Here is a 517,177-nt window from a genome sequence, read left to right as displayed (position 1 = left end):
GTTCCGCAGGTGATGGTTCTGAGCATCCTGGAACCAGGTGCCACGTCTCCTGCTTCCCTGACCCGCCGCCCCGTTGGGCTCCTCGGCACACCTAAGTCCAACAATCAATGTCCCACATAATGGGTTTGTGACGCAATAGGATTAACAGCAGCTCTCATTTATTGAAACGTTACGTGTGCTGTGGCACTTTATAATAACAAAGATGTAGTTTCCCCATTTTACAGAAGATGAAGCAGAGGCGTTGGGGGGCAAGTAACTTACTCAAGGTGGAGGCTAGTACACAGAAGAGCTAGGACTCTGGCCTAGGACCGGCCGTCTCCAGGGAACACATTCTTGCCATAGCTCCATAGTTTGCCACCCTGCAAACCCTTGACAATGGCAGAGGGGGCTTAAGGGATATATGCCCCACTCCCAGAGATTCTGACCACACTGAAATGACACTTGAACATCAATATTTCTTAGAACTCCCAAGTGATTCCTGATGTATAGCTGGGAAAGAATCAGGGCACGAAGCCATAATACCTTTGGACACAAGTTCTCTGAAAAGTGTTTGGTTTTTGACTAAATTCATTGCCAGCAAACACAATGCCTGGCTCGGTCTCTGTGGTAACTAATAGGAAATGGTGGGCTGGGGGCTCCTGGTGTCAGCTGGGCGGCTGTGCCCAGGGCGAGTGGGGGAAGATAGTCATTATGCTGGTGAACATCTGGGAGATTCTACAAGACTCTCATTGCCACTTCTAGGCCTGTAACCAAGCTGACTTGCCCTGTCCCCAGCGTGGGTCATGCTGTCCTGCCATTTGTCTGCCTTCTCACCCAGCAGGCGACAAATGCCCAGCAGGGCAAATGAGGGAGGGCTCTGGCTCTGCCTACAGAAGGCCTCCCGGGATGGGAGAGTCTGGGAATGCAGAGACCAAGCCAGCTTCTTCTTCTCCAGCGCCTTATCCCACTGATAATTGGAATCTGCTATGGGGAGCTGGTCACATGCACCACCCCCCTCACTGGTTTAGCTGGGAAAGTCAGGGAGCTTTGGCATCAGACCAGAGGGCACAAAGGATGAGATGCAGACGGGGTGCTCGTGGTGGTCCTGTGCCTGGCTCTTATGGAGGTTGGGGGCTGTGGGATGTCAAGTGGCAGACGTACCTGGGTCTCTCAGGATGCCCCAGCCCCATCCACTCCTCCCTCTGTTTCGGCCCCAGGCTCCTCCTCCCTCTGCCTCGGCCAATTCCCAGCAAGCCGCCCGCTGCACTTGCCAATGGAGCCAGATGCTGCTTTAGGGAAAATACCTTCTGGAGTTTGTTGTCTGAGCCCTCCCAGCTGACACCCACGGTGGAGAAGATGTGTCAGGATAAATGGAAAATCTCTTCATAAATATTTGAAAAAGGCAAAAAGGAAAAGAAAAAAAGAACCCCAAACTCCTAGCATTTGGGAGCCTCTTAGTGATCGCTGCTAACAGACGGGGATGCAGGTCGCTAACATTCATCAGTTTGTAGTACAATCCCCGGGAGAGCGGCTGGGAGCCCTGGGCTTAGTTTAGGGGCTGCGGGCATCGCGGGGTCCCTCGGCTCACCCTGTGGCGCAGGGGAGAGGACAGACCTGTCCGGCCCACTGATGGAAGCCACAGAGCACGCGCAGATGCCGAGGTGCCCTTTATCCATAATGCATAATTGTGTCTTTAAACTCAACTGCCTTGGGACTTTATTACGAGTAGAGCACAGGCTAAAGTGGCTTACAGGGGGACCCCTGGGAGAAGAATAAAGAGGCCCTGGGGGCTGAAGAGCTAACAGGGTAATGCTGGTGCCCACAAACAAAAAGAGAATGGCTTACCCTGGCCTGTAGGGTCCAAGGGTTGGGGGCCCTCCCACCCCCACACTCCCTTGGGCGGTTTTGGTGCAGGGGAGACAGGGCATTTTGAAGTCGGGACTCTCTAGTAAAGGGGGGCCCCTTCTCAGGTTTGGTTATCAAAGCAACTCACCCATGCAGGGGCAGCATCTTGGCCTCAGCCCTGACACCCCAGGTCTGGCCACACCACCCCTGTTAGCCCCTGGGAACAGAAGCTGGGGCTCCCGACTCTGTGAATGTGCCCTACCTGTGCACACCCCTCTCTGCCTTCCTCATGCAATGTCACTTGCCTGACCCAGGGGCCTGGTTTCCTGCCCATCTTGGATCATGGCAGATGGACTCTTCATCCTGGAGGGGAGCATGGTCTGTAGGAGCAGGAACTGGGCTGGGGCCGAGTCTCTAGGAGACAAAACCCCGGGGTGGACAATCAAAGTGTGGGTGCTTGTGGTTAACTTGGAAAGACAGATGTGTCTGAGACCCTTGAAGGACCCTGCAGAGGGCCCCCTGTGCTTAGAGCCTCTCTGCCCTGAGAGGTGGGTGCACAGACTACCCTCCCACTTTTTAGCAGCTGGAACCCTTCAGTTTCCATAGCTGGTGTCATCACGATGGCAGGAGGTCTTCAGTGTGGGCTGGAGTGTGAGGAGGAGGCTGCCTGTGAACGAGGTGGGTGTGATGAGATGTCTGTCCCCAGGCATAGGATGCCAGGTCACAGATACCTTGACCAAGGCATTCGGAGGAGCCTTTCTCATTGACCTGTGTTTTAGTCTTCTCCAGAGAAACACGTATAGGAGAGGAGATTTATGGGCATCCACTCACAAAATTATGGAGGCAAGAAGTCCCAGGGTGTGCCGTCTGCGAGATGGAGAACCAGGAAGCCTGGTGGTATAATTCAGCCTACACCCAAAGGCATGAGAACCAGGTCTGATGTCCATGGGCAGAGAAAGATGGATGTCCCAGCTCCAGAAGAGAGAGAGAATTCTCTCTCTTCCTCTGTCTTTCTGTCTTAGGGCTTTAGTGGATTGGACGATGCACCCCCTACCCCTTGCACTAGAGAGGACCATCTCTACTCAGTCTACCGTCTCAAAGACTAACCTCTTCCAGAAACACCCTCAGAGGCTCACTCAGAAATCATCTTTTAGGGGAATCCCTGGGTGGCTTAGCGGTTTAGTGCCTGCCTTTGGCCCAGGGTGTGATCCTGGAGTCCTGGGATCAAGTCCCACATCAGGCTCCCCGCATGGAGCCTGCTTTTCCCTCTGCCTTTGTCTCTGCCTCTCTGTGTGTGTGTGTGTGTCTCTCATGAATAAATAAATAAGATCTTTAAAAAAAAAAAAAAAGAAAGAAAGAAATCATCTTTTATCAGCCTCTGGGCATCTCTCGGCCCAACCAAGTTAGCCACATAAAATGAACCATCATAAGCCACCTCCTCACGCACAGATATTGGAATATTAATTGCTTTTGGAAGGAGGTCGGGAGCAGGAGAGCACGGAGGCTGGGCCATGCAACTATGACTCAAATTCTCTGTGGTAGACGATGAGTCAGTTCTACCTGAAATGCTGTGCTCTGGCCACAGTTCTAACCAACCTCAGAGAAGCTGATGGTAAATACAAACACCCCAAAAAGTGAGCTGGCTGAAAAGCAGAGGGTTTGCTTCTGAGGGAGCATCTGAGTTACACGTGGTTCTCCAGGCAGTAGCAATGTCTGGCCTTGGGTTGCTTGAATTCTCTTTGATGAGGGATTATGAAGGGTAAAGGAGACGGCCCATTTATTTACTCAGTTGGCAGATGTAGTGGGTTGAATTGTGGCCCCCAAAAGGGAATGTCCGTGGCCTAATACCCGGAACCTCTGAATGTGACCTTATTTGGAAAAAAGGCTCTTCGCAGATGTAATCAAGTTGGGGTTCTTGAGATGAGATCATCGTGAATTAGAGTGGGCCCTCAGTCTGACAAGTGTCCTTACAAGAGGATGGGAGGAGACCCACAGGCCTGGAAGACACAGGCAGAGAACGGACTGACACAGACATAGAGTCAAGGAATGCCAAGGATTTCCAGCAGCCACCAGAAGTTAGGGGAGAGGCGTGACATAGATTCTTCCTCAGAGCTTCCAGGAGGAACCTACCCTGTCAACACCTTTGATGTCAGACTTTTATCCTCTAGAATATGAAACAATAAATATGTATTGTTTTAAACCACCCAGTTTGTGGTAGTTGTAGCCCTAGGACACTAACGCAATGAACATTCGAGGGCTCTCAGGTGCAAGGCGACGGATTCATCACTCAACACTGCAATAAGCAGAGAAGGGGTCTTGACTTTTCCCACACAAGGCGAAAACCCCAAGAGGGCAGAGGCCATCTCTGTTTTATTCACTTCTGACCCTCTACCCCCCAACGTAAGGCCAGGCACAGAGAAATGCCCAATATATATTCGTTGAATGAAAAGATAAACAAATAGCTCTCCTGAGCCATAGGGGGTGGGGGATAGTAAAGACGGACCCACACTGGGGGCCCCTGAGGGCCTCAGTGGGTTAAGCATCTGACTCTTACTTAGGCTCAGGTTTCGATCCCAGGGTCATGGGATCGAGCCCCGCATTGGGCTCTGCGCTCAGTGTGGAGCCCGACTGTCCCTCTCCTTGTGTTCCTCCTCCTCTCTCTCTCTTTAAAATAAATAAATAATAAAATCTTTTAAAATATCTTTTAAAAAAAATTAAAAAGAAAACAAATACCTGCTTAAAAAAATAAAAAACAAAAACAGAAAGAATCCACACTTGTGTGGCAAACTTCTCCGGAGACCCTACAAGTTTATTATCTCATGACAGCAGGCTTGGAAATGTAATTACTTTGTTTTTCTCTCTCCTCCAAAAGCCTTGTTTTTAAAGTTTGGTTTTTCTACCCCCCGACGATTCCTGCCACCCCACCCACCCTGGAGTAAATACGTGCTAGGGCAGCAGAAAGAGAAGAGTGGGCTCAGGAAAGAGCGTGTGCGTGCTGGCTTGCGAAAAGCCAGACCCCCGGAAGGAAAACTTGCTGTCAAACTGAACATCTGATGAAAGTTAAAATGCTCTTGCAGAAATAAATTGGTTGCTCTAGCAACCCCCAGAAGAAAAACATAGAAAGAGAAGGTGGGGCGGTGGCGGGGCTTGGGGGGGGGGGTGGAGGGGTGGGGGGAGTCAGCTAACTCTGGTCTGAGCTTGAGAGAAGGAGCTGTCCAAATAGAACTGTGGGACGCTACTGTGAAATGTCTCACGTTACTGGCCTAAAAGGATGTTTGCCTGCTTGCCTGGGTCTGGGCAGTGCAGTCCTGATTGGGACTGGGCAGTGCGTCGCCTTCCTGGCTGGCTTCCGTGGGCCGCAGAGTGTTCAGTGCCCTCCACACAATGCCTCTGGCCCTTCTCAAAGTTGTGCACCGGCTCTTGTATTAAAATGCTCCTGGATACTTGCTCTTTAAAGAGACCCTGTTCTGGGTGCTTCGATAATGAGTAATCAACTTCCAAAAGACTCTCATTGGAAATTCAGATTCTTATCTATATATGGTTCTTGGGAGTGGAATCCACCCACTTGTGCCAGGAGAGTTCACCAAAGGTATCAGAGCAAGGAGTGAACGCTCAGAGGAGACTCTTGGTGGTGCATTTGGGGTTCATGGGGAATGACAAACCACTTCTGGGAGAGAAGGGCAGCAGGGCGCCGACCACAGGGTTGTGGGAGGGTGGGTACAGGCACGTTTTTTTATGAAACGTGGTGGTCCTACTGAGCGAGCAGCCCAGCCGTAGCTGGTTTTCTCTGAGCAGATCATCTACTGAGCATGTGAGTCTAGAGAAGCACTTTTAAGGGCTTCTCTAGCCCTTTTAAAGGCGAAAAGGCACAAAGGATGTTCACGTGGAAGTGGTTGTTGGGGGGATGGGGGCCATCCATGAAGTTTGCAGGTCATCCCACTCATTCATCCTTGTTCAACCCTTGAATCCTGTCTTTGGGAGGCAAGATAATGGCTCCCCAAAGAAGCCTGTGTCCTGATCCTGGGAACCTGTAAATATATTACATTGTGTGATGAAGTGGAATTAAGGTTGCTAATCAGCTGACTTTCAGATGAGCGATTATCCTGGGTTATCTGGGTGGGCCCAACATAATCACGAAGGTCCTTTAAAGGAAGCTGCCAGAGTTCAGAGTGATACAATATGACAGAGCCATTGCTGGCTTTGATGATGAAAGAAGAGGCATGAGCCACAGAACACAGGTGGCTTCTAGAAGCTGGAAAATCCAGGAGATGCATTTTCTCATAGAGCCTCTGGAAAGGAACACCACCCTGTAGACACTTAACTGTAATCCCAGAGACCCATTTTGGACTTTTGAATGACACAAAGGTAGGCTAATAAATTTATGTTGTTTTAGGCCACTGAAGTGTGGGAATTTGTTATAGCAGCCCTAGGGCACCATTCTGCCTCTAAGTACCAGGCCCCACACCAGGTTCTGGGGGGATGGAGTCCATTGAGACATGGCTGCTAGCCTCACAAGGTTTGTAGTCCAGAGAAGGGGGAAGCCAGGAAAATCCACAGTTGAGGCCCTGTAAAGTAGGTGGTGGAGTGCTGTGGGGGTGGCAGAGGGCTGTACTCAGGGAAGGTGTCCCTTGAAAGATGGACTGGAAGGATTGGCTAGTGGGGGAATGATGTCCAAGATGGGGGGAAGAGATGACCACCTGAGGTGGAGGTGAGAGAAGCAGCACTGTGAACTAAACTAGGCATTACAGAGCTAAGTGAAGTAGCGTAAAATAAGCTAAGAACCATAGAACTAAGCCAAGTACAGAACTAAGCTAAGTACTATAGAACTAAGCCAAGTACCACCGAACTAAGCTAAGTACTATAGAACTAAGTACTTTAGAATGAAGCTAAGTGACTATAGAGGTAAGCTAAGTACTTTAGAGTTAAGCTAAGTACCATGGAACTAAGCCAAGTACTTTAGAGCTAATCTATATACTGTAGAACTAAGCTAACTAAGCTATGTACTATAGAACTAAGTCAAGTACCATAGAATGAAGCCAAGTACTATAGAAATAAGCCAAGTACTGCAGAACTAAGCCAAATACTGCAGAACTAAGCCAAATACTGTAGAACTAAGCTAAGTACTGTAGAACTAAGCTAAGTACTATAGAACTAAGCACTCTGAGCTAAACTAAGAGCTGTAGAGCTAATTGAGGTACAAGGAGCTAAGTACCATAGAGCTAGGTTAGGTACTGTGAAATTAGCTAAGCACTACAGAGTAAAACTAAGCAACTTGACTTTTATCTGGAGAGCTGCAGGGAGCCTCTGAAGCATTCTGAGAGGGGGCTGACAATATTTTGATCAAACTGACCAGACAGAGTAGAAAAGGGCCTGTCAAAAACAGGGCCACGCTGATCAAGACCACAACTTCTCCAGTCAGTGGGCTGAGAAGGATCCGCCTCCTGGGAAGAGAGCGAGGCCTTTCTGCTGGGGCTTTGCCTTCCCCTTCACGCCACCCTCTTCGTTCCTATCCCAGCTGTGACTGGATCCCTCAGTATTTCTTGACCTGCTTCAAAGAAGTAGTCAGAATTCTGCAGACTGGCCCTGCTTCCCCAACCTCCAGACACTATCCTCTTCCCAACTGGCAAGGGCGCCCAGGGAAAAAGGCAAACAGAAAACAAAGCCGTCGTCACAGGCGGAGCCCCGGGCTGCTATCCCTCCATAAATTAAATGTAAACTGTAAACATGGATTATTTAAGGCATAATTGCCATTATTTTCTGATATAAAAAAGCAGAAATGAGCACTGTGATGGATTGTGAGCCCCAATGGAAAGAGGCATTGAGTTAATTTCGCAAGACTGCTGAAGAGCTACCCCTGTGGAGCTGGGGGCCTCCTCGGGCCTCGCCGGGCTGCAGCTGGCTCTGCCAGACAGGTGCCCCCAGCCTGGGGTGTGCTCTGGAGCCCCTTCCTGGCGGGCTGAGGCATGGGAGGGGCAGGAGAAGGAAGGAGTGGCGGGTGAGGGGGGCATGGGCCAGGCTCTCAGGATGGCTCCGGCTTCATGTCTGCACCTGCATGGCAGCTGGTCCGGCAAGTGGGAGGTCAGCGGAGAACCAGAATCTGGGCTCTAGAAGGTGACGGCTGAGCACAGACACTCAGCTAAGCTTTCCGTGCTCGACCCCCGCTGTAAGATCTGTATGTGGGCTTTGAGGTAAGAGCCCGAGTTCATACCTTCTGTGGCTGAGCTCAGGGACCCCTTACTAGGCTCTGGTCATTATAAGTTCCCACTGTCCTCTCCAGCTCTTCTAACCAGATCTTGTCTTGTCACCTGGGTTCCTGGTCAGCATGGTGACAATGCCATTTGATTTACAAGCCATTGTACCCCCAGGTCCTCTGGTACATGCCCAACAAACCCACCAGGTGGGTGCTGTTCTGATTTTATAGGAGCAGCTGGAGGCCCAAAGGGTTAAGCAGTTTCGCAGGAACATGTAGCTAGTGGCAGGTCACAATTGGCACCTAGGTCTCTGGCCCGTCAAGCCAATCTCTCCCCTCTGTGCCACTGGCCACCATCCCGACCTCTAGCTCACAGTCCCCAAGGGGCCCCTTGGACCAGCCTGAGGGGGACACAGCTGGTGTTTCCCATCTGCCTGCGGAGATGGGCTGTATCTTGAGCAGACCCACTTACTACATCCTCACATGGTCGCCAAACTGAGCAGCAACACGCAGGTAAAGGCACCAACCCTGGTCCCGATGCTGGGTCCCTCCGTCGCCCTGTCTTTCTCTACCATCTCCATCTGGCCCATGCCTCGTCTCACCTGCACCCTCTGGCACCGGGCCCGAAGACACAGATTTTCCTGTGTCACAAGCCCTACTCCTTCATTCATCTGTGCCACACTCACTGATTAAGCATTTGCCATACTGGGCACTGAGCTAAAGACAGAGACAAAGGCCTGAGAGTCTGCCTTTGGGAAAGCTACCAACCGAAGAGGAGAGATGTCTGGACAAGTCAGCAGGTGATGACAAACTCTCCGCAAGGCAGGGGCTGAGGGATTCCCCGATTGGGCGGAGGGAGGTGTGAAGAGGCAGGGGACCAAAATGATGGGAACAGTGGAGAAGAGCCTTCTGGGCCAAGGCACAGCCCAGGAGCCCGGGGCCTGGCCGGGGAGGGAGAGTGGACGCTCAGGGTGGGAGCTGAGGCTGTGATAAACCCAGAGCTGCATCTTTTCTTTTTTTTTTTTTAATTTTTTATTTATTTATGATAGTCACACAGAGAGAGAGAGAGAGGCAGAGACACAGGCAGAGGGAGAAGCAGGCTCCATGCACCGGGAGCCCGACGTGGGATTCGATCCCGGGTCTCCAGGATCGCACCCTGGGCCAAAGGCAGGCACCAAACCACTGCGCCACCCAGGGATCCCAGAGCTGCGTCTTTTCTTAAGAGCTGTGGGAGTCATGGAAGGAACTGAAAAGCTGGGGTTTGAGCCACACGGCAAATCTTGCAGAGAGATGATGCTGGTGTGAGCGTGGAGCCCTGGACGGAGGGCTGGGGAAGGGAGGCCCGGGCTGGGAGGCCGGGGAGGGCGGGGTGTCCGGGTGGGAAGGTGCTGGCTTTGGAGGGGGGGGGGGGATGGAGGGGGTGGGGGGGATGGAAGGGTGGGAACAGGTTTGGGTTTATTCCAAGGCAGCGGTCAGAGTCTTTCTCAGACAACAATTTCCATAGAACTAAACTAAGAAGGAAACAGCAGAGAGAAAGCAGCTGCTCCTGTTCCAGACCCTTCCTCCATCCCGTCTGGTCCCCAGGACACGCTAGCCGGGGTCTGTTTGTTATTTCTCCCTCCCATGCCCTGTCTTGAGCTTTCGGGATGCGTCACTCGGAATTGACTGAGCACCACCGTCCTGCCACTTGTGTGATTCACGGTCCCCGCGACCGGCGCTCCGGGGACGCTGGCATGGCCTCTGAGGCCCCCGGCGTCTAATTGATTTAATACATCAGCTAAGGAACTGCTGTTTCCTGAGCGAAACCTAAAATTGCATTGACGCCACAGCTGCAGCTGAGAAGAACTTACTCCCGTCGTCCAAATGCACGCACGGAGGTGGCGCAGGCATGGCAGGGACTGTCGCCGAGTTAATAACTGCGCCTTTGATCTCTTGTCATCTGTATCCCCCCCCCCCCCCCCCCGCTGGGGAGAGGGACACGGCCGTGGGAGAAAGCAGGGGGCTGCGTGGGAGGCTCTTCAGAGGGTGACAACGGCCACTTGTAAGAAAGCAGGTCTCCCCTCTACACACACACACTCACACACACACACACCCCCACGCACAGCGGGGCTAAGATAATGAATGTTCTATGAGCGCCTCTCATCTGAAGGGAGCTAATTGATTCCAATATTCATTTTACCGGGTCCCATAATTCTTGATTATGCCTTCTTCTACGCCTTGGGAGACTTGGCGCCGAGTTGCTGTGTAACAGGAGGCCTGTGTGATCCACGTGATGATCATTTATTCACCAGCAGGACAAACGGCGCTCTGTGTCGCCAGGGGGACGCCGGGGCGCTCACCCTGCCACTCTCCCTCTCCCATCCTCGACGGGCCCGTGTCAGTCCCCGAGCCACGGAAGCTGCAAGCCAACACCCACCCCCTCTGAGAAGGAGGAAGGGGACCTTTCCAGGGATGAAACACGTTGCGGGGGGCGAGGGGGGGTGGCGACGGGGACATCATGCTCCAAGATGCTTCCCCGGTGGCAGGTGACTGGAGACAACATTTACGCGGGAGGAGAGGACTGAGCTCTGTGTACACGGGGGCAGGGTGTCCTCCTCCCCCGGGGCCGGCCGGGCAAAGCTCCAGGAAGCCAGGTTATTAGGCAGCTTTCAAAGACTTAGGTCATCGCCGCGCCGTCCTCCCCGCAGCTGACTTCACAGGTTCCTGGATGCGGCCTCATTCACTCACTCTCTCATTCACTCTCCCTGCACACACATTTATCAAGCCCCCGCGGTGTGTCAGGCGCCGGGATATAGAGACGAACCACGCATGCGGCCCTGTTGTCAAAGAATGGCTTTCTGGTGAGGGAGGAAGAAAGAAAGAGCCAGCCGGCGCAGGAGCAGAGGTGGGGACGAAGGGGGTCAAAGAGGGGAAGAGGCTGGGACAGGAGGGGTGATGAGCCCTGGGGTCTGGGTGGCCCCTGCGCTGGGCCGGGGCCGGGGGATGCCAAGGCTCACGCTGTGACACCAGATGTGACTGTGGGCAACTTTTAGCAGAGGCTCAAGGAGGAGAATAGCTAGGGTTTGGGGGAGCCAAATCACGAGGGCTGTGCCTGCCTTGCTAAGCAGTTTAGGTTTCATTCTGCAGGCAGTGGGGAGGCCGCACAGGTCTCTAAGGCACACAGAGACACTACCCAATGTGCAGTGTCTGCATTTTAGAAAGATCCCTCCAGCTGCCGTGGGGTGAGGCCTTGGAGACGCAGGAGAGGAGGGGGAGCAGGAGAATCCGACCTACCAAACAGGTGGTGGGCATGGCAAGGAGAGGACAGGATGACACCAGGGAGATAAAATCTCCAGGACTCTGTGACTTATGAGACATGGAGGGTGAAGAAGTACAGAGTGAATTTTACTCCTGGGATCCTGGCTCTCGGAGCTGGAGAGGTGACGTTGCCCCTATCTGTTTTAGGAATGCTTTCGTCGGGTGAGGGATAGAAGCCTAGCAGTGACTTAAGCAATAAAGGAAAGGCCTTAATGGTCCCACGCCCTGAGAAGTCTGGAGGCCAGACACCTTGGTCTGGTTTAACATCTGAAAAGTGTCGCTAGCAATCTAGGATCTTTCTTTCTGCTCCGCCATCCTCCATGTAGTGGCTCCCCCGCCCCCCCCCACCCCCATGGCTGCAAAATAGCTGCTGCAGCTCCAGACATTTTCATGGCATTCCAGGCAAAGAAGAAAGGGAAAGAGGTGGCCACAACCATGCTTCTGTTCCCTTTAATCAAGACAAAAAAAAAAAAAAAAAAGCATCATTCTTTGAAGCTTCTACTTATAAGTCAATGGCCATTCGTAGCTGTGAGGATGCTGGGAAAGTGAGTTTTAAATTTTCCTGGTACCAAGATTGGAGGCAAGTAAGGAAGAAAGGGATGAATATTGAGTCAATTATGTTGTCGACCAAGAGGGACAGTGAAAGGGAAGTGGGGGTAGCATAGCCCCATGCTCTGGGTCCAGTGAGATGTGGGAGAAAAAGCAGCCTCTGGCCAAGAGAGTTATGTACGGGGAAGTGGGTGTCGTATGGGGGGAGCCTGTTTGCCTTACACACACTCCTTGCTCTTCCCCTGCCCTGTATGGCTGTGTTTCCCTGGCTCCCCACTCATTCTGCCAATGGGAGGCTCTGGGGGCTCCTGGACCACCCGAAGGATGGAGAAGTCGGGGTGTCACTCCTCATCCTGCTCCGTCTCCAGGGCCTGCTTCTCTTTGTAGGCCTGGCTTCCACCTGCTGTGGCTTCAGTGGTTGACCCTAAACCCTCATTGCTGTCCTTCCAGCCCCAAAGGGACAAGAGGGTGGAGACAGCAGTGGGCTGGGGGTGGGGTGGGGTGGGTGTGTGCATCCCAGGCTGTGCCGGGACCTGCAGTCATGGGACACCCTAGAGCCGGTGCTGGTGAAGCTGGGGTCACCCTTGTGGCAAGTGTCCAACGTACCCCCCACTGACAGAGTGAGGAAACAAGGCAGAGAGTTTCTACCTTTGCCTTCTCTGCTTGATGACCTGTGTGTTTGCTTCCCGTGGACCTGCTAAGACACAGCTACAGAGACTAGACTACAGGGGTCTCTGACGGGGCTCAGTGCGGAAGACCAGTTTACCCAGCAGTCCGTGCTCGGCTATGCTACAGTCACCAGCCACGTGCCCACTTGCAATGCCCTCATGGAGGACACTTGATGAGGCCAGGCCTGCAGGACCCTATCTGGTCACATGCATCCATGAGAGCCATGGCTGCGCAGAGGAGACACGGAGAGCTGTGCTGCTCTTAACGCTTCCACCCAGGGCACCCGGCCCTTCTGCTCCTGTTGCATTGGCCAAAGCGGATCACACGTGCCCAGGTGGAAGAGAAATGGAATATTTGTGAACAGTCCTCAGGGATGCGTCCCAACAGAAGTGGCCTGGAGCTGCCAGCCGAGCATGCTGCTGCTGCTGCTGTAGGCATGCTCGAGGAGGTGAAAGTCATTCACACTTTAGCAATAATTAGAGCCCCCACATCACGGTGGTAGCTCTGCACGTGTTCCCCAGAATGGAAACAATGTGAAGGCAGGTGTCTATTTTGATCACTGCTGTATCTTGAGCATCCAGAATAGTGACCAACATATGGTAGGTGCTCAGTCGGTGTTTGTAGAGTGAATTATCAACTCCTCAAGCCTCACGGCAGCCTTGAGGAAGCTGGTGTTAGAATGACCTCTGTTTCACAGGTGAAGAAGCCAAGGGTCACCAAAGTTAGTCTTGCTTCTTTGTGGCAAGGTGCTGCCAACCTCCCTTTACCAGTCTGGAAAGCAGGTGGGATCCTCCGAGACAGACTTTCTGGAGACGAGGGAAAGAAAACCCACGCCCAGGGATCGTGATGGCTGGAAAAGACAGCATCTTAAAGCTCTCAACAGCAACCACGCCTGGTTTTTCTAGGTGTGTTCCTGGTTTTCGGTGGAGGCAGAAGTCAAGGCTTCTATTCCTCGGTCACATCGCCCAGGCTGGGGGTGGGGTGGGGCGATGGCAGCTGGTTTCAGCCCTGTGGCCTTGGCTCCCCTTCCCGTGGGCTGTAGCACCTTGTCGCCCCCTGAGGATGTGGTCTCCCCCGGATGCAGCCAGGCAGGCCTGTCGATCTGGAGCCCTGCCCTCTGCGGGTTAAGGGATGGGGGGTTCTCCAGAGCTTGATGCCAGCACATGAACCCCTCCTGGTGCTGGTCTTCTGGAGAAGGCCTTTGAAGGTGTCACTGCCCTGCCCTCGGACCCCCTCCTTGGTTCTAGCGCCTATCCTCAGTTCTGGGAGCACGCCACCCCCTCTTCATCCCTTAATCCTTTTCTGCAGGGTTCAGCCCGAGATGCAAGTCTGCTGCATGCAACCAAAATAACCCGACTGATGTACGCAGGGTTACTAATCCCAGAGCTGGAGGGCAACTCCGAGACCATTTGATCCAACCCTTTTATCCTATAGCTGAACAAATTGAGGCCCAAGAGTCAATTGGCGTCTGGAGAGTGGACACAATGGCAGGCGGTGCTGAGTGCTTTCTGTGAGTCAGCCGTTTTTCTAAGCATCCCTGGCAACCCAACAACTCACTTTGAGGGCTAGCATCCCCATTTTAGACACAGGAGGCTGAAGCCCAGGAGTGCTGAGCAATTTTCCTCAAGGCACACAGCTTCCCCAGGGCAGGGACCGTGTTCGAAGCCAGCCATTGGGTTCTGGAGCGCAAGCCACTCCCTCCCGGGGCTTGCCCAGGGCTCCTGGGTGCTGCCTGGGGTCCAACTGCAGGTCCTTGTGGAATCTGTGCTCAGCGGCCCGCTATCAGACTCAGGTTTCTTCCTGCCCTCTTTCCCTTCCTTGCTTCTCTGGGGCTGGTGGGGTCCCCACTTTTCTGTTTTGAAGGCTGTTCCTAGAAAGCCTGTTGAGCAATCAAGGAATTCAGATGTGGACCTCTGACCACACGGGTCTCCTCTGCCTACGTGGTTGGGAGACAGGGGGCCAGGGCCTGGGAGTTCGCAGGGCCAGAGCTCTCAGAGCCCCCACATGATGACTGGGGAGCAAGCCTGACCCTCTCCTCTGGGGGCCCTGCATCATCCCAGACAACAGGGTGAGCCATGGGGGAGGCCCCCCCAAAACAGCTCCCTGAAGGAGGCTCAACAGCAAAGACCTACTGAGCTCAAGGCACTGCCCACATTCTGCACAAGAGGAGGGACTCACCCCTGACCCCCCAAAGAGGCCTTTTGGGAATCCCTTCTTCTTAGGGAGCCTCCATCATCAAGCCTTCAGCCCAGCCTCCCCAAGGAAGGGGATGCCGCCCTCCTTGCTCCCTTTCTGTTACCTGCAAACTCCAGCTGGGCAAATGCTGAGAGGGGTTCTCATCTTCTCCTCTTTGCCCTTCCCAGAAGGGGAGGGGGCAGCTCTCGGTCCAGCCAAGAGAGCCAGGCCTCCTTCCTACTCTACCCTCAGCAGCCAATTATCGTCTTTCTGGGGGCAGCCAGGGCAGCCTCACATGGGGAGAGGATGTCCCTGTGTTAGTGGGGCTCAGTGGCACCCCTCGTGTAGAATGAACCCCAGGATTTTGCATCAGGAGACATTGCACTGTTTTCCAAATGTTATTGTCTATCTGCACAGGGCTGGTTCAGTAGTAAGACAGGGGAGCAGAGCCAAGGGCCTATGCTCTATCTTCTGGAGGATGGGGTCTTTCTGGTTATCTCCCCACGCCACCACCCACTCCACAGACATTCAGGGAGAGATGACAGGATGTGTGCTAATGCACAAGGCAGGACTCACCTGTTAGCACTGAGCAGGGCAGACAGGCATTAAACACGCAGTGACAGACAGGGGCCCTGAGCATCGGGTGGTGAGACACAGCGGGCAGCTGGGAGGATTGGTGGCCTTCCTGGGAGGGGATATTTAAGCTGACATCTGGGGAGACTGGGCGTCGCTTAGCAGGACAGAATGAGTGGGGTGGAGAGAGAACAGCTGAGGCTGGTCAGCTGAGGCTGACCCAAAGCATGGGTCTCCTGATGAACTGAGCAAAGATCAGAAGAGCTGGAGCCAGAGTTCAAGAGGAAGAGGGATAAGGACATTTAATTGGACACCTAAGAGCTCTAGGTGCTGAGCGAGCAGGTTCTGGAAGGCTGGCCAGGTTGTAGGGGTACTTGTAAGTCAGGTTGAGGGATTTGAGTTTTATATTGAGAACAATGGGAACCATCTATGTCTTTTAAGTAAATGAGTACTGGGTACATGTGGGGTAATACTTGGACTGGGGATTGGCAGGGGTGAGGGTGGAGGCAGGGAGGCTCTATCTGGAGGTTGTTGTCATAACCTAGATGAGATGCAGGTGGCTTGGACTAAGGAGGTGGCAAGAGAATGGAGAGGAACAGGTGGATTCTTGGGCTATTTAGCAAGTAGAATCAGTAGGTGGCAAAGGGGAGAGGGAGAAGCTTTGATAAAAGTTGCCTTCTGCTTGGCCCATCCTTCCTTGGTTTCCCCTGGTTAGTTGGGTGATGCAGTAATGAGTGTCCCTTCCTAATGCAGGGCAGTGGTGGCTAAGTAGTGCTCTGGGGATCAGCAGCCAAAGGAGTGGCAACCCCCCTCCCTCACTCATTCACAGGGTCCAGGAGAGGTGGCACCTCCGCCCCTTAAGAACATGAACCCTCAAAAAGAAAAAAAAAAGAACATGAACACTCTCCCCACCTTCCTCCCCACCAGAGTCCTCCTCTGTCCTGTGGATTGGTCTGTCACCCTCAGCGATGCCCTCACATCAGCCCTTCTCTAGTTGAGCCTCACAGGGACCTCGGTGGCTGAGCCTCTCAGCAACGTCCTTGGTTCTGCGTCTTCCCTGGGCCACCTCCATGATGCACCAGGAATAGTTTTTGTGTGTGCAAAACTGACGAAGTCACAGCGAGATACCATGTCCTACCCACTAGAACGGTTACTGTCAACAAACCCCAGGAAATTGCAAGGGTTGGCGTGGAAGCCTTGTGCATGGCTGGTGGGAATATAAAATGGTGCAGCTGCTGTAAGAAACAGTACGATGGTTCCTCAAACCCTTAAACACGATCCACCAATTCCACTTGTGGAGATACACCCCAAAGGACTGACCGGAAGGACCCAAAGAATATTCGTACATCCGTGTCCATAGAGGCCTTAGCCACAATGGCCGAGAGGTGGAAGCCACCCAAAGTGTCCACCAGTGGGTGGACGGACAAAGTGTATGGCTGCACACCCATATAAAGGAATATTACTCAGCTTTGAAAAGGAAGGAGGTCCTGGCATAGGCTTCCACGTGGATGAAACTTTATGCTGAGATAAAGGGGTCGCAAAAGCACAAAGTGTTTGATTCCACTTATCTGTCAAATTCATAGAGGCAGAGGGTGGAACAGTGGTTTCAGACAGTGATGGACTCGGGAGCTAGTGTTTAATGGGGGCAGAGTTTCAGGATTTTTTTTTTTAAAGACTTTATTTTAGAGAGAGAGAGAGAGAACAAGAGAGAGTGTGAGCAGAGGCAGATGGAGAGAGACAGAGAGAGAATCCCAAGCGGACTTTGCACTGAGCACAGAGCCCCATGAGGGGCTCCATCTCACGACCCTGAGATCACGACCTGAGCCGAAATCAAGACTCTGACACTCAACCGACTGAGTCACCCAGGTGTCCCCAAAGTTTCAGTTTTAGGAGACAAAAGGAGTTCTGGATATGAGTGGTGGCAGCAGGTGTACAGCAACGTCGATGTGTTTAACCCCGCTGACCTGTACTGTTAACAGTAAAGATGGTAAGTTTTTTTGTTACGTGAATTTTATTACTGCAATTTTAAAAAATCAAGTGTAAAAAAAAAAAGATTGCCAGAGAGAAAAAAAGTGCAATCTGCTGCTCCTGGTAATGTGCTGCCTATAAGATATTATCATTCGGGAAAGTGAGCCTCAGTGTTCCCATCTGCACAATGGGGTTTGCGGTGAGTAAAAGGTTCCTGGGGCGGGGGCGCGGGGAGAAATTAAAGAAAAGGGAAAGAAAGGAAAGGAAAGGAAAGGGAAGAGAAGAGAAGAAAAGAAAAGAAAAGAAAAGAAAAGAAAGAAAAGAAAAGAAAAGAAAAGAAAAGAAAAGAAAAGAAAAGAAAAGAAAAGAAAAGAAAAGAAAAAAGAAGGCAGGAAAAAAAAATAAGGTGCCCAGGAATTGTCTGCATTGTTTTTGGAACTTCTCTCTTTTTTTTTTTTAAGGTTTATTTATTTGTTTGTTTGTTTGTTTGTTTGTTTATTATAGACATAAAGAGAGAGAGAGGCAGAGACACAGGAGGAGGGAGAAGCAGGCTCCATGCCGGGAGCCCGACGTGGGACTCGATCCCGGGTCTCCAGGATCGCGCCCTGAGCCAAAGGCAGGCGCTAAACCGCTGCGCCACCCAGGGATCCCCTGGAACTCCTTATCAGTCTATAATTATTCCAAAATAAGGATCTAAGGAAACAGGGAGAAAGCTACAGAATGGTGAAAAAGCAAAGTTTCCCTCTGCGTTCCCATCCTACTTACAGACTTAGTCCTGCTTCACAGCCACCCCAGGAAACCACCTGAGTTTCTCACTCACCCTTCCAGAAGTTGTTTTGGCGTGTTCAAGCAAATGCAAACAGAGGTGATAGTTTTCCCTATTTGTAAGCCAAATTAGCATATTAACACACTGTTCCACACTTTGTTTTTTTTTTCCCCCATTGAACAATAAATCCTAGAAATCCTTCCATTTAAAGATTTATTTACTTATTTGAGAGAGAGAAATAGCAGGAGCGCAGGGAGGGGCAGAGGGACAGGGAGAGAGAAACTTTGGCAGACTTCTCGCTGAGCTCAGAGCCCGACGTAGGGCTGGATCACACAACCCTGAGGTCGACGTGGGGCTGGATCACACAACCCTGAGGTCGTAACCAGGATCGGACGCTTACCCGACTGAGCCACCCAGGTGCCCCATAGGAATCCTCCCATTTAAACACACAGAGGGCTTCCTAGTTGTTTTAAAATGTGCACATAAGGGGATCCCTGGGTGGCTCCGCGGTTCAGCGCCTGCCTTTGGCCCAGGGCGTGATCCTGGAGCCCTGGGATCGAGTCCCGCGTCGGGCTCCCTGCATGGAGCCTGCTTCTCCCTCTGCCTGTGTCTCTGCCCCCCCCCCCCTGTGTCTCTCATGAATAAATAAATAAAATCTTAAAAAAAATAAAATGTGCATGTAGTTCCATAGTATGGGCATACCATGGATGACTCAGCTCCTTTTGGATGGACATCTAGATGGTTTCGCTGTTCCAAACAGCGCTGTGGCGAGTAACCTTGTTCACATGCCACCCTTGCCATCCCAGGCGTGTGATCCCTGGGCCTTTTGCTAGCCTATCTGGTGATCAAGGGGTGACGCGTGGGGAGGCTGTCTGCTGCTGAGGAAGCAGTGCCAGCTTTGCAGTCAGACCCACCTGGGTTTACCTGGCTCTGCTACTCACCAGCTGTGTGACCCTGGGCAAGGCCGTCCACCTCTCTGGGCCTTGGTTTCCTCATCTGAGTGTGGGACTTGCTGACGATTTTCCTCTGACAGGTGTGTGTCCACGTTCAGCGCAGTGGCACTGCACTTTTTGTTGCTAGCAGCGTGAACAGGTGTCAGAGACTTCCTGCCTCAGCCTCCCCGAGCAGTTACCAAAGCGATGGATGTGTACCTGCCTGTTTCCAAAGCAGGAAGAACCTGCTCCACCGTGCTGGCACCCTCTCATCCAGCCAGATACTAAAACACCAGAGTGGAAGAGCAGAGAGGCAGCCCCCTGCAGCCCACCCCACCCTCCCCGCCCGTGTTGTCCACACCCCAGGTTTCCTGAGAGCTCCTGATTCCAGAGGTGGGCCCCATTTCTCAGGGTTAGTTGGAAAACCTGGGACTGCACTCAAAGCTGGCTCAGGGCAGGATGCTCCAGTCTGTCCTGGAGGGACGGGGGTGGGGGGTTGAGGGATGTTGGCTTTCCTCTGCTGCCTGCTAGCATAGACCTGACCCCAGAGGTGTTTCGGAGGACGTTCTGGCTTCTGCCAAGCAGGAGGATGGCACCATGTGAGATCACGGAGATTCAAGTAGGCGGGCCTGGAGATGTATTCCAGTTCACCAATCAGGTGACCTCGGGCTTCAGGGTCCTTGGCTGTAAGACGGAGATCACACTACCTGGCCTCCTGGGCCATCACCTCAATGTGTCCTCAAAACAACCCCGAGAGACTGGCATCTTCCGCAAACCCCATAGTGCAGATGGGAACACTGAGGCTAAGAAAATCCCAAATCTGGCTCCAAAACCTGGGTCTGTCCCCCCACAGTCCTTTCCACCAACAAAAGAACTCCTTCATCCTGAAAGCAGAGTCCACCTGGCCAGCAGGTGGAGGAAAGTCTTAGTCCCCACACCCCATCACCCTCCCCTGACTTGGAGCTACCTGCTATCTCTGATGGTGCCTGCTCCACACAGCCCAGCTGGGAGTGAGCTGGGGAGAGATACAGTTGGCAAAACACATTAGCATCTTCCTCTCTGCTAATTAGTTTTGTGAGAAATTATTTATTTATCTATTTATTTTCACCAGAGAGCAATTGGGGCTACGGAAATGTGGTGACATGTTTCACATGAACAGGAAAGGAAAGAAAAATGCCATGCCCTGTGAGGCTTAAATCACGTCCTGTGTGGATAACGAGCAGGAACCAGGGAGGCCTGTGTGCAGGGGAGCGATTGGGGTTACAGCATGCGTATGATGGGGCTCTTGCTCTCCCGGGGTCTCGAAAGACACACCTGCAGCCGGGACCATGTCCGCCTAAGGGTCATGTGGCCGGTGTTGATGAAATGCTGTTCCCCGTGCCCATGACCTTTCTCGTGCTGATCCCGCTGCTTAAAAAGCTCTTTCTACCCTTGTCTGCCTAGAAAACGCTTCCCTGTCTCTCCAGGGTCAACTCGAGCAGCATCTCCTCTGGGGAAAGGTTTCAGACCCTAAGGGGTAGGGTCCCTTTCTGGGCCACCATGGCCTCTGTAAATGCGTTAAAGCACCTCAATGGTTTCCACAGGCGTCTCATGAAGAGCACGCCTGGCATTCAGTAGGTGCTAGTTGAAGATGGGACGGCTCGCGTGGAGTGACGGCTGCAGCCCGAGCTGGCGAAGGAAGGTTCCCCAGAGGAGGGGACTTCAAGCTGTGTGTTCAGTGATCACAGGATATGGCCAGGTGGCAGGGAGGAGGCTGCTTAGCACATAACACTGGTTGGCTCCCGTACCCACGGTCCTCCCTGCCATAAGTAAGCTTCTTGGGAGCAGGACTGCACTTTTGAACTGCATCCCGGTCCGACTGAGCACGGCTGTTACTTGGGTAGCTGTGCTTTTGAGAGGCCTCCCCAGCATAGGCCTCCACTAAACACTTGCTGAAGGAACGAATGAGACATTGTGAATAACCAGAAGACACTAGCCGAGAGGTCAGCCAAGATGAAGATTCACGATCCTTGCGATCAGCCTCCGTGTGATCCCGAGCCAATCCCTGTCCCTCTCTGGGTCTCCTTACCTCATCTGGTGATTGAAAGTGTCAGGCTGAGCGTGGCCTTTAGGATTCCTTCTGTTTGTCGTGTTGAAGACTGCCCTTTCCACATTGGGAGAGCTGTCCGCGTTACGAGTTCCCCTCAACCCACCTGTGGGCCACTTTTCCAGCCTCCCTTGCAGCTATGGTGGTGTCATGTGACCTGGACTCCACAATCAGACACACCTGCTCAAGTCTTCCACTGGCAGAGCAGTATTAGGTGACAGACACCGCTTGCGGCTCATCATTCCGTGGTGTAGGCAGAGCTCTCAGGGGTAGCAGGTCCTGGTGGTGATGTCCATGCAGGGCACACTTCTGGCGTGAACTGAGGTGCCTATGTGGGTGGCAGGAGTATCTCTACTGGGCGCCGTTAATGCGCTGCCCCTTCCAAGTCTGACTCCCTGCCCTGTGGTGTTTGTGGTTTGTGTAATAGTCCCAATCAATTTCTCTTTCCCTGAGACCAGCTATGGTGGGTGCTGGTGTTTGCACCTAAGAACTGTGACGGATGCACCATCCGACTCAGAGATGCCTCACTCCAGATTGGACCCGGTGACCTAAGACTAGGTCTTAAAATAGAGATACAGAGTAGCTACTCCACAGTTATTGGTTTGCAGACCTGTTAGCCAAGTTAGCGCCTACTTCCCGGTCATTTTCAAGAGCTTGGATAGCTGTGTTTTGAGAGCCCTCACCCTTTCAATTCAGCAATTTGGAGAAAAATGTCTGAGGCCATGATTTTGACCTTCTCATCTCACTGAGGGCCAGGGCCCATGTTATTTAGTTTTCTGCCAAATGCATTCAGCTTCACACAGGATAAGCGAACACGCATTCTTCTCTTGAAAATCTTACTTCTTTATACAAACAGGCCTCAAGGGGGATCCCTGGGTGGTGCAGCGGTTTGGCGCCTGCCTTTGGCCCAGGGCACGATCCTGGAGACCCGGGATCGAGTCCCACATCGGGCTCCCGGTGCATGGAGCCTGCTTCTCCCTCTGCCTGTGTCTCTGCCTCTCTCTCTCTCTGTGACTATCATAAAAAAAACAAAAAACAAAAAAAAAAAACAGGCCTCAGGGCTATGGCATTGAGCAAGGTGGCTAAAGGCAGAGGTTTTGGAATTAGACTGCCCTGGGTTCAAATCCCAGCTCATGCACACACAAGTTGTGTGGCCCTGGCTACATCACTTAAGCTCCTTGGGTCTCGTTTCCCCATCTACAAATCGGGACAGTGAGGCCTACATCGGTGGTTGTTGGCAGGTTGTTGACAATTGCTCAACTTGACGGTATCCTTCAGAGCTGGCCTCTAAGAACAGGTAAATATATTTCCTCTTCCTTTTTAAAAGAAAAGTAACAGCATACTCTAAGTGGTATTGTACATATTGCTTTTAAAAAAAACTTATCAATATGGGGCACCTGGGTGGCACAGTTGGTGAAGCGTCCAACTCCTGGTTTCAGCTCAGGTCATGATCTTGGGGTCATCAGATCAAGCTCCACATCAGGCTCTGTGCTCAGCGCAGAATCTGCTTAGTTTCTCTCTCTCTCTCCCTCTGTCCCTCCCCCTCCTCTAAAATAAATAAATAAATCTTCAGAGGTACTTATCAATATATCTTGGAGACAGTCCCATTTCTGCGTGTAAGATCTTTCTTAATTTATCTTTATGGATGCGTATTATTCCATTTTGTAGATATATCATAGTTTATTTAACAAGTCTCTGTTGATTAGTTGTTTCTAATCTTTAGCCAACACAAATAATGCCACATAATTGTGCCTATGTGTCACTTCACACTGTGCAATTCTGGTATTGCTGATAATGGGCAATGTGCTTGTAATTTTGATAGACGTTGGCAAGTTGATCAATACAAAATTTTACTGTTTTCCTCTCCGTCATCAATATACGAGAGCACCTGTTTCCTCTTGCACTCTCTGACACTGTACAATCACATTTTTATTTCTTTGCCCATCTCATGGGTAAACAAAAGCATCTCAAGACAGTTTTTCTCCTATTGTGAGAATAGTTTCGTTTATTGAAGAGCTTATTAGTGTTTCTCCAAGGAACTTCCTAGTTAAGCCTTTGCCTACTTTTCTACTGCCTTACAGACTATTTTCTTATTGATGTGAAAGACTTCTGCATCCAATGGAGAGCTTGCACTCCTGCTTCTTGATTCTCTCTGACTTCCCATTATGGAGTCTGGAATCATGGCATCTGTACTCTTAAGACTGGGTTTTCCATCCCCCTTGTGTTCATTGCCAGTGTTGTTCTTCTTCCAGTGTTAAGACATCAAATTAACCAAGCAGATAAATAGTCAGTGGACTTGAGTAATCATGAGAACTTCTGAAAATCCTAGAGGAGAGAACATATCCATGTGCCGCCCCTGGATGTTGAGCTAAGATGCTCAACCTCTTTGCTGTGTGTGTGCTTGGGGACACCCTTCTAGAAGTCCATGTGGTTTGTAATGATTTTTCTTCCCAGAGGCTGCTTGGAGTCATGGGCTCTGTCCTTGTCTACTGTGCAAAGCTAATCATATTCACATGCTTTACCCACCTCTACTAGTTCTATTTTCTCATCTTGATCCATTTGGAGGTTGGCTGATTGTTATGATGGAGAAATATTAAGAAATCAGGAATATGAACATTAGAATAAAATAGTGATGTCTTGGGCACTGATCTAAGTGCTTTGACCGTCTCATCTTGCTTAAGCCTCTTAGCAGCACTTTTCATCCTATTTTACAGACATGGAAACCGAGGAACAGAGAGATTAAATACCTTGCAAAAATTCCCACAGCCAGTATGTGAAGAAACTAGGACGCAACATCAGGAAGTCTGGCTCAGGAACTGGTTCTCTTTTATACTATATGATTCACCTTATCCACAGCCAGCTGAATATTTTTGTCTTTTGTCCTAGGAGAAAGGATGACTATTCTAGCAATGGCAAGTAGGGTTCATCATGTATGCAAACTCTGATTGCTTAGTTGTGGCTGTCTGGGGCACCAGCTTGGAAAAAGTCCAGGCTTGGCAGGAGGTGGTTGATTAATAGTGTCTACCATTCAGAACAAGGAAGTGGCAGCAGGTATACCTCATATTTGCTGTCTTTGGACTATTCTATTGAAATGTTTAGGGACGCCTGGGTGGCTCAGTGGTTGAGCGTCTGCCTTTGGCTCAGGGCGTGATCCTGGGGAGATTAGTCCTGCATCGGGCTCCCCACGGGGAGCCTGCTTCTCCCTCTGCCTATGTCTCTGCCTCTTTCTGTGTGTCTCTCATGAATGCATAATTAAAATCTTGAAATGTTTAGATCTTCGGATATCCAAGCAGCCCCACCTTAGCTGGCTGCATGGTCTCTCTCTGCCCTAATGTTATCTCCTCAACCTCCCTTTTTAAAAAAGATTTTATTTATTTACTTATTTGATATATAGAGAGAGCAAGAGTGTGAGTAGGGTAGGGAGCAGAGGGGGAAGGAGGCATGAAGACTGCAGGTGGAATGCTAAGCCCAATGTGGCCCCATGTGGGGCTCAATTTCATGACCCTGAGATCGTGATCTGAACTGAAACCAGAGTCAGGGGTTTAACTGATGGAGCCACCCAAGTGCACCCCCTAGTCTCCTTCTCTCCAGCACCCGTGCTCCTCACTATTGCTTCTCTGTGCTCCCTAAAAAAATACCATTTCTCCCCTCAGAACTCAACTGCAGCCAGCACTCCTACCTCCCATGTGAAACTGCCTACAGTCACCCCCAACCTCACAGATCTTTATTTTCTTGGATTCTCTGTGTTGTGAGATTCAGCATTGATGCCAGCAGACCATCACCAGACAGACCCGTTACGATGGGAGCAGGTGGGTTAGGAATGGGAGAATCCAAGCATGGTCTCTGTCTTGGCCAGAATCTAGTACAGGGCCTTGTGCAACAAATGCTTGAGAATGAATGAGTGGTGGGGGCGCCTGGGTGGCTCAGTCAGTTAAGCATGTGCCTTAGGCTCAGGTCATGATCCTGGGGTCATGGGATTAAACCCTGAGTTGGGCTCCCTGCTCAGCAGGGAATCCGCTTCTCTCTCCCTTTCTTCCCCTTCACCTGCTCTTGCACACGTGAGCGTGCACTCCCTCTCTCTGTCTCTCTCAAATAAATAAAGTCTTTTTTTAAAAAAAAAAGTAATTGAATGGTGTTCTTTAGATGTTCCACATTTGTACCTCTTGCCAATTCTTTGTGGGCAGAGATGTGTCATCTAATTCTTTTGGCTCCTTCATAGCACCTCTGTGGTGGACAGTAATTTCTTAAAATCTGGGGGGACAGAAACTGAGCTAATAAAACCCTCCTCATGGGTTAGTTATTGAGCAAGCTGAATGAGCTAGAGAATAATGAACGCTTATAGCAGGAACTCGATAAATATTTGACTGTTACAAATAGTAACAATAACAATAATAATGCCCTTTATTGATTTAGCTGTCTTGACTGTACAGCAGCTATTTATTTCATATATTATTCAATGTCTCTTTCACTGTCAATATTCATACATAATTTATATCAGTTAGTTTGGCTGTGTAACAAACAACTCTGTAACTTAGTAGTTTAAAACAATAATTTTTACACATCAAATGGGTAAACTTGATAGTAGGTAATTTATATCTCAACAAAAGTGGTTTTTTTTTTAAAGCAACAAAGAGATCCTACTTTTTGCTTAACACATCAATAATTTTTTCTCTTTCTTTAAAGGTAATGTTTCAGGGGTCTCTAGGGCTTTCTGAGGCCCTTTCAGAATGGCCAGAAGATCAAAACTATATTCAAAATAATACTAGATTTATTCTCCCTCTTTATGCTCATTTTCTTACTGGTGTATCATGGTGTTTTCTGGAAGATCCATGATCTGTGATATTAAAACATACTGATGCAGAAGCAGGTATGAGAATCTAGCATCTTTTATTAAGTCACATATTAATGAGATTTGCAAAAATGTAAAAGAATGCCACTTTTCTTACTAAACATTTTTCATTTTGCAAAATAATTATTTTTCATTGAACATATTATTTATATTAACATTTAATAAGTATATCTTTTATTTTAAGTGAATTAATTTTTTAAAGAGATTTTATTTGTTTGAGACAGAGAGAGAGAGAGTCGGGGGAGGAGTCAGGAAGAGAAGCAGGCTCCTCATTGTGAAGGGAGCCTGACATGGGGCTCTAACCAAGGACCCTAGGATCATGACCTGAGCTGAAGGTAGACATTTAACTACCCAGGCGCCCCAAGTGAATTAATATAATAAGAACCTCTGTGTTTTAATTTCTAAAATAGTATTGATAGAAATAACCCATATAAATACAAACTCTTTGGGATCCTTAATAATTTTTAAGAGTATGGACCCTGAGACCAGAAAGTCTGAGAAATGCTTTTGTAAAGCAACGTGACACTATAATCCAAAGTCTTGAAAATGGAGATTTTCTTTAATACAACATTTCCATTTAAAAATAATTTGTCCTAAGGAAGTAATCAGAGATATAGGCCAAGGTATTTCTGTGAGTATACTCATCACAGTATTATTTTGAGACATCAAAAGGTAAAAACCATGGGACTGCCCATCCATAGGGGATTGTTTGAACAAATTATAACAATGCAATACAGTATATACAGCTAACAAAAATGATATCACAAAATAGTATTCTATTGTAACAAAAAATGTTCACAATTCATTAAGATGAAAAATAGGGTATAGAACATGAATCCCCTTTTTTAAAAAAAGTAGTTTATCCACACAAGCATGAAACAAAGAATTTAGAATGTTAACAGTAGTATTATGTATTTTCAAAATATTCTATTAAAAAAATTTAATAATGATTTCTTGAGGCCCCAATTTTGTGGGTTAGCATTTTGGACCAGGCTTATCTAAAGAGTTCTTAGGTAAGCTGGGTCAGAGTCAGCTGATCTTGGCTGGATCTGGGCCAGACGTTAGCTGCGCTTACAAATGTGTCTAAACTCAGCTGCCAGTTAGCTAGGTGCTGCTGCCTCCGGAAGCCAGCTGGCTGTCAGCTGCAATGACGTGGGTGATACCTGTTGCTCATCATCTTGTAGGCCAGTCTGGACTCCTTCATATGACAGCTCAGGGTTCCAAGAGCAGGAAAGGGGAAGGAGTAGAAGATGCCAGGCCTCTTTAAGTTTAAGCTTGGAAATCACACATCACTTTCATTGTATTCCATTGATCAGAGTAAAACAAGATCCACTGGGTAGGGAAAATCAATGACTTCCATTTCTTCCTTCCTTCTTTCCTTCCTTCCTTTCTTCTTACCTAGATTTATTTATTTATTTGAGAGAGAGAGAAAGCATGAACAGGAGGGGCAGGGAGAGAGAGAGAGAGAGAGATAGAGATAGAGAGAGAGAACCTCAAGCACACTCCATATTGAGCTTGGAGCCTGATACCAGGATTGATCCCACAACCCTGAGATCCTGACCTGAGCTGAAATCAAGAGTCAGATTCTTAACTGACTGAGCCACCCAGGTGTCCCTGATGACTTGTTTCTGATGGATGATGCTGCAGGGTATTGTGATGCTTTATGCAATCTACCATATACTAAGAACCAAGACCCATTTATTTGACAAATAGTTCCTCTGTGTCATACGCTGTGCTAGGTACTGTCTTTGCTCTCAGGGGAGAGACACGTACGTCTCGCCTGATGACAATCACACCCACTCAGAGGGCCAAGCACATAGTAGATGCTCAGGGAATACTTGTGGGAGGAGAGATGGAGCTCTCAGGGCCTCAGCCCCTCCTACTGACCCCACTAATAAGCCTCACTCTTCTTCCCCCCGGTGTGATATGCCACACAGCTCCGGCAAATCATCCAGGCACAAATTCACATGAAAGCAAAGCAGGGGTTTGTTCCAGGACGAACAAACAATCTGCTGAGTTGTCATGGGGTGTAGCCTGATCCAGTACAAGCAAACTGCTGGTGGCACCCCTTTAATGGGGGGAGGGGAGGGAGGAAAAAGCAAAGATCTGTTCATTTAGGAGAAAATCATTATTTTTGGTTTAGACACAAGCAGACAAGCATATGAAAAGAATACATTTCTTTGATGTTGCCATTGATACTGAGTCTAGACATCCAGAAGACAGCCTTGCTAGGCTGAGCTTCACAAACAAGCTTCAGAGAAAGGAGGGAAGCCAGTGGTGGAGGAGGCTGGGGAAAGTGTGTGTGTGTGTGTGTGTGTGTGTGTGTGTGTGTGACAAAGAGAGAGAGAGGGAGGAAGGGAGAGAAAGAGGGAGGTGGGGAGCTTCAAATCTCTGAGAACAGAACACAGAATGCCTCTCATGATGTTGGTTTTTCCTTTGGGTTTTTTATGCATTAAAAAAAAAAATGATGGCTTCTCCTCCAGGGGGAAGGTGCTTGGAGCAGCTGCTTCTGAATCTGCTGTCTGTGTCTACCTCTCTGCCTTGCATCTTCTGAGGCAGCCACTCGTTGAGGCAGGACCACAAAAGCGTGGCCACAGTCTGTGCCATCCAGACTCTCCTTCGCTCTGAACAGCCTATAGCTGCTCTAGCATAGAGAGAGAGAGATGCCCAGGGAGGACCCTGTTCTAGCCTGGTTCTCCTGTGGCCGGAGAATGCAGGACACATCGGGCTTCTTGCAAGGCAAAGAGGACGAGGCTAGTCTGGAGAGATGTAGGGGGCTCAGGCCTGGCAAACACTCAAGCTGGGACTGTGTGTTGTGGGTCATCAGCATGGACTTTGAACCTTGACAGCTCTGCCACTTACTCACTGAGCAAACTTTGGGCAAATTACCAAAGCTTGCCAGCCTGAATTTCCTCATCTGTAAAATGGGGGTAATAATTATGCCCACTTAGTATATAATTGCTAATTAGTATCTAATTGCTCAGTTATTACATGCTAATTTTTTTTCAGCATACAGTGATTCCTCAGTACACACAGCAATGTTATGGACTCCACATTTGTGTCCTCCTCATTCTTATGCTGAAGACTTCATCCCCAGTGTGATGGTATTATAAAGTGGGGCCTTTGAGAAGTGATTAGATATGGGTGAGGTCATAGGCTGGAGCCCCCAGGATGGGACTGGTGCCCTTACAAGGGGATGAAGAGAACCCATGTAACTCACTCCCTCCACTGTGTGAAGAGAGCAAGAAGAGGGACTCTCGCCAGGGCCTAATCTTGTTGGCATCCCAATCTCAAACTTCCTAGCCTCCAGAATTGTAAGAAAGAAATGTTTGTTGCTTAAGCCAACCTGTCTGTCATGGCAACCCCAACTAAGACAAGTAGCACAGTGACAATGGATGTTGCCATATGTTAGGGGGTAGAGAGGGACTTCAACATTCATGTTTCTGAAAACCACCTTAGCTTTGGGTTCTCCAGCCTAGACATGCACACTGTCCACCCAACCCTCATCCCCAGGAGCTAGAGAGTTCCAGCTCCAAGGAGAGAATGAAATTGGGAAAGGTGGTACATTTATGTTATCTTTTTAGCAGTGGAGAGCTTTCTAGAGCAGAAGGTAACTCCTTTGGGTGGTAGTGTGTGTCCTGTCCCTATGGACATTTAAGTGACCGGTTGAATAACCAGTTGGCAATGATGTATTCAAGGGGTTGAAGATGGTGGATAGATGCCATCTTTTCATGTGTAAGAGTCTCTGGATCCATAACTAGGTAAGTAGTAACCACTGTTTAGGTAACCATCTCATAACGCATTCACATATTTAACTTGCCTTTCTCCTGTCCTCATTGGAGTCCCCGCTCTCAAAATTTCTCCTCTGTGTGACTTCCCCCACAGCTGTTCTTCCCATGTGAGCTAGCAATGAGGGTCTAGACATGTCCACATTCATAATGGGCTTGGAGAAGCTGTATTTCTTGTTTGTTTTGTTTTTAAATTAAAACTAGCACTGTGTTTTCCTTTATGGAAAAAAAATATTTTAAATGATGGTTAGGATCTTGAGTCCTATTAGCCCCAGACATGTTGAAAGTTCACCCCAGAGTGTGGACTGAACCGGGAACCTAAGAATTGTGTACAGGGCCACTTCTACTGGAAAATATTTTCTGAGCTCTGAACTTGTCTTGGATTGATGACTGCTGGAAGACAGGAACTGTCTTATACAGAGTTAGGCACAGATTTCAGGTCGAGGGCATGAGTTCCGTGCTCACATGGCCCAGTTTACTCCCCTCTTTCCCAAAGCCATAGGAAGCACCTCTAATCCAGACTTCTAATCTAGCATCCTCCTAAACTTGGATATTAGGTCCCAAAAGGGCCCAGGTGGATCCATCTTAGTGGCTTGGCCCATCCCTTGTATATGGGACTTGTCCCATGCCAGCCTGGGTCACCCCATCCTACTCCTACAGAAATAACTGTGAGCACCATTTCTTCCAGAAGACACCTAATCCCACCGACCACCAGATATCAACTGGGCTCACAGTGACTCATAAAGTTAACATGAGATCTGCTTGAATCTCCATCCTGCCTCTGCAGGGTGCCTACAAGTTTTTTCTGGCTCCTGGTCTCTACTTGTCATCCCATAAGATTTCTGTAGCTCCACCCTGGGCTTGACCCCAATGAGGAACTCCCCTTTTTCCTGGAATCCTTAATCAACTACCATGCACTAGGTGACAAAGACTTGTACTGTGTATTGAAGGTATGGCAAGAGGAAATTTGAAGTTAACTTTGCTATTTTAAACTGTTCCTTGGTCATTTCCATGAACTTGGGCTCTATCACCCTGCCACCTTCATGTATGTGACCCTCCACCCCCTCTCCTCCATGCATGTCCACCACCAGATCTCTGCTCTTTAGCCTTTGTCTCTATCAACACATTGGAGTTCCCCCTTCTACTCCAAACTGGTTAATCCCAGGGTTTTCCTAATCGAGGGTAGATCCTCTCTCCCTAAGAGAAGCTCTGGTACAAGCTGGTGAGAAAGTTTCTTCTCCCTCTACAATGCCATCTCTACCTGTGAAGAAGAGTATGTAATAATCAGACGTTTATTGGTTCCACCCCGACTTCTGGGACAGCAGATTAAATTGAATCTCTGCCCTACACTGATTGGTCAAGAGGACCCTGGAAACACAGTTCATTGCTAGGCCAACAACAACCAAGAAACTGAAGGATGCCCAGCGATCCGCGGTGCCCCTTTCATTAGGCCAGCCAAGAATCAGTACCCTGAATGAGGGATTAGAACAGAAAATTCATTCCCTTGGGGTTGTGGCTGCAATTTTCTAAGTATTGATTCCAGACACACAAATACCCAATTAAGATGCCACAGTAAAGGATATGGGGACTGAATGAGTCATGTGATTTCCTTTCTTAGTAATCTAACAAGCTATTAGTTTCATCCTAATTAAGGAACCATTATTTCTTGAAACCCAAGTATGCAGGTCTCAGGCAATTCCCCAATGACTGGCTGGGCTCTCTCTCTCTCTCTCTCTCTCTCTCTCTCGTATTACCTGTTAGTCTCAAGGCTGTGTGGATTGCCAACGTGGCTTCCCTTTCTCCCTGACCACACCAGGGCTTGTCTTATATCATCACTCCCCTCTGACCAGGGAGAGGCCTTCACCTCCAGCCTCTAAGCCTAGGCCTGCCGTCTTCACCAATATCTCTTCTGTCATAGGGTACCAAGAAGGGAGGAGGAATTAAACTGGCTTTCTCCAAGCCAAGGCCATGAGTAGACAACCACTATCCTATGGGTAATGGAGAACCACTGGAAGCCATTTGATTTGAGTTGCAAGGGGTGGGGGTCACACTGATGGGAACAGAAAGGAAGGACTGGACTGGGAATATCACTAGAGAGAGGCCCATGGATAGATCATAGGATTAGATTAGGATAAAAATATACATAAATAAAAAAGCCAAAATACTAGTAGTTTAACAAAATAGAATTGTATTTCCCGTTCATACTCAAGCAGTCTGGAGTGGCTTGTGTGGCTTGTGGGGCTCTCATGGTATCAGGGACCCAGGCTCCTTCTATCTTACTGTTCCTTCACAAGTGGCTTCCTTTCTCGTGGTTTTCTTGGGGTCCAGGATGGCTTCTGGAGTTCCAGGCATCACATCTACATTCCAGTGAGGACAAAGAAGGAGAGGGAAAAGGAAACATGCCCTCTATTTAAGGACAATTCCTGAAAGTTACATATGCCACTTCTGCTTACATCTTTTGGGTGCAGCTTAGTCACATGGGTTTCACCTTTGCTGCAAAAAGAGGCTAGCAAGTGTAGGCTTTATTCAAGGCAGTCATGCGTCTGGCCAAACATCAAGAGTTCTGGGGCTATGGAAGAAGGGAAGAAGAACAGGCCTGGCTTCAGCTGGGAGTGGCGTCTCTGCACTCTGTCACCTTGACCAAAGGCAGCCACATGAACTCACTTCTTCCTCCCTCAGATGACATTCTCTCCACACACACCTATGAGTCTATAGAATCCAACTCAGTCGTCCCATTCCGTGCTGGGCGCTGCAGGGGATGAAAGAGAGCCCTAAGGCACTCAGGTTTTAGCTTGTTCATTCCTGCATGCCCTGCTTATTGGCAGAGACTGAGTGCTCAATAGATGTTCGTTTTGTTTCTAAGGACTCCTTTTTTTTTTTTTTTTTTTTAAAGAGCAGTTTTAAGTTCACAGCACAGTTAAGAGAAAGGTACTTTGAGGGGAGATGAGAGCAACAAAAATTACTTTCTTCCCAATTGAAGAAAACCTATGGGAGGGACACCTGGGTGGCTCAGTGGTTGAGCGTCTGCCTTCAGCTCAGGGTGTGATCCTGGAGTCCTGGGATCGAGTCTTATATCAGGCTCCCTACAGGGAGCCTTCTTCTCCCTCTGCCTGTGTCTCTGCCTCTCTCTGTGTCTCTCATGAATAAATAAAATTTTAAAAATCTTAAAAAAAAAAAAAAACCCTGCAGGAAAGATACCAGGAACACAGGATATTTTCTAGAGGGCTGAGGATGCTTAGATCTATCTCTCCTTTTTTCTGCTGTGTGGTGCCTTAGCCTTCTTGCCTGCCTGGCCAAATGCCCGCTGGTTCTCTGAGGCCTAGCCTGAGCATCTCCTCCTCTGTGACTAAGCTGCATAGCTCTGACGACCCCCTCCTGGGTCCCTGTGGTGCCCACTAAACGTTGCTACAGCACCTAACACCCAGAGCTGCTCCCCAACACTGAGGGCTGCGCCTACGGCTTCTTGTTTCTGGTTGCCCAGGGTCTGGTACAGGGCCTGGCACACGGTAGGTGTCCTTGTTTGCCAGCAGAATGCTGATTCTGAAGCCCCAGCAGGAGTGACTTATGTTAACCCCAGAATGTAGCCTCTAAACTGTTCTTGGAGTGTATCCCTGAGGACATCTTCATCCCAGGGCTGGGCCTGAGGGCTGGGGGGGTGATGCTGCCCTAGTGTGGGCAAAGCAGGACTCAGACCAGGCCTCTGGAGTGGAGTGGGGTGGGGAGCACACTGGGTTTCTGGGTGTACTGAAGTCTGCTTCATATGGTGTGTCTTCAAAACACAAGAGCAAATTAGAGCATCAGCTCCCAGAGGAGACTCGGCGGGGGTGGGTGGGAGGTGGGGGTGTGTGGGATGTGGGTGCATGTGTGTCTTTCTGGGGAGGTGCAGGTCTAAGGGAGCTCGTGAGGGTGAGGGGGTCGAGAGAGGCCCCTCCGGCCACTCTGTGGACTGAGCTGTGGACACGTGTGCGTATGTGCTGGTGGGGAGGGTCAGGTGTGGGAGCTGCCGGGGTTCGTGCTGGTGCACAGACTTCTGTGTGGAGGGACGAGGTGTGTGTGCCTTTCATCTGTGCGAGGGGGAGGGATGGTGTGTGTGTGTGTGTGTGTGTGTGTGATTGTGGGGCAGGAGCAATAGCAGGAGAGGAGCAGGAGAGATTAGCAAGGAGGAGAGGGCGAGAACGCATATGAGATCCAGAGTCTGGGCATCCCGTGGGGACTCGGTCTGGAGAGAACTCATGTGATTTTTCTTAAAGGAAAAACAGTTGGGTTTTGGGGGGTGATGTATGGCTGGTGGAGGCTGGGTTGCCCATTTGGAAGTAGGTTCCTGACTCTTAACTGTTGTCAGACTGTGTAGGAGGGCAATTTCGGGCTGTGTCTTGGCCCAGGAGCAGGAGCTCGCAGGGACGCAGGGACAGCTGGCAGCAGGAGGGACGATCCCCTTTGAGAGCAGCATTCAGTGGGGCACAGGCTCCCTCTCGTGGGCCATTGGGCCAGTGGGAGCAGAGGCAGTAGTGAGGGTGCTGGAAGTGTGGGGCTCTCACCCCTGCCCTGTCCAGGCCTCTCTCTCCCCGCCCCAGGGTCCCCTCCAGCCCGGGATGTGGTGCATGTGCCCAGTGGAGCCTCAGGGGACAATCCCTTGCAGAAACGCTCTTCCAAGGGCTCCCCTCTCAGGCTGCCCTTTGACCCCTCACCCCAGCCAGCCAGGAGAGGTCCTGGAACACTGGACCAGCGATTAAGGTCAACGACACCTGCAAGCTTCTTGGAAATTCGAAGTCTCACCTCCGCCCCAGACCTCCTGAATCAGAACTTCTGGTGGCAGCGAGGGTCCAGCAGTCTATTCAATCAGCTTCCTGGGCGATTCCTAAGCGGGCTAAGGTTTGCATAGCGCAGGTCTAGATTGCCTAACAGAAGCACAATGGCATGAGGGAAATTGCCATGATTTCGCTCACACACTCATTCATTCACTAAAGATTATCCTGAGTGCCTAATATCTGCCAGGCACTGGTCTAGGCACTGGGGATACGTCAGTAGACAAACATCCCCACTCTTGTGAGCTTATAGCAAACATAGTTCAATGTAGAGAAACGTGGAGAGCAAAGTGCATGGTGTGCGAAAAGATGGAGGAAATTAGACTATAGAGGGGAGATACCAAGTGTCTACGCTGGGGCTGCAATCTTTAGTGGGCCAGCAAATAAAGACTAGGGGAAGTGAGAGGAGGGGGCATGCCCTGCAGGTGTTGGTGGGAAGAGAGTTTCATGGGAAGGAAGCAGTCGGAGCAAAGGTCCTGGGGCAGGAATGCTGAGAGCTAGCATGGGGGGGTCGCGTAACAGAAAGGAGGTCATGAAGTTGCAGGTGCAGACTTAGGACTGGCTCTTACTTTCTCTTTGCTTCTGTGTCCCACTCAGATCCTGGGCGTGTGTGCCTGGGAGCTGCCTGGGGGGCAGAGCCCTGAGGTCATAAGGCCACTGTGGCCCAGAGTGAGGTAGGAGCTGTAGAGGGCTCAGAACAGAGGGGCAGCGCGACCCAGGCACCCTGAGATCCTCTGGCTGCAGGGTGGAGACCAGCCTGAAAGGGGTCCAGGCTGGAGCAGGAGTCCAGAACAATAACACAGGCAAGGGCTCAGACCAGGGTGGCAGCAGTCAAATGGGCAAGAAGTGGTCAGATTCTGGGTGGTATTTTTTAAAACTGTGATAAAATACACATAACATGAAATTTAGCCTCTTACCCTTTTTCAAGTGTACATTTCAGTGGCATTAAATACATTTGTTGGGCAACCGTGTCCACCATCCATCCACAGAACTCTTCTCATCTGGTAAAACTGAAACTTGGCATAATGTCCTCAAGGCCTCAAGGCCCCCTTAGTATACTGTGGTGGCAGGTGGCAGCTATCCTTCTTGTCAAGGCCGACTGATATTCCGTGGCATGGATAGACCTCTAGTTGTTTATCCATCCCTCCATCGATGGACATAGATTCTGATGTATTTTATAGAGCCAGAGGATTGGATTGGGGGGAGGATGAGGAGAAAGAGGAGAGCTGAAAATGACTCTAAAATTTTGGTCTGAGTGATGGAAGGATGGCCTTGACCATGACCAAGATGGGGAAGGCCAAAGGGGAGTCACTTTGAAGGAGGCAGGAAGTTCGGGTAGGGATGGTTAAATGGGTGATGTCCATTATCTCCCCTGGGGAAGGTGTCTGTGGGCAGTTGGGGCTTGGCACTCAGGAGGAAGGCCCTGCCCCAGGGGACACATGTTCAGAGATGCCAGCATATATAAGGATGTGACCTATAAATCCTTGAGACTGGGGCAGGGGTCCCGAGGAGCAAGTATAAAGAGAGAGGTCCAGGGACTGAGCCCTGGGATGCTTTGACGTTTGGGGTTCTGGAGATGAGGAGGAACCAGCAAAGGAGTGGAGATTGAGTGGCTGGGAAAGGGTGGTATCCTGGAGGCTGATGAAGACGTGCCTTGAGGAGGAAGAGTTAATGAACCCCTCGGATGCAGATGGGTCCCAGATCACCATCCTGGGGGTGGAGCGTTGGAGTCAGCAACGTGGAGCCCATCGGTGACCTCGGGGAGGACCGGTGACCTCGGGGAGGGCCGTGTCAGGGCAGTGGTTTGGGTTCACATGTGATGGGGTAGGGCAGAGAGGGGACCAGAGGGAAGGACGGGGAGGCAGCAAATACACAGCTGGGCAGTGGCTGGAGGGTGACAGGGCCTGGGGAAGGTTTGATCTGTTTTGAAGCTGGGGTTGCTGGAGAGAGGGAGACGACCTGGAACCGAACCGTGGCCATGAGTGGGGACCAGAATCTGGGGTGTCCAGGGAGAGGGACACGGAGGGGCCACCCATAGTGACATGAAGGACGGCGGTATATGAGGGCCCAGGATGTGACAGAGAGGCAAGAAGGGACAGTGCACGGCTGGGCACTGAGGGTGAGGGTGGGAGGTGCTAAGTGCTCGCAAAAAGAGAAAATCCTGAAATAGTCACCCGGGTCGGGGGAGCCAGAAGGCTCAGGAGTGTCTTCCAGCAGAGGTGGCCCCAAGGACCCCACGGAAGTTCCTGGCTCTGAGTGTGGAGTGTGTCAGTTCCCCAGGGCTGGAGCCAGGTGTGGAGTGAAGGGAGAGGTGACAGGAAGCAGAGTGTGGCCCAAGGGACGGGATCCAGTCACGGACAAGGCAAGGATCAGGGCAGAGCCTAGATGAGTAACCATGGCTCCCCACTCCCAGACCTGACCTTGGCGAGGGACCAGGTTAAGCTGCCTCACTGTGGTCTGGCACAGTAGGACCCATCCTGCACCCACCAGTGTCCAGGGAGGGACATGACACACACACAACAGTTTGGATCTCTCCTGTGCCCTCTGGCTTGTGCCAGGCCTGGTGCAAACACCTTGAACTCTGGGGCCCAGGTATTTGCCAAGGGCTGCCGTGGGCCATCCCACGTCCAACAAAGAGCCTGACACACAGTGGCTGTGCAATTATGGAATTCGTGTTTGTGGAATGATAACAAATACACTCATTTCTGGCCTTAATATCTCTAGTTTGCACCAATGATCTGTTGTATCTGTAGCAATTTTGAATATGAAGTTTTAAGTGGAATCCCTATGTGAAGGGATTAAGACTTTGTCTGAATGTCACGGTATAAGTGAGCAATATTTACAGCGTAATCCTCAGTGCCATCTAGCTGTGTCTCACAACATCACTAAAAGTCCTCGTAATTAATGGCATCGTTCATTTTTGTCATCCCCAGTACTGTGAGAGACGACGTTCCCTCTTCTCTCTCTTGTTCTGCAAAGTTAACCCTTTCTTCTGGGTCAGGTCCCAAAGCTACTAAGGAGAAAATACAGTTTAAAAAAAAAATCACCCTTGAAAAATGATCAAATGTGCCTAAGAAGTATAAAATTCAGGGTGCCTGGGTGGTTCCAGTGGTTGAGCGTCTGCCTTTGGCCTGAGTCATGATCCTGGGGTCCTGGGATCGAGGCCTGCATTGGGCTCCCCACATGGAGCCTGCTTCTCCCTCTGCCTATGTCTCTGCCTATGTCTCTGCCTATTTATGAATAAATAAATAAAATCTTTAAAAAAGTATAAAATTCCCGTTTTGCTCACATAAACTTCAGTTCTGACATGCACATGTGGTGTGCTTGGCAATCTGCAGTGGCACGTTTTATATGCAAAAAGCAGTTACAGTGTTTTTGATAGAATAGAAGGGCAAAAAGTCAGAGTTCACGTAAATACTTAAATCAGAATATTTACAAGGCAAAGTTCTCGCTTATCCTGGCAAAGTCAACATTTCTCTGTCCCTGGCTTTGGGTCACCTTTTTGTATGCGATACGTCCCCACCCTGAGCAGCAGGGAGCAGGACCCACTCCCCTCAATTCTTGGCTCAATCACAGGGGAGAGGTGGAGGGTGGGGTGGAGATGGACACTGGGCCCCAGGTTACTGGATGGAAGCTCTAGTTCCCATGAATCCAAAGCAATTGCTTCCTCTGGGATTCTGGAGCCACAAATCCTGAGTTTAGAAAAGAGACTATCCTTTCTTTCTTTCTTTCTTTCTTTCTTTCTTTCTTTCTTTCTTTCTTTCTTTCTTTCTTTCTTTTTTTTTTTTAAAGATTTCATTTATTTATTCATGAGAGACACACAGAGAGAGGCAGAGACCCAGGCAGGGGGAGAAGCAGGCTCCATGCAGGGAGCCTGATGTGGGACTCGATCCCAGGACTCCAGGATCACACCCTGGGCCAAAGACAGGCGCTAAACCACTGCACCACCCAGGGATCCCCGAAAAGAGACTATCAAACTGAAATATCAACCAGTACTGAAAATGGGGTGCAGAGTCCCTGCTCCCAGGTCCCCATGAGTGCAGCTGCTTTTTTTCACAATGGCCTGGAGCAGAGGTTCCCAACTGCCTGGCCCCAGACTGCAGCGGGACAGTGTCTGATTGTCAGGCTCTCAAGGTCCATGTGCAAAAGCCGCTCTCTCCACAGAGCAAATGCCGTGTCTTGTGCGTATACAGATGGCTGGTTTTTGCAATGGTGCAGCTATAGATATTCTTGTGATGAATCGGCCTCAGATTTATTCAAAAGCACCGTGGAAAGCATAGTAACTTTCCGCAGATTCTGCAAATTCTCATCATATACCAACCATGCAACCGCTCTGTGCAAACAGTCAGCATCTTCTGAATCCAGGAAGCCCTGATCCAAAAGCTGCAGAAATGGGCCCTCTCCCTCCCTCCTCCCCCATCAAAAACCAATGTCCTGGTCCTTTTAGATTCTGAGTTTTCAGAATGGAGCTGGTCAGACAGGAGAGCAGATGGAGCCAGGGAGATGTGGAAATCCTGCCATCCAGGCTGGAAAATGCTGATCCCACTGTCTGCCATGGAGAGGACAAAGGAAAGATGGGAAAGAGCCACTTTTGGTCTTGGAGCGGCCCCATGCGCAGAAAGGCACCGTGTGATGGATGTATACCCTGCTTCCTTCAGCCTTTAGAATCTCAGCTTCTGGAACCTGTAGGCCGGGTCTGCTCCTCCTGTTCCCATTCCCAGATTTCTATAAGCAGATCCTTTGCTTCTGGAAAGGTAGTGCCTGGGCCAGGAATGGGGCCTGGCAAGTGACTGCCGGGGGGACGTGACCCTGGCAACGTGTCGGTACACGCGGAGCAGAAAAATACCTATTTCCATAGACTAATCAGGGATGAGCTTGTGAAGTAGATCTTGAGGAACAATTGGACAATATTTTTTGACAGTATTTTTGAAAACTTTCCTTTGAAACTTAACATTTACTTGTAAACCTAGAATTGCTCTAAAAACTGGAGCCTATTCGTTAAAAAATGAAAAATTTAAAAGTGCAAAAAAAGTGATATTGAGAGAATAATCTTTCATTTCCCCCTTGACTGCTAAATCATAATGCACACATGTAGTAGAAAGTGCTGAAAGAATCAGAGGTATCCTTCACACTTGCCTTAAAGCGGCTTTCAGTGAATGAAACAGAGTTGTACCCAAGGAGGACTTTGTCGCACCTCATGGGTGACACCCGCCTCCCCGGGTGCAGAGAGAGCACGCGGAGTGCCATTCAGGAGACCTAGCTCCTGGTTCAGGTTCGTCGTACCCTGTGTGATCTTGCTCAGGTCAATTAACCTCTCAGAGCCTGGGCAGAGGCTGGAGGTTGGTTTATGGTCCCCAGGGACATTTCCAGTGTTCCTTAGGAAGGTTCCATTCTTGGACAAGTAAAGACACACAGCCATGGGTTTTTGGAGTCCCTTGGGCAGTGGACCCCAAAACTTTAGGTGGAACAAGAGCGTGACTTTAAGTAACATCTGATCTCCCAATGAGAGAGTTATTTTCCTTGAGTGTCCAGCATTGTCAGGAGGCAGTAGTATCCAGCTGGAAGTCAGCAACAAGATTTGATGTTCCACGGGTTCAATCTATTTTGTTTTTTAAAGATTTTATTGATTTATTTGACAGAACAAGCGGGGAGCAGGGAGCGGGGAGGCCTGGGAGCGGCAGGCAGAGGCAGAGAGAGAAGCAGGCTCTCCACTGAGCAGAGAGCCCCATGCGGGGCTCCATCCCAGGACCCTGAGATCATGATCTGGGCCAAAGGCAGATGCTTAACCGACTGAGCCACCCCGGCGCCTCCTCCATGGATTCATCTTGATGATAATTTTCTACTTCTTTTATGCACAATACTGGATTTCCATTTACTCTATGAGGTTGGCAAAAATTTTTCTTTTAAATGGAATGTATTTAAGTGAACAAGTCAGTTGGTTTATAGAGAAAAAAAAACGTTAATAATCTAAATGTTACAGGTGGTACCTGGATGTGGGGGAAAAAAGGACTTGCACACACAAACACAGATAGATGTGAGGTTTGGAGATTTTTATTTACTTATTTAGGGGGTTATTATTTATTTGTTTGTTTACTTATTTAGGGGTTAAGAATACTCATTGTACCGGCTCTGAGTTGCAGAGGAGCTTTAAAGGATCGTGTCTATCGTGCCTGTGAATGGAAGTTACTAGAGTTCTGGGCGTCTCGCGGGCTTGATCCTTTCGGTTGCTGGATTTGGCCACTAGATGGGGCTTCTCCCTCTGTGTCTGGTTAATCAGTGGTTTCTTCCTCTGAAAGGCCACCATTTTCTGCACTTAATCCACCTTTTTGGAGTAATAAATTCTACAAATGTTCCCTGCCATTCAGGCCTCAAGCCAGATGTCCCCACCTCAGAGAGCCCTCCCCGTTCCCTTCCACCTGAGCCTGTGTTATCACCGACACTGGGTCTGAACCTGGGCTGGGTGTGTGCTAAGGTGGTTTTGTTGAGTCCCACCCCTGGCCGTGACCCCTGGAAGGCAGATTCTTCGAGGGCATAGGGGTCAGGCCAGCACAGCCCCTGGTAGGCAGTAGGCACTCAGTACATGTGGTTCAGTGGCTGAGTGAGTGACCCTCCCATGGAACTCAGTCGAAGGCGGCAGGTGCCCTTGAAGAATGACAGGAGTTCAGAGTCCGACGAACTTGATTTCAAATGTCAGGCTCCTCACCTGCCGGCAGGGGTTTGGGGGCAAGTAATGTGGATTCCCCAAGACGTCACCTTCCCGTGTATGCGGTGGGGAGAATGGGTCACGTTCATTGGGTCATTCTGAGAACGAAGTGGGAGATAATTCACAGCAAGTGGCTGATCCAGCTCCCGGTACGTGGTGGGAACTGGACAAATGTGAGTGGCTTCTCACCCTCTTGTGGGCAGAAGTTGTTGTTTGTTTGTTTTTAAATATTTTATTTATTTATCCATGAGAGACACACAGAGACAGAGACATAGGCAGAGGGAGAAGCAGGGTCCCCATGGGGAGCCCAATGCGGGACTTGAACCCAGGACCCTGGGATCACAACCTGAGCCAAAGGCAGACGCTCAACCACTGAGCCACCCAGGCGTCCCTGGGCAGAAGTTTTGACTTGACTTTCTGTTTTCATGGAAAATGATTCACCCCTCCAAAAATACCAACTGATGTGCACCATCATAATCTGGACCCTCATCCCAACCCTAGCCTCCATCCCTCATGACCCTCCAGCCTCCTGTTTGCTGTTGTGGGCTCCTCTCAGGTTCTCAAACTCAAGGGGTTTGGGACACTCAGAGCCTTTCCACATGCAGGTCCTCCAGCCTGAAAACATCCACCTGAGGCCTTTCCCTGGGGGTCTCTCATTCATCAGAGCTGGGCCTAAATGCCACCTCCTCTGGAAGCCCTCTCTGATCTCACACCCCACTGGGTCAGCCACCCCCACTAAGGCTCTGCTGTCCCAACTTGTATTTACTTCCCCAGTGTCTAGCTTTTCCATTATTTGTTGACTTATAACTTGGTTAATGGACAATATCTGAGAACTGAAGTCGTTTGGTTTTCGGCCCCAACCAGAGTATCTGCAGCAGCCAGAGGACTGCCTCAGAGCAGCAGGGTTGACATGCTCTGCCCCAGAATATGCCAGATCCTGCCAGAGCCTGCATCTGCGCACTGGTGTTTCCATGCCAACCAGCTGGGGCTTGGTGAGGAGCACTTGCTTCCCTAAAAGGCCCCCCAGGTTAATTATGGATGTGCCTCCATCAAGGCAAGAAACTTGTTTTGAAGTTATGGCTTGTGGATTCGTGGGGCTGGATCTCTGCTGCGGAGAGAGGCATTCCCAAAGACAGAAAGACTCTAGGAAGTGGGCAGTGCCTTCCCAGATTCAAGGCTGGGAGCCCCGAGATGGGGAGGCCTGTGGCACCTAGCCCTATTCCCAGCCTCCTGTCCCCTCCGGGCTCCACCCCTGGTGTCTGGGGCTGCCCTCTCCCTGCCTCTCCCTTTGTCCCAGCCCTTCCCTGCCCTCTCCCCCATTCCCAGAGTCCCTCAGCGGTGAAAGCTTTTGGAGGAAATTGCTAGATTCTCCACAATTTTTTTTTCTTGGCGAGAGATGGTGGGATTTCAGAGCAATCTGCAGTGTTCTCTGGCCAAAGAAGTGTCTCCGTGCATGTTTGCAGCTTAATTATCAGCCTCCTGATTGCAGCATCTTCCCAGCAGGACACACCTGCTCCGCCTTGGGAAGCTTGGCATTTGGAGTGTTTGCGTCTCTGTGTGTGTGTGTGTGTGTGTGTGTGTGTGTGTGTGTGTGTTTTGCAGCTTTTCTTTTTCCTAAAATTTTCTGTTTGTTCAGATAAATGTATTTAAACTGTGGTGGACTTTTGGTGCTTCTTCTTTTAAAGAAATTAATTTTATTCATCTTTGGACTGCTTTCCCAAAAGAAATCCCCTTCGCTCATAAAGAATGTGTGCCAATGATGGCAAGGGGGAAGTGCTGTGGGAATGGCTTCCTTTTCTGTCACGGTGTCTTCCCTGTGTTGGGGCACACCAGCAGGCTCTCTGGAGGGTGTCTCCCCTGGAGCCTGAGCCCCACGCCTCTCTCTGCCCCTTTGAAGACACTAGGAACCCATGGGAAGAGTCTTCTTTGCTTGGGGTGAATGGAGGCATGTGGCTTTGCTTGATGTTGTCCCTTTCTCCTTCCACAGCACATCCACCAAGCTCTCTGACTCCACCTGCACCCTCTGTCCTGTCTGGGCCCCCCGGGCCACCCACAGCCTCTCCTTAGTCTCTGCCTCTCGACCCAACCCCTTGCATCAAAGTACCTGTTGACCACTTGGGTGGTAGTGATGCATCAGTGTTAATTCCCAGTGGTTCCGGACACCCGTCTCCTTTCTGCAGCCTGGAAGCCCACTCTGTCCCTTCCTCATCTCCATCCTGAGTTCCCAGAGCCCAGCCCTCACCTGGACTAACATCCTATTTCTTCAAAATGTACTGATTAAATGAACTCTTGCTCCCTGGGTTGGTCTATGATGAAAGTGGTTTCTGCATTAGACACAGATCTTTCAAGAAGTATGATGACCATAGCTCACATTTTACCCTTACTCTGTGCCAGATCCTGGCTGAGAACCTTGTACAGGTGTCTTCATTAATCCCCATGACAACCCTGGGAGTGATTCTTAATATCTTTTGAATATGAGGAAGGGAGAGTGTGTTGGAGCCTAGAAACAAATGAGCCATCTGACTTCAGAGCTTCTAGAATTAACTGAGATGTTATGCCCTGTCTTGAGAGCTGACCTCCTTGAGGGTATTTCTGGCAGGTTCTCAGGTTTGCATTTGGTTGGATCTGCTTTGAGAGAATTTTTAAAAATATTTTATTTATTTATGCATGAGAGACACACAGAGAGAGGCAGAGACACAGGCAGAGGGAGAAGCAGGCTCCCTGCAGGGAGCCCGATGTGGGACTTGATCCCAGGACCCCAGGATCAACACCTGAGCTGAAGGCAGATGCTCAATCACTGAGCCACCAGGTGCCCCCTGCTTTGAGATCATTAACTGAACATGTGAGGAGTGTCTTCCATTGTGATTGGACAAAGCAGGGGACTGGGCTTCATCCTCAGAATCTAGGGTGGGAAGAGAAGCCAGCAGGACCCAGCTCTTCAGGGAGTCACCCCTCTATCCCTGCTAGGCTCACTCAGTTGGCTCCTTCTGGACCAGTGGACAGCCTCCTTCCTGCTCCTCTTCACCGCCCCCCCCATCATGGCCTGAAAAGATCTTGTAAAAAATGAGTCTGGCATGGCTTACCCCATTTTGGCCTCCAATATCCTCAGTCTGGAGTTCAGGGTGCTAAGTCTCTGGCCCCAGCTTCTATCTCCAGTCTCATGCTCTGGGTTCCAGCGACAGCGGACTCAACATTTGCAAACACACCAAGCTCCCCTAAACCTTGCAGCATGGTGGAGAATGCCCCTCTTCCATCCGGGGAGCTCTCATTCACCCTTCACCTGTACAAAGAGTCCCTTTAGGGATGCCTGGGTGGCTCAGTAATTGCGTGTCTGCCTTTGGCTCAGGGCATGATCCTGAATTCCTGGGATCGAGTCCCGCATTGGGCTCCCTGCATGGAGCCTGCTTCTCCTCCCTCTGCCTGTGTCTCTGCCTCTCTTTCTGTGTCTCTCATGAATAAATAAATAAATAAAATCTTTAAAAACAAAAAAACAAAGAGTCCCTTTAGCCCTCTTGGTCACTCCCTTCTTTAGTTCACTGTGACCTTTTATCCTGACCCTCACGGTGGCATTTGGGTGGTAGTGATGCATCAGCGTTAATTCCCAATGGTGATGATTGCACTGGGCGATGTAGGGCAATGTTCACCTCGCAGGAAATACACACTAAGAGTTCAAGGTGATGAGGCATCAAGTCAGCAACTTCCTGGCCTTGGGCTACAGTTCCTGAACTAGGTAAGGTGTCCCAGAACATGGCAGTGAACCCTCAGAAGGACATTTTATACTCTTGAGGGAGATGCAGCAACATGGTAAAGCCTCTATTAACACAGCCACTATTAATCAACCCAAGTCTATCCCCTGGAGACTCAGCACAGCCATAGAGCAGGGCACATGCAGCTACAGAACAGGGCGATGAACAAGATTACAGGAACCTAACTTAATAAAGGAAACAACTATTTCTTTTGCCCTAGAAGCACCAGAAATCATGACTGGAACCCCAGAAATCATGACTGGAACCCTGAGGGTGCCGCTTACATGAAAGTTTGGGGACCTTTAGTTTAGGAAAAAAAAATTTTGTTGTTCTGGATTTGCAACTTTCTGTAAATTTTAAGATTGTTTCAAAATAAAATATGGAAGCATTGAGGTAGATTCATAGTGCTTGTGGAGGCTTTTTGTGGATAGAAGTCTCTCCTGCCTCCTAGGGCAGCAACACCCTGCCAGGCTTTGCAGAAAGCTGCGTAAAACCAGAACAGCAGCACTTGGGAGCAAGGGGCTGGGAGTTGACAAGCCTCAGAAACTGCAGTCACCAGCCACATTGTGGCAGGTTCTTCTGCACTTCTGCAAGGAGTTGTGCATTATTAGGAAGAAAATGCACGTGAGGCAATGTCAAAACCATGAAGGGATTCAGCTAGTTCCATTCTATACCAAGGACATATATTAAAGAGGAAAATAAGAAATTGGCCAGGAGAGGGCAGAGTTGTTAGCTTTTATTTTTTCCCTTAAGCTGCGGAAGCATTCAAAATTTGGTTAAAAAAAAAAAAAACACTTGTTTGTGTGTGCAAGTTCTATGTTGAATGGACAAGTGCATAATTTGGTAAAGGGAGGAGGTACATGTAAAATACTGACTTTGGACTCCAAAAACCAATTTTCCAGCTATAGGCTGGTGAAGACTGGCTTAAGGACAGCTGGCCTGGAAATGCCTTAGGTTACAAGATTTATGCCATTTTCTTAACACACAGACAAATGCACAATGCTGACATCAAGGTGTCCAGCATTTGGTTTTGAATCAATTTTGGAAATCACATTTAAAAGAGACATGGTGATCGGAGGGTCTCCCGAGGGCAGTGACCAGGATGACAGTATCTCCCAGGATCACAGCCCTTACAGATTGGGAAAAGGACATGGACATAGTTCACCTGCAGAAGAGGCGACCAATTGGTGGGGACCTAGAACTACTTCCAGCTGAGAAGCTGCAAAGCACAGTTTATTTGGTGTGGTTCCTAAGGGCAGAGCAAAACCGGGAGACTAAAGCGGCTTGAGGCAGAGATTTCCTGTGTGCAGCGAAGAGCATCAGCTATTTGAGTTGTCCAGCTCCAGAGCCAGCTCTGTGGGGCACAGTCAACATGACGTTGGGGACATTGAGAGCGGGCTGTCTGCACGGAGAGGCATCTGCCTGGGGTGTGAAATCAGTGCAGAAATGAGCTGCCTTCATTGAAGTGGGGTGGGCAGGGGTGCTCCCCACCTTGGCTCATCCATTGTGAAGGCCATAATTGGCCCAGCTCAAGTCCCTTGTCCACTCCTTGGCCAGACAGGGAATGGGTCCATTGGGCAGAGGAGTACACAAGCTGCCCTTCAGGGCAAGTTCTTGCAGCTGCCTGCAAATCCTGTCAGCTAGGCTCACCTACAAGCAAGCCCTGGGAGATTTTATCAGCAATTATATAATTATCCTGTTGCAGGTTCCTCAGGAAGCTGACCACGAGAAAGAGCTGGCGAGATGACAGTTGTCCTCCATCTGGTGCAGGATTGGGCAGAGGAGCAGCCCAGCTGCAGCGCAGCCTCCACCCCTAGGAAGTGTTGGAGGCAGACCAGCTGAGTTGGCCTGGGAGAGCCATTCCCCAATGGAGCAGTGGTTGGAGGTCATAGCTGAGGTCATCAGCTGAGGATCTGCCCACAGTCCTGCTAGCTGCAGTGATGACAAGTTCTTTACTGAAGGTGGATCTGGTGGTGCTCACAATGTGCACATTGTGGACACTTGATAATAATAGATGTCATTTGTCATCATCATCACCATCACCATCACCATCATCAGCATCAGCTCACCTGTGAGCTTCTTGAGATCAGACAAGATCCCTTTGACCACTGTTGCCTTCATCCCCAGCTCCAATGCAGGGCATGGCTCTTGGGAAGGCACTCAATGGCCATGTGCCCACCTTCTCTGTATATCCTTTGTATAACGGTGACATTTGTAACGTGTAACATAGAGGCAGGTGTCAGTGCTTTCAGTGAAGGCTCCAAGAGGTGGAGCAATCTGGCACGCAGCAGGGCACCTGCTCCCCCGGTGATGCGGCCCACGTTGCCAGACAAGTTGGCCTGGTGACCAGAGCTGGGTTTGGGCCCCATTTTCTGAGCCTCTGGTCTCCCCACTATGACCTGGTGTCCTGGTGTCCTCCAGCCAACTTGCCAGGTCAGCCTCTGCTTGGGCCCCAGCCCTCCCGCTCTGCTCTCCTGCAAGGGACCTTGGCCCAAGCCTGGCCCCAGGGGCTGACCTGGTGGAGTGGACAGGTCACAAGCAGGGCCACATGGAATTCTCTTGGGAAAGAGCCAATCTGAAAAGCCACGGTGCTGTGGGCAGGTGCTTGGATGGGAGGCATCCATAGAGAGGTGGAGGGGGAGGTTAGGGAGATATTAGTCAGAGAAACAGTGGAGCAGCAAGGCAAAGGGCCATGGTTCTGGGGCTGGTCAAACCCAGGTTTCCGTAGCTACAAGCCAGTGGCCAGTAGGTAAGTTACATGACCTGTCTTGGACTCAGTTTGCAAATCTGTCTGATGAGAATTCCTTTGTTAGATTGTTCTGAGGTTTAAGTGGACTTTCATGTGTAAAGGGCACAGAGCAGGTGCTGAAGAAAGCTTAGTTCTCACCTTTTCTTCTTTCCCAAGGAAACAAAGAGGTTCGGGGAGCTTGTGGGGGGACCTCTTTCCTCTGCAATATCTTGGAGAGAAGGAAGGAGGAAGGAGGAAGAATCAGAGGAGCAGGAATAGCAACAAGCCCTGTGTTTAGGGGGGCACAGAAATGCACAGAAAGCTCCAGATTGAGCTACTGTATAGGAATAATTATGGCTGCTATTTTTGTGCATTTGTTTAATAACGTTAATTTGGCGACAGCCTGATATTATAACATCCTCTCCCACACGGAGGTGGCTTTAGCTCCCTATTCTCCAGAATCCATTTGCATTTTTCCCATTGGGTTTGGGGCTTGGTTGCTGATGACTCATAGCTGGAGAGACCTTCAGGAAAGTCTCTTCTCCGCGTGAGGGCAGGAGATCCTGGTAATGTTGCCCTATGACAGGTGAACCTGAAACCCACCCAGCTTCCCTGGGAATGGCCTTCCAGCCTTGCCCTTGACCTCTCTGAAAGCTGGCAAGGAAGTGCCACTCTTGAGCTGTTTAACCAGGGCAGACTTCTTAAGATTTTTTTTTGTTATTATTTATTCATGGAGAGAGAAAGAGAGAACAAGAGAGCAAGAGTGGTAGGGGGCGGGGGGAGGGTCGAAGGGAGAAGGATAAGCAGACTCCCTGCTGAGCAGGGAGCCTGATGTGGGTGTTGATTCCAGAACCCTGAGATCTTGATCTGAGCCGAAGACAGATGGTTAACTGACTGAGCCACCCAGGCGCCCCAGGGCAGACTTCTTAGAGGAGAACTCCTGGTGGTTAATGGCCTTGGAGTGGAGAAAAGCACAGAGGCAAAAAAAAAAAAAAAAAAAAAAAAAAAATCCCACTAATATTCACAACTCGGAGATTTGTGTTGAAAATTAAGATAACATCAAAGAGTGGCTTGTGAGTGAGCGCTGGCATAAAGTTACCACTAGTGGATGTTTTGGCTGAATCAACCCAAATGGCATCCACTGGAGACTGGGCACATCCCTACAACAGGCACCTGCAGCTACAGAACAGAGTAATCACCAAGGTCCAGAAACCAGAAAGCAGGTGATGGGAAGTCTCTTTGGAGCTGTCTTCCAGCTCATCAATGATGACAAAACAATATTTAGAACACCAACACTTTGCGAACACCAATGAAATAATAGATCTGGAGCATGACTGTCAACGGCCACTAACCTTGCACCTCCTAATTTCAGATGACATACTTCAGGAATTCTTGAGGTGTGTTGTTCTTGGCATTGTGATTTAAAAAAATAATCATCCGTTTTGCAGATAACCGTGAAATATTTACAGAAGAAATGATGTGATGTTTGGGGTTTGCTTCTAAATGATCAGGGGTCGGATAATGTGACCTGGGTGATGGGGGCATCCTGGTGATGGGGGCAGGAGATCTCACTGTACTATGTTTTCTTCTTTTGAATAAGGTTGACCTTTTTCATAGTCAGCAATGTTTTTAAAATAGTGTATTTATTGGGGCACCTGGGTGGCTCAGGTAAGCGTCTGCCTCCAGCTCAGGTCATGATCCCAGGGTCCTGGGATGGAGTCCGCATCAGGCTCTCTGCTCAGCAGGGAGCCTGCTTCCCCCTCTCCCTCTGCCTGCAGTTCTCCCTGTTTGTTCTCTCTCTCTCTCTGTCAAATATATAAATAAATAAAATCTTAAGAAAAGATAAAATAGGGGATTTGTTTGGATGATGAGGATATGTGCATTTTCTTTCCCTGCTCTCATTTGTCTGTATTTCTTGAACTTTCTAAGATGAACATATATTCTCACCTGCAGAAAGGGACTTCATAGCAGAGTGGTGGGAACCTCAGGTTTGGTGACAGACAAATCCAGCCTCCAGTTCTCACCCTCTGAGGACCAGCTTAGGGACGCCTCCACTTCCTGCTATCTCTCCTCCTCCCTCCCTGCTACTCGTGGCAGAATTAACCTCCCATTCCTTCAGGTTCCCAAATCACATGGTTGGTCCATTCATCAACACAGGGTTTCTGATTGGATATGTGTCTTCCATGCTTGACCATGAGTTCTTGGAAGGCTTAGAGAGTCCCGTTCTTCTTGGATGTGTGATTGTAGGCAAATCACTACCTTCTCTGCCTTTCCTCTGCTGTAAGATAGGTATTATAATGTTCTCCTCATGGAGTAGTCCATGGAACCCATTAGACTGACAAAACAGAGAAAGCCAGATCAACCTAACTGGTTCTTAACTAGGGACACCCTCCCAAACCCCCACAGAGAACAATATCTGGAGACATTTTTGGTTGCCATAATGGGGGATGAGGGTGCTAGTGGGATCTAGTGGGTAGAGGCCAGGGATGGCACTAGATATCCTGCAATGCGCAGAACAGCCCCACAGCAAATATTATCCAGGCCAAGACGTCAGTGGTGCTGAGGTTGAGGAATTCTGGGCTGTTTCAGTGGGGATGGGGATATCGAGGCATTCATGCTTTGCCTATGGGACCATAAACTGTAGCCTCCATTCTGGAAAGCAAGTAGGTAGTATTGGGTCAAACCAAGTGTGCACATATCCTGTGACGCTGGCATTCCACTCCTCGGTGTTCCAAGGAAATGGTCACATGGATCGGTAAGGAGAGACTGGTGACCATATTTTAGTATTGCCGTTTGAATGGTGGGAAATTGGAGGCAACCTGATAAAGCTTGGAGGAATTGGGGTCAGATCTGGTGGGTGAGCTCTTGACTCTAGTCTCTTAATCCCATTTTCCCCATGTCTATTACTGGGATTTAGGCAAAAGGCAGTGATGAGAAGCAACAGACTACATGTTCGTGGAGAAAAACAGAAGCATCATAAAAGCAGTGTTAATGAAAAAAATGAGAAGGAGAAGGACTTATGCAATGCAGAACCATTTATTCAAGTTCAAATCATGAGCAAAAACCAACACTACACATCTAAGGAGCACATATAAAACAGAAAGATACATTCTGAAACACATTTGAGTGGTTGCTCGTGGGGTAGAAGAAAGGAAGCAATGCGTGTGTGAGTGAGAAACCAAGAGCCAAGCCTTTCAGGGGCCAGTGATGACCAAGCACCAGGCAACCAGAAAGTGTGATGAACTCAACTCTGCTCTAGGGTTCGGAATAAATACATAACATGAAAATCTGTAGGATGAACATCCTAGGATAGAAGTTGGCATATACAGTAGTTACTAAATAAATGATAATAATAGCTGAAATAATATATTAGTACTAATTTAATTATCAATAAATAGGCTAACAGGGTAAATTATTGCTTTGATCATCTCCTCATCTCTTTTTCCCCCAATCCAGGAGAGTCCACCATTGTTTCTAAGGACCCACTGAAGGGGAATACGGAGTATCTTTCCAAAGGGAAAGTTGGAAGGAAGTCCCTGGAAGGGGTCAGAGAGAACACCAACCCAGGGGACAGTCCCCATCTTGGGAAGGAAGTGAGCCAGGAAGTATAATAGGTGGGCTTCTGGAGTGGTTGAGACCAGAGTCCCTCACAGGGCCCAGACGGGCAGTGGAGTGGTATTTTTTAGGACACTGGACACCAGGTATGGAAGTCCTGCCTCTGCAAGGACCCTAGCACCTGCCCTGGGCCAGGCTGTGGATTTCCAGCCATCTGATAGCCTTTGCCATGCCCTCCCCATTGGATTCTTGGGCAACCCTTAGAGACCTTGAATTTCCCAGCACCCATTTGAGCGGGGGCTCAAAGTCAGACTTAATTTGATTGAGAAAAACAAGGTGACATTTGTTACATTTAATGTGTTGAAGTAAAACTCATTTGGGCTACACTTTTTTCTTTGCACCTCACGCAGCCAGCAGCATGGGAGCTCACACATATGGTGTTTCAGGAAACATTTTGTTGAGCAAACGGAAATATTCCCTCCTCCTCTCCAGCTGGTGGGCTTCAGCCTGTTGAGGTCTCCCCTCCCAGGCACTTACACCGGCTATTCGCTTTACAGTGTTCTGGGATTCAGCCCGGAAAATGGGATCCAGAGGCCAGAGGCCACTCGGAGCTCATGCCCAGGATCTGAGCCGCACTCCCCAGCCCTGCGTGGATCAGGTCGTTGGCTGTGCCAAGTGACCCTGGTCACCCTCTGACGAGTCAGACCAAGCATGCACTGTGAGCTTCCTCCAGGAGCTAAGCAGGGAGGGTGCAGTGAGGGGCCAGCATGCAGGAAAATTGGGAGTTGTGCATCCATTTCCAACACTGATTGTGTGAAATAATAGAAAATACACATGTTGGTCTCTGCTCTGGTTCCCAAATCCCTCGGCATTTCTGTGGTGGTAGGAGAGTCTTCTGTTCTCATGAGGGAACTGCGTGGGCTGCTGGATAGCTTCAGGATGAGGCCTGGTCACCAGAAAGTCAAGGCATGACTAGAAGCCTGGAACTCTCAGCCCTACTCTCCATCCTGCAGGAAGGGGAGAGGAGGCTGGAAATTGGGTAAACGATCCATCATGTCTATGTGTTGGAGACTCCGTAGAAATCCCTAAGTAAGAGATTTGGAGAACATCTGGGTTGGCGAACACACTCATGGGCCCAGAGGGTGTCACGCTCCGATTCCACAAGGACAGAAGCTCCTGCATTCAGGACCCTGTGCACCTCTTCATATGGTTGTTCATCTGTAGCCTAATCATAACCTTTGTTATAAAACAAACTGGTAAATGTGTTTCCTTGACTTCTGCGAGCTGCTCGAGCAAGTCGCTGGATCCAAGGAGGGAAGTCCTAAGAACCTCCAATTTGTAGCCCCACTGGACAGAAGCTGTGGGTAACCTGGGGACCTTCTTTTTGTGGTTGGCACCAGAAGTGGGTGGGGTGCAGTCTCATGGGACTAAACCTTTAACCTGTGGGGTCGGCGCTCGCTCTGGTTAATGTCAGAGTTGAACTGAATTATAGGACACCCAGCTTAGTGTGAGGAAGAATTGTGTGGTGTGGGGAAACCCACACACGTGGCGTTGTAAGTCTTGTGAGGGTAATGGAAGAAGCCATGAGTTTTTCCTACATAGATGGGCATCGTGAGTAGAGATGGGATACAGAGAACTTTAAGGGGAATGACACCTCACCACCCTTTCCCACTTATTGAGACCTTTCTTCCCCATCAATCTTTGAATGGGAAGCTGGACTTTTCTCTGATTATCAGAGTGGGTGCTTCGGCCACGCTGGGCATTTAGAACGTGTGAATCAACCTTGTGCAACCGGACTTGCAGAGCACTACAAATACTGCTGTCTGTGTGGTTGTGAGCCAGCCCGTAGCCCTCTGTAAGTCCCAGTGTCCCACATATAGGATCGAGAGGGCTAAGTGAAGTAATGCTTGCAAAAACACCTACTGTGTGCCAGGCACTCTAGATAAGGGTTTTACGTGCGTGTCGATGATGACATATGGTGATGGCTCTCTGCTGAAGACATAGTGTCTCAGACTGACTTTCATGAGAAACCGTGTCTTGATTCAAGATGGTGAATCCACTTTCCCCAAACCTGTGACTGCCCTTATAGGACACACCATCCGGCCTTGATCATTTAGGGCACTGACAACTGCTTTGGATTGAATGCGTGGTATTCACTTGGAGCCTCTTGTGGGGTTGGTTTAATTTAGTCTCTTTGTCATTTTGTTAAGAAAAATAATCTGAGGAAGACTTTGCATTTTAAGTACATGGTTGTCTTTTTAAAAATAGACCCCATAGTATTATTGTATCTGATATGGGTTAGAAGGTGGATGTGCGGGTATGGGCGGATTTATTTTATTTTATTTTATATTTTATTTTATTTTATTTTTGTGTGTGTGGGGGCGGATTTAATATAAAAATTGACCAAAGTCCACTCTGCTGAGAAGACTGTGATACATGGTCTCTTCATTGCCTGATCTGAAACCTCCAAAGCCCTCAGGCCTTGTTCTTTTTATGATTGCTTAGTGTATAATGAATTATTCAAAGACCAGTGATGAATTGGTTTAAACTCTGCATCTGAGCCCTGAGACCATAAAGTCATTTCTGAGCATTTATCAGGCCTACTTGGGACCAGAAGTCCATCCCTTGACCCTGCTAGTGGGGCGGAGAGCACACTGCCTCCAGAATGCTGAGGGCTGCTGTCCTCTTCCTCAAGGGCAGGTTCTTCCTGCATCTCAGTGAATACCAGCTTAACAGGGAAAGGGCCCAAGACCAGAGAGGCTGGGCAGGAGCCCATGGACTTGACATCTTGCCCAGGGCACAGCCTTGGGAGGAAGCAGGGATGATGCCTGGGCCATTAGAATCCTTGGTTGCCCACCCAGGACCATTTCCCCTTCCTTTCCTGTATTTTGTTTGGGAAGCCGACCTCACCAACCAGACTCTGGAGAAGAGGCTTTGTCCTTAGGGTGAAGGGCAAATCCTGGTTGATCCAACCTAGTGGTTATCAACCCTGCTTTCACACTAGAACTACCTAGGGAGTTTTAAAAAGTTCATGTGCCTGGAAGCCAGTCCTGAGAGCCTGGAGCATAGCACAGTCTTGACATCACCTGGGAACTGTTAGAGACAAAGCGTTTCAGGGCCCAGCTCAGAATAAAATCAGAATCTCTGTACTGGGAGAACAATGGGTGAGAGCCAATAGTGGTGTAGCAGGTTGTGTTTTCCAAAGATGGTTGCCGCAACAGATTCCTTTCTCACACTCCTCTCTTCATGATGGGACTTTGACACTGCTCACGTCTCAAACTGGCAGGATCTCTGTTGCTTCCCCTTAAATCTGGGTGGTCTAGTGATTACGGTGGAAGTGACACCAGGTAATATCTGAGGCCACTTCCAAGAAAGGCAAGACTGTCTGTCTCTTGGGGTGTTCACTCTGAGCACCCAGCTATCCTGCTCTGAGGAAGACCAGGCCTTATGAAGAGACTGTGCATAAGGGTCCCAGGCAACATCTCTGGCTGAGGTCCCAGCAGACATACCTACCAGACAAGTGAGCAAAGAAGCCTTGGAGAGGACAGTCACTGACCCCGAACCCCTGAGAGATCCTGAGTGACAACCATCTTGCTGAGCCCAGTCAACTCCCCATACTGTCAGAAATAATAACAATGTGATTGTGATTAAGCTACTGAGGTCTGGGGTAAGTTGTTACATGTCAATAGACGATTGGAGCGTGTGGTCACCTCTTCTCCTTGCTAGATGGTGGTTTAGCAATGGGCATGTGACCCCAGAGGTGGACACTTTTGAGGTTGCTTCTGGAAAATGTGTCTTTTTTCCTAAGAGAGCCATAGAAGAAGAGGCAGTGCTTCTCCTCCTTCTGATGTTGTTATGTCTTGGTATGACCCTTGGGATGGCTGCCACCATCTTGATCCCAACCTGAGGATAAAGTCAACTCCAAAGATAGCACAACCAAGAGATGGAACAAACTTGGGTTCTTGACTGCATCACTGAGCCCTTGAATTAGCCAGTCCTTGAACCCATACCTACTCTGGCTCTTCCTGATGAGAAGATAAGAAATACTTCTACTGTTTGAAGCAGTTTTAATCAAATTGTTACTTGCTGTCGAAATGTCCTATTTAATGTGGTGCATAAGCCAGAATCTGATCTCTGCCAGCTTTGAAAAGGGGGCATCTCAGGGCTAAAGTCAGTGAGCAATGGGGGTATCAGATATGACCCCCAAGAGGAGGAGAGATCAAGAGGGGTGGGAAGAAAGCCCTTCCTAGGCCAAGCACAGGATGAGGGATCGGAGGGAGGCAGGGCTGGGATGACAGGACAAGTCAGCTGTGCTTGGGGCCTAGCGATGGTGACTCTTAATCAGTGTTCAGCCCCGAACCAGCACATCTGCTCCACTGCGCACCATCAGGATTCCCACCTAAGTTCTCACTCAGGCTCACTCCTTCCCAGGGAGGAGAGGCTCAGGAGGGTGTCCGTGTTGTGGGTGGAGAAACTGAGGCTGGAAATGTGCCACCGGTGTGTTCAGAGGGAATAGCAAGAGCCTTGAAGTTCAGCTCTGAGATCCCTCCTCTGGCCCTTGGAAGGCCAGGTTGGGACGCGGCAAAGGAAGCTACATGTCCTATCCCTGAAGCCTCAGCCCACCGGGGTAACGGGCTAGCACCTTGTCTGCCAGCCAAGGCCATGGCTGAGCTCCCGACACCATTTCTCAGATGAGCTTCACCCAACTCCCAGCTGGAAACTTCCAACTCCTGACAGACATAGTCACATTTTGGACACCTTCCAGCTGGGAAGGGTCTTTCTTGCCTCTCCTTTCACATGCAAGTGCTGCCTCTTGACCTTGAAACTGCTCTTGAACCTCTGGTGTTAGCTCCATAGGGCCTCACTTCCCACAGTGCTGTCCAGGGGAGCAGACGCTGGGTAGAGAGGCTCCCCTGCCTCCTGTCCCCTCCAGCTAGGAAGAAGGAAGGGGGGCAGCTGGGTTCTGTCTTCGAATCCTCTCCCCTTCCTGCTACTCTGGGGCCTGCCGTTTGCACCCTATTATACACAATCTTGTTCTTTGGGGTCCCCCAAATATCTGCTGTCTTATACAAATTCTGCACTCCTTGGAGGTGCCATCTGCCTGCCCCTGGCAGGAGGCAGAGGCTGAGGGTCTGTCATATGAGCTCAGTTGGGTCTTGCTTATAAAACTTAGTCTTGGGGATCCCTGGGTGGCGCAGCGGTTTGGAGCCTGCCTTTGGCCCAGGGCGCGATCCTGGAGACCTGGGATCGAGTCCCACTTTGGGCTCCTGGTGCATGGAGCCTGCTTCTCCCTCTGCCTATGTCTCTGCCTCTCTCTCTCTCTCTGTGACTATCATAAATTAAAATATATATATATTTAAAAAATAAATAAATAAATAAAATTTAGTCTTTTGAACTGGAGCGTGCAGACGGAGCCAGACAAGGATTTTTATCCAACCCCTTCATTGAATGAATGAAAAAAGCAGGTCCACAGGCTGCTGACAACACGCAGAAGGTGGAGCAGTGCCCTGCAGGGAACTCAGGACCACTGCACCCTGGAACCAGAGCAGAGGGTTCGCTGTATGCAAATACCCAGGGACAGGATCCCCAGGCAGAAAACTTTAGCTCAGAAGCAAACAGGGAGATTGGGCTTTAGTACACATGACAAAGCCGAGGCAGGTCCTGGGAGGGCGTGACCCGTCCAAGGTCACAGAACAGAGGTCTCAGATCCCAGCGCAGTTGTGTGTGAGAATCCAGAGACTGTAGTTGTGCCAGGAGGAAGGCCCCGAGGCCCTAAGGCCCGTCCCAGGTCCTGAGGGGCTATGGCCCAGCTAGGCCTCACCACCTTCCACCCCTGTGGGGAGTGTCTGGCTTGCACATGGCAGCCCCTGAGCCTTGCTGTCACAGCTGAGGTCACACCTGCAGGGGACCTCAGGCATGTGGCACATTCAGTGGAATCTACTCTTTTCACCTGTACCCACTAACCAAGTGGAACGTTTGTGTTCCAGGGGTTAATAAACCTCTCAAGTGTTGGGTTAGCATGTGAGCTTGTGTTCACTGCGTGTGGGATACCAGTCAAGATGAGAGGGGACTGCAAACGAGTCCCATGCACTCATTAGGAAGATGGGCCCAGCTGGAGGGCAGCCTGCAAGGGACAGAGCCCGGGGCGTAGCTGTGCACGGCTGTACGTAGCTGTGCTGACTGTCCCCACTCCTACACCCCGCTCCAGCCCTGCCTTTCTTAAGATAGAATGCCATTTCCCCTGCTGTCCTCTGCCCTTTATCCACTTGTGATGGTTAATTTAATGTGTCAACTTGGCTGGGCCAGAGTGCCCCAGTATTATTCTGACAGGTGTGCTTTGGATGAGATTGACATTTAAATCAGTGGACTTTGAGTAATGCAGATTACTCTTTAGAATGTGCTGGGCCTCGTCCAATCAGTTGAAGGCCTAAATAGAACAGAGGCTAACGTACCCCAAGCAAGAAGGCCTTTAGACTCAATCTGCAACTCTTCCCTCAGTCTGCAGCTTGCTGGTCTCCTCCATCTGACTGTGTTTTTGCCAAGCTTCCACCACCATGGGAGCCAATTCTTTAAAATAAATCTCCCTATGTATATCCTATTGGTTCCATCTTGCTGGAGAACCCTACCATGCCACTTTTATTGAAGGAGAAAGGAGAGTTGTCCAAACATTAAGGAGGGGGCTCTCTGGAACCATCACTGAGAAGCTGGTGGCACTTATGGATTAACACCCGCCCCCATGCCTCCCCATCAACTCAGTCCACAGGCCCAATATCAGGCCATTCCTGTGAAGGCCACCCGGTGGGGCAGGGGCTGTCACTTAGTCACCCCTGGGGCAAGAGGGAGGCTGGTGAGCTCCACGTGGGAGGGAACCAGCCGTGGAATTAATCCTGTCCAACCACTGGCAACCCTGAGTGCTTTTACTCCATAATTTATCAGACTTGAGTTTATTACCCTCCCTCTCCAAGTTTTTGAAGGTGAGAAAAAAATCTCAATGCATCTTTTTCAAATGCTTGAGGAAACAAGAGATCAGCAAGTGCACTGGGAAAAAAAAAAACCCTAATTATAATTTCTGAGTTTATGCACTTTAATATTTGATGAAATCCTTTGATGGTGGAGAGAGGCTGCAAACAGATCCCCAGTTCTGAGATGTATAGATGGGAAAGGGAGCTGTAAGCGTTGTGCAATGATTGGTCTATCCCCCGTCCCTGGTGAGAGATGACAATGACCCAGAACCTGTCCCTAAGATAAGCATAAACTGCACGTTCCCAAGGCACAAGGTCCTAAACTTAGCAGCCCAGCATCAGGCCAATAAAGCCTCATCCTAGTGATGTCACAGTCCACAGTCAGCTTATGTTCAGGAATGGATTCCTTCTTTCTTTCTTTCTTTCTTTCTTTCTTTCTTTCTTTCTTTCTTTCTTTCTTTTTTTTTTTTTCATGTGCACACAAACAAGCCTGGCGCAGTGACAGAGAAAGAAAGCTCAAGGGGGCAGAAAAGTGCATTTGAAGAGGGTAATTACATTGACAAAAATGAGAGAAGAGCACATCTAAACGGCCGTCCAGTTTGGAAATGCCACCTACTGGTCTGCACCGCGCTAACCCGTTCCTCTGCAGTGGGAGAATGTGGTTTCCATTTTATTCTGTAAACAGCAACCAGAGTACGGCAGTCGTTTCAAAGGTGCCAATGGACTGGGAGGTTGAGTTGGGTTTACGGTTGCTATTGGTTTTGAGGCAAGGATTGAAAAGTCACATAGGACGGCAATCTAGAGCTTTCTACATGAGGCTGAATCACTAGAGTTGGGGGCAGGTGGGCAGGAGGGAAATCATTTGGGCCAAGCCCCTCAAAGCAGACGGGGTTGCCCAAGGATCCATGCTCAGAGAGTGGCCGAACTGGGATCACAATCGGCTTCTGGAATCTTCCCTTCAACTATGCTGTGAAGCAAGTGGAATAATCCAGCTACGAAGCAACCCGCCTGTACCTGCCGAATTGTGCACACCCCCCCACCCCACAGGTCATATGTTGAGGCCCTCACCTCCAGAACCTCAGGATGTGACTGTATTTGGAGGTTACATTTGGAGACAGGGCTTTGGACAGGTGATGAAGGTCAAATGAGGCTCTTAGGATGGGCTCTATTCCGATCTGACTGCTGTCCTTGTGAGAGGGAATGTGGACACGAGGGGTGTGTCCACGAGCACAGAAGAGACCCTATGAGGACACATCTAGAAGACAGCTGGCCATCTGCAAGCCAAGGAGAGGCTGAGGAAGAAAGCAAATCTGCTGACACCTTGATGTTGACTTCTGGTCTCCAGCACTGTGAGAAAAGAGATGTCTGGTGTTCGAGCCATCGGGTCTGTGGCATTTTGTCATGGCAGCTCTAGAAAACTAATAGACTGTCCTTTCCAAGTCCGTACACACGGTTGTGTGGTCTTCTGTACAGCTTTCCAGAGTCTACGTGTTGCCCACGATGGCTCTGTGAATCTGGAGCCTAACGCTATCTCAAAGACAGCAAGAGCAAGAGGGAAAAGCTGGCGTGGCAAAAACACACAGCAGAGGGCCTGGCCTTGTTGGCTTCTCACAACCTCAAACCAGAAATGGACACACTGAGATGGTGTCTGGAGAACTCGGGGCGGGGGTGGGTGGGGTCACGTCCTGCAGTGGTCCTGCCACCGATCCCCCCACCCCCCACCACCGTGGACTTCATGGAAGGTGTTTGGTACCTCCCAGCTCAGGTTTGCTACTAGGAAAATGGGCACCACCCTGCCTCGTCTTCTGGAAGCAGCTGATCGCCTATATATGTCCCAAATCCAGGAAGCAGATACTGCCTGTATTAGGATTAAATGACAACCCCCAAATGTTCATGGGCATCCTCAGGAGAGCAGCTGGATCATCCCAAGTCTGGCTTGTTTAGACTCAAAATGCACCAAGTGTCAGCAAATCCAGCTCCAAATCCCAGGCAGCTTCTCTGAAAGCTGCCTTCTACTTAGGTGGTTTAGACATGTAGCTACATGATTAGATTTTAGGGCCTTGGGCGAGAGATACTGCCCACATGAGCACGGATCGTATTCCCCAGGGCCTGAAACCCCCAGTGCCTGATAATACTAACTCAGACCAGCCAAAATCTGAAATTCTTGTCAGAGTCACTTCTTGGGTTAAGGCATTAAAGACCCCTGTTAAATATGTTATAGGGGCCATATATATTAAGACATCATCAGCCATTAACACCGCTTTGTGACTTCATCAGAGTGGCCTCAGACCCACTCTTAGCTGCTTAGGGACCAAGGGGGGGCAGCAGCTCGGTCCTCTTCCTGGTGGGAGGAGGGGAGGGAAGATTCACACCTGTGGGGCAGAGGGGGAGGTGGAGAGCACAGGAAGGTATGTCTTACAGACTGGTGTGGGTAACCAAAAAGGATAAAGGATTTCAGGAGGAACACTGCTTGGCAATTTTGAACCAGCCAGACCTCCGCAGGAGAGTCACCTTGGGGCCTGATGGCTCATATGAACACGAGGGCCAGGCTAGTTAGTTGGTAGGCGCACAAGTCCGGCTGGGTCCGTCTCAGCCCTGGCCTTGGCCTGGGGCCACGAAGTTGGGTGTGTAGGGACAAACTCACAGCTGGAACAGCCACCTCTCCCAGGAAAGGGGAGAGCTGTGGGAGTGATTGGCACATAAGAGGCGGGGCTACACCCTGCTCTCAGCCAATCAGCTGGCCCCTGGCTCCAGACTCCTGACACCCACCCTGGGCCCCTTAGAGCTACTCTGGGGGAAGTGTGGAGACAGTGGAGATGACATGGGTCAAGTGACAACAGCGAAGCGTGGGGGGGGGGGCGCAGCCTGGGCCTGTCAACCAAGGGCCTGGGGCTCACAGGCCATCAGGGGAGCACGGGAAGGGCTATCTGGCTGTCCACAGTCCAGGGAGGAAGGCAGTGAGGCTCAGCAGGGGGAAGATGACATCTGGTCATAGTCGGGGCACTTGAGCAAGGCTGGGTAGTTGCTGTTCATCTGCAGGGAGGCGTCACTGGAGATGTCGGAGGGGCTGCGGCCCCGGACCCAGGCGTCCGGATGCAGGAACTGGCCTGAGTAATCGGAGCAGTTGCTCAGGCGAGGACGGTAGAAGCCGGGGTGGGGCCGGTACATGTCCTCGGCGGTGTACCTCTTCATGAACAGGTACACGGACATCACCCCAGCACTCTGCAGTGAGGAGAAAGCAGAGGGGAGCTCCCTGCTGGGGGCCTGGCCTTGCTCTCCGGCTGGGGTCTGCACAGAGCAGTGGGAGCCGGAGAGAGGTGGGTGGGGGGACAGAGCGGGGGTGTCCTGGATGAGCAGCCCCGGGAAGGTCGGAAGTGACACATTCTGGGGAGGACAAAGGGCACCAGAGTGGGTGGGGCTGGGGTGCTTGTAAAGGTCTCCCCACTCAGCCCAGGCACCCACTCCCACCACCCTGCAGGGGCAGTGGGGGATGGAAGGGGGTGTTTACCTCTGTCAAAAGGAAGGAGATGGCAGCAAAGGCAAATGACCACCCATACTTGTAGTTGAAATAGGTCTCCGCGTCCTTGGTTCTATTGAGCATCTCATCATTGATGCTGGAGATGTAGAGCACCAGGCCCACCACCAGAGAGAGGCCTGCATCAAGGCAAGGGGGCTGCTTAGTGATGAGACCCTGGGAGTTTGCTCATGGGGCACCTGTCTCCCCTTGGGGTTCAGGAAGAAAGCCGCCGTGGGCCTCGTGGTAACAGTGCTCTCATTCTGGACTTGAAGAAAAGCAGATGCTCTCCTCCTAAAGACCTTACTTAGACCATTACCTGCTAGAAAGCAGAGAGTTGTGGGGAACACAGCTCCTTGCCCAGCCCTCTTCTGAGCCATGGAAGTCCCATGGCTCTCACCCCACCTGCCCGTCAGGATCACCTGTCAGACATACTTGCTTGAGCCTCATCCCTGGACATTCTGGGTCATGTGGCCTGGGATGGGGCCCTGGCGTGGTGCTGTCATAAAAGCTCCCCAGCTGATGCTAATGTGAACTAAGGGTGTGAGCCACGGAGCCAGCAAGTGGCCTCCCATCCCCATCTCCAGCGTGGGTAGTAACATCCTTGTGGAGATTGAGTGGCCCATGGTCTTCACAGCCCTGCTGGCTGTGGGGGTGGCATATTGAGATCATGAGGCAAGAGGGATAAAGTGAGTTTGTCCAGGTTCTGGCAAGTGATCAATCAAGAGGCCAATGGGGCCCAAACTCCTGCGCCATCATGCAAGTGATCGCCTCAGGCACTTGTCCCTCAGCTAGTTACTGTCATTGAATCAGGACATAAATAATTACTCTGTTCCGAGGTGTTTGGGCTTAATTCCACTGCCACGATTCAACTAGGGCATCTTGAAGGAGGACCATTAAAGGAAAAGTGATGTGACTCCAGCCTGCCTTGGTGCTTAAGTCATGTTGGAATCACTGCTGGCCCAAGCGAACCTTCTCTGTTGGTATCACTAAAGCAACTTCATGTGGCCCCCCTTCATTTGGAGATTTCTATCCTATTGCCCACTGCTGAAAAACCTCAGGTGCCTCGAAGCTACTATATAGCCTTGACTCTTTTGATGTTCATAGTCTGTACCTCTTGGACTAGGTGGAGATGGCACCATGCTGAAGGCAGGCCGAGGACACTGCCGGTGCTCAATAAATAGTTGTTGGATTGGTGGATTAACAGACGGAGGAATGGATGGAAGAGGGGTGGGTTGGTTGAAAAAAAGATGGACAGAAGAATGGAAGAAAGGATGGAAGGAGAAAGAAGGAAAGAAGGAAGAAAGGAGAGAAGGAGGGAGGGAGAGAGGAAAGCTCTTGGGCATCAGGCATTCTGTTTGTCACCTGGCTCCTAAGCTATCCTGATAAGAAAGTGTTGAGAAAGGGAATCCAAACTGGCTTGGGAGTCAGGTGGCAATCAGAAAATCTGGTGCCCAGGAGCTATTTTTACTCTTTCCTTCCTTCTTCCCTCCCCTCCCTCCCTCCCTCTGTCCTTTCCTTCCATCCATCCATCTATCCATCCCTCCATTATTCAAGGCATCCACCTACCCGGCTTCCATCTGAGCCCTAGGCCCTCCCAGGGCTCCAGGACTCAAATACATGCCCTGAGGGTCACTCGTCTGTCTGAAGTATTATCTCCTAAAGAAAAGGTCCTCGTGGAAATGCACAGGTCACGTTAAAGGGGAGAAAGAGCCCATCTTGATTTCCCACATCCTCTAGTCTTCTCATTCTGCACACTCCTCGTGAGTAACCTCATCCCTATCCAGGGGTCCCTCTCCTACTCCCTAAGCTCTTAGCTCCTAATCTCTATTTTGGGTCCAGGTCCCTTCCATAAGCCTCTGAACCCTGGCAGCCTTTGGGACACCACCTCTCAGATGTTACATGGATACTGCAAACAGCATTTCCCACACTAAACTCACGAACTTGGCCCTAATTTGCTTCTTCTCCTCTGGTCTCTAGCTCAACGATGCAATGTGTCACCCACACATTGCCCAAGCAGGAACTTGGCCCCACCCTTGATTCTCCCCTTGAAAACCCAGTCCTTGTCCTGTTGAGTTTACCCCCAGATGCCACTGAATCCTCTCATTTCTCTTCTTTCCTATCATCCCTTAGTTTGGGTCACCATCACTTCTCTCCTGTGCTACTGAAATAGCCCCTTGCCTGCTCCCGCTGCCCCTGTCTTGCTTCCATCTTGCTTTCATCCTTCCCTCCATTCCCCAGAGTGGTCATTCTAAAATCTCCAAATATGATTATAGCAGCATCTCCCAGCTCAGAATCCTTCTGAGGTTTCTCACAATGTCCAAAATCCATCAGGCGACCTCAGATGCCTTCCTGTCTCCCCTCCTACTGTATTCCACATTATGCTCCTCCCATAATGAGCTACGAACTCCCCAGTGCTCCATTCTCTCTCTTTCCTCCAGGCTCCTTTTCCATCCCCACCCCCAACCTCACTTCTTTACCTAATTCCTGCTCATCCTTTAGATCCTCTTCTCCTGGTAGTCTTCCCTGACCAACCCTTGGTCTGAGTTTCAGCCACTGCTCTCAGCCCCATAGTCCTTGCTTCTCCTGCTATGTTCTTATTTACTCTCTACTTGTTTGTATCTCCCACTGCACTGACCTTTTCATGGGCAGTGATGCCAGCACCCAGAACAAGGCCTGATACATATGAATGAATGAGTGAATGAATGAATGAAATACAACTTGGTGTCTCTCCAGGAAAACAGATCCATTTTTAAGGACCCAGGGATGGGTGAGACTGGAAAGTGAAGGGGATGGTAGGAGTCTCCTGAGGATAGCTGAGGGCTGGGAGTAGAGAGACCACTGTTTCAAAGGCAGATTGTACTTACCTTTCATGCAAAATCAGAAAGAAGTCACCCTTTCAAAAATGAGAATATTCATTACTGGTGGGACTAAGAATAAGAGGTGGTGACAGTGGGGAGTGAGGAGAGAGCCTTGGGTTGTAATCCCAGCTCTGCCCCAAGGAACCCCGTCAGCTCTGTCCTCCTCCGGGGGTCATGGATGGGCTCGAGGTCCTCAGAGGTCTCCCTTGCTCTGATTCAGTTCTGCCTGGGGCCCACAGCTGTGATCAGCACTTCCCAGAGCAGAGCCGTGGAGGAGTCAAATACCAAGAGTTCAGAATGCCCAAAAGAAAACAGCACAACTTACCTGAGAGAATAAAAAAGATGCCTGAGACAAAGGCCAGTATTGTCCTATGGGGACGGATGTGTCCGATGTTGCTCAGGATAAACCCAATGAACATGAAGAAGAGGCTGACCAGAGGGAATGGTGTGGCTGAGCGGATCATTTCTAGTTGAGGGGACAAGAGGACACTGTCAGCCTCCCATGGCCTTACCTACTGTTCCCCTCCCAGGTCGAGTGTTTCTGGCAGTGTCCGCCAACTGGTCCCCAAAGTCCCCTGGCCCATGAGCTCTCTGGGCTCCATGCCCTCCTTGGGTGGCCCAGGGATCTCCCAGTGCTGGAAGGGCTTTTTGTCCCTGAGGTGGGGCTGGGAGGTTTGACTTCAAGTGCCAACATGCTTCCATCTTCTCTTCCAGTGCAAATGGCTCCCTCCTGGGCATCCCATATGGCAGCTGTGGAAGGGCCTAGTCACTCATCTCATGTCCTCTCCTGGGGGCATGTACCTCTCCATGGGGAAAAGCATCTATCTCTGAGTGGTTCAGGAGACAGTTCCTGGCCTCTGTTTTCTTCAACTTAGAATTACTTGGGGAATGGTCTGCATAATAAACATATCTTGTCTTAGTCCTTGGTTCATGAGAGATAACCTCTAAATCTCTGGAATTTCTCAAGTGATAAGAGTGTCTTTGATATTCATGCTGGGCCCCCGGACTATACCAGAGAGTCTTCCAATCGGCTGACCCAGGACCAGAATGGGGTGGGGGTGGGGAGTGCTGGAAAGACCAACCATGTGATTAAAAGATTGGAGTTTTGAACCATGAGATACAGGCCTGACCCTGGGAAGGGGAGGGGGGTCTGGAGATTATGTCCAGTCTCATGATGGATGGCTCACTCGATCACACCTCCATAATGAAACCCAGTAAAAACTTGGCGCCAAAGCCTGATTGAGTTTCCTGGTTAGTAAACATATCCAGGTGTCGGGATGGTGACATGTCCTGATTCCATGGGGAGAAGACACGGAAGCTTGGCATTTGGTGCCCTCCTAGATCTGGCCCTATGTGCCTCTTCATCTGGCTGGTCTTGACCTGAACCCTTTATAATAAAACTGTGATAATAAGTATAGTGCTTTCCTGAGTTCTATGAATTGTTCTAGCAATTTTTGAACCTGGGGGGGTCATAGGAACCCCTGACTGGTAGCCAGCTGGTCAGAAATGCTGGTTTGCCTTGGGGCCTCCTGAACTTCCAGCTGGTGTGTGAAGGGAGGGTAGTCTCGTTGGGGACTGAGTCCTTAGCCAGTGACTTTGTGCTAACTTGGGGTGATTCGTATCAGAACTGTACTGCAAGTCCACACCTGGGGCCAGAATCACCCCTGGTGAGGCAAAGGCCATGAAGTCAATATTCTTGGGGGCCAGAGAGTTTGCATCAGTTCCCTGAGTGCTATGGTTTGAAGCTCATGACTGGGATCAATGCCTTTATAAGAGAGACCCCACAGAGCTCCCTCGCCACTTCCTCTGTGTGAGTGAGAACATAGCAAGAAGGCACCAACTCTGAGCAGGGAGAGGCCCTTCACTCCATGATTGGGAGAAATAAATTTCTGTTGTTCATAAACAAGCTGGCCTGTGGTATTTTGCTGAAGCATGCCCTCTCTCTTGGAGACTCCAGCAAGCTGTTGTCACCACTGGAAGAATAATCGGCAGAGAAGCTCTGGGGAGCTGAGGTCGGCACCCTCAGCTGAGTCTAAGGCCATTAGCTCTTGAGAAGCAAGTTGGTCACCCTGACTCTTCCCCTCGCCCCACTTGCTCTCTATCCAGCCATTGACCCAGGTCAGAAAGTCTGAGGTACCTACTTAGAACGTTGACGGTAGACTCAGATGTCAGCTGGGTGTTCATGGGCATCACATATTCTATGGTGAAGCAGCGTCCCCGCTCCTCACCTGTGAAGACAACAATCCTTTATGTTTCCAGGTGATTCTTGAACATGGATTTGAAGTTAATACATTCAAATATCCCCTAAATGCCTCTGGGGTCTGTGACCCACTGTATATTTGCACCTGGGCTGGATCTAAACCTAGGGGGTTTCCATCCCTGGCTAGGGATCCACAGTAGGGGTGGGGGTGCCTCCTGACATCACATCTTCCCCGGAGAAACACGATTGGGAAAATGGACCCAAGCACCACGAGTCACAAGAAGAGCAGTCCGCACTGCAAACCTGAGCTTGAGTAACACGTCTGGTGGCTGTCTTGTTGATTTGGGGCAGACCCTGCTGATGATGGTGCATGGCTGGCTCAGATTCCCCAGCGTGGATGTCATGGAACAGAAGCCCAAAAGCCTTGTCAATCATTTTGGAAGCCAGACCCTAGTGACTTCAAACTCTGCTTCAGATTTAAGTAGAGACTGATGTCACATAGTCTAGGGCAGTGGGAGGTGAGGTCAGTGTCAGAAGCCATTCCCGAAGTAGACCAACAAGTCTCCCAGGAGGCCAGGCCTTGAGATGTCCTCCCTACTGGTTACCACTGGGCGCCCATCACTATCTTCATTCTCCAAAGCCCTACTGTATAAAGCTGGGAGGACCGCTTGCTCCTTCTGCCCAGTGTACACGTAGGTGGCAGGGCCCTTCAAGAAAGGCTCAATGGTCACATCATGGGGGATTCCAGCCAGCTTGCGACCAGTCTCAGGGCATGGAGATGCTTTTCTTGTGCAGGCTCATTCTGGGCCATGATAAAGAGACAAAATGTTTGGAAAAGCAACTCAAGGATTCCAGAGAAGTCTTCACCAACTGGAGGGAGGTCCAGATAGGGGGGATCAAAGCCTGTACCATCTTGCAGATTTGGAAGGACCTGCATCTGTGTTTTCTCTTTCCCTTTTCATGGCATTGGGACAAGGACACTGCTAAACATTTTCCATTCTGTAAACTAGTGGACATGACACTTACTTTGCCTCCTTGGATCTTCACTTGCTTATTTGTAAAGTGGAAATAAGAACTCCTGCCTTGGAGTGTTGTGGGGAGGCCCGGGGGCCAATAACTCCATGAGCTAAGACATCCAAGGGCAGTTCCAGACCCATGTGAGGCCAGTCTCATTCTGCCTGGGAGGCAGAGTATGGGGAAGGATGGGGAAGGCGTGGCTACCTTCAGCTCTCAGGTGAGGGGTACTCAGGTGCCAGGAGATGACAGGCTCTGCTCCAGTGGACACTGTGACTCAGGGCTTGGGTTTGGAATCAGCCATGGTTGCTGCAGGAAGCATTGCCTAGAATTCCCAAGGACCATCCCTGGTGAACTGCCCCCTTAGAGTGGGAGCATCTCTTCCCAACAAGGAGATTCTTAAGTGGGTTTTCCAGGGGGCAAGGGCTGCTCCTCTCTCTCTCTCTGGGGCAGGGCTGGCCCACCCTGGGGTGCCCTTACCTGCGAGGAAGCAGACACGCCACAGGCCCGAGTGTAGGGACATCTTGAGCTCCATGCTCTGGTTCTGGGGCAGGACCACGCCCTCCTCCAGGTAGAGCCAGTAGTCGGTGCTGACCGCAATGCCCAGGAGACCCAGGCCGCAGACAGCAAAGACACTACTCAGCAGGGTCAGGGCCTTCCTCCCGCAGCCACTCATCTTCCCAGAGGTCACCGGGTGGCCTGTGGCCAAGGAAGTGGGCTCTGGAGGCAGGAGAGAGGGTGAACTGGTGGTAGCATCCACAGCTCTGAGGAAGCCAAAATGGGGGGCCTTGGGGAGGTAACTAAAGTCAACCCCACCCAGGGGGTTCATTCACTGGATGAATGAAGACCGACAGGCCAGGCCATGATGATAGGGGTGCTTCCTCTCCCCATCAGGAACCCACAGCTCTCTTGACAGGCCACTGCAAGGGTCCCCCCCTTTCTTCTCTGAGAAACCCTCTATGCCCACATGGAAGGCAAGATGAACACAACCCTCTCCTTGCCCTTGAAGGGTTCCTATTGTGAGAACCAAGGCAGCCCCGACACAATTAAGGTATAGCATGAGATCTCCCCAAGAGCTTGGGGAGAGATGGAGGCATGAACTCGGCTGTGGTGGACTTCTCTGTGTTAAGAAGGACTCTGAGGTTCAAGTGCACCCTGAGAGAGCAGGAGGGCCCACAATGGGAAGCAGCAGTGGCCTTAAGAAAACACAGAGAGCCAGAGAGGGCATCTTGGGAAGGTATCTTCCTCATGGCCTCTCATCACTTGTCATTCTGGGTCAGTACAAGTCTATGCTCCGGCTACATCATCTCCCTACTGAGGAAATAAACAGGTTCAAGAAATTTGTGGTGAAGAGGCACCTCCAGAGCAGGTCCCTGGGGAATCTAGAAATGCGTGCGACGTGGTATTTTGGAACATTGTCTTCGGACTAGCCAAGTGGCACATAAAGGCTGTCTCCTGACCCTACGGGGTTTACTTTGGGGGAGTCAGCCGGAGTATCTTCTCACACTGAGAGGTGAGCTCTAACCCGGTATTTCTGATCCTGAACACCATCTTCCAGGGCGGGAAGACTAATGCTCTCCTCAAAGCACATTTAAGAAAATCAAGGTCCAGAGGAGAGCTTTTACCTGAGATCGCACAGCCAGCTCCGTGGAGGGACAAGAGTGTGAACTGGAAATCTTCTGAATGCTGATCCAATGTTTTTTTCCCTCTGTGCCACATGGGAAATGACATGAGGAGGGAAGTTAGTGCACCTGCCCACTCTGAAAGCAATACCACTGTTAGCATCTTAGTTCCCAGCCTTTCTCCCCCCGTGACTGTGCACAAATTCTTCCAGCCGATGTCTTCAGCCGGTAGGGCAGGGACAGCCATCCCTTGAAGACCTTCTGGTCTAGAATGAAGTCCTAGTTCCCATATAATCAGGCCTTTGCTTTTCCACGGTAGCTTCTCCTTCTCATGAATCCTCTCCCTTGGCTGCAACATCCATTTGATTTTTCTCGTGGGGGAGGTAGACCTTTTTTTCTAAGTTGCCACCAGCAGACAAGATGTTTACGCTATAACATTAAATGAATAAAGCTGGAGGTAACACCACATGTTTGCCAGAAGCTCCGCTATGAAAAAAAATTCATGGACTGGGAAGAAATAAACCAAAATGTTGATGGTGGATACTTTCAGGTCATAAGGTTATGGGCATTTGATTTTCTTTATATTGTTCTGTGCTCGGCAAAGCTTATTAAAAAAACTCCCCATATATCCAGGAAGAAAACTAAAGATTAGAGTCATCAATCATCCAATCACTGCCCTTGTAAACAAAAAGGTAGGGCCCCAGTTAATTTCTGGGCTGGAGATGCCAAAATGCAGTGTCATCCTTTGGAGCTTGGGGCCCAGAACCACGGCAGCTTTGAGCCTTTAAAGATGATTGCCCTGGTGCCATTACCTCTAAGAATTAGCTTGTTAATTGTCGGGAATTAACAGTTGTTAATTATCATCCATGACTAGCAATTAGGGAGAAATGTCTTGTGGAGATTAAATCACTAATGGCACACTTCCCTGCCCAAGCCAATAATGAAGTGCTTAGGTGCTCAGAGACAGGTGAGCTTACAGATGTGAGTGAGGGTCCAGTTGGAGAACTGGGAGTGTGTGTGGCAGGGTGGACAGGATCTAACTGGAGAGGAGGAGAGAAGTGGAAGGATAGTCCAATGCAGACATCCTGATTTCAGCTTCCCACTAATCTAGAGGAAGCCCAGTAGCGCTTGATGAAGGGTTTGGGGTATGGGGGTTCTTGACAGGGCTTCTGAGCCAGTGACAGCAGCTGTTCCTGTGAGCTGGTCTAAGTGACTCAGTGTCAGCTTGGCCAACACCCAGCAGGACGAGCTGGTGACCAGATGACAGCCCCCAGTGGCCCTGTGGCTCTGTCTGCTTCCTTTGTGCTACTCCCCATCACATTCTATGGTGGTTAAACAGTGACCACAGATTCTTTGACACCCCTCCCACTGAGATGTGGGATCCACACACCTCTCCTCCCCTTGAGTCTAGGCAAGGTTGTGATTACTTTGACCCACAGAGTCCATGGAAGTGGTGCCACATGACTTCTGAGGCTGGGTCGTAGGAGGAGATGCAGTTTCTGCCTGGTTCTCTGGGGAGCTCCTGCGGGGGGAAGCCAGTCCCCAGGTGAAAAGTCTGAATCATCTGAGATGACCGGGTTTTGGAGCAGAGTTTCTCAGCCTTGGCCCTATTAACATTTTGGGGTGGACAAATCTTTGTTGTGGGAAGCTGTGATGTATACTGCATGATGTTCAGCAGCATCTCCGGTCTCCATCCTCCAGATGCCAGTGTACCCCTATTGTACTAGACATAAACGCCCCTGGGAGGCAACATCACCCCTGGGTGAGAACCACTGCCTTGCAGACCATAAATAGCTGAGCTCCCAGCCATGGGATTGGGTCACCCTGGACGTCCAGCCCAGCTGAGCTTTCAGATCACTGCAGCCCCACACAGGGTCTGATTGCATCTGCATGACAAACCCTCAAAAAAGAACAGCCCAGCTGAGCACTTCCCAAATTCCTGACCCACAAAATCATGAGAAAAATATGGTAGTTGTTTTTTTGTTTGTTTTGTTTTTAAAGATTTTATTTATTCATGAGAGACACATGCAGAGAGAGGCAGAGACATAGCAGAGGGAGAAGCAGGCTCCCTGGCGGGGAGCCTAGTGCAGGACTCAATCCCCAGGACCCCAGGGATCATGACCTGAGCCAAAGGCAGATGCTCAACCACTGATCCACTCAGTGCCCTGTTTTGTTTTGCTTTTAAGGGGCCTGAAATCACAATCCCGAGACCAAGATCCCAGCTGAGATCAAGAGTCAGACACTTAACCAACTGAACCACCCAGGTGCCCCAATAGTTGTTGTTTTATACCATTGGGTTTTGAGGCAATCTGTTATACAGCAGAAATTGCCCAAATAACTATTACTCATTTAATTAGCATCTTCTTCTCACTGCCTAAGCGTAACATAAATTCCAGGTGGCCTGAGGGTCATAGTTTAATCCTAGAATTTATTATAGCTATGCTGGGAAGTAAATGGCATAGGGGCTTTGGCATCAGACAAATCTGAGTTGGAATGCCAGTTCTCCCATGTCATATGACCACTCTGAACCTCAGTATCTTCATCTGTAAAACAGGGAAAGCTTCACAAGAATTGTTTTGAGGATTTATACCAGTGTAATCAAATAAGTTGAGCCACCTCAGGCCATCTCAGTACAATGCTGCAGTCGGAAAGTACCACTGCCAGACACCCAAAGAGCAGTGCACAACAAGGCAGATTTAATAGGGTACATTTGTTCCTGAAAGGGGCGAAATGTCCCAGACTTTCTCATTTCCATCCAGTTCTCCAATCACCCTCTTATCATGGCAATTGCTGCCTGCAGAATTGCCTTCATTTCTATCTCTGCCAAATCCCAACCCTCTCTAATCTCCCTGTCATCTAAGGTATTCGGATTGGAGAGATTTTAGGTTCTTCACATTCGAGAAGCTAAAATGCTCTGCATGGTCATGTAAAAAGTCTTCATGGCAGGCACAGTGGTGTTTTTGTAGACATAGATAACATATTATATATATATATGTTGTTATATATATAGTTATATATATAACATATTATATATATATAACATTAGCAAATGTGTATTGAATATTTAAGTGTCAAGCACATTAGGGGCTCAGTATCAGAAGGAAGTGTGTCAGCTGAAGATTTGAGATCTTTAGGCTTCATTACTCTCTTGGTCTCCCAATTTAGGACCCATCTCCCCTTAGTTAGAGACACTGCCCTCCACCAAGTGATCATGAAGCTGCTGTCTGGGGCTGAAGAATGGTCTGTTTTCCATGCTGGCCCCACCAAACTTGCCCTGCTACAATGCTAGCGCCCTCTGGAGGAAGTGACATTACAAGGCAAGGATTCACTGTCCTCTGGCAAAAGACCCAAGGAATATGCTCTCTGCATATCAAGCACTCCCTGACCTGAGATTAAAAGCAAAACTCAGAGTCAGTCTGTCTGCCAGGAGTCCAAGCTATACAGCTAAGGATGCATTACAAATATGAGCATACTGCACATGCCATAGCATAGCCTCATTTCATTTTATTTATTGATTTTATCATCAATATTTTCTGCATTATTTTCAGTAGCTGCAGAATATATATCCTCTGATTTGGATATATCAAAACTGCTACAACCACTTCCCTACTGTGGAACAACTAAGTTGTTTCAAAAAATTCCTTACTGCAACAATGATAGGCAAACATCCTTATAGCTAAGTATCTGTGGACATTTGAAGGTATTTTCTCAGGATATACTCCTGCAAATGAAATTTCTGGGTTAAAGGATATGAAACATTTTACACTCTTAGAAGTATTGTCAGGCTTTCTTTGAAAGGTTTCAATGATATTTTTATCCCTGTTGCCTGAATTATGACAAAGGTCCCCCTCATATGGACACAGAGAATTCCAATTTGCTCTAGGATAAGAGTTCTTCCCTTATCTCTGCCAAGAGAAAAGGGAGACTTGGAACCTTTCTCTAAGTCTTCTATACTATTGATGATGCTCCAGGGAATGTCAGAGTCTTCAATATAAAGCAAAATGTCTTACATCAGTGATTTGAGACTTTTTGAGGTGCATTGTCATCATCATCAGTGGAAGATGGTAGGCACATGGATGCCTCCATCAAGATCAGCTAAAAAGAAAACCTATTAGAAATAATAAAAGTGTTGAAATAAACAGGTGGACACATAAATAACATATACAAATCAACAGCTATAATAGAGTTGGAAAATATAATGTTGTCTATGTAGCAACAAAAGGGTAAGCTATAGGGAAATAAACTGAACAAGTTACATGTTAGTGCCATATAAAGAAAACCTTCAAACTATCAAACATAAACTAAGACTCATAAATAAAATATCATGTTTCTAGGTAGAGAGACAATGTCATAAAAATCTCAGCTCTCGGGATCCCTGGGTGGCGCAGCAGTTTGGTGCCTGCCTTTGGCCCAGGGCGCAATCCTGGAGACCCGGGATCGAATCCCACATCAGGCTCCCGGTGCATGGAGCCTGCTTCTCCCTCTGCCTATGTCTCTGCCTCTCTCTCTCTCTCTGTGACTATCATAAAGTAAAAAAAAAAAAAAAAAGTCAGCTCTCTAAATTAATCTGTGAATTCAATGACTTTAGAAAAATGACATATGAAGTTAAGGTTAGAATAATAAAAAGCAACATTTGAGAAGAGCCTGAAAAATCCTTTTAAGTTTTGTTTTGTTTTTCTTCATTTTTGCTCTTTTGTTTTGTTTTGCCTAGAGAAGGACAGAAGAGGGAGGGAATGAGGGGGGGAGAGAGATAGAGAGAGAGAGAATCTTATGAGACTCCATGCCCAGTGCAGAGCCTGATGTAGGGATTGATCTCAAAACCCCAAAATCATGATCTGAGCCAAAATAAAGAGACACTCAACTGACTGAGCCACCGGGCACACCTGAAAAATTCTTTAAAAAATAAATATAGATGAGTGGGACCTACCAGATATTTATGTTTACTATGTAGCTACAGCAATTAAAATAGATTGATGTTGATGAAAAAATAAAATAAAACATCATTAAATGAAACTATAAAGAGATTTTAGACTTCCATTTCTGGCTCTGATGAACTAGTTTGTATTGGACCAAACTTCCTGTGAAAATAACTAGAACAGCTTAGTAAAATGAAAAATATCTCTTTGAACACATTGTGGAGGAATCAAAAAACCCCAAAGTTTTAGAGGTCAAGACCTGAAGATAAAGGAAATGCAATGACTTAAGTCCACCATGCTGCACAACTTTTCCACTGAAGCATGTGCCCATTCATACAGAGTGTGGGTCTGAGAGGCTGAGAAAAAGGCTGTGAGGATCTTACAACAGACTCATGACACTACAGAGTCAATAATCAGTGTTCAGGGTTCACCAAGAAGGACAGGTCTGATAAATAGCCCAATCTTTCAAACAGAGGACCTGGGAAGGTTTACACTATAGGTGAACAAGAGATCAGCTCCCACAATATTGAAGCCTATTTCAATCAGTTCAATTCATGATTGGATGTATGCAGTCTTCTCTGATCTAATAGACTGCCAAAAACAAAAGTAAATCTTACTTGGGGGAAGATAACACCATTAAGAGGTGTTACAATTTTCCATTAAAATGTGTAGCATTCAATCAAAAATTAAAAGACACACTAAGAGGCAAAACTATGACAAAACAAGAGACATCAGAAACAGGAATGATGTAAATCATGACATAACATGATGACATTTTTAAAAAAGATTTTATTTATTTATTTATTTATTTATTTATTTATTTATTTATTTATGAGAGAGAGAGGGGGAGAGAGAGGCAGACACATAGGCAGAGGGAGAAATAGGCTCCCTGCAGGGAGCCTGATGTGGGACTCGATCCCTGGACCTGGGATCACGCCCTGAGCCAAAGGCAGGAACTCAACCATTGAGCCACCCAGGCATCCCACATGATAACATTTTTAAAGTGCTTTAAGAAAGCAATCATCAAAAAAAAAAATAATAATAATATTTTTTAAAAAGAAAGCAATAATCAACCTAGTATTCCATACCCAGCAAAAATATCCTTCAACATTGAAGGGGAAATAAAAATATTTTCAGGGATGCCTGTTGGCTCAGCTGAGCCTCTCTTTTGTGTCTCTCATTAATAAATAAAATCTGTAAAAAAATACATTTCAGAAAAATGAAAACCAAGTGAAATCTGTCATCAATAAAGTCACAACAAAATAAATCCTTGGAGCATCTGGATGGCTCAGTTGGTTAAGTGTCTGACTTAGTTTTGGCTCAGGTTGTGATCTCAGGGTTCTGGGACTGAGCCCATGTTGAGCTACTCAGTGGGAAGTTTGTTTCCCCTCTCCCTCTGCTCCTCCCCCTACTTGTGTATTCTTTCCCCCATTCTCTCCCCCTCTCAAATAAATAAATAAATCTTTAAAAAATACTCAAGAGATTATTCAGGTAGAATGATCTGGTACTGGAGCACAGAAATACAGGAAATAAGAAGAAAGAATGAAAAGGTCAGTTATGTGGGTAAATCTAAATAAAAGAGTAAATGTAAAAAGGAAAAATAATAGTATCTTGTGGGTTTAAAATATATGCAGAATTATTCTGAAGCTAATGTGCCTTTTTTTCCTCTAATTTAAGATTTTCTCTTTGTTGAACTGAATGATGATGAAAACATGATATTGAAACTTGTAGTGTAAAGCAAAGTTAGGCTAGAAGGAAAATTGTAGCCTTAAGAGCATGTATTAGAAAAAAAGAAAAACTGAAAGTAAGATTTAAATATCTATATCAAGGAGATAGAAAAAATGCAGATAAATTCCCTTTCTAGGTAGGAGGAAGAAAACCGCAAAATAGCAGAAATTAATGAAAACAAGCCTCTAATTAAAAAAAAAAAAAACCAGTAGTGTAATTGGCAAACCTCCAGCAAGATAGCGTCAAAGAGAAAGGAAGAATGAATGAATGATGGATGAATGAATGAATGAATGAATGAATATCCAGGTTGTGAGACATAGGCACTCTCATATATATTTGGTGAAAGTGAATATGCAGATCTATTCGAGGACCCTCATGAAAATTAAAAATGCGATTATTGCGTGACTTACTAATACTGCCAGGAATGTACTCTACAGATATATTCACAACACTATACAAAGATGTATGTGGAAGGATATCTCTGCAGCACTCCATGTACTGCAAACAACTTAAATGACCAATGGGGGAGCTGGTTAAATAAACTAGGATCCAGCCATATAATACAATGAATACTCTGTAGCTATTAAGTATGAGAAAGCTCTGTATGTTCAATTTGGAGAGCTCTCCAAGATAAATTATTAAGTCCAGGAAATTGTGTATAGTATGATACCCTTGGGTAAAAAAAAATAATGATATATACTATATATATCCTATATATATATATATATATAAATGTTTTTATATTTCATAATATTTATATATACATTTATATATTTGTATATACTATATATTTACTACAGTATATATTTCTGTATATCTACCTATAAATTATATGTGTATATATAGAGAGTAAAAAAAAAGTCAGAGAGTGAAAGAAATCCCTAAGATAGTAGGTGCTATATTCCAAAACTGTGAGCAGAGCACCCTAGAAGACTTAGAGTGATGGGGAACTAGATTCATGAAGCTTAAAGCACTCACTCATACTGATGGCAAAACTGTTAACTGAATTGAAGATAATGAAAGATTTGTGAAGAAGAATGTGCAAAAAGGGCCACAGAAAAGCCCCTCATTGCTTATCCCATAGAGGGCAGGAGGATGGGAAATCCCTGCCCCAAACCTCAAGGTTAGTGAGAGGATTCAATGTATGTTGGGAGTCCAGTGGCCTTGTGTGTGGCTCTGACCAAGAAAATCTCCAGGGAGCGAGATGTTGACTATTTGCTGTGGTTGTAAGAGGGAAGGAGAGTTCACTGCTGCTCTGTTGTTGGTTTGCACTGCCAGTTTATGAGGACAAGGGATGTAGGAGCATTTCCATGGACCAGTGGGTCAAGCTCGAGAGCACAGCACTAGCATGGAAGTGACTAGGGTCTTGTCCAAGATGGCTGTGACCCAGGATGGCTGCCAGGAAGGGGAAGGAGCTTTGGCAGACAGAAGCTGGCGGGGGAAACCACTGGATTCCTAAGAGTTTGAGGAAGGAACCACGAGAGCGTGCAAAATCCACATGAACGGAACTACAAATCTGAAGGTACTGGGGGTGGGAAGGGGGTGGGGGTGTCTCTGAAGAACCCAAGGAAAGAGACAGCCTTGAATGTTCCCAAGCCCAGAGAGTCTATGCCAAGTCCTGATTATATATTGGTCAGGTAAGAATTCTACTTCTCTTGCCTCTTCTTCCTGTCTCCCCTCCAAGCCTACAGCATGAGGGAGGAGCCCAGCAAAGAAGAGGCCAGCTGTCCCCCTCTGCAAGGCTTTGAAAGGCTTCCCACCACGACACAGATGAGCTGAGGGTGGCCAATTGCTGTCATTTTGCCTAAAGTTGGAAGGTGTGGCTGTCATTTGGGACTGGACAGTCAAGGTTCTGGCTGGGGAACTTTGTATTCTTGAGAGACTGGAAAAGCCATACAGGTTGCCCAAGTGTTTATCTGGAGCCAAGAGTAGAACCAGTCCCCCTGGATCAATGTAAAAAAAAGGCAAGGGGAGGGTGGCCTTGTGGTTACATCCCACAGGTATGTGTTCAGGGGCTTCAGGTTAAAAACCAGCCACTCTCATTTAAGGCAATGTCTTGAGGAGGAAGAGAATGAGATCGATGCCCCTTCCCCTCCCTCTTTGTGGGCAGGGTCCCCGATGTTGATCCACCACCTGATGTGGCAGAAATGAGAACATGACCAGGGCCTCCCTGAATAGTTTGGAGGCTGAGGTCCCATCTTCAGTGCAGTGTGAAGAGAAGAGAAGCCGGACTGAGCAGTGGGGAGGAGATGACATGCCTGCAAAAGCAAGGGGTCCAGCAGAGGTACAGGGGGCACATGGGCTGTCTTCCCTCTAAGTCATGGTGCCACAACTCCCTCTTGGTGGCTCCCCACCTCCCGCCCATTTGCTGAGTCCTCCCCCTCCCCAGGGGCCGTGGATGGGACAAGAGCTCCATTTCCTCTATCTCATTTTTCTAGCCATCCATCCCTTCTAGGGCTCAGTGAATCAAAGTTTCAGATTCAGTTTCTGGCTGGAGAGATACCCACTTCGATGGACTGTCTGAGGATTTCATTAAATGATTCACATAAAGACTTAGCCAAATGGCTTCCTTGTCTGTAGAATAGGATTACAGTAATCCTTCCTCATAGGGTGGTTGGGGGCACTAATGAATTGATTCGTGTTAAGGCACTTAGAATGGAAGCTCTCAATAAAGGAATGGGTGCGTAGGACACTCACCACTATGGCTGGTTTAAGAGCTTTGCAGGTCGGGATGGCTTTGCAGGTGGCTCAGTGGTTGAGCGCCTGCCTTCAGCTCAGGTCGTGATCCTGAGGTCCCAGGATCGAGTCCCACATCGGGCTCCCTGCACGGAGCCTGCTTCTCCCTCTGCCTGTGTCTCTGCCTCTCTCTCTGTGTCTCTCACAATAAATAAAATATTTTTTTAAAAAAAGAGCTTTGCAGGTAATGGAGATGATTGTTTTTATTTCATGTGCCTGCACTGTGAATGCATGCCAGGCACAAATATGCATCGAAGACCATGGAATGTGAGCGTTAGGGCAGGACAATGACCACGATGATGAAGAGGGTGATGGCAGTTGCCACTTATTGGGCCCATTTATCTACTGAGCATCCGTAATATCCTGAGATCTACCTACCTTGCCAAGTCACATTCTTCTTTTTTTTTTTTTTTAAAGATTTTATTTATTTATTCATGAGAAACACAGAGAGAGGCAGAGACACAGGCAGAGGGAGAAGCAGGCTCCCTGCGGGGAGCCCGATGTGGGACTCCATCCCGGAATCCCGGGATCACGCCCTGAGCCAGAAGGCAGACGCTCAACCGCTGAGCCACCCAGGTGCCCTATTATTCTTTCTTTCCATAGAGGGACCTGAGGTCGAAGACATAGTGGTCGCTCAGCTCATTAAGTGACAGAGATTAGATTCAAACTTAGGTGTGTCTGGCTCCCAAGCCCAGACTCTGCATTTCTCCCCCATGCAGTGATGGAGATTACCATTTGAACCCACAAATTTAAAGAATTCTACTCTCTACACCAACACAGAGGTGGGTTCTTGGGTAAATGTGTGGGCGCCTTGGAGCTTCTTTCCTTCCCGCCCTGCCACTAGCCATGAACCATAGGCACACCCTTCCCTCCGCCCTGCCAAGTCACACCCTCACTGTGTGGCACATCAGGGTCCCCGGCAGCAGAGGGGGACGCACCAGCCCACCCGCAGACGTCCTGGCCAGCCGTAACACCTGTCCCACATGAAATGAGTCCCTCCCTTACTTGCACCCCAACAGAAATGGATTGATTTTGCAGGATTTGTGGAAACCCAAATCCTCTTTAGAAAAGACAGGGTTGTGTATTGCCTTTTTCTTTCAGATTCCACAGAAATAGAGCAGCGGTGAGGACTGCAAACCACATAATTTAGTGGCACGAAGTCTTAATTGTTGACAATTTGAAGCCCACCCGTGTGGCCACCTCCTCCCATTCACACCGCCTGCAGGGCCGGCCGAGCTATAGCATCACTGCCCCCACAGCTATGGGGTGCAATAAAAACCAGCCCGAAAGGAAAAACAACTCCGTACCCCATGTCTTAATATGGTCTTAATACATGTAGACAGGAAAAATGTTCAGACTTGATCTAATTTTGGTGACACTGGCCATCTATCAGATCCAGTCTGCAAACGATTGCGGAGAGAGCTGGGTCCAGGGTTTCCTCCTGTCCTCAGCACCCTGATTTGGGGTCTGCTTGCTTCTCTCACCTATGCACGCTCCTGCCTCCCCGATTCCTGCAGGCTGACCCGGACACTGCTCTAAGCAATTTACATGTATTAATTCATTTAATCCTTGCAACAACCCCTTGCAGTAGGCACAGTTATTAAAATAAGGATAATATTAGTAGGAACTTCTTCACAGGGTAATGAGGATTAAATGAGCTAGTTTAAGCGCATCCAGCTTAAAAGAAGAACAGCAGCCTGGTGCTTAGGAGGTGCACACAGCTAAGCTTGACCCTGGTCACCACCCCCACTTTAGAGTTGGGAGGCGGGTAGTTAAGCCATTTGCCCAAGGTCGCCCAGCCAGAAAGTGGGGGGAGCTGGGACTCGAACCTCTCTACCTGGCCTTATCTGCTATGCTGGACTGCCTCTGGCTCATCTCTCAGACGGGTTCGCCTGGAGATGCACTGGTTAGGTTTCCACAGAGTGCTTTGCTCACCACCTTGGCAACTCCCTTCCAGACAGTGGAGACACTTGACTTGTCAAGTGAAAACTTCATTCTGATTTTTCTCAATGTTATCAGCTTCTTGCTGAAGATAAAAGGGCTGAAGATTTCGAATCCCTTTGTCCCTGGTCTTTGCATCACTCAGGTGGCTGGACGAGCCAGAGATTTTCCTTATAAAAAGTAGTGATGTAAACAGTGATTACAGAGGAGGAGGAAGAGAAGAAGAGTAGAAAAAAGTAAGGGAGTGTTTCCTGCTGGACACTTGGAGTTATTCTTGGTCACGTCCAGGCCCCCTCCATGCTTAGGGTATTTATGTTTCAAGGGAGAGATTTCTTCTGCTGCTGATTCTTCCTCCTGGGAGGAGGGAGTAAGGAGAGGTGGGAGGCAGCCTGGGGAGGAAAACCAGTCTGGTTTGGAGGAGCTGCCTGGGTAGCACTGGGGTCCCGAGGCCAGCTCGGAGCCCGGCAAAGGGCATGCCTCCCCTGGGGGGTGACAGCAGGTTGCTGTCCCCAGGAACAGCACCCACGAGCCCGGATTCCCAGTGCTCCTAAATGTTAGTGCAGAAAGGAAGGGGGATGCACCAACCGTTTCAGGGTGATAGCCTGGGCAAGGACAGAGAAGCATAAATGGGGATGATGCGTTTCTCTGAGTTAGTTCTCAACGTGATGCTTCCTGTTCACCTCTCTGCCCCAATGACTTGAGATGAAGAAACGTGTAGGCCACTCTGAGTCCCTGATGGCCAGGTGGTGAGCGCAGCCCTGCCTGCACGCATCAGGAGGCCCGTGGCCATGTGGGATGTGGAATGAAAATCCATTGGCTCTCTCGGTCTCAGGAGTTGGGCCAGTGGTCCCTGAGGGTCCCTAGAAGCCTGTACCCCAGCAGATGCCTCACAACCTTCAAGAGATGAAGTCAAAGTGCTTACGGAGTTTTTAAAGATTTTGATATTTCCTGACTGGATGACAAAGGTCAAGTCTGGGGGAGGGAACTCAGGGCTGACAAGAAGGGGTGGGGGTGTCTCATCTCTCATCGGGCCTGGGATGGTTGGTGACAAGGCAGGGGAGGCAAGGGCTCCAGCTCTCTGTCCTTCCCAGCCAGTGACATACCTCACAGGCCCGAGAGCCATCAGGCATGGAGGAGCCCTGGGCTGGAAAAAGAAGTGCAAGGCAGGACGAGCATGAGCCTCAGTCTGACTCTGGCTGCTCAGTTCATAATGCCATTGGCCATTTGGTCAAGGCCAGCCCAGAAGCGCAGTGGGGGCCCTGGGGGCCTCAGGCAACTCACCGAGCCTGTCCGAGCTTCATCAATAATATAGGAATGATTGTTTCTTTACAGAGTAGCTGTGAGGATTCCATGGCATAAAGTAGGTCATGGGCTCTCAGCCAGTGATCCAGAAAGGAAACAAGATTGGCGACCAAGGAGGCTGATCCCAGTGGGGAAAATACTCAGGGGAACAAGATGGCGCCGGTAGGGTGGGAGCAATGGGTGAGGAAGCTTGTGTGCCTCTCCCTTTAAAACCAGGCTTGATGAACTGTCTCCAACCGAATAAAGCAGAGACAGGAGTGGAACTCTGCAGGGCTGAGAGGCATAGAAACCTTCAGGAACTGCTTCAGAGGAAGTGCCTGCTCTCTAAGAAGTCAGGTCAGGAACTGAGATGAGATGAGATGAGATGAGATGAGATGAGATGAGATGAGATGAGATGAGATGAGAGAATGGCATCCCCAGGGCCTCTCTCAGAATCCCACAGCCAGACAGGATCGGACAGGACACAACCTCAAGCCCTTCTACCAGTCGCTCTCAATCCCTGCTGCCTGTTAGTGTCACTTGGGGAGTTGAAAAGAAATCCCATGCAGGTTGTCTCCAAGACCAATTATGCCTGACTATTTGGTTGAGTGGGGATGGGGTGAGGCATCAACTACTAAAAAAATTCCAGATGATTCCAAGGTGTGGGTGAGGTTGAGAGCCGTGAGCCAACATGGGGACCCTCTCAAGCCTGGAGATGTATAGACCCCCATACTCATGGTTTGTATTCAGTTCAATTTGGACTAAAGCAGAGCTATCTGGCATGGAAGCCACATGTGATTCTGGAACACCTCGAAATTTGGCCAGTCCAAATGAAGACACGTGCTGTCAGCACAAAATACGCACCAGATTTCTAAGACTACAGAGAAAGATTCTAAAATAACTCATCGGTTGTTTTTCAAACATCGATTACATGCTGAAAGGGTATAGTGAGCTACATAAAATATATTAATTTTACTATGTCTTTACTTTTTTCACGCGGCTGTAGGAAATTTTAAACAGCATCACATGGTTCACGTTCTATTTCTGTTGGACAGAGCCGGCCTGGACAGTAGCCAATCCAAAAAATGTGTTTTCTCTATTTCTTCTATCTGCAATCTTGTTTCATCTGTTTTTTTATGATAATTTTCTTTAAGACTTTGCCTCACACTTCCATTTCTGTAAGATTCTTGACATGACAAAAAAAAAAAAAAAAAAAGAAGAAATGGAGGACAGACAGATCAGTGGTTGCTGGGATCAGAGACCAGGGTGAGGCGGGGAGGCCAGCGTCAACAGGAGGGACCCTGGTGGTGTGGAAATGACTGCATTCACCCAATATGCTGGTTGTGGCTGCTTTTGTGCTGTCATGCTACACGCGTTACCATTGGGGAAAACTGGATAAAGGGTACATGGGATCCGTGATTTCTTGCAATTGCATGTGAATCTTCAATGATCTTAAAATAAGCAGCTCAATTAGAAAAGACAACTTCAGCTCTGAAACAGTAACACTCACACTCTACTGGTGAGCAAGTCAAGTGGGGGAAAGCCACTTGGCAACAGGCATCCATCCTAAGTAGGTCCATTACTGTTGGTCCCAAAAATTCTACTTCTGGGAATTGCAGCTTAGGAAATAGATATAAATGTAAGTACAAAAACACACAAAGGAAAAACAAAAAAACAAAAACACACAAAGGTGTTTACTCACTGTTGTTTGTAGCAGCAAAATGCTCATAATCACCAAAATGCCTTTCTGAGAGGGAAGGGTTACAGGAACTAGGGCTTTATCCACTCAATGGACAGTTCCTGTCCTCAATGACAATGTTGTCATTGAAGGAGATGCTGGTACGACAATGTTAAATGAAAAAAAAAAAAAGTGGGATAAAAAACATCGGTAATTTGCTGATTTGTAAAATAACAGAAAAATAGTAAGAGTGGTGTTTTGATGGGAAGTTTATGCATAAATTTGTTTATTCTTCCTACTTTACTATTTATTTTCTTGAATTCTGTCTAATAAATACGCACCACATGTTCATTAAAGTGACATAATGATCTTTTCCCTTTTTTAAATTAGCTTTCTTCCAGAAGCTAAGCGACAATGCCAGGCTAGGTAAAAGGGTCAGGGGCTGACCTGCCCCCTGCTTGCTGATTGTGGTGGTGCAGCCTGGAGCCCAGGGGTACGGTTTTCAGTCCCCTTTCTTTCTTGGGGTGTATGGTACCAGAGATCTCTAAGGCCCCCATCCAGAAGTATGGAGTCAGGGAGAGGAGGGAAGCTGCCTCTTTCTACTTTTCTGAATTTCCCAATGTGCTATATAACAAGCACAGATTTTCTCCACTGGGGTTGCATGCGTGTACACATATCTACGAACTAATTTAAGTTAAAAATTAACAAAAGATGACCTATATATAAAGAAAAAAAATACGTATTTTAAACCAGAGCAGCTCCACAGCAGAGGGAGGCTGACAGTGAATTCCCTCCCCTCTCCCCGGAATGGCCTTCTCTGCTTCTTCCCGGGGCATAAGCCAGCCTGCCCCAGGCTCTTGCAATGTTCTATTTTTATTTTCATTATTTAACTGTGTCCCATATACACTGCTAAGTGGAGTGTTCAGTTCCATAGCTTAATGGACAACTGACCTCAGTCTGCAATGCCCAAGTCACATGGAACTCTGCAGGCCATTAATGGGGTCCTCAGGCCCCCTCCCCTTGTGAATCTCAGTCCCTGGCTGCGAGTGTGGGAATGGAGCTGCCACGGGGAAAGGGTGGGTACAAGCAGGGAGTGAAACAGGCAGCCCACACCAGCAAGGGAGGGCTGGGGAGTCGTGCAGACCTGTGGACTGCGTCCACTTGCAGCTCATCGGGCTGGAGGCAGGGTGACTACTGACTTGCTTTTTCACCTCCACAGGCTTGTTGATGATTGACTGCAATCAGCTCCTGGCCAGACTGGCAGGGAGCTGTCCTGGGACCCACCTCCTGGAGGAAGAAGAGGTTTTAATCCTCTACCTCATCTTCTTTCTCAGTTATTGAATTCCACACCTTCATAGTGCTCTAAATCGTGTCTGACCATCTGATCCCACAAAGGTTATCTACCCAGAGACCTGGGGTCAGTCATCAGACAAACAGGGAGAAACACATGGCACAGAAGTGTTTGTTGATCTGTCACATTGACCTTGACTCTGGGCATTAATGATGTTTTACCAAATACTTTCCTACAGGTTTGTGGCCTCCCTGGATCCTCCTATCAAGTCTAGGAAGATGGTGTTAGGGATGGCATGATTCATTCTGCAGGGAAGAAAACCAAGGTTGAGAGAGGTGTCCTGCCCAGGGAGAACGTGAAGTTGCATCCTCTGGAGGTACAGTCCTCTGCCTGTGTTGTTCACCCCATACTCCCCATGAAGAGGCAGGGTAGACCCCAGGACAAAACCCTGGGAGGCCACTCAGCCAGAAGTGCAATCCCCAGGACACAGGTGTCAGGGGCCCCCTGAGCTGGATCTGCCTCTCCGGGGGTAGGAACCGGGCACAGTGGGCCATTCGGCCTCCCTCCGCTGGCTGGCTTCACTCACCTCCACAGCCTCTCCTGCTCAGTGCGGCAACTCCCAGCCCTTCACATGATGAGTGTTTCTCATCTTCCCACAACAACATATTCATCAAGAGGGAGACAGTCCGATCCAGAGGGAAGGGGAGGGAGTGGAAGAAATCAATAGTGCAGAATGATGTCTCTATATTGTGCCTCCCATGCTTTATTTCCCTCCACAGAAGCAGGACGGAAAACAAATGTTGGCTATGGTTTTGATATGAATTGATCTTGAAGCTGAGTGAACCCAGTGGTGCTCCCTTAATGGCCAGCCATCGCCTGCTGGCACTTTGGTTGACAACGAGTTCTCAGTCAATGCTCAAGGGCCACCTAGTTATCTGATTTGGATGTCCTGGCTCCTCTCTCCTCGCAGTGCTGGGGAACTGTCAGCAGGGTCTGAACATAGGTCACCAGCTGGGTGGGGTGGTAAGGGAGAAGGTTAGAGGGAAGCAGGGCCTCTGCTGTAGCCCCACACCCGTCTCTCTTGCAGAGAAAAAAAAATGCTACCTGCTTGGGCTCATCATATACCTTCAAAGCTAAGCTGAAATCCAACTGGTGCAAATAGCATTATCAGCCAGCAACACTTTAGTCTGAATTTGTAGAGCCTTGTTCTTAATGAAGGCAGTCACAGCACCCATTTCAGGGACATAGTGAGGAGTGCATGAAGTGACTCACACCCAGGGCCCAGCCCACACCTGGCATTGTCATCAGCCAAGTTCTGGCCATGAGCCTCCAGCCTCCCAACTTGTGTGGCATACTGTGCTCTCATCTGGACATTTTGGTTAACCTCTTAGGCCCTCCATCTTCTCACCTAGAAACTTGAGATTATACTCCCTCGTATAAGTGCTAAGAGGATGAAATACAGTAGGGTATGTGGGGCTTGGCATAGCTCCTGGCACTCAGAGGCTGCTCCCCGCTTCCAAGCTTCTGGAAGTCTCCTGTGGTTGTAGGATGAAGGAAAGGCATGGGGGGCTGCCTGGAAATCTAGAGCAATGTCCCACAGTAGGTTTCAGAGAGGGGTAGCCAAGGATACAGAGGGCTGAGTAGGGGGGTCCCCTTGGGGCCCTTTCTGCTGTGTCCTCAGAGTGGCAATCAATGCCCCCAGAGCAAAAGAAGCATGAGAGGTAGTAGGACCTACCCACTGCAAGTTCATACTTGGGGCTGTAGCCCAAGAAGTTACAAAGGTCAGGTGTCTTTCAAATTTGCTCTGGGTTCAAATCCCTGCTGAATCACGTACCAGCTCTGTGACCTTGGGCAGGGGCAGGTGGCCTCACCTCTCTGCACCTCTGCTTCTGCATCTATATAAGCAGGATAAAAACAGAACCCCCTTCATGGAGCTGTGTGAGGATGGAGTAACGTGTGGGTACTCACCCAGCATTGTGCCCAGCATGCAGGAGCCCCTCTATTTGGGTTTGCCTGGATTATAATGTGTCTACCGACACACCCATTACGGTGGCTAGGGTTGGGCACAAGTACTCCCTGGGCAGACATGTGCATCTGAAAGTGGGTAGGGATTCCTGCTACAAATGCTCTCTCTAGATTGTTGAAGTCCAAAAGGGCGCTGGCCACTCCACCCATCACTTGTAGAGCTGACGAGGGCTTTCCTTGGAATGAGGGTCTCAGTTCTTGACCTGGGGCTGGGGCAGCGAGCGGGCCTGGAAGGCGAGGGAGCACCACATGCAGAACTGGGTGCCAGGATCACTTCTGTTGGGCCCCAGGTTAGCAGTATCTTAGGTCAGGCAGTTGACTGAGGCAAGGAGGGAAAGCAGGCAGAAGCTAGTGTTTGTGGATTCCCACCTTGGCCAGGCAGCCTTCCAGCTGGTTCTCTACACAACAATGTCACTCAGTTGTCATGATGACTCTGTGAGTGCCATGTGGACGTTCCCCACTCATGTGGAAACTGAGGCTCAGAGAGCACATGCCACTGGCCTGAGGGCATGCACATTGAGGGGCAGGAGGTGGCTCTGGCTTTTGAGACCGCAAAGCCCTAGTGGCTCTGCAGTAACAAATGGGAGTCGCATCCAGGAGGGTCAGGCCATGGGGTCCAGGTCATCAGGGTTAAGATCTAGGGGGAAGGTCAAGATTTCTGTTACGGGGCAGTAGCAAGGCCAGAGGTGGTCTCACCATTGAGCTGGAGTTGAAGGTAGGTGGGAGAATGATCGGGCTACCCTGATGCAGAAGGTTTAAAAAAAAAAAGGCATTTTCTCTGCACAGAGCGAACCCTGTCTACCTTCTCCAGGAGACAGCATCCCCTCCAGAAAACAGGGGGGCCCTCCTGAACATAGCACTCATGTCTCACCCCCTGAGCTCCATCAAAGAGGTGCCTCGTGCCCTGGAAGGATGGAGTTGGCCTTGGTGCGACGCATCTGCCAGCCCCAGAGCACCTGGCACACTCCTTCTGAGGAGCAAGGAGAGACTGAGAGACCAAGGTATCTTGGGTCTTCGGGATGAAGAGGTGCAAGGCAAGGTCACCCGCCAGGGAACAGCCACCTATTTTGAGACCAAGTGCGATTTACGCAAGAAGTCGCCTGCCTCCTAAGGCGATGGCTGGGGGTGGGTGGTGTCTGAATGTATTATCCCATGGGGGAAGGCACTGCTTCCTGGCATGCCAAGGCTTCCTGCTCATGGCTGCCAGGAGGATGCTCCCAGCACCAGCCTCAGTGGGACCTTTATTCGGAGGGCAAGCTGTGCCAGGCAGGGGAATGCCAGGTGCAGAGTCAGGAGCCAGGAACACAGCAAAATTCCTATGAACCTTAAGCCTGTTACCCTGGGCTCTACGAGCACTGGAAGAGAAGAGGTTGACAGTCAAGAGTGCAGAGCACCTGAGCTCCAGCTCTAGCTCTGCCGGCAAACAGCTGTGCGGCCATGGACAACTTACTTAACTGTTCTGAGCTCCCATGTGCTCCTAAAATATGGGTAACCATTTCTCAGGGAAGTGAGGATGTGGGGAGACTGGAACTCTCATATGTTTGCTAGTAAAAACATAAAATGGTGAGCGGCACCTTGGTGCTTCAGTCGGTTAAGCATCCGACTCTTGATTTGGGATGAGGTCATGATCTCAGGGTCATGAGATCAAGCCTTGCGTTGGGCTCTGCACAGGGCATGGAGTCTGCTTAAGAATCTCTCCCTCTCCCTGTCTCTCAAAAAAGAAAGAAACATAAAATGGTGCAATCACACGGAAAACAGCTTGGTGGTGCCTCAAAAAGTGGAACCTAGAATTACCATATGACCCAGCAACTGCACTCCCAGGGATGTCCGTAAAAGAGCTGAAAACAGGTGTTCAAGCAAATATTTGTATGTGAATATTCAGAGCAGCGTTCTTCATAATAGCCAAAGGGGAGACCTAGCACAAATGCCCATCAACGAATGAATGGATGCACAAAATGTAGTATATCCACACAACGGAATATTATTCAATCATAAAAAGAAATGAAGCATCGATCCAGGATGGATGAACCCGGGAAGCGTAATACTAAGTGAAAGAAGCCAGACACAGAAGGCCACATGGTGTATGATCCCATTTATATTAAATGTCCAAAATAGGTAAATGTATAGGGATAGAAAGCAGATTAGTGGTTGCCAGGGACTTGGAGGAGGCAGGAACTGGGAGTGACTGCTTAGTGGGTGGGTTTCCCTTGGGGGTGATGAAAATGTTCTGGAATTAGAAGGTGGTGATGGTTGCACAAAGCTTGAATCCACTAAGTGCCACTGAATGGTATACTTTAAGATGGGCTAAAACGGTAGATTTTATGTTCTGTGTATTTTACCACAATCAGACCCCCTAAAGATTGAATCTATTTATATGAAAGAACACGATTCACCACGATTGAAGGAGTGTATACTGCAAGGTGCACATACAAGCGATTGTTTTTTTTTGGGGGGGGGCTGCCGAGTAGATGAGAGGAGGAACATGGAGCTGCAGAAGGTGACTGCTCAGGACACTCCAGCCTCCCTCCTAGTTTCCCTCCCGTGTCTGGGAACTTGGTTTCGGTCCACCACACCTTTCATACACCACATGGTCCTGCACCCGAGGGGCAGGTGGGACATGGGTTTGTTTTGTTTTGTTTTGTTTTTTAAGATTATTTGAGAAAGAGGGAGAGAGTGCACACACAGGCAGAGGGCTGGGAGGGGGCCGGAGGAGAGGGAGAAGCAGACTCCCCTCTGAGTAGGGAGCCTGATGCGGGACTCGATCCCAGGACCCCGGGATTATGACCTGAGCCAAAGACTGATGCCCAACCAAGCCACCTGACATATTTTTAAGGTCTTGTCACTGTACATTGAGGACCAAATGCTCCACCGTCTCCAGGAACAGCCAGCGACCTCATGACCTGGACCCCAGGGACAGAAGTCCTGAACTTGCCCTGGATGCCTGGTAACTGACCTCCAGGGGAGGGGTGTCACGATTACTACTGGTGAACACAAGCTTCGTGGGTGAAAGCAGATCTACAAAGGGCAAAGGGAACACTGAGGACTGATTTCTGTAACCAGTGAGAGCGAATGTCATTAAACAAACAGGTAGCAGGCACCCCTCGGTGAGCCCCTGGCCTGGCGGGGAGGGGGAGAGGGGAACAGATGCTAGCAGTGCGGGGGGGGGGGGGGGGGGGGGGAAGCTGGCTGATGGAGGTGTGTGTGTGTGTGGGGGGGGATGCGCAGAAGCATAAACAAGGGCCCTATGGGACATCTGGGAAGGCTTCCTGGAAGAGGTGACACCTGAGCTGAGTCTGTTACATTGCCTTGGTTCCTGTCTGCTGAGGAGTTTTTGCTTTAAATGAAGGAAGGAAAAGAGAATTTTGGAAGAGTCAGACTCTGTGCCTGGAAACTTGGTTATATTTTCCTTTTTACAAATTCTAAGGGTTTCAGAAAGGCCACTGGGCTCCTTGGATTTAAATTCTGGCTCTACCGGGAAGCCTGGGTGGTTTAGTCAGTTAAGTGTTTGCCTTCGGCTCAGGACGTGATCTCGGGGTCTTGGGATGGAGCCCCACATTGGGCTCCCTGCTTCTCTCTCCTCATCCCCCGCTCATGCTCTTTCTCTCTCTCTCAAATAAATAAAATCTTTAAAAAAAATAAATAAATTCTAGGTCTACCACTTATGAGCCGGCTGACTTTGGGCAAGTTAACTGACCTCTCTGTGCCTTAGTTTCTTTACCTATAGAATATGGCTAATGATCATGACCTCACAGAGTCACCTGACAGGTAAGGTCAGCAGAGCACTCAGCATGGGAGACCCAGACTAGGTGACATGTATGGGAGCAACTGTCCTTATATCCACTGCCTTTGCACTCGGCCATGGCTTTGGGGCCAGGGTCACTGACGAGGTGTCTATAAGCATCGGCTGGCCTCAGCATTCAACAGAACCTCTTCTGGACACCGTGGAGAGGGGGTGACAGGCTCCATGTCCACAGAGCCATGAAGACAAAGGGAGCGGCCCCCACATATCAAACATAGTTTGTTGTTTGATGTATGATGTCTGTTGTCTCCCTTTTCATTTTATCATCGCACCAATCCGCGTGGTAACTCCACTCTCTCTCACTTCACAACTCAGGAAACTGAGGCTCAAAGAGGCAAAATAACTTGCGCAAGGTTGCACGGAGCGGTGGAGCTCCATGCATCCACTGCCCAGTACGGGGGCCGGGGGACTCCTGATAGGGAGGCTCGCTTTCCGTCCCCATGCCCGTGCTTACCAGCCAAGCCTGACCCCCGGTCTGCAAAACGGACGTGATAGTAAGGTGCATCCCATAAGGATTGGACAGCAGGAAGCTTACACAAGACTTTGCACATGATAAGCACCCAGGAGAAGCTTCTACAACTCTCTCATCCCTGCTGTCTCCTTATAACGGGAGAACCACCCAGGGACTCATGCTCCCAAGGGACTCTCTCCCTGGGACGGACAGCACAGATCTGCTGTGGCTCATCATCTCAGGTCCCCAGAGCGTGTGGATGTCCCCCTCCCCGACCCAAGCTCTCCCGTGTGAGCCAGAATCTTCCTTCCTGCCCAGCCAAAGCCCCCATGCCAAGCTGTGGTGCAGCTGTGCCATTTTGCTCAAGAATCCCCACTGTGAAGGCGACTGAAATACTGGCTTATTCCAGGGGTTCCTGCCTCCCTCACGGAGGGCCAGCAGGCAGCTGGCTCCTTTCTGGGTAAAAGCAGCACCCTCTACCCAAGCCACCCCTCCACCCCGGGTAGGTGTCTGAGTCGATGGCATGCTGTCCCCTTGCACGAGGGGCGCACGCAGGTCCAGGCTCCCGGAGCAGGAACGCTTCCTGCAGCGTCCTTGCTGGGCAGTGACCCAGGCAGCCTGGCCTGGAACTGTGGGGAGGCGGGAGCCCCACCCTGGGCAGCAATCGGGGAGCAGGAGTTTGCCTGAGGCTCCACCCGGGCTACTCCTGGTGGCTTCTCTGTCTTGCCAATTCAGACTCCAGTCTCTGGAATCACACACAATGGAGTCTCGTTTCCCAGCTCTTTGGCCGTAACAGGGACCGCTTCAATCACAAGAAAATAAAAACAGGAAACAAGGAGGGCCCTCAAAACCTCATGCCCTCCTTCCAAAATGTAGCTCTGGAAATGTCCTGACCCCCGGTCCCCTCCAAGACCTCTCTCTCTCTCTCTCTCTCTCTCTGTTTCACACCTACACTGCCTTGGCTGCTGGCTCAGGGCCACATGGTGAAAGCTTGCCCCCTGGGCTCCTGAGACCTAGGGATCCCTGCTTTGCCACTTACCAGTCCTGTGATTTTAGGCAAGTGATTTTATGCATCTGGTTCCCCCTCTTCAGCCCTGGAGAGGGAGAGGGAGAGGGGGAGGGAGGGTTTGACTTCCCTGACCTCCTGAGATATTGGCCTTGACCTCACCAGATGGCCCTGCTGCAGCTCAGTGAGTAGATGCACTTGTCTGGAACAAGAGCCCGGAGCTGGGAGAGAGGGGAGGGTGTTGCCTGGCCTCCGGCTGCCCCCTGGCTGGCCCCTTGCGCGGGCACAGACAGCGAGGGAGCACCGGAGCTGGTGCATGAGCGCCTGCAGAAGCCGAGGCTCAGAGAGACTCCGACTCAGCCAAGGCCACACGCAGCTACTAAGACACTGAGCTGGGATCCAAACTCACCTCTCCTGGCTCCAAGGCCCGAGTTTCAGTGTAAGATAGTGGAGCATGGACAGCTCAAGTTCACGTCCCAACTGTACCACCCACATGGCTTGGCCCTTCTGGGCCCTGGAACATGAGGCAAGGAAATAATATGTACTCCTGGGACCAGTGTCAGTAGGTGTAGAAGAACACTTGGGATGGTGTTTGCACCTAGCAGGTGGTGAGCGCTCAGCTCTCCTTTACCCTGCAGAGGAAGCAGAAGTCCCTACACCCCCCTCATGACCCGAACAGGATCAGGGCCCATGGGGTGCTGACAGCCCCCCCCCAGCCGCCTACATCCTCCTTGCTCCCTGACTTTCTCTTCCTGTTGCCTGGAGGGCTCTCTCCCCAGATCTCTGCTTCACCTGCTTCCTCCCTGCCTTCTGGGCCCAGGTCACATGGTGGGTGCCCCCTTTGAAAAGGGCACCCCCCAACCCTCCAGCCCTGCCTTGTCATTCTCTTGAGCATTTTCAGCGACAGCCTACGCTATATTGTCCCTCTTCAGAATGCCTGCTCCTAAGGGAATGCAATTAATTTTGTCTGTCATAGCTGTGACCCCAATGGTCCCCCCCAGGGGACATTTGGCAATGTTTGAAGACATTTGTGGTTGCCACGGTGCTAGTGGCATTTCATGGGTAGAGGCCAGGGGTGCTGCTACACATTGTACAAAACACAGGATGGCCCCTCCCCCCAGAAGAATAATCTGGCCCCAAATGCCAACAGCACCATAGCTGTATCACGGAACGGTCGTTGGCATGCACACAGTAGGTGCTCAATAAATGACTGTGTAGGATGAAGAGCTGCTGTCATCATCATCATTATTTAAGAACAGACACCATTGCAGATAATCTTCAAGAATACTTGTCGAACTAGTATCATGGTAAATGTCAATTACATCTCAATTTTTAAGAAATGGTTGTCATTTGGGGGTTCGTGGCCAAAAGGTCACACTGGTGACCTGTAACTTCTCTCTAGTCTGAGCTCTGCCCTCAGCAGTGCCCAGATGGACTGCAACCAGCTTGCTGCCACAGTCATGAGCCAAGACCAGGATGGGTTTCAGAAGGTTCTCTGAGGGCCTCAGTGATGCTGGCCTGCCTTTCCCCGAATCCAGCCTGCCCGTGGGCACCCCCAGCAGGAACACTCAGTTCTCGGCCCTGCATCCCCCGAAACTTGCCCCCACGCTCAGGACCACACGTCCATCTGGGCAGGGAACCACCTCCGCAAGCCTTTTAGGGTGATTCCAGACGAGCCCTGTGCCCCCAGGCCTGCAGCCCAGAAGACTGGCATCTGAGTGAATTATGTGGGTCTGGCTCTTTCTGAGGAAGGACGTGGGCTGTCCAGGGAATCACAGGAGTTGAAAGCTCCCCTGGCCCGGCTCAGCCCAGGCCTTTCGCTGACCTAACAAATTACCCTGACAGCTTTAACCAGCCAGCGTGAGGAGCCCAGGCTCTCCAAATGCAGAGAACACCACCCCAGAATACATTAAATGCCACGTGGCCACGCGCTGGGGGAAGGGGGAGCGGCAGAAAGGGAAGGATGCTTTTGCCTTGGGCCTAGTTCACCCCTGGAACAGGCTGCCAAGACCCCGGCCCCAGCCCACAGGACTGGAAACCTCTACAAAACACCTGCTCCCTCAGTGGGCCACCCACCCCACATTCCCACGGAGAATTCCCACTTGAGGTTCACAACTTCCCCTGCCTGCCCTGCCTTGTCTCCTCTGGTTTTTTCCTTTCTCTGGGACCTCCCTGTGCTCACAACTGGGCCTTTCTCTCCAGACTTTGGGGCTAGTAAGGTATCTTTTGCCCTCTTTTGCTCTCCCCATCTTCTCTTTTCTCCTCTCTCTTCCTTTCCCCCTGCACACTGGTCCTGAAAGTTTTAAAATGAATCATCGGGTTTCATAGCTGACAAATGGGTACAAGGCACGAGCCAAAGGAACTAGTCTCTAATGGTGGAATATTAGACAGCAGGTAGCTAGGTCTGGGGAAACAGGATATTTGGCAGGCAGGGTTTTCCTGGTGCCCCTGAAGTCACACGTAGCTGGTCCCAATTCTGCCCAGGGAGGAAGGCTGACCCCAATCCAGAATGGAATGAAAGAGCAGGCATGTGCCCAGTGACCACCTGGGAATGAGCCAGCAGGCTGTGTGGGGCAGGCCCAGGACACCGAGGGTCTAGAAGCCTGAGTCAAAAGCATCAGCTCGGGCAGCCCGAGTGGCTCAGCAGTTTAGTGCCCCGGGTGTGATCCTGGAGACCCAGGATCAAGTCCCACATCAGGCTCCCCGCATAGAGCCTGCTTCTCCCTCTGCCTGTGTCTCTGCCTCTCTCTCTCTCTCTCTCTCTCTTTGTCTCTCATGGATAAATAAATAAAAATCTTAAAAAAACAAAAACAAAAGCATCAGCTCCCCAGAGGCAGGGCTTGGTGGAGACTGGGTTGCAACCCTTGCACCCTCACTTCTTGGGACTCCGAGTTCCATCTGTGAGCTACCCTGATACAAAAACTCACACCACTTGCCCCAGCACTGAGGATGGCACAAGGGATCCTAGGTGCACCCACTGTCTCGGCAGAGAGGCAGGTGGGGGCTGGAGGAAGCAGAGACAAGCGGCCCGGAACACCTCTGCTGAGTCCGACAGTGACATCTGTGTCCTTGCTTTACACAACACCCCTGCTCCCATGCTATACAAGGGGAAACTGAGCCTCCAAGCAGTTCTGTGACTTGGCCAATGTCACGTAGTCCGTGACCCAGCTGGGACTGGGGCCCATGTTTTCCACGATGACACAGGGCCTGCCTCCTCCAGCCGAGTGGGAACAATTGAGTCAACCCACCGCCTGCACTTCCCTCCCCCGCCCCAAGTCCTGGAACCCCCAGCTCACACCTGAGAATGGCGGGGCTCTCACAGGCCTGCTGCCGGGATGCCAGGCGTCCCACCAACTGGATGTGTGTGTGGACAGGGCAGCCCTGGCTCTACCCTGACCCTCAGGGTGTCCACCGCCGTCCACGTGTCAGACGGAAGTAGAGGTCTGGGATGGGGATCTTAGGCACAGCTACGAATTTCATCCTTTCCAGTGACCCTGGGGACCTGGCCCCGGGATGCGATGCCCCCAGCTATCTCCAGCTGCCAAGTTAGCAGAGAAGGCAGAGCTAGGGCCTCTCTGGCAGGCAGGAGGCTGGGGGGGGGGGGGCGGGGTGTGGAGCTGGTGGGGCATCAGCAGGGAGACATAAGCAGACACCGAGCTGCCGGTGGTCCTGAGACGTCCTGAAGTCAGAACATCAGATCAGATGGAAGCCAAAGTCCCCCCACCCTCCCTGCCCAGCCTGAGCTGTGAATTCATCAAGCCTTGGGCTTTAGAGAGATGAGGGAGTGGCATGGGGTGTCCAGGAAGGAAGTCCGGCCTTTTGTTCCCTAGGATGGTGTGGAGTGGGAGCCAGCACAGGTGACAGCTGGAGTGTATGTAACACCTGTCTCCCACCTGGGGGCCCAGTCCTGGTTCCAGCTCTTGTCCAGTCACTGATAATCCCACAAAGTGGGTGAATCCCTTCCCTTCCTGAACAAGAGCTTCCCCAACCATAAAAGGGGGCAGACGAGAGCCCCAGGCCGCACCATCGCAGCACCAGCACCACCAGCTCCGGAGGGGCTCAGTCAGAAGAGGGTCTTCTTCCCTCCCCAGCCAGGTTCCAGGAATTACCTCTTAAATCCCCTTCAGTCCCAAGAAGTGGTAATTTGACTTCACTTTAAAAATTTTAACGAACTGCAGCTTCGTGGCGAGGGCAAAGACAGCTCCAGTAACTAAAATGGGGAGGAGGGAGGCTTCGGAGCGGCTGGGGCCTGGGGCGCAGCTGCCGGTGTGGCCTGGGGGGTGGGGACCCCGGCCTCCCGCCGTCTTCTCCCCCGCGTGTCCCCCTCTGCTCCCCGCATCCCGCAGGGGCACTTGCTCCACCGGGCGGGCCCGGGAGGGACGAGGCACAGCGGGGCCGCCCGCTCCACAGGTGGCGGTGGGTTTCGCTCCCGACCAGCCGGCTGATGCCCGGCAGCCCCATCGGGCCGTCGCGGGGGTGCGCCCGGGCAACGCGGGGGGCCGGCGTCTCCTCCCCCGCACACTCCCGAGCGGACACACGCGCACACACGGGCGTGGACACGCGCACTCCCCAGCACGCTGCCCCTTCCTCCGCCGCGCCGGGCCGGGATGCGCGCCCCGCGGGGGCAGGGGGTGGCCCCGAACCCGGGCTACGGGGTAACGGGGGGGGGTGGCCCCGGGCTACACGGAAACGGGCAGGGGGTGGCCCCGAACCCGGGCTACGGGGTAACGGGGGGGGGTGGCCCCGGGCTACACGGAAACGGGCAGGGGGTGGCCCCGAACCCGGGCTACGGGGTAACGGGGGGGGGGGTGGCCCCGGGCTACACGGAAACGGGCGGGGGGGGTGGCCCCGAACCCGGGCTACACGGAAACGGGCGGGGGGGGGTGGCCCCGAACCCGGGATACGCGGTAACGGGGGGGGATGGCCCCGCGCAGCGGCCAAGGCGCCCGCCGGAGATCGTCCCCGCTCCCCCCAGCCCCGCGCCCCGGGATGGGAGAGCCGGTCCCCGCCGGCTTCCCGGCTCCTACCTCACGGGAGCTGCCGGGCGGAGGTTCGGTGCCAGGCTCCCGGCGCCCGCCCCGTCGCGTCCGACGGAACCGCTCGGCGCTGGTGAGCGAGCAGCCGCCGCCGGAGCCGCGAACTCGGAGGGGGCGGGGCAGCAGGGGCGGGGCGGGGCGGGGCGGGGCCGGCGGGGCTTCCCCACCCCTGCGGGCGGGCTGCGGGCGGGCTGCGGGACCCCGCGGACGCCCGGCTGCACCGCGGGCGGGGGCGCGTCTGCGGGGGCGGGGCACCTGCGTGGGGTCTGCGGGTGGAAAGGTCGGGCCCGGGGTGCGGGGGGGACAGGTTTTGGGGCCGCCCAGGGATGCCCGTGACCCCGCACCCCGACTCCGGTCGGACTTCCTTTCAAATTCCAGCTGCTCCCGCTCAGCGCGAACTAGCAACAAGTAACAGTAACAGCTTGTGTTTATTACTGGTCGCTTCCTGCGCGCGGCCCCGGGCGGTTCGGAGCGCTTCGTGGTACGAAGTCCCTGAAAGCCTTCCCAACAATCCCATTTTACCGCTGAGAACACTGAGGCACAGAGACGCAAGCGATGTGCCTGAGGACGCACGGCTGGAATACGACAGAGCCGGGATTGCAGCTCAGGTCTGTTTGCCTCTTTCAACTAATAAATGGAAATATATGCACAGTAAATGGTAGCAACCAACATTTTTAAATTTCTTCTTTCTTCAGTCTGTATGTCTCCTTTATTCTCTGGGCTCTAGGCCCTCACTAGGTGCTCAATAAATATTGGTTCATTGATGGGCTGATCTGAAAGCTGCAGCTGGAGCCAGGTGGCCTGTCCGGTCAGGTTGGATATTGGCACCCACGGATTACCCTTTCTGGCCTGAATACTTGCCCATCTGCGTTTCTCCGTAATGACCAGGAGTAGCCTTGTCCAACATGTGAGTGCAGCTTGCTCCCAGACCAGCAGCTTCTGTCCTCTGTTCTAAGCAGGAAGCGCCTCCCTGCAAGGATGAGTCTCCAGGATATAAGCTTGGCCAGCCAGGTCATAGGGAGGTTCTGCTAGAGGGTCAGTAAAATTCCTGTAGACCATGAAATGGTGGACGACATGGAGTATATATGTTGGGAGACAAAAATAGGTTGCCAATAACAGGGCATCGGCAATGAACCTATCTGTTGAAGACTATAAGGCAGGAGCCCCAACAGAAGCCCTTCTGCTGCTGAAATCCAACCTGGGCATCGTGGGAGAACATTGTGGAACATGTGAATGGGGCCCCATGGAGTTGGAACAACTGAAGGTTTTTGGGAGGTTTCGATTCAGAGCATTTTAGGCCTTAAAAATGCCCAGCTTTTTCTCTCTTCTCCTACTCCCGCAACAGTGTTCTTTCCCATGCCCCTAGAATTCCCTAAGGAGGAGAGGCCTCTCACCCCTTAGACAGATGTATGTATAGTCTCTCAAACTCTCAATGCCCATCAGCCCCAAATCCGTCCAGATGTGCTATTCCCTTCTGTTTGACTTGCCCTCCTCTCCACTTGGAAAATCCCCACAAATCCGCCAAGACCTAGGGCACCTGGGTGGTTCAGAAGTTGAACATCTGCCTTTGGCCCAGGTTGTGATCCTGGGGTCCTGGGATTGAGTTCTGCATTGGGCTCCCCACAGGGAGCCTGCTTCTCCCTCTGCCTATGTCTCTGCCTCTCTTTGTGTCTCTCATGAATAAATAAATAAAATCTTAAAAAAAAAAATCCATCAAGACCTTACTCAGCTTGCTCTCTCTGACCCAGTTAATTTCTCCCTCCCTCGTCTGGGTCTAGGAGCCTCTTGTCTAGCTCTCACCAGTTTGGGAAAGGTACATTTGCCGTCAGTCTCCCCCGGCTATGCTTACAAGCTCCTCAAAGGCAGAAGGCCTGGCACTTGGTGGGTGCACAGTTAATATTTGCTGAATGAACAAATATTGTTGGTAAGATGCATTTCCCCAGGACTAAAGCTGTTAAGAGGAAAATCACCAAGCAAAACCACTGGTGGGCTGGAAAGATGGAAAATGGACATAGGAGCCTGCAGACATGCCTTTCTCAAGGCCTGCGCTTACTATTCCCAGCAAAGGCCAGAGACACTGCCCAGGATCTGTGTTTTATAGGGTCACTTCTGCTGGGCAGCAGCCACATCCTCAGGCAACTGAGAGGGAAGTTATGAGGGTATGAGGGCGGGTATGGCAGGGGGAATGGACTCCTTTGTGGGTCAGGTGAGAGATGCTAGAATGCCACCCACTCCCCAGATTGGTTCCCTCTTTGATCTGTGCGATGCTGTCCTCCAGGTCATCTTGCAATGACCGTGATGAAGGAGCAGACCTATTGCCTGCAGAAGGCACCCTTTAAAAGGAAAATCAGTTTCTGGGGTGCTCACAACCTCCTCCTCCACCATTCTGCCTGAGGCGAGTGGGGATACCTCAGGAGGGGGGTGGTTGACAGAAAAGGGATTTGCATTAGATGGAATGAGGTCTTCAGCTTCATGCTGCCCCTAAGTAGCTGTGTGACCTTGGACATGTTAGTTGACTCCTCAATAACCAGGACTGACTTCATGGGTATGTGATGCAGAGTCACACAGACCTGCTCACTGTGTGAGATGCTCTGTGCCTGGTTTCATGATCTGCTTTTACTGTCTCAGAATTCAGTTTGGAGCAAGGGGCAGCATTTTCAGTTTGCAGTGGACTCCACAAATTACGTAGCTGACGCTGGTGTTAACACTCACCTCCCTGGGTTGTTGTGACACTTCACTGAGATCGTGTTTGCACCAATGTCTAACACATGGGCTCTCAGCAGAAGTTAGTTGCCTTTTCTCTGATCTGGTCTTAAGGATGAATAGAAGCTCACCAGGTAGACAAAGGCATGGGAAGGCAGTTTCAGGCAGAGAGGCCAGCATGGGGAAAAGATAGGAGAATATGAAATTACATTCAGGGTGAGGCAAATGGTCTGGGTCCGGTAGGGGTAGTGAATGCAGGGAGAGAAAACTGGAGAGACATGTTGGGGTCAGAATGAAAGGCCTGGCTCTTCTAAGGAGTTAGATTTCAGGCCTGCAGGCCTGTGAGCAGAAAGCCCCAGGAAGGGAGGGTAGGTGGGTTCTATATATCAACATTCTTAGCCCACAGTTCAGTTGCAGACTGTTGCAGATCATGAGACAGGCAGTGGAGGGCGTGGGTGGGAGCCTTGCTTGGAGGCTGCCAATACGGCGAGTTTGAAACGCTCACTGTTGACATAATGGGAAAATGCTGTAGGTGTGAAAGCCAGCAGCAGTGCTCAGGGACCTGGGGACTCTGGGCCTGATGAATAATGGAGCAGCCCTTCCTCCCTGGGTCTCTTTTTCCATCCTTTCAATAATTCATGCCTTCCCCATTGGTTGAGGAGTTTCATAAAACCTCCGCTTTTTCTGAATCCTGAATCCTCGGCCAATCTGAGCAAATCTGATGGCTTCATGCATTAGGTCTTAATTAGAAACATACACACACATGAGCACATCCAGTTTTGTAAAATGTCAGGGAAGATGCCCAATTGTGTCTCAGAAGGAGAGTCCAGTCAGGTCCCTTGGAGGTGGAAGTGGCAGCAGGTGCCCTGGGAGTGCCCTGAGAGGGATGAACTGGTTGGGAAGGTCCACCCATGCACTCCCAGTTGGAGACTATATATTTTGGTGCTTAGTGCCACCCCCACACCCCCTTCTCACCCCGTGGGAAGAGTGTCCTTTGTTGCCCTTTTGAAGTCATGCTTGAAAAGAGGACCTCCTTTGGCCAATGAAATATGAGCAGAAGTGACATGTGTCATTTCAGGTGGAAGCTTCAGGGGCCCCTGGGTGCTTTGCCATCTTATTTCCCCTGCCTTTGGGATTGTGGAGACTCTAGTCAAGATGAAGCTTCTGTCACTCTGAATGTCACTCTGTCACTCTGAAGTGATTACAAGGAGTAGGACTTCCTTGCTGACATCGGGTAGACACAGCACAAGCACGGGGGAAAAGGTGGTTGTTTGAAGCCACTGGATATGGAGGGTTATTCGTTACTACCGCAGAGTGTAGCCTAACCTGATTCATCTTTCCTTCTCTCCTTCCCTTTATGTCGTCTAGTACCCACACCTGACTCATTTATGCAGAAGCATATGGGCTGTATTGTCAGTGTAGTGGGGAGATGGGCTGGAGAGCCCTAAACTCCAGGTTATAAGTGGTCATCAGTATGGATGAGGGCTGAGCAGTAAGAGAGATGAGTGCAGTTTTGATAGTGTTGGGATGGCGGAGATCTGAGTTTCTGCAGATCCAGATCAAGTTTGAAATGGGCATGACTTCAAGATATGCGGGGCGTGTATTTGTGTGTCTCAAGGAGTTGGAAGGGAGGGAAGAGGGCCCAGTGAAGAAGTCAGGGTTGCAGAAGGCAGAGCTGGGTAAAGCCAGGGCAAGAACCGAGGATGATGTAGAGCTGCCCCTATGAGGGTTGGCTAATAATATTAGTACTTATTACAACTAATATCAATTACATGCCACACTCTGCTAAGTGCTTTCTATGTGTTAACACATTTGGTTGTTACAACAATCTGATGAGCTAGGAAATTACTATCCCTTATTTCCAGATAAAGACATAGAGGTTTAAAGAACTAATTTGCCCTAGAAATGGCCAAATTATAGTTCTCAAGGCAGAATGGCATTATCAGGCTCTATCTGTGTCAGCATCACCCATGCCATAATCCTTAGGCCAGCTGTCGGGGCCCAGGCATGCAAAATCCGGTCTCAGTAGGGGAACCCAGGAGCTGTTTGGGGGTCACATATTTTGGATGCACAGGCAAACGGGGAAGGTTGGGATGATAGGACCACTGGCCCTGAATATTCAAGACCCAAGGAATGCTAGACTTCAAGAAGCAAGAGACTGGTTCTCTATTCTTCCTCAAGGGAGAGGCCAGGTCAGGAAATGATGCTTCCCGGCTAACTGGTTGGTAGAGACCTAGAAGGCAGGCTGTGCTAAACCTCCAGGTGAAATTGCTTACATACCTGCTCTTCACTGTTCATAGATTCTTTTCCTCCTGGACTTGACTTTGCTGGTGGAGGAGGTGTCAACGGGGCCTTTACCTCCACCCTGCCCTTCCCCCATTCAGACCTCACCCCCTCCTCCTTTCTCTGTCGCCTGAGAATTTTCCATGCCCCCAGCTAACTCCCCTCTCCTCTCCTCAGCCCACTAGCGTGCCTGGTCAGGCTTCCCAACGTGGCCTGCTGAAAATGGGTTTCTCTCTTTCAATTAGAATGTGCTCTCTCCCCTTCTTGATGCAGCAGAGTGTGAAACCTGGGAGTGTTCACACAGCCGTTCATGTCTCTGCCGGGTGACCGAGCAGTCACTCGGATTCCCACTGGCCATTCTCCAAGCTGTTCTCCGTGTCCCCTAAGACCAGCTGTTCAGCCTTTACTCTCATAACTTGTCCCCTTGGCAACTAGGTTGTGGCTTATGAAACAGTTCCAAGGGCAGTGGAGCCCATCAGAAAAAAAAAAAAAAAGATTTCTCTCCATTTTGACCACCGAGAAAGTGGCAAGGTATTAAAGGAAGTGGCCCTGGAATGGAAGACATAGATGGGCTGAGTGCAGCGGGGCAGGGAAGAGAGACTCCCAGGCGGCACGGGAGGCCTGCAGGTGGCCGCGAAGCTGGCGCTCAAACCGGTCAGCACCTGGACAGCGCCCCGCAGGGTTGAGAAACCAGGTGGCTGGGGAAGGATCTTTGCAAAAGCTCCTTGAGCCTCACAGTCCTAGAGTCCTAGACTTTTTCTGGTTTCCTCCTGAGCTCTGTAAAAGCTCTCTCTGCCAGCTGACTCGTGCCCTCGGGCCTCAGGGAGACACTAATTTCATCCGATAAGCTAATCCACGTCCCGATGACATGCATTCTCATGGGCTAAGGTGTTACGTAGGTCAGGTGACTGCACGGTTCCTTAGGGAACTTCCGAAGGGTTGGTCCCTAAAAAGAAGAGAGACTGCAGTGGTTGTAAAACCGGGGGGGGGGGGGGGGGGGGGGGGGGGGGGGGGGGGGCAGCTTGTGGACAAAGCGGGGTGTGCGTGGAGGGGGGAGGGGAAACAGCTCAGCTCACCTGTGATCCGGTCAGGTGACTGGCCACCTCCCTGGGCAAACAAACTGCTGGGCGGAAAGCAGTGGCATGGTGCGGGTGGGCGCCCAGGACAAAGGGCCAAAACCTCCGGAGGGTAGGATGGGAGATAGGAGAAAGGGAAGCCAGGAAACGAGAACACTGTATTTCAGAACAAAGAAGCAGGACCAGGCTCCAGCCACCTCAATTACCTGGCTCCGGAGAGGATAGAAAATAGCATCTTAAGTAACCGTTTCCTAGCTTTGAAGTTACCAACAACAAAAAGCATTGAAGGATACGAGTGAGGGTGGTTTTTTTAAGCAGGCAGCATCTGGGAAGGAAGCAGAAAGAGCCACCCGGGAGCCACCCGGGAGCCACCCAGGAGCTAGCCAGCCAGCAAGGGTGGGGGCCAGGTGTGCAGTGTCCTCCAGCTGTAGGTTTCTGTGGGTCTGCTCCACGGAAACCTTGAAACTGACTGCATCATTCAGGATTGTTTTGGTTGCAAATGAGAGAAAACCAGGAGAGGGAATTAACTGACTCATGTAACTAGCATCTGGACTGAGAGAGTGTGGTGGAAACAGGTCCTCAGAGTTAAACCTAGAACAGATACTGGAAGAAGGGATGGATATTGTTTGCCAGAACATCAGATGCTTTGCTACATAGAGGATAAGAGAATACTCTTAAGATGCACCAGCCTGGTTCCCTGCCCAGGCTGGTATAACGATGACACTAATTTTTTTGATTAAGAATTTTTTTTTTTTTTCCAGGGACACCTAGGTGGCTCAGTGGTTGAGCATCTGCCTTTGGCTCAGGGTGTGATCCTAGGGTCCTGGGATCGGGGCCCACATCAGGCTCCCCGCAGGAGAAACTGCTTCTCCCCTCTGCCTGTGTCTCTGCCTCCCTCCCTGTGTCTTTCATGATTAAATAAAATCTTAAAAAAAGAATTTTTTAATTGAAGTGAAATTCACATAAGATGAAATTAACCATTTAAAAGTGAACAATTCAGTAGCACTTAGTACATTCACAATATTGTGCAACTACTACCTCTAGTTCCAGAACACTTTCGTTTCCCTAAAAGGAAACACTACACCCATAAGCAACCGCTTCCTATTCCCCCTCTCTCCAACCCCTGGCTACTACCAATTTGCTATGTGTATGGAGTTACTTATTTTATATATTTCATACCAGTGGAATCATCCAATATACAGTCTTTTGTGTCTGGCTGCTTACACTTAGCCCGATGTTTTCAAGGCTCATCTACACTGTAGCACGCATCAGTACTTCATTGCTTTTTATGACTAATATCCCATTGTATGTATATCCCACAATTTATTCATTTATCCGCTGATGGACATTTTGAGTCATTCTACTTTTTAGTTTTTGGGAATAGTGCTCTTAGGAACATGTGTGTACTTGTATTTTTTTGAACACTCGTTTTCAGTTCTATTGGGTATATATCTCGGAGTGGAATTGCTAGATCATATGGTAATTCTATATTTAACTTTTTGAGGAACTGACAGACTGTGTTCCACCACAGCTGAGCGGTTTTTCATTCCCACCAGCAAGTTCCAATTTCTCCGTGTCCTTGCCAACACTTGTTATTTTCCTGTTTTTAATCAGCCCCCCCCCGCCAGTGGGTATGAATATGTGACACTGATTTTGCAGGGCAGGGAGTCTGAGGAGACAGTAACAGTGAGAATAGGGGTGGGAATTGGGTAGAGTTGGTCCCCCAAATCTGAGCAATGTGGCTCTGGCTGTCCTTTCAGAGCAAGTAAAGGATTCATCTGGGCTTGGTTCCAGGAAGTGGGGCCCTCCCCCCCCTCCACGGTTAGCATGACAAGTTGACCTCTCAAAAAACAGACCTGCCTCAGGTTTTCTGGAAGCCTCTAGCTTCTGGAAATCTTGATTAAGAATGACACATCTCCTACCAAAAACTTGTGAAGATCATGGTTTCTGTTCCCACACAGGGATAGAAAAGGTCTCCTGGTTTCCCTTGATCATTGCCATCTACTGGTAAATATCTAAAATTTCCTGATGGACCTTGGATCCATTCATAGGAAAAAGGTTAGCTCAGACTGTCTTTCCCACCCTTTTTCAAGAGCTGATAATTGCAGGTGGTCCCCTGGGGTGAAGGGACTAGTCTTCTTGCAGCCGGGGGTGACTGGCTCAGGCGTTCCTCCCTATACCTGTTTATCCGCGGTAGATTACGAGCATGCCCTCTGCAGAGAGATGTGTCTGAGCTCGGATCTCATCTCTGCCACTGACCAGCTAAGTGACTCGAATCAATTACTCGATCCCTCCAAGTTTTGGTTGCATCATTTGAAAAAAATGAGAATAATGCCCATCACACACACCTGGAGAGTTTGTTGAGAGAATAAAGGAGATAATATATTCAAAATGTGTAGCACAGGGTCTGGCAAACAGTAGCAAATGTAGTTATTTAGGTTTTAAAGCACGTTCAATTATAAATCCCTATGGGAGGGTGATGTTTCTAGATGGTTCACAGTCATCGACCAAACAGTGCCAGGCACTTTCTGAGAGCAGGTGTTGGCAGTATGAGAGCATAGGAGAGGCAGGGAGGGAACAAAAGGAGAAAATGTCTTCTGGGCACCACTGGTGTCCCTGGTAGTGAGTAATCTGGGAGTGCCAGGACCCCTCGAGGGCCCACCAGGATGAGGAGTGGTGGGAAAGTAGCTGCCCCTCTGCCCAGAAGGAAAGACTGGAGACACTGGCTAGTGCTTAGCTCTCCTGGTTGGGGTGTCTTCTGTGAGTCTGTTGATGTCTGCCGGTGCCAGCACCTGTGGCCACAGAAAGGTTCTGACTCAGGTCAGGATTGCCCGATCCTTCCCTAAGCCTCATAAATGCTGGCTTATGGGGCGGGGGGGAACGCATATAAGCAATTTTCCCTACTGATAGGTCAGGACAACCTCAGAGGACAGAGGTACAATCTCTAACTCATTCCTTTATTCTCATGGGATAGGGGGAGGGCAGAGACCTCTCAACCTTCCGCAGGAGAAGCCAGCCCCAAGTTCCCTGGAGTGTAGGACAAACCCAGCACCCTAGGCTTATGGGGGTTTCTGAACGTTGGCACTTTCCACATTTGGTTGGTGGGGGCAGGAGCTTCTCTGTACGTTGTAGGATGTTGAGCAGCATCCCTGGCCTCTACCCCCCCCTCCCCCCCAGATGCCAGTAGCAACCCACCGCCATTTGTGATAGAACAGACTGGAGAGGGGATCCCTGGGTGGCTCAGCAGTGTGGCACCTGCCTTCGGTCCAAGGCGTGATCCTGGAGACCCCGGATCGAGTCCCACATCGAGCTCCCTGCATGGAGCTTGCTTCTCCCTCTGCCTGTGTCTCTGCCTCTCTCTGTGTGTCTCTCATGAATAAATCAATAAAATCTTAAAAAAAAAAAAAAAGGGCTGGAGAATCTCAGCTCATCTGGCATCACCCCACTGCTGTAAGGCAAATAGCTGTTCTTTATTATTCAAATGAGCATATTAAAGCTCAGGACTAAATGCTCTTGCCCATGCTCACTCAGTAAGTTTAAGATGCAACTGGGGTTCATTCATTCATTCATTCAACATGCTCAGCATGCCCTGGTGGGATGGGGGTGGTCTAACTTCAGGGCTGCCCATTGTGAGAGCAACACATTTTTGGCCAGTGGACTGTCCCCGACTGATTCAGATACTCTCCCACCCAAACCCCAGCTCCTGTGTGTCATAGCAATTTCCCAAACATTGGTAGGCAAGGAGCATAGTTCTTCTTCCTCTCTGGGGTGTCTTCCATCTGCCTCACTGTGCCCACCCCATAGTGGCTGCCTGCCCTGTCCTGTGACTCACTCTCTTCAGGCTTTGATATTATTTAAAAAATTTTTTTTAGAGAGAGAGAGAGAGAGAGAGAGAGAGCACACACACAGAGGCCAGGGAGAGGCAGAGGGAGAGGGAAAGAGAGAGTCCCAAGCAAGGGCCCAATATTATAAGACTTGTTTTTTATTTCATTTTATTTTATTAATTCAATTAATTAACATACCCTGTTTTATTAGTTTCAGAGGTAGAGTTCAGTGATATAAGACTTGTTACCTGTAGATAAACTTTAACCCCTAAGGGGCATCTGGGTGGTTTAGGGGTTCAACATCTGCCTTTGGCTCAGGTTGTGATCCCAGGGTCCTGGGATCAAGTCCTACAACAGGCTCTCCGCAGGGAGCCTGCTTCTCCCTCTGCCTGTGTGTCTGCCTCTCTCTGTGTCTCTCATGAATAAATAAATAAAATCTTAAAAACAAACAAACAAACAAACAACAACAAAAAAAACCATTTAACCCCTAAGCACACCCTGGGCTTCAAGTCTTGAAACAGTGAGTGGATGGGCCTAAACAGCGATTCTCAACTGGAGCAGGTTAGCTCTTCAGAGGACATTTGACAATGTCTGGAGACCTTCTCAGTTGTCACAACTTGAGGAGGGGGTTGTTATCGGCATCTAGTGGGTAGAGGCCAGGAATGCTGTTAAACATCCTGTAATGACAGGACAGTCCCCCACAAGAAGAAATAATATAGCCCCAAAATATGCCAAGTTTGAGAAATCCTGACATAGGTAAATCGTCAGATTTATATGCAGCCCCAAGAGGGGAGGTAGGCTGGGGTGGGCTGGGCAGATGGCAGCTCTCACCAGATTCAGGCAGGTTGCTGGGTGGCCCTCCAGCCTAGTTAGTTTTGGGTGATTCTGGTTTATGTCTGTGGCCCCAGCAGAATTAACCTATGTCTATTTTACTCTCATGCATGTCCTGATTTGGACAAGTAGCTATAAAGTCACCCACTTATTGGGCACAAACCACAGACACCCCCAATGGAGGCAAAAGCCCCAGGACAAGGGGACAGAATTCTACTTCTTTCAAATTCCAGCAAAGCCTGGAAACAAGTGAGCATCAGGTGCGTGGAGTGGGGACCAAGACCTTCACAGAGACACGGAGACTGCTCCGGGCTTTTGGAACAAAATGACCCTCCTAACTCAGAAAATGATTATTCTGTTTTCAGGCTAATAACATTTCCCAGCATCCCCTCTCTGGCCTTTAATCTCTCTTCAAAGTTAGTTTCTTGGGTTTTCTTCTGGTTTGTCCTGCTATATGGTTGTTGTTGCTGTAGCAGTGGCTTGAGGGCCAGTGAATCCTGGTTAAAGGACTTTTGGAAGAACCATACAGAAGGATTCTCTTTCCTTTTTTTTTTTTTTTTTTTTTAAGATTTTACTTATTTATTCATGAGAGACCCAGAGAGAGAGAGGCAGAGACACAGGCAGATGGAGAAGCAGGCATCCTGTGGGGACCTTGATGTGGGACTCGATCCCAGGGCCCCCGGATCACGACCTGAGCCAAAGGCAGATGCTCAACCACTGAGCCACCCAGGTGCCCAAAAGGATTCTCCCTCCTACTTGAGAAACCCTCAGCAGCTCTGTGATGCTGAGCTATTCTCTCCTGGACCTGCCCCCAGCTGGGTGATTCCTACAGGCCTTTCGGAGGCTCCCGGAGATGCTTCATGGACAAGAGTCCTCACTCAGGCAGGTCTCACTGGGTCACATGCTCCTGCCTGAACCAGCCATTGTGAAGCAGAATGGAATTTCTGTGATTGGCTTGTGCCAATGAACATCCTTCCTCTGGGGTCTTGGAGGACCCAGTGAGCACATGTTCACCCAAAATCAGTCCCAAGTGGGGTCTGTTAGCAAAATAGAAAACAGGACTGGCTATCAGGTAGGCCACAGACATTTAGGCTTATTTCCATTCAACTGTGAAGTCGATACACCAGTTAAAGCATCTGTATCCTCCTCGGAGGGAACTCTTTGCTCATCTCTTTGATGATGGGGTGGACTGAGGTGGCCATCTTTTGTGTCAAGCAGCCACTGCCCTTGGCTATGGATGGCTGGACCAGAAATGGGAACCTGACTCCTCCCAACAGCCAGTCTACAGGCTTGTCAGTGACCAATGACATGGCTGACTTAAAGGTGCACTGGACCATCAGACTCCTCTCAGGAGAAATAGCAAGAGAGACCCATTTAGGCTTTGAAGAGGCCCAGGAGGAGGTAGAGTCCGTCGAAGTTTAGAGAAAACAGATAAGCTGAGGAAGCAGACATACACCCAGAAGGTTCTATCACATGTGCTTCCATTTATATCAGACTTGAAATGACAAAATTATAGTGATGGAGGAAGATCAGAGGTTGCCACGGGCTATGGTGGGGGAGTGTGACTATAAAGGAGCAGCACAAGTGAGAGACTTTCTGCATAAAACAGTCCTTGGTCTGAATATGGTGCTGGTTACATGAATCTATGCGTACGATGGGATTTCATAGTACTACACACACGCACACGCACGTACACGCATGCACACACACACACGCATCATTCAAAACTTGTTGAGATCTGAATAAGGTCTGTAGTTTAGTGAATAGTATTTTACTAGATCCAAATCTTGATTTTGATCATGTACTGGTTATGTAAGATGTTATCATCAGGGAAAGCTGGATGATGGATATGTGGCAACTCTCTCCATTATTTTGCAAATTCTTTCCAGGCTTAATTAAATTACTTCAAAGTGAAAAGTCTTACAAAGAAAAAAAAAAAGAAGCTGAAATGCTAATATGAGTGACAGAGAAAGCTCCAGTTCCCAGAGCTGCCCCAAATCCAGAGATTTCTAGCCCCTGGGTGGGTCCATCTGTGTTTATTAAAAAGCAAGAAGCCTGAGCAGAACATGCTCCTAGTACATAAGTCTTTGTATGCATATTTTGTTATTTCCTTAGCTAAAAAAAAAAATCCCTGGCAGCAGAATTGCTGTGTATAAGCACATTTTTAAAGACTCTTATTATTTCATGCCAAATTGCCCTCCAGAAAAATCTTAATGGATATTCCCACCTGCAGTGTATAAAAGGGCTGGCTTCCCCATCTCTTGCCAAAATTGGGTTTTAATCTTTAAAGAAAGTGTAGTCTTTGCCAAGTTGATAGATAAGACATTGTATCTCATTGTTCTTTTCTTCCAGGAATTCTAAATTATTTTCTTGGACCAAGTTGGACCATATAATTGGCTACTTACTTGGAGACTTGGATTTGGCTTTTCATTTGGTCACTTTTAGGAAATTGCATTTTAACCTTATGCCCCTGACTTGATAGAGATCACCACAGAAGGGCCCCATGAAATTTGCTACTGCATTGGCTGTTTTCAAAATCCCCAAATGTTGTTGAGGACTTCGTGTCTTATAGTGCTCAGTCTGTCTTTGATGTAATAAAATTAGACCCAAGAAGTTTCCTTTGGAATTCAGGGCTTTCATTCCCAGAGGAACACACATGCTTCCTCTTTTCCAGCTACAAGAACCCTATAGCTGATCACGGTTCCCACTTTTTCTTTTCTGCTGCTAGGAAATGTAGAGCCAAGTTTAAGAATCAATGACAGCAATTTTGTTAACGCTTGTGGGAAATATATTTATTTATGTTTTTATTGCCTTCCATCCTGACCTTCTATTTTTTTATTCACTTAACGGGTTTTGCTTGCAAATTGCTCCAAATCTTGTGGAAAAAGACAAAAGCCCAAATTTCTCAATTATGAGCCCTGGTAATCATGCATCCCAGGTACGTAGCCTACTTCTGGCACATAACGTAGTACTTACATAAATATTTGCTGAATGAATGAATGAACAAATGAAGGGAAGCAATTGACAACAAACCAACTAAGAACAGCACTGACAATGATGATAGAGGAACCCTAGTTCCTAGTTGATCCAAGAGTAAGAAAATGTTATCATGGAAAGTAGGGCTTCGAGAAGCTTGGCAGGGAATAACTACCAATCGTCTCAAAAATGCTCAGTCATATTTCTGGGAACCCAGCTGAGAAAATGATCTTAAATGCCTTCAAAATTCTAGGAACAAAGATGTTCATCACTGAGTTGTTCAGAACCGTTACAAAACTAGAAACAACCTAAAAGACCAATAATAAGGGAATTAGTAAGAAAATTATGGTGCTCTGTATAATGGGAAGTCGTAGCTCTTTCATATACTTAGTACAAAGTGTTCTTAATGACTTGAAGAAAAATGTATGCAACAATGTTCCATGAAAGAGCAGGACGTGGAATCATATAATCATCATTTTCTTCACAATGTAAGGAACTATGCATAGATGAGGGGAAATAAATGAAACTGTTAACATGGTTGTCTCCAGCTTGTGTGACAATGGGTGAATTTTATTATTTTATCTTGACTTTTCTGTAGTTTCCAAGTTTTCAACAACAATCATGTATTTTATAGGAAGAGAATAGGCTTAGTTAAAAATAGAAAAGAAAAAAAAGAAACAAAGCAGTAGTAGGGCTCACTGAAATGCATTTCGGGACCAAAAAAATGTTTTTTTAATTTGTATATTTTAATTCTTCTCTTCCTGACAACAGTCAATGCCCTGGAAGGCTCACCTACCTATGGTGTGGTGTTTTGAAAATATGTCCCCAAATTCAAGGTTGAGCTTAGTCCCTCTGTCCTTGAGTATGTGCTGTGCTCAGTGACTTGCTTCAAATAGAATCTAGTGGCAGTGCTGACTTCTAAGAGTAGATTGCAAAAGGCATCACTTCTTCCTTGCTATCTCTTGGATCATTTCCTCTGGGGGAAGCCAGCTGCCATGTTGTGAGGACATTCGTGCAGCCCTACAAAGAAGCCCAAGTGGGGAGGAACTGAGGCCTCGTGGCAATGGCCATGAGAGTCAGCTTTCTTTGAAACAGATGCTCCAGACCCAGTTGAGCCTCTAGCTGACTGCAGCTCTGGTGACCCCTTTACTACAACTTCGGGAGGGATCCTGTGCCAGTCCACCCAGATGAGCCACTGCCAAATTCCTGATCCATGGTGATGTAATAAGTTTTGAGTTGCTAAGCTTTGGAGTAATTTGTTACTCAGTAATGGATAAATAATATATTTGGTAACTATTAACTCTGCGTGAAAGATGTGTATATGTGTATGTATACAACTTTGAAGTGACTCAGTTACTTAAAAATTAGCAGCCACTGGTTTCTTTTGTTTCTGGGTGCATTTTGACAATGTCAAATTGTCAAAACAATACCCCTAAAATGGTTTATAGCCACTGACCAAGAATCCAACATTTCGGAATATCTTCTAAGGACATGAAAACCTCCCATGGGAATGCAATCCACAAGCAGGGAGTTTTGTTGGGTTGGCTTATCGCCGTATCCCCAACAGCTAGGACAGTACATAGTGCCTAGTAGGAGCTCAAAATGTATTTTTGAATGAAAGAGTGAAATAATTGGTCAAGTGTGTGAAGATATAAAGATTAGAATATTTATCACAGTGTCATTTATGATAGTTAAAAAATATTGAGAACCACTTAAATGCTAGGACATGTATACCAACAGTAAATGATGAGTTAGGATGAACTATAATACATCTGTACAAAATGGAATATTATGCAGCCGTTAAGAACAATTATGTAGAAAGACCTCTATTTTGTAGTGGAATCTTTCTTAGTCGATGCCCACTGAATGACCTATGAGATTAACCAACATTTTTCTTCCTCTTCAAAACTAATTAATTCCCATGACATGCTAAGTACGTTCTCTTCCTCAAATTCCCGTATTCTCGTATTTCCATGTAATTTTGTTCCCACTGTGACTTACCACGAGTCAACTCGTTCCCCCAACTTTTGGTGTCTGCTCTATTATTTTGTGGTTAATTTAAACAAATCCCACCTAAACTGATAAAACACAAGTGCAAATAATAGAGATGGTTCTAATAGACACAAAATAGAATGTTTAAGAAAGATAATAAAAATGAGTTTTTAAAAAATGGCTCTCAAGCTACTCGTGGGCAAGGTAACTACAGAAGACTAAAAAATTTTGCAAAAAATCTAGGACTTTGCAGTTGGGTTGCTCTGTGACTACTTTGCTTTTCTTCAAATAAACTCAATTGGAAATTTTTTTTTCAAATTGGAAATTTTAAGTCAAGTATATGGGTGGTAGTTTATGCAAGAAACACCACACTTAGAAGTCATCTTTTCTGAATGGTTGTGCATTATAAGCTTTAAGTTACAATAAAATGTTTAAAGTATGCGCATGTCAATGTTTGTGATCCCTGCTCTAGATGGCCAGCTTTGAGGTCCCAGGGAGTTTGATGAGAGGGCTTCACTGTCCTGCAAAGGTAACACAATCACAATAAGTAATAATAATATTTGAATGAGGGGCACCTGGGTGGCTCAGTGGTGGAGCGGCTGCCTCTGGCTGCCTCTGGCTCAGGGCGTGACCCCGGGATCCTGGGATCAAGTCCCACATCAGGCTCCCTGCGGGGACCCTACTTCTCCCTATGTCTCTGCCTCTCTCAGGGATAAATAAATAAAATCTTTAAAAAATATTTGAATAAAGTGAGCAAATTATGAAGCGATTTAAGTATGACAGTGGTTACCATGGGATAGTGGGGTTTTCTTTTCCTTATTTATACTAGCTAAGAGAATCAGGTGTTATCTTTATACATTTTCTAAAAAGTAAATGCATTCCCATGGCATTCTGCTCAACTGAGCCTCCTCTCCTTCGGCTGCCCACTGCCAAAGAAATCAGCTGGTATTTTGACAACTTTGCCAGCCACCAGATGAGGCTTCCCTCACCTGGCCAGCCTTAAACTCCCCGCCCTCCCCAGACTCCCTGGGATTCACCTGCACTCACAGAATTCTGTTTTTGACTTTGGGGGGGTTCTCTACGCCAGGGCTGTCCCACGGTGAGTGGGTGAGCCCCCAACCCACCCCCGGGGACCAGCCAGCCCTCCCCACAGCTTGCTCCTTTTTCCGGGGCCTCTCCAGGCGAGAGTTAGCCGGGTTGGGGGCGGCTGTAAAGGTACCTGCCAGGTTCTGAGAACTGCAGTGCTATTTTTCTCTTTCCACCCACACCCAGGCAGCTAAAAAAAAAAAAAAAAAAAAGTCAAGGGAAGAGGGGAAAGTGGGAGAGAGGCTTCTAGAAACAGCTACAGAAGGGCATCTAGTCTCAGAGGCAGCAGAGTAAGCAGAGAGAAGGAAATACCCCCTGGATAATGGGATGGGCTTGGAAGAAAGCCCTGAGGGGGAGCAGCCGGGAAGGCTCTGCATTTGGGACCCAGGCTCCCTTTGGGGCCCCGGAGGCCGGGACCTGGTGCCCAGCCTCCCTGCCCTGGGGGGCCTTATGCAACGAGAAGCCAGTTACTAGCTCGGGCCTGAGTTTCTCCATCTCTAAGATGGGAACGATGACGTCTGCTCTGTGCAGGTGCCACGAGGATTACAGGCCATGATGGTGTCGACGTTTGCTCAGGGGGTTAGTTCTCTCCCTCCCTAGTTCGCTGGTTCCATGTGTTTGTGACCCCCCCCCCCTTTCCTTCTCAGACCCCAGCCTTCATGCCCTCCTCCTCCAGGAAGGCTCTGGCACTGCCCCGGCCTCTGCTCTGGCGGTTGGCTCGGTTTATCCAGTGTCGCTCACCCTGGGGGTTGTCCTTTGACCTCTCCAGACTTTCCTTCCCTCTTCTCTAAAATGGACACCGCGAGGGCCGCCTGGGTGGCTCAGTGGATGAACATGTGCCTTCGGTTCAGGTCGTGATCCCGGGGTCCCGGGATCGAGTCCCACATCGGGCGCCCCGCGGGGAGTCTGCTTCTCCCTCTGCCTGTGTCTCTGCCTCTCTCTGTGTCTCTCATGAATAAATAAATAAAATCGTTTTTAAAATTAAATAAAAAATAAAAATAAAATGGGCACAGCGAATACGACCTGCCCTTGTGGTTGCCACGGGCTTTAAATAAACGCGTGCATAGGAACAAGAAGAGTGTCCCGTGTCCTTGTGATGCTCGCCCGGCGCGCGTGTGTATGTGATGCGTGTGCTGTGCGTGCGTGTGTGTGTGTGTGTGTGAGTGTGTGATCTGCGTTATGCTTCTGTTTTTTACCATTTTCACCTGGTTCTGTTGAGTCCCGGAGCCCACCGCCAGCTCCTTCATTTCTTTACTTTCCCATGTTGTACTTTCCCCTCTCGTGCCCAGAATAGACCTCTCCGCGATCTATTTATTGAATTAGCTTTTTAAAAAAGGAATCTTGGAGAGACATCCAGTTCTGCTTTCTTGGAGCTGAAAGCGCTTCTCGCACATTCCCCGCAGGCACAGCCTTTCTCCCCGTGATGCGCACTCTCAGGATGGGGACGGAGTGTGAAAATCGATGGCCTTTGCTGTGCCGTGGGCACGAGCGGTGTGGCTGTAGTTTCACCCCCAGGGCGCTCAACAGGGGAGGAAAGGCTCGGGGCTTGCACACGCACTGGGCGAGGCTGCAGGTGGCCTCGGGCACAGGCCCCGAGGGACAGACTCAGGACGCCCCTTTCCTCCGCAGAGGCTCCTGAAAAGTTTTTGAAAGCCTGTTTCATTAATTCTGTGTGTGTGTGTGTGTGTGTGTGTGTGTGTGTGTACATCTTGTGTCCTTAATTGGGCTGTGAACACCAAGGCCCAAACACAGCAATGGTTTGCTAGACTCCAAGCAGTCTCAGGTGCATTCATTCATTCATTCATTCACTCCCCCGACGCACACTCCTCCGGGCCCCTACTCTGTGCCAAGCGCTGCTCCCGGGGCTGGGATCACACACGAACCCATAAACAGGTCGCGCTTTCCTGAGCTCACCCACTAAGCGTCGAGCCAGTGCGCCTCGAGCCAGATTGCATGAGGCTGTTCAGTCACAGGAAGGTTTGGGTTTTATTTTAAGGGTGATGGGAAGCCACCGGAGGGCTCTAAGCAGGGAAGGTATTTGCTGGGACCCGGTCACGGGCGATCAAGGGTGACATTTTGAAGGAAAAGGATTGAGTGTGTGTTAGAACAGGGTTTTCAATAGCAGCACCACTGGCATTTTGGGCTGATCATTCTCCGGTGGGGGTGTGGGGGGGCTGTCCTGTGCATCGCAGAGTGTTTAGCAGCATCCCTGGCCTTTGACCTGTACCTCCTAGTTGTCAGCAGTGACCCCCTCCAGCTGTGACAACCAAAATGTCTTCGAATATTGCAAAACTGCCCTCTCCCCCGGGAGAACCATGGCTGTCCAGCAGACCCAACAAGACTTGCTGATGGACTGGCTATTAGTGGGCAGGTAAAGACACGGGACAGTGGAGCCAGGACTGGATGGAGGACTGGTTTTGACCTCTCACCCTGGGCTGCAGCTATACTGCCCCCTGGAAGGGCAATTGCAAGCACAACTCAGCACGAGGCCCATCTCACAAAGGAAACCGGTAAGGCAGGCCGTCCAGTATTCCCGCAGAGAAATGAAAAATGGCAACACAGTAAGTGTAACAAAGGAGGGCTGTAGGTACCACGCAAGTGTGTGAGGTTGGGAAGAGGATGCACCAGTCTGGGAGGAAAGAGGACGTGTCTGCAGGAATTAACAACTCAGCTGAGCTATGAAGGGTAAAGTGGCATTCGCTAGGCTTGGAGAGGATGTTTCAGGCAGCACAGTGGGTGCAAAGGCCCTGTGGTTGGAAACATCACAGCGCACTTGAGGAATTGAAGGAAGGCCAGAGAGTCAGGAGAATATGGGGCCATCTGGGGCCAGATGGTGCCCGGGGTGGGGAGATTGCACAGGGTTTCCCAGCCATGTTAGGGGGTTTGGTCTTTCTCCAGGGCAATGGGAGGTCCTTGGAGAGTTTGAAGAAATGATGGAGCAGCATAGGACTAGGCTCTGCCTGGCTGACAAGGCGGTAGACAGGAGGCTCCCGCAGGAGTCAGGGGGAGCCGAGGGCCATGGCCCCGAGAGGGTGGGTGCCAGTGTGTGGCGTGTGGGGGAGGCCTAGGTGCAGAAGGACCAACGTTCGCAGGCCTGGCTGAAGCTGGGATTCGATGGCTGCAGGGCCTGGGCCAGGCCCGAGCCCGTGTGTCCTGCATGGCCTCCTAGCCACGGGCTGCCCTCAGGGAGCTCCTGCTTGGCCTGGAGTTAGAGACCCCAGCCCCCAGGCCAAGGGGCTCTGCCCGGAACTGCGGGCCGGGCCGGATGGATAGGGGTGTCTGCGGCCGGAGGGTCCCGGGCTTGAATTCCTCTGCCTGTTAGACATCGACTCCTTCTTCCAGCAGACGCTCACCGTGCAGCCGCTTGGGGCCCGGCCTGGGGCCCCCCGGTACCCGGGAAATGATAAGGGGCTCGCGCTGCGGGGGCCTTGACCTGTCACCCAGCGGAGCAGGTGCCAAGGCTGCAGCGGGGGCGCAGGTGTGCCGTGGGGGCCACAGGCTGAGGCTCCCCTGCCCCCCCAAACTCAATTCCTAGGCCTGCCGGGGGTTCCCACCCCCCTCCAGCCCTGCGCCCAGACTCTGAAGTTGGCTCCAGAATTCCCTTCCCGCCGGGATCGGCTAATGAGCTGACACATGGCCCCTTTCTCCAAAAGGACAGAAAGAGGGAAACCCCCGATGGCCACTCTCTGCTTGGGCCACCCTGGGCTTGGTCTCCGCGGAACCTCCGAGAGCGGATGCTTCCTTCGTGGGAGCCTCGCACAGACTCACCTCTCCGTGGCCCTGTGGGCTAGGCACCTGGTCACGCCCTTACACAGAGGGGAAACTGAGGCACGGGGAGGCACAAAGCATGCGCCCTGACTTCAGGGGGACACCAAGCAGTGTGGCTGCAGACTCGGCTCCTAACCGCCCCTCCACTGCCTCTCTGGAGCAGATGCACGCGGAATGAAGGGGTGCGGGGTGCGGGGTGGGCACAGGGTGGGGGGGGTTGATGCAAGGGTCTGGGCACCGGCAGGAGGCTGTGGGTGCAGGAAGCACACCTGCCGACGGGCTGCCCGCCCAGCCGGAGGCTCCCCTGGGCCACAAGGGTGGGGACAGGCTTCCGGGGACCGCCGGGGAGCAGCAAGCCTGCTGGGTGGGTTACTGGGTCCTGATGGTCTGCCTGGTGCTCCCCCAGGTCCTCCCCGTGGCCTCCGCGGGGGTTGGGGTGGGGGGGCTCCTGGTCCTGCCGGGCCTCCCAGTCGCCCCCTGCACAGGCACACCCCGCGGTCACCAGCCGCTGCCGAGGGCGCTGCTCTGTGCAGGTGACCCTTGCGGCACCGGCCTGCGCTGCCATAGAGGGAATGTGACAAAACGCGGCGCTGAGCTAGGCTCGGGGAAGATAGACCAGCACACCGGGGAAACTGAGGCCAGGCCATTCTTCCTGCTGCTGCTCTGCTAGGCCATGTGAGGAAGAGGCACGAGCCACCTGTGTGTAAAAGTGACCCGCCGGGAGCCGCCGCCGCACCCTCAGTGCTCCGAGGCTCTTCTGCTGCGTCACTGTCCCCCTGGTGCAGCCTAGAGAGCCCTGATTCCAGGAGGTTCAGGTGTGAGCGTGGCAGGTCGGGGATGGGGCCTTAACCCAGGATGCCTTGGCTTGGAACCCCAGTCGGTGGGCTGGGAGCAAGGCCTTGAGGTCGGAGAGCCCAGGACCGGCAGGTGTGGGAGCACTGGGAGGGGACGGGGCTGGGGGCCGCAGGTGGGGAGGGAGGGAGGCCCCCTGGGACAAAGCCCTGAGCCTGCGGGGAGAGCAGCCCCCCTAAAGGAGGTGAGGAGCAAGCAAAGGCGACCTTTGACCCTCAGCTTTTAGAAGTAGGGTTATTGGGACGCCTGGGTGGCTCAGTCAGTTGAGCATCTGTCTCTGGCTCGGTTGTGGTCTCGAGGTCCTGAGACTGTGCCCCGTGTCAGGCTCCCGGCTCGGCAGGGAGTCTGCTTCTCCCTCTCCTCCCTGCTCATGCTTTCTCACGATCTCTGTCCCTCTCAAATCATTTTTTGTTTTTATTTAAATTCAATTAATGTATAGTGTATTATTAGTTTCAGAAGTAGAATTTAGTGATTCATCAGTCATATGACACCCCGTGCTCATTCCATCCTGTGCCCTCCTTGATGCCCATCAGCCAGTTAGCCTGTCCCCCCACCCGCCGCCCCTCCAGCAACCCTCAGTTTACTACAGTTAAGAGAGTCTCTTATGGTTTGTCTCCCTGATTTCATCTTATTTTCCCTTCCCTTCCCCTATGTTCATCTGTTTTGTGTCTTAAATTCTACGAGTGAAATCATGTCTTTCTCTGATTTATTTCCATTTATCTCTAATACTCTCTATCTAATCTATTTATTTATGAGACACACACAGAGAGAGGCAGAGACACACAGAGAGAAGCAAGCTCCATGCAGGGAACCCGATGTGGGACTTGATCCCAGGACTCCGGGATCACGGCCTGGGCTGAAGGCAGATGCTCAACCACTGAGCCACCCAGGTGCCCCAATACCCTCTAGTTTCATCCACATCATTGCATATGGCAAGATTTCATTCTTTTTGATGGCTGAGTAATATTCCTCTCTGTGTGTGTACACTTCTTTATCCGTTCATCTGTCGATGGATATCTGGGTTCTTTCCATAATTTGGCTATTGTGGATATTTATTTAAAGGAAGAATGAGGGACGGAGGGAAGGGGAGACAGTGTGTGTGAGCTGGGGGTGGGGCACAGGGAGACGGAGAGAATCTCAAGCAGACTCCCTGCTGAGCACAGAGTCTGACAGGGGACTTGATCTCAGGACCCTGAGACCATGACCTGAGCTGAAATCAAGAGTCTGATGTGTAACTGAGTTACCTAGGCACCCCAGCTTTTACTCTTTTGAGGCTAATACCTTCTAGAGTGTTGAGTGTTAAGACTCGGGGGGTAATTTTTATTTTTATTTTTTAAAGATTTATTTATTCATGAGAGACACAGACTGAGAGAGAGAGAAAGAGAGAAAGAGAGAGAGAGAGAGAGGCAGAGACACAGGCAGAGGGAGAAGCAGGCTCCCCACAGGGAGCCCGATGCAGGACTCGATCCCAGATCCCGGGATCGCAACCTGAGCCAAAGGCAAGCGCCCAACCGCTGAGCCACCCAGGCGTCCCCCGCAGGTAATTTTTAAAATGTGAAACATGGAACATTCCCAAACACCCGCGAATAAAATAAACCCAGGATGAAGGCTGTTGATGCCAAAAGTGGTGGCAACCCTGAAACCAGGTCCACAGTGCGGCCAACGGGACAGACAAAGTCCTCATCGGTTGCTGTGCGAGCCCCGCCGTTTGGGAGTGAAGAACGGAAGAGCCTGCAGGCAGGGGCCACCCGGGTGTTCCTCTCCCTTCTCCAGTACATTCCTGGCACCTGGCACACCTCCCGGCTCCCAGCAGGTGCTCCACCCAGGACTGATACATGAACGAGGGATAACCTGCCACTACTTTACTCTGGTAACTATTTGGGTTTCAAATTAAAAGCACAAAGCAGTTTAAGAAAAACCGGTGTGGGGGATCCCCGGGTGGCTCAGCGGTTTAGCGCCTGCCTTTGGCACAGAGTGTGACCCTGGAGTCCCGGGATCGAGTCCCACGTCGGGCTCCCGGCATAGAGCCTGCTTCTCCCTCCTCCTGTGTCTCTGCCTCTCTCTTTCTATGTCTATCATGAATAAATAAATAAATAAATCTTTAAAAAAAAAGAAAAGAAAAGAAAGAAAAGCCAGTGTGACCTTAGAGAGCGAGGCACGCACGGATAGGAGAAGAGTCCAGACTGCAACGCTGGCTGCGTGCTTGCTGAAAGGTAACTGCGATGCCACAAAGGGAGCGAGCAAATGAGACCAAGGACACAGAGGAATGATCATTGTATTTATTCGTACACACTTGCTTCCAAACTACAATTAATGTATCTAACAAAGCATGTCATGCAAACAAAGATCAGAGGTTATACAAATTGAGGAAAGCAGTGCAGTAATTTATACATCCATCTTGCCTCCTTTAAACCAAATGTTACTGGACAGTTGAATGGCCTCTACATTTTGTCAGTAGGTGCTTACACAGAAGGAAAAACCTCAACCTCCAGCTCTTTGTCTTCCTCCTCTGCACAGATTTGGGGTCTTATACGATGTTTTCCAATTAACGATTCAAACATGACATGTCACACACAGACACACACACACACACACACAGACACACACACACACACTCTCTCATGTGGCAAAAGCAAGGATTTCAAATGTCTCTGACCATCTATAAAAGAGATTCTGAAAGACCCTGATAGAAGGGATAGGAGGTGAATTTTTAGACCGCTAAGACTCAAGAGAATAACCTGCCTTCGTGGATGATTTTGAATAGTCCACTAATCCCCTTAAGAAAAACAATCACATTCTTCCAGGAAAAATATCAACAAAAATCTATGAACAATCACAGGAATAAATACTCCTAAAGTTAAGCAGAGGAGACAAAGACACAGTTATTTAATCAGAAAATGCAAAGCCACCTTTTGTCTGATTTTAGAAAAAAAAAAAAAAGGTTCTTATAAAGTAGCCTTGATAGTTTCTGAAAAGTAGGCTTCTGTCTCATGCAAGAGGGAATTCTGAGACAGACGCCCTTGGGAGTGTTTGCTGCTGCCTCTTCTTTCTCGGGGATATCTAAGTACATCTGAATTGCCCAGTGGACAAAATCCTTACAGGGCAGCTCTGAATTTTCAGGGACTGTGAGCCGTGGGGGACCTGGGAGCACTGGAGGCGGAGCTGAGGAAGCCCCCTGCCCCCCAAACCAAAAGGTGGTCACAGAGCCTCACAGAGCAAGGAAAGGGATCCAGAGACCCCATGGGAATGCTCTCCTAGGGCTGCATCTGGAAGAGGACCATAAACCTATCTTTCCTATGGTCCAAAAGTTTCTAGACCTTAGATGGTTGTCCCCAGTGCGCATTAAAAACATGGGGGGCCTCAGTCTGCCAACACATTCCACCTGAATTTCCAGCCGTTCTCGCATGGACTCCATATACACTGGCACGGGAATATCCTGTAGTGGGAGGGCAGGTCGGGGGCGCGCTCTAGCGGACCCCAGCTGAGTCCTCCTACAGGCTCCACGGGGTTGGAATCTTAGGAAATTGTCAGTAGTTTTATTTTAAAAACTTATTTTTAAAAGAAGAATTGAGTTATTAAAGTTCTCTATAAAAAAGTACAAATAGCCCAGTATTACTCAGTTGTTCTATTGGAATTATCAATTTTTTTTTCTTAAGGTTTAAAAAAAAAGTCTTTGGACTTTGTGGGGCTTAGTGTAGGGTCACTGTAAGGCTGTTTGATGACTGAGTTTGACCTACACAATTATTCACTCACACCCAATCACACAGATCAGAGGCACAAGGGTCCTAGTCATGCATGATTTTAACTCCCAAAGAGTCCCTGACGTTAGAAAGTTAACAGGGTTGTGGTTGATGCCATTTCTAGATGCCTTCACTCACCAAAACTCAGGTAACCTTTCGCAATTTTCTGTATCTTCCGATTTGTTGCATCGACCCAAATGGGAAATGACATGTTTACAGTCTGGTATGTTCCATAAGATGTTACCCAAGCAACTCAAGGAAAATGTTTAAAAAAAAAATATCTCCCCACCTGTCACATTAGTGTGTGGTCACTAATAATCAGGGTGCCCTTTCCCTCACTGGAACTGTCACGGCTTCGCTGCTCCAGGAACATCATCCTTTGGGCCCCTGGGTCAGCATCTCCTTCCTGATGATGACTCAGTGGGGGAACAGGCGCTCCTGCCCTTGCCGGGTTTAAAGAGACAGGGAATGGTGTGATATGCACACACACAAGAAAGAGGTGACTTCATGAGACCAAAGTGAGAAAAAGACTGTCAGTTGGTGTTGCCTTTCTGAGCCATTTAAAAATATCAGACTCTCACTTTTCCTCCCTCTTCAGTACTGAGAAAATGAATCCCAGCAAGAAATCAGATTTCTCCTGCTAGGCGCAATCAGGTGGGAACCGCGGTGTTAGTTCTTTTTGCCACTTCTCCATCCACCCCCAGACACCATCATTCTCAGCAGGAAGCCACAGAGGCAAACGGGTGGGGACCTACTGGCTCCCAGGGCATGCTGGATGGTTTGGCTCTGCCCAGGGAATTGTGAGCCACCCCAAGGCAGGCAGAGAAAGGGGGCTTCAAGCAGCTGGTGAGGATGCGGTTGGCATTCAGGAGATGTTTTTTGAGGAGGACTAGACCGTGTTCCTGGCAACAGACTTGCTGTCAAGGACCAGCCAGCGGTGGCTGTCAAGTGCATCAACAACCAACAAGGCAAAGCCGCTGGAAACAGCAGCAGCTTCCTTCCTGAGATGCCCTCTCCTTCCACACCCTCCTGGCTTCCTCCTCCGGGATACACTCAATCCTTGCTCTTCTCTAAACGCCTTACTGACCTCTGCCTCCACCAACCTCTCCCCTCTCTGAACATCAATAAGTGACTCGCTTGGGGTCTACACACGAGTTCCAGCAAGCACATCACCTCGCTCTGCTGAGGACTGCAGCTCAGAGACTTTCTCCACAGTCACTGGCTGGTTGTATCACTGGGGCTGTTTCACATCACCTTTCAACAGATCATCTCAGGTCAAGTTTCCAAAGCGCCCTAAACTCTCCGATTCTCTGCCAAAATTCCTAATAAGGAAGCCTGACACATCTCAGGAGAAGAGACAGACGGTGATGTTGCGTTCACTGGTACCAGGTCATGAGGATCAAAGAGAAGCAGATGTGAAGAGCAACCTTCTGAATTAGTTCCTGCCTCTAGGGAACCTCCCATTGACTTCTGAGGGCTACACTCGGCCAGCACACTCTGGATACTTCCATCTAAACCAAGCATCTAGTGTCTTTAGACAAGATGCCAAGAGAAGGTGGCCTTCTGGCCTGCCCACTGGCCTGCCACCTCAGAGCCAAGTTCTGCTGCTGAGTAGCAGCCACCGTCCAAGGGAAAATAATGCAAGGCAACGTGAACGGCCCAAGTCTGGGACCAGAGAATCTGGTGGAGAACCAGACCGAGCTAGATTATGCAGGGCCCTGGACCTCCACAGGCCCCAGTGAGGTGGGCAGTGCTCAGGGCTGGGGCTTCTAGAGCTGCCAGCTGCGGTCGAAAGAGCACCCCTTCCCTGTGGCTTTCACACAATGCCCACGAACTGGGACGACGCCACTGAACTACATCGATTGCTTCCTCTATAATGGTCACCCATGAGGTTTATTCTATATTGGGCTGCTCAGACCTTTAAAACATTAGCCTTTACCTAAACTTGGTACAAAGCCACACACCAAACAGGGTACGTCACCGTCACACTTCACCAGTCCCTGGGGTTTCCCGCCTCCCTCCCAAGTTTGTCTTCAAGCCCACTGTCCTGCAGGCCGAGCGCTGGGCCCCACAGCCAGGAGATTTTCTTTTAAAACTCTGCCATGCATTCTGAAAGAACGCAAGCCAGCTAAGATGATGAATGTTTCCTGGAGAATTATGAATAATTTGGAAATGTGTTGGCTGTGTGAGGGAAAGCCTGAGACTGCTGCTGGCATAGAAACAAGCAGACAGAATGGGGCTCAGGGATGAACGGTCCCTGACCCCCCAACGTGTTCCTTTCTGGAATCTTCCTTGTTGCCTGGGGCTTGGCTGAGGGTCCGTCCTGCTGCTGCCCCATCCTGGGGCAGGGTGACTGTTGTTTTGTTTCCTAGGCTCATTCTATAAACTGGTCCCTTTTCTACTCAACCGAATGAGATGTCCCTGGCAAAGGAAGGGTCCCCAAAGTGTACTGCCCCGCAGGACTGCAGCGTTGGGTGTGCTAGGGCCCTTTCTGGATTCTGATGTCCACAGCCCCTAAGAGACGGCGGAGGAAGTTGCTCTTTTTGGGGCTGACCCACTGCCTACCCCATCTCTTCCTCCAGTCAAGGGTCCCCAGGACAGACCAGGTCTCTCAGTCTCAAAGACCCTTCTGTGGTTGTGTTACATGAATTTCAGGCAAACAGAGTAAAAAATGAGGCGGTGCTTAGCTGGGAGACGCATTTGGAGAATGAGGGGACTTAGAGCAGCCCCTGTAAGAACAGATAATCACTTCCACGTCGGATGTGCTTTCTGCTGTAGGAGGCTGGCTTCTCCGAGGACCTTGCGTTAGTGTCTCACAGTGTCTCACCACAGATGTACTCCTCATGAGACTGGAAAGGCTGGTTCCAGCAACAGGTGGAAGAAAATCTGTAGCTTCTAACGAGTCTGTGGATAGAGCCAGGGGATGGCTGTGTCGGGATGGGGCGGGGGAGCTGCCAGACTGGACGGTTTGTCTCATGAAGTCTGTATGTGCTGGAGCAAACGGCGAGTCGTTCTGGGGGCAGCAAGACAGACGGTGTGCTTCTGGTGTGTCCACGCATACATAGCAGGATGGGCGTCTTCCTGTCCCTCCCACCTCAAGTCACTAACAGTAACAAGGCTGAAAAGGAAAAACCAAAGTCCAGCCCAGGGGCTGTGACAACATCACACCTACACAAACATACTAGGCATACTGGAGTCAAACACTTCCTGATGTCCCCAAGAGGAAGAGTGGTAAAGGAGTGGACGATGGTGCTGAGGAGCTAGGAGGGAGTGTTATCTCAGAAATAATCCCCGAAAACAAAACATTTGTTTGCAGGTAGAATCGAAAATATGTATGTGTGTGGGTATATATATATATATATATACGTATATATATATATATATATGCGCCTAATTGATCATGTAAAATAGCCATTCATTTCAAAATTAGATCTACGATAAAAAAATTAATATATCTGATACAGTGCAGGGTTTGCTTGGGGTGGGAATGAGGGAAGAGGAAGCACGGCAGCAAGGAATGAAGCTAAAACTTAATCATAAAAGCAGATTAGAAACAAGAGCCTTCACAAATATAGCACAATTGTGTCTTATAAAATTATTATAATACTCTCTTTATACTTGATACGATTATATCAATAATATAGATTCACTTGTTATTAAGGTTTATTATAAACATGCAAAATTCATTGCATGATGCATCTGCAAAACATATTAAAATCCTTCTAGCAATAAAACATCTTCGAGCTGATGTGCATCCAGGCTTTCCTGATTCTACAGCTCCAGGTGTGTCATTCAACATGAACTGGAAATGGAGACCCGAACTGTATTGGTTTTCATCCCTTAGCGGATGTCAAGGGCTGGAGATGGGAGGGAAATCGATCAATGGAGACTTATGCTATAGTCAACACTCTGCTAAGTTACTGTACACCGTACTCTCGTAAACGACATTGCAGCCTAGTAAATAAATAAGTACAAAAGGGGATGGGGTGTACACTTCAGCCTCTTAGGACATAGGTAGCAAAATATTGGTTGGAGGGTCGGGGTTGGCTAACAACACTCGTGAGTAGTGGCATGATTGCTGATGGCACCCTGGATCACAGAATAATCTCCCAGAGATTAGAATGAACATACATACACACTGGTTTATCCTTGATCTGAAATGATTTTACATGCTCATTTAGCAAAGTCCTTAGAAGATTTGGCCTCTTAAAAAGAAATGCAAGTATCAAGATTATCGTCAACCAAATTGGGGAGCTGACAGATTCACCCAACGTTCATCTGAGGTTTGCTCTAAGACCAGTAATCACTGGACTATGACTGGGTTACGACTGTCGATGTATGGTAACGGTGAGCTTGCAAATGACTCACCGGTGGGGACTTGATTCATCTCGGCCTCTCAAATTCTAGGGACCGTTTCCACTGAGGCAGAGAACAGAAGCAGTGGGTATTTCAAAGCCTCCCCTACTCCCAATCCCACCTGGCTCACATTCTGGGCTCCCCGTTCTTTCATTCCAAAGATGTCTCAGGTGGAGGGGTGTCTAGCCCACTGGACTGGGACAGGTTCATTTTAACATCTCTGGTTGGGGGACCTCAATGGTGGAAATTGACAGAAAGGCAAGGAAAATATATCAAATCGTACCGAAAAAGGGGGAGAGTTTGTTTGCTTTCTAGGAAGGGTCAACCTACAGCCAGATGTGACTTCTACATAATTAAGCTGGACACTGTACATTATGTCATCTTCCACTAAGGTAATGTTCTTGGTTGTAAGAGACAGACCCTGAACCGTTGCTCACATTTGGACTAAAAACCCTAAAATTTTCAGGCCCCCATCTGGAACAAGAGGAAAGGCCATGGCCTTAAAATTTTAGGGTTAAGGATCATTTCCCACTGCTGGAGGGCTGGGGGCGGGGAGACGATGGTTCTTCGTGGTGAGTTTCATACCGCACTCTGTAAGATGGGGTGCACAAATTGGGGGTTGACATACGAGAACCCCTCGAAATCAGACTGGTCTATGTTAGCAATGACCAACTGATCAGGTGGTGTTAAGACAGGCTGCCCTCGTGTGAAGAACTTGTCAAAGTTTTCTGCGCCTTTGCCACACTGCAGAGAAAAGAGAAAAAGAAGAAAAGGTCAGTAAATTATTGCAAAGCACAGGCGGCAGTTCTCTCAAGAGTCCTCAGCAGGGAAGAGCGTGGCCCGGGGGAATTGGGACTGGAGAGGCAGGAAGAATTCTGGAGAATCTGGACACCTACTGGATTCAAAAGCCAGCCACAGCAAATAACAACGCAAAGTCACTCGGTTGCAAACCTTCGATGACCCTTGGAACCGAACCCCTCCATGGAAAGGCACTGCTGATAGTAAGGCAGCAGCAAGGGGACACAGCCTGTTTTATTTCATTTTCACTTCACAGAGCAAGCGGGCTACGAGCATGATGCCACACGCGCAGGGCCATCAGTCACAGCCCATGTCAAAAGGCCAGGATGTTGGGTGGGAATGCAGACAGCAACCTCTGAACCGAGAAGTTGAGATTTCTGTCCTACTCGTGGTTCTCTACAACCATATTTGTAGTACAGTAAAAGCTGTGTTATTTTTGCAACTGCACAGTGCTAAAAACCTCAGTTCATGATCTTCAACCAATATTGAGGTAGGTGTGGTGGCAAGGTTGGGACATTCACCCTGGGGCCCAGCTGGGCTTCAGCCTATCTAGATCTATCCGATCAACTGGCAGGTCGATACGGGGCTCACTCGCAGGTGGTCTCAGGCTGGAGGGGGTTTGCTCTGGTGCCCTGGACAGGGATAGCAAAGTCTCCTGTCTGTCTTAGATAGTCTTCTCCTGCAGGGTCCACCAGGGCACCCAACAAAGACAGGGCTGCAGGCAGAGCTGCCTTTTTGGAGGCTCTGATAAACATGGCAGCATGCACAGCACCACGTGGGAGCCTGACCCCAAATCGGGGAAAGGGGTGTCCTCACTTTCTCAGCCACTCAGGAGGGTTGTGGCATGCTGAAGTCCCCTGGACCCCAGAGGACTCTGAGACAGGGAATGTTGGGGTCACACTGGTGATACAAATCACGGTATTCCACATGTTGCCAATGATCACCCTTCCACCTGCTGGTACCATAGGGGATATGGACCAGTTCTGAGTTAGCACAATTTTATACTAACCAGGCAATACTGGATCTTTAACAGAGGACAGCTCTGTGAAGGGGTGGGGGGGTGGGGAGTCCACCCCAATCCCTCGAGTGTAAAGGGGGGAGGAGAGGCACATCCTCTCCCGGGGCTATGGAGGTTAAGGGTGTGGTGTTTCACACAGACCCCAGCATGCGGTGAGAGCACAAGGGGTGCTGTTATTTTTGTAAGGCAAGTTTAGTCTCACAGACCATACCTTCCCACTTCCTCTTTTATACCTTTCCCACCATCTAGAAAGTTTCCTCGAGGGTCTAGTTTCATCAGGCTTTTTCCACCCTGCTCCTAAGGCATGTCATGAGTTCAAAGTAAGGTCTCTCACGACTGACAGCCTCCCTTTCTGGAGGTGTTTTCATTTTCATGCGTGACCACCCACTCCTAATGGGGGGGGGGTGCACACCATGGACTGCTGTGTGGGTATGTGGATGCGTGTGTGGAGGGAGGCAGGGAGCCCTTGTATGGGGGCCCTTGCAGCCTCTCTATGGAGGCCATACTATTGGGCCTGTTTGTCACGCAGGCCCTGCCTCCTGCATAAGAGATGGTGGAATTGTATTTGAGGAGGATGTCCTTTGGGAACCTGATTAAGTAATGCCCATGGCCTGAAAGACTTCAAGTGAATCCACTTTAGGTGCTCTCAGAGGCTGGGATGTGTGTTCCTTATGAAGAGATCATTTGCATTTGTTTTGCTATTCACTAACCGTGCAAAGATGAGTAAGAAGGACCTTCTAGGAAAAGGAAAAGGTGAAGTCTCTAAAAGGAAGAGGAAGGCAAGCCAAGGTAAAACGTCTTCTCCATCCATCTAACCCTAGATTTGTTGATCTGTTTTGTGAAAAGAGGGCACAAGTCTGACCTTTCCTTTGGGTACCATCTTTATGGCATTCACAGATCATCTTCCAATGAGAAGTTTCAAAAGCCATGGCTTAACTGCCAAATAAATCAACAACAAATGGCAGGAGTCCCTGAGATCTAAAAAGTGGGCCATGTAAACACCAGCACCAAGAAGCTTGGGGATAGGGACGGGTGAAATTCTAAAGCTGCTGTTCCTGGAAAGGGTTACTCCTAGGGCTGCCATGGCTTGTGAGGCGAGTGTGGTAACACACAGGGTGGAAACCCTCACTGCTCCTGGCTTTGTGCTATGTGGGCTGCCGGCCCAGAACTAAGGGGGGGCTTGCAGGAACCAGGGCAGTCCTCCTCGGCGATCATGTCACATGGGAGTAGAACTGCTGGTCTCAGAACTGCTTACCACCAGAAACCTCTTCTTTTCCTTCCCACTCTAACTCACTCTGGTATGTTCTCCTAAGGAGAGAGAAGTCACATTCCAGCAAGGAAAGCCTTTCTTTTTTTTTTTTTTTTTTAATTTTTTTTTTTAATTTTTTATTTATTTATGATAGTCACAGAGAGAGAGAGAGAGGCAGAGACACAGGCGGAGGGAGAAGCAGGCTCCATGCGCCGGGAGCCCGACGTGGGATTCGATCCCGGGTCTCCAGGATCGCGCCCTGGGCCAAAGGCAGGCGCCAAACCGCTGCGCCACCCAGGGATCCCGAAAGCCTTTCTTAAGCCTATTCACTGAGGTGAAGGGACAGGCTGAGGGCAAAGAATAAAAACTGTGTGAGTGGATCTCAGCAAGCCATGGGTGGGAAAGCCACGGAAATGCTGGAGGTTGCATCCAAGGGTCAGATGAGATGCAAGACTCAGAAGGACCTCTAATTCCAAGGGAGCTCTCACCAGATGGATGCTGCTTTCCCCCTTCAAAGAACAGGTTTTTTTTTTTGGGGGGGGGTTGTTTGTTTTTAATCACAGGTTTGGTACTATGAGAAATATAGCTTATTTTTCCACCATGGAGGGTCTCTTATGCTTTAAAAAATGAGCCTTCCATAATTCAGTAAAATTAGCCCAGAAATAGACAGTCTCCTTTAAGTCAAATGGGAGAAGATCTTGACCTAATTTTTCAAGATGTCTATGAAGAAAACTATGACTATTCTCATATTATCCACCACCAATGACTGAAAAGGATAATGAAAACCAGTGCTCTCTGGATCTTTGAGGAAAAGACAAAGCCTTCAACAAGCTGTTATATTTTAAACATACAAAAGATTCTTCCTGCTGTCCGTGGCCCAACCTTATTCATAACCATCTTGTGGGCAGCAGGGCTCAGGCACCATCTTGGATGTGAGAGAGAACAAGAAGGGGTATGGAGACTGATGGGTTTGGGGGGCCCCAGGTGGTATTCGTGAATGACTGAGCGAATGAGTGACAGTAGGGGTGAAGAATGAGGCTGGCCAGACTACAGACATTCTCTCAACCTACCTCAGGGATGATGCAAGGTTATTACCATGGCCACTGGAAGGACAGCCTTTACCACAGTGTGTGACAATAGGCAGGTTTGGGTTGGCCATGGCCTAAGAGCTCCAGGCCACCTGACAACACATGCAGGCAGCATTTGCTACTTGAGAGCAAAATCCCTTGGCGGGATGTGCACTGTCTTCACCTCCAAAGGCAACCCACACCTGTCACCAACTGAGGATTTTGCCAGTGTGTGAGCTCAGACAGTTCCTCTGGTGCTCCCTGAGAGCAGAGACTGCCTGTGTCCACGGAGCTGCTTTCAACACCAGAGGGAAAAGGAGAGGTGGGGTGGGAAGGACCCACCAGAGGCCACAAGTCCAGGGAATAGCTTTGGGAAACATACTGTACCTCTCTGTAAAGATAAAAATGGGGTTGTGAACGCCCACCTCCCAAGGCTATTGTGGGGATCAAAGGAACGAGAGTGTGTGCAATCCCTTCTAAAGATCAGGCAATGACACAGATCTGAGGCACAGCACGTACAGCACACGCCCTGCAGGTAAAAGGCATGTGATTAATATGTGAGGGATGAACAAACCCTATTAATAATCGACCTGCCTTATTTAGCTCTGGATTCAGGACATAACTCCTTTGTGGTTTTGACATTTCAACCCATTTGGTAAACTCATCAATTAATAATATGAGCTCAGGAGAGGTCAGGCATGGTAAAGATGGGACAAAGCATAGGAAGACACTGACTCCAGCTAGACTTTGGGATCGTAGTGCTCCCCATCCAGGCCCCTGGGCAGCACACGGTCCACTCACAACCCCATGCACCCTGTGTAAGGGCCGGGGGGAGAGTCAGCCTGCCCCGCGCACGTCGGCTTCTCATGATTCTTACCTGGGAGAGGCCACCGAGAATGCACAATACATGTGTTGGTCTCAATCCTGTCCTTTACCTTGGTGTCTCAGTCATGTAGAATGTAACCCCATGGTCACTGGTATGGGAATTAGGGTGAGTATGAGTAGCTTGAAAACACTGCCATTACAAAGCAAAACCAAACCAAACCCAGAGGAGCAGGCACAGTATGGAACCAAGCGAGAGTAAAGGCGTGTTGCAAGACGAAGGAGAAAGGGGTGGGGAATGTCTCTGGCAATTATTGGATGTAGCAGGATCTGCTTCATCTTAGGGCACCCCCTATTTCAAGTCTCACTGTGTGGTGGTCCTAGTGGAGCATTAGTAGGAACATGGCTGATATCTGTGCACGGCTTTCTGACCTGCAGTTGTGCACCAACTTCATTTAGTTAAACAACCAGCAATAGAAATGAATGGGGATATTGTGCTTTGAGCCTCCTGTGAGCTCATGTCCACACCATGGGACCATCCAGTGAGGGGGCTGAGGCGCCGGGCTGCAGCCCTCTGTGAGATCAGCATGCTCAGGGAACGGTCTTCCGTGCATGACCCAACGCAAGCAGAAGGAACACACTCAGGGTTAAAGAATGGAGTTAGTTTGCTCGTTTAGTCACTCAAGGATCTAGAAATGTGCTCACCGAAGGCCGGGATGCCCACTGAAGCCAGTGCATTTTGGTACAGAAAGTCTGGAGAATAAGAACGGACAGAGGAAAGTATTTGGAAAAGAGTCAGTGCCTGCCCTGGGAACTTGAGAATCAGAATAGCCCGTGTGAAGGATGCCACACACCCACCTGCACTCACACGGAAATGTCTTCCAGATAGATTGCTAGGTGAAAGATGCAAAAATGCGTGGTACGACCTTGCTGTGCGTATGATCACGCATGCACGCAGCCTTCCAGAAGCTTACAGAAGAGGTAGTGAATAGCAGAACCAGTAGTTGGGGGGGTGGGGGTGGGGACAGCTTGTCATTTTGTATCCATCTTTCCTTGCTTAACTATTTCCCCATATGGAATTAATACTTTAATAATGATTTTTTTTTAAAGAGGGATTGGGACCTCTTTTTGGGTGCTCCTGCCAACAGCACCTGTGGTGAGAGCCTGGAGACAGGTTTTCATTTCTTAGACAAAATTAAACAGTGCTTGCTTATCTGTTGCCTCTGAGCAAATCTCAGAAACCTGCACATCATCCTCATGCAGGGGCCACGCTAAATCTTCTGTGTATCATTCCAGTTTTAGTATATGTGCTGCCGAAGGGAGTGCTAGATAGAGCACGATGCAGAAAGGGCCAATTCTGGTCCAGTGGGAGCTGGTTCTATGGATGGGTGTGTTGACAGACACAGGCTATAAGCCACACATTGAATGAGTGGGTTCTTAGAAGCGTCAGAGCCACGTGTCTGTGAGGGAAAGGTCCTGGCTTATCCTAGGCCGTATTCTATGGAATAAAAACATGCACTCCGTTGAGTCTGTCTTTATACCAATGGCTGGCAATGGTGGATTCAAGGCTCCTTTTCCAAAACAAGTTGTTGTGATGGCCATCGTTGTCGGAGACCTTCACTTCAGACAATGGGAGGCTGCCAGTTGGCACACCTTGAGCCACGTATCCTGTTCCTCACCACGGAAGCTCCCTGAGGCTTGCGACACAGCTACTTACTAACCTTGATTATTATTTTAAATGTCTCATCTCTTCCCAGTTCTCTTTCAAGCCGGAGAGCATGTGGGAGCGTAGTTATCAAAGAACAGCCTCTTTGCTTCTCATCAACCAAGGAGGAGCTGTCTTGGGCTGGTTTAAAGGTTGACATCACCCCCGAGTTCACCTTGATGTGACAGGTTCCAGGCTCCAAGGGCTGGCTGGTGTTCACATGTTGCTGGAGGAGCTCCCCGAGTGTTGAGAATCTCTTGGTTTTACTTAGCATCGCGGCTGCTGGTGCCACTGAATGGTCAAGAGAAAAACCTACCTGCTACTCCACAGGATGATTACATGCAGCCCCAGGCTGCCTGCCGCACTGAGCTCTCAGACCACTGCTCCAAGACCCTCCTCCTTCTACCCAGAGGGCCAATGCTCTGTAGTATTACCTTTCTAGAGCAATTATTAAAAAGAACAGCACCGCGCGATGTCCTTGGTTTTAGGAAAGTCATGCAATATGTAGGTATAAACAGGCATCACATTTGCAACTTACTCTCAAGTAGTTAAAAAAAAAAAAAACAACCCGCACATGTGTATTATGTACACATGCATGCCTGGAGATGGAAAGAATGATAAAGCAAATGTGCTAAAATGTTAACATTTAGGGAATCAGAACGTAGCAATTCTTTATGCTATTTTTGTGACTCTTCTGCAACACTGAAATTGGAAGTTATTTCAAAATAAATTTTTTTCCCCGAAAATTAAAAAGGCATGCTGCACTGAGTTTGAGAATTAAACCATCATCAAACTTTCTAGACAAGCTAATGACGCCGTGCATTGCCTTGTTTCATTGTATCCCACAGACCCTGTGATTTTTTATAAATTGGAAGTCTGTGGCAACCTGGCATCAAGCAAGTCTACTGGAGCCATTTTGGAACTGCATTTGCTCACTTCCTGTCTCTGTGCCACATTCTGGTAATTCTCGTCATATTTTGAACACTTTCCCTATTACTGTATTTGTTAGGGGGACCTATGATCAGTGATCACAACTTGCTGAAAGTTCAGGTGACAGCATTTTTTTTTTTTTTAGCAATAAAGTATTTTTAAATTAAGGTACATGCATTGTTTTTTTTTAAGATATAATGTGACTGCACACTTAGTAGACTACAGAGTAGTGTGACTGTAGCTTTTATATGTACTAGGAACCCCCAAAATTCATCAGTTTGCTTTACTGAGACATGCACCTCATTGTGGCCATCTGGAGCCACACCCACAGCACCCCCGAGATATGCCTATAGAGGATTTCGGGGTGATGGGGAAAATTAACCTGACTGTGCAATCTCACCATCATGGCATCTACACTTGTACCTGCTGTTCTTGTTCTCTTTGGCTCTTGCCGCAAGGATGACAATGTCCTGATGAAAGTTATTTTTTTCCCCCTCTCTCTTCTTGACAAAATAAGGACAGTAATTTTACCAGAAAGGCTCCCTGTGACAGACAGGCCTATTTCCAAAGTGCTCTGCTCATCTATCAACTCTGGAATATATTTCTCGGTGTTAACTTTATAAATTATTCTCTCTCTCTCTCTCTCTCTAATAACCACTTAAGTATCGTGAAGGTTTTTGGCTTGCCTGTGAACTAGCTCTTCTGCTCCTTGGGGCCAATGGATGGAATTCAAAAAAGAAAAAAAATCAATTAACTTTCCACTTCTGATATTTGTATAAACTATCATGTATCACGGGCAAGATGAGCGGGAGCTTGAAGGCTGTTCTCCGGCATTTTACTCAGATGAATAATTAATCAGGGTAAAAGCCTACAAAATTCAAAGGGACACCAGATCAGAATCTTGGGCTCACGTGTGCCTCTAAGGGCATACTTTGTTTTTTTGGGCAAAGCCGAAAGAATGAGTTCTCCTTCCCTCCATGGGTTCTCAAGACACACGGCCAAGTGGGCTTGGCTGTGCCATCCTCTCCCGAGGAAACCTCCTCATTAACCTGATGCTGTGGGAGGCGGCCTGGCCTTTCGAATTTCTCCCTCAGCAACTGAAGTTTAACCTTTTCAGGAGTGACATCTTTAAACTTAAACATTAAAAAAAAAAAAAAAAAAAAAGAGACCTTCTTACATGGAATCTTCTGAACATTAACAAGCCTCTTTGAGGACTCAGGCTTGTTGTTCGGAACGTCAGCCAAAAGCCGAGCTGACGGTCCTTAGTCTGTGGATCAAAGGCTCTTCCACTGTTGTGTTTTCTTTGAGGGAAGACGAAACCAGCTTGCTGTGTGCTTTTTTTCCCCCATAAAGAAGGAGAGTCATGGGGTGGGGGTGGGGGGCTCATCTCCAGGAGAGCATAACATAGCTGTTTTGTTTTTGCTTTTGTTTTACATGATCAGCCAGTACATAAGTGACTGCTCCATCTTCTAGAAAATTGTCTTCACCTTCACAATTGCACACAGTGGTCTTCTGGGGACATGGCTCTGCTCTGCCAGAACAGGACTCTCCCACCACAGGGCACCTTGGGGGTAGGTTCTTGCTTCCTGCAGGTTCTTCCCCAGTCCTGCTACTTCTGTGGCTGGGATGAGCCCCTCTGAGCTTCCAGACTTGCCACTGTCAAGGGAGATGGCCGCTGTTCCACACACCTGATGCCCATCCCTCGCCTCTCTCCGTTTCCCTTCGTGAGTGAATTTAAACAGAATCTGGGCCATGGCTGCACTGCAGGTGGCCACGAGGTGGAAAGTTCTGTGTGGTGCCTCCTGATGGAGTCCCACATCACAGAATGTCTTTGGTGGTGGATTTTCACATTTCCTGTGGCACTCTGGTCTAGCTTCCGGGATGTCACTTTGGCAGGAAGGAAGATTAAAAAAAAGAAAGATAGGATACTATGGGAACCCTGGTTCCTCTGGATAAGCTCTGGGACTTGTCTCTCCTCTCTCAAGGAAGCTTGTGATTTTGGAGTCAACTTTCACTGGAGATTCAAAAGCAAATTAAAAAAAGCCAAGATGAAAAAAAAAAAAAAGCCAAGATGAGACTCCACAGCTTATGAGCACAAACTTGATCTCTAGAAGCACCCTGAAGATAACTGGGAGTGCTTGAAGGCTTACTGCTGGTATTTGCAATAACCAGAGTCTTGATTTCCTTCCTGGGAGCCAGGAGGGGATGGTCCTTTAATCCAATAAATCTCAGGGAAATGGATTCACGGCACCTGCTGAAAAAGCATCAAGACAAGTTCACCAAGGCAGACAAGCTTCGCCAGCCAGGGCTACCAGCACTGCTCAGAGGGGGAGATGCTCCCTGTGAGGGGTTCAGCAAACACGCGAGAACAAGCTTCTGGCAGCAGGGTGTTTGCCACTTTTCTCCATGGTGACAGTGAGGATATGCTGCTCCGTCTCCCTTTGAAACGACAAAACTGCCTATCAGAGACTACTCAGCTTTGCATTTCATCTGTAAACTCTTCTGACTTTTTAATTAACTCTGGATCAGGGAACTGCATTTTTCACTGAGCAAGAGGGGAAACATCACAGAGTAACCTGAAGGCGCCGTTAGCTGCTGTGCTGACATCAGTATCGTGTGCGGCCTCAGTGACATCTGGACTGAGCCTGCTCTGCGCTGTGGGAAACGTCCTCTCCTGCTGCCCAGACTGTTCCTGGCACATATGTGGTCTCTCCACTCTAGCTGGTACCTCGAGAACAGAATGCTGTTCCGGGGGGCTGCTGAGATGCTCCTTCACCCCAGGACTAGGTGCCATGGGGGTGGCGTGGGGTAGGGACTGGGGGGCACTGAGCTCTCCTGGGAACCAGAACTTTCTGGTCGACCTCTTTGCCCTCGACTCTCTTCGCTGCTCACTCCTGCAGCTGCTTGCTCCTAACCCCGGCATGGCCATGTGTCCCCTGCTGTCTTATCCGCTGCCCATGTGTACATTTTCAGCTTCTTCCTTTTCTGTGTACACTTCTCCGGCAGGACAGGGGCTCGGCCTGGGAAAGCCCACTGTGAGCAGAGGACGTCTCTCCTTCCCTCTGACCAGAGCCCTCACCCAGCGGGCCTTTTACACACCACCTCCTGCTGCAGGGCCTGGTCCATGATTTCGGCTTCTGTGTTTGAGTTCAGGAGCTGCTTCTTCACAGCCAGAGCCAGCCTCTTCTTTCTTGTTATTCTAGTTAGCACTCAGTTAAAAAAACACACAAAAAAACCCCAAACCACAAATACCAGCACTGGAGGAATAAATAAACAAACACACACTGCTCGTGGCTCAGCGGCCTGCCGCGGTAGGACTGTGTCCGGTGAGTTCCCCAGCCCACAGCGAACAGCCTTAGTCAGATTCCTGGCTCCTGGCCTCAAGCCACGCTCTTGTGCCCCTAGATCTGAACGCGGGGCCACGGTGCCCCCAAGAAGTGGGAGACCATGCAAATATACAATGTCTTCTGAGGACGGGGTAGGAATAAACAGGAGGAGATGTGTTTTTATGGCTGCCTTTGCTGCATCTTGTCCCTTTCTGGAAAGTGACTGACAAGCAATTGTATTGTGCTTAACACTTAAAGCAGGGTCAGCGTGTCACCTCTGCTAAGCTGTATGTAAGATGCGATTGCGCGCCTTTCATATTTTAAGAAGGCTACACAAATAGGAAAGGGGAAAAAGAAAATCCCTAACAGAATGTTCTAAGGCCGCCTGCAGCATTATCACTGCCGTCACGCCCCACCTCCTCAAAACCAGATTTTGTAGTGAGGGGAGGGATCCTATGAAAACCCCCCCAAAGCTGTGTCCGCGATGGGCTCAGAGAATGTGGGGTGCAGATATACAAGGGTCCTGTTGGACAGGATGATTCAGGAGGGAGTCAACTGACCTGATTAATTTTAGTTTTTCTCCCGTTTGTGCTAAGAATATCTTGGAAAAGTAGAAGTGGGCTCCCCACCAGCAGTTTTATTCTTGGAGCAGAGGACACACAAGCGTATTTGAGGAGGAAGCTGCTGCCCTAAAGAACAAAGCTTGGGTGCCAACCAGTCAGTAACTCAGTCACCCCAGGAGGGTCCCCTTTGCCTGCTCATAAGCACCTGCTAGAGGAGACAGATGTGGGTGCTTCTGCAACAGACCGTGGGACACAGCTGCTCTTGCTGCAGCCTCGGGGGCAAGGGCACCATGGGAAGGCATGGTCCACTAACCAGGGGGAAAGCAGACTCCCCGGGAGGCACCACCAAGTGCCTGGTGGCATGAGTCAGGAGCCCCATGTCTTACAGACTCTGAGATTACCTCAAGATATAAATGTTAAGAAAGGCCAATGCTGGTTGCCACCACCAGTCAGAAGATGGGCAGACGGCGGTCACTAGGATGGAGTGATGGTGTCATGAGGTAAGGACACGGATCTCAGAGCCAGAATAACCACCTACCAGCTGCGTGTCTTCAGGCAAGTTACTCAGCCTCTGTGCCTTAGTTTACCCACTGTGCAGGGTTGTTAAGAGGGTTAAATGAGCTGATTTGTAAAAACAGAGCCTGGTGCATAGGGTTTGTGGAATACACAGGAAAAATGGGGGTCATGTGGGAAGAGTCTCAATGAAGGTGGCAAAGCCAGAATGGGGACTGACACACACTGCTTGCAGTGGCGGCCGTGGCCAACATGGGAAACCCAGCCAGGGCCTGCATAGGAGTTGGCTGAGACTGGGTTCTTCTTCAGGAGCAAAGCAAGCCCAGGAGAGCCGGACACAGATGCGAAGTCCTGTCAAGGACGCAGAGCAAGGAAAACAGCCCCACTGGGCACGTGAGTCCGTGAAGCCTGCACCTCAAAGCTGATGTGCCCTGGCTCTCTCTCAGTTCTGGGGGGCGCCCTGCAGCCACCCTACTGGTGGCAGGTCTGGGTTGACTCTGTAAGTCAGCAGGAACCCCCGTGGCTCAGACCACAGACTGAACACAAGGCTGGCACCTGGCCATTTTTTTCCACCCTGCAGGGCCAGGGGTGACTGGCCTCCTCTCTCCAGAAAAAGGGTCGGTGGGACCCCGCTGGGATTTGGGAGACCGCGGCTCAGGAACAGGCCATGTCCCTTACTCACCACTTTGGGCTTGAAGGGTGGCTGGATCTCCCTGTTCTCGAGTTTTTCCCAGTCGATCCTCCGGAAGAAGGCGTGCTCCCGAACGTCTCTCTCTCCCTCTGGCCCGCAACCCAGCCGCTTGCCTGGGTGTTTGGTCATCAGCTAGAAGGCAGCAGAAAGAGGATGCAACGTGTGACGTGGTGACCAGAGGTGATGACGCTGTACTGTATAACTGAAATGTGCTAAGAGAGCAGGGCGTAAGTACTCTTCCCCCAAAAGACAAAAAGGTAAACTAATGTCAGGTGATGGACATGTCTTCTTGGTTGTAGGAATCTTTCACCGTGTACATGTGTATCAAGCCATCACGTGGCACATTTTAATACGTTGCAATTTTGTCTGTCAATTACACCTCAATAAAGCTGAGAGAGAAAAAAAAAAGAGCCTCCCTCCCCCGCCACACACATTAAAAGTAGGAGAAAAAGAGAATGCTGGATGATAATGCAGGCTTTCCTTTGCCAACTCTGCTACGGGCCCTGGCTGTGTGGACGCCCAGGGAGCACCCCAAGAAATCAGTGGCTTGCACAGAGAGACCCCAACTCACAAGTATAGTAGTGTTGACAGTATGGGCCTTTCTATAGTGTTTTTTTTTTTTGTTTTTGTTTTTTTTTTTTTTTAATGATAGTCGCACAGAGAGAGAGAGAGAGAGAGAGAGAGAGAGAGGCAGAGACACAGGCAGAGGGAGAAGCAGGCTCCATGCAGGGAGCCTGACGTGGGATTCGATCCCGGGTCTCCAGGGTCACGCCCTGGGCCAAAGGCAGGCGCTAAACCGCTGCGCCACCCAGGGATCCCCTCTATAGTGGTTTTTATGGTAAGGAACATAGGGAAACAATCTGACCCTAGAGCCAAACATAAGAATTTAAACAGGTGTCTTCATACACTATCTGCGCTAGAACTGCCATCCTGTATGTCTAAAAAATATGGATATGAAAAGGTAGACAATCACTAAAAATTGTGTGTGCTGAAGGTATCTCATATGATGCTAATAAGAAGCATCATATGCTGCCTATTTATTGCCTGGACCAAAATGCCTGAATCAGAGACTCATGGTTGGAAAAACAAATGCCTTGACCAGCAGGTGACTAGTTAATTCCCATGTATCTACAGCAGGAGACAGAGGCAAATGTGGATTATAAACTGGGCAGGGCCCAGCTGTCCCTATTTTTATATGTAAACAGTGCCTTGCCCTTGGAAGACACCTGCTAAGTGCATCCCAAATGATCAAACCAGCCAGAAAATGTTAGGAGTGTGTTATGCTTCATCCTGCCACATCTGACAATAATTTTGTGGCCTAAAACTTTACTATTAAAAACTAACCAGGTCATGACCCGGTAATTTCTACTCCTAGGTATCTCCTCCCCAGAAATGAGTTCGTATGTTCCCTCAAACCCAAAACCTGGACGTTTCAGGGCACTTCTATTTGTAACAGCCCCAAACTAAAGTGGAAATAACCCAAAGGCCCACCAGCAGTAGCACGAATAAACCAACTCTGGTGGGGCTACCCAACAGAATATTATGCAGCGTATGGAAGACAGAAGGACACACGTACATGGGAATGTGGAGAAATGCTACGATCACCGTGTTGGGGGAAAGAAGCCAGGGCTGGGGAACACCCACCACAAGACTGCATTTGTGTGAAGTTCAAAACAAACAAGGCAAATCCATGCAGGTTTGAGCGGGGCTGCTGTTTATCTCCAGGGGTGGGGAGTCGCTGCAGGACAGGAAGGGAGGGGGCCCCTAGGGTGTCGGAAACATTCTCTTTCATGACCTGGGTGAAGTTACGTGGGTGTTATCTGTTCTGTGAGAATTCACTGATCTACACACTGATGATTTGTGCCCATTTCTGCGTGCACACTCCATCTTAAAAAAGGACACTTGAATGAAGAATGACCCAAGGCATGCCAAGTCAGGCAAGGGAAGAGAACGAACGTTTTCCAAGGGCCTGAGATTATTTCTGACAGCTCATAGCACAATTTCAAGGGGTGGAGGAGACACTAAAACACCGTGAGATTAGCTGCCTGGGCCAGAGTTCCAGGAAGTGTGGGGATCAGAACGCATTCTCCAGGCCACCATGCTTCCCACAATGTCCTGCATGTCACCAAGCTGTAGCCCTTGATGGCTGAAAGCAGAGGTGTGCCTTTGAGGGCTCTCCACCACCTTTCTCAGAAGTGTGGGGAAGAGTCTTCCTCTGTTGACCCTCTTGGCCTCGATTATAAAAGAAATCTGGGTCTACTTACTCCTTTGCAGATGGAAACGGCCTCCTTGGACAAGGATTTGGGATAAGAAACGTTATGCTCCATTATGGACTGAAACAGCTCGTCTTCATCTTCACCATCAAAGGGAGGCTATTCCAGGAAAGAGACACACAGGAAAACAGGCAGGGTGATTCATTAGTGTGGTGCCTGATGACCCAATTCAGCACCAAGAACACACACGGGGCTTCTGGGTGCACCATGGGCTGCAGAGTTAGCTCAGTGAAGTTGCTGGTTTATTTGATTATTTTTCATTAGGTCGGTGGTTGTGTGTTTTTCACTTTTTCCCCTTGTCTCTTTAATTATCCTGCCCTGGGAAACCCAAAACAATCTTTAGGCAAAATGTTTTTGAGTAATGCTTTTAGTGATTTGCAAATAAATTATAATTAATCCGTTAATCTTGTAATTATGTGTTAAAAATTTTAATTATAATCAAGTTAGGTTACAGATGGTTCTGTGTGCAGTGATGGGGGCAGGTGGAGAACACTAGTGCCTTTGAATTCTGAGAATGGGGCATCCAGGTCATCAGGACATGGCCTAAAAGGACTTCCCCAGCTCTAGAAATTCACCCCAAGGGCCCTTCTGACCCAAGAGCAAGAGGGAGCTGCTCTGTAGAGAGCCCACACCTGTGCGATGACAGTGATGGGGGCTTAGCTGCCACTAGACACTCCCTTCTCCTCTTCTATTGGGTTTACACTCCCACGGGGCGGGGGGGCATAGTAGCATTCTGGGCATTGTGGGCGGCCATGGCTTTCAAGTTAGGTGGATCTGGATCAGAATCTAGCTTCACCATCTTCTAGCTGGGTGTCCACAGGCAAGCAACCGATCTCTTTAAGACATGGTTTTCCAATTTGTAAAATGGGGTTTCCTGGTGAGTCTACAAAACAGGATAGTCTGTCCTGTACCCAGCAGGTGCCAGATGAAGGATGCCTGGTGGTATTGGTATTTTATTAAAGCGGATGAACTGTCTTAGAAGGGGCTGTTAGGATCCTCAGGAGGAGTGGGTTGAGCTCAGGGACGTCCTTCAAGCTTTCTCTCCATCATGTCTTTAATCCCGAGAGGTCTGGCCAAATTACCTGTCACTCTGGAGGGATAGCGGGGCACAGGATAAGTGGGCTTATGGGAAATTTCTTAATGTTCCTTTTTGGCTTAGCTAACCTTGGGTTTAGCATAAGAAAGGTAGACCAGGAGTCAGCTCTCAAATAGAAAATCCCCGTATGTTTAATCTCATTGCATTTTCCCTCTCACGGAAAAGAGGGGTCTCTGTCACTCTGACTGACAATGGTTAGGGCACCGATAATGCAGAGCCCAGCTTAAATGTAAACTGTATCATGGAGCGAAGACAGCTGTGCAGCAGCCCGCAGACTATCACTTCTTATCAAACATTTCCCTCTGAGTAACAGAGAGCAACGGACCCAGCAGAGTGCTCCCCCTGAAGCACCACTCAAATCATCCCATCTGTTCATCTGACCCTCAATCTCAGTCCTTCCCCACCCCCAGCCCCAAATAGGAGTGTGGGGTCAGCACACGGGAGCCACATCCACTCAAGGGAAAGACGCTAAGTCTATACAGAACCCTACTTTGGGATCAGGTATTGGTGAATGGGGGGTTGGGATGGGTGCCACTGTTGTTGTTGGGTTTTATTTTTATAACTACTATTTTTTGGTCTAGAAACAGAAATAAATTGGCCTCTTTTTCAGCTTTAAGTACCTGGCATAAAGAATGTTTAATTTGGTTGAAGGCATGCAGGTGGGTGAGGAGAACTAAAATTAGCCCATCTGTGGGGCACCTGGGTAGCATAGTTGGTTAAGCATCCAACTCTTGGTTTCGGCTTAGGTGGTATTGTGAGACTGAGCTCCACATCCGACTCTATGCTCAACAGAGTCTGCTTACAGTTCTTTCTCCCTCTCCTTCTGCCCCTTCTGTTCATAGTTTTTTTCTAACATAAATCTAAAAAAAAAAAAATATTACCCTGCCTGTGAATGACTCTGAGCAGAGCAGGGAACAGCCCACAACGATGAGCTTCCCTGGGCAGAAGTAACATGCTGCCTGGGATGCACACAGGCCAGTGGGCTGGGCACAGACACCATACTAGCGAGTGTGGGTGGTCACCCAGGTCAGCGGAGGGTTGTGCTACTTCCACCTATAGAGAGGGCAGGGTGGCCCAAGGATGTGAGTGACGGTCTAGCTGTCCACCCCACTTCTTCTCTGACATCATGCAATCTACTTCTTCTGGACCCCTATGGTATGACACCCACAAAACATCCCATTTCCCCTAATAAGTGATCTACATATGTGGCTGAGTTTTGGCCAAGGAGATCTTTATAACTAAAGCAAACATGGCATGGTTTCTGCTCAGAGCTATGAAACACACATCTCCAGGGGGCTCCATTCATTCTGAATTTCCTATGTGTTCATACTCTACAACTTCATAGCGCTCAGGGTGTGGGCAAGGCACAGGGGCTGCTCCTGGATGACCAATCAACACCTCTCAACGTGGCCCCTTCAGGCCACTGGTCAGGTGAAGCTACATAACAGCACAGCATCATACCAGATACAAAGGGCTCTTGGAGCTTGGGCCTTGCAGTGAGAGGTGCCAGGAGAGTCAACTGGCCTCTCTGGTGATGCTCAAGTACTAGCAGCAGGAATCCTACAGGGGCTGAGTCACAGATAATCTTTTTTTTTTTTTTTTTTTTAAAGATTTAGTTATTTATGATAGACAGAGAGAGAGAGGCAGAAACACAGGAGGTAAAAGCAGGCTCCATGCCGGAAGCCCAACACGGGACTCAATCCCGGGACTCCAGGATCGCGCCCTGGGCCAAAGGCAGGTGTCAAACCACTGAGCCGCCCAGGGATCCCCCTGAGTCACAGATAATCTAAGCCAAAAGTTTAAGAGAAATTTTCTCCAAAGAGAAACTCAGACAAATTGTCCCCAGGAATCTTTTGTCAAGTGAGGCAGCAAGAACCTTTACAAGAACCAAGACAATTAGGTCAGTGCAGATGCCTCCCCTCTCCCTGCCCCAGCTGATGTGGGAGAAGGAATTTTGGGGGGAACTGGCTTATCACACCTGTTGTCTTCTGGCATGGGAACCACCTCGGCTCAGGTGAGCTGTGCCTACTACTGATCTGTTTACCTGAAAGTCCCCTCTGTGTGCCTGCCAAGTGCAGGACAGCTCGCTCCTGACACACCCCAGAGAGTATTCCTTAGAACCAGAAGATATCGGGGAGCCTGGGTGGCTCAGTGGTTGAGTGTCTGCCTTCAGCTCAGGTAGGGATCCTTGGATTGAGTCCCACATCAGGCTCCGGGCAGGGAGCCTGCCTCTCCCTCTGCCTGTGTCTCTGCCTCTCTGTGTCTCTCATGAATAAATAAATAAAATCTTAAAAAGAAAAAAAAAAAAAAGAACCAGAGTATATTAATCCTACAGGATACTCCTGGGTCAAAGTTTGCATTCTTTACCCTCCCTTTCAGGACATCTGCAGTAACATTTACATTATAAAGGTTCTAAGAAGCCTGCAGTATGGAACTATTTAATCCAACGTGAATCATACAGGTTGGGGATGCAAGGATTCTCTGAGGCCCCTTAGGCTCACCTAGTGTGATGAGATTCCTGAGCTAGAACAAAAGCCTTGTGACTACATGTCCTTGGGGGCAGAGCCTTGAGCTTTCAGCCGGTGTTCCACCCCTGTGTGGCCCCAAGGACTGGGGCTTCTCCTAGCCACACGTCCCAAGGAGGACATGTGCCTCTACCCCTGACTTTCTGTTATCACCCACTGTGAGTCTACACAGCCTGAAGAATGGCCAGGATTTGGGAGTGAACAGCAGTAAGGACAGCGGTGGTAGCAGTAACACAGGCTTTTCAGGCTGTTTCTGTGTGCCGGGCACTGCATGGAGAGCTGGTGCAGGCATCACTCCCCTAATCCTCAAAACCACCACAGGACGTACATACTAGTAATCTCATTTTACAGTTGAGCTCACTGAGGTTCTATTATTAAGCACTTTGGCCAGGGTTACAGAGCTGGGAAGAACCAAGATCTGCGTCCAGACATCTGACTGCAGAGCTTGGGCTCTTAGCCATTCTGAGCACTGCCAATCCCTTACACTTGCTCCGGCAGGTGGATGGTGAGGGATGGTCCCCTGGCGCTGCTGCTGGAAAGTGCTCAGCTGCTGGTCCACCCAGCACCTAATGAGGGCTTGACTGGGATATCGGGGGAAGGGTGCGTGTGGGGAGATCATTTTGGTATCCTGCAAACAGTAGTGGGGTTCTGGAAAGAAAGATGGGCAGTCACTACGGCCAGAGATGTTTCAAGTCATCATGTAGTGTGACTGTCTCTGGATTAGAGACCTGGCCTGACTTCCCAGCCCTGATTTTGACTGCTTATCTCTTGCTTTTGCCACACGTCCACTGTGAGACAGCAGAGGTCACCCAGGGACCCACGCTGATGGCACAGCTGTCATCCTGGTCTCGCTGGGGTGGAATGGGAACAGGTGCTCTGGGGTGTCCCTCTCCAATGCTCAAGCGCTCTACCCTGGAGCACTACCACTCAGACCTCATTGCTCAGAAGTAGTCACGCATGCTCCACATGATTACAGGTGAGCTGGGAGGTACAGTCCCATCATGTGCCAGAAGGCAGGAAGACCCAAAACACCTGGTGAACAGCAAGAATGAGCATCATACTCAGAATGAGAAATGCTCCCCGGAGCCCCATATTGCATTAAAATCATGTATTCTTGGGGGAGGGCAAGCCCAGGAAAGTAGCATCCCCAACCTCAATACAGAAACTGCTCTTATTTTTCTGTGAACTCATAGGCTTGTCGTATTATTTTCAAATACTGATGCATAGTTTGGAGTCTCTTGTTTCTCACTGGCTGTTGGCAACACTTTCTCTGTGCTACCGGGACTCCCAGGTCAAGATTAATGCATGGAGCTGATACACCATCCATCAGAGACGGGCTTATTTGTCCGTGGGTACATTCACAATTGCTTCCAGGGCCGCATTCTGATAACTAATGCTACTATAAACACTTGTGTGCATGTCATCTGTTTCTTCTCTGAATTACTTCCTAGGAAAAATTTCCCAGGTGTGGGCTTACGCAGCCGGAGGATGTGAACATTTTTATGCCTCTTGTTAAGTCTCCCCAGGTCACCCCCGGAGCATTCTTATGGGTAATTGCTGATTGGGCCTTAGTGTTGCAGGGAGGTCAAGGGTGAAGTTATAATTATATTCACTTTCCTTCCCAGCCATGTCAGCTACTGAGCCTGGGGACAATAGGAGGTAATGTGCTGCTGAGGAGTGAGTACAGGACCATTTTGGATTGCTTCTCTCCCCTCTTTCCCACAGTCCCAGGATTATTTTTAAATTTCTACAAATCTGGACATAGTGTCTCAAGCTAAGCTATGCATTAAATACAGTCTTAGTATGGTGTAAGAATGTTCCGAACCAGGGGTGCTCTCCGTAGCAATAGGCAATTTGTGAATTTTAAGACATGTAAGGGGTGATGTGAACCACCACATCACTTCTTTCCAAAATGATTTTTTTTCTTTAAACTAAGATTTATTTATTTATTTACAGATTTTATTTATTCATGAGAGACACAGAGAGAGAGAGGGAGAGACACAGGCAGGTTCCTCGCGGGGAGGCCTATGTGGAACTTGATCCCAGAACCCCGGGATCACGACCTGAGCCGAAGGCAGATGCTCAACCACTGAGCCACCCAGGTGCCCCTCCAAAGTGACTCCTAACCTAAATCCCTTGATAGTTCATGGTTGTGGGGCCCCGCCACATTTGTCTGCGGATCACTGGTGACCAGCGTTGGGGTGGGAGGGCACCCAAGGACAACTCAGGATAAAGTGCTGGGATCAAGTACCTATTACTGATTCATCAGGAATGAAGACAAAGCATAAATAACCGTGGCAGAAGGAGACATAAAGAGGAGAGGGCTGGTCCCTTCATGATGAATACCCATGAATGCTTGAAGCCGCAATATGCTCATTACAGTGCTGGGTAAATACTGTTTACGCCCCAAAGTAATCATATTTGTCAAGCAGTCCAGGAACTGAAGAAAGACTCGGGCTGTTTCTACATAACTGCCCCCTTGCCTGCTGACAATAAATACACCAAACGAGAAGAAAATGGCAATAAACGACCTCTTCTGCTCATCTTCAGCACTGTGCGATTAAAGAGGACAAATCTAGACCATAACCCCATCAACAGCTTTATAATTAATCTTACTTTCAATAACAGCATCTACTCCCTTGGCTGGGTCTGGAGGCTGCTGCAGCTTTGGGGGGCTCTGGGGGACAGGCTCAGAGCCTTCATTACCCTTTCTTGGCTGACTCACAGCCCAGAAATACATTGAAATTTGCATTGAGTCACGGGGAAGAAGTGGGTCCCGAAATGAAAACACCGTGTTGGAGACAGGCACAGCTGAGGACTTGGAGGAGCGACGGCTGAGCCTGCCACTGTGCCCGAGTGTGGGCCATCTTTAAGACGTCACATTCAAAGAGTGTCACCATCTTCAACAGATAATGAAGACTGGAAGCGATTGTATCAGGCAGGATGAGTCTGAGAAGCAGGATGGGAAATGAAAACCGTGCCTGAATGTTTACAGAAGCAATGGGTGTGGGGAGGGCACCTGCAGGTCAGGGCCTCAGGGACCACAGGCAACTGAGGCAGGATTTTTAAAATGCAGGGGACTTCTCTGCAGGAGGGCTGCTATCCTGAACTCTCCTGGAGGGAATGAACCTCCTCGAGCTCCGAGACAGATGAGGCTGCGGGTAGGGGTGTGGTGTGTGGTGTGTGGGGGGCCTGGGTTCTGAAGCCCTAGTATCCTACTGCCCAATGAAGAGTCAGCTCATTCCATCTCTTGGAAAGCTCGCTTGGAAACAGATTCTATTTCCACCCAGTTTCTTCTGTTGACATATGCAAATGTGACTCAGTGAAAAGAGGATTTGTTTCTGGACTCCAGAGTCAGGACGTGCAAGTGGGATCGAGAAGGGGAAACTCAGTTTTCTGTGCCTTCATGAATAGCATGGCTCCCAGGGGGCCGATAATTCAGTCAAATTTTATTGTCAAAATTCTAAAGAGGGGAAATTGACTCAAGTGGCAGGCAACACTCTCGTCTCACTGATGACTGTTCTGGATAACCTGCTTTTCTGTGCTTACAAACAGGGGTATTTGGCCTGAGATGAATAATTTATTGGGGTTAAAAACCTAAATTAATAATCACAAACCATTTTACTATGAATCGAGTTTGACATCACTTCTCAATTAATGACCGGACGTAGGCTAGTGCCCCGTATCTTTTAATACCTAAAGAGACTACTTTAGTATCTAAAAGATGTAAGACAATGAAAGAGACATAAGGAGAGCTCACCAATGGTCTACCATCCCAGAGGGAAACCCAATGGTCTGTGATGACTTCCATGCTCACAAGATGTGGGGCTCCCCCCAACCTCTCTGACCTCAGGCCTCTCACTCCCTCTCTAACCTACTCTGCTCTGGCCAGATTGGTGGCTTCCCATCCCTTTCTTAAACATGGCCATATACTGCCACCCCAGGGCCTTTGCACTTGCTCTTTCCATTGCCCGGAATGCTTTTACTCCACATATGCACATGGCATTCTCTCACTTTTTTCTGGTCTTCCGTTTAGCTCTACATGAAGCCCTCTCTGGCCATCCTTGCTACAAATTCAACCCTCCTCCAGCACTACATTTTCTTTCCTGCTTTATTATTTTTCTCTTAGCTTATCGCTATTATATATTTTCTATATTTAACTCACCTGTGGTTTCTCTCTCTCTAGCTTATAGGCCTCATGAAGGTAAGGGTTTCTGTCTATTTTGTTGACAGTGATCACTGTGGACATAGTAAGCCTTCAACAAATATATATTGAATGATAAATGAAGGAGTCAATGGATGTTACATGTCACAAAGGTTGACTTTCTCCCTCTGCCCCCACCCCCAAGAACAAAGATTCAAAGATCTTCTCAGGGGTAGTTTGGCAGCTCAACACGGGCATTTCTTTCCACTTTCTCTAGCTAAAGCTTTTGGCTATGGAGGATCCAACTCCTTGACACCAGTACTCGATTGCTGGGAATGATAAAAAGCTGCCCACAACAGAGTGGTGGTTAGGTAAAGAGACAGACGTCTGGTGCTCACCCAACCTGTTTCCCCTTCCGGAGCTCACAGGTACACTGTACTTCCATTCCCACCCCCCCACACACACAGCTCCCCGGCCCTTTGCATCTCCCTGGGGCCACGTGGCCAGTGGGCTGCAGGAAGGAGTGATCTATGCCATATCTAGGCCTGGCCCTAAGATATCCTGTGAAACTTCCCTTCTGCTCTCTCTTCATTGGCCAGTTGAATAAAGAGGGTTCACTAAAGGAATCTGGGGCCCTAAAAGATTGTAGGGACAACAGATGCAAGAAACTTGCCCCTTAATGACCATGTGGATCAGTACTCCCTGTCCCCCCTTGCCCCTACCCAGGGCTGTGCCATGAATGTAAAATAAACCCATGTGTTGTGTGTTAAACTGCACTGAGGTTTTGGGGTTGCTTGTTAAAGCAGCTAGTGTGATTTGCCCCAGTGCTACAGATACAAAGGCCATGTATTTAAAAAAGGGGGGCAGTTTAGGCATAATTCCTCCAATTATCTGATGCATGCTGCATTCCTAAGAGAAATTTGTCTTTTTATAACTGGAGGTTCAGCCTCGTTGGACTTTTGTGAAAACTGCAGTGAACTGCCAAGGGCGAGATGAGGAGAGATGGGGAGAAGCTATTAAAACACCTCTTCAAGTTTCACTGTCTTCTTCCTTTGATAATCATACCGCTTATACACACGGGTAATCTGGGGTAGCTGGGGTAATCTGTGCAGACAAGCTTGCAGAGAGCCATAACCCAGCCCCAGTTTTGAGACACTGAAAACCTCCAGAGGCCACTGTCGGCCTCAACATGTGGGGGCTCTTGTGTATAATACAAAAGCTACATTGTCGATGCTCCTGGTTGCAGCTCTCAGTTTGGGGTTTTTATGACCAGAGATAACTGCTGTGCCTATTGAATATAATAATATCCTTTTTTTGGGGGGGTGGGGGTGGGAATTACTCCCTCTTTCACCTGGGTCAGGGAAGTAGGACCAGCATCAGCTGCCGGGTCCCACTACCCTAGCCCGAACAGAGCCGAAGCATTCACATTATCCGGCAATAAACAAGTATGAAAACAAAGTGACACATTACCTGTCCGGCTAGCATTTCATATAATAGGACGCCATAGGCCCACCAGTCCACGGATTTTCCATAAGGCTGATAAGCGATTATCTGTGTGAAAACACATACGGCAGTTACATTGAGCGGTAAATCAAAAAGACTGTGTTAGAACAGGTAAGTCAAGCGTGTATGCCTTTCTGCACAGCAGGAGAGGGTCCTGCAAATCACACCCACTGGGAACTACCTCCTCGTGACTCGCTGCCTAAAACCTGCTTGAGAACTGCTCCTCTGAATCCACCTGGAGATGCCACAGCGCTTTCTGAAGCTAGATTTAATTATCCTCCCTAGAAAAAAAATATTGGGACAGTGAGATGGATTTAATTTTCGGAAAAAGCCAGAGGTCATTCAGACTGAAGGTCTGATAAATAAGATAATCAAACTACGTAATAGGATTTTGCTAAAAGTAACAAAGATGATGGTGGTGATAATGCATCTGCTGAAGTTTCAAGACATTCTGAAAGAGACGTAAAATAATCAAATGTCACATTTGAACCTTGTCTGAATTTTGACTCAAACTCAGCCAACTGTAAAAAAAAGAAATCAGGAACACTACAGTGTGGTCTTGATATTAGATAATATTAAGAGATTATCATTAATTTTGTGAGGTGGTAAAATGGTATGGTGACGAGTTTAAAAGCATCCCTTTTCAGTTAGAGGTGAGCGTATTTATGAGTGAAATGCATGAGAGATGAAGTATTTATGGCTGAACTGACATGACATCTTAGATTTGTCTTAAATACTTCAGCAAACTAGGAAGGGATTGGAACAGATGAAATGAATTGGCAAAATGCAGGGAACTGGTGAAGCTGGATGACGGCCCATGGAGACCCGACACCGACTGCTTCCTCTACCTTTGCGGCTCTCGGAAGTACTAGAATAATTCTATGACCTGCCTTTGTGGAAGTGATTGATCCTGATTTGAATTTCTAAGCATGACATGGGTTATTAAAACCCCGGGGTTGTGGTCTAAAACACACAATCCCCGGACCCATGGATCATGCCCCAGGATTCAAGGCCAAGACATCTGAACAGGTGCTCAGCATGACCATTCTACCATTTTGCACACACATGTGACTTTGAAATGGTCTAGGTTATTTTTTTAATGGCCCACGATGTCTAATGAAATGTCCTGGGACATAGACAAACTTTCTGCTTGTCTCTCTCCATTTCTTTAATGTATTACTAAGATTTTTCCTTGCAGGATGAGAAATCCAAGCTCCTGTGGCTTGCCTCAATGTGGGTGACAATAAGGGGGTACCTGTTTAGATCTGGGCAGCTTTATAGCTCATTTTCTTTCTTTTTAAAAGATTTTATTTATTTATTTATTTATTTATTTATTTGGGAGGAGGGGCAGAGGGAGAGAGGAAGAGAAAGAGAGCAGACTCTCTGCTGAGCAGGGAGCCCGATGCAGGGGCTCAATCCGAGGACCCAGAGATCATGACCTGAGCTGAAGGCACATACTTAACCGACTGAGCCACTTAGGCATCCCACAGCTCATTTTCTTGACAAGAGAATGACAAGCAAAAGAAGCTGCAAGGAGGCCTTCATTTCTTTTTAAAACTACATTTGTTCTTTTTTGAAAACTTGGAAAATGCACATATCCACAGAACAAAAAAACCCTACCAAAATGAGCCTCTCTGCGGTTACCTGATGACGTGCGATGAGGCTTGCCATTCTGGTTCCAAGACAGGAAATGACTGGATCAAAGCCTGTCTGGACCAAGTAGAACAACAGAAATTCTCTTTGGGAGAGTAAAGAAGTACACTTGTTAAGCATCCACTATATATCAGAATGTGCTCTAAGCACATTCAGTAGAATCCCGTGGGGCAGAAATAAGCATTCTTCCCATTTTATAGGTGAGAAAGCTAGCTGACAGAGCAAGAAGTTTAAGAGACTGGTCCAGAGCCAATCAGTTCATAAGTAGTGCTCAGGATACTGACATTTTTGTTTTAAAAATACAGTTTATAGCTTTCAAACATGTACACTCACTCACACTGAGATTAATAAAATATTAATCAAAGGGCTTTGAGGATTAAAGAGGTTTAAAATAATCATTTCAGTTGTAGCTGTATTTCAAAAGCACTTGAACAAAATTTGTTCCTGTACCTATATTAAAACCCGTCCTGGCAATCTATTTTCATTTATCAGTGTTTTTGTTACTCTGTTTTTAATGCAGGCGGAGCTGGGCACAGTGCTGCTGTGGGAATTATCAGGCTGGGGCACGGAGGGGGAAGGAGGAGTGTGGTCACGCTGTATTTCCCCGAGTACTCTTTACAGTCATACTCCTCTACCTGGGTGGTAGAAAATGCCACCTGAGTTTGGAAAGCTGTCCAAGGTCAAGGGTAGAGAAACCCTGTCTCTGATAAGAACGATTCACAAATCCTAAAAGCCATGGCCACCTGAAGACTTTTTTTTTTTTCCTGATTCTTTTATCAATTTTGGTCCAACTTGATTTCTATTTTCTATTTGCACAGCACAGCATTAAACTCTCATGCCTCCTGCTGATAACACCCTCTCCTTCCTCCAAGGCTTCCAAAGCAGAATGCCAAGTGCCAATGGCTCCTTTTTCTTGGTGGTAGCATTTGGCAATCCGTAGAGCCGGCCAGCTCAGCTATTGGGCTGAGATGACAAAGTCACGCTGAACACTGCAGTGCTTTCAATTGTAATAACAGGATGGGATTTGGAATTTAGCTGGAGCCTTTCGTCTTGGAGAAGCTCACAATGTATCTCCCCTGGCTTGTGCGCTAGATAGAACAGGAACATCAGAAGATCTAAGTTACAAGGTATATGGCTGCAACCTCACCACTGCAAATTCAGTTTTAGAGGGAAGCATGCTTTCCCCTCAATGATAAGCTGCTGTCAAGAAATACCACCAATATCCACAAATCTCACTATAAAAGGGAAACTGTGTTAGAGAGCCCCATTCGAAGATAAATATTTAGATACACATGACTGACTTAGGATGTTGGTTACGCTGTGCCTTGTGAGCTGTCTACACCTGCGCTGTGCAGTACAGTAGCAGCCACTAGCCACATGTGGCTACTGAGCATGGGAAAAGCAGCCAGTACAAGCTGAGGTGTGCTAGAGGTGGGACATACACATCAGATTCTGAAGACTTAGTACCCAAACCGCAAAATATCTCATTCATATTTTGGATATATTGGGTTAAATAAAATATATTAAGCTTAATTTCACTGGTTTCTTTTTCAACTCTTAAAAGTGTGGTTGTTAGGGGACACCTGACTGACTCAGTCAGTACAGCAGGTGACTCCTGATCCTGAGGTTTTGAGTTTGAGCCCCACGTACAGTGTAGAGATTAAATAAATAAACAAATAAATAAATAATAAACATTTAGGGAAAAAACCTCCCACACATATGCAAAATGTGGCTGCTAAATGCAGTTTGGCCTGCATTTTGTTTCTACTGGATGGTGCTGGTCTATACCCCCTCATGGGCTCCTACAATGCACACTGGTTCCTGGGCTCTTTTTGGCCTAGGGAGCCAACTTTGGGGTGAGAGCCAGGCTCAGAGGTCACAAAATGGATGGTGAGGCTCTCTTGCTTTTGTCCCCACTGGGGACAGGAGCAGGTGTCTCTGGGACTTGTGGGCCAACGGGGGCTTGCAGCCAAGACCAGGGGGACTGCATGGCAATTTGGTTTCCCACAGCAGAGAGCCTCACAAAGGGGAGGCTGACTTGGCAAGGATGCCTCCGTTGGCAGCTCTCCCTGCAGCACATGGGAGGCTGAACTTTAGCTTCAAAGACAGACCCCCAGCAGAGCCACTGTCATTCAGCCTTACTGCTATTTGTCATTATGATCATTATTATTATGCTCACATGAGCCAACTGCTTAGGGGGAGATGTCAGGATGTTTCAAATGGCTATCTGTCTTGTAAAAGTAAGATATGAATGAGCTTTCTCCCAGCCTGCTCACAGCACCAGGGATAAAAGGGGAAGGGGGCAGCTTCTCATCTCCTACCAGGCCAGCGGCCACAGTGGCTGGAAAATTGCTCTGAAGCCACCCACCTTCCCACCCTCTGCCAGGGCTCCATAGTCAAAGGCCTCCCAAAGGGGATAGGGCTTCAGAAGCTTTTTTTGGGGGGGTAATGGTGTACAGTTTCTAGATGCTACTGGCAATAGTAACAATGACTATAAGCAACGTCACCATCACAACACTATGTGCCAGGCTCCTTAGCTCTGTTAGCTCACTTGGCCCTCATGAGACTTTTATGCGGTAGGGGCATCCCATTTCAAAGATGAGGAAATGAGACACAGAGAGGGTAAGTAGCTTGCTTAAGGTCACACAGCAAGTAAGTAGCGGCACTGGGATTTGAACTCTGGTTCTCCGGACAGCTATGGGGCAGGGGGAACTGGCCCCAGCTGAACAGGATCGAAGCTGCCAAGATGACCACTTCACTCACAAACTCTGGCTCTGGACGCTTTGTCATAAAGGACCCACGGGAAGGCAACGTGTGTGCAAGGAGACTCACTCTCCCATTCCTGGCTGTACCTTAACTGGACTCCACTCTTCATTCTCACGTTAGGTTTACTCGCCAACCCCCCAGAACCCACCGTAACAGACGGCCTGACTGCAGAAGGCTCTTCCCAGGCTTCTGTTACACATTCACACTGGCCTTTATGCATAAAACATGCTCGACTCCTTTTACTGTCTCAGGGAAACAAAAATATCTTTTCCTTTGATCAAAAATAAAACTATTTTACTTCAATGAAAAAAATGATGGCCATTTTGAAAAATATCCTAAGTTCCCCAGGATAGAATGTGGGACATATGAGGCCTTCTTTATGTGCCTGGTGGAAAACACGCACGTGTCAAAACAGTACCATTTGGGGGAAAAAAAAAAAAGATAAGGTGGAGTGTCCTCTAGGTGTTCTGTCCTGACAGCTGGGCTGTGAGCTCGAGAACCATCTAGTCCGCTCCCTCCCTCCAGGCCCGACAGACCCTGGCCACACAGCTCCTGGGACTTTGCCGCATCAGGCCGAGGCTGCTTTGCTTGTCTGCCCCACTTCACCCCGGACTCTTCCCCAGCAGGGCTGGGCCACCCTCCTGCGCACCCAGCACTGGAACCCCGGCTGGCAGCTAGCATGGCAAAACCAGCAGGAATGGATCTAACCCAAGCCCAAACTCTGGGCACCACTTATCCCTGAAGTGTGACATCAAAAGGGCCTATAGGATTGCTGGACGGCCAAGGCTGGAGAGAGCCTTACAGATAGATGCTTTATAAAAGTGTCTTCAGGATTCTGGAAAGGCAGCTAAGGTTCAGAGTAGCTAAGTGGCTTGCTCGAAGGTCACTGGGCTGGTTAAGTGTCAAGGTCTCCTGACTGCATCCCCTTCCTGCAGCCCCGGGCTTAGACCAGAGTTTGAGAAGCAGGAAAGCTTTGTGGTGGGTAAGGGTGAGGCACCCCCATCTCTCTGCCAAGAGGTTTCCCAAACACCTTTTGGGTGGTACATCCAAGCCCACGACACCAGTGGCCACCATGTGGCAAGCACATTGTGATGTGAATGTTCTGAACCTGACTTCTGGAGACCAGCACTCACTGCCACATGGGAGCTGTGTGACCTTGAGCAAACTGCTTAGCCTCCCTGAGTTTCCGTTTCCCTAGCTGTGATATTGGAATTCCAGCATCCTCCTGGTCGGAACGTGGCAGGGGATAAAATGGTATTTTGCAAAATAAAATGTGCTTATTGCGGATGAGTTGGATATATGATATGACTCCATGCTGCCTAACATCGGAAGTAAGGACTGGCTCCCAGGCCTGGCTGGCAGGTGGAAATGAATCAAGGCAGTAAAGTATACCTGGCTCACAGGAGGACAAAGGAAACGTCCTGCTATGAGAGATTATATGCACAATATGTATTAAATACCCTGCAACGATTGCTGACACTTAGCAATTCTCATCACCACTGAACTTTCCATTCATTCTTTCAGCAAATATTAGCTTCCTATGTGCTGGACACTGCTAGGCAGGGGGTACATAAATGAATAAAATAGACGTTAAAATCCCCCTCTCAGGCAATTAAATTAATTTTTACCAGAGCAGCAAAACTTCAGGCTTCTCCTTTTTCATTCACATCCCCTCCCCACTTCCCTCCTTCCCTCCCCCCCCCCCCCCCCACTGTTTATGGCTAATTGTACATTTCTTTGGTCTGGGCACTCTGCTAGGCCCAGGGACTGTGACTCTAACTAGGGAGACAGGAAAATGGATAAATAAAACTAAAACGTAAAACTTACAGCAGGGATCTTTGTACACCACATGAGAAATATCTGCAATATTTGAAATCGTTGGACAAAAGTCATGATATAAGTGTAAAGAAAATTGCTACAAGATGAAAATGGAGAGTCTGGAGTCCAAAGTATAATATTTTCTATTCAGACAAAAATTGTGGCTCTATCTAGGATTGGAGAACAGGAAATGATTTCTCTAATGGCAATAAAAGTGCTTTACAATCTACTCATAGTACCCACCTCTTCTACCCTCCTGGTTGTTCACTTTATGAGAACAGAAAGCCAACAGCAGGACCACCTCAGTCCTGCTCCCCCAAAAGGTCAGAAGGCAAATAATTGGTACAGAAGTGGTTTGTAATGATTAATACTGGCTTTACAGACAAAAAGGGAAAAAAGGAAGGAAGGAAGGAAGGAAGGAAGGAAGGAAGGAAGGAAGGAAGGAAGGAAGGAAGGAAAGAGGGAGGGAGAAGCAAAGCCCAGAGCCTGGTAATTACAGACCCCATTCCCAGTTCTATCCCAGACTTTCATGCAGCAGAGAAAGGCCAGAGGCTACACACACACACACACACACACACACACACACACACACACACACAGATATATATATTTAGAGAGAGAGCAAGTAAGCGAGTGTGAGGGTGGGGAGAAAGAGAGAGAGTCTCAAGCAGGCTCCACGTAAGTAGGGCTCAATCTCACGACCCTGAGATCATGACCTGAGCTGAGATCAAGAGTCGGGTGCTTAACGGACTGAGCCACCCAGGTGCCTCTATATGATTTTTAATACATTTTTAAAAAGAGAACTTTCAGGTTCATGGCAAAACTGAGTGGAATGTACGGAGTTCCCATACTCCCTGTCCCCTACGAGTACGATCTCCCCCACTATGGGACATCTCTCACCACAGTGGTAGGTTTGTTACAACTGATAAACTACACTGCTGCCTCCTTATCATCCAGAGCTTATGTTACAGGCTTCACTCTTGGTGGTGTACCTTCCGTGGGTTTTTGAAAATGTACCGTGACACGCATTGACCACTGTGGTATTGTACAGAATTTCACTGCCCCTAACATCCCCTGGTCTGCCCAGTTATCCCTCCTGGTTATCCCTCCCTCTCCACCAACCCATGGCAACCACTAATCTTTTTTATGATCTCCATACATTCTGCTGTTTCCCAGGATGTGCTCTGGGCAGAATCACAGAGCGTTGCTGCCTTTTCTGATTGGCTTCTCTCACTTAGCAATATGCACTTAGAGCTCCTCCAGGTCTTTTCATGGTTTGGCAGCTCATTTCTTTTTAATGTTGAATAGCATTCCATTTTGTGGCTGTGTTACGGTTTATTTGGCCATTCACCTGCTGAAGGACACCTTGGTTGCTTCCAAGTTTGGGCAATTATGAATAAAGCTGCTCTACACATCCATGTGCAGGTTTTTTTAACGGACATAAGTTCTTGATTCATTCGGGCAAACGCTCAGGAGCTTGCTTGGCTGCTGGATCGTATGGTAAAGACTATGTTTAACTTTTGTAAGAAACCGCCACACTGTCTTTGAAAGTGGCTGGGCGCATTCCGAGGGAGCCGCAAATCAAAATCTGAATGAAGTGCCCACCTTTCCAGGCTGCAGAAAGCTGCCCCTGCCCCTGGCATTTCTCTGACTCTGGGATGTGTGCTGTGGAGCAGTGGGACGTGATCTTCCGTGACCCTCGGGGCAGACATGATCACTGAGTCACATGTGGGCAAGTGTTCCCATTTCCAGTCCCTGTGATCCTGCCAAGGAAGCGCCAATCTCCGGCTTGGGCTAATCTCTTTCTAGCTCCTGGGTAACATGGGCCAGTCATGGAAGAAATCAGGGCGGTGACAATAAAATGGGGCTGGGGCAGTGGCCTCCTAATTTGATTTGGCTACCCAACCTCTTTAGCACGACTTTTACCATCCCTTGTTACGCTGAAGAAATCAAACACCTCTTTAGACACTCTCCTCCCACCCTGATGTTTCCAAGAACCTCCTCAACAGCAAGATACACTGGGATACTAACAGGAGCAGAGGTCAAATGTGAATCCAAGCTACCCCTCAGTGCAGTCCTTGGGCTGCATTGTGCAGGGCACCACTTCTGTTTACCACTGGGGAACCCGAGGCACAAGCAAGCACCAGTGCAGTAATGCACAGTGGGAACGCAGCAGAGCCAGGACTCAACTTGGAGCCCACCATGTCAGTGGGAGCTGGCCAAGGACATCTGAGAGACTGCCTCTGACCTTGAGACTTTTCACTCCTCCTTCCTGTTCTGCTTGGTGAGAGAGATGATGATGTTGATTGTGAATATATAAAATATGTCTTGGTTTACAACATAATTTGCCTAGCCTAAATGTAGGACTCTATATGGGTTTAGGACGAGTCCATCTCTAACATTTGGAGCGGGGGGGGGGGGGGGGGGGGCAGGGGGCATTGGAACAGAGACAGGCCCAAATACCAGATGTCTAAATACACATTATAGATCAACCTAGTGAACTGTTAAACGTTCTCTCCTACTACCTCAACCTTCCCATACAAGTCAGCTCATGTGGCCAGAACAGAATTCCACAGACTGAGTGGCTTAAACCATATCCAATCTTGTTCTCATAGGCCCAGAGGCAAGAATGGATCTTAGGAAGAGGCCCACGTAGGTCATGGAAGGAAATTCTCAGGCCCGGGGACTTTGTCGCTCTCACCCTATAAGGTGAGCTAAGGCTGGCAGAGGGCCAGGAGAGAACCCTCTAAAGTTGGGAGCAGGAAACTACAACCTGCAGGCCAAATCCAACCTGTCTCCTATTTGTGTTCGACCTGCTTGTGAGCAAATAAATATAAAATGAAAAAATGTAAAAGAGACTATCAGCCTTTTGGCAAAAACAGTTGCTCGATTTTGTCCTTGGTTAAAATCTAAAATTTAAATTAGCTCAACCCTTAAATATTTACTCTCTAGCCCTTAGCAGAAGGAGTCTGCTGATCCCAGGTCTAAAACACAGGGCAGGGTCCCCTCTTGTCTGGGTCCTCGGCACCTTTGAGATTTGCCCTTTTTGGGGTGCCGTGTTGAGGCGCCATCCACTGACCAACATAGAGTTCCCAAACCAGCTGCCTCTGAAACTGGCCTCAGGGGCCCCTCCCATCCTGTGTGCCCTCCTGTGGGGTGACTAGACCACTCTTCCCACCACTATATAGCATTTCTATCACCTTCCTTAGAATCTGGGCTGGCTCTGGGACTTGCTTTGACCTACAGAATGTGGTAGAAGGGACCCAGTTAAACTCCAGGTGAAGCTGAAGGGGACTTGTGGCTTCCGTGTTTGCCCTCTTGGGAGGCAGCCACTGTGCCAAAAAGCTGCATAAACCACTGAGTGGTGACAGACACCATGGAAAGACAGACCACACAGAGGAGAACCCCTGGGGCCTTGGCCAACAGCCAACCGCCCAAGGCCATCTTGGATGCTGCAGCGCAGCAGAGCCATGGCAGCCAGTGCCAAGCCCTGCCGAGTCCTGCCCCACGGAATCGTAGCATTAACACGGGTGTTGTTTTAACCCATTAAGTGTGGGGGCAGTTTCAGAGCAACACATAACCGAAGCAAGTGACAAACAGGTACGGAGTGCTTCCTCGGAGGCAGCCAGGGCAAAACTCACCTCATCCTCAAAGCCATGCTTTGAGGTGGTACTGTGACTACCCCATTTAACGGATGTCACCCCAGGCTCCTAAAGGAACAGAACTACAGCCAGAGTTCACTACGCAATGATGAAGAAAAAGCTAGTGGAAATCAAATAGGAAGCTTCCCTCAGGGGTGGACATTAAGCACACACAAGGCCAACAGAGAGGGAGATGGGATCTGCACAGAATCATGTGATGCACCGTCATCTGCCCACTAGTCCCCCTTCTAGTGGTTCTCGGACTCAGTCACTGCACCCTGGTCACCGGTCACTCTCAGGCTGGTGGGTGCAGGTGGCTGGTTCCGGGGAAGCAGACAAGATCCACTGCACGGCGCCCACGTGGGATCCTCCTCAGCTCAGGCCCCCTCTGCCAAACAGGGAGCCGTTCCAAACGTCCACTGTGCATGTGAACAAAATGACTACGTATGTGCAGTGAAGGCATGACCTAGGGGTTAGGAACAGAGCTTGTGCCCGTGGGAGTTTTATTAGCTGGAATACAAGATTTTCCAGAACTGGGAGCTCTTGTAGCCTGGTGGTCCTTCCAGATGTGTTTGGTAGCAGGACAGTAAGTGATAGCCTGAGCAGGAGGTCCTGGCTGCTGATGACATGAGGGCAGCAGACCCATACTTTGGGGCTTAGGGGCCCTGTCCTGCCACTTGCTATCTGTGAGCCTTGGACAGGTCACCTGTCTTCTCCATGGCTCCTCTGCCTTTGTCTATAGACCTGGGATAATGCCACCCACCTCAGAGGACTACTGTGAGGTTTCAACGAGATGACAGATACAGGCACGTAGTACCTGCTAGGAAAAGAGCAAGTGCTGGTCATCGCTCTCAAGATACACTCCCCAGTAAAAGGTGAAGTAAGATTCCCGAAATCTGACCCGTTTTTACAGGATTTAAACAAATCCCTGAACATAAGGCCAAGTGTAGCGACAGCACGCCAGGAGGAAATGCTCAGTGTTCACAGGGCTCTGCAAACCAGGGATGGTGGCAGGAGGGGGCTTGGTGGCAGATAAGGGGTGAGGTGCTCTCGGGGTACCCCAAGTGACATCTGCTGTCCACCCCCCTCGGGATAGCAGCCACCGCAGCGAGATGTGGACCAGCCATGGGTTCAAAGCCCACATCTGCCCTGAACTGGGGCCGTGAGAAAAAGGACCGATCTCTGCACCCTGGGTGGGTCATCTGGAACCCAGAGCCCCCGACGCCAGCTCTGTAGCGCTGACCCAGTGATTAACCCACCCACAGGGGGCTGGTTAGCTCTGGAGAACGGGCTGGAGGGAAGTCAGGAAGCAGGATGGGCTCCCAGGTGCCCCACGGGCCACAGTGTCCCGGGGGAGGGGGGCGATGCTCCAGAGAACAGGGCGACGCTGATAAAACCCAAGGCCCAGCGAACTAAGAGCCGGGGCCGATCATGACCCGGAGGAGTAACGTGACCAGCGGAATTCCTAGACAAGATCTGGGAGAGTCACACGGTTTGAGGAGGAAGCCAAGGGGAAGTCGGGCCTTGGCTCTTTAAACATTTCTTGCAGGAAAGGCAGCGGCTTCATTTTCTCTTGCAAAGCCAGAGGCATGGGACCGCGACCCCACACGGAGGGACGAGGGACGTGGCCTCTGAAAGGAAGCGAGCCACCTTCGGCTCACGCTCTTCTCCTCTAATCAAGTGCTCTCCGCTCTGCCGGCGCCGGCTGGGTGGGGGGCCGGGGGGGGCCCAGTGCTGCTGATCCCGGAGGAGCCCCGGCAGGTGCCGACTGGCCGCTCCCCGCCCGTCTTCCCCTTCCTCTCAGCTGCGCAAGGGCTAATTTACTGCCTGGCTGCCTGCGCCTCGTCCATTCTTTTCTCATTTAACTTTCGGATCCTCTTTTATTCTCCATCCTTCTCTACAACCAGAGGCCAGGAAACGTCTCCGGGGGTGTCAATATTCCAGCACTTTGGGCTGTAGGTGGGGGGGAACCCAGGTTGATGTCCCACAACTTCAGACACTCGGGTCCCCCAGCACGCCAGCTCCTGTGGGTCGGTGGCGTGAGGCAGGTGGCTGTCCCCTCGTGCCACCGGCCTCGCCCTGATGGCAGCCTTGGGGATCATCCGTCTCATCCCTGCCACGGAGCTCCTGACCTCTCAATTCCGGGCCTTCAGCTCTGCTCTGCTGCCAGGCCCCTCCCTCCACAGCCGCTCCACGAACGTGGCTTGCTGCACCTGTTCCTCCGGGGTCCCCTCCGCCCGCCCGGCTCTGCTCCAGCCCCGGGCTGGGGGCTCTGTGGTGGGGAGAAGACAAAGATTCTGTGTGGGGGGCCGAGGGGGCTAGATAAATACACCCGTGAGCTCAGGATGACATGCTCTTTCAGAGGGTGAGGAGCACCGTGGAAGGACAGCAGGAGGGGGGGTCAGGAGTGGGGGGGGGGCTGGGGGTCTGTAGGTTTGAACAGGGTCACCAGGAAAAATGGCCTCCTGGAGGTGACACCGGAACCGAGGCACAGGTGGGGGCCCCACTGCCGGGGAAGGGTATCTCAGGTAGAGGGGAATGAGAAGAGCAAAAGCCCTGAGGATGGCAGGCTGACAAACTGGGGAGTGATAAAGAAGCCAGTGCAGGGGGTCTGGACGGACAGGGGTGAGGGGTGGAGGGCGAGGTGAGAGATGAGGTTGGGGGGGGGCAGACAGCAAAGGGTCTCAGGCCACTGTGAGGACCCCAGCTTCTCCAAGATGCCTAACTCAGAAGTGAACCCCCTCCGGAGCCCTTGCAGCAATGTCCTGCCCTCTGTCGCTCCCCTCCCCTTTTCCTTCTCCCCTCTCCTTATGGCACCTCGATGCTCTTTAGGACCAGCTCCTCAGTTCCCCTATTCTGACAGACAATCAGCACCAACTGCCCCCCACCTCTGGCCTTGCTTACCTGCTCCTACTGCTTGCTCAGTCACTCCCAGGAGCCTGAGGCAGGGGTCTGGCCTCCCCCAATGGGCCCTGCCCAGAGCCCTATGCCCCTGCAGGGGAGCCCTGTGTCTGCTGGGGAGTCACTGTATGGCTGTGGGTCGCTGGCTGTCTCCACCAAGCAGAGCAGCACACCGCCCACCTGCAGACCCTGCCCTGTCCTTCTGGGCCCACCTGTGGAAAATGCAAGCCAGCCAGTGAGGATGGTTTCAGGTTCCCTCCTTCCTCCTACTTCCCTATCCCGTTCCCCCCTTGCCCGTGGTATCCCCTGTCTCTCCCTCTCTTTCCGGTATCTTCTCTTTCCCTCTCTCTGAGCATTTTCCCTTTGGCCTGGAAACATATTCAAGTTCTCCCAGCCTTACTGGTGCTTCCTTCATCTTGCTTCCCTAGGAGTGCCCGTCCACCTTCCCCCGTCCATTTACCATCTGGTTCCTAAGACATGGTTCCTGCCTGGCTGCTGACACTCACACTCAACTCCATGCCATGCAGCTTCTGCTGCATCGTTACCACATGCTCTTAGGGATGGCTGGTTCCCCGTGGCCAGATCCCCCCTCCCACCCCCAACACCCACCCGCAGCTCTCCTTGACCTCCACGGTCCTCGGCCATCTCTGAGTTCACGAGCACTCACCTTCCTTGATATCCAACATTCTATGGCTCCCTAGTTCTTCTACCTCTCTGGATACCCCTTGGTCTTTTCTTCTTCCTTCCATTCCTAAAATATGGCTCCCCCCCAAAATATGACCCTTGGCCCCCTCCAGAAAAGGTCACAGCTCATGGCCCAGTAGTTCAATCTTACCAAGAATATACACTTCTCTTAATATATATTAGGCCCAACTTTGAACTTTGGTGGTGGTAATAGGCAAGATTGGGCTTGGCTGGCCTTCCCATAGGAATGGAAGGAGAAGCCACTGGCCCCCTAGGATGGGTCTCCAGCTCTCTGAACCCATCCAGCTCCCCCCACCCACAGGAGTCTGCACATCTGCTTATGGTCAGCTGACTGTGGGGACAGCACGTGTGCCCACAGACTGTTCCCTCAGCCGTGTTGCAGCGTGTTGTTCTACTATCTCATCCACATCTCTCAATCTATGTCTCTCCTGGGTGGCAGTGGCCTATTTCAAACTGCTCCCAGTCCCGGGCCCCCTCACAGGTCCCTGCTGGGCTCTGTTCTCATGCCAGGCCTGCCAGGCACTTAGTAGGTGCTCTGACTACCTGGCTGACTGCTGCCATGTGTGGGAGAGGAGCTTGGGTGTTAGTGGTTCGCCCGGGGATTCTAAGTGGTGTGCACAGTAGTACCAGTGGGAATACAGTCCCGAGTCATTGATTGTGGTATTGATCCTTGTGACTCAGGTCCCTGATACAGTGGAGATGGATGAGTATCCATCTTCTCCTAAAAGAGGTCACACATGCTGTATAACATCTCAGTGCTCACTGTGAACTGCTTGTTTGCTTGGGGAGTGTTCTCTTCCCTCTGAAGATGGGGCAATAGGTTCCAAGAATACATGTATTTGCTCTAGGGTCAGAATATCTCAGGTCCAAATCCCACCTCTGCCTGTTACCAGCTGTGTGACCGTGGGTGAGTCACTTAACCTCTGCTCATGTATAAAATGTGACAAACCAGATGTGTCCCGGGGTCTTTGTGCAGGGGCAGTCTCTCCATCATGGGTCCTATCCTTTGGTGTGGTCTGACATGCCCCCTGCCATAGCAAGGATTCTTCGTGGCACATTTTCAAACGACTTTGCTCCCACCACGGCAGGAGGTACTCAGAGGTGCACCAGCCAGGAGTAAACCCATCCCCTCCTGCTGCTCTTCTTCTCCCGGGAAAAAGTGGGCAATGCAAGTATTCAGAGCCTGATTCTTAGCTGCCAGGAGGTGGACTCCACATGCCCCAAATCACGTTCTGTTGGGGGATTAAACTCAGATGAAGCTTCTGTTTGTCCCTCCCAGGGACTTACACCGACCGCTAAGAATTCTTCTTTCTATGTCAAAGCAAAGAGGACCTGTAAGGTCAGATCCAGGACTTCTCTTCTGATTAGTGTCCCCCTTGTGGGTATCCAACTCAACTCCAAAAGTCCCATCTGTTAAGTGACATTTTCTGCTTTAGCTCATCTTCACTGGTTAAGGAGATGCCACAATATTAATCCATTTCAAGGGGTTTAAACAAACAGCCATAAATATTTAAGTCTCTGCTTTGCCTATTAAGGAAAATGCCAGCTAGGATAATTATTTTTGCCTCTGCCTGACAGAAAGATTTACACAGAGGACAGGATTATATTAACCCCTGAGCAAATTCAGAAACTTTGAACCTAGATGGGCTTCCTCTTCACAGCAATTATTCCCATGGTCAAATATGCCATATTCCTGGATCCGTATGGGGAAATGCCAACAAAAGGTGAAACCACTTGAACTGAGATTATTGTTTCAGGTAAAACAATGTGAATTACTGATTGAGCTCCCAAAGTGGTGCAGCTTATTTTACAATGAAAGTCAACCAGAATCTAACAGGTATTTTGGTTTCTGTTTGCATGTCATGTCTTCCACACTGTAAACTATGTCAAGGGCAGGGCCCTGTTGTAGATGCTGTCCCAGTGGCACCCTGTTTGGCACACTAAGTGTGCGGCACGGTACATTCTCTGAACATGTGAGTCACTTAGGATCTGAGCAGGGGTTCTGTGCAGTGGGCAGTCCACGGGTCTGCAGGTGGCCTGAGCCTGGCAGTGAAGCCTGGTCCTGGCACTTCTCAGCAACGTGGCCTTAGACCATTACCTAACTGCTGTGGGCACCTCTTCTGAATCATGCTGTGGGGACTATTTGAGGGAGGGTTGTAGTAGAAGATTGCAAGAGGCCCACAATGCAATGTGGCAAATGGGTCGAGTAATAACCATGGCAGGACCAACGTGCCTGGTGTCAGATGATCCTCCAAACTACATACAGTAACTTCATGAAGAAAACATTATCATCCCCACTCTACAGGGGAAGAAACTGAGGCAAAGGATGTTTCAGTAACCCACCCAGGGGGTAGAAGCACAAATATGATGACTACAGTTCTAGAAAGTGCCCAGATGAGAAAGCCAATCTCAAAAGGTTATATACTGTATGACTCTGTCATATGCTATTCTTGAAATGACAAAGTTATAGGATGGAAAAGAGGTGAGTGGTTGGCTGGTGGGGGAGGGGAAGGATGGGGACAAGAGGGGTGATGGGGAGAGGTGGGTGTGACTCTAAAAGGCCAGGAGGAGGGATGAACTATACTCTTTCTGAACTACACTGTTGGAGAAGCAAGTCTACCCGTGTGTGATCAAGTTGCACACAAGTAAATAAACATACAAATCAGTACAAGTTAAAAAAAAATGCCCCAAAGTTGCCAAGATACATTAGAAGTGTGTTTCAGTGTCCTTAGAGGAAGGAGGTGGGAGTTTATCAAATATAGTTAGATGGGACACCATCTTGAGCGTGGTAGGACGTCCCCAGAGGTTTGTGCATTCTAGTCTGGGAATCTGTGTATATTGGTAATTTTATTTGGTAAAAGGCACTCTGCAGATGTGATTAAGGATTCTGGGACAGAGGGATGAGCCTGGGTTATCTGGGTGGGCCCCCTGTAATCACGATGGTCCTATGAGAGGGAGGCTGTAAGGCTGGGGTCACAAAAGACGGAGATGGTAACACGTGACACCACGGACTGTGGCCACGCAGAGGCTAGAAAGGGCAAGGCAGTGGGACTCCCCCAGAGCTTCTGGTGGGAGTGCAGCCATGCCGACAACTTGTCTTTGACCCAGTGAAATGGATTTTGGACTTCTGACCCCCAGAGCCATATGATAATAAATTTGTATTGTTTTAATCCACTAAGTGCATAGTGATTTGTTGTAGTGGCAACAGGAACCTGATACAATGAAGAACATTAGGAGGGAAAAAAAGACAACAAATGTCAATTATTTGGAACATTTCATCTACGTGGAATGCCGTCTCCCTGGTGATGTCAGATGGTTGAAGTGTTACTGAGCACAGGAGGCTATTAGTTTGATCGCAGAGGATGGGTCTTAATGGAGATGAAGTTCAAACCACCTTTATTCCTAAAAACACTGCCTTCCCTGTCACCACATTTTTATAGCATCTGGTGGGTGTTAAATGGAGCATGCACAGCTCATAATCACAGCCTGTTTAATACATGTTAGCCTGTAGAAGGTGTCAGAATAAATACTGCATCAGGAAGTTGTATTGGTACTGTATGATCACCTTATTCTTCGTGTTTGAGAAATAGGACTATTTAAGCTCCCATTATGCCTGGAGACAGTGATGTGTGAGTTCTTTGGAGGGCAAGCCCCATGAAGTTATGTATCAAGATAACATGTCACCTTTGGCTATGTCACTGAGAATTTAAGTTTCTAAGTAAATGTTTGAAGTCTGTCTTTCCACACTGGGCATACGACAAACAAAACAAGGAAGCTCTTCATGCTGGAAAAAAGAAATTCAGCTTCCCTTTTGGAACTCTGGCTATCACGGAGGGTCTACTAGGTGCAAAAACACTTTATTTGGCATTTCTGTCCTCATAGGAATTCTACAAGGAGGCTACGCTTATCTCTAACTTGCCACTGCAGAAACAGGGAGGCAGAGGCCAAGTAACTTACTGAGTTCCCACAGCCTGTGAAGAATGGAACAACAGGTGAAAAAAATACCACACAAGCTGCCAACAGCTGACACGAGAGCTCTCCCGAAGAGGGAAGGTTGGGCTAACTTTGCATCTGTTACCTTCTACCATGATGGAGCTCAGCTGAGAAGAAACCGTTTCTTCCACTGGGCTGTGTGTGGATGGGAAGTTGGCTACACAGTGATCCAGGGTTATAACCCACCTGGTCATTGGCATGTAGGAAGGTTCACAATAGGACGGAAATTACTCAGAATGTGTCACAACAAGGGCTCCTGGGGGGTTCAGTCAGGTATCTACCTCTTGATTTTGGCTCAGGTCATGACCTCTGGGTTGTGGGATCGAGCCCCGTGTTGGGCTCTACGTGGAGTCTGCTTGAGAGTCTCTCTCTCTTCTCTCTTTGCCTCTCCCCACTGCTTGCTCACTCACTCTCTCAAATAAATAAACAAAGCTTAAAAAAAAAGAATGTGTCATAACAAAGATTAAGCAGTATAGCCACTGCTGTAATCACACATCTTGGAACCACACTGTTTATAACCAAACTGAAATGTTCTGTCTAGATTAAACACCATGACCCACTCAATGGGTGAGGTAGGGCACTAATCACTCTAATTTTACTAAAAAGTCATCATTGGAATCACCTTTTGATCCAGTTTTCCCATGCGGAGCATTTTTACAACCAAGATCTCTACTTTCTCTGCCCAACGGTGTAGCTTAAATTGTTTTGACCATGACTGTGTAAGAAACACATTCCACCATACAACCAGCTTACACATAACAAAACAAAGTTCCGTGAAATAAGACATATCCTTACTATGCAGTGAGCTCTCACACTTGTTTTCTATTTTGCTTTATTTAGCCTAGTTTGCCCATTTTGTGGTCACTGACTTAGTTATTCACTAATGATTCCATACCCCAATTAGGAGGTTGTATGTGTGATTTGAAAGGTCTGGTCTAGAAAACAAGGAGAATCGGGGGGCCCTACCTCCGGGGCAATGTAATCTGGAGTCCCGCAGAAGGTCCTGGTTGTGACTCCATCCATCATGTGTTCCTTGCACATCCCAAAATCAGCAATCTTGATATGCCCTTCCGAATCCAGCATGACATTGTCTAACTTCAGATCCCTGCAAGGAAGCAGGAGAGCATCAGAGTCCATCCCATGACATCACAGTCTGCTCCAGAGCTAGTGAGACAGAAGGCTATGTGACTAGCTGCCATTGCAATGGTGTATTAACTATGAGTCCTGGGAGAGCGGGGACCAGGGATTACTGGGTTTTGTTTTTTTACATCTCCAGAGTCTACTGTAGTGCCTAGGATACAGTAGGTACTTAATAAATGCACACTGAATTAATGATTAAATGGTTGGACTAGCAATCACCGCCTTGGCTGAGCATGTGAATCACCAGATTCCAATTTAGCAGGTCTGGGGCAGATCCCACTCATTTGATTTGCTACTGTCCCATACAGAGGGCCTGGCCTACAACCAGGTTTGCCCAATCACAGGTTCAGAACTACCTCATGGGCTCACGCACGTGTGGCTATTGCATTCTGCCCTAGTGCCATACGTCCTTGTACTCTTCAAAGAATACTAGAAGACATTCTCCTTTTTTTGGCATCAGACTTGTGCTGTTGCTCACCACCTGAAGAATTTAATTCAACAGTTTTTCCTCTGCTTCTCCCCTACACCCTGTATTCTTCTCCTGCTGAGCATCTAGAACAGAAATTCGGTTTCCATTGCTCCCTGATCTCCATTCCAAAAATAAAAAGGGGGGCAGAGGAAGGAGCTGTCAGTGGAGAGAAAAGCCACGTTTTCTTGTGGGAAGCAGAAATAAGATGCAACATCTTTTGAGGTCTGGAGATCAGAAAATGGCTCTGATTTGCCTGGAGGCTGTAGGCAAAGGTGGGTCCCAGCAGGTCTCTGTGACCTTGAGGGTTATCAAGTCTGTGTCTTAGGTCCCCATCACAGAATTATTTATGTGCACACGGAGGACCAGAGGTCCAGGAAGACTCTCAGCTGCACTGCTGGCAGCAGAGCTTCCATACGCACCTGTAAATGATTCCTCTTTTATGAAGAAAGAACAATCCAATGGAAATCTCTGCCGCATAAAATCTGCAAAAGAAAATGCTCATCAGGTCTCTGGCTTGCTCTGTGGATTTCTGAACATTTTGTACCTTCTAGTTTGGGCATCAGTGAGGCAAAAAAATGTAAGATCCCGCGACTATCAGAGATCAACATCACCCTACATGTGACAAACCCTTCATCCTTCCCTCTGCCATTTTATCACTCTCACCTCCCCAAGGAATTTTACAGCTAATACGTCAAAGAGACAGGCTTATTACCTGTCCAGAAACAAGCACTTCTTGTTTGAGGCCGGTGGACAGTTAATTTACTGCTTACAAGAAGTTCCTAATGCAATCTTTGAAAAAGTGGCTGCTAGACTCTTCTGTGTCAGGACTGGGGAAGAGTGGAGAAAATGTGCATTTCCCTATTCACGGACAGAATGCGTTAGTGTGTAAAAATGCAGTGATTCCCTAGAAGACAAAGTAGAGTGTGTGATGCACTCTGTAGCTGCTGTACTCACCCCCCCACCCGTCCCCGCCCCAAGTGCTGGGATAAATGGGACACACACCATGATTCATACTTGAGTTTACCCTTTTAAATAATTCATAATAAACTCAGAGTAAATGCTGAAAGAGGTTTTAAAATTTGCATAGCATTTAGGAATCTCTGAAGTCTGAGGAGCCACAAGGCTGTGTCTGCAAACATCACACCCGGGAGGTTTAAAATCGGCACAATGTCTACACAGGTAGAGGGCAACCTCTGGTGATAAGGACCAAACTCTTACTGGGCGGGGGGCACCCCTGAAGGCTGGCAAGAGAGGGAAGGGGTGGTGGAGGGAAGAGAGGGGATTACAGGCAACTTTTACGTGATTTTTCGTGCTTTTCTGTATTTTTAAAATAAACATTTTCTAGCAACACAAATACAACCAAAGGGCACTGGATGAGACACCTTGACATTACCTCACAACAAGGTGGCTATTCGGCTACTTGCTCTTTGCAGCTCCATCAAGCTGGGCTTTACAACCCAAGCATTCTAATGCTTTATAACTGAGTAAGACAGGGGGAAAAGGCATTTCTGAAGACTGAAAAATAAAAATAGAAATGGAGGGGTGCTCAGTGGTTGAGCATCTGCCTTTAGCTCAGGGTGTGATCCTGGGGTCCTGGGATCGAGTCTCACATCAGGCTCCCGGCAGGGAGCCTGCTTCTCCCTCGGCCTGTGTCTCTGCCTCTATCTGTGTTCCTCATGAATAAATAAATTTTTAAAAACTTAGAAAAAAAAAGAAAAAAAATCCCCTTCAACACCAAAAATCTGATTGGCATTTGTGTATTTGATTAATAAAGAAATCTGAGAATGAAAAAAAAAAAATCCCTCTTTGCATATTTTAAGTTTGCTACCAAAGAATTCCCTCTTCTGCCTTCACTCAATCTTCACTCAATCTAAGACACACCAAGCCACACAGGGCAACAGTTTTTTAGATTTATCTTTTAGACCGAAACACCGGCCAGAATTCAATGAACATTTGCTAACTTGATTAATCAGGGTATATGCCCACTCTGCATCCTCCCTGGGGGAAACGAAATAGCTGTTTGTATACATTTGCTCCTGCTGCCTGTCCTGTGACCTTCTAGCCCCTGGAAAACAGGATGATTTTTCTGATACCAAAGTCCCCCCTTAGATGGACCATTTTCTCTGTTCCCCCGGAGCCCATGTCTCTGCCCTGTGCTGCTGACTCTTACATCCTAATCAAACCCTCCCAACTGAGCTGATGATTCCCCACCCAAAGCATCTCTCCTGGGTGGCTGCCCCCAACCCTAAAATGAGGTATCACCTGAAAAGGTTTCTTGTTCTACACCAAGTTCTGCTTTTCTTCCTCCAGGATGTTTCTCAAAGACCCTTCCTCCTCTTTGGCTCCAAGGTCAAGGTCTAATTAAAGTTCCATTCTTTCTCCTCTACATAGATTTTTCACCAACCCCTGTGCACCAGTCCCCACTCTCCCTTCCTCCTTCCCCTCTTGGTCATAAAGCTCTCTGAAAACTTAGCCTGATAGTGTCAAGCCCCCCACAGCCTTCCATGGTCCTCAGCCAGGTCCTCCATCAGGCTCATCACCTGGAGCTCCCCTCACCCCCAATCTCAAACCACCTTCCGCCCTGCTGGCTTGGGCATTGCCTGAGGATGTGCAACCCTCACTCCCCTCTTTATCAGGGCTTGCGCGGTGCCACCTCTAAAATTACGGCTACATGCTACAATTGTCTAGTGACCTCTTCTACTCCAGGGCAGAGGGTGAGCTCCTACAGGGCAGAGAGCCTTTCACACTCCTAATGCGTGGTGTGTTGTGGGTGTGCAACAATGATTTGTTGTATCATGAGTGGCTGACTCAATCAGTGAGGGAACTGGGTGAGAGGGGGATACACCAGCATCTACAACTTACTGGAAGTAGAACAAACCTCTCCTTGGGATGGGTGTAGATGGACCCAACCAGTAAGTCTGCCCCCTGGGAGGTTACAGGTCTCAGGTCCGAGGATGGTGAAGCTCTACGTCCATACTTCACCCAGAAGTTTCTATGTGATGTCTAAATTAAAGGCCTTAAAAAAAAATAGTACATGGGATCCCTGGGTGGTGCAGCGGTTTGGCGCCTGCCTTTGGCCCAGGGCGCGATCCTGGAGACCCGGGATCGAATCCCACGTCGGGCTCCCGGTGCATGGAGCCTGCTTCTCCCTCTGCCTGTGTCTCTGCCTCTCTCTCTCTCTCTATCATAAATAAATTTAAAAAAATAAAAAAAAATAGTACTCACACTGCTTGTGGTTCCTTAAATTTTCCTACTTGCTGAATGTGGTACATGAGGTCCCCACCGTTGACGTATTCCATGACGAAGTACAGTCGATCCTGAAGATGAAGGTTCAACACGTGAGCAGGGCTTGGTCACCGGCAGAGAGGCTTCCATTACTTTCTAGGTTGTGCTTTGCTTTCTCATTAGTTAGTAAACCTTGGGCTTCGCTGGCAGATCTGCTCAGTGGAGCCCTTCAAATTTTTTCTTCCCAAATAAAAAATAAGTAACAGACCCTGCCACATGAGGGCCTCGGGAAGTATAAAGCCATTAATGTAACTCTGAAATAATGGCGCTCTGTCAACATGCCTGTCCCCATCTGGTTCCGCATGCTTCCTATTACAGTAACAGCCTCAAACCCTCTTCCCTTCTCTCCTGCACACAGAAGACATGTCTAAGTTAGGCATGGTGTGAAGAATCCAAGTGGGCCAATTATTTACTTTTAACTGGTGTTTCTGGTTTGCAGTGTCTGGGAGGCAAACCACAGCGCTGTAGTCGTGTGTTTCACTGGAAGCTTCTGAAAACCAATCTCATGAGTTAGGCTGGGCTCATAAATTATAAATGCCCAACGATATTTACTGTGGGGGAGGGGACTATACATGGCGAGGCTAATCAGATGTGCTGTTGCATCCATAATAGGCCCAAATATTGTTCTTTATCTTCTCTGTCACTGGTGTGTTAATTGTCTGCCCCACGGAGGGTGTACATCATCGACCCCAGTAAGTGTGCATGTTTATGAGGACATCACAGTGGGGCAGATAGGGGAAAATGGGGTTGAACAGCGAAATAGCTAACAGCACAGCACACCCAGGGGAAAGCCGACCTCTGCTCGCTTCTAGACATTTTGCTGAAGTTATTAAACATTAAAGTGTTGCACAGGGAGGGAAAAAATGATGAAGCTGGTGCTAGCAGCCAGGAAATAGCTCCGGGAGCTTCCATCTCTAGCTTTCCTGTTATGAATTTTAATTCCATCTTTATTTCCACGTTTTGTTGTTTTCTGGAGCTTCGTCAGTGTAACCAGGGTGATAGGATCCGGGCTAGGACTCGCAGACATGGGTCCCTCTCTGGCATATTGCTCTTCCCTCTTCGTCCCTACTTTGGTGCTGTCGGGAGGAGGGGGCTGTCCGTGCCACCAGTGCCAGGCTGACACACAGTGGCTGGCACCTGACTCTGCAGCCCTTCGCCTGCCCTGACACTGTGTGGTTACACTGTCATTTTGAGATTCTAAAATCCAAGAGCACTGAGGGGTCCCTCCCAAGACATTTTAAAGAGAGACGTAAAACAGAGAGTCACTTTCCGGCCAACAGAAAGTTGAAGATATTATAATCATAACAATACTAATTATAGCTACTGATTATTGAGTCATCTCTTTAAAAAGGGCAGGCGTTGAGGAAATGGAAAGCCTGTCTTGGGGCAAGACTGATGATGGTGCCCTCGAAATATTCATGTTTCTTGCAGGCTGCCTGCAAGCTCCATGCCACTGCCCTGGCCCCACTACAGGTTCATCAGTGCTTTGGAACTCTTTTGTCCTTTTTTTTATTTATACTGTAAGACAGGGCTCGGCAAACTTTCTGTAAAGGGCTACACAGGAAAGACCATGGGCTTTGTGCATCTCTTGCAACTATTCAACTCTGCCTTTGCAGCCTAAGAGCCACTGTGGACGATGGAGAATGAAGGAGCGTGGCTGTGTTCCAAGAAAATGATTCATGGACACTGAAATGTGAATTTCGTCTAATTTACACGTCACAAAATAGCATTCTTTTTTTTTTTTCCCCTCCAACTTTTCTCAGAGCTCATGGGCTGTACAAAACAGACCAGACTGCCAAGCCTGCTGTGTGCCATCAACAAGAACACATTCTTTTATGAGATCAAGTTTCCTCATGTTCCAATGCAATGCTTGGCAACTGGATCAGTAGTCTTAAAAAGCCAGGACTGTGGGTTATTTTATTGGTTTTGTATTCTTAAGTCTTAGCACACTGCTTGGTATAAAGAAAACCTTTGATCCAAATGTTTGCTGAATCAAAGAGAATTAGTGCCAAGCTTGTAAGTAGGGCACATCCCAGAGAGGGGACTCCCCAAATTTACCAGTGGCATAAGAGTGAGAGGCTGTTCTCAGGTTATGTCTTTCTCGAGCCTTCTCCACTGGAGGAAGGTTAATTCAGATGCTTAGAACACTGGGTCAAGGGTGGCCCTGGAGAGCCCCCCCCACACCTTGCCACAGATAGCCCCCCCCCCCCCCCCCAGGGTCCTTACCACTGTCTGGAAGCAGGAGTGTAGCTGTGTCAGGAATGGGGGCTTGTCAAGCAGGGCCAGGACTCGCTTCTCCACCATGGTGCACTCCACGTCGTCATCTTGAATCACCACGTCCTTCTTCAGGATTTTGATAGCATACAGTTCCTCTGTGCCCTTCCTGTCAGCAAGCATTACCTGGGAGCAGACGAAAGGCAACCTGAAAGCTTCGAAGTGTATGTCTGGTAATGGGAGTGGGGAGGAACCTGGTCAGGTGGCTGTTCACCTTGTGCCAATTTATAAATGCGTGATATAAACATTCGCAAAGTTCCACTTTATGTGCAAATTTTGAAAGATCGCATGTCAGTGCAGATTAAATTCTTCCAGTATTGGTTAATTGAGGAGCTGTCAAGATTTGTACACAGCGTAGGCTATGGTTGCATGATGGAGCTTTTGTGGCTGCGGAAAGGAATATACCTGGTCCTCGGCATTCGCCTTGAAGTGTGCACATTTTTCAGGAGCATCCTTTAGGCAAAAATGTGACTGACCTTTTTATAAGCTTCTCACGAGTCAGGAGCCAAGACAAACAAAAAGGCAGGATGGACATCACTTCCTGGATCTATCATGAGATTTGGGGCCAGAGAAGCCAAATGTAGACATATAGGTTGATCATTGAAGAAACCCAGTTCAGTGCCTCTTAATCATTACGTTTGCTTACTACAAATCACCTTGTAATTTTTAGTTGCGAAGATTATTTATTCAACCAGCATGTTGGAGCACCTGCTCTGTTCTCAACCCCGAAATGGTGATGCAGAGTGAACCCTCTGTAGCTTTCTGGGTATGGTTGCTTTTAATGAAATGAAGCGGTGGGTGGGTCGGGGTAGGCAGGGGAACATCTCAGAAATGAGTACAGAGCAGGCAAATCTCAAGGATGGTTCTGGAAACCCTAGGGAGCATGGAACTGATCCTAGCATTCTCTGGAAGAGCCCCTCCATCTCCCCGACAACTGTCCTCTTACCTTTCCAAAACTTCCCTTCCCCAGCACCATGAGGAAATTGAAGTCTGTGAGTTTCACTCTGTCCAGGTTGTTGGAAGGTTGTCTCCTGTCTTCTGAAGGACTGATTACTTTGTTACCAGCGGGGCCAAGCTTGGCTTTCTAAACAACAAGCACACATGTGAGAACAATGTGTCATTTTTCCCAGGAAAAAGAGTGAAAAAAGCATTTAATTAAGCTTGAGGTCAGCTGGGAGGTGGGAGGTGGGATGGGGGCAAGAAAAGAAATCACAGGATGATGAGATTTTTATTCCACAGTTGGTGGCCATGCTTACCCTAAGGGCAACATTTGCAAAGTAGAAGAAAAAAAAAACCCCACAAAACTGCCCTTACCTATCAAGAGACAACTCTTCACATAGTTAAGCAAGAATCAAGTCATGGGATTTTGATTTTCATTCTAGGACTTCAAAGTTTACTTCTTGGTGAATGGGGTGCTTCACAATGGTTAACATAATAGAAGCAATACCCTGTGTACTGGTGCTTTTCTTACTTGTAGATTTTCCTATTCTTAAATATGCAAATAGTTCATTTGCATGAAGGGAACTTGTACCCTAGCAAAAAGGGAGAATATGGTCTCCTGGAGAGGAACCTCTAAACCGGCAAGCTGTGGATGATTTATTGCTGCTTTAAAAGGCATAGTAAGAAGAACATAAGGTCGTGGGATTTTTATCTTTTTATTTTTTTATTTTTTTGGTTTTGTTTTTTGTTTTTAAGTCAAGAGTTGAACTCGGGAAACCTGGTTTCACACAAAACACACAGCACCCTTTGAACCTGACGAATCCTTGGTCAGTGACCAAAAGACATTTTTATAAACTAGGCTCATGCTACACAAAAATGCTGGAAAGACCACACCCTCATTACTCTGGTTGAAGAGCTGGAGTCTGTCTCAGGTAAAAGGTGGAGGAGAGAAAGAAGGCTCGGCATAAAAAGGAAAGGCTAATGGGATCATGTGGGAAGGTCTCAACAGTCAGCAAAGGAGCCCATGGAGAATCTCCCCACAGACTCTGCATGTAGAACACTTGCCTGACGGTGAGGGGACCAACTGCTGGCCATGTCAGCTGCTGAAAGGCCAGGGTCCTGCAGTGTGGCTGAACTGCCACAGCCCTGAGCCCAAGGACAAAGACTATATTGCTTTGGATACATCCTTAATGATAAGATACGCCCTCTACCCCTTCCCCCCACTCCCCCACCTCCCTGGCCTTCTTCCCCAATGCAGCAGACCTAAGAGGAGCTCCAAGTTCTGGAGCAGGTGCCAGGACATCACTTGAGTGAATGTAGCTACCAAAAAGAAAGTATAGGACATAAAGAAGGCGTTCTGGGCTTTTACTACGTGACCAGAGCACCATCAGCATCAGCTCTTAGCTCTTAAGGGCAGATGGGAGGATCTGACATGTTTTCTTTAGCAGCAGAGAAGGCTTTGAGGAAAAAACCATATTCCCTCTTAGAGCACCAGCATCCCTTCATCCCACAGTCACTGAGCGAGCACCCTGTGCCAGGCTCTGTTGACGAGGTTTTGCATTAGCACAGGCAGCCATCTCTGGATGCCCAGGCCTCACACAGTGCTCGGCACAGGGTATGTGCGCTACATCCTGGTTGAGTAAGGATATGACTCTTGAATGTGTTCATCAGATGCTGTGCTGTTGGGTGATGCTCTTCTGTGATAAAAATAACACGTTTGCATTGGGATCGAACCTCATGGCTTGAGAGCGTGTTTGGAATAACTGAGCATACGGATTTAGGTAGAGGCATTAACACATGGGGGAAAGATGGCCCTAGCTTTTTTGCTTCAGAGCTGAAAGTATTTGACACTGCTATATGATTCTTCTATGGGCAGTGCCTGGTGGGACGCACAGGTGAACCCACGGGTCGTTGGATACACCGACGCTCTTCAAAGATGATAACCTGAACTGCAGTGATACGTGTATTGGCCTCCGCTTTGACAGAGGATGGGAGAAATTTTTAGACAGGCTTTTGAGAAAGAGCCAAGATATAACTGCTAATGTCACATCAGGACCCTCCCCCCCTCAACTGCAGGACCAGCCCCGTCTTCTGGAAGCTAGGGAGAAGGATCTGGCCCCAGGGGTCCCAAACAGACCAGGTTCGACCACTCGCGGCTGACACAATGCAAAGGCAGACAAATGAGGGGTGGTGAAATGAGAAAGTGATTTATTTGGGGGAGGCCAGCACCAGGAAGACAGCAGACTAGTGTCTCAAAGACTGTCTCCAAAGTGCTGAAAGCACTCCCAGGATCATGTCAGGAAGACGCAGGGCAGAGGCTGGCGGGTACATGCATGCAGCTGAGCAGGGCAGGTCAAGTTGATTGCTGTCTTGGGGTCAATCACGAGGGGTCTTGCTGGCTCAGGGCATTCCTTATTGCCGGAGAGGGTAGTTTCGGTCCCCATCACGGGATGTTTTGCCCGCAGGGTCTCATGCCTGAGTTAAGAGAGAAGCTGGAAAGGAGAACTCAATCAATTAGAAGGTATGGACTGGGGTCAAAATGGAGGTGACGGACAGCAGAAGTCCTCTTTTACTTCAAACATCTGCCCCGGGAATGATTCCAAGTTGATTAATTTTCTGGTGGGTGTCGTCGAAATTGCAACGAACAATCAGGAAGTTCAAGTTTGAGATGAGAATGCTGACTATGCCCCTCTATTCTGTTCTTTTGATTTTTTAAAAAGTTATCAGAAAGAGGCATGAGATTAATTTTATTCTATCAGGAACGTCACAGTAAATTCTGGAAAGACCCCCAGACAACAGACTCCGTGCTCTGAGGTGCTTGGAAGAGTTGACGAGTGTCTTCACCTGGGTGAGGCTGTGATCTTGCAGGGGCTGCTCATGAACACCTAGCTTCCATCTGAAGCACGGGGCTCCTAACCAGAGGTTCTGGACTCACGTGAATTCCTAGAGTCCCTGCTCCTTCCTCCTTTGACACTTCAGCACCACAGACGGTGGTAAGAGGGTCCGTGGGCTGCCGTAGGTGACGATCTCCAGAAGAAACATTGGGCATTTTGCACACTGCCCTCACTGGGGGGCCATAATCGAGCAAAGACTGAGTTTTGGGGCTATGTTCAGTTCAGTTGTAGGGAAAAAATATTCCCCAAAGGCATGTAAATGCAACAAAAGCATTTTTTGCATTTGAGTGCTTCTGAACCCAACTGCAGTAGGGTTTTAGATTCCACTCGGAAATCAAGCCGTGAGGTTTGGGAGGAATGTCGACAAAGGAGTCTCCTACTCCTAGGAGGTGAAGCCGGATGGAGGAAGGACACCGGCTTCTTGCCCTGCCCGGGCAGATTCCATTCTTGTGTCTCTCTAGCCAAAAGCAGAGTTGGGTTTTGCGTGGCTGGGGGCGCAGGGGGTGGTCTGGAAGGAGGATGGGCCAGGCTGCCGCACTGACCGCACTCGCCGTCGGGGGGCTGGCTAGAAAGTGGCCCGGCCCAGTGGGCGAGATGGCTTTCTCCCCAGCTCTCTCTCAGCAGCCCTGAGATAAGAGCAGCCTGGGGGCTTCGCGCAGCTGGCTTCCACATTTCCCCTGCAGAGTATGCTTCTGGAGTCATTTCCACGCTGCCACCTGCAGGCTGGCTGCTGGATGGCACGGAGCCATCCTAATATGGAGTTTTCAAAAGCTGACAATTCCACGATATCAAAACCTCAGTGGTCTGGGCCTGACTCTGGCAGGTGTCTCGCTCAACCTGGGTCTAATAAACAGCACAGCTGGAGGAGACCGCCGGTGGCTACCCTGGCAGCTGTGCAGCGGGGGGTTGGGGGGGGGGTGCCAAAGGGCAAGGAAGGCAGAGGCCCTCCAGGAGGATGGTCTACACGGCCTCCACGTCTACTTGCAGGCACACTCTGACTCTGGATTCCCATCCTTCACCGCTGCTCCACCCCCCTCCCCCCGCCTGCCCCTTGCTGTGGGAGTACGGTCACACTCACCTGACACTGTCCTGCCGTGTCCCCCACCACTTCCTGGGCTGACTTCTCCCCTCCTGCAGGCTTTAGCTTGCTTGTCATCTCTTCAGAGGACCCCTCCCAAAGACTTTCTGCCAGTCTCCCTCCAGGACCCTGTTCTCAACAGCTCCTAGGGCAACCTGTGACTACTTATGGAGTATTTAACACTTCTTCCACGCTGTACAGCTGATCTGTCAGCAGGTCATGCCAAGTTTACCTGCAGGATATGTCCAGAATCTGGCCTCTTCTCAGGGCCTCCTTCACTACCTCTCTCTCGAGGCGGCCCCACCTCTAGTGTCCCTACTTCTGTGACCTTCCTTTCAGTATCTTCCCTGGAGGGACCCCGTTGTACTTCCCTGGCTTCCTGTCTGCTGGACAGAGAAAGGCCGACTTGTCACAATGGAGGTGGAGGAGATCTTGGCTGTCAGCTGGGTCTCTGATCTTAGTCCCACTATTCCCCGGGGCCCCTCTGTTCCAGCCTCCAGTCTTTGGTCACCCTTCCTACAGGGGCCTCGCTATCTCGTTCATCTACAAAATCCAGCTTAAGCACCACCTCTCCATCTTCTTGCTGCCTCCTCCCTCCTGGGATTTCCAACCTGTGGCAGATGTCGTCTGTGACCAGCCCACATCCCGAGCTTTTGGACTGGCACCCCTGTGCACATCTGAGGCTGTCTGAGGGTTCTGTGGGGGCCGTGCCTGCAGGGCAAGCCTGGAGCGCCCATGTTGCTGCCCCACGAAGGGGCAGCACGTTCCATGCTGTTTCCTTAGCTTCCCAGCAGGACTGAGCTCCAGTGTGTCCACGGTGGCACCACCAGATAACTGACTTGCCCTTACCTTACCCTTGCTGGCTTCCACCCTTCCCTGGGACACAGTCCTACTTCCCCACCCCTCCATCTCTTGGGATCACTTGCCACATGAAGCCCTTGCTCCCAAAACCCTGTGGCAGATCTGACTTCTCTGGGGAACCTAAATGAACACGTGACCTTTTTCTGAGGATTTACTGATCTTTCTTATTAGGCTGTGAGGTCCTGGAAGGCAGAGACTATTTTATTCATCTTTGTGTCTTTAGGCCAAGCACTGCACTGAGCACATAATTGTACATTCATTGAATAGTTCATTGATTGGTTGATTGGTTGATTGATTGATTGATTCATTCATTCAAAATCATACATCTTCATTAAGCCCTACAGCAGAATTTGAAGAGGCCAAATCATGAACGGTACAGTCAGCTTGTAGCCAATACCAACCAGCCATCTGCCAAACGTTAATTACAGGAAAGCAGCTGTTACCAAGTATGTCATTTCAGAGGGTGCCCCTGGACACTGTGCATTTGGAGGTTCACATGAATTGCAACTCCTTCCCTCAAACCATCACTGGTCATGCTGGGACAGCCGCAGACAAAGGGTGTGAGGGCATCCCTGCCTTTAGGGAGGTTGCCACACACAGTGACCCTCCCCAGAGGCCATGCTAGCTGGGCCAGCGAGCTGAAACCATGCCCTCGGAAGCTTCTCTGAAGGGACCTTTCTCCAGTGAGAAGTCCTGACTGCCCTAGACTTTGCTTGGATCTGACAAATGACCAACAATGAGCCTCTGGACTGTTTTTTCTTTGAGCTTTTGAATGGGTTGTTTGGCAACTGGTCTCCTGGCAAGACAAAGAGACCTGCCCTTCTCAGCTTGCATATTGTTGACATAACGCTTGTCCTTGTGGTGAATGTAATTCAGACTTCACCAGGAGTGCAAATAGTATGTGTCTAGGGATAAAGCTGAAGCCGATGGTCTAACTGCAGAGATTTCAGCAGACCCAAGGAGGCCTCAGAATAAGCATGCCAGCATCCTTTACGATAGCAACACAAACACACCCTGCAGGGCCAGACACCCTGGGCTATGTGCCCAAACGGGAATTCACACCAGGAGAGGAGAAGCAAGGATGTCTCCTCAAGGCTGCTTTCCAGAGGAGGGAGCAGAGAATCAGCTGGGGCTGTAGATTGAAAGCACTTAGGAGCCCACTGGTAATGCTCCTTGCTGATAAATCTCAAATCTTGAGTTCTTGCTCAGGACATGTTTTGATTCAACTCATGGGTCCTTGTGGGTGAATTTAGAACACTCCACCATTTATTCCACAAATATCTGTGGGTCTGTCATGTCCCAGACACAGGACCAGACGCTGGGGAAATCAGATCAACGTGAGGTAGCCTCTCCTCCGAAGAGCCTGCAGTCCAAAGGTCCTGTAGTCTATGTCCCTATTATTCAACATGTAGTCTGTGGATCAGCTGCACTGGCATCACCTGCAGGGTGGCCAGGAATGCAGATTCCTGGGCCCCAGCCCAGATCTACGAATCAGAATATGCATTTTTTAAGAAGATCCTCAATTGATTCCCGTGCATGTTTCAGATGTGCTAGACTAAGTTCAAAGTCCCCTTAGAGTCCCTGTGACCCTCTCCACCTTCACCAGTCTTCAATTACCATGTAAAATCAACGGCAAATTCTAGAAAGAGCCCCAGACTTTGATTCCAAAGAGTTTAGATCAAATCTTGGCTTTACTCATTTTTGCTGTGTGACTCTGGGCAGATGATACGGCCTCTCTGAGCATCAGGTTGCTCAAGTGTAATACAGTGGTACTAAGACCTCTGCACCCCTGGGCTATGCTGAAGGTGAAATGAAGACTCCTTTGCAAAAACCCCCAGTGCAAGGCCTCACATCATATCCTTCACTGTGCACTTCTTTCTTTGCCTTGAGCACTTCCCTTAGGCTGCTGGCCTCCACGCGCTCCTGGACCGTGGATGAGCAGCAGCAGGTCACCTGGGTCAGGGTTCTGCTTGGCTGACTCATGGCCCAGAAACCCTGTGACTATGGATATATGTCGAGCCTGCAGACAGGCTCTGCAGGAGCTCGGGACCTGTGGGGAGGCTGTGACAGATCCCTGTGGGCTTCCATGCTTCTATGCCCTCCCAGTGTGGTAGGAGAGGAACTGGGTCTGAGCTCCAGCTGCTCTGATTTCTGGAGCATCTTCTGTAGCTCCCTCAGGGGCTAGGACCATGCAGGGAAAGACCTTGACTTCCTGTGCTCTCCCCATCAGAAAATTTCCTAATAACTGACATGCATCTCATTTTATGCCCCAGATACATTCTCTAAAAGTCCTAACAGTCTGCAATCATTGGAGGTGTTCATAAATTTAAAGGACTCCTATGGTGAGTTTCTGTAAAGCACATCATATGAAGTGAATTTGAATACCACAAATCCAAATTCTCCAAGTGTGTATGTGTGTTAAATACCTTTGCCTGAGCATATGTATGGCCAAAGGCTCTCCACACGCAGCTCCTTATTAGGGGGGTGGATTTCAAATGAAAACTGAGAACTGGATCTGCCAAACTATGGCACCAGGTGTCTGTGAGGGATTGGATGGCAGTAGATGCTAACTAACTCTCTATTAGGCTGGACCATTTGCTGCCACCAAGCTGTGACAATCAGACCTACAGTAATGCCAGTACCAAACGGTTTAACACAATACCAAGGATAGTCTGCAATTTGCCAATTTTGTAAAGTGATTATACACCAGCTTTTGTATGTGGGAAAACCAACAGACAATAAAGACACAGGGAAGTGTGTAGTCCTGAATCGCCAGCCCCAAATACAATTATACCCTGACTGGCAATTTTTCCAAGACGTGCTAACTTATATCTTCAGTAGGAATCCAAGCTCAAAGGTTTCTCTACAGTAAGGAAGCAGAGTTAACCAAGTAATTCCAAATCTCTTGGTGCCATCTATTCTATAATCATGGAGACTCTGGGTAACCCTCCAAAGTATGCTGTAATGCTTAACCGCAAGTCATTGTAAATTTGTACCTTTTTTGTGAATGTCTTCAATATTACATCTCCTAGCAGAACAGAAGATATGGCTTTGATGAATATATTTATCAAAGATGTTTTGCAAAGTGTAGAGAGAGGAATCTGACAACATAAGTTTCTACTTCTAAGATTCCAAGGGCAGACAGGCCAACAATGACCAAGTGTGGGAGCAAGTGAATAATTGCAGATTTATTCTATAATTGTTTTTCTACAATGAAAACATCCTGTATTCAGGGCTTACGCAAACAATTCTGACAACGTAAGACTGATGGCATTTGGGTGCTGCTCCATAAACAGGTATATATCTTTGCCATATATAACCAAGGACCTTAGCAGAGCAGAGCATCTTAGCCCTAAGGTGACTTACTCACCTATACCCACTGCAATGCTGGTTAAATCAAGAGGTTTCAGGAGGAGAAAACCACAAAGGAACTGAAGGCATTTTCAATGATACCGTTAACAGATTACGGCCAGCGTATTTCTAACAGCCATGAGTCATGACATCCATTACTTCCTACTCAGTAACTGGGCAACGGGTTAAGATGATGGTACCTCATGGGCATCAAAGCCTCCTGGGTAATCTGGAGTAAATTAAATGCCCATTGTTCTCTGGCTAAACAATTTTTTCATCCTCTGGAACATGCCAAGCATGCTTGCTGCCTGAGGGCCTTTGCACTTTCTGCTCCCTCTGACCCAGAAAGGAACAAGACACGTTCCCATCTCTGCTCGGGTGATGCTTTAATGCCGAGGCTTCAACAGGGCACCTCGTCCTGTCCTTCCCATGGCATCGATTCCCTCACGCGCCTCTCACTACCTACTCTATCTTTCCCTTTCTGTCTCCCCTGCACAGGCACCTTATCTGTTCTGCTCACTGATGTGCCTCCAGGACCCAAGAGAAAGCCCGAGGCCACTGCTCCTCAAATATTCTTACAATGAATGGATGCACATGTGCACTGGAGAAGACAATTACATTTAATACAAAAAATTTTTAAAAGGTAGAGTTACCATATTAAAGAGTTTTAAACAATGCTGCTTGTTAAGCAGTGTACTGGTTCATTTTAGAAAATTTTAGAAAATTTCACAGACGTGGATAAAATAATAATAATAAAAAAAATCACTTTAAATATACACAGTTTTATCGCCCAGAGAAAATCATTGTTAACATTCTGGTGAACATTCATCTAATTCTGTTCATGTTTTCTTCTTTGAAATAAAGAGAATTACACTGTTTACAACCCGTTTTATGCCTTTATACGTAGCAAACTTTTTATTTGGAAGCACTCTTCCGCCACATGATTTTAGTGACTGTATCATATCCTGCTGTGTGGCTCTACTACAGTGTATTTAGCCATTCCCCCATTGCTGGACAGCTACGTTATTTCCAATTTTCAGTTTTCTATAACACACAGATGAACAATTTCATACCCCAAACTCTGTGCACATCCCTCGTCTCCCTAGGATGGGTTCCTGATGTGGAACTGCCAGGTCCAGAGGGTGGTGCCCAAGGCCAGACACTTTAATCTGACGCTGAAATGTCAGAGAGAAACGGGGGGAACCCAGAGAGTCAAGGTAACTTGATTCCTGAAGGCAGGATCTTGATTTCTTTCAGGTCTCGTGTCTGATTTCATGGTAGGAATAGCTAATTATCCCTGCCCCCCCCCGGCCCCCCGATTCAGTCATCCAAGCTACAACTATGATCTGGAGGCATGGGGCCAGATGATTCCTCCCGTACCAGTATGCCAACACCTACTACCTGGAGTTTTCTCCTGGGGATCACACATGACTGACAAATCTCAGGTGTGCATCGTTCATTCCTCTGCTGGCAACTGCAGGGAGTTCCTGAGACCCAGGGACCATCAGTCTCAGAAGGGCCCTTGGGAAGGTCTGCCCTGCTTTTGGTGCAGGTGCAGACACTGAGGTCTAGAGAGCTAACTCCACTACCCAGGGCCATTGAGCTGTTGATGCAGTACTGGGCGGGGCATTGGGGGCGCGGGGACAAGGATGCTACTTTCCTCTGTACCGGTCCTTGAAACAGGACCCGGATCATCAGGCAAAGGATCACTCTCTTGTGCTAACAGTCACTCCATCTGGGATGTAATGTTTGCCCAACAGCCCGAGGGTGACAGACCTTTTAGCATTTGGAAGGAAGCTGGAGAAGGGCTAACACAGGCCACCTCTGTTACAGATGAGGCAACTGGCTAAGCCATGTGCCTAACTCAGTTTCTGTCCCTGGGCTCTGAATGCAGAACTCTGATCTTTGAATTCAGTGCTCATCCTCTTCTATCAAGGGTAGGCACATGTCGTCCGTGAAGGCTTTGCAAGCTGTCTCTATTGTAACGACCCACTTCTGCCACTGAGTGTGAAAGCCACGTGGATGTGTGAATGTGGGTGGCTGTGTTCCAATGAAATCTTACTTAGAAAAACCTGCAGCAGCCGGATTTTGGCCTGTGGGCTGCAGTTTGCCTACCCTTGCTCTCTATCAAGATTTGGATTAGATTAGATTCAAACAGCACGTCTGTATCTCCTTGTTGACCCACCAGAACAGCAACAATTAAGAACCTCCAATGCACTTGAATTATCTGCTCTCTTCCCACGGTGCCCGATGTGCAAACTGGGACAGGAACATGTCATTTTGCAGTCAAACAACGTGGTGAATGAAGTACTTATATTCAGCAGAGTAGAAATTTCAGGGGAACCACATTAAGTCATTTTCTTGATAAGAAATATTTTTTGTGGACACATCCACTTAGGCTGTCGTCACTGCTGAGCAAATTCACAGGAAGCCAGCAGGCCCGTTGTCATGGCAACAGAGCCATAGTCTAAGGAGCAATGTGGGGCCCCTGACATCACACTATGCCCAACATGGGAAACACAAAGTGCTCGGTTTTGTCCTATTACATACCTCTAGTATCTTGCTAGATATTGTGTTTCCTTTACAGCCAACCCTGTTTTCCCTCATTTCCCAGATCTGTCCACTAATTGCTGTCTCAGGCTGGCTATTCCATGGTCATCAGGCCGTATTATCTCACTTGAGAAACAGATCCTGGGAAGGCTACTGCCCTAAGTCATCCCCAGTTGCTAAGACTCCAGACGTCGGTGAGGATCTGAGGACCAAAACTTGCCCTAAATGTTGCCATTTGTAAAAAGACGGTCTTCCCACCAGGGGGCTGACAGTCCACATTTGTCTGATGCCTTCCAGAAGGCATCATGTGAGGGGATGTGGCCACAGCAGGGTACCATTAGGGCATTTCTGGCACTTAGTGCTTTTTTGAAACCTATAGAACTTCTCCTGCCAGGAATATACCCCTTTGGGGTTACTACTGCACAGGATTTATAAGTCAGCTGGGGCAGGGTCCGGAGCTGCGAGAACTTCTGGGAGCTATCACAGTGTATGATTTTCTGGACTGTCAGCAGTATTGCTTAGGAGTGGGGAGGTCTGTGCTGCTAGGAAAGAGGAGTAGATATGAACGGGCCCATGCAGGCCAGAACAGACCACTGATGTCCCTCAGACCTAAATGTTTGGGACAAACATTTCAAGGGAAATATTTTCCCTTTCAAGGGAAAGCCTTGACTTCTTGTCTTTTTTGGCACCCTGCCATTCCATAAAACTGAGGAATAACTGGGTACAGAAAGTGGTGAGCCTAGCATCAGGTCCATCAAAAAATAAAGAGATCCAGTCACAAGTTCCTAACGGTCTTCTGTGTCTAACTTTTCCTAGAATCTTTTATTTGCAAGTCTTGACCGCCCTCTTGTGGTCTTTATTTTCTGGAGCCACTGCATTTTGACTGGGATTTTTTTTTTAGTAGAAATATGCCTAAGGATCCCCAGTCTGCCCTGCAGAATAAAACTCCCAGATATGCTCAGATTAGACACAACTGTATGTTTCCAGCTCTACTTTATAGAAGGTGACTCTAATCTCCAACGTGAAAGCCAGGCCTCTGAGAAATGCCCACAGTATGTGCACTGATGCCAGAACTGTGTTTTAGAGTCTCTGCATGCTTTGTGTCTTGAGAACAACTCAAGAGGTCTAGACCTAGGATTCCTGAATCTCCTCCTAGCCCTTCGACTGAGCTTAGACTTTGCAGGAAGGAAGCAGGGAAAAAGAGGCAGGGAGGGCTGCAAGGGACGGTGGAGTGGCCCCGGGGAGCCTCTGTGTTTATCTGAAAGGTAGAAACACAGAACAATCTGGGAAATTCAATTGAAAAGCCCACTGGGGAAATGTAATGTGAGCTAAATGATCATAGAACAGCAGCTCCTGAAATCAACTGAAAAACAAAACCCAAAATCCACAACCAAGTCCTAACTGGTAATAAAGCCCACAACCCTGGGAAAAGTTCCAGACACTTCCCTCCAACCCTGTCCAGCTGCTGCCAGGAGGTGAGCAGGACTGGGAACCCAGCAAAGGAGGCTCCACCCTGCATCTTTATGGGAGTCAAAACAAACAAAGGATCCTTTCCCCCAAAATACTAGATACCTTTGCTCAAGTACTCAGATTTTTTATTATAAAATGTCTCTCATTGACAGCAGCAAGCATTTTGAAAGTGGATCTGAATGCAATTAAATTTAGCACAAAATTTCCATAACCACTGATTTTACCTTATCTTCACCAAGTGTTTTAAAACCACACCAGTTTTTAAAAACCCAGGGACCTAATTATAGCTCAGTGGGACACCTGGTTCCCAGGCTGGCGGCAGCTGCACTGCTCTGGGCTGCTCTCTGGGCCGCCACCCCCCAACCCCCAGGGCAACAGGCTGACAGGGAAGCAAATGGCAAATGAGCTGGTCCACCAGATGTGGACTGGAATACCAGTTACAGCACTCTTGACTTTCCGAGGCCTCAGCTTCTTCATCTGTGAAATGGACTGATACTCCCTGCCTCTTCCTGCGCGGGGAGACCTCCCTTCCTATAGTGATGGTGGCATCATCAGAGCTCAGTAGCTGCTGCCACACCAGAAGGGAGGTTTCCTCCAACAGGAAGCAAGCAGAGAAGGGCAGAGATGAAGCAAAGGGACATAAATGAGTTGGAGGGGGTTCCCCACTGCTCTCAGGGGACACGTTTGCTGTAAGAACTGGTCTCTGGGGCAAGAGGGGCCTTGGAGGAAGAGCTTTGGGGGAAGGTGTGTATGGCTCAGATTAAGGGTTGGGGTGCAAGGAAGGGTGTTTCCTGCCAGGAAGTGGAGGGAGTAAGGTCTTGTGTCAATAAGCTATGAAGAGCCAGTACTATTTAAATTCTTTCAATTACTGTGATCCCACCAGTACCTACAGGCTGCTGGGGCCTGGGCGGAAATGAGGTTCACAAAAGGAACACCTCTAGTAAGGAAGGAGACCGTGGCTGCTTCTTGCAACCCCAGCCACCAGTTCTGTGCAAACCTGGCTGCCCACCCATGGCCACTGGTGAGAGTCATGGACAGTCCTGCCTGCCTGCTTCTTCCCAGCGTGTCAACACAGAGAAATGGTCCCTCTGTGACCATTTTTCTGTGACCAGAGAAATCAGCCAGACTGATTACTGACAGGTCTATTTTCAGATAAAGCCACAAGGTGAAGATATGTTCATGAACAAGCAAGAGATGCCACTCTGCAGAGGTGTAAGTGATGCCACTCCATTTTCACTGCCTGGGTCGTGGTGGATTTCCAGCAGACAGGTGACTTGTCCTAAGACCCGTAACAAAAGGCACAGGAAACAAGAAATGTGCATCAACACAAAGCATGTTGGACAAGCAGCTTTAATTGACAGCTCCTGACCCTGCTCTTCAATGAACCTCATTGCTGCGTGCAGGGTGTGGCTGGGGATGGGGTCGGGGTTGGGGAGCCAGGGTGCTATGCCTCTAATGCACAACCAGGTTTCCCAACCCAGGGGCCACGGGGCGGGGTTGGGGGTGGGGTGGGGAGCTCAGAAAACACAACAAAGGGTTCGTTTTAACTTGGCGATGGCTTCTCAGAAAATGGCTATGTTTCTTCTTCCCATGTGGGAAGACCCCTGGGGTTCAGGGTGGGTAGAGGGAGGATGCAGAGGGTAACAGCCGCAGCAGCACTTTCCCCAACCAAGTGCTGTTCTAGCCACTTTCTCTGTTTCCTCCTTCAGTCCTCCCAGCCTTAGGAGGCTGGTTGGTTATTTTTTTATTGCCCCCATTTTAGATATGGAGATGCTGAGGTTAAGAGAGGTGAGCTAAGTGGCCCATGGCTTTATAGCTGGGAGGCAGGAGCTGGGATCTGAACCCAGGCAGCCCGGAGCGTCGCGGCTCCACCGTGCTGCTTCCCTGCAGCGACAAGGTGGCAGCTGTGCCACCCGGGCAGGCAGGAGGGTTGGCAGTCCTGCTGAGGATGGGACAGCCACTCACTGCAGCTGGGAGGAGCCAGGGTTTACCTGCGGGGCGGGGCCAGGGAGGTGGTGGCTTCCCCCTAACTTCCTCCTCTTCTTTTTTCCTCTCCCTTCATTTCCCTTTCCAGCCACACCGGAGCTTTGCACCAGCACCCGGCTCCTCCTACATGTTGTGAAATAGAGCCGCGTGATGTGTGTGCTATTTCTCCCTGGGATAATAGACTCTCCAACCTAAGCACAAAGACAAAAACACACCAGACAGGCAAGAGACATCTGGGTCATGGTAAGGACCCAGAGCCCCCAGTGTGAATCCACCTCATCAGAGGAGGGTGGGCCTCTGAATCAACAGGAATGACAGGTGACTTGTTTGTTTTTACATAAGAACTGTCTCCACTGTCCTGGGAATGATCAAGAGGTGTGTCTGCTGGCTCTGAGGATGCAGGATGTTTTCACCGTGAGGGAGGAACCACCGGGTGGCTCGGTGTGCTCGGGTGTATCCAACTTCTCAAGAGGTTTCTCCAGTGTGAACACATGCAGGGCACCGTGTGACAGCGTTTTTAAAAGACAAAATAACAGGAGGGCGGCCACGAGAGAAGTCTTGACAGATGCCAGTTTACACACACACGATCGTCACCACACTCTGTAAGGCTTGTGAAACCTCAGAGAATATTTTTCTTCCCTAGTTCCAGTAACTCTGGGTCACTGATCTCTTGTGGCCCCTTCAGGGAACACGTCTGTCATGTCAGATATGAGATCTACAGAGAGAAACTTGAGAAGCATTATTTACTAGATGTTTCCCTGAGTATAGAGTTTGAAAAAGAGCATGTGGTGTTGATCCTCGCTTAGGCGCAGGGTGTGGGATTTCCCCTTGCAAATTCTTCACCCAAGCATCTGAATGTTTAAATTTTTCAGGTGGTTCCGATCTGAATATGCTATAACCATCCAGAGTGGATTTCAATTATTCACACAGGCAATCCACTGAAAACACAGCTGGTACACAGCTCCGACCAGCTCCCCAAAAGAGAGTGGCATTGTCAGAAATGATTATGGGGAAGATTTCTGAAATAATTTACATGCATGTTGTAAAGTTCCACTTGACAGTTTGAGGGTAGAATGGTGGATTAGGTTATGACAACTGATTTGAGAAAAAATCAAGAAATGAAAAAAAGAAATGAAATAGAATGAGTAGTATTAAGCCAGGCATTGAGAACATCAGAAAAATCTGATGATTTCAGATATATTACACTACATCTTCCATATAAATGCACACATGTAGTGTAAGTACACCATATTGCTTGCATGCTTATGTAGATGTCTGTATAAAATTGAAAATGAGGCTTAGTATGTGATTGGAAATATATATTGACAAAAGAAAAAGGAAATGTGCTGTCAGTTTAAAGATGCACTCTTTCTGTTCATTTGATGCTTTAAAAATAGACTTGAACTTATCTTTTTACTCACTGATAGGAGATTTCAGTATTTCCTACTTTGTACAATCTTAAACGAGCCTACTCTGAAGACAGGGGAGGACTGTTATACTCTCTGGGTGATGCATAAGAAGCATTTTTTTTTTTTCCCTCACTGGAGGGCCTCGGTCATTTGGACGGGAGCACACCGACTGGGACACAAACAAGTAGGCATTAAGGTTCAAGCCACGAGAACACACAGTGCATCCTTAAGAGTGGAGAGCATGGCTGGGGGCTCAGGCTGGGCAGCCACAAAAACCAGGGTGGACATTTTTGTGGAAGGCAAGGCGGAAGAGAACAGAGTGGAGGAAGAACTACCTTTAGGAAGCGGACATGACATCCCTGTAAGAGACGGGAGAAGGAGAAAAACTGCTAGGTTAGTAGGGAAGACGCTACAGATACAGGAAAACAGCACCATGAGAAAAAATAAAAATCGAGCACAACACACCATAGGTTCCATTTACAGTGCAGACAGAAAGCACAGGGGAGAGACAGCCCAGGACACACGTGAGGGTCCAGGAAAGAAGGCAGGCCCGACAGGGGCAGCTGGACTTGGCCCTCGCAGGGGTGGGAACTCTTTTTTGTATGAATGATGAAAGGACTAGCATCAAACCACATGGAGCCAAGGCCCTTCTCTTTCTCGTGACTATTTTATATGGCCACGCGTGGCATCACATCAAATACCTCCCTGGTCATCATGGATGCTTCTTTTGCTTTTGGCTGATCCATATGATGGAGTAATGGGGGTACTTGGTTCATCCTGTGTCTGAGGTGGCACATAGCTAGTTAACTGCTGATTTTAGACACATAGGTTGCCACCCTTCAATAAATCAGAATAGAGCCAAACCCACTTACCATTAAAGCTATCCATACTAAAACCTTTTTCTTGATAATTCAGAAGACTCTTCAGTATCCTAAAGAGCCAAAGATTACTGGTAAAACCTAGGTTGGGCAACTTGCTAACCACATTCTGGTTGCCTAGACGCCAGGTAACCAGGTTTGCCTCCCCAGATGTACTGCTTTTCATCTTTCATCTTTTTTTTTTTTTTTTTAAAAACAAAACAAAAAACAAAAAACATCATGACTAGATCACTTTACTTTCTCAAGTACTAATGTGAGGAAAATAAATTGAAACCATCTTAACAGAAAATTTTATACAAGGAGTCATGAGACAAATCCTAAAAGTTCATACAGAGTGCAAGTCTCCTTCTAGGAGAAAATTTGAGAAAGAGTTTGGTGTTCTGAACCCAAATTTCACAGCCTGAAAGGGTCACCGCATCCCTGAGCCTGAACAGAGACAAACAGATTATGCTTTGTGTTCGGAGGGTTTTGTCTCCTAAAATAGGAAACTGGCCAAATATGAACTTTACATCTCTTTGAACAGGTACGGATAGATTAGCTTCTGTTACATCTTATAATTAGGATCCTTTAAATCTATAATCACAAATCTATTTATAATTGTTCTCAAAATAGGGCATTTTATTCCAATCCCAAAAGCTCTATTTTAGGCTAGAGATCTTAATCCACATCAAGATTAAAGGCAACTAACAATAGCAACAAAAACATCCTCATTGAAATGTTGGTGTTGTTTCCAAGAACCTTAGAGGAAATTTAATTGACATTTCTCCTGCACCTTTTAAATTTTCTTTTTCTTTTTAAAGATTTTATTTATTTATTCATGAGAGATACCCAGAGAGAGGCAGAGACAAGCAGAGGGAGAAGTATGCGGGACTTGATCCCAAAACCCCAGGATCACGCCTTGAGCCAAAGGCAGGCACTCAACCACTGAGCCACCCAGGTGCCTAAGTCTCCTGCATCTTTCTGATAGAGTTGCCCAGTCTTTGCCTTAATACCTCTAGGTATAGAGGACTCCACATTGACTGAGATGCCCTGAAAGGTACATGGTGTGGCTTCAGAAGGGTCCTACCTCCAACTTCCAACTGTAATAGGTCACCTTCCATAGGGAGATAAAAAATCCTTTAGCAGAGACACTTCCATACCGAGGCTGGGCAGCTTCACAGCCTTCCAGCAATCACTGGGCAGTTGCTCTTGGACTCAATCAACCTAGAAAGATCCCTAAGCCATTTTATGCTCGGTAGGACAAGCTGACCCAAATAGTTAGGAAAAAAAAAATCAAGGAAAGGCTTATGAAGTGAATCAAGTTAGACACCCATAGACCCTTTCTCTCCACACATCCATGAGCACTCTGAGGGAACACATGCTGGACCTCACGCCTGGATGTTGGATGGGAGGTGAGAAAGTAGAGCACCTCTGTGCAAAGTGAAGATGGTAAATGTCTGACAGCTGCCTAAATGTTAACTAATCAGTTTTCAATAATGGACACGAGAGACACTGAACTCATTGAGGTCCTGAGCAATGGCCCTCCCTGACTCCACCTGGTTGGCTTGATAAGGTAGGAAGAGCACAATCCTTTGTCTATTAAGGCAATGGTCTTTTTTTTTTAAATTTTTAAAATTTATTTATGATAGTCACAGAGAGATAGAGAGAGAGGCAGAGACACAGGCAGAGGGAGAAGCAGGCTCCATGCACCGGGAGCCCGACGTGGGATTCGATCCCGGGTCTCCAGGATCGCGCCCTGGGCCAAAGGCAGGCGCCAAACCGCTGCGCCACCCAGGGATCCCAAGGCAATGGTCTTAAAGGGCAGAGACCTCATCTGTGAAACAAAACCCATCAATAAAACCGAAATAAGCACCCAGTCACCGGTTCCTGGGCCTCAATTTGGGAGCTGCCATTTTGAGTTCTCTGAGGCCACTGTGGCCCCATGTTAATGTCATGTCACGTTGCAAGAGCCATAATCTTTTCAGCAGTGAGGCTGGATCAGTGTCTCAAGAACTGGATGGAGAAACTACTAGATCTGACTTGTGACCTGAGTCAGATGCCTGCTCATCTATGGTTTACTGGGTTCAGGCTAGAAAGAAAGTTCTGCTTCTCCTCCACTGTGAGGGTCAGGAATATTACCCACAGAGTGGAGACAAAGTAAAAGATCTCACATCACCTATTCCTACTCAGCAACGTTCTCAAGACATAGCATTCACCAGTTGGGAACTTTCAGAACTATCCATTTTTGGAACCCAAGTATGGGAAAGGAGCCAGCTGGTCCACCTCTGAGCATGACCATATTCATCACACATGTGGTTCTGTCCCAGGATAAAGGGACTTAGGTGTGAAGGAGGGAGACTCTCTAGGCTGCAGAATGGCCTCTCCCCGGAAGACCTCCATCAGCTGAGCCATCCTCCTGTGGGCTGTCAAGGAGAGCCAAATAGGTTTAGGTTCTGAAGCATTCAGAGCAGGGCTTGAGGTTCTCCAGAATGAGATGAAGGTAACAAATTTTACAGGTGTGACCAGCAAGTGAGCATCTTAGCTGGCACAAGGAAATTTTAGGCTGGTTTAAAAGGCTTAAGAATTAGATAAATATGGGTAGGCTCTGGAAAGCTTGAGGCCGAGGAGAGTGGAGGGGAAGGGGGGAGTCTTTCCAAGGTAAGCAAGTACTAAGGAGCATGCAAGAGCATGATGTGTGCGTGAAGGGGACAGGAACGTGGTGTCACAGGGAGGGTGAATGAGAGGAAACAGGAGAGATCTGGGTCACACTACACCCCAGCTAGACCAAGTCCTTTCTGTGCTTTTGTTTTCTCATCAATAGAGGTAATTTTAAACATCTCCCTCACTTCTGATATTCTATTATGTTATAAACTTTTGCTGTAAAGGCCAAACAGCACATATTTTAGGCTTTGTAGGCCAGTCTGTATTACAGACACTCAGCTCTGCTCTTGTAGCAGGAAAGTACCCAGTGACAATAAACCAATGAACGTGGTTGTTTCAATAAACTCTACAGACACTGGAATATGAACTTCACCTAATTTCCAAGTGTCACGAGTATCACCCTTAAAAAAAAACATTTAAAATATTAAAACCATTCTTAGCTCATGGGCTGTACAAAAGCAGGTGGCTGGGTGCCAGTCCCTGTCCCATTGAACTTGGATACTGGGTGTAATGAAGTCTGTCCTCATCACCTCTACAACTGCTGGAGGATATAAATTTATTCACTCATTAGTCACCAGGTTACATCCTCTCCAATGGTATTTCTCAAACTTTAAAGGGGACAGGAACCACTTGGGGATCTTGTGAAAATGCAGATTCTGACTTGGTAAAAGTCTAGGATGGGGTCTGAGAGTCTGCATTTTTTTTTTTTTTTTTAAGTAGGCTCCATGCCCAGCATGGAGCCCAATGTGGGGCTTGAGCTCATGACCTTGAGTCAAGACCTGAGCTGAGATCAAGAGTCGGAACTTAATCGGAGGCACCAAGGGGCCCCAGAGTTTCTGTATTTTCAGTAAGCTTTCAGATGATGCTCATGCTGCTGGTCCATGTACCATACTTGGAGTTGCAAGGATCTGAAGCACTGAGTGCTCACCACTTTCTTTTTTCAGGATACCCAGGGAGTTCAGAATCCTCGGGATTGACCTCTCTAGACCCCAATTCTAATTCTTTGTAGGACATGTTCTTTGGGGAACAGCAAACAGCATTATGTGTGAAGTCACTCTTATTCTAGGATTTTCTCTGTTAAGGGGCTTTAAGCTTCTTCTTTGGTGCTTAGGCTAGAACCATAGGGACCTGTATCAGGGCTTAGGTGCCATGTCTCTGTGCCAAGGGACATTGGCTCTACCTTCCTTTCTTCCTTTAAGTTCCTGACCTGCCAATCTCCTATGGGTGCCAGGGCCTGGGTACACATGGATAGCTGCTTTTAATATTTAATATTAGGCTTGCCCTGTTTATTGAACCAGCAACATCCACCCTTAAGGCCAACCCCATAGCTATAAACACAAGGCCTTTAATGTCATTTCAGGAATCCATTAGGATGGAACAGATAACTGGAATGTCTTTTTTTCTGGTTTCCCACCAAAGTCATTTCCATAAGAGAAATTAAACTGAAAGCATGTTGCCAATGCTAGGATATAAATGCATTCACTCTCCCTTATGGACTAATCAGAAATTCTGCGCAGTTGCTTTTGGAAGCTTTGAGTCTGCTCAGGTGAGTGGTAGTGTTAACCTCTGTTGACAGCGATCTAATGAATGCATGAAAAAGGTTTCCAACACTAAACCTTGTCCGATTTCAGTTTAAGATTTTGCTTCTAAGACAGAGCTGAAATATAAAGATTAAAATATCCTTCAACGAAAAAAAAAAATATCCTTCAACGGATGTGCATTTTACAGACTTTCCCCCTTAATATCACATTGGTTCAGAAAGTAATTAAGTAAGCTATTTAGGGACCAAAATGAATAAACAAACAAAAAAAAAGCAGACTCTATATTGGGGCTCACAGATTTTGAGTCCAAAAGGTCACTGGAAAGTACTCAGGTTTCCATAGTAACAGTAGCAGGACTGATCAGATCAACAAATAGCTACAATTTATCTGAGGGTCTCCAATGAACTATTTTCTTTTTCCTCATCCAGAGAAGAACATTCTGAATTAGATAAAGTCTTCAAAGACAATAGAGGCTTTTGGAAAATCCAATTTCAGTAATAGTAAACAGGAAAATGCTTGCTCACTCTTTCTACATATAGCCTAGTAACAGAATCTCATCAACGTTGACTTAAAAACTTTAACTACAATAGTAAGTGGATATTAATTTGTTAATAACAGGCACAATCTCAAAGCATTTCTCTGGAATAAATAAAAAGTAGATATGTGTGTGTTCTTAAGGCAATCTGCAGAATCTCTAGGGTGATTGTCTTTCTAGCAGTTTCTGGATCTCTATTACCAATCCCACAAAAGCTTATTCTAATGGAACATGCTCACCAATTTTAGCTTGGCTTCTTTTGCTTTAGATCTCCATATGGTTCTGAGTGGTCACAAATACAAAAACTGTGAAGACACAGACATCACAGAAGCCACTGCTAATTCTCCTTCATATTCTGACCAATGGACATTTTGTAGGATACATTCAAAAAAGTCTTTCAAATAAAACATTTCAGCTATGGAAAGTTAGAGTCACCTTCTTTCCAAAGTATCTGTTAACATTAATGGAGCTCATGGGTTCATAGCCCTTAGGTAATATAGTTAGCATAGCCCATGAGGTAAAGCAACATTTTGTCTAGAAGGGAGGGCCCAATGAGAGTTCTGATCCTCTGTTCACAGCTTTCTAATTACTGAATTCTCAGATTTCACTGTGACTTCTGGAACTATTATTAGAAATGTGTATTATTAAATTATTAAGTAACTCAAATTTTATCCCAGCCTTGTTACATTTGTCTAATAGTTATTTGGCCATGCCAAAAATACACACACACTCACTCACACTTATCTGGGCCTAGCAATATACCCAGAATCTTGAGAGAATCAACTTTCTGAAATTTAGTTCTCTTGGATACAGATGATTTAGAAGCCCAGGAAAAATACATTAGAAAGTCACTGGTTTTGCATTTTAGTCCCTGTCCCGTGACAAACTATATTTCCTGGGAGGAATGTTCTAGATTAGCCCTATCCCATAGAAGCCATGTGAGCTACATATATAAATGTAAATTTCCTATGAAACTCATTAAAAATTTAACCAAGTAAAACTGATTTCAACTTTAATATTGATATATAGAAGTACATAATAGATTTGTTAAATACATAGTTAACCTAATATATCCAAGATATTATTTCAATATATAATATAGAGATTATTATTAATGAAGTTACACTCTTTCCTTTTTGCTGAGTCTTTGAAATCCAGTGTGTATTTCATACTTGGTGAACATCTCAATTCAGACCGGCCACATTTTTAAGTGCTCGATAGATTCATATGGCCAGTGGCTGCTGAACTGAACAGTGCAGCCCTAGAGGATTTTCAAGGTAAAGGAAAATGCAGGTATTCACCTTTGGGATTTAAGATTACGTGATTATATAGCTGACGATATTTAAGTGCTCGATTTTTAGGTGCTCAATAGACTCATATGGCCAGTGGCTGCTGAACTGAACAGTGCAGCCCTAGAGGATTTCCAAGGTAAAGGAAAATGCAGGTATTCACCTTTGGGATTTAAGATTACGTGATTATATAGCTGACGATATATTCAAACCACCAAAGAAGAACAGGCTTGGTTCCTATAGGCTGCCCCTATTCAACGGGCTGAAGAATTTCTGGTGTTTCTAGATCATCTGAAGATAAAAGCTTTATTTTTTTTTTAATTTTTATTTATTTATGATAGTCACAGATTGAGAGAGAGAGAGGCAGAGACACAGGCAGAGGGAGAAGCAGGCTCCATGCACCGGGAGCCCGACGTGGGATTCGATCCCGGGTCTCCAGGATCGCGCCCTGGGCCAAAGGCAGGCGCCAAACCGCTGCGCCACCCAGGGATCCCGATCATCTGAAGATAAAGGCTGGGTATGAAGTCAGATGAAGATGGTGATGATGGTCAGTAACTGGGGAGAACTGAGGTCCTGGGGCAGAGCACAGATGACCCATGGGCAAGGGTCAGGCTGAGGGTGGCACCAGCAAAGTTGCCAACTGGGTGAGCATTCAAGCTTAAAATCAGCCTGAAACGTTGCCTCGACAGAAAACAGAGCTGAAGCAGAGACAGGTTGGGAAGCCTGCCTCCAGGGAACTGGAGTTTAAACTTTGGGCCCTAGATAGTTTGAATGCTGGGACAATCAGTCTACTGGTCTGTTCTCAGGAATGACTCCTTGACAAAACTTCTCTAAACAGCATTCTCAAATGCTCTTGCCTCTTTGTAGCATAGCACCTCTTTGCATGTACAAGGGTAGTGTCAGAGTTTGTAAGCTTTCATAAATGTAAGCTAAACCAAATCTGAGTAAGTCCGTTTTATAGAATCAGATATGATAAAAGGAAAAACAACAACAACAACAAAAGTCCTAGCGGACACTTATTGAGTACTTACTATATGCCAGGTGCTAGGCTAGGCAACTTATACAAATGAGCCCATTTAATCCTCAGAGCACTGCTATATATAGTAGGTACTACTACTATCCCCATTTCACTCTCTCTCTCTCTCTCTCTCTCTCACACACACACACACACACACACACACAAATAAAGCAAATGAAAGATCAGAGAATTTAAGCATCTTGTTCAAGGTCACTACTGCTAGTAAATGGTACAGCCAGAATGTGAAACCATGACTATTTCCAATTGTATCCTCTTTCTAGAATACCATGCTGAACTCATGGAGTAACGTGTCCAAGTTCACACAGTGAGGATGTGGACAAGCCAGGATCCAAACCCCAGCAGAAGGGCTCCTGGACTGGGGCTCATACAGTGACACAGGGCCACCTCTCAAACCCAAGTGGTCTGAGTGCTCAGCACAGGCCATTTGCAGCTAAAAGCGTGAAGCTTAGGGGTCACTCCCTGTGCCCACTGCTGGTTTCATCTTTGTCCTCGCCAGCACCACACCTCTCACGGAAGGGGCAGGATGGGAGGTGGTAGTCAAGACCTCGCCCCCAGAGCAGCTGCCATCCTTCACACCTGATCATAAGTTTCTCTCTTCAGAGAACTCCGCAAGTAGGTCTCTGTAGAGAGCTCACACTTGTTTCAAGCAATACTGCAACTGAAATGCATCCATCTTGTTCTCTTGAATCCTGACACTCCACAGAGAGTTATTTATGATGTATCATTTGCCAGCTCTCTAATGGGACATTGCTTTCCATTATTTTCTGACAACAGAAATATTCCACTGCAGACAAAGCCCAAAGCGCACTGCCTCTTGGCGATCTTAATTCTGCTACAAATACGTCTGTTTTGCTTTTTAACTTTTTTTTTTTTAATGTTCAATTTTAACTTACCCTGGAGTACAGCAGCAGTGGATGGCAAGTAGAAAAAAAAAGACTCAGGTGCTTTTAGCTTCTCATTTTGTTCTACTTTAATTACCCAAAGCAAATGATGAAAATAACAAAAAGCCTCACCAACTGGGCAGAAGAGAATGGTGTTGCCCCCTTTTAAGGAGAGCTGCTTGGCTCTTTTATGGCAGCATCTCCAATAACTGTAAACAACATATAGAGAAGACAAGCAACCCCACTGGGAGAAATGAGTTCATTTTAAGGCCATTTGTAGCTAAAAGTCATCAATATACAAATTAGAGGTAGGGACTGTGGTACTGGAGCAAAATGAGAGAATTCGGGTTTTATTTGTTAAATACGGATGTAGGAAATGTGCAGAGGTGGGAAGTGGTTTTCGTGGTGCTGTGGGCCTGAGGGAGGCAGGTCCAGGGGCTCATCCAGGGCTCGGGTCATCAGCCCTCCTGCTCCATTTCTCTATGGGGAGGATCAGGGAAGAAGGTCTTGGCTGGGAAGAAAGGTAGATGTGGGCCCAATGGCTCAGGGGAAGAATCGACTATGCTGATGAAACACAAAAATGCTCAACCTCACTAATAACCATGCAGACAGATGAATAAGATCCTCTGGAAATGTTTGAAATGAGGAAAAGATGTGGTCAGAAGATACTTTTCTTCAAACTGGAAGAAACTCCCTAGGCATAGCTCAAGATGTGAATTATTCAAATCCCAGATTTGGTAAAAGATCAAAAGAACAACAGGACACTGACAGAAATGCTAGACTTTTCACGTGAACACAATCACTAATAAACCAACTGTGCCATTTCTGTTGTTAACCGAATGAACCATTAACTGCTGCTATGCTTATGACTATACTTGGGTTCGTTCTCGGTGTGGTTCACATCACACATCTTTCAGTTGTGCTCACTTTTGAGTCTTTGCTCAGGACCTTATACCAAAACTACAGTGCTAAGAAATGTCAGTGCAGACTGGCTCCTCAGGGTGAGACTCCTTTTGCTCCCCTGACAACTCCCCTGTAACCCTGCTTCATCCAGAGATTACCTGACCCACTGCCAGTTACACAAAGTTCCCAATTCCCACACACGTTCTAGAAATCCATCTAAATGTAAACGAAGATCTACTTTTCCCATAAAAATATGTTATAAATGGTGATCAAGTTTCATCAGTATCTTTCTATTTCATCATGTGGCTGGACCAAGGACACAGAACACACCCACCATTTAGAACATGATTTCAACATAAAAAAAAAAAATTTTTTTTTTCTTCAGGAAGCTCTAGAAGTTTAAAAAAAGTCCCCTCTGTAACCCAGTTTCTATTAATGAAACATATTGAGGATGACGATAAAACCCTAGTATGAAAGTCTGCTTTTGGAAATTTCTAACGACAACCTAATTTAATCTTTAAAACAATACCATTAAGTCAATGCTATTATTATTCCCTTTTACAGTGAAGGACACGCACAGGGAAGTCACGTGGTTAATACATGGCAGGGCCAGGATTTGATTCCATGTAAGAATTCGTGGGCTCAACCTGGGATTAAACTAGCCTCACGGGCCAAATCTGGTCTGTCACCTGTTTTTATAAATAATGTTTTATTAGCACACAACTGTTAATCTATCTGTTGTTTGTGGCTGCTTTTGAGGTGAGTGGCTGGGACAGAGACTCTGAGGACTGCAGAGCCTAAACTATCTACTACGTGACCCTTTATAGAAAGTTTGCCGAGCAAGGACTAAACCACCATCCTCTGGGCACTTCGAGGCGAAGGCAGGCCCTCTCTCCAGCTCTGGCCACGAGCCTCAATGCAGGAAGGGGGTGCCCAGTAGCAGGAGGAACACAAGTCCTAGATCTTATCAGTTGTGAGGGGAGGTCCTGGGGAAATCACTGACCAGCATGGAGGGTTAGGATAAGCTTATTTCTCAAGAAGCTTCCTGCCTCGTTTCCAAAAAGATCTGAAGCGGGGCTCAAAGGTATAGATGTAAGCTCCACAGACAGGAGGAAATGTTTGCTTTATTCACACTGGAGCCTTATTATTGAACAAATGAACAAATACATAACTTATGTTTGTGAATCAGGAAGTATGTAGACTTTATTTGAAGACAAATCGGGAACAGGGTAAAGGCCCAGGGATGGACTGTCCGTGACAGTGAGGTCAAGGTTCTGCTTTGTCTTTTACACAGATAAACTGCTCTAGGGGCACAGTGCATTACGGAATCAGGTCATTTCCAACCATCCTGGGATTTCCTTGGCTCCTAAGAGCTTTTACTCACTGATCATTCCGTTTGCCTGAATTCTGGAATCAACAATAAATTTGAAATTTTTCCCCATGTTATCAGATAAATGCTAACACGGTGACAGGGCTCTGAAGGCTCATTTGTTTGGATTTTTATTCTATCAGATTGAGTGACTTTTGATTCCTGGAAGAGGACTTGAAAACCACACTTAGTTATTAGATAACAGAGCTGGGCACGGAAAGAACAACAACCCTGTGGACAACACCACTGAGTGATGCCCAGTCATGATTCACCATGGAACTTTAAGTTAAAAAATTTCAGCTGAAGCATACTGTTACCAGAGGGTAGGAAAGTATCTCTTAAAGACTTGGTGGAGGAGAAAAGGACTTGGATGATGGAAGGCAAGTCAGGATGGCAAGTACATGGAGAGATGGGGACAGAGGGGTGAGTCTACAGACACTGAGAAGCAGTCATACCATGGCCAGGAATGGAGAGGGAAGAATGGGGTATTAGAGAAAGTTCTCCAAACTGCACCCTGGTGCCTGGTGGCACCCTGTCTGGGGAGGCTGGCTGTGACCCAGAACTGCTCAAATGTGGATACAGCCTTTGCTCAGGCATGCTGCTTCCTTATAAGCAGGGAAATATTACAAGTTTCACGTTTACGGACCTCAACAGCACACAGCTACGTGATAACTCTTGCTTGAAATCAGATCTGAATATTCCATTTAAAATGCAACACAACAGCTGTGGAAAAATTCTCAGCATCTCCTTGACACTACTGTAATCTAGCGGCTTTCTGTCTGGTCTCCTGCAACTCTAAGTAAATGAGCTAATGCAATTCCAGCAAGATCTAAGGGGCTGAAACATGTTTAAAGAAAAAGCCCGAACGTAGTTCGTGCAGGTGCTCTGAGCACAGAAGTCAGTAAGCTAGACAGCAGAGGCTCGGTGTCTCTGCTGCACTTGCCCTTGGGGGCTAGCAGAGCTCCAGTGTAAAGTACATTGCCAGGAGGGAGAAGAGTGACCAGCATGACACACATGGCCTCTAACGAGCCTCTAGAGAGAAATGCAATTCTGGCCTCAAGCCCTCAGACCTAGCCCCCACCCCCCTTTTTTTTTTGAGTTTGGAACTCTGACCTTTATAAAAATCTAGACTCACTGCCCAGAAAAACAGGAAGGTTACTCACCAGGAAGCCATGGAAATGAAGCATGAAAAGTGGGTCAATATTTCTCTGTCAGCAAAGCTAAGTCTCAGACATTTCCAAGAGTGACACCATCAAGATGTCCCAATACTGTTCCTCCTCCCTCAACTGTGTTCTATACCACCAGTTCCTGACCTGTTGGTTGCTAACAACCTAAAACTATGGCATCAGATTCAGCAAGGCTCTGTCTAGCTTCTCAGCAATCTCTCCTGCCTGGGACATCTGAGGAGTGCTGGCACTTGGGGTCCCAAAACTCTCTGGAAAGATTCATCCTTCACAGAGGTGGTGTGATGTTGGGGACGGGGCTCCTGTTCTGAGCTATGAGGCGGAGATGGGAGTAGCTAAAGGAGGAAGTGAAGGTAAAAAAATAAAAAATAAATAAAAAAAATAGCTTTGTCTGGCATAGATACTTGCAGCTACCCCAAGCCTTAACACAGTTTTGCACTTGAATGCCTCTATTACCATGCCCCTTTGGAAAGAACTTCACCTTACTTATAAATTTCTCTTTCTTCTATATGTTTTAGGAGTAGAAATTGCAAGCCGATTACTTCCAACTGAATTTTACCTGTGTCTATAGCAATAGATGTGTTTGGCGTACACCAAGCTTTGACTTTTAATTAGTTGCCAATATTAAAATAAGTCAGAAGATGTCATATAAAAAAATCTGGATTTTTGGCTTCTCTCTAAGAACCAGAACATCAGGTGGCATAGGACCCTCCTCTGTGCATGGCAAGGATCAGCAGATGCTGAGTAGCCCAGGCTACCCCCTTTAGACAGGGCTTGTGTTCACCAGCTTAATCCAGCCCCCACCCTGCTGTCACCAATCCTGAGCCCTGCTGTTTGTTGCCATTTGCTGATATTCTTTGTGACTCATTTATGTTCCTGAGGGCATCCAGGCTCACAGCCCTGACCTTAAGTATTTGCAATCAACATCCACTTTAACCAAGTATCAGCCTGAAGAAAGCACTCTGAACATTTTTCTGTCTTACATCCTTAAGAATTCATTCTACCTCGATATGATTTATAGGTTTCTCTGGGACAAACCTTTATTTCAGAGAAGGAAACTAGAGAGGGAGGAAACAAAACCAACAGCATCTCATTAGTGTCGACATTTCAGCCACAGTTCAGTATCTCTGAGCACACATGTGTGTGTCTATGTGTGTGCGCACGTGTTTCTTTAGGGGATGGGAATTCTGAAAATCCTAATTTGCCTGAGGTACAGAAAGATTCAAAAAGAAATGAGCCGGTTACACAGACTGTTACGCCTACTGTGTGACTCCCTCAAACAGCCAAAATGCAGGTGATTAGATAAATAGAAAAAAAAAAAAAAAAAAAAAAAAGCTGTGACCTGGAATGTAAGGCAGATATCCAGAGAAGAGAATGTGTGTTAAAAGCCAAGATGTCTGGTAAGTAAAGAGCAGTATGTATAGAAAGATGAAGAAGGAAGTGAGGAGGACAAGGGGGACAGAGGAGAAGGGAGGAAGAAGACAGATGAATCTGGGACCCAAGGCAAACACAGACACTCGGGAGGAAGGAGACAAAGAGCTGGCCTTTTCTAAAGCTTGGAAGCAAAAGTGAAGATGCCGGCCTGAGAGCTTAATTACACCCAAACCACCTCCCGAGTTAATGCCAGCACGTCCTCCTGCCATTTGGAGGAGCACAGTCCTTCTTTCTAATGAGAACACCGCACTTGGAACCTTGCCTGTCCCCCCCGCTGATGTGCCAAGCAATTTCTTATGCACAAATCAACGACGCTGATTCCGGGGATAGGTCCCGTCTCTGTTCTCACAACCATCGCAGGCCTAGAACGCTAATCCAGCTTGCAAAGGAAGCTGATCATGCAGCACTTCTATTTTCAAATAAAGGAAAAGCTTCACACTTCAATTGCTTTAGGTCGCCTAGCAGGTGTGACCGCAAAACCCGGGCCCTTCCTGAGGTCAAGCTCACCAAAGGAAAGGCGGCTCCAGTAATTTCCTTAATATCCTCACCTCGAATTTCTGTCTGAGCTCCACGTTTCCTTCTTCGTCCCCTTCTGGGATGGGTACATTGTAGTACTCACCTTCCTCTTGGTTAAGCAGCTTGTACCTTTGGGGGAGACACGGGATGGAAGGAGGGTTACGAACGCTGTGTTGGTGTGACAGAGTTAGCAACTTCCCTCCTCCAACCCCTAGCCTGGCTGTTTCTGAAATGTGTCCTGTGGGGAGACTACAGCCAGGTAACCTCAGGCTCAATGGTCACTGCAGACTGAAGCAGTTTGTTTTCTGAATCTCCTGGGGCACTAATGTTTCTGAGACTATTAACCTTTGATTGACAAATTGCATATTCAATCTGCGGTGTCCTTACCATCCACTGGCTGGCATCTTCATCAGCTCTGAGACTCCGAAGGAAAGGGAGCCCATGAAATCATTCCTTGTTGTTCGATCCCAGTCCCATATCTCTACGGATAGCCGGCGGTCTTTATCTGAAGGTTTTAATTTGCTACAAAAGAGCACACACAGACGGACACAAACACAAGGTTATCTAGACCACAGTTTCTTGGGGGCTACCACATGCTCATGATAGAGGAGTCTGAGATTAAAAAACTAGTAGTATATTCAATGTACCTCCCTCCCTACTGCCAACAGAGTACCAGCCCCCAGCAGCCAAAGCTCTAGACTGGCAGAGAGCAAACAAGGTCCCAGAGGCCAAATCTGGCCCTCTGTTTTTTGTAAATAAAGTTTTACTGGAACACAGCCATGGCCATTTGCATACGTACTGCCTATGAATGCTTTGGCTCTAGGTCAGCAGAGCTGTGTGCTTGCAACACAGACTGTATAAAGCCTGAAGTATTTACTGACTGTCCCTTTACAGAACTTGCTCACCTCTGTTCTATATAAAAGAGCTACCTTTCTGGTCATCCACAGGTAAACCACTCCCTGTGGAGCGGATGTGCTGTTCTAGTCTACACGGATGACCACTTGGTTGTGCTCGGTTGCAGAAGTGCTTCCTTGTCCCTGATGGTTTTATGCCACTCCTTCTCACTGCGTCCTTCCTTCTCTTCTACTGTATCTGCCTCTGAAATCCCGGCACTCCTTTAAGCCTTGTTTAAAATGTCACCTCCTCTAGGAAGCCTTCCCTGCTGAAAAGTGAGGATGGTGTTCCCATTTCAGTGGCAACAGCACATGACTCCTGTATTCCTTGTTTTAAAAAAAAATTATTATTTAATTTCTTACCTTACCTTCTTCCAAAGCCTCAATAGGACTCAAGTCCATTAAGAAGTGGGACATGTGGGGTTCCCTGGGTGGCTCAGCGGTTAAGCATCTGCCTTCAGCCCAGGGTGTGATCCTGGGGTCCCGGGATGGAGTCCCACATCAGGCTCCCTGCATGGAGCCTGCTTCTCCCTCTGCCTGTGTCTCTGCCCCTCTCTCTCTCTCATAATAAATAAAATCTTTAAAAAAAACAAGTGGGACATGCTTTATATACTTTTACATCATCTTTAACATAAATGAATCTTTCTGTACATGGTAGGTATTGATGATAATCTGGGGGACCTGCATTATGTAACTCTTGGCTACCATCTGGTATAACAGGTGACGGCAGGTACCACTTAGCCGTGGCCTGAGAAAGCCTTAGGAATGAAGCAACATTTAAAGACATTTATAACAGGTCCACCTCATCACCCCTGACAGTGAGGTGGGCAGTTCTGTGATGTGTAGGGAGGGAATTCAACTGGGAAGAGAAGACAAAACTTACAATGTAAAAGACTCATTCCACTGGGGATTCAGTGTAGAGCGGATGGTTTTGGTTTTCTGTTTGCTTTCATTCTTGGGATCAGGAATTAGTTTCAGCTTCACATAAGGATCTGAAAGCCCATTTGGATCCATAGGAATCAGATTCTTTGCATCTCGTACTGTGAAGGGAAAAGGAAAAAAAAAAAAGATCAAATGTTATAAAAAGAGAACTGACCTATATTGTTCAGTGTCCCATGTCGAGACCAAGTTGAATGACAGAGATATCTGTCAAGATGGTGTTTAAAGAAAGAGGAGGTGATGACTAAAATGTCTCTGATCTTCAGTATGAGGAAAGCTGCCTGCTGTCACTGCTGCCAGAGATAATGGGCATCATGCGGGCCCTGTGGTCAAGTCTTGAGATGCAGCACCAGCCTGGACCAGCAGCAGTAGTGACACCTGGGCACCTCATATTAGAAAGTTGGAAGCCTGGGTCTCTCTCCAAAGCTGCTGAGATAGAAGCTGTATTTAAGCAAGATCCCCAGGTGCTGTCTGCAGCCCTTTTCCAGAACTGGTCGTGCCTGGCTCCAGGCAACCAGCCAACCTAGTCTAAGCCATTGAATTATTTGAGCTCCTAAAAGGATTCACCTTTTTTCTATGTAAAGGCCAGTGACTTTCAATCTGGCTGTACATTGGAATCTCTGGGGTTTAAAAATCCCAGTGCTCACTGGGCACCTGGGTGGCACAATCAGTTAAGTGTCTGACTCTCGTTTCTGCTCAAGTCATGAACTCAGGATCATGAGGTTGAGCTCCACATCAGGCTCCACACTCGGTGGGAAGTCTGCTTGTGACTGTTCCTCTCTCTGTTCCTTCCCCTGCTTGTTTTCTCTCCCAGATAAATAAATTTCCAATGCTCACAGCTAAATTAGAATCTCTGAGGGGTGTAGCCCATGGTCTTAAAAGCTCCCCAGGTGATTCTACTATCCAGCAGGTGCAAGAGCCACTGACGCATACAGCTGTAATACAGAATATTCTTCCCAGGTGTGCTAACCCTTGCTATGCAATGTGCACATGTCCATAGACCAGTAGCACCTGGGACATTGTGTGCTCATCAGATGTGTGCAATCACAGGCCCCACCCCAAAATTACAAACTCAGAATTCTCACTTTAACAAGACTCCCAGATAATTCCAATGTACATCCTAGATTGAGATGCATTCATATGGGAATCCAAAATAATGAGGAGGAAAGGTCACCTCATTCACAGAAGGAGGCATGCTCAGAGATGCAGAGAGCAAGGGCTTATTACCTCTTTGGGAACAGGTAAAGCTACTGCATGTAAATGAGATAGGTCATTATCTACCACGATGATGATAAGGACAAAAGCCTGAGCCTGCCTACCCCAAATGTCTTCCTCACCATCTTCTGATGACATCTTCCCCAACATGGCTGAAACTTCCCATCATCAGGGTCCCTAATTAGCCGACACCGTGAGTACACATGTAATTGGTTCTCCCAGCATAGCCCCTGGACCAGCAGCCCTGGCATCACTGAGTCAGAACTCTAGGAGCAGGTGCAGTGATCTGTATTTACCAAGCCTTTTGATTCTGATGCAGAGAAGAGTTGCGGAAACATTGTTCTAGCCTATCATACAGATCATTAGTTTAGGGTGACTGTTAAGTGAAGTCCTTAGAATAATTTTACAAGAAGATGTTGGAGTTTGGCAGTGGGAAGACAGAGAGAGGGGTTGGAAGGATGCTGAGGATACTGGGCCCCAGGGCCTTGCCCTATGAGAAGTCACAGACAAGCACTGCCTGTTCCCAGTGGGACACATTGAGTGCGCACACTTGCTGGCGAACAGCCTCACATCCTTTTTGCCTAGAAGCGTGAGCATAGGCAGGTAACAGGACCGTATCCAAATGGTCTGAGTGTGGGGTGGGGGGATGGTGGGCTGGCTCATATCTACTAGCCACAGAGAAGCCAGGCCTATCCTATGTTCCTTATATTCACTTATGCTTTCCAAGGATTTTCCCCCTAATATCTAACCTCATCGAACTGGGAGTGGGTACAACATAAGCAAGCATGCATGGGCTTTTGCAGCTCAGTACACCTGCTTTCAAATCCTGTCCCCACCAACCCCCCACCCCATGTACTCCCAAGCACAGGAAACATAAGTTCCTGAGCCTCTATTCTTTACTCACAAAAAATGAAGAGGGGCTCATTCCCAGTGAAACAGCATTGTTGGGGGGAAGTAAATGAAATAGTTGTCATAAAAATAGAGCTCTCCCACAAGGAACGGGAAGGGGCAAAAGGTCTCTCTCCAATTAATCACTGGAATGAGAATCAGATCCTTTTTAAAAGGCGGCTAAAGCCCTGGAATGTCTAACATGGAGGCTACAGCCCAGATAAACTAATGAGGAACCACAGAGGCTGCCAAGGGTATTGCCAGTTACAGAACGATTATGGTGCTGGCGTTTTCTTCTTCAATTTCTGGTCCTGACAGCCAGCACACACAGCATCGTTTAAGGCTGATCTCTTCTGAATGGTGATGAGTTACGGTCTTGATGGGATTTAAAGCTGTGGGCTTCCTACTGAGATACTATGATTGAAGTGGAAAATAAAAAGAGTTACCAATTCCAAACATCATTGAAATAGACAGTGGGTCCAAATTTCAATTTCCCATTGCAGTGGAGACGAGCCTGCCCGGTGTGTGGCTGATTCATCACATGCCGGGGCACCTGAGTAAGGACCTGGAGCAATGGACTTGGGGGCTCCCACTGGCTCAGACTGTGGGCTCTGGGGCCAGGCTGCCTGCGCTTGAATTCTGGCTCTGCCACTCTGGGGAGGGGGGTGGGTATAGCGCTGGGCAAGATCTGTAACCTCCCGGTGCCTCAGTTTCTGCATCTGCAAAACGGTACCTCCCTGGGAGGAGTCTGTAAGTTCATACATGTGAAATGCTTAGAACAGTGGTATGCACACAGTAAGAGCCCAATAATGATTATTATCATTGTTGTTAATACAAGTTGCTGGCAGAGAGCACAACCCTAAAGGCTTAGATGTTCAGAAACTGGACTGGCAGCTTATGAGTTGGCAGGCGGATGAAGAAGAGTATGACGTGGAGATTTTCTAACGTGGTTGCAACCGCGTGGTACTGGCAAGGTCTTAACCTGGGAAGCAGTGCTGGAGGGGGTCGCTAACAGGAGCAGGTGCAGGGAAGTTAGGGATGAGAAAAGAGCAAAACAAGCGGGGTGGTAGATGAGAAGGGCGAGAGGCAGGAAACAGAAAGAAGAGAATGTGATCGAGTTGTAGGGTCAGAGGGCAGTGAGGATGGTGCCCCTGCACGGGTGCTGATGGTGGCTGGGTACCCCAGGGCAGTGGTTCTCCAGCTCAGCTGCACATGGGCAACAGTCAAATACTGATGTCTGGGCCCCACCCCTACAGAGTCCCAATTTAATTGGTCCTGACTGAGGCCCAAAGTGGTATTAGCAACTTTGAAGCCTCTCAGGTGAGTATTGCATGACACCATCCCAGGCACCTGGCCGATGTTCTTACAGGGTGGTCCCTCGGCCCACATCACTGGCATCTCTTGAGGACTCAGTATATTACGTCGAAAAAAAAAATCCACTCACTTTTTAACACTCGGCCCTTAAATGGTTTTTTAAAAATTTATTTGAGGAGGGAGGTGAAGGAGGGAGAGAGAATCTCAAGCAGACTCTCTGCTGGGCACAGAGCCCTGGGCTCCATCCCATGACCCTGAGATCACGACCTGAGCCAAAGCCAAGAGTCTGATGCACAACCAACTGCACCACCCAGGCGCCCCTTAACACTCAACACTTAAAAAGGAAATGTGTTACTCTGGTAAATGGAAAACCAAGGCTGTCTGCTATGAGGAGAAAGGAATCATAAAAATAAATACAATGCCTGAGGCCTACTCTTAGTTACAAAGGGGAAATTAAACCAGGGTGAATGCTTAGGACATTCCAGCCCCAGATGGAGTTCCCCCCTACACCGTACTACCAAGAATGAAGGAAAGCTGGAAAGGGAGCAACTTTCTCACCATGTGATTGAATGCTTTCTAATGTCAGATCAGTGCCTTCAGGAATCCAGTGGAGCACGAGCAGAAGTCCTAGCCTGTCGGATCCTGCCCCACATGTGAGAAGCCCTGTGCCAATTATGAGGCACAGAGGAAGGTGAGCATTTCACAGTGGGGCCAAGAACAGACCCGGCACAGGTCCCGTGGCTCATTTCTTGTCTCTCATCTTCTGTGACAGCCACCCTGTTCTGACCCTCAGACTTCAGATCGGAACAAATCTGCTGTGGAACCTCTTGATGGGACTCTTCGGGGCAAAGCTCTATCATGCCAGCTCAAATTCTGAGAGGTTGATGGTCTCTAAAGGTGGCGGTAGAGAAGCAGCACATCCCCTGCCCCACTCCACTGCTGTGGCACTAATCCACACAGGCCCTGAGCCCCCTGGAATGCACGCGGGAGGAGCTCTTGCTCCCGGCATGTCACAGCAGTTCTGCAGCTTCCGTGAGGAGAACACATCTGCTCAAGAAATATGTCTGTGCTGTGGTATTGGCCCTTTTAGAATCAAAGTCTGTTCTATAATTCCAGGACTTTAATAGAAATGTAGAACATGAGTTGTATTATCATCTTTTGGCTTGAAGTGTGGCTTTGGAAAGGATCGGCAGTCAAGCGTTAAGGAAAGCCATCCTGGGTTGAAAGGTTATATAATTTCCTGATTATGTAAGGTATCCCTCCTGGATAAAATCCATTCAAATAAGATTATGAAGATTGAAAAACACCTCCACGGTGCCTCAAGGATACCTGATAGAAGTGGCGAGGCAAGCCCAGGACATGGGAGTTTTGAGTAAGTGTTCAGGCATATGAGCTGGCTCATCTAGAGCTTGGAGGCGGCCTTACCCAGACTGGGAATCTGCAGCAAAAGCATCTGGTAGATGGCACAGCCAACACTTAGGAATGAAGCCAGGGATTTTCCCAAAGGTCTTTTTGAGGGGGAAAAGTACAGGTGACCACCATGCTTTCTCAGGGAGAGGCCAGCCAATCCTACAAAGACTGGCAGCTAGGTGACTGTCAAATGCCCATCTGAGGACATACAATGACAGTCAGGCTCACTATACTTGCAGATAGTGGCTGACTTCTTCTCAAGGGGCCAGTAAAATATATAGTGGCTAACAGCGTGGACAGCTAGGTTCAAATCATTGCTTTACCACTTTTTAGCTGTAGGACTTCAGACGAGTTAGCCCACTTGTCAGTCTGTTCACATCTGTAAGACAGGAACAGTAACAGTGCCTGCCTCACAGTGTCATGGTGAAGATGAAGTGCATTAATATCTGTAAAGCATTTAGAAGAAAACCTGGAATGGATGGAGTGTTACAGAAGCATCTGCCGCCATTACTAATGATCATGTTCACATGTGTCTGCCACTTTACCATCATCAGCCAGCCCTCCTGTCTGGCCCAGGAGGCAGGGCTGTTTCCTCAGAGTAAAGAAATCTGGTATATTAAAGGGAGGGTTCATATAGTACTGGAATTTCCAGACCTCGGGGTTAGGTTAGAGTTCAATACTCAGATCCTAGTGGTTCTAAAGTAGCTTGGGATTAAAAAAAAAAATCAAGGCAATCCTTGATCCATTCAGAGAATGGTCGAGATGGTCTCTTGACCCAGAGAATATAGGTAGCATAAATTACGAAGTATAATAATAAACACCTGAACTCACCACCTAACATAAAAGCCAGACCAGGGCCAATGCAGCCATCCACCATATTTTTCTTACCCTCTCCCCGCCTCCCTGTGGATTTTCAGCCTCAGTCTGAGGCTGCCTCAGGGCACTCTGGCTAGGCACAGAGCTCGTGGAGGCTTTGGAAGATTCACACATGACACACACTAAAGGCTTCGTTGGGGAACACAGCTAGAGCCCCTCTACCTGCAGACTGGACTTGTCTGCACTGACCCATAGTAACCCCTGCCCATCAGAGTTCAGATCTGTATGGGAACATTGTTCAGTGAGGCACAGAAAAGTCAAGTGCCTCTAAATTCAAGGACAACGTGGCCCTTCAAATGATGTGTTTTGCTTTACAAAAGAATTCTCTATTTTTAGTGTCTTTACCCCTCTCTCTGCAAGCATCCTTGTTCATGGCTTCTGCTTACAAAGCCAACAACAAGGTCGAAAGCCCAAAACAAAGCCTTGCTGCAAAAGTTGGGATTGTTCAGTGTGTGCTGACCTAGTGACGCCCCCCTCCACCTCCCTTCTTGCTCGACAGCAAAAACAAGAGTGAACAAAATTCTAATAATCCTACCCCAAATCACACAAAGGCAAAAATTACATTATCTGACACTACAGAAAAACAAGACCATACAAACTCTTCTTTGTCTGAAGTTACCAACAGCGAAAGAAATGGGAGTGCAAAAATGTTGGGGGGACAGGCAAGAGCAAAAAACAAGCGGAGGTGTAGTGTCTGTGGTTGGTCCAAAGAACCTGGTGTCATTTAACATCACGCAGGCAGAGTGATGGAAGCTTCCCAAATCCATGAATGGTATTTTTAAGCAAACCCAAAGAATTTTGATATATTATTAGATGGTCAAAGCATTGTCCTTCAAAGAATCTTAAGACCCATACGTCTGGGGTGCCTGGGTTGCTCAGTTGGCTCAGCACTAGCCATCAGCTCAGGTCATGATCCCAGGGTCCTGGGATAGAGCCCCAGGTCAGGCTCCCTGCTCAGCAAGGAGCCTGCTTCTCGCTCTGCCTGCAGCTCCTCCTGCTTATGCTTTCTGTCAAATAAATGAATAAAAACTTCAAAAAAAGACCCATTACTTCTTATAAAGATATGATCATATGTAAATAGACATTTAATGCCAGAGATTCTCTAATGACATGTAGGAATGCATTAATTCATATATTTTTTTAAGATTTTATTTATTCATAGAGACGAGAGAGAGAGAGAGAGAGAGAGAGAGAGAGAGAGAGAGAAGCAGGCTCCACGAAGAGAGCCCGACGTGGGACTTGATCAAGGGTCTCCAGGATAACGCCCTGGGCTGCAGGCGGCGCCAAACCACTGCGCCACCGGGGCTGCCTGGAATGCATTAATTCAGAATAATTTCCCTAACTCAAGATTCTTCACTTCATCCCATCAACAAAGACCCTTTTAAAAAAATAAGCTCACGTGTATAGATTACAGAGATTAGGACCGGGTATCTTTGTACAGTCACCATTCAGCTCAGCATAGGTACCATTTAGGAGCTTCCTTCTGGGGTGATGAATATGATCTGCAATTTAGTGAGGACAAACTTGTGAAAATGCTGAAAACCACTAAATTGTATACTTTAAAAGGGTGAATTCTGGGGCACCTTCGTGGCTCAGTGATTGAGCATCTGCTTTTGGCTCAGGTCATGATCCTGGGATCGAGTCCCGCATCGGGCCCCCCCGCACAAGGAGCCTGCCTCTTCCTCTGCCTGTGTCTCTGCCTCTCTCATGAATGAATTAAATCAAATCTTAAAAAAAAAATAAAATGGTGAATTTTATTGTGTGTGAATTATATCTCAATAAAAAGAATAGGTGGATTTATTGACACATTTCCATGTGCCTTACTACACCTGCTCACTTAAGCTTCACAATACCTCTGTGAAATAATGACTCAGATGCCCATTTTCCAGATGAGGAAACTGAGGCACTGGGGTGTTAAAGTAACTTGCTCAAGGCCGAACATTTAGTAAATGATTGAGTTCAAGAGTGCAAACAAAGGAAGGGCATCTAGGTGGTGCTGTCAGTTAGATGTTCAATTCTTGGATTTGGCTCAGGTCATGATCTCGGGGGTCCTGGGATTAAGTCTTACATTGGGCTCCATATTCAGTGCAGAGTCCGCTTAAAAGTCTCTCTCCCTTTCCCTCTGCCCCTCCCCACTGCACTCTTTCTCTCAAATAAATGAATGAATATTTTTTTTTTTTTTTTAAAGAGTACAAAAGAATCCTGACTCTGGGGCCTGAGCGTTGCCCTCCACTGAGTCCTCCCAAGGTGGCCTCTGCATTCAGGTACCACTGTCAGCATAGAATGGGGGACAAACTTCTATAAAGGAATGGATCATATCCTCTAGGTTCTGCAGGCCAGGAAGCCTCCATCACCACTACCCAGGCCTGCTGGTATAGAGCAAAAGGAGTCAGAGACTATACATAGACAAATTAACATAAGGTGTTCTAATAAAACTTCATTTAGAAAACACAGGCTGAGGGCCACACCTGGATGTCAAGCCATAGCTTACTGACCCCTGATACAGAACGGATATACCACCTCCCCACTTCCACACCACCCTGGGGAGAAAGGGACATGGGAAAGGAGCCTCTACTTCATGGTTAAGACTCTGCTTCCTTCTGGTTCCTTCTGCTTCAGTCTGAGTCTCTTCAACTCTGATTTTGTCCTAAAACTTGGGAGGGATCCTGGGCTGGAGTGGAGGAGACGGTATGTCTCCTACCGGGAACTAGATCAGCCGTTATCCTTGGTCTCAAGGGAACCTCTGGAAGCCAACATCTCTTAGGAGTACTGATGGCTCACCTTCTTTGCCTCCAGGAGCATGAGGCTTTGTTAGCGTAGTAGTCTGCCCTCCTGGACAAACTTGATTCACAGCCTCCTCCCTGGAGCATTGGATCTGACCAGGACTGGCTGCAAATAGCCAATCCCACCTTGTTCGTGCCCCTCCAGCCTGTTCCACACCTCGGCTCCACCCAGGGACTGAGTACAAATAGTGAGCATGATAAGGCATCAGTGGGTCCATTCTTTAGTTATGCGACAGCTGCTGGGAAATCGGAATTTTAGAGGAATATGGGAGCAGCCCCTCTGCTTCTTAATCTAGCTGTAGCTAATGGCTTGTCCTGATGAGAGTTATGCTCCTGACAACGGCGTAGGTGCTCAGTTCAGGAGCATCTCAAGTGCTGGACAGGCTGGATCAGATAGAAAGAGGGGGGGAAACCCTCAACCCACTAGCTCAGAATAACGTTCCCCATCACCAAGTTGTCAAGTTTCCTCTAGATTGCACTTTCTTGGTCACATTACTAGGAAGAACATCGTGTTCTCGAGGTTTGTTTTTGCCTTTACTTGGGGCCTCTTCTGACGATGTTACAAGGGAGAGAACCGTGTCTCAGAAGCTGCCAGCTTCTTCACGTTGCTACAAGTCAGTTCTGCACCAGAAGCCAGAACGGCTTGGCAAATGTTGATGGGAAACTGGTAGGGTGACAGATTGCTTCCGGAACAGGATTTACCGAACGCCCTTCCCACGAGATGTTTCGGGGGTGGCCAAGCTGTCTAGCAATAGCCAAGGTTCTGGGCTTTGGGGATCTGAGCTGGAGCCTCTCAAACCACGCAGACAGGCATGCCCTGGCACAGGTGTGGCATGTCCCAGGTGACAGTGGGCAAGACAGCACGGGTCCCTGTTAAGGACCAGAACTGGCAAAGGAGATTACCACAGAGCAAGGGCCCTAGGCAGCCTCAGAGAGGAACAGCTCCCAAGTCACTTTCCTGCTGTGCAAGGGTTTTAGCTGAGCGACGGGTCCATTCTAACACTTGGGCTAAAGATTTTTTATTCTCTTGAAGCTATAAACCCCTTGCTGCACTATCCCAGTTTTTATGATAAACTTAGGACACCCATGGGCCTGAGTTGAGGACTTCTGCTGCATGCCTGAAGAGCCCTGTCCTTCAAGGATTGAGGAATCTTCCTGTCTCCACACACTTCCAGAACTTTCTCTTGGTGCATCCCTGCTTCAGCTGGGGATGGAAGAGGTCTGGAAACTGGGAAAGGTCCTGGCAACAGGGAGTGAAAACTGGCTGGGAACTACTCTTGGATGGGAGGTGTGGGTCAGGGGGTCTCTCCAAGGCCACAGGCACTGTAGCATATTTCTCTAGTAGCATGAATATGGGTGTGGATTCATGGGCACCCACGAGCCATCGAGCTCAATCTGGCAGAAGGAGGTAACTTCAAACAGTCAACAATGAAGACTTGATAGGTGAGAGCTGATCAATGGGTGGCAGCCTCATGTCACTGCTCATCAGACTGGTTCAACAGAATGTTGAGCTAGAAGAAATAAAATGTCCCACTCTTCTACAAACAAAATGGAACTGAGACATTTTCAATCACTGCATGAGTAACATTGTATTTTTGAGGCTCCCAACACAGAAAACGAGGCCAATAATAGTCTGTGTTCTCTATCATTTAATATTTCTACCCAAATTTGAAAGACGCTGTGTACTCTGGTCCATGTTCACCTTATGCTTGGTGGCAGGACTCAGGAGGTAGTATCGGTTCCAATTGTTAACTAACTGCACCTACCCTATCACTTCTAGTACTTACATAACCCAAGAGACTCATTCCATACCAGTGAGGCCAGTGTCTTCACTACCAGTTATTTTAACCCTCCACTGCCTAGGACATCACCTGGTACCTATTTAGTAACTCTTTGGTAAGCATAGGAATCTCCATGCCACCCTGTCCTGTGCTTCTGGGGTTCATGCTGCCCCATCCCTGGTCATCTGGAGTACACACCTCCACCTCCTCCAGTGCTACTGGCTCCTATCTTGGCACAAGACATCTTCTTGGCCCTTCCACTCTACAACCAGCCCAGGCTGCCACACTTCATCTCTACAGACCAATAGCAGCTTGGGGGCAGGGGCTGCATCACATCCTACAGGGTCCCCCCGGGTCAGCACAGGGCAAGGCAAAACCCAAAAGGGCCCAACAGATTCTTGTTATTTGGCTGAAAAGCTAAAGCACACAGGAATGCTTACACTTATTTTTTGGTTGCAGTACAAAAAGTGTCCATTTGGAGGGACTCTCAGACAAGGAAAAACCTAGCAGGCCCAAAGGAGTCACATAGTTTTTTAAAAAAAGAATGTTAGATGCTCTCAAGAAAGCATCACCGAGCCCCCCACAGATTAAAGGGCAAAAGACATAGCTCTTTCTGGGAAAACATCTCAGAAAGGGCCATTTACTCTCGGGGAGAAAAATGACCATGTAGAACTTCTCAAGATTTCAGAAATAAAATGAGAAGGTGTCATCAACAACAGCAAACACCTGAGAAACAATGGACTGCGATTCTGTGAACAAAATGGAGTCTTGGAGCTGCTCAGTTTGGTCCATTGGTACTAATTTTGCTGTGTCCAGTCTCCTGATGCCCCATGTCGAGTCCCACAGAATCTCGAATTTGATCTCTTCCATGTTAAGGAGATAGGACCCATACGTTTTGTAATATTTGTTCCTTCACTGACAAAGACAAAAATAAAGAGATACGCTAAAAATACACCTGCTCAGCATCCCTGTCCTACCACATAGAACCCATACATAAATCTGGATTTGGGGACATAAGTCATCTCACATTTTAGGGCCTATTTATTTAACGTTCTGTTTCATTGCTGAACTCACTGGTGTGGCTTTGATAAGGATATAATTTCTGCCCCCATAAATCCAATGGCCATTCATACACATGCATCAGCAACTCTTCAATCAAAGTGTCATTGGAATAAAACTTATGAAAGAGAATTTAAAGGATTATGGTCTGAGATGAGGAAGCAACATTTGGTCCTTGGAAAAAGATCATAAATATTTCACTACTTTTTCTTTTATAGTTAGTGGACAATAAAAAGTATTAAAGTTCTAGAACCTTGATGTTCTGAAAGGAAATGGGACATAGTTGTGAGAAAAATAATATTTTCCAGGTAATGGGAGACTGAAACACAGGCAGATTTTAAGAATTAACTTTTTTCCCTCATGAGAGTAATGGATATACTCATCCTACAAAAAGTTTAAATACATGAGAGTATAAGGAGGAAAATTTAAATCACCCATACGTCTGCTGTAGGAGAGAGCCACTGTTGGCATATTGGTATATTTACTGCCAGGCCCTTTGCTCTGCATGGAGCTCTACTGAAATATTTATTTGTATAGAATTCACATCTTTGAACCCAGTTTTAGATCCTGCCTTTATAACAAAGCAAGCTTCGAAAACATTTTAAAGGCCTAACATCCCACTTTACATAACCATTTCTTTAGCCAATCCCCTGTTTGAGGCTGCCTGTGTAGTTTAAAATTTTTCATTTCTGTAAATAATATAGCAACTGATCACCTTTGTGCACAAATATTCGTCTGCATTTCTGATTTTTTTTTTCCTTTGGACACATTTTTAGAAGTGAATCACAGCATGCAAAATCATTCGCGACTCTTGACATATATTGCCAAATTACTCCCCCCAAAAGTACTACGGAAGTCTTGCCAAGGGTGTGATTGAAAAGAGTAAAAAATAACATTGTAATTCTAGCTTCCTTGATTGTTTTTCAGGTTGAACTTCTTGTTTTCCCGTACAGTTATTTTGGTCATTGGTATTTCTTTTTCTTTGACTTAGCTCCTTCTTCAAGTTTCCTACAGGGTGCCAAAGAATTTTCTTACTGGGTCAGAAGAACTCCTTAGATGTCAACGAATGATAACAGCCCTTGTCTTATTTGCTGCAAACTGTACTGCATTTAGATGTCATTCACAATGCTTCTTGAAACACATAGGCTTAACTTTTAAACAGTTAAATCTGTCAAACATTTCCTTTTTTATTTCTCCCATTTCTATTATGTTTAGAAAATCCTTACCCTGACAATAGCTAAACATTCACTTATGGGGATCCCTGGGTGGCTCAGCAGTTTAGCGCCTGCCTTTGGCCCAGGGCGCGATCCTGGAGTCCTGGGATCGAGTCCCACGTCGGGCTCCCGGCATGGAGCCTGCTTCTCCCTCCTCCTGGGTCTCTGCCTCTCTCTCTCTCTATGTCTATCATAAAATAAATAAATCTTTAAAAAAAATAAAACATTCGCTTATGTTTCTTTAATTATTTTTTACGTGTAACTGTAAAATTCATTTGAAGTTTATTTTGGTGTGCAGTGTGAGGCAAGATCTAATTGATTTGTTTCTTCCAAATGTTTACACAACTTTCCCAATGACATTCGTGAAAGCAGGCCCATCTTCTTCCACTGCTGGATCATGACATGGCTTCTGTTGGTTTATACTACGCCATCTACTTCACCATATTCAACCTCGTTAATTCTTTCAACAAAACTATGCTTTAAATTGTTGTAAATTTCCCTCATGTTTTAAGAGTCAGCCTTTCCATCCAGGTGCACAGTTTTATGACTCAGGGCAATTCCACTTCAGCTGCTTTTTGCTGTTTATCTAATAAAGCTCTGCCTGTTTGTTCTTTATTCTTTGGTTTATGAATCGTTTTGCTTCAGGTTGATGTGGTTCCGGACATGCCACCCCAAAATATGACACCTTGGCATATTGAATATTTTAAGCTGAAGCAATCTAAGAAATGGCAGGTGAAGAAGGGACTCTCTGAACCTCCTGTGCAGCAAGTGATGCGACTCTCCTATAAGAAGTGACTTCCCTACACCCAGAGGAAAGAAGCATCCTTATCTCAGAAGATGGAGGGACCTCAAGGAGGACTCCAATGAACAGCCCTTACTAAATTCCCCACCAGCCCCTAGGTTACTTTACCCAGCTCATATCCTTCTGTCTTATTTTCTTACAACTGTACACTTTTCATCAAATCTGGTAAAGAACAGAACACTCAGGTTTAACTGTTCCTTTGGGTATTTCCTTACAAAGGCTCCTGTGTCGTATAAAATTTACATAAAATAAATGTGTGTTTTTCTTATTAATCTGTCTTTTGTTAATAGAGCCCCAGCCAAGAGCCTGGAAGGGTACTAAAAGATTTTTTTTTCTTTCTACAAAATATAAATCCTGTTAATATAGCTGAATTTTGTTTTTCTAAAAAGCCCAATCCAAAAGCTATGGGCAGTTTATAGCTATTACTTGATCCCCAATATTTGTAAACACAACTATGTGCCTGATGAAATGCTCAGAATTTTGAACACATTAACTCGCTTCCATAATAACCCAATGTGGTATTCCCAGTTTATAGATGGGGAAACTGACATTTGGAGGGATGGAGGGGTACCCACCACAATGTTGAGCAGCTTGGGGGGGAGGGGCCAGAAAACAGGCAGCCAGATTCCAGTATTTATTTTTTTTAAGTAGGTTCCACGTCCACTGTGGGGCTTGAACTCATGACCCTAAGATTCAGTTACACTCTCCACTGACTGAGCCAGCCAGGCTCCCCCAGATTCCAGTATATTCTTAACCTCCACACTGAACTGCTGCCTGTGATGTGTGGCTTCACTTCTGTTGTCACCACCTGCTTGCTTGCCATTTTAATTTTTTTTTTTTAAAGATTTATTTATTCATGAGACATAGAGAGAGAGAGGCAGAGAGAGAGAGACAGAGACATAGGCAGAGGGAGAAGCAGGCTCCATGCAGGGAGCCTAATGTGGGACTTGATCCCGGGACTCCAGGATCACACCCTACGCTGGAGGTAGGTGCTAAACCACTGAGCTGCCCAGACATCTCGTTATTTGTTTTCAGTCATTTTGCTATACTGTGTTTTGTCTGCATTCATCTTTTCCAAGAATTGTAGTGTATGATGGACAATTGTCAATAATTATTTTTTACATTTGATGCTCACAGATTCTAATGCTTACTACTTGTCCCCATGTATTAGGACGACCCCATTTCTGAACTTTTAATTTTACTTCATCTTGCAGTCCTCTTTAGCTTGCCTTTAAATGACTTTCGAAAAAGGCAGTTGGGGGGATATACGTTCTGAGCTCTTACATATCTGAGAATGAGCCATGTGAATGGCAGTTTGGGTGAGAAATTTTAGGACAAGCTTTGTTTCTCCAAGCTCTATAAGTGATGCTTCCTTTCCTCCTCAAATTTTGTCCTGCATACAAAGGGAAGTCTAGTGCCAACTTGGTTATTGTTTTCTTATATGTAACCTATATATCCTGAAGGAAGGGTATTTGTTTGCTTTGTGATTAAGAACGTCTAGAGTGAAAACCAAAAAAAAAAGAATGTTCTAGAATGGATGAATCACTAAATTCTACACCTGAAACTAATATTACACTTATGTTCACTAACTGGAATACAAATAAAAACTTGGAAAAAAAAAAAAAAAGGAACGTTCCAGAATGTTCCTAGCTGTAGACTTTCTTCCTTTAATTATGCTGGGATAAGGTTCATTCTCTTTAGTATGAATGCTCCATAAATTTGTTCCTATTGTATGGAATTATTGCTTCCTGTTTCAAATTTTCTTCTTTCCTTCTTGGAACAACACTATGATTCTCCAGTCATCTCCTGTTCTCAGTCTTCCATTTTATTATGCTATCCCTCATTCATTTTCTCCTTTTGCTTGCACTCTGAAAGAGCTCCTCAGGATTCTCTCACAGCACTAATTTGATTTTCTACAATGCCCCTCTGCTCTTTACTGTTCCATGATGATTTTAATCACATTACAACAATTTAAGTTTGCAGGCATTTCTTACTTGCCCACCTCCCTTCATCTTGTCTACCTTTGTATATATCCCTGCCTTTAAAAAAAAAAAAAAAGTCTCATCTTCCTTGCATCTCAACCTGCTTGCTCAAATGGCTTCCTGTTCTCATTTTTTGGAGATGTTGTATTCTTATGTTCTACAGAAGTTTATACAAAGCTTTCTCAAACGTTTTGTAGTCCTTGATCCCTTAGCAATTTACCTTTAAATATGTCCTCCATGATACTCTTTTTCCTTTATTCCTCAACATATATTTAAAAAAATTTTTTTAAAGATTTTATTTATTTGAGAAAGGGAGAGCTTGCACATGCAAGCACAAGTGGGGGAGGGAGAGGAGACACAGACTCCCTACTGAGCAGGGAGTCTGATGTGGGGCTCAATCCCAGGACCCTCAGATCATGACCTGAGCCAAAGGCAGATGCTTAACTGACTGAGCCATCCCGGCACCCCTATTTTTAGGTAATTTCCGTACCCAACGTGAAGCTCAAACTCACGACCCTGAGATCAAGAGTTGCATGCTCTACTGACTAAACCAGGCCAGGTGCCCCCTGAATATATATTTTAAATGGGTTACGTATTATGTGTATGTTTTCTTTCTTTACTCGTTTTCAATGAGTAAAGCTATATTCAGAGGGATATATGAGGAAAGCTATATCCAGACTTTGTGTTTGCCAACAGATGCTATGTTTAGATTCCCCATTGGCTCTGTCCACTGTCTACTTGGATACTGGTGAGCTCTCTTTCCTCAGAACCAGCCTGGCACTCAAATGGATGTACCTGGCTCCTACCCCAGTATTAGTGGGTCTGTGCTGGGTCCAGGTGAGGTCACATCCCTTTCACAGTGCATGATAATCACATGCACACTGAGTCAATGCCATCCATTTAAACTTAAAATCCCACTGACATTGAGATTCTTCATATTTCCACATGTATCCACTATGCTTCACACCTGAAGCTCATGAGCCCTAGGACATGATCTGCCAAGATCAGTCCTTTCTTATGGCCAATCCTTTCTTCTTTTGGAAGGTGCACTGTGTGGGATGATAAGAGAGAATAGGATTTTGGCTCCCTGAAATCAAAGGGCTGCCTCCCAGGTTTTTTGGCTTCTGAAAAAAAGACTCTGTTTTTTCTGAGCAAAGGGGGAGACATAAAGAATCTTCCTGCTTTCCTACAGGTGCACAGGGCTTTGCTATATATCATGCAAAGGGGGAGACATAAAGAATCTCCCTGCTTTCCTTCAGGTGCACAGGGCTTTGCTGTGTATCATGCACCAAGTACGGCCAAACCACTGATATGTTGTTGTTTTTCATGCAAACCCATTAGGTTAATAGTCAGTAGAAACTTTTCTAAGGTTGAAATGGTTGTCAGTCTCAGCTGTGGGTTTCTGTCTTTTCCTAGGTCTTCCTAACATTTCAGCTGGGTACCTTAATGAGCAATGCAGAAATCTACTGATTCCTTACACGGATCTAGGAACTCCACTGTTCCTGGAGAGCCTGGTTAATGGAAAGAGGAGTAAATTCTTCTTGGCATCTCTCAGTTTAAATCTAAGCTGCTCACCACCATTTCCCCTGGCAAACTCTCTACTCCTGCTTCCCTGCTGTCACCTTGTCACTCTGTGGGAAGCTTTTCAATGTGCTCACACCACTGGGGTCTGCCCTTTACAGGCCAAGGCCAGGTCTGTGTAACTCAATTCTACATCATCTTGTTGGCCGTTTCACCTCCAGCTCTGATGTAACTAAACCTTCAGACACTCCAGACAGGACCCGAAGGGCAGTGGAGTCCAGAGGGGAACACAGAGAGGAGAGCAGAGCCTGTTTCCAGCCTGCTCGGCCCACCACTCACCTTCCTGGGCAATCTCTAGTGGAGCGCATAATCTGTCTGAAAGCAATGGGGCTTGTTGGCCTAGGAAATCTCTAAGATTCCTTCCACTTTGAACATAAGCTGCATACAAACTGATTTTTCACAGCATATATTTATGGCTTTGTTTTCATAGTATCACCTATGTCCGAAGTTCTATATCCCTAGGCTGGATACTGGATAGGTATGTGAAAGGTCCTGCACACTGTGCTTCATCCTAGAATTCCTAAAATTGGAGGTTCATAGGATGTGTTGGAGAAGATGATGGCTGTGGCTTCCCTCCCTCCCAGAAGGTAGATACAAGATTCTGCATATAATTTTGGAGGTCTCCCTGACTCCCTGGAGCTGGCGTGGGGCTGGGGGTATATCCACAGATCAGAAACTAAGAACTTGCTCTGAGATACACATCACTCCTCTGCTACTTGGAGTTACTTTGTATGAATCATCTGAAAGATAGGGAGTCATATTTGAAGAAGGTATTTCTGCAAAGAATTAAGATAAGAGGCCTTGTTAAGATGTGGAGCCACAATGAGGGAAGTGGGAGTCTTTTCTGAGAATGAACAAATTCCAGGCTCCATTAACATTAGATCACAGCATGGCTTGGCCAAATTCACTCAAGGAGACCGTGGGTTCCTAGACCTGTAAGAGCAGCCTGTGTCCAGTAGGACTAAATTTAACTAAAAGAGCCGGAGCAGAGGCCCCAAGGTGGACATCAGGAGCGCTGGGAATCTGGTCCAGGGAGGAAGGAGTGTCTGGGTGTTTAACTCCACATGCTTCTGGCTGCAAAAGCACAGTGGCCTCTACCTTGAGATGAATATGAAATCTTAGCCTGATGACTTTAAACATTTATCTAATGCCATTATGATTCTATGTTCACTTGGCAGTGTTCTCAGTCCCCCAAGGTCTATTTACAGGGAAAGAAGGCATTACCCCAGTGGATTTCTGCTATTTGTGGTCTACAGGACAGTGTTTTCACATGGGAAACAATAAAATGGGTTCATTATGATTTGTCTTCATGGGTGTCTTAACTGGACTATAGAGCTGCTCTGATCAAGCCTGCAGACACACGGATGGCTTTATTTCTCCCTATAAATTAATAAACTGGTGTCTTGATGCACTGCTCTGAGAGAATCGCACTGGATCTGGTCTCTATGGGCCTGGCTGCCTCTGAATGGTAGCAAGAATGGATCTTGGGGCTTTCAAAATGGAAGACCAGAATGAGCTGCATCCCCTCCCCTGCCTTGAGATGCTACCGCATTTCCACTTACATCTATTTTGGGTAATGGGGTGCTCTGGTTTTAATTACTTACCCACAACCCCATACCAAATATATAGACAATGTTCTGTTTTAGACCGAAGTAAATCTAACCTACTACAAGACTAGAACTTGTAATCCCCAGAGCTGCAGTTCTCAAATGTTACTGTGTACAAGAATCACCTTGGAGAAACTCATTAATGACAGATTTGCTGGTTCCACTGTTGGAGAATTGGATTCAGGATGTCTGGAGTGGGAGCAGTAATCTGCATGCTGAACAGCATCATGCTTTGAGAAACCTGGCACAGAAAAGTGGTTACAGGCCCCCTGGACCAACTTTAATGAGTCACAGGGGGTACTTGGCTCACCAGAGACCTCTCTACCCCGTGTCATTCCTACACTCAGACCCAAACCAAGTAATGCTCCCTCTCAGGGCACAGGCACTCTGCAAATCATGGAGGGCAGGTTCTGAACCAACCCTCACATGAGCGACCCATTCAATTGGCACCAAAAATCTTTTGGTCATGTTCTCATGGAAACTCCCAGGATTCAGAATGGAAATGCTCCCTCGGGACTCAAGCTCTAGCTCTATCTTGTCACTGGGAAAGTCCCTGAACCCCTCCTAAGCTATTTCCTCACTTAAAAACTTGAGATAATAAGAATCTCACTCAATACGAACTATAATATAAAAGATAGCACGCCAATAAAACCACTGGCATGGAGCTTGGCACAAAGTAAGGAGTAACTCTTAACTATTGTTAAGACCAGTGTCATCTAGGAAAAAACCAGTCTTCCCATGGGACACTCACTGAGACTTACTATGTGCCAGGCACCCTTATAAGTGTGCCAACAAGGAAAATAGTAAGTGAACATAAGGGTTCTGGGTGCTTGGGAGCAACACTGCAGTAGCGATAGAACTTTCTATCTCCAGAGATAGCACATAAAACTGGGCTAGATCTCTCTCATTCTAGATCACTATTGGTACCAAACCAGATGCATGCCCTCAGGGCGCCCCCCTGGAGCAGGGATGATGGGGTGGCCTGAGGAAGGCTGCTCCTGGTCTCCATGTCATGAGAGTTCTGGTTCTGGGTTTCACTGAGGGAGCTTCTCTAACGTGCTGACCTTCAGACACCTGTCACACTGGGAGACCCTGGCATCCTGCCTCCCCAACTCCCAATTGCAGGGCATCAAAGCGCTCCAGAGAGGAAGAGCTACAAAGACCCGATGACAAATGCAGTTTGCTGAAAGGAGAAGGGGAGGGGCAGGTGCAGGTGCCATTACTCAGTGCTCTCCTGACACTAGAGAAAATTGCTCCATTTGTATTTCTGGCTGCATAATTATCTGCCCCCCCCCCCCAATTGATATAATGTTTCTTCTCAGAGGAATAAGAGGATACCAGAGATGAGGAGGGTAAGAACTAGAAGTTGGCAGGGCTGACCTGTCTCCACCAAGTCATTTCTCTCAAGCAGGGTCAAGCTTCAGTAACCCGGTAGGGGACAGGAAGGTACCTCTCGCCCCTCCCTCCTCCACCCCCTCCCTCTGATTACTTCCCCTTCATCCGTGCTTAAAATAGACTGAGCCAAACTGAAAATAACCTAGGAGATTAAATTAAATTAAATCAGGCCTGGCTCCAAGGCAGCTGCTAATAAAATCATAAGCATTCACATCAGTGTGGCAGACAAAGACAAAAATGTTTATTGGTTCTTTATTTTTCCCCCCTACTGAAGTAGCTGAGGCTTCAAGAGACAAAGCCAAATGAAATCAGCCTTCTATCCTCTTTATACAAGGGACTAGCTGCAGAAACCTTTGAGGCAGGTGATGAGCAGGAATTTGTTTTTGCTAGAAGCCTGAGAGAGCCTCATCTTCTGGTGGGCTTTGCTGGGCTTCCCTGCCAGGAATGCACCAGCTGAGCATCGCACAGGATGCCTGGTAGCCCATAACAGTTCACATAGGAGGCTGTATTTCCTCCAGTTGTCACCAGTAAAGGGATGGACAGTCCCATCCTAGGGCTGTTCCCAACCCCTGCAGGATCGACGATCCTCCCAGACGTTCTTGATCACCAAAAAAAGGGATCAGGGCTGATTCTGAGGGATGTATTTAGAGGGAGCTATTGGGGGTTCATGCAAACAAGGGACTAGTAGCTTTTGTCTCTACAGTCTTTGGTGAAAGAGCTAAAATATAATGAGCCACCTTTTCCACCTATCTGTTGTACCACTGCAGGCCTTAATCTGAAAATACAAAGCTGCAGATAAACATTAATTAAACTTGGGATGTCAGGGCTGAGAGATCTTTACCTGGAAAAGCCTCCTGTCATTTCAACTGCAATTAAAAAAAAAAAAAATCTACAAGTTCTCATGTCCATTGGGATCTCTCTGACTAGGTCTAGCCGTCAAGGGTGACTACCCCAACGTGATCACACATATCAAACCTAGCATGACACTAAATTAATTCTGAAAAGATTGGGGACTGGGTATCTTGGGTGCAAGGCTTTTAATCCAGTAAAATAACCAAGTTGTTTGTATAACCACCATGCCATGGTACTAAGGCAGTCACTGGTAGGAAAAACCGCCAAGTGCAGAGATTAAACAGGAAGCCAGTCCGTGTTGTAGGGTTCACAAGTCAAAGACTAGCCACAGGATGAAGAGTCAGTTCCTCAGGAGGCCTCAAGAGGTAGGCATTTGAGAGCTAAGAGCTTTAGGGAGCAGAGAGGGGACCTGCCATTCTGAGCATAATCACCATAGCTGAAAAACCAAGCAGGAGACACATCAATGTTCCATTTGTGGGAGAGACTAATGGTGATGATTCATGGATAACATGTACCTTGCTTTGTCTTTCCCCTGCTGAATGGAAGCCAGGTAAGCTGGCTTTTTTTTTTTTTTTTTTTTTTTTTTCAGAGAGAGGCTAAGAATCCAGAGGCATTGTTAGCATATTGCCAACTAGTTCATTCCCGCAGTTGGAAATGCTCATGAAAGCAAAGCTCTGGGGGTGACAGGCACAGAGTCCTGGGACCAAGTAAACCACAGAGCCTGCAGACAAAGCTACCCGGGGGGGTGGGGGGGGGTGGGGAGAGTAATTTCGGGCCGCGCAGTTCACAATGCAGGCTGGAGGGCTTTGTCCAGTCCCCAGGCCCTAATCAACCGTCTCCACCTTCCTGGCACTTGTTCTACCTTCTAACTGGGGCCCCATTCAAAGAACACTGCTTCCTGGGGGTACCGCCATCACTAAGCCTCTTCTCCATCAGCACCATTTCCACTTGGAACCCAGTGTGTGGTTTTACAGCTTCTGAGAGGGGTGATTAATGGGCCAGGCGGCTGGACTGGACAAATAGAGCCAAATCCATTTTTCCTTTATCCTTGGCTGTTTCTGGAAACTGGCCAGGTCAGGAATGCATTTTATTCAAAAGGGACGTATGAGTCATATCTAACTTTTGTACAGAAGCATAGACACTGCCACTGCTCTTTAGTAACTGTGGACGTGCAACATGGTTGAAGGAAAAAGGCACCCAAGTGGAGGGCAGGAGCCTGGCTCCAGTGCCTGTTCCGACAGCAGCTTTCTGCATAACCTGGCTGCCAGCTTCTGGTCGTGCTGCACTACTTCTCATCCTGTCTGCTTAACACCCACCTCTCTGGTCCTGCAAAATGCCCTCCCCCCCTTGGGCCTACCCACTTCTATGACCCCATGCTTCAGCCATAGTCAAGGAGTCCAGGGCTGGCACATGACCCGCAATGAGCCGATGAGTCCCTTCCCTGGGTCTCTGGATTGTGCCGGGCCCAGAGGGAGATATGAAGCAGTAAGAGGCAAAGCTGAAGAACCATCTGGGGCCATGTTTTCTGCAACGTGGGGAGAGCCCAACTAGCTTTGAAAGGGATGAAAGATAGTAGTTCGCATGTAGAAGAGGGGATACAAAACCCTGTTTCCAGGGTCCCAAAGCCTTCCCACCCTTGAGTTCTAGCAGCTATCCCAGATTTCTTTTGATAATTCCTTTTTCATGAGTGGGCTGAAGTCTGGTTTTGTCCCTTACAACCCCAGACACCCTACACCAGTCATGTTCCCTCTCTAAACCTTGGTTTTTTTCACATCTAGAATGCAGAGGTTGGGCTGCATCAGTGGTTCTCAACCTATTCCCCAGTCTCCTCACGGGTCGAAGAGGAGGGGGTACGTGGGTGCCACATCCTCTCCTTTCTAACAAGGGGAGCTCTGTTTAATGGGAATATCACTCCAAGTAAGATGTCACTGGAAGGTGTCTGCTATTCAGACTTGTCTGAAAGTCACCATGCCCAATGCTTCTCAAGCCTTATCAAGCTGGAGCCCCCAATTCTCTCAGTTCCTCGAGGAGGGCCAGGCTGGTTGGCCCCAGTGATCAGCTCTTTCTCTCTGAAATGACACTTCCAGCAGATAAACGCCAGAGCTGCGGGGACCCTCGGAGTTCTTACAGTTAAATGCCTTTGTATGAACTTGCATATGAGGAAGGCAAAACCCAGGGAGCTAAGGACAAGGTGCATGGAAGGTTAAAATCCTCAGGGTTAATATTCTCAGCTTGATACACAACTGTTCCATTCACCGAACTCTTTCCATTCTCAAAGTGCAGATTCTGGGGTGTTCCTGGGTCCTGCCTGGTAGGCACCGTAAAGGAAAAAGCAAACGAAATCTGGGATTAGGCTTTCCTTGCTGTGGCTGGAGCCCTCCTGTGGGCATAGTTAGGCCATGAACAAATCCCTATAGAAAGAGTTAATGTGTCAATAAGTGACACATACTGATTCATTGAACCATATAATATAAACGTGACTGCAACAAAACTTGTCATAGAGAAACAATCCCTAATTATTATCGAGCATTGGTTAGTGGCAGAGTTGGGAGTCAACCCCAATTGATCTGACCATAAAGTCAATAGCATAGTTTCCACTAAAACCAGATCACATCTCTTATCTTATAAACACAGGCTCCCTGTATCCTTTCTTCATGGAGTGTTAGTCATTTAATGTGTGCTGAGATTAGTTTCAAAAAATATAATGGGCATCCTTCAGAAGTTCAGAGTTTTCAGGCTACCAGAATCCCTGCTCTCTTAGGGGGTCAGGGTAGGGGACTGAAATAGGTTTCAGGGTCATCCAGAGTCGAGGGGATCTATGAGGATCTATTAGTAAGATCTATGAGGCTGCACTGTGCTGGTTAAAATGTGTAGTGCACACACTTTCTGGCCTTGTGGGCAGATGTTTACCCACAAGAGTTCTTCTGTGGGTACTCACCCAGGCAGCCCATAAAATGAGAGTGGCAATACACAGCCAAAGAACCATGTCCTGCACACTCTTCGTTCCGGCAGTGGTTGGCTGCAGGCAGAGTGACTTAAGCAGAAGGAGATGTCAGTGTCGTATTTGCCAGAACAAGAGTCCTCCTCCGCCACCTTCCCACTGGGTGTTGAGGAGAGTAGGCATTTCTTTCGATTACATCCCCTGCCTCCAGTGGGTCGAAGCTGGTGAAGCGACACTTTCTTCAATGCAACTCTCTCCAAATTCAGCACCCCCACCTTGAACACTTTTATAGGAAGTTTGCCTTGCATCTGTTCTTGTTTCATTATTCTAGGGAAAAAAATGCTTGACTTGGTTTTAAAAGGGACCCTGACTGTATTTAATTAACCACAAACTTTGCATTAATTACCAAGGAAAATGGGTGGTGAAAGTACAGCTACTGTTCCCCTCAGCAAAGTCCTCCGTGGGGGGGCACTCTGGTGCAGGGCTTCCGCAGGTGGCCATTCCCTGCCTTATTCAAATAGGGATATTTTAGAAGAACCTCAGGAGCTAACTCCTATTTTCTCAGGGAATCTGCATTCTTTCCAAGTGGAAATGCCTAGAAGCTGAGATGAACACAGCCTGATGTTTCTCAGCACCATTTTGGGGCTAATAACCAGAGCAGGTGTATACCCATGAACTGGAGATTCCTTTCAAAACATATGAAAAAGAATGCTTGTGGGATATAGGAGCAGCTTAGTGTTGGAAGGGACCAAAAGGCAGCATCCGCTCACCTAGCTTTTTAGGGGACTACTCTAATCCATTCATGAAGATGAAATGGATCAAAGGAGGAAAAATCTCTGCATTTATTTTGGAACATTTCCACTGGTAAACAAAGTGAACACTGAATGTTCAAGTTTTCCAACCTTTGGGTGGGGTGATGGGAGAAATCTAAAGGGGCATTTATCTGCTATTGTCTCTTCCAGCCTGACCCCCTTAACATCTCTCCCTATCAAAGATTAAAAAAAAAAAAAAAAGAAATTTCCATGATGTGATTAAAAAGACATCATTTGCAAGCTTCTGAGAGATTCTTCACTTGGCAAATGCATTTACTTTCTAGAAGATCAAGTTCCTTGCAATAATTTCATGGCAATTAATCTTTTGCTTAAATGATAATCCTATAATTAGAAGCAATTAAAATCCTGCACAAGAATGACCCACTCAGTCAAGGTCAACGTCCCTGTATGCTAATGGCGTCATCTTGAAAGAGGTCCCAGAAATATTTCTTTTTTTTCACCCCCCCCTTCCCAGGAATGTGGGCGTTCAAAGTCCATGCATTTTCATGGCAGGAACCATTGATGCCAAAGTGGATAGATGACTGAGGTCCCTGTCAAAGAGGCTAGGGGCTTAAGATCATCTTAAGCAGGAGACACAGAAGCCATGTCACTTTGAGCTTGGATACCAGGGTATTTTAAGACAAAGGCACACACTGCATTAAGAAAACACCACACGGCTTTTGCCCTTTGCCCCAGTCTTGTTGCCTCCCACGACATCCAGTGACTAAGCAGCCAGCATGGAAAGCTGTGTCTAAACCACTGCGCAGAGAACCGTGCAGGAATGACAACATGGGAGAGGGCAGGCCGCTAGTTAGTACACACTTAACACTTAGCTCTGCCTCCGACAGGCCAGAATGAGGTACCACGGTCAGGATGTAAATAATGACATGCTTCTTTTGAGAGGATGGACCTCTTTCCTCTTTCTTGGCTGATATGTGTTTCTCTGAAGGATCCCAGAAGTCACGTGGCTTCATGAATTAGGCAAAAAATAGAATAATTTTAGCTTGATCCAGACATAGGGCCAAAATGGGAAGAGTTGCTTGGATCTGGGATGTAAAGCACGGTATAAAGCCAAGTGAATTTTTAAATTCTGTGCCTACTGAAGACTTCTATAGTCATCACCCACTCAGCAAACACACAGTAGGGCACAAATTTGAGGTACTGGGCTGGATACAAGAGGTAAGATGCCATTTCTGTCCTCGAATGGCTAATGGTCTGCTGGAGGGAGATTAACATGCAGATGAACATAAGTGAAATCACATTATGAACATTATAAAGGACATGAGAGAAAAGTGGTTGATCTTAGGCAAGCTATAAAATGTGAGGAGAGGTTTCATAAAGGTATCTGGAGCAGAGTGTTCAGATGTTCCCAAGGGAAGGGACACAGCATAAACAAAAGTGAGGAGGTAGGAAACAACCTGCCTACCGGGCAGACAGCACATAGCACATAGCTTGCTCTACCATTGGGACACTGAGTGTCAAGGGATGGGGGCCATTGGGAATCAGACTGGGGAGGCAGGACATCTGACGTTTAGGAATATCCCATCAAGGAAGATGACAGAAGAAATAAATCCCTTGAAGACATGCCAAGAAGCCATCACCTAGAAGCACACACATCTGAACGGGGCAACACACGGGTGCTCTTCTATCATTTTTAGCTTAGAGATCATGCCTGTTTTCTTTTGAAAATTCTTTTGCAAATGTTAAGCAGCAGCAAACTCAAGGCAGGTGATTGCCGGAGATGGGTTCTTCCAAGACTGTGGGAATGGGAGATGAGGATGGGTCTACAATGAGAAAGAACCAGAGCCAACAAGGAAAAGCCAGTGATGGGAGGGTGAGAAAGGATGCAGCCAGGACCCGTGTCTGGCCAACTCATGTGCCCTCGGAACATGTCCGGAGGAGGTATTTGTTTCCATCTTTCTTTGCCCATTTTAATTCTTTTTCCACCAGAGTCCCTGCTGCCATGTTTATTTCTAGCCATTTTCTAAGCCCTGAGAGATGGAGGCTGGGGGAAATGATGACAGACCCTCACTCGCAATGATGCCAACAGCACTGTAGTAATTACAGGGGCCGCAGGACCAGCACAAAGCAGTCTCACCTGTTAATTGTAGGACAGAAACGCGAGGTTGCAAACCTCACACCGGTATGGGCCATGTCTGTGCTAGCACACAATCTTCCCTTGGCAGGGCTGGGGGTCGGCAGCGTGAGAGAGTGGGAGGCACGTGCCTGGGTGCTGGGCAGGAGCATCCTCCACTTAGCAGCTGTGTGACCTTGGGCAGGCCTGGGAACTCTTCCAGACTGTTCTTTCATTACAGAATGACAATAATGATAGCACTTTTCTCGAAGGGTTGTTGTGATGAACATACAGATCATCACAACATAATATATAGAATTAACATATAGAAAGGCTTCCAAACAGGGCCTGGCACATGGAAGGTACTTACAGCGGCTTTTCTGGTTTGCTCTCCTGACCCCTTTTCCACATTTCCTACTTGTGTTTGGACTGGCTGGCAGTCCCCTAGAATCCCCACTGGGAGCACTGATGTTGGCTCACCTGGGGGCTTCCTACCAGCTGAGTGTCATCTCTATAGACAGCAACAGAATGTTCCAACTTATCACTGCCCAACGTTCTGGAAGGTCGGTTTAAACAATTTCAAACCCACAGTGGAGTTGAAAGAACAGTACATTGAACAGCTATATATCCTTCACCTAGATTCACTATCTATCTAATCTACTTTTAGATTTGCTATTTATTAACATTTTGCCACACATATTTCTGTGTATGCACCTACACATATTTTCAGCTTTTTGCTTTGTTTTTTGTTTTTATGGAGTCATTTGTAGATGAGGTACAGACATCACCATTATCTTCCAGAAACTTCACAGATACAAACGTATTACCTAACATATTGTCCAGATCCACAACCCATTCCAACCCTCACTGTCACCCAAAGTCCTCTATAGTTGTGTTTTGAGATCCAGGGTCTAATCAAGTGTTACAGATTGCCATTGGTTGCCATGACTCCAGGTTCCTTTACTCAAGAACCGTCCCCTTGACTATTTTGTTTCTTGGGATATTGGCGTTTTTGAACAGTCCAGACTGGTTAACGAGCAGAATGTCCCAATATCTGGACTTATCTGCTTCCCCCTCCCCTCTCATAATTAGATTCAGGTTATAAAATTTTGGCAAAATAAAAAAATAAAAAAATAAAAATAAATAAATAAATAAATAAATAAAATTTTGGCAAAAACACTTGATAGGCAATACCATGTACCTTCTTATTACATCACAATAGGTATACCCTTTTAGTCTGTGGTATGGGGGGAGGCTGAGTTTGGTTATTCACTTAAGGCAGCTTACTTATATCAAACGGAGAACAGAACTTCATAGGAAAATGTTCAATCCAAGTGACAGTATTCTGACTCTACCTTTAGTGGGATATCATCCAAGGATTTTTTAGAACAGCAATAAAATCTTGAACTTTATGGAGTAGATTGGGGTTATTGGTCTGTGAATTCTAAAATTCTGCTGCATGTAACGTGAGGCAGAGCAAATAAGTACACTTGTTGACATCATCAGGAACCAGAGATCTATATAGGGAGGAGGAGGAATGAATAAGTACCAGGGAAATGTAAGGAAGAACCCTGAGCTGCAATCAGAACCAGAAACACTAGTGTGGAGTCATTACCTTTGTCTACTGCAGGAGCTGAGAAATAGTAATGCCCCAGGAGCAGTGAACACCCTAGCACACAGACCTTGGATTTTTATTTCCCAGTTAAAAAAAAAAAAAAGATACCCAGAGTCACTCAGAGATATTAAGTACAAGGTGGGCTCTTCTGTTCTAGAAAGAAAGGAAGTGCTAAAAAAAAAAGCCTGATGGGTTATGTCAAAAGGACACAGAGCCAGTTTGAAGGGGCTCCGACTGGCTATATTTTGAACAATTTGAACATAAAAAATTGAAAGAACTTGTGAGCCCAAATTGCTATTTTAAAAAATGCAGGGGAGGGGTGTCTGGGTGGCTCAGTCAGTTAAACATCCAACTCTTGATTTCAGCTCAGGTCTTGAGCTCAGGGTCATGAGTTCAAGTCCCGTGTTGGGCTCCACACTGGGTGTGGAGCCTATTTAAAAAAAAAAATAAATGTAGGGGAGAGGTAAAGGAAAAGCTTGCCTTTCAGACGAATGGCAGCAAATGATCACAGAAGGAATTACAGAATTAGAAAGTCATCATTGTGCAACCATCAATGTAATAGCTGATTACAGCTCATCCACGGATGCTGAAACCACTGGGTGGAAGGCTGCTGGTCTCCAGCTATGACACACCCAGATTCCTTACTATTTATAAACAGAAAAGGGTCCCTTTGTCGTGGAGGGATCTGATGAAAATACCTGAACTAGGTATCACCAATAATAGACAATCTGGGTATACTTGAGGGTAATCAGCTTCTTGTTGGCCTCCCCTCTCTATCCCAACCCACAAACCAGCTACCTCAGCTGCATCACCTTCCATGTGCCTGAGCTGGATCCAAATTCCACAGCCAAGATTTTATTTCATGGAAATTACCTCTGAGTAATACCTTTTCCTTCAAGCAATAAGCTCGGTCCAACTCCTAGCTGGCAGCCCCACACTGGGATTATTATATTCCACAAGCTTGTCTGTCATTAGGAAAAGCATCCCTACAAAGCTTTCAGGCAACTAGTAGGGTACCTGCTTTGCGCCCTTTCCCAGCATTGACAAAGAAAAGTCAAGGGTCACTGTGAACCTCAGGGGGACATCTGGAGTTCAGGCTATCAGATCGATGCTCTGTCCTTGAAAACACAGCCACCTGGAACTTGAAATCCTTGTTTGAAAAGGAAATATTTAGAGCCTGTACTACACGACCCCTAAGAACTGTGCAATCTGTACACTGTGATGACTCTAGCCCTGATGCCTTAAAAACAGAAAGAAATTGCCCTCCAGCTCTCCCTACCTCACACTCCAGATTCCCCAAATCCTAGACTATGTGAGCTTCCCGAATGCACCACGCCCTTCCATGGCTCTGCATCTTTATCTGAAACGTGCTCCCGGCTTCACTGTCACTTGCTACACATGGAGCCCTCGGCAGCTTCTGCAGGGCAGGTGAGGCACTGCTCTCCCCATTTCCCACTCCACTTAAAGGCAGGTGCACCCCCTCATTCTTTATTATGTCTCAATCCCCCCCCACCCCCCCGCTTCCCAAGACCACACATTCCACAGTAAGGACCATGTCTTAATTATCTTTGCTTCCTTGGTGCCTTGAGAGGCCCTGACACATGCTCAATAAATGTATAATGAATGGGTGAATCAATGATTGTTCCCCAAAGCTGAGTCGCACTGCTTTGACTCTGTAGCCTCTAGGCCCAGAAGAGGGAAGAACACATTCAGGGAGTGTTATTGCTTCATCACAATACCATGACGACAAGTCTCGATGGCTGCAGTGGTGACACAGGGGCACCGAACTGCAAACTGCCCTAGAAGGCAGAATGAGCAGGATGTGACTGGTCCGTTGTAAGGAGCCTCAGCTCCTGTCCCAAGCCCTCCCCGCCTCCCAGAACTTGCTGGAGAACTTCGATCTCCACGCCAAATTAACCACCCTGAGTATTTGAGAAAATGAGACTCTTCTGCAGAATAATCTATTTGTGGGAGACATGTGTTCCTGGAGCAGCTGTAAAGCATGATATTTTTTCCATTTACTTACAACATTAAATTGAAAATTTGTTCCCACGAGGGATTTTTTTTTTTACCACTCCTCCAAAAAACCAAATAAAAAAAGCACACAGGAATGTAGAAAACCTATTAAAATCGCATATTGGAAGAAATAAAAATGACGCTGTTCAGATAACATCAGCACCACTGCCCAAAGGCAAAAAATAAAATTATATCACCAAAGCGGAGGCCTTTCCCATAAATACCACACCGATCTAGAAAGGAAACTCATCTCTGATTTCAAAAGGCTGATTTCTGTCCCAAAGCAGGAATCTTGGTAGTTTCTTTTTTATTTTGGGAATTATTTTCAATTTAAGTGATTCTGCACAGGTAAAATGGAGATGAACTAATCTAACCATCAGCACAGCTGCTCAGGGGTTAAATGCATTTTCCAAGTTATCACTTGCATTTGGACATAAGCTCTGCTTGTTACGGTTCACTCTTTATGCCTGCATTCTTATTAAAGCCAGGCTGATGCCGCCATTCCATCTGGGTCCTTCACTGGAACTCTGCTCCCTCTGCCTCTCAAATACCTGCCCCTCTCCATGGCATACCATTTAGCACCCACATAATCAAGCATTTAATTTTGCATGCACTTGGATTGGCTATTAATTCCTTCATGAGTTACTTTTTTTCCTCCCCTGGTTTTAAGTCTCACATTGGGACCTTCTGTACCTTCAAAGAACCTGTGGGATACTGAATATGGGTTTGGTGAATACATACAGGTTTGCTATTTATTCAAAAAGAGTCTCTTTAATTAATACGAGAGAATTAGGAGGTTCGCAGCCTCTGGGCTGAAAGCAAGGGGCTGGGCGTCACTCAAGCTCCAATACCAATGCTTTCTTTCTTTTTTTTTTCAACACCAATGCTTTCTACCTTAGAACTCAGAACAATTTCTTCCTTTCTTTCTCTCAACTCATTTGCATATCTCAAAATTGAGGCTAATAATAGCACTTTATGGCATTGTTTGAGGGGTCAATGAAACAAGGAATAGAAAGCACTTAGCAGAAAGAAAGGTCCAGTCTTATAAACACAGTACATCCATACCAAGTACTACTTGGTAGCTACTGTTATTTAAAATATGTGTCAAGACAAATTTGTGCCTGAACCATTGTGTTAGGAGGTTTGGCAGATAATGCAGGAGGAGGAGCCATCACTGGCAGCTTCTGCTCCAAAGGGGCTTTGCTTTGTATCCTTGGCAGTCTTTTCATACTGGATTAAGAGAAGTCTGATGTCTTCTCTTTGCCTCTTTAAAATAATTTCCAGTGATGAACTATAGGTATGCGGGTACCTTTAAAAAAAAAACAAACAAATTTACCAGATACTATTAAAAATGTGTCTACTTTGAGGGGTGCCTGGGTGGCTTAGTTGGTTAGGCGCCTGCCTTCGGCTCAGGTCATGATCCTTGGGTCCTGGGATGGAGCCCTGCATCAAAGTCCCTGCTCCGCAGGGGTCTGCCCCTCCCCACACCCCAGTTCCTGCTCTCTTCCTCTCTCTTCTCTCTCCAATAAATACATAAATCTTTAAAAAATAAATAAATAACAATGTGTCTACTTTGATATTTACCCTATGGTTCTAGAAGAATATCAATACTGAGGGGCAGGAGAATTGGGTGAAGGGAACCCTATACTACTTCTGAAATTTTTTTTTTTTTTTGCATTTGGATCATAAGCTCTATTTGTTATGGTTTATTATTTATATTTGTGTTCTCACTACATCAAAGTTAATTCTGATTCTGAAAATCTACTACATTCAAAGTTCTAATTTAGATAGATGATTATCTAATAGTTACCATCTTGAGTTTGGCTCTCCATGCTTAGGATGAAATTTTTTTCACACAAATAACAACCATATTTTAAAAAATAGTTTTGCTATGGACTGAATTATGTATCCTCCCTGAATTCATATGTTGAACCCCTAACCCCTAAAGTGATAGGAACCCCTGCCCCTCGAATAGGGGGCTGTGGGGAAATAGTTGAGTCATTACAGTGAGGCTCCCCTCATGATGGGTTTAGTGCTCTTATAAGAAGATACACCAAAGAGCTTGCTTCCTCTCTTTTTCCATCCCCCAAGTGAAGACACAGCCAGACAATCATCTACAAACCAAAAAGGAGTCCTCACCAGGAATCAAATCAGAGCACCTTCATCCTAGACTTCCCAGCTTCCAGAACTGTGATCAATAAAATGTGTTTCTGCCACTCAGTCTATAGTATTTATGATAGCAGCCAGAACTAAGACAAGATACCAATTCTTATCAATACTATCATTGAAATACCTTATATCTCTACTCATAGCAATTACTCACTTAATGATTAAATTTACCAACTGCTTGACTTTGGGCCAGTCATGTAATTTCTCTGTGCCTTCATCTCTAAGTAAGGATAATAAAGTAATATTCCACATAGGTTTACAGAAGTTAACTAGGCGATATGCTCAGAAAGTGTCCTTTCTGTGGAGGCCACTCATGTTGGCTGCTGTTGCTACTGTTATTAAACTCTTGCTGGACTCATATTCCTAGAGCAGAGCTGTATCTATGCAAAAACACTTTAGACTAATTCTCAAGAGACTTGACCTAGATTTTTATCATAAGTTATACTCACTGGCTTTCACATGTTAAAAATCTATATCTAACTCAGTGAAGGGTGTGGTCTCCTAGGAGGATTCTATGGCTCGAATCAAGTTCGGCTCTTGGCAATGGTGAGGCAATGAGCATGTGAGCTCTGGGACAACACTCCTTGCTGGGCCTGCATGATGAGACCTGATCTTCCTCCTCTGTGTACCATGTGCCACCCTGGCTGAGGCATCTGTGACCCTCTGTGCAGTTTTATACATGTGCAAGCTTCTCGAGGCTCAGAGAAGACAGTAGAAAACTCAAGCAGCACTGTATGGTTGCTGCTTTTATTACAAGAGAAAGCATGGGGCAGGTCCAGTATGCAGTGTGCTCTGCTGTATTCAGAAACAAAATGAATAAGAGCTGAATGTTTAAAAACTCTGCCGGGGCATTCTTGCCTCACAGTGAGCCATGCACTTCACAATTAAGCTCTGACGGGTCACCTGTGATGTTTCTTATATTGCCAACAGCAGTGGCTTTATAAAGCTAAAGAAAAACAGTGCAGTGTTTAGCCAATAGGTGTTCTAACTTTAGGCTCCAAATCCCTTACCACCTACTGCTTTCTGATCATTTTCTCTTAAGCTTCATGGTCCTTGCCCCCAATATAGGATTCTGGCAAGGTGGGAGCCTCAGTAGAAAGAGAACAAGTATAAGGCTGTGGTGGGACAGACATTCTCAGGGCCCCCGAGGAACCCTGCTTCCTCTGGTACCCACAAGGGAGGCCGCCCTGGCTTCCAGCTTGGAGGACAGAGTGGACCCCACCACCAGTGTCAATCTTGTGAAAGGGAAATGTAGATGAGCCCCACAGAGAAGGATGCAGAAGCAAAGGTCTGGGGAAATGAACTTCCCTGAAACCAAAACGTCAAAACGCATTCTGTGTCTATGGCAGGGATTCTATTCACAATTCACTCTTGAACATGAGCTACACTTGTTTCACAAGGTTACCCAGAGGCAAAGGGTGTTGATCCTTTTTTAGCAACACCTCAAAATCTTTTGATTTTTCTCTAAATTCTTACCAGGGTGGGGGGAGTAATGCCACCCTCCACCCCCCAGCTTAAATAGATCCTGCTCATCCTTTTTCCTTAATATTTTATGTTATTTGCCAATACATAACAATAAAGTCTTCCCATGTGTTTGACAGCTTAAAATTTCTAAATACAAATGAAAACCTAGTACCTTTATTCAATGAAAACAAACGCTCTTGTCAAAGGAAACAGAGTATGTGGTACCACATGATGGAACCCCAAGAGCTAAGGAACAAGACTGACTGACAATGGGCCGTAAAACCATAAATTGACAAGAGTGGATCATGGCACAGATAATCACATAATCAAGCATTTGTCAAGCCAAATCAAGCCAAGTATCTCAGGACACATGATGTGTCTCGGGCCAACAAGTCTCTTGGACAACTGGACAGAGTGTGCTGATCTAGCGAGAGTGGATTTGGTGGGAAAACCAAAGGAAAGGCCATGCTATGGCACAGCCCACAGAGCCACAGCCCTGGGGAAGGAGTGTTCTGGCCTGTGGACAGGGAACTCTGGTCTCACGACTGCACTGTTTATAGGAGGTGTATTTGGTGTGATAGTTAAAAGCATAGGATCTGGAGTGGAAATGCTGCTTTTCCAACTGGCTCCTCCATGCTCTATGACATTCCAAATTTCTGATCTCTCTATGCTTCCGTTTCCTCTTCTGGAAAATGAGGCTAACAACTGGGTAGCTGGGAGGACTAAACAAATTATCTATGGCTAAGTTCTTAGCACTGTGCCTAACACAGAGGAAGCATAACTCGATAAGCTGATGGCTAGTTACTGTCAGTGTCATCATTAGGATGGGCTGATCAGGTCACCACAGCCTGACGCCAACACGTCTGGCCATCCCTCCACCTCCCTCTGCCCTAGCCGACTCCCTTCAACAGCATTTTGTTTAATTGGCTTCCCTGCTCCTCTGTCACCAGGGGACAACACGTTGGCCATGCTGTCAGAGTACCTCAACCCACACGGCAGTTGTGACTCTGTATGGCATTTGAGTAGCTGGGAAGTTGGCGTACTGAGCAGTCTCTGGGGAGATGTGTTAATGGCAAATCGATGGCTCTGAGTCTGACCAGCTCCGAGGCAATGATGCCTTGGGGTCAACCTGACCTTGACTCGAACGCCCCTGGAGAAGCTGCGTGCTTCACGCGTCCACAAGCATGTCTTACCAGTGACATGGAGCTTCTCATCAGTGACCTCAGCCTTCAGGTAGATCCGGCCCCTCTTCTCCGTGTGGTCCATCCCGCAGAGGCTGGGGACATTTATTACACACTGCTTGTGCACGTTCATATCACAGGCTGTGAATCATGAAAGCAAAGGGTAAGGCTGCGCATATGGGCTCAAGCCCTCACTTCCTCCATGTTTTGGTGTCTGAGCACAAGTGAAAATGAGCTACCCTCTAACTCGATACTTTGCTATCATGTTTTTGGTGACACGAAGAACTGTTAGCAGATGTTCCCTATAACAGAGGCTTCATGTGAATGACAATATCCTTAAAATACCCATGCCATATTTGTCCAGTCTTAACTGAAGCAAAATTCCCCTGCTTGCTCTTCTGTGACTGCTTCAAATATTTAACACTCTACAAAATTCACACAGGTAAATGCATACAGAGCACAGGCTAATTAATATTTCATGTATGCAGAGGCAAATTACATGCAAATTTTAAACAGAGGATTTTTTTTTTTGCCAAAGAATTTCTTATGCCCTTCTGAGCTTACCATTCAGGGAGATTGAGAATCTGTGGAGCGAGTACAGGAAATTGATAAAATTTCTTTCCTTAGTTAACTCTGTATTTTCAAGAAGGCTTAAGTACATTGCTCTTTTTTGTCTTTTTTTTTTTTTTTTTAGAACTTGTATTTTAGATTTTAAACCTGTCTTCAAATATTTAAATATTATTCTAAGTAAAACAAATACACGCCTGGCATGATAAGCCATTCCTTACCAGCTGACACTATGTGGGTGAGACAGAGAGGAATAAAAAGATCAGTCTCGGTGCAATGAACCAAAGAAACCCTGAAAAGAATCCTGTGTGCTGAACACAAACAGAAGACTCTGTGTAGGTGTTCCAGCTCTATTGTCCTTGTACCTTCAGGCTTCCCAAAGAAGCGATGGCCACTGGAATCCTCACATACCCTGGACAGGATGTCATAAAGGCTCTTCTGCAGCCTTAAGGGTGGAGCCTTCATGCTCATTTCATTTTGAGTGCTTAACATGGTGAAGTAAATGGCAAAACACATGGCAAATAACGTATATTTGCCATGATTCAATACGGAAAACAGGCTAATGGACACAATGAGGAAAGAACAACGAGCTGATTAACAAATGTGGATTCTCTTTAGGTTTTTATTTCCAAAGCTAACTGTTCAAAATCATGCACCTCGACGCAGCCAATATAAAAGTTTCTTGACAAGATGTGCTATTGACAGGACTTGTGTCAACCAACTCCCATCTTTGAGTGCCTGGGCAGAATTGCAACTTCAAAGAAATTAATGCCAGCCCCTCTGCAAAGGGGGAGCATGGGAGGCGAAAGTGCCCTTGGTTGTATTCATGTCTTGGCTCTACCATTAGCAGCTTTTAGATCTTGGGAAGCTCAAGAGCTCTCTCTGATTCCATTTCCTGCTCTGTGAATTAAGAGGCTGGTCTGGACAAGTGGTTGCTAACGTCTTTCCCCTACCAAGCAGAGCTGTATACAATATTCTAACCCTGCAATGTGTGAAGGCATAGGGACAGGTTTCTTCTCTGCAGAAGTTAAAGTTGGGGTGCTGGTGCAAATCTGCTTATCTGCTTCCCTGGAGGAAGGAGCATAGACAGAAGCTCTACAACTCCGAAGAAGAGAGCTTAAAACAAAATAAGACAAAACAAAAAGCATTGGTCCAGGTCAGTGGTTTTCAAAATATTTTTGGTAATGGAATCCATTTTTCAAACAAAATCCTAAGCAGAATCCTAACATATAAACCAGATGAGTGTTAACTTCATCAGCAAAAACTTAGTTAATAAATTCTAATTTATACCATTTATTACAAAGACATTCATGGATAACCAATAAAGCCCTCTGATCCAAACAAAATTTTGAAACCAGCTGTCTCAGTTCTGCCCTGACAATGCACTTACTTCTGTATTTTGCTAAAGTTGTATAGATCCATGATGGGAGAGTATGTAGAAACGGTAAACACTATTCAGTGACATACAACCTAATAGACTCTTGGGTTAAGTGGATGTGACAGGAGAAACGTGATTGTGTGGTCTGCCCAATGAGTGAAGCTGGCAATGATGTCTCCACTGTCACCTCCAACTTGTCAAGCTTGAGTGTGTAACACATTCCAGAGTTTGCTTCTGTTCCATGGTTTTAAAACAGTTAAAAGTGTATTTACAAATGCACTTAGGATTCACACTTGCAGAAGCCCTGGAAATCATGTCTTTGGAATCCGAAGGGTTTCTCAAAACATAGAAAACGGCTGGCCTGGATCATCACAAACGTTTTGTTTAGGCTATTAAACATGACAGCTTTCTAAGGTGAAGAACCTCTGTGTGCTGAGAAGCTAACCATCTACTCTGTAATGTTCATTTAATCTTGATTTTTATATACATACTGCCTTTGCTCCATGGAGAATGCACATAGAAAGTTTTTGGTCATAAGAGCAGTAATCAATGAATGGCAACATACTGGTATTTCCATAACACTTCCTAGTCCACTAGAAAAACAGGTTTAGTAATTACTTTTTTTATGTCCTAAAAACATATACTTTTATTTAAATAAATAAGTGGCCTGGAGGAAGCTCATAGGAATGATCAAAGCAGAGAGTTTCCAGAGCTGTTTTTCTTCCTAGCTTGGTGCTTGATGATGATATATATGGAATAAAAAAGAGAATGGAGGGGCTGATGCCTTGTCCATGGTCTTCAGTGATTTCATCTCTAACTGGACTAATAGGAATTTGGTCTGTCTGTGAACATGCAGGGTGAGTGTACTTCAGATGTCTGGTTTTTATTTTCATCGTAGTTTCAGTTTTAAGGAGAGCCTACTGGATTTTTCCACAGTCCACCCACTAATTAGAGACACAGGAAGATAATGACTATGGTTGCTTAGCTTATTTTGAAGCCTAACCAAATGTAGAATCTGGAGGTGGGGACTCTTCTTTCAACACATGGCATTTGCTTTGGGGTTTGACTAGCCTGCATTTTACAGTGACTGAAGATTTCTACCACCAAAAAAAAACAAAACAAAAAAAACAAAACAAAACAAAACAAAAAACCGTGACAGCACTAACTTCATTTATAAATCGGGTGGGTTTTTTGTTGTTGTTGTTGTTGTTTTTGGTTCACAATTAGGCAAGTAAGTAGTTTAATAAATTAGTACTTTGACAGCGGAGCGATCCTATACTTTTTTGATTTCTATTTGATTGAGTTCTTTTTACTGAAGAGTTGACAAGGTACTGAAACTGAGGTGCTCAGTAAACCCTGGGCAAAGGCTGCAGAACCTCACCATCTACTGGGAAAGAAAACTTACTGTCACATTTCATTCCTTGATGGATAAGTCCATACAGCAATGACCCACAGTGATCACAGAAGGTGGGACTTCCATAAGTGTGGATTTTAAACTTGTGCTTGCTTCTGGGGTCCTGGGGGGAAAAGAAGCATATTGTTCATTCCAGTCATGACAGGAACACATTTTTGGACTAAGCCAAGGTCAGGCCCCACCACTTCCTCTTGCCATGTCAAGGTTCAATAGCATGAGACTGTGTGCCATTCTCTGGGATAATACAAAGGGTGGTGGTGACTTTGTCACATCATGTGTTAATAGGCTGCCCATTTGGGGCCATACAATAAATATCCATGTTTCCTCTCTTTACAGGGTATAATTTGCACACACCAGAATTTCCAGCAATGTTGTCACTTTGGGACCAATAGTCATAAAAATATTTGAGGGAAAGCATAGTGTTTTAAACGCCATAGTATCATGGTATTTCCAGTGCCCAGCACAGGCTGCAGCACATGGTAGATACAAAATCAGGGTATATTTGTGAAGCTGAACTGAGTGACTACAGATCCAGCTCAGTGGAGCTGGGGTGATCTACTTTTGGGCAAGTTTTTTAGCAACACACTATTAAGACCAGATATGCACCCAAACCAACAGAGACCTTTTCCTGCTTCTGCACTATTTCCAAAGTATCACATGCATTTGGATGGGCAAACTCCAGGATAATTGGGTGAAAATTGGAAATGCACTGAAAGCACACTTTCCACAGCCCCCTGCTGCAATTTCATTACCTTCCCTAGCATAACATACAAATTACTGAAGGCACAGGCAGCTTTCTCTCAAGTAGCATTTTTGTTCTTCGATTCACAGACAGATTACAGATAAAGGAATAAACATTATATACAGCATAGTAACCAAAGAGCACGGACTCTGCAGTCAGACTGCCTGGATTCCATTCTAAGGCTACCACCTTCCAGAAGCGTGACCTTGGACAAATAACTTATCCTTTCTCCCTCTTCTGTAAACTGGGAAATTAATAGCACCTATTTTATGTGGTTGTTATGAGGACAAAACAAGTCAGTCTTATTAAATGCTTATGTGGTCAATCTGCTTCTTAGACCTCTGTTCACTAATATGCAAAAGGAGGCTGAGCAGAAAGACCTTTATGTCCTACTTGAAACAGAAAACAGTTTCATCCTTGAGCCTGTATCAGGACACCCCCTTATTAAATCCCTCCTCCTGAATCATTCTTTGTGGCCCAATCAGTTGTAAATACCGAGCTGCCATTTACTGAATTAAGGAAGACAACAGAGGGGAGTGTGGTTTTGGGAAGGGGCATGAGACCGAAAACTCCACTGCAGACATGGTGAGCCTGATGACTTCTTTAGTCTCTAATGTTTTTTACATGCAAAGATACACAAAGAAAGCTACTCTTGGCTTCTGACTTTCTAAGAACCCAGGTGCTGGTGATTTGAGAGAATTTTCAAGGGGATTTTGATTTTATAAGAGGATTCATCTTTTGGTTAACTTTGAAACCTACAATCCAAGCCACATATGCCAATGAATTATACAGTTGACCCTGGACAATGCGGGGGTTAAGGGCATCAACACCCCCCCCCCCCCCCCACAATTGAAAACCATGTATAACTTGTGACTCTCCCCAAAACTGATAGCTTACTGTTGACTGGAAGCCTTACCAAAACATAAAACAGTCAATTAACACATATTTTGCATGCTGTATGTAGTATATATACTTTTATAATGAAGCTAGAGAAAAATGTTAAGAAAAACGAGAGAAAATAAATGTACTGTACAAAATCCATGTATATGTGCAGCCAAGTAGTTCAAATCTGTTGTTCAAGAGTCACCTGTAATTACTTTTTAAAGTCATTAATTTAAAAATCCTGGAATATTTCAATCATGTAGAACAGTATAAAGAATATTAAACACGTAAGCGCCACTCAGACTTGATAAATGTTAGCGTTCTCCCGATTTTTCATTGTATGATTATCTTTGTTCTACTGAGACATTAGTGACCTTCAAAGTCATGTGGCCAGTGAACAGTAGAGATAGGATTTGAAAAAAAAAAAAAAGGATTTGACCAACATCTGCATTTTAACAGATTCTCATCCAAGAGGTTTTAAAAAAAATATCCATCCAAAATGAAGATTTGGCTCTTAACATTTTTTTAAACAAAGTTTTATATTTTCAACACTTCTTCTTTTAGATTTTATTTATTTGAAAGAGAGAGCACATGTGTGCACAAATGAGGGGGAGAAGCAGAGAGAGAGGAGAAACCAACTCCCCACTGAGCAGGGACCAACCCCTCCTTGATGTGGGGATTGATCCAAAGGCAGACACTTAACCAACGGAGTCACCCAGGCACCCCAACACAATTTTTTTAAAAGATTTTATTTATTCATGAGAGACATAGAGAAAGAGGCAGAGACACAGGCAGTGGGTGAGGCTTCCTGCAGAGAGCCCAATGTGGGACTGGATCCCAGGACCCCAGGGTCACGTCCTGAACCAAAGGCAGACTCTCAACCACTGAGCCACCCAGATGTCCCAATACAAAAGTTTTTAAAGCAATTCTACCACCTGTTTTGTAAATAAAGTTTTACTGGAACACAGCTACGCTTGCTTATTTACATATTTGCTGTGGCTACAATGGCAAAGTTGAGGGGTTATGACAGAGCCCACAAAACCTAAAATATTACTTACTTGGCCCTTACAGAAAAGCTTTGTCAATCTCTTCAGGACCATGGTTTTCTCTACACCGCAGCAGCATCACCTGTACCTTGTCAGAAATTATGTAGCCTCTCCCCAGACCAAATGAATCAGAAACCCCATGAGGCCTCAAGCTTCATGTTTCAACAAGCCCTTCAGATGATCCTCATGTTGGCAGGCACACCGAAGACTGAGAACCACTGCCTTGGAAAGTCATTTGTCAAGTATCTAGTAAGTGCCTACTGGGTGCTAGGTGCAGGTGTCTGTGGATGATTAGCAATACTGGGTTGGGACATTAGTGTACTTTCAAAATGTCTCTTAGGGTGTGAAAAATCAATGCCATCCTTGGGAGATTATTTTCCTTAGTGAATAGTAGCTATGAGTATGGTTCTCAAGAGTATGGGCTTAGCCTTCCACCATTAGAGCACTGCACCAATTTTTCCAATATCCCAGATGTTAGGCAGAATGTTGAGGGAACAGAACAGTGTCAGTATCAATTAAAAGTCCCCATGTTGACAGCAAAGGGCATGTCCTAGCACGTGGAGGGCAAAGAGGATGCTAGGGGAAGGGAAACCACCAGCTTTCCCTGCAGAAGGCATCAACAACTGGCGCTAAATAAATAAAGCATGGCAGCTCACCCTCAGCCCTCTGGAGCCTGGGTGTGCCAATTAGCTCTAGGGCGGCTGTCCTGCCAGTTGGTTGTCACACAGATCTCTATTGATGTGGCACATGGGCAACCTGCTTCACTTTTCAGGAAAATCAAAGTCTTACTCATCCGATCTCCATATGGCACCCTCAGGGCCCAACCATTTAGAGGTGTAGGAAGAGAGAAAACCATTGCTTCCACCTCCTGTAGAAGTCTGGAGAATGACCAAGTGTTGGAGTCTTCATGCTCCAAAATCATGAGTGGCCAAGAATCATACTTATATTAATGAGAATAGTAACATAGTAATACCTGTTTGTTGATCTACAAGTGCATGCAGGTGCTTTACAACAATCACTACCTCTCCTACAAAAAGAACATTTACCAGAATTCTGGAGACCTGTGGTCTGACTCTAGTTCTGATATAAACTCAACAACTTTGGACAAGTCATGTCACTTATTTATAAAGCAGAAATAAAACCAATTTGCCTATGTCATAGGCTGGCGGTGGGGCTTATCTTAGGGAACATATGAGACAGGGCTTTGCAACCTCAAAATTCCTAGACAAATACAAGATTATTATAATTACTTTATCTTTGGAAGTAAAGACCAAGATGCTCCAGGTTTTCCAACAGTACTTTAATGACTTGAGTCAGAAAAGGAAGGAAGAGGAAAGTTGATCAACTCTGGACCTCACAGGGAGCTGGAGCGAGGCTGAATTGGCAAGGAAGAAGGGGACTTCTTCTAGGGTCCAGAGTTCCTGTCCTCTGCCCTACAGTGGCCTTTCCAGGTAGGTGCCCCACGCTGGGTGGTAAACTGTAAAAGCCTGCAAACCCAACCCGCCCTGTGCACTGCTCTGACCATGAGGACAGCTCATCTCTGTCTCCATGGAAATGGAACGCAGGAGCACAGACACTCATTTCCAGTCGAATTAATCTCACCTTGTCTGACAAAGGAAACCACAGTGTTAGCTAAACAGCTATGACTTATGATGATTTACAGAAGCAACTGTCCTAAAAAGCTCCCAGGCTCTCTCTGTTCCTATCCATAGCTGCTAACTAGTGGTGTGCTTTACTTCTTTGGGTTCTGATTCCCCCTCTGGGGATCTGAAAGGATTGAGTCAGCACTTTCAAAGGGGTATATTTCCCAGGGCCCTTCCATTGTCAGGAGGTGCCCGTGGGCTGCTGCTGAGGGTGAGGGAGGCCAGTGCTGAAATACAAGCTGGAAAACCACCAGATTAGATGATCTCCTTGATTCTGTCTTGCTTCTAAAAAAGAAAACATTTAATTTTTATTCTGATGCAATGTAAGACTCACAACAATTCGTAAAAATAGTATGGATTGTTCCCATACATGCTTCAGCCAGCCTTCCCCAGTGATAACATCTCACAGAGCCACAGCACGTTAGCAAAACCAGGACCCTGACTCTGCAGCAATGCCATTGACTAGAGACTTTAGGGTTTCACCAGATCTTGGATGCGTAATTCCAATGCATATATTCTTAGTGTACAGCTTATGAACCAAATATACTGTTTATTGAATGGGGGATACAGTAATATTTGCTGGGTCGATACCATGAATTCAAGCAGACCACCACCAAAGGAGTGTCTGCTGCTATTTATCATATACATAACCCACTGGATCTCAGGACAGGGTTGTGGGAGGAGTTGTCCAAAGATTTATCTGCAAAGTCGAATCAGAATATTTTCTCTTAATAAATAAACCACATGCTATTTCCAAACATTTCCGACCAACTTTTCAAAACCAAATGATTTCAGGGCATAGGCCGATCGAGGGCTCACCCAAGTGATGGTGCCAGCCAGGGGTCAGAGCCATTGAAAGGTGTGTAAGTCATGGGCTTCCAGGTGGTATGTGCAATCCTGGCTTCTCCTGTGTTGCTCTGGCTGTGCCCTCCACCTGGCCCAACCATATTATGCCAAGACCCCATATGCCAAAACACCAAAAAATGGTATTAACAAAGCTGTTTCCTCCTCTTGGGAAGCCTCTCCAGACTCTCCAACACCAGTCACAATTTTCCTCTTTCATCTGGCCTTCCAAAACACGTGATCTCTGACTTTAATATGCCTCTTACACATCCTGCTACTTCTGAGGCTTTACTTCCCTTTCACATTTCCCTCATTTATCACACACATATGCATATCACAGACAAACACCTGAAGGACACACATCAAAGTCCAAGAGCTGACCCTAAAGCTCACCACCGAATCAAAACCAAGGTTAAAATGAAGTTTTTGTATCAACCTTATCTCCAAGCTTCCTGGGAAGCTGGAGTAAGAAAGGAAAAAAGAAACATACCAAAATCCTCTAGGATTGCAAAGCCACCTGGATGCAGACATCCATCTTATTTTCCTCTAAAACTACTGGTCTCCCACATGGTGAACTTTCAATAGGTGTGCACTAAATCTTCAACAAAGCATATTTTTATCATTGTTCACCTGAGAATTCTAGATAAAGCTACCCCACATATTAATTATGGTAAAGTCTGGCCTCATTTAGTGCAATAACAACAAAAACGGCTGGTATACTCTAAGTCATCACGGTTACCAAGTTAGTGACACTTCCCTATTTAACACAATTCATGTAATTTTTTTTTCCTTCTCTAGACACTGGCAGCCTCTCATTAAGTGGAGTATGAAACCTACTGTCACATGTCACAAGTTTGACATGATATTATAATGAAAGAGGGAGCCATTCGGCTCCAATGTTTCTGTCATAGACACCGTTGGGGGGAGAAAGAGAGATTTCTGACTAAACCAATTTTCACAGGCACAAATGAAGTCTAACCTACAAATCTAAATCTAGACCTCTTAGAAAAAAGTACCAAACGAAAATTTCAAGTTCTACCGAAAGCATCTGCTGGTCTGTTCCTCATATCTTGGTTTTATAATACAGCAACTTAATTAGCTTTCCTTGGAGACATTGCTCTACATTTCTACCAGAACTTGTCAGTCTTTTGTCAAAATCATCACAGCCACCATCATGATGCATTGTGCTAAGAATAAACCCATGGGTCTGTGCTGCACAAAATTTTGATACTGATAAGCCCCTGAATGTCCTAGATGCCTTCTTGTGTTATCTAGAACCATCTGGAAGGTGTGCTTGAGGCAAGCTTCAAATGGTGGCCTTCAAGGTTGGCGTCCACCATGTCTAAGGTGAAATCTCCAGAGAGGTTGAGGCTCCCCACACACCTGGAGGCAGGCAATCAATGGTGCCTTTTGATGTTTACATTTGAACAGACTTCATTTCAAATGCCCTTTTAATTTGATGAGTAAAATAATGGCAGGTTTTTGGCTAGAGGTCAGCCTGCCTTGAATGTTCCACTCAATTCTGAATGCCCTGAAATGCCCCACAGGATTCTCACAGAGCACCAAAACAGCTGTCATGGAGGGCTGTTTCAGTTCAGACTTTAAGAATTTCTGGAAAAGACTCTGTTTTTAATAGTAAAGCCTGCAGGGTGGCTTCCTGAATCGCCCAGAGCAGTGTGGTTCCTTCAAGCTGCTCCTTCTAAATACCAAAGAAAATTCTCCACTTTCACCATCTGATGTGTTCTCATGAATCATACTTTAAGCCAAGCCTAGGTCTAAATGTCACCCACATGCTGACTATACAAGTGACACCAAAAACATTGCTCCAAGGGTAAATCTGGCATCATTTCTGTGATCTTAAATTTCTTGGGAAGCAGTTTTATTTTTTTTTTTCAGTAACTTTTAAAATTCCTATTTAAATTCTTTTTTGTTACCACGAGAGTATTACTAAAGCCAGATCATATGACCAGGGTGATTTTATGTAACTTGGATATCACCATAATTATTACATTTGATACCACGTACTGAGAAAGGCTCTCACATCCCTTCTCGGGCTGTAGTATCAGCCTGGTTGACTGTATTTGGGTGTAAGGAATGTACTTGGCTTTTGATTACACTGGTCTTGTTGAATGTTGCCTATTCTAAGGAAGAACCAAAGAACTTACATTTCTGGTGAGTTAAATTTTTTATCTTAATGTAATCCTACTTTATTCTGATAAATAACATTCATCCCTACAGTTGAACTTGTCAACCCAGGCTTTGCAGGTAGGATTCCTATGGGTCCTTTGCCCAGTTCTGCAAGAGGCTGTAATCATTAAATAAAAAGCGGCAAACTCTTTAAGAAAAGATTCTGCGTAAATCTCTACCAGCAAGACAAGGGCTAAATAAACCATAACATATTTATACTATGGAATACTATGTAGCAGTTAAATGAACTAGATCTTTTTGTAACAACACGGACAGATCTCCAAGATAAATCGTCTAGTGAAAAGAGCGAGCTGCAGAATGGAACATAAAATGACATTTATGTAAAAGAATCAAAGACAACCCCCGGACACAGAACAATAATACAGCTTTTCTCTCTCTCTCTCTCTCTCTCTCTCTCTCTCTGTATATATATATATATATGTGTGTGTGTATGTGTGTATATATTTACTTATTTATATATGCATATATAAATAAAATGCATCTGGGAAAGTGTGGTGACAATAAATTCCGAAATGACAGGGAGACTTTACACTACCTGAAAAATTTTAAGTTAAAAAGAATGAATTCATATACATTATCTATGCAACCCAAATTACCTTGAATCCCAGCTGAATATGTTTGGTTCTGTTTCAACCAGATGGTGAGATGCCATTAGAGGGAGAGCCTACCCATGTCAAAGGAACTGGGGTACAACTGCTCTGTGATAAACGGACTGTGTTAATAGCTTCTCTAGCAATCTGCTGAGGAGGTGTCTGTATGAGCTCACTATGCAGATATTCAGAACCACTAGGCCATCAATGAAATGGAAATCTTAATTAAAAGTTATAAGGTAGCCATCATTTCCCTACTTGTAATCAATTTTATATGCTGCCATCATCTCAGGACAAAAACCTGACATATAGTCATGTCCTGTCAGTTACAGCTTTTCAATTCCAAAAGAATCTTTGACGGTTTAGTATGAAGTGCTGGTATTAAAATGTTTAAGATGTGCAAATATTCAAACCACAAAGCCTATTATTCATTTAAAAATGTGGTGCCTCCTACTTGGCTATCAATTTCTTCATTTCATCTCAAAAATTATTTCCTGGCGAAGATTCCAGGTGTGGCTCTGGTCCTGTCTCAGTTGGGAGAGGCAGAGTTACACTGCATTAACAAATCACGAACTTTTTAACAAATCACTCCTGATTTTCAGTGGTGCAACACAATAAACATTTATTTCTCACTCTTTCTTCTGGGACCCAAGCTGAGAAAGCAGGCCCTATCTGGGATATTGCCAGTCTCATGGCAAGGGACAAATGTCAGTACCACTCAATGGCTCTTAAATTTCCAACTTGGAAATGATGCCATCGTTTCTGCTCACATTTCGTCAGCCAAAGCAAGACACACGGCCAAGTTGGGAATCAGCAGGGCAAGTGTATATAATCCTCCCCAGGAAGGGGCAGCAAACATTCTGAGTAATAACATAATCCACAAAGACCCAGAAAAAGCCCAAAGTCTACTGCCATTTTACATTATTTGAAGAAGGACAAAAGAATGGATTAGAACTTCAAACTTTAAAAGCTTGTAGGTTTTAAGGTCAACTGAATATAGTTTTAAGTTGGAGGTATCAAATGAACTACCTACCTTTCAGATGTTAGATTAATTTAGCAGCAAAGGACACCCCCTTTCTTAGTGGCTTATCACCACATACATTTATTTCTCTCTCATTATATAAATCAGGGCTGCAGAGCAGGAACATCTGCCTGCTTATTCTAGGACGAAGGGATGAAGGGACATCCGCTGTCTGGAATACATCATTATCAGGTAAAGAAAAGCAAGAGGTAGAACTGAACAATGAAATCTGTTAATGCTTCTTGCGAATGGCTAGTTCCCACCTCTCCCTCCCTCATTCCCCACACCCCCTGCTCACCACTGGTCAAAGCAAGGCACAGGGGGATCCTGACCCCAAGTGGAAATGCTCCTTGTCCAGTGGGGAGCTGCAAGCCACATGGCAATGATGGTACCCGTCATCTTTTTATAGGTGGTGGAGCAAATGGTGGGAGGCAATGGAACCTTCCATAGATGCTCCTCTGCTTCTCTATCTACACCACGTACTTAGGAACTCATGGACATGTTTGTTTCCAGGATAAATCGTTATTTTTTCTCTTTCCTGTAGTCATATTGACTCTTCCAAGGAAAATCATTCAAATATTGTTTCTCTGCCCATTCAATTAGGCATGGTGATTGCTTTATTTATTTTTAAGATTGTATTTGAGAGAGAGAGAGAGAGAGAGAGCATAAGCAGTGGAGAGGGGCAGAGGAAAGGGAGAAGCAGACTCCCTGCTGAGCAGGGAACCTGATGTGGGAACTCGATCCCAGGACCCTGGGATTATGACCTGAGCCGAAGGCAGATGCTTAACCGATGGAGCCACCCAGTCACCCCCATAGCAACTGTTTTATTTTTATTTATTTTTTTTTTTAATTTTTTTTTATTTATGATAGTCACAGAGAGATAGAGAGAGAGGCAGAGACACAGGCAGAGGGAGAAGCAGGCTCCATGCACCGGGAGCCCGACGTGGGATTCGATCCCGGGTCTCCAGGATCGCGCCCTGGGCCAAAGGCAGGCGCCAAACCGCTGCGCCACCCAGGGATCCCTAGCAACTGTTTTAATTAGCTTTATGATAACCTTTTGAATGGTGATCTATTCAGGAAAATCTCACATTTAAAAAAATTTTTTTTTCTAAGTTTTTATTTTGAAAGAGCTTTAAACTCACAAGTTGTAAAAATAGTGCAGAGAGTTCCCAGGTACCTTTCACCCAGCTTCCCCTGCCCATCATAACAGCATACAAAGCCAGAGTGGATGATCAAAATCCAGAAACAGATATTGACACAAGATCATATGGATTTCTGGAAGGCCTGGGTGGCTCCGTGGTTGAGCATCTGCCTTTGGCTCAGGGCATGATCCTGGAGTCAAGGGATCAAGTCCCGCATCATGCTCTCTGCATGGAGCCTGCTTCTCCCTCTTCCTGTGTCTCTGCCTCTCTCTCTCTGTGTCTCTCATGAATAAATAAATAAAATCTTTTAAAAAAATCATGGATTTCACCAGTTTTCACATGCACTCATTGTGTGTATGCGCATAATCCTATAAAATTTTTATCACATTTACAGTCATGATAAGAAGAGTTCCATCATCACAAAAAAGCCCCTGGTTCTACCCCTTTTATAGTCACATGCTACCCACTCCCACTCCTAACCTCTGGCAAACATTGATCTGTTCTCTATTAGATACATTTTTATAGCATTTTGTTTTAAAGCACCAAATAATGCTTGTGATAATTAAAGATCTGGTTAGCTCCAACGCCATAGCTTGAAAGGAAAATAAAATAGGACAAGAAGCATCTTAATTATGTGAACCCTTGCCAGCCCTGAACAAAGTTATTTGTTTCCAAAAAAAAAAAAAAAAAAATCATGGCCAAGTTTATAAGACTATCTGAGAACAAATCAGAGATAAATGGAAGCATATTTATTCAAGAGCTTCCAAGATCCCATCATCTCTGTTCAATCTAGTAAAGACAGAACTAGATTGGTCATGTGAGGAACCCTGTCTGACACTCTAAGACGGTGTGGGACAAATTCTGAAGCTTCGCATTTCATAGTAGGGAGATGCTGCCCTTCTCTTTGTCATGGACTTGAAAAAGTATAAAGTTATTTGCAAGAAGGCTGATTTTCACAGCCCCCTATGATGCTGTAAGATTCCCCAGCAGCTGGTATTTGTTCAACTGATTAAACACAGAAAAGGAGGCAGAAGGTGTATCCCTGTCCGTCTCCTGACTGCAAAGTCCAGAGGGGGCAGGATTCTTTCTTTCTTTAGGTGCATCTCATTCTTTCTCCAGCTCACTCAGTACTCCTAAGAAATATTTCCCAAACAGCAACCCCTCCTAGCTGTGTTCAGAGAGATTTTACTTCCTAGGGGCACCTGGGTGGCTCACTTGATAAAGCATCTGATTCTTGATTTCAGCTCAGGTCATGATCTCGGGGTCATGACATAGAGCCTCACATCAGGCTCTGCACTGGGCGTGGAACCTGCTTAAGATTCTCTCTCTCCCTCTACCTCTCCCCCCAACACACTCAAAAAAGAAAAGAAAAGAAAGAAACAGATTTACTTTCTGATGGCCAATGATCTTTTCAGTTATGACCTAATGTGTTTTTTTTAATGTGCAATTTATGGCAAAATATCTTAGTCACTTGTTATTTTTCAATTGTTTACCTGCACGTTCACTTATGCAGATAAAATTAGATTCATAAGAAAATCAGAAAATACAGTTAAGTAGAAAGGAAATTATATATATATTAGTGTTTTGACACATTTCATTCAAGAAAGATTAGACTGTGTTTTCTTAGGAATCATATTAAATAGACTGGGTATTTTTGTTTTTAAAAAGACAACTCATCTTAAGCATCTTTCCATATCATGAAATACAATGCAGTATCTCATTTTACTATATATTTCATCACAAGGAGGTGCCATACATAATTGATTTACTCAATCCCCAAGTCCTGGACATTTACTTACTATTCACCATGACAAATAACACTACCATAGTGTCTGTGAACACACACCGCGCAAGTGTCCTATTTCCTCAGGATAAAAGTCACAAGTAGAAATCTTGGGCCAAAGGGATGAACGTAAAATATTAAATTTAAAAGCTACCTATCCGTTACAAGCCGACGGTCTGGGTTTGATCAAAGCCACTCTGGTTGTGCTAGATGGTTGCTGAGCTGTTTGGCTAAGCTTTCAAGTAACTAGGATTTTCTATCTTGGCTAAAAGGTGATAATATTACTCTTGGCTTTTCCCTGATTATTTTCAGGTTCAGGCATTTAGGATTTCCCTGGTTGCTCCCTGACTGCTGAGAACCTCCAGAAAATGGTGCCATTTTGTTTTTTTCTCTCCAATGGAGGCTGCTCTCTTCTTAAGGCTATGCTATTCTTTCCACCAGTATCTTTTTTTTTTCCCACCAGTATCCTTCTGTTCTTCCATCCCCCCCTCCCTTTTTTTAAATAGTAACCAACCATTTGTCACTTAAGGATGACTGGTCTAAAGCCATAAAGCAGAGCATATTACAAATTAAAAAAAAATCCCTATTTCTGGCATTTAGCTTTCCATGGATGCACTGGGCTTGGTTTGGTAGCTGTGCCTGGGTAAGACCTTCCACCTTGGGCCTTCACTTGGGAGAAGCACCGTCACGGGGACAACTGTGTTGTCCTTGGGCAGTGTCTGCCTCTGCCCTGCCCCTTTTCCATCCAGGCATCTATGCATTTGGTTGCTGTGTGCTGGTGGTTCTAGGGTGCGCACATCTTCAACAGACATATTCCTTTCTTCCGGCACCTTTTTTTAAACAATGGGAGGTAACACGAATGCACTTTCCTCCAACTGTGACTTTAAATGCATCCCGGGCAATGAATGCCTCCCAGAACTCTGCCTGAAGAATAATGGCAAAAATAGCACTTGTTCAGGCATCCCCTAGGACAGCACCAGAGATCTCCGATCCTACATCTTAAACTGCTGGCACTGTGTGTGCAGCTCTTACAAAAATCTGAAGTCTGCCTTTGGGATGGCAGAAACCTCGTACGCACGTTGGAACTGTGGGTTTTTTTTTTCCTGGGTTTTGTTATGTAAACAAACATCAAGCAAAAATATCACTGAGAACATGCTAATATTTCTCCTGGCAAAGGGTGTGCTACAATTAAGGCAGAAATTCAGCACTGGCTGCCCCACAAGTGGTTAGTCTCAGGGCTCGCTTCTTCCCCCTGCAGAGGGAGAGGGAGGCTGGTGGTGGGGGGAGGGATGTGTGGCATTTAAATGTGTTTATGCAAACACCGATAATCAACATTCTTCTTATCTGAAGAGACAGAAATATTGCAATAGCTAGTATTCTTAAAAAAATTTTTTTCCCTCCTATTAATTGAGTTAACCTGAGAGGGAAAAAAAAAAAATCAACATTGAAAGGAAAAGGGGATATATAACAAAACCAAATGGCAGCTGGGGGGGGGGGGTCCCCTATAGCTTGTTTGAAGGCAGCCCTAGCCCCCTGTTGCTCTATCTGTATGCAGACGATGCAGAAACATATTTCCAGTTTCTCTATTTATCCATTCTTTCCAAGAGGACGCTGCAGTGGGCGCCCACTTTTAAGTCTCAAAGGGCATGCATTATCTCCCTTCACCTCGTGATATGGCCGTGGAGGGTCCCAAGGACAGTTCCCAGTTTAAAGATGAAGAAACTTGGGGCACCTGGGTGGCTCAGTGGTTGAGCTTCTGCCTTCGGCTCAGGTTGTGATCCCGGGGCCCTGGGATTGAGTTCTGCACTGGGCTCCCCGCGGGGAGCCTGCTTCTGCCTCTGCCTACGTCTCTGCCTCTCTCTGTGTCTCTCATAAATAAAAATGAAAAAAAAAAACCTTTAAAAAAAGATGAAGAAACTGAAGCTCAGGATTTAAGCAGGACCCATGGTTAGTGAGCAGTGAAATCAAGATTTCAAGCCAGGCCTTTGACTCAATTGAATGGGTCTGACTCTGTCCTAGATGTTGAACCGAAGGCAGACATAGTACTCGACTGGGCATGAAGGCTCCTTCTGGCATCGAAATGAATTTGATACATAGTCTAGATGCCCAAGCTTATGTTTTCCAAGTAACTAAATGGACATAAAGCAAAACACTATTCCCCCTGCCCCAGCCCAGAACAGAAAAAAAAAAAAAAACCCACAAAAAAACCAACAACAACAAAAAAAACCAGGACAATATGTAAAGCAGCAGCCTATCTATCATGAAATGGAAACAAATATTAACAGTAATCTCTATCCTTAATATCTTTAGATTCCCATTTCTACCATTGCAGACATGTCCAGGCTGGAGGATAAAGCCAGATACCCTTTAATTCCGCTAGAGGGGAATAGAATGACATGAAGGGATGCGAGTCAAGCATTTTAAAAGACTGTCACCATTGGAGTAGACAGGAGTCTTGCATTCACCGCGGTCCTGATGAATTTGTGTTTCGGAGCGTGTGTGGCCCTCTCCTTTACAACCATCTCCTCTGAAGAAGTGAAATCAAGCTGAAATCTTATTCAGCCTCTATGATCACGTGCGATTCAAACATTCTGTTCTTTCTAGAAAGTGATTTTTCTATTCTTCTTTATCAAGCCTACAGCGTTTGACAGCCAAACCAATGTAATTTCACAAAGAGTCTAATTGGTGTGTGTAAGTGGATATGTTCTGCATGAATAGAAATTTCAACAGGGAGGGTAGTCTGTGACATAAAACACCGTGGGAGACTTGCTCATGATCTACAGAGAGATGAAAGATTTATTCATCAGGCAAACGAGAGGCCCAGCTCGGCGCTGTCCAACAGAACCTTCTGCAGTGGTAGGAATGCCTCCCACCTGCTCTGTCCAATGCGCGGACTTCTACTGAGGGGCTGGGTTTTTAAATTTTCATTTACTTGTAATCCATTTCAATTTAAAAAACCATAGGTGGCTAGTGGTGACCATGCTGGACAATCCAGATTTCCGGAGACACCCTGTTTGCTCAAGTTTATGCTTTCTCCTTTTTTTTTTTTTTTTAACATTTTTTAAAGATTTTATTTATTCATGAGAGAGAGAGAGAGAGAGAGAGGCAGAGACACAGGAAGAGGGAGAAGCAGGCTCCACGCAGGGAGCCCGACGTGGGACTCGATCCCAGGCCTCCAGGATCTCACCCCGGGCCAAGGGCAGGCGCTAAACCCCTGAGCCACCCAGGGATCCCCAAGTTTATGCTTTCTTCCACCTCCTTGTCAGAAAGTCCCATGATGGCAGACACACATGGGAGGGAGCTTCGGGTTCTTTGCAGGTAACTGGACGTGTTGGACCATTAATCAGTGACTGGGTAGCTCTCCTGATCTAGTCTTTCATGTGAACCCCACTCTGCTGTCCTGAGCCAGGACTTACAGCCACATATCCAGTCTCCTGATGGCTTGGGCCCCACTCCACGAACCCAGCCTGACCACATCCCTTCATACCATTCGCTGCCTGGCACACACCATTCCTGGGCTCAAAAAACCTCCCCGCTGCCTTGGCCTAGCCCAAATCCAGTTTGTCTCCACAGGACTCCTTGTCAACTGCCTACTCCACAAGCATCCTTGGTGTCTGCTCACAGGCCTCCCTCCCCTACTGGGAAAAGCCCTTTCCTTGCCCCTGCCTCTTCCTAGTCAGCATGTCTTCTACACATGCCTCAAGGCCATTTGTGGGCTGCCTCCTCCCTGAGGCCTCCTTTGACAATCTTCACTACGGTTTCCTTCTTTTGTTTCAAAGCTGGCTTCCAACCTACCTACAATTTTCTAAAAGTTGATAAAGGATCTTTGTCATTTGTTCTTTGCATATATCCTTTATTTGTCCTCACCTCAGGGCCTTTGCACTTGCTGTCCCTGTGCCTGGAACCAGGCACCCCAGCTCTTCACATGGATGCCTCCTTGTCATTTAGGGCTCAGCTCAGCTTCCCCTTTTCTCCTGAGCAAGGAGGTTTTCCCTGATTCTCCATCCAAAAGAGCCCTCCCACACAGTTATGATGAGCACTAAGTAATGTATAGAATTGCTGAATCACTACACTGTACACATGAAACTCCCTGTATGTTAGCTATACTGGAACTTAATTTTTTTTTTTTAAAGGATTCCTCCAGATATTCTGTATTCAATTATCCTCACTTATTTCTTCTTTTCACTTAATCTGAATTATTTTTATTAGTTTTTACTTGTTTAAATTCTGCTTTTCCTTTAAAATGTAAACTCCCTGAGTAGAGGGGACCTTGTGTCTGCCTTGTTCTTGGCTGAACCTCGAGTACCCAGAATAGGTCCTGGCATAAAGCAGGCTTCTCATGAACTTCTCTGGACGGAATGGATGCTGGATTCCCTCCCAATGGACAAGAAACTTAAGAGGTCAGAAATCATATCTTATCCCTAACAGGAGCTCAATACATGTTTGCGGAAGATCCTGACAACAGCAACACTTAACCTGAGCAACAGCCTTCAACCAACTCTCTCAGGTAACAAGCCCCTAAATGAAGTTAAGTCTTAAACTAATCTTCCAAAGTTTCTAAACAGACATGTTACTTTATATATAAAGTTACTTTATATATATATATATATATATATATATATATATATATATATATATATATATATATATATATCTTAAAAAGCCTATCTCAAGTTTAGGCTGAAAAAAAAAACCCAAAGGATTTTTAATTGCATTTAAGGATGCAATAATCAAGTCATAACTACATTGTTACCCATTTAGGAAAGTCCTAGAACTTTTCATTGATTTTGAGTGTGACTTATACTGCAGAGTGGGAGAACACAGGTTTTGTGAAGAGGGAGCCATTCAACTTCTCTTACCAAAGAAATGAGGTATGGCAAGGCTTTGTCACCAGGAAAAGACGAGGAAGAGAATGTTTCTGAACATTTGTCCTTCACGAAATGGGAAGAGAAGACTGAGCACGCAGTAGAGCTTGTGGTTCTAGTCCTGGCATTACACTTTCTTGAAAGTCAACGGTGTCTGGGGAGAGGTCGGTGCCACCAGTTTACGGAGCAGATCGCCTGAGAAAGGTTCCTATGGTGTCATCTTCTGTGTTAAGAGAACTACCACGAGTCTTCTTACAACTCACTTTAAAATGACTTGGCTTTACTGTTATTCTGTCCTGGAGCTGTGATTAAAAGAAGTGAGCCATCTTCTGGGGTGGTGGATCTGCTCTGCTGGGCTAGAGTTCTGGTTATAAACGTATCTGTAATTGGCTTTCCTCTGTGACTGCTAATCTCATTTCGCAGATGGAGATGGCCATTGTCTGCGTGTGATTAACTAGGAACTCGGTATCCACGAGAAGTCTGCAGGCAGGCTGCAGATGTTAGGACTGTTATTCCATGTACTTTTTAAGACCCTTTTCTTAATGCGAACTCTGACCTTAGTTGCCTATCCTTGCTGAGATTTATTTTTATTTTTTATTTTTTATTTTTTTTCCTTGCTGAGATTTAACGCAGCAAACACATCGGTGTTATTCTGACACAACTCAAAATACAGCCTCCAATGATATTTTCCTGGTCACTTCTGGAACCTCTATGGAACTAGAGGAGGTACTAGACCAGCTCTTAACCCCTGCCATTCTTGGAAGTGTCTGGGCCATTTCCTAAGAAAATACATCAACATAAACACCAAATCAGCTACAAGTGTCTGTCCTTCTAAAAAATGTACCCTGTTCATCAATGAAGCATTCACGTTTAATGCTTTCACATAACTCTCATCCTAAGAGCTACGGATTTCATAAAGAAATCTGGTTCTAGGGACACCTGGGTGGCTCAAATGGTTGAGCATCTGCCTTAGGCTCAGATCAAAATACCAGGGTCAGGGATGGAGTCCCACATCGGGCTCTCTGCATGGAGCCTGCTTCTCCCTCTGCCTATGTCTCTGCCTCTCTCTCTGTGTGTGTCTCTCATGAATAAAAGAAAAAAAAGAAATCTGGTTCTGATGAAGATGTAAAGAGACTTCTACTTCGTAAATGGAGCAAATGATCCTCTTGCTTGATATACCAAGTGGTATGTCACAGGTGATGAAATTTGATTACACTAAGTTTTAGAATAGTAAATTTAGAGCAAAGTAGGTCCTTTAAAAAAAAAGATTATTTTCTATTTGAGGGGGAAACTTGGAGGGAGAGAGAAATCTCAGTCAGACTCCCCATTGAGTGCAGAGTTTCATCTCATGACCCTGAGATCATGACCTAAACCGAAATAAAGCTTAACCAACTAAGCCACCCAGGTGCCCCCACCAAGTATGTCTTTAGGCATGAAGGATAGGAGAAAAACAGGGCTTGGAGATCTAGGAGGTCCTCAATGAATAGAATGCCACAATGGGTAGAATCATGATTTTGATGAACTTAGAAATACACAGACACACCTTGAACTGCAAAATTATTACCAAGAAAATGCCATTTCATTTCATGTAATTCAAACACTCAGCCATTCTCTTGGGTTGGCCCTGGTAGGTCTCTGCAGCCTGGAGCTCCAAGGTTTCATGGACTAGTGCAGCTCAATCCAAAATTTTGGGAACAGAAGGGAGATTCCTTACTTGACAAACATCATGATCAACTTGAGTCTTCTCCATGGATTTTGTGGCTCCTTTCTGGTTAGGCCATCAGGGGTTAATATGTGTTAGAAGCAGATGCACACGAAGTCTTTGAAAGAGCCTAAGTGAACTTGTGCTGATGAATGGATATAGATTTACTTTTCCTCCATTTCCAGAGGACAATTTCATCATGGAACTTCAGAGCAGAATTATTTTCAGATGCTCCATGATAAAATGCATTTCAAGCCTCAAGACTATTTTGTTAGCTGCAAGACAGATCTATTTCCCCTTAATAAGACATGTAGAGAATAATTAATAGAGGAGTTCAGGAGAAACTGTGACTTTCCAGGTCTAGTAAATGCCTACACTTCCTATGGACAGTTGACAGCAAGGCATCTGGACAGGACACAAGGCACTTACAATGCCAGAGTGCTGCTGAAAATGTGCTCACTTTGACTTCTTAGAATCACTCAGCTTCCTTTGACTGGGACATGCATTTCCTCCCAGCAGACACTACTAGGTTCCTGACCAAAATCCATTTTTCCCCCCTTAGAGATGTCTGGGTTTTGTTGGAAAGACATGTCTAGCTGAAGAGATACACTTCCTAGCTTCTTTTGCAGCTAAAGGGTAGCCGCATGCTCCGGCCGATGAGATGCAAACACAAGTCTGCTGGTCACTTCCAGGAAAGCTGTGTTTTCCTGTTACAGTTGCTTCTCCTTTTCCATCTTCTTAGCTGGAGATGAAATGGCTGTTTATGACCAGAGATGATCCTAATCCCTCTCTGGAAATGGAGATTTTTGGCAACTCTCTTAAAAAAAGGAGCTGGATTTCTCCTTATCTCAGGAAAATAGGCATGAGCTAACTAACAGAGGTTTCCCAAAGGTGGCTGAGCAGTTTTGTGGCTTTTATCCATTTCATAAAATTTTCACAGATCTAGAGAGGAGAAGAGAGAAGGGCTTCTGCTTCTTTCTCATTGCTATTGCTATTCATGTGACAGGGTGACATGCACTGCTCTTTGAAAGTTATTCTGTATGTGACCCATGTTTATGGATCTGTGTTCTCAACGACCCCATTGTGGCCATCTGAGGGAACATGTAAGTGTGGCTGACCTGAATTTTTTCCTAATTACCCAAAAAAGCCTGTTTTCTGAGATGTTTTGGGTTGTTCCTAAGTAACAAGTGCCCATATCTCAATTTAGCTCCCTTATTACTTTATAACCTCATAACGGGATTAGGAAAGCAAAGAAAGGGGGAGAAAAAAGGCTTCTGGATATTCTACAGGCAACTTTCCTTCTCTCCTTCCCTCCATTTCAGAAATCTGAAAGGTACTATAACAAACATCTTAAAACATCTGCTTAATGAGGTTTTGCCTTGAGACACTGAGTAGGGGAGAGAGAGAAAGGATGGGTTTCAACACAGTTGAGCTTTGCCAAAACCCATGGCAAATTTGCACAGCCTTGCCATCCCTCAAAGCCTTTTTTATTTCATGGATGAAGATAATGATATTCATTTGAGGGGCATATTATGCCCTTCTGTTGCATATACAAACCAGCCTTAATGGATATTTTAAAAAATTTCCCACGGGGAAAATAGGCCATGTGGAAGTGCCAGGCATTCAACTGTCACTTCCTCCCAGGGAAAAAAAGAAAAAAGAAAAAAAAAAAAAACAAAAAACAAAACAAAACAAACAAAAAAAACCCCAACAGTCCTACTTAGATGGAGCGAGCTATTGCTCTCACTGTTAAAAAGCTCTTAACGGTTTTGCCTACACATTTGGCTTTAGGGCTTCCTCAAACCTATAGCCACCTGCTATAGACTAGTTTAGGATAGTTTACACAGACGACAGGATGGAGGGAAAAAGAAGAGAGACTCCAATTTGTTTCCTTTTGCAACCAGCTCTGACTTCCATAATTCCATATTTAATGAGACAGACTTCATTGTAGTCATGTCAGTGAAGAACCACTACGTCTGCCATTTTGCATCTGTTGGTCCTTTAACAGACTTAGAATACCACATGAAACTGCCAAGGCTGTAAGATCTTTTCACTCTATAAGCCTTAATTTTCTCGGCTCTTGGGGGGAGGGTATGTGATATTTGGGACTAATTATGCTCAGTGGGATCAATTTCACTCCTATGGGCTCCCCCTTCCTTACCTACTTGCCCAGGAGAGTCTAAAGATGCTAGAAATTAATAAAAGAGAACAAAGATGATCAATGGATGGATAAATAAATGAATGAATGGATGAGGGAAGGAGGTAGCAAAAATTTATGCATGAGGAAGTGGGACACACTCTCTAGTTAAAACTCTTTAGATATGCAGCAAAGGTCTATGCCCCTAGCCTATGTCTCTGCAGAATGCCGACAAGGGGTACACATGTAGTACATTTCCCAGACTATGAAATGCCTGAGTCAGACTCTTATTAAAATGCATGAGTAAAGTCTCAAATTCTGTAATCCCTTGTTACTTGATGTCTGCTACTTATTTTCCACAAGCAGAACTGTTTAATGCCCAGAATGTTCTCAAAAACTATACCTGGAATGAAAGTTTTTATCATGATTTTAAAAAGGAAAGTCCTAAGAGGTCCAGAGATAGTTAATCTGTTCTATAAGTGAAATACTTGCAATATGCATATGTAGAGTATAGGGGAATAAAGATGACACATGCACACCTAGGGAGGAAATAATGAATGAGAACACATGCAAGAATGAAGGAATGAACAACTCAGCTTAATGGAGGCAATCCCAACATCTCCAGACCAGACTCTTTCAATAGTGCACTGAAAGAATAAAGTCACACTTGACTTGAAAATTAATGTAGCATTTCTTCTGGCCCTAATCAAACAGGTGACCATGTGGGGCCAACTGAACTTTTAGGAGGGCAACAGGTATCTGGTACTCACTAGACCTTAAGACATTAGCCTCTCAGCCTAATAAAATCTCCATGTGGGTTCAAAATAATGACAATGTATCTCTCATTATAACACAAGTTCCCCCTATAGCAAACAGTCATAAAGGCGCTTCATTTTCAAAGTCTTTTATGTTCCTCACAAGAACTTGGCCAAGGCAGGCCTGGTGGTCATCAGATGGTTGAATGACCGAATTTCCATATGGTTTTTAAGATGTTAGGGGGAAAGCTGTGCCCATCTGTGGCCACAGTTGGGAAGCCGCCTGGTGGTTTCTTCCAAACTTGGATTTAAAGGGTTTTGGTAGCTGGAGGCAGCTCTGACTAGTCTGGCAGTTCCCTCCCTGTCAGTTCGTGCATAATTCACCCAAACGGATGGAACAGGCCCATTAGGGACAAACCCTGGCCCTGTTTCCCCTGGTTCATCATCAAATTTGTTCTCTCTTTTGATCTCAAATCCTCTCCTTTGATATCGACGAGGCTGGTGTAAGTCAGATAGCAACATGAGGTAGCTGGTGGCAGATGGACTGGGGCCCACCTGAGGGACAAAGTTAGGCTTCCAACCCAGCCAGTGAGCCAGGAGTGGGGAGTCCAAGAATGAGACTGCAAATGTCAAGAAAAACAGCCTATACCTGGTTAGGCTGAAAGACATGAAACAGACCAGATATTCCACATTGAAAACCCAGCCCATCATCCAGTCCCCATCAGGCCCTGAGATGAAACAGCTCCTGAACATCTGTGTCCTTTGATCTTAGGCTCTTTGCATTTTTCATTAGGTAGGAAGAGACTGGGAATGCCATGTTGTAATGCGTTCTGTGTCACTTTTCCAGGGGCTGTAGTTTATAAATGTTCTGTTAATCAGAGTTATAAATGAAAATTAAAAGGAATTTCCTTCCTTCCGTTCTTCCCTCCCTTCTCTTCTCTTCCTCATCTTCCTCTCTTCTCCGTGTGTGTGTGTGTGTGTGTGTGTGTGTGTGTCTGTGTGTAAAATACGGTGAGCTCTTCAGGCCTGTGTCCTTGTCTTTCTCAACCTCCCACCCAGCCATGGGAAATCTAGAATTCCTCTCCCCTTAAGCAGCTGAAAGCTTCCCACAGCCTGTGAGAACTACTACTCAGCTCCCAGCCCCCTCTCCTGCTTCACCTTCTAGCCATTCTGCTCTTTTTCTTCCGGTGGGATCCCTCCGGAACATAGGCTTATGGCACTTATCACAATTAGAACTAATTAAGTGTGTGATGATGGCTCAGAGCAAATCGTCTCATTGGAGTGGAGAATCCACCCGGTGGTTTCCTCCATCCAGGGATGGGCTCTGGTCGCTGAGGACAGAGGTGCCTCTGCATGCAGCTCCAAACACCGCTGGAGCTGCATAAATCACGGCGGTGGATGGAACCGGCCACTGTGCAGTTTTCAGTTTTGTAGCCCCAATGCCCTACCGAGTGCCAGAGGCACAGCAGACATTTGAAAGACATCCATGAAATGAACTGAATAAATGAGCAAATCCATCTCAGTGCTCCAAAGACTTTCTTCATCACTGCACCTGACTCATTCTACATTTGAGCAAGGATGTGCTGAAGGATACTCAGCTATCAGGCATTGGGGCAGAATTAGAATGTGAGTCTTATGGTGGAACGTACAATGTTCTTTCTGTCATCATTACAGGGGTGAGGATGGGAAGACAGGGGCCCAAACAGCTACTTAAATGTGAATTCTATCTAACGTGTGGATTTATTTCTACCTAATTTTTTTTAAAAATTCATTCTTCCTAGAAGTAAAATTCATGGACAATCAACAAGTAATGATTTGCTAGATCCCAGCCAGACATGTGGATTGGGACCTCAAGAAGGGCTGTGAATTACAAAAAGACATTCTATTTTTCTTGTCTTCTAAAGCCAGGATTCAGAACAGTGATGAATGTCTTATTGCCTCAAATCTCACTCAGCAAAGTGACTGACCAAAGCATGGAGCATTTTATTTTTCTTAGTTCTGGATCTATAAGTAAAACACTGCATGTTCTAGTGCAGCCTTCTGTCCTAATGTGCAGGGGGAAGCCAGCATGACCCAAGGGAAGGGGTTTCACCGAAATCCTGAACAGACATAGGATCATGACACCTGCACTGTGATGCTCTGTTTCAATGGTTATGGCTGGTGGATTTTCTTTCAACCAGAGGCATTACTAACAAAGCTTTGCTTCCTTTTCCCAGATGACATGCAGGCCTGAAAGGACCAATGGTACAGTGGGAGAAGATGAGAATGAAGAAGTAAATTATGTTCTTTCAGGCTTGAAGTATAGACAGTGCTCTACTGCAAATGGGTGGTTTTATCATTTCCAAGGCTGTTGTTTCTAAATCAGGATATTTTTATCCTAGAAACAGGGCTAAGTCTATGGTTCACTTTCCAGATTAGACCTTTCATCCTAAAAGTGCTAATCTTCAGAGCCCTACCGAATATAATCCCATTACAGTACAGAATGCTGGTTATGTACCCTGTCTACTCAATCTTTCTCCTTCATTATAGAATCCCTATTTTTGGCTGGGCACACTGAGATTTGTAGTGAAAGAAAACACTTCTCTAGCAGCTAATTGTGGCCATGTGACAAATAAGATATAAGTGTAAGGACTGAGGTGCCTGGGTGACTCAGCTGAACGGCCAACTCTTGATTTTGGCTCAGGTCATGATCTTGGGGTCCTAGATTTGAGCCCCACTTTGGGGTATGGGCTGGGGGGGGTCTGCTTCAAGATTGTCTCTTTAGGGATCCCTGGGTGGCGCAGCGGTTTGGCGCCTGCCTTTGGCCCAGGGCGCGATCCTGGAGACCCGGGATCGAATCCCACGTCGGGCTCCCGGTGCATGGAGCCTGCTTCTCCCTCTGCCTGTGTCTCTGCCTCTCTCTCTCTCACTGTGTGCCTATCATAAATAAATAAAAATTAAAAAAAAAAAAAAAACTTAAAAAAAAAAAAAAAGATTGTCTCTTTACTCTTTACTTCTGCCCTTTCCCCTACTGTCTCTCTAAAATAAATAAATCTTTAAAAGAAAGCATGAGGACTTGAAAAGCTGCTTAAAAGGTGGTCAGTCATCTGGGAGTGGTACCATTTTTGCTGTATTGGGACATGTACCACAAACATGAGGGCTGGAGCTTCAGCAGCCCTTTTTAAAAAAAAATATTTTATTTATTCATGAGAGAGAGAGAGAGAGAGAGGCAGAGACACAGGCAGAGGGAGAAGCAGGCTCCATGCAGGGAGCCCGACGTGGGACTCGATCCCGGGTCTCCAGGATCAGGCCCTGGACTGAAGGCGGCGCTAAACCACTAAGCCACCAGGGTCAGCAGCCCTTTTTGACTATACACAGAAGCCTGGGGCTCAGACAGTGTGGCAGAGACAGAGCCCTGTTTCTGACAACACTAGAGCTGCTCCATAAATCTTGACCTTCTCCCCTCAATGCTCCTTTTACATGAGAGACAAGCAAATGCTCTTATTTCATCTTTTATCAGTTGGGATTTTTCTATTGTATACAGATGTGTGCAATTCTTAACTGACAGGTCATGAATAACAAGGTCTTGATGCAAAATTGGGATGTCTGCAATACATCTATCCTTAAACCCTCTCTGGCAGTAATGACTAAAGGAACATGCATGCTCATGTTCCTAAGAAAAAAAGTTACCATGATAGGGATTGGCATTTGTGGAATACTATGTATTTGACGAACAGTATTTCTTTGCCACAATGTTGTTATAAGTTAACTGTGAATAACAGCCCCACTTTCACAAATAAGGAAACTGGGATTCACGTTGAAGAATCTGCTCCAAGTCAGCTCTGAAGTGGCTAAGAGTCATATGTTTGACATGAGACTTAAGTACAGGTGAACAGGTAGGAAATGGTAACATTTTAAAGGTCTTACCAACAAATTTAATAAATTGCTATTATGTGAGAAACTAGCAAAAAAAGAAGGTAACCTGATAGAATTAAAAGAGGGAATATAAAGGTGCCTACCACATGGTAGATTCTCCAAAAACATCAGTTCTCCTCTGGATTTTTAAAAAGCCCTTCCTTGAAACAAACAGCCACTTCCCAATTTTTTTAGATGGATTTTGTTAGATTATTTTGCTTGGGAGAGGACATCCATGGAAATGTACAATAATTTAAAAAGATACACCTGAAAAATGAAGTGGCTGGGTTTGTGAACTGGGTTGAATAGCATGCATACAGCCCCCACCCAGATTCCTGTCCACCTGGGACCTCAGAATGAGACCTTATTTGGAAATAGGGTTTTTGCACATGCAGTTAGTTAAATTAAGATGCAGCCCTACTGGATTAGGGAGGGCCCTAAATCCAATGACTGCTGTCCTTATAAGAAGAGGAGAGAACACACAGAGATACAAGAAAGAAAAAGGCCATGTGAGGACAAAGGCAGAGAGAGATTACAATGATGTATCTATAATCCAAGGAATGCCAAGAATCGCCAGGGAAAGCAGGGAAGGATTCCTCTCTAGGGCCTTCAGAGGGAGCCTGGCTCGCTAACTCCTTGACGTTGAACTTTCCAGCCTCAGGACTGTGAGAGAACACATTTCTGCTGTTTTGAGCTACCAGCTTGTGGCAATTGGCTCAAGCATCCCCATGAAACTCATACAGTCTGGAAACATTTAAAGCATCAAAGGGCATTGACCAGTGGAAGTATTTATTATACTGAGATCCATTTCTGTGTATCTGAAAAATAACTCTGTAGGATGCTATGCCTTTGAACTTCAGTTTTCATTCCTCACAGTCACTGCTGTGGTGTCTGACTCAATTCCTAGGAGCATGCGCCAGGCTCTATGATTCTGGCTGAGAACTCTAATGGTCAATGTACTACCTCATCTGTTGACGCTGTACTCATGACAGGGGTGGGTGGGGAATGTCAGCTGTTGTGTGTCAGATACACCAAAAAAATAGCTGTTAATTAGATTCTGGGATCAGATGTGAGTTTATCATGGAAATATAAGCAATCCTTGTATACAATTGCAACTTGCGTATATTTGCCTAATTCTAAACTTAATGTTCTATTCTTCTGAAATTAACATAATCAAGTTTAGTATACTTATGTTTGGAATATCAAATGAATAAACATGACTTTATACACACTCCATAGTTTTACAAGTCTGTGATGGAAAAACCCAATTATGATAATTTAAAGACAGAAACGATAATTTCCTTCAACTGTCTGCAAGAAAAGAAGGTTTTCTTCTCCTGGAAAAATTCACAATACCACAAATGAGATACTTATCTCTTGAGTTGCCATACAACTTAGCTAAAGACAAAAAACCTCCAACGAAAATAGTCCCAATTGCACATATGAGTTTTGAATTTATATAACATGAAAGATCTATAAATATTAAAATGTTCTCAATGTAAACAGTTATCTCCACTAATTTAGTATTACCCTCTGTAGGTCTAGCACCTATCCCAGCAGGCTATAAAAGGATTCATGATTCTATATATGTGCTATATTTAATGTATTTATATTATCAAGGTCAGATTTCTCCAATACCAGAACAATTCTGTAAAAGTAGGTTACACAGAACTATATCATAAGCCAGTCAAGCTATTTATAATGTCTCTTCAGTGTTTAAAATATTTATTTTTCCATTCGTTTTTCTACTCACACAATGAGACATGCTTAAAATAAAACAAGTACTCTTACAATATCAACAATGAAAAGATAAACAACCCAATTATAAAATGGGCCAAGGATTTGAATAGACATTTCTCTACAAGAGACATATAATGACCAATGAACACATGAAAAGATGCTCAACAACATTAGCAATTAGGGAAATGAAAATCAAAACCACAATGAAATGCCACTTGACACCCACCAGGAAAACTAGAATCAAGAAGATCTGCAACAACAAGCATTGGCACGGATGTGGAATGGCTGGAGCCCTCATACATTACTGGTAGGATTGGAAGATGGTACAGCTGCTTTAGAAAAATTTTTTAGGGGCACCTCAAAATACTGAACAAAGTTACCATACGACTCAGCAATCTACTTTCTGGTCTATCTTCCAGAAAACTGTGAATGTATATTCACATAAAATCTGCACGGTTATGTTCGTAGCAGTATTAGTCACAAAAAGTGGACACCAAGGTACCTTGGTAGCTCAGTCAGTTAAGCATCTGACTCTAGATTTCGGTTCCGGTCATGATCTCAGGGTCATGAGATGAAGCCCCCACCCCCCACCCCCGCCCCGACCGGGGCTCTGCACCAGGCTTAGAGTCTGCTTACGAGTCTCTCTGTCCCTCTCTCCCTTTGCCCCTCCCCATCCCAAGAATAAAGTGGACACAATCGAACATCTATCAACCGATGAATGGAGAAACAAAATGTGGTATATATACTACATAATAGATTATTTGGTCACTGTCAGGGAGCAGGAATTCCTGTCCCCTTCAACGGTCCTTCCAGCTGGACTGAGGATTAATGTGAGACAGATTAACAGGAGAAAATAAAATTTAATAGTATATGCATGAGGAATCCACATAGATGTGGAAATTCCAGAGATTGGCAAGATGAGGTATTTATGTCAAGAAGAAGGGGGTAGGGGTCTGGGATTTCTGAGGAGAGGAATGCACTTCACAGGGTGATAAAAAGAGCACATATCTGGCAATTAGATCTTTGCCATGCCACACAGATGGCTCACTTACATAAAATTTCTCTCTGCTAATAACCCTTTTTCTGGAAAAGACCTCCAATTTAGATTCTTCTGTGTAGTTAAGGGAGGACAAAAGTTCCTTTCGAGCCTGTAGGGTGTGTTTGGACAACTCTGTGAATATACTAAAAATCACTGAACTCTTTATTTCCAGTAGGTGAAGTCCCCCCCCCCCCCCGTGGGTGAAATTTATGTTATGTGAATATCTCCATAAATCTATAAAAATATGGACAACTTTTTAAATGGACATCTATAACAAAAATGTAAAGCAATACTTATTTTCATTCGTATTTAAAAAAAAAAGAAACTCCTTGCCAAAGCAAAACATAAACCAAGGTGGCCCCTATGAGAGTTCTTTTCAACTCAACTGTGGGGTTTCCCATTCTCCTTCCTTCTCCTTTTCCTCAGCTCTTCCTTTCCTCTCTTGGGGCTTCTGGTCAAATCATCCAGACAGTTTGACACATTTTGAACAGAGCTGGACAGCTGCTTGAGGAACTTGATAACATGTTTCTATATGGCAGACAAGTTAACTGTTTTCTTGGCCAGACTGGAGGCTCCCACCCATGACTGGCCACAGACAGTCTAGACTGGCTTCTCTCACCTTCTAGTCTTTGGCTGGTCTCTCTCACTTCTGCTCTGCAACTGCTGCGCTATTCATCAGACACTGCTTACTACAGGCATGCACCACTGCACTCGGCAAACCCCTTTACCTGATCAGTCACTCGTTCTTGTATCATTGGACTCACAAGATTGACCACTGGGCTCTGAGGCAGAGTTGAAGCACCGAAGTCTGTGTTTGAAAAGCCAGTGATTATCTTGTAACCCAAGGGAACAATTGTAAGTGCATACAGAAGAGAAAAATTTGTGAACAAATCTTGCAAAACTCCATTTTATTATTTTTTTTAGAGAGAGCAAGAAGGAGTGGAGGGAGGGGCAGAGGGAGAATCTTAAGCAGGCTCCATCTCACAACCCTGAGATCATGACCTGATTCGAAAACCAAGAGTTCTTGGGGAAAAAAAAAAAAAAAATTGAGTCATACATATTTGGTTTCTTTTTTTTTTTTTTTAAGATTTTATTTATTTATCCATGAGAGACACAGAGATACAGGCAGAGGGAGAAACAGGCTCCATGCAAGAAGCCTGACTGGGACTCCAGGATCACGCCCCAGGCCAAAGGCAGGCACTAACCCACTGAGCCACTCAGGGATTCCCTCATATTTAGTTTCTTAATGTTCTTTTAAATTCCAAGAAGATCACCAAAACGATTAGTTTACAAAGGCAATGTGGAGTTGAAAGCTCAGGCCTGTGAGGCAGAACAGGAGTTCTAGATCTCACAAATGAACTCTATGGCCTCTGCAGTTTCTCCTCTCTTAGGTGGGAGGAGTGGATTGTGCCTCCCAAGGTTGGCTGATTATCAGGATCACCTGGGAACCTTTTTTGTTGTTGTCTTTTCATGATGGAAACTTTCAAATACATGTAAAGAACAGAGAGAACCATGAATCCTGAGTACCCATTTCCAGCTTAAACAATGATCCACTGGCGTGTTTTGTACCACTGAGAATACCCTTACACTCTTTCCTCCTCCTTCCAACCCTACTGCAGAGCTTTTCAAAGATACAGATTCCTGGACCACACTCCATGCATGGGCTTCTGATTGATCAGGTCTATAATAGGACCTGAGAATTGTTTTTGTTTCTCTTAAAGACTCAGTTTGGAAACCAATGACCTGGAGAGCCCCTGAATTTCTCTCTAGCAACACAAATTCTACTAGCTTAAGATGTGCAAAGCAACAAATGCCATAGGTCAAGTTTATGAAACGATAAAAATACATCTTATGTACAGTATATATACGTTATAGGGCATTAAACCCTGATGTGACAAAGCAGCTGACAGTACTTGTTTCAATTTCAGCATGGACTCAGAACCTCAAGAAAGGATAATCTTCACTGCAGGCTGTGGAGAAACCCCCAGCGTTCCAGAATTTAGAACTGCAAACTACAGATGATTCTAACTACTTGTTTGGAACCAGAGTGAAGTCTGCCACTACCAATGTGAGAATTTAGGTGTGCAGGAAATATTGCAAAGCACCCAAACTTCAAAATGAAACCAACTCATGTGCTTCAGGACATTCTGAGATCAGCTGACAGGAATCAGTGCCAACATGTGGACAAATAGGCACCACCAAAACCCCAACATACTGCCCATACAAAGGGTTTGCGGTTGGTAAACATTTTTCTGACAATTTTGTCTTGAAGGTACTTTCCTAGGACCATCTTAGCTTATAAATTAAGCCAGCGTTCTGACAGTGTCTTGTCTAAAGCAAACCATCCAGATCTATAGGCAGTTGCGTTCAAAAACCAATTTTTCAGCCTCCCAACTAGAATACAAAAAGCCTTAGTAAGGAACTTCACGCTGCATTCCTACTCTGAGATCATCAAAATCCTAAAAATGGAAGGGACTTCACGAACTATGTAGCTACTCAAATTGATAATGAATCTTTTCATTTAAAAAGACCACTTTAATTTCAACTGGTGTGTATGTGCAATCAAAATGACAACGTCCACTGATTTAAATATAAATCCAGAAAAGTGAGACCTGTTTGATCCTATGGGATCCCAAACAGCTCCTGCACTTTAAGATCAGACTTCGTGGACCCACGAAAAGAGCCGGGCTATGTGTGAGCAGCTAGCTGGAGGCGGAACCCAGAAATAGCAGTCAAAGCTTTGTGCGCATCCACTTATAAAGTACCCTGAGCTGGCTAAGGAACTAGATGTGGCTACAAGAAAAATTGACTTTTATAACTTGATATATATTTCTTGGGATCAATACCAACACAAAAAGAGGAGAAAATGACATGGTGTTTTCTAAACTAGACCTCAACAATTACCCTAAAATTTTAAATCAAGCTGTGTTTATGAAAGATTCAGATTTTTATGTATTTTTAACGGCGGGGTTGGTATAGGCAATTCATGCCTTCCTCTCTCAAAAGGGTAACTTTTTAAAACATAATTTATAGCTTGCTTGCAACAAAGTCTCTGCTTCACTGATTATATATCTGAATTTTTGCCCAAAAAATATGCAAATTGGAAAAGAGAATCATTTAACCCTAGAGTAGTTTGGCAAAAGTACAATTAATCCATGGTGTCTTAAGCACATTTTTCTCATTAAGATAATAATGCCTAATTAATATTTCAATTTGAAAGTCAGTCAAGTAAGCCTGAATCATTTGGGTTTTATTGATTGAAATAATAAGCATAAAATTAATAAACACTTTAGGGAACAGAACTCTTAAAAAAATAAAGTCCATTTATAAAAATGTTTTAAATTTTAAAAGTAACTATCACAAAATAAAAAAACACTTCCCAGAATCTCACCACGACAACTCAATCACTGATCTTTCCAGTATAATTACTTTTGGTAATTTTAAACAGGTTTCTTTTTGTAAAGGTATAGAGTAACTATACTTTTAAAATCTTACTTTTTCATTTAATATTAGGTAAATTTAGTCATGTTGTCACGACTTCAGAATAATTTTCAAATGAATGGATAAGTCATAATCTGCACCATTACTTCATTACTGAAAGTTAATATCTCAATGGACATATTCATGTATATATGAAAATATACATTTTATACTTTTGTATTCTTTTCTTAGAAGAGATTAGAATAGCCATAAACACGTTAGAGCTCTTGATATGTATTGCCAGACAGCTTTACACGAGTAGTACCAACTTATAATGCAAGCAGAAATACAGAAAAAATATTTGATAGACTCTCCACCAGCCATCATGCATATTAGGTATTTTAAAACAGTTTTTTTTTTTTTTGCTAATTAAATATGTGGGAGTGATACTTCATTTTCCTAGTTACAATATTTTTGCCAGAATGCCAGAATAATTTCTATTTGTTAATCATATATATTCCCACTATTGTGAGCTCTCTTTTTGAATTACTTTGCCAATTTATCTACTGGAGACCTTATAAATTTGTATGAGCTCTTTACTAGACTTCTTTGTCATTTTTTTTTTTTTTAGTTTAATTTTGTTAAATTTGATAAAAAGAAGTGTCACTAAAATGGAGTCAAGAGGTTCAGCAGGGGGAGCTCTCAGGCTCCTCTTCATCAACAGCAGACCCAATGGAAAGAGACAGACCTTGCAGGTGGCTACTGTTTTACTATGGGGGTAAGAAAAGGAGAGGCTTCTCCTCACCCCCCAGCCCCTTGCCATAGCCTAGCCAACAAGAAGCCACCATACATCCAACTCCCACTTTCCTAATGGACTTTTTGTTTACAATAGCCTTCCTATGTCCCCCCTTTCATCTATAAAAAGGGTATCCTCTTTGTCCTGCAGACTTCCCTATGGTTTTGCCATACCTTGTTTGTCCCAGATTGCAATTCTCTCCTATTCTTGAATAAACCCATCTTTTGCTAGTAAAACAATTGGCAGATTTATATTATTATTATTTTTTTAAAAGAGCAAACATGCGCACAAGTGAGTGGGGATTGGAAGAGGGGCAGAGAGAGAGGGAGAGAGAATCTTCAGGCTCCATGTTGAATATGGAGCAAAACACGGGGCTCAATCTCACGACCTGGAGATCATGACCTGAGCTGAAATCAAGAGTCTGATGCTTAACTAACTAAACCACCCAGGTACCCCATTGGTAGTTTTATTTTTAAGGTGATGATTTTTATTATATTTAACTCCTTTAAACTCTCAGGTTTATTTTAAAGCATGGTATGAAATGAGCCTCTAAATATATTGTTACCTCCAATTGTTGATGACTTTATTCCAAATATCTTTTATGGAATAATCTTTCATTTCCCATGGATAAGTACTTGTAACAGTAAATTAGTAAGGAGCAGTTTAAACAATTCAGCAGTATTCCCACCCCCACCCCACCTAAAGTGAATAGATGCTTGGAAAAATCTGGGTGGCATAGAAAGAAGAGACCAGAATGTCACTGCTATTCATTTATCTTACATGATGACTATACTTATATATTTACATGTGTTTATGTACATATACATACAATGACCTATAGCTACTTCATTGTGGTTTTCATTAATCCTTCCATAGACATCTGGTGTTTTCCCACCAACAGGGAAGCCATGTTCTGATGGGAAAGGCACTACTAAGCTTTGGAGTCCCACAGGCCTCTTTCCCCATTGATGAACTGAGGGAGCAGATGGAATTCTAAACCACTAGGCCACAATTTCTTAGCTGTAAAGTGGTGACAATCATGCCTTTCTCAGGGTGTTAAGTTCCTAGGCTTGCCTAGAATGCAGTAGGCATCTAATAAGTGGTTGTTGTCACCAGTGCCATACACTGACCCTGTACTTGGAACAAAGCAATGCAGAACCCAGTGCCTCCTATAAATACAAGGTCTAGTTCGCAAACCCTATGTGTATATGATCCTGGGGCCATGTGATAAGTACTCTGATGAGCTATTCACAAGGAACTTTAGGAGCATGGAAGAAAAGATACCCATATCTAGCAGGAGAGGCAGTGATGGCTTCACAGAATAATCAACCCAGCCAAAAAGTTACTCTTTACCAACCTATTTCAATATCCATGTTTCTGCCTAAGCGACTTAGCATGCCATTATATGCGACTAATAGGTCTTGGTGGTTAAAGGTTTACAAAAATCCTAAAATTGAAAAATCAGAATTGTAGTGATTTTACATTATTATTCAAATTTTATGTTGTAAGCTGATTCCAGATAGTTACTCCCTCAGAGAACACAGATCAATTTGGACTTTGAAGCGGGCTGGGGATTTGGCTAAATCAAGTCATACTCAAAATCAAGACTTACATCTTTTGAGAAGCAGATGCTATTGGCACGCCTTAAGAGAACCCTAATTAAGTAGGGTTGTAGGCTTGTACTTTGTCCTGAGCATATGCTACTGAAATGAATTCCACAAGCCATTTCTTTACTCAGCAGCCAGGCAGGCAGGCAGAGTTTCATCCAGGATCCACATCCACTCAGCAAAGGGACAGAAGACCACCTCAGCTATGACAAGTATCTTGTTCCACCACCTTTCTCTTATACATAAAAGCAACACATGGTAAAACAAAATACTGCACATGGCCTTCAAACACCATTTTTTTCTTCTAGAAAGTAACTCTTAACAATATTCAGTACTCTAAGATTTGCATATGGCTTTGGGAAATGCTTTATTATGCCAGGAAGCCTTGCTGTCTCCCGGGCCATCTTCTTTTCCTCACAGATGTCGCCAAAACTTGCCTGAAGCAGGTTTTTATTTGGAACTAATATCTGTTCTTTTTTTCTTTTAACAAACTCTGTTAAATCTTGTTTGCAGAGATGGTTCATGACAACAAGATTCTGTTCTGGTGCATGTCATGGAAGAGAAGCAGGCAGCTGAAGGTGGAAACAGATGGAGAAGAAGGCCTCAGGAAGTCAAGGAAGAAGGTAGAAACTCTAGTGCCCATGGATGGGTGAAAGAGAAAACGCTGTTTACACACACAATGGGACATTACATAGCCTTAGAAAGGAAATTCTGACACAGGCTGCAACACAGATGAACTTGGAGGATATGCTAAGTGAAAAAGCCAGCCACAAAGGACAAATATTACATGACTTTGCTTACATGAGGTCCCCAGAGTAGTTAAGTTCAGATACAGAGATTAGAGGGGTGGTTGTCAGGAGCTGGCGGTGGGGGGCTGGGAGTTAGTGTTTAATGGGGACAGAGTTTCAGTTTGGGAACACAAAAGTTGTCTGGAGATGGTCATAATGGTTATGCAACATAATGTACTTAATGCCACATTAAGGCTAAAATGGTAAATTATTATATATATTTTGCCAAAATTAAAAAAAAAAAAAAGGAATAGCTAGACCTCCAACTCAAGCTACCCAAGCCCACTCAGAGTCATCTTGAGCCTTCTCTATGTTCATTTTAAAAAGATCTACAGGGGATTCTTATATGTGTGCCTGCCAGTGTATAAAATAGCCGAGACCTAAAATTCTTTACTTCTCAGCAACCAAAGAAAACACAAATGACATTTTCAAGGCTACTGTCATTCCTTGTCCTAAATTAAAAAACAAGTCACGTGAGGCCTTTGGGACAGTGGTGTTCTCTCGTTCCTTGTCCTCAGAGAGGATGAGCTCAGGAAAGGTCTCAAGGCCAGAATTTGGAGGACACACAGCAGAGCCATACAAAGCAGCAGGCACTGGCCTTCCACTTATCCCGTCACAGAAAACACCTTCTGGAGACAGTCTCCAGTTGGTGCTAAAGAATCCCAGAGCAGGAAGGAGGACTCCAGATGGTAGTATAAGAGCCAGATTCAGAACCAGAATCTCTAAGGTCCACCCGTCAAACCCCACCCCTGCTTCATGTTCAAACCCAGAGAGACTTTTTCTCATCCTACGGCAGCTGAATTACATCATCCCTTGTAATAAAAAAAGGAATCGTTTTAAGTTTAAAATTTCTTCAATTTCTTACAAAGATCTTGAATGCCTGACAGAAAGGACAATCTTCCTCTTTCCATCAGGCACCCAGGAAGACACTGATTACCCCGGAAAGGATGGGAACATGTGGGGGCGGGCTTCATGTCACTGGGCACCAAGTGGGACAGAGCCCAGCTCTGAACAGGGAAGCGGCAAAGGCAGGAGGGCGAGGGAAAAACACATCCAATTGAACCTTCCACGACTAAATTGCAGTTCTGACTTTTCCTGCCCTGTTCTCACTTGCTTCTTTTTTTATCTTGTTTTTATGGGACTCAAAGAAACCACAACAAACAGCAAAGGTATAAGGTGGAAAATATGCCAGAAGGTGCCCATCAAGAAGTAAAATAACACTTATCAAGCCCTGGGAGATGAATGACAGGAGCTGCAGCTCCCCCCACCCCCGCCCCAACTAATTACAGAGCCTAAGAAAGAAAAGCTCACGCAAAGGAAGCATCCCTGACAATGTGCGAGCTGGCTGGTTCACAGGCAGCTGTGCAAATGGGGTTGCCCATGAACGTGGGCATGCCCCGAGGCAATCTATCACCCATCTCTGTGGGAAGAGCCAGTTCGCTTTTTGGCACTTCTGATTCTCCAAATGTGAAAAATGGGCCTGTTGCCTTTCCAAGGGTCTATGCGGTCAGTCTGGGCAGTCAACAAAATGGAGTTTGGTGCTTGGTGGTAATGGACTTAAACTCCTCTCCTAATGCATGTTTACTATGAGAATGTAGTGCACTGAACCCGTAGCTCAAAAAGATAGGCCTGGGTCCTGACCCTGTTACCTGGGAACATGACCTTATTTGGAAACAGGTTGTTTGCAGATATAATTACATTGAGGCTCTTGAGATGAAATCGTCTAGAATTTAGGCTGGACCCTGACTCTGAACCCAGTGACTGATCTCCCTATGAGAAGGAGAGGGAGATTTGAGACAGAGACCCGGGGAAGAGGCTCCCTGCAGACAGAGGCAGACCCTGCAATGATGTGTCTGCAAATCAAGGGCTGCCAGTCTGCATGAGAAGCAGTGAGAGGCTGACAGCCTGGAAGAAACGCTGCTGACAGTCTGATTTTGGAATTCTGGCCTCCAGAACTGGGAGAGAATACATTTCTGTTGTTTTCAGCCACCAAGTTGTGCTAATTTGTCATGGCAGTCCCAGGAAACTAATCCAGATGTGCATTCCCTTGGTAAGAGACTTTAAAAGGTTTCTATCTTGGTCCTTCATCTAGGAATGTGGCTAAGTGAACCACCCACAGTTCGGTGGCCCCACTTGAACAATGCAATTTTGTAGCAGCATATAAGATGTCTGAGGCTCCCTGCAGCAGAGAGGAGCAGAGTTCCACTGTAATTTGTAGCTTAATTATTTTCCCCTGGAAGGGAGAGAGTGTCTTTTCGGATTTGAGGAATTTAACTATACGTATGCCAAAGGAAAAGTGCAGAAGTCATAAACAAACCTAGTCTTCTAGGATTCCTTTGAATGTGTCAGGCGATAACACACTCACAAATATAACCTTCCTGAGATTGCCCGAGTTTGCCCTTTATTAAAGTTACTCAGACCACTATCATGACAAAATAGATTCCAGAAATTTTTTACTGAACTAAAAATAAGGAAGCCATCTGGGAGCATAATCTATGGCCTTGTTTGTTCTATGGAGCATCATCAAGCAGGAGCCCAGTGTTGGTAAACAGAAGCCTAAAACCCACAGTCATTAGACCATCCTACTTGACCAACACCTGCCAGGATAGTTGGCACTGTGAATGCTGGGTGACATCATTGGGTTTGAGCTCTGGAAACTCATGGCTTTCTTTTAACTGTGTCCTTGGATCTCTCTGAAATATTCTACTAGGGGAAGGCGGCCAAGCCTGCCAGTCCTCCTGCACAGTAGACCATTGGGGGTAACAGGTGACATGGAATAGACTCCCACTCACACTAACTGTGCCTTCCCGGGCATCTGCCTTCCAAGGCATGGGGAGTGTCACAGTTCAAGCAGCAGAGATTTCCTTCTCCCACTTTGGGAGAGAGCAAAAGGACAGGAATCAAAACCACCTTCACATCTGTGACCAAGGTTGCTATACATCCTCTGGTAGTCATTTGTCTCCTCTCTGTGATAGAAACCTCTTTCGACCCACTCCCTTTCCCACCTACAAGTTGCGGGCTGTTTGGTGGGGACTACATTTGTTAGCCTCTCTCATTGTTTGAGGTTTGTGCCCAACAGGCAGAGAACACAAGTCCTGTGTGACTCTAAGCCACTGAGCTTTAATAAACCACCCCCTCCACACCTTCCCTCACTTCCATGCAAACCAGCTTCAATGATGCAAATAAGGAAAGCATCCCTGGAAGTGAGCAGAGCACCAAAATTAAAGAAATGAGGGTCCCAGGCAGCCCCGGTGGCTCAGCGGTTTAGCGCCACCTTCAGTCCAGGGCGTGATCTTGGAGACCTGGGATCGAGTCCCATGTCGGGCTCCATGCATGGAGCCTGCTTCTCCCTCTGCCTGTGTCTCTGCCTCTATGTCTCTCATGAATAAATAAATAAAATATTGAGGAAAAAAAAAAGAAACGAGGGTCCCTCAATGACCATATGCAGCAAAGCGGCCCTGCCAACCTCAGGACTGCTACACAAGAAGACAAACTTCTAACCCTAGCCACTGTAATTCAGCATCTCTTTTTGCAGCTCAGCCTTCACCCTGACTAATCCTCAGGATAAGGCATTTGAACACTAAATAAATGCTTCTTTATGCAGTGAATTGCTGTTCTTTGGCTGTGAACAAACAGAAAACAAATCGCAAAATGCAACTGCATCACAGTCTCCTTCCGTACAAGGCTTGGAGTCAGTTTAAATCACTCAGTGAATTAAGCAACCTACGAGGCTCAAAGGAACTTCAGGAGGACCTGCTCCAGTGTTGCCTGAATATGATTTATCGTGTTTATCTTATTTATCTGAATAAGTCATTTTATCTCTCTCTCTCTCTTTTTTTTTTAATGTGGATGGGATCTCAGATGCACAAGAGAACAAGAAGAACAAAGGAGGAAGTTTTTCATGAAGTTATGTAAGGCAATCTTTGGAAACATACTGAGTTTATGTCCTTTATTTCTCCCTCCCTCCCTTGAGGGAAGAGGGAGTTGAAAAGGGCTTTCTTTGATAAAATGGTGGTTTGGTCAATAAACGGAGCTTCTAACTCATTTTCTGTAAGAGCAGACCAGCTCTTTCTTCAAATCTTATTCAGAAAACAAGCAAATCCTCATGGCCCATAATTAAATTCCCAGAGCAGGGCACTTTTACTAGGAAACAGCTATTTAGGAAGTTCCAGAATGATGAATGAAAACTCAATCTTAAAACTAGAATTTGATTTGAGGTTGCTCTTAACCTGCTGATGGAAGGAATGCTTCTCTATGCTCTGACAGTTTCCTCACAAGGATTAACAAGCTGCAAATAACAGTAACAAAGCTTCCACACACTAAGCATTTACCACCACCAGGTCCTGGATTAGACACCTGATATGCCTTATTCGGTTTGGTTCTCAGAAGGACGGGATGATCATCCTGATTTTATGGATGCAGAAACTCTAGCACAGGGAGGTCAAGTCACTCGCTTAACATCACAGGGCTGGGGTTTGAACCCAGATTGTGAAAGCAGAGCAGTATCCTTAGGGTGAATCTAAGCCCCCCGGCAGGTTCTTGGGGCTGCCATGCTTCCTTTCAATGGGGGAAGGATAGATCATTCCAGCACCAGCATCCCTGATTCCCTGATGTCCTCTGGGAGCTGTCACTCATCCGATGCCCTTGTGTCCACTGGAGGACAACATTAGCAATACTGTTTATACAACATTTATGTAGAATCTGACAGAGAACCACTTTTCCATCCATTCTGTGACTTGAATCTCACGTCTGTAAGGCAGATAAGGCTGGTGTCATCATTATGCCTGATTGATGAGGTGCAGACTGCAGAACTGGGAGTTACGTGACTCACCTCAAACACAGGTGAGGTTGTACCTCTAGTCAAGGTAAATGATTTATATCATTTAGACTGAAAGCTAATGTGTGACAAGGGTTGCCTTGTGTATCATCCCAAGACCATTTCGGTCCTCCTTCCTCAACTAGAGATCAGCCTCCTCCCTCCCAGTGACAGCCTTCTATGGCCTCAGTCGGCTACCTCTCTGCTCAGTGGCTCTGCATAGCAGCCCAGATGGTGAGCCCTGATACCTGGGACTGAGATCATCTCAACATCTCCACGTTCCCAACCCACTGAAAATGCCCAGCATGTGACAGGTGATCAACCAGCATCCCAGGAATGAGTGACCCACATGGCCCTCCCCCACCACACCAAACAATCTGGGCTACGTACCAACGTCTTAGAAATGAGCATGGCTTTAGCACAGTAATTCTGGGTCTTGGACTTTTTTTTTTTCCACAAGGAAGTAAAAATATTTATAAATATCCATGTTTACTTCAAGGCTGCTTCTTACAGTCAAAAAATGAAAAAAAAGGAAAGACAGTCAGTATTAAGGACTCTTTTATAATCTTCCAGGTACAAGGGAAAGCTATGCAGCCATTAAAGTTGACACCATAGAAACATCCATTAGCCTAGAGATTTCCAATGTTTAAGTGAAAAGCATGCAATCTAAAACAATAAGTACTTTATGACACTTTTGTTATCATGTTATTCGCATAGTCATGTACATATTAGAAACACTTTAGCAGGATATAAGTCAAAGTATTAGTTTTGCTTCATGTCAAGTGTAGAATTATGCTTTTTTGGCACAGTTCTGTAATAAGCAGCAACTTCTTCTGTATTAAGAAAAACATGTCAGGCAGCCCGGGTGGCTCAGCGGTTTAGCGCCACCCTCAGCCCAGGGCATGATCCCAGAGACCCAGGATTGAGTCCCACATCGGGCTCTCTGCATGGAGCCTGCTTCTCCCTCTGCCTGTGTCTCTCATGAATAAATAAATAAAATCTTAAAAAAAAAAAAGTCTCCACTTAGGGAGGATGGCAGCTAATCAACTATGTGCTGGCGGATGTTCAGGTTAGGTTCAGGCTACCCTGAACCTTCCAGAAGTCACAGGAACTAAGGGCTCAATGTACTGGAAGTGGCCAGGCTGGTGTTCACCTGTGACCTGAGTGAAATATCAGCAATTAATTACTGATGTTCCAAATAAGTGAATGTAGAGAATCTCCAAGAACAAAGGCATTTTCCTAAAGATAATACTTGTAAAATACAAAATAAATCAGAGACCTTGGAGAAAAAAAATTAGAGATATGTATGAAAGCCTTGTCCTGACAACACCTAGATAAATGGGAAGTACTACAATCCATGCCCTTAGCATGCCACAAACTAGTCTCAGAAGCAGAATTAACAGACCCCTTTACAGATGCTTCTCTTCAAGGCTAAACTTCTTATCCTCATTTCTCATTTTTCTTTCATAAAGATATTTTAGTGAAAATGTCACAGACCCAGGGAAGATACTTGCAAATCGTATCAACAAAAAATTAGCATCCAGAATATGTAAAGAAGTTCTACCAATTAGTGAGAAAAGAACCACCTCTCCCCCAACATTTCCAAAAGTAGAGGAAAAATATGCCAAGGATATAAACACACAACTAGAAGCAGCAGCCTGATGGCTAGTAAACGTGTGAAAGGGTGCTTAACCAACCCTCTCACCCAGCAATTACAGAGAGGCAAATGCCTATTCCACACCTGTCAGGTTGAAAAACTTGGTGAAAATTATAAGAGTATTGATTGGTTGGGACGTGAGGAAACAAACTTCTAACCCAGCTGGTGAATGTAAATGGGTGCAGGCACTTTGGAAAGTTGCCAAACCCAAGAAAGATATGCCCACCTTATGACCAGCAGCTCCCCTTTCAAGTGTGCCCTGGACCTATAGAAATTCTCACATGAGCACAAGGAGAACTGAAGAAGGTGTATACAGCAGTTATTTAATACAGCTGTTTAATACAGTAAATGTGGAAGCAACCTAGCTGTCTACCAGTAGGGGAATGGACAAATTAGTGTCATTATGTAATAAGTAAAACCAATGAACTGGATCTACATGAATGTAGATCTCAAATCTACTATGGCTCTCAAATCCATAGAGGAAAAAGAAAACAAGTTGCAAAAGAATTTGTATTGTATAATACATGCCACATTTAAAACACACAATATGGGGGCACCTGGGTGGCTCAGTCAGTTGAACATCTGACTCTTGGTTTTGGCTCAAGTCATGACCTCAGGGTCATGAGATCAAGGCCCACATTGGGCTCCACTTGGAGTCCTCTGGAGATTCTCTTCCTCCCCTTCTCCTTTGTCCCTCCCCTCTGCTCATGCATTTTTTTTAAAATCTTAAAAAAAAAACCACAAAATTATGCTAGATAATTAGCCAGATCTTTATACATGTGTTGAAAAAGTATACGATGATGATGCACATCCCCTTCTGAATGTGGTTACCCTGGTAGGAAGGGGGGAAGAAAAAGTGATGAGGAGTGAAAAGATGAAATAAAATTTGACACAAGAAAACGTTACTAGAAAGACACTTCCACTGGGCTCCGGGCACATGGAAAGAGAGGAGGCCTCAGTGATGCCAGGAGCGTATAGGTCATGTTCAGCTTCCATGACTCCAGTTCAGGAGTTTGCTCATTTTATATTCTAGGAAGATGGAAATCTCTAGATTTTTGAGTAGACATAATCTGCTGGCCAGACAAGACCGTACATGATGGCAAAATATGAGCAACATGGCAGCCCTAAGGTAGAAATGGCCCTTCACTGTTAACAATGCTTCATGTACCCTCTCTGTCTCCATATCTTCAACTGTGAACTGTGTCAATCTTTGGTACCAGTGGCCCTCAGGCCCACAGCTGTGGAAAGGGGACCCCTTCTACCCTCTATGTCCTGACTGGGCCTGGCACCACTGTGGATATGGGTATCTAGTCAATGTTAACTGGTAACAAATGATATCACAGGGAAAATCTAGACAGCAGTGGAACACTGAGTCATCCAGGGAATGAGCCGCTGAAGGAATTCAGTAAAAGTCCCTTTGAGGTGAAAGCAGGATTCTGTTATTTAGCATCAACAGAGCAACAATCTTCCATCAAGGATCAAACCTCAAGGGGCAGGCAGGTATAGATGGCTTCTTTTAAACCAACTCTTAAGGGACCAGTTACTTACTGGTCCAAGGTCAAAAGGGTGAAGCCCTTTCTGCTGATAAAAGTACAGACAATTCTTGTCCTTTTTGTCTTCTGCAGTGACCACTAGACTCTCATCACACCAGTTAAGGATATGATTGGGGGAAATGCTGCTAATTCTATTACCTGAACATCTAGAATATTTTTTCTTTTCTTTCTTTTTTTTTTTTTTTGGTCAAGAGAATTTTTTGAAGCCCTACTAGGTACTGAGTCCTAAGCTGAAGGATATAAAAAACTAAGTAAAGGCCAAGTGGATAGCCATATTCATTAGATGCCTTGGGGTGGATTTAGGGTTGCCCCATTTGTGATCTTCAGTGGCCTCCTCGAGGCCTGTTCTCTGCTGGCTCAAATCAACAGGGTTATAGTACCATAGCAACCACAGCAAGGACAACCACAAATACATGGCCAGGTGCTGCCAAAACTCTTCACATGAATTCACTGAATACTGTCAACACCCTAAATTGATAAGGTCTCAATTCTCTGTCCCCCACATTTGTCTAGATTCACCCGACAGATTTGTTGTCAAACATAATCCATCTGAGAGCAAGAAAGTTAATGTTAAGGTCAGTGTGTGACAGATTTCAGACTCGAAGACATTTATTAAGTTCCTGCTATAATCTGTGCATCATGCTGACTGCTTTGACACATTTTCCCATATGCTCCTTAGGACCCAATGAGTTAGTATCACCTCCATTTTACAGGAGAGAAGAGCCAAGGCTGGGATACATTTAAGAACACCTTCAAGGCCACAGGTGAGTGGGGAGCTGGTTTCCAAACCTAAGCTGCCAGCCCACCACCTCTAAGGCTTGCTTACTTCCACTCCAGAGTACCAGTGTTCTAGGGATGGGGAGAGTGTGTCACCGGGTGGAAAGCCCTGCATGGTAGTCAGCTAAAGCATCTCTGAAGCCAACAGTAGTGGGTCCAGAAATGGCCCCCGAAAAAAGTCCTAACCCCCAGTATTTGGGAATATGACCTTCTGTAGAAATAAGGTCTCTACAGATGTAATTAAGGATCCTGTAATCTCTTTAGATGGGCCCTAAATCCAATGACTAGTATTTTCAGAAAGAAGAGGGAGAAAGATGTAGGGAAGAGGCCACAGGGAGGCAGAGCCTGGAGTGATGCTGCCATGGGCTAAGAAACACCCACAGCTGGAAGAGGTGAGGAAGGACCCTCCCTTGGAGCCTCTGGAGAAAGCGTGGCTCTGCTGACACTTAGATTTTGGACTTCTGGCCTCCAGAACTGAGATTTGGATAAACTTCCATTTTTTTAAGCCATCCAGTTTGTGGCAATTTGTGACAGTAGTCCTGGGAAACTATCCTCAACCTGTACCTCACAGACTTGCTTAGAGCCAAGCCAGAATGACATGAAGGCAGAAAGAATGCAAGAGACCCACGGGACAAGGGACAGGGAACTCCTGTCCAATTATGATTTGTCTTCCTTCCAGCCCACCTGACAGGCTTCTGCTTTGAACTCAAACCAAAGCCAACGAGAGAAAAACGCCAGCACGCTTAGAAAATGTATCACCTGCTTCTTAGAATATCCTCACCTACTTAAGGCTTTAGGCTGTGGGTCTTAATTTTATGACACACACCTCTGCAATCTTAGAGTTGCAATGAAGATAATTTATTTTGGTGACAGATCATAATAGCTTCGGGCTCTTTTTTCCCCCCTTGCCTGTTTAAAAGACAAATCAATCTTTTTTTTAAAAAAAGTACTCATCACCCATAATCCTACTACCATAACAGATTTCTCATTTTCAAAAATTACCTCTCGATTAAAATCTTTTTTCTTTGCTCCTTAACCAGGCAAAGTGATTATATACATATACATATATATGGCTTGTGGGTTTTTGTTTTTGTTTTTTTTCTTCCTTTTTGGCTCATTTAAGCAGGGACCCAGGAGTTGTTTGATTTCCATCAAATACATGTGAGAGAAGCACTGTAATTGCTTAAGAATATTTCCCCCAAAGAAACTAGCCATTAACAGTGACTTCCTCTAGGAGAGTACTTTAAGACCTCCTAGAAATAAATCCATTTTGCACAGTATTTAAGCCTTTGTCACTCATTCTTAACCCCTGCGTTCTAGCATGTTTTGGAGCCCCCAAGCAGAAAAAGACCACTTCAGGAGTAGATGTCTATTCACTTAATCCACCCGAGGTGGTAGGTATGACTTTCCTGCACTTTACAGACACCTGACATGGGACTCGATCCCAGGTCTCCAGGATCAGGCCCTGGGCTGAAGGCAGTGCTAAACCGCTGAGCCACCCGGGCTGCCACATTCTTAAAAAAGCTCACATTCTTAAGAGCCCAGTTGATGGTCTGACACAGAGTTTCTCTCCTCCACTTTAGGTCACTTTAAGACTAATTAGGAACAGCAAGGTAGATTGAGTGGCCAGGTGCAGTTACAGCTCACATCCTGTAGCCATTAGGGGAATAGAAAACTATAAAGTTTAGACAAGCTAACAAAATCCTAGAGGTAAGGAGGAGTTAGGGATGTAGAAGCAAAGTACTCCTCTTAACCATGAACATCTAGAGCCATTTCTGTAGGAGGAGGAGGGGAAAGTGCAAAGATCATGTACTGGGCAAAAGTTAGGTAAGGTATATAAGAAATATCTGCAAACAGGACATTGTCATCAAGGGTGATATTCCAAAATATGTAACAGCTCCCACAGCCTGGGCACTGGAGCTCTGATCAGTCAGACTGGATTCTCCTATCTGTGCCTGACTAACACAGCCACGCTGGTGCAACCAGCTGCATACCCTTCCGGACTATCCTCCCATCCCATGCAAGATGAAACCGGTCCAGGGAAGTAACTCATCCAAAGAGACGTGGCAAGAAGACGGCTGGGGATTCTACACCATGGTGCCCAGATTTACTGAGAAAATGTCATCAGCTCAAGCTGAGAGCGTAGAGGAATTTGAAAGTTTTGAGAGATTCCTCTCAAATATGGTTAAAGTTAGAAGAAAAAAAAAAAAGGAATAGTATTTTGTAAGTGAGCAGCATATGAACTTCACATTTCAGCATCCATAAATCAAGTTTTCTGGAGTGGAGTCATACTCACTTGTGCAGATCTTGTCTGGGCTGCTTTTACATCTCAGCAGCAGAGCTAAACGGCTTCCACAGAGACCACATGGGTAGGAAAGGCGAAAATATTTACCATCTGACCCTTTTCAGAAAAAGCCTGCCAGTCGCTGGTCTAGGAATTTGGGATAATTTCTCAAATGATAAAATAAACAAGGCAGTAGTGTATATATAAAACAATTTTAAAAACCGCAGTTATTATAATCACTAAACTCTATAAATTCTAAAGCGTGGCTTTGTGCCAAGTGTGTTTGATCCTTGATGGAGGACTTCCCTCTGATGAGACTGCCTTTCCGCTCATTTGATTTTGATCTCTAGGAACATGTGATAGATTGAAGACGAGGGAAAAGACTTTTTAAATCCCAAATTTCATCTTAGATGTACATCTTCCTACACGCTGTAGGATTCCATTGGTAAAAACTTCAAAAACAGCCAAAACTAATACAGGTTGTCAGGAGTGAGGGTAGCCTTTACTTTCTTGGGGAGGGTAGCATGCTGTGACGTTCTGCTTTGGGAGGCGAGGGCAGGTTACGTGGATGCATTCAGGTGGTGAAGATCCACCTTCATGCTAGTGAGACTGCACTTTTTATGAAGTGTGTTTTAATGTCACCAAAAGTTTATGTTAAAAAAACAGGCAGCCTCTCTGATGCTTGGCTACATAGATGGTAACATGATTGGTGTTTGTTCTCTGATCCCAGACATGCTGAAAACACATGGAGCTCTGAACCCAAATACTGCTCCGTGATGTCATGGTGAGTAACAGGCTCCGAGGCCCACGAGGGGAGCCAGGAGGGTCAGCCTGTTCCCATCCTGGCCAGGCCCCCACTGCCAAAGTCTCTGGGTCTAGGAAAGCAGCAGCACCAGGATACATGGGTTGGCCTGCCATCCTTCTCTGACTTCTTAAGAATGTGAAGTTGGAGGAGTGATCCCAGCCACTTAAGCTATTAATGGAAAGGAAATTTTAACTTTAATGACAGACCACTGGTACCCCACAAGCAATTTGTTTTATTTAGGGTATAGGCTTATAGAAATTGTTATTCAAGATGCTTGTCAAAGAACATGAAGGTGGATTTTGTTCCGGAGCACGACTGTAGGAGGGATAGGAACTACCACGTGGGGTTCCTCCACAGGGGACGGAGGTGGCCTCAAGCCTGGAACCCACAAGAAGCAAACTTCCTTCAAAGGAGCAGGGTAGGGGGTCAGTGGCTGGAAAATAAACTACCAGGAAGCATGGGGGGGGGGCGGTGGAGGTGAGGAAGAGTTCCAGCAGGCAGGCTAGGGCAATCAGATGTCCCCCAGGGGATGGTGCTGGCTGAAGAGCTCCAGCACACATGCAGTGTGATCGGATATTGAAGGTGGGAGTTCTGCATAAACTGACCCAGCAAGATTCTTGCTACAACCAGACAATGCAGACACACAAACCCCAAAGTCAGGGCTAGTTGAGAAGACAGTTCAGAAGAGAGAACTCTGAGTTTGGTCAAGGAGAACCTTTGTCAAAGCCACAGCAACTTCACAGTGTGAAGGTCACATGAGAATGAACATTAACTTGAACCACAAAATTAACAAGATCCTGGACTTCTTACCCTACAAATTCATCTTGCTTCTATTCTTTAACGTATTTATTACAAGCCCACGTGTGTGGGAAATCTTGAGATGCCGGACTCACCGGGAGGATCTTGAGGAACTCCAGCAAGATGAAGTCAATAAGCAGAGACACAAGCACCAGACTTTGAAGGACAAGTAGGAAAGAATTGGGTGAAGGAGGGATCCACCCACTCCCATTTTTACCCCTAAGCTAGTAAACCAGAGTGCATACTTCTCCTTGCTTCATCCCTGTGACTCCTCCAGGGCCTTCACAAACAAGTATACTGGTCACTTAGAAGTGCAAATGAGATCCTGTCACTCCCGAAACTGCTGACTGGGCTTCCTCAGCTCGCTCTGTGCCTTCTGGCCTCGCCTTGCTGGACCAAGGTGCAGCCACACAGGCCTCTTCACAAGGCCCTGACAGGGCCCAAGCAAGGGAACGCAAGATTATGCCATGACTAGTCAGGGTCAAATCCCACCACCCTACAAGCCTCTCCATGCCGTAATTTCCACATTTATACAATAGGGATGACAAAAGCACTCAGTGCGAAGGGTTTTGGGAGCCAGTACAGGCCAAGACCTTAAGCTGGTACCTGGCATGGAGCAAACCACAGCAAGTATAAGCTTTAGTGACCACCACTGCTATGATCAATCCTCTCCTTCCTCAGGGCCTTGACCCATCTTGGTCCCTGCTACTGGAAAAATCTTCCCTTGGGCTCCCACACATACCTGAAGACATTTCCCACCTAGATTTCAGCTTATATGATGCACTACTGACCCCTGGTCTATCACCCTCATGGCTCCTGGCACCATATTTACTCATGTAATTACTGCTGAGATCACTTGAGGTCCATCTTCCCTACTAGTCTATATATTTCATGTGGGGTAAAGTCATTTCTGTCCACTCTGTTGTATCCCCAGCACCACTGTAGGTGCTTTATTTAGGTGCTCACTGTAGAACATGTGTGTGAATACATGCCAGGTAAAAGGAGCAGCCCACACCAGAAATGCAAGTAACCCCTTGTGAGGGAGACAGAGAAGTAGAGTGAGGGACAGAGCTGGAAAGAACAGTTAAGTCATAAAGGTCAGCCAATGGAGCCACTGGAAGATCTGAAACAGAAGCATGGGCATCAGGGGTATGATTCACGGTGCAGAGGGGGCCAGGGCAAGACTGGAGACACGTGGTCAGTTGGGGGGTTACCACGGCAGTCACAGATCTGGATGAGCCACCACGCTGGGATGTAGAGGTGGGGTCTGATTTGCAGTGATGAGAAGGGTCACCAGAACTTGGGGACTTATGGAAAGAGCTACATTTTTAGGATGACTAGGAATCAGTGTCATTTATTTTCTTCCTTTTTATTTACCACTTGGAGGAAGGAACAGTTTGAACAGCCAAACCAACCCCCAATAGGTTTATGGCCTCATATATATTTTATGTTCTTGTTGATCAGATGGCTTGCTGAGCTCACCTGGTCGAAGATGTGAGTTTCCTGGACCATCACTCTAGGGAGACAAATATCAATGGAAGGGCTCCTCTGTGATGGATTCCTCTTCCACTTTATCCTTCTCTAAGGATTTGAAACCCATTGAGCTGATGGGATTCTGTAGGACAAACTTGTGTGGATGTGACCTGTGGGAGCCCTCCCCACTCCAGCCTGTGGGGTGCTACCTGCCACAGGTACAGAGTCTCAAGGGTGCTGACTTGGGCAGGGGTGGGGGTGGGGTTGCAAGATGAAACTCTGGGACAAGATGAAAAGCAAATTACCAACGGAAGACAATGGATGTCAGGTTTTGTTTGTTTGTTTGTTTTCCAGTGCAGCCTCCTCTTCCCTCACAGATGAAAAGAAAACCAGTTTCTGAGTGTGGCATTTGGAAGGCAGCTGGGGAGAGCTGGGTGAAGGGTTAAGAGCTAAGTGACTGGAGGCAGCGTCAAACACGTACCCTGCACTCCAGGCTGATCTCTCAGGCCAAGGCAGGAGGGGCTCAATCAGTAGCTCAGTAGGTGGGGGGAGCAGAGCGGTGGGGGAAAAGGGAGGCAGGCAGGCGGTGAGGATCCAAAGCAAACACAGGAAGGACAATGACTCACAGGGAGGCTTTGGGGACAGGCTCAGCGCAGCACTCTCCCCTCCTGTTACCCTCATTCTCTGCTGTAAGGATAAATATGACAGGGACTCATGGTTAGGATGCTGTTGTGCAGTCATGCTTTGGACCTGCTTCCTTCAGCTCCAAATGCACGCGCGCACATGCACACACACACACACACACACACACACACACGTGGAAAGACCTAGTCCTCCCCCATACAAAACAAGCATCTCCATGGGCTAGAAATGGAGCAGAAACCCAAAGCCTAACTAGAGCTGAAGCTACAGGTTGAACGAGCTCCAGGTCTGAAGCAGCCAAGGGGATGGGCAGCTGCAGCTCCTGCAGAGAGACACACAAAAAGTGGCCAGGCAAGGAGCAGGGAGGGGGGTTCGGTTGCAACAGACTGGGATAGAGACCCCCACCCACAAAGATTCCTTGGCCCAGGCCACAGGCCACATCCTGGAAGGTCCTCGACTCTGGAGTCCTCATTTGCTGTTAGTCTACTCCAGAGAGGGAGCTTGCACGTCTCACGCCAGAACCAAGAACAGAAACAAAGCCCTTGACAAGTGGAGTAAGGGACAGAAAACCCCATCTCCGCACCTCCGACAGCAGGCCCACTGTACACTGCCACAGGCATCGGATCCAAGGCTCGTTATCCCACCATCTTTCAACCCTTTTGGCTAAAGACAGCTTGGATCAAGAGCTCATTGCTGTTTTCCAGAGAAACACCTTAAGGGCTTGAAAAGGAAGACATGAAAGAGCACAAAAGTCCTCCATAAACACTTCACAAGTGACACGAAGATCTGAGGGCCCCTGGCTCAGGAGACAGGACAATGGAGCCCGGCCACCGGCTCTGTGCGGGATCCCCACCAAAGAACGGGTCCTCTAACTTACATGTGAGCAGCTGAGCAATCAAAGAAAATGAAATTTCAAGCCTGGTCAAGTTGTACATGGATATCCAATTTCTCTTGTCCTGTGACAAGTAGAAATGAAATTTCGGGACAGAGAGCATCTTCAAGCACCTCACAAAAATCAATAGGCAGCAAGTCATATGCCGAAGAAAGAGCCATGGGCTCTGGCACTTCAAAAGGCACTTATTTCAAATTATAGGCTGGCCCAGAATTCAAGTTCTTCCTTCATCTTAATGATATCTATAGTGGGGGCTTAAGCTCCTCTCATGCTTCAAATTAATTTCACAAGGTTGGAATCCAAGCTTCATACTTTTCCAATCTCCATGGAAGCTGGTGCTATAACTGAAATGAATTTCTCTTAGTTCACCTGCCTACACTATATCCTTTGTACGTATACAACAGTGCACATCCAACTGGGTATCCTGATGTTTGACAGCGTTGTAACGGATCTTCTGTGTTGTGACAGAGTCTTCTGAGCCAACATTTGGAACCACTATAATTTATTGTACCTTTACTCCAGCTTACTGAATGATTAGGTGTTTCAAGTTTTATGTGCTAATATTAACAACTAACACAGAGTGCTGTTTATCCAGACACTGTCCTTAAGTGTTACTTCATTTAACACAACACAACATGAGGTGATAATAGGCAATGTTTTCAATGTTTTCTATGTGCCAGACAGGGTTCTGAGTGCTTTACATACTGAAATTTCATTTTAATCCTCACGAAACATTCAGAGGCAGAGATTGTTGTCATCCCCATTTAAGGATGTGGAAACCGAGGTTAAGTTAGAGGGTAAGCAACAGATTGGTAGAAGGCCATCTGGATTCAAGTATAATGGAGATGGAGCCCATCCTCTGTAGAATATGCCACTACTCCACCGGGCTGAGCATTTCAACACAAACAGCTTACTAAATATCGGTTCATTCTGGAGCATCTGGGTGGCTCAGTGGGTTAAGTGTCTGACTTCAGCTTAGGTCATGATCCCAGGGTCCTGGGATCGAGACCCACCTTGGGTTTTCTGCTCAAAAGGAAGTCTGCTTCTCCCTCTCCCTCTGCCTGTTGTTCCCCCCTGCTTGTGTGTGCATCACACTCTGTCAAATAAAATCTTAAAAAAATACATGGATTAATTCTTCAATAAGCATAACTGAAGTGGCCAGGTCAAGGCTCTATAGTAGTCCCCCTTATCCCTGAGGGATTCATTCCAAGACTCCTCAGGCATCAGTGGATGCCTGAGACCATGGAGAACACCAAACCTTATGCTGTTTTCTCCTATACATATAGACCTATGACAAAATTTAATCTATAAGTTAGATATGGTAAAGATTAATAACAAGTAGAAGGGACTTGCCCTACCAGATTATCAAGGCTTTTTATAAAACTACACTAATTAGGAATTTAGGATTATATTCTCAAATTCTATTTTTAAAAAAAAAATTTTTTTTAATTATATTTTTTAAAAATTTTATTGATTTGACAGAGAGAGGGGGAGATAGAGAGTGAGCACAAGCAGGGGGAGTGGGAGAGGGAAAAGCAGACTCCTCATCAAGCAGGGAACCTGATGTGGGGCTCCATCCCACGACCCTAGGATCACAACCTGAGCCAAAGGCAGACAACTAGCTGACTGAGCCACCCAGACACCCCACAAAACTGCCATTTTAATTGTACCTCCCTTGCCAATCTTGATTTCATTATAATTAAACCGGCGGGATATTTTTTCACAGTTTTATTACCCTTGAGGCCATTTTTCTAGATGCTTATCTACAAGTGGTATTTCTTTTAAGAAGGTGAAACGTTTTTATGGGCGAGGTGTATATTCTGGTGGTTGGATACGGCCCTTCAAAATGAAAAATACTTAGGAGGTGAGAGCTAGCTCACTAAAAACAGAAAAGCATAAAGTTTGGAATAATGGAAGCATAAAGAAATATGCTTATATTCCTTTATAAGCATAAAGGAATAATATTGTTTTGTTATAACTGCTTATCAATATTTTTCAAACTATCCCTTGAATTTTGGGTTATTTATTTTTCATACTTTTGGATATTGTTAGAATCTCTTATACTGAACATAATCAGAAAAAACAGACTTTTTCAAATGGATGTTTGGGGGGTAAAGGTTAGTGCTTTTATAGTTAGTGCTTTTCACTTTCTATACTAATAGATCAGTCACCTAAGAGTCCTTGATTTCAGTGGAATAAGAATAGATCAAGAGTTCTTCAGGGTGTATTATAGTCTTAAGAGATTTTTTCTTTAAAGCAGGGGAGGGACCGAGAAACTTAAGCCGACTCCACCCCTAAGCCTGGAGCACGATGTAGGGCTCAATCTCAAAATCCTGAGATCATGATCTGAGTCGAAATCAAGAGTCAGATACCTAACTGACTGAGCCACTCAGGCAGCACCCCTAGTCTTAAAGATTTATAATGTAAAGACATTCCGGAAATAAGGGCTTACCTGCTGATGGCAGGGCTCTTAAATCAACTAACAATGGTCAAACTCACGTTAAAAGAAGAGTATTTTTGTGCATTTTAATAATTTTTCATATTTCCTACAGTTATCCCATTGGTCAACCCATGGACCAAGTGTTCTTACATAAAATGTCACAAGAGATTCATAAAGTTCTATGGTAGACTACAGAATTTATATAACTTGTATAAATTATATAAATATATATATAAATGTTTAATATTTTAGTCAAAAAACCTCAGAGAAAAGGTTCAGTGCTTAGGAAGTTAGTTAAACATGGACAATTTGATGAAGAAACATTTCTGGAAAGCTGGCTCCTCCTGGATGTTTTGTTAGAGTAGGTACTGATAATATTTTTCACAGCCTCTCAAAGCACAGCATTCATTTTGGAAGCTGTATAAATTCAACTGAAGGCTAATATACTGGCATTGAGAGGTACCAGGGATTTAACTTATTTTGTTGAGGATCTCAATGGCATCACCACAGCCAAAGAATTTTCAATCAGTGTGCTGAAGGGAAGAGGACCCCAGTTACGGGGGGACGTGTTGAGATATACCACCATCATAACATGTACAGAATGTTCCTATACTCTAACATGGACTAATGTCTGTGCCCAACTTTCAGATCTCCATAGTAAAAGTACATCACCCTTCCCACTCCCTGCTTCAGAGGGACCTCCCTTTTATCTGTCCTATATATTGAGTCTCAGCAAGAGGTTTCATTTGTAGACATATACATCTGTCACTAAACAAGTTTTCAAACCAAAGGCTTAAATCAATAGTCTGTTTTCTGAGAACAATTTCCAAAGAATTCACCTAGGAAGGTTGTTCAAATAAATGGAGGTTGATTAAAACATAGGTTTTTACTCATTCTCACATGTATTTCTTCTGACCAATTCATTTGATGGAAGGTCCCAAATTAGCTTTTTCTTCCATCAAGGAGAACATTCCAAATATCAGTGATAAAACTTGCAATGATCAAGCAGTATTCTGCAAGTGAAAAAAAACAAAAAGGCAACCTACAAAATGGAAGATATTTGCAAATCATACGTCTCATAAAAGGCCTATACCCAAGTCATATAAAGAACTTACACAACTGAAATAAAAAAAAAAAAAAACAGACCCAATAAAAAATGGGCAGAGGACTTGAATAGACATTTTTCCCAAGAAGACATATAGGTGGCCAATGGGCACATGAAAAGAGGCTCAACATCTCTAATCATGGAAATGCAAATCAAAACTACAATGAGCTATCATCTCATACCTATCAGACTGGCTATCATTCAAAAAGACAAAAACAAGCACTGAAGATCTGGAGAAAACGGAACCCTCATACACTATTGGTGATGATGGAAATTGATGCAGCCACTACTATGGAAAACAGGATGGAGTCTCCTCCAAAAATTAAAAATAGAACTACCATACAGTCCCACAATTCCACTTCTGGGTATCTATCCCCCCAAAATGAAACCCCAATTCAAAGAAATATATGTACCCCTATGTTCACTGCAACACTATTTACAAGAGCCAAGATATGAAGCAACCCAAGTGTCTGATAAAGATGTGATATGTACACACACACACAGGAATATTATTCAGCCATAAAAAAGAATGGATCTTGCCATGGTCTTGCAACAAGATGGCTAGACCTAAAGAGTGTTTATGCTAAGTGAGATAAATCAGAGAAATGCAAATACCATATGATTTCACTTATATGTAGAATAAAACAAAAACAGAAACAGACTAATAGAAACAAACTGTTGATTACCCAAGGATTGGTGGGGGATGGGGGAATGGCAAAATAGGTGAAGGGGATTTTGAAATACAAACCTCCAGTTATAAGTCATGGGAAATATAATGCACAGCATAGGAAATACAGTCAGTAATATTATAATACCTTTGTATGGTGACAGAAACTAGACTTACAGGGATCATTTCATAACGTATAAAAGTATCAAATCCTACAGTACACAACTGAAATAGGATGTTGCATGTCAATTAAACTTCAATAAAAATGACTAAGCAGTGTTAAACTCATTTTTAACTTGGAATATTATTTAACAGGCAAATAAGTTTAAATATATCTGTATTAACAGAGAAAAACTACTTTTGGAAATACAGGTAAAAAGACCAGTAATTTCCTGAACTGACTCCTAGTCTGTATATTCAATTACCCTGTGTGGTCAAGCAATAACCTGAAAACAGAGAGATAAGTATATACAATCCTGCCATAGAACAGGATTTAGGAATAAGATAATTTTATATGTTAAGATTTCCCTAAAATTCCTCCATCGTGTTGACTTTTAAAAACTGTGCTTTAGTTTTCACACCTCGCATGTCTACAGATACTAAGAAGTTTAAGAAGCATATGTAAACATGATTAGAACCTCACTGGAAGTTATGGTTTATGGAAGGAGATTACTCTATCATCACAGATATCACCCCATTGGATCCTCACAGCAATCTTAGAGATGGGGGTATGATTTCCAAAAGTAGCTTCAATGCCACTGTAGTGGTGGGGGATACCTACAGAGAAGGGCTGAAAGACTTACTCCAGATAAGGACTTAGAAGCTGAATGTAGAACCCAGGGCTCCTGGGTTCCAGCCCAGAGTACACATCCCACTGGATTATGCTGTCAATCTGCTAATGAAAATTTCATTCCCAGAATTCAGGTTGAAAAGTGTATAGCTATTTAAATACTCAGCTCCAGACAAGCATAGTTATATCAAGACGTTACATACAATTTTAATAGGAAAACTGCCAAAACTAGCAAAGAATGGCAGGGAAGCCCGAAAAAAGAGCTAAAGCAGAGTCTTTCACACCACAAGCAAGTGATTTAGCAATATCACAATCTCACTTTCTACTCATTGGCATCCTTCCTCCGCTTACCAATGCTTCAAAAGCACCATGCAGACGCTATCACCAAATGGCACAGTAGCCTGGGTGTTTGAAAACATTTCTAAAATAAACTTTTCTTTCATCAGGTATAAGAACATTTTTATGTATATATAATACACAGCCTGATACATTAACACCTGAACCACTCCATGTATCCACCACTTGATCAATAGTCACAATGGAACCTGAACCCCAGAAGTTCCCCTGTGCTTCGAGTTACCATCCTCTCCAAGAAGGTAGTGATTATCTTGATGCCTGGCACCACTGGTTCTCAACATTATGTCTGAGAGAATCACATTTTTGTAATATAGTATTCCATTGTAGGATTATATAAAAAAATCCATTCTACCTGTGAGGGACTTTTGGATTGTTTCCAGATCAAGGCAATTATGAATACAGCTATGAATATTTTGTATGTGACTCTTGCTACACCTTGGTATGCATTTCTTTGGGGCACGCACCTAGGAGTGGAATTGTATCACAGGGGTTATTATGCTCAGCTTCTGACAATATGGACCATTTCCCAAAGTGGTTGTAATAAGGTATAACCCTGCCAGCAGGTCTTTCTCTACTTAGTATTGTGGGGTTTTATTCTTTACAAGAGTGGTTTTTCACTACAGATTGCACTTCCCTGATGACCAATGAGGTGGAGTACCTTTTCACGTGTTTATGGTTCTTGTGCATATCTTCTTTCATGAAATGAATAAATCCACTGCCTGTTTCCCTACTGAATGATCTTGTTGCTACATAGGATTTTTTAAAAATTTTTATTTATTTATGATAGTGAGAGAGAGAGAGAGAGAGAGAGAGAGGCAGAGACATAGGCAGAGGGAGAAGCAGGCTCCATGCACCGGGAGCCCGACGTGGGATTCAATCCCGGGTCTTCAGGATCGCCCCCCGGGGCCAAAGGCAGGCGCTAAACGGCTGTGCCACCCAGGGATCCCCCATAGGATTTTTTATTCTGGACTCAAGCCTTTTATTAGGAGTGTAGTAAACCTCTTCCCCCTCCTGGTGAGCTTAACTTCCATTCTTTCAATGGCTCAATAAATATATTCTCTTAATTTTAATGTGGTCTAATACATTAACCTTCATGATCAGTATTTTATGTTCTGTTTAAACATAATTCCCTATCATTTTGTTTTCTAGAAACTTTATGGTTTTACAATTACAAGGAGATCTATCTAACCAGATTTTTTTTTTAAGATTTTATTTATTCATGAGAGACACAGAGAGAGGCAGAGACATAGGCAGAGGGAGAAGCAGGCTCCATGCAGGAAGCCCAATGTGGGACTTGATCCCGGGACCCTGGGATCACGCCCTGAGCCAAATGCAGATGCTCAACCACTGAGCCACCCAGGCATCCCAGGGATTGTTTTTTTTGTATAGGGTGTGACTTGGTTGAGATTTTGTTTTTGAATATGGATGCTCATTTATTGACCATCCTTCTGCTGCTCCTCAGCAGCTGAAGACAGAGCTTTAACATAAAAATGTTGATTTTAAATATACACAGAAAAAAAAATGCCCCAAGACCTCAAAGTTTCCATCTTCCATGAGTATAAGCATCCTCACCTAATTCCTGTCTGAAAAGGATGGCATAATTCCAAAGATGAAAGGCTTTTTCCCAATTCCACACCTTCGTCCAGTCATACAAAGTTACTCTTCTGGACTGGCGAGCTCTAGACAACAGAACACGAGGACCTGATTTTCAAATCATCCGAAATGAATGACTACAACATTCTTTGATGCTGCAAGGACTCCTTCTATACTCCTCAAAGCCCATTTCTTCCATATTGTTTTAAAAACGTCCATACTTCATTACCTCTCCATCTAAAGAGCTGTCCCAGGGAAGAGCAGTTGACAGAAGGAGTTAATGATCATCAGATTTCTGCAGCGCATGTTTTCCTACTCTTTGATAACCCTGATAGGAAATGTGCATTTCTGAGTGAATATGCAGGCTCCCAGTCGAACAATAATGGGTTCCCTCTCATCTACAGCACCCAACAGCATCTCCTAGAACAAGCTGAAGAGCCAAGGGATGGAAATGCTAGCCTCTACAGAAGTGGAGACTCTCATTCTCCTTTTTTTAATGTAGGCCAACATGTTAACTTTTTTTCATGTGTAGTGCTTCTTTAGCTCTGTGAAGAACATTTTCTCAGGAAACAAGTACAAGTAATGGTCTCCCGTGACCTCTCTCTCTTTTTTTCCCCATCCACCAGCTAAGATTTTGATCCTATCGCAGTCATGGAATGAACTCAGATTTTTGGACATCTTCCTATCTGATGAGTATTTTCAAATATTTCCTAGATGAACAGTATATTGAGGTTTTCCAAAACAGTGCCTTGACATCAATTTCTTAAATATCTAACTCTGGGGCTCTGTGGAATTCCAACTCTTCTGTGATAACACAGAGGATTTGCTTTTTATTTCCATGAAACCTCGAGGAAAGAGGGCAGGGCAGGACAGGCAGAGGAAAAGGCGGAGTCCTGAAATGGGAAAGGGTGGAAAGAGAAAGCAGTGGATGGTTGGACCAGAATACTATGAACTACAGTGTCCGTTTCTCCTTCCACTGAGGATTCTAGCAACAGCTTCAACAGTTGGCTGGAGTGAGAGACCTACATGGAGCCTGGTAGGACAGTAAGCATGCGTGGGGACCAACGCACTGCTTCCTTAACATCCACAATTTGGTAACAATCCATAAGCAGGGATCAGTCTCTCTTACCACACACAGACACGCTCTGGAATATTCTGGAAGTTGTCTAGTGACACTGCATGATGTACAGCCCAAGCTGACTTCTTATCCAGTCACCTGAGCACCCCATTTCCCATTTGCTAAATATTGCATGTGAATACTCAGAGAAATCAGCCGCTTATATTCATACTGAATTTTGCATACTGAGCTAAATAAATGATTACAGGAAGTTTGGTGTATCACATATGCACCCTCCTTTCCCCTTGATATTTACCTGCTGTGGCAAAAAGGTTTGCTTTTGCATTTTACACATTAAGTACAGGTTGCACTCCTTACTTGCTATGGAAAATGTTTAAACAGAAAATGTGACAAATTCTAATATTTCCACTGAGGCTTCAATTATGTGGAAAATTTTTTTCTAAATTATAAAATATCCTTTCATGAAAGCATCTTCCCCCAAACATATCCTCTCTCGTCAAATGCTGGCTCTGATGCTTGTTGCCAGCTGTGTGCCTTGGACACTATTCTCTTTGTATTCCTTTGGTCACCTCTATAATAGGGATAATAAAACCTCTGAAGGTAGTTGTTCTAGTTAAGGCATTTCTCACAGGCTTGGAAATATAGTATTTTTCTTAATGTTGGTTATTATCGCTATGATTACACACACAGGTGTATCTGAGAATAGCAGCTGAAGACTCCTAGAACCTGGAAAAATGTTGGGCGACCCACTGTAAGTGATGAAATGGACCACTTGGGTGGCTTTCCTTCTATTTGTCCTCTTCATCCTGTGTTCCTTCAAGGTCTCCTTCCCAGGGTGCTCCAAACATATCTCAATAATCGCTCTTTTCCTTCCCCAGTTTTTGGCAAGGAGAAAGTACTGTGGTTGCCGTGATGGCAAAATTACTGAAGGTCCGCCATTTCTCACAGAACCCTTGTAAATCTGGGTAGAGAAGGTCCACATGTTTTACTATATTTTTATTGTAATAAAATATATAGGATTACCTAGATGACTCAGTTGGTTAAACATTTGACTCTTGATTTCAGCTCAGGTCATGAGCTCTGGTTTGTGGGATTGAGCCCCACACTGGGCTCCATGAATGGCTGGGAGTCTGCCTGGGATTCTCTCCCCTTCTCCCACTCTTTCCCTAAAATACACATACATACACACATATATGTATACATATATTTCCCCAACACATTTATTTCATATGTATGTATACATATTTTGTGTGTGTATACACAATTTACCATTTTAACGATTTTTAAGTGTATAACTCAACAGTGTTCACTACATTTACACCCTTGTGCACCCCTCAGCACTAGCCATCTCCAGAACGTTTTCACCTTCCCAAGCTGAAACTCTATATAATCAACACTAACTCCTCATTCCCCTCTCTCTTGAGGCCCTGGTGACCACTGTTTTACATTCTGTCTCCATAAATTTGACTATTCTAGGTACCTCATGCAAGTGGGTTCGTACAACACATTTGTCTTTTTTAAAGACTGGCTTTTTCACTTAGCATAATCCCTTAAAGTTTATCCAAGTTGTAACATGTGTCAAAATTTCCTTCACTTTTAAGGCTAAATGATATTTCATTATATAGATATACCATATTTTATCAATTCATGCATTGATGGACACGTGAGTTATTTCTGCCTTTTGGCTATTGTGACTAATGCTATGTACATGGGTGTATAAAATATAAGACCTTGCTTTCATTTTGGGGGAGTATGTACCCAGAAATAGAATTGCTGGGTCATCTACCTTGTTTTTAAGAAAGGCATCATCCAGGCAGCCCCAGTAGTGCAGCGGTTTAGCGCCGCCTGCAGCCCAGGGTGTGATCCTGGAGATCCAGGATCGAGTCCCATGTCAGGCTTCCTGCACGGAGCCTGCTTCTCCCTCTGCCTGTCTCTGCCTCTCTCGCTCTCTCTGAATAAATAAAGAAACCTTTAAAAAAAAAAGAAAGGCCCCATCCCTGGGTGTGGAAATGATACATGCAACACAGAGTCTAAAGGACTCAGTCTCTTCACCTCACTAGCAAACATTTTTAGTGGTATGACTAAAGCTAGCTCCCCTTTTAGGGTAAAGCATGGCTTCCCTCTGCCTATTTGCTTGCAATGAATTCAAAGCAGCGTTGAGCTGTACTTCAGCTTCACAAACTGACAAGGAAGTTGGATTTCTTCATTAAAACAGACTAATGAATTCTGTATTCAAAATTTTAAATCCTAGCTCCATCGGTAAACACAAGCTCTTTCACTAATCTTGGCTGAATTAAAAAGCCTGTGACAATGATCATTTCCACACATCTAACCCTACTACTACTTTATCAGATTAATCTCCTCAGTCTAATTTAACAAGTTTCAGAATTATTTTAAATGGTATGTTTTGAGGAAAACAGTAGTTCTTATTCTCCACAGGCCCACCTTTTCAGGCAGTTGACTCATTAATACTTTAGACTCCAGCAGGCTTTGGCTGAATCAATATTTAAATGGAATGTGAGCACAAAGGAAGACAGCTGACAATCTCCCTAGACCTATGATTGACTTCCAGAAGGCCTCCAGACTCCTTGGACTGTTCCCTGTCAGGCCTGAGACTCTCACCCAGGTTTGCCTAGAACTACCTCAGGGGCTTTGAAAATCTCCAAGTGCGAACCCAGACCAAGTGGAAAAAAAATGCCAGAGGTGTGGTTGACAATATAATGTTCTTCAAGTGATTTGAATGTATAGCCAGAATTTGAAAAACACAGAGCTGGGAAGGAAGAGACTTTGAATGGTTACAAATGGTTTTGTACATTAACTCTTATAAATGGTTACAAATGTTTTTTTGTTTTTTTTTCTTTTTATATTAACTCTTTTGATCCTCTCACCAATTTAGTGTGGTGGGATGGGCTCATGCTAATTTTTTTTTTTTATATATATAAATGGGAAAACAAGACTCTGAGAGGTCAGAGAACTTGCCCAGAGCCACCAAGTCCCAGCCCAGTGCTCTTCCCACCACAAGCTGCTTCATGAGCATGATGAGAAAACTTCTAACAAAACTCAGAAACCTCTTCCCCTCTAAAGAATATATTGATGATGGGCTTGAAATGCAGCTAACCTTTTATATTTTCCTGAGCCTGACTAACAATGTGTATGGAATGTTCCTAATTCATAGAACTGGCTTCAATTTCACTTCATATTTTAGATTGCATCCTTGTTTGCTCATCTTGATTTCCCAACAATTTCTTTATATTTCTTATTTAACTGTTATACAGCTCTCCTCAGCATTAAAGATGCAGCTGTGCGTCTTTGGAGAATTGACCTTGGCCAAGCACAACCACCTTTCTCAGCTCTCCAATCAGCAAATAACTGATCTGCCTTTTATTTGGGAGAGCACATCCTCATGTATGAGGAAGAGCCAACATCCTAAATTAAACCTTCAACTCCAAATCTGAACCAGGAATCATTCAGCTGTGAGCTCTCCCCCCACCTCCCCGCCATCCCTCATCTATATGCTCCAAGCCTCTGTGGGCCATCTTTCAGCTCAGTGCTTATTAAAAGAGAAGGGGAAAGTGACACTTAAAAACACTATAAATAGTGAATCCACAATCTATCTGCCCCAGTGGCCAGGACTCATTAGATCTGAAACAGTTTGGCTTCTCATGCAAGAGACTGGAGCCCAATTACCACAGTTCCCATACAAAAGAAATGATCTTGGTAACATTAAGATTCCACTTTTAAGCTGTTTACTTGAAACAGTCCTGGGGTTTTAACTGGCTTAATCCTTATATAAATTCTGAAAGGATTTTTTAAAATTAGATCCTAGAAGGATTTAAATGAAGATTTCCAAAAGTATCACTCAAAATTCTCAGTGAAAGAAAGCAAGCTGGCTTCAGCTGACAGTTTCTCTCTGGCTCTGCCCCTAACTGGCTGTGTATCTTTGGATGAATAACCCATAACCTTCCTGAGCCTCAGTTTCCTCAACTCTTTTTTCTTTTTGGTCTTTTTTTAAATTTTTATTTATTTATGATAGTCAGAAAGAGAGAGAGAGAGAGAGAGAGAGGCAGAGACATAGGCAGAGGGAGAAGCAGGCTCCATGCACCAGGGGCCCGACGTGGGATTCGATCCTGGGTCTCCAGGATCGCGCCCTGGGCCAAAGGCAGGCGCTAAACCACTGCGCCACCCAGGGATCCCAGTTTCCTCAACTCTTAAGGGTGCTAGAGGGCTTCTGAAGACCCACCTACTCAGTCTGGCTCGAGGGTTCCTTTGCTCAAACCTTCCAGGGCAATAGCTATGATACATCCAAATTGGGGGGTGGTCCTCAGCTGTCCCCTCTGGAGCCCAGAGGGTTACCATGCTTGTTTAGACATAAAATCACAGCAAGGGAGAGACCCTTGAGCACCAGTTCTCATCAACACAGCTTCTGCTTTGCATGGACCACTGTCTGCCTCTTGTAAGATCACTATAAAGCACGCCCAGCCCAAGGTGTGTTGCTTGGAGCTGCATAGCACGATGTGCCCACAGGGAGCTGATCCACAACCCAACCTTTGCCACCGCCACCCAGTGGAGGGCTCTGCTATCTTCTACCTGAGTAAAGCATGTACCTACTGCTCTTCCTCACATTCTCTCTTGCCCGTTTTCTCTTTTTCTTTCTTCCAGGTGGTAACCAGGGTCACCTTTTGGATCATCTCACTCCCAGCCAAAAACCACAGCACTCCCCTTTGTTGCAATTGGAATGGAATCCCTCACCCTGTCTCTGCCTGTCTCACCTGTGCCTTGTTCGTCCTTGCCCAGGGTGTTCCAGGTCCACCGCCAGGCTCTGTTCTACCTGGAACGCACTTTCCTCTGCTCTTACCTGCACCAGTTTGACACATTCTAGGAGACTCTGTGAGGAGGTCCCATCCTAGCAAAGGCATCCCCTGACCTCCAGCAGGAGAAAAGCACTTCTCTACTATTCCCTATCAGTGCAGCTATCCTGGCCTAGGTAGTGCCCAGCATGACTTGCAGTAACACATTTGCCTGCATATATGTTCACAGTCTCCCCACCTAGACCACAAGCTCCAAGAGGGGAAATGTCCACGTAGGCTCCAGTGTCTACACAATGCCAGGCATGTACTTGCCGTTAAACAAGTATCTGGTACATAACCCACTGACCAAAACCACAGCCATCAGAGTGGGCCTCGAACCCAGCAGTGAGGGGCCCCATCATGCTTCATGGGAAGTCCTGAGCACATGCACAGCTCATCCCATGCTGGCCACAGCTATAATGCTCTTAAATACACCGAAGTTCAGCAGCAGTGGGCTTTATTCCAAGGTGGGGGTCGCATTACAGGCATACCCAGATGCCAGCAAATTAAAGTGCTTGCCCGTGGGCATCTGGGCTGCACAGGGATGGCATCCTCTGCCTCGTCAGAATGTGCACCCGTGAGACTGGATGATGGATCCAAACTGGCATCGCACAGCGTCTGTTGTGCACATGAACTCAAAACTCTGTTCTCTGGCTCACACTCCCTCACAGGCCTGCAGAAAAGCTACCATAGATGGGTCTTGCCGCTCATTCAGGAAAACAAAAAATGTCAACAGTTTGAAAGTAGAGAAGGAAAACCCATTGTGTCTGCTGAAGCAATCTCTGTGAGCCTCACAACAGAGCACCGTAAAAGAGGTACTGGCCATTCGCTAAAAATGGTTCAGAAACCGCCCTTCCCCCACATAAGACACAAACCCGATTTTGGTACCTATCACATGAGAGCTGCTACACCTAGGATTTTACTGAATACTTGCATTTGAAAATCCTAATGAGTAATCTTTTTCCCAAAAAACTTTAAGGCTTGAATAATCCATTAGACTGTGTACATCATTTTTAGTGTTGGATCCTGCACCCATTCAAAGAGTAACTGTGCGATCATGAGTGATATGTCTAAGAAATGTCAAGCAGGAAATCTGCTATTGTAAGTAGAGCCCATGAATAAAATATATTACTAACAATTTTAGAATCGTAATTTGTATCAAGTTGCCTGCCTTTGTGCAACTTGCTTCACAGAGAGGAGTCTCTGAATAATTCATTACGTCCTTAACCAAGTCCCTTAAAAAAAAAATCAGAGACATTGTAGATAATATTCTAGCCCTTAAAATGATTCCTATCCATCCCATTTCTTACCAGTTCCTACTGGTGCTTCCCAAAGCACAGAGGGAAGAAAATCATTTGGTCTCTGAATGGCACTGCAGACCAGAGGCTTACAACTTTGTGAAACCAGCTAGTTTCTACATTGCTCCAAACTAGCCTGCTTGAGTCCCACCCTGGTCCTACGTGGTCCTTCCCTGGGGAGCAGCGGGGACCATACCCTCTTCTGCACCCAACTGCCTTTCCTCTGGGTATAAACAGCTTTGAGCTCTTCACACTTTCTCTTCCTTTAAATATTTCTAGTTCTTTAGCTCCAGGAGTCAAGCCTTCAATAATGTCTTTAAATAATGTATTATGGACTTAAATGGAATTGGATAGCTCTTGTCACCTAATGCCCATGAAAGCTATTGTCTTAGGTTTAAAAACAAAAAGAAAATCCTCCTCAGGAGTTAACTCATTGGTATATGGCTCCAGGTGCAGATGCATATTTAATAGATGTTTTCTGGTGATAAAAAATCTTGAATTTTTAAAGTACCTTTCAGTGAAAGACCCAAATGTGTTTAAAATGGAACGCTTCCAGGAAGTAAACAGAAACTCGATGCCCGAAGGTGTTCTCTCAAGCTGGCAACTCAGTCGTAAAGAACCCTCTTCTTAGGGATGGCTTGCCCAAGCTGAGCTGAATGAATGCCTTCCTGCTTACGGAACATTTTTCGTGAGAGCAAGTGGCAGAAAATTGAAAATTCATTTGGCAAAATAAATGAGAAGGATATGTATCTAATGATAGGAACAAAAAATAATTTGTAGCCTTCATTGCCAAGGTATGACAAATGAAATGCTTTGTGGACTCTTCCGGGATTCCACACATTTTTAAGAACATCTTCAACAGCATCTGGAGGGGAAACCCTTCACCTAAGGACAGTCTAAAACTACTACGGAAACTAAGTTTGTCAACTGTGGTATTTCATAATAGAAATGTCATAGTTTTTTTTTTTTTTTTAACCCAAAGACATTGTGTTCTTGTAACTCAAATATGGGTAGTTTTCCAGTATTCTTAAGTGTTTCTTAAAGGGCCAATGAAGCTACGAGTCACCACGTTGCCTAGAAATTACTCAAAGTTTAGAAACTAGGATTCTTACAAGATAAACTCCTAAAGGAGGGAAATTCTCTAAGACACTTGCAAAGAGTACCTAACCACACTGGGTGGGGAAGCAGCAACCCTGTTTCTCTGTTCAGAAATGCCCAGGTGATACAGGGGAACATACGACACAAAAGGGAGTCAAGGAAGAGAGTGCTTTCCTCCAAAAGATTCTGCAACGTGCTGGAAAAGCAATGGTCTTGGTGGTGATGGATCTTTGGGTGGCAGTTTCCATAAGGAGGCACACGTATGCTGCAGCAGAGAAGCTTGGTCATGCAGAAATGGTGACAATGTGTTCTACATGCCTGTCTTCCCTCTGTGTTTGCCGATCCACAACAAATAACAGCCCTGAAAGCCCCTGTTCTAATACAGCACTGGCTCTTCAGTAAAACACCATTCCTGTACTCAAAGAGCTTGCAATCTACTTAAAGAGACAACTGTCTGATCTTAAGTATCAGGGGATGGTATCAACACAATATTGTAACTGTTCAAGGGTAACAGATAATTCCAGCTGGCTGTCCATTCCTGTAGCAAGGAGAGGCCTCCCTGTCAAGGGGTACAGAGCTTGAATAATTAAAGAATTTATAAAAATCTCTCACAATCATAGTAGGCAAGCCCAGGAGACATGGAGGGAAAAAGGGTATTAGGAAGTGACAAATAACTGAACTGCCTTCATACCTACATAACTATTTACGAAGGACCCAAAGTCTTTGATCCTACCTCACCCGAGGGTAGAAGAATCATAATTTTAAAACCACTCATTTTGAGGGCATTTTTCTTTTAAGGCTGTATATGCTTAGATGTGCCCTGACAGACACACCTGGGATCAGAGAACTGATGGGTCCTTAAAATAGTTATGCGCATACTCAATTGTGCACGGTGGTAGGCAGCTATGGACATGGCTCTCAGTGAGTTCCCATCTCCTGCTTTCCACATCCTGTGTGGTCGCCTCTCCTTGAGTGTGGGCTGGACCTACTGCCTTGCTTCCAACAGCAGAAGTGTCAGGCTGTCAGCTCTGTGATTAGGTTCTAAGACTGTGAATCTTGCTGGCATTTCTTTTGAGGTTATAGGCGTCAAGGATGCAGGCAGGAAGCCCAGGAGTTAAGGAACTGAGGGTGGTTGGGTTTCCAGCGTTGCCTCAGTCCAAGAGCCACAAGAAACAATCCTGCCAACAATCACGTGAGCAAACTTGGAAGCAAATTCTTGCCCAGTTGAGCCCTGAGAGAAATACACCTCAAGCCCACAACAGAATCGCTGCCTATGAGACCCCAAGTCACAGGCACCCAGCTAAGCTATACTTGGACAAACTGTAAGATCGTAAATGCTGTTGCTTTAGGCCACCAGGTTTTAGGGTAATTGGTTATGTAGCAAGAGATAACAGATTATTTAATATAGATCTACAGTATTTGGCATTTTAAAAAAAATCTCATGGTCTAGGCTTTTATATAAGAGCAATCAAATTTTTCAGAACTTGTACTATACCCTTAAGATCTAGGTGCTTTAGAATATGTACATTATACTTCAATAAAGGAAGGATTAAATCCTCTTATCTCCTATATAAATCGGGATTTTTATTAAAAAGTTTTGCTTAAATTGATACCTGTACCCATATAATTTTCCCGGGGCTGTCATAAATAAATTATTCCCAACCTTGGTGGTGGTGAACAGAAATGTATTCGTTCATATTTCTGGAGGCCAGAGTCTGAAATCAGGATGACGGCCAAAACCAAGGCGTTAGCAGGGCTGTGCTCCCTCTGGAAGCTCTAGGAGGGTATCTGTTCCTTGCCTCTTCCAGCTCCTTCATTCCTTGTGCCCCACACCACTCCAATCTCTGCCTCCATGACCACAGCACTGCCTCTTCTGTGTGCCCATCATCCCTCTGCTGCTCTCTCATAAACACACTTCTGACAGCATTTAGGGCCTATTCGGGTAATCCCGGATAATGCCCTCATCTCAAGATCCTTAATATCTGCAAAGACCCTTTTCCTAAATAAGACTGTACTTATAGGATCCAGGGATTAGGATGTGGGGATGTCTGGGGAGCCATTTTTCAGTATACCACAGAGCACCTATTTTTTAAAGATTTTGACTGAAAGAGCATCCGTGCACACAAGCAGGGGGAGCAGCAGGCAGAGGGAGAGTGAGAAGCAGGCACCCCACTGAGCAGGGAGCCAGATGCGGGACTCCATCCCAGGCCCCTGGAATCATGACCTGAGCTAAAGGTAGGCACTTAACCTACTGAACCACCCAGGCGCCACTCACAGAGCACCCACTTTAATGGGCATGATGTAAAGATTAAATGAGAAAACACCTGTGTGATATGCTTACCTTGGTGCCCGCTATATGATATATAATCAAATACTTGTTAGAGTACCTGTCCATTCAGATGTGTGCTGAACTTTGGTTAACGGTAGATCCCTCAAACGGTGTAAGTCATTTTCTGGAAGGAAGGACAGAAAACAGTTCCACCAAGGGGCAAAGAGTCTTGAGAAGAAACATCTTCATGTGTACTGACTTGAATCATCCCTGGGAGGCTAGTAGGAGTCTGCCCTTCACCTCAGCATATTTTTTGTTATTTTCATAACTAATGAGAAATGAAAGCAGCCTTGTTTTTTGCTTCATAATACTCTACTGCCAAGAACTTCAAGGGAGTCTACTGTATAAAAGCCAGCAACAGGGACGCCTAGATGGCTCAGCCGTTGGGCTCCTGCCTTCGGCTCAGGGCATGATCCTGGGATTCAGAATCAAGTCCTACATCGGGCTCCCTGCAAGGTGCCTGCTTCTCCCTCTATGTCTCCACCTCTCTATATCTTTCAGGAATAAATAAATCTTAAAAAAAAAAAAAAAGCCAGCAACAAGTTCACTCAGGCTGTAGACCCACTTTTACAGCTAGAATTGGTTTGGTTCCTCTGATCCGAAAAAACCTTTTGGAGAGCTGTGTTTGAATAATGACTAGGGATTGTGGGCAGGCCTAAGAAGAAAACGTCGTTAATGTCTCTCAATGTCATTAGAATTATCTAAGAGATGTTTGCATAATCTTTCTAAGTGCTTTGATGCACTAGAATAAAATACCTTAATTTCTCTGCTTCTGAAAAATCATGTGCTAATGTAAATAATTCAAGTCAAATTTGTGGTATTGGGGGTTCATTATTTCCAACATCAGCTTGGAAATCACTGTATTTTTTAAACATCTGGAAAATACATCCATGTCTTTCACTCTTTGAAACTATCAAGATGATTAAACACTGAATCGACAAAACTTGGGGCGCAGAGAAGTAATCACAATACCTGCCAAGCATAAATTTAGTTGTTTTCCCTACTCCTTACTGAACACTATGTGCAGGGTGAAACCAGCAGTCATTCCTAATTTTCAGTGTACATTTACTGAGAAGGGATTAGGAATCTGAGGCTGTCCTAGACGCTGAGAGACAAAGGACTCTTACAAAGTCTGTCCCCTGTTGGGAAGGGGGCAACACACCGTGCAGTGGAAAGTAGCAGGCATTAGGACTGAGGTGTGCATCAGCTACAGAAAGCCACTGATGCCTCCACTGGATGGTTCAGAGGAAGAAGGACTTAGGTAGGTTTTGAAAGGGAAGTAATTGCTTGGCAGGTAGATAAGGTGGGGAGTAGGGTATTCAAGCTCTATGAGCAAAGGTACAGAGATGTGACACATCCTGTCATACTTGGAGAAAAAGAGTAACTGAGAAATGAATGTAGAGAGGTAGGTAAAGGCAAGGTCACAGATTGCCATGGTAAACTGACAAAACCAGACTACTCAGGGGACAAGAAATAACAGTGGGCTTACCTCAGTAGTAATAAGAATATAGGAAGTACATATTTGGGAGAGATGCTATAGGGTTTTTTAAATTAAGTTTTCTATTTTAATTCCAGGATAGATAGCACACAGTTTGTTTCAGGCATACAATATAGTGATTCAACAAATCTATGCATTACTCTATGCTCATCATAACAACTCTTAATCCCTATTACCTATAGAATTTTAAGCACAGGACTTGATGCTTGACCATAAATGGAAGAAATGGGAGCAAACTGTTGTAAGGGGCTTACACTGTATCTGTGCTATATCACTGGAAGGCAAACAGACTGGTTAAGGATAGATATTATAAACCCTAAGCAACCACTAATAAACAAAACCAAAGAGGTATATAGCTAAGACTGTAGGTTGAACTGTATCTCCCCCAAAAATGTATCTCAAAGTCTTAATCCCAAGTACATGTGAATGTGACCTTATTTAGAAATAGGGTCTTGAAGATATAATTTAGTTAAGATGAGGACATACTGAATTAAGATGGGCCCTAAATCCAATGACTAGTATCTTTATACGGAGAGGTAGATTTAGAGATATGCACAGATAGGGGAGGACTATGTGAAGACAGGCAGAAAATGGAGTGATCGATGAAGTTATAAGCCAAGGAACATCATGGATTGCCAGCAACTAATAAAGTAGGAAGAGGTAAAGGAAAAATTCTTTCCTAAAGTCTTCAGAGGAAGCATGACCCTCCCAACACCTTAATTTTGGACTTTTAAGTCTAAAAACTCTGGAAAAAAAAATTTAAGACACTCAGTTTTTGGCATTTGTATGGCAGCCCTAGGAAACTAATACAGCTAAATAAACTCATCATGAAGTAAATTAGAATAACTAAAAGTACTCTGTTATCCCAAAAACATAGCAAAGAAGGAAAATGAACAGAATGCACCATCACAGAATGATGATTAAATGTAAAAGTTACTACCATTACATGTAAAGAGTATAAAGACTCCAATTAAAAGGCAAAGCTTGTCACAATGGATCAAAACAACAACAAAAAACAAAACAAAACAAAACCACCAGAGGCATCTGGCTGGCTCAGTCAATTGAGCATCTGAGTTGATTTTGGCTCGGGTCAGGATCTTGGGGTGATGGGATCAGGCCCCTTGATGGGCTTTGCACTCAGTGGGGAGTCACAGCCTGCTTGAGATGCTCTCCCTCTCTTTCTGTTGCTCTTCCTGCCTGTGTGCTCACTCTCTAATAGATTTAAAAAAAAAAAAAAGTAACACCAAACTGTATGTTATCTACACGAAACATACTTCGAATTTAAAGACATATGTTGGAATGCCTGGGTGGTTCAGTGGTTGAGCATCTACCTTCGGCTCAGGGCATGATCCCGGCTCCTGGGATTGAGTCCCACATCAGGCTCCCTTCAGGACGCTTGCTTGTCCCTCTGCCTATGTCTCTGACTCTCCTCATGAATAAATAAATCTTTAGAAATTGATATAGCATGTTAACAAAAGATAGCTAGAAGGAAATGAATGTAGAGAGGTAAGTAGAGGCAAGGCTATATTAACATCAAGCAAAGTAGATTTTAGAGAAAAATTAACACAGCTGAGTAAGGTATCATACAAAATACAACTCAGGGTAAGAGTGAATATGCTGCATCTTTTTTCAGGTGACATTACATATTGGTTACTTCACATTTTCTACTAGAATCTGTTTAATATTAGGATTCCTCAGAACACCTTCCATACTGAGGATGATTCTTAGAATGATCAGATTTTAAAATGCTCTCCCCTTTGTTGTATAAACCATTACAAAGTTTTGCTTTGCTTTTCCCCCTTAAACATAGCCAGCAACACAAAGCAAACTGACACTGACAGAGCCTGGGATGCTTGAACGATTTTTTCTGATTAATTCTTCCTATATTTTAGCTCTGGCAATCTCTGGCTATGGATGTAAACCACTAGGAGCCTGTACAAAGAAAAACATGACAGGATGTAAGACAAAAGTCCCAATACATGGACATTAATATTTTTTCTTAAATTTAAAGACAGACAGTGTTGTAGATAAATTCTTTACATTTAATTCTTGGAGCCTGGACAAATAGAAGCAACATTTTTGAAAGCAAAACAAGAAAATCTTCCATTTGTTTAAGCCTAGAAAAATGGCAACCAATCAATATTTGTTAATAAACGCAAATCATGTAACCTTAAGCGAATGATTAACCCCATTCCTCACCTTTAAAATGGAGAACATAATAGTAACTCCCTTAGGGCAACTGTGACAGCTTAAATTATACTGGAAATTATTTCTTTGAATGAAGACAACCTAAAATACTATAAAAGGCTTCATGTAATTCTTGTAAGAGAATGTCCACACGTTCTGGATATTTTGTTTTTTATGTACCAAGTCTTTTTTTTTTTTTTTTTTTAAAGCCAACACATGAACAAGTATTTCTGAAATGTACTGTAAGGATCCCAATTTCTCATAAATATAGTTGAATATTTTCTCATTCACCCTAATGAAGAACCTAAACCAGGGTTCATGGTATTCTGGTCTATAGCAATGGTATAGTGAGTGAGATATGGCTTTTGTTCCTATATTAAGTGCCCTGGAGCAGTGTTATTTCTGTATGATTACTGGGCCTATCAAAATTTAGTCCTGTTCTCCCTGAGTCTACTATTTCCCTGCACCCCATTTTCTGTTTCTGAGGATGGCCTTTTGGGGGTAACGGACTTGGGTGCTGGCATGTCCTACAGAGTAGGGAGCGTGTGCTTCCTGATTGCACTTATGATTGCCAATGTCCAATGCTGTCCCAGTCTGACTTCTGCATTACGCTATGTTGTCTCATATTGATACTAGCAGACAAGCTGGAACGCAAACTCTTTGAAGGGCCTCAAATAAGAGTTGATACCATTAAAAGCCTTACCTCACGGTAACTTTTAATGTCTATGTTTTGATACCTTATGGTTTCTTATTATACAAATAAGAAAACGAGTGGCGTTTTGGTAAGAAGAGCAAGAGAGGAGCTACATGGTGTTTAAGCAATGCCAGGAAGCTAAGAAACACTAGCATTCTTTTGAATGTTCAATTAGTACACCTGAACTGTTTTAAGGAAACTCCTCCCAAATTGTATTTTATATATTTTCAGCTCCATTCACAGCTCAGAAACCTGCCATCCTAGGAAAGAAACGGGCAGATGACCATTTATGAGGCAGAGTTTATAATATGTCAGGTGCTAAATCAAGCATATTACACATTTTATTACTGATTATAAAACAAGAATAGAAATTATGGACATGTGTAGCTTTGAAAATTGTGAGAACAGCATAATTCAACTTTAATTGGATTAAATAATTGACTTCAGCTGTAACTCTAAGGTATTTTAGAACTATTACATTTTCTGAGTAATTTATTTGAAGAATGCCTCATTGACTCATCGAATTCCACCTTTAAAATGGTACCCCCATTCTGAGAAAATTACATGCACAGGCTAGAATAAAATGACCTATCAAACAATGTAATTTTAATTCAATAAAACAAAATACAATTAATTGGTACTTTAGCATGATGATAGTTCTCAAGGGAAACAAATGATGCATAGTACACAATAGCACACCATTGCCATGTCCCAATTAACGGACTCTCACTTACCTTTCCAGCCCTCATCAGTACCACAGGCCTCTGCTGGGGAATCCTGCCCAGCTATTGGTTTCTGAATAGTCCTCTCGCTTTGTAACATGGTGCCTCTCCCCAGAATGTACTGCCCTGCCCCCCTGGCACCATAGCACCCCCTCATCCAAGGCATCTTCCCAGATCCTTCATACCTACTCTCTTTCCTAAGAAGACTTCTTTGGACAGAGATAGTCCCCCCTATGCCTCACCTCCATGATACTCAGTACTTCTCATGTGGGACCTTCTGTGCTCTGGCTTGACGACAGCAAGCTCATGGTTAACCAGCTGCCCATTTCTCATTCACATCGGAAGCTTTTTAGACTAAGTACCACTACGGTCTGTCCACAGAAACTAGCATGAAGCTTCTGCACACAGTGATGCTAATAAATGTGACCTGAGTTAATTAACCACAAACTGTATCATGGAAAACCCAGGCATAACCAAAAGGGAAAAAAGAAAAACACATTCTATTTTTAACACAGATACAGAACAGTTTCTTATAACCCCTCTGTAGTAATTTTAAGGTTAGGAAAAAAATGTTTGGCTGAGTCCACTCTGAATAAACTCTTTAAACGTTAGCTAGTAAGTTTTAAAAAGCATGAAATGACTTTTTTCCCCTGTGGTTTTCTATAGAACCATAATAATTGTGATACGAGCTCAGAGTCACTATAAATGCCGGATACTGAACTCCCACTATGGGATTCCACACGGTGGTTTATTATCAGCCTCACAAAGAACAAATGTCGTCAATCTATCTATAAAAATCTACTGTGGGACTCAAAAATGATTCAGGGGCTCATACAACCTTAGGGCTTTGATACTTAATTGATAACTGAAAAGCACACATTGATGGAAAATCTTAGACTCAAGAGTTTTAAACATAATTATACATTTTTACAGGGCATTTTCCGCAACCCCCAGAATAAGTATTTAAGCATGGTATACAGTGGCAATATTTTTACTTAATTTTCAACATAATTAGCCACCTCCCTTTGTAGCTTTTGTATACAGCATGCACACGGAGTTGTGCATGCTTCCAAAGTGCTAGGAGCTGAGGACTGGAAGGCAGCTCTACTTTGCACATGTAATTCCTATTCTCAAAACTGCAGCTGTCACCTGCTGCCTCTGGATTTGCCTGTTTGGAGGGTAGGAATTATGCCTCCACATCCAGCTCCAGGAGGATAAATGAGCTTTGAATCCCAGTTACCTTTTTATCTGTTGCAGAAATTAATTTAAGCCACAGAGAAAGAAAACAAGAGGAGCTGAGCCTCCAAAATCTTTTGGTGTCCTTTGGCTATGCAAAAGTTCATCAGTCCCTCTGAAGAAAATGAGAGACAGGAGCAGAAATTGGGAAGTGGCGGGGAGTCGGGTGGGGACCAGAAGATGCACGTTCTACAAGACCTTCTTACAAAATTCTAGTCTGCAGCTCTTATCTCTGCAATGCAAAAACAGCACACAGCAGGTTCAAATCTCGTTGGTTTTTTTTTTTTTTTAGAGAATACCCTCACTGTCACATCTTTATTCACCAAGCTTTCTTACAAGAGCCATTACAAAGAATAAGCCAGACTCCACTAATGTCCGTTTCAAACCTTCATGATCACTTATAGCCAGAATGGTCACTGACCAGCACTGTGCCGACCAGAGGACACACACGGGGGAAGTGACCAAGGGCCACTCCCCACCTCCGTGGAGTGTTACTGAACACCTGCACGTGCCTCGCCTTCTCCAGCTCTTCCCCACAGTAGGGTGGGATGGGCCTGAGTAGATGGAAGCTCTGTGGGTTTGGAGGAAAACGCACAAGGAAACCACCCCACCCCCCGCCCGTGAGAGTCCGCTCTAGCGACCGAACAGTGTGCACCACTAAGGACCGTTGACTCCACGCCTGTCCTACACTGTCACCGTCACCGGTGAGGCTGGCCATCTCATTTTTATAAAGAGGGACAAACACAAATGCAGAGAAGGGAGGGAAGGGGTCGGAAGGAGGCAGAGCTGGGGATCTGCTGCGGGTCTAATAAACTCAACAGCCCACACTCCCTGACTCCAAGCTGTCAGTAGAAACCCAGATGTTCTGAGCTGGCCCTCCCTGACCACTGCCGTGGCCCTAGCGACGTGCTGGGCGCCCAGGGGTGGCAGGACCCCCCAACGAGACACCGCTCCAGGTGCCGCTTCAAACTGCTGCCCCTGTGCCGCGGCAGCTACCAACCGACTGCTTTGGGTTATTTATGAGACAGTCCCCCCCCCCCCCCAGACGTCCGTCTTCAGAATATTCATTCCCCATCCCCCCCACCCCCCCAGGAAGCAAAAAGCCGGCACAGGCTGTCCTTTCCCTTAAGCGCCCAGCCCGGCGGCTTCTGCAGTCAGCTGCCTCCCTCCACCCCCTCAGCGACAGTCAGGGCTCCTGACTCGGGCTGAGCCTGCTCTGCGCTCAATGTTACCCTTTGTCTCCGAAGCCCTGGGCTGGCGCTGATGGCTGGGAAGCCTGCACAACAGTGATGAATCAGAGTATTTATTTTTGAGGTTTTCTCCAAGCTGCCTCTTCATCAGCTCTTAAATAGCAGCATTCAAGCTGCCACAGACACTTCCAGAAGTTTTCTGGCCTGGGGTTCCCAATGGGGAAAACTGCGCCTTCCTGGCTCCGTAAGCCGAGTCTAAAGGAAAGGGACAAACTAAGAAAAGCCAGGTGGCCTACATGTTTAAATTGATTTTTGAAATTATTTTCAAATCCCTCAGGTTGCATGAACAATGGTGGATTTCTAAGTGCGGTGACCTTTTCTAAAACTATTTTATGCTTTTCACTCTTCTTTAATTGGTGCCACCTAAGACCACACGTTGCATTTATTTGGGGTGTCTGCACGAGCTGTTGAATCCAGGGCAAGCCAACTTATGCCTTCAAATCTGAATTGTAAGAATCCTCTCTGGGCACAATATGGTTTTTCTGATGTAAAAACCTCATGTAAAAGTTAACTGTTCTTCAGATTGAAATTTTAAACTCAATCATGAAATGATCAGGCTCGAAGAAATAGAAGAATAATTTACCAGTGAGAGATTGGTTCTTTCTAGCTGCATTTGACTATTAATACCAAAGATTTTTCTCTGCGTAAAGCCTTTATGTATCCACGCACACCCCACACTCAGCTTGATACTGTGAAGTGTGCAAAGGAGTTTTTGTACAAGGAAGCAGAGGCAGACATGGGGGCAAACCCAGAAAACCAACAGTGAAAACTGGAGAACACTACATAGAAATATGACATCAAAATAACACAAAACAGGGCAGCCCCGGTGGCTCAGCGGTTTAGCGCCACCTGCAGCCCAGGGTGTAATCTTGGAGACCCTGGATCGAGTCCCACGTCAGGCTCTCTGTATGATGCCTGCTTCTCCCTCTGCCTGTGTCTCTGCCTCTCTGTCTCTATGAATAAATAAAAAAAATAAAATCTTTAAAAAAAATACAAAACAGTGGGCAGCCCAGGTGGCTCAGCGGTTTAGCACCACCTTCAGCCCAGGGCCTGATCCTGGAGTCCCTGGATCGAGTCCCATGTCAGGCTCCCTGCATGGAGCCTGCCTCTCCCTCTGCCTCTCTGTTTCTCATGAATAAATAAAAATCTTAAAAAAAAATACAAAACAGCCTCCAATAACAATATTTTAGGGAAACTTCTGCATTTTTCTAAAGACTGAGATGACATGAGGAAATTAAATCTTCATTCCATCAGAATTTTATCTCGTGACTTTTCCAGGGTGACCTGAAGACCACATGGCATTTGATCACACACAGAAATGGTCAATACAAAACCTGCCAAAGAATGTTAATTTTTAAATGGTACCCCAACACAGGCAACCTAAAGAACCCCAACTACAGACCCCATAAAATCACAAAGGTCACTTAGTATTTTATGATTTGTGATTCTTACCACACCTGCTAAATCCCATCCTTGGGTCAACAGAGTAACAAAAGTTGAGTCTGGTTCAAAACTTCTTTCTCAATGATTATTACCTGGAAGATTATGCTAACCTGTGGCCCTAAGTAATTTTTACCACAATTTACGGTAATAATTTACTTTGATTGGGGGAGCTTTGGTGAACTGCTGTTCTTTAAAGCAAAAAAAAAAAAAAAAAAAAATTGCAACTTTCTTCCCCTTCTGATCATGGGTAGGCAAGAGTTCTCAACATTTGGATGCAGTCTTAAATTATGATGAAAAAGGGAGTGAGGCTTCCTGAGAGTAGAGCTTAGAAAAAAAGAGTTGGAGCCCAGAGAATGAATTACTGAAACCCCTAACACAGATTTTGATCACTAACTGGAGTGAACTGCAGAGAGAATGTCCAGGTTCATGCGTTAGACACAGTGGAGGTATTTTAGAGGCGTGCTCCCGGGAGGCAGGTCCAAGTCATTCAACTCTATTCATCCAGCATCAATTGTAGGGAATGGCTCCAAGTGGTTCTTAATCTAACGAGTCCTGGAGGATGGGAACCAACTGGTGACTGGGCAACCACTTTCTTTCCCTGCATCTGCCCCACTCTTCTACACGACCCTCTCACGTGAGTCACTGGAGCAAAGTGATTTCTACAGAGGAAGAGCAGTTGGAAGCTGTCTTGTTGGCCCTTCTTACTAATGACGATGATACTAACAGTGACCACCATGACCCTTTACTAGATGCCTGACAGACACCAGGCATTGCTGTAAGTATCCATTAATCTTTACAAGAGCTCTATGACAAAGTACTATTACCCACATTCTATAGAAGAGTGAGGTTCAGCGTTTAAATAAAATTTCCCAAGATCAAAACACTAGCAAGCAGCAGAGTACAGATTTGAACTCAGAGCCCAAATGTCAATCATTATGCTACACTGCCTGGAGCATCACACTTCCTTAAGGAGCGGATGTTGAATGAACAAAATCTCAGACAAGCTGCTTGGATATTCTATTCCTGTTCGATTTTGAATTTGAGTGGATGTTTTTTCATTCTGGGTGCTCTGAGAGTTCTGGTTATTGCCTCTCCCTCCTGCAATTTTTGAACCTGTCACTGTTCATTTCTGAATTTGTGGCTACAGCAAGTGAAGGGGGGTGGTGAACATGTTCAATTATCAGCCTACCTCTCAGGAGCTCTGTTCACAGGTTCTGTAGGGTGGGAGGCTAGAACTAAGAGCTCAAACAAAGAACAGCTACCACTTCCAATTATGTATGGCTGCAATCCCCTCTTGGAAAAGTTCTTTCAGAGCTGCTACTCTTTGGCTTCTGAGGTTCACTGTTATAAGAGCTAAGTAGCTCTAAGTATAGAGAATGAATTCTCTTGCTTACCACCACAAGAATAAAATCCATCCCCATTTACCATAAAATCTTAAGTCACAGAATCAAAGAAAAAGAAAAGGGACTCAAGGTTGCCAAAGTTCTAACAGGTGGTTGGCAGGCTATAAAATTAAGGTGGAGAATCTTTCTTGATCATCCAGGTCAGTGCTTAATAATGCTCTGGGCAGAAATTAGTCTACGTCACATATATATATTTTCCAGGGTACATGTTAAATGGAATGATACAGGGCCACCTAAAACCAAACTGCCATCTTCTGAAATCCTTGCGAATTTGGAACAGTAAACCTCAGTACAGCAGGCACTGTTGGGGCTACATAATTTTATTTTGGTTTATTTTGCCTTGCTGTCAATTTAAATACCCAAAGTCAACAATGTGCCTTTTTTCTTTTTCCGTATAGGCATATGTTAACATATTAAGTACACCTGTGTGGAAATTACATAACTTTTTTTGGTAACAGCTTTGAGACATAATTTGTATACCATACAATCCACCCATTTACAGCATACAGTTCAAGGATTTTTAGTATATTAGCAGGTTGTACAAACATCACTACAATTTCATTTCAAGAACATCTTTATCCCCTGAGGGCACCTGGGTGGCTCAGCTGGTTAAGTATCTGCCTTTGACACAGGTCATGATCCCAGGGTCCTGAGATCGAGTCCCACATCAGGCTCCCTCTGCTCTGCCCTTCTCCCTCCACTCGTTCTCTCTCAATCCTAAAAACATCTTTATCTCCAAATCAAACTCCAAATCCACTGGCAGTTATTACTACCTTCCTCCTGCCTCCTGACCAGCATCCTTGGCAACAACCATTCATCTACCTTGTCTCCATGGATTTGTCTACTATGAACATTTCATGTAAATGGGACCATACAACATGTGATCTTCTGTGACTAACTTTCACTTAAAACATTTTCAAGGTCCGTCCACATTAGGTAGCACGAATCAGTATTTGATTCCTTTTTACCTGTAAGCAAAGGTTCAGGTGGCAAATTCAGATTATGAATTTAACTATCATCGTCAAGTATTAATTTACTTATCTCCAAAGATAAATTTATAATCTAGAAATATGGATTAAGAACCCAAATCCTATTCTTCAACCTATCCCTAGGAGAGCATGTGGCTCAATAAAATTTGACCTGAACGCATTTTAATTTGCCAGAAACAACATAGGTTTTTTAAGAGTGGCAAATTCTACTGATTCTGGAGCTTCCGCCCCCACCCCCAGCCCCCAACTCCCTTGAGTGGGTAGACACACAAGCCCTCCCAATTCTTCTCAACTCACTGATGAGGGAATTAGAATTTGACTCAGTTCTCAATCTGTAAGGTGAGGATGGGGGGCAGGGGGAAAGCCACTCCTGCCACAGTCCCAGGGAAACAGGAAGCTAAGAAATTAGGCATCATGGGATGGTTAAGTGGTTAAGCATCTGACTTTGGCTCAGGGCATGATCCCGGGGTCCTGGGATCGAGTCCCGTATTGGGCTCTCTGCAGGGGGCCTGCTTCTCCCTCTATGTCTCTGCCTCTCTGTCTCTCTCATGAATAAACAAAATCTTAAAAAGAAAAAGAAACTAGGCATCACGCCCACAGCTGAAACTGACAGACCAGCAGCCACATTCTCCACCCTGTGACTACCTACAAGTAAAAGGAGAAATCCCAAATAAAAGGCCATTTCTACTCCCAATAACAACGCCAAGAGGAGGGCAATCTCAGATTTCTTCCCTACCTGGGAGCATACCTTATTTACATAAATATGGTTTCACAGATAGGAAAGTAAAACCGCCTTAATCCCTGCTAAACGAGATGTGTCTTTTCTATAGAATTTCCAGGAAGTTTAAGAGACATTGCTTCTGAGTCACCAAAACTCTATCGTACCCTATTTGGTGGAATTTTCTCCAAAAGGTATGGATGTTTCCCTATTTAGAGGGGCACAGGGAGGGAATGAGGGGAATAGTCCAAGTTCAGTGCCTGCTGTGAGCTAAATGCTGTGCCTTTGCCCTTCTCAGCCCTACGACAAACCTTTGAAGGTATAGAATTTAAATGTATTCTTAGCAACCCGTGGGATTCTTGCAACTGCTGGTGGTAGAGACACCATGAATGACAGCATCCCTTTCCCACAGTTCAAAGGAGTTAAAGAAGTAGCTCAAGGTCACAGACCCAGGAAGTGGAGAAGCCACTTCAAACCCAGGCTTTCTGACTCTGAAGTTAACCATGTTAAACACTGTTCTAATAACATTCCAGATATTTTGATTTGCATTACCTTTCTTTCCCCAGACTGCATAATCTAATCTAAGTTGTAACTTCATAAGGCATTTCCTTGTGGGGTTTTTCTTCCCCCCTAATCTTGTGCATTTCTCTGCGGCTCTTCTGTGAATGGACCTCCCTTGATGAATAGAGAATCTATCCAGATTTCATAGGAAGGCTCTGGCCACCAGACACACCATCCGCGTTCGGTAGACATGTCTCCTGTCAGAGCATCTCAATACCACAATCACACAGTATGGTTATCCGGGGCTATGATCAGCAACAGGCTGAAAGGACTGCAAGGAATAAATGCCAGGATTAGAAAAGTAGGGCACATGCAAGAATTTAAAAATAATAAAGGTTTCTAAAAAGCAAGGAGTCAAACCCAGGTAAGAAACAGAAATTGTGAGTACATAAATACCAAAGGGCAGAAAGCCAAGGTCCAGGCAAATAGTACCCCCAGGGGCGAGGAGAGAAAGAAAGTCACAAATGCTGACCTTCCCATACATTTCCGGCATGGTGCTATTTTTACCATGTCTTCACTTTTTTCAAAGGTAAGCATTTTAGTACAAAAGAAAATGGAGAAAACTGGAGATCTGGCCTCAGTGACACAAATGCCCAGCTGCGTGGGCCCCTCTTTAAAATGACGGGACTATACTAGAAGACTCTGTGATCTCATGATGCCTGAGATCCCTTAACTGTTTCTTGTTGAGAGAACAAAGAGAGGACAGTAAAGGAGCAGTGAAGCAGGCCCAAGAGACCCAGAAAGGGAGGGACAGAGCAGATAGGGACCGGGCACCAGTCACAAAGAAAAGGTCTCTGCAGCTCAGGTGCTTTGCAAAACCCCCTAAGGGACACATAATATGCCTCCTTACTCTGATAGGACACCACCAACCCCAAGGAAGCTAGGCTGGCGCCAAGCTGGTGGGGACATCTACCAACAGGTAGAGAGGCCTGTGGACACCAGGAGAGAGAGGATTTGGGTCCAAGATAGGGCTGGTTAAAGACGCTGCCCTGCCTATTTATTTTTCATTAACTATCCCTTAAGACATCAATAAATATCTTTTCCTGCCATGTGTTGGCTTGAAGTAAGAGCTCCCGGCCTGAAGACGGGGAGATCAACAGATGGCCTATTTATACTCAAGAACATTTTAGTAGGCCTCATCCTTGATGTGTTTTTCCTCCATCTGGCACAATACAAAACGACGTGTCAGAGGCAGTATAGATGGACAGTGAAGAGTAGCTCCAGGAGTGAATTCGCAAACCAGACCACAGAGGTTTAAAACCCGGCTGTCAATAAACCGTAGGTGTGGGTTACTAAGCTTCTCTAAGCCACAGTTTCTTTAGTTGAAAAGCAGAGATGAAAATAGAGTCTGGGGATGATTCAAGGTACCAATTCCTATCAAGTACGGAGGATGGACAGTACCTGGTATTTACTATGTGTGCAGTGAACGTTAGCTTCTATCACTTACAATGGTGTTAATATTCATGTAAAGCACTCGTTACACTCTGGTCTCACTGATACTGAAATATATTCAAATTGTAATCCTCTGGCACAATAAAACCAGCATATGTCATTAGACGGCCTAAGTCCCAAGCATCCCTCCTTTGTTTTGTTGTAACAATGAGGCAGGTATGGGTCAAATTATCATAAATCTTGAACTCTATTTGTCCATTTCCCTCATGCCAGAAGTTTATTATTCAAACACATTTGGCCCGGAAGTTTGGAAAGATCAACTTGTGACTTTCAGTATGCAGAATATAAAACCCAAGAGGAAGTTAGGCATTTAAGGATAAAATGCAACATTTGTCAAATTTCCCAAGAATCGACTGAAGACCATGGAATTTTGCATATGTGCCAGGGACCCCAATTAGGCCCTTTAAGATGGAAAAACTGCCCTGCTGCATGGCTCTCATCTGATAGGGATATGCAAATATGAGTCTTTGACACAAACTCACGGTCAGCTCCCCCCAGAGAAGGAAAACAATCAAGGTGAATGTAATCAAAACTAATCATTTTCATATGGTGAGAGATGAGATCAGAAAAATGTCAGGAGCTTCATCTTGCCTCTAAATGACAGAAAAACTCAGGAAGTTGAAAGCTTCATCTCCCACCTTGAGAAAGAAAGTGCTCAATAAATACTTCTGCCTTCAAAGAAGGGAAGGATTGGCTTCTGCCCCACCGACTCCAACAGCCTTCAGATAACTTGTTTAAATGCCGGAGAAGCTGGGCTGCCCTTTCCAACGGCTTCTGCAGTGGCAGAAATAAGCCTGAGCCATCACAGGCAGCTCTCCAAAGTCGACAAAGGCCTTTGGCTAGGAACCTTTAAAGAGGAAAAGGTTCCACCAGGCCCCGGTGGGAGGCAACATGAAGGCCCTCCTTTGGATCTTTACCCGTTGCTTATGACCAACCCACAAGCTACCCAATTAAAGCCTCAGATAGGAAAAACTGATGGGCAAGACTGATCTAATGCTAGGAAGCAGCAGAAGCCTGACCCTTAAAACAATCCTTCTCTGCCCATCTAAATTAAGAATTATAAACCAAGTGGCTAACATACAGATGCCCAGCCTCAGGGGGGATTTGTTTCAAGACACATGCCCTGATAACTAGCATGAAGCAAGCCTTCTAGAGGAAGACATAGCTTTGTCTGATGTCAAGGCAAACACGGGAACAGAAGAAATGTTTTTTCTCTTCAGCAAATCAAACGCAGTTGCACTGGTGAAAAGACAGTGTTGGGGAAGGGAAACAGCTCATTTCAGGAAAAGAGAGCCTACTACTTTTCTGTAGGTGTCTGGACATCCATTTCAGTATCATCCGGTAACGAGAAAGGAAGAATAGGAATCAAAAGGTTATTACCTAAGAGATACGTCACCAAAAAAGCTCTAATGTTTGAAGTTTCTCATGCCTTACAATTCATTTTCAAATGGCTGAGGTGTTGCTCACTGCCTAAGGTTAGAACTGTATTCAAGTATCTCTCCAGCCATGGATTTCCCTTCACTGAAAGCAGGAAGGCAAACGTGTCTGTCTTGTGCTAAGAGACACAAGTTCCCTGGTTCCCCTCCATGGTATGCTGTGTGTACAAACCCAACTCCACCCCAGAGCGGTGGTTTAGTTCCTGGGAGGGAGTGAACCCTCACCCTCTCCTTCTCAAGGAGGGAGATATCTGCTGCTGCTCGGGAGGCAGTATGGGGACTTGTCCAGGGCCACAGCGCCCTAGGGCAAGGGGCAAGCCACTCATCCATTGGTGGGTGAGAATATGAGCCCACGCCAGTCCTTAGAGCTCTATCCCACAGGAAGAGGGAAAGACAGTGGGGTTGTAACTCAATTAAAAGATGAACAGAGACTTACAGGGTTGAAAAAAGTCAATGGTGCTGGCAGGGAAAAAAAAAAAAAAGACAAAACCAGTCTGGTGAACTCCCCCCCCCCCTAAGCTGGTGGCTTATGGCGTGACCGTGTGAAAGCCCTCTCATGGCTCCTTAATTCCTTCTGTGCAAAGGTGGTTGAGAGAGACCAGAGGGGCTCCAACTGGAGCTAGGTCTTTAGCACAAGTGAGTCACTTGGGGAGGAAAAAGCCCATCCGGAAGGCAAAGCCATCTGCAGTCTTCCCTCTTGGAAATTCACCCCAATCTGCTGAGAAGTGGAATGCAGTGCTCTGGCAGCGAAGGAGCTAAATAACGCAGGAACTTGCCTGAGGAAGGCTCTGGAGCTGCTGCATGCCCGGTGCCTCACTCCTGGCCCAGGAGCGGATGCAGCTCCTCTCCAGGGATGTCAGATGCCAAGCCCTGCAGATGCAGGCCCCGAACTGTGAAGGCTTCAAGAGCTGAGCATGAAGATCGTTTTAAGAAGCCAGCCTGCTTTCTGAGCCCTGGCGGTTGGACACAGCCCTGCCGACGTCCACACCATGTGCCGTCCGCTGACACTGCGCTCAAGGGTGACAAAGAGGCGGGCGTGAGAAGCAGCCACGGGGACACAGGTCTGAAACCTCACCGGCTGCTGTCCTCTTTCTGCTCCCCCTAAAGGCAGACAGGGAGGACGGGAGGCTGCGGGTAAGGTGGTTGTGAAAATAGGCCAGGTCGCTTCACCTGGAACAGTCACCACCATAAAACAGGATAGAGCCAGGGAACCAATGGCCCAGCTGTCACTTCTGCCTCCCAGCATCTGCCACCAGGAGTCCACCCTCCCCAAGCCAGGCAGGGAAGGCAGCTGGGCTAACATGGGGCTTAACATGGGCTATCATGTCCCAGCTTCAAGTTGGGATCACCTGGGGAGATCGGATATAATACTGGGGCCACCAACTCACCCCTTTCCCCCACCACACTCAGAGACTGGATTTAAGTGACCTGGAGAACGCCCAGGCCCCAGCCCTTGTTCAAACAGTTCCTCAGTTGATAGCAAGGTGGAGTCAGGGGCACAGTATAAGGAGTCCTGAGAAAAGGCTTCCAGGCTGCCGACCCTCCTGTTTGTGTAGAGCACCCCACCCTTCAGCTGGTCTCCCACAGAACCAACGAATACTGATGTGGCTCCCATGTGGGTTGCGTCCCTGGCCCACTGATCACAGGCTTCTGTGAAGCCCTGCAATCAAGTGCTTGCTGAGCGAACAGGAGACAGCAAAGAGTCCCACCGGGGTGACAAACGTTACCGAAAAGATCCTAACTGCCAACAAAAATCTAGGTAATCAATTAGGCAACTGGAAGTATTGTCAGGAGAACATGAGAGGGCCCAGGGGGTGAGAGAGACAGGGACTGAGAGATGAGTGAGTGAGCGAGCATAGGTGTGCACATAAGCACAAGCTTTGGGGAAGGGGTGCTCTGGCTTCCTAGCTGCTTATTCTAGATCAAAGTGGACAAAGTGATTGTTCTACGTCTCCACCACTTCCTCCAATATTATCACCTCTGAAAGGCAGAAAAGGAATGTTAGCCTTTCAAGCTGTGTAGCTGTATAAGATTGTAGCAGAATCCCAAAAAAGGAATTCCTAGATTCTCTTGCCCGGTTTAAAGAATGCCTTGAAGTAGGCCAGGGAGCCCTCTTCCCTTGAGCTTTGAGATACATGTGGTTCTTCCCTCTCTCACACACACCAAAAAATACAGAAGGTTTGGGAGGCACTACCTCCCCCATGTCTCAAGAACAGAGGATGCTGGGAAAACATCCATCTTATCCCAAGTGGAAATTGTCCAACTGAGGTTTGTGAAAGATTGCAAAGGTCCTGGTTCTGCTTTTTATATCTAGTCATCTCGGCAGCTGGAAAAAAAATCTATTGATAATATTTTTCTGCCCAAGCATTTTTAGTTTCCCTGTGTGTGGGGGTGGGGGAGGAGGCAACCGTGGTGACTGAGGCTCAGTGTTCAGCGTTACTTTCTGCCTTCCACATCTGCACCTCTCGATAAGATTTTATGTCACGGTCTTTGGCTCAATTAAGTATATTCATGTATTTGTCCCTCTTTCATCTCAAATCAAAATATGGTCTCAACTGCAATAAACGTGCTCAGCCTGCATCTCCACTCAGTTCAAGATATTTGATGAAATTCAAGACAGTGAGGATCAGAATAAACGGATTCTAGCAACAGCCATCGGAGGGAACGGAACTTGGGGTAGGAGCCAAATTAACATCACCGACTTTCCAAGAATGTTTAAGGGTACATTATATATTACCAGATCAAAGCCAAAGGCACATGATTCATGATTTGGTTCACAGTGACAGAAAAAGTTAGGTCTCCCCCCGACTCAGTTTTCCTTACAGCATGTTGCAGATCTGGGAGGACTGAGAAGGAGCAAAGGAAAGTATCTGGAATGAGTCAGCTGAAATATCAAGTCTATTTGATTAGCCTGCACACCATCAGGCAGGGTAATCAGTAGCTTATTTTGAGGCTTAAGACGACAGTTGGACTCTGATTTATCTAGCTAAGCCATGGACCATAATATTCAAGGCCTTCATAGGAGGAGTCAAGGACTCTAGAATCCTAGAGGACTTTCATAGGAAATTTTCAAAGCGGTCTTCGTTTTGTTGCTCAGAATATGGAAGATTTGCCTTGGGACAAATAAAAAGAAATGGAAGCTTTCATGATCTCATTCCATCTGTGAAGAAAAATGCAAAGGCTCGGAGATTCTGGAATCCCACCCATGGACCACCCCTCCCACAAGGAAATGTTGAAGGGCTGGTGAACCTGCTGGCAGGTGCATGGCACTTACCAACAGCTCCATGAGGCACGTCATGGACGCCTTTCACCAGTGAAGAAACCAAGCTGTGCAAGGACACAGGACTCTGGACAAGTTGAGACAGGACTAGGAAAGAACTCATTGAAGTCAAAAGCACACAAGGGTCAGCTCTTGGGAAAGTGAACAGTTAGTGCCTGATTCACAACAGCGTCTTCTAACTTGAAAATAGTTGGACAGAATACAGATGGAGAGAAAACTGGTATATAATGTCTACGTTAGAGAATATTGTTGTCACCTTACAGAATTTGACCCAAGTTTGCATACATGTATTTAGCTTCATACCTGCACTCAAATTTTTGCAAAGACTTTAACTACAAAAGTCCTAATAGTAAATCAAAAATAACATTTCAGCTCAGAGACTGTGTATTGAAAACCAGAGACTTAAGGGGGAGAAGTGCCTGGGTGGTCCAAGTCAGTTGAATATCCAACTCTTGATTTTAGCTTGGGTTGTGATCTCAGGGTTGTGGGATCAGGGCCTGCATCAGGCTCTGTGCTGGCTGTGGGGCCTGCTTGGGATTCTCTCTCTCTCTGCTCCTCCCTGACCATGCACATGTGCTCCTTCCCCCCACACCCAAAGACAGACAGGAACTGGCTTCCCCATTAAGTCTGAAGCCATCTGCCACTTTGACACAGCAAAAACCAAACTAGAGAGCAATTCTGCGGGGTTACATATCATATTGAACCTCAAAATCCTACCACCTTTCTCTTCCTCTAATATGTAAAACACCCTTGCTGCCTCTTAGTCTTAGCCAACCAGAATAAATTCAACCACTCAACCAATCAATACATGGAAATTATAAACAGTTTATTTTTGCCCAAATATCACTTTGAAATACCTTCCCTTCCATTTGTATGTGCTGTACTAGTTTTCTATTGCTGCTGTAACAAAATACCACAGACCTAGTGGCTTAGAGTAGCACAGATTACCTTCAGGTCTAGAGGTCAGAGGTCCAACAGAACTCAAGGCTCTATAACCAAGGTGTTGGCCAGGATGCATTCCTTCTGGAGGCTTCTGAATCCCTGCCTTTTCCAGCCTCTAGAGACAACCTATATTCCCTGGTTCCTAGCCCCTTCCTCTATTTTCAAAGTGTAACTATGCAACCTCTGCTTTCATATCCTTTCCTGACTTTGACCCTCTTGCTTCACTCTTATAGGACACCTTGTGATTACACAGAGCCCACCCAAGATAAGCCAAAATAACCTTTCCCTCTCAAGATCCTTAATCACATCTGCAAAGCACTTTTTGTGATGAAAAGTAATATATTCTTAGGTCCTGAGTTCCAGGGACATCATTCTACTACTACTACTATTACACACACACACACACACACACACACATTACATGAGTACACCAGGGGTACATGTATCAATTCTATATTACATTTCTTATGGAACACTGTATTATAAACATTTCCCATACTTCCACAGATATACCAAGATACTATTTTTAAACTACCTAAAGTCCCACTTAGCATACATTTATAATGGCTTTAACTAAGGGGGTATATGTATAATATAATGGATATTTTCTTTTAAATTTTCTTTGTAGGGCAGCCCGGGTGGCTCAGTGATTTAGTGCCGTCTGCAGCGCAGGGCCTGATCCTGGAGACCCAGGATCGAGTCCCATGTCAGGCTCCCTGCATGGAGCCTGCTTCTCTCTCTGCCTGTGTCTCTGCCTCTCTGTGTCTCTCATGGATAAATAAATAAAATTTTAAAAAATAATTTTTTTTGTAATACTGTACTAAAAAAGTACTTTTACTAATTAAAAAGAAAAAAAATTTGATGCAGGAAAATAATGCTGACCCAAGAAGCCTGGTTCTCCCACCACACCAAAAGCTGACATTACTACATTTGAGCAAAGGTCTGCAGCATTTCTCTTGGGAGTAGAGGTGAGCAGCTTTGCACTTCATTCCACACGAAGCACAATCAGATTGTCTTTCAGCAGAACAGAAACAATCACCCTATTGTCTAACAGCATGAATGACCTACAGAGCCACAGAGCATAAATAGTAAAGGCAAAAGTAGCAACTGGCTCCCTCCTTTGTATGTTCTGTAGTCTGCAATTTGTTGGCTTGTCAACTTTGGCTTAAGGATTATAGCTTGTGGATGCAAATTGTATTGGCTTTCACTGCCAAAATTCAAGTGCCAGGATTATTTTATCTCCCTGTTTTACCTATTTTATAGAAACACACAAGAATAAGAATGCAACGCACACTGGAAAAAACCTAAAATGGGCTGGGGGAAAGTAGGGAGGGAGAGGTCACAATTGAATGCGCTTCACATAAACTATTTGGTGCCATAATATAAAACAGGTCAGCAAGCCTTTTCTGTAAAAGGCCAGTTAGTATCTTCAGCTTTGCGGGCCAGCCTGTCACAAGTACACATACTCAACTCTTGTTACAGAGCCAAAGCAGCCATATACAATGCATACACTGAAGAATGGACATGGCTGTGTTTCTAGCAAATCATTGACCAAAACAAGTGTTGGACACGATGTGGCCCAACAGGCTGTCGTTTGCAACACTTAGTATAGGAGGAGGAAGACAGGTGTCTTTGTTATACAAAGATCAAACTATACCCAAACTGTTTATACACCATCTCTAATTCATCCTTGTGCTTGTTTTTAGCAAGTCTTGGTTCTTAAGAGTCACAAAGATAAAGTGGTAGGTTTCATTCCTGGCCCCAATTCTTCATCCTTCCCTGTTTCTATGCCCTTTTTGCATGACTTTGGACTTTCTCCCATATATTTCATAACCCCCTCCCCCCCCCCGACTTTGGGCTTAAGCCATGTGATTGGCTTTAGCCAACAGAATGAGGCAGAAACACCCATATGCCGGTTTTGAGCCGAGAATGAAGCACTTCTTGGCATTTGTGCTAGCCCTCTGGAGTTTGTCAGCTGCAGAAGAACCTATCTAGGCTATCCTCCCCCAATCAAAGCAGGATGAGAGGCATGAAGAGCAGACTGATCCCCAGACCCACAGTGAGAAGGCAAGGTGCCCAGCTGAGCTCAGGTTAAATCAGTCAGATCTTTTAAGACCTGTAGATTACGTCAATGATGATGCCATTATTGTTTCAAGGCCACTAACTTCTGAGGTGGTTAGACGATCGCAGCAAATTGATATAGACAATATATCAATCATAAAACAAACTACTGCTTTATGTCACACATCTCCAATCATCTCCACAGAGAACATCTTCATAGAGAACCTACCTCCTTCCATGGGACAATTTATTGATATATACTTATTTTTTTCAGCTGTGTATTTACTTTAAAATTTGCTTTAAAATTCTAACTTTATTACTAATAAATGTTCTCAATATTTCCTTATAGTAACATGTAGCTGCATTTATCCTGATGAGACCAGATATCTAATGAGCAATACAGGTTCTCCTCTCATACAAAAGCATGGCATTCCTATAAAACCTTTCATAAGTTAAAATGGCATAAAGAAGCTATCTCCATTAATTTATATGGAAAATTCTTTGTTGTTTCCAGACCCAAAAAATAGCCTCTCTCACACTTTTCTCAGACCTTAGGACACATTTTACTAATGAATGCACAAATGAAATTGAGATAAAGCACTGATGCTCACAGACACAGTTCAAAACTCTGGCAGACTGACGCTGAGTCTAGTTCCCGGGGAAGGTGCTTGGTGTCGCCACTTTTGCTGCTCAGGGAACACACTGCTTCCAGAAGGGCTAGCTGCAGGACCAATGCTGAACGCTATTTTTGCTTTTTGTGTAAAAGCAAACATGCTCTTCGGATTTCAGTGCGAACAGGTGTTAATGTAGGTCTTATTTTAAGAGTGAAGTAGCATATCAAACTTTCGAAAACTTTACCTGTATACTTAACATATGCCATTTCCCAAATTTTTCAGTCATGGTGGTGGTTGTCTTTAGACCACTTCATACAACATATGGTTTATCATCACTGTAAAAGCAAACTGGAACCAACTGACTTTGCTTATTTATTTATACCATGATTAGCGAGGCTATTAGATAAAATGGTGTTTATAAAGCAATAATGCACAGGTAATATTCCCAGACCTCCTTCCTGAATTTAAAAACAAAAACCCCCACAATTTTTGGGGAAAAAAAAGAGGGAAAAGTGCATGGAATGACACCCCCCCCCCCATATTTCTGTTTAATTTGTAGAGACAGATGTCAATTTTCCACTTTGGACTGAAATTATTGAGTCATGATGTTCATTAACACTTCTAGTAAAGAGACAAATCTCGCTCAATGAAAACTTCTTTGCCCCAATTTTGGTCAGGGTCATCTTAGACTCTTGCCTTTCCAAGTACACCCCAACTACCCACAACCATGAGAAGTGGGTCCATGTGCTCCCAGAAAACCTCTACCATCCAGCAATTGCCATACACGTGCTAGTGGTTCATCTCTCCAAAGAGCACAGACCTAGAGCTAGCCACCAAACTTTACATGATTCTCTAGTCCAAAAGCTGGTCTCTTAGTGGATCATTTAAAATGTGAAAGGCAGGGCACCTAGGTGGCTCAGGTGATTAAGTGTCTGACTCTTGATTTTAGCTCAGGTCATGATCTCAGGATCATGAGACTGAGCCCTGCATTGGGCTTCATACTCAGTGGGGAGTCTACTTGAGATTCTCTCTCCCTCTGCCCCTCCCTCTGCATTCACTCCAAAATAAATCTTAAAAAAAAAAAAAAAGTGAAAGGTATTTCTCAACACCAACACTCCAAAGTCTATGCAATTAATAACAGATGGAAAATACGAATATCTATAATACATACACAAAATGTTTACAACTTTCAATTATTAATAACAAAAACCATCTGCATCGATGCTGATGATGAGCACCTTGAGATTTTAAGCTGGTGAAAACCCATCCAGCTGTATCCATCTGGCACTGGATGGTCTACAATGGCCTCATTCCCAGGCATGGGGGATGGTGCTGGCTTGGTTTAGGAATCTTCAGCCTTAGTCCTATAATCCTCAGGCTTATTCCAGCTTCACATGGTTTCTTAATCCTCAAGGAGGGTAGTCAGGGCTTCTTCCTAAGGCAGAAGTTCCAGGAAAGCTGTAAGGCCTTCCATGACATCACTCTTACTGCATTCTACTGGCCAAAGGATGTTACAGAAGCCAGTCTAAACCCATAGCAGTAGACAAATGGGACTTCACTTCCTGACTGAAGCTGTGGCAAAGTCATTTACAAGGGAGCATGCAACAAGGATGGGAAGATCTGTGGTCATTTTTTTGCAATATCGCATATATGCTTGGCAATTATATTCTATTGTTTCTATATAAAAATGCATTGTAGTTTTTCATGATTTAGTCTTCCCGCACAGTCACATAGCAGATTCTGGAAGGTGAGAGAGAAGTGATATTGGATAAAGGAAGACAGCCCTTGACATAAATTAGATTACTTCTCAACTGGGGCAATAGAGTGGGTACATTTCTAGGCTAATAGTGCTGGAACACACTCCGTGAGCACAGGGAGTTTTTGCTTAGCTCAGTGACGGATCCCCAGTGCACGGAAGAGTACCTGTGCCACAGGAGACAAGCAATGAAGATCTGCGAAATGAAAGAGTGAATGTTTCCTAGGTTATCTGAAGTCAACTGTTTGACTACCAGTACTTAGAGCAGAGCAATGACGTGCCGAGATGTTCCCACATTAGTCTTCCAAAATGACATTAACAGCTTCTTTAGACTAGAAATCGAACAAAAGCATAATGAAGTAGACCTTCGAAATAATTCCAACTGAACAAAAATGCTTTTATAAATGGAAATTTCTGTCTTTGTAAACTTCACGCGAATGTGAATCGTGAACAAATCAGCAAAACACAGCCTTTCACTTAACAATAGATCTTACGTAGTCCCAGGAATTGAAATTCAAAGATGCACAATAAATGGCTTTGGAAAGGAAGTGCAGTAAATGTTGTTGTTGAATGCTGGATGGGTAATGTCGGAGACACAAGACCCCTGGTGGTTATCTCATCCCCCACCCCCACAAGGAGGAAGCGAAGACCTCAGGGTCAAGTGGCTCAACCAAAATCACTGAGCTGGTTAGGGCACAGATGGGACAAGAATTCAAGCGTTCAAACCGAGCTCTGAGCTCTTTCCACTACACACGCCCAGCTGACAGTTTTCAGTGGTATAAACAAGCTTTTGAATATAAGCAACTATAAATAGCAATTAGTCAGAGTCTTGTATTAGATGTGTTGACATCATCAGCAGGCAACTCTGTTACAAAGCTCCTCTGACGCTCCCTCCAAAACCTCTCCAGTCAGTCTTCTTTGCTTCCCCTGCACCAGTCCAGACCCCCTTTGGTCCAGACTGCATCCCTCTTCCAGCATCAATCAGCAGTCCGAGCTTTGTCACAACGTTCCCTGTGCATTGGCTTTTCTCATCTATCTAGACCGTGTATTTATAAAGATGGGAAATGTGATTTTTCTAATGCTTTTGCATGTTACCCCCCTACTGACCTGTCAATGACGTTTTGCTTAAGCGTAATCACCATTCAATAAATATTAGCTATGTGACAGGCAGTGAGCTAAGCATTTTATATGCATGATTTCATTTAATTCATTCCTCAAACTCTAGATATTATTTGTCCTATGTCCACAGATAAAGATGCTGTGATGTGGAGAGGTGAACTGACCTGCTCAAGGTCACACAACTGGTAGGGTATTTGGTGAGGTGATTCAACACTAGGATTATCTGCCTCTGAAGTCTGTGCTAATCCTGGTCCTTCCCAACAAGACATGCTTGAGTTTGGAAAGGGCCCAGGAAATGCAGTGTGGAAAGTATCCCAGGTGATTCCAATGTGTAGCCAGGTTCAGGGGTCACTAGCCCCACCCTCCACAACCCTCCACTATTGAACAAGTCTACCCTTCCCAGCTCTCCTCAGGTCATGCATATCGAGGAGAACTGTGTTCTTTCCTGCACTCAATCCCTTCCACTGGGGTCCTCCATAGCCCTTTCTGGACACAGAGAAAACTGGGGGCATCAGAAAGCTATTGCAGGAGCAGTAAGAGGATTCATGAGGAAGGAGCCACAAGAGTCCACCAAGGAAGCCCTGACAGCACAGCCCGGGAAGGGGCAGAGTTCAAGGCCCCATTAGGTTCACAGTGGTCCTTGGTCCTCACAATGAATAATGCTCTATGCTCTCTTCTTTAGGACTTTTTTCTTTTCTTTTCTTTTTTTTTTTTGACTTTTTTCTTTTAATGAGTCATCCACACATGCCATATATCAGCCAATGACCCAGCTACACAATCCCACACCACTTTCTCCAAGTTCAGAATAGACACTGTGGTTTTCACCAAATACCCTAAAACATCCTTTTAGTTTGCTTTGAGCAACTGGTCCCGTCTTCCACTACAAATGACCCCAGGGGCTCAGCACAACCACCTAGGAGGAAGTCGCTTGATCCCTTTTTGTCTTTTTGTAACAATATCGAGCACAAAACCAAGGTTTTCCAAGAGACCACAACCAGCGCTTCCCATCAGTCCCCAGGACTCTCTCCTGCTTCAGTAACTGCCCACCCCCTGCCCCACATCATCTTTTCTGTCTGGCTCTAATAGCCAGGAACTCCTTTCCACCTAACGTAGCTGAGACAGGCTCAAAGACATTACTAAATACTAAAAAGAAACCTATATTACAGGACGCTAAATATTAAAAGGGGAAGGACTATAAAGCAGAGGTATCTGGTCCTGCCATCGCTGGCTTCAGTGGCTTTGCCCCAGGTCACACACAGCCCTGGGATGTCTGTCAGCCCTGCCCCAACCTAAGCTCACTGCCTGTGTTCTTGCCTCCCAGTCCACCTCCACCAGGAGGATACCAATCTCAGCTCCCTAACTGGATATCTTGTGGGATCTGTGGTCAGGACCAAGAGAAAGAACCCTGTCCCTGTCATGCAGGATGGGAGCTGAAATACAGCTGAGAGAAGACAGACTGAATAGTGGCTAAGAGGACCATGGGCTGGAGAAGGGCTCTTCCTGGACTGTTTATTTCAGGTCACACACAGACAGCGGTGTTCTCCCTGCACGCAGCTTCTTCCCCTGGAATCCTCCAGGGCCATTTGCTATTTCAAAGAACGTTCAGTATTTTGAAAACTGATGTAAAGTAGAAACCTATTTCCAAGTCTCCCCATTTCCTGGGCCAGGGCTCTTGCCTTTCAGACTGAAAGACACAATTTTTGACCCTATTTTCTTTGCTTATACACGTGGTATAAATCTGTAAAATCAAGACGGGTTCGTTCCCTCTAAGAATCTGAATTTGTCTCAGACTAGCCTTCTTTTCAGCACATAATCTTCTATCTTAGGATGCCTTAAAGAATACAGACTGAGCCAGACTAGATTCATCACTGCATAATTGGATGTTTACTTTTAGTTGTCCTAATTAGTCAAAGAAAAAGAAATCACGTTTTAATTTTCCTGAGAAAAAAGTCGAGCCTCATTTTGTCATTTGTATCACTCTTCTGGGATCCTACAGACAGTACTTATTAGGAAAATCAATTTCAATAAGGGAGAAGGAGGTTCTCTATGGTCACACACTACCCCTATCTTAGAGAGGAGCCTACATTTGGATGATGCTGAAAACTAGAAACAGGACTTTGATAGTCCTTATATCCTATATACCCTAATGGTCCTAATGTACCATCAGGACTGTATTTGTACTCCTATGCTATCTAAAAACATGAGTTAGCAATTGCCAGGTTCTTTTAAAGTCTGTGAATACACTTGCTAGAGAAACTGCAGACTGTTGCAGAAAGCCTGTAAATGTCAAACATTTTTAGTACTTTTCTTTTTAAGGAGGCAATTTCCAAATCAAAATTAGTTGAAGCTACAATTTGGTTTGTATCGAGTGGGCAGGTCCCCAAAGAGTCCTGACGATGCCACATGTCACACAATATCTGAAGCATCTCATAAATTTAGGCCTCTTGCCTCCTAATATACCAATGATGGCTTAAGACTTTTAAATCACTGCAGGGTTTTGTTTTTGTTTTTTTAATATTCCAAAGCAGGTGTTTGAGAGTACCCAGGAGAATTTTATTGTGTCTAAAATAGCAGCTATAAGTGGTACTGGAATCATTCTCCTTTTCCTGGTAAGTCTGTGGGCAAAATCTTTTGAGTTCTAAAAGCCCAGAAATAAACTATCGCTTAGGAATAAGAATGCAGGATACTAGAGGCCGAGAAGCATGTGTTCACTTATTTCTTTAGCCCAACCAAAAAATATAATTATAAATAAATCTGGACACCTGGCATTTAGGAGAGAAATGGCTGCTAATTGCATTAACGTTGGTAAGTTGAATTTGGCCTGCTTTTTGATAGCAAAAGAGATTTTTTTTTTCCATTCAAAGTCATCCTGTTCTTCCAATACCTCAGATATCCAAAGTCACCGGACTCACTACTCTGCCTGTAACAGGGGAGCAGGTAAGCTGTGTGAGACCACAAATCTCACATAGCAACAAGAACTGTCAACAAAGGTAAACAAACCCACCCCCAGAAACAAGTCCAAGACTAGCTGTTCTTGGAGTGCATCACCTGGAGAGCTCATTAAACAGACTGCGGCCCTGTCCCCAGAGCTGCCGACTCAGTGCATCTGCGGCACTGGAGTATTTGCTTTTCTAACAGATTCCCAGGTGATACTGAAGCTTCAGGTGTAGAATCCTACTTTGGGAAGTGCCTCCCAGGGGAATATGCAGAAGGGGTGGGGCAAGCACCAGCATTACAAGTTCCTTTACCGTCATTCCCCCATGGCACCCTTGGTACAACTGACAGGTGTATCACCAGTTGGACAGAAAGGAAACAGAGATCCAGGGAGGTTAGGATATTGGCTGGTAAATGATAAGGCAAGAGATCATCTCAGGGCAGCACGAGTCTGCCACACATTCCAAGTGCTTCACCCCACCTTCAACCCCAACCAACAACATCACACTCACTGCAAAAATACTCTGCAGCATTATGAGCTGATTGCACCATCTTAGAATGTACAAACTTGCTAATAAAATATCCTAAAACTTTAGGTGTAAGAGCATTCAACCACAATCATGCACAGCCCACTTCTCAGCTCAGGAACCAATTTCCACCTGTAAACAATTGTCGGGAATTTCCAACCACCCTCTAACTTTTGGCTCACTCATTTCCTGTACTACTCTACCAACTTCCAAGATCCTCATTTCTCCATAAGTCAACCCTAACTGGGCACATAAGGACTTGTCTGGACCAAGGATGTACCACACCTGAAACAGAATAGTGTATGCCACTGCTTGTACCTTCAAGGCTCCTGTGGCTGAGGACCCTTATTTTTATTTATAGGTGTCGATAATCTTTAGTGTAAGCTCCAAACACAGAGCTCCATCCAAGCTTTGTACAACATGCATTGTAGCACGATGCTTAATAACGGCTCCGTGTTGACAATGACCTGCAGTAACTCTCCATATCAGGGAGTCCCTTACACTGGATAACAAAGCAACTCCGAGATCTGTTTCCATGACAACAGTAGCATCACACAGGAAAGAGCAGGAAAGACTACAGAAAGGCTCTTTAGAAATTGCTACCAACACACACACACACACTTTACGAGACTAAAAACAATGTTCCGGGCACTAGATTTAGGGTTAAAAATCTTTTGGTTCTTGAATGTTACTCTCTAATGGTGTGACTATTTTTAAACATCTAATAGGAACTGATTGAGAACACTATAAATACCATCCATCTGCCAAATTTCAAGAGGTCTAAAATTAGGTTACCAGGTTCATCAATTTCCCTTAGAAGATTCTAGTAGAAACAGACCAAACCTTTCTGGTGGCAATTAACAGTGAAATGCTCATAGTTCTAATGCAATGGTAAATAAGTTGTATTCATTTAAAACCTAATTAGTAAGAAACTCCAGAAACCATTTTTCCTGAATAAAATTAAAATGGGAAACACCTTATGAGACAGGAGTTTCTTAGAAGGCCCTAACAATGTGCCACATACTGAAAATAACTCACAGCAGTAGGTGTTAGAACTAAATCATACGCTATAAACAAACAAAAGATGAAAACATTAAATTTTCCTTTTCTACTATGTTCATCATGATGAGCCTCTGTGAATGCCTGCTTTTCTCTCGTGGATGAAGTGGAAACAAAATGAAACCCCCAATAACTGGAGTAGCCTCTCCAATACATAATATTTTTTTGGCCATGATTTTTGCCTCATGGGCCATCAAACAAGAAAGAGCCCTCTTGCTAAAAATATCCTAGCACATCAGCCAGAATTGGGACCTATTTTTTTCTCAGTCACTGGGAGGTAAGGTTATTTCACCTACATGTGTACCAAGTTATTTTTAAAACTTGCCTTGTTCTTCTCTAGTTATTCTATTTCAAAAAACAAAAAGAACCCAAGGGCCTGTTGCATTCACATTCGCTGTAAGCATCCTGGCTGATCTGTGGTCCATGTCAGTAGCATCAGTACATTCAGAAGTAACTTTTTCCCTTAAAGCCAGAAGGCATAAAGTGCTTCATAGAAACAGTTCGGCAGGGAATTTTCAACCTTGTCACAAGCACGGAAGTCAGACACCTAGACTAGATGGTACTTGCAGAGAACTGTGTTGTTACTCATGAGTCTCAATGACCATTTGTCCTAAGAGGCGACAGCTGGCTCAGGGACAACCTGTAAGAGCAGTGTCACTGTAAAGTTAAAGCAAAAATTCTGTGTAACATATCAAGGTTAACTCAAGCAAGGTCTCACCACCTCTATCCATTTACCTGCTAAGTCAGTAACTACCTATGTATTCAGAGCCAGCTACACACCAGATTCTGGATAAGCAGAGAGGACAGAGAGGAGACAAGGGCTTTGCTTTGCCTTTCACTGGTTACTGTGTATGGGCAGAGATGTAGAAAGCTACAGCATGGTGTTAGAAATGTCTTCAGAGAGACACCCACAGAAAAGCACCTGGGTGGCTCAATCTGACTCTGGATTTCAGTTCATGTCTTGACCTCAGGGTTGTGAGATGGAGCCCTATATTGGGCTCTGTGTTCAGTGGGGAGTCTGCTTGAGATTCTCTTTCTCCCTCTGACTCTGCCCCTTCCCCCGCTCATGCTTTCTTCTAAAATAAATAAACCTAAAAAAAAAAAAAAAAAAGAACTAAAGAGGGCCAACTAAAGTGGTGGGAGAGAATAGGGAATGGAGTGGAAAGGTTTATATAGGGACAGAAGGAAGACTAAGACTAAGAGTTGGTCAGGTAGACATCTGATAAGGGGTTAATATTCACAATATAAGAAAGAACTCTTACAACTCAATAGTAAGAAATTTTTTAACGGGAAGGTATGAAATAGACATTTTTCCAAAGATGACATACACATGGGCCAATAAGCATATGAAAAGATATTCAACATCATTAATTATCAGGGAAATGAAAATCAAAACCACAATGAGAGGGGCACCTGGGTGGCTCAGTCAGTTAAGCATCTGACTCTTGATTTTGGCTCGGGTTATGATCTCAGGGTCATGAGATGGAGCCCCGCATCAGGCTCCATGCTCAGTGGGGAGTCTGCCTCAAGATTTTTTTTTAATTTTTATTTATTTATGATAGTCACAGAGAGAGAGAGAGAGAGAGAGGCAGAGACACAGGCAGAGGGAGAAGCAGGCTCCATGCACCGGGAGCCCGACGTGGGATTCAATCCCGGGTCTCCAGGATCGTGCCCTGGGCCAAAGGCAGGCGCTAAACCACTGCGCCACCCAGGGATCCCTGCCTCAAGATTCTTGCTCTAACCCTCCCCCACCTCTCATTCCCACTTGCTCTAAAATAAATCTTAAAAAAACAAAACACAATGAGATAGCACTTCATACTTGTCAGGCTGGCTATTATCAAAAAGACAAGAAATAACTGCTGGCAAAGGTGTGGGGGAAAAGGGAACCCTCGTGTGCTCCTTGTGGTACTGTAAGTTGGTACAGCCACTGTGGAAACCTTATGAAGATTCCTCAAAAAATTAAAAAGTCCACAAGCATATAATCCAGCAATTCCATTTGCAGTATTCATCTGAAGATAAAAGCACTAACTGAAAAAAAAAACTATTTTCACTGCAGTGTTATTTATAAGAGCCAAGATACAGAAACAAACCATCTATCAGTGGATGACGGGGTAAAGGTGGCACATAAAACGGAATATTATTCAGCCATAAAAATGGAACTTTGCCATTTGCAACAACACAGAATGACCTAGAAAGCATCAGGCTAAGTGAAATAAAACAAATACTATATGATCTCACTTGTATGTGGAAGGTTAAGGGAAAAAATGAGCTCATAGATACAGAGAACAGACTGGTAATTGGTTGGGGGGGGTGGTGAACAAACGGGTAAAAGAGGCCAAAAGGTACAAATTTTCACCTCTAAAATAGGGGATGTCGTATATCACCAACGAAGTGTGGTGATTGGTTAATATTGTACTATATATTTGAAAGTTGCTGAGAGTAGTTCTTGGTTTTTTTTGTACAAGTAGGCCTTAAAGTCCTCATTACAAGAAAAAAAATTTTTTTTCAGTATGTATGACGACAGATATTAACTAGACTTATTGTGGTGACCCTTTGTAACATTTACAAACATCAAATCATCACAGTATACACCCCAAATTAATAACGTTCTATGTCAATTAAAACCTCAATTTAAAAAAAAAAAGAAAAAGAAAAAAAGAAACTGGTCAGGTGGCAGGGGAGAAAGGCATTCCAGAGAGAAAACTGCATCCTTTGAGCCTCACCTCTTCACTTGAAGTATGGCAGAGCCATCTGTGTTCCTCCTGGGTAAAGCAGGACCAGCATCCCTTGTCACACTTCCTGGAGCTCCCTGTTCTGGAGTCCCTCTTCTGTTATTAGAAACATCTACTCTTTGGAAGTTCTTTTGGAATTTATGCTACACTCTGCCTTCATAAAATGCTTAGTCATTGGGTCTCGGTCAACCCCTGGTGTTCCAAAGTTAAATTTACCTTTCTTCCTAGGATAGAAGGTAGCTCTTATCAATTCCTACAACTTTTCTTCAAGCTGCACACACCTAACTAATGTTCTGGGTCTCTATCCTATAGTGATTGTACCAGATTCTCTCAATACCTCCTTAAAATCTGTATCTTACACGGCACTTTGGATTCCAGATGATGACACTCCCATGGAGAAGTGTTGCTTCTTTCAGCTTGTGGGATGCTCTGCTGCTGCTGCTGCTGCAGAGATCACAGCTGCTTTAATAAAAAATGAGTTACTGATACACTGTTTTGGTCCAATCAACCCTTACTATCAGGAACTACTATGTAATAAGAATATGGTAATTGAATAATTATTGAAGTTCAAATTATTTCACTATGAACAATAAAATGCTTTTTACAAAAGCACCTTCACCAAGGAACTACAAGTGTCTAAAGAAAAAGAAGAGGCTTTATCAAAACTCATCACAAGATTTCATTCTTGTCTCCCTTTTCTATCTACAGATCAAGAAACTTAGTTTGATTATATCTGAAAACTCAAGACATGTGAGTAACAGAATCATTCCTGTACTGAGATGAAGTCATAGCAAAAGAAAAGGACACAAGCATAACATGTGAAGGCGCTTATGTCTAAAAGGCGGTGATCCAACCTTAATATAGAATTCCAAGTTAGTTGCCTAATATTAATTCTCTTCTTTATTACTGAACTACCTTGAATTCAGTCTAGGTAGAAATATACCCAGCTTAAAACAAAACAAACTCCAGGGTTGCCTGGGAATGGAGTTATAGAGTGCCTGGGTAGCTCAAGTCAGTTAAGCGTCCGACTCCTGATTTCAGTTCATCTTGATCTCAGGGTCATGAGTTCAAGACCTGCACTGGGCTCCACACCTAAATAAAATAGACCACCTCCAAACTCTGTTCTAAGTAGGAGTGGTTATGCAACACAGTTCTGGCCAATATGGAAATTGCTGGATTGAGTTTCTGGGGGAGTTCATTAAAAAGGAGTAGACTCAACAGGCACCCATGCTCTGACTTCATTCCTTTCCTGCTCAGAACTTGGATGGGATGGTAACACAGCAACCCCCTTATAATGAGGGAAGCAAAGGGAGAACGAAATCTGTACCAGAAGATGGCCGAACTGAAAGGTAGAATGAGGCTGGATCCTTCATGGAAACATGAAGATGCCACATGAGCCCTGGACTCCCAGATCCACACATTTTGTTACAGGGGGAGAATGATGGCTCTTATTACTCAGGTCCAGTCACTGTTTGATCAGGTTTTCTAGTCCTCCTGTTTGAACGCAAACCTAAACTGATACACCGAGCATGAAGCCGGCTAGACACCTACAGCAAACTGCTTCCTTATCACACAGTTGAACAAAGAACTCTCAGATATGTGGGGGTGTTCCATTTGGGTAATGTTCCAGGAGATCACGGCACTTTGTCATATTCCAAAAGAATCATACAGTGACTTCTCAAAACGGCATTATTCTAAACAAGGTGAAATCTTGAAAGCACCTCTCCAAGTCCAATTATCTTAACAATCAGGCATCAAATGATTTCAATTTCCTAGGCTCCCTTCTAAGTCCTGCCCCAACACACGAATTCTGAGTTCTAATCATAGTACTGCCTTTATAGTAAGCCCCTGGCACCCAGTAACATCGAAGCACTTTTCCATACCTTTATACTCATCATTAATGGCTGCACATATGCTATCACACCAATGTATCACAACTTATTTAACTCCCTACTATTCAAGAACGTTAGGAGAAACTGATGACTGCAGAGAGGAATCTAAGAATGAGGACACTGCTCCCAAGTCCATGTGCAGCCAGGCCATAACTTTCCATGGGAAGATCCTATTAGATATCAATTATTCTCAAGGTTTGAAATTCAACACTTATTCCACTTATCCAGAATGGCTCACATTCAGAATCTGGTGGTTAATCAGATAACTCTAAGCAGCACTGATCAGATACATTTTATGTTGAATTTTATAGACCACATATTAACATCAGAATTATGAAAAACCTGTGTTTTCTAGGAAAACACATTCAATCACATGGTAGGCCTTAGGGTTTAATTGACATGGCCCAGTTTATGATACTAAATGGCACGGCATTATAATCGCAGAAGAGGAAAAAATATCTCCACTGATTCTTAGGATGTTTCCTTTTAGTTCTATTGTTGGAAGGAAACCAAACTCTAAGATTTGTCTTCTCCTTTGTAACAGTAATAGGTATGTGGCCAGCCAACAAATACTCAGCACTTAATGTGCCAGGCACTGTTTTAAGTTGAATAGAAGCAGAAGACAGCATACCTGCACTCATGGTATTTCATGCTGGTGGAAGAGATAGAAGTAACCAAGTAAATACTATGGTTTCAAGTGCTGACAAGGGCCATGAAATATACGAAGTAGGACAGACTACTAGAAAGTGAGGGGAGGGTGTGATCTGAAGAGGCCTCTCCAAGGAGGGGTCATCTGAGAAGACCTGAACGGTGTGAATGAGCCTCACTGCGGAAGAACCCACCAGAGCAGAAGACCCAAGGCTCAAATGAGGCTGGCATGGTCCAGTCAGGGAGATAAACAGGAGCAAGATCACAATCACCATAAGCCTTGGTGACCAAGGCAAGCAGTTTATGTTTTATTCTAATGGTCAGAGGCAGCTACTAAAGACTTTAGACAGAGCAACCAAACAACCGGATTTGCCTGATATATGCAGAATCTCATTCTAGCTGCATGTAGAGGATAAACCGCAGGACACAAGAACAGAAATGAGTAGCCAACCAGGAGGCTGTTTTCTGGACTCTTCCAGTTTGGCTCCCAGATGAACAGAAGTTCACTAGGTGAGAAGAGCATTTAATTTAAGGGCACAGCTCCAAAACTGACAGCAGGTGCATGTACTGGTAGAGGAGGTCTGTTTCACTTACGTATGTGATTCATTTTTAAGTTTTCAACTTACCATTTCCCCCCATTCTTGTTCTGTACATTACGTTACTCTAAATCATCAATTCGTAATGAAAAAGCATAATTAAAATGAATTACCTTAATCTTAGTGCATCATTCAAATGTAGCAAATGCAAAGAGAGCAGACCTGCCTTTCTAATTTTAAGAACCTGCTGTGTGATCTCTTCTTTTTCAAGCTTCCCTGGTCTTTTGTGATTAATTTTAGTAACAGGAGAACGACCTGTTTAAGAACAAATGAGTCATGATACAGCTTAGTATCTAGAAACCTAAAATCACCCTCCTCCACAGAGAATATCATTTTCAAGTATGAAATCCTCATGTTTTAAACATTTATACTCCATGTTAACTCTACAAGGCTTCCAGCCTCGAAAGAGATGGGGAGGGATAGGCTAGGAACTCGCAATTGTAGAAAGCAAACATGCAAATTGCCTTCTGAAAGGTACTTCAGTATGTTTTATGACATAAAAAAAACCCACCTATAGAAGTTTATAATCTGTGTAGTTCAAAATAGTCTTTCATTCAGCAGCTTCCTACCAATATAAATTTCTCATGAGCATGAAGAGCAACCTCTGAGTTGTGTATAAATTATCCATCCTGGCACAGTTGGGCATATAATGGATATGCACCTAGAAAAGCAGTGGTCAAAATGGAAAGAAATCTGATTACTGCCACCTAAGGTAGCAGCGTTCTTGGCTATGTCACTTTCCTTCTTCAACTGCAGTTATAAACCTTTTCCAGATTAACTGTACAGTTAGCAATGACTTTAATGAATATAAATTCAAAATACATGGTGGACAAAACAAGGATTTCCTTTTAATAGGTTGTCTTTCCCATTAACCTTTTAACAGAAAAAAATAGTCAAGTAAAAAAAAAAGTCTGGTCACGCAGAGAGCACAGTTCAATAGACATCTCGCATAATTTTGTTAGAGTCCCCCAACCCCCCGCTCTCTCTCTCTCTCTATATATATATATATATATATTTTTAAGTTCACTTTCTAAAGACAGTAACTTAAAATTGATGGTGGTAGCAATACCAGAAATGGCTGGTATTAATTCTGAGACAATCTTCTGGAACATTTTATGGATATTTTATGCAAACCAAGGAAATTATTTTTATTTTTTTCAGGGGATCAGGGACTTCATTTCTTCTTCATTCACCAAATATTAATGATCACCTCCCAGGAGTCAGAATCATAAGTATTGGGGATACAGGGATGAGTAAGATTTAGGGAAAAGAAAATAGTGTAATAGGATCAAAATAAGTCTTCCTGTGGTAAATTGTTACATCAATGATTAGAGTGATCCACCCTTCCCAGGATCCACACTGTGTATGCTCCCTATGATGCTTAAGTCTGTGTGTCAACCTGATTGGGCCACAGGGTGTCCAGATATTTGGTCAAATAATGGTGTTTCTGTGAGGGAGCTTTTGGATAACATTAACATTTAAATTGGTGGATGAGTCAAGTAGATTGCTTTCTCTAACGAAAGCCTAAACAGAACGAAAACACTGACAGCCTCCCACCCTCTAAAGCAAGAGTTCTTCCTATCCAAGGGCTATAAACTAGCACAGGGTTTTCTCCCCACCACCTATGAACCTCAAACAAAACACTGGCCCTTCCTGCATCTTGAGCCTGCTGGCCTCTGTACTGGAAATACCTATTTGCTCTCCTGGGTCTCTAGCTTGCTGACCTGCCCTGCAGATCTTGAAACTTGCCAATTGCATGAGCCAATTTCTTAGAAGTCTATTTGTGTGATAAACAGATGCACAGCCTATTAGTTCTGTTTTTCTGGAGAATCCTGACTAGCCTACTTTCACAATGACTCTGGGCTTCACCACGTGACTTGCCTTGGCCGAGTGGGACATCAGGAAACATGGTGCCAGCAGAAGCTTAAGCGTGTGTACATTTAGGCTTGCCCTCTTCAAAAACTATCAGCACCATGTAAGAAGCCTGTGCTACCCTCCTGAAAAGGCCAACGTGGAGAACCAAAGCAATACTGGCCAAGAGCCCAAGCTAAAAGCCAGTAGAGTCATCTTGTGTGACCCTGCAGAGATCTTTGGAAATTGTTGACGGTGTTTCATGTGTGTATATATTTATATAAACATAAATATAATGACTAGGTTACCACTGGCTGACAACACAAAGGATGAACTAGAGGAAAGATAGTCCAGAGCCGATAAGACCAACTCATAGAACACAAAGGGGGCCTTTGTGGAGATGGCAGCTACGAACATGGAGAGGAGAGTCAGAAGCAGAGCCCGCAGAACCTGGAGACTGCATGGATGTGGGAGACAGAGGAGATGGAGGCAAGCCAAATGATTCTGAGGCTTCCGGCTTGGGAGACTGCACAGATGATCATCTGGTGTTATTCCAACATAGATTAGGAGGACAGGAATGAGCACTGGCTTGGGTAGTGGAGGAGATGCAGGGAGAACAGGCAACAGTAAAGAAAACAAGGATGGTGTTGTATATCTTGAGTGTGACATCCTCAACAAAAACCTGAGCATTCTTTCCACGTCAAGGAAAATTACCTGGGGAATGAAATATATTCTTCTTGGAACCTAGCTTTTTCCCCTTGGTAAAACTCAATGTGTTTCAGGAATCAGATTATAAAAATAGAAATGTTGGATGAAGAATGATTAAAATGGACCTTCCCACTGTCCATCTCACCTCTTGCTAGTACCAGCCACCATGACTGTTTGCTCATGGATCCTGGTAAAACGTAATAGAAACAGCTGTCAGAGAGGGGTACTGCCTCACTTGATTCATCAGTCTTAGCCACTATCAAAGGCATATACAGAATTCCTAGTTAAGTAGGCTCATCTAATTTTGTTTTTGGCCCTTGGTCTCCTTGTAAATAAATGGATGGCACAGTGATAATGCTAGCTAGAAAATCCTCTACAAAGCTCCCTCTCCTAGCCCCAAAGAAATGTTCTTTCTCTTTTTGTCTACAGAGTCTCCTGCTGGAAATTTATTAAGCAGAAAACAGCCAAGGTGAGGAAGGTACCAGCTAATTGAATGGGACTCGTACTTCAGCTTGTAAAAGGGAGTGACTCACTAAAATCCAGGAACAAGCCTCAGGCATGAGCCAAAAAGCTCTCTGGGCTGGCTTTCAGCTTAGGGTAAAGCCACTTAAAACAAATCTTTCCAGAAACCTACAGTTCTGGAAAGTACTACCTTCCACCTTCTTGAAGAAAATCCAAACTAAGTCTGCAAACCACTCTAGGCTCTCACAGGGTCCCATCATCAGCCCTACATGCTCTTCCTTCACTAGTTCACTTTGTCAGCCTCACTTGTGAATGTTTTTTTATTAATATCTGTGGAACTTATTTCAAATTTCTCTTACCATTTTAAAATTTCTCAGTCACCCTGACTCCAGATTCTAGTCATGAAAATAGAGAATTTTCATTGGCAGAAAACCTGCCCCTTAAGTGGCTTTGCTGATTGACCCACTTGATATTGAGGAAAGAGAACAGGGTTGGAAGCAGAGGCTTGGTCCAAAGCTTAATCAACTATTTACAGCAAGTCATTTAGGCAACCTTCAGCCTCGACTTTCACATTTATATAATGGAATTAATAGATGCCTAGTATATTTATGTATGCTAGCCACTAAAATAATTATCTGAATAATGCTTATTCGTGTGCATGACTTCCAACTAAGAATAAGCTATTTGAAGACAAGGACTGTATTTCAACCTTTGTACCCCGCAGTACCTGGCAATAATAAATACCCAAGGAGCATTTAATGGTGGCATTTAGTGAATACAAAAAAAGCACCAGACATAAGACAGACTAAGTATACTATAGGTAATATCATGAAGATGTCACTACTTATACAGCAGAATTTCTAGCTCCAGGCTTCCAATGATTTCAGCTCTAGTAGTAGGTCCCTTAGACATCACCAACAAAGGTTCTCAGGAACAGGTTAATCTGGTTGTTTGTAAATCATGAACTGTCTGATATTACTAAGCCCTTGCACAGGTCAAGAAAAGTAATAAGGAAGCTATTGTACCAATTCTTATCCTAACCAGTCAAAAGCTATGGCCCAGGTCCACCATTTTCTAAAGTTGCAATACTACTTTAGACAATGATTTGAAATGGCTTGTGAAAAGTAGGAACATCCATCAAGTATGTTTCTCCCGTCCCTCTCAAGGAGCCCTAATAATGCTGATGAAATACCCATCCATAGGCCTTGGGGAGATTAACAATCCACGTATAAATAAAAGTAAATAATTCAACCCCAGATACGTACAACTAATGGTCAAATTAGATAATCAGACGACCTTCCACTCTAGTTCAACAAATCTCTTTCGAATACCCATTCTGTGCCAGGCTCTGCGCTGAACTCTTGTTTTTCAAAAGGAAGAGACACAGGAGGTCTCCATGAAAAATTTGCTGTGTAGGCAGGATCATGCAGCAGTGCAAGACTTTTTTTCCTAAACCAACATGGGTATTAACTGGAAGTGCCCCTGAGGGACTACATGATGATTCCTATAAGCTTCATATGCAAAAATCTCCTTCAAAACGGATGTCTAGAAACAGTTTATAACTCTCCCAAGAAAATACTCTTCTAACCTTATCAACTTACCTTTTGGACCAAACCCTGTACCACTCACCCGAATCACTGCAGGTTCAGATCTGGCTCCACTGAACTTGGCTACTTCACCCAAATACTCTCAGAGGCTGACAATTTGCCAAGAGTGGAGATTTTGAGAAGAACGTGCTACTGGCCTTACATGCCATTCCAAGAGTGGAGTTCCAAAGTTGTTTGAATCCCAGCAATTTAAACCTTTGTATTGAGTTGAAAAGCACCCCCCCCCCCCCCCGGGGCACCATTCCCTCCCACCCCCATGAGCCAAAACTTGTGAGCTAAAGACAATGGAGGTGCCACCACCCAGCTATCTCCTTCGGTACATCCGAACTGCGGATGCAAGGCTTTGAGGCTATTTTTAATTCCTAGCTAAATTAATTTGGCGCAAAAGTAGCAGGAGTCCCTTCCCTTGGAGGAAATACTTCTGTTACTGTGAATCTGGTACATAAAATAATCCACCCACTGAAGAGCAGAATTAGCACAGGAGTTTTTTTGTTGGGTTTGTTTCCCTGAAATAACTCCGTTTTAAGGTTTCCTGTGGCATCACAGCACGTGAGGAATGGTACCTGTGGGCGACCACAAGGGGTGGTTTCAGGACCCCACAAAAGGCTTCCTTCGTGGTTTGTCTACAGGGTATCTATCGGACCAGGCCACACAGAAGACAGGCATGTCTCTCCCTTGCAGGGGCTCCTTTTACAGGTCCTCTTGCTTACATGTGTCACCTGAGTTTATGTGCCACTGGATAGCAGCATTTGGCAAGAGACAGAACTCCCTTAAGCTAGCAAGAGAAACAGGAGAATGCCAGTCCTACTGGTTTGTAAGAAATATTTTGAAAAGAAATCAATCTTAAAAATCTTAAGACAGCTCTAGGAGGCCTTCCTTCCATTTTCCATAAGGTGGTCGTTCTCTCCCTGTACCTTACACTCAACAGGATTTTATTTCTTCCTCACTTACAGCAGCTAGCCTATGCAATCTCATTATTTGAGAGTATCATTATTTGCATGCTTGGCTCATCTTTTTGGTTGTGTGTGTGGGGGGGTGGGGGATGTACCAGGAGGGCAAGAACGTTCTTTACCTTCATATCTTCATAGCATGAAGCCCTCGGTAAGTACTCAAGGAAGGAATGCCATTTAGGGATGCAAACAACTTTAAATACCATCAAGTTCAATCTCCATATCAATAAATAAGAAAACCGAGGTCTAGAAGGATTTTCAGGGACTTGGCAGGGCAGAAATCCCAATTCCCACTGCAGAACTCTTTTGACCTCACTTTGGCTGAATTTTAAATGCAACTTTTTAAGCACCTGCACCTTTCACAAATCTCCCTTTGTCAGTTCAGGAATAGATAAGTGTTTCAGGTAGAACTGGGTTTGCTCACAAAATTGTCTTATTTCCATATTAAATGTTAAAGCGTGCTTTGAGAAAATAGAAGATTCACTAATTAAATTTCTACGTTTATTTTAAATGTTTTGAGTTTTGTTACAAATGAACCTCTGAAATGTTGAATTTTAAACAACTCAGCAGCCTTTTTTCATTTGCTCGGTTTCTAAGACACCGGAAAGAACTCGAGAACGAGAGATTCTCAAGTCTGCTGTAATGAAGAGAAAATAATCTTGCAACCTGGACATACAGCCTTCCCCAGGTCCCAGCCCCACACCAGGTCTCACTTTTGGCTTATACAGCCACTGATGTGACTGTTTCCAGGTTCACTCTAAGCATTTATAGTCAGTGCTCTTGAGCTTCCCCCAATGACTCAGTTTTACGGTCTTTGCAGACCTGACGATGTACTCAGATCAGAAGTAAGCTTCCCTGGCCTTTTAACAAGTTAATTTCTTCATTTATGCCCTTCTGAACATTCTGGCAGGCACTCGCTAACTCGTGATGCTGTCTGCATGGATGCTGGTTGTTTCCCAGGTGAGGTACACTAATGACCCAGGAAGTTATTTTTACATTTCCTGAATACTGTTTAATTGCATGGCTCAGAGAGCAGAAGTACCAGGTACTACTACTACAGGTCCAGTTTCTCCCCAGACAGGCAAGGGCACTGGTGAAAAGGTGCGAGGCAAATCAACACAAACAAAAGGAACACAAAAGTACGGGAAGGGAATTGCCTAGAGTGGGGGCAGGTGTTAAGCCTTTGAACAGGTCAGCGCCTTCCCTTCTTCCTCAAATGCTCACAGATGCAGTGCACGGAGCAAATATTCCAAAGATCATGTTGAAAGAGTTATCTAACATTCATGTGGTTGTATGCATATCCTGTAAAGACTGTACGTACTGAAAAGGTGTGGGTGTTTGTTTAGGGCTTTCAGGGCAGCACTGAGATTGGGAGGAACGTCTGAAAGGCTTGCTTCGCAGTGCTCTCCCCCTTAAGGCACATAAAGTATGGGGGGGGGGGATGAATACACACATGCATACATCCTGGAAGACCTGAAGATGCCTGCTTTCCTCTTGCAGGGAGGGCTTCACGAACAGATGTAATTTGAGCAGAGACCGTTCTAACAGGCAGGAGTTCCGGACTGAAGGACAAAGCAGCTGAAATTTTAAAAGGTGAAGGGCAGGAGTCTGAGGCAGTCGGCCCCTCTGGGACCAGCCCCCAGGTCCCCTCACCCCATCACGGCCAGAGCAAGGAAGAAGAAAAACATCAGCTCACGGCATCAGTGGCAGCTGAAGAAACAGAAGCACAGTCAGTTCTTCCCAAGAGCAGACTCGCACCCCCCACACCACCCCAAAAGGCAAGGCTTGTCCGTGTCCTACTTTATGCCTTAGTGGGGACGGGGCTGGGGCAGAAGGGACGTTAGCCATTTCTAAACATGGGACGATTTTGTTTTCTTTGTCGTCTTACAAAATCTTAGATGCGGGGCAGGAGTGCTGGGCAGAGCACTTCTGAGGCCGCACCCCTGGCAGCACAAATCCTGTACCAGCTCAAAGTGCCTTTCCAACACAAAGTCTTACGTTTTCCTCCTCTGTCCTTGGCGTGCATGAGGTTGCACTTGAAGTCTCGGAGATGCTTGGCTTTTATCTCCATATTGGGAGGGAGTGTCTGGCAACAGAACTCTCTGCATCCAGAGCGGGTAGGGAAGGAGGGCTGAGAATGGCCTGACCCATTCTGGGGCAGGGGTGGGGGTGCAGTAGGGGGAGATGGGGTCCTTCCACCCTTCAGTTGAACCCAGACACCCCTTCACCTCCTCAGTTTCCCTACACTTCTGCATCCTTGCAGCTAGCCCGCTCCTTGAGTCTTGAAGATGATCTCTGTTCCAAAGAGTTTTTAACTCTTTCCATATGGCTCCTTGTAATTGGGGCAGTGCTATTTCACACTTTTCACAGCACTTGTCCTTTCATCCTAAAGATTCAGGACCAGGTCCAGTGACTGTGCACTACACACGGTCTGTCCCTCTTCTCTGTCCCCATGTGTGAATGCCCTGGGGTCTGCGGAGCTGACATCATTAAGCAGCAGGTGAACTGTGTGCATCTTAAGCGTTCACCACACATGAAACAAATCTCAATCTAAAAACTTTTAGATTTTCAGGGGGAAAAAATACAACTTAAGAGGAAAAAAACTACATATTTTGTGTTTCCTGATCCTTCCATTCCATTAACTGGCCTTTCCCATGCCTGTTAGCATTTTTCTAAATGCTTAAACAGAACTTTGAAGGATTACACCATGGTAATAGTAGCAACTTCTCCACTGACAGGACAATCAGGCCACCACAGAAGACCCTCCCCCCTTCTTTCCTTTCACAGCCTCGAATCATCCACAAACCTCTTGGACACTCAAGAGACCTGTTGCAGTGTCCCCCAATCATTTACATCTTTTATATGCTTTGTTCTCCTCATCTAAAAAATAAGGTTAACCTAGATAAGTCTTCACCACTCCTTTCAGCTCTATAATTCTAGGACTTTAAAATGTATTCAAGAAAGATAAAATAAAATCCTACCATCTCATCTCAGCTCTGTGTCCTGACACCTTTATGGTTTTCCAACTACCTCTCTGGTGCAGTTTAAGTCTGAGCACCTTGCAGATTTGTACAATAAATAAAATTGCCCTGCACACAGACACACACTTCTCATGCCCCGGCTGCACAAAGCCCCAACAACCAAGAGGCAAATTTTTTTCTTGGAAGAGAACGGACAGACTGTTCAAGTACTTTTTTTCCTCTCATATTAAAAAAAAAAATCCTCTCTTATCTTCACTTTCACAGATATTAAGATGTGAGACAGACCATCTATAGCAGGTCAATACAACAGGGAGTAGGGAAAACCTCAGAATGAACACATCAGCTCACAGGTGTGCATCCCATTGTATCTTACCAACAGACCATCACTAAGGCTTCCTGCCTGGCTTGGGGTTCTAGGAGTAGAGTGGCTACATAGCGATCATCAAAACAGGGTAAGAATTTAACAGGCATGAACTAATCTGTAGCAGGCATAACCCAAAACTTCCCCATGTAAACATGACAGTCCTGCACGAACTGGGATGTATACTAACTCTTTATGTGTAGTATTGAAAGCTTATAGAATTCATGACATAAGCAGAGAGCTAGCCTACAGCCCTTCTAGGAAATTGCTAGAACATCACTACCTGGTCGTCTTCCTCCTACTTCTCTTCCTGCTTCTCCTTGGTCTTGCCTTCCCTCTTTTATCCAATCCACTAATGCTCTCTCCTGGACCCTAATCTCTTCTTCTCATTCTATGTACCCCATTCTCTAGGCAAAATGATCCACACCCAAAGCTTAAAACTAACGAAAACCAGAGGAGGGGAATCTTTATCTTTAGGATACCCTCTACTTTCAACCTCCATACCTGCATTCATAGACAATGGTCTTCTCAATGCCCGACTTAAACTACACATGTCCAAAGTGAAACCCTTGATCTGCCCTATCATCCTATACTCCCCAATACATTCTCCCTCCATGGTCTTGATGGCCTCCATCCATTCACAGGTTTAGGCCTGAAGCCCGAGAGTTTTTCCTCAACACCTCCATCTCCCTGATCCCCCACCAATGGCCAAGGGCTCCAGATTCAGCTCCTCAATGCATCTTGAATGAGTTCACTCTGCCCATCCACACTTCTCCTACCTCCCCCCCAAGCTTCTGCTACCTTGCCCTCCATGCTGATTCTTCATCCTTTGGTATTTCCCCATTTTCACTCACCCCCTAACCTGGTCCATTTCCCATAAGGAAACCAGAGAAATCCTGTTACCGTACCAAAAGGATCAACACATTGTTCCTAATTTAAAGCTTCTTTCAGGATCCTTACTGCTCCTAAGATTGTGTTCAAAATCCTTAACTACACATCTGATTACCAGCTTGCTCTTCTTCTCTCACACACTAAACTTCCCACATCAGGGCTTTCTCACTTGCTTTTCCCTTGGCCTGGAATGGTTTTTCATGGGGCTCCATATGCCCTAGCACATACACACACATGCACGTTTCCCTTGTGCTTGCCTATCTTGTTCCGGAAGCTTGGTTTAAATGCCATTTCTTTGGGAAAGCCTCTGATCACCTAGAGGAGGTCTCTTAGGTAAACACATTCAGAGAACGTTTACCCTATTTTAATTAGTGATATCTTCCATGCCTATCTTTTCCCATACTTTGTACTTAATAACAAGTATTTGGGGCACCTGGATGATTCAGTTAAGCATCCAATTAGTAATTTTGGCTCAGGTCATGATCTCAGCGTCATATGACTGAGTTCCACACTGGGCTCCATACTCAGTGGGGAGTGTGCTTGAGATTCTCTCCTCCTCTCTCTGACTCTACCCCCATTTCCCTGTGTGAGCTCGTGCTCTTTCAAACAAATAAATCTTCAAAAAAAAAATACATATAGTACTTAAGCAAAAGAATGAAGAAGTGGAAGGAGGGAAAGAAGTCAGGCAATAACTACACCCCTATGGCCTGCCAATCCCCTATCACACCCCATTCCTGCTGGAGCTAAAATGGGAGAACAGAAGGATGGATTCAGAATAATGACCAAGGTGGCCAAAGAAACACCATGTGATGCTTGAGGCCAACTTTCAGGAAAGCTGGTACTTTTTATCTACACCTATTTTTACCTCTAGGATGCCAAAAATGTGGAAACAATATTCCTGAAAGAAGGGGAATGTGCAAGGGTCAGGTGGAGCACACTACTTTTTTGTATATAGGTGGGTCGTTCATGGACGTGGACCTTCTGGTCTGTGAAGACAGAAAACAGGATTATCTCTGAAGCTCCCACATTTTGAGCCTTTGCAGGCCATTGGTGGCTCTGAGCCCAAGGCTTCTGCTCTACGGCTTCCTCCAGCTTCTTAACCAAAACACAGCATGTTCCCAGGTGCTCAGGGTGCAACAGTAAGTTCCTTTGTTACATGTCCTATAAAACAACATAAATATGAACCCCTAAGAGCTCACCATGAGTATGCCCTCTTCAGAAAAGGGAAGAATTCAGCCCTGCCTGCTCTGAGAAAGCCACTTTGAAATCTGTGTTTCCTGATGGGAACAAGAGTCAAAGGTAGGAATCACACTTGGAGCACGTAATTTAAGTATTTGTGACTGAAGTGATCCAGCAAAAGCAATTCAGAATAGAAGTGTCTCCTCCTCAGGCCTCCCCTGCAAATTTCTTTTTTCCTGTTAAAGTATTTTCCATATAACAGCCCAATTTTCCACTCAATATATTTTAGATATTGGGATTTCCCAGGCCTCCTGACTCCCACTCTCCTTTGCTGATCCCATTTTTCAGTAAACAAGAGATGCAAGAGACGCTCACTAGAGACAGACGGAATTAGGGCACAAATAAAATTACGTGTTCACACATGGGCAGCTTCAGAGATCAGTTGTTCAGTGGAACAGATGCTAAATTATTTAAATCAACAGCAGCATTTATAATACATAATGAAAAGAAAGGATCTCATAAAGCAAAGTAGAAAAAGGCATGTTACGTTGGCCAAAAGCAAGGACAGTCCTATTAGTTAACCAACTGTTAGGGTGAACGGTAAAGGGTGATTTACTTTTGTTGTGAAATTTGTTAACATTTTCAGAAAAGAACCACACTGTGTTTGTGAAAGCTCTCACTATAAAGTTGGTGGATTTAGTCCATGTGGTTGCCCAGAGTGGAAGAGTACAAGCTAACAAATTCTCCTCTGACCCTGAAGTCTTCTTGCCATGGCTCAAAAGGACTATAGATCTGTACGTTAGTACAAGTCAAAGTTGTACAGGACTCATTGGCAAGTCTTCCCATTAAGGGTATGTGCCAAAACAACAGTTGTACAGGCATTAAAAAAAGGTGAAGTCACAAATCTCCATTAAATCAAATAACAGCTTCCAGACTACTTACATCAGTGTCGGGTCCCTTATCTGCACCCGGACAAGAAAAAGTGACAAATTCATGGCACCTCTTGTGAACCACAAAACAGCAAACTGGTGGAGAGAAAAAGAAAACTGAAATTAGTAATTTAAACACACAAGCTTTGTTGTCCAAAGCAAGACTATGTCCTATTAGAAGTCAGTTTAATTTCACTATAGACAGAATCTCAAACAGCAATCAGAAGGCATCTTATTCAACTCAGCTTGGTATTATGTGGACGTACAGATAATAGAACCATAAAATGCCATGTCTGACAGGGCCCAAAGAGACCTAAACACTAGTTTATTCTTTAAAGTTGAGGGAGAGAGAAACAGGGCCAGAGTTCATAAGACAGTTTCCCAAGATATAAAGCGTCAATCTAAATTTAAACTACTTTGCACTGTCCTTTACCAATACACACACACATGCATATCAAGATCTATACACATCATACCCTGTGGGGAAAATTAAAACATAACAGGTCATACCTAAAGGGATATCTATGTGGTTGCAGAACTTCCTCAGCAGAATTCTGAATTCAAAGAACTCATTGATACACAAACCTAATCTATAGAAAACACCCCTTTGAAATGGAAAAAGAAAAAAAAAAAAAGGGTGAACACCTTAACACCTTCTTGTATGTCCTGCTTGTTCCAAATGTTGTCACCAGCTGAGGGGAGTCCCCACAATTTGATCCAATCTACTACACGGCAAATATTTTCAGTAAGTTCAACATGGTTTTGATAAACATTCAGGATGGATCAATAAAAGAGCTGTTACAATTAGTAATCCCCTAAAGGGCTTTATGGGTAATATAACGTGAAAGACACAAAAAAATAAATGACCTAGTCTATCCTTTTTCAAAAGCTTATAAGTTTACTGAAGGGTATGACCACTGTTCTTTGTTGAACAACCCACTAAAAAATAGGCCCACCTACATACTGGGTAAGCCCTATCTTATGCTACAGAAGGCGGCTAGAGCTCCCCAGACTCTGGGCTCTTTTCTCCCCTCAACGATACCACAACTCCTTGCACATGTGGCCACAAATTCAACTGAAGAGGGTCAGTTGTTTCAGTGAGAGGGGAGAAGATGGCAGGTTTGCTGAGAGCTGAGATCCCAAGAGCAGAGTAAGTATGAAGCTTCATGCTGAGAATGTAAGCAGAGGGCTTTGAGTGGCCATGAAGACATTCAAGAGGTTTCTCATAAGCATTGGCAGCGACTGAAAGATTTGACCGGGGTAACATGCACAAAAACAGTGCTTTAGAAGGCCAAATGGTAGGAACAGGAAGACTTTAATGGACCAGATTTGGACCATGAGGTCCAATTAGAAGCCTCTTGTCTAGTCTGCGAATGAAAGTAATTGCCCATCATTATTTGGTCTGCTAAGAAACGGAAATAATAAATGCCAGAGAAATTTCAGAATGGACTAGACTTGCCAACAGACCGGATACTTCTGAGCATCCTATCATTTTGATGAGTCCCTTTCATATACAATATCTGAGTCCTCACAATGCTATGTAATATGCATCAATATCTATAGTTTACCAAACAGAAAATATCATTTCCCCCCTTCCTTCCACTGTGTCCTAAGCCATTGACAGGAGCAGAAAAGATATGAGGCAATGCCAAGATTTTATACATGGGTGACAAGAAAAGGAGTATGTGGAAGGAATTACACTTAAAATAAATACATTACATGTAAATATGTGTGTGTGTACACATATATGTGTGTTTTAGATCTATAAAATAACCAGAGGGTGAAGATGTGGGTATGCCCTGTCAGGGTAATGGATAAAGGATGGTCGTTTTAAAAGTTTCCTTTTAAGATGGTCATAATACAATGTCACTAGAAAAATACTTCTTTAAAAAAAAAATGTGGGTCTGGTATGAGCAAGCAGAGTCAGATATTGGAGAGAACCATCCATAGGAAGGGACAACTGAAGAGGTTTTGAAGAGCATCCTTCTGGAAGCAGAGATGCCCAAGTAAAGGGTTCTCCTTGGCTGCCTGCCCTGGCCATTGTACCTGTCCACCAGGAGGGCAGGAGAGGACAGTGAAGCCATAGAGAGCTAGCTCCCAACTGCCTCAGCAGTGCCAAGACACTGCAAAGGGCAGCACTTAGCTCCTCCAAGCCCTCAGAGCAGCTTTTTCACGATGTTTCTGCTAAAAGCATCTCCACTGCAACCCTCTCCAGGATGGATAATAAAGCAGAGCTGTGATGGCACAAATTAATCTCATCTGCTCACTCTCCCCAGGCACAAAGTCATTGCTCACTCACTAGAATTAGAAAGATAAATTACGAAAGGAAAAGGGTCACAGGAGCATTATTTCCTCATCATAGTTTATTATGGGTATGATGTTTTGAAGGGAAAATGAGCAGATTCCCTCTTTAATCGTTCAACATACTGGGGTTTTTGTTGCTTTTTTTTTTTCTTCATTTTAAACCACCTCTGCATTCAGGTGAACACTTAAGAAAACCTGTATTTATCAAATCCATTTGGATGGTTTTTTTCTATCCATCCTTTCTATTCCCATTTACCTGTAAAGGCACTTATAAATCTCTACCCACAAGTATTTCTAACATATGCCTCAAAAAAATCTCATATCCAGTTTTATCCCAAGAAGCTCCAGGCCCTCACTATACAGTATATAATTTGCAGAAGCAGTAAAAAAAAAAAAAAAAAAAAGTCCCACCTACCCCCAAAATTACTTCCTCCTGGCCTACCTTAGCTACCTCCTGCTCCCTCCTGCCTTACATGAAAGTCACATCTAGAAATGATTAGATTCACCCAACAGGAGGTGGAAAAAAGAGTCCTGTGAGAGCTGCTCATCCATGTGAGCTATATGGAGGATAAAGACCCTGTAAAGCCTGTTCAAAGATTCAAGATTCAGAATGGATGAACTTCAGAGAAAGAACAACATGCCCACGTCTAGGTGACTATGGGAAGGCAAGAGAAAGCCCAGTTATCCCCCGTCCTCCTATCCCATCTCTGTCCCCACCCCATGGGCAGGGAAGAGGAGCCCTGCATTGGCAGGCTCTGGCTGCATACAGCATTTGTTAGGGAGAGGCCATCCCAGAAAGCTGTGCAGCGACCAGAGATTCCAAAACGACGGATGGTGGACCTTGACCTTTGGTTTCAAGTTCCAAACGAAATCGGGTAATGCATATTTTGTAAGACAATATATTGCCAACATTTGAGAAAGTCTTGCTAGGGTAGCTGAAGAATGAGGAACAGATTGGCTCTATAATAATAGAAGAGAATGTGTTGGGTTTACCTGGAGATGGACAGCATAGTTTCCCCAGGCTAAAAATTAGGAACGGTTTTTATTTTTATTCGGAATTCTAAACGTCTTCATCTCATCATGCTATCTAGAGCCAGGGGAGCTGGGGAAGAGTTGAGGGTAAGGCAGTTGTGTCACCCAGTATGCATTTCAAACATACTTGTCTGACCTTGGCAGGCAGGAAGTGGAGCCACACACGTCAGGGCAGACTCTTTCTGTTCCATGACCTATCCTGGAGCTGGACCATTGGTGCTTAAACAAGCCTTTGCTTAAGCAAGCACAGGCTGGCCAATAAAACTGAGATGAAGCCCCATTCCCCAAGACTTCGGGGCATGTCTGCTTATACAACCAAATGATAGGTTTTAAAATATGAAGCTGTCCTGCAGCTTAAAGTCACAAAGTAAATCTTCATTCAATTATTTTCTAAGCACAAAATCGCCTTCCTCTAATCCTCTATGTGATATGCTTATGCTACCCAACAGTGATGGATGACACATGAAATGCAGAATCACATGAAGCAAATGACATGGGAGGACAAAAATAAATAAATAAAGACCACAGGTTTGGCCAAATAGTGATTCTTAACATTATCTGGCTTTAAAATTGAGGGTGCTTCATCAACTGATCCATATCACATGCTAATCTTACTTACGGAAGTAAAGCTAAATGGAAATTAAGGAAGAGTGTTCACCATCTGTCAGAAGTAGATTTCCAAGACAGAATAACAGTTACCCCTGTTGGCTCAAGAACGCACAATGACTTCCAAAATATAGAGGTGGGTGCTGATGCTGCCATGTTGATGTTAACAGTGGTTTTCACTTGTGCTCATTAAAGTGAGCAAAACCCAACCAAGAACAATCTGAAAGCCAAACACTCAGTGAGAGAGAAACATTCCCTTCTGACACTGTACCCCCATGAATTTGATCAGAATTGATTTAACTCTAATGGTCTTGGCTCATTAGACACCCCTGGAGGAACTGTAGAGAGCTTGGTTTCTGCGCCAAATGTCATCACGCAGATGGATGACTTGGGGCTCTTGATACCAGAGAATGTTCTCCAGAGTGATCTCCGGCAAGTGGCAAACCCAGAGACATTTATCATTATTTCATTTAAACAAAGAGCTTTACTAAAAAAACAAAAAACCTTGTGGTGAATTGATGCTACATATATAGGAATCAGCTACAGCTACCTGCTGGTCAATGCAAACTGCTCCTTACAAATGCTCCCAACATGGATCACACATAAATCAAGTAGGTGCAGCAACAGCTCTGACAGGAGGGAAAATTCTAATTGAAGGTGATTAGTCACCACCTCATGCCCACTAGGAAGGCTATTAAAACAAAACATGTGATGGGGAAGATGAGGAGAAATCGGAACGCTTGTCCATCTCTAGGGACAATGTAACACAGTACGAAAGGCAAACACAGAACTACCCTATGTTCCAACGATTCCACTTCTAGGTCTCGGATATTTGCACATCCATGTTCACAGCAGCAGCAACAAAGTTGGACACAACTTAAATGTCCATCAACAGATGAATAAACAGAATGCAATATATCCATACAGATTGTTCAGCCTTAAAAGGGAAAGATTCTGACACATGCTACAACATGGATGAACTCTGAGAACATTATGCTAAGAGAAAGAAGCTGACACAAAAGGAGAGATTACTGTATGATTCCACTTATACAAGGTGCCCAGAGTAGTCAAACCCAGAGACAGAAGGTAGAACAGGGCTGGGGAAGAAGAGTGGGGAGTTAGCGCTAAAAGGGTAGAGTCCTATTTGGAACAACCGAGTTCTGGAGATCGATGGTGGTGATGGTTTCACAAGGCACTGTCAATGCACATGCCACTCAATTGTATATTTGAGATGATCAAAACGGTAAGTTTTAGGGTATGTATATTTTACCACAATTTATTCATCAACCTGGAATGATATTTATGAAATTAGAAATGAGAGAGCCTTGCAGTCCTGCATATGTGAATTTTCTGTAGTTATTTTTGTTCACAGCTTAGTTATGAAACCAAGAAAGAGTTATTTGCTCCGATCGCATAAAATTTTTAATAAAGTCAGTGACCAAATAGAGTGGGGACATGGGGGAAATTCAGAGCAGAGTACTCCCATGACTGCTGGAGACCAGAGACGTGTCCCACCAACCCTCCCATCTCACTCACCAGTGGTGATTGTCAGTAATGCTGATGGAGACCAGGACTGTCAGACTGAAGGCTCAGGCTTTTTTTTTTTTTTTTTAACCAAATCCTTGTGACACTCATGCTCAATCTATGTGTAAAATGGGACTACCCCTATGTACACATGACATGGATTGCCATGTGCATTGAAGAGAAAAAATCTATCACTTTCCGTTTCTCTTCAAGAAATCATTTCTTTTCCTTTTCACCCTCTGTGAAATCACCCACCTGATTTCAAAATTCAGGTCAGAGTCTGATAAAATGGAACATATGCATAAAAACTCCCTGCTACCCAAAATGAATGGGAGAGGGTACGCATTATGTAACAAATCTCCAAATCAAGAAATAAAAACCTACTACAGGTAATCGTCCAATTTTGTTTAGAACAGAAGACTGGAAGCTAGCTGAGTTTCCTCAAGTTCCTTTTTTTAAATACATGAATGGTTGCCATCATGTGAGGTGGTTTTAATTAAATTTTGCTTAGCTGGAAGGGATTAATGAAAGGTAGCGTCACATCAGAATACAATGAAATGAAAATCTCTAAGGCAAGTGAACCACTTTCAGCTTTGTAGGGAAAGTCATGAAAATTTGAGCTTATGTTATATTTGCATGCTCAAAGAAAATTATTGGTTTCAAATTTGTAACAATGAAAACAGTCTTCTCGTGGGATACATGTTCAAGTTGTATGAAAACAAATCAAGTAAATGTGCTTTATCACATATTACCAGAAGGGATGACATTCTTCAGGCAGCACAGATTCTGCCTTTAAGAATTAGTGCGCATGCTCCTGATAAAGTCTCAAAACCTCCAGCATTCCCCTTTCTGGTCAGGCACCTCATCCCTCTCCATCCCTCCCCCAGGAGAATCATCTTTAACCTGTTCTTCTTCTCTAAGGTCACCAAGTCCTATCGATGGCACTGTGTGTGTGTGTGTGTGTGCGTGAGCTCCTTCCTGGTTGGATTCGCGATACATTTTTAGAGAAAGCAGAAAGACTGAATACAAAAGGCGTCTCCTGGTTACTGGGTCAGATCAACTGGGCAAACAGGGTTGCCATCTCGCAGCTCAGAGTAGAACCTTAAGGGGACACAGCATGTAACACTAAGGAGAAAAAGAAACCAGATCTTGGTGTTGGCACAGCACTCCCCTCTAGACTTTTCAGATACGTGAGCCATCAAGGACCCTTTCATGGGTCTCCAATGTATACCGTGTAATTTAGTATACCTGCATATGTAAGATCATAGCACACATGCTTTTATGTCTCCAATGTATACCGTGTAATTTAGTATACCTGCATATGTAAGATCATAGCGCACATGCTTTTATGGTGTGTGCCCCTGTACATGGGATTTTCTGTACTTGCAGCCAAAAGAGATGTAAAATGACAAAGGGTGAATTGGCAGGTTGTGGGAAATGAAGGAGGCCAAGAGATAAGAATGAACTGGAACCCCAAAATTCATAGCCTGGGCAAAGTGAGCACCCTATGCTGCTGGGTCACTCAAATAGAGGTGTCAGGCAAGCAAGCAGAACTTCAGGGTTAGAGGTCCAAAGGCAGCTGGGGGCGTGCAGACCAAATTCTGAGAGGTGTCTGCATAGCTGAGATCTGAAGAGAAAATGGTGGATGAACTCTAGGTTGTAGGGAAGAGTCTTGGGAACACCCACATCAGCGGCTGATGGTGAAATGGAAGTAGCAGCTGGGAAGTGAGAGGACAGAGCCCTGACTTAGGGGACTGGAGGAAGTTGAGGGAAAATGAATTTCAAGAACAGTTGGGCCATCACTGGTATAAACGATTCTTCTAGAGCCAAGGAGTAAAGATTAGATTTGAGAATGAGATATGGCCCCTTATGGCCCAAAAGCCACACACTTAGGAGACTGATAATGACAGCACCACAATGACATAGGTCAACAGGTCCTTGATACAGAGCCTCCCTTTTACTTTTTCTCATATTCTTCAACCTAGAACTGAAACAGGATATACTTTTCTGATACCATCAATATACATCAGTAACAGTCTTAATTCCTTAAGTCAATCTAGTATAAAGGCCCAAATGTTTTATAGAAAAAAAAATCCCTTAAAAATATATGACAAAACTCAGGCTAATGTGTTTTAAGGAAAATCCTAAGGCTTGATTTTTAAGCCCAGACCCTGCCATGTTTTTGTGATTTTGAAATCGAAAGAACCCAACTTCCTTTTTAAGTTCCTAAGGGCATAGAAAACCTTAATAACTTGGCAATAGGACTCTCTATCTGAACACTGGCCACCCAACATGCACTTCGGGTTTCCTTTTTGATAAATTACATCCATTCTACCCAAGACTTTATCAAGCCTGTAATACCAGACTTCTCTCAGCAGTATTTTTTCGAAGACTTTTTAAGCAGTTAGGTTCACAGAAAATTGAGGGGGAAAATAAAGAGATTCCCTGTAGACTCCCTGTCCCCACACATACATAGATTCCTCTACTTTCAACATCCCCACGGAGAGGTACATTTGTTACAACTGATGAACCTCACTGACACATCATTATCTCCCCAAATCCACAGTTTATATTAGGGTTCACTCTAATATATTCAGGTCTTTTATTTTTTTCAGTCTTAAAGGACCCAAACTGGGGTCTACGAGACTTGCAAGGAGTTAAGAAGGTGAGCTGGGCTCTAGGAGGAGGCCTTCCTTCCCTCCCTCTTCCAGCCTAAAACCTCATTAATTCCAGGACAGCATGACCTGCTTCCTCTGCTCAGAGGTAACTCGTGCCGAAGACCATCGGTCTGAATTTTAGGGACCCCAAAACTAGTCTCAGCAAAGTGCATACCACTTGTTTAACAGTACCCCCAAACCTTTCCCAGAATGGCAGGCAAAAGAAACTTCAGCTCCAGAATTCTGAGAAAAGAGAAAATGGTAAGAACACAGCCCAGATGAAGAATGGACTCCTACTGCATAGAGGAAGCTTCTAATTTATAAATTAATTTCATCCATCCTGGGGTGGGTGCTCAACTGGGATACATCTGTTTTCTTTTTTACTAAGGTTGTAAAAAAAAGCTACATTGTGACAGCATTGGAAGAACTATTCTGGAGACTACAAGAGGCAATGAAATGGAGTCTCTCCTTTCTTCCATCTCTAAATGTGTTTTTCTGAGCATATCTATGTATCTTTCTGGGCAAGCCTTTTGGGGAATTATCACTCATCCGTTTTTCATTCAGTTATCTAGCAAATATTTATTGGGCACCTACTATACACCTATACTCTGGCAATACATGAAGGCCTAGGGGTAGCCAAGACCATTTCTGCTCACAGGGAAGCTCAGGGTCTAGTTAAAAGAAAGATGTACAAAGGAGTTGGTATCTCATATCCTTTCTTTATTCCTCTGCCTCTCCATCCCCTTTATCTTCCACTTTTTTTCCCTCCTTTAATTCGTTATAATGTAAAAGCCAGGGTATATATTTTGTAATATTTATCACTGAATAGTTATGCCTTTCTCAATTTTAATATAGCAAAAGTATAACATCTATTATCTTAAATTTAGACAAGTGGAAATACATTATGTCTCCAACTTGTTCCAACAGACTCCAGCAAGAAGAAAAAAGATGAAACAAAACTGGTACAAGTCAACAATTATAGAAGCTGTGAGACAGGTATATATGGTCTATTCTCACTATGTTTGCAGGTGTTTGGATATGTCCATCATAAAAGGCTAGGAGAATAAGTTAGATGGGTTTTTACCCCAGTGGTTGAGCTCTTCTCCCCCACCACCCCAGCCATTAATCAAGGGCCACTGAGAAATTATCATGATAATATTGACAAAGAGCTGGTTAGAAAAAAACCAGAGCAGAGAATTCAAAAATAAGTTACTTTTACACTTAGTATGTCAAGAATAGTCTCAGTTCTTTCATAAGACAGACTTTAGGTTCCTCTAAAAGTTGTCTTTCTAGGTAGTCTCTGAAGCACCCTCGGTGTAATACATTATTTCTACTCTTCTCTCCTACGCAGAATTGCCAAATAAAAATGTCATCTTATCATTTCAGGCATTACTCATCCTGTTATGGGTTGAACTGTTACCCCCTCCCCCCATCCCAGCCCTAAATTCGTATGTTGAAGTTCTAATCTCCAGAACCTCAGAATGTGAAATTACTTAGAAATAGGGTTCTTGCAGATGTAATTCATTAGCATGAAGTCATACTGGCACAGGGCAGGCCCTAATCTAGTAAGACTGGTGTCCTTATAGAATGGGGAAATTCAGACACACATGTGAAGATGAAGGCAGAAATTGGGCTGATACCTCCACAAGCCAAGGAATTCCAATGATTGCCAGCAAACCACCAGACATGGGGAGAGTCATTCTCCCTCACTGTCTTCAGAAGAAACCAACAGTGCTGAGAACCTTAATCTCAGATTTCTAACCTCCAAAATGGAGAAATACTTGGGTTAAGCCACCTAGTTTGTGGTTGTTAGAACAGCTTCAGAAAACTAATATGTAGGGGTGCCTAGGTGGTTTAGTAGGTTAAGTATCCGGCTCTTGATTTCGGCTCAGATCATCTCAGGGTTGTGGGATTAAGCCCCAGATCAGGCTCCACCCTCAGCATGGGATCTGCTTGGCCCTCTCCCTTTATCCCTCCCCCTGCTTGTGCTCCTTAGATCTCTAAAATAAAATCCTAAAAAAATATAGAAGAGAAGGCAGTCTCTCAAAAAGATTCAGTGAATGAAAGTTTTAATCAGAGCTATGTGTTGTCAAGAAAACCACAACACCCCACTTCCCAAATGGAGCCCAAGTTATGAAGAAAAAGTCTGAAGTGTCCAGGAAAAGGATTCATAGTAAATAAACTTCAGACTTCAATTAAGTGATATCAACAAGTAGGAAGGCGTTCAAGTCACTTTTCGCTGACAGCTCTCTAGGACAGCATACCTGTGCCCATGAAATTCACCTCTGTCACCAATGGTGACTGAGAGGACCTTCAAATCCAAAGCAGCAATGAGCAGTTCAAGTAAGGAATCAGTGTTCTGTTTCCACTTCCACTGGGAAAAGTAAGGGCCCACAAAGATTATGGATGATTGTAAGCAAAAGTGGTTTTTAAAAACCTGAATTGTTTGGGCACCCGGGTGGCTCAGTTGGTTCAAGAGCCTGCCTTCAACTCAGGTCGTGATCCCAGGGTTCTGGGACACAGCCCCACGTCAGATTCCCTGCTTAGCGGGCAGTCTATTTCTCCTTCTCCCTCTGCTCCTCCCCACTGCTTATGCTCTCTTTTAAATAAATAAGTAAAAAATCAAAACATAAAAAAAAATAAAACCTCAATTGTTGATATAAAATAGAAACCGTAACATTAAAAAAAAAATCCCTGGGGCATTTGTATAGATTCATTTGCTCATGAAAATCCCTTGGTGGCTCAGTGGTTTAGCGCCTGCCTTTGGCCCAAGACGTGATCCTGGGGTTCCAGGATCGAGTTCCGCATCAGGCTCCCTGCATGGAGCCTGCTTCTCCCTCTGCCTGTGTCTCTGCCTCTCTCTGTCTCATGAATAAATAAGATCTTTTTTAAAAAAATTCATTTGCTCATGATTATAAATGACTTTAATGAAGTCAGAACTCTTAAAGATCCAACACAGAAGTATCATCAGAAGCTCAAAATTAAAGTCCTTGACTTTGTGTGTGTGTCCTACTTAATGTACTAGCTGATATTTGCATTCAAGATAACAAGGACAAATCAGGAGAACGAGGCTTGTACAATGCTGGATTGTACATAAAAGACTTTCTCCATCTTTAGTGGTGAGATGACAGGTTTCCACACAAGTATGACACCACCCAGAAAACTAACATTTTAAATCCTCAAGGGACCAAGAAAGAGCCCAAGGAAGTCACCTTAACTCTTAACCTTCACGAGGATATTACTATTTGAGACATCACAGTCTGAGAAGAGCAGAATCAGAAGACTTCCAAAGAAACCACTTAGTCATTTTCAAACTGGGCTCCCTAAAGCTTTTTTAGGGGGATTAGGTGGATGGGTAATAAGGTCAGGATTCCTTTCTACCTCTACTCTGCTCCTGTTTAATCCTAGGCTACAGTTTTATTCTTAAGTCAAAGTTTTGGCAGTCACATGAAGAGTCAACATCCTTAGCACATATCTGTTCAGCAAACAAGCCATTTGGTTGCAAAATGAAAGTCAAGGCCAGGAGCCAGGCCTACTTCCCTGGTGTTTGTAATTTTATAGCTTATTTTGAAAATGGATCAGATGTAAAGTTGCATGTTCATCTATTCATTCACTCCTTTCAAAAATCTCTATGAAGCTCCTAAAGGCCAGGAAGGCTGGCAGGCATGTGAGGACTTTAGGATTTCATAAAGCACGATTCTGAGGGCAGTGGCTGCCCAGGGGGAGATGATGGCAATCCCAAGTGAGTTTTCAAGAGAGGTGGTGTGCTTTAGTGATGAGAAGAGGAATCAGCAGGGTCAGCCTACAAGAAAGGCAAGCAGACAGCTGAGCGCCTTGAAACAGGAAAGGTGGGAATATCTCACAAAGGAAATTTGCCATTGCCTCTCTCACAAGTCAGGAAGTAGCTGAGACAAACCTATTAGGGACTCCAGGTTGTGGCTTTGGTGGCTATAAAAATAGTAACTAAACAGAGTGTGGGCAAGTAGGTGGTAAAGAAACACAGGCAGTGAATGGAAAGCATTTGTTGTATAGTCTGGTCAACCAGTATTTATTGAGCAGTAGCTACATCCCAGACCTGGCTGTCTATGAAGATCAGTAAGGCTCAGGTACTTTGAACAGGTCCAAGGCTAATCTAGTAAACAGTCACAAACCAGTAATTTCAAGATCACGAAGGACAGTAAAGTCTTCCCAGTACACACTGGGAGCACCGAGGGAAGGTCTCTTCTCCCAGCCTCAAGTTTACAGAAGATTGGTGGCAGAAATGATGCTGTTGCTGAGGCTGAAAAAAGGACAAAAGGTTGAGGGACATTTTTTTTTTTAACACGATGGGCAGTCATCTGACAGCATCTGCAGCAACATCTATGTAAAATATGAAAATAGGCACGGACCGCCTCATGCAAACTACAGAGGCAGGTAGGAGGTCAGAGAAATTAAGCACTGGTGGAAAGGAATGTGATTCATATCAATCGAGAAAATATTACTCTTGGTCCTGATTCACAGAAGGAAATTATGAAGTTGTTCCAAATATTGGAACACTCATTTCAACACTCATTTCAGAATCCAGTGCTTGCTCCTCCCCCCTTTCCTTTTTGGTCATATAATTATAAAGCTCCTGTGGGTAAATTAGGGAAAAGTGCTTCATATTTTGGCTTAGATTTCAGTCAGTATTGGAACAGGGGTGGGAACCGTCTCAGAATTGAAAAGACATTTAGGAAAAAAAAAAAAAAGACATTTAGGTTTATTTAGAAATGCAGGGATTAATCAAAGCAAACGTGGTATGGTGTCACTTCTGAAATTTGAGGGCCATAACACAGGGGTCATTTTTAATTCTTTGAGATGAATACCTGCAGAAAGTTTCCACAAATAAAATGCCTTTATTTTCTAGAAGGATTATGTTGAGTTTATGTGACAAAAATCTGTTCATATTATTATGTAAATTTTTACTCATGTAGCATTTCTCTCTGCTTATCTTGGAGGACAATTCAGAAAAAGCCATAATACACTAATTACCTCCCTTTTATCAAATATGTTGGGAACTAATAAAGCATCAGGGATGTGGAACACAACATAATTACAAAGCAATGAGGCTACAAGTTTCCAAAAAGGAAATTCGAAAGCATCTAGGGGATTCCAGTGCCCACAGTAACAGTGGTGAGCGTGTGGGGAAAGATTAAGACAAAGGCAAAGTTTTAGTACAAGGACATTAGGCATAGAAAGAGAAGAAAGAAAGAAAAAAAAAAAAAAGAGTATGTTACATTGATTAATCTTATGCCAGAAAATATAGCAAAGAAAATTAACAAATGACTTGCTATCCAAAATTTTAAGATCAAAGGGCTTTATTTTTTTTTTAAGATTTTATTTATTATTTATTCATAGACATAGAGGGAGGGGGGGCAGAGACACAGGCAGAGGGAGAAGCAGGCTCCATACCGGGAGCCCGACGTGGGACTTGATCCCGGGACTCCAGGATCGCGCCCTGGGCCAAAGGCAGGCGCTAAACCGTGGAGCCACCCAGGGATCCCCGATCAAAGGGCTTAAAAAAAAAAAAAAGATTACATCCATTTATGCATGAGACAGAGACAGAAAGAGGCAAAGCAGAGGGAGAAGCAGGCTCCATGCAGGGAGCCCAACACAGGACTGGATCCCTGGTCTCCAGGATCCCACCCCGGGCCGAAGGTGGCACTAAACCGCTGAGCCACCTGGGGCTGCCCCAAAGGGCTTTTAAAATCTATAAACACAATGCTTCAAACTTACATTTCACAATCACAAAATAGAGCTATTTACTGATTTTTTAAATGTACATGGTTTTGCATGGGGAAGACACTGTAAAGATATGGACCACGCGATAAAGTGACTGTGTCTAGGATAGTGTTTGGGAAGATGTAATTTCACTTTTTTGTTCATCTGCATTTCCTAATTTTCAACCATTAATGTATTAACTAAAAATATAACTTTAAAGATGATACAGCACCAGGTTGCAAGCCCGTTAAGTGCTTTCTGATTCTTAAAAAATTACTCAGTGCACACCTAAATGTGTTGTGTTGTATGTCTATCGGGTATTTAATACAATTGCATGACTCACACAGCTAGGTGTTCAGCCATGGGGGACCCAGAGATTAGAAAATAACTCTGAAATATGCTTGAGGACAGTGGCTGAGCCAAGCACAAGAACTCTAAAACAAAGCATAAAACTGTTAACATCTAATCTTTGTTTGCTTAAAAACCTTTTGTTCTGTCATAAAAAGGATGCTTTCTTGCCATTTTCGACAACATGAACAGATCTAGAGAATATTGTGTTAAGTGAAGTAAGTCAGAGAAGGACAAATACCATATGATTTTACTTATATGTGAAATCTAAAAAAAAAAAGAACAAAAAGCAGATTCAGACTTATAAATACACAGAACAAACTGATGGTTGGGGTAGGGTGGCAGGGGGGTGGGGAGAAGTGGGCAAAATGGGTGAAGGGTAGTGGGAGATACAGGCTTGCAGTTACTGAATAAGTCATGGGAATAAAAAGTACAGCATAGGGAATATAGTCAATGGTATTAAAATAGCATTGTATGGTGACAGATGGCAGCTACACTTGTGAGCACAGCACAGCTACACTTGTGAATCACTATGTTGTACGCCTGAAATTAATGTAACATTGTGTGTCAACTATACTCAAAAAATCTTAAAAAAAAACTTTGGTTTTGCATAACAATCCCAGACTTAGCAATTTTTTTTTAAATGATGAGAGATGCGCACAGAGACATGTGGCACAGATGCTTTTAACCACATTATACAGAATAAAAGAAACTGGAAAGCAGCTAAGAGCCCAGCAGAGGCAAAGTAGGTTAGCGGGTGTCCATTTGATAGATGTAATTACTCTACAGCCATAACAACTATGTGGTAAGAGAACATTTACCAAAGAAAGCAGGTAAGCATCTAGGATGTGTTAATAAAAGTAAAACTGGCTACAAAATCAAATGGTAAACACTTTTAAAATGCATGCACTGTTCAACTCATTAACGAGGGAACCATTAAGTTGGTAAAGCTCGTTCAACAAGAATTAGAGTTCACCAAGCAAGGCATTCTGGGAAAGGTCTGCTAGGTTTGAGAATGGGAGTGACAGCTAACAGGAAAATGAGAAGGTCTTAGAATGGACTGTGCTTGTAGCTGCACAATTCCACAAATACAAAAAAACCAATGAATTGCTTCTTTTAACAGAGAAGACTATACACAATGTGAGTTCTATCTCAAGGTGTTCTTTTGCTGTTTAAAACTCACATTTTTCTATTTTTTCAGAATACAATGGACATACATATAGCACTATGTGAGTTTAAGGCCTATAGGACTTATTTATACCGCAAGAGCATCACCACAGTAAGTTAACATGCATCATCTTATACAGATACCAAAGAAAGTTTTTCCTCGTGATGAGAACTTTGTTTCTGAAACTAAAATCAAACAGAAGCAGGTACCATACCCTCAAGTCCTTGGGCAGTCTTGGTAAGAGATGCCCCTGCAGGACACGGAGAGGACATGTAGTTCGTTCACCTTTATGCCTCACTTCCAAATTTTTAAATCCATTTCTTAACATTGAGATGGTATATTTATGCCTTTTGAGATGCTCTTTGGAACTAGTGGTAGTACCAAGAAAAACGGAATTATTTTGAAATGAAGAAAACCTAAGTAAAGACAGAATCTGGCCAGGGAGGAAATCGAGGACCACAAGAAACCAGGCAAGGCTGGACCCCTGGAGGCCACTGAGGGGACAACCCTTCCTCCCTATTTTCTGTGAAGACAGAAAACACACCAAGGAATCTACACAGCTCGCCACTTCCAGGAAGAAGTAATAGGCCTAGAACTAGCCAGCACCTCACCACCTCCTTCCGACCCCCGTCCCTCCCCACCCCCAGACCCAGAGGCCAGACCCAGACAGAGCCTCATCCCAGCTGGTCTAGACCAGGTATGCCTTGGCTGATGTTCTCTCATGGCTTTTCAAAGCCTCCCTCCATGCCCAGGGCCTCCCCTAAATCAGGCATGTCAGGAAGCCTGGCTAGGATATGGGTGGGGGAAGGGGCCATGATACACAGAAGCACAGGCCCCGAGGGACAAGCCAGCAGTACTTGGACCTGCTGCCCCCTCAACCCCAAAAGCTGAAGACCCCCAGAAATGTGCTTAAGTCCCAGGAGAATCAACTACCAAGAAACCACAGCCTCTTCCGTCCAGATGTGGAAGAGAACCAGTTAAGATTACATAAGGGTCCACCACAAGCAGGGAGGGGGGTTCAAAAGTACTTCGCCAATAGCAATCAAAACCCTCATTCCACAGCACCTCATTCCATGGACATTAATCAATACCTACAATGTGCAAGTACCTGTATCCATGAAAGATGCTTTCTGACAAGCAGACAAGATAAAATGTATCCAGTTTAGACATGAGTAGAGAGGTGAAGGAAACATGATTTATCTTCCGTGAACCTACGGAAGGCCAGGTTCCCAAATTGGGGGGGGGGGGGGGAATGTGGCATGGTGGGGCAGCGACTGGGAAAGACTGTAAATACCCTAAGTGACCAAATCAGAAACACAAAGAAAAAAATCTAAAGCTAAACCAGGCTGATTTCCACAAATTGGATGCTATCAAGGAGGACATCAAATAGTAAGGATAATTCAAATTCCCACACTTAGCTTTGGAACTATAGAAATACAGAGATTGATCAACAGCACAGATGAAAACAACGGCACTTTAATTGATACAATTCATGTAGTATAGATACCAAAAAAATCTAGAAGAGGCATTAATAGATGTATATAACCTAGGATGGAGGAGGAGAGTTCCACACAAGCTTTCATTCCTCCTGAGACATGATTCAGGGTTCCAAAAGTTCCCTCCCTCATTGTGTTTGCAGTCTCTTTCATTTAGGGGAAACTTAAAACCACATCCTAAAAAGAACGTAGATCCACCTGAAAGGGAAGTCTTAACCTGCAAGGTAGCTGTCTGCAAATACTTGAAGGTCTGATATTTGCAGGAAGGATTAAGCTTGTTCTGTTTGTCCCTAAAGGATGGAAACCCTATAGGACCCAAGAGTGAAAGTTATAGGGAATCAGATTTCAGCTAAGGGAGGATGATGTAAGGGCTGTCTGAAAATGAAGGAGGCCTGTGGAAGTCAGTACTAGTGATCACAGGAGCCGGCTGTTTAGGCAGAGCCTGGAAAATTGCTCTCAGGAAATACTGGGGAAAGCTTTCAAATACTCTACATAACTCAGATGACAGACAAGTTTTACAGTTTGTATCAACCCTGAAATCCCCAAACTGCCAAATCCTACCCAAGCAACATAACCACAGTAATCTTATTTATAAAAAGTTTTAGTTCCTATTAATCATTTAAGTTGAAAGAAATGAACTTCTGGCACAAAAATACACGTCTAAAGTGGGCTCTTCAGAAAAAAGGAAAAAAAATATATTTCCCAGGATGAGGTGATACCATCAGCATGTTTTAAAGATACACATTCACGGTGGAATGTGTATCTGGAAGCTGCAAGCTGGGCCTTTTCCCCCCGTGACTCCACACAGCTATTAAATGCTCGCACACCGTAGCCCCAGTACAGGGCACCCCTCAGCCATTTCTCAAGAGAGTGGCTGAAGAATGGACTTCTGCAATTTGCATAGCGACAGAAGCCTTTCAACTCGACTCCTCTGCTGATCAGAGGTAGGCAGAGACAATATTCCCTGGGCATCAGACGGGAAAGCCACATTGTCAGGAGTCCAGGGTCCCCGTCAATTTTTCAAGTTCTCCCGTGTGCACGCACACCTACATAGACAATATCATTGGAGATTTTTTTATAGCGTCAGTAGCACCACTGGTGTCATCTCTTCGTGATCTGGGCATGCTGCTGCAGAGGGATCTCTAAATTGTATTGCTTTGGGTTACTTGAACCAGGTTCATCACATGAGAAAATAAATATGAATAGCAGTTTACAATACTCTTACCGAACGACTTAAGGATGAGGAAGCTGTGCAAGAGAGAAACAAACTGAAGAGTCACACCGTTAACCTGCAAGAAGCCAGAGTTCCGACCCTGCCTGTCTGATTCAAGGGATCAAGCTTTCTATCACAATGCTGCTGGGCACTGAGTAAGCACCCCACAATCCCAGCTACTCAGGTTATTATTAGGTGGAGCTGTTCAGGTCATTATCATGCTCTAATTTTCCCCCACCATTACACCTGGATTTGAATAACAGGAGGACGGGAAAGGTCTGGCTGGACAGAGGAACTTCATGTGACTGAGGGCCTGGGCACCAAGGTGTTCCATTTCTGAAGGTCAGGTGTTACAGGGAGGGTGCCTGAGCCCAGGTGTGAAGACCACGTCCTGAAAAAGGGCAAGGCAGCTCCAGCTAAGAGACGGGGAGCAGTGTTCCCAGTGAGCAAACTGGGAATAAGCCCATGCCATCAGCAAAGGTGGGGGAGAGCCAGATAACCAGGGAACCCGAGGTTGGAGGCCGGACCTCGTAAGAATGCAGGGCCAGGGGAGACGGAGTAGATACAGGCACGAGAGCCACTCAGCCCCAATGCCCGGGTGGAAGGGCTGGGTAGAAGGGGGATGTGGCCTACCTGTATAGTCAGGTAGGAATATTTGATGCCTGAGCAGGGGAGGATGGAGGATGGGAGGCACGACATCGGCATTTCTCCCAGCTCCGGGCAATGGCCTCCCCAGTAAGAAAGAGGAGAGGGAGAGGGTTCTCAAGGGCTCTGACTTCAGCCTGGCCAAGAACAAAGGCTGCCTCTTCACCACCCATCAGCCAAATCTGGGGTCTGAGCACTTCAGATTGTGGCGGGAAAAGCTATTGCCTCTTAACGAGGCACCAATTTTTCTAAACATCAGAAAGTGACCTAAAGTCATTGTGCACCTAATCGGATTCCCTTGCTACTTTACGTCTGGGATCCACACGTAAGCCTGAGAGCTGGTCCTCTTTTCCAAAAGCCTCTTTGGCAGGAAAGTGCCCGGGTGGAGGGGGGGCATTTGTAGGCTGAAGTCACTGACAGGATATGGATTCTTGATAATTTGAAGATATTCACTCCAAGCAGCCTGCCCTTAACTCTGCTGACTCCTCACTTCCTATTTGGCAACCGAGCACTAAACCCGGGAAGTAAATATGAGGTCAATTTTGTGGAAACACCTGATAATGGATTTTCTGTTCCCTTGACAAAAAAGAGAAAATTGGAGAAATGCTAACAGGATTCATGGGGTAGAAGTAATGACTGAGACTATTTTCACCCTGCCACCCTCAATGAGCAAACACAGGATGTGTGTCTGCGTGTGGCTGTGTGAGCTGGAAGCAGGCAAGACCTCTCTCCCCGGTGATCACAGCCCCGGGAACCAGCAATGAACAGCTTGCACCTTCCAGGAGCTATCACCCACAATCTGGGGCTCCCTGAGGGTTGCCTCATTGGTTGTGGACAGAATCTCAGCCTTATTGATCACACTGATTGATTCAATTCTGATTCTTTGGCTTCATCATCGTCTTTCCTCTCAAAATCCTGTACGATAACTGAGTATGTTTGCCCTGAGCCATACAGTGATGCTCAAGGTAAGCCGTTTTTTTCCCCACCGGTGGTCAGGTGCCAACTTTAACACACTTTTCATGAAACCAAGTGGAGATAGGACAGGGAGAGCACCAGGCAAGAAGACATGGTTTCCTCGGTGCATTTAAGAAATCAGATTTAACTTCTCAGCTTTTCATTTTTAAGAAGTAACTTCCACTGGTGTTTTATATTCCTGATATAGAACACTTAGAAAACAGTCAATTTGTTTCCAACTCATTCAGACTCACCAGTCTGAAAATATGTTTTAAAATGGCTCTGCCTAAAATCCTGGAGGGAAGAAAATCATTGCTCTGCTCCGGGGTGACAATATTTTCCAGCGACCTTCCTGTCTAAAACACAGTGTGGCAACTCCATTCCATTCAATATACCTTTACTGGGTATCTGTTATGTGCCAGACCCTGGCTCTGCAGGAAATGAATAACCCGAGGGAGCTCATGAGCTAATTAGCAAACACGCACTCAGCAATGATAAACACTCGGAGCGGTATAAGTTGTCAGCGGCGGCTACAATCTATTGCACTGCCTGAGAAATATATTTGATCCAATCTTTCTTTGTGTCGTATTACTGATTACCACCACCACAAAATAAACTTTGTTCTGGTGAATGCTACTCATGGGAATGAAAAAAAAAGTTAGGGAAATGAATTATTAGGTCAGAAAATGTAAAAAATGAATCTGAAGTTTCAGAGATGAGAGAGTATGCCCAAAATAAGGTTGACGTTCATTTATTCAATATATCCTCACGCTCTAGAACTCATGGAACACTTTGTGTAAACATAAGACAAACTGAAAATACAGGTACCAGATGCAGGCCAAACATAAGGAAAGCTTTGGAAAAGGTGTTGCCCCTCTCATTTGAAACATATCCTAGAGCCATCTAATTAAACGCATACTTAGTTGGGGCTGCTATTTGCTAAATTAGCCTAAGAAGGGGAAGCCAATCAGAAGACTGCTTTTGCAACTTTTGATTTACTATATTCCCTCACCTACTCAAGTTGAGCAACACTGGCTTCCAGGCTGCACTGCATTACCTTTCCTGGCCTCTCTTAAAAATTAAATCTAGAAAATCAAGTCCTTCAAAAGGAGAGGTCTTGGTATTCAAAGAAAGGGCTCACAGGACCCATTAGGTCAGAATTGTGTGACACGTGGGAAATTACCAGGTCTGCACAGATCAGGTCCCGAAAGCCAGCTGGGGCCAGGGAGCTCCAGCTGTGGTTCGGGCTCTGCCCTGTAGAAATGCAAACTGGTTCAGGTCCATTAAGCATCAGCTCTGAAATATGTCAGGGGAATGTCTTTCTTGGTATGTGACCTGAGGGTTTCATTCCTGTGGCCTCTTCCTGGGACATGAAGTCAAAATTTGTTATTTCCTCTTCCCAAGAAAAGTCCATTCTGAAAGCAAAAAAACAAAAAACAAAAAACAAAAAAATAAACAAAAAACAAAAACAAAAACAAAACACAACCCACCTCAAATGCATATGCATCAAAAGATCTATACTATGGGTTGCTGCCTAAAAGAGCATGATCTTTCCAAGTCATCTTTAACCTCCCTGATTTAAAAAAAAAAAAAAAAAACATACACATGGATCCTGAGGTTTTTGCTTCCTCTAAGCCTCACACACTGGGCTTTGACACTTCCCCATCCCAACAACTTCCCAAATTTTGCTTTCCTAAAAGCCATGAACGCTTGGACTTTGGGGCTGGGAGATTTGACCCAATTGATCACAAATGTCCATGTCAGAAACAGTCTGGGCTACTCAACCGCAGGCTTATATACTTCAGACAATTTATCTCACTTCCAAATGTTGCCTCAATAACCCAAGTGACAGAATTAGACAGCTTGCTGGGCAATTGGTGCTTCAAAAGGCTTCACAACCTAGTAAATCCCCAACTTACAAAATCACATGATATATATGAGCACATGAAGAGAACACAGACCAGTTCAACAGACAGCTAGACCAATGGTTTTTTAATTTTTTTACTTTTTAAAGATTTATTCATGAGACACAGAGGTAGCCACATAGGCAGAGGGAGAAGCAGGTTCGCTGCAAGAAGCCCAATACTGGACTTGACCCCAGGAACATGACCTGAGCCAAAGGCAGATGCTCAACCACTGAGCCACCCGTAGGCATCCCATAGACCAATGGTTTTTTTAAAAAAAGAAACCAGGACTACCTGTGCTAAGGTGGTATACTGGGGTTATAGCTCAGTAAAGGACTTGCCTTTGTTTTCGGTAATATTCATTTCTATCTAATCTTTTATCCACATGTGTGTGACTTGAAAAGGAGAGCTTCCATTACTTACTCCTACACGTCACCATGCTGGCTACAGAGCAATGTGGGTGGAGAACTGTGCTCCAAGCAAGCCCTTGTGAAGTGATGGGTCACCTTTGTCTTCAGTGTATCAGTCGATCACAACTGAACACCTGGAAGCCAGTGGATAAAGGAGCATGTGCACGCCCACCCCCACCCCAACACCAGCCATCACCAGGACATGCTCCCTCGCAGGCTTGAGATGCTGGGTAATTGGACATGGCCCCCACAGGAGGTAGAGAGGGAAACCACCCACAGGGATTGCCCTGCAGTTGGAGACAAAGCATCTGCAGGGAAGTGGGACAAGGGGGCCCTGTGGAGAGTCTAAAACATGATCCTCACATCCTTCTTGGTGCTGACTAGCCAGAAAGTCTAGGTTGAAAGTGATGGTCTGAGAAGGAAATTGAGCTGAGCTACTTCCTCTTGACATTTCTGCTAGGAAAAGGAGAACAAAAGCAGAGAGAGAGAAAAAAAAAAAGCAGAGAGAGAAACTGCAAAACAGGTAGGGAGGTAACTGAGGGAGGGAAGAGGCACAGGTGAGTGGGAATTGGGGCTTTTCTAACCACCAACACCCAGGATTCTCTCTCTCCAGTCTTCCTTTCCTTTCCCACCCCACCCCACCCCCTTCCTGGACAGTTCACTTTGAGGCTCTTGCTCACTGATGCCATAGCTGCTGGGTTTCAGAGCACATCCCCTGCTTGGAGAACCAAGAACTCTGGGCATTTATTCCAGGTCAGCTTCCCATTCAAGAGTGCACCAATAAGTCAGAACACAGGACAGCAGGATGCCTGCTTCTCAGCTAGACATGCTCTGTCACTTGCAAAAGTGCTGGAACCTTAGGAAAATATGAGTTATAATTTTCCGGGAAAGAAAAATAAGCCTGCAGGAACAAGTCAGCCAGCTGATTGCAAAGTGCTGCACGGAGGTAACAAATGTGAGCTGAAGACAGTGGGAGACCCAACCAGCCACCCAGATGGGAACTCGGAGTCCCTCAGCTGTCAAAACTCATGGTGACACGGCCATAAGGGCATCTGCCAGGATTCAAGACAACAAAAACTAGTTTGTTCTCTTCTAGTTCATGTTAAAAAAAGAAAGAAAGAAAGAAAAGGAAAGGAAAAAAAGGAGGGGGAGAGCATGCTACACATTATATTTTTTAAATTTTTACTTATTTGAGAGCGAGCTAGTGAGCATGAGTGCACGAGAGGCAGGGAGGGAGCACAGGGAGAAGGAGAAGCAGACTCTCTGCTAAGCAGAGAGCCTGATGTGGGGGCTTGATCCCAGGACCCTGAGATCATGTGCCCCTTATCTTTTCTAATAGGGTAAGGGCACAGTATAAACCAGGAAAGAACAAAGTCACTCTACAGTTTTCATCCCCATAAGCCAAAATACCAAACAGATAATATGTACATATGTGGAAAAACTATCACTTCAAGGTATCCTATCTTCACCTTGGGTTGTAGCTGAAGAAGTAAAATGAAGTAGCAGTGGGTGACCATATGGCTCCTGGAAGCAGTTAAGCAGCCGCTAAGAGCTACTGGATGGCAAACCACTTCTATCATACACGTTCTCTGGAAGTGCAGCCACCAGCAAAGCAACATCACTAAGAGATAACAGTCACATCCAACACTCCTCAGGAGGGAAGAAAACTTAAATAGTGAAACCACAAATAAATTTAATTAAAAAACCCACTGGAGGAGACTACAATTCATTACAGAATTCTTTTTCTGCAGAACAGCATGCTTCCCCAGCTAGCAAATTCACAATGAAATTTAATGCATCATTCAGTCAAAAGTCCTTGTTTACAGATGAGGAAACTAAGTCCATCAGTAATGTGACATGTGTGTTTAACAACTCTAGATGAGCCACACGAGATCTGGTTCTGTCACATGCAACACAAGTACTGTTAGCATGATCCCATTCGACATGTTGGTGTCCATGAGCCTTAATTGCTCTTCATAATGGGTTGGCAGTATGCTATGGCTTAAATCCAAGTTGATGAGCCATAACATGCACAAGATGATCTCCTCAAATCCCTTCGTGTGAACCAGGGCAAAATGTGCAGTCATCACTTTCCAAAACTCTCAAAGAAAACAAGGATTTAGTAAACAGAGAGCCGAGAGCCAAGAATGTTTTTGGGGAAACAGCAATACGCAAAAAACTCTATTATAGGTTCCACTTGAACAGTGGTCTAGTTTTGCTATCTTAAAAATTTCTTGCTAGGGATGCCTGGGTGGCTCAGCAGTTGAGCATCTGCCTTCGGCTCAGGGCATGATCCCAGGTCCCTGCGAGGAGCCTGCTTCTCTCTCTGCCTCTCTATGTCTCATGAATAAATGGATGAGAGCTTTAAAAAAAATTTCTTGCTACAATGAAAAATGATTCCTCATGGTATTAAATGTGACTCTCAAATTTAAACCCAAGATGAGACAAATTTTCATTTTTCTCTATGAAGAGGTCACAATTCAAATTCCCATACCGACTTCCCTTTCTTGACCCCAGAGGTAAAGAGCCTAAAGGGGGTATCCTGTATATACCCCTGAAGAGAAGTGGAAGTGAGGAAAAACTTTTAAAAACAAAAGTTTCTATGTTTTGTGTCAAAATTTAATTAAGAATGATGTCTAAAAAAAAAAATGATGTCTAGATTTTATGGGAAATACCCCATTTTCAACAGGAGAGATTTCATCTATTTTTAAAGGTTCAATGTGGTCAAATTCTGGCAAATAATACTGTACTGAGCACTCTGCCCTATTCTGGGGTAAGAAGAAAAAAACATGGGAGGAATGACATGGGTGGGGATGCAAAGCTGCCTGTTGTTCAATGGGAAACATTTTCCAGAATAACGCAGAGCCCCATTCTCAGCTCTACAAGTGAAGACACACAAGCCCAGGGAGGGCTTCCCAAGGCCACACAGCCTGTAACCACACAGGTGGACTAGGTGACAGGGCTCATCAGGTCCAGCTCATGCTGTCTCCACCTGGAACACATGGGACCAGCCTGTTTCTCTCAGCATTGCCTAAGACCTTTTCCCCCACTCTTCCTCCACATATAAATTCTTTCCACAGGTGAGGTTCATGATCCAAAATTTCATCCATGGGTGAGGGGGGGAATGCAGTAACTCCTATTTCTCAATACAGGGCTCTACACATAGCAATTGCTCAACACGGATGCTGGTACACTTAGATGTGCAGCATTTTATTCTGTGTTTCTTCACTTCTGATTTAAGAATGATTTCTTTCAGAGAACTATACATTAGGTTATACAACCTGAGGTATTTGTATGAAGATTGTGGTGGGGTTTTTTTTTATTATTATTATTTGACAGAAAGAGAGTGCGCACATGCAAGGGAGCAGCAGGCTTCCACTGAGCAAGGAACCCAACAGGGGGCTCGCAGGGCTCAACCCCAGAACCCCAAGATCATGACCTGAGCTGAAGGCAGATGCTTAGCTGACTGAATCACCCAGGAACCCCAAGAGTTTGTGTTTTCTCATGTTGGATTTTACACAACACAGTTAGATTTTTCACATTCCACACAATGTGGAAACACCCCCAGAAGTGTTTTAAATGCTACTGGCATCTACAAATTTTCTTGACTGGTAAGCACCACCACAGAAAAGAAACAATGGCCCCATAGAATCAAAGCTATCTTTGTTCATCATCCATATACCAACTTTTCTCTCTACATAGTTCTGCTAGAGGGCCAACACATTAGTTGTCAAATTTCCTGACAGACACACTATTAGAATAAGCCAAATAGAAGAATTATTCAACAATAATGAGTTCTTGGGACAGCATTGAAGTTCCCTTTTCAGCAAAACAAACCTTACTACAAAACAGCTCAGAGGACTAAAATTCTGTGTATGAAAAGGTAAAGGCTTAGTCATCTATGTTCTGTAAATACTAAGTCATTGTGGGTAGGTCTACTCAGGAGTCCACTGGTCATTCATTCACATATTAAGGTATTGGTTATGTTATTGAAGTAACAAACTGTGTGTCTGCCAAAATAAGAAAGCCACCTCTATCTTTTTAAAATGTTAGTTAAACAGAAACAAAATTATATAATCCTAGAAGATAACATAGGGTAAAATCCAGAGGACCTTGGGTTCGACAATGATTTTAGATACAGCACCAAAGGTACAAACCATGAAAGTAGTAACTAATAAGCTGGACTTTGTTAAAATTAAAAAGTTCTGTGCATAAAGTCACTCCCTCAAGAGACAGAAGCCAAGCCACAGGCTGGAAGTATTTGCAAAAGACACACCTGTTAAAGAACTTCCCTAAAATATACAAAGAATCCTTAAAGCTCAACAATAAGCAAACCAAATAAAGGGGGCCAACGAAAGACCTTAACAATGCCTCATCAAGAAGATACTCCACATCATTTATCAGAAAAATGCAAATTAAAACAATGAGCCATTAGGATAGCCAAAATCTAGAACACCGGAATCAGAAAATGCTGATGATAATGTGAAGCAACAGGAAATCTCTAATTCACTGCTGGTGGAAATACAAAATGTTATATTTTGTAAGACAGGCAAATTCTGGCAAAACCAGACCCAAGCAATCACACTGCTTGATCTTTACCCAAGGAACTGAACACTTATACCCCCACAAAAACCTGTACATGGATATTTATGGCAGCCTTATTCAAAGCTGCCAAAACTTGGAAGCAATCAAAATACCCTGCAGTTTGTGAGTGGATAAAGAGTGATATAGCCCATGGTCTTTTATTCAGCACTGACACAAAATGAGGTATCAAGACATGAAAAGACACGGGAGGAAACTCAAGCGCATATTACTCAGTGAAAAAAGCCAATCTGAAAGGATGCATAAGACATTCTAGAAAAGGCAAAACTAGGGAGATAATAGAGGCAGGAGAAACTATCTGTATAACACTATAATGGGGGATATATGTCAGGAAACATGTCAAAACCTGAAGAGGGGCACCTGGCTGGCTCAGTCGGTAGAGCGGGTTACTCAATCTCATGAATTCAAGCCCCATGTAGGATTGGAGCCTACTTAAAAATTTAAAAATATATATATATGTTAGGGATCCCTGGGTGGCTCAGCGGTTTAGCGCCTGCCTTTGGCCCAGGGCATGGTCCTGGGGTGCTGGGGATCAAGTCCCATATCGGGCTCCCTGCATGGAGCCCGCTTCTCCCTCTGCCTGTGTCTCTGCCTCTGTGTCTCTCATGAATAAATAAATAAAATCTTTAAATATATATATATATACATATATATATATATGTATATATATATATGTATATATACAACACCATGTAAACTATAGACTTTGGGTGATAGGTCACCATAGGCTTATCAACTAACAAATTTATCACTCCAGTGTGGGATATACTGACAGGATAGACTCAGCATATGAGGGGCAGTGGGTTTACAGGAAATCTCTGTGGCTTCCTCTCCATTTTGCTGTGAACCTAAAACTACTCTAAAGCCTACTAAAGGAAAAAAAAAATCAGACTCTTGAGGCTAAGAATTTAATCATGCACAATTTAATTCCTGGGTAGTTACAAGTTTGCTCAGCCAGCTCATATGGCTCAAGTTGTTGATCTGACTTAGGATGGTTTCAGAGAAAAGTAAGGGGAAAAAAATGGATATTTATGGAATGACAGATGTGGCAGCAGTTTCTGATGCTCACACTGCTCCTATCCTAGCAACAGAGATATGACGGGAGCGCTATGAGACCATGAGGACACAGGGATCTGAGGAGCTCCAAGGCCACCATGGGAGCCAAGCTAAGGGGGAACCACTCTGCCCAGTAATACTTCCAAAGCCCCAGGCCAGGCGGCAACCCCTCCGAAGTCTACAGGTTATCATTTCTTAAAATTGCCAGTAACTCCTTAAAAATGTGTGTGCGTGCCTCTGTATTTACAGATGTATGAATGTGCATGTGTGTAATTCTCCCTTCGCACTCCATAGCTAGTATTTTCTAAGTTATACCAACAATAAATCTCTGGGCTTATTTCCCAAAAAAAGACGACATTTTATGCCTCTAAGCTAAGAAACAAACGTTTTTATAGAAAGCAAACACTGTAGGTGGTAGGTAGGGGGTATCTGTGTTTTTGTAAATTGCCTGTAAAGAAGCTGCCGTCATTGGTGATGATGACCTTTATCTTGGCTTAGAAAAGAAGTATCCAAAAAAGGATCAGTACTATTTATGTGCTTTAGCAAATTAAAAGAGGCTACCGATGGAAGTCTTATCTATTTTGAGAAGGACACAAACAGAATAAAAACGTTCACAGATTCTACAGGTAAAATTGTAAAAACTAAAATACCTTGTATGCAGATATAACAAAATATTCAAGTACCAGAAAAATGGAATTTCTATACAGATACAAATTGTCTTTTTATGGTGAACCTAGCTACCGGTGCCTTTTTTTGTTCTCCCATTAAGCAGTACCGGCACGGATTCCAGGGCCAGCTGGCTGTTTTTTGGAATGAAGAACCTTATGCTCCTTTCCAGTCTGACACTTCCTCCTTTGTATCCTTCCAGACAGAAGTGGTCTAGGGACAACGAGGAAGAAACATTGACAAACCAGGCTTGTTCTTACACGCTCTTCCACAAACTGCTAAGCCTCATTCAGCCTCCAACCACTAGAGGAATGTACGTGTCAATCCTGACTTCAGAGTGGAGATCCGAACGGTAAGAGTCATGGAATCCGCTACACGCCCTTGCCCCACAACCAAGGTTTCATGTCAAAAGCAATGGAAATACAGATGTGAAAAAGAAAATGGCTCAGAGGCCTGAAACACCTCAGGGATGTCTCACAGCACATGCTCAGTAGTTAGGGACTCTGTCACATACCCATTATCTGGGGCACCAAATAAATGAGTTACTAGGAAGCCCCAAAAATGCTTCTACCTCAAGCAGGTGGCTTAGGTCAGTGCTCTTTAATATCTACTATCAATATAAACTGAAGTACCCAGTGAACACTGTTTTCTGTTAAGAATTTATCTCCGAATACTCTCCCCTAGAAAATTTTATATCCTTTCAGCCACTTACTATCTATGACATGAGCTCTCTGAACCTCAATTACAGGGATACCTGGGTGGCTCAGTGGCTGAGCGTCTGCCTTCAGTTCAGGTTGTGGATCCAGGGATCAAGTCCCATATTGGGCTCCTAGGAGGGAGCCTGCTTCTCCCTCTGCCTATGTCTCTGCCTCTCTGTGTCTCTCATGAATAAATAAAATCTTTAAAAAAAAAACCTCAATTACTACATCTTGAAATGAACATAAGCAATTAGGGCATTATTACACTGAAATTGGAGGTCATTTTCTCATTTTGAATATCAGAAAATGAAGGATATCCACAACTATTCATAGTTCATCCTACACTGATGTTCCACCTTAGAACATTTTACTGTTGCTAGATGATTATCTACCTATACTTTAATGTGCAAGATAACACATGTTGGTTGAGATTGATGGAAACAAGTCTGGAGGAAGTTGGTTGAATTTTTTTTTTTTTTTTAAACATACAGATAGGTTAGTAGTGGAGTATTTAAGTTTGCATGTGACCTTCAAAGTATTGGATGTGCTTTTTTTTTTTTAAGATTTTATTTATTTATTCATAAGAGAGAGGCAGAGACACAGGCAGAGGGAGAAGCAGGCTCCATGCAGGGAGCCCGATGTGGGACTTGATCCCCAGGACTCCAGAACCACGCCCTGGGCCAAAGGCAGGCACTAAACCGCTGAGCCACTGGAGCTGCCCTGGATGTGCTTTTCTACAGAATATCAGGACATAGTCTCAGAGAAAGCCATATGTATTTATTTCATAAACCTGTTTCTGTGATAAACCCTGGGTAGGACCTATGACATGTAGCTTTTAGCCACTGCTTTGCTAATCTTAAGCATCTCCCACATGTCAAATCCTGGGAATGCTGCTCCACTTCCTTGGCAAAGGAGACCCTGGAGCCTGGTGGTGTACCCTATCAACTGGCAGACTAGCACAAAACAGTAACAAAGATGCAATTCAGCTGGTTCTCCAAAGCCTTAGCAGAATGACTCACTGGGAATGACAAGACAAAGTTTAATTCCACCAAACCTCAATAAGCACCAAAGGCCAAGAATAGAGTCATTTTAGTACTTCCCCCTTTATGCACTGCTGAAATACAGAAACAACAAATGCACAAAACATACACACAAAAAATAGTGTGACGTGGGGGTGAGGGATAAGACAGGTGGGCTTGGAAAGGGTGCCATGCCTTAGCTTACCAACCCTGTAGGGTTTTTTTTTTCCTCTTCAACACAAACCCTTTCATAAACTGAATGTGTAAACTAAATAAAATCTCAAGGCAGTAATTTTTCCAAAAAAACCTACAAAGTAGGAACCACAACTCGATGGTAAGAACCATAACTTCAGTTATATGGATCATGAAAACATACAATGCACAAATCACATTCAATTCTATTAATTTCTAAATCCACAATGATCTTCATAGACTTCATTTATAGAACTCACTACACAACATAGTACTTAAAGCTAAGAATGCTCATTCCTTTGGACTTCCTCAGGAAAAAAAAAAAGTAAACCACCCCTGTGGACTGTAAATTTCAAAAACCGTGTTGGAAATAGGTGGAAAGCAAAAGTTAATTTTAAAAAAAGGAAATCAACTTTGCAAGAAAAGCTTGCATCCAATGAGCAGGATGGAAAACCTGCTTTCATGAATGATTCATCTCTAGAGACTGAGGATGGATTACTCAAGGCCCTGCTGACATGACCCTTCCTGCACATGTAACAGCCAAACAATGCACATGGCATGCTCACTCATCTGGGAAAAGGAAAAAAAAAAAAAAAAAAACAACACAAAACCAAAACCAAAACCACCTGAGGAAACCAGTAGAGAGCAATACTTAGAGTGGAAAAAAAAACAAAAAAACCCAGTAACTCCCCAAATAATTATTCGCTTCTAAGCACTCCCAAAGAAATCAGATCAATAAATATAATAAAAAGTCAGAAGAAACACTATCTACAACCATGCTTCCTCCCTTCTTGCTTCTTTATATCAACATGGAAGGACTGGACAAAGATTGCATTATAACTAAAACAAGACACAGCAAAATCTAGTTTATCCAGTGCCGTTAGAAGGCAGGTATTCCAGAGGAATTTTAAGTGATCTGCACCTATCAAAAACTTAATAATAACTGGGGGTACCTGGTTGGCTCTGTTGGTTAAGTGTCTGACTCTTGATTTCGGCTCAGGTCATGATCTTCATGATTTCATGGGTCCTGGAATCGAGTCCCTTGTCAGGCTCTGCAGTGGGCATGGAGCCTGCTTAATTCTCTCTCTGCCTTACCCTGATCATGCAATCTCTCTCCCAAAAAAAACACAAAAAAAAACACTATCTGCTAATATTTCTATGGAGTATTATAGTAGATACCTTCCTATCTTTTCAAACAGGAAGCATAGAACAGTTTTATTTTTCAGCAAGGATTCATCATGCTGCTCTTTCAGGGCTTCGATGACCTCTTTGAGGCTTCTGTTGAAGTCTGATTGCCTTTGTCACCAGGTAGGTGTCCACAGACAAGAGTAAGGAAGCTTTGCAGACAAGTAAACCTGGGTTCAAATCTCAACTCCCCTACTCTGTAAGCGAGGTGAACTTCAAGCTGCCTTACCTCTGAGCCTCTGCATCCCCATCTATAAAATGGAGACAATAAACCTCATGTCAAGTGCCTGGAGCACAGTAGGCATTTAACATAGGTTACTTCCCTCTTCCCCTTTCACTTGCTCGAATCAGGTATAAACTGGGAAAGTCAGCAGTCAAACATGCAAAATGATTTTATATCATTTTACTTTTCATCATTTCATATATATTTTCATATTGAAGGTTCTATCATAAAAGTATTTATTCTCAATCTCAAATATAATAAAGTGATCTTCAGAAAGTTCTGAAAGTTTCCTCAACAGGCAACATAGAAGGGACTCTAGCAGGGTAGAACATACCACTGGGGGTTTTGTGATGGCTGTTTCTAGTACTCCGTTTTTGTTTAATTCTGGAGTCTAGGCTCTGTTCCAGAAAGTTGTAGATTTCTTTGAGCCTTAAATCAATGTTTCAGATAGAACTATTTCAATGGCCTAAATGGAAAGCAGATTCATTCACACAAAGATCCTAACCAAAGGAGGAACACACCGCATGATTCTGTAAGACAGGTTTTCTCTCATGGTTCAGTAGTATCTCAAATTTTAGAGGTTAAAATTGGTATACTCCCCCCGCCCCCAACTAGTTTGGAGCTCTCCTCTTAGGCTTCCTACTCTTAGAAAATTACTGCCTTCATAACAGGGCTTTGTAAAGGTTGCAATGTTGATGTTGGGTTGCTTCTCCAAACCAACTTGATAGATGGAAGAGGACAGAGTCTTACATTCCAGTAAGAATCCATGAGGGCATCAGGCCTCACTTCAATCTGTAAAGACCAACAGAGGTCTGTAAGAGTCCACTAGATGATCCAGTAGCTAACTCAGTTAATGATAAAGACTAACCTTTGGGGGGGCTCAGGGTGAGCCAGGTACTCTGCTGGGGCTTGGTGGTGGCACTGTTATCACTATCATTTTAGAAATGGACACTCCAAGACCCAGTGATTTAGCAGAACTGAGCCATTTTAGTCTTTAAGACTTCCCTGTGGGTGCTAGCACAAACACACACACACACACTTACACCCTCACTAAATAAGCCATACAATCTCTTCAATCCAAACAAAGAGGGCCCTACCACCTTCAGCAGAGGCACAAGTATGTGTTCTTGTGATTCACAGAGGCTCAAAACCAAGGGTTAAGAACTCATCGACTCTCTAACAAATACCTAAAACAGTTATGTTACAGGACAAGGAAAAGGTTCCAAGATGACTCTATCCCTTAAATTCTTACTGAAATATTAAATTACTATCACGATCACCCCAGGCAAAAAACAAGTCTCATACCCTAGTCATGCCAGGCACCCTCCCCTGGCCACACTGGTAGAAGCCATTGGCATTCAAGGCACACCCAGAATCGTGAAGCCAGCCCAAACCACTGGAATGCCTCCCTGACTGCTGTTATTCACCACTCTGCTTTCTTTTCAGCATAGAAAGCTATCCCTCTAAGGCTATATGTGCCTCTCAGTGGGGCAGCCTCAGGCAGGAGGGCAATCAATTATACAGCCAGCTCTGTCCAGGCTCCAGCTGCTCTGTGCCCTGGTCTGGGAAGCCATGGCAGGGGGGTAAGGGAAGAGGGGATTTTGTTTTGGGCTTTTGTCTTTCCTCTGACACCTACACTTAGCTCCAAATTAGACCCCAAATCATCTCTAACAGTGGAGATGTGAACTTCAAGCAAGCATAGAAGCTGTGGCTGGAAGCTGGCCAGTGGGCAATTTTAAAGTCTAGATGGTTCAAGGATCCACTCCAATCCACTGTTGAGAAAGATGGTATCACACTCAGGCAGGGTCTATTTCAAACACCGGATTCCTGCAGAGCCTTGGACAGAAAGGAAAATCAGCACAGGCCATTCAGAGAGCTTCAATGGAGGCTGGACAAGGAGAAACTAGACTGAACAGCTGTATGCACCCTCCAGTAAGTGAGCAAAGGAGACATGAGTACAATGGAGGAGAGGCAAGGATGTTGCAGTGTCCTGGGGCTGCCATAACCATGCACCATCCAGTGGATGGTTTAATACAACAGGAATGAGTTCTCTTACAAGTGTGGATGCTGTAAGTCCAAAATCAAGGTATTGGCAAGGCTGGTTCCTTCTAGAGGCTGAGAGAGAACCTGCCCCATGGTGCTTCTCCAAGTTTCTGGTGGATCCCAGAAACTCCTGGCACTCTTTGGCTGGTCAACACATTGCTACATTCTTTACCTCATTACATGGCCTCTTTCCTATGCTTCTGTGTCTTTACATGGCTTTCTTAGGAGGACAACAGACCTTGGATTGAGGATCATGTGGACCTAGTGTTACATCTCAACCACACCTTCAAAGTCCCTATTTCCAAATAAGGTCACATTGGGAGATTCTGATCTGGTCATGAATTTTTTTTTTGGGGGGGGGGGGACCTTAGTCACACCCTAATACAGGGAGGACTAAGACAAGGGAAGCAAATAGATATGCAGCTAGGCCTGCATCCAAAGAAGTTTCTATGGACTCCCTATGCCCCTACTCACTTGCAGATGAAGAATGAAAGCAGGTACTTAGGTCTCTCCCTAGCCCTGAATTCTTAAATCTTAAGTGGAAGGAGAAATCAAGGAGAAATCATGGGTCAGATCCCAGTTCAACAAAATGCCACAGCAGGGCCCCTCCTTTAAGGGTGTTCAGATGGATTTGTAAGGTTTGGCACCCCCATTGCTTTTAAAGGTTGATGAAGAGAAGAATCTTCAGGAATGTGGCTATGAAAGTCTGCGCTCACCGCTCACTGAGCCTTCAGCATTTCCCATCCTGTTCCCAGAAGCTCCAGTTCCAAATGTTTGGGGGGTTGGGGGAACTCTTTCTCCTCACAGAATCAACATAAATGATCATCCTTTCTATCTGAAAACCCAGCACTCCTGGCAATTATATGGTGTCTAGGTGGTGAGAAGAGGCACTTTATTTTTTTCAGGCACATTTGTGAAATGTGTGGGGAGCCAACTAAAATTAATGAACTTTTCTTGCCAAAAAGAATGAGGCTCCAAATTCGGTCACGTACTGCCAAACAGCGTGAATGAAGTCAGTTTGTGAGGAAAATAAGAACATTCCAAAGGAAAAATCAAATATAGGCAGTCTCAGACTCATTTATGCTGATCTAAAGATATTCCTCATCAGAGAAAAAAATAAGTCCATTCCTGTAGCTGAGTTGACCACAGACATCCAGCTACCCAATTATCACTCAGCATTTTTCAACCATCTGCCTCCTCTCAACTTCCACTTCCCTCTAGAAATCACCCTCACTGGCCCAACCTCCTGGCCCCTGTCCCAGCCCATGGTCAATGGTGGCCTGGTTGATAGGGATAAAGGAGCAGGAAAAGGAACCCTCCCACCGTCTCAAAGCAGCTCTCCTGTCTTGGGATTGGCTACCTTGAAAACTTTAAACTTGCCCAGATCCTACCTCCTCCAACCCCAAATACCTGAATCTGGGTTTTCTTCCGGAAAGTAGGCTTTGCCTCCTTGACCTTTATCATTACCTTGCATTTTAGACCTATACCCAACTTGTACATCCTGTCACTGAGGCAGGGCCCATCTGAGACAGCCTGCTCCAAAGTGCATTCCCCAGGAAACTGGCACACTGACTGAGGAGTCCACAGGGCCTTAGCTTGCCAGAGCTACCATGTGCAAACCACTGCCCCCGGGAAGATGGTGGGCCTGGCTCAGCTAACAAACTAATTTCAAGCTGAATGCAATTAATTTCATAATTGTGAGTCATTTCAGATTAATTCTGCTAAAATCAAATCATGAAACTAGGGCATGATGAAGAACTGTTTTAAGAAACCAGACATGAAGTCTCCATAAACACTTGGTTCACGTCTAACACTGACAGCTAACCATCCTATCAACTGTGGCTATCAACGAAAAGAACAGATTTAGCTCTAATACATACAGATAATATCCCCTACAACTTTAAAAACCTGGTTGGCCCTGCTATGGGTCTGGAGAAAAAAAAAAAAAAAAACTTAAGTATCTTGACTCCTATTAAAGTTAACTAGTCCTACTGAAAACCTAGGAGATACATACTTCCACCAGGGGGAGAGGAGAAAACAGACCAGATGTAGGTCCAAATAGACCAACTCAGAAGGTGTGGTAGGAAGCCCTGATCTGAGTGCCTTCCCCGGGTTGTCCTCCTCTCAAATCCAGTTCAATCCAAAACATGACGGGCTTCGAAAGGGAAGTAAGCTGACTCACCCCAGAGATCACAAAAGACAGAGAAGGATGCTGAGGAACCGTATGTCAGTGGGTGAGTGCTGGTTCCCAGTCTCCCACTGGGCCTCCCCGAAGCCTCCCATTCCTATCAGTCCCAGAGCCTCTACTCCAAGCCACGAGGCCCACCATCCATGGTTTCAAACTTGAGATATTTCCATATCCATGACCACTGAGTCCACAGGAAGTGAGAAGGATTCCCTGCTCCATTTCCCAGGCCACTACAGAGGCCTTCCAAAACAGGAACCCCAAATGCCTCTCTTTGCCGCCCACAGTTAATTGGGGTAGGTGCTGCTCTCTCACTACCTCACACATAGCAAGGGTTAAAGAAGCTCTGTAGGGTGGGACCCGAGCCATGACCAGCCCCATCATTTCTGAGGAATGACAGTGTCTGGGATCCAGACAGTCCTGCAGAAACAGGGCCTGGAGCCCATGTGTAGGTTTCTGGGACATGGTTTTGGCTGCAGATGCACAGGCCCCATTCTGGCAGGCTTCAGCGCAACAGAGACAAGGCCTATATGTTCCTACTGAGTAAGGAATGAAACTGCTCCCTGAGGTTCAGTGGCTCAGGGGAAGGGAACCTTCAAGCCAGAACTGAGGACCATTCCCCATTCAACTCAATGCCACTGGGCAGCTTCCCTGGTTCAGTCCTGTGAAACCTCACAGGAACATGTGCCCCTTTCCATAGGCACCCAATTTAAGGGCTAGCCTCTGCAAACACCTATTTTGCACCTGAACCTGGGGTTCCTCTCCTGGTCCTCTCTGGGACCTGTCTCCTCCACAAACGTGATGCTGACATGAGGAAGAGCATCAGCCTCTCATGGGGCCATCTGACGTACCTAAACAGAAGATGAGGGTGAAGATCCTTCCCTTAGAATGAAGCCAGTGCTCGGATTTTCAATAAATCAAATTGTTCAGGGTCTTTGGATCATAAGTTCCCCCTGCAGCCTCCATTCCCTCAGTCAGCCCCAGAAGTGTCCCTGCTATCTGGAAGGGCCATAATCGACTTCACAGAAATGAGGGAAGTGGGCTAGAAAGTGAAATGTCTGCTGTAGGCTGCACCATAGGGAGCCCTAATCAGATTTATCCCAGCAATGTCCTGTTTGCAATCAACTTTCTGGACAGCTAGACTGAGACAGAATCAAAAGGGTATTTTCCTGGAGAAGAACAATATTTCTGTCCCCTGGCCTTTATTACAGATCACCCTAGAGTTAGCCAAACGGTACAGAAAAACCCAAGCTTCATAAAGACTTGGCTTCGAAGCCTTTAATTCATGAACTGTGGCTGCCCTGGAGTGCTATAGAAAAACAATCTAGGGATCCTTCCTTCTTATTGCCACACACGCCCTGCCCTGCCTGCCTCACAGGGGCTTCCAAGTCCAGGCTCCACAGTAAATGGAGGAGCAAACAATATGATCAAAGTACAACTACTCCCCCCAAAATACCTGTTCGACTCTCTATCCTCAGAACATGACAAGTGAAAATCCTCACTCTAATCCTGTAGATGTATCTCAAGTAGGAAAAAAGTATATTAGACCATTTTATGAATAAAACTTAGATGGTATATGGCACATTATCAAAACAAAAGCATTTTTCACTTAACTTGTCCCGGGGGAAATTATTTCTAATTCTGTACTTAAAAGATTTTGAAACTAAAGAACACTCCTTGACACTAACTTCAATTATTTTCCATCATTAGAATCTCCACTTAAGATCAAATCTGAAACCAATATGTGCAGCTTAAGCATGAAGAGGATTTAATATGTCTCTTGGCCAGAGTAGCATGTACACCTTCCATTTCCTTGTAAAGATGAGTACCAACATCTACTCTTCTAAATCTCATTTTTAATCAATACACCACCTGGTTAATGAAGCATCCAAGAAAGAAAAACAGACACCCAGACACTCTATTCACTTTGTGGTTTCTTCTGAATCCCGTGAAACACATCAATTCTTCCTTTTTCTCAACACCACTCCACTCCTTTCTTTTTTAAAGGGGGTTGAGAGCCACAGAGTGGGTCATTCTACTTTGACCCAGCAAGCAACTACCATACCACATGGCAGCTCCAAACCATACTGTTTTTTTCCAGAGTTAAAAATGGGGGGGGGGGATCAAGATGTTTTATTGGTGCATGAATCAGTGATTTTTGTAAGCAACGCAGCACAATTTACAACAAATATACTACGGTACAGGAGCCCATTGCTGGGCAACCAAAATATCCCATTATCAGGCTGTACCAGCTTGTGCGCTAATCACTTTGCATGAAGGTGGATGCCTCAAACTTATAGGGTAAAGAGTAGCAAGTGTGTGGGTGAGAGTCACATGAGAAAATACCAACTGCTCTGGGCCCTTTCTTCCATTTCAGCTCTCCATTTCTTTCAGTGCTCCCGTTTTCCTGTGATGTGTCTATTCATCGCCATCTACCTCACCAGAGAAAACTCTTCTTACTCAGCACCCTGCTTCCAAGTACCTGATGCTGCCCCTCCCACGGCAGGGAGTCAGGAACCAGCATTCACTCAGCAGACTGGGGGGGCGGCGGTAGGCATTTTTACTTTTATTTTTCTTAATTTGTTAATTGAGTATGTAAGCATTAACCCACTGAGGTACTATTCTCTCCACATAGGAGGAAATTAAGACAAAAAGGAAAAAAAAAAAAAGACAAAAAGGAATTCTGCACCTCCTCCAGAAAGCCCTTCCCAATCCTTGCAGACAGGGTGGGATGCCCTCCCCTAGTACCACGAACCTTCCTTAGCCGTTCCCTGACTACGTTCCTCCCTACAACATGAGGTCTTTGAGGGCCCGGCACAGCACAGAGCATACAAGGAAGGACACTGCTTAGTGAATGCTGCATGGATCGACTATGTTATCAAAGGTCACTGAGTTAATAAGGGACACCAAGACCTAATTCCACAGTCACCACTCTTTTCATCCCTCCAATGAAATTCTGGCAAAGCCATAAATGATACTTTAAAGAGAAAAACAAAAACACTCCCACTCCCTAAAGGACACCTCCTTGAAAATGAAAACCAAACTCCACGAGAAATCACTTCTTAAAAGTAATCAATACAGGAGTTCAATCCATGGTACCTCTAAACTCAGGCTCCTGGAAACAAAATATACCCTTATCTGAGGACAATCGATGAGCATTTATCAATGGGAAGTTTTATTCCTTCTGCCTTCTACCATGGTCATAGGCTCCGCTTGTCCACAACATGCTGTAGGAACACACCCTAAAAACAATAAAAGCAACAACAACCCCAAATCTTGGAGCAAGCCCTTGGTCCTGATCCCTTCATATTTAGTCCCCCTTACTTGGCACCTGCCGTTCTGCTTACAAAGTTAGCTGTACATACACATGCCTGCTCTCAGGACTAAACCACCTAACAGACAACGCGCTTCTGCATTTAGCATAGTGCCAGGGACACAGAAGCTGAGTTTCAATGGAAGGAAAAGAGTTGAGGATGTATTACTGGATATGCAAAGATGTTTGTTCAATTCAGCAAAGTGAACCACGGCCATGTTAGGTTTGCTACTTCGTATATATGTTTTTCAAAGGCAAGATGACTAAGGCATTATAAGAAAAATACCTCAATTTCTCCACGTATTCATTCTCTTTAAAGCACATATAGTGTGCTTGCTGTTTTTAAAGCGTTGTGTTTTCTAAAAGCTAGGCTTTCAAAATACTATGAACAATGTAAAAAAAAAAATAAGAATAAAGAACAGCCAGATTCAATAAATTTAAAATGTACTAATTTGTTTTGCCAGAATCTCTCTTTTTCATGTGTTCACAGAGGTGTTACAGGATAATAGATTGACCTCATTTTTCAAAAGCACCTTTTTAGGGGTAAAGTTGTTTGAATATTTTCACTGCTTGTCTAGTTTAGGGTGGGGTAAGTAAAAGAGGCAGGGAAATCACAGTGAGTTCTTTTGAAAATACAGATTTATTACAATCTGAACAATTTGCTAATGTATTTAATCACTAAATTTGGATTTTTGTGCAACTAAATTTCAAAATAAAGGAACAGCACAGACACAGAGTCTTTTTAAAGGTTAAAAGCATTTACAAGGATAGGAGCTCCTTTCCAATCTGCCACCCTCATTACACCCAGCAGTTTAAGAGCACAGAGCATTAATAGGTCTCCAAGAGCATAACATTAGTTGAAACAACATGCTCATTTACATCAGGCACCTTCAGTTTCAAAACCAAACTTCAGCTTTCACTGAGCTTTGAAGCAGCAACACACACCCTTTCCTTTAACCGGATCTTGTTTTTGCAGCACCACATTTATTAGGACACATTGCATGACGACAAAAACGTCTTGTGATCCACATTAAGTTTAGAAACACATACCAACAAAAAGTAACAGGACTCCAGCTTGTTAGGAAAAAAGGGGCACAAAATGAAACACAAAAGTCCTCTTTCACCAAGACTGCATTCTGAAAAACCAAAGTTTTACAGTGCAATTCCAAGACTTAATTCAATTTGATCCATTCATATTTATTGTGTTCTCTGAGCTGCATACATAGCTAATGTACAGACAAGAAACAAACAAAACCTCTTGGGATCCCTGGGTAGCGCAGCGGTTTGGCGCCTGCCTTTGGCCCAGGGCGCGATCCTGGAGACCCGGGATCGAATCCCACGTTGGGCTCCCGGTGCATGGAGCCTGCTTCTCCCTCTGCCTGTGTCTCTGCCTCTCCCTCTATCTCTCTGTGACTATCATAAATAAATAAAAAATTTAAAAAAAAAATTAAAAAAAAAACAAAAAAAAAAAACCTCTTCACACCTTGTAGATGCTCACTACCCAGCAGAGGCAATAAATGCATGAATAACCAAATACCCACACACTGTGCAGGGCACAGACAACACTTCGGGAAGTAGGCAGCGTAATGATGAGTCCTGCCTAGGATTTCAGAAGATGTCAGCTGCACAAGGAGAACCACTGAACAAAGGAATAAAAATCTTCACTCTCCTGCTCAGGACTGACCTGCCTGTGCAGTCAGTCAAAGCTGCATGAAGGAGGCTGAGGGCAGAGCTTCCAGAGGAAACTCAACTGAGGCTTGAAAAGGATACTTCAACACCCTCACTCTCAAGTTACCCCTGATGCCTCTCAGCTGTCACCATTCCATACACACCTCAAGGGTAGGGAACTTCCCTGTCTACACTAATATGTGAAGGCTCCTGCCAAATACAAGGATTTATCCTCTTGAGTTCTTAGCCTGTCTTTTGATGGCTTGATATTAAAGCAATTCTGAAACTTAAGACTATGGTAAGCTACTTTTTAAAATTAAAAGTCATTTGTTAATAAGTGAAATAAGTCAAAGAAATACTTTATGATTTGTGCCTAAATTTAATCTAAATTATAAATTTAATCTAAATACACACCTACACAGATGTATACACCAAGCTCACAGATATTAGAAACAAACTAGTGGTTGCCAGAGGCAGCAGGTCGGGGATGAGGCAAGACGGATGAATTTTTTCTTTAGTTTAAATAAGCTGACTTTCTAAAAAAAAATAGTCTTTTCAACAAACGGTGTTGGGGCAACTGGATAACTGTGCAAAAGAATGAAGTTGGACATTCTACTTCACATTATATATAGAAATTAACTCAAAATGGATCATGTGTCTAAATATCCAAGCTAAAAACCTAAAACTCTTAAGAAAACATAAGAGTAAATCTCCATAACCTTGGATTAGGGGATGGTTTTATATATAGTATCAAAAGTATAAGCAACAGAAGAAAAAAACTGGATAAAGTTTAAAACTTCTGTGCTTCAAGGGATACCACCAAGAACACGTAAACAAAGAATGGGAGAAAATATTTGCAGATAACAGGTCAGATAAGGGACGTATACTCAGAATATATAAAGAACTCATAACTCAGCAATAAAAAGACCAACCAACTAAAAAATGGGCAAAGGATTTGAACATCTCCAAAAGATATGTAAACATCCAAAAAATTATGAAGATGATCAGTATTATTAGTCATTATGGAAATGCAAATTAAAATCACCATGAGCTACTACTTCCTACCAAGGAGGAGGACTGTAATTAAGGACAACCTATAATAGTGTTGGCAAGGATGGGGAGGAATTGGAACTACCATCATTCGCTGGTAAAACCGTAAAATGGTGTGGCTGCTATGGAAAATAATTTGGCAATACTTCAAAAAGTGAAACACTGCTGCCATGATTAAGCAACTCCACCCTTAGGTATATATTCAAGAGCCTAGAATACATGCGGTGTAAGGCTGAGGACACACTTTTGCACTGCTCACGGCAACACGGCTCACTACCTCCTTACCTCGCTCCAGCCTGTGGCTGCCTGGTTCTGGAGAAGAGCAGCAGGCTAGGTGCCAACTTAATAATAAAAACAAACAAAACTCTGTTAACTTAAAAATTTAATAAATGTATAGATCATATGTACATATTAAAAAGGATTTGCATTCCTCAGGAACAGCTGTGTGATAAAAAAAAAAAGCAAAACAAGCTGGAAGTTTTCATCCTTGGAATTCAATGCTAGAAGAAGACACCCCTGGCCCCACTCCCCACACATACCCTGAACCAAATCCTCTATCCAGCTAAGCCGTCTTTGAGATCTGGGGGGATCATCAGCGCCTTGAGATATGCCTTCACTGCAGCCCCAGGAGCGTACCTCGGTTCTCAAGGCGACCAGGCCCTCGCTTCCTGGGGATGAGTCACAGGAGATGCTGAACAAGGGGCTGCTGCCTCCAAGGGACTGGTGTGTGCAAGCCCCTGTGCTTTAGGACTCCACTCAAGCACCGACACTGTAGGCAGCAATGAGTCACCCACATCTACAAAGCCCAGGGCCCAGGGGAGGTGGTGCTCTGCAGCCCTTCACTAGAATCTACATGAGGGTCATCCATCAGAACTCAGCCACGTCAGAGATACAAAAACTCGTGAAAACAAACCCCAGTCTGTGTTTTTTAAGCATTATTAGGACTGTCTCCATCCGGGTCCAGTGGAGAGAGAACTGAAAATGGCTGGCATCTTTCTTGAGCAGGGGTGACTAGGAAGGATGGAAATTATTTCACCTTGGGAAAGGTGGATCAGGATGTTGTTTCAATGCTCGGGCCAGCCACGGGGAAGATGGTCTCCCCCACGGGCCACCCGGGCTTCTGGAAGGAGGGTAGGAGAGCTTATCATGAATAAGATTTGGACGCGGTGCCTTCCCCAGAGCCAGGGCCTGCTGGCGCCAAAGAACCAGGGCTCCCAAATCCACTCCTGACATAAAGGGGAGCCCAGCTCTAACACGGGCAGGTTAAAAGCCCCACCGAGGGTAGACCGCCCAGCACCCTCCATCACAGCCACGTCACGGGGACAGGCCGGGAGCGTCTACGCTACTTCCTGCCCAGCACGCTCAGCAGAGCACTGAGCACCGTCTCAGGTCCCCAGCCACGGGTGAGGTCAGAGGTCACAGGTCCTCTGAGGGGTCATGCTCAATTAGTTCTTCTCCTCCCAGGATGGCTTTAATTAGGCCTGTGCCCTAATAGCCAGGGATTCCTCCTTGTGACTCTGTCAGAAACCTTCCCTTCAGAGGTGGTTGTTCCGAATGACCCCTCAAAGCCTTGCGCCACCCCCCCATCTGCTGCCCCCCAGCCAGCCTGGAAATGCAAATGCTGGAAGTGCTTCTGCTGGAACAGATCCCGGTTTGACTCGTTTTCTTTCAGTCCTACCTAGGTTTCGAGCCTGAAAGCATCCCGAAGCACCTGCACTTAGGTGGAGACTCCAACTGTAGGGACCTCACTTCGAAGGGAACCAGAAAAACAGGGACACAAGCTTACTCAGGAATCCCACCCTGGCCAATGTCTCACACGTAACACTGAGATGCAAATCCAGGTGGTGGATTCAGGGGCAGGTGCGTGTCACTACAAAGGCTAGTGCTTGTTAAGATCTCACCAGTTAGCGTGTGTGCACACGCACGCTCATGGGCACACACAGGTGTGCGTGGGTGTGGTACGTGTTCTGAGTAGTGAGGAAAAGTGTTTCAAGTAGTAGAGAAAGGTGCTCAAAGTCTCCAGAGACTGACTAGGATTTTCTAAAAATGCTAAGAAACAAGTAGGGAAGAAAATTATATTTTGTGCTTTAAAGCTTTATTCTCTCCACCAGGTGCAAACAAGGGCTTCAAAGGTAGGAGTCCCATTCAACAAATAATTCACAATCCCAAGTGCTAAAATTAAACTCCCACACAGGCAGACAAGGGAGAAATTTTCCCTGAAATTCACTGCCAACATGCCTTTCCAGATGAGTCCACTGAACCCCTACACCTCAAAGATAAGCCTCTGCCAACACACACACACACACACACAATAACTTAACCAGCAACTCACTGAAACCACAATCTTAAATTCTGTTACACTCCAGAGAAACAGGTGTTCCCTGCATGGCATGAGGAGAGGGGCTCGGAGTCCTGACCCACCAGGCACCCAGTCTCAGAGTCTTTCCAGAGTCTTCTACGGGTCTCAGAGAATCCCAGATGCCAACCGTGATAAGACACACCTCAAAGAAAGTAAAGAACACTGCCCATCAAACCATGACATGCTATTGACTCTAAGACACCTGAGATTCCAGAATACTGAAATGTGAAAGCCTAGGCGTCTTAGAATCAATGAGATAGGGTGGCACTCGACAGGCTTAGTTTTTATCATAAGTTCCCGGACCACAGGAACCAGAACCTGAGGAGCAGTGGCAGCACCTGGGACGCCTACGGCAAATACTCCCATGACAACTTATGATCTGGCTGTCATGTGATAGGACCATGCTAGGAATTTCACATACTTGTGACATCTGAATCATACAATTACCCTGTGAGGTAGCCTCACCCCCCCCCCCCACCCCTTTTTCTCATCACAGGATGAGAAAGACTCTAGAAGAGTCAGTAACTTACTAAGGGTGATGAGAAGCAGGGCATCAGTCCCCACTCAGGTCTGTCTGGGTCCAAAGCCCATGATTTCCCACCCCAGCCTGCATCGCAGAGAAGTCTGTCTCCAGGTGAAGCAGGTATAAGCCCACATGCTTATCCCCCTCCTCCCTCAGTATCATGCCAGCTTCTGGCAACCAGGGAGCATTTCTTCATTAGGTTGTGGGTGGTCAGGAATTTATTAGCTAAACCTCTCCCTGACCTTTCTTCCATCCACTGTATTTTTAGTCCTCTTATTAAATGAGCCACGCCTGCCAATGCTGAGCAACCCTCCACCCCCACCCCATCTAGCAGTGAGCCTGTTATCAAGGACTGGTTCTCGAATTTCAGGGGAGGCTGCACAGCAAGCCTTGTATTGACTCCGCAGCACATCTCCCATCCCACCACAATCTGTCACTCATTGTAACTAAGACATCTACGGGCAGCTGAAAGAAAGCGTGTAACCCGTTTAGTGAGTTGTTTATTAAGTTCCTCCTTCCACAAACTCTCGTGGGCATTCTCTGCAGCCAGAGCCAACAAGCCTTCTGTTTCATGCACAGTGACATCAAAGAAGTCCAACTTAGTTCCTCAGTGTCCAGTAGCCAGGCTACATTTCTTTCTAAGAGTAACAGATGCTGGGGGTGCTGAAGGGGCCCAGTCCGTTAAGCATCTGCCTTCAGCTCAGGTCAGGATCCTAGAGTCCTGGGATTGAGCCCTGAAGTTGGGCTCCCTGTTGGGTGGGGAGTCTGCTTCTGCCTCTACCCATCCCCCCTCTACCACCCCATCTCTCAAATAAAATCTTATTTAAAAAAACAAAAAAAAAGATGCCAACCACCTCAACTCAGTTGTGCCCCAAGTCACTGCTCGTTCATTACCTGTAAGCCTCAAATCAGCACCCTCTGTAAGCACAAGCATATTTTCATTTTAAAGTTCAGCAGGCTGGCATGAAACACACCAGGAAGGGCAGACCTTGCCTCAAACCAGAACACCTTCTCTATCCTTAGCCCACCGGCCCCCCTTTGCAACAATGGATCAAGTCACTAACCTTCTCTGAGCTTCAGTCCTCTAACAACCAGTGGGAATTCCAGGTGGTCTAACAAGACCCTGTGTGTGGAATTGCCCCAGCAAAGCAGCATGCTAATGTGAGCTGATCACCTGAGAGCTACGGGTGGACAGAACTGCTACGTAGCTGCTCCTGTGTTCATGTCAGCAAATGCAACTTTGATAGGTTTCCCAAAATGAGAAAATTACTGGCTCTTAGGCAAAGAGATCTGGGGACTGCTCATGGCCATCCAATCCTTTAAGTTACCCCCCAAAAGTTATGTGCAAGTCTAGGGAAGAAAAAGCGGAAATACTTAAAGTCCATAGCTGAAAAATATTGAAGAGTTACACACACTAACTGTTGGGGTCACAGGTAAGTCCACGCCAAGATAACATCTGGCCTCACTGAGCTTTCAGCGTGATTGGACAAAGACAAAGGACTAGTTTTGAAATAGAAATAGTTTTTAAATATATCCCACCTAGGATGAATGTATGAATTAGATGTCTGGGTGATATGAAAGCAAGTCAAAGAGGGACCAGAGACATCTAGGGTCCAAAGAAAGGTCTTCAGAGATAAAGAATGTTCCAGCTGGAAGTGAAGAGGGAAAAAAAGAGGAGATAACTAGGTGAGCAGCAGAGAAGAGCATGCAAGGCCAATGAAACAGCCCAGGAGAGGCCAGGGACAGAAAGACAGGGCACGCTCGTGCCACCAGGTGAATAAAGAGATGTCAGAGAACAGGGAGGATCAGAGGGCACATGGCCCCGTAGCCCGCTCAGAATTCTGGACTTCATCCTGAAAAAGTAATGGAAAGCTTCTCAGTGATTCTAAGCAGGAAGCACAGAGTGGGATGGAGAATTTTAATCCCTCAGTGGGATGGAAACGGACTGGGAGAGAAGGGTCCAGGGACTGATACAGGGACACTGGCTGAGGGCTAGACCCAGAAGTAACAGACACCATGAGGAAATAACGTGCTGGCGTATAATAGATTATCCACCCATCAACGCATTACCAAACGCGTTTGGTGTGTGGTGGTGTGTCATGAATAAAATCACAAGCAGCTTACACTCAGCGTGGATTCCTTCAAAGAGAACCATCACCCAGGGATGACGCCACTGCCATTTATTATGGTACAAACATACAGACGCCTTAGTTACCAGGGCTAACAGATCACTTCAGTGTGAATTAAGTGCTCTGTCTTCACCTGAATTAAATTCAGGCAACAGAGAAACAGGCTACATATGGGGGTGGGGGGTGCAGGGAAGGCAGCCCAGCAACCATGATTTCGCCCCCATTAGAAGGCTGCTCACAGACACTTCACTTCCATTTTCAGGGGGAGGGCCTACAGATCCCCAGTGTGATCACTAAACCACCTGAATCGGAGAAGCATCTTCTCTAGATGAGAAAAGTCACATGAAGCTGTATTAAAAATAACAAACATTTCAAGGGTTTGGGAAAAAAAAAAAAATCAGCAAACAGATGGGGCTCCGGTTCATTTTTAGATACAGAAACAGACTTTGAAGAGAAAGGGGAAGTAGGTTTCCACCCTCAGGGAACAGCCTTCTGCCCCTGCTAGGGAAAGGGGAGTCGGCCAGAGCTGTGACCCTACGGACACCCCGATCTTGCTACTGCTGGTGTCTTTGATTCAAGCCACTGCACCACTGCATCCTTCAACCCTCCCTCACCAGCTCTCGTGGGGCTGCCCTCGATCCGTGGCTTCAATGGCCAGGCCTCCAAAAGGCCCCCCTTGACCACCACCCCCCAGACTAGGCTGTATGCACATTCAGTGCCTCATGCTGCTCCTTGCCACTCTGCCTTCAGGGTTCTCTAAGTATCGGGGTTTATTGGTAAAGGCCCATTGCCCCACTCAACTCTCAATCCTAGGATGGCAGGGGCCCCTTTGTGTCTCTCGAGTCATCCTTGCCCCCTCCCCCACAACAGGACTTGAGAGAATGGGAGCTTGATGAGTACTTGTCAACTTCTTACATAACCATATTGGTCAACAGTATCTAAGTTGATAAAAATTTGAAGAATGAAAACCAGCCATATGCCCCAGTAGGTCATCACCCTCTTCAGCTACAGAGGACCGGAAGTCTTTTCCACCTCGAAGCTCTGAGGACAAAAAAGCTTACAACCATTGAGCTACACTTGCTTTTAGCTCTTACTCCCCTCTTCAGAAATTTGAGCTTATGAACTCAGTGTAATTGCAATCACTTAGAAGCCAATGGCTTGTAATATTTTAGGAGTCTGTGTTTCTGGGATTTCGTGGGAAAGGAACATTTTGGGAGAGGGGGAAAAAAAAAAAACCAAGACCCTTAATTTAGAAAGGACATACAGATCACCCAAGTTCTTGCTGGGAGTGATTTAGGAAATCCATCAGCAGAAGAAGACTGTTGGGCTAATTATGGGATTTCCAGGGTGTGTAGGAGGGATGACAAAAAAAAAAAAAACCCACAAAAACACACAACCCTACAAAACCCTTCTTTTACATTTTTAAACATGGCAATGCTGATTCCCTTTTTCTGCCTCTGCTAATCAGGTCCTTCAGGTCAAACACATGAAAGGCCTTCTTGTCAAGTGATGAAAAATGGTGCTTCTCGCCAAAAAGAACATCAGCAAGACTGTGTGCACCAAGGTTTATCACATCCTCTGACAGAGATGCAGATAATGAGGAAGCCCGGTGCTCAAGTTTTCCAACTGCAGGCTTCAACAAACCTCAACCAGAGGGATCTCAAACCTTGAAGCACCAAATGTAAAAGAATAATGAGCAGCCCTGTGAGAACGACTTCACACTGCTTAAGAGAATGCATTTGGGAACCTATCAGCACTAAGCCAGCCAAGGCCATGTGTCTATGGGGCAGGAGCAATATAATTTTTTCACCTGTCAAGCATGGGTACAGTAGTATCTAATTTATTACAAGTTGTTGCAAGGGCTGAATGATACCAAAGGAGACACAAATTATACGTACTTAGCGTAACATTTTATGCTTTACAAACCAAGGTCTTCACCAAATGCCAGTTACTGCCGACAATCACAACAGCGGCGATTATTAGCACTATTCAGAGGGGTTGTTTACGTCTCTGTTCTCCCCTAAATCTTCTCTTCTTGGTCCGCTCTCACTGAAGTACCTGGTTCTAGAAGAATGACTTCCCACATACCATCAGATTTCAGACAACTTGTTTCCTCTCTCAAGTGCTTCCTTTTTTGAAGCTTTTTACTGCCAGGAAACAGTTCAACTGGATGTTTACAGATTTAGGATCATTCCACAAGGACACATGTCCGGGCAGTGTCCACTGGGAATACTGGAACTACCAGTGGCCAGAAACATGGAAATGTTTGCATTTGCCTTTGCCGACCAAGCTGCACTGCATATGGAGAGTCAGAGAGAATGAGATGCCTCAGGATGCTCACTACCACACGAGCACAGGATCCTGGGGTCACCACATTCTCCAAATCGCTGGGCTTTTCTCAACCCCCGTCACACTGAAAGGACACCCCTTGCCTCTGCTGCCACCTACACCCTGCTCCCTGTCCTCTTTGCGGGTTTGGGCATTTGTTTTCTCCTTTCCTCACCCCCAACAGCCCATACACATGGCACAGTAGCACCCCATCTAGAAGCTGTATAGTTGTAAAATGGCTTGATTTTATTCATGGAGTCCAAATAGGAAGAGAACCTATCAGAGGCTATTTTACCTCTCAAAGAACTGATGAGCCAGTTCTTTGAAAGGACCAAGAAATGAAGAATTTTCCGAAAACAAAGCAGAGAGCGAGGTGAGCTCACCTAGGTGGGTCTGGATTGGCTACCTCATTATCCCCCTTAGCTCATCTATTTGAAGCTGGAAAAAGAAACCTTAGGAGGACTGCTCACTTACTCTGGGATTCAGAGCATGTTGACCAAAGCCATTCTATGGTAACCTGTTCCTCACCTGTACCTGCTCTGGGACTGCCGAACAAGCAGGGCCTCTAGCCTCGGAGGCACTCCAGCCAACGGACGGGGCATCTGCCAGTGTGAACAACGAGATCCCTTTGTGGGTTGGTTTCCAAACTCACGTCTTCTAGTAGAAATGACCTCTAAAATAAAAGCTATTAAAACTTCCTGAGTTACTTCTTTCCCAGTGCCCAGACGCATTAGGACAAGGAAATTTATCTTTCGCATAAAAGGAAAAAAAACAGCAGTTAAAAGTTCAAGAAGCAAATCAGTCACATAAGTCAAAATTACATGTTTCCCCCCATAGAGAAAATCTGTCTACAGGCCTGTGTCTTTTCAAGATCCCTTCACACCTGTACCCCCTTCCCTCATTTTGGAAAAGATGGCCCTTTCAACCTGCTTGAGTTTTCCTTCTTTCTGTGTGTCCATCATGCTGCCAAGTCCCAGCCCAGATACTTGCACTTACTCCTTCCTGCACTTGTATTTCTGATGTCTTGCCTTCTTTTGATTGCTTTCCATCTGAAATACAACCCCCTACTTCCCTGAGAGCGTAAAAATACTCCACTCATGGGGAAGTAGGGTGTTATGTTTGCTCCTATACCTCCTCTACAGGCCACTCATCATTTTTCCCATCCTCTCCTATCCTGCTTCTCATAACCCTTGGACTTGGCTCCTACAGTATCTCAGAACTGAAATGCATTAGCGTCTTTAACAATATCTAGGCCTAATCAGTGGTAAGGTATTTTCCCCCTCAACTTGCACTCAATTCTCAACGTATCTGATTTGGACATCTTAAAACACATACACACACATGCACACTCCCTTTCCTTGGTTTCCATGACAACACAGTCTCTTGATTTGCTTAATTCTCCAGTTATTCATTGTCCATCTTGGATTCCGCATTATCCTCCTACTAATACATAGGGGTCTTCCCAAGGTACTATACTGACCTCCATTTGTCCTAGTCCCCTGTGTATCAACCTCTGCATTCACTCCATTGAGAAGATCCTTTATTCTCAGTTGGTTCATCTGTATCTCCTGGCTCTAGACCTTTCATCCTCAGCCCTAAGTCTGACCCTACATCTACAGTCTGATTTCAATATGATGAATACTAATAGTAATAAATACTAATAGTAATAAAACACTGACATTTATTGAGTGCTATTCCATGCCAAGCACTGTTCTACACATCTCAGATGTGCTTAAATTCTCACAGCCACCTTATGAGGCGATATTATCATTCCCATATAAGTAGGGAAAGTAAAACAGGAAAATTTACCCAAAATTGCACAGCTAATAACTAAGTAGTACTGGGAGTTGAACCCAGGCAGGTAGAGTCCCAGAGTCCAAACTTTGAACCGGGGACATAGGAGTTCCTCAGCTCTTTTGAGGACCGTGAATGATTTCCTGCTGCAAAGTTATTTCCAGCTTTCATGTGATCTTCATCCACAATCAATGCCATCCATGCTAGCCTTCAAGCTTTGGAGACTTGAAATTTTTCTTCCCTTATTTCTTCACTCTAACTTTTGAACAAATCCTGATAACTTCTCCCCTGTGTCTGAACATGTGGCCTCACTTTCCCACTGCCAGCAGCCCAGCCAGCATCTGTTCCCTCTCACACTGCTACAGCAGCTTTCCATTCATTCCCATCTGGTGGAAACCTTCCAGCACATGCTGCCACCATTTGCATCACAGCTTTCCCTCAAGGAGCTTCAAGGATTTCCTTGCACCTGAGCTGGCAACTCTTCATGCCTTATCACTCAGTCCCTCCACCACGAGCCTCCCTACTAGGTAGAGTATGGGGTCCTGCTGGGTGGTCATGTCAAATATACACCTTCCTTCTCAGCACATGCCAGTTCATATGAAAATCTCTCCATTTTATTCTCCAAGATCCAGCTTGGAACTACCGCTCCTAAAACGGCTTCCTTCCTTGCTCATGAGATCCATTCTACCATTCTATGTGTTTCACACCTAATATGTATTGGTGGAAATATATCATTTCATAATCCCTTTCTCTACTCGCTGACATTTCCCCAATTTAGCATCCCTCCCTCTCCCCCCCCCAATCAAGCTTGCAGACTGCTGTTTTGCACTTCACACCTCCCCTCTCCAAGAGCCTGGTCCAGTGCGAACAATCTAGTTTTTTTTGTTGTTGTTGTTTTTTAAACAGGACAGTTAGCCCTTGTAGGTGGCAAGAGTGGTAGTCCAGCTGCAAGCATCTACAATTGTTTGTAGGAACACAGTGCATGTGTATCATCACACCTACATGACAAGTTGCCAGCTGTAAAGAATACTAAGCTTTTTTATCACATTTTGGGCTTTTTGACAACATACACTGCGCTTTAAGTAGAAGAATCTATGCTAGGAAGTCCATCCAACGAGGTATGACTCCAGGACCTTAAATGGGCCTGAATAAGGAAAAAACAGGACCAAGAAGGGATATACACTTAGGCAAGGGTCCCAGGGCAGGAGGTCAGGATATGTGCTCAGGTCAAAAGCTCAATGCAGTACTAGCCCATCTGCAACCCTGTGCTTAGGAAAATTTTGTCATTCTGAATTCAAGCACTCTGGACTCCATGACAAAAGCTTAGCATTTCAATTTATTTTAATTTCACCCACACATGCTCAGAGGTTACCCACAAGAATACAAACAATACTAACAGCCAAGTACAAATAAATTTGAAAATCACCATTAGGGTGAAAATATGGATCAAACCAAAAAGTCAAGATTGGGAGCCTGAAGTAATGCCGATATTTGAGCTAGGGTTTCTTGGCAGGGGTGGTTTCACTAATATTAAATGAACAATTTAATATTAAATTGCAACTGTGTTGCAGGAAGGCTCAAAGCACTTGATATTATGGCACCTTAATCCCACCAACAACTTCATGAGGTAGGTAGCATCCTTTTAACTGAAGCATTTTTAGGACGACTGGGTGCTACAATTTTAACCGAAGCACAGGGAAGTTAAGCAACCTGTCTAGGTCCACAGAGCTCAAACTGCAGAGCTGAAGCTTGGACAACCGGATTCCAAAACTATACTCAGGAGCCTCCCCAGGAGCAAAGCAGCAGCTACAAGTCTGGTTCTGCACTCCACCATCACATCGAAGGGTGGAACTGTCAGTGCCAGGGCGCAGTACAGAACTGTGGAGCTTGGCTCCAACAGCTTCAGCAGCAGCACCTAGAGTGAAGAGAGCCCTCTTATTTCTGCACTGCCCCCTGCTCACCCATGGACAAAGCCTACAAGATCAATACATGATCTGCCTTCCAAAAATCATTTTCAAGACACTGATTTCCTTTTATTCAGCACTCCAAGGCCCGTGAGGTCTCACCAAAGCCCACACAAACTGCATTTGATAAAGCACATTATAAAAGTATGGTACAGAGGGGGCTGGCTTCCAACTACTCTGCCAGCCCATCCCCTAAACAGATAGTCCCCCATCAAGGGATGAGAATTAGGATAATACAGCCATTGTCCATGGGGACAAAGCAAAGCTGTTGTGCAGATTAAGGAACAGCTACTATCTTGTCTCCCATTCACACTGCTCCAAGGCTCCAGCTGAAACAGAACTCATTTGTCCCCTAGCTCTACTGGCTTCTAATATGCCCAGGATAGCTGTAAGAGCCTCTGAAAAATTTGGTTAGGAGAAAAAGAGCAAGTGCCCAGAAGCCAGGTTCTGTCCCAGCTCTGCTGCTCCTACGCCAGGAAATTCCACCTTGTGTGCCCTGCTGGCTCCCTCCACAAATCAATGGAGCTGGACTAGAACAGAGCCCATTCATAAGGGAACCAGGGTCCTCGGGAAAGTTCTGCAAAGACAACTTAATGCCCAGCGTCACTACGGGAGGTCCTAAGTCAGAGGTTTTGAAAATATTCCCCAGGTGTCTTGGATGTGAAGGTCTGGGCGCATATCTGGGCTAGAACTCATGCCTCATCCCTGTTTTCCTCCAGCTGCTCTGTGTCTGGAGCAAGAAAGCTCACTTGGTGTTTCAGAGAAAAGACAAGACAAAGAAGAGGCTCCTCTTAACTGTGTTTATAGGAAACTTCTGTGCAGGTAATTTCATTACAACATGCCTCAAGGGCCCAGAGCATGGGCTGAGGGAAGCTCTGGGCTCCGGGGTTTCCTCCAGGGCATATACTACTGGGAACACACACATTGATTTACTCACAGTCTCCTGAAAGCATCCTGCTTATCGGAACATTTAATCTCTAGAGTTCTCTTTGCTTAAAAATAAAAATAAAAAAAACACATAGTAAGGACATTTCCAAAATGAGGAGGAATTCTTCATTCTAGGTGGCCACCTTCCTCCACTGTAACCACATACATCAGAGCCTTGCTTTGGGCATTCCGACTGCATTATCTTATACCTTAGAACTCCCTTGGCTTGTCAAAGGGTCCTCTCACCGACAGCAAGGTACAGAACAATGCTGATTGTAATATGCGTCAGTAGTGGCTGGTCCCAGGCTCTCAGAAAGAAAATCTTACCTACTCATAGGCACTGGCCAACTCACTTTATTAATTTAACAAACTGTGAGAACCACTGAAGAGACCCACATGATGACGGCACAGTCCCTGGCATCACAACACTGAAGATCTCAAGAAATGACAAGGACTACCCTTCTTCTATTGGCCAACTATAGGAACCTGGGAAAGCCACGTGACCTCCTGAAAGCCTTAGCTCTGGAGATTACCCAGTCCCATGAAAAGTCAGATCCCTCCAAATGAAATCTCAGGAAGGAGAAGGAATAACTACAGGGAAGACTTTCCAAGGGGGGGAGGGGGCTCTCCTACAGCTTTGTCTGAGAAAGCACCAAAGAGGGGGAGGCGGTGGGAAGGAAGGGGGGGTGATTTGGGAGAAGGGGGATAAAAAAAAACTGATCTATAGTCATGGCAACAAGAAACCACCAGTTTAACTGATCCTTAACAGCTCAGCACCAGTACATGCCACTCCTGACACTGTCATGTTCTTGTCAGGAAGCCAAGGGCAAGCTCACCCACATGACCTCAGCAGCTAAGGTCTACTCACTGCTACCTCCCAAGGCCTGCCCAGTCCCTTATTTCATGCTTCCCAAAAGCCTCTGTAGGATTGGCTACCAGCTGGTTTCAACAGTCTACATAGCGAAGCTCTCTTTACTCACATGAGTAATTTCCACCTTTTAGTGCTACTGATATTGATTGCTGGCTGCTTCAACATGAATCCTAAGAATACATTCACCTGCCTTTCAGGGCACTTTCTGTCAAAGGACAGAGGGAGTGACTTGGAAGGGCTTTGGAAATGTTGAATTGCTGCACAAATGAAAAAGCATGAGGATTTGGGGAAGACAATGACTGGTATACCACAAGACAGGCCCTCCAGGTTTACCCAGGGCCAATTTGGCTCTGTTTTTGTTTTTTAATTTTTATTTATTTATTTATTTATGATAGTCACACAGAGAGAGAGAGAGAGAGAGAGAGGCAGAGACACAAGCAGAGGGAGAAGCAGGCTCCATGCACCAGGAGCCCAACGTGGGATTTGATCCCAGGTCCCTAGGATCGCGCCCTGGGCCAAAGGCAGGCGCTAAACCACTGCGCCACCCAGGGATCCCTTGGCTTTGTTTTTGATTGAATTCCAACACACCATGCTCACCAAAGATTGAAAGCAGCAACAATATGCAGCAGAGGCAAGAGGCTGGCAACCAGGGCAGTTACACGAGGCCTCCAAAACCTGACTCGGGAAGCAACTCCATTTAGTCCTTGATTCTGTTTCAGAAGGAACTCCAGGGTGATCTGAGTTTGGAAAAGGAGTCATTATGGAAAATGTGAAGGTGCTGGTACTCTGGGGGGTAAACCACAGCCATCCAGAGCAAAATTTTCTCTGCAGGCCTCCAGAGAGCAGAGACAAAACTTACAAAAATATTTCTGATGCAATCATTTTAGTGTGGGTCAGGAACCATAAGAAACAATGAATTCAAACTGTTTCCCCGCAGGCAAAGGAAAACACGAGTCACCTTTTCTGAAGATCCTAGTCTGTTCTGTTCCATCAAGAAAAATATGTAAAGATCTCCAGTATCAAAGGGAAAAAAAGAAAAAAAGGCAACAAAATGAATTCATTTCCATGACTATTGTCCAGCACAGCTGCACTGAACTCATTTACATATGCTATTAAATAGCCCTAATAAATATGAATATTGCACCACATAAAGCATATAAAAGGTTCATGTCTGAAATATCTGAAAGTATCAAAAACAAACCCAGTCGCCCAAAGAGCAGTGGCCCAAAAAGCAATGGTGACTTCAAATACATTATCATTCCTCCCCATTAGGAAGACGACAAATTAGTGGACAATTATGAGAAGAAACTCAGCATTCTGAAAACTAGCTATTAGTGGTACATAAACAGGAATACGTTTTCCAGTATGAACAATAAGGGCTGGCTGTGATTTCATTATGAACCCAAGGCCCAGACCCTGCTCCACCAAGCAGGTTCACTCTGTGAAGCAAATTAACATTCCACTTCTCCTTGAGTCCTGTGATTTCCTTGGAAAGCTGTGTGCCAGTCAGCAAGCTGCACTCTTTCCTCTCTGCCTGGAAGGTAAGAGATCTATGAAAAAGAACTGAAGCAATCAACAGTGATCAAGCAATGCCACTGGGAGCCTGCACCTAGAACAGTCATCTTCCACTCTGGTCTCAATCACTTGGTCATTTCCTTGTGTCCCTAGAAAGCCTCCAGAAGCCCACCTTCACTTCTGTGTGGGCAAAAACCAATGAGTAATGGTAGAAAGGCATAATTAACTTTATTTCTGAAAGTCTCCAGACCACAGATGAAGACCAAACTCTACTGGAGTTAAGTCTGGAATCAGCTCCAACCTACAACCCTTCTTGGAGTCAGAGCACTCCCCTCAGCCAAACACCTGAAGATCCACTCTATCCCAGATTCGGGCGTCATCCCCTAGAAGAGGCAGGAACATGGCAGATGCCTCAGTTGGCCTTTCATGAGTCTAAAAATGCTTTCTGACCACACCTGGAAGATGCTGGCTCTTCTGCAGCCCAATTTCCTGGAACCTGAAGCATGGTGGGGGATCTCTGTGCAGTCTTCTGAGAGGCTGAGGCTACAGCTGCCGGATGGGTTATCACACTCTGCCCCCATATTTGATGCTGCCCCCAAAGCCTAGAAGCTCAAGAAACTTGTCATGAGGAAGGCAGATTTTCTCTCTGCATGAATTGCACCCAAAGCCTGAACTGGAAACCAGGACAGCAAAAGGAAGATGAGGGCTGGCTAGCTCTCAGCAGAATTCAGAGACCGTGCAAAAGAATATAGGTATGTACCTCTGTATGTTTATTTTTACATAAAACAAAGTATAACCCATGGGTCCTTGAAGGATGCAGGGAAAGAATATTCTATCCTACAGACCAAAGAGATGCTGGGCACAAACATTAAGCGTACATAAAATTGTATCCACAGTCCCCTAAATCTGTTAAAACTTTCACTTTTTAAAGCAAGCAGAAAACCAGATACAACCTACCCACCAACACACCTATACTTCGTTCTCCTCTGTGACACATTACTTCTGCTATCCAGTGTATACTCTGATGAAGAGAGTCTCCACTTCACTTTCACCTACACTTCGGCACAGGATGGAAGGGGAGGCAGGTACTTGGTTCCAATAAGGAGAAAAAGGACTAAGATAGGTGATAGCTTCCTTCCAAAAAAAAAAAAAAAAAAAACTATCAGTTGGACTTTGGATGAAGAAGTTATATTCTTTCCTCATCTGGAAAGTAAATGGACTGGGGTGGCCATCCCTGAGACCTCTTCCCAGCCCTGTCTATGCCATGTACATGCAACCTCTAGTTTACTGCTCCATCAGTTCCTAAGTGATAACCACAAATCAAACCCTAGTAAAATAGAAAGTCCTTATTTCCTCGATCCATAAGGATGTAAACTCAAGTTCTGTTTATGAAAAAGAAATGGTAAAAATACAACATACACATTGACACACATTTATCAGGTTCATGAAACCAAAGAGTGTCAAAGCGAGGCTGTGAATTTTCATTCTGGAAGAAGTTACTACTACTGGACAAGACTGATTAGGACATCTAAAATAAAGTCCTATAAAATTAGGAGTATAGCACTTTGCCAATACTTAAGGATGAAGCACCTACTGTATACCAAGAACTATGCCAGCATTACCCAACCAAAATCAAAGTCCCTATTCTCAAGGAGTTTGGGCATGGCAGAAAAGAAAAGCAAGAACCACTACCCCCGCTCCCCCACCGCTGCAAAATCTCCCAGTAGCAAAAAAGGGAATCTTCCCCAAAGACCTTCAAGCTACAACTTCTTAAATAAGATTAGTTTGATATAAAACTTCTGAGTACACACTCAATGCACACAAATGGCCCCAAAGTCTTTGGGAGGGGCAAGCTTCAGCAGAAGTCCAACTTCACCATCACATCTTTGATGATCCCCTAACTCCTGGTCTCATCCAAATTAAATACCTATGGCTAATAGGAGTCTTCCTCTTTGAAATTCTCAACTCTTCTGGAATACCTTTCAACTTTTTTGAAATGTGCTGTTTCCTCTAAATGCTGATGTGATACCAATCCCCAACCTACCCCCCAATTTCCTGCCCTCCACCAAAGTGATCAAATAAATCATCCTTGGCTCCGGGCTGTCTTCCTCTGTCATCTCATCTCACTGTTCATTAGCATTTTGAAGACAGCTCAATGCCTTTGCTAAAAAATCAATGCTTTGTGCAATGGCCTATGGATTTGCCTTCTGATCATATATTCCCTGCCATCAAATCGATCAAGTTTTTCTACCCCTGCCAGCACCTCAGTGCCAATGGGCTCACAGTAGCATCAGCCAGAGAGCGGGATCTGCTGAAGCCAGTAACAAGCAGGCCATGCCCACAGAGAGAAGGTCTTAGTCCCTGTAAGGAAAGATCCTAGAAGGGTCACCAGTTGGGCATAAACTGAGGGTTTGACATATTGTATTCATTAGCTCTTTGCCCAGTACCATAGAGTCAGGGAGCAGGAGCAGGAGCCAGAGGCTATAAAATAATTTTTTCCTTGACTGGGACAAGCCAATTCAACATTAATTTTCATATTTAAGACCATCAAAATAGGTCTTACTTTGACATTTGAAATGTCTGGGTCTTTTATGTTAATTTATAACAAACGAATCTATCTTTTGGCCTTTTCTTCCTATCCCTTCAAGCATCTGGCTCCTGCTCTTTGCTACCACATGGAAACTGACCAATCTGAACTTAACAGTAGTGACTAATTGGTCTTAGAAATGCTTTCCTACTTGGTTTCTAGGACGTGCTGAATCTCTAATGCCTATCTTCAGTCCTGACCACACTTTTGACCTACAAAGCCCTTGTCTACACAACGATCTCCAGTAAATATGTACAAAATAAGGCCGAAGAATAGAAAACCTAACTCAAAATGGCTTAAACCAGGGTGTTGTCACCCCTTCCTCTGAAGGGCCAGATATTTTTTTTTGCCGGGGGGGCGGGGGGGGGAGACTGTATATTCTCTTTCACAACTACCCAACTCTGATGTTACAATGCAAAAGCAGCCAGACACCATGTGAACAAATGGGCACTGCTATGTTCCAAAAAAATTTTTTACTAAAAACAAAACAAACAGGTGGTGGGTGGCCCACAGGCCAGTTTGCCAACCCCTGCTGTAAACAAAGATTATCTTACAAAACAAGGAAAGCTTGAGGCAGAGAAATCCCAGAGTTGGTTAATTCAGCCACTCAACCAAGCACAAAGGTCCTACTTCCCTCCACCTTCTGCTTTGCCATTTAACAAAATTAGCTCTCTTCATCGTCACAAGATGGCCCCACCTCAACTCCAAGAGACACATGGATACATGACAACATCCCAGGGAAGCAGAAATGGGTCCTTCCTTGTACCGTTTTTTTAAGCGAAGGAAACCTTTACCAGAAGCCAACCTGTCTGACAGGAATCACATCCCCAACCCTTAACGGGATTCCCACGAATGTCTTAGACCAGTCGGGATTTCCTAGAGTCACAAGGGCAAGGGTTGGGCTCCCCGCACCACCCACACCTGGGCTCCACCAGCGCAGATGAAGGGGAGGCTACTGGGTTGAGAGCCAACAAGTAGTGCCTACAACAATCTTCCTCCCACCAACCAGTTCAGCTCCAGTTTTGTAACCACTCAAATCTTCTACCTCTTTGTTCACTCCCATCTCTTTGCCCTGACACCTCTCAAGTCTGGGCCTTCACCATATATGGTCTGTGGACACTATCTGAAGTCTTGCTTCTGTCTTGTTTACTTGGGATAACGTGCCTTGCTTGACTGACCTTTACAATAGCGTCCCTCCTCAAATCGTCTACAAAGGCTCCATCAGGCAATGAAGGCCAGCTCCTCAGCTTGCACTAACGCCTGACCTTCTGCCAGCCTTTCCTTCCACAACCCTATGCCAAGCCTCTATGGTAGGACTCGTGCACCCACCGTTCTCACACATCCTGGCTCATGTTCTCGTCTTCTCTACTTACACTCTTGCTGCTGTCCCAGCCTGAAGTGTCCTCCTCCAAGTAACTACATCTTCACTTTCCAGTGCTAGCACATGCAGAAAAAGTAATCAAACAGTCCTAGGAGATCTGGGTTTGACTCCCTCCTAGCCCACTTGCTACTGCAGAGTGACCAAGCCACAAAGGTTCCTCATCCATACAGCCAGGGCTGTGAGTACTTCAGAGTCTTTGTAAGAACCAAAACAGGGGAAGTGATGCACGGCGCTGGCGCACGGTCATTCCCTTCTTCCTCCTGAATCATACCACCTCTGAGAATCCTTTAGACCATTCTTGCTCCTACAAATTAACATCCCTTATATTAGGATTAACCTACTGCAGATACCTTAGGGCTTTCAAAATCTTAAGTTACATGCAAACAATTTTTTTTAAAGTATGTTCTGCACCCAATGTGGAGCTTGAACTCACAATCCTGAGGATCAAGAGTCATACGCTCTACCAACTGAGCCAGCCAGGCATCCCAAAAATATGCTACTTTGAATCACTGGGTTTGCAAGAGGATAGAAAACCCTTGTTTTTCTGAGCCTGTTGCAATTACTTTCCATGTAATACTGTTTAGTTTCAGAATTAGGTAAACAGGCCACAGAAAGCCTTATGCTTTTCATCCTAAAAGGTATTATGAATATACCTTCAACTGATTTTTTGGTACAATTGCCACCACACAACTGCAGACAGCCTCTCACAAGGAAAACTAAGCCAACAATAGGTCGATAGGAAGGGAACAAACTTCCTTCATACAATAAAAGCAGCAAATAGCAAAACTCATCATAGCACCACAGGAGTCCCTGGCCTGAGTGGGCAGGATAGAAAACAAAAACCACACTCAGAAGGGGGGCAAAGCTCATCTAGGTGGTATAACAGCAAGAGCACTTGGCGGTTACAGCTTTGATGTGAGATGCATGTGGATGTGGACAGAGGTAGGAGGAAGACCTATCTCGTAGGGATGCCACATCCCTGAATTAATCAGAAAGGGAAGAACTCCCCATTGTTCAGTGATTCAGCAAAGCATCGGCCACGTTAACACAGAACCAGTGCAAATTAAACTGTTCCTATGAGTGATGGAACCGACAACCACTGCTTAGTCACATGTGAGTGGGTATTTTACTAGACTCTTCCACGTTGAAAGGGCATAGAAACAGATCGCTAAGGCCTTCAATGTTGCACATAGGTATAAGGCAAAATCTGCTTATGGATCTTCCACAAATTTCCCAGATTGAGACTTGTCACTAATTCCTTTTTCCAAGTAATGTTTTAGAATCATGTGTGTTTCAAGAATGGGAGTTTATATTACATAAGCACAGTATCATGGCCGATTTCCAGAATACTTGCTGTTCCTTCTCACCAGAAAGATACTCAACTTGTGCCGTGCAAGCTGAGAAATGGCTCTTGACTAAGGAAAGAAGTAACGCTTCCCCCAAAGACATACAGCAGGAGAGATCTCGATCCTCCTCCTCCAGCTTCCCCACAGGAGCTCACAGCTCTCCTTTACTTCTGTGAAGACAGCACTGTCCTAATGCTACAAAGTGCCAAAGAGAATTGTTTTAATAAACAGGGTTTTTATGCTCTTAAACTTGAGCTCAAGCACTTGATTCTATTAGCTAAAGTGCACTGCGGCTAGCAGAGGGTTCACGGTGGAACGGAACAGCATGCCTCTGTTTGAAAAGCTGACATCACCAGCACTTGGCAGATTGAATTCTTAAACACATTCAGCTCCAGAGAAGCGCTCCCAGTCTAATTAGAGCCATCCATGTAAGATTCGGGAACTGTAAGTGTGCTGTAAATATTTTTTACTGCATAATATGATTGTGTTTCTCAACTGGGGGCAGGCCATAAGAGTAAACTATAATTATTATTGCAGATTACCCAGGAAGAAAACTAGAATGGATTCAAAGTCTCAAAATCAGTCTGCTTTAATGTACACATGGTGACCAGACCTGGAGCTGAGGGGGGCTGTCCCTGAACTGGGTTAACTACAGTATGTAAATGATGCTTCTCTAAAAAGACCTAGAAGGAATCTTTCTTAGTCCTATCATTCCATGTTAGGTTGACTAATACTTTAAATGGGATTTACTAATCTCTGAATTATCAATATTTTAAACCTATAAAATCCACAGAGCCCCAAATTTCCAAACATGATCATAATAACGTTCGGCACAACTATTTACTCTGGTGCATAAATGGTCGCATCAGGAAGGAATCTGGAAGGGGAAAAATCCTCTTCTCTCTGGACAGACACCATTATCTCGGTATGAGTAAGATGAAAACCCACTATACCATCCCTAGTGCTTTTGCTACTAGATGCAGAGACTTAATAATCTTTCTCAGAGTACCACTTTAATCAAATGAGGTGAGAGCACTATCTTACTGAATAGATCTTAAGATTGCTATAAAGAATCTAGTCAATTTTTTTTAAGAATCTAGTGACATGATGCAGAAAAGCAATTGGACATGGAGTCTCGTGTCCTTCATTTGATGATTATGCTGTAAAATAAATGGTTAGAGGTGTGTCCTGTTGCCTTCAGCACAGGCTTCTCGGATGAAAGTCATCACTGCCTTTGAGTCATTTAAACGTTTAAAATTAACATCTCCCTGGCATTCAGCTTGTTCATGTATTTGACATGCATTCATCCAAGCATATTCAGTACTTGAGGATTTATCCTAGGTTCCCAGTGCAAGGGGGGGTGTCACTTAGCGCCATGGTTAAATTTTAACGCATTTATACAAACGGACAATAGAAGTAACGCATCAAGGAATAAAGGGACTGTCCCTTCCTTCCAGGCAGATGAAACCTAAAATTGGCCCCCAAAGTAGCTCTCCCTTCTGTTACAAGAGCCTGTGAACTTCAGTGACAAATTCCCCCAAATGCCAACGATTCTTTTTATTTATTTCTGCCTAAGTTACTCAACCAAAACTTTCTGGTTTCACTTCTCCTCTTCTTGAGTAAAACAGGACAAAGTGATTTGCATATGGACTAAGGGCAGAATAGTAGTAAAACAAGCTGTTTCGGATCTTGAGGCAAAATTCATTGAATAATGCTTTAACTGAGATCAGACACTCATCTACTCATTTAGAGCCTAAGAATATTTCCATTTGGGTATAAAATTAATATATTATCAATAAGCTATCAGAAATTGATTTTTTTCAGGGTTTTTTTTTTTTTTTTTTTCCTTATAAAGATGATTTTGAAACTCCAGAACAGGGAGGAATGCAGGACACAATCCTATCACTGAATTCCAGGACTTCAGGCCAAGAAAGGCCATGTATTTAGGAGCATCTTGATCTAAAAACTAGACTCAAATTATGACAACTTTGTTAAAACAGCCCATCAAAATTCCTCTAAACGCCTTCTCTTCTCTTTGTTAGCTAGTTCTTACTTCTCTTAAAATGTAGATAAAGCCAGTGCTTCACATTCTTTAGGAACAATGAGTCCCCAGGCAAGGTCAGTTTCTTCCCTCATTCAACCAAAGGCCAGTTTGGCTTACCATGCAACTCCATAGCTAACTGCTGAGCACAAGGGGGCAATAACTGGAAGAGAAGTACATGGATGGACACAGGCTTTGAAGACTGTCTCCATCACTTCCCACGATTTCTACACTTCAGTCTCCCAAACTTAACTAAACTAGGTTTATTTGACAGTAGGCAGCTTCCTTTCATGGCTTTTTTAGAACTTAACCCTCATCAATCTGTAAGCCAAACCCATCTGCTGACAAGTCACGGCCTTCCTGCGCTTCATCCCAAACAGGAGAACATTGCTTCAACAGACAGTTAAAACAAGCTCCCTGGAAGTGCACAGAAGGGCGCACTGAGCTGTCTGGACGGCCCATAAGAACCATGCTCGGATGCGGCTGATTTGGGGAACAGAAAATGCAGTATCTAAGATTGTTATGCAGCACAATGCAGTGTGAATTCCTAGCATGGGAATTACCATGGAAATAAGAGTTAAGTAGGTTAAAAAAAAAAAAAAAAAACCGCCACATGCATCTTGGGGACTTACAGCCCAGGCTCTGCTCTGGGTCTTTTTTTTTTTTTTTGGCTACAAGATTGTCAATTTCTAAATGGGAATTCAGAGGAATATATATTTCTAGCAGAGCAAGTTGGGTCTTTCACTTTCTAATATGTGGGACGCAGCCAAGCAAGTACTGAGACACAGCCAAGCAAAAGACCAAGACTCATGCCTGGATAATGAATAAATAAGTAGCTGTCACTTTGCAGGGGAGCTGAAGGCAAGGGGACCCTCCTCACCTTGGGTGACATGCAATTAAAACAAGATAGCTGGAGTTCTTTGCTAATCCACTTGATGAACACACACTAGACTTAAAGACCTAAGTGCAGAGAAATAACAGACTATCAGACCTCTACAACTGCGGATTGCCTGGAGCAAGCCCTCAAGAAGGATGGGCCACAGAGGAGATCTCTGGGCAATGCAGGACAGAAACCACCAAAGACTACACTCCAGGCAAAGCAATTCTGCACATGGCTAAGGATTCCACTAGTTGTTTCCAGATGAAGACCAAAAGCTTGCACTCTAACCAGATTCTCTTGTGGCACTGGAGGCAGCTATGTATTTGTCATTATATCAGCACCATGGATTTATGATTTCAAATAATCGTATTGTCTCAAAAAAAAAGGGGGGGGGGTGGGCACAGTTCCAGAACCTCTTTCAGGTTCTCTGACATGTGGACAGAGGTGACCTCAGATGGAAAAACCACAGTGGAATTCCGGCACCCAAAATGGCAGTCCATGTGAGCAGTATAGCTTGCCCAATGGAAAGAAAGCAGGAAGGTAAAAAAAAAAAAAAGCAGGAAGGTGAGCAAGCTTGAGAGTCTACTGCTAGTGATCAAATCCCAGCACCTTCCATTCCCAGTCGTGTGGTTTAACTTTGTCACCTACTTCTCCATCTGTAAAAGGTACCTACCTACTCAAGATTGTTGAGTGGACTGAATGAATTTGTGGCATGCCTGGCATACCATAAGCATTCATTGGTGGCTATTATAATTTTGGTCAGTCCTCAAAAAGGCTCAAAGAATAGGCAGGCCACTTTTGATAGGAGTGATGGCTGGCCTATCTACCTCTGCATATCAGCCCTCACCACCACTGTCCACACTCCCCCCGCTGCCTCTCCCGGAGTCAACTTCTGGTCACTTTCCCAGTTCCCCCCTTCTGGGTCCATCAGGAACCATAAAGAGTTCTTCTAATGCCATTCTGCCCACTTTGTGCCCAGCCCACACCCGTCCCCTTTCCATGGTATCTGTTTTCAGCTATCAGGGTAGTGATCGCCCAACCTGCAGGGGTCCAGGACCATGCTGCCTATGTGGTGGTCACCTGGAGTGGTCCAGTCTCGGCCCTCCACTTCAGGAAGAGCAGGTAACAATGGTGCAGGCTTTCTTGATGGAAGACTTTGGAAATAATTATAGATGATTAAGAAAAACTAGGGAGAGGTCTCATCCATTCATTCGTTCATTTAACCAACATTTAGCAAATGCTGTGATTTATCTAGAAATTCAGAACATGGGAACTCACGCAATCTGAGAATGCAGGTGGCTTGTCATTTACTGCAACCCAGCAAAGTCTCAGTCATTCAACCTTCCTAGAAACCACTGGACCCTAGGGCATTTTGAGGGGAGGTGGGGCCAGAAAGCTCACCATTCTGTTTTCTTTGAAAATAAACTTTTTCTCATATCAATTTAAGGAAATCCTAGATCTTTATGGCAACAAAGAAAAATACTTTAAGAATGGTCTTAAAGAATCTGGCAGTTTGGTTTTAAAACCTCTAGCTTCTAAGGTATTCCTGAACAAATAGTTTAGGACATTCAGGACTACCTTTGGGCCAAAAGTTAATAATTTACAGCTGCACAAGTATAGGTAAACTGCCACTATACAGCAAGTTTGTGAACCCTTACAGATCACTATGAAAATTACAAAGGGCATGCTCTTCACACATAATCTAACTCAGAATCAATCCTGTGTTAGTTTAATATGCTGTTCCTTGAAGAAGGCAAGCCATGGGTGGTTCTTTCCTACCTTGCTATTTTTTAAATAAAAATAACAGCAAAATTTAAGTTCAATGACAATATCATCTCTCTCCATCGTGCAAATTATAATACTGATGAGCTTCAAAGTCAGCAGAGATTATATAGACTTCACTATGAATACAGTCAAGTTAGTCTAAAAATTTTTACTTATTGATTATAAAAGGAATCTAAGCTCATTTTAGAAATTTTAGAAAATGTAAAACTGAAAAAAAAATCTGCTTTTGCACCCAAAGATAAAGGTTATCACAGTGGTATGTTTCCTTCTAATCTTTTTTCCTGAGTATATGGAAATATATCTCCATTGTGGTCTATTTATAGACATTTGTACCCTGCCACCTTCTTCATATCGAGGGGCTTCATACTATAGGTCGCAAATGTATTAAAGCAGCCTGCTACATTTTCTGTTTCCTTTAGTACAATGCCTGGTGTTGAACTAGAACATCTGCTTCAGTCACGCTGTCACCCATAAATAGAAACCAAGCAGAACTGGTAAGAAAGGTCGAGAAGACTAGAACCCCTGCCCAAGCTGGTCCTGTTACTTGAGAAATGCAAAAGCATCCCTGGTTTCTGTAGCAGGAGAAGAGATGTGTGGTGTATTTTCATGAAGTTATTAGCCCAAACACAGTAACACAGCCAATGTGCCACTCAAGTAAGGGGCACTGGCAAATGCATACCGTAAGGACAGCACAAAGCAGACCCAACAGGGGCTCAGTAAGGCTCCCTGGAGAAGCTCCAGAGCTATCAGGGCCCTAGTATGGAGCTCCCTAATATCCCTAGGGCAACAGTCCTTCTTTCTGGGCTCAGTACAAATACTATCCAGTTAATCTTCCTTGAAGTGACTGCTAACTTCACTTTAAAGAAAATGTGACAAATGTCAAAGTCTGAATAACTACAATTTATCCATCACTTTCCAGTAAAAGTGGTGTTCCATGAGAAAAGTAGGTAGTTCAGCTGATATAAAAAATTGGACACATCAAGGCATCTGGGTAGCTCAGTTGGTTAAGCCTCTGACTCTTGATTTCAGTTCAGGTCATGGGATCAAGCTCCATGCTAGGCATGGACCCTGCTTAAGATCCTCTCCCCACAACCCTGACTCGTGTACTCTCAAAGGACGGGGAAAAAATTGCACACTTTTTAAAGTAAGCTCTTTGCCCAACATGGGGCTTGAATTCACCACCCTGAGCTTAAGAGTCACATGGTCTACGGACTGAGCCAGCCAGGCACCCTGCACACAGCCATACATCAGTATGCAGAGGTACTTCACATATACTTCCCAATTTTTTACAAAGCATATCAAACATGTAACTCAACAGTCAACATTTAATAAAATTAATCATTTGACTGCTTCCTCGAAGACATTCTCAAGTGTTCCTGACATCTTTTCATGATGCTAAGTGGATGGTGGGGTGGATTAGGACAATCATCAGTACAGTGATTCACTGCCTTGACTCAGGCCAAGGAACTGGCAGCTTTTCCACCATCAGGGCAGAGGTCATTAGTGAAATGCCAAAAAAAAAAAAAAAAAAAAAAGTAGTGTTATGAAAATAAATTTGACCTTGAAGATCTTGTGAAAGGGTCTTCTTGACCTCCAGGGGTCGATGACAGGCTTTGGGAACCACTGGCCCAGAGGAAAACCAACGAACTCCAGCATAGTTATACACGTTTTTATAAGTAGTATGTAAGTGATCTTCAAATGTTTAAGCATGTTTAAAAAGAACATAGCTTGTTCTTTAAGGTCTCTCAAACACACAGAAAATACTAATTCTACACAAAGATTAGCTCACTTTGGGAGGTGAGAGCATCTCTAAAGTGAAACAAGAACCCCTAGAGTTTGGTGTAAAAGCATACATGTGTGGAAGTCCTTTGCTGGTCAAGTTCAAGAGTTCAGCTACTGAAGAATGTCAAGGAATTGGAATGAAATCTATACAACTGCTCTCTGAAATTAAGAGCAACATGTCACATTTTAAAAGGCCAAGAGGCCACTCTGTTCTATTAGGGTATTTCCTTAGCAATTTTAGCAGCTGCAAACTCTTTCAAACCAGGAAAAGAACTTAGTACTGTTTTCAGTGATAAAGTAACAGACTAGCCACTTCTGCATCACCATCTGAATTCACACTGGGACGTCTTTTTGGAACACTTCCACAATATGCATCATCTACAAATATTCCTCATGTAAAGAAAAAGCATCCTCAGAGGGAGAGGTGTTTGATTATCCATCCTTAAAAATTCTGCCTTGATAATGCCTATGAAATTAAAGAGCATCCCAAGGCAGAAGTCCATTAACATGTACGCCATGGACTTTTGAGAAAGGGATTGAGGAGGCAGTGACCAATGGTCACATTCACTCCAGTCTGATACAGCGACAGGCACATAGGCAGGCATCCACATAGGCTGGCTACTCTTCATTGGCTGAAGGAATGAACAAATGAATACAGTAGACACAGTGGACCAATAGGATCTGCCAAAAGAGTCTGCTTTCTGTCTGCAACTCTCCACATATAGAGGACTTCTGATGTCATCTACATCAAAGGGACAGGAGCACACAAATCTCTTGAAATAGAAGCCTATTCTGAAATATTTAAGTTTCTGAGACACAAATAATTTCTAATAGTCCCAATACATCTGACAGAGTGATAGGACATATGGCATAGGGCTACTGGGCACACTAAAGCACAGAAATAGCATCTCTTTTCCTAGGTGTTCCTTCCTAGGAATGTGAATAATATTTATCATAAATTTTAATTGATCAGTGGAATGACACAGTACACAGGACACCAAGGTAATGAGGGCATCGCTTGCCTGGCATACAATGGAGACAATGCAAGCATACATGGTACCCCCCAAGACATGGTGGAAGCAACCAAGATTTTCAACAAGCAAAGGAGAGAGGGAAACCAACCCTTTTTTTTTTTTACTGTGCCCCCCACCAACTCCATTCCTTATTTCATGAGTATCCCATATATCAAGAGTGGACCTCAATATTTTCTAAAATTCCTCCAATTGTCACTTATAAGTTGTAACCAAATACTTCCAAAAAATTAAGATTTCCTAGTATCTACCAAATACTGTATATCAAAAGTGCTCAACTTCCTGCATAGCAAACTAAATAATGAGCAGCAAGTACACTAGTTTGTATATGGTCTTCCTCTTCTCTGCTCTATTATTGAGGATAAGATGAAATGAGTATTTGTACTGAAAATGGAGGGAGTAAAACAAAACCAATTTTTTTTAAGCAGATAAATTCAAAAATGCAAAGTTAGGTAACAAATTATGAGTCTGGACACTCCCAGTTGGGCGGGCAGTCGCGCCCGTGCACACACAACACGGTGCTTTTAACACTCAAACTGGATTTTAAAGCCTTGATTCAAATAATTAGTTTACACCAATTTAATATATTTTTTTTTTACAAACTAGTTTTCAAAGCTCAAATTATAATACTAAAGTGTTTGACAACCTTCATACTAAAATGCTGCCCTAATATGCGGTGATTGGAATAAATCATACCATTACAAAGATTCTAATTAACTAACAAAATATAGTCAACAAAATCTCATAGCTAGAAGGTCTTTATAAACACTGAATCATATTGAAATTTTCTTTCCAAATATTTTTCTTTTTGCATAATTTCAGTTTATCTGCAAACGGTATTTTGATTAGAGCATGTTTTCCAGTAAATCTAATGGTGTATATCATCCATCTACCCAAAAGAGGTACAGAAAGTGAATTAACGTCAATGTCAATTTTTATAATATATAACTGAGCGTAACCTTCATGGAGTCATGGGTAGTTCTAACAAATTATCTAAATGCTCAAACTTATCCAGCCCACTTCAAAGTGATGAATTTCAGGTTTTAAAATAACAATGATTTTGAACTGCTTATCCATTACCTATCTCTACACAATACATATAAAACCATGTTCAAGACAGACCTCAAATGTTGCTTGTAATGTTCAAGAATGCCATAATCCTTGGTAAATTAGGAAAAAGTAAAATTCTGTTAATGTTCCATAAAATATAGCCCTTTTGCTAATATGCCAATTTAGCTGTAAAGGAAGAGGAAAGAACTTTTTAAAACAAGAAATATAAAACGTTTTTCGTATTAGCAGAATCACACAAACTTCAAATGTATATATGCCAACTATCATGAATCAGTCTAACAATTTCTGGGACATGTTTGGGTAAAAATAGATTCAAAAAATATGAAGTTCAAATTCATAAATTTAACTCCTTCAACAAGAGGCCCATTGGACAAATACAGTATCAATTTCACAGACTCTACACAACAGTGTAGAAATATTAGTACCAAGGCTTTTGTCTTCAAAGCAAGGGAGACTGCCTGGAGGTCACATAAGACTTTCAGAAATGCAATCATTTTCCTGAAATTAGATTTCCTGGAAATGAAGTCCTCTACAGATAAAGAAGTTGCCAAGAATTTAGTCCGTTAAAAGCTGGCGTGAGTGCTTTCTGCAGGCAGGGTAAAACCTTGCACTCAGTTCACCATGTCTCAGCCCATGAGGCAAGCAAAAGACAGGAAAGGAGGGTAAACAATGAAGGCAGATGGTCTTTATTCTGACCTTCTTGGGATCAGAATCCAACCATTACAGAAACCAGTCCAAATGATAGAATTCTTTTTTTTTTTAAACTACCAGAGATACATAACTCCAGTACAACAGATTTATACCCACCAACATCTTTTCTGTAATGTTGAAAAACCCACCAAAGCTCTACACAGCTTCAGGAAGCTCTCAGGGCAGCATTTTTCTGCCCTACCATAGACTCCTGGCAAAAAAGGCTGCAGATTTTCCAAGCATGATGGAGAGAGTGGTCATTAGCCTCCTGGGAACTGGTTTTATTTTGGATTCCAAGCATACCCCCTTTAGGTGACCCAGACAAGTCTTTTGTTCATGGAGTATTATCAGCATCTGTACAATGGAAATACTTTTAAAAAGTTAAATATCAGAGTATCCAGTGAACTTTTCTTTTTCAAACATGTTATCCTGGTCAAGAGACTAAACCTATATGGAAATATGCTTTTAACTCAAAGTCGCCTTTCTTTTCTTTCTTAATGGGAGACCAAGCAAAATGAGCAAGAAATCAGTGTGCTAAAACCCAAAAGCAAAAATCTCAGTTATCCCTTTCCTTAGACATCTGTAGCAAGTTCTTTGGATGTGTTTGGCAATTCGCAATAATTCTAATGGGCTCCTGCCAGCTCATCACTCAACCCAGTGACTCAATGTATATGACAGAGCAAACTGGGGCAGCAATTCAAATCTGACATCTGGCTAGAGAGAAGGGAAGGAAGACACCTTTTTTTTTTTTTTTGCTAAGAGGTGAAAAGAATGTATTCCATTCTTCCTCCATACTAACCATAATATTCAGCCTCAGGAAGCCCCTGAAAGCCCACTGATAGGGCCACAACCACAGAAAACCTGGGAGAGCCCAGCAAGGTATATCCTACCAAAACACTGGACTTTTTCCAATGTTAAAAAAAAAAAATTGCTAATGAAGAACACAGATAGCCATGTGCCAAGAGTTTTCAACTTTCTCCCATTCAGGCATCAGTAGCTATTGGGAAGGGTTAATTTTACATACAAAGGAACAGGGGATGAATCACTAGATTATGAACTCTTAGAGGAACATGCTTGACCTACCATGAACTTCTAGATTTACATTTTAAAGTCAACTAAATCTTTACATGGCTACTCCAATTGTGTAATTCAAATAGCAATTACACAGAGGGTTGGCTCCCCTTCCCCCCCTCCCCCATTACTAATGAACAAGCAGTAACAAAACACTGATGCTGAAAGATCTGGTGGTGGCACTAAATGTAGGCAGATGTTTTCCACATCAAAGGACAGTTGGGCCTGATCCAGAAAGCATCACAAGAGGGGTGGATGGTGCCCAGGTAAATCCACAGCAAACAGTAGCACAGCTCATCCCTGTATCTACAGGCCATTTCAGGAACATCAGCAGTGAGCAGCAAGACCAGGGAACTGACTGGGGCTGCCAGCAAGGAGACCTTTCATGGCCAGCTCATGGCTCCTCCTTCTCACACCTGCTTCACACAGGTCTCTAGGGAGTGTGAGTCTTATGCCCTCTTGGCAAAGTGAACAAAGACCATCCTGAGGGCAATAGCTTTTCTCAGCCTTCCCCCTCCTGATCAGAGAGGAACAAATGGGCTGAAATTCCAGGAAGATGGGTTTTAAGTTACGCCAAGAAAGGCTTTCCAGCTCCTGTAGTATAGGGGTAGAGGTAATCAGACAAGTAGGTTTCTTTGTCCTCAGCACTAACAGAGCTACGCTCTTGCAGTTTGTTCATAGTGACCTGCCCAAAAGGCACAAATACTAAGACTATGGCACATTCAGCACTTAATGCTGAAGGCATTGTGGATGTTTTGTGTTTCTTCCTCCCTGGAGCTGTCAAAGATGGGAAGTAGTTACCTTGCCAGGGTTACTTGATAGATGATGCTATGTTCTACAGGCTGGGGAGATTTTCTGTAGAGGCTTTTCTGGCAGGACAAAGTGAAAACTACCAACACAGATTTCCCATGCAGCTCTCAGAAGCAAGGTCTTGTGCTGGATATGGGCATTGAGGAAAGGACTATCCATTACTTTCCCTCCAGATACCCAGCATGTGACACACAGAGATGGGGAGCTAAGGGTACAAAGTTGGTGTGAATAACAAGTTTTGTGCTTGCCTGAAGTCATGCTTCTTAGGATATAAAAACAAACAGCTGGTTGACTCTTGAGCTCCTCCATTCCTCCAGACTTCTAAGATTTATGTGGCTCTGGGAAAGCCACAGTGGTCCTCAAACCATCAACAAAGGACTCTTCTCTGGAATATGCTTCTTTTTCCATTTGAATAACCTAAATTCAACAACCTGAATATATAAACAAGGTAAAAGAATCTACTAGATCCACTGAAAATTAACACTTATTCAAATCCATAATGGCCCCATTTCCCCCCTGCATTACACTTAAACCTCTGATTTAACAACATTACTGAAGACTAGCATTATGCTCCGAAGCTCTATTTCTTGAATTGTTCATAAATGGGTTTATGGCTGCCAAGTTCTCTGAAAGACACTCCCTCTCTCACCAAGAGCATTCATAAAGATATTCCTACATCTCCACTTGCCCTCCTGTAGAGAACTGGATATTTATACCTGGAAAACTTTCACTTAAATTGCCTTAATGGGTTCTAAGTAAAACACTACTCCCCCAGTGATTCATTTTTCCATTTGACTGGCCAAGGATTTGAATTATAGCTCACAGGGTAACTTCATAAATAAAGCTAGCATCTTACTTGGGAGCTACATACAACAAGGGAGTCAGAATTTTATTCATCCATTGCAGAAGCTTGGCATCGTGGAGTTGTGCAGGTACCTATGGAGTAAGTTAAATCATCAACCAAATTAGGGTCAGGGAAAATATCTCCTCTGCAGGCTAGACTGGAATGCAGACAGATTTCAGGGAGTACAATAAACCTCTTGATATGAAAACATGTTGCAATGATTTCAATATGCCCCCAGAAGATTGGTCACACAGGTCACTGATAAAAAGAGAATGCACACTACTGTTTGTCACTAGACTCTTAAGAAAACCTCAGTAGATTCTTGATACAGCCCCTGTTAAAATAACTGAGTGCCATGTACTTAATAGCAACTCAAATCTTGAGTAATCGATCAGTCCATAACTACAAAGCAAAGGGTCACCTTATACAGGGGAAACCAAAACCACTGTGCCTGCAGAGAACATGCCAGGACAGATAGGAGGATTCAAGTTGAAAGAGCCAATGATGATACAGAGGAAAAACAAAGTCCAAAATTCATCGCAAAAATTATCCTTTAAGCATCTTTTATACCAAGTACATCTACATCTTAAAGTTTTTCCTCTATTCAATTTCATCCATTTTTCCCCCATAGTGTCTTACCCATTAAAAAAAAAAAAAATACTGATTTCACAAAGATTTCAGCCTATCCTTTCCAGGGATTTTGAGAACCCAGTTCTACTTTATTCCTTCTTTACCCTAAATCTTCAACTTCTCCCACAAAACCGGTACATATTGTTTTTTTTTTTTTTTTTAAGATTTTTAAAAATCTATTTATTCATGATAGACACAGAGAGAGAGAGGCAGAGACACAGGCAGAGGGAGAAGCAGGCTCCATGCCGGGAGCCCGACATGGGACTCGGACACGGGACTTGATCCCAGGACTCCAAGATTGCGCCCTGGGCCAAAGGCAGGCGCTAAACTGCTGAGCCACCCAGGCATTCCCCCGGTACACATTTTTAATGCTGTGGTTATGAGAGATCCACACAGGTTCTCAGAGGTAGGGCTCTCTCACTGCCTGTGTCACCTGGAGCCACTGAATCTTGTGTCTCAGTCCTCATCGGTAACCTGGGTGTAGTTCTCCTATCTGAATCTGAGTTGCATTAAATCCATTTATCCACATGCAGTTGTCAGATGCCACAAATGGAGCAAGTCCTATGTAACGTTAGCTACTTTAATTACAACTGACCTCTTTTTCTTCCACTAGAGCATGGAGTCTCTCATCCCTTTATAAAAAAGAAAACTTCCCTTGACTAACCTGTTTTTCACTCTTCCCACTTCCCTATCCACCGAGCTTCTTGAAAGAGTGCCTTCAGAGCTCTCTACCTCCTCACTGAACATTTTGCGGAGATTAGCTTCCCACAACCACTGAGTTTCAGAAACAGCTTGGGCGAAGGTCCAGATGATTCAGCTGGTGCATCTGAGGTAACTGATCACTCACTCTGAATGCTCCTAAGTTCTCAGTCCTAGAGACCCAACTCCTTCTTAGTCCACTAATTCTGATGGCCTATTCTCTGGATCTGTCAACATAATGTTTGGTCAGGCTCTTTCTGCCCCATATCCTATTAGGGGGCTACCTAACCCATAGTCATGGTTTTAACCACAATCTATATCTAATAAATCCCAGGAGTCCACCTTCATCGTTGACCTCTCTGCCAAGTTGGACTCAAACCCAAGACAAACCAGACATCATCACCATTTGTAGGTTTTAGAACACATGCATCAACCGCAACATGTCCAAAATGGAATTTCCTGTGTGTGCCCCAGCATCCCGCTCTCATCCTCAGATCATGGAACCCCTACCAGAAATCTGGGAATGGTCTTTAGGCTTCTCCCTTCTATACCATCCACATATTTAATCAGTCAGCAAACGGCTGCTGGTTTTTCCAAGTATTTTGCAAGCCCCCCACCCTTCCTTGTCCCTACCACTGCTACTTTTGTCAGGCCTTGTGTCACCTGAAATTTTGTGAAACCAATAACCTAACCTCTGACTCCCCTCCACACTGCCTGAGTGATGTGCTAGTATTGCTTGATGCTGTACTGCCTTCCTGTCTTTGATAAGGTAAAACCCAAACTTTTGGATGCACATCAAGCCAACTCCTTGGGCCTCACTTTCCTTGAACATCAGATCTATATAGCACCATACTGCCCAGAGTTCCCCTGCACAGGTCTTTCCTTTGCTCAAGTGGGTCTGATCACAAGGACTCCACTCTCGTCCCTAAGTTAGCAGGTGAACCTCTACTAATTTTCTAGGGTTCAACTCTGGCTTCACCTGCAAAAAGCTACCTTTGTGTTCTCAACTGCCACACAGTAGGACTCAATCTTTACAGAACTGAATGTTTGCACTGAATGCAGTGGAAGTCCTACATACAGATGTTTTAAACATTCTTTTTAGGGGGGCTTAGCAGCCAACAGATAAATCTCTAATCAGAGTACTTTAATATTTGTTCATGAGGAAAAGTATGATGTTATAGGTAAATATAGATTAATCTCAGCCCTTATAATAGTTACTATTAAAAAAAAAATTGGTGAGGACGTAGAGAAATTAAACCCTTGTGCAGCACTGTTGGTAAGATTGTAGAATGGTACAACTGCTATGGAAAACAGAATAGAGATTTCTCAAAAAATTAAAAATAGAACTATCAACTAATAGTCCCACTTCTGAGTATATATCTAAAATAATTGAAAGTGATGCCTCAAAGTAGTATTGACACACCTATATTCACAGCAGCCCTATTCACAATAGCCAAAAGATGGAAGCAATCCAATTGTCCAGCCAGGGATGAATGGATAAATTAAATATGGACACACACACACACACACCGGAATATTATTTGACCTTACAAAGTAAATTCTGATATATCTGACAACACGGGTAAGCCCTGAAGATATCCTGCTAAGTCACACAAGCCAGCAACAAAATGACTATATGTCATCCTACTTTGAGATGATGTATCTCAAAGAGTCAGAATCATCGAAACCAAGTAGAGTGGAGATTACCAGGGTAGGTGGAGACAGGAATGGAGTTCTTTAATGGGTACAGAGTTTCAGTCTTGCAACAAAGTTCTGGAGATCTGTTTCACAACGAGAGCAACATACTTAATGCTCTTGAACTGTATACTTAAAAAATTGTTCAGATGTTAAGTTTTAGGTTCTATGTTTTTACCAAAATAAAAATAAATTATAGATTGAAGTTTTGACAAATTCAAAGGGAAAATAAAAACTTAGAGATTTAAAGAAATTTATTGTGGTTTCTAACAAACCTATTTTCTTATTTTAAAAAATGACCTGGGTGACCATATGAAAATGCTATCCAACAAGTGATTCCTCATGTCTACAGCATCATTCCTCTGGGCTTTTCACAACCAAACTGCTCGTGTATTTCATCTCTCAACTAGAACTCAATCTACATGAGGAAATGCAGAAGCAGTAAACAAAAATTGAGCATTGAATAAAATTAAGTCCATGAAAAGAGCACAAGTGTGATTTTTTTAAAGTAAACATAACTCTGCTTAGCACACTGAAATCTCTGGATGTTTTTAACAGACAGCAGGACCCTAATTGCATAACCTTGTTTTAGGTAAGTAGATGCAATTATGCTATAATTTTACATATTAAAACATACAAGTAGCATAACGCCACCCACCTCCCCATCATCCATCTGCCTTTCCTGCTCATTATTACATATGCTGATGATTCTCCCTGTCTGATTGCTCTCAATACTAACACACATCCTCCAAACTGGGTAACATTCCTTCTCTGTCTTGCTTCCTAATTGTCTGATTAAACCTAATTGTCTGATTAGACCATGCTACTTCTAGCTTCTAGTCCCCTATGATTCCTACAGTTACTCATGGAACTTTCCCAGGCTTCTCTCCACTTAAATGCCTTCCTCACTCCAACCATCTCATTTCCTTACCCACATTCCTTAATCTTCCCAATTAGTCCAGCAGCAACTTTGGTTTTTCTCCTAAGACCTCTCAAAGCCACCCTGAGCCACTATTCACGTGAAAACTGATCAGATTACAAGACTGCCATATGATCACCTACTCTGTCAGTATAAATGGTTTCCGCATATGGCAGATAGAGTGCCTGCGTTGGAATCCCAAAGGTTTTGAGTGTTTCTCTGGCTTTAATCTTTGCTTCATTTCTTTCCACCTTCAAGGACATTGAGCCTGGACTTTTTACATGGGCTGTGGAGCCCATTCCCAGCTCTGGGAATTTCTAAGCTGTGTGATTCCATGGAATTTTTTTTTTTAAGATTTTATTTATTTATTCATGAGAGGCACAGAGAGAGAGGCAGAGACACAGGCAGAGGGAGAAGCAGGCTCCATGCAGGGAGCCCGACGTGGGACTCGATCCCAGGTCCCCAGGATCACACCCTGGGCTGAAGGCGGCACTAAACCGCTGAGCCACCAGGGCTGCCCAGATTCCATGGAATTTATCCGAGCATCAACTGTATCAATCAAACGAAGGCAGCAGCACTTGCCATAAAGGAGGTTCAGGGCCTGGTATACAGTAAACTGAAAAAAATAGATAGTAGATACCAGCTCTCCTGGGGAAGGAAATACAACAGCTATAATCCTTTGGAGTTTAGACAATGTCATAGAACCATATTCTGCAGAGGCCATGGAAAATGATGCAAAACACAGGAGTCAGACCATAATGGTATCTTTAGGATGCAGCCATCAATACTGCATTATGAATAATGGTACTGTCAATAATACCTTGAGTGGGTCCTATTCTCCCTATGACCTATTTCCCATGACACGTGTTAACATTACCACAAAGCTCTAGAGTACTTTGACACACTCAAGTCTTCATTAGTCATAACACTCATGAATGTAGCTTAGAGGAAAAAAAAAAAAAAACATGAAAAACCACCCATGACACATGCACCCAGCATCCCTCAATTATGCCTCAGAAAGACATTTGCTTCTTATCAGTCAAGGACAAGGGCTCCAAAAGACAACCTAAGAAGAAAAATAGAGAAAGTATCTTTGTATTATCTTTTCTTCAGTATTTTAAATTTTTGCATAGAAAGGACATTCTTATCATCCAACAATCTTCTTAAAGTCCTCGATCCCAGCATGGGTTAAACTGTGGGAGAAAAGCACGGCACACTGTAGATAACAATGCAAACTTATGCTAGGTGTTGAAAGGTAATTTGGCAGCATGTATCAAAAACCTTACAGTATATTATTTGAGCCAATAATTTCGCTTCTAGCAATTCCTACTGCAAATAGACTTTCATGTAAATGATTACATAGAAAGATGTTCATCCCAGCACTTAGAATAAAAAATAGAAAAAATAAAGGGTCAACTAAGAGCTAGATCAAGGATGAAACTTAAATAAGGTAGATTGTGCAGCTCTATTACATTCCTGAAAAAATATTTAACATGAGAAAATACTTATGATACATTAAGTGTAAAAAAAGAAAAACTGTGTAAGGCTGCACTGTAAAACAGAAGCCTTATAGGTACAAATTGGCACCAAAGAATATATTACTCAGGGGCACTTGGATAGCTTAGTTGATTAAGCGTCTTTGGCTCAGGTCCTGATCTCTGGGTCCTGGGCCCAAGTCCCACATTAGGCTCCCTGTTCAGCTGGGAGCCTGCTTCTCCTCCTCCCCCTGCTTGTGCTCTCTTTCTCAAATATTAAAAAAAAAGAACATACTACTCACACACACGAAGGTAGGGAAAGGGGATATGTAGAACCTGTTTGCAAGCAGTTTCCACCACAGCCTTCATTCCACGCCCCTAGTTTACACACACTCCCATCAGGGGTTTCCAAGACCTCCTTCATAAAGGGACTCAACCAATTCTTTGGTTTGCAGTCAAAGTGGAAAAACTCAGATAAGAATTATTTTAAGTAGGTGGGAGAACTATAATTAGTAACCATATCCTTGCTTAAGTTTAAAATTAAGAGCTATGATATTCAATAAAATAGCAGTTCAAACCTGCACTAAAAATGCTAAAAATACTCATGCTGCCTGAGCCAGTGACTTTTCCCAGTGGGAGACTTTTCAGGTTAAACATGAACACTGGTGGAATTCCATCCCATCATTAAGGAAAGCAGTGGAAAATAAAGAATCTACAACACTGCCTTCCCTGTACACAGAATACAGTCTCAGACAAAACATAGCTCCTGGGAGCCCCAAAGTTCCCAAAATTTAGCCACTCCTTCCACTGTCACCTAATATTGAGGCATCTCTTATTGCTTGTCCTCAAGGGATCCCATCCAACTCAGAGCAAAATTACCAGGAAAAAAAAAATTCAGCTGTTTTAATCAACTGAAATAAAGTTAAGATGATTTACCATGATGTGTGGGTATATCAGCAGCAAATATAAAATAGGTCAGTTTTTTTGTTTTTAAACTTTTAGATTTTTTTTTAAGACTGAATTCATTTATTTAACAGAGGGCACACAAGCAGGACTGGCAGGGAGAAAGGGAGAAGCAGACTTCCTACTGAGCAGGAGCCTGACATGGGGCTTGATCCCAGGACCCTGAGATCATGACCTGAGCCGAAGGTGACGCTTAACCAACTGAGCCATCCAAGCACCCCTAAAACAGGTCAGTTTTGAGAACTATTTCTTGTCCTCCATTGGTGGGACATTGTTTAAAAGACTACCCAATCTCAAGTGGACCTATACCATTGCCCCAAGAACTTTTTAAGTCTGCACTGTCCAAAACCATTAGCCAAATGTGCCCAAGTCCAAACAGAGATGTGCTCTAAACACCAGATTTGGAACACTTGATGCAAAAGACCAAAAACACCAATAATTTATGGGTTTTATAACATATACTGAATTAAATACTAGAATTGGTTTCACTTGTTTCTTGTGCTTTTAATGGGGCTACCAGGAAATGTATAGTTGTACATGGCTTGCCTTATAACTCCACTCAACAGCACTATTATCACCCATCAGGTCTGTATTAGTTTCTTTCAGGGTGCTTCAACGATCTGAAATATCCACAGGCACCCTACCCACAGAACAGCAGTCCCCTAAAATAGGACTCATGGCTAAACATCCAGCTAGAACCTAGGGTATGTACCCCACAACCTTAAATTGGGAATGGTGAAAGCAAGAATGAGTAAATAAAGCCTGGTGTTCATCAGTCACCCATGGCAGGGCTGCTCCTCTCACGTAAGACTTTGGAGGTCTTTCCTTGCGAATTCATTCTTCCTACCTGCCTCCACGTCCCCCACACAGGCCCCACCCATGCACAGGCTAGTGCTGGATGAGCACCCAGTCCTAAGCCTGACCCAAGGACTCTGAGCTCAGTCAGGTCAGTTTCTGCAGACCTCTGCTTTCAAGAAAAGATTTTGTTCATGGTAAAATGTTAAACCAAGATCTACTGTAGAAATGGCTTCTGCCTGCCCCCGGGGCAGCAAACTTGCCCCCCCCCCCTTACTCATCTGCCTTCCTAGGTCCTGTTTTATTTTTTTTAAACATTTTTTTAAATTTTTGTTTATTTATGATAGTCACAGAGAGAGAGAGAGAGGCAGAGACATAGGCAGAGGGAGAAGCAGGCTCCATGCACCAAGAGCCCGATGTGGGATTCGATCCCGGGTCTCCAAGATCGCGCCCTGGGCCAAAAGCAGGCACCAAACCACTGCGCCACCCAGGGATCCCTAGGTCCTGTTTTAAAAGCCAATGAAGGTGTCAAGGCCACCCACTCAAGCGTGGGTTAGATACTCAGCCTGGAGGGGTCCCCAGGGCACCTCCAGCAGCTCCAATGTGTGAGTGGCAGAGTGGAGAACCTTGAGGCACAGCAGGTTGCCCCCACCATGCTGACCTCACACTCTGTACAGACCCATCCCTGGGGTCTTCAGTTCAGGTCAGTGGCAGGAAGTGGTGGACCCTTTCCTATCCATCAACACTCCTCTTACATAAACAGAGGGCGAGTTAATTTCTTGGGGTCCTCTGCTGCATTGAGACCGATGTGAGCTGGATTTGGATGATAAAGTGGATTGTGTATATCGGAAGAAACAACTCAGTCAAGTGAATGATGGCCAGTGCCTGAAACCCAAAGGGGGCAGGACACCTTGAGGCCAATGAACCAATCAGAAGCCAAGGCTGGACTAAGTACTCTATTATCCCAGTCTCTCCCTGAGCTCTAGAGATCTTCTATGTATCTTTCCTCCACCCCCCAATGAAAAGTCATCTACTAGAACGCTAAGCAAAGCCAGACAGTGGTTAATCCTCCCAGAAAAGGATTTCAAAAGTCAAAAATCAAGACCCAGGTTTGCTAAGAGTGACCCTTCTACCACTTTTCAGGGTGCCCTATATTCTAAAAGGCCACTGATATCTTTGAAATTACCTCATTTCACACAAGCTGTCACAGTTTCCACTCCAAACCAATACTGAATATTTTCCATAACTTCCTTTCTACATAGCCAATAAAACGCCTAGCAACCTGAAAGGGTCTCTCACTGGTCCAGAGCATGAGGTACTTGCTTACAGATGCCTCTGGTTATCGTAAAGCATACACAGTGACCACACACACACCCCAAGTGCTTTGGGGGTGGCCTTTCAACTTCAAGGACATATTTTTAGATTTAGTAGGAACTTTCTATTACATGGTAGAAACAGGTGAAGTTCTGACTACTTGGAATAGCCTACATTTCCTTTTGTTTATGGACCTATAGAATTCTGAAGCATCATTACAAAATTAAGCCCCAGCTGTTATTAAAAGGCAAAAGTTGGATTTGTCTGTTGCTCTAAGTCACAGAGTGTTTACTAGTATTTTGCACAGCAAGGAGAACCCAGCTGACTAAGCACTCTGCTGGTCTACACAGCCCCTTTTGGCACATTAATAAACCTACTAGTAAATGTAAACAAAATTAAAGGCACTTTTTTCAATGACAGCCCCTGAGAGGCTAAGGAAAGAATCAGTGTGGTTATTAAAAAATCACAGTGGAATCGTAAAAGCAAGAGCTCCAAGTAGGATAAAGTTGGCACTTTACAAAAATATTAACTTTTTGTAAGATTGTACCTTTTCCCTGTTGAAATGTTACACAGGGATACTGTAAACTTTGTAAGCTTGTGTCTATGCACCTGGCTCAGCTCAGATGTTACCTTTTCATGAAACCATTTCTAATTGTTCCAGTACCAAACACCATTTTCCCTGCTCTGTATTCCCAAAGCACCTTGTTTCTCCACAGGACGCTTCATAATGGCCTCTTGTTCCTTTCATAAAACCCAAATACTCGGGATACAGTGCCATCATGTCTGCTGCTTCCCTTCTTTCAATGTGATTAAAGTGTGTGTGCGTCTAGAGGGGTGATGGAGTAAGGCATACCATAGAAATGTCCCATCCAATAAGCATCAAAGCACCCACCACCGTGGTAGATGCAGGGAGATAGAAGCAAACCACCCACCAGCCTCTGCACCCTGACCCCAGGGACCATCTGTCCACCAGAAGCAGCAGATGACCACAATGAATAATGCCCCAGGCACTCTAAAGGGGCAAGCAAAGGGTGCTACATAAGGAGGGAGGCACCCACCTTCTCTTGGATGGAGAAGGGGGCATGCAAGTAACACATCGGGAGCAATCACGTATTTATGGATTGAACAAATGAATCACAAAGTATGTGAAGGTTGAATGGTGCCTTGAAGCATCTAGCAGAAGTTGCTCCTGTGGAGGTACAGGGTGGGCACTTCTGACACTGCAACACAAGCCAAGACAGAAGGAGAGACGGCATTCTCCTACCCAAAGCTTCCAGGACCCTGGCACTGAGGTGACAGATCTAGAGCAACGGACAGCCAAGGCTCGGCTCCTGGCCAATGGGGTGGAGAGCTGGAAATGCCTGAAGGCTCATGTTAGTACTTCTAATTCTCTACTGAAAGGCTGGTTAAAGACAAGGCCCACAGATTCCTCACCTGGGAAATCCCTTTTCACCCCAGGCATCGATTCTACAGGAAGTCCCCAGGAGGATCTGGTTTCATCTCAAACACTGCTAAACCCAGAGTCCCCTCCCACCTTGCAGATTTGGTTACTCAGCTTCATATGCTAATGGCTCCTGGGAATGGTGAAAGCAAGAATGAGTAAATAAAGCCTGGTGTTCATCAGTCACCCATGGCAGGGCTGCTCCTCTCACGTAAGACTAGTTCCCTGATAAAGTGGAGACCAGCCTCTCATTCCAGGGCTGGAGTCAAGATGCTGCCTACATTCTCCTTCCTGCTAGGAAGCTCTTGGTTGCTCATCCCCCCAGACAGTAAGCTTCTGAAAGCTTGGCTTGTTGGGCTTTAAGTTTCAAACAATGTAACTCTTGGTTTCAGCTCAGGTCAAGTTCTTGCAGTTGTGGGATCAGGCCCCATGTTGGGCTCCGCACTCAATGTGGAGTCCGCTTCAGATTCTCTCAAATCTTAAAGTTTCAAACAATGGAGAGGGCCACAGAAGCTCCTGTGAAACTCCTTTCGAAGACCCCAAAACTGGGACGCCTGGGTGGTTCAGTGGTTGAGTGTCTGCCTTGGGCTTGGGGCGTGATCCGGAGTTCCACGATCCAGTCCGACATTGGGTTCCCAGCAAGGAGCCTGCTTCTCCCTCTGCCTAGGTCTCTGCCTTCTGTCTCTCTGACGAATAAGTAAAATCTTAAAAAAAAAAAAAAAAAAAAAAAGACCCCAAAACAGGTCATCTGAATAAGCAGCAGCTAAGGTAGGACCATTATGGGAACAAAGATGGGATTTTATCACAGGACAGTCCCGAAGATAATCACTGGAAAAATCTGGAATCAGAGTTTGCAGCATTTCTGCTCCACCATCCACAAAATCACTACCCACCCTGTTGACTACTCAGAAACACATCTGTGAAAAGTTTGTTTTTGTTTTTGTTTTTTTAAGATTAAAAAGCAGTGTTCCTTAAACAAAAATCCGAGTGGGAGTTGACTGAATCAGCTCTTCGTTGGCTCAGGGTTATTTCACATAACCCAATTTCAGCTACTGTATGTAGCCCAAGGAGACCAACAATGCTAAACTATTAACATGAATGTTTATATCACAATTTATATATATTTTTTTCAGTTCTGGGATGCTTCTATTTTGCAAAATAGTCTGTCCAATATATTGTCCCAAGCAACTTATTTTTGCTTAGATTATTTACAATCAGATAAACCATTATTCATATGTACTTTCCGTGAATAAAAGTGTATTGCACTTTCTACCAAAGAATGTTAAGATTGTACATAAAAATGAAATTTTGGGGTTGACCTGTGTGTCACACAAATAGATGACCACTTTTAAACTTAACAGTCTGATCACAAAAGGTGGTGATGCCGTACCACCCTTTGCTCCTTGGCTAAAATGTGCAAAGCAGCAGTGACATGCTTCAGATAGGACCAGAGCACTGCAAAGCACACGGCTGTACCAGACCCACCACCAACCCCCATCCTTGCTCAGGACAACTGTGACAACAGAAGATGATAAGGGCAGTCCCTGAGGACCTGGTAAGTATTATCCTACTTTTAACATTCTCTCCAGTCCTCACAACCGTACAGGGATATCCTTCTGGGGGGTGGAGGGGATACCAAGGAAGAGGCCACGAAGGTGACAAGGCCAGAAGGCCCTTCCCCCCACTCCTCCAACCAAGTCTACCCAAGGTCAGCTATGTTCCTCACATGTGCCATGCTACCAAAGGAGTGGTTAGCAGACCTGTCTCCAGGAGGCACAGGCCTAAGAGGACCCACACACCTTTTTCCTTCCCCAACTCTCCCGGCCCAGCCTTTTTATGGAAGTGGAATTCAGTTCTACATTTACCTAAGTGCCTTCTCTATGGAGGCCTTCTGATGGACGTCCCAGGGAGGATGTGAGCAAAAGAAAAGCAGCTTTGGGGGTACCTGGCTGGCTCAGTTGGTTAGGGTCCAACTCTTGCTTTTGGTTCAGGTCATGATCTCACAATCATGGGAATGGATCCCAGCGTCAGGCTCCATACTCAGCAGGTAGTCTGCTTGGGATTCTCTCCCCTCCGTCTTCTCCCCCTCCCCCAAATTAAATCTTTAAAAAAGCAGTTTTATCTCTGGTTGACTGCCCAGCTATAAGCTGAATGAGAGGGTACCAGACTCTAAAACTGGTATAGTACATGATGCAATTTCTTAAATAAAATCATGATGGTCATATCAATGGCTTAGGGGAGGCTTTCACTGGGAAAGTCCATGGACTCTTTCCCACAACTTTTCTTCTTCTTCCATATCTGCATGTTTCTTTCTTTCTTTCTTTCTTTCTTTTTTTTTTTTTTTTTTTTTTGTTTTGCTTTGTTTTTGTTTTTCTTGCATGTTTCTTTCTTGGTAACATCATCCATTTGATAAAGAAAACATCCTCTGGCTATTATTCTCTGGTCTTAAAAAATGAGGTCACTGTTCCCACTGAAGCAAATGACAGCATAGAAAAGGCAAGACAGGGCTCTGAAGACTGAACATTTGTGGCATGTTACCTCGGACTGTGTGACCCTAAGCAAGTCACTGTTCTTCCTTTGACCTCAGTCCTTTGTGAGGACGATGCAGCTGTCCCACAGTGCAGGTACTAACACACCTTTCAGGCCAGTGAGCCCCACTTAACGTGTATGCACTTTGGTGTGAGTACACTGTGCACATTTTTCCAGGGAGAGGGTCCTAATATTCTCCAAGTTCGGCAACAGAACTAAGACCATGAACTGATTAAATATAGACTCGAATCTGAGGTCTAAGCTGCCACCAAAAGTCTTAGGTTCTGTACAAAAGAAAGTCTGATTCCACAGAAAGCTCAAACTTTACCCCCTCCCCTCTTTCTCCTTCCTTCTCTACCCTCACAGCCTCTATAAGGTCATGACACAGACTGTCATGGAAGCTACTGTGGGGGCCCTTACCCAGACCCAGGGACCTCAGGGTCATGTGCAGTCCATGACTGCTCCATAGTCACCTCCCACTTTCTCACACACACAAGTTTTCTGCTCCGTGATTTTAAAGCCGAGATGCCTATTTTCAAGAGGAGGCTAACACCACACCAAGAAAGGAGGTGAACAATGAAGAAACAAGGGTCTAGACACCATAGAATAGGACCAGTTGTGATAAGGAGCCAAGGGCAACACAATGGAGTCGGGGGGGGGAGGGGGCAGTCCTCTCCAAGGTAAAGTAGGGAGCAATCTGGAAGATGTGCAGAGCAGGCTGGCAGCACTCTAACTGCTGTATCAAGGCTTGCTCTAACTTCCTGTATACCTCCACCCTGCTCAGTCCTGGGGCTCCCACCCAGAGAGCAGGCAGGCCTGTAGCAGAAACCACACAGCTCAGAGGGAACCAGGGGGGATGACTGCCAATTAAGCAGCAGTGAAGCCAGTGATGGCTAGGTCCACCACCTCCATGCTCTCCAGAGAAGCCACTTTCCAGGTGACCCTTCCTCCCTTAGTCCTACAGGAAGGTCAAAATGAAGAGCACCCTGGACGGGACCATCAAGACTCTCCACAAGGAGAGGGCTGTCACCAACTCCAGGGGACAAAGACACTCTCAAGATACCAGGTGCTTCCCAGGCACTGCCAAGAGCCCCTCTGGCAGCCTCACTCAACTCTGCTCCCTTTCTAGCTGTCCCACACAGTGGAGATGGCAGCTATTAAATATGATCTGACCCTGGGACAGCGAACAAAGCTTGCCTTACCATGTGCTGCAAGCAGAAATCTCAACTCCTTGGCCTGCCCTATCATCCATCAGTGCAAGACCACACACCTAACTGGGCCGAGCACCACACTTGCCCTCCAACCCCACCCACTGAGAAGGAAAATTTATCTCCCAATGGTTTTCCTGTTTTACCTGTCAGTCATCCAAGTGGGTCTCCCCATTGTTCATCAAACCGGATGTACCTGCTCATATGCAAATGTCAAGCAGCATTAAACACACAGAAGATAACCTTTACTCCTGTTCAAGTGTATTGTATTGAAACAATGAGGGAGAAAATTTCAACCACAAGTCCAAAGACCATTGAGGTTCTTCACATTTCCTCATTTTTTCCACAAGAAAGCTGTAAAATGCACTTGTCACACCAGCATTTCATTAGATGTGTCATTAGTCAAAACCAGAGATAAGTAGAAGGAAATAATGAACTTGCCTTTATGCCTATGCTTTAAAAAAACACATACACACACACCACACAAAACAAAGAGACTATGCCTTTCAAAGAAACTATGCCTTTACTAACTAGTGGAAGAGTAATTTAGTGCAATATTAGCATAGGACAACTGGTAGTCCCCACTGAAATTTGAATTGCACATTTTTTAAAACTAGCAATCCAAGTCTTTTAGGAATATATATATATGTATATATATATATATATATATATATATATATATATATTTTAAAGATTTTATTTTAGAGAGCATGTGCATGCACACAGGGGAAGGGGCGGAGGGAGGAGAGAGAATCTGAAGCAGACTCCATGCTGAGCACAAAGCCTGGCTTGATGCCACAACCCTAAGATCATGACCAGAACTAAAAATCAAGAGTCAGACACTTAACAACTGAGCCACCCAGGCACCCCATGAATATATTCTTAAGTGTGCAAAGATATTTGCAGCCAGGGCTAGAGCTGACAATTACTGAGTATTCACCATGTCCCAGTCACTGTTCTAAGTGCATCATACACATTAGCTATTTTACTACTCATAAAATCCTCTAAGGTAGGTATTACAATCCCCATTTATAGAGGAGAAACCTGAGGACAAGAGCAGTAGAGCAACCTATTCAAAGCCGAAGAGGCAGCAATGGGTAGAACCAGGAATTTAAACCCAGGCATTCCAAGCACGTCACTGCAGCTCTGTTTAAAAGTCACAACACAGCATGTAACTTAAATGTTCACCGGTAGGAAAGTACTAAATAAGTCACGGCACATCCACAAAATTTAACACTACAAACTATTGCAAGGTTTCTCTCTATGTGCTGATGTGGAAGCAGGTCCAAGATCTCGATGGTTAGTGAAAAAGCAAGTTGCAGAATTGCAGGATACAATGTGGGTTTAAAAAGAGACACTTCAAAAGCAAAATTCTGAAAAAGTATACTAGAGAACTCTACACCTGTGAAATGAGTGTATGGCAAGAGACAGTTTTTTTTTTTTAATATATTTTGTACCCTTCCATCTTTTTTTTTTAAATCAAGAGTATGTAATTTTATATTTTAAACATGTTTTTATAAAAATAAAATGTATAACTTACCAGTGATACCACACAATGAAGAAAATGACCAAAATCCCATGTGCGTGTGTGTCTGATTTGGAAGTGGCTAATTTCCAGTTCAAGTCTTACACCTGATTCCTACAAACGCAACAAAAACCATGGTCTTTGAGACTCTTCTATAGTAAATATACTACTAGTCAGAGCAATTTAAGTACTTGATTCAATGCTTTTTAAGATTTTATAATCTCTACATTCAACATGGGGCTTGAACTCATGACCCCAAGAGTCATGCTCCACAGACTGAGCCAGTCAGGTAGTCCTGGCTCGTTCTTCTTTTACACTCTAGGGTGACAGGCAGAGGACAGAAAGTAGCATAAAGGGTCCCATAACATAGAATAAGGAATGACCCACACGCTTTGCCAAGGATAGTCTTGGTCTATACCCACTGACCCAAATGGACAGCATATACTACGTAGCTCTTCCACCTAAGTCTGCCCACCTGAAACAAACGAAGCAAAACTGCTTCATCAGAAAAATACAAGAAGTAAGGTTTACAACTCAGAGGAAGGAGGCAGAGTTAGCAAAATCCTGATCCAGGCATTTACTTGCACATCCTAGCAACTAAGATAAAGTAATTAGAACGAAAAAAAAAAATCAAAGTCAGTTTCAAATAAACTTTAAAGAAACATCCTCAGAATGGTTTCCATTCTCCCCTCCCCCAGAGAAGAACAAAAAATCAAGTAGGAATAGAACATTTTCCTCTGAAAAGAATTTAAGGCAATTTTTCATTGTTCTCCTCTATTTGTAATTCCATCGAAAACACAAGAAAATCCCTACTTTAACAGGTTTCTGAAGCCCTCCTCTAAGACAAACTGCTATTCCATAAAACAGGCTCACCACTGATGAAGTGAGGTCATCGGGGGTTTTATTCCTAGCCAGTGCTTCAATGTCAAGTAATTCATAACCAAGACCAACAGTCCATCAAAAGGTACCACTCAACTGTAATCCTCTAATCATTTCAGTAGAAAATTATACTCTGAGCCATACAGTATGGGTTTAAGTTTATTCACGCATGTTTAATATGTAATTATCGACCATTCTGTGTGCCCAGCAAATACACGCTGTACGAAATGCTGGAGAGGGTTAAGTGCTCCATAAAATGCACAAATATAGAGATAAGTGTAATGGAACCGTAAATTATACCTAAATATAATATATATATATATATATATAATATATTTTAAGATTTATTTATTCACGAGAGACAGAGAGGCAGAGACATAGGCAGAGGGAGAAGCAGGCTCATCACAGGGAGCCAGATGTGGGATTCAATCTCAGGACCCTGGGATCATGACCTGAGCCAAAGGCAGGCGCTCAACCATTGAGCCACCCAGGCATCCCTATCTAAATACATTTTAACTAGAACTTTAATCATTTCATCAAAAACTATTTTACTTTCTTAGAATGACAGAAGTTTTCCATGATGCTTCAAATGACTATGGTTCTTCAGAAAGTCCTAAAAGTTGAAACTATCTTAATAAATTTCCTTATAGTCAGCACAGGCATTATTCCACTGAACTAGAATTTGTCATAATAAGCTTACCAAATAGAAATAGATAGTTGTAGAATAGCTTCTGATGCCCATGAGGATAGTGGCTCTCAGTCTCGGGGAGAAACAAGATTTCTCACCAAAAAGCACACTGTAAAGGACTAATCAAAGAAATACCACTTTTTTGCCTACTGAATTAGAAAAAATTCTTTTACCCTAAACATTAACGCTTTATGTTGGCAAGAACACAAGCCAACAGGAAGTCCGTTCACTGCTGATCACACCCTGAAATTAGTACCATGTCATTGGAAAGCAGTTTGGAATTCTATGCCAAGAACCATTTAAAAATCCACCCCTTAGAAAAACACGAACATTTGTCAATCCTACCTTCAAGATAAATTGGCAATTCAGAAAAAGCCAAATGCACAGAACTGTTCATTATAAGTCATTCACAAGAGCAGTAAATTAGATTATTTGTAGTAAAGGAACAGGTGATGCAAAGTCTGGAACAGGACATAGTAAGCCTGGAACACAACATAGTAACCCTTAGGTCATCAGTTGTCACTGTTATTAGAATATAGTATTTACTCAGTATCTAGATACAAAAACCATGTATGCTATTATGTATATCTGCATAGAAAATGAAAAATATATCAACATGAGACAAGCTGTATTGGAGAGATTACTGTAGGTTTTGTTCTCAGCCCTACAGGCATTTGGAGCTGGGTTGATCTTGGCTGGGAGGGTCTGTCTGTGCAGGTAAGATGCTGAGCAGCAGCCCCAGCCTCCACCCACTAGATGCCAGCAGGAGGCCCCACCCTCCGTTGTCACAATCCAAATGGTCTCCAGACATTGCTGGATGTCCCCTGGGAAGCAAAAAAAAAAAAAAAAAATCACCTTTGGTTGAGAACCACTATATGTTTAAGCTCTTTTCCCTCTCCATTTTCTAATTTTTCTGTTTATTCTATTAAAGCAGTTGCTTTAAAATAAAAATGGCAGGGTCCTTGGGTAGGTTAGATGGTTAAGTGTCTGCCTTCAGCTCAGGTCACAATCTTCAGGTCCTGAAGATCACCAAGTCTCACACCTTTGGTGTCTTGCCATTATGCACTCTAACTAAGCATCTTATTCTCAGAGAGACCATGACCAGCCTAATCACATCACCAGCATGAATTTCAAAAGGAGCTTCAAGTCCTTTCCTGAATACTACAGAAGTCTATAAACAAGAATAGTATTTTGACTGGCCATGTATTTTTGAGACAACAGGTTAGGGAGAAGCCACAGAACAACTTAAGAAAGATGGCAATATAACAACTTGTTCTAAAAATCCAGTGAGTAAAACAGTAAGGTTTAAAACTAAGACAGTGGGTTGGGGTGCCTGCATGGTTCAGTGATTGAACGTCCATCTCTTTAGGCTCAAGTCACCATCTCAGGGTCCTAAGGTCGAGCCCTGAATTGGATTTTGTGCTAGGCACAGAGTCTGCTTGAGATTCCCTTCCTGTGTCCCCTAACCCCCCACCCAGCACTACCTTGCGCTCCCTTGTGCTCTAAAATAAGTCAATCTTGGGGCACCTGGGTGGCTCAGTCCATTATGCATCTGCCTTTGGCTCAGCTCATGATCTCAAGGCTCTGGGATTGAGCCTCGCCATAGGGCTCCCTGCTCAGCAGGTAGTCTGTTTCTCCCTGTCCCTCTGCAGCTCCCCCCGCTTGTGCACTCTGTCGAATAAAATCTTTAAATCTTTAAAAAACTAAGACAGTGGGGACAGGGCTACATTTCATTTTAACTTCATGTACTAGCAAATATGGATCCATTTTTCTGCTCCACACTTAACAGTTATCTCTTATAGTAAATCTCTTCCATGGCTTGTACGTTGAATTCCAGACTGGCCTCACGCTACTTCTGCAGTCTTACTGTCCAATCCTTACCCTCCCTTCAAATTTAAGTTCTGTAGCCTTCCTTTTCAGGCTGCTTCCCAGGGGTCAGGTCTACCTGGCTGAAAGATGCCCATGGGCTCATCACCACGTAAAAACTTCTGCCAGGTGGGTTCATTATCTCACCAGCCACCTATCCAAACACACACACACCCCTTCCCTAACTGGCAACTCCCTGAGGACAAAGATGGCACCCCATGCTACCAGTGTGAACTTGTAACTGGCCTTAAGCCATCCCTCAATAGCTCTAGGAGCTTCTTGCAAATTCACAACTTCTATCATGTTTGGGATGGAATAAGAAAAACACCTTGGTAGAAAAATTCTTTCCTGAGGATTCTTTATAAGGAACAAATGTAAATTCCATACCAAGTGGTATTTTTTGCCTGTTTGGTTCGGCTTTTGACCACTACTAGGTGTGCCATTCATGGAAGCCTTAGCAACATTTCATTTGTTAAGCTGCTGCAAGAACAAGTAACTTGACAAACCAATCCCTTCTGCCACTTGGTTCTACAATTGCCATTCTGAATCTAGGCTATTATAACTAGAGGAGGAAAAATAGGTTATAAAATAAACAATATTAGACTTAGCTCATTACATCATTAATAACTGTTTATTATTATTTTACTGTGGGCAAAAATAATTAACATGTATTTATACAATTCAAGAATATTATAGCAGTGTTTAACATTCAAGTGAGAGGTGCTGATTATGCTGGTGGCTTAACTGTATATTAGAATTATTAACCGAGGGGCACCTGGCTAGCTCAGTCAGGTAAGCGTCTGATTCTTCATTCTGGTTCAGGTTGTGATCTCAGGGTCCAGAGATCCAGCCCCGGGTTGGACTACGAGCTCAGTGGGGAGTCTGCTTGAGATTCGCTCGCCCTATGTCCCTCCCCCTGATTTGCTCTCTCAAATCTTAAAAAAAAAAAAAAAAAAAAAAAAAGTATTGAGAAATAAATAAAATTTAATAAGCACTTAATCATTATTAGGCATCAGGGTCTATTCTAAGCCTTTTAACCTGTCAACTAAACCTCACATCCACCTTATGAGGTATGTACTATTAATTTCATTTTTACAAAGGCAATCATGAGAAACTGGAGTAATGTGCAACTTCCTAGTATAAACTATATGAAGTCTATTTACATATCTAAATAGAAGTATAGGCATGCAAAAGTATGGGTGGACAACCAAGTATTTCCCATGAAGTCAAACAGTTTTTAAATTCCTATGAAGCAGCCCATATGAATCTTTAGATTCTTCTTTTTGTTATATGTGCTTTGTGAATTGCCCACTAGGAGCAATGTCAAAACACATCCTAAACTGGATTGTGCCTTAGTAGTCAGGCTTGATTTTACAATAAAATGAGACCGTGGCATTTATTTCCTCAAAAAACCAAAACTTTGGCTTTGTGGGGATTTTAGTTAATTTTTTAAAATGTTTTTAATCTAGCTGACATAATTAGTTTCAGGTACACAGCAGAGTGATTCAACAGCTCTACACGTCGCGCTCAAACACAAGCATAGCTACCATGATATTACAATACCATTGACCATACTTCCTATGCTGTACTTTTTATTCACATGGCTTGTTCCATAACTGAAAGCCTGGTATCTCCCACTCCCCTTCAACCATTTTGAGCTATCAACCCATGAAAAGACACAGGAGAAACGTGCATGCACATGTAGTAAGTGAAGTAAGCCAATCCAAAGAGGCCGCATACTATAGAATTCCAATTACATGACATTTTGGGGCGGAGGGAGCTATAGAGACAATAAAAGGTCAGTCGTTTCCAAGGAGTAAGGGGAGAAGAAAAAGAATTTTTAGGGCACTGAAAACATTCTGAATGATCCTATAATGATGGACACATGTCATCATACATTTGTCCAAATCCACAGAACAGACAAAACCAAGAATGAACTGTAAACTGTAGACTTCCAAGGATGAGGATGGGTCCCGTGTAGGTTCATCAGCTGTAACAAACGCACCACCCTGGTGGGGGATATTGTGGCAGAGGGCTAGGTGTCTGTGGGGTAGGGGGTAAACAGGAAATCTCCACCTTCCTGAATTTTTCTATTTCCCTAATACTGCTCTGAAAAAAAAAAATCTAAGTCTTTGTGGGGTGGAGAGCATGACTCTTTATAGGAGATGGACCTCAAGCTCTAGCCTAGTTTGGTGTACCTTCCTGTATCTTCCCTATCCAGTCATGCAAGGCTTCTTTGCCTTCCTGTGCCAAGTGAAATCAGAGAGGAGCGCCCTAACTTACCTTTCCAGTGTGTACTCTATTCCAGTCTGCTCTCCCCACACAGTCACATGCTATGTAGATGCCACAACCTGAGGTAAGGATTTCCAGGTGGACCTCTTACCTACTCTCTCCCCCTTCCCTTTCGAAGATGTCCCGGAGACATCAGACCTGCATTTGTATCATACACCAGAGCCTGAAAACCAGAGCTCCTCACCCAACAGACCCACCTGGTTCCCCTATACTACCTTCTGCTACCTCTGCAACATCCTCCCCCATGATATTTAGCTCATTTGTCTCTGCATCCTTCCTCCTGTGCCAGGATTTCTTCTCAAACTTGTACATCTCAGTATCAACTAGAGGGCTTGCTACAACAGAGTTGTGGGACCCAGAGATTCCGATTCAGCAGGTCCTAATGGGGCCCATGAGCTGACATTTACATCAAGCTGAGGCTGCCAGTCCTGGGCCTGCACCCTGAGGACAGCTGGTATGTAGCACTGTGCTCTACAGACAAATCAGTAAATATGCACTGAGCAAACAAGGCAATCTTTGTGGAAATCATAAATCATGTCTTATAAGTGCCCTAGCACTTGAGTATCCACAACCTTTAGTGGATCTTTGCAGCTCAACATATCAGCAAGGCAGGTACCCGTACCCCCTCTCCCCTATAGCTGAGGGTTAAGCAACATGCCAGGTCCACACAGAACCAGGCTCTGAGGGCAGAGCAAGCCTGAGAAGCCAGGAACGGTGAGATTCACCAGAGTTACTCAGCCTCTGCAGCCCTTTCCTTCCAACTTAGCATTTCCCTGGCAGATGACCTGAAGGATAAAGCAAGCCCTGAGGAAACAGAAGGAAACAGAAGAGACATACACGTGCAGGAAGCGCCCCAAAAGCTTTAACACCACAACCTGTTAAAGGAACGTGTGGCTTACGCTGAACATTTGGAATGCAGTATACGTGGGATGCTTTTCCCAAAGACAAACTGGCTTCACCAAGAAGTCATCAGCTAACAAGGACAACATGCAGACAAGTAAGGAGACCAGCCAGAAGCACCACTGGCTCCATGTCTGCCAAAAGCAGACCAGAGAAGCACAAACCACCCATCACTGCAGAGTCCCTGAATTATCATCTGTCTTCAGTCAGCAAGTCAAACGGAAAAGCTGCTTGTCGTACAAAGCCAGCGCCCTTCGAGTCTTGAGTCTTTGGAGATTCAGGTGTTTCCAGGCGAATGGGCAGTAAATATTCATCAACCAGAACTGGGCACTTCCTTTTTCAGAAGCACTTTCAGCAAGGACTAGAATATGACCACACTCCACTCCCTCCCTTCTCCATGCCTCCAACCTCCCAGAACTGCTCACGAGTCCTCTGCAGAGGACACAGGGAAGGCCAACTTCTCCATTCAACGGCCAACACCTCCATGGAAGTGTCCTTGCCTCAAGGCCATATACATGAAGATTCGACACAGCAAGAATGTACCCAGCAGGTGCCAGCACTTGGCACACACACAGTGAAACAGTGATTGTAACATAACTGCAAATGTAATTACTTCCCTGAAGACCAGGGCCACAGACCAGGAATCCCCACAGACCCAAGAATCCAGCTCCTCTTACGTTGTCAACCTGGACTTGCTTGCTTAATTCAGGGGGGCAGAGGTGCAGAAGGGACGGGAGGACGATGAGGTGGTAAAGTAGTGGCGGCTCCTCTAGGCTGGACTGGTGTCAAGGCAACGAGCAAACGGTCATGTGAACAGCAGGTGATATAGGTGACATCTGCATGACCTTGAGAGCAACAAATCCAGGAGGAGAAGCAGGCCTTTGGTCTCTCTCTATGAGGACAGAGACCTCAGTGCTCCTCCACGGGGAATGCTAACCCCACACACCGCACAGTGTGCCACTCAGCACACAGGCCAGCAGACAGGAAGCAGACCCACAGGGGGTACTTCGGGTGAAGGAAGGATCGGCTGGGCAAGCTCAGGAGGCGGCAGAGAAAGGTGGGACTGAGGCCTCCTCCAGGCAGCACAGAGCCCTCTCTTCCAGCAGAGACAGACCTACTAGAAGAACACTGTCCCCATGAAGACTGAGGACATGCCCCCGATGCAGGAGCAGGGAAGTGAAGGAGGGGCTAGCCGCCTTCCGCACAGCAGCTGGGCCCCCAGCCTCAGAAATGAAGCCACTAACCCATGACACACTGGTCTCCCAATGAACGTTAAGGGATGCTTAAGGGCTGGGGTCAACTGATGCTATGGTCCTCAGGTTTTTAGCATCTAATCTACATCCAAGCCTGGAGTACTTGATCGGTAACAAACCGAGATAACCTTCCCTAACACAGGACAGAAACTGATCATGACAACAGGAGGAAGGGTTTCAGGGGCACCTTCCCCATGGCAGCTATTTGGTTTGGCTTCTTCCGTGATGGACTTCCAACTAGATGCCTGCAAGACAAAAGCAACACTAACAGCCAACCTGACACCTTTAGAAAGCCGTTAAAGGATTACTTGTTGGTTTACTTAGTAACTGGTGGTCGGGGAGGGGGGTGGGTGAAGCAGAAAAAAAATCAGACTCGTACCACTCAAATATTAGGGACATTTTGATGTATGTCTTTGCATGCCTTTAAAATGTCTGCCTAGGGCAGCCCGGGTGGCTCAGCGGTTTAGCGCCACATTCAGCCCAGGGCCTGATCCTGGAGACTGGGGATCAAGTCCCATGTCAGCCTCCCTGCATGGAGCCTGCTTCTCCCTCTGCCTCTCTCTGTCCCGTGTCTCTCATGAATAAATAAAATCTTTAAAAAAAAAAAATAAAAATGTCTGCCTATCGATGTAGGAGCAGAATCACATGACAGCACAAGAGTTCTGGTGGCCATGGACAGGCCGTGTGCCCTTGGGCAAGTCAGTTTCCTTCTCTGGGCCATATGTTCAACAGAAAACAGACCACCACTTCAAACTCACAGGTTTAGTGAGGATTAACGAGGAATACATTTCAAGTGCTTGATATAGTAATCAGTAAATATTAGCCCTATCACGGATTTACAATGTTCCTGAGTCGGTTTTCTCATTTACTCTTGTATCAAACACCTTTCCAGAACTTCTACACTTTGAGCCAATAGCTGAGTATCTAACTGCATGTAGAGACCATAACAATCTACCTCCCTTTGCTGCCATCATAGGTTATTGCTAATTTTTCCCTGTGACAGGACAGTGAGGAGCATCCTGAGTCATGCCATTTTGGCTCACCCACCTATTTCTTAGCAGTTTTCTCTGGAGAATTTCCCTTAGACAGCTGACCCTTAAACAACATATATCTGAACTGTGGGTCCACTTACATGTGATTTTTTTTAATATACCACTGTAGATGTATCTTCCCCTTAAGATTTTTAAATTAGTACTTTCTTTTCTATTACTTTATTGTAAGAATATAGTACACAACTCACATAACATACAAATTAACACATGTGCTGACTTATCAGTAAGACTTCTAGTCAATAGGCTATTAAGTTTGAGTCAAAAGTTATACTTGGATTTCCAACTGTGCAAGGGTCAGCATCCCGATCCCTAAATTAAGAACAATGGGGGTACTTTTGTGGGCTCTGGCTTTAAAAAATAAAACAGAAGAGAACAAAAAAGTAAGGATTTCAGAGTTTTTTTTTTTTTTTTAAGATTTTATTTATTCTTGAGAGAGAGGCAGACACATAGGCAGAGGAAGAAGCAGGCTCCTCGTGGAGAGCCCAGTGCAGGACTTGATCCCAGGACCCCAGGATATGTTAATACATCCAACAAAAAGTCACAAAGAGGGATCCCTGGGTGGCGCAGCGGTTTAGCACCTGCCTTTGGCCCAGGGCATGATCCTGGAGACCCGGGATCGAATCCCACGTCGGGCTCCCGGTGCATGGAGCCTGCTCCCTCTGCCTATGTCTCTGCCTCTCTCTCTCTCTCTCTGTGTGACTATCATAAATAAATAAATAAATTTTTTAAAAAAGTCACAAAGATTCAGCTAAAAGTTTCTTAAATTCTTCGAGACAGATTATTACCTCATGGAAAAGTGTAAATATATCACTGCTTACATTTTAAAGAATTAGTGATTCACCAGTATACCCAAACATCTAAGAAATTGACTATAAAATGGTCTTTTAATAAGCAGACTTCATAGTGGTTAGATAAGCAATGCACACATGCACATCTCTTAGGTGGTTTCAGTTAGAGGTCTAATTTTGCAATTGCCATGGAGCTGTAAGTGCATATGCATCTAGATGTTGCACTTAAAATACAGCTTCCTCCACAGACCGAGTCTCCAGCAGACACACTAAGTCAGAATCTCAGATGCTAGAATTGCATTTTTAAATCAGGCCCCCAGGAGATTCCCACACACAGTAAGACGCAGTGGGTGCACTCTTCATTGATAATTACTGATGTCTTGCACAAACGGTCTCTGTCCATATTTCAAATCCTTCCAACTTCAGCCTCTGTATATATAGCTTCTTACTCTGCAACGTTTGTTCAGATACTAAAGACTTTACCATTCTCAACTGAATTTAACAAAAACTTTTAGAGGTCTATTATGTGCCAGGTCTTAGGTAGGGACTTTCAAAACACTGTCTTGTGCCCAAAGAACCACAGTTCACAAGAAAATCCACCATCTGGTTTGTGAGCAATATACTCAAGATTAAAAAGAGTATGTCAAGACCCCCCAAGTTTATTAATCATTTATCTAGCATCAATTGCTTTAATCTCATCAACAGCTCACTGAGGTCGGCCTCAGGGAATTACCTTTAATAAGATAATGGGGAGGGGGGAAAAACATGCAAAAGTTTCAGTTCTACTCATGGGTCTTTTCTCCCCACAAACACCTCTTTTGCTGTTTAGGAAGAAATCGTGGGACCTTAGAACAATCTTCACAAGATCCTCCCATGTAAGTAGAAAGAGAGCTCAGACCTCATCAGATGGGTATTGTCAGTGATTCTCATTAAGAGGCAGAACAGAGGGGACACCTGGGTGGCTCAGTGGTTGAGCACCTGCCTTCAGGCCAGGGCATGATCCTAGAGTCCTGGGATCGAGTCCCACATATCAGGCTCCCCGCATGGAGCCTACCTCTCTCTCTGCCTGGGTCTCTGCCTCTCTGTGTGTGTCTCATGAATAAATAAGTAAAATATTTAAAAAAAAAAAAAAAAAAGGCAGAACAGAGGCTCTGCACTGGCAAGAGTGTGATGAACCCCAGCATTTGACATGTTTACCTTGGCCTTCCCTTGGGCTGAATTTCTAGTTAACAGTAAAATATTATCTAAATTAAGAGTAATACACGGCTTTGATCTAAACTCACTGGCCACTTTCCATAACCTCCGAGGAAGAAGGTGCCAGTCAAGGATCAATGGAATAGACTAAACTGGAATATCTGATAAGGACAGGGAGCCACTTAGTCAAACTACCTCAATTTATGTTTAGATTACATAAATTGTAGAAACTACAACTGAGGGATGTGGACTTTCCCTGCATTGGATGATTTGGGCCAGGCTAGAGAGCAAGACCCAGACTTCAATCTGCTACCTTTACTCTAAAACCAACTAAACTTGGGTGCCTGGGTGGCTCGGTCCGTTAAGCGTCCGCCTTCAGGTCAAGATCTTAGGGTTCTGGGTTCGAGCCCCACCATCAGGCTCCCTGCCCAGCAGGGAGTCTGCTTCTCCCTCTACCCTTCCTCCCTGCTTGCATTCTCTCACTCTAATAAAATCTTAAAAACAAACTAAACCAACCACTGGACTCAATATGAATATTCTCTACTTGTATGGAATTTAATGTTTTTAAAGTCATGTTCATATAAGTGTTCTCTTAAGTTACTTTCCCTTCTATTAAAAAAAAAAAAACAAACCCACTCTCCATATACTGAGAATGAGAAACATGAAATAAACATGCCAAGGGATTTGCCCCAAGTCAAAAGTCACTGGACTGGTCAACAGTCGAGCCTAGATTTTCAAAATGCCTAATCATCTACAGCAATTTAAACCAAATGCACAGAACTCTCTAGGAGAAAACAGGAACCTCACTTTAAACACATGTTCTAACAGGAATGCCATCGAGGAGACAGCTGGGACATCATGGTTTGAGGGCTGAGTTCATGATACTGACCAGTCAGGATAGTTTGCCCAGTACCTCTCTGTCAGTTACTCCCTGTGAAGGAAAAGTGTACAACCTGTAGGGTGTCTTATGGACACAGGGGATTCATCACGTATAACACCCCTCAAGGGTATATTTAAAGGTTAGCATGCAGTAAACTCAGCACCTACTCTGAACAAGAACTTTCACAAAGCATTTCAAGTGATCCCTGCATGTGTTGAGCACTGTGCTGCCACTCAGTAGTGTCCCCATTGCTCCCCACGACAAAGGTCAACACAGAGAACTTGCTGAGTGCCCTAAGGCCAACCAGGACATTGCTCAGATCCAAACCTGCTTTTAGGAGACCAACTACAAAGTGTTCTGACTACAACAGGACTGCCTTTATTTAAGCCAATGAGCTCCTTAAGAAGAAAAAAAGACCTTACGAGGCTATTCTAAACCCCACACTAAGGATCAAAACTATGTTCTAGAATCACAACAGCTTAACAGATGTTGAGAGGTCCAAGCGAAGAATTTACAATGGTATGGAAAGAGCAAAGCTTTCTAAAACTTTGGAATTAAAAAAATTTAACTATTATTTTAGGTATGGCCATGGCTTTTCCTGGACATCTCTGTCACCTCTGTATTTGCCACCTGTCAGTCTCTGGCTTCCAGATCATAATTTTTCACCTGTCCTCCACACGCTTTCATCAAGTCTTTTAACCACCAGGGTAACCAACAGCTTTTTCTTAGCTCAGGTTCCGAGCTGGTGAATTCTTGGCCAATGGCCCAGGTCCTTCTGCTCAACAGTGGGTTTCTTTTTACTTCACAACATCTACTTCCACAAACAAGGGGACTCTCTTGGTTTCCCTTAGAGAAATCAGATAGTGTGTGTGCGTGCGTGTGTGTTAACTCAACAGGGTTCTGTTAAAAACTTAAACTTCCAAATTATTTGCAAATTGAGGCCAGTTATACATGCTTTCCTTCAAGAGATTTAAGTTTTGCCCTGACAAAATTATCTGCAAACAGGCAGATAACGGGCAAAAGAGCACAACCAGAAGAGATCATGGGCAGTTATGGTTCTATAAAGGACAGTGTGGAATAAAGGTCCCCAATGTGCTTCTTGGATCATTGAATAACTTAGACAGGGGTTTAATTAATTAAATTCTGCTCACTATGAATTGCTTTTTTAAGACTAACTTTTGGATCATGCATCTTTTTTGTTTTGATCATCAAGCATACGGAGGCCAAGGGTAATTTCTTCAGGCTACAAGAAATACATGCGAGTTTACTGGCTGAGAGTGTCCCCATCTGCCGTCTTCAAGAAGAGAGGCTGGAGCGGATGGGCTCCCCAAGTTCATCTCCCCCATGGCGTAGCTGGTCTGCCACTCCTTTAACATCCTTTCCTTTCCTGCCCTTTCCCTGCTATCTCAGGCCTTCCAAATTCATGGCTCCTATTTGGCCTTGACAAGCTCCCTGCAACTAATTCACATGCTCAGTTCAGTTTTGGGGTCAGTCCAGGTTTCCCCAGAATCCCCTATTTGCCTTAGTGCTGTAGAAAAGAACTGCCCCATCCACTTCCAACCTCAGTTACCAGGCCCTGAAATGAGAACACAAGGGCAATTTATTTTTAATAAGCTAAGCAGGTGCATATCACTACAAAAAACTGAGCTGAGAAAGTCATTAAGAAACTAAGTTTTGTTTTAAAGCACCTTTTCCATCAATAGCATCAAGGTTTTATTTATTGAAGAACTTATATAACTTTTGGCTTCAGAAGGACTATTTCCTCGGAAGTACTACGGTTGCATCATGACTAAAATACATAAAAAGACCACCTGTGTTGACATCAAAAACATCATCTATTTGATTGTTATCTTTAATGCTATAAATTAAAAAATATAGAAATGGTTTTATAACTGGGGAGATTACGGCTATTTGGGATGATTTCAGGGGCTGCTTTATAGCTACTACAATCTTAATTATAAGGCAAACTTGGAAAGTACAAGAGTATCCCAGTCATTATATGGACACGTAATTAACAAAGGTCTCCATGTCTCTGACTATACAGGAAAGAGAACTGGTGCCTATTTCAGATGTTTTCTGTATATAAGCAGAAAGAACAGAAATACCGCATTACTGTCAACACTCAATTCATAATGAGGAGAAACCATGGTTCACAGAATGTTAAATGGTGAATAAATCATTTATGTTAGGCTTTGGCATATTTTATACTTATGCTTAAGTAAGTGTATGATAATAAGGAGTATTAAACATTCATAAGTCTGTTTTCTCAGTACATTCACATGGAATAAAATCAATTTTCTGTCAAGGAGAATCTTTTCCTTTTAAGAACTATAGAACATTTAGGATTACACAAGAATTATTCTAGGTACCATGGGGTATATGAAGAGTTAAATCTATTGGAGAATGTAAATATGACAGTAAGTTTAAAGGCAGAGTACAATCATCACAGAAGAGTTGAGTGGTAAAGACCATGAACTTTCTGGTCAAATAGGTCTAAGATACGCAATTTCCTCTCACAAAATGGGGTTTACATGAGATCATCAAGTGCCTAGTCCAGGGCTCAGGTCACATCTACTCACACCCTCTCTTCTTTTTTCTTCCTCCTGCATTAGGCTTTAAGTGGCCAGCAAAACTGATAAACCTTTTTCTAGCCTTCCCCCCAGTTCTTGCAGGATGCATTTTATACCAAGACTAATGATCTCACTGTCTTGCTCAATACATACCAGAGATCCAACATAATACTGAATTTGGGGACTTCCCCAAAAGCCTGCCCTAATTCCAGTTGGTGTTCCCTCCGAAAAGCTTCAACTGCACTATAAGGTCAAGAACAACACTGCAGGAACATCAAGATAGGAAGATAAGTACTACTACTGAAACAAGACCCCTTTTCTCCCAATGTTTGGGATATATTCATTTCCTATGAAAGAGGCTTACCGATAGACCTTTGGGGGGTCATGAACATACATGATGAAAACCATCACTCTGCTAACACCTGATGTGATCAGATCTTAACATTCTTTGGTTCCGAAATCGTCTGCAAGTGAGAAATTACTTTTATAATGGGTTCACTGAGCTACACATGCAAAAATAAAATCACATCCATTGGTCTAGAATTGGAAGGTTTGCAGAAGACCAGGATGGAATGGAAAGTGGAAAGGAGAGAAAAATCATTGCATGAATACATCAATGTTTGTACAAGGAGCAATGAGCAGCCTTGGAGCAATGGAAACCTCTAGATCAAGGAAAAACCACCCCTCATCAGGTCACAGTCAGGGGGCAGGCATCAAATCCTCCCTTTTCCACTCAAATTCCCTACACTTCAACTATGTTGACTTCTTTCAGTATTCTTTTAGATCTTCCAACCTCTATGCCTCTACCCTATGCTCATACTGTTCCCCCTCTTCTTACAGGGCTACTCATATGAAGTACATCCATTCTTTAAGACCAAATTCAAATGTAAACCTCCTCAGTTCCTGTTCTTTGGCTCCAAACCACTTTGGTCTAACCTCTCTCACAGGATTTATCATGATTTCTCTTCTTGATTGTATGTTGTTCCATTCTGTTACTCCCATGAAATTAAAAGCTCATCCCTAGCTTGTCCATTCAGTAGCTCTCCCTGTGGCCAGCACAGTGCAGAGCACAAATACTTTAAGAAATTAAATGGGCTTTATTGGAAAAGTGCTCCTTCTTAATGAATTTACTTGTAACAAACACTAAGAATTCACTAAATCGACCATTTGCCTCATGACTTATTACTTATGGAATGTAAGCAGATCTCTTTACATCCAGAAAGCTGGATGTGTGGTTTTTATTTACCAAGTTTGAAAAATCATCCCAAAACGGGTAAGCCACTGCTTCATTTTTTTTCTGGTTTTGCACTATCACTCAGTCACTGCTTCTTCTAAAATTCATTTCATGTCATTGCAATGGGAAGAGACTGCTCTGTGTAAAATACAAAAGTTGAGCAAAACAAAACACACCAAGGTAGTCATGCTGTGTTTTCTGCACATCCTGGGCTAGCTGATGCTAGGTTTTGCAAGTTTTTACTCACAATGAACACATCTGCAGAAGCAAAAAGTTTCTGCATGAATGGACGGACACAGTTGATGGAACTGTTGGGCATGTTTAGACAGTCTCCAGTATATCCAGTTTTCTAGAATCTCTAAGATCCCTAGGATGCTATCATAAAACAAGACATGTCTGAAGAACCCACAAAACCTATAAGGCGCAACACTAGTTAGGGAGGATAGAAAAATACATTTCCCCCTCAAATAACAATCTGACCTTACCTACCGTACCCCTGTGATACAGGGGTTAAGACTTGTCCTCTGCTCTAAGGAGCAGAGGACTGAGCAAAGGCATCAGACAAACGCCAAGCAGTTATAACAGATGTACAGCAGAAACACTGGAAAGTACAGGACAAAAGGGCAAAGGACAGGAGAAAACACCCAGTCTGAAGAGCCAAGAGGTACTAGCCAGGCTGAAAGTGGGGGGAGGGATGGCATTCCACACAAGAGGCAGCAGCAAAAGACAAAGCTCTCAACTCCTAGAACATGCAAGTGGCTGACTGTAGGAGAGAAGGTGGAAACTGTAAGACTATGAAGCCTCTAGGGACGCCTGGGTGGCTCAGTGGTTGAGCATCTGCCTTCAGCTCAGGACGTAATCCCAGTGTCTGGGATCAAGTCCCACATGGGGCCTGCTTCTCCCTCTGCCTATGTCACTGCCTCCTGCCCTCCTCTCTCTCGTGAATAAAATCTTCAAAAGAAAAAAAAAAAAAAAGAATATGAAGCCTCTGAAGCAAGGCCATGGAGAAAGGCCTCACACCTCTCCCGTGAACCAGATTCCACTGGGCTGTTGAATCAAGGTGAGCATGGAGAGCTGCCTGATGCAGAGCACATGCTCAGCAAATATTAACTGCCACTGTCATCTATGGTAAGAGGTCAATCTGACTTGCTTTCTTAATGAAAAGCTAAAGTCTACATATCTGTAAACACTACAAAAGCAGTGCATCAGTAAGAGTTAATGGAAAAGCAGAACAAACAGGACTGGGTAGAGTCCGTGCTCTTCGCTTAAAAAAAAAAAATTTTTTTTGATGTGGTTATCTCTAGAAAGAACTACAAAGGGATAAATTACCTGTTTTGGCCTCTGAAGTCTCAAGGTCCAAAAAGGATGCTCTCAGCTGAATGGCTTGTTGATATTTGGCTCCAAAATATAGCTACCGACAGACACAAAGACAAGTTCACACTCAGACTGGTTCCCTTGAGGAACATGCCCTGGACCGAGCTAAGCAGCCTTCAAAAGCTCAAGTCATGCAAATCATCTCCAAAGAAAACATCATAGATCACGGAGAGCCTGTTGAAACCTAACTGTGTCCTCCCTGCTGGCCTTTCTAATTACCTACCCAAAACAAAAGGAAAGTGAAACAAAACAAAAAGACTTCAATTCCTTCAACCAAAACAGAAGCCAAAAAGAAAACCATTCTACAAAAAAAAAGGGGGGGGGGGGAGAAACCAAACTCATTTCCTAACCTCCCCTTTGCACTTGACCAAGACTTTCAAGTACCACTTTGGAACAAACCATACACCAGCTCAATGGTTTCTGAGCCATGGAATTCAACTGTGTACACAAGAGCCCAGGAATCTGATTATCCAGTTCAGATCCTGAGGGCAGTCTGGAGATTTCCTAAGAGGCGCATAGGAAAGATGCTGTGAGCCCCACTTGTCCCTTACGTCTGACCTGTCTGTGGCTCCCAAACCACCTGTGTCAAAGAGCTGGTCCTTCCACATCATCCCCCATGCCTCCTGCTGTCAGTAGCAATGTTTACAAGTGCGCCATCCCACACGGGGCTTCTTCCAATCCATGCTCCCATCTCCTCAGCACAGCCAAGCAAAAGGGCCTACGACCCAGGCCATGCCTGCTAGCCACACAGCAGAGAATAGCGTCAGGGTCCATAAGGAAACAATGGACATTTTTCTTGACGGCAACTAAGACTCTATGGAGTCTTTCCCCACTCCACCCCCAAGGACTAAAAGGGAATGCCAATCAGGAGCAACCTCATTCGAATCACAACTCCTAATATCTCCCACAATTGTAACAGGTTCTCCTGGTTTGCTCCACTTCTCAGGTGCAGAAGCTTTTCCCTCCAACTTCAAATATCACAAAGAAGTAAAAACCCATTTAGGGTCTTGGTAACCAAGCGCAGCACCATTCGAGTGGAGAAGTTATTCTGGAACAGCACAGAAGACATTCTTTCAGTAACTGCACGGTGATATGAAGGATTCCCAAGTCTCCATACACGCTGTCCTCACACAATGTAATTGTCTTCAAAGACCTCCTGGCCATTACTGCTGTAATCCTGAGTCTAAGGAACATTAGATTTAAGGAGTGAAAACCAGAACAAAACAAGCGACACGTAAACAACGAGCATGGTTTAGTAGGAGTTAAACAGTGGCGACAATAAATAATTCCTTATTCCAGTTCTCTAAGATAACTGCAACGAGATTTCTTAAAGTACTTTGAGTTTATGTGCAAGTTTATGCCTACTATAAATATTTCTATAATCCTTTTCTGTTCCCAACTCCTTGAGAGAATCCTTAAAAAAACTGAAATATTTTTGGTGCTGGCCGAGAATGAATTAGTGGTTATTTGGGACACAATTTACTGAGTTGTCCATCAACATTCTTCAACCTACCCCCCCACTGCATAATTCACACACATATGCAATAGGTATTCTACTAAATAAAACCATCAAGTCTTCTCTTCAGGGGACAATGAATTCAAATTGTTCAAAGCCCTCTAGAATTTCAGACCCACATGGCCAGGCTGAGATTCTTCTATAAATGAGATGAGGACTTAATCCTGTCACCTTTATAGGTCCTGAGAGGTTTATATGTCCTTACATGGTGTGACATATTCCGAAGCAAGCAGGGAAACCAGTTTTCTGCATATTAAATCCAGTTCTGTATACACTAAGAAACCATAATTTTAAAAACTTGCAGATACCAAAACCATTAACAAATTTATCATTTCTAGTAAGTACAGGTTTTCAAGGAATTGAAGTGAGGAACGTCCATGGCTGTTAGTGATGAAAGTTGGTGCCACTCAAGTATCGTGAGAAGTTCTCTGTTGGGGACCATTCTCAGGCTTCATAACCTCTAAATTTGTGTTTTTAAACTCATTTGGCCCTTTCCAGATGCATTCTGAGAATGTAAGTTTATAGAAAAATAAGATATTATACTAGATTTCCAGACAAATTTAGTTTTAACATGAGCCCAGCTAAGACAAAAAGGCAACCACCCAGTAAAATATCAGGATAGCAAAGAGTATGTTGAAAAATCATAATTAACTGTGAATTTTAGGCTCATTTCATTGTTCAGAGGTGAAACACTTCCTTAACAGAAATTTAAGGTGCTCTCATCCTAGGACCCTGGTTTAATTTATTTCCAGCTCTTCACAATATATGCAAATGATGGAAATCAACAGAAGAATGAAGAATATGATTGTTAGTGTGAAAATAGACTCTTCCTTATGAGAGTGGAGCCATTTGGACTATATTCATTAAATGAATCAGCCATGATGAAATCTTGAATTAATTTGAACAGAGCAAATGTGCCATCACTCAGAAAAAAAAAAAAAAAGGTAAAAAGGTGCTGGTACATGTTTTGTATGCTAATGAATGAAGAAAAACACTGTAGTTCCCGTGAATTACTAAGTGTGCTCTTTCTCATCAATAGGTTAGCTTTAGCCTTGAATCTTTCAGAAGGGAATCAGACTAGTCGTTTACCATCCATTCATTACTATGTGCAAAAAGTATTTTGGGTACTGCAAGGCCAAAATGTGAATGAATCTGGTCTCTTCAAGAACTTAGACATTCTACAGCAACTAACAAAGCCTCAATTAAGTTCTCCTAGTACCAAGGATGACATACACTATGATTACAGATAAGAGCTCCTCTGCTTTCCTGGGAATAATTAACTCAAAATATATATATATATTATATAAACTCGACCTAAAGATTGACACTTGACACAAATACACTTTACCAAATTTCTCCTTTTCAAGATGCTCTAGAGATAAGATTGTGAAATATTAAATGAAAGCAAAAGAATTAGATGTAATGGCCATTTCTAATTAATATCCCTATGCTCTGTATAATTTGTTACCCTTTTCTCTGCTTCCAAGTTCAACAGAAAAGAGGTCTTACGAAAGAACTCCTCTGCAATTATTCTGCTGTCCACTTGCACTTCCAAGGAACCACTTAGTATTTGGACCAGATTCCTATTCCAAGCTTGTGTTAACGTTAACATCATGTTCCCCATAACAGTGTTCACTAGATCTTTACTACTGACTTTACTATTCATGAAAATCATCAACCGGTACATACCATGAATCAGACACTACAGGAAGAACTTGCATGTATCTTACCTGTCTTTTAATAAGTATGCATTCTCAAGAAAGGTATTTCCATTTCATAGATGAGAGCTCTGAGTAGGAAACTTGTCCAGTCTCAGCTAATAAACTAGGGTTATTAGTCTCAGCTAATACTGGCAGAGCCAGTATTCAACACTGTTTTAATCCTGAAGCCCTGTAGCCATTGTACCCTCCCTTCAAGAGAATTAGGAACATACTTTTTTTTTTTTAATCACATTCTAAGTTTTTAAAAATTTTATTAGGATTTTTTTTTATACGTCTACTGCCTCAAATAACAGGACAGACCTTACTGTTGTTTTTTAAAGATTATTCTAGAGAGAGCACAAGTGGGAGGGGATAGAGGGGAAAGAAAATCTCAAGCAGATACTGTGCTAGAGCCAAATGCAGGGCTCCATCTCACAACCTAAGCTGAGGATGCTCAACCGACTGCACCACCCAGGCACCCTGGGACAGATCTTATTCTTAAATTCAATTCTGGCTGCATTCAAAAGCACAATGGCAACGAAAAGCTAAATGCAAGAGAGCTAGCCGAGGACACAGGTTTGATTTATACCACCACTGCCTTTGGTGATCTACTACCTGTTTGGGCACTCCCCCTCCTCTTTCCACCAATTCCTTTACCTCTAGAAATCTGGCACTCAAGCTAGAACCTACAACTGAGAGCACTGTCCACTGGGAACTTTGACCTCCTATCAATCTTGTCCACCACAAACTGTCTTTACAAAAGAAAAGACTTCTTTACCCAAAATAATATTTTAGGTAGTTATTTTAACCCTTAACCAAAGCCTCCATTTCTAGCTGCTCTGCAAGTCTTGTTCATTTTAAATTATCCATCCATTGGGCACCTGGGTGGCTCAGTGCATTAAGCATCTGCATTCGTCCTCAGGTCATGATCCCAGGGTCCGAGATCGAGCCCACAGTGGGGACCTGCTTCCCCCTCTCTTTGTGCCTTCCACTCTCCCCCACTGCTTGTGCTGTGTCAAATTTTAAAATCTTTTTAAAAAGTATTGGATATTTCATTATACAATGAAATAGGTGGCATTTCACTATACAAATAGTTCACGGTTCAATTCTTTTTTATTTATTTTTTAATTTTTATTTATTTATGATAGTCACAGAGAGAGAGAGAGAAAGAGAGAGAGAGAGAGAGGCAGAGACACAGGCAGAGGGAGAAGCAGGCTCCATGCATCGGGAGCCCAGCGTGGGATTCGATCCCGGGTCTCCAGGATCGTGCCCTGGGCCAAAGGCAGGCACTAAACTGCTGCGCCACCCAGGGATCCCTCAATTCTTTTTTAAAGGAATCACAAGAAATTAGAGAAAATGAAGGAAAAAGTCAACCATCAGCTCATCATGTGTCATCACCTTGCAGGTTTACCTCCAGATTTTGTTTATATTCACAGTGTCATTAGTGACTAAAATGTATTATAAGTGGCAGAGCCTATTTTCAGGAGCACTTTCCCAAATTCATTCTAAGCAGTGACTTGAAAATTTGTCAACTACTTGTATAAACAGTACTAATGACTGAGTCATTTCCCCCAGAACTGGACATAAAGGAGTTTTCCACTTTGCCATTGTAAGTAAACCAGCAAGGGGCAAGTGTATTGTGCAAAACATCTCCGTACTTAAGATTTCTCCTAAGGATAGGGTGGATCCCTGGGTGGCTCAGCAGTTTAGCACCTGCCTTTGGCCCAGGGCATGATCCTGGAGTCCTGGGATGGAGTCCCACATCAGGCTCCCTGCATGGACCCTGCTTCTCCCTCTGCCTGTGTCTCTGCCTGTGTGTGTGTGTCTCATGGATAAGTAAAAAATCTTAAAAAAAAAAAAAAAAAAAAAAAAAAGATTTCCTAAGGATGGACTCTCAGAAGCTAAGTGGGACAATGAAATGACTGAAAATCTATCAAAAAGGCCATGGTAATAGAGATGGCAACACTTCAGACAATCAAGTTCAGAGAATGCTATACCAACAGCCAGGTACCCATCATCAGACTAGAATTTAATGGTGGGAATTCAAGACCTGGCAACAGAAGTACATGGGCAACTCCATCATCACCAGACCAGAAGCTGCCAAACCTTACCTCAAAAATCCCAGAAATTTACTGGCTCAGCAGGCAGTATTTCACCACCTCCCCTTCATTAGCACCTTTTCTGGGCTTTCATTAGCACTTGCAGCAGGGTTTTTAAAGGATCTGGGTTGGCTGCCTACTGATGATTGAAGTAGAGTGATTTCAGTTTTAATGAAGCCCTCCCGCATATAAACTGAAGGAGGGGGCAGGAAAAGGGGTATAGAAGTATTCAGGGAGGGGGATCCCTGGGTGGCACAGCGGTTTGGCGCCTGCCTTTGGCCCAGGGCGCGATCCTGGAGACCCGGGATCGAATCCCACATCGGGCTCCCGGTGCATGGAGCCTGCTTCTCCCTCTGCCTGTGTCTCTGCCTCTCTCTCTCTCTCTCTCTATCATAAATAAATAAATAAATAAATAAATAAATAAATAAATTAAAAAAAAAAAAGAAGTATTCAAGGAGGAAAATCTGACCTGCAGGAATTGAAAATACAGTGGTTAGGCAAGTATCATGTGTGCTTATGTACAATTAATCTTTCAGAAAATACCATATGCCAAGAAAGATTATTCTAATATTCACTGGGGTTTTCCCTCCTCTGGCAACGAAGGTTCATGATGGGTTGGTAAAATATAAGCATGTATGAGAAAGCAAGCCTCCCATTGCTACGACACTGAAAAGTGGAGATATGTAATCAGCCAGGACAATAAAAATTATGTTTCTCCCCTGACTACACTAGAAGATAAAAAAGTATCCCAGAAAAGCAAAAGCATAAATGAAGCCTTTTGTTTAGTCATCTTTTTGCAGAAGAAAATAAGTACTTAATGTGCAAGGCAGTATCTTTTAATAGATATGGGCCACGTTACTGGTATCCTGCGGCTTCTCGGCTGGAGAAATAGGATTAGTGGCCTAAGAGAGAAGAGCTTAAACTGATTAGTCCGGTAGACAGTTCTAGGGCAAATAAGCAGGAAAAAAGGAACAGCCCAGTCTGTGTCCTGCAGAGGAAGAAACTGGAGTGATCCGGGGATGGTCTAGGACCTCAGACTACAATTTGCTCCAAGAGAAGTTTTAATCTTCATTTTCAAAATAGGCTCCAAATGACAGAGGTCAGATTTAGGTTGGCTGAAGCACCATTTATATGAGGCCAAAGCAGTTTCAGATTGGCCACTATGCATTTACACATTGACTTACTCAACCCAGAGTGTCTAAGAAGGAACTATCACCAAGGCATTGTGTATACAGTGAGTATACAGTGTATACCGAACCTAGAGCCTGCATGCAGGAAAGGAAACAGAGCTAGTTATTCTGCCCAATAAGAACCCTAAATGAAAAAAAAAAAAAAAAAAAAGACTCAGTTTCTCAAATCTGAGTCTGGGTTTGATGAGCTGGCAAGTGATCTTCTAGATCATTGTAGACCAGCTTCATCTGGAGGAAAATCAACACAAAGGAACCACTAGGAAATCCAGAATTGTGTGCTAAACTCAAAACACAAATTTTAATCAGAGACAATGCTAATGTCTACAGTACCAGCCAAGGGCTCTTCCCATAAAACTGATAAGACATTTTAAGAAATCTGACACTGAACACATGAAAAATTTTCAATATGGAATACAGGACATGTTCACTGGTAATCCTAGCAAAGTAGCATGGAGCTTATCTTTATTTGATGTTCTAGCTCAAAACGATGGGAAAGCAATGCATTAAAAAAAAAAAAAAAGTCCCAGCAATCCAAGATTCCACAGGCCTAAAGGGAGATCCTAGCACGATTTCAAGATTCTGCCAACAATCCACCAAGACCACGAAACTCAGAACAAGCCACAGGAACCGGACCCCACCTCAACTCCCCATTTCCAAGTATTTTTCCACACCGTTTCTACAGGGGAATTCCTCAGTGCTTTTGTAACAAAAGTTAGAAGGGAAAAGCAAGCTCCCTTTCTGAATCAAATGACCCGATTATAGCTGTTGCGTAAAGGACAGGACGCTAGTCATAAAATTCAGCAGGCAGCCCGAACAGGAGGTTACCAAGAGCAATTATAAAAATTAAAATAAAGATTATGATCATAGTGAGCCATCAAAAATGGTTAAGCTTCACCAAAACGTGCAGAAAGACCCATTTATACTGTACTTAATGGAAAGGATTTCAAATGTTAAATCTAGGACTTATCCCTTTAACCAGGGGGCTTTATTAGTTTAATGCAATCCTATCTACCCAGATGTTTGATTTCTTGAGAGCATGGCATAAAAACAAAACTATCTTCATGGCAACCAGGTAAAGCTGGCTTACAACAACCATCTTTGACACTGGAATGTCTAACATAGGATAAACAGATTACTGAAGGGTCCTAAGAATTTTTTTTTTTTTTTAAGAGAACATGCAGTGGGAGAGGGGTAGAGGGAGAGAAAATCCTCAAGCAGACTCCTCACTGGGCACAGAGCCCGGATCATGACCTGAGCTGAAGCTTAACTGATTGAGCCACCCAGGGATACTCCACACCTAAGAATTATTTCTGAAGTATTAAGTGGCTGGGTAAAACCATTTCATCTCAGAACATTTAAGAACATCGCTCACATATCATTCTCTACCACTTTCATCCTTCCCAACCCTTAAAACAGAAAAAAAAAATAAAAACAAACCACTTCAAAACTCGCTTTTCTTCCCTGACATTCTCTCCCTTCCATTTTCCCTAGAGCTGTCCATGGATATTCGACCCTTGGTAGAACTCCTCTTTCCACAAGGCTGTGGCAGATGCCTGGGCCGCCTGCCTAACGCACGTCCTGCCCTGAGACTGGCATCTCACGCCCAAGGACAGGTCTCGGGAAGGTGCTGGGAGCCCCCGAGAGAAACCGTGGGAAGCGACCAGCAATAAAGTGAGGTGGGGTCAGACCCTGTAGTTTGCTCTGAGGTTTGTAGCCCTGAGAAGATGCTTTCCAGAATCCTGAGACGGTTCCCAGAGGCCGGGGTCTCACTTCAGGCCTCTAAGCCACGTTCGTTCCCCTAGATGCCTTCCAAATGGGCATACTTCACTGGATCACGGTGGCGCCTGACCGTGCTGGGGCAAGGTCGGCCACTCAGGAATTTCAACTAAATAAAACCAGTGCCCGTCAGCATTTGGACCCTGGACGCTTGTGTAACCCTCAGAACCTGGTGTGGCCATTCTGGAACCCGTGAGCAGGAAGGTGGAGCGAGTCCAGTTGCTACCGTAAAGAATGAAGCCAATCCAGGGAGGGAAGCAGAACAAGCCCACGCAGGTGGAGGCCTCAGGCTGGGAGAGCCAGGCCTTGGCTCTGGTTGGGAGACCCCTTGCCACCGGCAGACTTGCTGTCTTTGCCCGCATGCCCCCTCAGGTAAAACCCCCTTTGTGGTGGAAGCTGATGTGAATTGGCTTTTTTTTTTTTTATTTGTAACCAAGATGACAGTTATGCTTATTTAAAAACATCTGATAATTTATAACCCAAGAATAGCTTAGAAGTCCACTTCTTTAGCAGCATATGCTAAAATATATGTTTCCGATTTCAAAACATTTTCTAGTTTCCCCTAGTCTTTTCTAAGACACACATGTATGAGAGGAAATTTAAATATTAACAGAGCCACTCTTCCTAAGTGATGAGCCATTAAAATCTGAGAACCGAGTGTAGGGCTTTACTTTCAAATCCTCAAATTCAGAACATCTCAGGCTTAATATACACACCAAAGGAACGGATACAAATGTGGGGAAAGCTCCTTCAGGCTCAGAAGCAGGGGGCAGCTGACCTGTGCTGCAGTTTAGCTTCCAGCCACCCCCACACCTTTGCCCGCATCCCTCCACAGCCTTGAGGGGGAAATAAAATCAGACCCCTGCTGACACTCCTGCTGACACTCTGTGGTTTCCCTGGCCAATAAATCTCACCATCCAGCAGTCCCTCCCTACCTACCCCCATGCCAGGTACCAGGCTCAATATACCAGGTAGGGCCAAGTACACAGCTGATTGGGGACAGACTGTCCAGTTTCTTCCAAACGTTTACACTTTGGTCAGAGAGCAAATGGATACACAAACAATTACGTACTCTGGTCTAGGATCAGGTGAGCAGAGAAAAGCATGGTCTGTTGTAAGCAGCAGTCAGCTCCCACACACATGGTGGGGGGAGAAACCAAAACAGGCCTCGCCCCCCACCTCCGAACATCCTTAGGGATGCTCACTTAACTACAGGGACTTGCTCAATGAGCCGGCCCCCGACACAAATGCTCAGCCTTCCAAATGGTAGAAAACAATTTTAAATATTTTCACTTTGTGTCTTTTTTCTGTGGTAGGAAAGAGGGAAAGAAATGGTCACCCTTGTAACCAAGCCCTCCCCTGTCTCAAAGATCCATGGGCATGCACCTGCAGGGGCCCAGACAAGCTGGAGAGACCACTCCACAGGCCACCTCCTCCTGAGCCATGCCTTTCAGATCTGGATCAGAGATGCATGCTGCCTCCTGGGGATCCAGGTTTTCTTCCCCCCAGGACCACTGACCATCTGTGAAAAGCCTATTCTGAAAGGGGAGGCGGGGCGGTGGGGGGGGGGGACGGACGGTGGACTCTGTCCCCTCATCAGTCACCGGGCTGAGCTGTAAGCAGACTCCTGCCAGCACCTGAGAGGCCACAGCACTGAGGGCAGTGGCCAGAGTTTTAGTTACAAGATCTCTTTTCACTGCCCATCACGTGCTCATCCTTGCCATCTCCTTCCCCGACAGCCATCTACTGGCTCCTAGGGTGGATTCTGTTTTTTAACCTCTGTAACTGAAGAGCCCGATAGGGCCATGCGATAAAGGAACGGTGGCCTAAAAACCTTAAGTTTCCAATTCCAGCAGCTCGGGCTCACTTTCCACGTTTCACACACACAGAAGGACATTAACAAAGGCCCTAAAAATAAGAGGCAAGGGAGGCAGCCAGGGAGATACCTAACACTCAATCAAAGCCGTGCAAGTGAGGAGCGCATTAGCAGTTTTTGGGAGCCAGGCCAAGTGTTTTTCTACCAGAGGAATCACTGAATGTTTTGTGCGCAGTCAGCAGCTTGGGGAAGGTACAAGAACACAGGAGGTGGACGCCCGGAAGGCCCCGGAAAACCCTCTCTGCCCTGCCAGCGTCTACCATGCAAACCCTTCGTAGCCAAACTGTCAGCAAGGGAGGATTCATTCTTCCTGCCCATCAGGCCAGGAGAAAAAGTAAAAGCTGAGTAACAGGACACCGAGGATGTGACAAGTTACTGGCAAACCTCTGTACAGCTCTGTCCTCCCAGACAGGTTTATGTGGCAAAGTTTTATAGTAGCTACTGGTTTTCTACCTGCCACTCCCACCCCTACCCCCAAGGAGTTTGCCACCCTGCCAAATGCAGATGTATATTCAGCCTCACAGGAGGGCTACAGAAACCCAGCCTTGCAGGAATTCTCACCTTTAAAAAAAAAAAAAAAAGTGGGGATCCCCGGGTGGCTCAGCAGTTTAGCGCCTGCCTTCAGCCCAGGGCGTGATCCTGGAGACCCAGGATTGAGTCCCATGTCGGGCCTCCTGCATGGTGCCTGCTTCTCCCTCTGCCTGTGTCTCTGCCTCTTTCTGTCTCTCGTGAATAAATAAAATCTTTTAAAAAAAATAAAACTAAAAAAGTTACCAACTTTTTTTTTTTTTTTTTAAAGATGTGAGAGCAAGCAAACAAGGGCAGAGGGAAAGGGAGCAGTAGACTCCCCACCAGGCAGGGTACACAATGCAGGACTTGATCCCAGAACCACCCCCACACCCCCCAATCGTGACCTGAGTGGATGGCAGCTGCTCTACTGATGGAGCCACCCAGGCGCCCCTGTATTGTCAAACTTTAAATGGAAAGCAAAAATAAGGTATCTGCTCCATACCTGCCCCTAGAGGCAGGATATAACTTAATAGAGGATTGTCCACAAGAAGATACAGGGGCCTCTCTCTACACAGGAAGAGGGTCAGCTTCTGTCCACTTGATAGATGTGCCTTAGGGAAAGCAGCCTCAGCTTTTCAAAATTTTGTTCAGTGTCTGGTACAATTTAAACGACTCCATAAGGAAATTACTGAAGCTCCTACAGCTACATTCCCAAGGAGAAAGGCTTTATGAAAACGCTCAACCCAATCCTAGATACATTTTCAGCTAAAGGCTACATTAAAAGCCTATTCTGAAGACCTGTAATTTTTAACTGTACAGTTTGATTTTCAACTAAGCTGCTGACTAAATCCGGGAGTAATTTTACAACTCCATTATCCACATGTGGATGATTCATTTGTTGGATTATCTTAACTTCAGTTTGCCTACCCCCTTGCTCTCTTGTCCAACCTGCTCCTGGACCATGTGCCAACTGCCTGCTGTTTGGGGCTAAAGGTATGCAAAGTGATTTTAATGTTAAATAAGACAGTGATGTTGAATGCCTTGAATGTATTTCTGTGAGATCAAAATAACTAACCCCCAGTTTATATTTGACAATTGGTACCACTTCAATTTATTAAGTATGAACTATATTGTGGCTTTTCCAGACTTAGAAGTGTGCTTCAAAGTATGATCCACAAATGCCATGGGCCAAAGCAGCATCAAAACTGTTATCCTGCTAATACTAAATCATTTGCCTTTTTCACTATGTTGATATTTGTGCCCTGATAGTAAGACCACCAGTGCCCCAGCATGAATCAAGGTGGCAGCACCACATTGTGTTAACAGGCACTACTGTTCATCCCACCATGAAATCATAGAACTTTTTAATGCCAGTTTCATGTTTAAGAAGGTCTCAAAGCTTAAAAAATTCTATGTTGATATTCTAATTTGCCATATAAAGCACTCTGCTACTCTCCAAGTGTGACAGTTGTCATCTCCACTCTTTCCATGGGATGCCATTTTTACTTGAAAGAACAGCACCAAACTATGGTTATTCATACTTGAGTATTTGGCAGAGACTTCCTTGAAAATGAAGTGAACCTGTCACTTCATGGAAAGTGAGTATTTATTGCCAATGATAAAAGTCAAGCTTGCAAGAGAAAAATAGAGTTTTAGAAAATGTGTATCTTCCAGGAGCTTGACAGCTTCCTGATAAAGGTGTTTATAAGATTGATGATGATCTTAACTCTTTTGATGTTTCATAATGAAATGTGTGAAAACCTAGAAGACCTGCAGTACTAAATAGTATTTTCCAAATCACCAAAGAATAAGGCCATGCAAGCCTTTAAAAGGGTGATTCAATATTGGAGACAGAAAAATGGACTCGGGTATAGTCTCATCTTTTCTACTAACCTTAAAGAAACTCACTTGTCAACTATCACTATCAAAGAATGTCTCCAAGTATTTGAAAAGCATGTTAAAATACTCTTCCTTTTTCCAATGACATATTAGATATGTTGATGTCGGTTTGGCCAGATTGAAAGCAGAGCACAAGAGCCCAACAGCCTTTCATTAAGTCAGACATCACAGAGATTTCCAATATGTGAAACACCACTCCTTTGTTTTGGAAAATATAATCCCTTTTCATAGAATTATGTAATTGGTGTTAACGTGTTAGAAGTTTGTCATTTTTAATTAGTATTTTTTATTTCGAGTTTTTTTTTTTTAAGATTTTTTATTTATTCATGAGACATACAGAGAGAAAGGCAGAGACATAGGCAGAGGGAGAAGCAGGCTTCCCTGCAGGGAGCCAGATGTGGGACTCAATCCCAGGACTCCAGGATCACGCCCTGAGTTGAAGGGAGACACTCAAAGGCTGAGCCACCCAGGCAGCCCTCCAGGTTATTTATTTTGAGATATTTAATTTCTTTTTTTTTTTTTGAGATATTTAATTTCTAATCTGGTAAATACTGGTAGATAAAAATCCACAGTAACAGGTCTTTGGAGTCCCCAGTGATTTTTTTTTTTTTTTTAGTATCAATGGGCCCTGAGACCTTCAAGTTTAAGAACCACATGGCCCTGTTGTCAAAGCAATGAATCACTAAAATTCTACACCTGAAATTCTATTACACTGTATTTTAACTAGAATTTTAAAACTTCGGGGGGGACCCCACATGGCCCTTTGTACAGCAGTATGCATATAGTTAACGCTGAACTATATATTTAAAAAATGTCAATGCTATGTGATTTTAAGCACAATATAAAATTAAGTATTAAAAGAACCACAGGCTTAATTTATATTAAAAATTCAAGGGCAGCCCCAGTGGCTCAGCAGTTTAGTGCCACCTTCAGCCCAGGGCACGATCCTGGAGATGCAGGATCAAGTCCCACGTTGGGCTCCCTGCATGAAGCCTGCTTCTCCCTCTGCCTGTGCCTCTGCATCTGTGTCTCTCATGAATAAACAAATAAAATCTAAAAAAAAAAAAAATTTCAAGATGTCCTTAATATTTCAAAATAAAAGTGATTTCTGGTGTTGTAGGACCTGTACTATTTGTAATAAGCTTGGCTTTTCCAACATATTTTGTTATCTCTTAGGTTCTGTGATACTAAAACCAATCCAACATCTTTTACTGGCATTTATTTATCAACTCAATTCTGTCACTGAGTACCTTTCTTGATGATTCTAGAAATACAGCAACTCCAACTTCATGGGGCTTATATCCCAGGGGCATTCAACCTACCTACTTATGCAGTCAATCAATAAAATTAAATAACCATCTGTTATATGCCAGGCACTATACTTGGCCACTGTCTCAGAATCAAAATGTTAATATACCTAATTGCAAGGGTATGAATTCCTTTCTCCAGTGTTCTAAATTTTTGCTCATTTACAAATTTCTTTTGAATCAAGACCTTTCTTCATCCTAAATTTGAAGGCTATTGCTATGTTCATTTTTCCTGTCCACAATTCTATGAAAAAAAAATTATTTCATGGTAAGAGATCCGTCAATAATCAGAAGGACTATGATACACTCAGCTACCACTCTGACACTTTCCCATCTTTCTCTGAGTAAGAAATGGTCCCCTGCCGAACTCCGGGAAAGCCAGCCTCTACTACTGGAAGAGGGACCCAGAGTCCACCTCTCAGAGCTTTTAGAGGAAAAAAAAAAAAAAAAAAGGAGGCTGCTCCATAGATAAGATGACCCCAAACTGCCCAAACTGTCTGGATTTCCTTATAAAACCAACCAGGCAAGTGAAGGCATATATAAACACTACTCAAAGCCATTAACGCAAGATTCCAGAGAAAACTGAAAGATAATTGTCCATTAGTTACACAGGCTGAACATAAATGACTGCTTTAGAAATTCAACTTCCTAACAAGGGTTTTTAATTCAATCACAGCTTTAAGAAAAAAAATCAGCACCATGTACAATAAAAACTGACTAGAAACTGGCACGGGAGGGAAGGACGGCCACGCAGAAATAAATCTCAAATCTAAAACCGAACAATTTTGCTACTTCCAAAGATAGGGTGTATGAGCTCCAAAGAAAATCCAGCTATAGAGGATAAAAACAGGCATTTAGTTTACAAGATATAGGAAGGAAATTTGAAAGGTGATTACCTTTTATTCTAGGTATTATGTAAAAGACTTGATTAGACAGCAGTATGGTTATTCCTTCAGTAAAGATCGCACTACAAAGCACTAGGTAAGATACGAAAGATAAGCATCACTTGTGTTAACCAAGGGGACTTGTCAACAAAGTAGAAAGCAATGTGATTCTAGAGGGTCAACTGGACTGGATTCAAACCCCAGTTCTGCCACTTGCTTAAGGCAATTTAATTCCATTTCCTTAATTTTCAAAGTCTCAGTTCCTATATCTGTAAAATAGGAATGTCAACATTAACCTCACAGGGGTAATTATGGAAGTTACAAAGCAGAAGGCTAAGCTAATGATTGCTAGTTTTGTTCAGAAGGCCAAGCTGTATACTCAAATATACATATAAGGCAATAAATAATACATGCACAGTAAATGCTAAAGGAATTAAGATATCACTTTGGTCTTAGGTGGTTAGGGAAGATGATCAAAAAAGGCGAGGGAGGTGCCTTAGGAACACTTCAAACTCTATATTACAGGAGATTTCCTGTAAAAGCTTAACAGGAAATTTCCATTCATTGATATTGTTCTTGTGCTTCATGAGTCCATGACAAGTATTCACTGAACAGTCACTGTGGTGAAACACAGTGGCTCTTAACCTTTGAGTCCTGGCTCTCCCGGATGGTCTCATGAAAGACACAGATGGACCTGCTCAAGAGAAAATGCGGTTTGTTTTTTCATAGGCCCCAAGAAGCCCATTCACAGGCTCTAGATAAAGACCTATAATTCTAGACATCATGATACTATTGATTTTGAAATGAAGCCCAGGGTCACCCAGTTCAGCCTTGTGAATTAGACAAACACCAAGCTCCTCTTTCATCACACCTTATCTCAGCAAACAGCACCACCATCCACATCCATCCTGTTGTACAAGCTCAGAATCCAGGGGTCACCCTGAAACTCCCCTTTCCTTCACTCCCCCCCTCCCACAGCTCCCGTCTTCCACTAAATTTCCCATTTTTCAGGTATGGCCTCTTATTTCATGTCCTCTGTCCTAATCATCATCATCCCTCAACAGGATTGCTTTAGTAGCATTCTAAGTGGTCAACTCACATTGCACTCTGCTCTCCCTCCAACATGGTCTCTGCACAAAGTGCTGAGTGAGCTTTTAAAAATAATCTCAAGGGGCACCTGGGTGGCTCACTGGTTGACCATCTGCCTCCAGCTCAGGACGTGATCCTGGGGCCCTGTGATCTAATCCCATACCGGGCTCCCTACAGGGAGCCTGCTTCTCCTTCTGCCTATGTCTCTGCCTCTCTCTCATGAATAAATAAAATCTCAAAAAAAAAAAAAATCATCTCAAAACCATCTTTCTCACCCCACACCCCCTAGCTTTTAATGGCTTTCCATGAAACAAACAATGGGAACTTCATTGAAAGGAACCTATACCATTCTGTGATTGTAACATGGAGGAGTATGATCCCCAGGAAGTGTAAGGGGGAGAAACAAAGTGAGGTGAAAGAAATTAAGCATGGCAGAGAAGAGAAGGATATCAAAAATATCAAGAGCCCCCATGGAAACTTAGGAAAAGTCAGTCTATATGAATACAACCAGTGTTCAGTATGGTAAACCTTCCCTCTCCCCTCCTCTAGTTTTAGAGGAGTCCAAAGAAATCATTCATATCCCTAACACCCAAAATTATCTACTTTTAGCATCTAGGCATATTTGTATCTGTTTTAAAAATGAAATATTTTAAGGATTTTGTGCAATACAGTACAGAATGAGATGCAAAAATCAACATGGGCCTACAAAAATAACATTAGCATCAGGCAAAAACCATTCCAGGCATCTTTGTACATACATGGATACTTGGACTGATGAGGGCATCAGCAGGCTAATATTTCCTCTCCTTTTTCTTCTCTCTGCCTGGAGATTTTTTCTTCAGTTATTTTTACAATATCTAGGTTTCTTGCACATTCTGCCCTGCTCCCATAACTCCCTGAGAGTCGTTTGGCATTAGTTCTACCTACATTTTAAGTGGTTCATATGCTCACCCTGCATCCCATATTATCCCCATTTCTGAGATCATTTTGATTCAGCTTTTTAATGGATGCATCTCAACACTCCTTAAAAGTAGAACCACATCTGATTGGTTACTGCTGCACCTTAGTGTCTGTGTATAGTAGGTGCTCCAGAAACATTCATTGACTGGTGGAATTTATAACTGCAGAACAGTATGAAAAAATGGTTTAAATCTGTTAAACCACATATATTGTATTTGTGGCCCACGGGAGATAATCCAGTATCTTGAATTCTTTGTACAAGACCTGTAAGGAAGTAACTCAATGGAAATCACAATCTTACAAGATGCTTTGAGACTTTTCTTCGTAAGTTGCAATAACCTGCAAAGGTGGCTTTAGATAAATGCTCTTAGGGCAAAATGCCAAAATGATGTTTATTCACGTGAAGGGCAAGCCAACTTTATTCGGGTCAAGTTCAATTTCAGATTCTAAGTTGCTATCACACTGTGCTAGGATCATACTGGCACGGTCAGGTATCTAGTTAATTATTTGTGACTGATTACCATTTATAACTCATCTCATTAGAACAGTTCCTAAATTGACTATTCATAAATTTGGAACTGTAAGATTGCTGAAGGGAAAAGCACTTCATATACAAACTTCAAGGTGAAACATTCAGAATTAACAAGTCCTCACAATGTAAGAATCACAATGAATGGTATGCCTCACTTGATTTGTACCTTTACTAGGATAAGTCTTATAAAATATTTTAAGTATTTTCAAGTTACTTACTACCCATCAATTCACAACTAAGATATTAAGTCTAAATTTTAAACATGAGACCCCAAGGTGCTAGAATGAAATGGAATTGGAAAGGCTTAATATTTACAATCTGCTGCCAGCAAGCAGTACATATAGTGAAGAAATGTCAGGGCTTGCCAGATCCCAAAACTTCTATATCAAAGAGTAGGAAGCCAGTAGCCTTCTAGGCAGAGCTCTGTGACTGGCAAAAGAAGAAAAAAAAAAAAAAAGATTCAGCAGAGCATGAGGGTTTTGAGGCTTCCCAAATACAGTAAAAAGAATTACAAAAAAAACCATGCCAGTGACTTTTAAGATCTCTAATAATGTATTTATTCTTCCTACATGCATAAAAGATATAAGGACTCAAACTGCCCTACCCTCCGACTACCACATAATCAGCCGAGGTTGTCCCTGACTTCTGGCACTGGTCCTTTAAATAGGAACCCTGCTGACTGGGCCCTACAGGGCTGCAACTGGCTCTCCTATCTTCTCAATTGGCCAAGTTTAGAATTATTGCTTCTTGCCTAATAGTTGCTGTAACAATGGTTAATATAAATGACTTCTAAATAAAAGATCTAAGATACTCAAATTCAGATAGGCTTTGGTTGCTCAAAACAGAACACCCAGTTAAGATATTTTTCTTGGTTCTCCACTGAATGTTTTAAATATCCTAATGTTTATGCTCTAGTCTCCCCCCACCAAACATAGTTTATGCTGTCTCATCTTAAATTAAGAAGCCATGGTTACACTCAGGCCAACGTCGTATTTTGGAACAACATCAGTGTTTGCATAGCAGAAGCACCAAGCCTCTGCTGACCTGTTCCAGAGCTTCTGGAACATTCACAACCTAAACCCAACCGTGGCCTTGTCCTGACAAACTCCATCTGCCAGCACTGATACCAGGATTCCCCAGTCGCCCTGTTGAAGGCCAATTCACCCATCCCAACGCAGTCTCCCAAGGCCTTCGTAATTGTTTTCCATTACTGAGATTACCTTCAAGCAAAAATCCATTGCTTTGCCTAACCAACTGTCTGGCAAACATTTTTATGGTGTATAGCTTGTTTGTAAGGCTTAAATGTCTTTTTTATCTGTTCCCAAAGAGTTTAATGCAATACGTAAACAAGATGAAGGTATGTTTAACAAAGAACTAATCCACGCTATTTTTACCCCCAAAATGGTTCTTGAGTTAAGCCTGGAATCAATAAAGTGCACAAATGTTAAGCCTTACACTTTTAGCTCATGCAATGAGTTGTAATTCAGATCTTTCCCTTTCACCTCTATTATATAATTTTATAAAAGCATTTTAAAATCTGATCAAGCATACATATCACAATTGGCAGATTCCAAGATAAGTTCTAAGTATTAGGTTATTTTGTTGCTGAGGGCAGGGGGCAAAAGGGAGAGGTGAGGGAGACTTTCTAGTTTGAGGACCTAACTTAACATCAGGCTTTTTCCATAAAACATTTTTGTCCTTTTTGGTGGCCTTCAGAGGCAAGCTGCCATTCTTTGCTTGGCAACTGGAAGAAATCAGATAGGGTTTGGGGTTAATGCAGCAAAAGGAAACGGCTTCTATTTAAAGGTCTTTGGGGGAGAGAGAAGGGAGCAAGGAAAAAACAAGATTCTGGAGTTTACAGTTCTTTAAATGTACTCCAGAACAGCTGTTCTATTTCTAAGTTCCCCTCAAAGTAGTAATGACAAAACAATATTAGGTAGCTAAAATGAACAGAATAGAAATAGAACTTCCTTTACAAGAATGGTTTTTCAGTAACTCTAGGAAAACGGTAGAAGACGTAAGAAACTTTCTTAGCATAAGCTAAAATTAAATTAGCTTCAAAGTGGTTCAAAAAAAAAATTTTTTTTAAAGTCATCCTTGAGTTAACGAGAGGGATCTTAGGCCACGTGGGAGCTTAAGAAATTCAGGTTCTCCAAGAGAACCCATTCCTTTTGAACCTCTGTTTTCAGAAGGCTTAATTTTGAAAGAATGGTTTAAATACTAGGCCAAATAAACAGGACTACAGTGAGGCAGTAATATGGGAAGTACATACTGGAAACTTTATAACACTCTGGAAGGTTGTAACTCCAGACATTAAATGTTACAAGTCCACTTCAAAATCCAGCCATCCCCTATCCCTCAGTTGATACGGTAACAGTAACTTTTTAAAGTGTTTCTAGTCCTTTCCTTTTAGCACACTCTCAATGATCTACCCCACAACCCACCAACTTCCCCCTCCAACACACACCCACACACACTCTTCAGTAAATATGTAAGGAATGCCAAGACGACAGATCAAAGCCTCTTTGGCTCTGCTGCAGTTAACATTCTATAACAACTAAAACATGACAAGTGAGCCTAGGATGGTGGTGACAAGGGTGTCCTTCTGTTACCTTGAGGTTAGGCCACATTTCCACTTGCAGTAATATACCAGCAGGGGAACTTTGTTGTTATCTACAACAAACTACTTATCAGGAATAGATTTTGTCAGTGTCTGAGAATCAGCTGTATGAAACCTCTGCCAAGAGGAGCCAATTAAAATTGCAAAAACATCTTGTCGGTTATGGTCCATTCCACGAAGCATTTCCCCCTCCCCTTCTTCCCTCTGTAACCTCCCACAATGCTGTCAAAGCTCAGATACAGCTGCACAATCTGTGTTCAATTATATTTTAAAAATTTCATCTATTAACACAGGTTTGAATAACCCCCAAACCCCATGTTTAAAATGAGCATGGGGCGGGGGGGCGGAGGGGGCAGGGAATGTTATGTTGTCCTTGGCATACCAAGTTTGTTTATCGAGCAGTTGCATAATGAAAACAATCCTAGAAGTCAGGAAAACCAATACAAGGAAAATATACAGCCCTAGCAGATGTCCCCAGTGCCAGTCTTTGCTCATCATCTCCTCTCCACAATTTAGTAAAGCAACATTAGGTGCTTATGCTAATATGCAGAGCATGGTTCGCAGCCAAAGTGGGGTTTTTGCACAGTAAGTCAAAACAGCCAGTTCCGAAAATTGGACTGAAGTCTTCCATTTAGAGCCAGGCAGAAATGCAAAGGGACAAGTTTGGTCAGGGACCAAAGAAAGACAGCATTTTCTGGTGATTGCAACAGAGACTTGGCAGCCTCAGGGATGGTGCCAACTCAAAGCTCCCTGAACAGAAGAAGTGTGAGGCCAGGTTAAAAACAATACCCAAGGGGATCTGGGATTTTCCAAATGCCTCAGGAAGAACTAGACACCCCGGCTGGAGGAATTTGAGCTAATACAACTTCAGAACAAGTCATCTGCCAAAATCAGGACTTTAAGGAAGAAAAATATATTCCAGGTTAAAAAAATACCTATGCTGCTTATGTGTTTCAGGAGAATTAAACTCACTTCTAGATTCATGGAAAGGCACAAAAATTATCATGGGCTAAATAAAACTTTAGCAATTAGGATTTCTTCAAGAATTCCATTGAATCCACATTCAAAGTCAAAAGGCCAATGCCAATTTTTCTGGTCTTCCTTTAAAAAAAAATCACTGAGGCCTCTTGGAAAAAGTTAGGTCCATTGCAAACAACTGCTCTTTAAACTTGGGCAAGTTAATTTCCTCAATAGAGATTTATTTCCTGGTTTGTAAAGTGATGAAAAATCCTAAAATTTTGAGACTAGTATGACAGTGAATTTGGCTTTAGGAGACAGCTGGCCATTTATTCCTTTCTCCATCCTTTCAACATCCTTTCTAAGCTCTCAGATATATCAGGCTCCCCTCTTGGCCTTCCTATCCACTCTTTCCCAAGATTGTCTAGTGTAATTCCATAGAGGAAGTAAAAAATTTTATCTACAGTCTTACAAGTAGAGGAGACCTATCAACAGTCAATCCTAGAAGGAAAAGTGCTGAAAAGCTCTGGTTCCACAGAAGGACCCAGCTGGAATCTTCTATTTCTCCAGAACAGGCACATACAAAGCACAGATCAGAGCTGAAGTCTAGGGGCACTAGAGAAAAATTAGATGCATGGCCTCCAACAGGAATAGGAACCTCATGACCGAGATCATGCGGCCCTGGGACCTGGCCTGCCTCAGTGTAGACTCTACTTCTAGATTAAGGAAAGGCCAGTGAAGCTGCTTCCTTAACTCTTGGGTGCAAGGTCCTTCCTAATGCAAATGGAAGGGGGGCAGGTGGGAAACAAGTTATGCAAGAGGAGGAGGAGGAAGGAAGCAAATTAAACTGAGAAGGGTAAATAACATATCAATAACCAAAGGTTAATAGTGTACTATATAAAGGATTTTTTTTAAGATTTTATTTGACAGAATGAGAGGGAGAGAGAGAACACGCAGGAGCACAAGCAGGGGGAGTAGCAGACTCTCCACAGAGAGCCTGATGGGGTGGGGGGCACTCATCCCAGGATACTGGGATCATGACCTGAGCCAAAGGCAAACACTTAACGACTGGGCCACCCAGGCGCCCCTATAAAGGATTCTTTAAAATTAGGGGAAAATGAACCAATATAAAAGGAGGTTTAAAAAAAAAAACAAACCCCCAGAGGATATCAGTTGCCAAATCCTGAAAGAAAAAACATGAAAAGCTGAGTTTGGTTTGCATTCTGGGGTCTTTCCTCTGGAAACATTCCCTCTCCTCTGTTCTGCTGCCTAGATGCCTTCTGTTCATCCTGAAGTCCTGGCTTAAATAGGTCCCACAGAACCTTTCTGCCTCTTGTAGGCTGGGTCAGGCTTGATTCTCATTTGAAAGTACCTATCTATTATAATTGGATAACAGACTCTTCCACTAGACTGTAAAAGCACACACACTGATCTTGTTGGATATTATGTGTGTCACTCAATCAAACACACACACAAACACACACACACACACACACATACAGTTTGGCATTCAGATACTCAAATTCATTCAACAATTATCAAGCACTCCATATGTTTCAGGCATTATTAATGAAAGTGGAAAAACTTTAAAATCACTAGTAATAAGATGGATGCATTAGAACAATGAAACCATTGCTGGGCTTAACAGGCAGATTGTTTTTAATGATAATACATGGTACCTGGGAAGATAAGATGAAATGAGTGCTTGGTTGAAATGAGATTTAATAACTCTGAAGGTAATGTAATGATATGGATCAAGAGCCTTAAAAAGTTCATACCGTGTAGCCTAATCATGTCACTTCTAAGAGCCTATCCTAATTCTCTATAAAGAAAAAACTGATCCAGATGGATAGTCACTGTCTTGCCTATATTAGTGAGAAGCAAAATAATGTCACTGTCCAAAAGAAAATGGCAGTTATTTTATATGATGAATTATACAGTGTTTTCAAAGAATATTGATGCAGGAAATTAGCACTTTTTAAAATTGTGGTAACATACATAACCTACAATTCACCATATTAGCCATTTTTAAGTGTATAGTTCTATAGTATTAAGTTCACATTGTTCCACAGCCACCACTACCATCCACCTCCAAGACCCTTTTCATCTTCCCAAACTAAAGCTACCCATGAAATACTAACAATTACCCCCCTTCCCCCAGCTCCTAGAAACCTTCACTCTAACTTCCTGCTTCTGTAAACGCTACTCTAGTATCTCATAAGTGGAATCCTTTTGTTACTGACTTATCTCACTCAGCATTAGGTCTTCAAGATTCTTGTTGTAGCATGTGGAAATTTCCTTTTTAAGACTGAATATTCCACTATATGTATATATCATTTTTGTTTATCCATCCATTGATGGACAGTTGGGTGGGTTCAACTTTTTGGGTATTGTGAATAATGCTGCTATAAGCACCACTATGAATATCTGTTCAAGTCTCTGCTTTCAGTTATTTGGGGGTATATATTCCCAGAAATTAATGGGCTGTAGGATACATCTAGGTTTGGATTTGAGGAACTGCCATACTGTTTTCCACAGTGGTTGCACCACTTACAGTCCCACTGGTGGTATGCAAGAATTCCAGTTTCTCCACATCCACACCAACATTTGTTCTGTGTTCTTGATAACTGCCATCTTCATGCAAGCGACATCTCATTGTGGTCTTGTTTTACATTTTCCTAATGATCAGTGATACTGAACATCTCACATGCTTAATGCCCACTGCATATCTTCTATGGAGAAATGTTTATTCAAGGATTTTGTTCACTTTTTAATTGGATTGTCGATGTATTTTTTTTTCCAGTAATTATTTTTGAACAGAACCCATGGGCGGGGATGGGATGGGACAGGAGAACAGACTCCCTGCTGAGCATGGAGCAGGAACCCAATACTGACCCATTCCACAACCTGAACCAAAAAATCAAGAACTGACTGCTTAACGGACTGAGCCACCCACAAGCCCCATCACACTATTCTTAAGTGACAAAAGGATCATCTAAAGATGTACATAACTCTTAGCATTCCAGGGGGGGAAATGTGTACATTGGAAAAGGAAGGAAATTTAAGATTACTTCTTGATAGGAAGATTGCAATTTGATTTCTTCTTTACACTTTATTTGCAACATGTCTAACCAAAACACCCGGAGAGAAGGAGATGGGAATTTTTAAAAATCTCAATCCAATCACAAAGTTTTCAATTAAGAGCAACACCCTAAAAAGTTCCTGAAATTAACCTCCAGGAGAAGGAAAGACTCCACACTTCTTTCTGCTTGTCCTGCCAAGGCATAGAACAGATACACTCAAGGAGCCACATGTCCTCTGGGAGTTGCTGACAAGAATCGCTCCCATTGGAGAGGACTCATCCCCATCCATTCCCTCCATTTACACACTCCAGACTCCTCCTCAGCCTCCAAACAAGTACAATATTCTGTACAAACACAGAAATGTTCTCCCTCTCCACAGAACTTGGAAAGTAGTTCAAACAAGACAAACCTATCAACAATTATATAAAACTAGGGGCACCTGGGTAGCTCATTAGGTTAATCATTGGCCTTTGCCTCAAATCATGATCCCAGAACCCTGGGATGGAGACTCCCTGCTCCATAGGGAGCCTACTTCTCCCTCTGCCTGAAGCTCCTCCTGCTATATAATCATGCAAATAACATGCTTTGAAACATATTAATGTAGACCCTTCTATTTGAGTCCCATTTATTCAAACCAGACCACTTTATCCTTGAACATCCATCAGAACAGCTTGATAGTTCATTCTAGAACAGCAATACAGGTAAAAGCTAAGTGCTTTAAGAAATACAAAGCTTTTCAGCATTTAGGCGAATACACTTCCATTAATTATCACTTATTTGTTATACTTTGTCACACTATTAGGCAAACTTATTTTACAATTATTTGGAATACAGACTTCATTGACAGACTTTCCTGCCTCCAGGCCAACTGCTCCTGGAGAGCTATTTCCACACACAGCACATGGGTCAGAGGTGCTGATGACGTAGGGCTGAAGGAAAACCTGTTTTCATTTTACCAAAACAAAGATTTAAAGCTCCTTAAAAGAAACAGACTCTCATATCACAAAAAGATCCCTTTAAGAATACCAGAACTGATTTTAGATTTCAGAAAACTGAAGCATGAATCTAGCTAGGATGACAGTCCTAGATGCTGGTGCCCACCCCCCCCCCGCCCCCCCGCCCAGGTCCTCCTCCATGCCCCCTACCACCGCCAAATTCTACATCAGAGGCTAGGAAATTAGATGCCATGAGTGTTGCCAGAATTCCAAAGGTCTATTCCAAGAGGTAGTACATTCATACATCCTGTTGTGAATGGGGCAAAAACATTCTCTTTTGCTCTAGTCATTAGATTCCAAAGGAAAATACTGATCAAGTCCTCAAAAGGAAAAAAGCCATAAAAATAAGTGCTTTAATAATGCAAACACCGTACTTTACATGGTCTTCAAGAACCTCTTCATTAAGGCCGTAGTGATGCATTTAACTACAATTATGTTCTAATACAGTTAGTTGTCAGAAGTTTCATTCACAAAAAAAGATAATATACATGTAAGCAGGGATCAGAACACTCAAATATTCCCATTTTTCTCAGTAACTTCCAATCATTCCCCCATCCGCCACCGGAAGGTCATATTGCTCTGACCAACAAGCGGTGAGCAGGGTGTCATTCATGTGCTGAAACAACAAAGAGCCCACGTGGGTGGACGCTCTAGTCTCTTTCTCCTAGCTTCTGAAGGAGGCAGCCTCAGGTTCTAGATGCCATACAAGACTGTGGTCAAGAGTCCCCTCGCTGACTTACAGCAGACCTTGTGAATGGCAAGGTGGAAGCAAACCACTTGTGTTATACCACTGTGATTTGGGGATTAATGTGTCACTATGGCATGGGACTGCCAATCCCAAATACTACAATGAAAGTATAACAGTATTAAATACAGAACATGGTACCATCCACATAGGAGTCTCTAGAGGTTAAAGAGAGGGGGATGCAAAGGGGTCCTATTTATACTTTGGGAAGACAGGAAGCTTTGGAGTATAGCCTTTCTACCTGAACTACCAAAACCGAGTTTTCAGAATACACAGCTATGACTGTCACCCAACCCCTCCTTTCCTGATTACAAGTCCAAGAAGCAGGGAGCTAATAAGATTCTAAATAATTTGACACTTTCTACGAATTTCTCTGAAAACACCCACTACAACTTATCTTCAGGGCAGTGAAGACTGCCCACTTTTAGACGTGCCCACTACTTAATTAATGGGATTGCTCCAGGGTTAAAAATATGCAATACTAACAGACAAAATTCTTAGGAAGAGAGAATAAACAGTCTACAAGTAGACAGAGTGAAAGCATGTGCCTTCTTCATTCCTACTAGAATTCCCAGAGTCTGAACCCATTAATCCTACTACCACCAGCCTCATCCACACAGGAGTCCAAAATCCTTTTTTTGTTATTGCCATTTTAAAGACCATCTTATAAAATTCTGTGATCTAGTTAATTCTCGAGCACATGACCCTCTATTTGCCTCTTCCTGAAATCATGCTGAGGCCCTCTTAAAATACTTGGAAATGAAGTCTCTAATAGAATATCATAGCTTAAAAATCTCTCAAACACTGACAAATGCTTGCCTGCCCACTGATCGGTCTTATCTCTGACAGGATGAATAGATATTACAGCTGTACCCGCCCCCCCAAAAAAAGTCCTTTTACTGATACATACAAACGTCCTAGCTGAGTAAAGACAGAGGGGCAATGACTAGGGTGTGTACCTCCCTTGATTAGCTGGCAACAGCTTATCCCAGCTACTTCCTTCTGTATTAATGCCCAAGGGAGAAGCAGAGAGAAGGAGTCAGGACTAGTTCAGAGAAGACTGAGTATTGAATGCATAAAAATGTCTTAAAAACTCCATTTTCTGAGGGTTCTTCCTAGAAAATGAAAGGATAACATTTTCAGCCTGGTTAATTGAAAGACCTGGACCTTCCTCGGGAGCCATACTCTCCAAGCCAGAACTAGAAAGACAACTACTCTGTGTAAACAGGATGTGTTTAATTGAAATCTTCAGTAACTATCCAGAGAATTACTGCTCAGATAGTTGTCCCCATGTCCTTTACTCTTTGCTCCATGACAATAAAGCTCCACCCCCTTCAACAACACCCACAGGGCTCCTATTTGTCAATATCACCCTGCCCACACCAACAGATCCCCTTCTTACTTTGGCCTTCCTACACCAGAGCCCCTAGTTTTTTTTCTGCCTCAATGACCACACCTCTCTCCCCTTCCCATCTCTGGCACACTCATTTCTCATCTACACAGCCAATGGATGTCAGGGTTCCTTCCGCTATGCTCACTGCATTGTCCCTCTCCCCCCAGGCACACTAATCCTTGCCCATCATTCAATTCTACCTGTAAGATGACTCGTGTTTGCTCACCAGCTCTGGCCACCCCTTCTCAGCTCCAGTGCCTGAATCCAGAGGTCTTCCTGACATTCACCTTCAGCCCTTTTGGAGACCTCGAAGGCACCTCTTTAAATAGGTTCAAAAATCATGTGCTTTTCTCCTTAACCTGGTCTTCTCACTTGCTACACAGTACTGACACCATCACTCCTCTGATCTGTCACCTGTCCATCCCCTTCCACATCCAATTCATCACCATGTCCAGCTGACAAGATCCAGTGGACCTTGGATTTGTCAACCTCTTTCTATACGACCTCTCCAATTTTAGGAAATCCCTCACCAGAATGAGGACTAGCCTCTCACCGGGCTGCCCCATCCACTCTTGCCCACTTCTAGTTAGTTCTCCATAGGATAGGTGTGATCCTTTCTAAGGAAATTCGAATCAGACTACCTTCTTTTTTTTTTTTAATTTTTTATTTATTTATGATAGTCACAGAGAGAGAGAGAGAGAGAGAGAGAGAGAGAGGCAGAGACACAGGCAGAGGGAGAAGCAGGCTCCATGCACTGGGAGCCTGATGTGGGATTCGATCCCGGGTCTCCAGGATCGCGCCCTGGGCCAAAGGCAGGCGCCAAACCACTGCGCCACCCAGGGATCCCCCAGACTACCTTCTTTAAAGTTCTGTGAAGGATCCTCATGGATCCTAGGCTATAAGACTTGGTTAAAGATTTCTATTTAAGACCTCAAGGTGGCCCTTGCCTACCTCTCCAGCTTTTTCCTCACTCTGTACACCCTCAGAACACTTCTGAGGTTGGGGGGGTGGGCAAAATAGGCAAAGGATACTAAGAGATCCAAACTTCCAATATGAAGTTTTGGGGATGAGCCTGGTCAGCTCACTCAGGAGATTCTCGAGTCTCAGGGATGAAAGGTATAGCACAGGCACTTCTGTACCTACAGTCAATACTGTAAATAAGGTATGGACAGATGAAGACTATACTTACCATAGCATTAAATCATGTTGAGAATTGTCAGTTCACTACATTGTATACCTGAAACTAACACTGATGTCAACCGAAGCTCAGTTAAATGATTTGCCAACTAAACCTGTAGAGCTTAGAAAGCAGCATCAATGTTGCCTTTACTGATCATTTTTATGAAACATAATTAGTATTTTTGCTTCATAAGGTTTTTCTTGGAATTGCCACAACTATGCAGCTATGGTCACCACCCATGACTGCTCTAGCAAAAAGAATGCATTACTGCAGACATGCAATACTAAATGCTTGTTTTTATGATTTTATAGTCATTTAAAAAAAGAAAACTACCAAGGATTGTTAGATTTGCTTAAAAAATCTCAGTAACTGAGGGCTCCTTTGGATTCCCAGGACACAGCACACCCTTCCTTGTAGGGAGTCTGTACATGCTGGTTGCTTTCCTTTTTTCTTCACTAAAATACCTCCTGAGCTCATTCAAATGTGGTTTCCTTAGGCGAGATTTTCCTGACACCCAGCCCAAAGTAGGCTCCCTTTTTATCCACTAGCAGAGTCCTTATGCCTTTCCTTTATAATTCCATAAGCAGTCTATAGTCATTTTTCCACATGACTATTGGATTAGTGGCTGGGTCCATTACTAGAGGGATTACAGCAGAGATGGTCTCAGTTTGGCTTATTTATATCTCCAGCACTAGATATCATGCCTGCCAGATAAAGCAATGTTAAAAAAAAAAAATCCATTGACTAGATCACAACCTAAATTCTTTTTAACTCATTTTGTGAAATTCTCCTGCAAGCCAGTATTAATATTCAAATGAAGCTAACTACATGAAATGAAAAAGATCTAAGGATAGAGCAGAAAGGAACTGAAAGAATTAAGTCCTACGGATGAGAGACCAATGTTTACAGAGCTGATTTCAAATATCTCGATGTTATGGAAGTAGAAAGTGACAAAAATAAGTATTTTTAAATTAACTGATTTCCAAAAGTAAAACAAAAGTATCACATCACTTTCAACAAACCACTCCTTTATCAAACTTTAGAATATCAAGAATTCACAGATACTGATAAATTGGAGCCCCTATATCAAATAGAAGTCCAAGATTTGAAAAATCTGGTGAATACATGAAAAATAAGTACACATTGCCAATTCTAAGAGAAGCCAAGCTTGTGATGGCCAGATTGCATCTGACTCTGGGTAAGTTCAACATAATTGATCTCAGCAGTTCAAAAAGATGGACAGAGCCAGGCGTATAGCAAACCTAATTACAAAGTTTCCCTACCTCAAGTTAGGATAGAAAAGAGGACACTCCTAGAAAGTAAAATGGTAGGACTGAATTAATCTTTTATCAAATATAAACCTTTTCCATGTATCTTTGAAACCTCAATTTAATGTTTGCTAGGCTTGACTGTACTTCCTCTCCCACCATAATACAGGACAGGAAATTAAAGAGCATGTTCTTACAAATAGATTTTCTACATTTTCATATGAGTGATGGGGGTGAGGGGAGGAACGACAACATCTGGATCTCAGTTATTAAAAATAAAAAAAAAGGTTAAGTTTTTAAAAATATGTAAATCTATGAAGAATTTACCTTTCCAAAACCATTTTTTCGGATGAATGATGACAAAAATTCATGTTTGATAAAAAAAAAAAAAAAAAACGAATCCATAATCACAATCTATATTCAAATACTAACCTAACCCAGTCAGTTGTAGAATTCAGGCGACACAACCTCTGCACCTCATCCAAAAAAATAACCTGTCTTCATTTTGTTATGAAGATTAAATAAGATAGCTATGTGAAGTGCTTAACACCTTTGCCTAGACAGCAAAGGCCATATGCAATAGATTTTAGCCACTGTCATCCCAAGCAATTAGCATGGTGCCTGGTAGATCAGTATTAGATATTGGAGTAGATTTATGGTAGCCAGCCACATATGGAAGTCTTCAGGCCTTACTCAGCATCAACCATAAAGCTTAACACGTCACACAAAAGGCCAGCTTTTTAAAAAAGAGGCAAGGAGAAGTGGGATATGGAGACAGTAATGGAGATTATTTTAAAAGGTCAAATTTGCACAAATAGGATTTGTGCGTGCAAAAGCATGCAGTCTTATAAACTCAAAGTAATCCTAGGGTTCTGTCTAGCTCAAAGTATTGTAAGCAAGCTTTCAGAAAAACTCACAACTACCCACCCCATAGGGCTTTTCTCCTCTCCCTTAACTCTGTTCAATTTCAGGAACATTGCATCCAGACTTACAGCTTCCAACCTGATTTCCTGATGCATTTTTCAATAGAGCTTTCTGCTTCCACTACTCTAAGCACTGCCTAAGTTAGGATTCCATTATTTCAGCCTTCATCGAGGTTCCCACAAAGTCAAAACAAAGGTGTGCTTCCTAGTATTTCTTCTGCAGATCAGGAGAAAGGGAGGGCTCCAGAGTGATTACTTGAACCAGCAAACTCTGTATACCCCCACAAAAATCAAAACAATTCAAATTACCAGATTTCAACCATAAGTTCACATAAATCAAACAATAAAAAGTATTGCTTAGCCCCATCAGAAGTCAGAAAAATCTAACATTTTACATGCTAATGAAAATTGGATCAAGGAATGAACAGGACTTTCTTTTCCCCCATCCCAAACCAACACCATTCCTACTTAAGACTAATTCCCAGCAACCAATGATTTGTTTTGCATGAAACTTTCAATATTACAATGATTTTTTTTTTAATTCAGTACCATAAGATTGTCTTTGGAAGAGACCTTCCTTGTATGGAAGAATTAAAAGAGTTGGAAACATTGACCAGAAGGTCATCTAGCCGTCCCACCTTCCTTATCCTCTCAAGAGATCGACAGCTAGAAGAGGATCTGGAAAGTAGAGCCTAGGGATGGCAGACAGGTTTCCTGGTCTTCCATGTCAATTCCAATCAACTGATATTTAAGGCTGTTGGGAGGACAGAGTTGAGGATTCTGAAGTTGAAAGAGGATCATGATTAGTGTTCTGGAAAGATGTCACATGTGCTACCCCTTAGAGTCCAACTTCCTCATTATGAAGAGGACAGAGGCCTCAACTGGATTCAAACCAAGATTACCTGATCTCCAGTCTAGCACTTCCTATGTGATTTTGTGTTGGCATTTGTGATTTTTTTTAATAAAAGTATCCTTTAGATTTCTATGCATCTAAATTAGGCTTACCTAAGTTTTATTTTTGTAAGTTTTTTTTTTTTTTTTAAAGATTTTGAGAGACAGCAAGCACACGATGGGGATGGAGGGAAGAGGTGAGGGAGAAAGACAAGCAGACTCTCCAGGACCCTGAGATCATGACCTGAGCTGAAGTCAGATGCTTAACTGACTGAGCCACTAGGTGCCCACTACCTAGTTAAGTTTTAAATTCCTGAGCGAACAGGCACTCTTATTAAGACCTTCCTCTTCCGTACCAACAGCTAGTGCATGTTCCTGTACACAGCAGGTCTAAGAGTAGATGACCATCTGCTTCTTCAAACAGGAACACACCAAACTCCCTGCTCATGTGCCTATTTTCTCTTTGCCCCCAGATGTTCCAGTGTACAGAAATGACTGAAGTCCCAATTTTGATCTTGTGTTGGAAATTAAGACCAAGAACAAGTAGAATGAGTACTGTGGGTGAGGCTCAGATAGGTAAATAGCTAGTTAACAATTAGCAATTTTTTTCCACCGCCACCAATAGACACCCACCCACACACACCTCTCACCCACAGTACTTGGTAAAAACCACAATTTGCATATAGGTATAATGAACACCATACAGTTGGAAAGACCTGGCTGCCTAGCTTCCCACATGTAGCATGCAGGTGTTTTCATGTTGGATACAGTGTATTGCAAACACAAACCAATTTGACTAGGTCGACAGTCCTCAATTTTGGATACGGATAGGAAAATACACTGGCATTCTTTCCACGTTAATGTACACGTGACTAACATGCACATGGTTATAATGGCATCTTAAAAACACCATGACTCAAGTTGAACCTGAGTCCAATCAAACCACTGTATGCAAATGCCATTTTGCTGAAAATAGAGAAATGAAATCTGCTGCATGATAAGCAAAAATTCTGACCATAGGAAAGCCTACAGGTCCAAAGACCCAGGTACTCCCAGATACATGTTGAGGCAAATAGATGTAAAATATTAACATTGAGACAAGCCAGTGAGAGATCGATGGAAACCCCTTGTATCATTTTTCACCTTTCCTGTATCTAAAAGAAGTTCAAAATGACAGTTTGAAGGGAATCAAAATAACAGTTTGAAGGAAAAATAAAAAAACTACCACCTCTTTCTTCCAAAGGTTTAAGGAGCTTGAGGAGAAATCTGCACCCCCCCCCACCCCAGAGCCAGGGACAGTTTAATCACCCACAGATGAGATGGGGCTAATGTCTCAGTGACAAGCCCCAACTCCCTGCCCGCCCCCTAGATTCAAAGGGTTTTTCCCCCCAGAAAACTGAACAATTATCTGAAGAGGTAGGCTAGTATCCAAAGCAGACAATAACCCTCATATAGCAGGCACAAAGGAGCAGTCAGGATGGTACAGGGGGGTACCTGGTGGCTCAAACATCTACCTTTGGCTCAGGTTATGATCTTGGGGTCCTAGTATCAAGCCCTGCATCTGGCTCCCTGCTCAGCAGTCTGCTTCTCCCTCTCCCTCTGCCCCTCCCCTCATGCTAATGCTCACATGCTCTTTCAAATAATCTTTAAAAAAAAAGAAAGAAAGAAAGAAAAAAGTGGCACAGAAACTTCCTGTCCTCAACACTTAAGTCCTATCAAAAATTTTCAAAGCTATTTATACACATCAAATCAGAAATGGTATTTTTTTTCTACTTAGAATTTCCTAATTTGAACATGGCTCCAAGACCCAGAGCAATAAAGATGTCCAAGAATATTGCAGGGAAATTCACCAAGGGGGGAAGAAGTCATCATTCTGGGCTCATTTTTAAAGGAATTTAGAAATCTAGGACATGAAGAAAAATTTTCCAAGGAAAAATTACCAAAGTTATGTTATTTGGATTAAGATAGAAAATAAATTTTGATTAAAATATGCATAAATAGATCACATCTGTCATTTTGTATATTTTGTGTTTGTATTACTTTACCTGTGTTTCCAAGGTCAAAACCTCAAATCACCACCACCAAAATTAAAAATAAAGGTAGGACTTCTGTATTTGGCAGTATTATTATCCAGTGGAGTTACTTTTACTACAGAAGGCAAAACCAAGTAAATTCAATATTTGTTTTTAGTCACTCTTCACACCTTGTATAGACTACTATAAATACATCCATTTGCAGGTCAACTAGATCCTGATTTGTGCATATATATTTTAGGTAATATATAAAATGCAAAATCAGCTCTGGTGTAATATCTCCGTGTAAGGTTAACAGTAGACTACGAAACATAGGAACATAGACTATTTCCAAAGAATCAAGAGTTAAAATTGGAGAGACAAAAGTAAAAAAATATAAGTTCTTAAAGATTTATTTATTCATGAGACACAGAGCGAGACAGAGGCAGAGGGAGAAGCAGGCTCCCCGTGGGGAGCCCAATGTGGGACTCCATTCCTGGACCTCCAGGATCACACCCTGAGCTGAAGGCAGACGCTCAAGCACTGAGCTACCCAGGCATCCCAAAAATATGTAATTTCAAGCAGTCCTCTCCCTTACTCAGGATACAAATTCCCATCCGATACAAATTCAAGGTCTTATTCCCAGACTGGTCATCTACACCATAAAAAAGATACAATCCTTAACCAAACTCCTAGACTTTAGAGCAAGACACACACTGATCTATAGAAAGCAAAGCCATTTTTCAAATAAAAGAAATCGAGTTCCTACTTTGCAGATTCCTGGTGTCTTTAAATGCAGAGGTTACTGGATGAGCACCTATACTTACTAGCAACAGCACTTAAGATTCGAGGCTGTCAAGTACAAAGGTTTATGAGCTATGGAGAAGCAGGAAGGTAACACTGGATAGGAGCTGGGGTTGAAGATTTCGGTGGTTACACTTGTATGGTTACATCAAGTTGCTTAACTCTGCTGGCCAGCTCCACAGCTATAAATTCAAGGACCTCAAAAACACAGTCTCCATAGTCCATTCTTGTTTTAGAATTCTAAAAACATGGTGTGCCTGGCTGGCTCAGCCAGTGTAGCATGCAACTCTTGATTTTGGGATTATAAATTCAAGCCCCACTATGAGTATAGAGATTACTTTAAAAAATTAAAAATAAAATTCCAAGAACGTGGCTCTCTTCCTGATCCTGTGACTATAAAATTCACCAAGGAGGACAGGAAAAGGGGAATATTTTGATGTATATTAATTCAGATTATTAACCCTACATTTAAACACAAGCATGTTCTTATCACCTAAGAACACGTAACTTAATATTAAATCCAATGCTTTATAAGAGCTGTCCAGGTTCTTAGTGACCAAAAGTTTTTCCCATCTAACATGAATACATCCTACCATTTCAAATAAATTAAGTATTCCAAGAAAGTCTCCACATAGTTGCAGGCTGTTAAGACAAAATACATAAAATATCAAATACAATTAAACATAGAAGGGACAAACAGGGGCAGCCCCAGTGGTGCAGCGGGTTGGCGCTGCCTGCAGCCTGGGGTGTGATCCTGGAGACCAGGGATGGAGTCCCACATCGGGCTTCCTGCGTGAAGACTGCTTCTCCCTCTGCCTGTGTCTCTGCCTTGCTCTGTGTCTATGAATAAATAAATAAAATCTTAAAAAAAAAAAAAAAAAGGAAGGGACAGACAGGAAATGCAAACAAGGACCAAAAGGTAACAATGCACTTCAAAATTCTGAGATAAAATTGGGCCTTCATTAGTTCTGCACCAATGAGAGTTAGCCAAAAGCACTTAGTTCACAATCTTATCAAAGTCACTGCAATGAATGTTTTCTTGATTTTCTGCTTTAAGCCATAGAAAGCATTAATACAATGAGGTATAATACAATGAGTTTAATAAACCCAGAGCCCTTCATCCAACGAGTTATCCTCTGCTCTCTAGCCCTTCACCCTTCATCTTAATTATTCTCCTAACCACATTTTATTAGATTTGCTTTAGACTACTACAGCAGGTCTTAATCATACCAACTACTCCAGCTCCTGCTCGATAATTAATCTTTCTAAAATGCAATTTTGCAAGTTAATTCGCATCACATGAGTACGGACTCAGCTCAACACCAGCAGGTGCTATGCTGCTGGATGGTACAATTAAGCAAAAAGGGAAAATAAAGACCATGCAGCTCAACTCTTACGCTTAACTTGAATTTAGACCTAAATAGAAATCGGTCCTGCATGCTTCTGAAATGCTCCATTTGGATTCGAACGACTCTCTACGTTGTTAAGTAGTTAAGAATCAAGTTGCAGTATCTGAGATTTTTTGTGTAATCTCCCATTTTCACATTTTTAGAATTACAGTTGCATGCACTAACTCAAGAGGAAAATACATTAAGCTCATTTACTGCCTCTTAATTTCAAGACAAATCCAAACGGAAGCTAACAAAAGCCTTTACAAGCACCACCAGCCTTTCTTGAATCGGGGAGAGTTTTATTACAACAAACGGCATCACAAATCATACTTAGATAATTTAAGGAGAGGAAAAATGAAAGTAAAACAGATTGGCTACTTTTGCAACTATAGCTTCAGGAAGAAAAAAAAAACTGCCTACTAAATACAGATATTTACGAAATCGGCCTGGTCTCAAGGGCACCAGACCATGGACAAACTACTTCTCTCTGCCCCAGCATCTCCTACAGAGCAGAACACCAATGCCAGCTCCCCACAGGGTGGTGGCATCTCTTAAAGCTCATGTCAGCACAGTAGCAATATTACCTTTTCCTTTTCTAATCTGAACCCATATGAAAACCCATCTTCTGTTCCAAACTGCAGTGCTCTGCAGCACCCCTCCGCCTGCCTTCACAAAGGTTTCTGATCAGGGTTATGACAATCTCCCATGGAGAAGGAATAACCACTAATGATGAAGCAGAAGTTCTGACAGTTAGTATGCAGTTTTTAAAACTGATTTCAAATAGACTAATTCCTATTTTCCTTATTAAGGTGTATGAGCAAACCTAGTCTCAATGTCTCATCTCTGGTCCTATCATTTCCATGCCATAACACCCTGGACTTCCAACAGGATACAGTCATAGACGGTACCAGCTTCATAATAGAAAGACCCTTGGAATAGTGTCAAAGCCATGCACTTTCTAAAACAAGTTAGCTTCTAAACTCCAATACAATATATCTTTCATATGGAGATACAATGCTTTAATGTATAATTGTGAGCTTCTGAAAACTAGAAGCCACATAAAGATACAAAGTCCTGTGTTGGCACAGAAGAGTATGGGGGAGCGGCAGGGGAGAAAATGTAGTTCTACGTACATTTGTCAAACCTGCTTTTCTGTTGGGGATCACCACTGCCAACATCTCAGAGTATGTACACCTCCCCTGGTCTGTGCTGCTCCCTGAATGGAGTCCCTTGCACCACCATCCCTCCCCACTCTCCTTTTGCTCCAGTTATTTTCCCCTTTTTAGAAAATCTTCCCCCACCTCTTCAATCAAAGGAAATTCTCTGGGGCGCCTGGGTGACTCAGTCGGTTAAGCATCTGCCTTCAGCTCAGGTCATGATCCCAGAATCCTGGGATTGAGCCTCACACCAGGCTCCCTGCTCAACAGGGAGCCTACTTCTCTCTGCTTCCTGCTTGTGCTCTCGCTCATTATCTGGCTCTCAAAAAAAGGGGGGAACCATTCTCTGTACCCTCCAAAGCCTAAATGGAAGGCTACTTCTAAGGAGCCCAGAAATTATCTCCCCACCCCCCCAGTTTCAACAACCCTGACTTCATTCGGGCTTCGAGGACCAAGTCTTCCTCATCCAGAGTCCCCCTCTGGTCCGATGCCCCACAGCGCCTGGCACAACACATGGTGCAGGTCCACACATCGGCCGTTATCTCCCACTATGAGCCATATGCGCAGTAAGTGTTGGGAGTTGGACCACTATGTTCTTCCACGTTTCCGTAGTCAAGTCAGTGGCATAAACCTAACGAACAGAAAGAACCATGAAGCGGGACACTTGGGTTCACAGCATGGAGTCTGGATCCATACTGCCTGGGTTTGAAGCCCAGCTCCACCATTTTCTTTGTGACATTGGACCAGTTCTAAGCTGATCTCAGGGGCAGTTTCCCTGTCCGTAAAACGGGGATAACACCGCTTACCTCTTCCAAAATTGTGAGGCTCAAACATGTCAGTGAGCAGCGCTTAGAATGGGTATCTGAGAACAAGTACTTGCATGAGTGACCGTGTCAAGTGCAGGAAAGTCTACATCATGGACTCCTGTGCGTGAACTTCTGTACATCCCCTAAGAGCCAAAAGTGCCAATTATCCTGTTGGTGAAATCATGGTTGAATCAACTCCAGGAGAGAATTTTGCTCAATTTAGCTGTTAACTAGGCTCTCTTCTTACCCTATTTCTCATACAAATTTGTCCAAGTTGTATCTAAATGTCATGCCACCTATATCCCCCTCGTGTTCTGATGATCTATTGCAGTCACCCTAGATAATACAGATGGATCTTGTATTTCCCAAAATGCCAAAACTAAAGAGGGATAGCTACTGGGGGTGGGACTAGGGGGTGGGGGGAAGGGAAAGGAGACACAGTCAACTGAAGGCATTCAAGATTAACTGTCCTCATGCTAATCTGACTTTGTGAACCCGGTCTTAAATAATTCTGATCTTGTGCTGACAATTAATCAAATCATTCCCCTCCATTACATTTTTGATAGAAATCTATTTCCAGTAGCCATTTTCCCCTTTGTATAATTTAATAGAGGGCTTTAATGTAGCTACAGTAATTTCATCTACATTTGACTGTTAATACCATCCCAGTCCTGAAGTGTTCGTATCTAAGCTTAAAGTCTAACCTAAGGTTTCACAGTCTAGTAAGAAAACAAAACCTGAAAATAAAGGGTTTGTCATGGAAATTCTGACAGGAGGACAGCGAAGCCTTAATTCTGTCACCAAGAAATGTTTCCATGCTTCCCTTAATGGCATCATTCTTTCCTCTAATATAAATCCAGGCTTTGTAAGTACCAAAAAAGTTTCCATTTGGCTCTGAAATATGTTTTCTGCAGAACTGTTTGAATGTGAACCTCTGCTCCACCCAACCAGCCTGGTAGGTTCTTCAGCACATTCACTGCTAAGAAGGGGGTAAGATCCTGTGCTTCATGGGGTGCCCTGGGGATGAAAGTGTGTAAAATGCGAGCACTCCCACATATCTAGCATCTTGTAGCATTTAACATTTGTCCTTTCTTTCCTCAGACTAAGATCTTTAAAGCAACTAATGAAATTCTAACAGTTCCACTCGGGCACTTCATTGTCACGTTCGTCCATCCCTTCTCACATCAAGGCACAGAAACCTTTCAGGTACACCAAGTTTAAAAATATCAGAATCCGTAAAGTTGAGCTACTACTCCCTCTGGAGCATGACAGTCTCGTTTAAGCTATTAGCCACTTCAAAGGAAAATAGAACATTTATTTTTTATTTTTTTTAATTTTTTATTTATGATAGTCACTGAGAGAGAGAGAGAGGCAGAGACACAGGCGGAGGGAGAAGCAGGCTCCATGCACCGGGAGCCTGATGTGGGATTCGATCCCGGGTCTCCAGGATCGCGCCCTGGGCCAAAGGCAGGCGCCAAACCGCTGCGCCACCCAGGGATCCCGGAAAATAGAACATTTAAAAGGACTATACCAAGTACACGTAGTGGAGCAGGTTTTAATTTTTTACCTTGAACCCAAAACCTTTCCCTGCTCCAGCTGGGGCCCATAGTAGTGCTCTCGTTTTATTTGTGGAAATAAGATCCACTATGGATGCCTACATACTTCTCTCAATACAGGAGGTACAGTAAGTGGTTCATTGTATTAGGCTTAGCATTGCGTAGAATTTCTACAAATGAGCATTTTCTGTCCCTATTTTGAATATATATGCTTAGCTTTAAAAAATATTTTAAGTTCTCTAAAGATCTATCCTAGTTGACATAACTGAACTATAAACTAGGTTAAAAAAATAGTATGCAGGCAGAAGTCACTGATCCTTCTGGTTATGGACATTCATATCATATCTCTCCTTTTATATAATCACACACCCAACAAATATTTATATAGCGTCTACCAAGCGCCAGGCACTGCATTAAACCCAGGAGACAGAAATAAGAGTCAGTCCTTGTTCTCAAAGCTGGCAGAGGAGACAAATGATTATAGGGTGAAGGTTCCTATGATAGAGATCCAGAATAGCAAGGAGGATGGAAAAGGTCTGAGCTAAACTCCACGCTAAGACTCACGGTCAAGTAGGTGTTACCGGGACACACACACACAAAAAGACACTTTCTGGGAAACTACAACTTATTTTCAATGACTGAAGCATGGAGAGAAAGAAAGCATCCTTAGATGAGTCTGAAAAAGCAAAACAAGCTTAAAATATCCTAAGGAGCTGAGTTTAATCCTGCTAGGCAAGCTCTGCAATGAATTCTACTTTGAAAAAATACTTTGATGGAAAACGAGTGAGCAAGTTAAGGGTTAATAAGCCTAAAAACTTAAGTTTGAATAACATTATCTAGGAGAGTAAAACACTCAGGGGAGTAAGTCATTTCATCACAAAATTAAAGAAGAAACTTCAAGGTCAGATTCATCTGCAAAAATAAATATTAGGGTTTCTACTGCCTACGAGGATGAATAACCACTCCATATGCTACTGCATTGGATTCTGGTGGGGAGCATGTGAGTAAAACAGAATACTTGTGCTTAATGCACTAAGTGAAAGTGGCAATTCAGAAAGCCATTAATCAGAAATTGTTTCCGAACAAGTATATAGCACCAAATGGGAATACCCAACAGTTTTGTCCGTGCGTCCCAACATTTTCTAACAAGTATTAATGCATTTTTGTGGAGGAAAACGGTGTTGGAAAGACAAGCAGTTCTAACTGCCCATCTCTATCATGCTTTCCTAGGTTTTAGATCTTCCTGACAATTTCATCTTCAAAGCTGAAATAATGCTTTGATTGCACCTCAGTGCAAAACCGCCAAAATTTCAAGTTACACTCTTCATGGATCAGCATTCCCAGAATTGTGTCAGTGACCCTGGGAGCTCACTTATAGTTAACCTAGTTTCCAATCTGAGGAGTAGCCAAGGAGAAACAGGGTGCTGAGGTGTGGGCCCCAGGTCTGAAGATGGAAAATCATGGTGGCAACTTTAAAGATCAGTGGATTGTTGCTAAGCATTTAGGAGTGGCTAATCCAGTATACGGGAAGGACTAATCTGTTAAGGACCATCAACTTCAGCCCAATTTGGACTTCAGCCCCCTTCTATCTCCTGGCACTTGGTATCCACAGTGCTTGGCTCCCAGCATTCCATAAGCTATGGTAAGAACTAGACCTCCTCCTCTGAAAAGCTGCCAACTCCATCCCTTCACTATTAAAGGTCATCCTCCCTTAAATTGGCCTGGTCTTCTGGAATTCCTTTGCTTGTACAGCCAAGATGTAGAGGGCGGGGGAACTTTCTTCTTTCCTCAAACATCAACTTTCATTCTTACAGAAGGGATAAGAAACACCATCCCACTCAGGCAAGCTGATGGAAAGATCTACCCTAAAACAGGCCTCTAAAATCAAAGGTCAAAAGCCAAGGGAAACATTTTTAATTCCTAACTACTGAGAAATAGCTTCAAGTTGGAGTCACAGGTGAAGTACAATATTTGGTGTATGCTTAGAGAAACAGCTCCAGGTTCAGAACAGTATACCAAGAGTACATAAATGTGCATTCCCTGCAGACTCCTCAAACATCCAGTGTTGATCATCAACAGTGTAGACTGTTGACCACGGTCATTGGTGGGGATGGATTCTGATGCAATCTCTTTAGGGCATCTTGATCAAAAAACCTGGGTTAGTTGTTCATTGATTTGTGATATTAAATGATAGAAAAAGCAGAAAAGATATGCCAAGATGAATCAGATGTAACAGGCTATGTAAGCAATTGTTTGGCCCATCAAATAAGCAGGTCATGTTCGGAGAGGCTGTTTCTATCACTGAAATTTGAGAAGTATGTTGGTCTTGCTGAGGGGAAAAAAAAAAAAGTTGGCTTGTTCCCTTTTCCAGTTGTCAAAGTAATAGATAAGACCTTTTTGGCTACACTGCCCCAGAGGAAGAAAACATTTGAGCAGCATGGTAGATGGCTCTGCTGTTCCAGGACAACAGCTTTTGGAAGCAGCCAGTGCCTGACACTACCAATAGGAGACAGACCTTCCAGGTCAGAATTTCAACTTCAGACATACCTTTCTCCCTCTCCTTAGCAGGTAGGGAAGCAGAGTGAATAGGGGGTGAGCAAGGCCCTGCTCTGCGCTAGCCTTCCAGGATGAAATCTGTAGAGTAGATGGAGCATACCAGGAGAATAAGCTACACCATTAAAAAAAAAAAAAATCAAGATGCCATCAAGAGCATTTCAAATCTACAAAAGGGACAAGCTCATCTTCATCTCTAAGAATCTTAATCGCAATGGCTTCTCCATCTACTGTGCACTCTTCATTCTCACCAGTATTTATGGCCCTTGATTTCACTATTTCAGGCAGTGGGATCCTCCTATGTGATCTGCCCAGGTAATACCACTTTTTTAGGGCTGTACACCTGGATTGCAATCTAAAGGGCACAGGGTCCATGAAGTACAAGTTGCAACAATCCAAGATATCTTCAGAAAAGTTTCCTGCTTCCATTCAGATTGCATCTTGGGGATGGGAAGAAGTAGGGGAGAAAAATCTTTATATGCTTTCTAAATATAACAGATTAGACACCCAGTTTTAAAGAACTACAAGTCACATCTTCAGTCTTCCAGTTCTTAACGTTTACTAAGTGAAATGATGACTTTTAAAGTTATCTTACCTCACCAATAGGTGACTCATTTGGAGCATATATGCCTCTCTAAAGTCTACTTAGCTACAGATATTGCATCTACTGACCAAAGTGACATACTAGGAAGTAGAATATGCTGCCTCCATCAGGTGAGAAAACTGATATGGAATAAGTCTCAAACCCAGCTGCCATCTTCAGATGGTATGTCACCAAAGGCACAGGATGAGGAGGAGTTATTTTCTTGAATGGGACTCTATCAAACAGAGCAGGAAAGATTTTAAGTTAGAGAACATTAAGAGAAAACAAGTAGGGGATCCCTGGATGGCGCAGCGGTTTGGCACCTGCCTTTGGCCCAGGGCACGATCCTGGAGACCCGGGATCGAATCCCACGTCGGGCTCCCTGCATGGAGCCTGCTTCTCCCTCTGCCTGTGTCTCTGCCCCTCTCTCTCTCTCTCTCTCTCTCTCTCTCTCTGTGTGTGTGTGTGGGGGGGGGGGGTGTGACTATCATGAATAAATAAATAAAATCTTAAAAAAAAAAGAGAGAGAGAAAACAAGTATATTCTAACTCAAATGTATTCTAAAATGGTCAGATGTTAGGGACACCCAAGTGGCTCACTAGGTTAACTGACTGACTCCTGGTCTCAACCAGTCTTGATTTCAGAGTTGTGAGTTCAAGCCCTGCATTGGGCTCCATGCAATAAAAAAGGTCAGATGTAGATTCCTTTTGAGAATGCCAAAACCAAAGCGTTAAATAACTTTGCTCAGTTAAAAAGCACTATCCTGAGCTAACATCCAGAAGTTATAAGGGAACTAGCATAGGCCTACTTGAAGTGAAATATAAAGGACACATATTAAACAAAATGTGACAAATAGCATGTGACAGGTTGTTATTGAAATAGTTGGAATTAAAATTTGTAGATGCAGTACAGAAACTACTGTAAGGAGACCTATGGTTGACTTCTTTCAGGAACAGTTCATAAAGCACATAGTCACTGCTCTGTTTTGTCTAGTTTGTAAAAACTAAATTTTGAGTATTAAAGGCAATTCACAGAATACAAAATGCTAAAACAAGTTTGAAAAATGTTAAACCCTGACCAGATGAAAATCAGGGGTGGGGGTGGGTGGCAGGGAGGCCTCTTCACTACCAGAGCAAAAATATGAAAGACCTGTATTCTCCAATACTGATAAGAATGAAAGGAAAGGGGGACACTTGATACTGAAAATGTAAATTGTAACATTCTGAGAACTTAGCTGTCCTCATTAAAATGTAAGACGTACACACATGTTCTAGGTTTCTTAGAAATACCAGTGTCCAAGGATATTGTTGGCAGCAACACTGGACCAGTAAGAAATTAGAGAAATGGATGAATAAATTTGGTACACACATACATGGGACTACTAAACCAGTTAGGACAAATGTTTTGACGGGGAAGGATACTCATCATATACCGCAGGGGAGGAGGGTGGGCAGCAAATGGCAGAAGGATTTAAAAATTTGATCTCTTAAAAGCTGTATCTTAAAAAGAACTTATCCCTAAGGGAGAGAAGAGAAGGCACAGAATTTCGGTTCTTTCTTTATGGGAGTTATGCTGACATAAGACTATTAATCTACTAATCCACTCAAAAAAAAATCCATACAGCCTGGGGGTGGAGCAGGGTGGGGAAACCATGCAGGTCCCCCTTTTGTCCCCCCCCTAATATGGCTACTGTGATTTCACAAAATCGACTCAAACAAGCAGGTCTAAAAGGGACCAACTGCATCCTGAAATCTTAGTATGTAAAAAAAAATAAAATAGTTTAACATCTTTTTCAACAAGTATTCTTAGGTTCCTGTAGCTTCCCACACAAATATTACAACAATATATGCAAATCACAGTAGCCTGGAACCACACTTTTCACATTTAAAAGTCACTTTTCAAGTGAGACCCAAAGGTTGCCTAATGTAAGTTCAGTGCTGCAACTGAGAAATGTAAAGAGCTCCACCTTCCTTTCATCTTTTATAAAGAGGGATGCAACACACCCTTCTCTTTATTCTTTAAAGGAATATCCCTTCATTTCCCAACGTACCTCTCAGCGATTTATTGAATAGGGGTTTGAAGCACATCATGAGGGTAGAGTATTAATTACACCATAAAATATCTGCATGAACATTAGATTTAGAAAGCTATGTAAGAAATTCATGAGTTTGAAGAACTTTAAAAGCCAACTCACTAGCACAATTTTAGAGTCCTAAGTACACAGGATCTCCCTAATGTGCTTACTATTAAGCAGCATTACAATAATATTTTCCAGGCTGAATGCATGCTTTCCACTTGCCCTAATAAACCGATGCCCAGATGGGAAATGTAACCAGAACTAAATAAACATAGATAGCAAGAGAACTGGAAGGTGCGCTATGAGCCTGGGATGCCTTCGCGAGCTACAAAGTATTACGTTTCAACAAATAGGACAGAGTATAAAAAATGAGGTACTTGACCAGTGCAAAATGGGATTACAGATCAGAGGTAGAGATAGATGGTATTCGGAGTGCAATCCATCAGTAGTACATCTACGGTCACAGTAACACTAAAGGAAAAAAAAGTGGTTCCTAGCACAGCAACGCATTATAACCTAGGTAACGAAGATGTGCTAATTTTGTTCTGAGCAATCAGTAATCAAAAACAGAATTACCAGAGTGATGCATGGCCCAAGATTAGTTACAATGAGTCCAACCCAATACATGGGTAAGAGATAAAGAACAAAAACGAGCAAGAACAAGAAAAGCCACATGAATACAAAGTGATTCCATTTCTTTTCCTCAACACCCACACAAAGACAGCAGTTTCTGACAAGAATGTTCTTGGCAAAAAAATAAAGTTACAGGAAAGGTTTTTTTTTTTTTTTTTTTCAATGAGAAAAACGGCAGCTCTATATGCAGATTACTAGGCAATACGATTTTTTTTTTAACAGCCCAAATTTACAGACCTCATTTCGAAAATATCTAATTTTTTTTTTTTTTTTGGATCACAAAGAAATGACTGGAAATACTGTTGGTGTTTGGAATGTTTATTTCATGTTGTACTTGAAAATAAAATCCAACGTGACAGCTTACCTTGGCACTGGAAGCCTTGTTTCCCAAACCCCCTGAAAAACAGAAACAACAAAGTATCTTAACATATTTTGTGCTGTATACCATATTTAAGCCAGTTATGAGACAAAGTATTCCACAGAACTAAAGGTTTGTACATGAACACCAATGATTTGATAGGAAACCATGTCTACATAGAGTATTGAATAAATTCAACTTTGGGGGTGGGGGAACCCACTTCTGTATGTATGGCCTCCAAAGGCAGAATTATTTCAACATTTTAAGGTTCTTTCCAATTTACACTTTGTGAACCATACTTAAGTTTCCAGACAAGAGCAGGACTACGATATTCAGAGTTGAACTATAGGGGTCAACAAATGAAGACTATGATTGAAGTGCTTTAATTTTATCCCTAAAGCAAGTGGAAAATCCTTTGTCTCCCCTAAACACAACTAAAGAGCATCTTCATTTGTTATGTATGTACTTAAAATAGGTGTCTAGAAACTGCCACAATGTACCACTCCACATTAAGTTTTGGTTCAAAAAGGAGCCAGATTTCACAAAATATATTTTTGTTGTTGTTGTTGCATTGGAAGTTATGATCTAATTTTTTAGAGCATCAGTAGTATTCCAGGCAAATACAGAGGCTATTTTGTTCTTGTAAATTACTTTGGCAGATTTACTCTGAGCAGAGAGTCCTACCACGGACATCACATTGTAAACACTGCTTCAACTAGGATGAACTGCATTAAAAGTCTTAGTCATAATCTCCTGCTTTACACAGCATTTTAAGTTGACAAAGCACTTCATAGATCTTTATATGTAACTTAGTCATCTCCCAGACATTTAAAGTATCAGCTCTTAATATTTAAAACAAACTCCTAGATTAAGGCCCTGTAGAAACAATGAAAAACAACTGAAGTTAATACCACTGGCTAGATAATCCTAGTGAATATTTTCTTGGAGCTTCCAAGTAGTTTCTAGGTTAGGTGGAGAAGTGTTACAGGAACTACTCAGGGAGGAAGCGGACAGGGAGACCTTATTTTCCGCTTCACATTACACCTGGTGACCTCAAGGGCCACAGCAGTTCACCAGGGGCTAATCCTTTAGGGCAACAGACAGTGGAAAGACATCAGCTTGCCTGGGTATGTATGCCGCAAGTCCCTTTCCTAATTCACCTACTTCCCTCCGAAGTAGTCAGCAGTCTCAGTGCTTTTATGGGACCCCTCAAATTGGCAGGAGAGCCTGAAGAACTCTCCTTGGCTAGATGCAGTAACCTCCCGCTCCGATGCTCTAAGTACTTTTCAGATAGCAGTATCTACAGTTACCCGCTCCTTAGAGCACAACTGCTTCATACGCTGAGTACATAGTAGAAGTCATTCATAGAGGTGGCTCTGCTTTCCCTAAAAGTACTTTTGAGATTTCTAAGAAAAGGGAAAAGCCCCTTATTAGCACTGCGTATGTGTAGGAACTCCCCCTTAGAGATGCTTTCCCCCAGGTGTGACGGACTCGGATAGCCATCCATAGAGGAAAAGTATCCTAGTAGCACGTCTGTAGGGCCTGTAGAGGGGATTTCCTCCAGCCGCGATAGGTTCGGATAACGCCATCCATAAAGGAAGAGTTAAGCACCTTATCAGCACAGCTGCAGGACTCCTGATTCTTCCCCCCCACCACCACCCGCACCCCAGGATGACGGATTCAGACGCCGTCCGTTGCGGGAAAAGCGTCTTATTGGCACCACGTTTGTGGAATCCACCCTTCAAGCTGCTCTCCCCCCAGGTGTGATGGATTCACACAGCCATCTCGAAGTGCTGCCGAGGGCCCCCGACGAGATACGTGCCACACGGGGACTTACTGCCACCCCAGTGCAACCCCGACTTGGAGAGACAGGAGCTCAGGAACCCTTGCAATAGCTCCGACTTGGGGCGCTTTCTACCTACATTCCTGAACAGGAGATAGAAAAAGGCTGGATTCCTACCATGCTGGGGGGAGGGGCTGGGGGGGGGGTTTGCTCACTGCCCAAACCGGAGCACCTGGGGTTCCCTCAATTCCAGCCTCCTAAACTTGGGGGGGGGGCGGTGTCTTGGAGGGAGGGAGGGTTGTCGAGGTTTTGAGAGTCCGTACAAGCCACGAACTCTCACCAGAAAGAGGTATATGCGCAGCTCCGCCCAGCATCACGGGGCTCAGAGACCCCCCACCCGGGGAGGGGGGGGCGTCCCTTCTCTCCGTCTCCTCCAAACCCCTGCGCCCACGAGCGAACATCGGCATCCCTGGAAACTCTGCGCCCGGACTCGGACACCTTCACGGCGGTTTCCCTAACTAGGGCCTCTGTCCTCATCCCCCGGGCTGCGGGTCTAATCTCGTGTTGACAGGGTCTATTTTAAATGACTCCCTCTGCCCTTCAGCCCTTCGCCTGCCCGGTTTTACCTCCCCCTCCACCCCCCCCCCCCCTGCAAGCTTGCAACAGTTTGCCGCTGCCTCTCCCCGGGCTCACCCTCCAAAGTCCGGTCCCCCCGGTGCCCAGCAGGTACAAGCCGCAGCAGGCAAGGACCCCGGGGTGCAGGGGAGCCCAGGCCCGCGGGGAAAGCACGCGCGCCCGCAAGCGCCCGGACTGGCTCGCCGGCAACTTGGACCGCGCAGCGCAGCCGCCGCCGCTCCCCGGTTCCTCCGGGAAACTCTGCCCTTTGGCTTCTCCCGTTCGCTCTCCCCTGTGCTCACACCCAGCGAGCGGCGGGAGCGCCCGGGAGACCCGTGGGGGTGGGGTGGGGGTGTGACCCGGCGGCCACCCCCGGAGTCCCGCCCGCGAGTGTCCCCGGCGCGGGCTGGGGCTCGGCCGGCTCCCCAAGTTCCCCCGAGGGCGCGCCCCGAGCGAGGGTCCCGGCTCCGCGCGCACCTACCAGATGAAGTCGGTGCAGTGGCTGCAGAAGGTGGGCTGCTTGAAGAAGCGGGCGATGAATTTGTGGTCCTTCACCTCGTGCACGTTCTTCTGCCTCAGCGCCCCTTTGCGGGCGAAGCGGTTGGCCACGTCCTGAGACGCCGTGGAGTCGTTGGCCGGGAAAACGTCAGCCATGGTCCCCCCAACCACCTCTTGCCTCGGCCGGGGAGCGGGGGCGGGCGGGGGCGGGGCGGCGGGCGACCCCGGGCTGGGCGGCGGCGAGTCGGGCCGGAGCGGGCGCGGGAGCCGGAGCCGGAGCCGGAGCCGCTCGCGGGCTGGCGGGCTGGCGGGCTGGCGGGCTGGCGGGCTGGCCCCACGCGCACTGACAGCCCGGCGCCCGGCGCTCGCGCTTCCTACTCTCGGCGGCAGGGGCGGCCCGGAGCGGCACCGCCCACCGCGCATGCCCGGAACGCCGGAGCGCGCGGGGGAGGGCGGGAGCGCGCGCGGGGGGGGCCGGGAGCGCGCGGGGGAGGGCGGGAGCGCGGAGGGCGGGAGGAGCGCGCGCGGGGGAAGGCGGGAGCGCGGAGGGCGGGGGAGCGCGCGCGGGGGAAGGCGGGAGCGCGGAGGGCGGGGGGAGCGCGCGGGGGGCCGGGAGCGCGCGGGGGGCCGGGAGCGCGCGGGGGGCCGGGAGCGCGCGGGCGCCTCCGCCGTCTGCTCGCAGCCCCGGGAGGGGGCGCGGCGGCCGGCCCGGGCCCGCCCGAGTTAGGCAGCGGAGGAGGACGCCGGGAGGGGCGGGCCGCTCTCCTCCGCCGCCGCTTTCCCCTCGCCTTCCCCCCTCCCCGCCCTCCGCCCCTCCTTCCGCTCCTCCGGCTCTGCCCGCTGCGCTCCCCGGCTCCCGGCCCCCCTCGCCCCGAGCGAGAAGTCCGACTCCCCGCGCCGCCCTCCGTCCCACCTGCTCGGACGCTCGCCCCTCCCCACCTTGCAGGACCCGTGGGCGCTCCTGGGCG

At 45.1% G+C, this 517,177-nt stretch overlaps 2 protein-coding genes, 1 long non-coding RNA gene and 1 other non-coding gene across 5 annotated transcripts; 1 reads left to right on the top strand and 3 right to left on the bottom strand.

The window, feature by feature from the left end:
- Positions 1-13,145: 13,145 nt before the first annotated feature.
- Positions 13,146-18,215, top strand: LOC140597705 (uncharacterized). The gene is made up of 2 exons (XR_011999559.1): positions 13,146-17,264; positions 17,750-18,215. It is a non-coding gene; the product is annotated as an uncharacterized lncRNA (long non-coding RNA).
- A 40,054-nt stretch (positions 18,216-58,269) lies between these two features.
- On the bottom strand, positions 58,270-97,377 carry CACNG5 (calcium voltage-gated channel auxiliary subunit gamma 5). 2 transcript variants are annotated; one of them, XM_072746760.1, is made up of 7 exons: positions 97,256-97,377; positions 69,380-69,462; positions 68,235-68,474; positions 66,682-66,768; positions 64,866-65,006; positions 61,674-61,819; positions 58,270-61,387 (listed from the first exon to the last, which is right to left on the bottom strand). In XM_072746760.1, the coding sequence occupies exons 3-7, from the start codon at positions 68,428-68,430 to the stop codon at positions 61,130-61,132; spliced, it is 828 nt and encodes a 275-aa protein (XP_072602861.1). In that variant the 5' UTR covers positions 68,431-68,474; positions 69,380-69,462; positions 97,256-97,377; the 3' UTR covers positions 58,270-61,129. The 2 variants fall into 2 exon arrangements, with proteins under 2 accessions (XP_072602861.1, XP_025855406.2); XM_025999621.2 differs by lacking the exon at positions 97,256-97,377 and having other exon boundaries at positions 69,380-70,136.
- Positions 97,378-126,040: 28,663 nt separating this feature from the next.
- On the bottom strand, positions 126,041-516,571 carry PRKCA (protein kinase C alpha). The gene is made up of 17 exons (XM_025999622.2): positions 516,193-516,571; positions 513,320-513,351; positions 362,212-362,294; positions 246,580-246,691; positions 243,242-243,370; positions 208,143-208,299; positions 206,754-206,888; positions 206,399-206,495; positions 176,566-176,703; positions 175,572-175,745; positions 173,286-173,377; positions 170,480-170,542; positions 169,418-169,556; positions 150,942-151,022; positions 141,698-141,805; positions 139,425-139,565; positions 126,041-127,495 (listed from the first exon to the last, which is right to left on the bottom strand). Exons 1-17 carry the CDS (start codon positions 516,363-516,365, stop codon positions 127,331-127,333), a joined length of 2,019 nt encoding a protein of 672 aa, XP_025855407.1. The 5' UTR covers positions 516,366-516,571; the 3' UTR covers positions 126,041-127,330.
- LOC112920939 (U6 spliceosomal RNA) lies at positions 132,924-133,031 on the bottom strand. The gene has a single exon (XR_003235158.2). It is a non-coding gene; the product is annotated as a U6 spliceosomal RNA (small nuclear RNA).
- Positions 516,572-517,177: the final 606 nt, after the last annotated feature.

The sequence above is a fragment of the Vulpes vulpes genome, chromosome 2, assembly GCF_048418805.1.
Source record: "Vulpes vulpes isolate BD-2025 chromosome 2, VulVul3, whole genome shotgun sequence".
NCBI classification, from domain to species: Eukaryota; Metazoa; Chordata; class Mammalia; order Carnivora; family Canidae; genus Vulpes; species Vulpes vulpes.
Note: the sequence above shows the minus strand (reverse complement) of the source record. Positions and strands in the feature narration are given on the sequence as shown.

Bases quoted from the DNA above. Each gene is read 5' to 3' on its own strand.
- PRKCA (XM_025999622.2), bottom strand. From the start codon at position 516,365: ATGGCTGACGTTTTCCCGGCCAACGACTCCACGGCGTCTCAGGACGTG. The intron at 208,300-243,241 runs GTAAGACATGCT...TTCCCTTCACAG, and splicing joins TGAGAAGCTCCATGTCACTG to TACGAGATGCAAAGAATCTG. The intron at 141,806-150,941 runs GTAATGTGTCAC...TTCCTGGAATAG, and splicing joins ATGAAATGCTAGCCGGACAG to CCTCCCTTTGATGGTGAAGA.
- CACNG5 (XM_025999621.2), bottom strand. From the start codon at position 69,734: ATGTTGCAGCCAAGGGAGAGGATTCATGAGAAGGAGAAGCTACCGTGG. The intron at 65,007-66,681 runs GTAGGTACCTCA...CCCCTCAACTAG, and splicing joins GTCTACCGTCAACGTTCTAA to AAATGATCCGCTCAGCCACA. The intron at 61,820-64,865 runs GTAAGTTGTGCT...GCCTTGATGCAG, and splicing joins CATCTTTTTTATTCTCTCAG to GCCTCTCTCTGGTGGTGGGC.